At 34.9% G+C, this 537,500-nt stretch overlaps 8 protein-coding genes and 4 long non-coding RNA genes across 61 annotated transcripts in view; 5 read left to right on the top strand and 7 right to left on the bottom strand.

The window, feature by feature from the left end:
* sptlc2a (serine palmitoyltransferase, long chain base subunit 2a) overlaps positions 1-43,064 on the bottom strand; it is a 56,912-nt gene extending 13,848 nt beyond the window's left edge. Inside the window, exons 1-11 of one of the 2 annotated variants that reach the window (XR_015512582.1) lie at positions 42,803-43,039; positions 39,663-39,857; positions 35,972-36,126; positions 35,536-35,684; positions 31,619-31,743; positions 27,716-27,809; positions 24,168-24,273; positions 23,836-24,055; positions 22,032-22,158; positions 8,013-8,236; positions 6,734-7,918 (exon numbers count right to left, since the gene is read on the bottom strand). Coding sequence is in view for 1 of the 2 variants with exons in the window: in NM_001020619.3 (NP_001018455.2) it covers positions 22,032-22,158; positions 23,836-24,055; positions 24,168-24,273; positions 27,716-27,809; positions 31,619-31,743; positions 35,536-35,684; positions 35,972-36,126; positions 39,663-39,857; positions 42,803-42,922 (1,291 nt within the window). In the remaining variant the exon portion in view is untranslated. 2 annotated transcript variants of the gene reach the window in all.
* Positions 43,065-72,908: 29,844 nt separating this feature from the next.
* Positions 72,909-83,109, bottom strand: alkbh1 (alkB homolog 1, histone H2A dioxygenase). Of its 2 annotated transcripts, XM_087289119.1 has the most exons (7): positions 82,974-83,109; positions 82,726-82,770; positions 82,421-82,529; positions 79,886-80,048; positions 79,507-79,597; positions 75,236-75,429; positions 72,909-73,417 (listed from the first exon to the last, which is right to left on the bottom strand). In XM_087289119.1, exons 2-7 carry the CDS (start codon positions 82,747-82,749, stop codon positions 73,009-73,011), a joined length of 990 nt encoding a protein of 329 aa, XP_087145245.1. In that variant the 5' UTR covers positions 82,750-82,770; positions 82,974-83,109; the 3' UTR covers positions 72,909-73,008.
* A 177-nt stretch (positions 83,110-83,286) lies between these two features.
* On the top strand, positions 83,287-85,087 carry slirp (SRA stem-loop interacting RNA binding protein). Its single transcript, NM_001305612.1, has 4 exons — positions 83,287-83,406; positions 83,553-83,611; positions 83,720-83,827; positions 84,661-85,087. Exons 1-4 carry the CDS (start codon positions 83,328-83,330, stop codon positions 84,724-84,726), a joined length of 312 nt encoding a protein of 103 aa, NP_001292541.1. The 5' UTR covers positions 83,287-83,327; the 3' UTR covers positions 84,727-85,087.
* Positions 85,088-88,941: 3,854 nt separating this feature from the next.
* Positions 88,942-356,078, top strand: adck1 (aarF domain containing kinase 1). 8 transcript variants are annotated; one of them, XR_015512397.2, is made up of 11 exons: positions 88,942-88,987; positions 91,822-91,961; positions 92,606-92,689; positions 200,506-200,709; positions 252,861-253,019; positions 255,300-255,458; positions 261,406-261,522; positions 297,859-298,008; positions 303,352-303,549; positions 345,858-347,170; positions 347,872-349,002. XR_015512397.2 is itself a non-coding variant. In XM_087288386.2 (11 exons), exons 2-10 carry the CDS (start codon positions 91,830-91,832, stop codon positions 312,063-312,065), a joined length of 1,287 nt encoding a protein of 428 aa, XP_087144512.1. In that variant the 5' UTR covers positions 88,942-88,987; positions 91,822-91,829; the 3' UTR covers positions 312,066-312,105; positions 315,268-316,531.
* Positions 133,234-137,327, bottom strand: LOC137488087 (uncharacterized). The gene is made up of 3 exons (XM_087290308.1): positions 135,993-137,327; positions 134,787-134,927; positions 133,234-134,648 (listed from the first exon to the last, which is right to left on the bottom strand). Exons 1-3 carry the CDS (start codon positions 136,297-136,299, stop codon positions 133,723-133,725), a joined length of 1,374 nt encoding a protein of 457 aa, XP_087146434.1. The 5' UTR covers positions 136,300-137,327; the 3' UTR covers positions 133,234-133,722.
* LOC147833053 (uncharacterized) lies at positions 146,722-152,228 on the bottom strand. Of its 2 annotated transcripts, XM_087290311.1 has the most exons (5): positions 152,025-152,228; positions 149,633-149,741; positions 148,503-149,497; positions 148,252-148,377; positions 146,722-148,114 (listed from the first exon to the last, which is right to left on the bottom strand). In XM_087290311.1, the coding sequence occupies exon 3, from the start codon at positions 149,296-149,298 to the stop codon at positions 148,855-148,857; it is 444 nt and encodes a 147-aa protein (XP_087146437.1). In that variant the 5' UTR covers positions 149,299-149,497; positions 149,633-149,741; positions 152,025-152,228; the 3' UTR covers positions 146,722-148,114; positions 148,252-148,377; positions 148,503-148,854. The 2 variants fall into 2 exon arrangements, with proteins under 2 accessions (XP_087146437.1, XP_087146436.1); XM_087290310.1 differs by having other exon boundaries at positions 148,252-149,497.
* On the bottom strand, positions 159,258-165,483 carry LOC137488037 (uncharacterized). The gene is made up of 3 exons (XM_087290307.1): positions 163,481-165,483; positions 162,264-162,404; positions 159,258-162,125 (listed from the first exon to the last, which is right to left on the bottom strand). The coding sequence occupies exons 1-3, from the start codon at positions 163,785-163,787 to the stop codon at positions 161,179-161,181; spliced, it is 1,395 nt and encodes a 464-aa protein (XP_087146433.1). The 5' UTR covers positions 163,788-165,483; the 3' UTR covers positions 159,258-161,178.
* LOC147839947 (uncharacterized) lies at positions 171,443-172,741 on the bottom strand. The gene is made up of 4 exons (XR_015513247.1): positions 172,709-172,741; positions 172,452-172,537; positions 172,083-172,125; positions 171,443-171,985 (listed from the first exon to the last, which is right to left on the bottom strand). It is a non-coding gene; the product is annotated as an uncharacterized LOC147839947 (long non-coding RNA).
* LOC137488086 (uncharacterized) lies at positions 173,002-178,710 on the bottom strand. Of its 3 annotated transcripts, XR_015513245.2 has the most exons (8): positions 178,664-178,710; positions 178,235-178,343; positions 175,773-176,119; positions 175,340-175,457; positions 174,255-174,381; positions 173,992-174,077; positions 173,617-173,659; positions 173,002-173,519 (listed from the first exon to the last, which is right to left on the bottom strand). It is a non-coding gene; the product is annotated as an uncharacterized LOC137488086 (long non-coding RNA). The 3 variants fall into 3 exon arrangements; XR_015513244.1 differs by lacking the exons at positions 178,235-178,343; positions 178,664-178,710 and adding an exon at positions 177,086-177,274; XR_015513246.1 differs by lacking the exons at positions 175,340-175,457; positions 178,235-178,343; positions 178,664-178,710 and adding an exon at positions 177,086-177,648.
* On the top strand, positions 186,628-192,618 carry LOC147833052 (uncharacterized). Of its 2 annotated transcripts, none has more exons than XR_015513249.1 (2): positions 186,628-188,668; positions 190,626-192,618. It is a non-coding gene; the product is annotated as an uncharacterized LOC147833052 (long non-coding RNA). The 2 variants fall into 2 exon arrangements; XR_015513248.1 differs by having other exon boundaries at positions 187,352-189,422.
* A 44,290-nt stretch (positions 356,079-400,368) lies between the features above and the next one.
* The window catches only part of nrxn3a (neurexin 3a), a 546,850-nt gene continuing 409,718 nt past the window's right edge, over positions 400,369-537,500 (top strand). For 9 of the 37 annotated variants that reach the window (XR_015512694.1, XM_087289300.1, XM_087289291.1 and 6 more), the window contains exons 1-9: positions 400,369-400,544; positions 406,327-407,521; positions 414,782-414,799; positions 418,503-418,532; positions 418,737-418,748; positions 501,751-502,052; positions 508,215-508,376; positions 530,185-530,623; positions 535,083-535,466. Coding sequence is in view for 32 of the 37 variants with exons in the window: in XM_087289300.1 (XP_087145426.1) it covers positions 406,825-407,521; positions 414,782-414,799; positions 418,503-418,532; positions 418,737-418,748; positions 501,751-502,052; positions 508,215-508,376; positions 530,185-530,623; positions 535,083-535,466 (2,044 nt within the window). In the remaining 5 variants the exon portion in view is untranslated. Of the gene's footprint in view, positions 400,545-406,326; positions 407,522-414,781; positions 414,800-418,502; positions 418,533-418,736; positions 418,749-501,750; positions 502,053-504,172; positions 504,218-508,214; positions 508,377-530,184; positions 530,624-535,082; positions 535,467-537,500 lie in introns of all 37 variants that reach the window. The other 28 variants (XR_015512693.1, XM_087289302.1, XM_087289301.1 and 25 more) reach the window with 7 other exon arrangements.
* On the top strand, positions 423,273-426,992 carry LOC147839946 (uncharacterized). The gene is made up of 2 exons (XR_015513239.1): positions 423,273-425,997; positions 426,053-426,992. It is a non-coding gene; the product is annotated as an uncharacterized LOC147839946 (long non-coding RNA).

The raw sequence follows: 537,500 nt of genomic DNA, 5'->3' as shown, positions 1-537,500 counted from the left end.
GTTTTTGACTGCCTAGATAACGTAACGTTACATCATCCACATCACTATGTCAGCAGTCAATTACCTAAATGAGTATATTATTAATAGTTAAATAAACACACATTTGGTTACAATAAAAACTGTATTTTTTCTGCAGTGGCCTAAATAGATCTTAAACAATAAAATACTCTTACATCAGCTGTATTTACAAATATAGCCCATGAATAGCCTAATAATAAACTATGCTTATTAAGAAATGAAAAAAAAAAAAAAATTTTATTTTACATTGCAAGATGCTCCAAAACTGTATTAAAAACACAGTTAACTCCCAAAACATCATTAACTTATTTATGTGAATGCGTTAAGTAAAAATCATAAACATGATCTCATTTAACTGCATTTTGCACCTCAAACAGGGTATTTTCAAATGCAGGGATCCTTAGATTGCACAATAAACCAAAAAAGCTCTCGACTTCTGCCAGAGAAGGCAAACATGTTGATTTTTCTTCAGAAGAATGGTTAAAAAAATAATTCTTTAACCAAAAAAAAAAAAAAAAAAAATATATATATATATATATATATATATATATATATATATATATATATATATATATATATATATATATATATATATATATATACACACATATATATATATATACATATATATATATATATATATATATATATATATATATATATATATATATATATATTTTTTTTTTTTTTTTTGGTAAAGAATTGTTTTTTTATAATGTATATATTTTTTATTATATATATATATATATATATTTGTTTGTTTTACAATTACTGGTTTAGTTTCATTTTACATTAAAAATGTAATAATAACAGAGTGTTGTTAATTCTGTCCAATTTGTTTTTGTTTCTTCATAAAAAAACACAATACAAAAAAAAAAAAATATATATATATATATATATATATATTGCAAAAAGTAACACTGCAAAAAGTACCAATAAGAGAATCTGTAAAGTACCGAACCAATAAGTGGTATTGATAAAAGTAGTAATACTGTTAAAAACTAAACTATACCATCCCTAGTCTTTTTCTGGCTCAGCGCAAGCCATTGCGGGGAAAGTGTCCCGACTACATGGCGCTCTGATCACACTGGTATGAACCTACATGTGATTGGTGGAGAGAAAGAATACAGTAACTACAAGATTTCTACAAACAAATTCCCAATATTGTTACAATAATCCTCCACAAAATTAGTTTAGGAAATTTAGTGTCTTGTTTGTTCAACAGCTCCCAGTGGAAGTGGGACGCAAGTTCCCTGAGGGGGGGATTGCTTAGCGATCCACGTCAATGGATTTCTTAAAACACTCAGTCCAGCGAAGGGATCTGAAAGCCTCACGTTCTACATTTCTGAAAGCCTTGGTTCTGCTTCGTCAAACATTCCACACATGTTAAAAGCTTGAACGGAGGAATTTCCTGCTCTGTGACAATGTCTCACCCCGGTGTCATCCAGACAACTAAAATCTAGTGATTGTTATTCTTGCGGTGCCTGTAGAGTGAAGCAAGTACAATCTCCCGAAAAGTTGCTGTGCTGTTATGACTTTACATTCTGTCTGGCCTTATAAAATTCTGCATTTTATTGGTTTTGCAGAACAAGGGTCATAAAAGAAACCAGGGCGAACACTTGGGCTGTTGAGGTTCTATCAGATGAGCGCTTGCTTGTGAAAGAAGACTTGGCTGGCTGTGAAACTGGACTCCTTCCTCAATCCCCCAATGTAAATTGGCCACTGACAGATAAAGCAGGTTCCACAAGTCATGACCGGGTCAGTCGCTCTGTAGTGAGGAAATTAAGCCTGGCCAATGTGTAACGTTAAACACGCTGGAAGCCCAATCAGGTTTTTGCAGATTCCTACAATCAATGCCTCACCCACATAAAGTGATATGAGGATACAAGGTTTCAATCCCAGCGGGTTTACCCAAAATGAAAATTGTTTCATTATTTATAATCATAGCATTCCAAACCACCGGGTATTATTCAGTGGGTCAACAAAGATTATAGACCAAGAATATTTCAGTTTTTGTCAAAACAGTAAGTGGCGGTGGGGTTAAATGCACTACTTGACTAAACTGACCTTTATTGTGCAGACAAGAAAACCCAGAGTCATTTTATAAAACTTTTCATATCACATCAATATTTCTGTAGGTCATACTGGTGTGAAAGTCAATTTTAGTCTTGCATTATATCAAATTATTAAACAGGTCCGTTAGCCAGCCTGGCGAAATGGGTGTTTATTTTTTCTCATAAAGTGGAGCTTTTTGCAGTTATTCACTTTATTTTCAATTTAACTACGAGGTGTAAAAGCTGCATTTTGAGCACTTATTTTTGCTGGATTAGCTTGTCGCATGGTCCCACTTTTTGATGTACGCAAAGCATTTCCTAAAGATTTAGAATAAAAAAATAATACAATAACATATACAAAAAATACAATACTTATTTTAAAATTCAAATTGATTACATCATATATAATAAGAAAAAAATAAAATCTGTTTAAAAATAAAGAAAAGTGCAGCCTATTATCATTTATTAGGCAAATAACAAACTGGCCAGCATTCAACCTTCCCCAGTCAGAATTTGGGACTAAATTGCCAAAATCTGTGTTCTAAATTCTGTACCAACAGCCAATACAGGATTTCGATTGGTCTTTTTTCGCCGAGTTATTTTCACAACTCATTATGGCATAGCAGTCAAAACAGGAAAATAAGCTCATGTATGAGACAAATTCTGGACCTTTGTCAGTGAAGGGTGGGTCTTCCGAACCACCCGAACCCCCCCTGTCAAAAGGCCTGTAAAATGATATCCAGCTCAAACACATAAGAAAAAAAATGCCAACCATTTAAAAACAGCAATATCAAACAGAACACAGGGCTCAGTACATTTATTGTGGGACAAATGTATTACTTTTCTTTTTTTAAACAAATTCTAAACTAAACGATTTGAAAATAAATAAAATTATTACAAAATGTATTTAAAAGTTTCCCAGACATGGGTTGCGGCTGGAAGGGCATCTGCTGCCTAAAAACATGCTGGATAAGTTGGCGGTTCATTCCGCTGTGGCGAACCCGGATTAATAAAGGGACTAAGCCGAAAAGAAAATGAATGACTGAATGTATTTAAAAGTTTAGTTTTTAAATAACATTTCACAATATTTGACAGTTTTATATATTTAAGTTCAAATAAACAAATATACCATTGATGAGACCACTTAAAACAGTTGTGTGTTTTTATGAATTTGTAACAATTTAGCAGTGTTGACTCTTTAAATACTTCTAAAAAAAAAAATGTAAAAAAAGATATTAAATAACAAAAAATTTGTATTAACAAAATGTCTTAAAATACATTTAATGTTTTATGGCTGTGCGATTATTTGAAATCAAATCACAGTTTGCAATGTTGCGATTAGCTAATTGCAAGAGGCTGCGATATGAAAGATGTTTGTATTATTTCATTTCAGAGCACATGCGTGACTGCCGTCTGTGTGTGACAGTCTTACTAGCCAATTAAATGAGGGCACATTCACTCTGCCCAAACAGAATTGCGCAACGGGACTAAGTGGAACAAGAGAGAAAATAAATAGAATAGAAAGAATAAAAAGAAGCAGTAATGGACAAATTAATATAAAAGAAAAACAGAACATCTGTATTATGGAAGTATTTTGGTTTTAAAGTCACAGACATCAAACAAAAACAGGTCATTTGTAAGAGCTGTCGCAGAACTGTTGCCACAGCATGAGGAAATACAACAACCAGCACCTAAAAAAAAAAAAAGCACCACACGCGGCTATATGAAGAGTGTCTTGCAAAAAAGTCAACTGATAGTATTGCCAATGACACTCAAAGTAAATGTTGGAGTAAGTTAATATACTTTCAGTTTCTGTTTTGAACTAACACTCACTGCAGTAAGAAGCTACAATAAATATTATTGAGCTGAATCTTGACTAGAATCGCAATATCTTTTAGAAAGAAAGAAAAAAAAGATAGATTTTCCAAATTTTCCTACAGCCCTAGTACTTGTCCAACACCAACTTCAATAAGAAGCTGAATCACACTCAAAGAATCCTCAGAATAAATCTCATTGCAATCAGGAAGACTGAAGTTAAGCTGCAGGCATTAAAGAGAAAATTATCATTTACTTACCAGCAGCAATAAAATCCATAGTTTCAACCAAAATATTATGGATGTAAATGGCTGCTGCTTTCCAAAATTCTTTAAAATATCTTCTTTTGTGTTTAACGGAACAAAGAAAGCCAAAAAGATTTGGAAATACTGAAGAGTGAGAAAATTATTTTCTTTTTAAGGCAAACAAATTCCTTTAAGTCTTACACACTTAAGAAATGATTTGTTCAGCTTTTTCAAACTGCTTCTTTAAAATGAATCAACAGAATTGAGTTTTGTGGGGATGGCTTAACTGGTTTGTGTTCAATCCACTTAAGTTTGTAAAAAATATTAAGTTAATTTAATTGATTTGTGTTGTTGCGACACCTTGAAGGAGTTGTGTGGAGCCCAGCTTTTTTACAGTGCAGCCCTCCGAACTATGCAACCGGTGGAGTTTCTAATGAACAGCTGAAGAGAACTGATCAGCTCAGGTGAACAGCTCTATGAAAAAAAAGAGCATCTGAAATCAATAGCCATTAACGGAAGTTCAAGCTGCCCAACATTGGCCCGGCAAGGGCCAAGGAGTAATGGGGGAGGGCGAGCAGAGCACGAGCCTCCAAAAGTAAATCTTTCTGGGGTACCTTTTCAACAGCTAGTTTCACAACACACACCCCCGCTAACTTCTTCCAGACCCGGAGCTGGAGGATCTGGAGCGAGAGAGGCAGCAAAAGGGACCAAAAGAGCTTCCAGATGTGGGGACCGTTTCCCTTTTTTGCAAAGCCAGTTCCTCCTCACTTCCTTTTCATCTGAAGGGAGGAGATAAGTAAAAGCACCAGTGTGGCTGACATGCCGAAAGGCTCCTCGCCCCTTACGAGGCCCTCTCTGGAGAACAGCGGCTCCTTCCAGCCCCAATCATTCATGGTTCTATGGTGGCGCTCGCGGCCTCGCAGCTGTCCCTGATCCGGATGTGAATGCTTGAGTCAGCGGAAAAGTGAATGGGGATTTTACACCCCGTTTACAGGTTGATTCATTTCACAGTCGTACACATCCAATCCTCTGATCATTTTTGCTATAAAACGTAAGGACATCTGGTATTAAGATGCATTTTTGTCGACTGGATCACAAGTAGATGAGTGAAACACATTCCTATCTACTCCTGATGTAATAATCCACCTCTTGTGGATCCACTTTCCTGACTTCTTTGAAGGCAGAGTTTAGGTACGGATGTATGTTGTGGCTTTTTTCTAATCTTTTCACCTAATGTGTCAAAATAAATTGCATATAAATGTGAAAGGAGGCAACAGAGGTTTTGTTTCTGCTTTAACAGTGACAAAACTACACTCTAGGATTGTGTTATAATGAGGACTGGTAAGAAACATTGTGCCTTTAACAAACATTTACTTTCAAACCAAACTTGCGATTTCATGCAGGAACATTTAAAGGAATGTCATTTATTTACCTTCACTTGTTCCAAACCCGTTTGACTTCCTTTCATCTGTTGAAAATATTTTGTAGAAACTCGTAACCATTGACTTCCATAGAATTAGCTTTTTCTATGGATGTCAATGGTTATCTGTTTTCTTAACCGAACCATTTGAGGGTGAGTAAATAGCGAGTATATTTTCAGTTCTGGGTTAACTATTCCTTTAAATCATTCTGACTAATTCACTTTAACTACATGCCCCTAAATATTAAACAATTACATCAGTAGGCAAAGAGGAGGCAGCCATTTATGTCTGAGTACATGTTTACATTGGTCAGTATAGTGATTCTGCAGTTAAGTGTTTATATGCCAATTTATACAATTAAAATTTATAAATTACATCAAAATATAAAACAGTTATTTTAAATCAACTAATAAATATTATTTATTTTATTTATTTATTTTATAAATATATTAATAAACTATAGTCATATTTTACAACATCTGTTTTCATACAGTATTTGTACAGTTTTTTTCCATGTATTTAAGAATAAATGCTTTTCTCGTAAAAAAAAAAAAAAGTTAAAAACAACATTAATTGTGTTAAGTGCTGGTTTCAGTTGACTTAAATGATAAAAATAATTGTAAAATAAATACTTGTTTAAATTTTTACAATATATTATTGCACAGATACCTACACTACAAGTTATTGCCATGAAAAATACCCCACTCATTTGTAAATATGAAATTAACAGAGGCCATGTTTACACCTGGACAGAAGCTCATGGGGGTCACAAACAATACTGATTGTTTTTCCACTGCAACATGACTTTATTTTCTATACTGTACATTATTTCTGTTAAGTGATAAGACTTTTTCTAAGCAAAGACAGACCTTACAGTCCTAATTAGTTAAAATAAAGGCATGATCATATTTTATTTTATTAAAATAAGGGTAATCTAGAGGTGTTTGTTGAAATGAGACAAGACGTTTATCTGGTAGTGTATATTGTAATATTGAATGAAAAAATAAATAAATCTGAAAAATCCCATATATGCATTAAACGCTATGCTTGAAGAAATATAATGGAAAGCAAACCCTAAAACACCAGGGGCCTCATGTACAAAATTGTGTTGAATTCATACTAAAACATTGCATACAGACAAATCTGTAAATGTGCGTACGCAGTAAAAAATTCAGATGTATGAAACACTGCGTACGTGGAATCCCACGCATATTCTCTTTGTACATCTGAATTAACTTAAAACTGAGTGCATATGCACGAGTGCAAAACCCCTCCCAGCCTCCTCCCCATATGAAAATGGTAATGACTCCACTTTGGCAAAACCAAACGAAAAAGTAATGGCAAAAACAAGCCATAAGAGAAACTTCACAGAATGCGGATTGGCAGTGCTCATATCGGAGGTAGACCGGAGAGAAACTGTTTTTTTTTTTTTTTGGCAAATTTGTCTTCTGGAATTAATAACAAAAGAAAAAATAGAGTGGGAGAGTTTAGCTGAAGCGATTAATGCAGTGGGGTCTGAACATTGCACTGTGAACGAATTAAAAAAAAGAAATGGTCCGATGTAAAGGTGTAGGTTAAGAGGAGAACAGCGGCGCACCGTCAAAGTGTGTACAGAACATGCAGGGGAACAGGGGATGCTTAACTAACATCCTTTGAAAAGAGAGTTGCCTTAATTGTGGGCAACACTTTACTGAGTCAATGGAAAAAAAACAAGCACAACAAATACACATACACCAGACATGAAGTTGGTGTGGACCAACGCACATTCTCACGTTAATTTCATCGTTAGTAAATCCAAACGGGAGCGTGAAATCTGGCGTACTCAAAGTTTCTGTGCGTATGCAGCGTTGATACATGAGGCACCGGTGTAAATGGGAATGTGTCTCCATCGTCTAATCAAACCAAAGCTCATCTTAACACTTAATAATGTCATTGAAATCTTTCTCCCAAACAATACAAATTTACTTAATTCCAATTCTGATCCTTAACTCTGTTTTTCGAAGATGCCTTTTTTGAAACCACAAAACTTTTAAGCGACAACATTGACAGACTTTCTATTTGCATAAGACACACAGAGTTTAAAAATCAATAAAGAAATTAATTATTTATTCTTTTCATTACCAGACTGCAGCTCTAGTTGTCAATGAATGCCAGGTCTGTTAGTCTAAAACACTTGCACGACAATAGAAGCGTCAAAAGAAACAGAAGCTCATCATACCATCTGGAATAACAATCCATTAGCAAGCTCTAAAGGGGGCTGTGGGTAAACACATTCTTACACCTAAAACATGTGTACCTGCCCTCTCTCACAGAGCAAGTCAACACTTGGAGACAGAGACGAATGTCCTGTGTTTGTCAAGTCCGCCTGTGTGTACAGAGAAGAGGTCAGGCTAAACAATGAGATCAGGAATGCCCATCACCACCACATACACACACAGCAGATAACAATGCCAACTTGCCTAAAACTGTGATTTACAAGGCAAAATCCTTCGCATTCCCTCATATCTTCAGCTCGCGTCCTCTTGAGAATCAACGAGGCCAGGAATATTTCTTATCTGCTTGTTTGTATGGGGACGCCAGAAGTTTTGGATGACTTGAAAGCCAGATCTGATTGAAAGAGAACTTTATTTCCCCTCAGGCCAGGGACACGTCGGACTGTGAAACCACTAGACTGTGAAAGCATCTGCATCAGAAACAATAAATGAATTGAAATTGTACGCCAGATCGGGGTAAACCTCACTGACTTTGAGTTTTTAACAGGCTTGTTTTCCAGAAAAAATATATAAACGGTTGCATAAGATAAAATGACTTGAGAAACAATAAGATATAGAAAAATTCCACTGACAGATTCTTTTTCGTCTTAGTTTTCAATTAATTAAACAGGAGTGAAGTTGCATTTAGATCAAATTTAATTAGATTTTAAAAATTATACAAATTCTTTTTCCACATTCTCTGTCTGTTTTGTATGCGGTGTTGCTTCCTAAAGAGATTCATCCAAAATAAATTCAATCTAAAATAAAAATGTACTCACTATTTACTCTCTTTCAGGTAGTTTTAAATCTTTGAGTTTCTTTCTTTTGTCGAACACAAAAGAAGATCATTTGAAGAATGCTGAAAACCTGTAGTCATTGTCTTCCATACAAGGAAAAACAATTAGGTTTCCAACATTCTTCAAAATATCTTCTTTTTGTGTTTAATAGAAGAACCAGATCAATGTTTGAACAAGTAATATTTCAGCAGGTTTTACAAAGTCAAATTTAAACGTTTTAATGATCATTATGAACGAAATTTCAGACTTGTACAGGACTTTCTTTTCTTATGGCCAGCAAAAGATTTTTGCTTCATGAAAACAAACAAAAAATGAATTAGTCATTTCTTAGCTACATATTTTTTTTAAAAAGCATCAAAACAAGTAAACCCTAAATGTGTGCATGCATGTTATTTTAACATAACTTTCCTTACAAAAAAAAAAAAAAAACTCTTTAAAAACTATTATTATCTAAACAGTCTGTCCAGGCCAGTGCCTGCTCTAGAAATACACATAGAATGTTAAAACAAACTTGTTGCAAGGATGATAATCAAACCACATTGGTAAATAGAGTAATAAATAAATGGATTGCTGGTAGTTTGATAGGTGTTGGCTCGACTGAGTAACTTTGTATGGTTGTAGGAAAATTAAGACCTGTTTAAAATGATTTAAGATCTACAGTACAACATTTCATTGATTTGAACCCTCTATTGCACACATTATGATAGATCTATATAAAATAATGGACTTTTTCTTTTCTTAGAATGGCTTGACTTGAAGTGTTGAAAAAAAAACTGGGGGAATTCTCTTTTTTAAGGTATTATATGATATGTTGCCATGTGACAAGATTCAACAGTAGATCTAACTTAGACATTTTAAATTTAGAACTTTACTTATTTTTTTTGTTTGTTTGTTTTGTTTGAAATGATTTAATTTAATCTAACTGGTGTTGCAGTATTATAAGCTTTAACACAGAACTTGACACCTTATACATACTTTCCAACAACTGTTATTCCAACAGCTTTCATTTATCCCATTCTTTTTTTGCTGAATATTATTGAAAACAAACATAATATTGTATGATCATGTATACAACATATAGTATTACCTTTATTAAATATTATAACAAATAAATAACAAGTCTAGTATATCCAAATGCATCAGAATAATGTAGCTACTAGCTAACAATGTTTATATATTATACTATATACACTATACTACGCCTGTCTAATCTGCCCCTGAGCTAACTTTCCTGAAATGTGACCATCCTTGCTCTTATCAAAAGTCCAATCTGCATAATTCTCATTGTCACTAAAACCCATCTCATCTTCACATTCATCCCTTTTATCACCTTTTCTTCCTTCACTTAGCATAGAACATGATGGTCCTCTGTAATACACTGTTCTCTGTATGTATTAAAAAGTTAATTTGATCCATAATTCAAATGCCATTAACATATGACTCAAAATTATATTACTAGCATCCATGTTGTTATTGTTACAAGTTAAAAGATCACAGCTGACCTTGCTAGCTAGCTAACTCATTGCAATATTGCACATTCCACTACTGCAGTGTTGCCATTTGGCAACACATACATTTGATCGATTTACAAACAACTAATTTGATAAAATCTTTTTCGAGTTGTGAATATGTCATTATAACTTACTGAAGGTGATGTCTCGGTGAATATTTATGGTGACTATTTTGTGGATCTGACATGAGTTGATTCTTTTTTTTTTATTTGCTTTCAGCAACTACTCACAATAAACACCAGTCTGTCAGAAATCGTGCCACAGAAATAAACTGCACATCATCTGACTTAACCAAAGCACATCATTGGCTAAACTATGGTCTTCTCTTTCCAACAAAAAAATAGAACGTTTGTCCTAAAGAAACAGTGGCAAGGAAATAACATGCATTTCATGTTGCCATAACACCATGCGGTAGAGGGTTAAGACTTTAAGATACCCTGTTGGAACAAGTAAAGTTTGAATAAATAATGACAATTTTAATTTGTGGATGAACTAACCCTTTGAATAAGCTCATATGTTTTAAAAGGCATATTAGATGTTTGAAAGTGATTGTTGACCCAATTTACAAGTATCCCAACCTTTGAATTTTTTTGTCTGTTGAACACGTAGAAGATATTTTGAAGAAAGTTGGGAACCAGCAATTCTTTGACATTTATAACATGAACAAAAAATATTATGGAAGTCAATGGCTACTGAATTCTAACATTCTTCAAAATATGTTCTCTGGTGTTGAGCAGAAGAAATAAACTCAATCGGGTTTGAAACAAGATTAGGTTGAGCAAATTATTATATAATTTTAATTTTGGGTGAATATCCTTTTAAAAGGGCTACATGGAAGAATTTACTATTTTTTGTATTTGTTTTGAAAGTTTTTACCACACTAACTAAACCGACCTAAAAACATTAAAACATAAAAAGTATGACGTCCAAAACCAACTTGGATGAAAAAAGCTCAGTGTGTGCACATCCTAAGAAAACTAACTTGGCACATGATTTAAGTACGTGTTAAATTGCCTTTAGGAATTATTGTAACAATTTAATATTGCATAAGCTAGAAAAAAGCGATTGAGATCTTTGTTTCAACACAACCAAAATTAATCACAAGTTATTAAAGCATATAAATTGTGAGCCTGGCAGTAAATGAGAGCTGGAGGCAATTTGTTACACACCGAAGTCATTTGTTAGATCAATACCGTACTGTAGGCTAACATGACCATCGCTGACTTATGGGTAAAACAGCAGAACAAGAGTGGCTGCATGAAAACTGGGAATGAAAGGGCCAAAGAAAGAAGGACAGAAAAGGTTTTTGCTCCCTTGAGGAAACACAGGATGTCTCCTAGTTGACCTTTGCTTGATTGGTTTTCTTTGTGCATCAAAACCCCCAACAAACTCAGACAAACACTCGGATTGTTCGGCTCCACCTTTGTTCTCACTCTTAGATGCTCCAATATCAGTTAATCTACAATAAATGTCATCGGTTAATCCGTAACCTGTAATTAGGGTAAGTGCTTAAAAGCCCTTGCAGTCAAATACTGTTGCAAAGCAATTCCTTGTAGTTTTGGACAGATCTTGAATTTTGGGTGTAATGTAAATTTTGTTAAATAATATATATATATATGCATTTTTAACATATATCTATCTATACGTCCACATAAAATAATCAAAGAGTCAAAGAATCAATAATGTCATATATTTGCAAATATTTTAACTGGCCTTAAAAAAGAAAGAATAAACGAAGAGTTCAGATGCAACAACCTCTAAGTGCCGTCAGACGTTTCCATAAAAAAAAAAAGAAACATTTTCTCAGCCTCTTTTATTTATGTTGAGATATTTCACTTTGAAGGCCAGGAAAAATACTTATTTTTTTGCAATTAAAGGGATGTTACTGAACATTTTCACAGGAGCCTGATAAAAATGCTCATATTAGAGGACAATTTCAGACACGATTTAGAAGTTTTTGCATCTGAACTCTTTAAATTAAGGAATGATACTTGAAGAAACTAACCCAGGAGCTGAAAATACTTGTAGCAAACGTATGTGTGTGTTGTTTCAAGAAAGCAACCATTCATTTGTGTTGTGTATTATTTTCATTTGTGTATATATTTGTTTATTTGTTGTGTATATCATTGTGTATATATTTGTAACTTAACTGTTTTTTTAATCATATAATCATTAGTCATTTCAGTTAATGAGCAAAAAGAGAAACTTTAAACAGAATGTGAATTGGAGGTGCTCCTATTGGAGGTAGACCAGAGAAAAACTGTGTTATTTGCCCGTTTGATCGACAGAGACAACAAAGCTAAAGAGAGTGGACATCATCAGTGCAAGTGGCGTAGCTCGTAAAGGGCATGACAACATGTTTTGACACTAGGGTTGTAACAATATACCGGTATGATGGTCTACCACGATTTGAACGTGCACGATTATCATACCATGAACAATTGCATATCAACGGTTTTAACCCTTAAAGACCGAGACAGCCGCCCGCGGCTAAAAATAAGTATTGCTCTTAAATGTTTAATAACTTTTGATCCGCTGATCCGATTCATACAATTCAAAGATTGGCATAAAGAAAAGAATCTCAGCTTTCCAGTGCTGTATCACATAACATTCGCGGCTCCGGAGGCTCCGGAATCAGTGCGGTTACGTCATCAAAATTTGACAACGCTGATTTGACAAAGAAACGCTCGTCACTGTGTCTCCTGACAAACCAGACACGATACATTGATGCATAGTCCCTCCTCCATGCCCAGATTGGTTCAAACTCGCTATATCACAACCAATAAGCATAGGTTTCGCTTTTGTTTGTGGACCAACAATGAGCTTTTTGAACAACACTGAATGAGAGATAGGCATACATTTATGTGCAGCTAAATAAAACGCAAAAAAATAGTTTTGCATGAAATAATTCTCATACTAAGTACTTTTGAATGCACAGCAGCACAGAAACATGACAAAACAGTGACACAGCAAAGACGAACTGCTGCTCTTGCCGTTTTCAAAAGACGCAAATGAAGGTGCAGCTGTTTGTCTGCATTGCAGACAACCATATCCAAATCCATATCCACAGACAACCATATCCATGCTGGCACATAAAACCTGAGGATGTTCCATATTGATTCTAGTTTTGTTATGTAACTATTTATAGTATAGTAAATATTTATATCTATTTTTTTTACTGAGGATTTGCACCATGTTTATTTGGACTTTATTTGGACTTTGACACATTATTTATTATTTTCTTATTTTTTTATTTGTTCATTGTAAGTGGTGTTGTTTATAGTAACTGAAAATATATTATTTGGAAAAAGTCAAATTTGCTTCACTGTTCTATTATTTTGTAACATTTGTAACATACCGTATACCGCGAAACCGTCAAACCGTGGTATTGTTTTAGACGATTATCATACCGTAAAAAATTCATACCGTTACAACCCTATTTGACACTATCATTCATGACCCCGGTTCGAATCCATTGTCTTATAAACTCATTCTTCTATTTTCCCCCCCACTACACATCAGATTTTGCCTACTCTTTAACAAGAGGAAGACAAGTAGGAATTATTAATAAGTGTATGTATTATGTTAAGCGCATTTGAGCATCACATATTATTTGCACTTTTATTTAATAGAAATGTTTCCGATTAACGTAGCCTATGCAAATTTATCTTCAGATGGAGCCTTTACAGCAATGTGCGTGCAGTAGATCGCTCTGATTACATTGGGAAAAACTGGCGATTGCTGCAAGTAGCGCTTTAATGTTTGGCTTGTCAACTGCATGGTATGGAAACCTTATATACCTGCTAGACATGTGGATGACCCTATCCCATACAGCTGCCATTGCACGGCTCAAAGATGCTTTGTAGTGTGCAATTTAACACAATTGCCTCTAGGAGTCGCCAATGTAAATAAAACAAACACACAGAAGAAATGCACATACGCCAGACATAAAGTTAGCGTGGACCAACGCACACTCACATTCATTTCATCGTTAGTAAATCCAAACTTGAGCGTGAAACCTGGCGTATGCAAAGTTTTTGTGTGTACGCAGCGTTGATACGAGGCCCCAGATGTAATCCAATATGAAATCAGCCTGCTCCCCAGTAGGTTGAGCTAGCACACCCGTTTTTATAACAACAAGTCTAAGATGGGTTTGGAAGAATGAAATGATCCTGGATCATGTCAAATTGTCAATAACTGAATCCAGAAAACTGAATAGTCAATGTACGAAGAACGGTCCCCTGGACCACAAAATAAATCTAACCAAAAACAAAAAAGACGGCTAAAAGTCAAGAAGTCGATGGGGGGGTCACGTAGCCAGGACTAAGATGGCAGCTTGATTTGAGAGCTCCGACAAACCGTGCAAAATCTAAATTAAATACCCTCAAAAAAACCATCAAACTTAGAAAATAACATCGGCGCTGATATGTCAAAACCTTCCGTGACCAAACAATGTGACATTTTTACCCGAGGACGTAAGGCCGCCGTTAAAACTTCGACGAGTGGATCAAGTGAAGTGGAAGATAACGCCACACACATGGATAACTTAACAGAAGTTTTAAGTGAACTGAAATCGCTCAGAGCAGATATCGGAACCAAGCTGGACAACATTGACAGTCGATTGACCGATATGGCTAGCTCAATGTCAGCGCTGGAAAGTAAAGTGTCCGAGATGAAACGCGATGTTTCTTCCAACGCCGCTCGTGTAGAAGTAGCCGAAGGACGCATTCACGATACGGAAAGGGCACTTGAGAAAGCAGAGGCTGCCCTCGATTCGGCTATGAAACGCATAACTTATCTTGAATCAAAGACAGACGACCTGGAAAATCGAGGCAGAAGGAAAAACCTTCGGCTTAATGGAATTCGGGAAGGTGCCGAAGGCCAAAAGTCTCTTTTTGAGTTTGTAAGTGCCAAGCTACCACAGTGGCTCGAGATGGATCCTGACAAGACGTTTACTTTGGAACGGGTTCACCGCACGCTAGCACCTGAAAAGCCCAACAAAAACAGAGCAATCCTCATCCGCTTTTTAAAGTTTCAAGAGAAGGAATTCGTCTACCGTGAATCCAGGAAGCGAGACATCACTTACGATGGGGCAAAGATCTATTTCTCACAAGATCTTTCGGCGGAGACGGTGCGCATCCGACGGGGATTCAACCCAGTCACAAAGCTATTTGTGGATATCAACGCTTTCCGAGGGTTTCAACATAATCCTTGCAAGCTGAGAGTGTTGCATGATGGCAAGATTCATCTCTTTTCGAAGCCGCAAGAAGTCGAGAAATTCTATAAAAGCATCCCGCAGCCAATATAAGGGATGGTTTACTGTTGACTACCTGCTGGACTAATCAAAAACTTTGCAGAAATATTCCACCAGTCGTGGTCAACGGTGGACGATCGACGTAGATGTTACAGTAGGGTTGTGTTTAAAATATAACGTTATAAAAGTTGTTGTTTAAGTTAATAACGTTATAATTTGTAAAGGTAATTTATGTCACTTTGGTATATAAGTTAACCTAATAGGATTGTATTGGGTATTATCGTTGGTTTAATATTCAAAGGGTATTGTTCTATATGTTCTATATGTTTAAAATACACTTTTATGTTTGGTAATACGTGCAAAAAGTAAGATGATTTTGCACGGTTGAAGGTCATGGGCTGGGCTACGCAGACTAGTTGCTCCTCGAAGACTGTGGATCAGCGTCCCCAGCGTTTCCAATCAAGGGGAGGGTTAGGCATTTTTGTTGAAAATGCCAGAGTTAAAAATGTAAGGGGGGAGGGAATCGTTTGCACTCACACCACCAATTTTTTTTATTTTTTTTATTCATTTTTTATTTTTTCCTTTCCCATTTATTATTTTATCTTCTTACAATTTTATTTTATCTTTTTCTTTTCTTTTCTTTCTTTGTATACTGGGACTATAACCTATGGATAAAACAAAACAAAGTAGTACCTTAGAAAATATTATAATTACAAGTTGGAATGTCCGGGGGATAAGAAAATTGATAAAACTAAAATTAGTGCTGAATAGATTAATTTATCTCAAATCTAAAATAGTTTTTTTGCAGGAGACACATTTAACTGCGTCCGATATCCATAGCTTGGGTAGAAGATGGCCAGGCCAGGTATTTCATGCAACCTTTAACTCACATGCAAGGGGTGTAGCTATTCTTATTCATAGGTCTCTATCATTACAAGTAACAAAAACTATTCAAGACCCTTCAGGAAGATATATTATTGTTCAAGGAAATATTTTAAAACAAAAAATAAACTTAATAAATATTTATGGTCCCAATGATAATACTCCCTTTTTTGAGAAAGTCTTTCTGACTGTGTCTGCATTAGAGGGATTTAATATAATTGGAGGAGATTTTAATTGTACACTCGATCCAAAATTGGATAGGTCCACTCAAATTGATACAACTCATATTCAAAATAGGAAAATGGTAATTGGTTATATGAAAGACTTAAGCTTAATTGAAATATGGAGAAGATTAAACCCAAGTAAAAAAGAATATTCTTGCTACTCAAGTACATATAAAACCCATTCAAGGATCGATTATTTTCTTATTTCAATGGAACTTTTGCCAAACATAAAGAAATGCTGGTAAACAGCATAGTAATTAGTGATCATGCAGCAGTGTCTCTGGAAATTCATTTAGGTACGGTTGATCGTCATCCTAGATGGAGGTTACAAACCTACTTGTTAAAAGACCCAGATTTTACTACATTTGTAGAAAAGAGTATTGACCAATATTTTGAATTAAACACAAATGAAACTACGGCTAATATTAGATGGGAAGCTTTCAAGGCCTATATAAGGGGAGAATTTATAAGTTACACAAGCGCCAAAACGAAACAAAAAAATCAAGAATTGAAATTACTAGAAGACCAAATTAAAAAATATGAAATTGAAATTAGTATTGATAATAACCCTGACAAATTACATAATTTAGCTATTATGAGAGCCAATTATGATAAGCTAGCAATTGAAAAAGTGGCAAAAAGTCTTTTATGGACCAAACAAATGTATTACGATCAAGGGGAAAAAGCTGGTAAATTATTAGCATGGAGGATAAAGAAAATGCAATCTGAAAGGACAATTAAAAGTATAAAATCGAAATCTGGAAATTTAACTTCAGATTCAAAAGAGATTAATGAACGGTTTAGTGATTTTTACCAAACTCTATATAAATCTGAAAGTAATAAAAATATTAATGTGAAAAAAATATTTCTGGATCAGTTACAATTCAGGACCTTATCAGAGGATGAAAAGACAACACTAGATAGTCCATTAACTGTAGAAGATCTTAGTGAAGCTATTGGTGATATGAATAGTGGCAAAGCACCAGGACCGGACGGTCTTCCTATTGAATTCTATAAAACATTTAAAAAACAACTTTTAAGGCCATTATTAGATATGTATGAAGAATCATTTAAAGTAGGAATGCTTCCCGACTCATTAAGATTAGCAATAATAACTTTAATATTAAAACCTAATAAACCCCCAACCGAATGCTCGTCTTACAGACCCATTAGCTTAATGGGATGTGATATAAAGATACTTTGCAAAATACTTTCTAAAAGACTAGACCAGTACCTCCCTCAGTTAATTGCTGATGATCAACAAGGTTTTATACAAAAAAGACAGGGATACCATAATATCAGAAGGGTCTTGAATATATTATATGAGAAACATAATAAGAAAAATACAGCAATGCTATCAATAGATGCATGCCAAGCATTTGACCGGATAGAATGGGACTATCTTTTTGAAGTGCTCCCAAGATTTGGACTTGGTGAAACATTTCTTAAATGGATTCGGCTTTTGTATACAAGCCCAACTGTTGAAATACTAACCAATAATATAATTTCAAAACCTTTTAATTTGCAGCGATCTACCCGTCAAGGATGCCCCTTGTCCCCACTGTTATTTGTACTGGCAGTTGAGCCTTTAGCTATGTCAGTAAGAACAAATCCAGAGATATCAGGTATTACAATTGGGAGGAAAGATCACCGCATTTCTTTATTTGCAGATGACATAATACTATTTATGACAGATTTGTTAAATACTATTCCTAAAATTATGAAACTAATTGAAAATTTTGGACTTGTTTCTGGATATAAAATTAACAACTCAAAGTCAGTATTATTATTTCTAAATGAAGAAGAAAGACATAAGCCCACAATAAAGACTCCATTTAGAGTAACTACTGATGGTTTTAGTTATTTAGGTGTTAAAATTATCCCCGACCTTAATAAAATTGTATCAACAAACTATGATCCCCTTATGGACAGAACCACTAAAGTATTACAAAAATGGTCAAATCTACCAATATCTATGATTGGCCGAATTAATATAATAAAAATGTCTATTTTACCTAAATTTTTATATTATTTTCAAACACTCCCACTACCGTTACCAAATACATTTTATGATAAACTAAATAAACTGCTTGCCCAGTTCATTTGGAATGACAGAAAAGCCAGACTTCGCCTCAAGCTATTACATTTACCTTATGAAAGGGGAGGTCTGCAATTTCCAAATTTCAGATGGTATTACATGGCTGCCCAGCTGACCACAGCAGTATATTATTTCTACACAACAACGCCCCCAGCATGGGTAGATATTGAACAAACCTCCACCCCAGATTTACCATTAAAAATGTATTTATATTCATCAGATATTAAGTCACTGAAAAAAAATACCAAAAATCCATTTCTAAAAAATACAATTTCAATTTGGCATTCCTCTCATAAACATATAGATAATGTACCCAAATTGTCGTCACAGTTCACTCCTATCTGGGGTAATAAACAATTTATTCCTGGTAATAAAGATGGAGGTTTCAAGTTGTGGAATACAAGAGGCATCCAAAGTATAAGAGATTTGTATGAAGATGGGATTTTACTTTCCTTTGAGCTTTTATGTAAAAAATATGTGGTTCCTAAAAAACATTTCTTTAAATACCTACAGTTAAAAAGTTACATGTCATCAAAAGAAACACAGATTAGTTGTATACCATCTTTATCAAAATTGGAGGAGATAACTATCCAAAATTTAGAAGGAAGAGGTCATGTTTCTATATATTACAATTTTATGGTCAAACATAGTAATGAATCAACATTGGATAAATTAAATGCCTGGAAAGCAGATATGCAAGAGGAGATAGACGAGGCAGACTGGAATTATGTTTGCTTAAAAGCTCAAACGTAAACAATAAATACCAGGTTTAAACTACTTCAATATAAATGGTTAATGAGAATGTATATAACCCCTGTGAAACTTCATCATATGTCTGCTAATATTCCAGATGTGTGTTCTAAATGTTTAGATGATAAAGGTACACTATATCACTGCCTCTGGCAATGTCCTAAAATACAAAAGTTTTGGAAAGATATAACTGTATGTATGTCAGACATGTTTAATATTAAAATTCCTTTAAATGCCAAGCTCTGTATTCTTGGGTTGTATCCTAAGGAACTTACAATTGGAAATACAAGAATTTTGGATTTTGGTTTCCTTCAAGCTAGAAGGGCTATTGCATTATACTGGAAACACATGGATGCTCCATCCATAGAAATGTGGAAAAAAGAAATATTGAACTGTATTGGACTGGAGAGACTAACTTATATCATCAAAGGCAAGCAGAAGAACTTTGACTATCTTTGGGAACCATATATGAATATTATGTAAATTGTGTGTTTGTAAACATGTTTTTTATTTATTAATACCTTTTTTTTCTTCCTTTTTTTTCTCTTCCCTTTTTTTTTTTTTTTTTCTTTTCTTTTTTTCTTTTTTCTTTTTCTTTTGTATTATTGCGTTATTGTTCATGTCACACATATATATAATTCAAATATTGTATATGTATGTATGTGCGTATGTGTGTGTATGTATGTGTATGTATATATTTATTACTATGTGTATGTATATATATATATATATATATATATATGTGTATGTATATATATATATATATTATTATTATTTTTTTTGTATGTATGTATGGGTGTATATACATATATATAGAAAGGGTGTAGGTATGTGCTGTGTAGGCTGCATTGTTGTCTGTATGCCTAGTTGATGGGGTGAAAAGGAAAAAAATCAATAAACATATTGGAAAAAAAAAAAAGTCAAGAAGTCCATCAACAGGTGAAAGAGCAGAGAAAAGTCAATGGGAAACAGCAAGAGTTTCTCAGCGGACATCTTTAAACATAATAGGAACAAAAAGTCTTCATGGAGAGATGAAAACATCTCCCATCCATTACTTATATCAGTCATATTAAGCCCTTCACCTGAACACCAGCAAATCAGCAGAGCCCGTGGTGTTTTGAAGCTGCAAGTGTTGATTGAGTGGCAGGAGGAAAACAGGCTTTGCTCTGAGTCCAAACCGAACAGCCAGATCACACTAGTTACTTGGGTAATTGTTAACACATTTCTGAGGTTTAAACTCCGAGCTAAATATTTTACCTGGACGAAGTCTGTGTACAGCTGTTGAACTAATCAGTCTCATTTCATGAGCGCTGGGAAATTGTATGAAGACTAAAAAAATACAACAACAAAAAAAATTCTCACATCGACAGATCTCTCCACTCGACTTCAAAGAGGTCCTTGAGAAACACTTATTTCGATTTCTGGGCCAAGTTTATCCAGAGCACACAGAGCAAACAAACTTTAAGAGCGCATGTTCACTGGGAAATAAAACGAACCATAAAGCAAAGACAAGAACAATGGAGCTGATAAAGTAAAGAGACGTTTTTCGGTGAATGATGTGCAGATGTACCGTACGTGAGAACAGGAAATTACATACAGAGGAAGACACCGTGACTGTTTACTGTACGACTGATTGCCAGATGCAAAAAAGGAGAGACTGCAGAATAGTGACTGAATGCTGAGATGATTTAAGCAGAACGCTTACAAACAGAACAGAAAATTCTTGATTTAATACTGCTTTCATTGGCAGTTTGATTATTTGTTGCAATATGAAAGTTCTAGCACATCATTGAACATTTGATTGGTTAATAAATGCACATTTGTAATGTTAAGCAGCCTGAAGACCTTTCATTTACACCATTGGAAACTAATGATCTATGTTTAAGTCAATGCTGCCACCTTGTGGTTCACTCAACACATGCTTGACAATACACAATGAACATATTATTAATTATTTACTTAAAAAATGTACAAATTTAGATATGCAAACTAGTCAACATTTGAAGTAGATCAAACCCTTTCATCAAAGTTGTCCTAAAACTATTGAATAAAAAAGTTTTTTGATAGACTTTAAATGATGATTTATTTTCTTTACCTGTATTTACTAGGTATGTTAAAAGTGTTTATATTTGTTTAACTACATAACAATCTGATAATGCTTCTTCCAGTTTACAAATAAAAAATTATATATATATATATATATATATATATGGTAGTCAACGTTTGAAATGGATCAAAGTCTTTCATGGAAGTTGTCCTAAAACTATTGAACTACACCCCTTATAGTTTTAGGACAATTTTTAAAAAGTTTTTTTTTTAATCCACTACAAATACTGGATTACATTTTGTTGTATATTTTGTTGTTGTTTTGCTTCAGAGTTTAATTAACAGCTGATTTTATTAGTTGGAATTGTATTATTTGGTGAAACAACTTTGATTTTTGTATTCAACTCTTCAGAAGTGAAAATATTTCTATCGTTCTCTACAAATTGATTTAAGCATCTGAACACATCCATCAAGAATGCTTGTGTTCAGTATATTCCTCAATTTTATTTTGTATTTTCTTGAATAAATAACATCATATGGCACTGGGATGACATGAGGGCAAACGAAGAGTAAATGATGAGTATTATTTTAGGTTGTCTCTAATCTTGCTTTTTTTTTTTTGTAAAATCTTAAATTAAATCAAAGAAACAGGAGTAACACTTACCTATTGTCGTTCCATCCTCTCCCATAATGCACTTCATAGAAGTGATGATTTGCTCCACAACAGGAGCAGACATGGAGGAGGCATAAACAGCACTGTGGGAGTGAGTTCGCAAGTAGTCTATCAAATCCTGAAGAAAAACAAAGCAAATTTCATAATGCATAAATATTTTATAGATTATATAGAACTGAGTTCAAGAAGAATAAAAGCAAATGCACACTATTGTTCAAATGTATTTCAACCTTTTTGTATTGAATTGATCACAAAAGACAGTACAGTATTGTAATTCTGCTTCCCGAGCATCAAATCAGAATATCAGAATAATTTCTAAAGATCATAAAAACTAGAATAGCCTTTGCCATAACAACAACAAAATACATTTTAAAATATGAAACAGCTTTAAAAATAAATAAATGAATGTAATTCACAGAGCTGGGTGATTTACTGAAATGAAATTGCAAGTACAATCAAGCAAAGCTGCTATTGTTGAGCAAATATTTTTCATGTAACCACAGTTGTACAATCAGCAGTAAATATCCTGCACAGGCCAGAAGGTGCGCTTCACCAAACACCCACAAAGAAGAACTTAGCAATTTTGTTGCTAGATTTAGCAACTTTTCATACTACCCTAGCAACTTTTTTTTTCAAAAAGCACCTAGCAACAAATTTAGCAATTTTTAACATTCATTTGGCTACTTTTAGCAATTTTTAAAAAGTGACTCAAAGGAGAAGTGGCTGCGGGCTTTACTCAGTAGAGTAAATTGCAAGCTCAGACTGTTTTCCATAACAGTTAATTTACTGATATTTGTTAACATGTATAATTGTTGTTAATTTAAGTATCAATAAATTTTAATAGTGCTATAATTGGTGTCACTTTCACAATTGTGTTAATTTCACAAGTAAAAAAAGTACACAAGCTGTGATTGTTTAAAAATTGTAACTGTTCATTATCAGTTCTAAAAATAAAAAGTTCTTATCAAAAAGTGTTTGTATTACTTTTACAAATACTCAACTATATTTTTCATACATATCTAAAATGGACATATTTCAAATATTGTTTTTGCCGAGATGGACAGTCAATTTGAGAAAACATTAATTATTTAGTATACTACATAAAATGATTTTTTTTTAATTATGCAATGACGTCATCACACAAAGTAATATGTTAATAAGAACCTATTTATTGTGCATCTGGATGTAATGTTTTAATATAATATAGTACATGGCACCTTAGAGAGTAGAGACATAACGGACTAATGCTTGTCAGATACTACGTGATGATGTCACTGATATGTAAATTACATTTAGCTACTTTTCGGGCAGCCTTAAGCTACTTTTTATTGGAAATAGTTGGCAACACTGAAATCACCAAACTATTCAGAAAACAGAAGATTTCAACTGCTTTCAGTGCGACTAATAATCACATGATTACAGAATTGTCTTATAGACAGATTCCATTCAAACACTTGACTGAAGTTTTGAAGTTTAGAGTAAAAACTTGTTGCTTTATTTGGTATTTTTACGAATAGCATTTACTGCACAAAGCTGTAATTCACTGAGAAATAAATGCAAACAGCTGTCATTACCACAGAATGGTTAACATTATCTCATTGTCGTCCACTCAAATCAATGTCAATTTTGAATGCGAGTTTATGTAGTTAGTCAGTGTACTACTACTCAACTGTGTAGTAAATGCTGCAGGAGATTTACTAAAACCAGCTTTACTGATAAAATACACATGAAACTAGTTTTCGTTTAAGCGCCCAGCTTTAAATTTTCATTACTACCATATTTTTTTAAATCATACCTTCCTCCCTCCTATGTATCCTCCAGCAGCCCCAAAGCTCTTTGTGAAAGTGCCCATCATGATGTCTACATCTCTGGGGTCGAGTCCGAAATACTCCACCACCCCTCGACCGCCGGGTCCCAAAGCGCCAATACTGTGGGCTTCGTCCAGGTAAAGGTAGGCTTTGTACTTCTTTTTCAGAGCTATAACTTCTGGCAGCCGAATTATGGAGCCCTCCATACTGAGAAGGAACATTTAACTTTGAAATGTGTGAACTTTTATTGAATGAGTAAACTGTGAAACATCATGATCAAAACTTTAGATTTATTCTTAGAAAGTAGGAGTTTAATCACCTGTAGATTCCCTCTACAAGAATAAGGATTTTCTTCCACGGTCGATGTGTTCGAGGTTGGCCATGAACGATTGCGTCTCTGAGTAATTTCTCCAGGCTCTGCATATCTGGATGAAAAATAATAAAATATTAGTAGGCTGATAACATTCAGTAATATACAGTAACATTCAGTGCAGTACCTTTCAAATGTCTGGTGTTGGTATATTTGATTGTTGAATATGCAGTAGGTTAACAAAGTTACAAATATAACAAAAACTGAAATATCATGAAATATTGTTAAAAATTAAAATTAAATCTTTTCTATTTTAATGTCATTTACTTATGTGATAGCTAAGCAAATTTTTTTAAAGGCATTATTTTTGTCTTCAGCATTATATAAACCTTATTTATTTATACAAAATCTGCATTATATAAAAATTCGGAATTCCAATAAACCGTTTTTGTGCTCATGTATAACATTATTAATAATTACATTGGTGAAAAATATTGAAAGATGAGCTGCTTAATGATCTGGAAAAAATTGTGATTACTTTTTTTTTTTTTTTTTTTGATGGACATTTTCAAAAATATATATGTTTTTTTTTAGCTATTTACAAATATATTTAAATGTCACTTTAATTTGATACTCAAACACACACACACACACACACACACACACATGTATACTGTCAAGAAATTATGCATACCCCTAGCAAATTCTGACTCAGTTACTTTTATTCAACCAGCAAGTTCTTGCTTTTTTTGACAGGAAATGGCACAGGCTTCTCCTAAAAGATAATAAGCCATCATTGCATCAAGGCATGATTGTGGGTAAAAATATTCATCAGCTTTTATTTACATTTTAACAAAAACTTTAGGTCAGAATTTGCCAGGGGTATAAATAATTTATATATACAGATACACAGTCAAAATACACTTTTATAATAGCGAGTTTCATAACAACAATAATAATAAAAGTATTAATATAATAAATAAAATACAAAATAAATTATTATTAATACTGCTGCTACAGCCAGAAAATAAATAAATATTCATTCATTTATATAGGACAGAATTCTTTGATAGACACAAAAAAAAATTAATAATAAAATATTTTTTTTTTAAAAAATCAACCAATTGTTGCAAAAAACTGCTTTAAATAATACTACAATAATAATAATAATAATAATAATACTGGTAACAGCAGCTCCTGATAAAGTGAGTGTCATTTATCGGTCATATGAAAAGCATGAGGTTTTCTGTAGTCAAATATTGCCTGCATCTTTGGCTGTAAATTAGTGAACCACACGCATAAACGGATTAGAAACTGTCAGTGAATGAACTGCTCCAAGCATTTCAGTAATAAGTAATCAGAAGTGCTAAAGTTTCCCCAAAGCCTCTACAACTCGAGGTTTTCAAGGATCATTACAGATTCCCCTCATGTTACTCTTAGTTTAGAGGCTCATTTATTAAGCACTGACAGTCATCTGTCAGCATTGCCAATTTAAATGATTCATTTAGAATAACACAGCTAAATGTGATAAGGAGTTGACCTTTCTAGTATTAAAATCTGCATTAATTGTGGTTTGGCTGGACATTAACTAAAATAAACAATCCATACAACAAGCGATCTTGCAAAACTTCAAGGTCTCAGTTTCAAGATTTTAAACACACATCTACAAAATCAAAATATTAGAAATTATTTTTTAAATATTTCACAACAGCTTTTTTGACAAAAAAATACTTCCCAACACATTTTTAAACATAAGCTATACTAATCTCTGGTAACAGTACATAATATTTTTAAAGTTATTTTAAGAGAAACAAGTATTCTGCTTAAAGCAAAATTAACTTAACTTGTGTTCTGTTCTATTGACTAACCTTTCATTTTTCATTGTTCATAGCCGTTTTTGCCCCACTGACTTACATTATGAGGACAATTTTTGATTGAAAAGCCATGACACAAAATAATCATGCATTCTTGATTGTTGCTGGTTTCTACTGGTGGGAAGAAGTACAATTTGTATTTTTACTGCTAATCATCAGTTGGCAGCACTGACCCTCTAGATAGGCTTGAGCAAAACGTTTCTATGGAGTAAAACAGCACATTATAGTGTGCATAAATACACTTACTACATTCACTAAGTTCTGAGAGCTGAGGGGCTTTTCTTGATTTTCTCAGACATATCAAGGTAAGTGCACAAAGGTCTTTTGCTGTCATGGCTTTGCATACAATGTCATTATATCGAAGGTCAACGGGGCATAAACATCCACAAACATAACGAAAGGGTGGTAAATTTGGCCAGAGTGTATTGTGGAATTTTTTAAAACTTTCTAAAGAATTTTGCCAAAATACCCGTCAAAAAAAGATTTACCTCCAAAAATCATTCCAGTTGTTGAAACACAGAGAAAGTTGTGGCCAAATGAAGCCTTAAAAATCAACCTAGAGTGGATGAAAACATCCCCAAAAGCACAAAAGGGTTACCTAGGTTATTAGGATAACTAGGCAAGTTATTTAAGCAAGTCATTGCATAACAGTGCTTTGTTCTATAGCCAACTGAAAAATAATAATATTAAAAGGTTCAGTAGGTAATCTGCCAAAATGCTATCCGTTAGCATAAAAGCTTTGAAAGCACAATGCCATCCAAAGCTACCCCTCCTGAAATCATGAACACGCACCTTAAAGATGACAGTAGACAACCCACCAGATCATGTCATACGCCAGTTAGAAAACTTAACAGTACTTAAAAACACTACAATTCTGAATGTAAAACTATATTATAATCTAGCATGTTTACAGTTGTGTAGCAAGCAAAACTTGTCATAATGTGCAATATTTCATGCATGCAAGGATTGCTGGTCTCACTCACTCACGTGCTTGTTTTAAAGCGACTACTGTATGCTTAGTGCTGCTTGGCCAGCGAAGTGCAGGAATTACACTTATTACTGAGCCATACTTGCATGTTATTTCAGACTGAATATTTAAAGGGCACCTATGGTGAAAAATCTACTTTTCAAGCTGTTTGGCAAGACATGTGTGTAGATATAGCGTATAGGCTGTCATATTGGGGTGATATAAACACAACCAGTCCTTTTTTTCCCCTCAATTTAACAAAATAAAAACGGTGGACCAACTGCAGCGGTTTTCAGATATACTTGACGTAGGAGTGCAGTTCCCCCGCCCATCGAATTGATTGACAGCTGCATATTAACAAGTCCAGGGAGTCACGTGTATACTCATATCAACAAGACAGGACGTGCACAAAGCAACCGGGAAATAAAATCTGTTATAAATAAAATCACCTGTTTTAATCCCGCTTTGTGGATGTTAAATCAGGTTTATTTTGTACAATAACATAACAGATATCCACACAGCAGTGGAGATTAACCTTTATCCTGTCACATTTGCATGCAAAAAGAGTGCATGCAAAAGCTAAAAGCATGGTGATGTTTTGTATACATCGGAACTCAACTTATAGCTATCTTTACATGTGTTGTTTACAGCTGAGAATAATGAGTGTGGGTGTTTAGACATGCATTTATGGCAAGAAAAGAAATGTGCAAACTCACTATTGTGCTTAAAGACCCGGATGGTGGAGCCTGAAAGACGAGCTCCCAGTACTAGAGAGGCATGGTTTAACTCATCACTCAGAATCAGACATCCCTGTAAACAGAAAAAAAAATTAAGTGGAAATTTACATAAAGAAATGTGCATAAAAATATTTACATTTATTTATTTAGCAGACGGTTTTATTTAAAGTTATTTACACAATGTCCTAGCTATAAGTGATGTGACAAGATTCCAGTGAGATCACAAAAACATTTAAATAGCAGAGCCATTCAGAAACACAGAATAACGCACTTCATAATTATAATGTAATTATTAAATACATTATTAACAAGCTGTGTGACTGATGTAAGTTTGTTTTAGCTGAGTCACAGTTCTAACTTTTATTTTTAAATTATATGGTCCTAAACTATATATCCTATCCTTATGTTATTTTCAAGATGAGTGGTAAACTATCTGCTTCTGCTGTCAGTATGGCAATAAATGTCACCTGTAATGGCAAACTCACATTACTAGCATTAAACACTGAAAAAAAGCATCTAAAGTGATCATTATCATATGCTGTTGTCCAGCAGCAATGATGCAGAAATAAAAAGTTTCTAAAATATAAATTTCACATCACATCATGGATGGTTAGTACAAAAACTTCTTTTAACAAGGGGAAAAAAAGGTATTTATTGAAGCTTGCAGTGTCACATTGCATTTAGTTAGTTTAGCAAACTTATCTGGAGCAGTGGGCTGTGTTGTGCCAGGACCTGAACCTGCGACCTTTAGTCGAACTCTTTAAACATTAGGCCACGACCGATGACTGTCAGTGCTTAATAAATGAGCTTCGAAACTAAAAGTGGCTTGAGGGGAATCTGTAATGATCTGTGAAAACCTTGAGTAAAATTGTAGTGGCTTTGGGTAAATTTAGAAGCTGTGATTACTCATTACTGAAATTACAGTAAAAAGCCATGCACATGGAGGGAATGCACACTATTTTTAAGTTGCTTGAGATATTAAGATATCCATGGTTTTATTTTGTTTGATAAACAAAGTTTAAAAAGCAGAATTTATTAAAATATAAATATTTGTAACTATTTAAATATATTTTTAGCTTTAAAGGTGCAGTATGTAAGTTTGACACCCAGTGCCAAGTATTGCACTCCTAGATCAAAACAAACACGCGGGTAGGTTGCCAGATTGAAGACAGGAATGAGTGATTTAAACAGTGTTCTAAATAAAAGCAACAGCTGATTGAAGGAATATTTTTCATATTAAAATGAGTTTTTGTTCTAACCAACTCCTCGAATTGACATATTAGAAATGGCGTCTATTTCGCACAGGTGAACAACAGAAGACTATGACTATGTAACAATGCGAGTTTGAATGTCATTTGACAAGACATTTTTTACCATACTACTGAAAGCAGTAGCAAATCTTGAAAATAAAATGAACCGTTTGAAATTGAACTTTAAAACTAAACACATATGAGTGATTCAGCATGTTCACTTAATAATGTTAAAGAGGGTTAATATGTATAAATTAGATTATAAACCTCACCATTTCGTGAGTGCATATTCTGTGTTTCTGAATGGCTGTATTTAAATTTTTGTTGTGTTTTGTCTGGTGCAAACAGCCAAATTTCTTATCACTGAAAATCTTGTCATGTAGCGTATTGTTAGGATACGGGGTTACATTGTAACCTATCAAAATCTCAATTGAACAAAGTGCTGCTCTAAAATAGTAACTAATTATTGTGTTCAATCTTTCTACTTTATATTTTCTACTATTTTCATTCAAATTGTCAGCTGAATATTTTCAATCTAAAAAGCTTTCATTTAAAGGGGTGGCCCAGAGTGTATTTTGAAGGCTTGGCTGTGTTTATAAGATGCAATGTGTGCTCATGCTTCATTTGTAGAAAATCACATTATTTTTTCATATATCTTATTTTGAATTTATATACAACTACTCTGCTAACATGAAAACGACCGTCATATTTCCTAGTTCCTCTAAAAGGCCTGCCCTTAAGAGGCTCTGATTAGTCAGCTAGCATAATATGTTGTGATTCGTCAGATTGGTTGTTAGCTGTATCAGTTTGAGTCAGACAGAAAATGAAAAGCACACAGCAGAACCTCTGACACGTGTCTTTCACACATATATATAAACATTCACATATCTTTTGCGAGTTCATTATTTGAGATGTAGAACTGGAAAAGCGGTCGCATGGAGAGACATAGCAGCACTGCTGAAGATTGTGGCTGTTTACAGCAGTTTGATGGATAAATTTGAACTTGTAGTTAAATTGTTAGCGGTGCCAAACAGCATTTCCCATTGTTTACATCCTTGTTTGCACCCTTACTACAACATGTCACTAATGCTAGATACCATGCATATAATAGATCAATTTTAACAAATCAAAATACGTACAGGTTGTGACTCACATTCCACATCTTCCATCTATTATGGTTGAACTTTTCCTTCTTTGAGGAGTCTTTAGCTGAATCCAGCCCTGATCTGGGAAAGATTCTGGAAGCTGTCCTTTGTCAAATGCTAGAGCTATACATTTTTTTATAATTCTCTGGAACATACTTAAAATTAAACTGTGAGCACTACACTCTTTGTGTCGTGTTCCTTGGAAGCCCAAATACAGAAATCGAATGAGCTCTGTGAAATTAGCAGCATTTGGACAGCATTTTAGCTTTCTCTGCTATAGCATTACAGCGTCTCTGGCCATACCCCTTCGCTGCACACAGTGTATGCGCGTAACCTAAAGCTTCTGTGATCTCACTAGCCTGGGTGTCTTTTCTGTAGTCCCCAAAATTTGTTCGCTGTAATCTTTCCTAAGCTAACTCTGTAAAAGCCAATGTCTTACTTTGAGCATATTACATTCAGAAATGTTGTTCACACAGCTACATTACACATCAACTCAAGTTTAAAATATCATAGTGGACCACCCCTTTAAAATATAATAAAATATAGTATTATCATTTGTGTACGCGTATGTTGAATAATAATAAAGACGACAAAAAGCATTTTCAAAATATTTGATTTCAAGATTTAAACATTAAACTAGCAATTTTGCTTGCATTCACTGTGCTCTCTGTAGATTTAAAAAATATATTTTTTAATTAGAATTTAATATGTATTTAATATTTCCCAGAGATGGGTTGTGGCTGGAAGGGCATCCGCTGCGTAAAAACTTGCTGAATGAGTTGCCGGTTCATTCTGCTGTGGCGACCCCGGATTAATAAAGTGACTAAGCCGACAAGAAAATGAATGAATGAATGCATTTAATATAAATGTGGTCTTTCACAACTTTTTCCATTCACTTTCAAAATGTTTACAAATGCTTTTTTTTTCAATGTTACTAGAAGCTTCTTGTGTCTCTTATCTTGCAGCTTGTTTTTGTTTGTTTTATGCAATAATACAATACACATCCTTTCAAATCAGTTTCGATTATGTAAATCAGGAAAGTCAGGCATTTCAACACTAAATCACTCGCCCTCTGGCCTGCAACAGGAAGTGAGGTTGGGAAATCTCTCTGGTTACCCTTTCAGCCAAACACACGTTTCCTGAGGTAATTTTTGTGCCTTATCAAGTACATTCCAGTGTGTGTGAGCTACGCAAACTCTTTAGGTTGGTCTATCTTTACTATTACACTGAGCTTCTCCCCCTGCACTGGTGATAAAATACAGCCAGCGTGCTTAAACCAATAACTGGAAACATTCACACACACAAAAAACGTATGTATCATTTAAACAAGCACTGACAGGTCAAAGCGGGATCCGCCTGTATGGACACTCCTAACGTTTGTAGGAGTTGCCTTGGGTGGTTCATCACAGTAAAAAAATATAGAGACAGAGGAGCTGGCAAAGTGAGAAAAAGATAGTAAGCACTCTAAATAGTGTAGCACTGCAAACCTTGCCAGCTAATGCAGGAATGTTCATGGAGTTAGTTGCAAATCCCATTCCGAACGCCATGGCAGACTCCACTCTCAGAAATGACGCCACCAGTTTCTCCAACTTCTCGTGTCTGTCAAGGTTGCCTAAGCAAATCACACATATAAATCAGCTAATGCATGCAAACACTCACTCACTCACTATAAACAGTAGCTGGAGAACCTACAGGCACCTGTGTATATTTCGAAAGCAAATATAATCTAGAAAGCTCCTGCATAAACCCATGCAATAAATATTTAAAGTTGGCATGAACTGATAATTCACGTTCCTTTTTAGATGCATGTTAGTGATCGCATATTCATCAATGTATGTTTTAATGTAATAAAAAGGTCTTATATTAATGATAATATTGCAATTGTGTTTTTTTCTTTATTAAGGATTTTCAAATAGTACAAACAACAAAGACAATCAGACAAACAAACAAACAAACCATGGCCAAGCGTTGCAAATTAAATGAAATTTACAAATGTAAGTTTAAAAAACGTACTGTTTGTAGTTAGGGTTAAAAGTACATTTCAACAAAGGAAGAAATCCACATGGAAATAGTTGGATTTGAGAAATAGACTGTTTTAGCAATGTACATTTCTTAACCAGAAATGTAAGAGTTGTAAACAGAGGTTTGAGGTCTGAGTCAAAAAGGTCTTCAGGAATGTCATTCAACAAAAAAGTGAAGGGGAGGTAAAACGTTTTTCAATTCTCTCTTGGATTGCAGAATGAACCCCTCTCCAAAATGGTTGGATGTGAACACAGGAATAAAATACATGAAAAAAATTTGCCCTTAAGTTTTGCATTTAAAACAGAGGTCAGAACAGGCTGGGAACATTTTAAGGCGGTGAACGTGTAAAATAAATTCTGTGGAAAAACTTAAAACTTTGTTCATGTATGGAAATTGAGGTACAATTTGGAAAAAGTACCATCACAGATCTTGGACCAATCTTCAGAATCAAACAGAACCCCTAGGTCCAAATCCCCATTGTGGTTTCAAGGAATCATAAACTGAGGAATCAGAGTTAACTAATATGGCATAGAATTTAGAAATAAGCCCTTTAAAAGAATTTAATGACAGCATGGTTTCTTCCAGTTTCCATAATTTAAAACAAAATTAGCTTTGCTTTAATAGGGAAACTATAAAATGCCAAATTTGAAGATATTAAAAAAGTCTTCAGGGGTAATATCAAAATATGTTCTAATTTGTTCAAATGATTTCAAAATTTAAGAGGTAAACATTCCTGAAAAGTCAGACAAACCTTTAGAACCCCAGAGCAATTGTGGTTTTAATGATGAGCAATCTGACATTATCGAATGCCAACGAGTCATTTAGGGTTTCTGGAGGTTTCCCCAAGTTAACTTTTAACAACCATAAAGGAGGAAATTTCAGACCGATATAGGGCTAAATGCTAATAATTTATTTTAATGAGCCAGCAGAAAAAAAAAATGTATTAGCCCAATCAAAAAAACTAATTCCAATTACTTATTTCTAAGCCATGGATTTCAAATAATGTGTCAAAACAAGCAGGATCCCAGTTGTATAGATTTTTTTTTCCAACGCAACTTTTTACAAACTAAATGTATGTACACCAGTCTGCTATGATATTATTAATAAATATAGTTTTATTGAGATGTATTGCTGGCGATTGGATGTGTGCTGGATCAATTGGGTAGCTTTACATAAAGGAAAATGATTGTCTTTTAAAATGATTTAAGACCTACAAGACAATATTTCAGTGAATCCAAGACTTTTTAAGGCCTAAGACTTTGTTTTTGAAATTTAAGACATTAAGACTTTTTAAAATGCTGCAGATACCCTGGTCATATAATTATAGTAATCATCGAATCATTTTTAGATAAAAATTTTGAAATATATAATTTGTCAATTTTGTACACGCCTGATTTCACAATACAGAAGAAAAGACTTGGCCATGAATTGAGTTTCATTGCAATTTCATTAAAGGTATAGTTTACCCACAAATTTTAATTCTGTCATCTTGTACACCTCCTCCACTTGTTCCAAACCTGTTTGAGTTTCTTTTTTTCTGTTGAACACAAAAGACAATATACAGTACTGAAGAATGTTTGGGGGAGAGAAAAGAGAAAAAAATAAATAAATTCACCCTTTGACTTTCATATTATTTTTTGTTTGCTACGATGGATGCCAGTGGCTGCTTTTTTTGTTCAGAATTCTTCAGAATTTTTTTGTTTTGTGTTCAACAGAAGAAAGAAATTCATATAAGTTTAGAAGAACTTAAGTAAATGAGGACATTTTCATTTTTGGGTACACTATCCCTTTAAGAAATCATTATATAAGTGCAAATGTTGATCCAGTTAAAAAAATGTATACACAGCATGACTTGAAAACTGTTGAAAGGCTGTAATTGGTGATTGCTAGGGTGTAAATAGATTTTTATATATACCAACTAGATTGGATTCAACATATCCATTCATTTATCGTTTTATTTCCTTATCCAAACTTCTTTAATTACAATTTTAAACTTATTCAATAAAATTCTCAAAGAGCTAAAGAAACAAACACAAATTTCATGTTTGTGTAGTCATGAACCTTCACATGGTTGACTTTTATATAAATAGGCATCTCAAGAACTTTCCATCCACTCAGATGCATTCAGCTCGGCTGTTTTGGAATGCAAGATGTAAAATTAGATAAGTTAGACTTTAGATAAACTACACATTTTATAATTTCAACTCTAGACCTTTTATTTATTCCAAATTCCACTATATTTAATCTCACATTTAAATGCAGAAACTAAATCTGTATGAATGACCCCTCTAGATAGGGGGTTCTGGGCAATTTACCGGATTTATGCATTTCTGGTGTAAAACTTATTAATAAAGTGGAACAAAGTCCTTCAGAAACAAAAGGATACAAGAACACATTAAGTCAGTTTTTCTTATAGCTTTACTAACAGAAAAAAGCTTCTTACTTTTTGGTGACCGAGTTGTCTAGCTAGGGGGTTCTGCACAGTTTTCCGGTAGTTGCTTAAATTAAGTTTCTGTCGACCTTTTAATTTTATTTTAATTTTGCGAGTTGTTGTGAGTAAGTTTGAGGGTGTTTCTTTTTTTAATAGGGATGGGGGATATGTTGACAGGTATGTTTTTGTGTGATTACATATTTACATTTGGTGATTTTTCATTTAAGTTACGTACATTGTGACTTTTTATTTAGAAAACTTGACCCTCATATAATTTTTTTTATGGTGCGCATAAACATTGAATATCTTAAAATCACTCAGAATGCTAGCTTGAATAATGTTTCCAGGTCCAAGTTTTAACTTATTTGAATTAAAAAAAACCTTAATAATATCATATTTAAGATCACTATGTTATAAATTATATCAAACATTACAGTTAATATTTAGCAAAATGATGGTGTACAGTAAAGTTTCTAGACTTGCTGTATATCCAAGACACCAATTTTTTTAATGCTCTATAAAATATGAATCACTGTCTGATGCCGCAGTCACACTATAGTGTAAGCATGCAAAATTCTGTAGTACGGCGCTGCGAAAAGAGGCCAGATTAAACAAGAAGATTTTTTTTTTAAATGAGCGAATGGTCCATATTTTACATCTTGGTACAGAGAGGTCATGATTTGATCTTTGATTGGGCTTACGAAATCACGTGATGTGATTTTACAGGTCACAGTTCCCCAAGCTTGAACTTTCCAACACAGCAAACAGCGAAACTTGTCGCATGAGCTTGCGTTTCCGGTCTGTGGTATGAATGGAAGTCTATGGGGAGAAAAGTACAGTGTGACCGCGGCTTTACGCTCTAATCCCTTGCATGAATCTAAACATTACAATCATGACAAGTGCATTGTGGCGAATTATCTTAAAAAGCATGACTAACCAATGAGCACTTACCCATTTCCTGCCTGGTGCTGGCCACGCCCACCCCAAATTTCACAGTCACCTCTCCAGCAGCTGTAGCACATGAGCCAGTGTTCTCTGCAAAGCCCAGGTAATTATACGATCCCAGGTTGATCACATCCTTCACCACTCGCCCAGTGTACCTGAAAGAGCACAATACGCTTGTGTGAGATTTCTTTTGAGTGAACACTACACCTTGATGACCTCATCAATCTCTAGACTGGATTATTAGGTACATGCAACCTCAGCCACCTCATATTTCAGGTTATACTTTAAAGCAGCCTTCCTTATGAAAGTTTATTATACATGCACTCGAAAGTGACTTTGATATTAGAATCATTAATTCAGCTCTCATTTTGGAAGGTTAAAAAAAAAAAAGCAAGATGTGATTTTTTTTTCCTTCCGTTCAGATTGAAGACAGCCCACTTACTCAAAGGTCCAGTTGTAATCATTGGAACTGCGCTCAACAAGGTCAAACTTGGCCCCGGGAACACTGCAAATGGGCCTGTTCCAGCTGTCCCGAATCCTCATGTATAAATTCCTGGTGTAGAAATTCTCAAAGTCTTGATAAAGTGGAACAAAGTCCTTCAGAAACAAAAAGAAACAGGAACACATTCTCATGTCTGATCTTTTTTTATTTCACTAACAGAAAACAGCTCCTTACTTTTTGGTGACAGAGTTGTCTTGGATCCAATATTTTAGAAAGAATAACATCCATAAAAGGCGGCTAGCAAAACAAAGCTCAACCTTTCAGTGCCCTAAAGTACTTTACAGTAACGGTAAACTGCACAATATCCTTCCTATGTCAGAATAACCTCTTCCTCCCAAACTTATTCACCAATAAATTTCCGTAATGCTTTACACACAGCTTCATTTTTCAGAAAGTCACTAAAAAGTAGGAAGGAAATTACCTTTCCGGCATAAGTATAAATACTTTTTGTACCAATTAACCATGAAAAGTTAAGAAATGTTGCATTAAAAACTCAAAAAAAAGACTAAGTTTTGTTTATTGAAAGAAGTATGACTTTTGTGAATCAAATATAAATAGATTTCTTTAAATATTATCTATCACAGACTCATTGAAAACACATTTCATCCTAAAAGTTTCTAAAATCACAAAAGCAATCGCTTAACTGCAGTTTCTAGTTAAAATGAACTCTACAGGATAGTATGATGACAAAAAAAGTTCCTTTTCGCACTAATGATATTCAAAGGAACATATTATTAACAAGTAAAAAAAAATATTTTCATGCAGTTTTTTGCACAACACCAAATCAATACCATAAAACAACTTAGCAGTGTTTATGACTTAATTGAATAAGTTTGCCTCATTTATACATCTCCATTTGCTGCAAACAGCACGTGAACACAATAGCCACTCAGCGTTAAGTACACGCTCAAATGGTAGTGGGAAATGGATGTTTTTAAAAATTCAGTACTGATTAGTATCGAAATTCCAGTATAATGACAACACTTAACTAAGTAATACATTTAAAGGGTCACAAAACAACAAAACACATTTTTTGAGATGTTGATAGTCATATACATGTCCCACGGTGTAAAACAAAATACTACTAGAACATATATTTCACAACCAAGTGAAAATGGGTTGTTTTTGCATTGTTTAGAGCAAATTTATTCTTCTAGTTTGAAAATAAATTTTGAAGCAACGTCATGGCCATGAGATCCTTGCACAAATTCCAGCATGGTATAGCATGATTTAGCTTTGAAGACTCCTTTTACTTGCTACAGTGTTCAGAGAGACGCCTTGTTGTGTTGCCAACCGTAATTAAAACAAGTGAAGAAGAATTGCTTGGAGACATGGGTTGTCAGTGTTGCGTTTATAAATGTGCCGCAACGAAGGTTTTGTTTTCATTTCCCTGCTATGAGAGCACAGCTGGACTCGCGTGTGAATTACAGTGGTCTGCGAACAAAAATAGGTTCGTTTGGAACAACTTATTTACCCAAGAGCTTGCTGCTCCTCTCCTTTTAAAAAAGATGCGGTTCCGGTTGGTGTTGATTGTCTTGTCTCTACGGATTTGGTAAGAGTGTGATGTGTTCTTTGTTTATGTTTATTCAGCGGTAAAGTTAGTTTGTATCATCAGCAGTACTCTTCCAGTTTTTAAAGACATAACTTAGTCAAAATGATTTAGTTACTAAGTTTACAGTAATATCACTACAACATTATAGACTGGAAGATCCTCTGTAAATGCAGCCCTCCGAATGTAAACATCTTAAACAAACTATTACCGTCGGGTAGGATTTTCGCTGCATTTTGTGACAAGATAGACTATACACACACGGCTGTGTTTCTACCGGGAAATGCGGAGCGTTTTTTTCTCTCATACGATGTGTGTTATCATAATTTCATTAAAACAACACTCTCCCAGCAGTTCCTCACATCCAATATCTCATTTGTCACGGGGGGCATGCATGAAATGTTCCTGAATTAAAGTGAAAGTGCCAAACTGAAGTTAAAGTTGACAAATTAAGAATGAAACACCCGAAATGACATTAAACTCCGGAGGAAATGTGGATAGCATGATGTCTAATTACGTGCTATAACATGTAAAACGGGATCATGAAAGGAACATTCAAAAAGCAACTCATGTAAACACCTTAGTTAAATTATTGCCTTATTCACATTTAAGCAAATAATTCCATTACTGATGTCCATGTAAACGTAGTTACTGTTTATCTCTGCGTCTGTGTTGCTGGTGTGAAAATCAGCGGTAGTTCATTTAATGACATTTACATTTACATTTAGTCATTTAGCAGACGCTTTTATCCAAAGCGACTTACAAATGAGGACAAGGAAGCAATTTTCACAACTAAGAGCAACAATGAATAAGTGCTATAGGCAAGTTTCAGGTCTGTAAAGTCTAAGAAGGGAAGTATTAGTAGTATTAGTCTTTTTTTTTTTGTTTTTGTACAGTTAGTGTGATATTCAGAGAGGCAATTGCAGATTAGTAAGTGTAGTGGAGAGTAAATAGTTGAGTTTTTAGTCGTTTCTTGAAAGTAGCGAGTGACTCTGCTCTTCTGATGCAGTTAGGGAGTTCATTCCACCAACTGGGCAGATTGAGCGTGAGCGTGAGCGTGAGCGAAAGTGATTTCTTCCCTCTTTGGGATGGAACCACGAGGCGATGTTCATTCACAGAACGCAAGTTTCTGGAGGGCACATAGATCTGCAGAAGTGAGAGCAGATAAGTAGGAGCAAGGCCAGAAGTCACTTTGTAGGCAAACATCAGAGCTTTGAATTTGATGCGAGCAGCAACTGGCAGCCAGTGCAAACGGACTAGCAGTGGAGTGACATGTGCTCGTTTAGGTTCATTGAAGACCACTCATACTGCGTTCTGGAGCAGTTGAAAAGGCTTGATAGAGTTAGCTGGAAGCCCAGCTAGTAGAGAGTTGCAGTAATCCAGTTTGGAGAGAACAAGAGCTTGAACAAGGAGTTGAGCTGCATGTTCAGATAAGAAGGGTCGGATCTTTCTTATGTTATAGAGTGCGAATCTGCACGATCGAGCAGTTCTAATAATGTGGTCAGAGAAGTTTAGTTGGTCATCAATCGTTACTCCAAGGCTTTTCACCATTTTGGATGCAGTAATGGTTACCCCATCCATCTGGATTGAAAAGTTATGGTGTAGAGTCGAGTTGGCAGAAACTACAAGACAATGAAACTCCCCTTGTCATGCAAACCCTTCCCTCTTTTGCCACATGACACTCCAACCTAAAATTAGCTGGATTCACCAACTTTTCTGACTTTTTTTAAACTAGAGGTATGAAAACACCCTGCTGAGACAGGATGGATGGGGGGGGGGGGGGTTTCATGGCCCTTTTTAACATTTGTAAAAATGTAGACAGCACCCTCTAGTGGATTTGTCATCTGAAATGTGCAACAAAATGTACCCTGAGCACCATATTTTATATTGTGCAAAATGTAGGCTGAGGCATTTAATCCAGTGATGTTAAAGCAGAACTTTTAGCAGCTAGTCTTTACAGTCTCCTGTAGTTAATTTAATGCACCCTTGCTAAAAAAAATTAATAACTCTGAAAAGAAACACACAATTTTGAGCGGTCTTGTATACATTTACTTGTTCCACCAGGCACATCATAATGTTTACCTTCTGCTCCTCCCTTTCTCTGGCGATGTGGCATTTTTCTATTTTCCACTCCCTCATAAAATCCCGCAGATATCCAAAGATCGTAAGGATGCCGTAGCCCATGTACGTGAGCACGGCAACCAGCATGGGAGTTTCCTCGAAGGACTCGATGAACGGCCTGCTGTACAGTTCTCCATTGCATGCAGCATGGTAAACCTGTAAAGCAAAATCAAGTCATGGTACATCACACTGTAGGTTACTGATTACAAGAAACACCCATGCAACGCAGACATTTGCAAAACAGCTTCTGGTTCAAAACAATAGCGTGCATTTATAAGAAGTCAGATTAAGTTCGGTCTCCCATTGTCAAGAACTGTTACTCATGGTGACCCACAGGACACACAAGTTTCAGATCAAGTCGTTCATTCAAAACCCAGTGATTTGCAGGCACATGTGACTAGTCATGCCCCGCTAACAAATACCACAGAGTCTAGCAACAGTGACATCCACGTGAGCCGCCATCAGCTCCAAGATTGCAGCACAACTTTGCATTCAACTGCACAGCTGAAAGCGGCTTCCAGGAAAAAGCTTATTGAAGATAACAGATTTACAGAAGATCTGTGTGATTTGCTTTTGAAGACAGTAGCTGACTTTTACTGTGTCATTAACATTTACTATCAATATTGTTGATGTTTAAAACATTATTGTTGCTCATTAGGTTTTAAATATGATTCATGAGGGCATAAAATATACTTAAAATAGAATATTATGTTTTTTAATGTCTTTAATGAAAGATTTTGTTAATTAAATATTTGCTGAACAAGACGAACAACAACAAAAAAACACAAGCACAATTTTGAGCGTTTATGAACATTACTAGTCAGGTTAGTAGTGTAAAGACAGAAACAATAACATTAAAGTTAAACAAACTGGAAACAATCTTGAAATACATGAAGCTGAACTCCCACTCAAACACTTCTAGTGCAGGAAGCACATGACAGACATTCCTAAAGCTTTAACGTGAATCATGAGTTGCCTCCAATAACTTGCACAAGACACTGGTATGATCCAAACGTCTTGACTTGGATTTCGTGGTGCATTTCAATTGACTACAGATTTATCATTTATAAATAGATGTATAAAGAAATAAATGCTAAAAATGGTAATAATGCATAAATTAAACGTATGTTACCAAATATATTATCTTAATGTAATTAATACTTTTGTAATTTCCAAAAATGAGGACAAAATTGCTGAATCCCGTCATTAAAGACACTTTTAGATGTTGAACACTAGATGAATAAATCAAAAGAAGCATTATATACCTAAATAAACTTCAATGTTAAAATTAGAATATCCAACAGCAAAAAGAACTATGTAAATATGAAGTCTGGCATGTCTCTGTGAATGAATTATGTTTTGTTTACACAGATTTTAAAGCAGGTGTGACACTGTTTTTAGTGTTTGTCCTCTCATATGACGACATGAACACATGCACTTCATCTCCAGAACTCTGAGAGTCATTTCACAAGATTTCAACATCTTAAAAGAGGAAAAACGTTAGTCACTGCATACAAATAGAAACTCAATCTTTGTCATGATGACCAAAACAAAAATTTGGTTTAACTTAAAGAAACTACTACAGGCAAATATTACAAATTAATCCCTGGTTTGGTCAAAACTAAAGGCGTTATTTGCTTCAGTTGTTGCTTCTGTTTTGTTGTACAGTATAATTGGCAGTGGTGTAAAGTAACAAATTACAAATACTTAAATTACTGTAATTAAGTAGTTTTTCTGAGGAATTGTAGTTTTAAAAATGTGTACTTTTACTTTCCCTTGAGTACATCTTCAGTGCTGTATCGGTACTTTTACTTCACTTTCTTTCAACCTGCAGACACTATTTTATTTATTCTTGTCTGTAAGGATTGGCGAAGTATAAAAATTAGTTGTGCGATTTCTGTCCAGTCAAATTGCACATAGAAAGCATCACCGTATTGTAATTACTGCGCAAATGTTTTTTTTTTTAAATGTCTGTCTAAAAAAAACTTTACTTTTTGCCCTTTAAACACAATATATTTTATTTTGTGAAAGATTTAAAAATTTTTGGAGCAGTAAACATGTCAGGCTAAATAATGATAATGAATCATTAAATTCTGCTGTTCATTAGTTTCAAAAACACAGATTTAAATTTAAAACGGCATCTTTGGATATATTTTCTGCTGGATATACTGTTGTTGTTGTTGTTGTTGTTGTTTTTTATGTAAATGTAAATAAAAAAAATCTTACTCATACCTTAGGATTGGTATTACAGGAAATTGTAGAGGTTTCAAAACCTTGACTTTTTCCAATTGGCGGTATACCTTGAAAACGGTTATCATGAAATCCCTATACAGGAGCGCTTTATAAATGCAGCAAACCGCTTGGAAGCATTAAGTGCCCAAGAAGATGTCAGAAATCTTGCACAAAATGCACTACAGAATGTTACGTTTACACACATGCACAAATTGCATGTAAACATATCAGCTTTTCACAGCGCATTACTCAATAATCACTACTCTTGAGTACTTTAAAAGGGGCTACTTCTTACTCATACTTTGAGTAATATTGACAACAGATACTTTTACTCTACTTGCACTATATTTTAAGGCAAGTAAAGGTACTTTAACTCGAGTATGATTTTTAAGTACTCATTCACACCCTTTCAATATTTACAGATTCACCAAGTACTGGGTGCTAAACAAAAGATGTTAAGCTGCCAATATCTTGACTTCTTATTGCATTTGCCTTGCATTAACGCAAAGACAGCATGAGGTTGCATATTAACTTTCTGGTTCAACAAACACAGTTGAGTTTCCACTTGTAGCAGTATCATTAGCTGGATCTTATCTGATTTTATAGGGCTGATAAAAAGATATTACGAGGAAAAAGTCTGCATATCATCCGTCTGTCAAACTTTACTTTTCCACATGTGATCATGCCATAAACAGTGAAACTGCACGCCATGCACTAACGGAGCACCATTCAGTATTGAGACCAGCTGCCGTTTGCTTTATGATGCCATGCATCATCATCACCATTATTACCTTCCAACAAAACGCACATGCAGTGTGGAAAATTAAACGTGCACTACTCAGAAATCTCAGCGGATGATGTGGCCTCACCTTCTCCTGCTTTTGATACTGAAGATGGTGATGATGGTTCTTCACCATGCCATTTCTTCCTGGTTTCACACCATTGGCTGCATGACAATCCTCAGTTTTAGTCCCCGCGCTTTCAGTCATACTTATCCAAGACTAAACACACATACAATCAAATGCATGAAGACGGAAAGATGGAAATGAGCCGCGTTCAGGGCGACGCGCGTCCCCGCTACCCCAAACACCACAAGAGAGAAACCTGAAATTCCAGCCTCCGCATACCGGAAATCGACGCCCCGTTACTCGCGCCAGCCAATCGGAGCGTGGAGTTGAGATCATGGGCGTGACTCGTGTATAAAAGGGCGTGGCGGATGAGAGCGCTTCAGCTGCTGAGAGGAATGAACTCTAATAACCTCAGGGTGTTTCACCTGTGTCTGAATAACTGACTGACTCTGCATTGCTCAAATACTCTACTGATGCTTGAACTTGAAATCAAATCTGATTAGCTATAATCTGCGAACACTTTTACGCTTGGGTTACAAAAGCACGAGGAAGCAGCATCTCATAGACATGATCAAGACTGCATCCGTTTCCTCTTTTTTTTATTGTTTTGTTAATATTCCTGTAACGCAACTTTTCCATGTATGAGTATTTAAAAGTTAATAGATGACAATAAGGTATGTATGTATGTATGCATGTATACAAGTATGTATGTATGTATGTATGTATGTATGTATGTATCTATGTATGTACAGTTAAAGTCAGAATTATTAGCCCCCCTTTGATTTTTTTTCTTTTCTAAATATTTCCTAAATTATGTTTAACAGAGCAAGAAAATGGTCACAGTATGTCTGATAATATGTTTTTTCTTCTGGAGAAAATCTTATTTATTTTATTTCGGCTAGAATAAAAGCAGTTATTAATTTTTTTAAATCATTTAAGGATCAAAATTATTAGCCCCTTTAAGCTATATTTTTTTTCGATGGACTACTGAACAAACCATCATTATACAATAACTTGCCTAATTATCCTAACTTGCCTAGTTAACCTAATTAACCTAGTTAAGCCTTTAAATGTCACTTTAAGCTGTATAGAAGTGTCTAAAACAATATCCAGTAAAAAATATTTACTGTCATCAGGGCAAAGATAAAAAAAAAGTTATTAGAGATGAGTTATTAAAACTATTGTGTTTAGAAATGTGTTGGGAAAAAAGCTTCTTTTCGCTATACAGAAATTGGGGAAAGAAAATAAATAGGAGGGCTAATAATTCAAGGCGGCTAATCATTTTGACTTTAACTGTATGTATGTATGTATGTAGTGCTCAGCCTATATAACTACACCCCTCACAAATCAATCTTTTAAATTCATATTTTTAATAGGAAGCTATACAATATTTGTGAATATTCATTTGATCAGTCAGTACTGAAGCCAAATCTAGAGCTAATCTAACAAAATAGCTATCGATAATGTAACCCCACCGGTCCTACACCACCCAACCCGCCCCAAACTGGGATCGTACCGGTGACTGTCCGCATGGGAGTCGGTTGCTCTAACAAGGAGACTAAAGACCATGGCCTCTAGCGTCTATCGCTAGAGCACCTTTAGAGGTCAGAGGAGTGAGGTTTACCTGCACAGCACCTACTAGCTGGCCTCCATTACACTCACCCCCTTAAACCTCACTCCCATCCGGGTCACAGCACCATTGTTTTCCCCGCCGGTCCTACGCCACCCAACCCGCCCCAAACTGGGATCAAACCAGCGACCTGCCGCATGGGAGTCGGTTGCTCTAACAAGGAGGCTAAAGACCATGGCCTCGAGCATCCATCGCTAGAGCACCTTTAGAGGTCAGAGGAGTGAGGTTTACCTGCACAGCACCTACTAGCTGGCCTCCATTACAATAACGGTCCAAAAACTAGTACACCCAAATTTATATGTTATAGAAAAATATTAAATACAAATTTAAAATAGGAAAAGTCAAGAGAAGCAAAAAAAGTGAAAGATTTAGTTGAAAGTTTGCAGGTATTAATATATATATGAAAAAAAAAAATATATATATATATATATATATATATATATATATATATATATATATATATATATATATATATATATATATATATATATATATATATATATATATATGTTTGATAAATCTGTTTTGTTTAGATGCACCAAAATGCATTGCCTATACATTAGCTGAGAAATAGATACAAATAATCATTTTCAAAATGGGGTGTATTCCATTCAGTTTCTAATGTAAATATTATTTTTCTTTAAATCCAAATCATCATTATTAATTATATTGTACAGCATTAAAAAATACGGGACACCTGATACTCAAGCGAATATTTCCTGTTTGTGAATGTCAGTTTTAAACATTAAGTATATATTAAAATCTAGGACACAAAAAATAAAAATATTCGTAATTGATTTTCTTTCTGCTTAGTCCCTTTATTCATCAGGGGTCAACGCAGCGGGATGAACCACCAACTTATCCAGCATATGTTTTACGCAGTGTATGCCCTTCCAGCTGCAACCCATCACTGGGAAATACCCATACACTCTTATTCACAAACATACACTACAGCCAATTAAGCTTACCCAATTCACCACAGTGTGGACTGTGGGGGAAACCAAAGCACCCGGAGGAAACCAACGCCAACATGGGGAGAACATGCACACTCCACACAGAAATGCCAACAGACCCAGCTGAGGCTCAAACCAGCAACCTTTTTGCTGTGAAGCAACAGCGCTACCCACTGTGCCACCACACCGCCCATGAATATATTTATAATAGAAATAATTTACTTTTTATTTACTAATATGTACTGTATTTCTGAATTTACACTTGTCTATTTCATACAAGAAACATACAGTACATTGACATCTGGGATTCCAAAAACAAATTTTAAAGTATACTTATTTTTAAAGAATATTTATTTGTTTGTTTCATGTTCTCCCCGTGTTGGCATGGGTTTCCTCTGGGCTTCCCCCACAAGTCCAAAGACATGCGGGATAGGTCAATAGGGTAGGCTAAATTTTCTGCAGCATATGTGTGTGAATGAGTGTGTATGGATGTTTCACAGTGATGGGTTGCAGCTGGAGGGGCATCCACTGCTTAAAACATATGCTGGATAAGTTGGCGGTTCATTACGCTGTGACAACCTCTGATGTATTAGAGACAAAGCCTAAGGAAGATGAATGAATGAATGAATAAAACCCAAATACAGGATACGCATTTTATGAATTTAGGTATGCCAATAAATTTAGATACGTATCAGTGTAAATATGCCATCATTTAAAACCCTAAAGTATAATATACATTAAAACCTAAAGCTATTTTACATTTTATCGAACACACAGGAACATATACCCATACATAAGCAAATAACATGAATAAATGACATGTTACATTATATAGACATCTATTCATTTCTCAGTGTTTCAGCGAGAGCAGTGTGAGACTGTCCATCACATCTCTTTATGCTGGAGTAAACGCTGTGGGCCAGTTGGTGTCTCTCTTACCTCACCGCTCACACAGCTCATCTATAACTACAGGGATTTAACCTGAATCAGCGCACTGCACATCTCCAACAACACCCAATGTCTCCTGCAGACAGAAAAGACTGTAAACGCCCTGTCCAAACCACAGCCAAGACAAAACCAAGAAAAGCCCTTCCCTCTGTTTCTCCACACAATCACATCATTGTCGCTTTGAACTTGCTGTTCGAGGCCTGGAAATAAATAAACACAAATGAATGAATAAAAACACGTAATCTCATGCTGCCCGACCAAGATAAGACTGTTCAGTTGGCTTGAATTAAACAATGGCAGCTGTTTTTTTTTTATTGTTAGGCTCAAAAAAAAGTCTGTAAAAGATATAAACCAGAGTGAGAAATGACGTGTGATATAAAGAGAAAAAAAACATGAGTGCAAAAGTTGAGTAAAGCCTGAGGGACAGTGGAACTGGATCATGCACAGGAGTCATTACTCTGAGATAAAACATCTGTGAGGGTCAGTGGAAAACAGACTGGGCTATATAATCACCATTGACATTGAGCAGGACAATCTGCGCTAGATATTCACATTAATGACGGCAGATGTTTTCTTTTTTCTTAATTTATCCTGTTGTGAATCTAAACTATATATTTACATCCTTGATCTTGACAGCATACATTTGTGTAGACCAGGGGTGCCAAACGTTTTCTCATGAAGGGCCAAAAACCAAACTTGATTGAGGATGGTTGGCCGAAGCTAAATATACCAAACTGTATTACGTTAACGTTGCCATGGTAACTACCTAATTTAATAATATTTAAAAACATAGAAAAATATTTAATCGTATCAATAGTAATATATATATATATATATATATATATATATATATATATATATATATATATATATATATATATATATATATATATATATATATATATATATATATTACTATTGATACAATTAAATATTTTTCTGTTTTTAAATATTATTAAATTAGGTAGTTACCATGGCAACGTTAACGTAGAAAAATATTTAATCGTATCAATAGTAATATATATATATATATATATATATATATATATATATATATATATATATATATATATATATATATATATATATATATATATATATATATATATATATTTGACATTTTATAATGTACTTTTTAGAATAAAACCATAAACAATCTCATTTATAACACAATAGAGTTAAATACATTCATTCGTTTTCTTTTCGGCTTAGTCTCTTTATTAATCTGGGGTCGCAACAGTGGAATGAACCGCCAACTTATCCAGCATATGTTTTTACGCAGTGGATGCCCTTCCAGCTGCAACCCATCAATGGGAAACATACATACACCCTTATACAGTACGGACAATTTAGCTTTCCCAATTCACCTATAGCACATGTCTTTGGACTTGTGTGGGAAACCGGAGCACCCGGAGGAAACCCACGCAAACACAGGAAGACCATGCAAACTCCACACAGAAATATCAACTAACCCAGCCGGGGCTAGAACCAGCGACCTTCTTGCTATTGCAATTGCGTGTGTGTGTTGTAGATAGATGGATGGATGTGTAACCCCACCAGTCCTACACCATCTAACTCGCTTCAAGCAGGGATCGAACCAGCGACTTTCCGCATGTGAGTCGGTTGTTCTACAAAGGAGGCTAAAGATCATGGCCTCTGCTACACTCACCCTGCTCAATCTCACTCCTATCCGGGTCGCGGCACCAATAAAACCAATGTGAACACTAGATGGATAGATGGATGGATGGATGGATGGATGGATGGATGGATGGATGGATGGATGGATGGATGGATGGATGGATGGATGGATGGATTGATGGATGGATGGATGGATGGATGGATGGATGGATGGATGGATGGATGAATGGATGGATGGATGGATGGATGGATGGATGAATGGATGGATGGATGGATGAATAGAAAGACAGACATACAGACAGACAGACAGACAGACAGACAGACAGACAGACAGACAGACAGACAGACAGACAGATAGATAGATAGATAGATAGATAGATAGATAGATAGATAGATAGATAGATAGATAGATAGATAGATAGATAGATAGATAGATAGATAGATAGATAGATAGATAGATAGATAGATAGATAGATAGAAACAGTCTCTTAAAATATTTTATAGAACGAAAATTAATTTGCGATTTTCAGTTAAAGTTATAATTTTCTTTCTTCATTTTCATCATTGTGGTTATATTGTAATTGTACTTTTGTCATTTGTAATTGAATCAAATTTGTTTGAGAATAAAAAAAATATCGTTGCTGCTTGTTGAAACTACTTATTAAAAATGAGCTGAACCCACACAATTCTTTAGTTTTTTTTGTGGGATAACTTAATTGTTTTAAGTTCAATCCACTTCATTTTTTAAACAATTAAGTTAGTTTAATCAATTAGTGTTGGGACAACATAAAGGAGTTGTGAGGAGCCCAACATGTTTACAGTGAAGAAAGAAAGAAAGAAAGATACATTTTTTAATGATTTCAAGAGAATCTGATGAAACGTACAGCATTTGGTTGTTTTTATCACCCAGAAGCTGTGAAAACCTCGTTCAGCGAATCAGTTTTGAGCACAAACACTCTCTTCTGTTCTTCTGCGTCTATCTCCACACTCTCCGCCTCAGGCAGACTAGGATTTTTACAGCACCACCAAAGAAATCTGCGCCAGAAACATTAAACACAAGCCCTTTATCTCCCCTCTCCCTTCTTCTCCACACAAACCGCTCTATGTTTAATTAAGAAGAGAAAAAAAAGAAACAATAAAGGCAAGAAGTGTAGGAAAGCGTTCGCACGGAGCCTTTAAACGCTCTAAACGCTCGTTTTTTCCCCACTTCATCTTCTCGCTGCATTGACTTTTCACTCTCGGATGCTGGACTGTGGTTTATATAAGCGTTTTTTTGGGTAGAATGTCACTCAAGGAGATTGGTGTCAGAGCTGATAACGTACCAAAGTGATCGGAGACCGAGATCTCGCCACCTAATTATGGAGACTCTTGGCCGCCGCGCATCTGGACGGCCGCGATAAGAGACTGCAGCTGACGGGAATAAAGCGTCCGTGAGGCGGGGGATCTCTCTCTCTCTCTCTCTCTCTCTCTCTCTCTCTCTCTCTCTCTCTCTCATGCACTGGAGTTGGAAAGTGAGTGGGAGAGAGACCCGGAGAAAAAGAGAGCGCGGGAAACTGAGTAAAGGTGGCCATTTTCTTAAGTCACGGCGCAGTGCGGATGAGGAGGATATCAAAACGCAGTGTGTGTTGACTGAAACTATGAGGGCTTTTATGTGAACAGGTTTATATTTGTTAGCTATCAACGGACATAAGAGCTTATCAGTTCATTGTGTTAAGATTGTGGTGAAACTACTGTACAACACATTTATCACTTCAACATAATACCCTATATGTGCCTACACACACAAACACACAAGGGCTGCCAACTTATGGTTTTAGCTTGGTGTGAAGATTTCTGGCAAACAGATAAATGGACAGTAGAGTTTTTTTTAAAGCCACGAACATCAGTCGATTCCTCAATGTGTTTGGTCATTTCTGTTGAGCACTGGTGAATAGGCTACTATGGCAAATCAGCAGTGTTGATAAATTTGTATCACTTTCTTGTTGCAGATAAAATACAGCCAGGTACAATGCCATTGCGGATGCAATTACACTGTAAAAACATGCAGGGTTCCAAACAATTCATTCCTGTTGTCCCAACACAAATTGATTAAGTTAACACTTTTTACAAATTTATGTGGGTTGAACATAAAAAATTAAGTTGTCCCAATGAAATCTCAAGTTTCTCAAATAGTGTTGTTTCAGTTCATTTTGATTAAGTTGTTAAAACAAGTAAAAAAAAATTATATATTTTTGAGTGTATATTGATCCAATATCACAATGAAACCATAGGTTCAATTATACACCATATTTAGCCTATAAAGGACTGATAATTACAACAACAAAAAAAAAAAACAGAGTTTATTTTTTACTGAGAATATGATGTAATTCATTTTAACTATCTGTAACTGTTAATATTATAACAACAATGATGGTTATATAAGAAAAGAAGGATGAGGACATTAAGCCTATGGTTAATAAAGAAAAAAATCTCCCAATGTCATAATTTTTAATTAATGTCTATTATCAAATTATAAATACATACACTGTAAAAAAAAAAATGCTGGATTGCACACAATCAAATTGTGTTGTGACAACATGAAAGAATTAAGGTAGCTTATTATTTTTTTATATAAATTTAAGTAGATTGAACACAAAACATTTAAGCTGTTGCAAAAAAAAAGCCTCAAGAATTGTGTTATTTCAGCTCAATTTAAATAAGTAGCTTGAACAAACAACAAATGTCATTTTTTAGGGTACACACATACATGTATTGATCATAAATCAATGTTACACTCAATATTTCTATAAAAATACTCACAAAAAAGTTTTGTTTAAAAAATTAACAATATGTATTTTTTCACATTTTCTCTCGTGCATTTTGCCATTTGTAAATATTTAGTGTTGTAATCAGGGATGGGCAGTATGTATTTCAAACACAAAATAGTATTTTGTCATTTGTATTTGATAAGGTTTGTAAATGGGTTAATATTTTGTATCAAAATACTTTGTTGTCTTGTATTTTTTTTTTATTTTTAAAAGACTGTAAAATATTTTATAAGAATATTGACGTCATAAAAATGCGACCTCTGTTTGGTGCTTTAGACCAGAACATTGATTAATATTTAAGAAGGTGTTCAATGCATGCATAGAAATTCTACAACATACATAAAGAAAAAAAACAGACAAATGGGTATATTTGGGAGCAAGTCCACAATCATTGAAAATAGTATACTGCACAATGCTAAGACCAGTGATATTTCATTGAAGTGTAGTGTACAATGCATCAGCATATTCGCCTAGAAAATGAGATGTAAAATATCAGTGTAATGCAGAGCCTACAGCACAATCATTCTCAGTCTCAGTGCTGCAGGTGGAAATGCAGAGAAGGTTGAGAAATTAAAAAACACCTAAAGATGGTGTACAAGAATGATATACAGTATATTATAATATATGGGTGTTTTTTTTTAACTGGGGAAAGGGTTAAAACACTCAAATTGTTCAAACTACTTATTTAAAATGAGCTGAATCAACACAATTTCTGAGATACATTTAACACTGAGGTATTTGGTATTTTATTTTAAAAAAATACATTTCAATGTATTTTTGCCCATCCCTGGTTGTATTTTTTTTTAGCATTTTATATAAATAAAATAGCTGTATTTTTCATTTAGATTTTATATTAACTGTAAAAAAGCCACATTTAACACAATTCCTCCATGTTGTCCCAACACAAGTAATTGTTTTTAAAAATTTAGGTAGATTTAACATAAAACAGTTATGTTATCACAAAAATACACTCAGGAATTGTGTTGATTCAGCTCATTTTAAATAAGTTTGAACAATTCAAATGTTTAGACCTTCTTCCTAATAAAAAATACCCATATGTTTTAATATATACTGCAACATAATCTTTGTGGATTTTTCAGAAAAGTCCAGGTCAAGTAACAGCACACCTCTTTACAATAAACTGCACAATTTGAGGTATGATTCATGTCTTTGAGAACAAGTTACACACCTCCACTTTAATGCTTTGGATTAAGGGTTTGTTTAAATCCCTAATCTGAAGCCTACATAACAATAATTGTTATGTTGGATTTGGCAAGTGCCACTAATAATTAGGCCCCTAAAGATGACAGCAGTTGATTTACACGGTGCACATCCCTGTTACATAAATATGCAGATGACAGTGCTGAACGACAGGAACATGTCGTCTGGATGATTCAGTATTCAGAGCATGTTATCAGGCGCTCTCCGGCAAAACACACGTGACAGGAGGGGGAAAAAAAGAGCTACATTACAAACCACATCCCAAAACCTATTACAGCAAGCGGAGAATTCACTCCACTGAACAGCAGAAATGATGAAGAAGAAGAAGAAGAAAAAAAGCAGACTGAAATGAAGGATCTTCAACAGGAGCTCATCCTCTCTCTCCCCCCCAGAGGAAGGAAAAGCTGAGGAAGCACAACACGCTAGAGCTCCTGCTGATCTGCTGGAAGTGTTTTGGATTCCCCGACACACACTTTCCAGCTTTCATTTCCTCCCACTTTCCTGTTTGCTTTAGGACATTTGGAAGGAAACCTCTGTCTTCCTGGAGCCCGTTATCAGATGATGACACATGAGGCCCTGTGCAAACAAACGCAAATGATTTGGAGCCTCTAGACGACAAAAATAAGTAATAAATAGTTAAAATTAACAAATAATATATGTTTTGGTGCAGATTATAGTAATTGAATGATTAACATAAAACATAACATAAATTCTACATTTTAAAACACACATTTAATTAGTCTTTAATAATATGATAATATATGACAAAATGTATTTAATTTAAATTAATAAATATATTTTATATTAATAGTTAATTTATATTTAAAGGGCACCTATGAAAAATCAACTTTTGGAAGCTGTTTAGACAGAACTGTGAGTAGGTATAGTGTGTCGACTATCATATTTCTGCCTGATGATAGCAGTGTGTTCCTTTCAGCAGTTGCATAAATCATTTTGTAACCTTTAAGCGACAGTGTTCACAGAAAACAATCAATTATGACAAACACGATACAGTGGCATATTTGGGAATAGTTTTAATTAAAAGTGGCAACTGCAAAAACAGGTTTTATTGTGAAGAGAAAATCATAGATCTAGACAGTCTCTTTATCTGATAGTTTGATCAGAAGCCTTTAATTCTTTTTCTATTTATCAGATTGTGAATCGTGTGTGTAAACATGTTTGTGCTGAAGCTGGCTTTCCTCAGGGGATAATCAAACCCAATAAAATCACCGGCTTAGGTTTTTTTTTTTATTTAAAATGTCCTTTAGGGGTCGCTAATGGACTATAATAGTCACCACAGACAAACTGCTTTCAAATCAGTGAAGCAGTCAGCATAGATGTAAATTTCCATAAAATATTTATTTTTTTGTTATTTAAACTAAACAAATAAATAAATTATCTTTAAACAAAATCTACAATATACTGTTTATATATGTTAACACTCTAACTCTCTAATATATATATATATACATACATACATACATACATACATACATACATACATACATACATACAGTGTTCAGTATAATTGAGTAAACCCCATTTTGGAAATGGATATTTTATTCATTTGTCAGTTTATTTTGGTGCATCTAAACAAAACATATTTATTAAACAGATATATTAATTAAAATAATATTTAGTTACCAAACATATTTGGAAATTGAAAAATAATACAATTATATTCAAGCAAAAAATATTTTTTTTAAATCTATTTTCTATTTTAGATCAATTTAAAGCTTTTCTTCTCTTAAATTTTTTTTAATGTTTATTTAATATTTTTCTATAACATATAAATTTGGGTGTGCTAGTTTTTGGACCGTTATTGTATATATACAAACAAGAAAAAATAATAACCATACAAACAAGAAAAATAAATAAATACATTTTTATTGATCTTTGATCAATAAAAAAATACAAACAAGAAAAAATAATAACCATAATATAATAAGTATAATATAATATAATATAATATAATATAATATAATATAATATAATATAATATAATATAATATAATATAATATAATATAATATAATATAATATAATATAATAAAATAATAAAAAACATTCCAAATACATTTTTAAACACACTTACAATATTTACATCACACTAACATTTATATAATGTATAAAATAGTCACTTATATTTTTTAATGCATAAATCAATCACTTTTACAATTTTCATATTTCTAAATAAGTAGTTTTTTAATGTATAAATAAATAAATAAATAAATAAATAAATAAATAAATAAAATCCTGCATTTCTTCACCAAATATACTAGCTATTTATTCACACATGATGCTCCAAACAGCATGTTTTTCATACGGTTCACATCCCAAGAGGCTGTGAAAACGCAAACCTTTTCCTTCTTTATTTTAGGCCCTTTTATCAAAAGAGCAGTTATGGCCTAAATAATGTGAAAGGTAACACAGTCACATCAAAGCCAGCAGTGCATACAGCAGGCATCTATAATGTTCTCTGGCGAACTGCATTACTCTCCACATCGAACCCGGACACAATTACAGCAGCCCTGCAACAATTTCACAGCGCGACTGTGGCCACTCAGCACATAGAGTTGCCATGGGAAACAGCGTGATTGAAAAAGACAAATTACAGGCTGCCAAAAGAGAAGAGAGAGATGGAGACAAGAAAAAAAGAGAGCATTTTGTTCTCTGCAACATGCAAGATATTTGATAAAATGCAAACAATTGTCTTTTCACCTTTAGGTAGTCTGAAGTATCATAGTTAAATACTTTCAGAAGGTAAGATTTTGCAGACACGGTGCACAGCAGAACCTAAACTGTGAAATTAAAAAGGGTTTAATCTTACATTTGTTCATTTATTCATGTTATGAAAAGGTTAAAAAGTAGCAAAGTTTACAAAGTATTGGTGCAATTTCACTACTGCAAATTTTTACACCAATAGTGACACAAATATAAACAATTATGTATTTAATGGACCCATTATTGACTCATTAATGTTTTCTGGAGAATAACTATTGTATTTTTACTATGCACTTTTGTTTGTACCTTATTAGAATATCATTTCATTTCTGTTGTTTTGTTGTATCAGTTTTATTGTTGTTTGTTTGTTTTCGCATTTGACTAAAACTATAAAACTAAAATAGTTCTGTTCATAGAAATAAAATGGATATTAACAGAAAAATTGAATAAATAAAAATGTATTTTATAGATTTTCAAGAATTTTAATGTATATACACTACTCGCCAAAAGTTTGGGGTCAGTAGAATTTTTATATGTTTTAAAATAAGTATATTCTGCTCACCAAGGCTGCATTTATTTAATCGAAAATTTATTAAAAATTTTAAAATGGTAAAATGTTGTTGCACTATAAAATAACTGTTCAAAAGTAGATAATAATTTAATTTATTAATTTATTGCATTGATTTCAAAAAAGGATTTTTAGCCTCATTACTCCAGTCTTTAGTGTCACATGAACCTTCAGAAATCACTCTAATATTATAATTATTATTGTTATAAATATTATTAATAATATTTGTATTAATGGTAATAGTAATAAAAGCAATAATGACTGGAGTAAAAATTTCATTTGAAACTACGTATAAGAAAGCAGTTATTTAAAACGTTAGGAAATGTTTTATGATTTGTTTTACATTTAATAAATGCCGCCTTGATGAACAGAATCATTTTCTTTAAAAAAAAAAAAGAAAAAAAAAACTGACCCCAAACTTTGGACCACTAGTGTATACATATAAAGCTGAAGTCAAAATTATTAGCCCCCTGGATTATTAGCCCCTTTGTATCCAACCACCCCCCCCCCCCCAGTTTCTGTTTCAACACATTTCTAAACATAGTTTTAATAACTCATTTTCAATAAATGATTAATTTTACCGTTGACATGATAACAGTAAATAATATTTGACTAAATATGTTTCAAGACACTTCTATACAGCTTAACGTGACATTTAAAGGCTTAACTAGGTTAATTAGGTTAGGCAGGTTAGAGTAATCAGGCAAGTTATTGTGTAACGATGGCTTGTTCTGTAGAAAAAAAATTAATAATATTGGCCTTAAAATGGTTAAAAAAATTAAAACTGCTTTTACTCTAGCCGAAATAAAACAAATAAGACTTTCAGACATACTGAAAATCTGTTAAACATCATTTGGGAAATATTTAAAAAAGAAAAAAAAATTCAAAGGGAGGCTAATAATTATGACTTTAAATACACACACATATAAAATGCTTCAAATTGAATAATAAGCAATAAATCACAAAAAAAGGGCCAAAAAACACAACACACTCACAATAAGTTTGTAAAAACAACAACAACGACAACAACAACAACAACAACAACAACAAAACAAAACAATAAATTAAAACTTTAAAAATAAAAATTCTTTCTTCTCTTATAACATCTTCTTTTATATATATATATATATATATATATATATATATATATATATATATATATATATATATATATATATATATATATATATATATATACACACACATTACTACATTCCAATATAAGTTTTGTGGTTTATCAGTGTTTAACTACCAAATAAGATATATTCAATCGTACTGTATTTGAGAAAAGGAATGTCTTCTTTAATCTCAGCATGGTTGTGGTTTCAGTAGACTTGGTAAGGTCAGCTGTTGAATTACTTTCCATCTCTCTCTCTCTCTGTCTTTCCCAGCCTCAGCATCAGACTCTCTTGCTCTCCTTCACTCTATCATGAAATCGCAGATTAGGAGAGTGAATGTTCAGACACACTGAGGAGCACCAGCTGCCGTTGTTATGGCGATGCCCCTGCTTCCCGGTGTGTTGATTATGGCCCATTATGTTATTTGCGCAGACATTGTTTTTAATCGGCCTGCACCCGTTGCCATGGCAACGTGGATGGGGCAGTGATTTGGAGGGTTTTCGCAGCTGTTTGTTTACCGGTTACATGTTTGGATGTTGAGGACAGCGGTGGGGCGATGGGAGTGTCTGTGTGTAGTTTTTTTTATATGTAGATAATCTCAGTGCAAAGGTATCCATTAACATCAAAGTCTCTGATGGTCACAGAAAACTGCATACTATTCATGTTTAAAGGTGCCAGATAATAAAAGATCTGCATTTACATAGCTGAAAAATAAGAGTTCAGCACATGGAAATGAGATAACATGAATGTAAAATCCTGGTAAAAACAGGTCTATTCGAACAAAACAAACAGGCTTGTTTATGTTGTACATGGGATCATTAATATGCACATCCCAGGCTGTGTTTGATTGGCCACAATGTTTCCCAGTGGTATTAAAACAGTTATCATATTTTCCCCCTTTTTAAAGTTTATCTAAGCTAGGTAGCAAAGTATTCTGGCCCAGATTTGGCATTAAGCTGGCACAGCATGGCATTCATCTGGCACTGGCTCACAGCATGTGGGCTAAACATGGCCCAGGTTTGGCAGAGGTGGCACCGTCTTTAAGGCGGCAAACAAGATTTGGGCCAGATGTAAAGTGTAGTATTTGGCCCAGATGGCTGTGACTTGACCCAGATATGGTCCATGTTTGGCCCTTGTCTGGAAGCCAGACTTGGTTCAGTTTAAATCAAAGCATTCCAAAAAAAAAAAGTAGACGAGAAGTACCCAATTGACCTACAGTACATCACTTCTGGTGAGATTCTGAAGTTTGCGCCACATAACAAAATTTCTCTGGCCCAGCTTTGGCCCACACAATCAGGTTTTGCTTTCCAGTGAATTAAGGTAATTTTGTTATGTGGTGGGGGTGGGGAGTCTCGGACAAAAGTGAAAATAACATCTCTGTGGAACCCAAAACTGCGTAGGGGCTTAGAATAGTCCTAACTTTCCCCACCTTGCGGCGGCCCTGCATACACTATGGCCAATTTAGTTTATTCAATTCACCTGTACCACATGTATTTAGACTGTGGGGGACACCAGAGCACCTGGAGAAAACACCAAAGCATGGTGAGAACATGCAAACTCACACAGAAATGCCAATTGAACCAGTCGGGACTCAAACCAGAGACCTTCTTGCTGTGAGGCAACAGTGCTAACCACTGAGCTACCGTGTTGGCCTAGTAACCACACACTTCAACATAAATAACATAAGAAATTCAACATAATTAAATGATAAAAAATAAGCAATTACATAGAAATACTTTTGCCTCATAGTTGAGAGTTTTAAAGGCAACAGCACTCCAATGTCAGGTTCCAGAATTGAAGTTTTTTTCTTATAAGAAATCAGAGAGAAAAAGCAGCAGGATTGGTACATGATTCAGGTCAGATCGAGACGAGTGCCCTCATGCTGTTCATACAGTGTCTGATATATCAGTGTGACACAGCGCAAACTATCCAGCATCTTTACAGATGATAGTCTCACAAAACAACTCCAGAAGAGGCACTAGGGGCAATCTGTGATTTATGCATTAGCAAGCAAAACTGTTTTTCCAGTTTGGGCATATTTGACTTTGTACTCTGACATTATGGTTGTGTTATTTGGGAAGGTAGGAAATAAAAAAGAGAAACACGTCCCCAAGCCACAGCCATCAGCGTCTCTCATGAGCAAACACAAGCTCAGCGAGTTACTCTGGCATAGCGCGAGAGGAGTTTGTGTGATGAGACGAAACCGTGCTTCGATTCATCTGTCATATCCCTCAAAACCAATGCAAGAGAGAGAAAAAAAAGAAAAAAACAAAAGAAACAAATTCGCACAATGCACAGGCCATTGAATAGTGTGACCTTTCAAAGGCTTAAATTGTGCTGTAAAGAAGCACTCGCTGACATTTCAAACACTCGGGTTGAGTATGAAGTGAATGAAAGCTTAAACTGCAAAGTAGAGATATACATGAAAAGAGAAAAAAAAAGAGCTGAAAAAAGAGACAGAGACCGGTATTTTAAATACAGAAAGACAAAAGGCAAGACAGAAAAACATAGGAAAAAGTGCTAAGAATTTCAGCTGGGATGTGGGATGAATATATTAAATATTAAATGTTAAATAATATAGTAATATACAGTATGTATAATGCAGTTAATTCATTTTTTTAAATAAGATGGATGACATCACTAAAAAACGTATAAACCATAATATATACCTCGTACAGAAGTAAAAAAATATGTTAAATATAATAGAAAATATATCAATAGAAAATAAATATTATATAGGTAATATTATTATTAAATAATAGAAGTAAAAATAATTCTAAATATACTTTTTATAACTATAATAAATTGTATGTAATTATACATACATATATATAGTATACTCACTTTTGTTGCCAGGGGCTCAGCTATTATTGGCTGTATTTTTAGTTATTTTGAGAGGACAATACATTTAGACTGCTATACAAACTTTACACTGACTACTTTTCATTGTGTTAAAGAGTGATTTCTGCAGTGTTGTCCTATGAAAAGATATAAATAAATATTTGCAGAAATATGAGGGGTGTACTCACTTTTGTGACATCCTGTGTGTGTGTGTGTATATATATATATATATATATATATATATATATATATATATATATATATATATATATATATATATATATAAAAGAAGATGTTATAAGAGAAGAAAGAATTTTTATTTTTAAAGTTTTAATTTATTGTTTTGTTCATATATATAATGCAGTTAATTAATTTTTTTAATAGGATGGATGCCATGATTAAAAAACAAAATATAGATCATAATATAGACCTCATACAGAAGTCTAAAAGTGCATTCATTATGCAAGTGCTTCATTATCAGTATAAAATAAATGTTCCTACAGTCGTGCATTCACAATCTCTCAAAAATAAAAAATCACTCAAAAACATGCATCCTTGCATCCTTGGAAAAATCACTACACATTCGCTCCCATACAGCTATGGATCATCTCATGCATTGACAGAACCATTTCAATTTCATTGCCCTCTTAATTGGCAAATTTAAGTTTGAATGAATTGTGCATTCAGCATCTAATTCTGTCACTAATGAACAGTTAATGAATAAACAGGCTGCCTGCACTGTTACCCTCAGCGGAAAAGCAGCATCTAAAAATCCCACTTCCATTTCGGTATTCCGCCGCTGTCGTTCCTGATGGTGAAATCTCTGATCAGCTCACCTCACAGGACCCAGAGCAGCTGTTCTGACAAGCTCTGACTGCTCTGTAAAGCACAAAGAAAGGGCAAAAGCTAAGCATGCTAATGGTCTGGAAAGCCCACACCAGCAGCCAGTAAGAACAGAGACAAGATACTGTCGTGTTTTATTTTTACATTTTCTTCAGCAACTTAATTCAGCTGAAAGGATGAAATGAGATGACGTAAGGATAGACAGATTTAGAAGTGGATGTAGCTGAAATGATCATGTTTAGAAGCACTAGGGGGAGTGTTTTGCTAAGAGAACGAGGGTTCAGGTCTGTTCCCAGAGCCTCTGTCCTGCATCTCAATGCGACTGCTGCAGTAATTATTGGTAATGGCAGTGATTATAAAAATGACACAGCAAACGCAATTTTGCCCCAATTTGCAAAGCTAATGTTCCTTAATTAGCTCCCGAAATGAGGGCTTTTGAAGGTAAAACCACATTTTGCCTTTGTCTTGAGGATTAATCGCTGTACTCAAATGCATTTTAGCACCTATGGGTGCAAAGACGTGATTGTGATACTATTAAAAATAGCCTAAAGGTATACCAGTGACTGAAATCACGCTTTAAAAAGGTTCCATTTGTGAAAGTGAGTTAGTGTTTTTATTAACATGAACAAACAATATACCATATTTGTATTTTATCTTTGTTAACATTGAAATAAAGTCATTTTTTTTAGTTCTTGTTAACTCACTGAGCATGAAACATCAACAAACACAACTCTGTTAAATTTAGATCTATGATTGATTAAGGATGTGCAAATTGTTCTTTAGTTTTAATGGAATCCTAATGTTAAGTGTAAACTAAGCTGGAAATATGGCCATATGTACTACTTATAGTGCATCCAGGAAATATTCATAGTGCTTCACTTTTTCCACATTTTTATGTTAAAGCCTTATTCCAAATTGGATTGAATTCATTTATTTTCATTAGAATTCTACACACAATACCCCATAATAACAATATGAGGAAAAAAAAACTTTTTGAAATTGTTGCAAATTTATTAAAAATAAAAAAACAGAAAATCAAATGTACAGAAGTATTCACAGCCTTTGCTCAGCACTTTGTTGATGCACCTTTGGCAGCAATTACAGCCTCAAGTCGTTTAGAATATGATGCCACAAGCTTGGCACACCTGTCTTTGGGATTTGTTGCCCATTTCTCTTTGCAGTGCCTCTAAAGCTCTATCAGGTTGGATGGGAAGCAACAGTGTACAGCCATTTTCAAATCTCTCCAGAGGTGTTCAATAGGATTTAGGTCTGGCTCTGGCTGAGCCACTCAAGGACATTCACTGAGTTGTTGTGAAGCCATCCCATTGATATTTTGGCGGTGTGCTTTGGGTCATTGTCCTGCTGGAAGATAAACCGTCACCTCAATCTGAGGTCAAGAGCACTCTGAAGCAGGTTTTCATTCAGGATGTCTCTGTACATTGCTGCATTCATCTTTCCCTCTATGCTGACTAGTCTTCCAGTTCCTGCTGCTGAAAGACATCCCCACAGCATGATGCTTCCACCATCATGCTTCACTGTAGGAATGGTATTAGCCTGGTGATGAGCAGTGCCTAGTATTCTCCAAACGTAGCGCCTGGCATTCACTCCAAAGAGTTCAATTTTGGTCTCATCAGACCAGAGAAGTTTGTTTCTTATGGTCTGAGAGTCCTTCAGATGTCTTTTGGCAAATTCTAGGCAGCGAGTGATTTCCTTCAGGCCACTCTACCATACAGGCCTGATTCGTGGATTGCTGCACAAATGGTTGTCCTTCAGTAAGGCTCTCCTCTCTCCACAGAAAAACGCTGGAGCTAAAGTAGAGTGACTATCAGGTTATTGATCACCTCCCTGACTAAGGCCCTTTTCCACCGATCACTCAGCCTAGACGGCCGGCCAGCTCTAGGAAGAGTCGTGGTGGTCCCAAACATCTTCCACTTTTGGATGTTGGAGGCCACTGTGCTCATTAGAACTTTTAGAGCAGCAAAAAAATTTCTGTAACCTTTCCCAACCTTGTGCCTCGAGACAATCCTGTTTCAGGGGTCGACAGACAATTCCTTTGTCTTCATGCTTGGTTTGTGCTTTGACATGCACTATCAACCCTGGGACCTTATTTAGACAGGTGTATGTCTGTTCAAGTAATCATGTCCAATCAACTGAATTTACCACAGGTGAATAAGCTGATGAAACATCTCGAGAATGATCAGTGGAAACAGAATGTACCTGAGCTCAATTTAGAGCTTCACGGCAAAGGCTGTGAATACTTTGTGATTTTTCAGCTTTTTTATTTTCAATAAAATTTCAACAATTTCAAAAAATCTTTTTTCACATTGTCATTTTGGGGTATTGTGTGTAGAATTTTGAGGAAAATAAATGAATTTAATCCATTTTGGAATAAGGCTGTAACATAAAAAAATGTGGAAAAAGTGAAGTGCTGTGAATATGTACATTTAAAATCATTTACTTCTTATGGTTGAAATAAAATCACACGTAAACCATATTTTTAAATATATGTTGCATATGTAGATATCACATTATTTTTATGTGTGCAATCCAAACATGTTTCTTGCATGTCATGTGATATGCATATCAGATATCTATATCTAGTTATCTAATGCTATTATCCTATATCCATGGTACAAATTACAGGGGGGGGGTTAGGGGATATTGACCCCCCTAATTAACGCTTGATCCCCCCTGAAAGAGGTCAAAGCAAGATGTATGGTTGGGGGTGTCAGTCCTTTAATACTGACAAATATTTCACTCTGATCTGTATAATTAAAATAATAGATAATATAAATATACATTTGACCACCCCTATAACGATTAAAACCATTGTGAAATCCTAACCGCGCCAATCTGTCTGTTCGAGAAAAAAGGCACAAGACTTTGTTTTCTTGTAAAATAGGTGTTTATATCTAGATTTAGCCTGAAATAAAGTCAAATTAGTCACACATATTATAGAATTGTATTTTTGTACAAACATTAACATTTTACACAACTGGGATCTTCAGATCAGAGATCTTCCTCTAGAGTGAGAACATTTGTGGATGGATGATAAGCTTTACTGTGTGAAAGCAACAGTCGAAGTCCTCCAGTTTGCCCTGACTGCCTCCATATACACATTTGTGAATTGTAATTTGAGCTTGAAATAAATTATTGCACAATTCAGTATTGCTGTATATGTCGAGCATAGGAGTTTTTTGTGGTTATGTGTGTTCTGCAACTTTATATTAAAGAAAGCTAATCAATAGAAAGCTTTACACTACTATAAATATTCATTACAGTAGGGTAATATGAAGCTTTAAACAAATTCATGCTTTCATTTTGCTTGCATATGTTTGGATAGGTTTTTGCAGTATTTGTACATGCAGTAATTATAACCAGGGATGGATTTACTAATTTGGAGACCCTAAGCAATTCCAGCCAAGGAGTTCAAAAGTCCACAAATGCACCCTTCGTACTTTTATTTATTTTGGTGTTTTTTTCTTTCTACTTTTCTACATCTATCTTAATGCAATCTCTACATATTAAATGGTTTGTTCCTTAAAATGAAATCACAACTAAAAATAATAAATAAACTATTTTGTTTTTTAGTATTAAATCTTAACCCGATTTGGCTGCTGGACTGCTCCGTGATTGGGGGTAGGGGACACATTTGCATAGATCTTATAAAGCTTACATTTGATTAATTAGACCCCTACCATACAAAATATAATAGAAAACGATGGTTATATAATATATAGGTATAATTTATACTTCTAGACATTTATTAGGGGCATCAAGATTTTCCTTCCTGCTTTACTCATTCATTCATTCATTTTCTTTTTGGCTTAGTCCCTTTATTAATCCGGGGTATTTATCCGGGTTAATGCCCTTCCAGCAGCAACCCATCTTTGGAAAACATCCACATACACTTATACACTACGGACAATTTTAGCTTACCCAATTCAACTGTACCGCTAACCTTGGGACTTGTAGGGAAAACCAGAGCACCCGGAGGAAATCCACACAAACGCAGGGAGAACATGCAAACTCTACACAGAAACGCCAACTGACCATGCTGTGAGTCGACAGCACTACCTACTGCACCACTGCATCACTGCCTGCTTGACTCGCTTATGGGTAAAATCCACCCCTTGAGTTTTATAGCATTAAATACCTGTTTAAGGGTGCTTTCACACCTACACTTTTGTTTCGGAACGTATCTTGTTTGCCCAGTTAGCGCGGTTCATTTGGCATATGTGAACAGGGCAATATCTGTTCCGCGCCAAAGTAATCGCTCTGAGATCGCTTGAATGAGGTGGTCTCGGCTCGATTGAAATGAACCCTGGAGCGGTTCGATTGCAGTGAGAAAGTGATCCGATTCGAGCGCGGTTGTATCACTGTGTTTTATGGATATGTAATAGGCTTACGGCTATATAAAGAGAGAATTATGAGTAGGGCGGGAAGTTTCGCGAATCTCCGGATGCCCGCAAATGAGTGATGATCTCCCGGTAATCTTGCGTCTCCCTCCCGGTCCTCAAATAGGCATCGTCGCGCACCCTTCTCACCCCTCCCCACCGCGTCTCTCCTCAGACACGTCGCGCGCGCGCGCGCACCCTGTCAATCACCACCAAACCACCATCTCTCCTGACAGCTTAGCGGGACGCTGCAAAATAAACCCTGACACTGACCAATGTAAGGAGAGTTTACTCGCACGTGACTTGTTTTAGCTCTTTTGGTCCGTTTAGAAACTTTGCAGTGTGAAAGCGAACCACTCCAAGAGCATAGAGCAACAATGTAACTATTGTAATCTCTGTTTCGGAACAACTGAATCGATTCACAGGTGTGAAAGCACCCTAACATAGGCCTAATATTTCATATATGTGTTCATATACTGTAAAAAATGTATGAAAAAAGTCATGACCACAAATTGTTTACTTACTTTAGTTTCTTTAAATAAGTTAATCAGGTTTTAACAATTTAAATTAAACTTAATATTTTTAGTTACTTTGAAGTTGAGATGACTAGAAAGTTTTAAGTTTGTAAGTTTTAGATAAAACTAAAAAAATATTACGGTAATGTAACCCCGCCTGTCCTAAACCACCCTACCTGTTCCGAGCTGGGATCGAGCCAACGACTTTCTGCATTAGAATTGGTTGCTCTACCAAGGAGGCAATAAGACCATGGCCTCAAGTGTCTGTCGCTGAAGCACCTTTTGAGGTCAGAGGTGTAAGGTTTACCTGCACAGCACTTACTAGCTGGCCTCCATTACAGTAGCAGGATATTTTTTTACAGTGTAGGAAGCACTATGAAAAATATTAAAACATTTATTTATATATTTATAAATATTATGTACATTAGTGACTGCCCATAAATCTACAACACTGTATGGGTAACTGTAACCCAGCTGTATGGGTTACAACCAGTGAATGCAAGAATTTACTTCTAGCGTCATCTTCCAGCCGTAGTTCACCTCGTAAGGTAAACACTGCAGCGAAATTTCCCACAACAGATAAAAAGGTTGCATACAAATTGAGTACATTGTAGTCTGACGTGATGCTCAATCTCTCTCTTCCTGGCGGAGGGATGCGTGACTGACCAGGCTGTAAATTTCGAGTTGCGCCGAGTCTCTCCCCTGATTTAAGACGGAGGCCGAGCAGGTCCCGCTCTCCCGTGCCCACCGCCGCTACCTGCCGGTGACTGCTAATGACAGAGTAATGGGAGGGATGCGGGAAAACGGGAGGGCAACAGGGCAGAAACACGGCGCCAGCAGGAAGAGCAGATAAAGTGGCAGCAATAAAAATTATATGACTACATACATCATCCTGACAGCGTATAATTTTATCTGAGAGGGCAGGGCCTTTCTGCTTGCTTTGAAATGGATGTGGTACCTGGAACCGGTCTGGCGTGCGTAGAGGTGCTAGAAGAGGAAAGCCTCCTCATCTTCACTCACCGATGCCTCTTTCTACATACTTGATGCTCCTCTGGTGGGCTGTGGGCGTTTAATAGCTTTTTACATAATGCTATGTTCAGTGTCCTTTTGACTCCCACAGGAAACTTGAGAATTTCACTTTTTGGGCATTTATAGCACACTTCTTTAGGGAGCAAAGGAATCGTTCGGTTTCAGACAATTGAATTGAAATGCATTCTCATTTGATGTAATTATAGAGGAACTCGAGTGAACCCAAAAATAGGATAATCACCATCGCGCAATTGGTGGAAAGCGTCTCAGCGGTACGTCCTCGCGCGAGTGACAATCGCTTTGGTTAATGGAGAGGTGTCTGTGTGGCTTTCTTAGAGGGCCGGCGGAAAGGCCTTTAACGAAAAACCAATTACTTTCTTCTTCTGTGAGCCTCCCATGGTCATACAATAAGCAAAAACAGGAGGTAATTAATCCAGCGCTGTATTCTTCTGACGTCTCAGAAGGACATCTGGATTATTAATAAAGGAATTCTGTTTACTGCTTTACAAAGCCACGAAAAGCGCACGCAGAGGGAAACAGTAGGGATTGTAAACATTGATGTATTTTTAAGGATTAAACAGCATAGTTGTTCTTTGACTAAAGTCACTGTGGTTTTTCATGTGGACTTACTTAGGCCTACACTCTATCGTTCAATGGTAAATATGGAAACAGCAAAATTGTCTTTTTTATGTTTTTACAGAAATGTCTCTTACCATTGAATTGAACTGAATATGCTGATTTCATTTTGGTATTATTAGTGCCCAAAATAATCTTACCAAGCACCTCAGCCTTATCAGTCTGTATCCAGTGGCGTAGCGCAATCTGCTTGGGCCCACCCGCAAGAGTGAAGGTGAGGCTCCTCACTGTATACTGTGTGCAGAATCTGAATCACTACAAGAATCCAACAAGCCTTTAAAAATGTCCATCTGACGTGCGATTTCAAAGCTGAAAATATTACATTTGGAAAGCCTGTTTGGCTCATTGTGGTAAAACGACTTGATTAAATAAATCAAAATGAAACTGCACTGGCATGATGGATGATTTTGTCATTACAGCAAAAACATTTTAAATAGCCAAAGCTACTGTGTTATTTTTGGTTATAGTTAATAATAAGACATTATTCATAAATATTTAACTTTTATTTAGGCTAAAGCCGCACACAGAATGTTCAGTTCTGACGTGCACAATGGGAGAGAAGCAGTTCAGGCAGTGTCCGAAATAAAAAAGTACAAAAGCAAGAGCCTTTATTTTACATGGTTGAATGAATGAATGAATAATAGAAACTCAAAGACCGCTAAGAATTTTGAAGGGAATGCAGAGACAACATTAAAATATAATATTTTTATTACTCATTTATGAACATAAATGTTTTTTTTAATATAGACTTTTTTTCTGGTTAACAAAATAATGAAAAAACTCCTATTTCTCATCTCATGCGCACAGATCTGCTTGAACAACACTGGAATACATCACATCCGGTCGGCCGGTCACATATGGTCTAGTCGCAGGAGTTCAAATATTTTAACGGATTCGCAGCTCAAATCGGATCTGAATTTTTCGCATACGGAGATGATCGCAACTCCACGCAGCTCTATGCTCCATTGGAAATGTATGACGTCCGGTCTGTCGCTTGTCGTTGTCGTGTGCAGTGGAAAGGAGGCTTTGTGTTTTGCTTATTTATATTGGCTGCTAAATTGAAGTGGCTACGAACTTTCACCTAAAATTTTATTCGTTGTGCTTGTTTATTTTGTAGATAACTGACAAAAAAAAATTAAATACAGATTATTAAAATTAAAATACAAAGTAAATATAGCAAACTAAATTATTTTAAAAAGACACATCTCTTTGAGCAGAAATTTAAAATTATAAAAATAGTTACTACGTCCTTATGATAAACTGAAAAATTGGAAAAACAAACGAAAAAACTTGCAAGAGAGCAAATGCGTGTGCTTAAATGCACCTTCTGTCACACTCTTTTTATTTAATAATGTGATTTTGTTAACACAGGAACTACCAGAATTCTCACCTCATTGAACCTACAGTAATTCTGACCATTCTCATAAGTCATATAGTTACATCATATTTATATTCAAAGCTTCTGAGAAGCTCTATATGTTTGTCATCATATTTTATGGAGGCATTACCCTAAAAGTGTGATCTTTTTGTTAATACAGCCTATAAATATGTATGTGTCCTGACATTTTATCCTACTCATCAGATTATGCTACCAACACTGTATTTGAATGATTGTAAGGAAGGGGTTAGGGATTAGATAGGTTGATATTACAGCTTCATATCACACTAATCCACGTTCAAATTTACACTGGCATTATCTGATAGGTAGCATATTGCATCATCAAAATGTGCTACCTATATTTTGAATGCAAGGTGGGACAATCTAACAAGATAGGACAACAAATCGACAGAACACCGCCACCTTGCTTTCACTTTACAATCCGGAGAGCAAGTTTTTTTTCTTGATATGTTGTTTTGAAAGACATATCTGAAGTTATGCATTTTTTTTTTACATAAAGTTATGTTTATTAGTAGGAAGTTTTTGGGCAAAAGGCAGCATTCTTATGCACTGCAAAGGTATAACACACTAAAACGCATATGGTAATTCTGGCCACATTGTTCAAGGTAGAAATAATCAAAATTCTTTTGTGATTTATAAATTTAATCAAATAACAATGTTACAAATAAATATATATTTAGGAAAAATTAGGGTATTGAAATGTGGGTTTTATTTTAACTTATTAAATTACAGAATAAAAAATGGTCAAAATGACGTCTTGAGTATATTGTAATGTATGAATTATTAAAATGTAACTAGTATCGTGTATGGGATGTAATGGATTGTTTGTATTTTTATTGATCAATGAATCAAACCGAACAATCTGTTAATTGTGTTAATGTTCGGTTGACACTAGTTTTTCTTCAAATTACAGAAATTAACCTTAATTTTGGGGGGACCCCCAGGATGCGGAGTCCCACTGTAGAGCGTGCCCGTCGGCTAGGCCACTGTCTGTAGCCCAAGAATTTGCCAATTGAAGCTAAGCAAAGATGAGCCTGGTCAGCACATAGATGGGAGACCAACTTCGAAAAACGGTTGCTGTTGGAAGTGGTATTCCTGATGCTTATGTAGTTCCTAATGTCCCAGTATAGTGACAGACATGAGTGCTTTTGGATGAGATGTTAAACCAAGCTCCCATGGTACACAAAGTGTGGTGGTGTACCTCTGGTGTATTGGACAATTTTCCACCATCAGTTCACATCTGCTCAGTTGGCTCTATCACTGTCTCTCCTCTGGAACTAAAGTTGGTGTGTGGTAAGTGCACTGATCTAATGTCTAAATCCGAATAACATCTAGCAGCTAAATGTATCTGGAAAAATATTCAACGGCTTTTATTTTCATAAACAGCACGAACTTTAATGCGTCTAGTGTTCTGATTGGCTAAAGTAGACACCTCACGTCAGCACGTTCTAGATGTGAACTCGCTCTTTTCGGCAATTTTCCTTCTGCGTTTACACAGCGCAGCATTCACATTTAAGCATCCAATGAGAAAAGGAGCTGTAATGTCGTCCATATTTTTTTTTTTTACAATCATTGATCACAATATAACCCACCACAGCCTGTATTCAGTGTAAAAATACTGGGTTCCACACAATTTCAACATGTTATACCAACTCATTGTGGACTTCAGGAAGGGACGAACAGGCTCACATGATCCTATCCACATCAATGGGACGGCCGTTGCACTCGTCTCATCCTTCAAGTTCCTGGGGACCCACATCTCAAAGGACCTTTTCTGGACCACCAACACCTCCAGCCTGGTAAAGAAGGCTCACCAGCGCCTATTCTTCTTAAGGCAACTTAAAAAGAACCAGCTTTCATCAGCAGTCTTGGTGAACTTCTACCACTGCACAATAGAAAGCATCCTGACAAACTGCGTCACAGTCTGGTATGGAAGCTGCTCTGTTGCTGAGCGTAAGGCACTGCAGCGGGTGGTGAAAACTGCCCAACGCATCACAGGGACCACACTGCCAGCCATAGAGGACATCCAGAAGAAACACTGTCTGCGCCGAGCACGCAGTATTCTGAAGGACACCTCTCACCCCGCTCACATACTGTTTTCTCTCCTGCCCTCCGGCAGGCGCTTCAGGCTACCCCGGACAAAAACAAGCAGACTGAGGAACAGCTTTTTCCCCAGAGCTGTCTCCCTCTTGAACTCTGCCCCTCACTGACTCTTTTGGCCCCCCAATACTCCCTCCACTCTCCTCTAACTTAAACTCCTCACAATCACTGCACTGTTTAACATTTGCACATTGAAACTTTTGCACATATTCACTGCACTACATTACACTGATTTACTTATTGAACTGTACATACCCACTGCACATGGACATTTGTAATTTTGTACACACCCACTGTACATACATTTGTAATTATGTTTATTTATCTGCACACTTATTATTATTAATAGCAACCTGTACAGATATTCATATTCATCTATTTTAAATCTGTTCATAGCTATTACAACCTGTATATAATGTTCATAGTACATCCATCTGTAAATATCACCATAGTTTTTCTATAACTGCACTTTATAACATACCTGTATCCTGCACTTACTGCTATTGCACTACTTGTTAGACCTATTTCGTTGCATTGTACTTGTACATGTGTAATGACAATAAAGTTGAATCTAATCTAATAAATTGATTAAATTGACTTAATTGCTATTACAAATTTAAGTGGATTGAAAATAAAAGAATTAAGTTGTCCAAATAATTCAATAATTGTGTTGACATCTCATTTTAAATGGGGTTTCAACAAGCAGCAAATGATATATTCATTTTGAGTGCACTCACCACACACCAACTGAGATCATTTTACCCAGCCCTGACAGTACCACAAACTGATAAACGCAGCTGAGCAGCTATGTTTTTTACAGCATGTAAAAGACCAGAAACGTTAATCCTACAAATCATGCAGACGTGAACTTTTGATAGTGTTTCACGGGAGGCAGACGCAGAGACAGAAGTGTTTTATCGCGTGTTTTCAGTCACAATGGCACTGACAGCCCGGGTCCCTCGGGGAACTTGTCATAGGCAATCTCACACTGGCTTTGACATGTCGTGACACCGCTTGACCAGATTAAAAAGATTATACGCCGTCTCTCTGCTTTTCCTCTGAAGGTCAGGTCTGTTTAGTGTTACAGCCCTGGGTGAGCAAACATGGCAACCGGCCTTAAATCAACAGACCTGCGCCTGGCAAACTGTCACGACTCACAACAGACTGGACTGAATGTCACCGCTGTTCACAGACGGAGAAGCATTGTGTGTGAAGTTGGTCATGACAGGGGGAAAAAAAGAAGAACTAAGCGGACTTGATGTGGCGCAGAAGCGATCGCAGATTTCCAACACCTGCTCTCGAGCAAAGACTCATTTACTGGGAAAAGACCATAACAATGCTTTATACATTTTTGTTTTTTTTGGAAATTTGCAATGAGTTACCTTGGTATATCTTGAAAAGCATGAATATTATAAAACTGATTGGTAACCATTTAATAAGGTTGTTTTTATCATCCCTTCACTGACTCCCAGTCCAATTTAGGATTCAGTACAAGTTATTGTAATTTGCTTTTAAAGGTTTGAATGGTCTTGAATGGCACCTACTGGTGAGATTCTTCATTGACATACTTAATCTAGGTCTCTTTGGTTGGCACAACAGATCCATCTAGTTGTTCCCAAGTCTTGATAAAACATCAAAAGCAGACTGTCTGTGGAATGGTTTGCCTTTTAAATATCATTAAAAAATCATCGTCTGTCTCTTGCACTTGTTTGTAATTAATTTTATTTTGTTTACATATACAAAGATTTTGTGTGTTGATAGAATTTGTAAAGCACTTTGGTCAACATATGTTGTTTTTAAACCCATTATATAAATAAAGCAAACAAACAAGGTTCCATTAGTAAATGCTAGTTAATGCCTTTACTAACATGAACAAACAATAAACAATACATTACAGTATTTATCCATCTTTGTTTAGGCAAGTTAATGAAGTTGTTTAAAGTTACTTTAAACATTAACTTGATAGTATGTTTTGTCCCTCTACTATGAACGGCTACCAGTTTTCAACATTCTTCAAAATATCTTCAAAAGAAAACAACAACTCGTTGTGAGTTAATTTTAATCTTATGGTAACAATAACCCCCACAACCGAAAAGTATTAGCCTGTATAAAACAGTATACCATGGTGTATAATGTGTAAAACCTGCTCTATTGAAGAGGTCACAAAATGCTTTAAGTTCAGTATTTGTTTTCTTTCTTTTTGGCAATGACAATTCCTTGAAATGAATACATGAACATATCAAACAGTCAGTAAAATGCATTTATTGAATGCATTCAAATGCAATATATATATATATATATATATATATATATATATATATATATATATATATATATATATATATATATATATATATGAGCTGAAACAACAAAATTCTTGGGGTTTTTTGGGGTATAAAATTTTTTAGGGGTTATTCTAACTGTTTTATGCTCATCCATTTGAATTTGTAAAAAACTAATGAGTTATCTTAATTCTTTCTTGTTGTCCGAACACAAATCGATTGTGTAGAACCCAGCATTTTTCTACAACCCACTACAATACCATGGTGTAATAAAGATTTCTGGCAAAAATTAAAAACATAATCTGTAAAGAGAATATTAATACTAATAATTTAAAAATAGCTTTTTGTCACCTTTTTATTTGTTGCATGCTTATAATAATTATAAATAATAATAATATCACATAACTCTTTAAAGTTTAATAATACATTAATATATATATCATTTCGTAATTTGCCCCAATTGAGTTGCTAACAGCGAATAAATTAGAATAATGCTTTTATTCACAATCTTATGTACAAAGCTTAAAACCAGGTGCATTTTACATGAATTAAATATGTATCCAGTCCAAAACAGACATGCTAGGTGTCGCGCTCATAGCCAGATTCGCTTTTCCTCTTCTTAATCATTTGAGGTTCTTCTTCTGACATTTGTGATGTCTGTGTAGCTGGAAAGCTCTGACCAGAAGCAAGTACCTGTCGAACAGTCACATTTACCCGAGACGTCTGCAAGTACCATGAGCAAATGTCCCAATCTTCTTGAGAAACACTTTGAATGACGTCCTCATCCTGCACCTCTGTCTCTAGTCTCTGGCACAGGCCGGGTGGCAGGACGTTTCCAGCAGGCGATGGGACGATGCAGGGTACTGCATGGTAATGTAGCCGACTGGGTCCTGACATCACCATTATGTCACCGCTGTGCATGAATAAAGCAGTGGGACGGTCTTCTCTTTTAGTCCCACCCAACAGGAAAACTGCAGTCTGACCAAAACTAGCATTAAAAGGACAAACGTGGTTATGAATGCATTTCTAATGCTGATGGATTAGACCCTGCATGCACTTTAACATGCGCTTGTATCTCCCATCAACAAAGGCTACATTTATGTTATGCCAGAATGATCAAAGAATGTATATAAATTCCAAATCGACCCCAACTTCTTCAGGGATATGTATTGCAACAGTAATTAAACTGTGCTAAAGATAATAATACAAACTTTTATTAAACTATCATTATGATTTAGTTTTGTTAACTGATGAAATTAGTATTTTTAATGAAAACACTTTAGTTTAGCTCACAATGTATGGTATTAGCAAATCATTAACTAACACTACCACCTTAACATACTACTAATTAGTTGTTTGTTAATAGTTAGTAAGATAGAAGTTGGGTTTGGGTTTACTTAATAACTACTAGTACTAATGAACAGTTAGTATGTTGATAATAGGCAGGCACTGTATAAAGCCAGTAGTTCTTAGCATGAATTGTGACCTAAACTAAAGTGTTACAACTTATATTCTCATTTATCAACTTATTTAATTGTATTTATATTAAAATAAGTTTCAGCCATATGAGCACAGTTGTTATGCATTTCAATTGTTTCAAAAATAAAATCCCTTCAGATAAAGTACAAGAAAGTTCAACTAAATGTATTTACTTTTATATGAGAAAAGTTTCCATGACTAAACACCATTTCCTATCATTTTGTATTGATGCACAAAAATATCAGCGAGAGTTTTATAACATTATTAAAAAAATAATTATATTAAAATTCAAACAATAAAAAGACATCATCAGCAATAAATAATACATAAGATAAAAATCTTTAGGTTAACATTTGATAAACATTCCAGCATTTTTTGAAGGATCCTTATGTCTGGTAACATAAAAAAAATAGTACATTCCAAAAGTATATGTTTAACAGTTTGGTTTCTGTTGAAATATTGATGTTACATGGAAACTTTTGCTTTGAGTAAATATACAGTTGAGTGAAGTGTTTGATACAGCATCTTGTGTAAGCAACTTCATCATGTCTTGAGTTTAAAAAGCTGTTCAGTTTTCTTCCTACTACTGGCTGGATTTCAAAAAGTTTCTTTTTTGAGAACTGATTCCATTCTGCTTGCCATTAGACTTTTATTAAAGGCTTTCAGTCTGAAGGTGGGATTTTGCATTTATTCATTCTTCCTGTTAGTGCCGTTTTGGCACCTTTGTCCACATAAGTATTAAAATATATACAGAATACTATAACATTTTGTGGATGATGCTCAGCCAGGTTACCAGTGATTTTATTTAATCAGAAAATGAAAATTTAATCAGAAATGCAGTAAAAACCATAAACTTGTCAAATATTATTCAAATAACCAATATTCATTTTTTTAGAATTGTAAAATAATAATTCATTCCTCTGTTGAAACTGCAACATCCAGTCCTTAGTGTCACATGAACTTTCAAAAAACAGTTTCTGATTTATTTCAACAACTCCTGACAGTTGCACTGCTTAATATCTTTGTGCAAATTCTATACTTTTTTTCAGGATTTTCGATGTACAGTATATAAAGCATTTATTGAAACAAATTTTTTTTTATATTATAAATCTATTTACTGTCACTTTTATAGAACTTTACACAATGATGCTGAATAAAAGAATAAATTTAGTATTAAAATTTCTCTAAAAAAGCTTCCCGTATAAAAAAAAAAATCCATGTCAATTAAAAGAAGACTGACTCCCACAATCATAAGTAAAAAGCATATCAGAAGTTCTACTCAATCAGTAAACGCAGCTAAAATTGTAATAATAATGATATTCCTCACCTGTAAGACAACAAAGGTCGTGTATGATCGAGCTCTGATTCATCAACATGGATTCCAAGCGATGAATCGGATCGGTAATAGTTGAGAATACCAGCTTCAGCGTCAAATTCTGAAAAGCCACAAGCTGCAGCTACTTTATGAGAAAGCGATTGAAGTTCCTTTGGGAAAGGAGTATAGTGTTCGGGGGAGTAAGTCTGAGAAATGAAAGCAAGCCAGAAGAATACGGCGTTACATGCCTTATTTTAGTAAAATGCAGTAAAAATGCCTATCACTGCAGGAGGTAAGCAGGTAGTCATTTAGCAGATTATTTTATTCAGAGATTTACTGGACAAGTAAGATAAATGCCTTGCTTAAGGGCACAATTGGCAGCCTAGATCATTAAACAGAATAGTACACCACACTAACCTAAATGTAAGCTTATTTTAACTATGGAATTAAAATAAATAAATAATAAATAAATAAATAGATAATTCAGATATTCTTAAAAAGTTAAAATAATAACTATTCAGATTTTTTAAGAGTGCATGATAATGACACAAATGTTCATTACAATTATTTATTATATTATTGAATATGGTCACATCTAAAACCCATATGGGCAAGAAGTCAGTCAGATAAGTCAGAGATGCAAATTCAAAACCCCAAGCAAAACATACTGAAAAGAACAAATACTTCAATATAAAATTATTACATTTCTTTTAAATTATTTATTTTCTGAACTTTAAATTTCAAATTGTAAAAAACTAAATTAATAGATAAATTTAACTTTTGATCTCAGAATTAAATTTTTATATTATAATGTATACAGTTGAAGTCAGTAGAATCGTAGCCCTCTAATAATTAACCAATTATTATTTGATTTTTTTTTTAAACAAACAATAAAAATTATTTTAACTGATAAAAGAGTTTTAGCTTTATATATATATATATATATATATATATATATATATATATATATATATATATATATATATATATATATCCTCATACACAAGGGTTTTTAGACTCTCGTGTTAGATTTTTTTTTTTATATACATTTATGCTGTTAAACTGTCGTATAAACGCATTATCACACTCGTAGCAATGCGATATGGGTGCACTGTATATCAGCACTGGTGGTGCCTTAGTGTCCCACCATTGACAATATACAGCCATATCGCACTGCTACGAATGTGATATTGCGTTTATACAACAGTTTAACAGCATAAATGTATTTTTAAAAAAGAATATCTAATACGAGAGTCAAAAAACTCTTGTGTATGAGGAACTACTTTCTTCGGCAATTCAATCATATCTGCAGCTGATACCATAACAGGAGAAACCGTTGCTACCTTACCAACGTCACTTTAGAGCTAGTTTTTGAATGATTCTCCAGCGTAATGTCTAAAGTGATGACAAAACAGGTGATTTTGCTCACATTTAAAGATTATAAGGCTGAACGGCATATAATGCCATCAGTCTACAGAGATTTCTCCCAATATTTCTCTGTTGCAATCAGAAGATCACAGTAGTTATCCCTGAAAAAGCTAAATCAGCGCAAATTCTACCAGATTACTGTTGCATTTGCGATAAGAAAAAACGTTAAACACGTGGGCATTTCTTCTTTCTTACTGAACTAGTGTACAGAGAAAAAAACAGGAGATGAATTAGAAACAAACAGATGGGCAACCAAAAAGTATCTCAGGGTTATACAAAGAGTGGCCAACACAAAATGCCTAAATTTCTGATCCCCATCTCACACTCAAAACACATTTGATCAGCTGTAGTTTGAAATTACACTGTTTTTCCTACTCTAATGGCTTATTATGCAGTCTCTGTCGCCATCCTGTGGATGGACAACGTCAACCGTCTTTCGTCTGCTCAATGACAGGCTTATGGCCGCCAACGCAATGTCTCTCAGACTTTATACATATTTAAAATAGGCATTACCTTTATAAATAAACTTCATAATTGCAATCTAAACAACTACATTCTCGACTAAAGAAGCCTCAAAAGTACATTGTTGCCCAACAGCAGCAATATTTGTCAAACTGTAGAGTGTCCTCTGCTTGTTGCTGTATGTGGCCGAAGTAACACAAGGGTGAAATGGCTGGACGAGTACTGTTATTATTATTATAAGTTTATAGATCAAAGTTGCATTCTTTTTTCTGTCATGTTTTATATACACATTTATTTTGTGGTGAAAACAAGCTTCAATCCTGACTCCTTTGACCATGAAATGTAAAAACCAGAGACGTTTTGTCATTGTAGCTACAAATGCTTTGGCATAACTGATAAAAGAGCTTTTGCAGCATTCTTTCAGCTCTGTGGCTTTTGCAGTGGCTCATTGTCAGCGGTTCTGCATGAAAGTGTAATCAATGAACAATCATATGATCACAGCCTCTCCAAAGGGCTGAATTAGCGGCTTACGCTTCTGATCCGAGCGCACCGAATGCCTCAGCCTTCAGTTCTACTTAAAGGAGGAGGACAGAGTCTCTGCTTAAAATTCAACTGATTGCCGTCAGACGTTTGCCGTGTCAAGCTAACATCAGAGCTAATGAATCCGGTGTGCACCTCCTGACTGATTTAATAGGACAGAAGACTAAACACTTTTATGTAATTAGCATATAAACGAGACAGGCAGACATCAGGCCTGTACAATTAGAGATGAAATGTCCTGAAAGGAGCAAATAATGCTAATAAGATTGTGGACAATGTTTCCTTCCTCTTTTTCTTGCTCGTTCTATCTCTCCAGGAAAAACAATGGCACAATAAGCTTTGCAGCAATATGCTTATTTTTGCTGGAAAGGAAAAATTATTATATATTATATTATATTATATTTTGCTATATTATATTTTGCTATATTATATTATGCTATATTATATTATATTATATACAAAAGTTCTGTCTGGTTCTTGAATCTGATTGGCTTAAAGCTGTGCATTATTTTGCCAGTAACAGGACTCGTACCACCTCTTTACCCTTTACTCCACCCACATACAGCAACAAGCAGAGGACACTCTGTAGTTTGACAAATATTGCTGCTTTTGGACATCATAATTTACTTTCAAGGTTTTTTTTAGTTGAAAATGTAGTACCTATTTTTAAAAAATGTTTAATTTCTGAGAGATACTGCGCCAGCGGCCATTAGCCTGTCATTGAGCAGACCAAAGACGGTTGACGTTGTCCATCCACAAGATGACAACAGAGACAGCATAATAACCCCTTACAAGAGGAAAACCTAGCGTAATTTTAAACTACAGCTGATCAAATCATTATTAAACTAGTAATTGACTTTCTGGGTCAATCTCTCTCTTTTGTATGTTGTAATGCTGTATATATACACACATATATAAATTGGATTAATTATATTGTTACGTTTCACGTATGTTTTGTGGTATTTTTGTTGTTTTCTGCTTTGCGCCCTTCTCTCTTCTCTCTCTCTTGTTGTGGTCCTATCCTGTTTCAGGTGTGCTACCATTGGTCGAGTGAGCTGTCATTCACCTTCGTCCCTCAATCGGCGCGCCAATAAGGATCGGGTCCGCGCAGTATAAAACCGGTGTGCTTGCGCTGTTCTGGATCTCCTCACGTGTGTCGGCCGGACTGTTTTTGTTTGTTCCGCTTCATTCGTTTGCGAGTGCTGTGTTCTAGTTTTTTTCTCTGTTGATATTGATTTATCAGTTAAACTTGTGCTGCTCTTGTTAATGTATAGTGAGATTTTGAACGATCTTTATGAGAATTGGATTACCTGAGATCTTGTTTTGCTAATGGCTAACAGTGTGTACTTTAGGAGAATTCTAGCATTTCGAGCAGCTTAGTATAATTTTGTATTAGTTGCCACATGTGTAATTATGATGTTAGTTATGAAGTTTAGTTAAGCTACGTGCTGAAGATTACGGTTTTGTTTCTGCATTTTTCTTTGATCAGTCAGTTTAGTGGGTTGGGGTTTAGTTAGTTTGTTTTGTTATATTTATTACACTCCTATTTTTCTTTATTTAATTCAATTATTTAAAATTTACAATTATCTTCCATCTCATATTCATTGTTTGACATTATCCATTAATAAATACTTACTTTTTGTTTCACTTATCAAGCGTATGTGTCTTCTCCTCATTCACCCAGCATCAATAGACTCACTGATTGTTACGTATCATCCCTTTAATTATTTAACATCATAAACACGTAACAATATATATAATTAATCCAATTGTTGTACGGATTGTTAGATCTGTATTAAAATTTTATTTCGCACAAGACAACAGCTAAAGCATTTAAAACGCAACATTAATACCTTAGAGTTCCAGTCATAGTGGTAACCAAGAGTAACCCATCGCAGTTTTTCCAACAGTGTTTTTGGCTCTCTTTTCCTATTGCCTTTTCTCCTGCAATGACACACAGACCCATTTAGATAAGGAAAAGTCTGAGATGGATCAGAATCCAATAGCACAAACCATTCACACATTTCCTGATAAAGGACTCTAATAAACTGCATTTCCTCAAAGCCATCTAATTCACAGCAGAAAAACACAAGAATAAGCCTAGAAGCATCAGAAGGTAAAATAACCAATCACAGAAGTCTCAAGCTACAAAGCACAAAAACTGTTTAATTTTAGATAATAACACCAAAATAATATTCCACAAAATAACAATGCATGATACCATTGACTTACTGAATAGCATCTATGCTTCTTTCCCAGATGTTTTCAGTATCCACAGAAGACATATGCATATCTAGGTTACACACGTTGGGTTTCTGTGGATAGATCTTCAGACACTGTTTTACCCAGAACTGCTGAGAGCCCGGTAGGAATGGGTTGGATATAAATATAAAACCTGCATTTCAACAATTACAATACAATCAATGTCATTTCATCCAAATGAAACATTAATACATTGAAGATTTATATGACAACATGTAAAGAAGCAATATTCTGTGTTTTTTTGTGATTTATTTCATATATTTATGCCTTAATGCCACCAATATTAAAAATCCATCACTGGAGAAATAATGCAAGACAGCAGATGTTGAAATTTTCTGATTTTCAATAATACAGTATATAATAACGATAAACATTTCATTCATTCATTCATTTTTCTTCAGCTTAGTCTCTTGTTTCAGAGCTCACAACAGCGAAATGAACCACCAACTATTCCAGCATATGTTTTACGCAGCATTCACACAAATACACACGCAAACACAGGGAAAACATGCAAACTCCACACAGAAATGCTAACTGGCCCAGGCAGGACTTAAACCAGCGACCTTCTTGCTGTGAGGCGACAGCGCTACCCACTGAGCCACCATGCCGATAAACATTTATGATATTGTTATCATTGGCACTTCAAAACAGTGCAATCTATTCAAAATCATTTTAAGAATATTCAGATTGTCACATCACAGCACTGAATTCTTGTAGAGTAAACAGATCATTTTATTTAAAATAATAAACATTTTCATATGCTAATTTGTTCTCCGCAGTGTTGGGTAAAAATACATTTATAACATTACAATTTTAGGTCTATAAAAAAAGTTACCCAATTACTTTAACCAGTTAAACTCTGCTGTTATTTTGGGACTTTCGCCTGGATTTTGCCGACTCAAATTTAAAAGCTTCCCAAATCCACATGCAGAGGCATAAATGCAAAAATTTGGTATCAAAGAAAACCCTTTTAATTTTCATAAAACACTACTGAAAGTGTTTAAAATAACTGTATATGTTGTCTGTGTTATAATAAACACCTTAAAAAAAGAGGTGCTTTTAAAAATTTTTTTTTATAATTCTCAAATTTGAAAGTGTAAATCATAAATGTATTGTTTTCACTTCTGCGCTATGGAAACACCGTTACTCATTCGGCAACTGTTTGATATGTGAATATAATTCAGTAAAAAGAATGCTAGAACTGTATGAGCACCGGCAAGAGCTTTCAATTGAGCTATAACTTGTACATGTGTCATATGAAAAATATGAAAATGAACCAATGTAAAATACCCAGCTCGGGAATCCAAAATACTGTGTATGTAAGTGTAAATAACTTTTGTACAGTAAAATAAAAACCAAAGTGATGCATTTGTGCATAAAATATAGATTCTACACTTTCAAACGAAACCACTTAAGGGCCTCTGGTGCAATGCTAGCCCTTTAAATCTTAAAGCGAAAGTCGATGACGCCACGGCAGAGCTTAACTGGTTAAGGAAAGTAATGTGAAAGTATGTGTTACTGTATGTTATTTTAGCCTTTTTAAAGATATTTCATGTCCGGAATTAATTGAGCATAGTTTACAAGAGGGACTATAATACACGAGAAGCTCCCTCAAACATTCATTCATTCATATATTCATTTTGTTTTTGGCTAAGTCTCTTTTTTCATTAAGGGTCGCCACAGCGGAATGAACCACCAACTTATCCAGCACATGTTTTACACAGGGGATGCCCTTCCAGCTGCAACCAATCACTGGGAAACAACCAGACACACTCATTCACACACATACACTACGGACAATTTAGCGTACCCAATTCACCTAGTCTTTGGACTGTGGGGGAAACCGGAGCCCCCGGAGGAAACCCACGCAAACACAGGGAGAACATGCAAACTCCACACAGAAACGCCAACTAACCCAGCTGGGGCTCGAACCAGCAACCTTTTTGCTGTGAGGTGATTGTGCTATCCACTGCGCCACCGTGCTGCCCTGTTCTGATACTTTATAAGCCTATTGTTTGTTAACACTTTACAATAAGGCTTAATTAATTAACATTAGTCAAATAAACTAAACTGGTGACCAAAACACTTGCAAAGCATTTATTAATCGCAGCTGTCCATTTAATTAAACTATTTTATTGGATCATGGAGCTAACAACTAATAAAATTCTGTTCTGCATCGTATTTTGTTAAACCTTAGACTAACATAATAACTAGCAAAAACATCATTATCACTATTATATCAATAACTAAATGGAAATATTGCATCTCATACTGTAAAGTATAACTGTTGCACTTTTGCATTTCATTTTGTAATTAAATAGTTTGAAACACTTGTTGACTTTGAACATTTAACAATTTGAACATAGCTTGAAAATAGTGAACATAATATAAAGCAAATACGAAACACTCATAAGCCTTGATATAATCAGGTATTACAAAAAATATTAGATCTGTTATATCTGTTACATTTTTGAGAGTATACGGTATGTAATATATTCATCATACCTGGATACCCATGCAGACCAAAAGCTCTCCAGTCTTTAATCGGTTGAAGACCAACTTTAGAAACATCATCCTCACTTAGAGAAGTGGAGTTCAGTTCACAAGGAAAAACCTAGAAAACAGAAAATACTGATGACCAGCACAAAAGTGACACAAAGGCACAACAACATGACACAATTGTGCAGTAGTTAAGCAATATTATACTTCAAGGCAAAATTAATCAACAAAGTTCATAGGTAAAAATGTTAATGAACTTAATCATAAAAAAACGTGTTAACGATAACAATATAAACAGTTAACCTACTAACGTTAACATTTTTTCTCATTTTCATGTCATATCATATTCCTCACGCCTGAAAAAGATTTGTCAAGAATAAACATAGTTAAACATATGTAACATCGAATAAACATAGTCAAATTATGTAGCACATACATAATATACAATCATCTACTAACTGAATATTAATAATAACGTTAAGTGTACTAATATTAGCATGAACAGTTTAGTAAAAATGCTAATAAATACGCAAACATTCCTCACGTCTGAATGGCTCACCTTGTCATTACATGGTTTGGAAAAGTTAATAACTTCACTGAAGTCTGGAGGAGGGTTTCTCCTCCTATAAAACTTGAACAATTTTCTAAAAGCATCTTCTCCATGCTCCACTATGGAGGCTGCCATCTTTGCCGTCATTTGTGACCTTTCTTCTTCTGACGTCAACGACGCATCGCTTTGTTTTAATTTAGATGTATTTATTACACAATGCAACTAAAACAACAATTATGAACACAAGACGTATCGAAATGTGGCATTTTAGTTTATCATTTCTTACAGTTTAAAGAAATAAATCTGTTTTATTTTGATCACGTGGTTCGAGGTCACCGGAAGATCCACTGACAAGGACGAAACATGGCGGCGGCGGCAGCAGCAGCAAGCAAGAAGGTGTTCGAAGTATTTGTGACAAAAGTACCATGGACCGTCGCAACCAGTGAGTATAAAGTCATCCTATCAATTATTTTACATCAGATTTATTGCGCGTATATGAGTATGGACGCAGTCATTATCGAACTCCGAAGAACATTTGATAATGTAAAATTAAATAATCGTTTAATGTTTGTCATGTCATGTTTTCAGAGGAGGTTAAAGAATACTTTGGCCAGTTTGGACAGGTGAAGCGGTGTCTACTACCACTTGTAAGTAATTTGAAAGATCCAAAATGGTTCATGCTATTGTTGTTTTTAAGCTTTCTGTGCTGTTGATATCTATCTTAAGTTGTTTTTTTGTTGTTGATGTTTTTTCAGGATAAAGAGACAGGTTTTCATCGGGGGTTTTGCTGGATAGGGTTCACTACAGAAGAAGGATTACAGAATGCATTACAGAAGGATCCTCACATCATCGAAGGAGCAAAGGTAAGCATCAAGTTGTACCTTTATCAGTTTATTTATTTTTACAAAAATACAGATATTATAAAGAAAGCTGAAAATCTGTAACCACTGACTCCATAGTAGGAAAACCAACAAATACAATGGAAGTCAATGGTTGCAGGTTTTCAGCTTTCATCATAATATCTGTATTTGTGTTCAACATATCTTAATGTTAGCTGTATAAATTTAATTTAATGTGTTTTTGTTGTTTTCTATGTACTCTATAATGTATTTGACTAATTGAAATAATAATGGTATTTACAGTTTTTGTTCTGTTGTTTTGATTGCATTTATTGTTCATATTTGTAAAATGCTTTGGATGCAAGCATCTGTCAATTTGTTTGTAAATGTAAATATTAGATGTAAATATGAAACTAAAAACTGCAATACATAATTAGAAATACTGGGGTTTAACGGTGTTCAAACTAAAACAATGTATATTAAGACATGAATGATATACAGTACGTCATGTCATTATTATTATCAGCAATGAGGGGTTGGGACTGGTTTGTAGTTATTTCAAATAGACCTATATCCTGAACCTTATACAGTTTATCAAAATGATAATCCCTGGCATCTTTGTTTCATTTTTTGCTGTCTCGTGTATTCTTGATTTTCTTGTACATCTCCAGCTTGACCTTATTATGGCTGTTATCTCTCTTGCGTTATGTGTCTCTCTCGTTGTCACTGGAAGCGCAACCTCAAAATGGTGCATGTGTGACACCACACACAACACATGTACATGACTGACAAAGACTGATTAGACACACTGCTGTAAGCATCTGCATCAAACATGTAACTTTTCTTTTTTCTTGCAGCTCCAAGTGCAGAAAAACAGAAAGCCATTTTCTGGAAGAAGGTTAAACAAAGGAGAAGAAATATAAAGAGGGCTGGGTACAATTATCAAGTGGTGTTACTTCAGTAACTGTCTTCAGAACTATTATTTATTGTGGCCATCTCTATTCTGGACATACCTGTTTTCAAAAAGTGTCAGTGTGTGTCAGTCCTTGTGTTGACTTCCTGTCTAGTGTATTTTCTTATAAAACTTCCAAAGACATGGAAGTCATAAAATGAGATGTTTTGGAAGGCCATTTGTGACTGCTAGAGTATTATTTGAGTTTGAGTGTATTTATTTTATATAATATGCTTAATATTATACTTTAAATATTTTTAAATAAATAAATTAATAATATATTAATAAAACAATTGTAATTGTCAATAACTATTAGGTATTAACTAGAAAATGTACTCTTTAATTAAAGCTTTTGCAGTTTTCATCATGAGTTTAGTTTAATGTTAAACATTGAAGCCTATAACTGTATAATTTTAAGTCCAATAGCCCTATAAATAGTCACCTAATTTTTAATCAATGTTTTAGCATGTAGTTGCTAATGTTCATCTTTAAATGTTCATGTTTAAAAGCTAATCAATTAGTCTCCAAGCATTTGGCACTGTTACAAACACCATTGAAAATTCAATGTGATTGATTTGAAATAGCACTCTAAAAATGTAATTATATATTAAAATTATTGACAATATTTTGAAGTGCCCACGATATCAATTTTGTCAGGGTGTCCACAGGGTCTTAAAAAGTTTTTAAAAGTAGTAAGTTTCAAAAACAAAATTTTAGGACTTGAAGTCTTATATTCACTGAAGTATTGTGTTGTGGGTCTTAAATCATTGTAAACAGGTCTCAGTTTTCCTATATACAATTAAAGCTATCCAATCACTAATAATTCATTTCAAAACAGTTTTTAGTATTTAGGGTTTTTTTATTGCAAAGAAATGCAATTCACAACAACATTTTTACAGCAAATTCTTCTAATAAAATTCCCTAATCAGGGAAAGAAAACTAAAGGAACAAATCCTTTTACATGATCTTCCAATAATACTAAATGAAATAAGAAAAATCCTTAGCGTTTAGTTCTGTATAAGTCTTAAAATTTCATTCATAATAGTCTTATAAGGGTTTTAAAATTTAAATTTGACTTAAAGAAACCTGCCTGATTGTGCTTGTTTATAGTATTTTGAATTAAATATCTGCGTGTCTGTCTACTATGTCAAATGAAATGTACAACATTGATTTTATAGATAGAAAACATTAATTGCAAGTGTCTATTTAATTTTTTACAATGTTTTTTGATATGTTCCATAATAGCTTTATTTCAGTTTAAATACTCAGTACTTTTAAAATGAAAACAAAAAGAAAGCATTACTGTACATTGTTTACAGGAGGTGCCATATAATGAAACTCTGGGTGTACCAAGGTATAGTAGAATAAAAAAGATCACTATATGCAAATGAGCATACTGTGAGCCTCAGACACCACTGTTTCCTCGTTCTTATGTAAATTCCATGAGTGTAAAACCTTGCTAGACAACTGCCCACTCAGAAAAAAAAAAACTATGACGACACTCACGGGTCATGCCCCCCACATTTGCATATATGCCTAATTTAGGCCTTCATCCGGACCATAGACTGTAAAAGATAGATCCGGTCTTCTGACGATATGTGCTACCTCATCAGAATGTGATACCAGTAGCTCAATCTGCACTAGGGTTAGCACATCTAGTCAGCTTCAAATGTCTATAAGAATGAACTATCTCCTTAAAGAATGGTGTAAAAACATTGGTAGTGCATTTTGACAGCTTGAAATGTCAATTGGAATAAACTACCACTCTAATAAAAAATTAAATATAAAACTGATGAAATGAAAAAAAAAAATAAGGCAGTGGTTATCTCTGATAGACAGTTGAAGCTGCTACACCTTTTACTACATTGTTCAATAGAGTAATAGTTAATTTTAATAAATATTTGAACTCTCTCTTTTGTCAAGTTTAATTATACGTTAGCCTTAATTCATAACAGATCTGGTGAGCAAAATAAGTTGACGTTACTCTAAGTGGGTTTATATTTGTCAGTGTTCATTGTGTGTCATTAATATTTACGACAGGAGCCATATATGGTCAACCATAAACCTTCTGATTCTATGGGTATTTTATGGAGTAATAAATGAGTTTAAACCTACTATGTAGATATCATAGAACAATTCAACAACTTAAACCAATACAGTATATGGCATCTCTAAATGAATGTTAAGCTCTTGCTGATCATAGTTACACCTCAAGGATAATTGGGAATGTATTAAAAATAATGATTATTAACATCGTTTTAAATCATCAAATGTGTCTTATTCTAATTTGCTTGACAAGATTTTTCTGGATAAACAAACTACTGCTATGGTAACATCTTTCTGAACATCTGTTTTTCAGTAAATAATGATGAAAATGATTATTTGTGGCTCAGAAAAACATTTATTTTAGCACATCAGCAAACACTTTTATCGGAAGCGACTTACATGACGTAAACAATAGAAGCAATCAAATTAACACTTTTGTTTTGATGCTTTCTAGGAAATAACATAATTACAGATGCTTGAGCAAATTTGGCTTAAACCCAAATTACTTTTACATGTAACAGCTGAGTGATAACTTGAGTGTTTTTTGGGTTATGCAAATGCATGAAACATTTAATCAGTGTTGTTAATTTATTTAGAGGTTAATCAAGGCTCCATCAAGGAAGACTCCCCCAACGTTCCGGTCACATTATCTGTCCGAGCTCATGTCATGTTAAATCCTGTCACGCTCCATCACTATCTTGTCCTTTTCACCCGGATGAAAAGGAGTAAATAACGTCTTTACATTATATGTTTAAAAAACATCTGTTCTCTCAATATTTTATTCAACTTATACAGCTTTTTATTTTTGTGAATGCCTTTTTAATAACAGTAAATCATTTAATATGGAAAGTGAGTTTTGTAATTAAGTTTCATTCCTCATTTTCATTTAGTTAAATCAGAGCTTTTTGTGTTGGCTTCTGAGAATTTTCAGTGTTTATTCATTCATTCTTTTCGGATTAGTCCCTTTATTAATCAGTGGTTGCCACAGCGGAATGAACCGCCAACTTATCCAGCATATGTTTTACGCAGCGGATGCCCTTCCACCTGCAACCCATCACTGGGAAACAGCCACATACATCATTCACCCAAAGGAAACCCACGTGAAAGCGAGTAGAACATGCAAACTCCACACAGATTTTTTTTTGATTAACAAGAACCAGCATGTACAGTTATCTTATACAACAAAATCACTTTTCATTTCTCAACAAGAATAGAATAACAGAGAAAAAAAGAACAGAGGGTACATAATTATTAAATTACATACAAATATATTACACACATTTTTCGAATTTTAGTTATTAACAGGAGTTATTACATGCACTTTTACTACAGGAAATGCATGTATACGAGCAATTTTATGCAAAAATGTTAAAGGAGGAGCTTATGTTAACTGTTTTAATTGCTGTTCTCTTTTTTTTTTTACTTATAAATCAGTTTTATATACATTTGAATCTCTTTTTCTAGCACCAACACCAGCAAATTTGAACTAATGGATGTGAAATATACATAATAATAAAATAACGTTTATAATAAAACGAGTGATTCTTCACATAATAACCCAAAATCACATGCTTTTAAGATAAGGAAAATTATTTAAAAATATTATGAGCAATAAAGGCTTAAACATTAATCCCAAAAAAGTCTGGTATATTGGCGAGACCAAAATAAACGTGAAATAGTTTCATTAAAGCTTTCACAAAAACAGCACTCTAACTCTATCAATTTTACAATTTTAGAAATATTTTTGTTGGATAAACTCTATGAAGTAATTTAAATGATATTTATTTAGCCTTATTTGTAATTTAAAAAATGAGGTAATGACCATGTGTCCAGTTTACATTATTAAAGATGTAGTTCCAGTACCGTTACGGTTACTCCACACAGAAACGCCAACTGACCCAGTACAGGCTCCAACCAGCGACCTTCTTGCTGTGAGGCGATAGCGCTACCCACTTACTTTAATTAATATCCTAACAGCTAAACATTTATTTTAGCGTTAATACATTTTTTTGTGGTTTTTATGTTTATTTCTCCGTTGGTATTCACCAATGAGTGGTCGTAATCGTAAACTACAATGACCATGATGCATTGCGCGCAAAGCACGTTGCGGTGTCAACGGAGACGTCAGAGTTGAAAGGTTACAGAGCGACACCGGTTAGTGGATGACAGCGTGAGAGTCAATGAAGGTAAATCATTCAGCTGTTTTGCGATTCTGTAAAATACATTATATATTGCGTCATTAGCTTAGGCGTCATACAACAAACCGTGTGGGTTATTTAGTTATATTCTCTGTGTTACGCAATCGCTTGTGTAACAAAAACAACATCTGCGAACAGCTGACTGCAATGCACCGACTCATATTATAAATGAAACAGGTGTTATTGAGATCCGATACTTTTTGGTTAAACTGTTTTACTGTGGTGTTTAACTTATCGCATTGATTAACGTGTTAACACAACCGACATCTGATTTACACTTCAGTTGTGCAAACCAGTGCAATTAATGCCTTTCATAATCTGGATCTCACATCAAAGCCAAAGATGACACAACTTAAGTGCCACGCCCCCTAAAATGTTCCTAAATTATCACAAATAACTAGTTTGCTGTTAGCATGCACGTTGCTACCATATTAGCTGTTTGTTTGTACTCAGACTTTAATTTAAAATTAATTTCTCATTCTGCATTGCTGTATTCTACTCCATAGATAAACATTTACCTACAAACAACAGTTGTCTTACTATCTACCTAGCTGCTATCTTATCTACTATTGGTAAGCAGTAATTAGAAGTTTAGATCAATTCAGTTCAATTCATATTTTATTCCATAGTGCTTTTACAATGTTGATTGTATCAAAGCAGCTTAACATAAAAGTTGTAGTAAACTGAAACAGTGTCATCCAGTTTTCAGAGTTTAAGTTTAGTTTAGTTTAATTCAGTGTGGTTTAATTTTCACTGCTGAATGTCTAAACACTGAAGAGCAAATCCATCGGTGCGCAGCTTCACGAGTCCCAAACTATGCAAGCCAGTGGCGACAGAGGCGAGGAACAAACTTCACCAATTGACGGAAGTGAAGGAAAAAAACCTCAAAAGAAACCAGGCTCGGTTGGGCATGACCATTTCCCCTCTGGCCAAACTTGTTGTGCAGAACTGCAGTCTAGGTAATGACAGCTGGAGCACACTGGACGTCCATCATGGAGAAGCTGCAGGTGGGACAGGTTTCGTCTGTCACTGTGGTCTTACAGGGATCAGTCTCATGCTCTTCACTCCTCCAAGACCACTACAGCAGCTGCTCCGCTTACAGCTTGGTATCAGGAATAATAAAAACAGACTAACATGAGCGCAGATGCCGATCAAATTATAATGTCTTTTGGGAAGTGTTCCCAGTGGCCTTAAATAATACAGACTAACAATTCTTTAGAGGATTTGGATTTCTAAAGCATTTGGGTTTTTATGTTTATGCCAATGCAAAGAGATGTGCCTTTAATCTAGTTTTAAATTGACAGAGTTTGTCTGCTTCCCGAACTGTGCTAGGAAGGCTGTTCCAGAGTTTAGGTGCCAGATATGCGAAAGATCAGTCAGTCAGTCTTTATTCATTTCCCTTAGGCAATTTGGTTGCAGCATACAAGCATGTCACACATAATACACAAAAGCACATTACATAATACAAATTCTACCCTAAATTTAAAAACTATACAGTTTAGGGAATGAATGAAAGTTTAAACCAATTTGTTTTACTAATAGGTGTTCTGTATCAAATACCAGAAGGGAGAAGATAAAACTCGTGGTGCATAGGATGGGAATCATCTGACAGAATACTATGAGCTTTACTCTAAACTTGTCTATGGTATAAGTGAGCCATGGTCTTCTGTTTTCTCCCTGTTATTTTTCCTCCAAGGTTCACAATTTTCTCCAGACAACTCTTATTTTTCACACTTGGAGAATTGAACCAGCATAGCAAAGAAAAAGATAACAGTGACTGAATATATGAACTGTAAAACATGTACATGAGTGATTTGTCTATATTAAAAGATCTTAATTTCTGTAAACCGTATAGTCGTTGTTGCCCCTTCTTACAAAACTAACAGAAAAGGACAATTTATTATCTAAAACAGTTCCCAAATACCTATACTGATCAACACTCTCAACACCCACTCCATTAATACTAGTTTGCTTACCCTTAATCAGTCTCCTTTTACGATTAAAATCAATAGTCATCTCTTTAGTCTTAAGGATATTCACTTGTAAGAAAGCCTCCTGACACCAGCTGGAAAAATAATCAATTACAGGACCATGCGTGGAGTCTTTCTCACTTAACAAACTAACAATTACAGAATTATCCACAAATTTTAAAATCTACATATTACTAAAAATACTTCTACAACTATTTGTGTACAAAATAAACAATATAAGAGAAAGGACACAACCTTGATGTGACCTTGTAGATAAAACCGACCACCTAGGTGGAAGATCTACCACCTACAGTTGATTTTGATATTCTGGGGATAATAAAATGTCCGGAATTAATTGAGCGTATAGTGGACAAGAGAGACCATAATACACCAGGAGCTCCCTCAAACATTCATTCATTCAGTCATTTTCTTTTGAGCTTAGTCCCTTTATTTATCTGGGGTCGCCACAGCAGAATGAACTTATCTAGCATATGTTTTACAAAGCGGATGCCTTTCCAGCTGCAACCCATCTCTGGATACTCCCTTAAACAATTACAAGTTTAATAAGCTATAAACCTCGGCGAATATGCATGAATATGAATATGCATTTTATAATTTAAAATTGTGTTAATAATTTGTCTTTTATTTGTGGAATTATATTAGCATACATGTATTATTCGAAAACAAATGCACTTATTGGTGTCTTATTGTTTACTACTTGAGTATATAGAACACACACGTGTGAGAAATTATTAGAAATTAAAAAGTTAATAAACTTAGTTACTAAAGTTGATTTGAGGTGTTTGAGGGACGGCTGATATAAATGTTGATTTGTTGTTTTTATTTCTGCAGATCCTCACATGGCTGTTCGGCTGCTGAAGGTCTCATCTGTTGCCACTGCAGTGTTTGCATCATCAGGATTTTACCTGTACAGCAAAAATGTGGACTACAATGATCTCAGCATTGTCAGATTTGGCAGAGCAGCCGCGACTGTAAGTGTGATTATTCTTTCATATTTTTATTATTTTTTTCTCCACAAGTCACAGGAATCCAAAGAATGTGTCTGTGAAGCTTCAACTTAAAATACACCACTGGCCATTTATTATGCCATTCTGTTAATGCTTCTTTTTTAAATGGAAGAATAAATGTACAGTTTTTGTCTTTTTTTTTTTATTCAAATAAGCTTCCTACCTCCTTTTCCAGAAGAGGGTGGTGCCTTTACAACTTTTTAAATCAAAGTCAAAACTCATATAGGCGTATAATGTTGGTTATATGTGTGAATGTAAACAGTTGAGACAAAAAAATCATACCTGTATTAGTGCTTACTGAGATTAAGCATATAGTTGCTGTTCCCTAATTCGCATACTATCCATCCATGCTCATAACTAAGCAACATAACTATCTGCTAAGAAGAAGTAGCATGTCTCAAAGCTTGCACACTCTTCTGTTACACACTCAAAAGTAACTATTTTTAATAGTGAGTAAATGTTCATTTTGGGGTAAACTATCCCTTTAAGTCACATAAGTGAATTATTTCTACAAATAAGGCTAATGTACAGTTCTGTCCAGTGCACATGACAGAAGGAGATTTTTTATTCACACTTTTCATCTCTGTCTCTGAAATGAATGTTTTCAGACGGCTGTCATCAGTTATGACTACCTCACCACTCTCAGGGATGTACAGTATGGGACAGAGGAGTACTGGGCTGTCAAATCAAAGGTAAGACCTATTGTCTTGGTGGTGATGGGTTATATCCACGAGGAATATCTGCTGTGTGGCGATTTGCCTTGTTTTGATGATAAATCGAGCGTAGGCTGATAAGAATATTTCCAAACGTGTATGTGGAGATTTTCTTGATTGTCCTTCCATTTTGTGGAAGGAATGTGATGTTGCAGTCAAATAATTTTGCTTTGGATGATTGACTATTTTAGGTTGTGCTTTTCTCTTGAAAGTGTTCTATATATTGTTGAACTGAAGAATTAATAGATTCAAAGAAGTCTGAAGAATCATAACTTTTAGTGTTTCTGGAACCACTATGCTGCAAAGATATACAGTAGTCAATGTGTAAAGTGGATCAAAAACGTTTTCCAAAAGTGTCCCAAGACACGAATGGGTGTTTCATCAACAAAACTTTCATAAAAGATTTGGATCCACTTCAAATGTTGATGAAATCCACTGTAAAAAGCACTTAAGCACTTAAGGATTCGTTGACTTAAAGTTATTGAAATCCATTGGAACCTGGAACTGTTAAGTTGACTTAACCTATTTTTTATAAGTATGCACATAGTTAATTTACCTAATATTTATTTACTGATTTTGCTTTATTAGGTTCATCTTAGGTCAGACAGAAAACCACACTATAAATAAAATATAAATAATATTTATACATTGATAGATATATAAAACACACTGATACAAACCACCAAACAAGAGATTATCAGAAAAACATAATTATACACTAAATAAGTATATAAAAAATAAGTTCAAATATCACATATATGAACAAACATATACATATATAATATAACATAAAAACTATAATATAAATAAAAATAGAATTTTAGGAAATAAATGAATGTAGACTTTTGAGGAAATAAATGAATTTAATCAATTTTGAAATGAGGCTGTAACATAAAAAATGTGGAAAAATGAAGCGCTATGAATACTTTCCAGATGCACTGTAAAAAAATCAAATAACCATTGCCGATAAGATAAGTTGTACTTAACATTTTGAAGCCAACGGGTTTGCTCACATTTTTAAAGTAAAGACTTAAAGTAAAGAGTTAACTCTTTATTGTTTTTTTTTAGTTAACTAATTACTTTTTACAGTGTATTTCAAGAATATTTATTTAAAAATTCTGCTCATAGTGATTTTTAGTTTTTTAGATTTCAGTAAATCATTGCATGTACACTATTTCTGCTCCTTTCTTTGGGTGTTCACAAACATTATGTACAATACAAATGCAACATAATAAGCAAGTATATAATATTTTATAAAATGTCAACCACGCCAACACATTGCTCAAACTAAATGACAGCGTAAAAGTCAATAATCAACATGAAGTCTTGTTATTGGTGTAGTGGTCAAGTTTTTTAAAACGCATGAGATTAAAAACACCCTAAACAATCTGGCTCTGTGTTTGTAAGATCATAACTGCAAATGCCAGGCAATAATTCTTGTGCCATTTCCACCCCTGTGTATAAAGGCCATTTGAACAGCTCCGGCAGGTACAGTTAAACAGCTGGTGCAGGGAAAGGTTGCAGTCTCTCACCTGTGTGTGTGAGTCTGAGCATTGATGGCAGTCGCTGGAGGGAAGCGCTGAACCCTGAAGAGCAGGGTCCGAGCCAGATTCACTCTCTCCCTAGCCCGGCTGCGCAGGATAGGGTGCCGTTCTCCTTCCCCCTCGGGGCCCGCAGTCAAGCCTGGCTACACACACTGATTAGAATTAATGCAGACCCCTGATTTAATATAGAGGAGAGATTTGGCTTCTAATTATTCTCTCACTAGACGATTCAGTTCAATGGTTGTAGGTTGTTTCGGATTGTTCTCGCTTAGGTTTTTCTCAGTTACTGTTTTTCTGCCTTGTGGACAGCTGTACAAATGAAGTCTTTTAAATGGTGTACACCTACAAATCTTTCATTTGTGGGTGTTTAATCTACTACTGTGGTCGTTTTTGGACACGATGCTGACAATAACATGTTGTTATGCATGTTTACCGTGGAGCATTTACAGTTAAAAAACGGTTGCATCTTTGAAGTTCCATACACGTAGTAAAAATGTTTGTCATTTAGTAACAAAGTATTTATTAAAACTTGAATAATCACTTCTTTTAAATATACATTGTAATTTACATAATAACATAATAACAATATACCTGTTTTTTTTTTTTTTTAAATTATGAATCGGATAATTGAAATGAACAATTTGACTTTAATTTAGGGTACTTTCTCAATTGCCTGGACCACACCCAAGTTTGATTGTCCCCCCTTGCCACCTTCTCAACTAGTTTGTTTTCTCACTGCCTTTTCTCCTTCTGAACCCCGGTACACTTGTGTCATTGAGCTGCCTTTGTGTAAACAACTTTTGCTAGGTGATCGACATGAAAGCAAAGCGCCAAAATGGAAAGACGTACGCACATCGCGGTCGTTTTGCTTTTACTAAATCTTTTGGTTTTGGACATACAGAAAGTATGACTCACATCCATCTGTCTCAATTTTTTATATACCTTCAAAATATAACGCGATGTCTGCAGAAGCTGTTTTTGTAGGAGACAAGCGGACATTATCACTGTGATTGCCCTGGCTCTGTCCCGCTTGTCACCAAGGTACAGTACGTGATACACAGACACACACAAAAATGAACGTTATGAAAATGATAGTTTGTTGTACAGTTGCCGGTTTACTTTCGCGTATTTGGTACAATTGCACTTATATCAGAAGTAAACCATACCAGAGATTGCGTGAACCGTAACCCAGACCGCCTCTTTCAGGCAAACTCGTGTACAGTTTGTGCGCACCCGAGTTCAGAAGACACATTCACACTAGCTTAGCGTACAGTACTCTGATGTCAAACGAACCTGTGTGCAGACCAAAAGTATTAGTGTGAAAGCACCCTTAAAGGCACAATATTTAATTTTTGCCATAAAAGGGTGTAAACTCACAACAAACAATACAGTTTTTTGATGGTGCTTTGACTAAGGCCCAATTCTACTCCTTAACCCTTCCCCTTACCCCTTATTAGGGGTGTCGCAATTCTCTTTAGCTTAAAGGCATAGGGCTAAGGGGAAGGGCTAGATAGATACCCCTTCAAACTGAGATTTTCAGGACCTCACTCAAAACTAAGGGGTAAGAAAATATCCCAAAATACACCATTTACAATGACAGCATGGCTACACGCAGGTCAGAAGATGCACAAATTATTATTTTTTTTGTCATTATTACAAATCTTTACATCAAACAAGCACATGTTTTACTACATTCATAACTGTGTTTGTGTTTTACAGTCATGCTTTAAAAAAAAAAACGCTAAAATAAAACCCATTAAATTTCGCTATCTATAATCCTTAATAATAACTCCTGTATAGCAGTCCCACAACATTCTGTCACTCGATGACACTCGAATCCCCTGTCAGAAAAGTCTAGCAGAACACTAGGGAATGAGCTTTTTACAGTGTCTGCTATATTGTTAATGTTGTTTTTTGTGTGTTTAAATGAAAATGGCCATGGTGTAAATGCACAGTACAGTTACAATCTTATTGCCGCATTATATTGTTATGATAACATAATATGCTTTCAGTGATTTCCTGAATATAAATACCAAAAAGTAACACAACTGGAATAACTACAGCAGTTGCTATAATCGATCGCATATGAAGCAAGAGATTGTGATGACATATGATGATGTGTGCTGGTGTTGTAGTGCTGACCCATTTTTTAGGGGTATAATTTTGATCCCATTACTCATACACACTCTGTTTCAAGAGCCAAGGGGAAGAGGTAGGGGTACAAAAATTGAATTGAGATTAGGCCCAAGTGTGGAATTAAGGGAGTTGTTATGTACATTGCATTCTATAGGACAGAAGAATTCAGCAGAAATTATGTTCATGCATGAGCTGAGATATTCAAATCATGCTAATGATTACATTTTTGCCACTGTTATTTTGTTTAAATATGTCATCAAAATGCATAGTAACGCATTTATTTTGATGGTCTATCAGGAGACAGTCTTAGCAACTTTGCATAAATTTGTCATCTTCTTTTAATCCTATCTTAACATGTGCAGATGGTGCAGTTTTTGTTTGTTGTAAAAATATTTAATTTTTTTTTTGCTCTATTTGTATTTGCTTTAATAGAAGATAAAAATGCCCTTTATTGCACTATTGCTTATCTTTGCAAAAGTTTTTACTAAAATTAAGATTTTTTTTAATGAATTTTTACTATAGATATGTTTTAAGTTGACTAAAATACAAACTAAAATAGAAAAAAAAGTGACGCTAAACAGAAAACCTCCTCTACATATTAAGTGACTACTTGTGTGCTATTGAGGTGGGGAACGGGTAAGGTTAAGGTTTGGTTGAATGAATAGTTTTTAAGGTAGGTTAAGGTAATGGGTCAACAGTGTAATTGTAAATTAATTTTATATGTAATTACATACAGATTACTTTTAAAATATAAGTACAATGTGACAACATGTAAACAATTATTGCATTGTACCAAATGATTCATTTAAATGGAAGCACATAGTACTTTAGGCCACTTAATATAAAGTGGGCCAGAGAACTGGAAATAATAGCGTATGGGGAATTGGAATTTGAATAATATCTAGTCAAAAAATCTGTTTTAAATTGCATGATGACCTCAATAATAAATTTTGAATCAAATCTTGAGAAACCAAGTGCAATGACTGGGATGATAAATCCCAATTATATATTTCAATGTTTGACATTGTGAATGTTTCAGGTCATTATATCGTGAGCTTCTCAACATTCAGTGGATCAAAGTATACTTAATCTTGTTACAGGAAACTAGACAGTTTAATATATGCACCACATTTCCGCATCTTCATAATTCAGCTCAAAAACACAATGAGGGATAGTTTTAGGGACACTGGATGTTATGCAGGAGGACGATCTTGTCTCATTGCTCCATGAGAGCTGTGCAGGGGATCATGGGGGATCTCCCAGGTGTTGTGGTTCTGTAATGGCCTCAGCGTGTGGCTCATGTAATGAGGGGCGTTCCACACAGTTAACCATGCTTCGGATCTCTGCAGACCCCACCACCTGCTCTCGGAGCCTACCAACAGCTTTCCATCTCTGCTCTTAAATCACTACTCGCTTTTCTGTGATGTCACTAGTATTGAGATTCGTGGTAGTTTTACTTTTTTGTTATAACCTACCATGTCAGCATGAATGTGGCATACGTGTTAATTATAAAAAATTTTGTTTTGCTAAAATCATTGTTTTTTAACAGTTTTTTTTAAGGGAATTGCTACTTATGTTCTATTTTAAATATTTGTAGTTTTTTAAACAGTCTATTCATGGAAAAATCCGGACAAAAATGCACCAAAATATTGATCCGCATCTGCTTTCACTATAGATGACGTTAATAATAAAATAAAATAAATTATAAAAAAGAAATTATAAAAATAATAATAATGTCTTTTGTGCACCATATCAATATATTCAAAATAGTTCTGAAGCATAACGTGACACTGTGTTATGAATCAATTACTTTTTTAATATAAATCCATGGGATAAATTAAGAGACCACTTAAAATTCACAGTTTATCTGAATTTAGATTTATTTTCTATGGGTTTGAATAAAATGTTAATATGTAATTTATTCTTTAAAAGTCTGATAAAAAGTCTTAAACATTTGTAATTAATTTATTGTCATTTGAGCATTTATTTTTTTATTTTTGTTGTTTTCATGAAGTTGTATATTAAAATTAGAAATGATAATTGTTGTGAAATATTTCACAATATAACATTTTATGTGTCAGATCCGTGCAGTCTTTTAAGAGACCTCTTGCAAAAACAACATACAAAAATATCTTATATACAGCAATATTTGAAGCCTATTTTTATGGACATAAATAATGTTGTATTGAGGAAGTGACTCTGTTTGAATGGATTGACAAAAGTAGATTTTATTGATCACCTGGTTGATGGAAGAATATGATTAAAAAATAGGACCTGGTGACCTCAGCTGGTCCGAACAGTCACTGCAGTGGTTGAGGAGGTTGTGATATTTCGATCCAGTTTGATTTCATGTTGTCGTGTTGAACAGCTCATTAAACAGAATAGATTTTTGAATTGATTAGTCCAACAGATCAGTGAAGTATTCAAGCATTATGGATCGTATAATGTTTGTATTTGAGCTGATTATGTGATTATGTTGTTGAGAATAATTAATTAAATAAATTACTTTAAAGAAAGAATAGCTACAGCACTGAATGGACAAACTTTTCAGTTTGATTTATTTTCATATAATTGAAAAAAAAATCATTCATTCATTCATTTATTCATTTTTTCTTTGGGTGGTCCTTTTATTCATCAAGTGTTGCCACAGTAAAATAAACAAGGAACTTTTTCAGCGGATACTCTTCCAGCTGCAACCCAGCACTGGTAAAAACACCCATACACACTCATACACTCATACACTACGGCCAATTTAGTTTTTAGCCTGTACCACATGTCTTTGAACTGTGAGGGAAAACCGGAGCACCCAGAGAAAACCTAGATGAACACAGGGAGAACATGCAAACTGAAAATGCCAACTGACCCAGCTAGGACTCGAACCAGTGACCTTCTTGCTGTGAGGTAACAGTGCTAAACACTGAGCCACTGTGGCCCCAAAACCTATATATCTACACTCAAAACAATACTTTGACTGCTTGTTAAAACTTCTTATTTAAAATGAGTTAAAAATCCAATTCTTAATATGATTTGAAACAACTTGGTAGTTTTATGTTAAATCTACTTACATTTGTAAAAATAAACAAGCTAACTTAATCAATTTGTGTTAGGACAACATAAAGAACCCAGCATTTTGTACAGTGCAAAGCAATCACACAGTAAAAATGCTGGGTTCCACACAATTCCTTCATATTGTCCTAGTGTAAATCAATTAAAGGGCACCTATTTTATCCCTTTTTCATGATTTAAGACAAGTCTTTTATGTCTCCAGAATGTGTCTGCAAAGATTCAGCTCAAAACACCTATCAGATTATTTATTATACCCTTCAGAACATTGGATTTTCTACTCTGAACAACCATGTAGCTATTTTTGTGGCTTGTGACTTTAATGCTAGTTCTCCCCACCCACCGATCCCACTTGCCTGTCAGTGTGCCTCTGCTCAGTCTCCGCCTCAGCTGTGACAGACATAAAGGAAGCAGATGTCACGTAATGTTTGTGAGAAATACTAGTTAGAACTTTCCCAATGATTATTTGATGTATTTGTTGTGGAGTTAATTCAAGCTTTTCTGCAACGATGAGTCGCACCCAATGTCATTACAAAGTTCACTCATACACACAGAAACATACACGCAGATAACACGCATACACTCACAAAGCACACATCTTTGCATTGTTTTTGAACGCAAATGTGACCGTATACACATTATTATTCACTGCTGTATGGATATCTGGTATGTTAATGTACAAAATAAACCTGATTTGACGTCTTCAAACTGGAATTGAAGCATCTTCTTTTAGAATTGGACTGACATGTGACTGTGGTGATAAAGACGGTAAGATCGCTGTAATTCAATACAAACACACACTGTTTTATAAATGTTTTAAACATTTAAAACTCATTCATTTGATGATGATTGTTGATCACAGAGATCTGAACAGATGTTTTAGTCCCATTTGCTTTGCGCACAACCTGTCTTGTTGATATGATTGTACACAATACTATGGAGACATGGTAATACGCAGCTGTCAATCAACTCGGTGGGCGGGAAAATTGCACTCCTACATCAAATTGCGGTGGGCCTCAAATTGGGAGGGATTTGGATTCTATTTTGATGTCAGGAAATGTAAAAAAAGAGGCTTATTGTGTTTCTATCACCCCAATATGACTGTGTACACACTATACCTACACACACTTCTGTCCAAGCAGCATACAAAAAACGATTTTTATCATAGGTGCCCTTTAAATTAACTTATTAATATATATATATATATATATATATATATATATATATATATATATATATATATATATATATATATATATATATATATATTACAATTTTACGTTTATTGAACATAAATTTAAGCTGTCCTACTAAAAAACTCAAGAATTTTGTTTCATCTTATTTTAAATAAGCTGTAACAACAAGCAGCCAAAATATTTTTTGAGTGCATTTGTTCAACATACAATTATTTTTTGTTCACTGATCATCGCATCTTATTAATTGTTGTTATTTTTAGCAATATACCATGTTTCTTTGTCTTCTGCACTAAATATTCTTGTTCTTGAAGCACATATTGTCTTCACATGGAGTCTAAGACCTAGATCTGACAATCTTCTGCTTCTTCTTCAGTCGTATAATCTCTGCGGTTGGATATTGTGTGAAAGATTTGCATCCATTTTCCTCTGTTTCTCCCACTGCGCTGGAACATAATTAGCAGTCATAGGTGGCAAAATGGACTACTTAGAAAGTATTCCTGGGGAGTGAGAAATCACTGGGTCCACAGTTGCTGTTTCTCTTAAATAGATGCTTTTGGCCCTTTTAACCCACAGCTGATGTGTCCTGATAATGCATTCTATGAAAAGTAAGGAAAAGCACCCCCCCCCAATGTCAGTGTGACTCCAGTGAAAGTAGCCCAGCAGTGAGAGTGAGATGGGAGAGATTATGTCTGTTATCTGCTTCTGGAAAGACCACCGGTGAACATTGCTGACACCCAAACTCCAGGCTGCTGTGTTGTGCCTGATTAGACACACTTTAAACATTGTTCTCTCCCCAGTTGCTGATGCTATTTTTGTTTTCTGTCATGTATTTTGGAAGTAAAGAAGTCATTAGACTGCTGGGTACTTCAAATGGTTAATTAAAACTTAATTTAAAACAAATTAAAATGGCATTTGTTAATTTGCTTCAGTTGACTGATGTTTTTAATGATGGGCGTAATTTACATGTATATCAGTCAATAAATTTTATGTATTAATCCCTGTTGACAAGATTGCAGAGGGAATACATTTTCATCATTTTGTAGATTACACTGCTTGTTGTCTTCATTTATAAATTAAATACATGCTTTAATAAATATTACATTTAACGTTTATTATATTCTTAGTATTATTATTATTAAAAATGTATAATTTTGAAATATTTACCCCTCAAACTGTTCATGTTATTATCTTTAAAACAGTCCCAGAGAATGGTATATGTAAATGTAAATATTATTATTTAAATATATTATTATAATCTTTATAGAAATTATATATTATTAATATTATTATAAATATATAATTTATATTATTTTTATATTTATGTTTGGAAAATCTTGATTTCTAGCATATAAAAAATAGTATTCATTTTTAAAAAAATGATGTAAAAAAATTGAGATAAAATAGTGAGTAGGGCTGCATATATATCAGTTCAGCATCGATATTGCAATGTGTGCATTTTCAATAGTCACATCACAGCATCTGCAATGTGGAGTTGGGATTATTGTTGATCAACAATAAAGAATGTACAGTGTTTACATTTTACATTACATTTGATTATTCAATAATAGGGGCAGGACAAAATAGGGATATGCATGGGGTGGTGCTTTTCGTAATGGCAGAGCGAACATATATCAATGTTGCAATTTTAAGACATGTTTGTGCTGCTATTAAAAGAAATACATATAACTTTTTGATGCATTTTTTACTCTTCATTTACAAATATCATGACATATTGTTAATGGTTTTCTTGTTATATATTGCTGATATCGTGATCTATCATTATCAGGGGCAAAATATCATGATAGTATTGTGTCGTATTGTGTTGCTGTACCTGAATACCTGACTAATTATTACACTTTTATCTTTGCTCTATCTTATTTATTTATTTATTCTTGCAATTTCTTTGATTCACTCGTCTACAAGATTATTCCAGTGGATCTAAGTTAATGATTTCATTGCAAATAGAGCTATTCAAGTCATCTGCCGAAATTTTATTCAAATGGCTATGTAAACCGCAGCAAAATAAAATAGGAGTTAAACTTGCTTCTAAAAATCCTGAATCCCCATCCAGTTATCATAAGCCTTTGTAAGACCTATGATAATTCACCTAAAAACATCCAGCTTCTAAGACTTCTAGGATCCTGAAATGTCATTGTTTAAATTAGAATTATTTGAATGATCTTTTCAATCAAAAAATAAAATTTTCAGATCGGCAAAAGACCTTTGGTCAAAAGGAAAACAGAGATTCTCTGACTTTCAACTACAGCATACCATCAGCAGTGGTTACAGCTAACCCACAAAAATGAATGTGAATCTGGAAACTAGAGTCAACCCCCTCCCACCCTAGTCTCTCAAAAACTATCATGTAGAAACTGCAGGATATCGCAGCGAGACAAGCTGCTCACCGGCCTGCTTTGATTATGGCACATGGACGCCCGCAGTTTTAGACGACAACACCGGTGGCACGCAGAGCTGTAGTGATGCTGAATAATGCATGCACTCAAAGTTGGAGGGCAGGTGTACCAGGCGCTGGCGCTGTCAGACGGGCATCCGAGCACAAACGGATGTAATCTGTTTTCCCTGCCACTGAGAGGCTTGCTGTAAAACTCACTTTTTCTACCCACTGCTCTGAAAATAGTCTGGCTGGATGATCTCTTACCCTATGTGGGGTCTGCGTTGAGGAGACGATATGTGTCAAATGGGGGTTGATCGAATACTTTATGAACAGTCTGAGGAGGTAATGTGAATCGTTCCCTTGAATATCAGTGTAAATTAGTAGTTCTTATCCATTTTGGGATAAAACCAGTGCTAAAAGTAGGCCCACACGGAGTCTGCGCGCACAGAATTCTGCAGATTTTCCGCAGAATTCCGCAGATTTCCCCAGATTTTTAGCCCATCATTCTTTCTGTTTATTTACTTGAGTAAATCTAAGTTTATTCAGTTTTTAAATTAATTACAGTAATATTATTGACTAATATGAAAATGTTCATCCGATTTATGTACAATGCAGTTTGTAAAGTGATATTTTCTGTCTTTTAGTATATATATTATATGAGATACTTACTATGTTTACCAAATTAAGTAAATCTAATTGGATTCACATTTTAAACATTAAATAAAAGTTTAAAAGATATTATTTTTTATTTCACATATGAATGTTTTAGTTATGATTGATATTAGTTATGATGATTTTTACCTAAATTCTTTGCAGAAATAGCAAAAAATGGCCGCAGATTCCGTCTGGCTCTTGCTAAAAGCTATAAAGCTACACAGTAAAACCCAAAAAGTTAAGGTAACTGAAATCATTTAAGGGAAACCGATTGCAACAAACCATTTAAGTTTAAAAACTAATCCTAATGAGTACTGCGAACTTAATGTATTTGTATAAACAAAGCAATTTAAGCACAGAAAAACCCAATAAATGAAGAGAACTTGAACCAACTGAGTACTGTAAAACCAAATAAGTTAAGGCAACTCAAACCATCAGAGGAAACTGATTGCTACAAACCATTTGAGATAAAAAATGTATCTTTATGAGTTCTGTGAACTTCTTTTAAGTTGAAGTTGTGAGGTATTTCATTTCCTCATTACCTTCAACACTGAGCTCAAAACTCTTTTTTATTGAGCATAATTAACTTTCAGTAAATTGAGTTAACAACACTAATTTCACTTGTAAAGTGTACTGTTTTACCGTGTAGTGTAAATCTAGTATAATAGAGCTCTGCAGTGGACTCGCGCACATCTGTTAGTATAGCTGTGTTCGCACCATGTCATATATTTCCCCTAATTTCAGGATGACGACACATAACATGCAACTCAAAACTGCTCAGGGTCCTGTTGAGCAAGTTGTAGTTTTCAGAAAATAAAAGCTTAATTTAGAGAGTGTTAGACATCTGATTCAGGGAATTATGAGAACAATATAATTATAGTAAATTGGTTAAACTGTTGACACAAAGCAGTGTGTTAATACACCCTGTTTACACCTCGTATTAAGATGTGTTTTGGTCAATCAGATAACAAGTAGACATTCATGTGCATTTTACATCAAAATTCTGAGTAAATGTTAAAATGACTTTTATTTTTAATGAGATCCTAATACAACATTTATACATTTATATCTTTACACAATCTCTACATTAATGAACACACTTTTAGAACTTATTAGATGCGATTTTTGTCCCACATTGTTTAGGTGATACATATTTTAACAAGGTACTGTAGTATAGTTGTTTATTTTAATTTTTTTGTCAAGCCACTGAATTGCAACAGAATGACAGAGACAGGAAAAAAACAGATAGGAAATATATTATAAAACAGAAGTAAGTAGTTAATGCAAATATATAAATTGACAAGTGTATGTACATGTATATTACTATATACAACGTTAGATGTGCAGCTGTAATGTGCAAATTGGCTTGTAAAGTATGTTGTTAAATAAGTGTATATGTGTATAAATAGTGTATAGCAAGTAGTGTTGTTTGTGTCATAATTACTAGCATCAAGTGTTCATGAGATGAATTGCCTGAGGGAAGAAACTGTTTCTGTTTCTGGTGCACTGTGTCCTGTAGCGTCGACCAGAAGGTAAAAGTTCAAAGAGGCAGTGTGCTGGGTGTGAAGGGTCCAGAGTGATTTTGGCAGCCCTTCTGCTCACTCTTGATAAGTTGTTCTTGGAGAGCAGGGAGGGTTGTACCAGTGATTTACTTAGCAGTTCGAACTATTGGACGTAGTCTTCGAAGGTCAGATTTGGTAGCTGAGCTAAACCAGACAGTTATTGATGTTAAGATGACTGATTCAATGATGGAGGTGTAGAACTGTTTCACTTCCTTTGGAGGGTTGAACTTCCTCAGCTGATGAAGAAAGTACCGCCTTTGTTGAGCTTTTTGACATTCGAGCGATCCACTGTCCTTAAAAAGCTTGGGTGTCCCTGTGTCTGTGGTTACATGCATTAAACAGTGATGAGTTGCATGAACCGATGACCTTCACGGCCAATCACAGTCATTTCTGTTGAGCACTTGAGCACAATAGCAAATCAGTGCTGTTTAGGAACTGAAATGGACGTTTTTGAAATTTCAGAATTGATTGGTAACGAATTCCAGTATCATGACAACCCTAGTTTGAATTCATTTTACTACTTGTGTCTGTCCACACCACAAAAGCCATCTGTTCAAACCAGACCACCTCTTGAAATGGTTGAAAGTGGACATCATCTAAATATTTTAGACCCGTTTTAAGTTATCATCAGCCACTTGTAATTGGACTGATGAAAGCGTATAGTAATAACAGGTGTAAACATAAAACAAATGATTAAAAAACATGAAATGCCAGTTGATAATGTACTGTATATAAAGAATTAGAAGGGCATTACAAATGGCCACGCCACACTTACAAATGGCCATGCCCACTCTTACATAAAAAATAGGATGAATATCATTGCCAAATTAGATGTTGTTTATTGGCTTATTTGGCAAAAGGCAGATTACTGTTCTTCAACCTGCTGGAAAGGTATTAGAGGCTGTTTTCACAGTCGACTGAGCAATTTTCACTTATTTAAGGCTGACTTAGCATCATCCTCTATTCCTCAGGGAGTTTGCCTGAGCTGATATGGAGTCACTGTGTGTGTTGGTAGGTTAATATGTGTGTGCGCTTCTTTGCGTTTTTGACTGTTTGTTTATCTGTGTATAAGTGTGATAGTTTGCAGAGGTCTCCAAGTCCTTGACCAGCCCTCGCGGAGCATTTGCACAGCAGATTAGACTTCAGCGAGGGCTTATTCCACACGACTTCCCCCAGAGAAGCCGGAACGTCCTCCTCATGACCCTCCTGCTGAAGCGTAGCAGTACCGGGGTCTGAGAGGCTGATTACAGGGTTACAGCAGCCATAGCTCACAGAGGCAGAAAGGACATCGGTGGAGATTTTTCTCTCATTGTCATCGTGTTATCTCTGCTAAAGAGTACATTGATAAGTTTGCTGCTGCAGTTAGTTGTCAAAACCTGATCTCCAGCAGGCCCCGGGGGTCCAGCTTCTCACGAAAGAATAAAATCAGATTGATTAAAGTGCTGTATGTAAGTTTTTGACTTTTCTAAAGCATACAAATGCCATGACATGCTTGCAGATATTTAAAAAACATGCTAAGTGAATATTCTTGTTTATCTGAAAAACAGTGCTGAAGTCAGATATTCTGCTTTGAAAATGTCTGTTACGTGCCGCAACAATGTCTTTGGGCAGGTTAAAAGAACCAAAACAATGGCAGTTTAGCCATTTATATTTCAGCACCCTTGTTGGAAAACCGTGTATTTCATTTATTCATTCATTCAGAAATGATCTCAAAGCATGTATCTGTTATCGAAATGTGATCTCCGGTGGACAGTAGCAGACTCCGAAATGAGACGCAGATTCAGAGTTCCACATGAGGTTATTAATGAGCAAATAATATAAATATTACTAACGTAAACATTAGGTGAGCAGGTTACATTATAACTGTGTGTCATAACAACATGCTACGTGACTTGAAGTGTTTGGCTGCTTGCATCAGATAAAACATTGTGGCAATTAGGATCTAAATCCATACCACCTGGGGGAAAATTATTAAAGGTTAAATAAGGGCAGGACAGATACAAAGGTAGGAAAAAAAGAGTGGAAAGGGAAGTGGGAAGAACGGTACGGGGAAGAGCACCGCAAACAGAGTGGTCGAATGAGTTGGCTCTGGTTGAAAGCAACAAGTTGTAAACGCCAAAAAGCGAGTGTCTGCACAAGTGTGCCGGCGGTGACTGCATCCAGTGAAGAGTAACTGCTGTTAAGAGCGCTTGGAGAGACTTTTGGCTGAAATGGTGGGTTTAGCCGTTGCCCGAGATCATTTGCGGTTTCCACAACAAAGGGAGTTAAGTCACGTCGCTGTACATAGTCACGTACCCTAGGTGATTTCCCTCTAGTTCACCAGCCTCAGGTACTTTACATATTCACAACACATAAGGAAAACAAAATGCTAACATACCAGCATTGTTGACGGGTTGACTGCCAAAGCGATGTGTTTTCAGCTCTTGACCTTATCCATACTCGTTGAATGAATTGTTAGTGGACATATACTTTCAGTGCATAGTGACCGCTGGACACACGCATACATTGCACTAACTGTTTAACACTCAGATCCCAGCAGTGCCTGCAGTGTGGTTGTTAATTGAGAGAAAACGGAACTCTGATGCGACTGAACTGTGTTTTCTTGAATTAATTCTTTACATGTTGTTTACCGTTGCATGGCCTGAGAGCCATTAATTGTGAGGGGTGTAACTTTTTTAGAGTTTGTTTTTGTATACTGATGAAATGCTCCCTGGTTGTCCTTGTAGTAGATACTGATCATTATTATTTCAGTGGATACATTTTTCTTTGGGTGTGGTATAAATTGATCATGATATTTTTATAAAACAGTTTATTTTCAATTTTGGTTGTGAGCGAGATGTTGGTGATGATATTTCAGTGCTGGAAAATATAAATATTTCAATACATACTCATTTGTTGAATTTGTGTATATTTTTTGTGTATTTTGTTTGTTATGTTTAGTATTGTAGTTGGTGGCTTATAGCTACCTGGGCTAAAGTTAAATTTGTAATATTGACAGATTTATTTTGTCTGGCACCTGAACAAAAAGTAAAATATTACTTACTTGGGACTTAAGGTTGGGCCACCGTTACAACATGACAGAAATTTAATTACAGCCATTCAGAAGCGCAGACTATGCACTCACTCACGAAATGGTAAGGTTTATAATCTAATAATACATATTAAACCTCTTTAACATTATTATATGTACATGCTGAATTACTGATATGTGTTGGTTTGCATCATTTCACAGTTCTAAAGTTCAATTTCTAATGGTTTATTTTATTTTTTAAGATCTGAGGTGAACTGTCTGCTGCTGCTTTTAGTAGTATGGCAATAAATTTTATGTAAAATGTCATTCAAACTTGCAAACTAGCCATTTCTAGTAATAATCAATTTGAGGTGTTGTTAGGACAAAAACTCCTCTTAATATGGAAAATATTCCTTCTATCACGTGCCGTTGCTTTTATTTAGAACACATCAGCCTATAGGCTTGAGACTCACTCCTAGGCCCCGTTTCAGAAATGAGGTTAAGTAAAAACGAGAGTATGTTAACCCTGAAATAAGAGAAACTCTGGGTTTTCCGTTTCAAAATGGCAGGGTTGACAAACTCGAGAAAGCAGGGTCAGTCAGGCCTGTTTCTGAAAGAGAGGTAACTTTAACTCAGAGTCAGTTACCGTGGTAACTTACACTGTAAAACCTAACCTGGTCAGGAGCAGGTTTTATTCTCTAAACTCTGAGTTTCTGTCGGTCTCCTCCCCTTTTTTTTTTAAAGACGAAGCAGTATTTCTCGCCTTAGCCTTACGTTTCCATCCACCTATTTTTATGTGCGATTTGGATATGCGCAAAAAAATTGTTAATGGAATGTGCATTAAAAAAGGTTTGTTATAAGAGATCATATGATGATGAAAGCAGCAGCCTGAGCACATTGTAACACATCTGAAATGTTTTGGTCATTTTTAAAATGCCTTAACCATTTTAGTATTAATGTTATTATATTATTAATGACCTGCAGAGCATCTGGATCGTGTCAAGAGCTTCTGTTCTCCAAATCTCATGGCTTCAAATGCCACCACGTGTTCATTGTGTATCGGCATTGTCCTCTGAGGTGAAAGTCATTTATTAAATAAAGAAAAGAATCACGCACTTTCTACCGCAGTAAATTCTGTTTTTACTGTTGATATTTGGCACCAGTTAATCAGGAAGTGACGATTTTGTTCTCTTTTATTCATTGGATAGAAACGCTGCATTATTCATGTCTTTTATGTGGTATTCCAGTTTTGCACATAAAAATTGAATTATAATTTTTGGATGAAAACATGGCTATTGCCTACATTTCAGTCACACAAAGAACAAAGTCACGTACAAGAATGGTTTGTTCTTTTTTGATGAATAATTAGCTTAAATTCACTGACCTTCCGCAGGGACGTGTACTGTAACTAGATTAATGAGATTATTACTCGTTCTAAAAACATTTTTTTTAGTTGTGCTTACATTCTAAATGTTGTATCAACCTCTACCACTTGATCAATGTAAACGGTAGACACACAAGTGCACTTTTAAATCTTTTAAAAAATGTTATCTTAAACTGATCAATGTGTGTAAAAGTGGGAACCTTAAATTAAGCATTTAAACTAAGCATTAAGTTAAGGTTATATGCGTTCTTGTGTTTTGTCAAATTTGTTGTAGAAATTATGCAGTTTCCTATTTTATGTAATTTAATGCAATTACATCTGAAATAGCTCAAAAATTACGGCCAATTCTCCACTTGATCAAGTGAAAAGTTAATAAACGTTACATTACTTTTTTTATTATACTTGAGTATTGAAATACTTTAAATGTAAACTTGCGCGTTTACTTGACCTGTCTCTGTTTCAGTGATGCAGTGGGGTTGCTTTTTTTAAATGCATGGTCATTTATGGTCATATTTGCTCTAACTTTTCATGAGCACATCAAGTTCAGCCGGAGAAAGAAATGCTGATCTCTTTTTTCAGATGTTGCCATGGTAATATATGAGCTCCATTGATAATACCTTTTTATAGTTGCGGTGTGCGCGCTTAACTCTGAGTTGGTCTACTCAAAGTTTATTGACCCAACTCAGATCAGCTATTCTGAATCTGAAAACTCTGAGTTTTTAATCTCTCAATAAGTCAACTCAGAATTCAAGTTTAAACTCTGAGTTGGTTGAACCTCCTTACTGAAACAGGCCCCTGTATGTCATCTGGAAACCTGCACTTGCGTTTGTTTTAATCCAGGAATGCAATACCTAGTTCAACCATTGGGTGTCAAACTTACATACTGCACCTTTAAAGATCGTATGAACTTTCCTTGAACATTCAAAATGTAGCAACAGAGTAGTCATGACTCGTGACTTCCTGATTCAGTTGAGCAGCAAGAAAGAGGATTGACAGTAATCTGATTGCAGGCAAAATGGAATTTGAATTGACTTTGGCTTGACTCATTCTTTTAAAGGAAAACACTGTTGATGCGAGAAAAGTCTTTTCCCACTTCCATTCTTTTCACTTTCACTGTAGAACCGTTCCTTCCTCCTTGTCTAAATGATTAATCTGTTCCTCGCACAGGTTGTTGTTCCAAGTAAGTCAGCATCTTGGCTTGTAGTATTGGAGAGAAAAACAAGCCTGGAGTGTTTGTTGGCAGAGGCCTTAACAAAATCAGAAACAGCCACTCTACCAGAATGCGGTCGAGGTGATGTAATATTGTGTTTTCCTTTCCCTGAAGTAGAGACTTGTTGGCTGCGGGTCCATAAATGTGATTCTATGCACTTCAGTCTAACTGAACAATTTTTAATGCATCGTCTGCGTGTGTAGATTCACAACCTCAATGACTTGGCCACCTGTTATGCCACGTTCTAGTCTCTCCGCTCCGCCACCAGCCTGCGCTGCCATGTTAATTGTGATGATGTAATAGATCACAGGCGTGTAGGAAAGCACCTATCATACGGGGGCCGGTAATGAAATGCTGGCCGTATCACTGGATGATTAATGTGCAGGTGCTGGCTGAAGGTCATCTCCGATTTTCGCCTTCGGATTATCATTAGCTCGGGCGTGCTCTTAGACGTCTAATTCATCATCGTTTTTTTAGCTTGCACCAATACTGTATTTTCATAGCACCCGGGAAGATGGGACTGCTACGGACATGCAAATGAGCATGGTTTGAAGTTGGCATAAAATTGATTTCGGGAACACCATTGGTCTTGATTTTCTCTGTGATTTAGCTTGAAATTGCGATGCGCAGTTCCATAGACTTGGTTAGTTGTCATTAAAGGTCACTTGAGGACAGAAGGAAGCCTTTCTGTGGTTGATGCATACTTTATAATCGGACAATCATAACAGTGTGTTTTTAAATACCTCATCTGTCAACATGATGCTGGAGAAGTGCTCATGCAGTTATATTTACATTGCTATGATCAGATGCTTTCTTGACTGCTTTTTTCAATACCATTGTAATTTTTCTTGTGTGTTTATTTTGTTACTGTGAGCAATTTACATATTCATTGAAATGTCACTTTCAGGAGCATGAACAGCATATGGATGTGCTATATATATATATATATATATATATATATATATACAGTTGAAGTCAGAATTATTAGCCCCCTTCGATTTTTTTTCTTCTTTTTTAAATAATTTCCAAATGGTGTTCAACAGAGCAAGGTCATTTTTACAGTATGTCTGATAATATTTTTTCTTCTGGAGAAAGTCTGATTAGTTTTATTTCAGCTAGGATAAAAGCAGTTTTTAATTTTTTATGAACCATTTTAGGGACAAAATTATTAGCCTCTTTAAGCTATATTTTTTCTTGATAGTCTACAAAACAAACCACTGTTATACAATAACTTGCCTAATTCCCCTAACCTGCCTAGTTAACTTAATTAACCTAGTTAAGCCTTTAAATGTCACTTTAAGCTGTATAGAAGTGTCTTAAAAATATCATTTAAAATATTATTTACAGTAATCACGGCAAAGATAAAATAAATCAGTTGTTAGAAATGAGTTATTAAAATTATTATGTTTAGAAATGTGTTGAAAAAATCTTCTCTCCCTTAAACAGAAATTGAGGAAAAAATAAACAAGCGGTCTAATAATTTAACGGGGCTAATAATTCTGACTTCAACTGTATATATATATATATATATATATATATATATATATATATATATATATATATATATATATATATATATATATATATATATATATCAGTAAATCACTGCAAAATTATTTCTAAATTATTTTTTACTTCTATTCAAAAATAAAAATAAAAACTTTGCTTTGAGAATTTCTAAGGGGTAAATTAGTCCTTGTATACATTAATGGCAATTCTTATACATTATACTATACATTATAGGCATAGTTTAGTTTAGTATGGCTTACTTTTGGTGACTTGTCCACTGCATTCTCTACCTTGTAGTACCTGGTATCTTTTTGTAGTACCACCTCGGATGAGGTTCCAAGAGAGTCGACCCTTACCAAAATGTGACATACACACTGATGATCACTGATTTTTTCAGAGAGAATCGTCACTACGAGAATTGTTGAATTTATCATGAGACCCCAAACCCTCTGTATTTAAATAATCTGCAGCCAGTTAGTCATACCTGTCACCATTAGGATGTGAAAATAAGGGATATGCCCCCCACCCCCCTAAAAAAAATCCCTAAATTACTAAATATGTTAATCTGGAGCTGTTTCATTGTAAATAAACAGTTAAACTGTCAGTAACATGTTTTATTATTATAATTTACAAAAGAAAAAAAAATACACTAGCAGCAAATAAACTAGCTAGCAGTTTAGCTTATTAAAATTAATAGCTATTATAAAGAAATATAATTAGGTTATCAGATCTCATTAATCTTTTCTTCACTGTATAATTAACACATTCTGAATAAAGAGCAATGAATGAATCTCATTTATTTAGGTATTTCATTTGATTACATTAAATAACAAAGGGGTCACTTTAAAAATGCACACATCTAACATAATGAAAGCATTCCATTGCTTTCCTAACATTTTATGCTCATTTAGGACAAAACTAGTTGTGCTTGGAAAAAAAAACTTTAGACTTTAAACTTTAAACTTTAGATGTTGTTCTTGTTGTTGTTATTATTATTAATTATGTGTATATGTCTATTCAAACACGCACCCAAAACCCAGACTTTCGCTCCGCTTCAAATTGCATGTACAGAATCTGTTTGGGAGACAGCTTAACAGTATTTGTTACTATGGAGCATGTTAGCTGACGGTCATGCACCGCTATATGACTGAATTGAGGATTGCATAGGAGAGGCAACAACACCTGTAATGAAAAGGAAAGGGAATCCTGCTGTTTTTAGATTTATTTCAAAGTGTTTAAATAAATGCCTAAATAAAATGAAAGCACAGAACAGACTTACATTTAAGAGCAAGGGGTGTCCCCAGGTGATTCGGCGATATGAGTTGCGTATATTATTGCCACCTTTCATAGAAAGATTAAAATTGCTGGAGAAATATGGGAAAATACCTTTACGGGATGATAGCAGGATAGAACTGTAAAATACAGGAGAATCGCAGGAAAAACAGGAGGGTTGACAGGTATGAAGTTAGTTCACATGACCAAACCGTTTTTAAACCATAGCAAGAAATAAACACCTGAAGCGACAGCATCTTGGACAGTGGATGTTCAGATGTTTCCCTCATTGGTAGCTGAGGAGCTAGATGGGAGAACCTGGAATTAAAACGTTTAACAGGAAATCATGCCAGTAGTGTTGTCATGATATTGGACTTTTGGTACCAGTCAGTTCTGAAATGTTAAAAACATCCATTTCCTGCTAACATTTGAGCCCGTACTTAAACACGGCTGATTGGCCATTGGGTTCTCATGTTTAACAGAAATGACTGTGATTGGCCGTGAAATTCATTAGTTCACCACTGAAACTTCACGCTTCACACACTGGAGCATTTCAAAGTCATGAAGATCAGTCGATCTATCAGTGGATTACTCATTTGTCAGCTCATAGACAGACCAGCTGAAAGACGTGACTTCGAAACGCTGTTCAAGAACGCGATCAAGCAATCAAATGTTGGCGTGGGTGGTGTGGGTGGGTGGATGGTATAGTCGGAATTGGGCGGTGAAATTTGGCGCAGACAAAGCAGAGATTGGGGGGCCCCTAATACTAACTCTGGGGCCCCCAAAACAGCATGGACCCTTCGAATTATTCCAGCTTTCCTTCCCCTAGTTGGCCCCTGAGTAGAGGTCAACTAATATTAATAATCCCACACATGTTATGTGGTACTAAACTGCAGTGTAAATGCAAAAAGAGTAGATCAAAACAGAACTGAAGTGAGCCATGCCAAACTGCTTTGTACCTTGCAGTACAAAGATGTCTTATACATGAACACGGAATAAGTTGCAGTTCACATAACAGCCATTGGTGTCACTAATAATACAGGTTTCTGAATTCTACTTTTAGCATCTTTAGGTAATGCGGTTGTATCTTCCATTTTTGGCAAACATCTGTATCGGATGGTGGTATCAAGAGGGTGTGGGCTGTTAATCACAAGCAATTACAAAAAGTATCTTGGAAAACTTGCAACAGGTGGCATTTATCATCTCTAGATCTAAACTAATGAAATGAGTTTTGGGAAATAGAGAGAAAGCGGAGGACACAGAAGTGGATTGCACACATGAAGGAACAATGCTGCGCTCATCAGTTCATAGGTTTGCTGCAGACTGGAAAACTAAACATATGGATGGGCCTTATATTCATTTCCCTAGCTCCGACTGCAAAACCCCAGGTTGCTGCCAGCTTTTTAGGAAATCATTTCTGCCTTCATGAAAGTTTATAGGACAACTCGGTTTTGAAAAAGTTTCAGCCCTGTTTTCAACTTGCAAAAGCCTGTTTGCTTTATCTGTGAAAAAATTTGAATCTAAAAAAGAAAAAGATTATATAAATTCTTGTGCTGGGTAAAGACTGATCAGAATTAATTGCATCCAAAATAATTGTTTTGTCATAATGTATGTGTATGTATTAAATTCAGTTCAGCTTTATTTGTATAGCGCTTTTACAATGTAGATTGTGTCAAAGCAGCTTCAGATAAATGGTCATAGTAACTGGGTCAAGGTAGTTCAGTTTTTTTTTAAGTTCAGTTTAGTTTAGCTCAGTTCAGTGTGGTTTGAAATCATTACTGAGAGTCCAAACACTGAAGAGCAAATTCATCGATGCGTAGCTCTACAGATCCTGAACCATGCAAGCCATGGCTTATTATTTTCATTATTATTCTTTTCAATGTTTTATTGTCTTGTTTATTTGATCCAGTCTAGCGCTAAGGATTTTTTCTACTGACCTGATTGGTCCAGCGGTTCAGATTTTTACTTGCCCTGCCAGTTTTTTCACTGGCCCCACCAAAAAAATAAATAAAAAAAGAAAAGTTTATAGCTATTTCTTAGCCACATGTTGTAAATATTTTGTCAATTGTGTTTGAATCTAGAATTTTTATATTTTTAAAATATATAATGAGCAAATTGTCGCATTGTACCGACATAAATGTCTGCTTCCAAGACAATCTTTTAGCCTAATAATTTGATGTTGCCGTCACTTCGCTGTACTGGTTTTTACCAAATTGAACTTTTTTGGCAAGACAGCACAGATCAGGCCAGTAACAATCCTGTCTACTGTCCCAACCACCTCACACGGTGGCCCCTGGTCACTGGGCAGTCCTTATTGCTGAGTCCTGTTGATACTAATGTGTGTCTTGCTAACTTTGTTTATTTGCTTGTAATCCATTTATTTTAAAATATTATTTTATGTTTTTATATATTTTTACTTTTGCTTTGGAAAACCCTAAATAAGCTATTTAGAAACGAAACTGCTGAAAGAAGGAGAGGTCATTTAAAAAAAATAAATAAATAAAAGAAGAAAAAAAACAGAAAGGAAAAAAAAAACTGCCACAGGAATTTAGAGGAATTAGCAACAAATGAAAGGATCTGCATTATTTTATCAACTCAACTTTCATCTGTCTTTTGGCTGTCCAGAGGCTAATGCCAAAAGAAAAGGATCAGCTAAAGAAAGAAAAAGAATTTCATACCTTTGCTGTGGTGGAATACAGACTTCTCTGCCGGCTAGTTTTAGCAGATCAAACATTTTCAAGTTGCATAATAATGCTAAAACCAAAATCAAACCACCATGTTTGAAATGTAAATTAACCTGTGCATTACAAGTTCCAATTTGCTTTAAAGCAAGATATATTCAGTGTACAAAGTGTGTTTTCCTGAAGCTTATAACCTATAAGCCAATAAAAAAGCACTTAGCTCGGCACATATATATATATATATATATATATATATATATATATATATGCATGTGCGCTAACACACCTCATGTTTCCCGGAGATAATTGTTCTGCAAACTCTGCTGACTGAGATAGAACAGGACACGGCAGACAGGAAAACATAAAGGCTAATGCGACGCTTATCGTGGCACGATTATGCAATCCTAAACACTTTCCCAGTCTGAGGGACCGCTGCTAAGGGAATTGAATCTCCTTAGCTATTAGCATATCATTAAAGGGAATGTGAGCAGCTGATTTGGAAATTAAATGTAGCTTACTTAGCCCTAATGAATAATGCATATCAGATCGTCATGGACATGCTGACAAGTGCAGGCGTTATAGGAGGAGACATGGGAGGGTTGCAATGTCAGAGAGGACAGACTGAAGGAACTGAATGAAAGGCTTGGTTAACTGTTCCATTCTGCTTTTATGACCACATCTTTAGCCTTCTGAAACCGATAGGAAGCCAATCATCTCAACAGCTTTATGACTTGGAAAGTTGAGTTTAGGAGCGTAGCAGTTGGACAATGATGAAGCAGAGCAGTTTAATATCGTCAATTGTAACTTAAAGGTTCCTGCTTTGAAATCCACATAATCTGGAAAATTCATAAATATGTATTAATCTTTTGATTAATGCAAACTTTTATGTTATGATTATGTATTACAATAATATTATTATAGTAGCATTATATTTATTATTATTATTATTATTATTATTATTACAACATTTTACATTTACATTGTTATTATTATTTGTTATTTTTTATTATTGCTATTTATTATTATAATTAGGATTAGGATTATAATTAGAATTAGAATAATATTATTACTGTTGTTGTTGTTGCTGTTGTTGTTGTTGTTGTTGTTGTTGTTGTTTTATGGCACTGTTGTTGTTGTTGTTGGTTTTGTTATTATTATTATTATTATTGTAATTATCATCTTCATAATCATTATTATTATTGTTTTTGTTATTATTATTATTATTGTTTTTGTTTAGTAATTATTTAGTCATTATTTTAGAATTATTAATTACATTTTTTTGCTGTTTGATTTGAAAATGTAAGAAAATGTTAAATACTTAAAACTTTTAAAATAGTATTTAATTACATTTTATTTTCCAAGACTTATGTTTTTATTCATTGTGATTGAAAATCGGTGTTTTTTCTCTAAATATTGCTGTCTAAACTCTTCTGGTTTTAAGGGATTTGTGTGGTCTAAAAAAATTATATAAACTGAAACAATTTTTTTTTTTTTATTATTATTTACCTTAGAAGACATATCATTAGAACTTTGTGTTGAAAGTCATGACTTGAGTGCATCTTTACAGCCATAAAGTTAAATTGAACTTTGAGTTCTTTAGGTTCTTGTAAAAACATTAGAGCTTCTGTGTGTATCTGACAATAATTGGATCAACTGAAATTCATGTGAATTAAACTCCAATCAGCTCTAAAAATAAAGCTCCTGTGGAGAGTGTCGTAGAGAGATGGCAGATGCTCATAACATCACAAGCTTCATGCGCATTTGAATATGTAGTAGATGAAACCGCTGAACATGCAGTAGATGAAGCAGAACATACACATTTAATATTATCCGAATTGTCTATTTTGCAATTTATAATAAAACCAGGATATAGACTAGTCTGCTAATCTTATTTTTTATCTATTTTGCTATATATATATATCTGTTAATATGTTTAATAGAGAGAAGATTTTTTTCCAACACATTTCTAGACATATTAGTTTTAATAACTCATTTCTAATAACAGTTTTTTTTTTGCCATGATGACAGCACATAATATTTGACTAGATATTTTTATGGATACTAATATTCAGCTTAAAGTGCAATTTAAAAGCTTAACTAGGTTAATTAGGCAAGTTAGAGTAGTTAGGCAAATCATTGTACAACCGTGGTTTATTCTGTAGACAATTGAAAAAAAATACTGTTTAAGGGGGCTAATAATATTGACTTTAAAATGTCTTTTAAAAAAAAAACTGCTTTTATCCTAGTTAATATAAAACAAAGAAGACTTCCGCCAGAATAAAAAATATTATTGGAAATACTGTGAACAATTATTTGCTCTGTTAAACATTCTTTGGGAAATATTTCAAAAAGAAAAATGTTCACAGAAGGGAAAATAATTTTGACTTTAACTGTAGATAGTCAGTTTTTCATGTTATGGGGTACTTGACGTCACTGGATGAACAAAAAAATCTTAAATTTCTATCCATTTTCCCCAATGTCACTCAACTCAAGTGGAGCAAATCACACAGCGAACTGAAATGGCTTCATCAAAGAAGACAAAGTAAGAAAAATACAAAACAACCGCCAGAGCGCCAGATGTAGGCTGGGGAAAGGAGAATCAGTTGTAATGGGCCACCAAATGCGGCGTCAATAAAAGGGAGAGCACACCAGATGGACACTCGTGCGGAAATAGCTGCACTTTGAGTAAGAATGAGTCAAAGTGCTGTGGGTTTTATTTATTTTTCAATTCTTGCTCCAAATTTTGCGTCACAGGCCTACAGATCTTTGCGTTTATTTCTCCCAGGATACATCATGATGGAGTAATGTGCAGAACAATATAACACTTGCTAATGAACGCCTTCTATTTTAATTCTTCCTTTCAAAACATCCAGTGGATTCAGAGCAAACCTATTTAACCTTAACCCTGTTGTGTACATCCATGGAGAAGAGCTTACGTCAGCCACGTTTCATGTCCTGGCAGCCAATTAACTTCCACTCTGGCTGTTATTTGTAAACAACATTATCTAAATCTGGTCTGAGATGACTCGTAATGATGTGTAAGATCCTGTTTTTGCCTCACAGGTGCTTCAACTAAACGTCTGAAAGTTTTGTGCTCTGTAATCACTTATAATTGAATGTTGAGCATGTTGTCCTTATATATAGTATAAAGGACAACATACTCGGCATCCAATTATAAGTGATTACGGATCACCTAGAGTATGTATGAATGGAGGTTCATGGTAAAAAATGCTTGGTTCCACGCAAATCCTTTAAGTTACCCCAACACAAATTAAGTTAACCTAATTGTTTTTACAAATTTAAGTGGATTGAACATAAAACAATTCATTTGTCCCCCCAATAAACCAACTAATTTTAAATAAGTAGTTTGAACTACCATAAAAAGTTATTTTGTATGTATTAGAGGTGTGAACCTACACTGGTCTTACGGTTTGATTCGGTTACGATTATCATGCCATCGATTCGGTTCAATTTGATACCTTGGTGCATCACGGTGCATTGACGATGCTTTCCGTAAACAATTTGATATTCTTCTTGTCAACACAATAATTCTTGTATTAAAATTTATAATTTATATTTACATATTATTTGTAATGTGGTTTTTGTCCGGGCCGTGGTAATCTGGACCAGTTCTATACCCTCACCAGGGTGCTCGAGGGTCCATGGGAGTATGCCCAACCAGTCCACATGTGTTTTGTGGACTTGGAGAAGGCATTCGATCATGTCCGTCGTGGCATTCTGTGGAGGGTGCTCGGGGAGTTTGGGGTCAGAGGCGATCTGTTGACGGCCGTCTCGTCCCTGTATGAACAGAGTAGGAGTCTGGTTATCATTGCCGGCAATAAGTCAGATTTGTTTCCAGTGCATATTGGACTCCGGCAGGGTTGCCCCTTTCACCAGTTCTGTTCATAATTTTTTATGGACTGAATTTGAAGGCGCAGCCTTAGGGTGGTGGGGGTCCGGTTCGTATGGAACGTGAGATTGACAGGCTGATTGGTGCAGCGACAGCAGTAACGCGGTTGATGTACCGGTCCGTTGTGGTAAAGAAGGAGCTGAACCGAAAGGCAAAGCTCTCGATTTACCGGTCAATTTACGTTTCTACTCTCACCTATGGTCATGAGCTTTGGGTCATGACCGAAAGGACAAGATTTTAGGTACAAGCGGTTGAAATGAGTTTCTTTCAAGGGTGGCAGGGCGCACTCTTACAGATAGGGTGAGGAACTCTGACACCCAGGAGGAGCTCTGAGTAGAGCTAAGGTGGAACTTGTTTTCCTTGTTTTGATATTTGTGTTTCCTGACCTTTGCTTTGTTTATTGTTTCTGGTAGTTAGCCACCTAGACCCATCTCTTTACCTGTGTACCGACTACTCTTTTGGATTGCCCTTATTGTACTGTACCTGTTTCCTCCTGTTATTGACGATTGTCATCAGTAGCTCACAGAACTTAACAGTAGTGACATTTTAATCCAGTGCATAACTATTTATTTTATAAAATTGCATAAATTTTCTTATGTGTTTTATAAAACCATTGACTTCCACATGTTTGTTTTTGTTCTACTGTGGATGTCAATGGTTACAGGTTTGCATCATTCTTCCAAAATAACTAAATAATTAATAATAGAGAGAAAAAAAGAAAGAAAAAAAACCCTCAAAGATCTGGAATTGCTTCAGTGTGAGTATATACTGATACATTTGCATTTTAGTGTGAGCTGTTGCTTTAATTTGTTCAATAGCTAGTATTTACCGATATGACTTCAACGTTTTCATTATTATTAGCATGTGATATTGCTAACTATAACTTTGTCATTCGTAGCTTCAGAACACTGAACAAGCCAGCTCAGTTTCTCCATAGACTTCAGATTGGCTTTACTGGTCAGAAAAGCCTCCCTGTGGCGATGGAGTAACTGCGTGGAACGTTCTGCCTAGATTACCATTATGGGCACATGCTAACAAATTGGCGTCCTTGTACTTCATGACAAGCATGTGATTCAGGCAGATGATGTGTTCAATAGCGCTACAAATGATCTCGCCCGGGTATCAGATAATGTAAGGGCTGATGGGGAGAGAGTGCTGCATTTCATTACCACACTGCGCCGCCATCAGATGCTGATTCACTGTCAGGAAATGGTGGAGAGCGAGCCAAAAGTCACACAGATGTTGCATTGTGCTCATCCTTTCGAAATGAAGCCGGCGAGCAGGCGGCAGGAGAATGTGCGCACGGACGGAGGACAAACAGGGTTGATTTTTCCGAGTTTCTCAGCTGTGCCATTAGGGTGGAGGAACTGTAAACATATTTAAGGCTGCATTCATATCGCCTGATTCGCGTTACATCTGGAGGGTGTCATTCAAAATGCATTTGCTGAAGATGGAGATTCTTTAAGGGATCCTAGAAAGATCATTTTATGAAGTGGCAGTGAAGGGTTTTAATTATTAAACAGGTTATGCTTGAATGGCTGTACTTACTGTCTTGACTATATATCTGACTTTAAATTTTATATAAAGCACATTTGAATATACTCTCAATTTATTTTATTTTAGTAACTCAATTCATGGTATTAAAAAACCATTAACTTAAATACTAACTTAATAAACTACTAATCAGCTGTTTATTAATAGTTATCGATTAAGTTATCTTGATTGTTTTTACAAATTCAAGTGGATTGAAGATGAAACAATCTTTACTTTATACTGTAGTTTATACATGAACAGTTAATATTTTAATAATCTGCAGGTAATAGACCAGTATTAATGGCTGGGATTGTTACCTGCACTCTCAAAAAAAAAAGTGGTACAATGTTGAACCAAAGAAGGTACAAACCCTTGTCACCGGGGCAGTACCTTATGGAACAGAATTGTACCACAAGAAACAAATTTGTACTATTGCAGTTTGTACCTTTAAGGACTTGATTTGTACCATGTGAAACCAAATGTAGCTTTTGATTTTTAAAACCTGCAAATACAATATTGAACCAATATTCACCAAAGGTACAAATCTGATCCACGAAGGTGCCCTTACAGTGACAAGACACTTTGTACCTTAACAGTGTCAAATGTGTTTCAAGAACTATTTAAAGGCATTTTGCTGTTTCCAAAATGTGTCGATTTATTTTCAGTAAATATGAAACATCAAATACATTTTTAAACAATGTTACAGTTTACAAAAAAAAAAAATATTTGTGTGTAAATGCACATGTTCAATTTACAATAAAGAATAACAAATACTTCAATATATATCAAAATAATTTCTTTGCTAAACATTTCACAACACCACTATATATGTATATTTCCATGTACAATATAAAACATTTTTTCTCCAATTTTCTCACCTTTGTAATCACTCAAAAGTTCATTTAATTTACTCAATTTTAAAATAGAAATAGGATTATGCAAAGGTATTGTAACGAGATATGCACAATGTTTGATTGGCTTTACAATACTAAAATATCTGCATGAACACTTTGCATATGCAGGACTTTTGTCAGCTCACGTGCGTAGTGGAAAGCAAATGCCAAAAGGTGTGGATATCCATAATGAAAACGTATTATCAGAAAATGCTTACCAAATGTTTAGTTTACAGTACATATCGTTTTGTTTTACCAGTTGTTTTGTATTAAACTTCTTAATTAATGTTTATGAGTTTCTAAACATATGCTTTTAAATGATGATTCGTGTTTTAATATGGAAATCATTCATAAAATCATTTTCCCTTTCCAGTCATATTTATTTTTATAGATAATGCAATACAGGAGGAATACATATGCACTTTTTTAATGAGAACAATTGTGTACCTTCATTTCTATTGTATCATAAAAAGTACAGAACAGTATCATAAGAGGTCTTTCTGTACTATATAAGATGGAACTTTTACAAAGGTACAAAACTGTTCCATAAGGAGCATTATTTTTCCCACCATGTATTTTTTTTGAGAGTGTAAACTAAAAATGTTACCATTTTTGTCAATTTAGGCATTTTGATTATTTAAAAATATGCTGTTAATTTACGCTCAATACATTGTACACTGCAATGTTTCCAACATTGATGATAATACATTTTTTCTGGTAACACTTCAGTTTAAGTTAAATTCTCACTCTTCACTATAGTGGCTTGTTATTACCTGATTGTTATTTAGATATTGACTGTTTAGTAATAATTAAAAATTACACATTTTGCATGATATTATTCTCTACACCCCTATAATACCTAAACCTAACCACTAATTATTATTAAACTACAGTAGGAGTTTTAGGCAAAATGCATAGTTAATAGTTTAATAATAGCAAGAATTGTACCTTAAAATAAAGTGTGGCCATGTTTTTAGAACAACTTTTGTAGGATTATGTGACACTAAAAACTTAAAACAAATTCAGCTTTGTAACAATAATACAAGCATTTTAAAATGCAAGTAGCGAACGGTTATTTTAAATTGTAAAGGTCTAAAATATAATATGTCATTTACAATAGTAATAATATCATACACTTTAAATAGGCAGGTATGTTTGTATACTGTATGTGTTATGCATTTATTGTTTTATACTTGTTATAAAAAAATAAAAGAAACAACTTTAGCCATTTCTTATACATGCAAGTGAAGCTTCAACCTTATCTTTCCTCTAAAGTCTAAAGTCTTTGCACCTATAGACTTGTAATATTCTATTTCCCAACATCACAACTGTACAATAAAGGAGCAGTGTTTAATGTTTGCTCTTAAGAATACATAAAAACACAATTTCAGTTTATGGAGGCATACATATTGCAAGATTGGATTCCATTTATTTTTCTTTTTAATTTTTTGATTAGTTTGTTTTGTATGGTTATTTTGTCTGTATTTAGAATAATTAGGTAAAAGGGAGGCGCTTAAAAATTTGTGTATATATATATTTTTTTCTTTGTAATTTGAGTTGTAATTCTCATTACATGCACTAGATGACAGCACTGGCTCTTTCTCATTGACATCTTGGAGTTTGTCTTTGCCACGCAAGTTATGTTGAAAGTGTGAAAAGAACAAACAGTTCTGAGGGGCATATGTAAATATGGGTATACATAACTCAAGTCCTTCAAGGCTTTTCTCACAGTGGCATTCTGGGTTAAAAAAAGCAGAAAAAAGTTGGAATCCCTCTGGGAATATGATGGGAGAAATTGAGGCGTTTAACATTTTCATTCAATCACGGCCAGAGTCTGTAGGAATGCTGACAGCCCCAATTCAAGCAGCCCACATAAATACTTAATTTTTCTGTCATGTTCACTATGCTGTCAGTCTAAGCTTGAGGTTTGGCAGCGTGCGGTGAAAACACAACTACTGCAGAAAAGCTGAAGCCCTCCCTTTACAGAAAAGAAAATGCATCTAATAATCGATATTTAATTGTGTTTATTACCCTCTATGCTCTCACTAATTAGCACAAAAACATTATTAATTAATTTGTACTTTGTTCATTTTGGCTAATTCCGTGCCTCTGCCTTTTGTGTTTAAAAAAATAAATATTATTTAGAGGATGTCAAGTGTGTTTCAAGACAGTTTATAACAGGATTGGAGGGATATTGATCATATAATTAGGTTTTTTTGGCAGAGCATGTACTATAAAGTTGAAGTCATAATTATTAGCCGTCCTGTTCATTTTCAAATATTTCCCAAATGATGTTAAACTAATCAAGCAATTTTTTCACAGTATTTCCTGTAATATTTTTTTCTTCTGGAGAAAGTCTTACATGTTTTATTTCAACTAGGATTAAAATTTTATTTTATTTGTTTAAAACCATTTTAAGGGCAATATTATTAGCCCTCTTAAACAATATATTTTTTCCATTGTCCACAGAACAAACCATCGTTAAACAATAATTAGCCAAATTACCCTAACTGGCATCATTAATCTAGTAAAGCCTTTAAATTGCACTTTAAGTTAAATACTAGTATCTTAAAAAATATAGTGTGACTTGTTACTTCATCTAAAGTGCAATAATTTTAGAGCGGCGGTCCAAAGTATATTTTTAAGGCTTGGTTGTGTTCATGGGGCGCAAAGCAATGTGTGCTCATGCTTCATTTGTGGAAAATCACGTTATTTTTTCATATAGCTTACTTTGATTTTATACTACTAAGCTAACATGAAAATGACTGTCATATTTTTCTAGTTCCTCTGAAAGCCCACCCTTAAAAGGCTCTGAATGGCCAGCTAATGTATTGTGATCTGATTCACGGATTAGCTCCACATCAACAGGAAGTGTCTCTGTTATAATCTCTTTCCATGCCCCTTCGCTGCACGGGGTGTATGCGCATGCTTTGAAGGTTTTATGACATCAATAACCCGGATATATATTTTTTTGTAGTCCCCAAACTTCGTTCACTGTATGCTTTGCTAAGCTAACTCTGTAAAAGCCAATGTCTCCCTTTGCATTGAACTATGAGCATCTTACATTCAGAGATGTTGTTTATGTTCACACAGCTACATTACACATCATCTAAAGTTTTAAAATGATATTGTAGTGGACCACCCCTTTAATAACTAATTTCCAATCAATTTCTTTTGTCTTCCATGAGGAAAGTACATAATATTTGACTAGTTTTAATTTTACTTGCAATCTAAAAGCTTAACTAGGTTAATTAGGTTGAATAGTTACATTAATTAGGCAAGTCATTGGACAACAGTGTTTTTTTTTTAAACAATTTAAAAAGACTAATAGAGGGACTAATAACATTGATTCTAATTCTAATAGTTTTTTTATTTAAAGTGCTTTTATTCAAGCCAAAACAATTAACATACTTTATTAAATTTGTTTATACTAATTTTAGAGAGCACAATAGCAGTATACATGTATGTTTTCATCATTGATATTGAATTATAATAACATATCACAATGATTTCTCAAGGATCATAAGGCGATTTGGCCTAAAATTAAAATCTCGATTAATTAAACATTTTGACTCAATTACGATTAATGAACTAATATTTAATTTATTTATTTTATGTTCTTGTGCACATAGTTCACTGACAAGTTTTGCATATTAAATATGCTCACATACAAGTAAGAGATATCTGAATGAAGGGTACATTACTTGATTTTAAAATAATTGAAGCAAACATACAGTATCTATTATCTATGATTATTTATTGAACATTAACCCTGAACAAACAAAATTAAAACACACATTGCCTAAAACGTGGCTCTCTGCCCTGCCTACCATCATCATCGATACTAAACCAACCAATCACAAAGCTTGCGCTACACATCGTTGTGAAGTGTACAGTATTTCTTTGAGAGGTGCTGCTCCAGACTGTATTTGTGCCCTTGGAAGAAGTATAATATCATATTATTATAATAAGTATAAATCATAATATAGTAAGTAATTCAGCCTTAACAAAGCGGGGTCACATGACTACACATATTAGGCAAAGTAATTGAAAAAATTGACCTGGAAAAATGAAATCGATTATAGATTCTTAATGTCGATTTCCTTTACTTTTCGATTAATTTCCCATCCCTAAAGGATCATATGACGTTTCATTCTGTAATTAAATTTAGCCATTATTTTGAACATTGTTGCTATGATCATTAGTCCCTCAACACATTTATTTTCCTTGTTTGTGTGCGTGTTGTGTGTAAAAATGCCTGCTTTGGCTGTTTATGGTCTGATGGATTTTGTTGCTTCACGTCTAAATGTTTATTGCTCCGTTCACCCCGAAAGCCACCATCCACGGCAGTTGTGTTGGATCCACGACTATCAGCTTGTCGTGTCATTGAACAATGTCCTCAAAATCTAAAGACGAACCAGCACTTTTATACGCCATATTTTGTTCTGATACAAATGATCCAGCTGGAGTTTCTGTGTTAATATCCTTGTTTATGCTTTGAGCTATTAGCCTGGTGTGCGCCACTGAAGATTGAGGGACCGTATGTGTGTGCGCAGAAGTGTGTGTTGAATTTCAAGGTCTGCTGGGTATTCATGGAGGTGAAGCCCACAGATGCTGGACGCCCTGATATCTTCTGTTTCCTGCTTCAGCAAGTCTACCACAGCCAGACTCTCGCTCTTATCGTCACCGGTTACCGTCCTGCATTTTGGAGATCCTCAAGCTAGTTCACTGCTTTAGAGCTCCAGCTGAAGATCATGCACTAAAGGGCTGTGAAGTGCTGGTGGAAGCACTGAACTTATGGCTGAATCTCGCCAAAGCATGCCCTGGTCTGGTCGGCGTGAAAATCAAATGGAAAAGTTTGAGGGTTTGTGAGATTTCTGAGAGAAGGTTTGCTTTTGTATTTTAATAGTATTGCAATCTGAAAGGGCAGCGTAGTCTTGTGATATATAAATGTGAATAATATTTTTTATTGGCAAAGGTTAATTTTTAGCAGTCATAACTGCAATCCCATAATTCTACTGAAATAAGATAATATGCTAAACGTTATTAATGATATGATAATTATATATTTTATTCTTGAAAACAGAGTTGTGCTGCTATTTTGTAAAAAATGTATTACAATATTTGTTCATGGAACTTTATATAGAATATAATATATGTAAAGTAATGTATATACTCTGCAGCATATATATATATATATATATATATATATATATATATATATATATATATATATATATATATATATATATATATATATATATATATATATATTATGGGCGGAGCCGAACCCGAATACCGTATTTGGAAAGGCACGAATAGCGTGTTTTTACGAATACTTATTTCGAACAAATACTTGAAAAATTATTTGTATTCGGGAACAAGAAAAACATTATATCAAACAGCTGCGTTTCCTCATGAGACCGCAGTGCATGCCCACGTGAGTGAGTGAGTGAGTGAGAGAGTGAGTAAGACGGTGGGCGGAGTGGATGTAAAGGTGACTGGCACAGCTTCTCCAAACAGCAACAGAGAAGGCTCGGCTAAAAGTAAAAATACTTTACTGCATCGCTATTTTTGTTAAACAGATTTTTGTACCTTACCTGGGTTCCAGAGGCAGTTTATAAACTTGTAGCGGAGTTTGATCGGGATATTCCATTACGCTGCATTATTGACGTCTGCAATTTTATTATTATTAAAAAGCAGTTTTTAATAATAATAAAAAAAACTCAAGGTCAAAATTATTAGCCCCTTATATATAATTTATTATGAACCATTTTAAGGTCAAAATTATTAGCCCCTTTAAGCTATATTTTTTTGATTGTCTACAGAACAAACCATCGTTATACAATAACTTGCCTAATTACCCTAACCTTCCTAGTTACCCTAATTAACCTAGTAATGCCTTTAAATGTCACTTTAAGCTTTATAGAAGTGTCATGAAAAATAATTATGACTTCAACTGTGTATCAGGAATTTAAATATAAAAATTGGGTAACACTTAAGCGTAAGTACCAATTCTCCAAGTCTCACTATTAATAGTGGCTTATTACCCGCCTATTATAAAGATATTTGCTGTTTATTAGTAATTTTTTTTGCATGATCTCATTTTGTATTTTACCTCCCTAATCCTCCTACCCAATACCTAAACCTTACAATTACCTTAATAACTCATAAAAAGCAGCAAATTATGGATTATATTAGTTATTTATTTTATATCTGATCATTTGATTTGCCATTATATAAAAATGTTTGGCGTTTTTGTGTAGAGTTTGCACGTTCTGAATATAATTTCAAGCCGGTGTTTCCCAGTGTTGGGTTGCAGCTGGAAGGGCATCTGCTGCATAAAACATATGCTGGATAAGTTGGTGGTTCATTCTGCTGTGGCGACCCCTGATCCACTGAAAGGGACTAATCTGAAAAACAAAATGAATGAAAAAAATGTTGTAATTAAAAATTTTTTTGGTGATACTGTCAAAACAACTTTGAGTGATCTTTACAGAATACAAGACATCAATCTTTTTTTTTTTTTTTTGCCAAACGAAATGCAACATCTCTTTTTTTCTTTAAATAGCATTAACACAGAACGCATACATTATCTAGGCTGTTAACCCTGGTTAAGCTGTGGAAGCTGCTCTCTCATTGTGCATCAGGGATGATGATGATGATGAAGAGGTGATGGGCCTCTTTCTGTGTGGCTCTGCCCGGGGCCGGTTGTATGGGCTCTTGGCAGGGAGTCCTCACCGCACAGAGGGTGATCTCATTTTCCTAATGGGCTTTGTTGCTGTTTGTCGTTATTAACATTGGCGCCGCTCTCGGGGGGGTCTTGGAGAGACATCCAGTCACACACCAGCCTGTCCTGCTTTACATTTGACACCCATTATAACTTTGTTTTGATTAGAGCTAAGTGGACAATCTGTATAAATGGCTGTGCAGTTGTATTTATGCGGATGTATTCAAAAATGCAGTTGGTAAACACATTATGTGCTTGTTTAGCAACGTACAGCGCTCAGATGGCAGGTGGCATGTGTCTAATGATTCAGCTGTTTAGTTTACAAAGTTTTTTTTTTTTTTTTTTTGAAGGTAAGTCTGATTTGGATTGGAATATTTCAAAGGGTTAGTTCACCTCACAAGGGTGAGTGAAAATGGCTGTTTTTTCCAAACTCAGAATTAATCCATGTTCAAAACACAAATTATTATAGTTTTTTTTTTTTATTAAAGCTCAGATATAATTACCCAAAACTTTTTAAAACATTCAGAGAGAGATAAAAAAGGTACTAATTAGTTTAAGTACCAATTCTCACTATTGATTAGTGACCTGCCTATTATTAATATATTAGCTGTTTATTAGTAGGGTACCGGTGCCTGACCCGATACTTTTTTGCCGCAAAGTTATTTGACAAAATTATTTTAATCATTATAATTGAAAAATATAAATATATATTTAAAATAGGTTTAAAGTAAACATCAATTCATATTTTATATATTTGAATTGCATTCATATATTTCTTTTGAGCATATGTTTGTTAGCATGAATTTAAGATTTGCATTATGCTATTAACATTACATTAAATTGCCTTAATCTGAATAAGACAATGATATGTTTCAGGTGTTTACATGAACTGCTTTATGAACGTTACATTCATGATTCCCAGTTACATGTTATAGCACACAGATCCATTAACATCATTGCGTCACCAGCTTATAAATGTTTTCTCCGCAGTTTGTGTCTGTGGTCCTTTAAAATAATCAAAAATCACTGTTTACATGGTAGACTCTTGATCAGAGTATTGGTGTCCATGTAAATATACCCATACACTATGGACAGTTTAGCCTACCCAATTCACCTGTACCACATGTCCTTGGACTGCGGGGGAAACGCTTTGGAATGCAGGGAGAACATGCAAACTCCACACAGAAATGCCAGACGAGGCTCGAACCAGCAACCTTCTTGCTGTGAGGCGACAGCACTACCTACTGCGCCACCGCGTCGCCCCACCCTATTTATTAGTACTTTTAAAATACTTATTCTCCATGATCTTTTCATACGTCCCTAAACCTACTTTACTTAAACCTAACTATTAACTTGATAACCATTAATAATTGAAGTGTAACCGATCAGAGTTGATCTGTGGTCCTTGCAGATCACAACCCACAGTTCAGAACGCATGTGACCTGCGAATTAATAACTTTTTTGAACTTGTAGGTTAATCCAACATTTATAGCAATTGCAGAGAGATTGCCATTCAATTCACGTGTATGAAAGCATTTTGGTTCCCCTGTAAAATATAATAATGATGGAAAAAGTTGTGATCTGACCTAAATACTTTCTTAGATTATTATCTGGCACTGCTTGTTTACCCTGCATTAATGCTTTTAGTGTCTAGCTGCAAAATTAAACATTAGAAGATCGTGATATCAATTCAAACCTGCGCAACATGAATCATAATTGATAAAGATTTGCGAATGTTTATTAATCCTTTTAAAGCGCTGCAAATACGCGTTTGGTTGAGATAGATTCACTTTTTGCACTTTTTCAGTTACAAACAATTAAATGACAGAAGTACTGGAACAACAGTTTATAGTTCAGATTTAAACACTGATGTTTACTGTTTAGTGGAACTTGGTAAATGTTGTAGAAATTACATTGTGTAACCAATGGGTGGTGACAAACAACCGTCAAGATTATGTCACTGAATATGTTTTAAAAATGATTCACCTATAATGAAACGTGAAGTTTTATGTGTGAATTGTTGAATCATTGATTGAAAATATATGTTGTACAAGATGTTAGGTTTCTATATTTAGCATCAGTAGCAAAGATCATTTTTTGCATTGAACATTTCCTTTTTTTTCAGCAGGTTCTTTCTTGATTTTTTAATTTTTTTAGTAAAAATGCAGGTCCTAAGTTTTCTTTGTTAAAACCAATGCTTTTTGCAGTGAAATTTTTGTATAAATGGAAAGCAAATGACATTTTGTCTCCTCCCTTTTTTGCTGATCCGTAAAATGGTCCGATCCATGACTTAAAACCGTATTGTGATCCGAACTGTGAGATTTGTGATCTGTTACAACACTAATTAAAAAACAGCAAAATGGGAGTTTATTGTGCTGAAAGTCTTAGTTATGGTAAGAATATACCTTAAAATAAAGTGTGACCTGAAAATTAAATCCATATGAATCGAGCAGATTAAGTCTTTATTAAAAACGTGAGAACTTTATATAATGATTTATATTATGATAGATTTAATTAAAAATGTTATTCACATAAACACATTTACTATTCAGTAATAATTAAAAAGCATATTACATCGTTTACAGCATTCAATTTTAGTGCCAGGAGCTCAAAAATGCTTCCTTGATGTGTGAGGACCAATGCAATTCATTTTTGCACATCACAAGGCATGAGGTTTATTCTCAAACAGTAAGCAGGGTATTTCTCCCAGAATGATTAAAATATGCTTATTTGTCAAAGTCAGTGGAATGTGTTTGTGTATTAATAATATTATAACACTATATTTTATTCATGCATTATTTTTCCTTCTGCTTAGTCCCCTATTTATCAGGGATCGCCACAATGGCATGAACCGCCAACTATTCCAGCATATGTTTTATGCAGCGGATGCCCTTCTAGCCGCAACCCAGTACTGGGAAACATCCATACACTCTCGCATTCTCACACACACTCATGCCCTACAGCCAATTTAGTTCATCCAATTCACCTGTAGTGCATGTCTTTGGAATGGGGTAAACCTACTAGAACACAGGGAGAACATGCAAACACAGAAATGCCAACTGGCCCAGCTGAAACTCGAACCAGCGAGCTTCTTGTTATGTGGTGACAGTATTAACCACTTTTATTGTTATAAAATATTATAATAGTAATATATAATCATATATAATATTAATTTGTAATTGTTTGATCACATTGACTTGCAACATTGGCTTAAAGGCAGAACATTTATTAGATCAGTGGCAGATGGTTTATAAACAATGTTTTGGGAATTAGATTTGGTAGCCCAAAATGTACACACTTTAACTGCCAGTTTAGAGTGCCATGTAGACGAACTGCTCATGTACAGTAATAATTACAGTAGCATAATCATTTTGCCAAGGGTGATTAGTTTGGCATAAACTCCTTGATTTAAGCGTTTGGCTCAGATGTTATTTTCTGATCATCACTTAAAATGACCAACAATTTACCACTCATTTTCACACAACATCATTTTACCAACAAATTCACACAATTAAACCAACGTCAAATCACTGCTTTTATGTTTAAAGCTTTTAGCTGTGAGAACTTTTAAGAACAGAAGTTTTGTGGGTAACCTGGCCAATCTGGATTTTTGGACATTTCGAGTTTTGTTGTTACAACTGATCCAGAGTCTTGTGCACTTACACTTTGCTCTCCTTTATATTATTTACATTAAGACAAATATGTGACATTACAAATAACATTTTATAACATCAACATCGTCAGTTTGTTGGTTCTAAACAGAAACTTCAATGTAGCATCATGAAATTTAGCCACAGTTTCAACTTTCAACTAAACTTAACTGATCAATTATACTCGAATTACTAATTCTACAAATCTAATACCTTTAAGAAATAAATCCATTCACATTGAAACAATCATACTAACCATACCTGTTACAATTTAATAATAGTCGTAGAAACAGACTGGCCTGTGATTCTAGTTAAATGCTTTAATAGTCTTAACTTTTCAGGCTTTGTAAAGTAGGTGAATATTAAACACATTACCATATCGTCTTTTTTTAGGATAAAATGGGGAGAAAGCATGAAAATACAACAAAGTTTTTTGTAATAAAAGAAAAAAATTATCATTTTTGGGGAATAATTTTTTGTGGTTTGTTTTTAGAATCAAGGGAATAACTAGCAACACAACACCAGTCAAGTAATTCAACACTTTTGAAACAGACAATTGACCAAATAAACTCAACACACAGAAAAACAAACCTTTTTTTGTACAACAGACATTTATTTACATTATTTTACATCTCCTCATTCTCCACCACCAGAATAAAAGGTTACATGTTTTCCTGCTCTTAAAGCTGCCTCCGCATTGGAGCAGGTCTGGTGTGGGGCCATTGATGACTTCTGGCACTTCTGTGGGGATCTGGATTCCTCCACCACTTCTTCTCTGCATTCTCTTTCCTTATGTCTGTCTTTTCCTCCTCCTTTGTGGAATTTCCCCTTGGTCTCCTCCTTCTCTTCTTTTCTACTTTCTCTTTTTTCTCCTCCTCCTCCTCCTTCTTCTTCTCCTCCTCCTTCTTCTCCTCTTCTTTCATGTTGTGATTTCTCCGTCTCCTCCTCCTCCTCTTCTTTACCTTCTCTATGTTATCCTCCTCCTCCATTTCATCATCCTTTACTTTCTTAACCTCCATCTTCTCGTCCTCCTCCATTTTCACTATTAAAGTCTTTGTGCTGAATACCCTTCTGTTTACTGTTTTCTTTTGTTTTTCCTCCTCCTCTTCCAGCCTTATCTTTTCATTCTCCTCCTTAATTTTCAGACTTATAAACTTTGCCACTGTTATCTGTCTACTGATCTTTTCCTTGAGTCTCTTCTCCTCCTCCTTTTGTTTGTTCTGCAGCTTCTTAAGCTTGCTTATTTTTAAAACTACAAATTGATTTTTGCCCAGTTCAGGGATGTGGGGAACAGTAGCAATAGGTTTCGGCTTCCAGATCGGCCACTCAATCTCCTCCCGCCGCTCATCTCCCACCATTGTCCACCCTTCATCAGTCTTTTCCTCGCTTTTCTTTTTCTCCTCCTCCATCTTCATATTCTCCTCTTTTTCCATCCTCTCATTCTTTGTCATTTCCTCCTCCTTCTCTATCACCTCCACCTCTTCCATCATCTCCTCCACCTCTTCTATTAACTCCTCCTCCATCTTTTTTATCTCTTCCTCCTCCACCATCTCCTCATCTTCCTCTTTCACCATAGTCCTCTGCTCATAGATCTCATTTTCATGATCTGTTGAAAGAGAAATGTACACATTGTACACAGTCATTTTTAAGGAGACATTAAACTTCAGATCAGTCAAAGTAAAAATACAGTTTGTTTATAATATTTTAGTCTAAAAAATATGTAGATGCAAAAACAATCATTTACCATCAGAGCATGGTTCTGAGCTGAGAGTACTGAGCTGCTCTTTCCTTGCAGTGAAACAAAAGATTCTGCCGACAGCTCTGAAGAAAGAGGCAATCCTGCTTTTTTTCTTCTTCTTTTTCTTCTCCTTCACCTTCTCCCCATCTGTTATAAGAGAAAAGATTGCACATCTGTACACACTTTTCCACAATAATTTGAGGAATTTAAGAATATATATATATCTATTATGAACATTGACCAAAATCCAAGTCAAGTAAATATTTAGTTTTACTAAGAGATTGGAGATTAAAGTTGTATCAGAAAAGCTGAAAATGAGAAATGACATTAATTTACAGGATTGTTTTATTAAGATGCACTTTAAAGCAATAATAGCCCAATAATATTCAAGTGATTATTCACCATTTAATATTATTAAATATAGTAATATTTAAATTTCACTAATTCAGCATATACTGTTTCTGCTATGTCTTAACCGTGTACCACAGTGATTAGCCCACTGATAAAATAATAGCTGTGTCTCATTTCAGAGGCTGCATCATCCGGAGGATGCATTCGAAGTGAACTTCATCATCACAGTGTGGACAGTCTCATTTAAAAAAATTCAGTCTCCTTCAAAAGCATCCTCCAAATACGTCCTTTGTTTCCCAGGTATTAAAGAACACAACCTGTGTTCACAATATTCATTGCGTGCTAATAATGGCAGGACATGTTTAATAGAAATCTCCAGATTAAATGTATGAATTAGGTTTATTTTACTTGGATATCTAAACGCATGTTAAAAAACAAATAGAGTAGGAAATGTCTTACTAAAAAGTGATTATATAGACTGTTTACATTTTTATGTGTACATGTGTGGATCAAAGGAAATCTATTTCTAGTCATTACAAATGTTATTATTGCTGATTAACGGTTGCCTGTTGATGAGATCTGTCCTCTGTAGGCTAAATAGTCTCATTTCAAAACACTTGATTTGGCCAATATCATAAATATGAACTAATAATGCCTGTAGTTATTATAAACAAATAATTATCACATTTGCATCCTGCTATAGCCTCTTCAGGAAAACAGCAATTCAACCAGCTGTCTATTATACTGTACAAACATTTACACATTTAAATATTTACCCTCTGCCAACATTATTTTTTAATAGTAAGTATGTTTTGTTGGGAAAACCCTGAATATTCATATCACAATGTAAATATGACTCACTACTAGTGCTGTTTATAGGTGTTTCGAGCTGCACTTTTTTCTGGCTCTGGGAGTTCTCGCAGGCTTCGGGGAAGGAGGTCTTCTTGAGTTCTACTCTCACTCCGTCTTCCTCCATTTCAGCAACCGTTGTTGCAGGTTCGAGATCCAGTGTTGAAGATGTAGTATCTCTATCACACTGGTCGGCCATTAAATCAATTGGTAGAAGGTTTCGGGTATTCACCTTGAACCACTCAGATGTTCGGGGATTGCACTCGCTGGACAGCTGGAATACTGTGAGGATTTCGGTCTTGCACCGTGAATCACTCATTGAACAGAGATGTTTTATAGCTAAGACAGCGATAAAACACTGGAAAACACAAGTATTCAAAAACACTGCAAAGCCAAAAGACACAACCAGTTCACTGTCACTTCAACAAACCAACAAGAGCTTCTTTAGGATGCAAGAATTCTTGTACACTTTGCAACATTCCATTCTTATAGAACATGTTCTATCATCACTATGGTAACGAGGCATACACTAAAATGTTTTCTTTTGAAGTCAAATTACTGGGGAAATGTGCAAATGACATGAAAAAGAATAAAACTCGCAAAAATAATTGATTAAAGGCACAAAATCAATCTTAAATAAATAATTAATTAGAAATTGATATAACTGTAGACAAAAAAGCACAACAAATGAAACTCAAACCACAAAACACAAATTATTTTGACAGAAATAATTTATCATAAATTAATTTGAAATATTCTCCTTTAATGTGATCAATCCAGCAAGACATACTGCAAATATACATGCCATTACTATAAGAAAAAAATACTATATTCATTAGTGTTTTTCCACAATGTCATGTTTGAAAAGCAAAAACAACATGCAGAAAAACAAAAATCAAAAATATACGTAAAAGCATAATAATTTACTTTAATCCTGTAATATTCAATCCTTAATTTAGTTCAAGATTTTCTTTCTTTGAACAGATGATATATATGTTTTAAATAAATCAAAATTAACAAAATAATCTGGAATCAAGCTGTAAGGTGCAGAGCAAATGTGTGCAAAATGCAAGCAACTTTTAGGCTATTCCAAACGTGAATCAAAATATACATGATCAATAAAAGAATTACAAATTAAGATACAAATAAGTTATGACAGCAAAGCCAGAATATGTTTTAGATAATGCTAAACTAGCATGGCTTTTGTGAACATGTATCCTGGCATGCAGCTGACCTACAGTATATGCAAAAATGTTAATAATAAAAATAACAGGCAGAAAACGGGACGGCTGGTACATATTCTGTATGATCATATTCTACATTCCTAATCCTACCTAAAACCTAAACCTGGTTACTACGTTTACAAATGTTAATATCAGCAAATTAGGAGTTTATTGAGGCAAAAATCATATTTAATGCTCACATAAAGTGGCCAAAAATAATATACTTAAATTAACTTAAATTATATATAATATAGTTAAATTATACTCATATTTTTTTGTCAGTTATTTTTGCAAAAAAAAAAAAAAAAACATTGCAAAATAACATTTATTTTTGATGACCCATTAAAAAGACCCAGCGCTACTGTATGTTGACATTTATAGATAAAATGTATACAGTATGTTTCAACTATAGGGTTTATAACACAGCTTGTGTTGAGTAATGTTTGTTGGCTTTGAGTTCTTTCAATGAGTCAGATTTTTGTTTTGTTCCAAACCCAGAATTAATCCATGTTCAAAACACAAATTATATATATATATATATATATATATATATATATATATATATATATATATATATATATATATATATATATATATATATATATAATTTGTGTGTGAAATAAAATAAATAAAATGTCACAAAATTATATTGTAAGTCTTCTTAATATTGTGTTTTATAAAACACTTTTGTAACTTTAAAAACAGTAATAACTTGTCCAAGTGTCATAACTTGCAAGTAAAAAACATTTTGCCTTATTAATATACATTTAAGATATTAAAACAAGTACACAGTAAGCAATAAAATAAGAACAAATAAACAAATTAGGAATTAATGAATTAATACAGTCTGCATTACAATGATGACGGATTTACATTTTCTTGTGATAATTATCTTATCAATAGCGCACCATGATTATTTTACAAAAACAATATTTTGCTATTGTGAGTATAAACACATCAGAAATATGCACAAAAATAAAAATAGACTATAATTTCAAATGATGTCTCCCTTATCTGTATGATCAATAGATAATTTAACTAGAATTTAACTAGAAAAAACATTTTTGAGAAACTTTGCTAATTACCTAATTCACGAACTGAATAGTCAAAAACCACAGAACAACACTGCCTAGTGCCTAAACGTATTATTAATAAATGTAATATCACACAAATTAAGTTATAAGTCTTCTTATGATAATGTGTCTTGTAACAGGGTTTCTGTAGATATCATGTCAAATTTAAGACCATTACGTATTTAATTTAAGACCTATATCACAATATCAAAAACAAGCAAAAGAAAATGCAAAATCACAAAATTTGTAGTAAAATAAAATTATTTAAATTAACCAGTACTAAAGACAGGTTGAATGCACCATTACAGGAAAAACAAACAAACAGACAAACATCTTGAGGCTGATTTATACTTTCGCCTGACTCCGTATTGCACACCTCTGCTGACTGTGCGCGCACCTCACAAAATGGATGATGCTTTTATATACAGTACTTGATGAAATATACAGTATGATGAAACCCATCTTGAAGTCAGACGGATAAACAGAGAAGTAGAAAGTTTCCAGAACTACGTCATATCATTAATATTGTTCAAGATTTTAAAACAAATTATTTTGTATTATTTTTATAATTTATTGTGATTACAAAGTTGGACGACGGGGTGGCGGAGTGGGTAGCACTCTCGAGTCAAAGCAAAAACGATGCTGGTTCAAGCCTCGGCTGGGTCAGTTGGTGTTTCTGTGTGGAGTTTGCATGTTTTCCCCACGTTTTCATGGGTTTGCTCCGGATGCTCCAGTTTCCCCCACAGTCTCCAGTTTCCCCCACAATGTATGTGTGTTTTTCTTAGTGATGGGTTGCAGCTGAAAGGGCATCCGCTGTGGAAAACATGTGCTGGATAAGTTGGCGGTTCATTCCGCTGTGGTGACCCCAGATTAATAAAGGAACTTAGCCGAAAAGAAAATGAATGCATGAATGTAAAACTTTATAACCATTCAAGATTTTTTAATCAAACTTTGATGCATCAGTTGCTTTTGTTCATATCTCGGACAGTTCTACCTATTAAAGTTAAATATCAATGACAAGAGAAAATTGGTTACTCTACAATTATATTTTTTCATGGCAAGAAAAATAGCAGAAAAATGTTTTATTATTTTGCCCACTCTACAATTGACACATTATTGTCTGGCTAGTTTCTGTCCTCTACTTATAAGCTGAAAACGCAATAATGGTCCCACAATCCTGTCCATTATCACCAATAAAGCCTAGAAATTGTGCATAAGTGTACTGTAAACCGATAGATTAAAATATTATTTTCCAGTTATCAAATACATAATTTGTTACTTAATTTTAGTTTGTAGCTGTTACATTGTTTTAACTTCAAAAATATACATCAGTGTAAAACCTATAAATGAAAAACATCTTCTGTAATATTAAAACCACCTGGGTCTCCACTTTTGCCATGGCCTCTTTTATTGTTTTAACAAACTTATCCCTCAGGTTTTTCCAAATTTTACCAAAGCACTTTCCTCCTTTCCATGACAGTAAGGTTTTTTTGAGTCATTTAGATTCAAGAATGAATTGTGTTTCTCTCGTGACTGTGCGAGCAGTTTGCTGCAAAGCCAAGCTAATGTAGGCTTTAATAAAAAATAAAAAATAAAAAATGCAAATACGAATAACGAATGACAGCTTTAGAAAGGTCAAATCCTGGACATTTTAGGACATTTCGAAACCCGGCCAGACGATTTTTTAAGTCACAGTCTGCAGTGTGGGAGTGCTGACAGTTCACGGGTGCACAGAACGAAACAAGTAACGAGAGAGGATTTTCCACTACATCGATCGCGGATGTTTGGTTAAATTAGGTTGATACAAAACAGTGTAGAAGAATGATAATAACCGTAAAAAACCGTGTCACTAGATATACTTAGACGGCCCGCCCAAGTAAAGTATATGTTTATACTGAGTCAGACTAGTATAAACATCGATTAGCTGTCTTGTTTGTAATCTTTAAACCTGTAAAATAGGCTATCTTTGGCGGAGCACCTTCCATTTTTACATCACCGCATTATCTGATAGCCAAATAGCAAAAAAATTGTTCAAATGAATCTAATGAATCATTTAAAGTGGTTCTTCTCATAGATGTATACACTAGATATCGCATAAGGACCCTAAGCATGCGTCAATAGCGCCGCCATATTTGAACAGTGCTCCCAGGACAAATGTTATTCAACCGCACCAGTCAAGACAGTGTTATTACATAAAGATGCTGAACTTTAACGCTGTCTACGGGTGTAGTAACGAGCAAACAAAGAAAACAAAGCACAAAGGCAGAACATTTCATTGGTAAGATTCAGTTTTTTTTTACGTTTTTGTATGTCATGAACTTTTGTGCTAAACAGGTAACGTTATTGATGATAATACAGTCACTTACTGCATTCACTATAAGGCAAAACAGCACCAACTCACACTAAACACTCGGCTTATGCTAGTTTTGTTGAATAAATTAAGAAAACAATGCCAAGGAAATATGACAAGGACATGCTGCGGTGCCAGAAGGATAGTACATTTTCATACACACAGACACAAGCTTTTTGCCAGGAATGCCTGTGCGATCACTTATCCATCCATGTAGAAAAGTGGTGTAAAATTATAAGTTTCGTAATAAAAAAAAATGTAAAATTCCATACTGACCTCTGGGAAAACTCCCGATCATAAATATATGTGTAATTATCTGGCTCTGGAAGGCCACAGTCCTCCACTGCAGCTTGGTCCCGCGTTCATTTCAAAGGAGCGCTACGCTGTACTAAAATGGCGGCTCTATTGACGCATTTCCTCTAATTGACAACAACAGGGTAGGCGACATCTAATGTAAATATCTATGGGTTCTTCTGAACAAAATGATCCAGTCCAAATCCAGTTGATACTGCGCATGCGTGATTTAGAACTTTAGGTTTTGTTTTTAAACGCATAATATATAACAAATGGTGTGTATTTAACAAAAACAAGTTATTTTAAGTCCATTTAACTCAAGTCCAAGTCAAGTCGAGTCTTTTTTGTATATTTGTCAAGCAAGTCTTAAGTCCTAAATTTTGTGACTTAAGTCTGACTCGAGTCAAGTCATGTGACTCGAGTCCCCCATCTCTGCTATTCAGTAAAATCAAATTTGGTGCCAGGAGCTCAAAATTGCGATTCATTTTTGCACGTCACAAGGCATAAGGATTGTTCTCAAACGTTAATCAGGATATTTCTCCCAGAATGATTAAAATATTCTTATTTGTGTTCAGTAGATGAATCAAAGTCAGTGAAATGTGTTGGTGTAACCCCCATAAAAAGTCTTTATGGTATGTTATTTTTACAGTTACTCCCTCGTTTTAGGTTAATATTGCTTTATATTTTCATTTATTTTATTTCTTAAATTATAATGCTAGATGAAACCAAAATCTTGAAAATCCGCCTAGCGACTGTTGAGCTGGAAGGAATAAAGTATTGTGATTGGTTAATTTTCAAGCTCCGCCCACTATGCTGAGGTAGGGTGTAAGCGGGACTTTCAGTGCAGTCGGGAGATTTAGATGAGATGGAAAGATACAGCTTTAGCTGCATAAACAAAGTAAAATTGCCCTTGTTAGTTAAGTGAACGGAGCATATTATCACAAAAGAAGGGCGGAAGAATTGTTAATAGCGTTTTTGGTTGTCTGATTTTCTTTTAGATGGAAGATGGCGAGCCACACAGCTTGAGTCACTGATTTGTATTGGATTTTCAGTGTGTTGCTTCCAGCAATTCGGTAGGACTGCGATTCAGATTTTTTTCCACTTGATATTGGACAAAGAAGAATCTCGATTCCTGTGAATGGGAACATTTGATCTGAGCTCAGCAACGCGAACTGAATGGACATAAAAAAACTGGTGATTCAAAATTCATCAAGAAAATACACATACACTGACAGGGCTCGAAACTAATCGAAATTAATTTTGCTTGGTAGCACCGGTGCTCCTAACTTTAAAAATTTAGTCGCACACACCAATTATGAGCACCGTTATTACAAGTTTTATACAAACTTATTTATTGTATTTGAAATGAACACTAATCAAACTAACTAGCAAAAAAAAACATATATGCAAGCGTGAGGAAAATATGTCTCAACGAAATCCCGTTATCACAAGAAAATACATTTTTATAACAGAACTGAGTGATTAAAGCATACACGAAGCACTCACTGGCCCTGCAAGCACTGCTTGAATGAATCTGTTAACGGTATAACTGTGCTGTTCTCACAAGTGCTGTCTGATATTGCACTGATGCTTTTGACATATACTGTACCTTATTATATGCATACATGTTAATAGCCATACCAGTCTTTTTATGAGTAGCGATATTAGCTTACTCAGTGTAAGTCCGTTTGCGATGGTGTACGTGGAGTTAAATTTGACATAAATCTGCCACTTTCACGGCGGACAGCATTTTAAGATTATATGAAGGATTAAACAGAAGCTCTCGTGCTAGATGTGGCAAACAGTTACCTGAAAATCCCATCCCACAAACTTTTCAAAGCGGACTTGAAGCCAATGGAAGTCTTCTACTCTTGGAAAAGTGTAGATGGTGGATAAAGATTCAGCACATGGTCACTAGTAAGATGTTTCATTAATTGTAACTAGATGGTTTCTAAAAATATATCTGTCCGCGTTATCTTCATTCTCATCTTCAGCGCTTTACAGTTTTTCGCGGTAGTAGCTCTCTGTCATCCCAAGCCAGAAGGTGCTGAGTGATTGACAGCTGATATTAACCAATCATTCGCGTTCATTGCTAGAGCAGTGGTGGGCCAATAAGAAGAGCGCGAAGGCGGGGCAAGCATTACGGACGTGGATTTGTTTACTGCAGCAAGTTGACATGACAGCTGTTTTAAACCATTCCTGAGCGCTGCGTTTAGCGCTTCAAGTGCAGACAGAGAGCTTAGAGATGCATTCTGCGTGAATGTCTCCCGAATCCGCGCATGTGCTGAACATTTTGCAGTAAAAACTGGTCGCACACAACAATTTTAAGCATTCGCAGAATTGCTCCCAAATATATTTTAAGGTCGCATAGATAAAATTTCGGGCGCATATGCGACCAAAATGGTCGCAATTTCGAGCCCTGACTGATATACACACACACTTGTTTATTGTATTGTTTTTGCAATTACTGTTCAAAAGAAAAAATACAAGCAATAATTAATGTATGCAACTTGAGGTTTCAGATTTTATTTATTTACATCGGATTGTGGATTTTACTTATCATTATATATATTTAATTAGCGAACCTAGTGTGTACTTACCTGTACCAGGGTTACATTTGAATGAAATTTTGGGGTAAACTGACTTTTTAATAGTATTATAACACTATATTTTATTCATGCATTATTTTTCCTTCTGCTTAGTCCCCTATTTATCAGGGAGCGCCACAACGCAATGAACCGCCAACTATTCCAGCATATGTTTTATGCAGTGGATGCCCTTCCAGCCGCAATCCAGTACTGGGAAACATCCATGCACTCTCGCATTCTCACACACACACACACACACACACACACACACACACACACACACACACACACACACACACACACAAACACTCATACACTACAGCCTATTTAGTTAATCCAATTCACCTGTAGCGCATGTCTTTGGAATGTGGGGGAAACTGGAGCACCCGGAGGAAACCTACTAGAACACAGGGAGAACATGCAAACACAGAAATACCAACTGTCCCAGCCAAGACTCGAACCAGTGAGTTTCTTGCTGTGTTGCTAACCACTTTTATTGTTATAAAATATTATTATAGTAATATATAATCATATATAATATCAGGGTTCAACGCTAAGGATTTTTTCTACTGGCCCGGTCGGGCCAGTGGTTCTGATTTTTACTTGCCCTGCCAAAATTTTCACTGACCCCACCATAAAAAAGAAGTTAATAGCTATTTGACTGTGTGTGACACACACACAAACACACAGTTGATTTCAGAATTACTTGCCTGCCTGTTTATTTTTTCCCCAATTTCTGTTTAACAGTGAGAAATTTTATTCAACACATTTCTAATCATAATAGTGTTAATAACTCATCTCTAAGAATTGATTTATCTTTGCCATGATGACAGTAAATAATATTTGACTAGATATTCTTTAAGACACTTCTATACAGCTTAAAGTGACATTTAAAGGCTTAACTAGGTTAATTATGTTAACTAGGCAGGTTATGGTAATTAGGTAAGTTATTGTATAACGATGGTTTGTTCTGGAGACAGTCTGAAAAACAATTAGCTTAAGGGGCTAATAAATTTGACCTTAAATTTGTTCATAAAAAAATAAAAACTGCTTTTATTCTAGCCAAAATAAAACAAATAAGACTTTGTTCAGAGGAAAAAATATTATCAGACATACTATTAACATTTCTTTGCTCTGTTAAACATAATTTACAAAATATTTTAAAAAGAAAAAAACAACAAAAGGGGCCAATAATTTTGACTTTAACTGTGTATATATATTTACAGTAACTTTTAAAATGTTTTTTTAAGGAAAATTATTCAGTTCATCAAGGCTACATTTATTAAATGTAAAAAAAATATTTTGTTAAATATTTATCAATTTTAAATAAATGCTTTGTTATTGTATGTAGTTTCAAATAAAATTATTACTCCAGACATTATTGCTTTTATTACTATTACCATTAATAAATATAATAATTAATATTAGTGATTTCTAAAGGATCATGTGACTGGAGTAATGAAGCTGAAATTTTATCTTTAAAATCACTGGAATAAATTAAATGATAAACTTCTTTTGAACAGTTATTTAGTGCAACATTTCACAATTTGTATTTATGATGAAATAATTTCAGCCTTGGTGATCAGAAGAAGCTTATTTAAACATATTTAACAGTCAAACTTTTGAGCAGTTGTGTTTAGAATATTTTATAAGCAAAAATGTGCACTTTAATTTTAACAACCCACAGACATCGTCACCAAAAATAACTCAAAGAGGTCAGACTTTCTATTACAGAGCCTCATTTTAATTGTCAGGTTTTGTAAAAATCGATCTATTGAATTAATCAATCTTTTAAAGAAACGTTGGCTAGAATTCTGTATTTTAGGCTTTAATTACAGAAACATAGCAGATGAACCGAGACTGCATCATATCGCAAAGCAGATGTTGATCTTTCTTTCGAGCTGTCAGTGCGGAAATGAACAAAACAACAGGCCTAACACAACATATTATACGATTGAAATATGGAAAAAAAAATTACCAGATAGTAATTTCAGTCAATTTTCCTAACGGATAAACCGAGATCAGGCTGGATAAACAGCTCTTAGTAATATTTCAGCATGCTTTCACTTTCGCATTTACCTGTAAGAATGACATCTCGCCCTGCTCATCATTCTCTCTTCATATAGCCGTATAAATGGCTATTACACGATCAAAATACACTGTGATATAGCCTGGGTCGTTAGTTCGTTGCATTGTTTTGTTTTCTCACTACAATCAATCCGCCCAATAGGTCAGAGACCGTCTCATTCAGGCGATCTCGGACTGATTGATTTGGCGCGGATGCGAGCGCAACTGCTGGATATATGCCAAACAAACCGCGCTAACGGGGGAAACGAGACATATACCGAAACAAACGTCTATGTGTGAAAGCACCGTAAGATTGTATTTGCACACAATTGACAGACAGTCGCAGCAGGCAGCTCTGGCTCGATCTGGCAGGCAACAAGGCAACACTGGCCCGATTGGGCCAGTAACATTCTATACACTGGCCCGAGTGTTTCACATGCTGGCCCCAGGCCATCGGGCAGTCCTTATTGTCGAGCCCTGAATATTAATTTGTAATTGTTTGATCACATTGACTTGCAACATTGCCTTAAAGGCAGAACATTTATTAGATCAGTGGCAGATGGTTTATAAACAATGTTTTGGGAATAAGATTTGGAAGCCCAAAATGTACACACTTTAACTGCCAGTTTAGAGTGCCATGTAGACTAACTGCTCATGTACAGTAATAATTACAGTAGCATAATCATTTTGTTGCTAATGGTGAATAGTCTGGCATAAACTCTGCCTTCCTTGATTTAAGCGTTTGGCTCAGATGTTATTTTCTGATCATCAATTTACCACTCTGAACAAATTCACACAATTAAACCAACGTCAAATCACCGCTGTTATGTTTAAAGCTTTTAGCTGTGAGAACTTTTAAGAACAGAAGTTTTGTGGGTAACCTGGCCAATCTGGATTTTTGGACATTTCGAGTTTTGTTGTTACAACTGACCCAGAGTCTTGTGCACTTACACTTTGCTCTCCTTCATATTATTTACATTAAGACAAATATGTGACATTACAAATAACATTTTATAACATCAGCATCGTCAATCGTTACTAATTCTACAAATCTAATACCTTTAGGAAATAAATCCATTCACATTGAAACAATCATACTAACCATACCTGTTACAATTTAATAATAGTCTTAGAAACATTGTGGCCTTAGGTTCTAGGTAAATACTTTAATAGTCTTAACTTTTCAGCCATTGTAAAGTAGGTGAATAAAAAAACACATTACCATATCGTCTTTTTCAGGATAAAATGGGAAGAAAGCATGAAAATAAAATAAGTGGAAGGATGACGATAATATTCAAGTTTTGAACGTGTTTGTTTTTTAGAATCAAGGGAATAACTAGCAACACAACACCAGTCAAGTAATTCAACACTTTTGAAACAGACAATTGACCAAATAAACTCAACACACAGAAAAACAAACATTTTTTGTAGAACAGGCAGTTATTTGCATTCTTTTACATCTCCTCATTCTCCACCACCAGAATAAAAGGTTACAGTCTTTTCTGCTCTTAAAGCTGCCTCCACATTTTAGCAGGTCTGGTGTGGGGCCATTGATGACTTCTGTCACTTCTTTTGTGGGGATCTGGATTCCTCCACCACTTCTTCTCTGCATTCTCTTTCTTATTCTTTGTCTTTTCCTTCTCTATTTCTTTAAATTTGCTTAAACCAGCAGAATAAAAGCTTGTAGTCTTTACTGCTCTTCCTTGTAGTCTTTCCTTCTGCCTCAACATTGGAGCAGGTCGGGTATGGGGCTATTGATGACTTCTGTCACTTCTTTTGTGGGGATCTAGATTCCTCCACCACGTCTTTTCCTCATCATCCTTTGTTGAATTTCCCCTTGGTCTCCTCCTCTTCTTTTTTACTTTCTCTTTTTTCTCCTCCTCCTCATCTTTCATCTTGTGATTTCTCGGTCTCCTTCTCTTCCTCCTCTTCTTTACCTTCTCTATTTTATCCTCCTCCTTTTCATCTTCCTTGACTTTCTTTTCCTCTATCTTCTCTTTCTCCTCCATTTTCACTATCAAAGTCTTTGTCTCTCCTCCTCCTCTTCCAGCCTCATCTTTTCATTCTCCTTAATTTTCAGACTGATAAACTTTGCCACTGTTATTTGTCTACTGATCTTTTCCTTGAGTCTCTTCTTCTCCTTTTGTTTGTTTTGCAACTTCTTTAATTTGCTTATTTTTAAGACCACATATTCACTTTAGCCCAGTTCAGGGATGTGGGGAACAGTAGCAATAGGTTTCGACTTTCAGATCGGCCACTCAATCTCCTCCCGCCGCTCATCTCCCACCATTGTCCACCCTTCATCGATCTTATCCTTCCTTCTCTTTTTCTCCTCCTCCATCTTCATATTCTCCTCTTTTTCCATCCTCTCATTCTTTGTCATTTCCTTCTCCTTCTCTATCACCTTCACCTCTTCCATCATCTCCTCAACCTCTTCTATTAGCTCCTCCTCCATCTTTTTTTATCTGTTCCTCCTCCACCATCTCCTCTTCCTCCTCTTTCACCATAATTTTCTGCTCATAGATGTCGTTCTCATCATCTGTTGAAAGAGAAATGTACACATTGTACAGTCATTTTCAGGGAGACATTAAACTCCAGATAAGGGGAAGTAAAAATACAGTTTATTTATAATGTTATAGTCTTAAAAATATGTAGTTGCAAAAAATTATAATTTACCATCAGCATGGTCCTGCTGAACTACTGAGCTGCTCTTTCCTTGCAGTGAAATTAAAGATCCTGCCGACAGCTCTAAAGAAAGAGGCAATCCGGCTCTTTTTCTCTTCTTCGCTTTCTCTATCTCATCTGTTATAAGAGAAAAGGTTGCACATCTTTACACACCTTTCCAAAGTCATCTGAGGAAATTAAGAATATATAAACACTTTTGAAACAGACAATTGACCAAATAAACTCGACACAGAAAAACAAACCTTTTTTTTTTTTACAACAGACATTTATTTACATTATTTTACATCTCCTCATTCTCCACCACCAGAATAAAAGGTGACAGTCTTTCCTGCTCTTAAAGCTGCCTCCGCATTGGAGCAGGTCTGGTGTGGGGCCATTGATGACTTCTGTCACTTCTTTTGTGGGGATCTGGATTCCTCCACCACTTCTTCTCTGCATTCTCTTTCTTTTTGTCTGTCTTTTCCTCCTCCTCCTTTGTTGAATTTCCCCTTGGTCTCCTCTTCTTTTTTACTTTCTCTATTTTCTCCTCCTCCTTCTCATCTTTCATCTTGTGATTTCTCAATCTGCTCCTCCTCCTCCTCTTCTTTACCTCCCCTATGTTATCCTCCTCCTCTTCACCTTCCTTTGCTTTCCTTTCCTTTCTTTTCCTCCATCTTCTCTTTCTCCTTTTTTCACTATCAAAGTCTTTGTGCTGAATACCCTTCTGCTTGTTGTTTTCTTTTGTCTCTCCTCCTCCTCTTCCAGCCTCATCTTTTCATTCTCCTCCTTAATTTTCAGACTGATAATCTTTGCCACTGTTATCTGTCTACTGATCTTTTCCTTGCATCTCTTCTCCTTCTTTTGTTTGCTTTGCAACTTCTTTAACTTGCTTATTTTTAAGACCACATATTCACTTTTGCCCTGTTCAGGGATGTGGGGAGCAGTAGCGATGGGTTTTGGCTTCCAGATCGGCCACTCGATCTCCTTCCGCTGCTCATCGTCCACCATTGTCCACACTTTATCAGTCTTATCCTTCCTTCTCTTTTTCTCCTCCTCCATCTTTATATTCTCTTCTTTTTTTCCATCCTCTCATTTTTTGTCATTTCCTCCTCCTTTTCTATCACCTCCACCACTTCCATCATCTCCTCCACCTCTTCTATTAACTCCTCCTCCATCTTTTTTATCTCTTCCTCCTCCCCCATCTCTTTATTTTCCTCTTTCACCATAATCTTCTGCTCATAGATGTCGTTCTCATCATCTGTTGAAATAGAAATGTACACATTGTACAGTCATTTTCAAGGAGACATTAAAGTTCAGATAAGTGGAAGTAAAAATACAGTTTATTTATAATATTATAGTCTAAAAATATGTAGATGCAAAAATGATCATTTACCATCAGAGCATGGTTCTGCTGAACTACTGAGCTGCTCTTTCCTTGCAGTGAAATTAAAGATTCTTCCGACAGCTTTTATTTTTCTTCTTCTTCACTTTCTCCTTCTTATCTGTTATAAGAGAAAAGATTACACATATTTACACACCTTTCCAAAGTTATTTGAGGAAATTAAGAATATATATATATATATATATATATATATATATATATATATATATATATATATATATATATATATATATATTATGAACACTGACCAAAATCCAAGTCAAGTAAATATTTAGTTTTACTAAGAGATTGGAGAGTAAAGTTGTATCAGAAAACCTGAAAATGAGAAATGACATTAATTTACAGGATTGTTTTATTAAGATGCACTTTAATTCAATAATATCCCAATAATATTCAAGTGAATATTCAAGTAAATATATTAATATAGTAAATATGGTTATTAAATATAGTACTTTTTTAAATTTCACTAATTTAGCATATACTGTTTCTGCTATGTGTTAACTGTGTACCACAGTGATTTGCCTACTGATTAAATAATAGCTGTCTCATATTTCAAAGGCTGCAACCTCTGGAGGATGCATTCGAAGTGCGCTGCATCATCACGGTGTGGCGAAGACAGTCTAATTTAAAAAAAAAAAATTTGAAGTCTCCTTTAAATGCAGTCACTCGTATGGTAACGAGACATACACTAAGAAATGTTTTCTTTTAAAGTCTAATGACTGGGGAAATGTGCAAATGACATAAAAGCAAATAAAATTAGCTAAATAAATTGATACAAGGCACAAAATCAATCTTAACCCTTTGATTAACATGGGCCATATGCAGCCGCCTTAACACTTTCATCCAGCCCGCAAGGGAGTTTTTAAAATGCTGCTTCTGAGTAACGGTTTGGTTCAGAATTAGTAAATTAATGATGCAGTTACAAGTGAACGCCAACTAGCGTTAGCGCAACTAGTTGAATAAGAACACACTCTCAAATATTAAAATGCACTTGACCGTTAATGACTGAAAATGAGTCTGGCAAAAAAGGTTGTCTACTATGCAGAGAAAGTATTGCTGTTTCTAAAGACTACAACCTGAGGGATTGATCACACCAAATGCGCTTTATGCGCTAAGAATCGCCTCTTTTAATTTATTTACTAACAGCCGTGAGGGTTTTGCGCGCTGCTTGTGTGCCCCTTGCATTTTAACCGCCTGTTGCGCCTCACGTTTTTGCCGTAGCAAACTCCAGACTTTGACACCCTTGCGAAGAGAGGGGACCAGCCTCATTGTTCACATTAACACACCTATAATAACATGACTTGGAATAACAAAGACTAAGATTCTTCTCCCGTTTTATCTTATAGTTTTATGATTCATATGAGCATATTAATACAAGCTCAAATGAGATTGTTGTGAATTTGACTCAAATTATATAATAGTTGCTGGTTAAATGTGTTCATTTTTGTCATAGAATACATTTTCCATGCATACATCCACTTTAAAAAGTTATTTTATCAAAGATTTGTGTTTTCATCGAGTTTTATGATGACTGATCTCTATATTCTAAAAGCAGTGCAAATCAGATAAATTAGACATAATAGTAAAATTTAAGAATAGTTTTTTTTGTTAACATGAGATTTGTTCTATCAGACAATATCTTTTCTTTTCTCCACTGTAAAAATTATAACATTAGTATTATATTTTATAAGAGATTATTTTATTGTTTTATGATGATTGATAATTAAATTTAAATAGCAGTGCAAATTAATTTGACTAGTAAATTTGACTTAATAATGAGAAAAAAAATCTGTTTTCTGTTAATGTGACATGTTTCTGTCCAATATTATGTTTCATGCAAACTGCCACTTTAAATAAAAGTTATTTTTGAAGGATTTGACATGTGGCCCTTCACTTGGTTTGCAAAACTTGATGCCCTTGGGTCTAAAAGGTTTGCCCACCACTGGTCTAAAGTGACCCGTCTAAAGTTACTTTTTCCATAACTATTTTATAGCTTGTGCATTGAAGGGTTAAATAGATAATTAACAAAAACAACACACATAAAAACAAAAATATATGTAAATGAATAATAATGTACTGTAATCCTTTAATATTTAATGCTTAATTTAGTTTAATTTTTTTTCATTGAACAGATAATATTTATTTTTTAAATAAATCAAAATTAACAAAATAATCCAGAATCAAGCTATAAGGTGCTGTGACAAAGTGGAGCTTGGTCCCCGCTGAGCGAGCAGCACACAGCTCAAACAAATACACACACACACACACACACACACAGAGCACGGCGCAGCGCGTGCACACACACATACACGCACGCACACACACAAATACACAGAACAGCGCGCGCACACACACACACCCATTCATCGTCGTTGCGTCTTACCTGTTATCCTGCTGTTGGCAATGTGAGTGCACACACGGATCCGATAGCTCATAGACAGTCTCTCACGCATTTTCCACAGCATGACCCCATTCCCTGTCTTCATACACACATACATACATTATTTTGTCCCGTTTGTTTGTTTGTAAAGTATTTCTGTTTGCCCGTTGTGTCGGCCAACCAGAGCAGGCGGCGGCGCCTGCTTATGACGTCATCGCCGGACGCGGCAACACAACGTGGCGGGAATGTTTTTTTTTTTAATTATTTCTTTATTATGCATTAGTAATTTACAAATACAGCAAAAACAGGCAACAAACAAAAATTCCAAAGATAATTGAAATGAAAAAAAAAAAAAAAAAGGAAGATGCCAAAAACAGATTAATAGCTTACAATAGGCAGAGCGTTTACATTTTTTTTACAGCTTTGAGAGACTTCATTAACAGAATCATTTTGTTGACAAGAATCTTATATAAAGGAGGAGATTTTGAAAGTCAATATTTGTTGACAAGGAATTTACCATTTAATATAATAAAATTAACAAAATTGTTAATTTGTTCATCACCATTTTCAAAATAACAGATATATACTTTTGCATTCAATGTTATCAACATTATTTTTGGCAGAATAATCAGAAAAAAAGTCTTTCCAAAGTAATTGCACCCTCTGACAATGAACAAATAAGTGTCATGAGGATTTCTCACAGTTTTTTTTTTTTTTAAATGAACGTTCCTTCTAAAAAGCTGTAAATTTGGAAAGTAGCTCGTTGGTTGGGTATATTTGATGTAAAATCTTTAAGTGAATTTATTTTACTTTATTTGAAATAATAAATTTGTATGGTAGCAGCCATGCTTTTCTCTAAATATTCTCCCATAATAAAAAAATCCAATAAAATTTCCTTTTGGAAAAACTCTATTTTTATCATGAAGTACTTGACTAATGTCTTTGTTAGTATATTTATTAATTAAATTGCATTCTTTATTTTCTATCTTATAAGTTAAATGACTGCACATTAAATTAAAGGGCCATGAAACCCCTCGGTTTGCTAGTTTCAGCTTGTCGCAAGAGTCATTTTGAGGCGTTGCGCCACACTCTTTAATTAGCAAAGGCATTTGCGCTCATATGTGCACCCATAGGCGTTCTGGTCTAAAAAGGAAGCAGATCTGAGGCGCATTGCTGGCGCGTTGCTATTTTGAGAAACTATAATAGATTTTTCATTAGACCAAAAGAAACCCGGTCTAAAGTCCAGCACAGAGTTGCACCTCGCTTACACACCGCTTAATACACACAAGATCTTGAGCAATACGCAAATATCTTTACATATGAAAAAGAATTAAAATATTAAGGATATAATAAGAATATATATAGGATATAAATATAAAGGATTAAAATATTACAAAGCATATTATTTTCTAGCCTACATAAATATGAAAAACCATTGCTTTTATGTCTTCTTCATCTCGGGAGGCTTTTTCATTTCATTCATAACAATTTGCTTTTGTAAAATGTTATTATTATTAGTAGTATTATTTATTAAATCCATATTTATATTTGTTTTATTAAAACAAGCTTAGATTTGCCAACCTGCAGGTTTTAGATCATATGGGGCACAGCTTGTGTTTTAGGATATAACTCAGGTTTTTGAACACACTTTGTTATTATTGTTCATTTATTCATTTGCTGGAAATTAGAACTGAATCTAGAAATAGTTTTAAAACAAATATTTGCACTTAATAAATGAAATTAATTATTTATAGACTAATTGATGTCTGTGCGTAAAGGTTTCCCTATCCACGAGAGCGAAAGTGAAAGTAGATAATTTATCTCTCATTCTTGCGCGGTAGATGCTCTGTTTAACTGTTTTCTGTTAAAAAAAAACTGTTAACTGTTTGCTAGTGAAATGCTCAGTTTTTCCACTTACACTTAATTTACATCATGTAAATAGCATGACTCTTAAAGGGAATGTGAGATGAGACTCTAATTGGTTTATTCTCAAAACACCTATAACTCATTAAGAAAGTAAACTCAGCCCTTTTAGACCATGCGCCACGGCGCAAAGTGGATTTTTCCATCCTTAAATTATCAAAAATGCATTCTGACGCCCTGAAAGCGTTTGCGCCCTGCGTTTTGCGCTCTGGGCATGGACCGTCAAAATAGAGCCCTAAAAGAGTTCTGCTGTTGATACGAACTATAACTTTGCCATCTGAATGAACAAAGACAGGGCACTGATCGCACCCACTTACCAGATCTGTAGACACAGGACTATCAACACCAACTGGAGCTGCGTCTTTTTTAAAAGAAGACAAGTAGCAAATCCGGATTTCACAATTTCCAGATGCGAAAAGCTCTTGAGTAAAAAATGTTCCGTACAAACATATTTCTTCCGCGTATCATGTGCACTGATTTACACTCGAGTCTAGTTGCGCTGTCATAGAGGGAAAATGAAAACAAAATCTTCACTGCAGCACATTATAAAAGCAATATTAACGACCCGTATCTCCAAACAATTCTTACAGTATTCTTTTTTCACTTCTTTTAGCAACACAACGTGCCGTCTCTCTGCCGTCTGAACACTTTCAGGTACAAACAGTCTTCGAAGCTAGCATGCATATTAATGAAGTTGCACCGCATACACAATAGAGCGCGCTGATTGGTTTGAACCAAGTCTTAAACATGAATGAATGCAGCACACTCAGAGACGTAATAAGGTACTCCTAGGTACAGACAACCAGTCTACAAGCTGGAATACACACAAAGATCTCATGGCCATGACGCATCTTCAAAAATTTGTTACGCAAGTACGAATTTGCTCGAAATAATACAAAAACAACCACTATTCACTTTTTATTGAAATATTTGTCCTAATAGTGTTTTTAGCAGTGTGGGACACATATACGACTGTCAACAGCTCAAAAAATGTGTTTTGGTGTTGTATGACCCTATAACAAGTCCCAAGGGGATAGCTTTGATCACTGTCGAAAATTCTTCAAATTTAATAGGAAAATTTAACTTGGATAAAAATTATTCATGTAAATAAATCCTTAAAGAGCCCATATTATGGGTTTTTGAAAATGCCCTTCCATGTAGTGTGTGACGATCGTAAGGTTTTGTTAACCAGTGTCCACTAGATGGAGGTGTTCTATGATCTGGTATTCTTCTGGAGTTTTGAACAGGTGCGGTGTTACCTGTGATGTGCGTTTGGATAAAAACCAAGAGAACAGGACTGCGGGTGTTCATCCTTCCCTCTTCAGTTTTGGAGTTTTTTTGTTTTCTTTTCTTTATATTCATGTATCATTTGACTTAATTTTTGATTAAATATATTTAAGTTAATTTGATTTTCTGGTTTGGATCTTTATTTGGTTTTGTTGCTACTTTCTTGAGCCAGGAGGTTGTAACAAATGTCACTGAGAGAGGCTTGGGGATATTTTTCGAGTATTGAGAAGTTTTTTGAACTGAAGAGGAAAGGATGTTCCTGCTAAAGACTAGAGGTGAGTGAATGATTTCATTATAATGCCAATAAAGTGTTGTTTAAGGCGGATTTGACCGTCAAAGCCACGTGAACTCCCGTGTTAGGTTGTAGAGCGCTTAACGCTGTTTATTATTTTAGTTTGTTATTTTGGTTTGTTGTTTTTGGTGTGTCGGACGCGGGTAGGCGGACTAGCCGCTGAGCTGCATGTGGGCGCACTGAAGACTAGGGTTGAGTTATTTATTAGATACGGGAAGGCTTTATCTTTTGGCATTGTGATGAAATCTGTACCGCTCTAGTCTTACTTTTTGTCTTATGCCGGTCCATGTGCGATTGGGTAAGTTTTTCTTGTTGTTTGGATTTGTTAAAATTATTTCGTTAAAATGGATCAGTTAAAGCAATTTATTGCTGCCCCCACATTGGAGAAATTGGATTCTCTTATTAAAGAGCAACTGCTTCATTTTGATTTTTAGATAGCCAGTTCTAAGAGCGTAAAAATAAAAATGCTTCGCGAGATTGTAAAAGAGAAATTATTAGAACGGATGATATTAAGTGAGGATGTGCCAACCGAAGTTTCTGTAGAGAGTTCATCAACGCCACTTGCTACAGCAAGTTTAGCACAGAGTGGGTTATCTTTTGAGCAACAAATAGAAATCCTAAATATGCAGAGTAAAGAACGCGAACTGGATAGACAGCTCGAGTTAGAAAAACTAAAGCTTAAAGAACGAGAGCAAGAACGTGAATACGAAAAATTTAGGTATGAAAAAAAGATTCAGGAAGCTAAATTAGCTCAGGAGGCTGATAGATTAAAACTGTTGTCTGAGGGAAATGTAAATCTGTCAACTAAAGATGTAAATATTTTAAACATGAATAGGTTGTTGCCCAAGTTCGATGAGAAAAATATAGAGGTTTTCTTTTCTCTGTTTGAGAATGTAGCAGATGATCAGGGTTGAAATGATGCAAAACGCACGCTCTTGTTGCAAAGTGTGTTAGTGGGTAAAGCCCAAGACGCATTTATTTCGCTGTCGTATGCAGGCAGAAAAGATTACAAAATTGTGAAAGATGCAGTATTAAAAATCTATGAGCTTGTTCCTGATGCTTATCGTCAGCGTTTTAGGGGATGGAAAAAGGGAGAGCGACAAACTCACGTTGAAGTTGCGAGAGAGCTTTTATGTCATTTCAATCGCTGGTGTGTTTTTTTAGAGATCAAGTCTTTTAAAGATCTTTGTGACCTGATAGTTTTGGAGCATTTGTGTTAATACACAAAAATTCAGGTAATTATCAGAGAGATCGTTCTTATGAAAACTCGGGTAGATCTGCGTCATCGCGGGGTGAGTACACCAGAAAGATCTAAATTCCACATGTAGATATTGCCTAGATAAGGGTCGCTGGAAAAATGAATGTCCGGTGTTGAAGGGCAAACACAAGCCCAATTTGAAAGCTGTCGGGTTTGCGTCCACATGTGTTTCAGATGACACAGCGTTGTCTGGGGAAATTCCTGACCGCAGTCAAGATCCTTTAAAATTTTCGCCAGATTATGGTCCGTTTATTACTTCAGGGCTCGTTTCGTTGAGTAAAAGTTCTTCTTAAAGTGCCAGTTAAAATCTTACGTGACACTGGGTCTTCTGAGAGTTTTATTTTGCACTTTTTCAGTTCTTTACAATTAAATAACACAAGTACTGGGGAATTAGTTTGTAGTACAGATATAAGCGCTGCACTAATTGTTATGGTAAAGTTTAAAATCACTGTTTAATAGAACTTGACACTGGTAAATGTTGTAAAAATGACATTGTGTAACCAATGGGTGGCGACAAACATGATTCAAAAATGATTCACAATTCTCACGATTCTCAAATTAAGGCCGGAAAAGCCTTGCATTTGGTATACAAAGTCTTGAATTTCGTTACAAAGGTCTTAATTTTATTCATTTTTTTGCCTTTCCTAAGATTAAGTTTATACCATAACAAAATTAACTGTTACTAATGTAGGTTAATACACACACACACACACACACACACACACACACACACACACACACATAAAGTATGCTAAAGTATAGTATGGTATTTACTATTAGTTCATGATAGTTATTAATGATATTACATTAGGGTGTAATTTATTAATGAAGAGTTGTAAATATATATACAATATAATGCTTATTGCAAAGTATTTCCCTCTTCTATAAATTACTATAGTATTTTAATTGTGTAACACCTGGTTTTATTTGATTTTTTGTTTTTGCTGTTAATAACATAATTTGTTTCTGTTTGGTACAGCATATTATTCACAATAAATAACTGAGTTATGTTACATTTACAGTTTTATTGATCACTAAGATATGATTGACTCGGATTTAAGTTGCTTCGATTTAAAAATGAAAATTGTAATTTTTAGTGTAGTTAAGCTACATTTTGAGCAGAGTAGCTTATAGCTTAGCTCACTACATTTTCAAGTAGCTTGCCCTACACTGCCCTTACAGCAAAGGAACATCCTATCTTACTGTGGCTCAACACCAACTCTGCAGGCAGATGTGATGTGGGTCCTTAAAACAATCTCTGGGCACCACTCTTACACATCGAATGAGAACATTACAGAGGTTTTCAAAACCATGTTTCCTGACTCTAAGGTTGCAGCTACATTCTTATACGGAAGCAACAAAACTGCATATATTACTTTATTCAGATCCTTTAAAACTAAGAACTGACTGACCAGGTCAATAAGGCCAACGGGTTTGTGGTCATGTTTGACCTTCAGTTGGACCTTTATGTTCACTACTGGGTGGATGACCACACTGTTGCGTATGTATTACATATAACTGAAAATTGAAATTAAATGCTTTATTTAATTTAAGTAGCCCACTTGTACATAATTATTTTCTAGGGTTCAAACTTTATACAGATTTGACATTTTCCCCTCATACTTCTGTCGGAATGGGTACGAAGTTGGCATTGAATTTAATTTAAAATGGCATTGAAAAGGTCTTAAAAAGCCTTGAATTTCATTTGGAGCATCCTGGGGGTAACATGTTACTATTCAGTAAAAATTATAATAAACATATTACATTGTTTACAGCATTCAAATTTGATGCAAGGAGCTCAAAAATGCAATTCATTTTTAAACCTCAAAAGTCATGAGGTTGTTCTAAAACATTAAGCAGGGTGTTTCTCCCAGAATGATTAAAATATGCTTATGTTCATGAAATATGTTCAGTAAAACACAAATTACTTTTTAAAATAATGAATATTTTTTAAAATAATGAGTATTTGATTTATTAGATGAATCAAAGTCAGTGGAATGCGTTTGTGAATGAAATTTGAGGGTAACCTGACCCTTTTAATAATATTATAATACTATATTTTATTCATGCCGTATTTTCCTCTTTGCTTAGTCTGCTTAGTTCTAGCTTAGTATTTATCAGGGATTGCCACAATGGAATGAACCGCCAACTATTCCAGCATTTGTTTTATGCAGCAGATGCCCTTCCTGCCGCAACCCAGTACTGGGAACTATCCATACACTCTCGCATTCACACACCCACTCATACACTACAGCCAGTTTAGTTAACCCAATTCACCTGTAGCACATGTCTTTGGAATGTGGGAGAAACTGGAGCACCCGGAGGAAACCCACTAGAACACAGGGAGAACATGCAAACACAGAAGTACCAACTGTCCCAGCCGAGACAACAAACCAGTGAGCTTCTTGCTGTGTGGTGACAGTATTAACCACTTTTATTGTTATAAAATATTATAATAGTAATGTATAATCATATAAAATATTAGTTTGTAATTGTTTGATCACATCGACTTGCAACATTGCCTTAAAGGCAGAACAGTTATTAGATCGGTGGCAGATGGTTTATAAACACTGTTTTGGCAATTACATTTGGTAGTCCAAAATTTTAAAAGTATCTGGATGCAGCCTTTATGATGCAAGCTGAGATAGCATCACTCAGAAATACAATGTCAGACACAAAGCACTCAAATGGAGCTAGCGACGTCATTGTGAGGAGTAGGGTTAGGGGTGGGGTTAGGTGTTAAATTGCAACAAAGTGTCTGAGCCGTACGTGCAATAGCAGCTGTATGAGACGGGTTCATCCGCATGTCTAGCAGGTATATAAGGTTTCCATACCATGCAGTTGACCAGCCAAACATTAACGCACAATTTGCAGCGGTCGCCGGTTTTCTCAATGTAATCGGAGCGATCTACTGCACACACATTGCTATAAAGGCGCCATCTGAAGAGGAATTTGCATTCGTGAATCAGAAACATTTCCATTCAATAAATGTGCAAATAAAATATGAAAAATATTTTTTTCATTTGTTATTAGTTCCGGAGAACAAACTTGCAAATAACACAGTTTTCTCTGGTCTACCTCCGAAAGCAGCATCTCCAAATCACATTCTGTTCAAAGTTTCTCTTTTTGCTTGCTTTTGCCATTGCTTTTTCGTAGGGTTTTGCCAAAGTATAGTAATAAGCATATAATTATACAGGGGAGGGAGCAGGGAGGGGTTTTGCTCTCGTTCGCGTGCGCTCAGTTTTACGTTCATTCGGATGTACAAAGAGAATATGCGTGGGTTTCGCACATTTACAGCTTTGTGCGTCCGCAATGTTTTAGTATGATTTCAACGCAAGTCTTCGTACATGAGGCCCTAGGTCTGCATCCAGACCCCTCTTCCAAAATTTACACACTTTAACTGCCAGTTTAGAGTGCCATGCAGACTAACTGCTCATGTAATGTAATAATTAAAGTAGCATAATAATTTTGTTGCTAATGGTGAATAGTCTGGCATAAACTCTGCCTTCCTTGATTTAAGCGTTTGGCTCAGATGTTATTTTCTGATCATCACTTAAAATGACCAACAATTTACCACTCTGAACAAATTCACACAATTAAACCAACGTCAAATCACCGCTGTTATGTTTGGAGCTTTTAGCTGTGAGAACTTTTAAGAACAAAAGTTTTGTGGGTAACCTGGCCAATCTGGATTTTTGGACATTTCGAGTTTTGTTGTTACAACTGACCCAGAGTCTTGTGCACTTACACTTTGCTCTCCTTCATATTATTTACATTAAGACAAGTATGTGACATTACAAATAACATTTTATAACATCAGCATCGTCAGTTTGTTGGTTCTAAACAGAAACTTCAATGTAGCATCATGAAATTTAGCCACAGTTTCAACTGTCAATCAAACTTAACTGATCAATTATACTCGAATTACTAATTCTACAAATCTAATACCTTTAAGAAATAAATCCATTCACATTGAAACAATCATACTAACCATACCTGTTACAATTTAATAATAGTCGTAGAAACAGACTGGCCTGTGATTCTAGTTAAATGCTTTAATAGTCTTAACTTTTCAGGCTTTGTAAAGTAGGTGAATATTAAACACATTACCATATCGTCTTTTTCAGGATAAAATGGGGAGAAAGCATGAAAATACAATAAGTGGAAGGATGACGATAATATTCAAGTTTTGAACGTGTTTGTTTTTTTAGAATCAAGGGAATAACTAGCAACACAACACCAGTCAAGTAATTCAACACTTTTGAAACAGACAATTGACCAAATAAACTCGGCACAGAAAAACAAACATTTTTTTTGTACAACAGACATTTATTTACATTATTTTACATCTCCTCATTCTCCACCACCAGAATAAAAGGTGACATGCTTTCCTGCTCTTAAAGCTGCCTCCGCATTGGAGCAGGTCTGGTGTGGGGCCATTGATGACTTCTGGCACTTCTGTGGGGATCTGGATTCCTCCACCACTTCTTCTCTGCATTCTCTTTCCTTATGTCTGTCTTTTCCTCCTCCTCCTTTGTGGAATTTCCCCTTGGTCTCCTCCTTCTCTTCTTTTTTGCTTTCTCTTTTTTCTCCTCCTCCTCCTTCTTCTTCTCCTCCTCCTTCTTCTGCTCTTCTTTCATGTTGTGATTTCTCCGTCTCCTCCTCCTCCTCTTCTGTACCTTCTCTATGTTATCCACCTCCTCCTTTTCATCATTCTTTACTTTCTTTTCCCCCATCTTCTCTTTCTCCTCCATTTTCACTATTAAAGTCTTTGTGCTGGATACCCTTCTGTTTACTGTTTTCTTTTGTTTTTCCTCCTCCTCTTCCAGCCTTATCTTTTCGTTCTCCTCTTTAATTTTCAGACTTATAAACTTTGCCACTGTTATCTGTCTACTGATCTTTTCCTTGAGTCTCTTCTCCTCCTCTTTTTGTTTGTTCTGCAACTTCTTAAGCTTGCTTATTTTTAAAACTACAAATTGATTTTTGCCCAGTTCAGGGATGTGGGGAACAGTAGCCATAGGTTTCGGCTTCCAGATCGGCCACTCAATCTCCTCCCGCCGCTCATCTCCCACCATTGTCCACCCTTCATCAGTCTTTTCCTTGCTTTTCTTTTTCACTTCCTCCATCTTCATATTCTCCTCTTTTTCCATCCTCTCATTCTTTGTCATTTCCTCCTCCTTCTCTATCACCTCCACCTCTTCCATCATCTCCTCCACCGTTTCCATCATCTCCTCCACCTCTTCTATTAACTCCTCCTCCATCTTTTTTATCTCTTCCTCCTCCACCATCTCCTCATCTTCCTCTTTCACCATAGTCCTCTGCTCATAGATCTCATTTTCATGATCTGTTGAAAGAGAAATGTACACATTGTACACAGTCATTTTTAAGGAGACATTAAACTTCAGATCAGTCAAAGTAAAAATACAGTTTGTTTATAATATTTTAGTCTAAAAAATATGTAGATGCAAAAACAATCATTTACCATCAGAGCATGGTTCTGAGCTGAGAGTACTGAGCTGCTCTTTCCTTGCAGTGAAACAAAAGATTCTGCCGACAGCTCTGAAGAAAGAGGCAATCCTGCTCTTTTTCTTCTTCTTTTTCTTCTCCTTCACCTTCTCCCCATCTGTTATAAGAGAAAAGATTGCACATCTGTACACACTTTTCCACAGTAATTTGAGGAAATTAAGAATATATATATCTATTATAAACATTGACCAAAATCCAAGTCAAGTAAAATATTTAGTTTTACTAAGAGATTGGAGATTAAAGTTGTATCAGAAAAGCTGAAAATGAGAAATGACATTAATTTACAGGATTGTTTTATTAAGATGCACTTTAATGCAATAATAGCCCAATAATATTCAAATAATTATTTTATATATATATATCATTAAATATAGTAATATTTAAATTTCACTAATTCAGCATATACTGTTTCTGCTATGTGTTAACCGTGTACCACAGTGATTAGTCTGCATCGAAGTGCACTGCATCATCACAGTGTGGACAGTCTCATTTAAAAAAATTCAAAGTCTCCTTCAAAAGCAGCCTCTAAATGCTTTCTTTTTTTCCCAGGTATTAATGAACACAACCTGTGTTCACAATATTCATTGCGTGCTGATAATGGCAGGATATGTTTAATAGAAATCTCCAGATTAAATGTATGAATTAGGATTATTTTACTTGGATATCTAAACGCATGTTAAAAAAACAAATAGAGTAGGAAATGTCTTACTAAAAAGTGATTATATAGACTGTTTACATTTTTATGTGTACATGTGTGGATCAAAGGAAATCTATTTCTAGCTTTTGGAGACCTTGATTTGCCCTCGAATAGCTTTAAAAAAAGTTTTAAAATCACTTTGATAAAAGTCATTACAAATGTTATTATTGCTTATTAACGGTTGCCTGTTGATGAGATCTGTCCTCTGTAGGCTAAATAGTCTCATTTCAAAACACTTGATTTGGCCAACATCATAAATATGAACTAATAATGCCAGTAGTTATTAAAAACAAATAATTATCACATTTGCATCCTGCTATAGCCCCTTCAGGAAAACAGCAATTCAACCAGCTGTCTATTATACTGTACAAACATTTACACATTTAAATATTTACCCTCTGCCAACATTATTTTTTAATAGTAAGTTATGTTGGGAAAACCCTAAATATTCATATTACAATGTAAATATGACTCACTACTAGTGCTGTTTATAGGTGTTTCAAGCTGCACTTTTTTCTGGCTCTGGGAGTCCTCGCAGGCTTTAGGGAAGGAGACCTTCTCAAGTTCTACTCTCACTCCGTCTTCCTCCATTTCAGCAACCGTTGTTGCAGGTTCGAGATCCAGTGTTGAGGATGTAGTATCTCTATCACACTGGTCGGCCATTAAATCAATTGGTAGAAGGTTTCGGGTATTCACCTTGAACCACTCAGATGTTCGGGGTTTGCACTCGCTGGACAGCTGGAATACTGTGAGGATTTCGGTCTTGCACCGTGAATCACTCATTGAACAGAGATGTTTTATAGCTAAGACAGCGATAAAACACTGGAAAACAAAAGTATTCAAAAACACTACAAAGCCAAAAGACACAACCCGTTCACTGTCACTTCAACAAACCAACAAGAGCTTCTTTAGGATGCAAGAATTCTTGTACACTTTGCAACATTCCATTCTTATAGAACATGTTCTATCATCACTATGGTAACGAGGCATACACTAAAATGTTTTCTTTTGAAGTCAAATGACTGGGGAAATGTGCAAATGACATGAAAACAAATAAAATCCACTAAATAAATTGATACAAAGCACAAAATCAATCTTAAATAAATATTTAATTAGAAATTGATATAACTGTAGACAAAGAAGCACAACAAATGAAACATTGGTTGTTTTTTTGAGAAACTCAAACCACAGAACTGTCATATATTGACTGAAATAATTTAAATTAAATTAATTTGAAATGTTCTCCTTTAATGTCATCAATCCAGCATGACATACTGCAAATATACATGCCATATAAGAAAAAAAAAAACTTTTGTCATTAGTGTTTTTCCAACAATGTCATGTGTGGAGCGCAAAACAACGCGCAGAAAAACAAAAATCAAAAAAATATACATTAAGGATTAATAATTTAGTTTAATCCTTTAGTATTTAATCCTTCAGTTAGTTAAATAATTTTCTTTTCTTTGAACAGTTTATGTATATTTTTAAATAAATCAAAATTAAGAAAATAGTTTAGAATCAAGCTGTACTAAAACCTAAACCTAATTACTACGTTTACAAATATTAATAAGCAGCAAATTAATAGTTTATTGAGGCAAAAATCATATTTAATGCTTAAATAAAATGTGACCAAAAATAAAATGCCTAAATAGTGACTTTTATAGACTTTTACAGCTTACACCGCGCTATACTTGTCACGGATTATATTCATGATTTTTGGGTCAGTTGTTTTTGCAAAAAAAAAAAAACTTCTACTGTATCTTGACATATATGGATAAAGTTTATGTTTCAAGTGTAGGGTATATAACACTTCAGCTTGTGTTGAGTCATTTTGAGTTCTTTCAATGAGTTATATTTAGTTTACAGTGACATTTATCATCTTAAGCATAATCTTTTGCCTAACATATAGTAGGAGATTTCAAAGCGGAAACCTAATTACCCAAATTGGTAATAGCATCAAATAGTGGAAAAGTGTCTCAAAAGAAAGAAAAATACACCAAAAAACTGTTTTTTTATTTTTATTTTGGTGTTGTGCCTCTATCATCGACATATATTTTTCAAGACACTTCTATACAGCTTAAAGTGACATTTAAAGACTTAAGTAGGTTACTACTAAGTTCACTACTGTAGGCAGGTTGTGGTAATTAGGCAAGTTATTGTATAACAATGGTTTGTTCTGTAGACTACCGAAAAAAAAATTAGCTTAAAGGTTTAATAATTTTGTCCTTAAAATGGCTTTTAAATCAATAATAACTGCTTTTATTCTAGCCAAAATAAAACAAATAAGACTTTCTCCAGAAGAAAAAAATATTATTAACCATACTGTGAAAATTTGCTTGCTCTGTTAAACATGATTTGGGAAATATTTAAAAAAGAAAAAAAAATCAAAGATACATTCATACACACACACACACACACACACACACACACACACACACACACACACACACACACACACACACACACACACACACACACATATATATATATATATATATATATATATATATATATATATATATATATATATATATATATGTATACACACAGTGCTCAGCATAAATGAGTACACCCCTACACCAATTTTCAAATTAAGTTATGTGAAATAAAATAAATAGACACAGAAAAAAGGTATTGAACACATGAAGGAAGCGAGGTGTAGAAATGCAGTGAAAGCCTAGACAGCAGTTGAAATGTCTCAATAGTTATTCAGCAACCCTCTGGCTTTTATCAGTGTAAATTAATATCAGCTGTTTCAGTCGAACATCTACATTTCCAAGAAGATGAAGATGAAACCAGAGTGGACAATTCAGCAAGACAATGATCCAAAACGCAGCCAAGGAAACGCTTAAATGGATTCAGAGAAGGAAAATCAAGCTGTAGAATAGCCAAAAACCTGACTTGAATCTAATAGAAAATACAAATTAAAGATTAGATTTGATAGACGAGACTAGCAGCAGAACCATCAAGATTTTTACACTCTGTTGAAGTTTGTGAAAAACTCACACCTGAGCAATTCATGTGACTTCATTCTCCATATAAGAAGCGTCTTTAAGCTGTCATTACCGTTTTTATATAAAGTATTAAATACATTTTTAATAGTTTTAGTACTTTGTCCTTGTGTCATTTTATTGTTCTTACACCTAACTCATTTTTCAGTTTTTGTTTTTTTGTTTTGTTTAATTTTTATGTTTGAATTTTATGTTTGTATCCATGTTAACAGGTCCTTTAAAATATTTTTCCCAGAAAAGAAAACATGACTTGTTCAATTCTTTCCCCACACTGTATATTTTGGTGCATTTGAACAAAACAGATTTAGTAAATGAATAAATTTATTAAAATATTATTTTAGCTACAGAACATCTTTAGAAATAGATACATTATACATTTAAATTAATTTGCATGTACATTTTATTATTTACATCAAATACATTTTTATTTAATATGTTTCTCTAACATATAAATTTGTGCTTATAATTTTTGGACGGTTATCCTAAGTTGTTAGACTAGCTATAGATTTGTCTTTAGTAATGACTAATCTAATGTATATGCACAAATATAATATTGTAAATTGCATCCTATAGAAAATATGAATTAAACAAGAGATTTGTGAAGGGTGTACTCATATATGCTGAGCACTATATATATGTTCTTATGTACAAAGTGTCTTTTTTCTAATTGCACCATTGAGCTGAATCAATGTTATTTTGTTCCAGTGTGTTCTTGCGTTTGTCTATAGTGACAAATTAACTTGAAACGTGAGCGGTAACGATAAGCCTGCATAGCAATTTAGTTTTCTAGGTGGATAATGATATCGCGGTCATTTAGATCTTTATCACAATTTGGATGTCGTACCATCAATAGTTCTGCTTGACAATTTTATTGCAGCCCTAATGGACATCTAGAAGCTTTGTCATGTGATCTGGACCAGTTTTTGAGTCACTGAAACCGAAAAATCACAGCACAAATCGTTTCACAAATCGTCTCTCTGGACTACTGAAGCATGGTGGAGCCGTACATGAAAATTATACATGGCTGAAAGCTAAATTGCCTTATGTTCCCACTCTCTCTCTCTTATTCTCTTTCTCTGTTTCTTATCTTCTCCTTGCATTAGACAGTGGGTTTCTATATGTGGTGCGCAGTACATTGCACGCTCTATAAGAGACTTGGTTTATGGTGGAAGCGTACAGTATGTGCAAGTCAATGGGAACGGTAGAAAAGGCTAGTCTGCACATCCATCTGCACTCTTGGAATTTATTATCTCAAAGCTTTCAGTAAAAAAAGGCAGATAATTAGCTGCAATGGAGGGAGAAAGCACTCATTGTAGTTACTGGCTTTTAGCTTCACTCTACATTAATTAATGGCGGTCTCTCGTGATGTGAAAAAGCGGGAGTCTTTTAAAGGTCCATTACTGTTTCTTGGCTTCTCTGACCAGCAGACGCCGACAGCTAAATGTTTATTCGTACTGTCTGCGTTTTATAATTTTTGCCTTTGACTGAACTACAGTATACATGTGCCGTGTATGACGAGAAGATTTTGTTTGCATGATGAATGGAAAACTTTGTTCAATTCTATTTTTAAATAAACTAAATAACTATAAATATATTTTAACTTTTGTTAACAATTAAGTAAAAGCGGGATAATTGTAAGATTAGTAGACTAATAAAACCAGACCATTAGCAGATTTAGGCAGTTAAATTAAGTTTTTTATAATGCAATTGCAGCTCCCCTTAAATGTGTGCTATTTGCAAAACAAGTACAGTATATGTAGTTTTTGAGAATTATTATTATTATTATTTTTTTGTGATTTTCATTCATTCTTTCATTTTCTTTTTGACTTAGGCCCTTTATTAATCTGGGGTTGCCACAGCGGAATGAACCTCCAACTTATCCAGCACATGTTTTACGCAGCATATGCCCTTCCAGCCGCAACCCATCACTGGGAACCATCCATACGCACTAATTCACACAAACACTCATAAACTACGGTCAACTTTAGCATACTCAATTCACTTGTACCAAGTGTCATCCAGGGAATTCTGGGAAAGTCAGTTTACAGTTATTTACTGTATACAGTATATTATGGAAAACTAGTATTAACCAGGTACATTTTTATACTGTAGCATTTTTACTTTATTTTAACCATTGAAACTACAGACATTTTTTACATGTGTAAAAAAGGTGTGATACAGTATAAGTTACCACAGCGACTATCCTCGATCAAAACCAACCCACTTTCTTGAGCCTGAAAACTCAGAGTTTGCTCAAACTAAGCACAAACTTAAAATGGGTAAAAACCCAAAACAGCTTTGTACAACAGACCTCAGGATTCCCGATCATATTCAACATATTGAATATTTACAATTAGACCACCTCTTGATCGACTGAAGGCTACAAACCTTGTATTTCCAGTTCTGCTTTCAGACATACAGTACTTGTTCATGTTTGGGTAATTTGCTGAAGACTCTGTGTGTTTCAATGCTTGTATCTGCATCTTGGAGAGCCTTGTGTTTTAAATGAGAAGGATGTGATGCTGATTAGCACAGACTGGCATAATCAGAAAACAAGAAGAGGAAAGAAATTGTGTTCCTGTTTAATGTCATATTTGGCAACCTTGGTGAACGTACTGATGATTATACCCTAAGGCTGACAGCTAAAATAGACCACTGTTTACCCAGACCTACGGAAATACATTTATTAGAATTAGCCACAGTTCTTCATATTTGGTCTATTTTTTTATTCATTATTGTTTATAATTTGTTTCTCTTTTTGGGCATTTTTTTTAACTTTAAATAAATGTGTCCAGATTAAATTGTGACTTGCAGGGTATTACTTTTGCCCAAACCAGTCTCAATCCTAAGAAATTTCTGCCACCAGTTGCACAACATGTAAAGTCAGTTTATTTTTATGAAGACCAAGTGTTATTTATTTATTATTTTAGTCTTTATTTGTTTTGTTTTTAGCTGAAATCTGATTTCTTCTTCGCAAATATTGACTTTACGTTTCTGTTTGTATGATGGAGAAATATTGTAAGTGTTTAAAATTCAAATTACAAACAACATTTTTACTGTTTTTGTTATTTTATTGTTGTTTTTGTCTTAATCTTTAGACTTTACTGCCGCCAGTTGTACCATAAAGTCAGATAAAAAAAAAATCTAATTTCATTTAATTTCATTATTATCTTATCTTTTATTTATTTATTTATTTATTTATTTTTATTGTTATTTTAGTTTTACTATTTAATGATTTTAAACAATTCATTTGTTTTAATGTGTAGTCTATTTGATGATTTATTTATTTTAATAATTCTTTTTTTGTTTATTATCTTTAGTCTTTATTTGCTAAGTTTTGATATGTAATATGATTTCACATTTAGAAAATATTGACTTTACATTTCTGTTTGTTTAATGGAAAAATACTGCAAGTGTTTAAAATTCAAATTACAAATTTTTTTTTTTACCATTTCTGGTATTTTATTGTTGTTTTTTCCCAAACCAATCTCAATCTTTAGATGTTACTGCTGCCAGTTGTACCACATGTCAGATTATTAAAAAATCATTTTGTTTCTTTATTTTATCATTAGACATTACAGCCACCAGTTGTACCACATGTAAAGTCAGATTATTTTATTTTATTTTGTCTTGATATTTTTAATTGAATTTTATTACTTATTATTATTATATTATATTATTATTTTAGTTTAAATAGTTTTACTATTTAATTATTTTAAATAATACATTTGTTTTATTGTGTAATCTATTTGATGATTTAATTATTTAACGCAATTCTTTTTAAAATTATTTTTAAGTCTTTATTTGTTTTGTTTTTAGCTGAAATCATATTTCTCCTTTCCCAAAATATTGACTTCACATTTCTGTTTGTTTGATGTAAAAATGTTGTAAGTTGCTCGAACCAGTCTCAATCATTAGACATTACTACCACCAGTTGTACCACACGTAAAGTCAGATTATTTTATTTCATTTAATTTCTTTAAAATTTCTTTTGTTTTTATTTTTTTATTTTTATAGTTACTTAAGTTTATTTTAATTCATTAATTTTGTTGTTTACCTTAGTTTTACTATTTTTTTATTTTTTTGCTTGAATTTTATAATACATTTGATTATTTAGTTATTATAATATTATATAATATAATATTAAAATTATTTATTTATTTATTTAGTTATTTACTGTTATTAAACTTTATTTATTTATTTTTTGTTAACCTTGGTTTAACTATTTATTAATTTTAATAATTTTTTTGTTTGCATTTTATAATACATTTGATGATTTATTTATGATAATAAAATCATTTATTTATTTACTGTTATTAAACTTTATTTATTTTATTTATATCTGATTCCTTTTTTCGAGAATATTGACTTTTGCGTTCCTTGATGGAAAATACTGTTAGTGTTTACAGACAACATTTTCATGAATGCAGTGTGTATTTTTTTTATAATCTCACACTGAACATGATCTAGCATTGGCAAATAAAGATGGCGTCTCGGCTGTCTGGAGAACAGTGGAGATTTGCAGAGGTATGAACTGGTGTGCTGCGTCTCTGAGAGGAGAACAGTAAATCAGCCGCTGCTTGGGCTCCACCGGTGCATGAAATGGCTGCAGTAATGAATCTGCGGCCGGCACATTAGCATGCTTTAGCCTCTGTCTCAATTCTTCCATTGAGTTCTCACTTCTGATAATCGTCTCATATTCTAAAATGCAAATTGCATTCTTATCGCAGCAAAGCTTGTAATAAATAGACGCAGCTCCAAATGAAGTTTTCACAAGAGTTTTACAGCGTTAACACTGCAAACTTGTGTTAAAATGATTGTCTGGTGTATTAGTGCATGGGTATTATGCTATTGTTTCCATATAGCTCATTTCAAGAGATAAACTGCATGAGATTTAAACCCACTTGTTTGTTTGTGCATTAACGACTATTTTATTAATCTTTGTTTTGTTTTGTTTATTATTTTATTTTGTTGATTCAAAATGCATTTTAATGCAGCTTGATATTTTTGATTTCAGATTATTATTTGTAGTAATTTAGTTTTATCAAATGTATTTTATTTTTTACATTTTGTTTTATTTATTTTCACAAAATAACTTTGTGCATGGATATCATACTATTATTACATAAGTGTATGTTTTTGCTCATTTAAAGAGATGCATTGTACACAGCAAAATATGGGGACCCAAAACAACTCTATGGGTGTTAATTTCAACCCTTTGAAAGTGTCTCATGGGGTCCACTCAAAAAAGAGTTAAATCAACACTTTCAAAAGGGTTGGCACATTGACACCGAAGTAAGGGTTAATTTTAACTCTGGGCAGAGTTAAAATATGTAACTATATTTAACACCGCCTGGTGTAATATATTGTTATTTCATTCAACTCTCTTGAGTGTAAATATGGTAAAAAGGTCAAATAGACTGTAAATTACAATATAAAAAACATTTTATTTGAAAACATTCACCACTTCAACCATTCATCCAGTTTTTAAAATGCAACAATATCAAATATGCTTTAAATGTTTTATTAGTACAAACAGTATCAACAAAATATGTATGACCAGTGCTCAAAAAGGCTGTTTCAGTCCTTTGGTCCAAACTTGATGTTTCATCAGAGCCATTTGAAAGTTCAATATAGCGTCACTCATAGTTTTCTTCTGAACGCATAGTTTTCTTCTGAAATTACATTTTAAACAACTTGGCATGCAAATCTTTCACTTCTGGTGTTTCCTTGGTCCTCCATATCAAACACAGCAGTTTAAATAAAGGTACAAATGCTGTAAACTTGTGTGAAAACAAACTGGAGCTAGGAAATCTCATCAAGCATGTCCTGTGAATGAAGTGCTTCCCAGCCACAGGATGACCTTTATATCCATGACGATGTAGCAGCTGCTGATCGCTCGTCTGGTGGTTCCTGATGCACGGATATAGGGTGATGCTCATCTAAGAACTCTTCAAGACTCCAGCATGACTAAGAAAAATGTTTGAAAACAAATTGCAATCAAATTCTATGATATATTTAAAAGAACATTTAAAGTAAATAAAACATTCAAGAAATCTAAACTCACCTTTTGAAAATCTTCATGATGATCCACAACTTGACTCTCCCAGCTGGTTGAGGTGACAGGATTTGGAAAAGTAGAAAAAAACACATACATCACTGTTGGATCTCCAAAAACAATTAGGTTAACCACTATGGCTAGAACTGGAAAAACAGGCAGCTGTCTGTCCAGAATCCTGAATTTAACACAACACTTGGAGCAAAATTTAGAGGAGCTTAAATCTTTTATATCATTTAGTGATGCTGACTTCCCCAAAATATTGGCCACAGTGTAAAAAATATTCATAAACTTACAGTTTTCTGTAAGCGTGTGCGTGCATGTGTGTGTGCGTGTGTGTGTGTGTGTGTGTGTGTGCGTGCGTGCGTGTTTCTTTACCAGATTCAACTTGTTAGGCCCTTTCAGGTCCAGTATTGATGCCACCTTTCCTGGAGTCTAGCAGATGTTTCAGGTCCAAATATAATCTAAAATATTAGGATAAGCAGAAGAGGAAAAGTGCAAAGCAGAGCAAAACATTATTTAAGTAACAGTTCACCCACATTACAAAACTTATCACCTTCATGTCATTTGTTATTCTCTAATGCTCTAATACCCTCTCAGCTTGTGAAACAAATACAGAACTTTATTAAACATACCTTCATTATTATCACCACATATGACCAAGAACACAGCAAAATATGGGGCACCAAAACAACTCTATGGGTGTTAATTTCAACACTTTGAAAGTGTCTCATGGGGTCCACTCAAAACAGACTTAAATCAACACTTTCAAAAGGGTTGGCACATTGACACCGAAGTAAGGGTTAATTTTAACTCAGGGCAGAGTTAAAAAATGTAACTATATTTAACACCACCTGGTGTAATATATTGTTATTTTATTCAACTCTCTTGAGTGTAAATATGGTAAAAAGGTCAAATAGACTGTAAATTACAAAATAAAAAACATTTTATTTGAAAACATTCACAACTTCAACAATTCATTCAATTTTTAAAATGCAACAATGTCAAATATGCTTTAAATGTTTTATTAGTACAGACAGTATCAACAAAATATGATGTCCAAACTTGATGTTTCATCAGAGCAATTTGAAAGTTCAATATAGCGTCACTCATAGTTTTCTTCTGAACTCATAGTTTTCTTCTGAAATTACATTTTAAACAACTTGGCTTGCAAATCTTTCACTTCGGGTGTTTCCTTGGTCCTCCATATCAAACACAGCAGTTTAAATGAAGGTATAAATGCTGTAAACTTGTGTGAAAACAAACTGGAGCTAGGAAATCTCATCAAGCATGTCCTGTGAAAGATGTGCTTCCCAGCCACAGGATGACCTTTTTATCCATGACGATGTACAGTAGTAGCTGCTGATCGCTCGTCTGGTGGTTCCTGATGCACGGATATACTGTAGGGTGATGCTCATCTAAGAACTCTTCAAGACTCCAGTATGACTAAGAAAAATGTTTGAAAACAAATTGCAATCAAATTCTATGATATATTTAAAAGAACATTTAAAGTAAATAAAACATTCAAGAAATCTAAACTCACCTTTTGAAAATCTTCATGATGATCCACAACTTGACTGTCCCAGCTGGTTGAGGTGACAGGATATGGAAAAGTAGAAAAAACACATATATCACTGTTGGATCTCCAAAAACAATTAGGTTAACCACTATGACTAGAACTGGAAAAACAGGCAGCTGTCTGTCCAGAATCCTGAATTTAACACAACACTTGGAGCAAAATTTAGAGGAGCTTAAAATCTTTTATATCATTTAGTGATGCTGACTTCCCCAAAATATTGGCCACAGTGTAAAAAATATTCATAAACTTACAGTTTTCTGTAAGCGTGTGCGTGCGTGTGTGTGTGTGTGTGTGTGTGTGTGTGTGTGTGTGTGTGTGTGTGTGTGCGTGTTTCTTTACCAGATTCAACTTGTTAGGCCCTTTCAAGTCCAGTATTGACGCCACCTTTACTGGAGTCTAGCAGATGTTTCAGGTCCAAATATAATCTAAAATATTAGGATAAGCAGAAGAAGAAAAGGTGCAAAGCAAAGAGCAAAACATTATTTAAGTAACAGTTCACCCACAATACAAAACTTATCACCTTCATGTCATTTGTTATTCTTTAATGCTCTAATACCCTCTCAGCTTATTGTAAAACAAATACAGAACTTTATCAAACATACCTTCATTATTATCACCACATATGACCAAGAAGGTGTGCTTGGTCATTTCACCAACTCTGGAAATACACCATCCGTCTCTAATCAGCCACCGTCACAGGGTCTTGTGTTATTGTATAGAGAACTGTGGCTGTTAAAAAACAACAACACATTAGTATCTAACACATATGCATAACCTTCAGATAAAAAAAGAGAGATGAACATCACAAAGTATGCCTCACACATTTTCACATATCTTTTGATTCAGATGTTGATTATTGATAATAAATCTACAAATCAAACCTGTATCATCATTAGGCTGCTCAAATATGAATCAGTTGATTAATTTTACAGACAGGTGGCTTTTTACAACGCACTAATAAAACGGAAATGTTGTGTACAGTACATGCTAAGTTTAGCCTATAGTTTTAAGCACAACATCATGCGGGAGAAAAAGCTTGACTAAGATGTTCCTGACTACAGAAATAGCCTAACTTACTAACGTCAGACATCCCGAGTTGAAGAAAGTCATTTTCGGGGGATACAGAGTTGATTTGCGGGAGGTAGCGGGAGAGATGAGTACCTAAAGAGCAATGGGATGAGTTGCGCGCGACGTACCTGAAGAGCGGTGGGGGTGACTTGTGCGCGACGTACCTGAAGAGCTGGGAGGGATGCGGTGGAGAGGGGCGTGCAAAGTGTTTAATGACCGGGCGGGAGACGCGCGATTTCCGGGAGATTATCATTCATTTGCGGGCATCTACTTGGGCATCTGGGAGTCTCTGTGCATTTGCGGGATAACGTTAACGTTAGTCCCGCAACTTCCGGGAGACTTCTGTAACGTTAAATGTCTGATAAAGTGCAAACGCGGTCATTTAAAGACATTAATGTTAACATTCCGACTTTAATGGTTGTCAACACTTAATATAATTCAAGCGTACGTTATCACACGAGTCTAAGTTATGGACTAACGGTATATGGACGGCCACGAATGAACCAGTTTAAAAGGGCCGCGGTGTTTAAAATAACCAAATTAACGTACACGAATAACAAACAATCATTTGTTTCAGTCAGGAAGCCTTTTACAAGTAAGCATGTGTTCATTTACTCACCAGATATGTTTTAGAAACTCTCCAGAGCTTATGGAAACCGTCCTGTGTTGCCGTTAGCATCTGGGCAGAGTAAGTTAGGCTAACGTTAGGCGGCTCCGGGGATTCCCTCGCTAGTTTGCTTGGAATTAAAGGAGAAGAGTCGATTTTATTTTACAGATGGGTAACAACGCACAAAATGGCATTAAGCGTGACAGAAATGTGTTGAACATGTACATTTGATGTTTTTATGCACTATGTATGCGTGGGCATATTTAAACATTCTTGAAAAGAAGTCAATAGTAATGCAGTTAAGCTAGATACACAAACGACCATGAATGAACTGCAGAAGTTTAAAATTGTCACTCCATTCTAAAGTTATTAACTTAACATGTTTACAACTGTATTTCCTTAAAGAAAGTCAGTAAAATACCAACATTTAGGTAGTTTGACTCACCAGTTGCTGTTCTAAACCTCAGATGGAAAATGGCGTCTGGAAAATTCTTCAGTGACTGGGGCTGCATGAATTCCCGGATGTTGGAAATAACACCACCAAGTGTTGAAAAGATAACTCCTTGATTTCGCACTGAATAAAATCAATTCTAACTCTTATTATATTCATTTATCAAAATCTAACTCTTTAACGTCAACACTTTACTCTCAAATGCTTCAACACCGAGAATTTAACTCTGATGAATTTGCTGTGAAGGTGTGCTTGGTCATTTCACCAACTCTGGAAATACACCATCCGTCTCTAATCAGCCACCGTCACAGGGTCTTGTGTTATTGTATAGAGAACTGTGGCTGTTAAAAAACAACAACACATTAGTATCTAACACATATGCATAACCTTCAGATAAAAGAGAGATAAACATCACAAAGTATGCCTCACACTTTTTCAGATATCTTTTGATTCAGATGTTGATTATTGATAATAAATCTACAAATGAAACCTGTATCATCATTAGGCTGCTCAAATATGAATCAGTTGATTAATTTTACAGACAGGTGGCTGTTTACAACGCACTAAATTGTCTTTAATAAAACGGAAATGTTGTGTACAGTACATGCTAAGTTTAGCCTATAGTTTTAAGCACAATATCATGTGGGAGAAAAAGCTTGACTAAGATGTTCCTGACTACAGAAATAGCCTAACTTACTAACGTCAGACATCCCGAATTGGGAAAATTCATTTTCGGGGGATACAGAGTTGATTTGCGGGAGGTAGCGGGAGAGATGAGTACCTGAAGAGCAATGAGATAAGTTGCGCGCGACGTACCTAAAGAGCGGTGGGGGTGACTTGCGCGCGACGTACCTGAAGAGCTGGAAGGGATGCGGTGGAGAGGGGTGTGCAAAGTGTTTAATGACCGGGCGGGAGACGCGCGATTTCCAGGAGATTATCATTCATTTGCGGGCATCTACTTGGGCATCTGGGAGTCTCTGTGCATTTGCGGGATAACGTTAACGTTAGTCCCGCAACTTCCGGGAGACTTCTGTAACGTCAAATGTCTGATAAAGTGCAAACGCGGTCATTTAAAGACATTAATGTTAACATTCCGACTTTAATGGTTGTCAACACTTAATATAATTCAAGCGTAACTGTTACGTTATCACACGAGTCTATGGACTAACGTTATATGGACGGCCACGAATGAACCAGTTTAAAAGGGCCGCGGTATTTAAAATAACCAAATTAACCTACACGAATAACAAACAATCATATGTTTCAGTCAGGAAACCTTTTACAAGTAAGCATGTTCATTTACTCACCAGGGGCCTCATGTACGAAGACTTGCGTGGAAATCTTACTAAAACATTGCGTACGCACAAAGCTGTAAATGTGCGTACGCAGAAAAAAATTCAGATGTATGAAACACTGCGTACGCCAAATCTCACGCATATTCTTTTGTACATCTTAATGAACGTGATACTGAGCGCAACATGCACGAGCGCAAAACCCCTCCCTGCCTCCTCCCCCGTATGAATATGCTAATGACTATGCTAATGGCAAAACCCAACGAAAAAGCAAAGGCAAAAGCAAGCAAGAAGAGAAACTTTGAACAGAATGTGAATTGGAGGTGCTGCTTTCGGAGGTAGACCGGAGAAAAGCGGTGTTATTTGCAAGTTTGTTCTCCGGAATTAACAACAAAAGAAAAAAATAGAGTGGGAGAGTTTAGCTGATCCGGTTAACACAGTTGGGTCTGAACATCGCACTGAGTGCATTAAAAAAGGAAATAGTGTGGTTTATATTTGTAAAATGTTGCAACACTTGCAACAGTCTCAGTGGCGCGCTCCTAAGACGCATGTCATCATGTTTTGACACGTTCGAGCATGAACTCGGCTCGAATCCAGCGTCTGATTAACTCTTTCTTGTTTTTTCCCCCGCTACAAATCAGATTTTGCCTTCTATTTATTACGAGAAAGACAAGTAGGAATCATCAATAAGTTTGTGCATCATATTTTATTTGCACATTTATTGAATGGAAATGTTTCTGATTCACGAATGCAAATTCATCTTCAGATGGTGCCTTTATAGCAATGTGCGTGCAGTAGATAGCTCAGATTACATTGGGAAAACAGCCGACTGCTGCAAATTGTGCTTTAATGTTTAGCTGCTCAACTGTATGGTATGGAAATCTTATTTACCTGCTAGATCGATGAACCCGTCTCATACAGCTGCCATTGCAAGGCTCAGTCACTTTGTAAAGTGCAATTTAACACAACTGCTTCTAGGAGTCGCCAATGGAAATAAAACAGACACGCACAAAAAATGTGCGTACGCCTGCCAGAAAGCTGCCGTGAACCTGCGCACATTCCCACGTTCAGTTCATTGTTAGTAAATCCAAACGTGAGCGAATCTGAGCGTGAAACCTGGCGTACGCAAAGTTTTTGTGCGTACGCAGCGTTGATACATGAGGCCCCAGATATGTTTTAGAAACTTTCCTGAGCTTATGGAAACCGTCCTGTGTTGCCGTTAGCATCCGGGCAGAGTAGGCTAGGCGGTTCCGGGGATTCCCTCGCTAGTTTGCTTCGAATTAAAGGAGAAGTGTCGATTTTATTTTACAGATGGGTAACAACGCACAAAATAGCATTAAGCGTGACAGAAATGTGTTGAACATGTACATTTGATGTTTTTATGCACTATGTATGCGTGAGCATATATAAAAACATTCTTGAAAAGAAGTCAATAGTAATGCAGTTAAGCTAGATACACAAACGACCATGAATGAACCGCAGAAGATTAAAATTGTCACTCCATTCTAAAGTTATTAACTTAACAATATGTTTACAACTGTATTTCCTTAAAGAAAGTCAGTAAAATACCAACATTTAGGTAGTTTGACTCACCAGTTGCTGTTCTAAACCTCAGATGGAAAATGGCGTCTGGAAAATTCTTCAGTGACTAGGGCTGCATGAATTCCCGGATGTTGGAAATAACACCACCAAGTGTTGAAAAGATAACTCCTTGATTTCGCATTCAATAAAATCAATTTTAACTCTTATTATATTCATTTATCAAAATCTAACTCTTTAACGTCAACACTTTACTCTGAAATGCTTCAACACCGAGAATTTAACTCTGATGAATTTGCTGTGTATGAGATTTAAACCCACGTCTGTTTGTTTGTGCTTTATTGACTCAACTAATACAAATAAAATCTTGTTTAGTGTAGTGTAATGCAGTTCAGTTTAGTTTTTTTAGTTTTTTTATTTTGTTTTGTTGATTTAATTAAATTGTATTTTAACACTGTTTGATATATTTACATTTCAGTTTAATTTGTAGTAACTTAGCTTTATTTAAAAAATTTAATTTTATCAATTATTTTCATGAATATTGTTTCATAATTCTAGCCTTTTGCTCATTTAAAGAGATACATTGTATGAGATTTAAACCCACGACTGTTAGTGCTTTATTGTCTCAACTAATACAAATGATATCTTTTAGTTTAGTTTAGTTTTTATGTTATTTTATTTTGTGTTTTGTTTTATAATGTATTGTTTTGTTGATTTAATGACATTGTATTTTATCACAATTTTGATATTTTTACATTTTAGTTTAATTTGTAGTAATTTAGTTTTATTAAACTACAATTAAACTTTTATTAAGTTTAATTGTATTATTTATTTTAATAAATAGTGTTTCATAATCACAGGGTTTTTCTAATTTGAAGAGATACATTGTATGTGATTTAAACCCACTTTGTTTGTGCTTTATTGACTCAACTAATACAAATAATATCTTTTAGTTTAGATCAGTTGTCACCAAACTTGTTCCTGGAGGGCCGGTGTCCTGCAAGTTTTAGCTCCAACCCTAATCAAACACACCTGAACAAGCCAATCAAGCTCTTACTAGGTATACTTGAAACACCCAGGCAGGTGTGTTGAGGCAAGTTGGAGCTAAACCCTGCAGGGACACCGGCCCTCCAGGACCGTGATTGGTGACCCCTGGTTTAGATTTTTGTTATTTTGTTTTGTTTTGTTGATTTAATTAAATAGTATTTTAACACAATTTGATATTTTTACATTTTAATATTTTGCTGTAATTTAGTTTTATTTTAAATGTTATTTTATTATTTATTTTTGTAAACATTTTTGCATACAATAAGCATAGGTTTTTGCTCATTTAAAGTAATAAATTGTATTGATTTAAACCCACTTTGTGCTTTATTGACTCAACTAATACAAATAATATCGTTTAGTTTAGTTTTTATGTTATTTTATTTTGTGTTTTGTTTTGTTATTTATTGTTTTGTTGGTTTAATTAAATTGTATTTTAAGACAATTTGATATTTTTACATTTCAGTTTAATTTGTAGTAAGTAAAAAATAAGCTTTTTGCTCATTTAAACAGATACATTGTTTGTGATTCAATTCTGTATGCATGTGCAGTTTCCACTCAATTGTACCAAGTTATTTTCATTTTATTTATTTATTTATTTTAACTTTATTTAATTAAAAATAATAATTTATGTATTAAAATTAACTTGTCAATTGTGTTGATTTAATAACACTTTATTGTATTTGATTTGTATTCAGTTTGTTTGGTTTATATATTTATTTATTTATTTTCATAAATTTAGTAATGTCGGTGTAATAATTTAGCAATAAAACTAATGGTTACAGTTTTTTTTTTTTTTTTTTTGCTTTCTTCAAAATATCTTAATTTGTGTTTAGCTGAAGAAGAAATTTATAAAGCTTTGGAATCACTTGAGGGTGAGCAAATAGTTCATACAATTTTTTGGGTGAACTATCCCTTGCCAGAACCAGACAATTACTTTGGAAGGGAACCAAGACCCATCTTCTCTGAGGTCTTGTTCAGACAAACACTTCATCTTAAAGTTCCACACCCAGAATAGAAAAGGAAAAGAAAGCTAATATGACAGAAAGTGTATTGATTTGACTCACAGAGCATTCAGTAATGAAGTGTGGGATTGCATAATTCAAGCCCTTTTGCTGCAGATGTAATTTGCGATGTCTGTTTTTATTAAATGAATGCGATGTAGTCGCTGCTAATGGCGAGTTATTCTTGAGGGCTGTGGCGGCTGTAGGCGATCAGGTTCTGCTGTCTGTTTCAAGTGCTTTTCTGAACGTCTCTGCATGCTTTTATCACAACTGGACACTAAGGAATGTGAGCTTGTGTTTGAAAATTACACAAAGGTCACGATTCGCACCCCAAAGTCATAAGCAAGTAATACAATATAATGAATAATGAAAATCAATTCCAAAACCAGTTATCATATTTTGTAATAATGTGTGAAATTGTTCGCATTATAAGAGATTTGATCATGTTTTATCGTGCATCAGATACATTTTTACAAATGTGTTTTTTGTATACAGCAGTGACATTTCTAGCTTAAATGTTACCCTGGGCAAACCACCCCATAATTTATTAAAAAATCATTATTAATATTATTATTATTCTCACAGCAAGAAGGACGCTGGTTAGAGTCCCGGCAGGGCCCATTCGGCATTTCGAGTCAGAGTTTGCATGTTCTCCCTTTGTTGGCGTGGGTTTCCTCCGAGTGCTCTGGTTTCCCCCACAGTCCAAACACATGTGCTATAGGTGCATTAAATTAAATCGACCCTAGTGTATGAGTTTGTGTGAGTGTAAGAGTAAATGAGTGTTTTCTAGTACTTGGATGCGGCTAGAAAGACATCCGTTGCATAAAACTAATGCTGGAGTAGTTGGCGGTTCATTCTGCTGTGACGACCCAAGATAAATTAGAATAGGAATGGTTTTCTGTGCACATGCGTCAGTTTGCTTTTACCAGCGGTGTTACAGTTGCACATTAAGAATAACAAACTTGCGCATGCAAAAGACTCAAATGTGAATGACCCCTTACGTCTTTATTCTGGGATAACCACTCTAAATGAATACACTTGCGTAAAGCAAATCATATCTCAAAGCTTACTGGGGCCCAGATGATTTTACACGTTTTTTATTATTTTTTTTTTTTGTCTTAGTTTTTTTGCACCATCTCCCTATGTTGCCACCCTGGGTAATCGCCCACATTGTCCATGCCTAAATCTGCCACTGGTATACAGTATGTAGAAAGCATAATATATTTGTGGTAGAAAGAAAATGTTAAAATATGAATTAAATAATGTTTTTTTTTTGGTTATTTTTTGGATACATTCTTTTACACTGCTCAACCAACCATTATTTCATTCATATTTTATTAAATGTGTGTGCACATGAGCAATATACAGTTGCAATCAGAATTACTAGCCCCCTTTTGTAATTATTTTTCTTTCTTAAATATTTTTAAATATTTCCCAAATGATGCTTTTACAGTATGTCTGATAATATTTATTTCTTCTGGAGAAAGTCTTATTTGTTTGATTTCGGCTAGAATAAAAGCAGTTTTAAATTTTTTATAAACCATTTTAAGGTCAAAATTATCAGCCCCTTTAAACTATATATATTTTTTGATAGTCTACAGAACAAACCATCGTTACCCTAAACTGGCAATTACCCTAAACTGCCTAGTTACCTCAATTAACCTAGTTAAGCCTTTAAATGTCACTTTAAACTGTATAAAAGTGTCTTGAAAAATATCTAGTCATATATTATTTACTTTCATCATGGCAAAGAAAAAATAAATCAGTTATTAGAAATGAGTTATTAAAACTATTATGTTTAGAAATGTGTTGAAATAATCTTCTCTCCGTTAAACTGAAATTGGGGAAAAAAATAAACGGGAGATAATTCAGGTTGCAACTGTATATGTATATACACACAGATACATACAGGATATGCACATTTACATTTGATAAATTAGTTTAATTTTCTTTTATATAATGTTAAGTATGTTGTTGTAATTATTTAATCTAATAATTATGGTAAATAATTGTAATTTGAAATAACACAAATGTGTGGGAATTGTAGTTATGAGTAGTAATGAGTGTAGTTGTTCAATCGTTAATTTTCCTTCAGCAGTCACTTTATTCATCATTCATGCTACAAAGCGGATGCCCTTCCAGCTGCAACCCAGTGCTGGGAAACACCCATGCACACTCACATTCATACACATCCACTACGGCCAATTTAGTTTATTCAATTCACCTATAGCGCTTGTCTTTGGACTGTGGGGGAAACCGAAGCACCCGGAAGAAACCCACGCGAACACGGAGAGAACATACAAACTCCACACAGAAATGCCAACTGACCCAGCCAAGGCTTGAACAAGTGACCTTCTTGCTGTGAGGCAAAAGTACTAGCCACTGAGCCACCATGTAACCCAGGATTGTAGTTATCTATCATATAAAAATAAATTATTATGGATTATAGAAGTTCCATAATAATGTTACAGCAATTTTTTTAGACTTATTCTCATTTAAATTTATATTGATTACCACTATACAAATGAGAAGTTTCAAGTTTCAAAGCTTCAATACCCAAACATATACATATATCATTCATTCTTGTCGGCTTAGTCCGGGGTCGCCACAGTGAAATGAACCACCAACTTATTCAGCAAGTTTGTATGCAGCGGATGCCCTTCCAGCCGCAACCCATCTCTGGAAAAGATCCACACACACATTCACACACACTCATACACTACAGACAATTTAGCTTACCCAATTCACCTGTACCACATGTCTTTGGACTGTGGGGGAAACCGGAGCACCCTGAGGAAACCCACACAAACGCAGGGAGCACATGCAAACTCCACACAGAAACGCCAACTGAGCCGAGGCTCGAACCAGCAACCCAGCGACCTTCTTGCTGTGAGGCAACATCACTACCTACTGCGCCACTGCTTCGCCACAGACACACATATATATATATATATATATATATATATATATATATATATATATATATATATATATATATATATATATATATATATATATATATATATATATATATATATATATATATATATATATATATATATATATATATATATATATATTATTATTATTATTATTATTCTATTTTTATTGAACATTTTGATTTTGAACAAAGCCCGAGATCTACCCAACAAAAAGTGTAAAATAAAATAAAAACAGTAATATTTTAATAATAAGTACAAAATCAGGTTTAAAACATAAATCATACAGTCTTATATTTAACCAAAATTGTACAGTTTTTTTACTGGCACCTTTTATTTTGGCTGTGGTGTATTCCAAACTAATAATGTCCATTAGATAGTTCACCTGAACATATTTTTGATAAATAACTAAAAAAAGACTATTAATGTTTATAAGCCAACCTAATGTGTTACCAACCTAATAAATATGACCCTCTGCAAGCGCTCCCTTGTGTATTTATTTCAGACTTTGCCATTTGACCTCCTCTTATCATTTTAATCAGGGCTAATCTTTCTTTGGCCAAATAGGCCAGTTAACCTTATGACTAAGAACCCACTGTTGCTTGTCAGGAATAATAGCGAGCTCATTTGAATCCATTGAAGTCCCACCAGGCGGAAAAAAGCTGAAGTTGGAAAGGGAGCTTCACAGCATGGCCATAAATTTAGGTGTTGAAGACATGCTAGTAGTCCCAAAGTTAAAAGACCATTGACAAACGCCTGCCAATATTTCCAGCGCTCGCACTGTGAGTAAACAGAAGCATCGAACACATGATTTTGTGTTCAACAGCACGCCGCACAAAGCAGATGTGTAAATTGTAAGGGTAATTTGTGTTTGTTTTACGTCTGTCAAGAGTGAGATACACTCCTCCATTCGTTGCTAAAGGGCTAAGTGCATCTCTGTTTTACTCGGGCAATTCATTACTTTATGCTAATTTGTTGCTAGCACCAGGAGCTAGCCAAACAGACCCCACAGCCCTCCATCTGGCCAGGCAATTTCAAACTGAGATGTGGCGGCGGTAGGTGCTGCTCGCCGAGGTGGGGGGAAAAGATGAATAAGAGGGGCTTTTTAATGGTCTAGTGTGCATTTATTGACTGCTGGGAATTTTCTGAGATTGGGCAGCCGCTAAATTGCCTGCTCCCTCCGAGTTATTCATGAAGTCACAATGTAAAGCAATAATTGCACTGGCAATAGTAGATGCAATTTCTATGAACGCATGTCAGTCCACTTTGCTTACAAAAGGAGCGACTGGCTAAGCCCCCGTGTAATGATGGAAGTGCACAGAGCATCTTTTCTACACAAGCGAAAGTGATCGCAGAAGTGCTTTATAGCAGTCATTGTGTGGCTTTCCTCCCTGGCAAGGGTGTACAGACCTTTCATATACATGAAATCACTTTATTAAACAAGCTAAAGAGAGAAATGAGGAAGCTCACTGTTATTATTATTGTCATTTCTACTGGTATCTGTTGTCTGTCGGTTTAAAGTTGCTTTTGGTTGCTTGATCAATAGGGTTGTAATGCAGGATTCCGGCATTTTGGAGGTCATTGATTACTTGTGCTTTTACTACAAAAGCATGCTTGCTATATGAGAAAGAAGTCAATAAGACGCTTGCTTAGAATGAATGGCCTGGCAAACTGTAACACCATACCTGGCATTCTTTGAGGTGAAGTTTTTTACGTGGAGGATGTTTTTATTCATTCACAAGTTATCTTTGGATGTTTTTTTCTTCTGTTGTTTTATTTTACAGAGCTGAAATAGTTTTATTAAATAGTCTTACTTGTTTTAGGGCTACTCAATGCATTTTTTCAACGTCGATATCGCAATGTGCGTATCTGCAATAGTCACATCCTAAGATATGCAATGTTGAGTCTGAATTGCAGTTGACCCGGAGCTACACAACACGTGATTTTTTAGTTACTGTTTAATAATAGAATAAAAGTTTATCATTTGCATGTATTTTCAAGGCCTGTGACTGAGCACATCAGGAGTTTATAACATGTGGCCACAAACAATTAGGATGTAACAATTAATTGCATTTAATTATTTATACAAAATATATATAATTTATGCAAAATAAAATCTTACTTCGCACTGGAATTTGTCTTGTTTCTAGTCCAATATCAACATTTCAATCCAAAAACAAGATTGTTTTACTTACCCTAATGGCAGATCATATTTCTTGTTGTAAGGATTTTGGGATATTTCTTCTGAAGGTGAAAATAATACAATATGTTTACTTGATCTAAGAGTTCTTCCGATACTTGGACTAGAAACAAGATGATGAAAGCAAAGATAGCATTATAGGCACTATTATTAATGTACCTGAATAGTGTTAGACTCCCCAGAAAATTGCTAAATAGAGCTGTCCATCTTGTGAAACTATATAGTTCATTCATTCATTTTCTTTTCGGCTTAGTCTCTTTATAAACCTGGGGTCGCCACAGCGGGATGAACCTTTTTACGCAGCAGATGCCCTTTTAGCCACAACCCATCTCTGGGAAACAACCATACAAACTCCTACACACTCATACACTACGGACAATTTAGCCTACCCAATTCACCTGTACCGCATGTCTTTGGACTTTGGGGAAACCAGAGCACCCGGAGGAAACCCACGCAAACGCAGGGAGAACATGAAAACTCCACACAGAAACGTCAACTAATCCAGCCGAGGCTCGAACTAGTGACCTTCTTGCTGTGAGGCGACAGCACTACCTACTGCGCCACTGCGTCGCCTATCGCAGTAGTTATCAAGGAAAAATAAAATACCAGATTTTTCCGATATTTTACAGCACTAATTTTAAGTCTCTAAAGACTTTTTTTTTTGTTTTCTGTCATTCTTTTAGCAAGATGTTAGCTTTGCAGACAATCTTAAAGTGGTGGTTTTATAAGAAAATCATTATTTACAATAGTGAAAGTTTTACCCTTTAAGAAATAGCCTACTTTCTCCTACTTCTACTTTACAAGTCGTGAATGACGTGTGCCATGAAGGTAAAGGGATTTTATGCATGCTTATAACAACTGTCATGTTAGCAACTGCTTAAAACAAGTGTCATTCGCTCAGTTATGACATTTTAAATGCACATGACGTTGTTTATTATGACAACTTGACAAAATCAAATACGGTCTTTGTCTTCGTCATGACAACTTGACATTTTCAAGACAACATAACTTGTCATAAATCTATCATAAACATAATTGTCATGAGGCCATTATAAAAATGTCATAAATTTTATGGCAGCATAGATTTATTTTGTTTACCTTAACTACAGTGGTACAAGCTGTATTTGTCATTAAAATGTCATGAAATATTAATGAATATAATGACATTTATATTATTTGATTATTTGAGTAATGACACTTTCAATGAGACAGTTACATGACAAAAGCAGTTCGTCCACAAAAAAAAAATGATCAGAAAAATATTCATGACAAAATTATAATGGCCTCGTGACAATCATGTTTATGACAGATTTATGACAGGTTAGGTTGTCATGGTAATGTCAAGTTGTCATGATAAAGATAAAAACCCAGTTGTGATGTATTTGTTTATGTAAAGTTGTCATGACAAACAATGTCTTCTTTGCATTTAAAATGACGTACAGGCAAGCCCAAATGTATTCATACCCCTGGGGTATAGGCCCAACTGAAATCTTTGCGCACAGAATACCGCAGATTTTCTGCAAATTTCCCCAGATTTTTAGCCCATCATTAATTCGGTTTATTTACTTGAGTAAATGTGTGTAAATCTATATTTTTCCAGTTTTTAATTTAATTACAGTAATATTATTAACTAATGTGAAAATGTTCAACTTTTACTGTGACTTTTACTAGATATGTTTTATGACAAACTTGCTTTAAGCAAGTGAATCTAATTGCATATGCATTTCAAACATGAAATAAAAGTTAAAAAGATATATTTTTTAATTTAATATATTAAGGTTTTAGTTGAGATACTCCCTAAATATTTCCGCAGAAATCCGCAGATTTTTACCAACATTCTCAGCAGAAATAGCAAAAAACATCTGTAGATTCCGTCTGGCCCTAGGTATGAATAATTTCGGGCTTGACTGTAACTGAGTAAATGACACTTAATAACAGATGTCAAAAGCATGCATCAAATCTTATTTACCATTGAACTGAATTGAATTTTTATTTGACTGATTTTAGACAAGCTGTACAAAATACAGGCATTCCATACATTTTGAAATAAAAACTTCCAAGGACAAAACACAATAAAGCCCTGGGCTTGTTTTCTTTGTGGTCCTCGCTGTGAAAAAAACAAAGAATGGCTTCTAATACAGTTGATGCAAAAAACAAACAGTACCTCTACATTTTAAAACAGGAGCAAAATTATTCACAAATACATTTATTCCTTCATTTATTCATTATCTTTTTGGCTTAGTCCCTCTGACAATCAGGGTTCGCCACATCATTAGAATCATGCTTATGTTTATATTCATGCAAATTTATGTTGTCTTAATAATGTCAAGTTGTCATAACAAACAATGTCATCTTTACATTTAAAATAAGATACAGTCATAGCCCTGAGGTATGAATCATTTCGGGCTTGACTGTAACTGAGCAAATGACACTTAACAGATAGGCATGCACAAAGTCTCATTCACCATCATGACATGTGTCATGGTTATAAAGGTTTCATGACAGTCTTATGAACACTCTCTTTAAGTAATGTGTAAGATTTTATTTTTACTCCTATGGCTTTGAATTAAGACGCAGTGTGAGATTTACTCGTTTGATGCACCACATATATTTAATACATTCAATAATAAATAAACAGTCATATCATTTCAGTTCGTGACATAAAGAGAGTTTTATAGACCACGAATCCCAGAAACATCGTTCTGTCTATAATTAGAGTGTCTGGAATATTTATGCCACTGTTTGTTTTACAATAATAGCCTTTAGATTGTTTGCATTCCGTGTTGTGTTGTTTACCATGCACAGATCCACTTATTTATTTCTGCATTTATATTTTATTCATCTTCATATTTATTTGTTTATGCATTTAGTTGTCCCCGGCAATAAACTTTCCATCGTAAAATTTAAATAGTATTTCAATATTTTAAATTGCATCGTAAACCAAACTAAAATGTATTTACTTATCCTTGATGCCAAACTGCGGTTTGACTTGCCACTTTTGCCGTATTGATGCGCTGAGGTTAACAGTTCGTCTTGGCATGTCAAGTTTGTGACAGTATTGCTAATTCATGTTTCCTTTGATGTAAGACTGATCATTATTCTTTGGTGTTTTGTGCACAGTGAGAGCACGGACAGCATAAGAGGAACCTCTGCTGCCTCCCCATTAGTCCTCTGGCAATAACATGCTCTGATGATGGTCCTACAAAGCATTTTTCAAAGGCCATCTAATGGCTTCTGCCTGCTGCTGAAATATGTCATTAATGTCTGTGGCAATTACGAGAGTTGTCAGAGCTCCGGCTTTGTGCCGCTCTGTCTACGGATGAAAGGGTTGCGCGAAGAGAGAGAGAGAGAGAGAGAGAGGGATGAAGGGAGGGCTTTTGGGGAGGAGAAAGGGAACGGTAAAGGAGGTGACGGGGAGGTAGAGGGATTTGCTCTATTTGGGTATTAATTGTGCAGGGCCTGGTTTACCTTCACAGATGCAGAGAGGACACATGCCAAAAAAACTGCACTGTAAAAAAAAATTGAGGGTTCCACACAATTCAATTATGTTGTCCCAACACAAATCGATTAAGTTAAGTTAATATTTTCATGAAGTTTAAGTTCATCATCATCATCATCATTTTCTTGTCGGCTTAGTCTCTTTATTATTCCGGGGTCGCCACAGCGGAATGAACCGCCAACTTAGTTTTTACGCAGTGGGTGCCCTTCCAGCCGCAACCCATCTCTAGAAAAAACATCCACACACACATTCACACACACACTCATACACTACAGACAATTTAGCCTACCCAATTCACCTGTACCGCATGTCTTTGGACTGTGGGGGAAACCACAGCACCCGGAGGAAACTCACGCGAATGCAGGGAGAACATGGAAACTCCACACAGAATCAACAACTGAGCCGAGGTTCGACCCAGCGACCTTCTTGCTGTGAGCCGACAGCACTACCCACTGCGCCACTGCCTCGCCAAGTTTAAGTTGATTAAACAAAAATATTAATGTGGCCCAAAATCTCAAGAATTGAATTGAATAAGTAGTTTGAATAAGCAGCAAAAATCTGAGTGCGCAGACAGTCAAACGTAATGTTTCACTTAGGAATATTCAGGATTATGTTTCACTACTGTATTTTTTCATACAGTGCAGACCCTTTCCGCACTGCTGGCTATCATATCACTAACTGAAACTTAATTGACATGGATAGGTGACTGGATAGGAATTTTGTTTTTCAAAACATATGACATGATTGGCTACAACTGATTTTGGTTATTTTCATGTGATTGAAACTATTACTAGCCCTCAGAAATTTAGAATTTTAAGAAAAAGTGAAATATGGGACAAAACTGGATGTTTGGAAGATAAAAGTAGAGCTGAAGTATGGCGCTGTCCAAAGAAAAACCTATTCACCCTATAGATACTACACAGTATATGATGAAGTGTTTTTGATGCTTTATGGATATTAACCTATTGTAAGAGATGTCCAAAACAAAATTAAACACTTTTTAAAATTAGCATAGTGTGAGGCATTCGCAGTAGGTAGTGCTGTCGCCTTACAGCAAGAAGGTCACTGGGTCGCTGGTTCGAACCTCGGCTCAGTTGATGTTTCTGTGTGGAGTTTGCAAGTTCTCCCTGCCTTCGCGTGGGTTTCCTCCGGGTGCTCCGGTTTCCCCCACAGTCCAAAGACATGTGGTACAGGTGAATTGGCTAGGCTAAATTGTCCGTAGTGTATGAGTGTGTGTGAATGTGTGTGTGGATGTTTCCCAGAGATGGGTTGTGGCTGGAAGGGCATCCGCTGCGTAAAAACTTGCTGGATAAGTTGGCGGTTCATTCAGTGTGGCGACCCCGGATTAATAAAGGGACAAGCCGACAAGAAAATGAATGAATGAATGAATGAATACAATTAGCATAATAAGGGCACTTATTAGGAACATGTAGTTCAACTAAAATTGGAGTTCTTGTAGTTCCTGCTCTTTCTTCTTGTGCTTGTCTCATTTATGCAGTGCTAATACAGTTCTAATGTTAACAAGGAATATTTTGTGCCCTCCAGAGTTATCCTTTCTTGGTGAGATACCTAAAGTCAGACAGAACTTTTAACAGATTGTATATTAGTTTTTCTATGTACGTTTGTGATCTTTTTAATCTATATCCAGAGTTCTCATTTCTCTTTTGCCTGCTCACATAAATTCGGCGTTTTACGCAGATTTTGCCCATCTTATTACTCTGTGAACATGTGGAGGACTTCTTCTGCGCCTTCCCGTGCAGCTCTGAGGACTTGATTGGCTGTCACACTTGTGTTTGCCGAACAACTCCTGTGACAAAAGACTCTTCAGCATTGCCTTGATGGGAGACATGATTGACGCCTCATCAGATACAAAGAGCGCTCTTGTGTTATTTCGCTCTCCGCTGGCTCACGGTAAATTGCTGGCCTGTTTTTTTTTTTTATTTTTTTTATAAATGTTTTTCTGAAGACAAATAGTTGTGCCTGGAGGTTCCCTTTCTCTTTTTGTATTTATTTATTCTTTTTGAAAGTCACTATGTAAAAAAAAGCATATAAATACGACAGGGAAACCTAAAATAGAACCTAATAATAAGCAGTTGATTGGCCAGCTGCATGCAACAAACTGGCAAATCAGCCAATCCCAAAGCAGCTTTGCATTCACTCCCTACATTGTTAAAAATGCTGGGTTCTACACAATTTCTTCATGTTGTCCTCCCAAAAACCTCAAGAGTTGCGCTGATTAAGCTCATTTTCAATAGGTTGTTTTTAATCACGTGATTCTGTTGATGTGCAAAGTTTAGATGGAGGGCAGGAAGTAAAAATCTGAATGGGAGACATAGAGGAAAATTTGTATTTTTGTCATTTTACCATATTTCAAAGGAGATATAAATAGAAAATAACCACATATGTTGGACATGATCCTTATATCATAAAAAGGGCTGAGTTTTCTACTGAACTAAAATATATTTGCATGTCATTGAGGCACATTGAGATATTGTATAAGCTGTCACATAAAAAAATATTATAGTAAATACTATAGTGTTTAAAAACCATACTATTGATAATTACTTGACGTAGTTCCTGTCGTAGTAATTTTATTTTTGCTGTGGTATGACACAACTGTAGTAATAAACAAATTCAATAGGCTTCTGATTTCTACGCTATAATTATACACCATCAAAATACAGTGTTTATTACAGTTTATTAGTTTACTATGTTACAGTATTCTGTAGCCTTCATTAACAAAGTTGTACACATTATACACTTTACTATGTGCTTCAAAAACATTTTTCCCCTTTCGGATATCTTCTAGACATCACAAAATAACAGATGACAGCATACTAAAGTGTGGACTCGTAGTCTGCATTATTGTTTATTTATTTTTGTATGATAACCATATAGCTTTGTTGCAAGGGTTGCATTTATTTTTTATTTTATTTTTTCAGTTGATAATGCAATTTCATTACAGCAATTAAATGTCAGGGTAGGTTATTTTATTTATTTTCCTGAATTTTGTATAAGTGTTTGTATCTGATTTTATGCAACACATTAACATATTTATACACATAGCTAGGCCTGTATATAATCTTTAATGGTGCTGTTAAACGAACTATCACATTCAAACCTTTTGTACACATGAATGTATTGATTAAATGTTTATTGCATGCCTCCTTTTCTTTCGTTTTTCATCCAGTTTGCTGAACTTTCTCCTCTTTATGAGCAAAACTTTTGAAAGTCTGTAAAACCTGTTTGGCATTTCTTATTTTGGCCAATTTAAACAATTATAAACAAAAATTGTTTTTAAAAAAAAAAAAAAAAAAAAGAAACATTTTGATGTTCTGATAACAATTCCTACATTGGCCGGAAAGTGCAAAACAGCATTACAATGTATGAAATACTTTTACGAAGACAAATTTACATTTTGGAAATTTTTTTTAGTCATCGTAAGACACAATTACATAGGAAAAACTATTTTAACAAGGATGAAACATTTACATTTTAGAAAAAAAATTTACAAGATGCAAAACACTTTTACCAGTCCCAAAACACATTTACAATGACAAATTCTTTTCGAAAAGGGAATGTACACTGAAGTGATGCGGAATGTACCACAAACGGGAAAATATCAGCTTGTGTGTGACTTTGTTGACACGTTTAACATGAGTCTACAACTATAAATATCATGGTTTAACCAACTGCAATAAAAAATTGTTTTGTCATTCAGAGATATTTTGAGAAAATATCAGCATGAGAGTATGTAGAAGCATGTAAACGCGAGTACATGGAAACAAGTTAACACGAGTCGACAACCAAAGCACAACAGATGTTGACTGATAAAAATATCAAAACCGACATCAGTGTGTAGTCCTGACTAGCTCAGTTAGATAGGTCGATCGATACTCGTGCTGAACTTTTTGACTTTGGTTTGAATCCCGTTGATGACATGTCAATTATAATTATGGTTATATACTGTTCTGCCACACAAATATTAAAATCAATAATGTTTACAATGACACTGACAACAAGTAATACGAATTGTTTCTTCGGTGCACCGCAATGCAGACGCAGACAATTCGGTATTGGTTCAAAAATAATCATAACCGGTTATTATGTACTTATGTCATTTATCTCATATGTGCTATTTCGCTGTAGTTAACTATGGCGAGGGAGGCGAGCTTGAGTATTTACATTTCTCCAACTACTTAAAAACTCAGAAACTGCACAATTTCACTGCGCGCGTGTTTGCTGGACAGTCTTTCACTGACACTTTCGGCAGAAGCCCCTATTTTACTGCGATTGAGAAAATGAAAGTACTCTCTCTCACTGTGGCCCATTTGACCTGCTGGCATGACTTTTCTCTCCTCTTTCGTTACAGCAATACTTCTGGATACAGACACGACTGCGTGTCTGCAATAGTGTTCTCTTCCTCATTTATCATGGATCAGCTGTTAATGATCACAGCTGCCGTTTATCAGTGTTTATCATCGGTGAACAGCAGCAGTCAGAGCTTTAGAGCCAATTACAGCCCTTTCTGTTGAGCGCATGACCAATCAAAGGAGTGTAAGAACGAATTCACTAGACAAGGCGAGCGCGATATTTGTTTATTTGATATAAATGCTCATGTTGTTCTGTGCATGTACTTGAGTTTTTAAAAGTACAGTTTATAATATATCTGAGTGTTTGTATTAAAGAACAAAATTGTATTACAGATAGTATATGAATATAAATATATTTATACATTTAATACAAGAATTGCTGTGATGTGAAGAAAATATAAAACTGTGTATGAAAAGCATCGTCAATGCACTCTGATATCGAACTGAACCGAATCGATGGCATGATAATCGTTATCAAACCATGAGACCAGTGCATGTTCACACCTCTAAATTATTTTGTATGGGTATGTTTTGTTGCTGTGAATAATTGACGAACCTGCCAATCTGCAAATGTGAATAGATTACATCTGGAAAGTTAACACAGACACCTATTAAACTGTAACAACGGCTTCGTTCAGTTTACTTTTAAGAGTCCTCAAGCTGATGTTTACACCGTGTAGATTTGACATCATATCCACGATTACAGCGTACGAGTAGACCTCGTTAAAATATTGAACACATTAATGTAGTATGTCTGGTGTTTCTGCCTGGTACGCGTTCTTAAGAAACTCCAAACACCGACCACATGTAAAGCAAAACCGTGTTAAGCTGCTCATGTGTTTGCGACAAACTGGGCAAACAACCCTCGACTGCAGTCCATGTTCAGTCACCATAAACTTTATTTACACCATGTACTGAACAACATGAATTTACCACGCTCACCACTAACAGCAACAATACCTTTTAAAGCATCACTTCCACTGTGTAGTACATTCCCTTTCTGTAAAGAATCTGTCATTGTAAACTTGTTTTGGGACTGGTAAAAATGTTTTGCGTCCTGCTAATTTTTTTTCCAAAATGTAAATTTGTTCCATCATTGGTAGAATTGTTTTTCCTTTGTGTCTTATGATGGGTAAAAATGTTTTTCAAATGTAAATTTGTTTTGAGCTTTTGTAAAAGTGTTTCACACTTTGTAATGTTGTTTTGCATTTCCCGGCCAACCTAGATTCCTATGTAGAAGAATCACTTCCTGCCCTCCATCTGAATTTTGTACGTCATCAATGACGTCATATGAAAACAACCTAGTATGAAGAAGTGAAGAAGATTTCTATTCTCTCAGTGTGAAGCGTTTTCTAAGTGTAAAGCAGTTCATTTTCTCTTCTTAAACAGTATGTAGTGTTTGCAGCAAACATGGCAGCGTGTGTTTAAAATACTGTGTAAAATGAGTATGCCTGAACAGGAGCAACACTAGGAGAAGGCTATGCTGAAGAATGATTGTGTAGAATAACTGAATATATAAAGCACTGATTATATATGTTAAATACTTGTATGAAGCTATATGTGTCAGAAGTTAGAATGAGTGTCATATACACCAGCGAACAACCACCAGATGTCGCTGGTAAACACACACACACTTAGAACTACAAATCTGCTGATAAACTACATATTCAGTCATGCCACACACACACACACCTGCTCCAAGTCTCCACTGATTAGACTCCCACAGCTGATCCTGCTTCAAGACTGATTACACACAATATTTAAGCAGCACACACACTCATTCACATTGCCGAGTCTTGTTTATCTGTAAGGTGACATTACAACGCGTTATCCTGGTCTTGTTTTCCTGTGTTTTGATCTTAGCCTTGTTTATCCAGTTCTCCTGTTTAGCCGTCTGCCTTTTGACCTCTCGCCTGTGTTTGACTACGATTCTGGACTGCCTGTATAGATCTGTTTGCACCTGTGTTGACCATCGCTTGCCTGACTTTGAATAAACCTGCATTTGGATCCTACCTTCTGTTGTTGGTGTCACTCCCCGGCGTTACAATGAGTAACATATTATCAAGTTATTATCCTATCATGACAATGTATGTAAACACTTAGTTCCTTTGCATACAGTAAGTTGCATCTATACTTTGCTGACATAGACCTGTAACATCTCTGTTGACATGAGCTAGTGGGCTGAGAGCCAAGAATAGCAGGACCCTTTAGACTAGAAACCTATTCAAAAATGGTCAAGAGTTAAAGCAAGACACCTAGGGGTGTGGAAAATAACCTGTATAAAGATTGTGGAAAACACAGAGACTTGAGAAGGAGCAGAGAAAGAGAGAACCAAAGAAAGGAAGTGTCCAGGAGAGACTTCAGAATGCTCTGGGGTCTGCTCTGCACTTTCTCGGCTTTATTATGGAGAATAAAGTCTATTTTCTGATATTCAAAACCTCCTGTCTGATAATTTCTAATTGATAGGAAGTCGAATTACGACAGAAGCAGCAAAATAATTGTGTATAAAAAGCCAACACGATGCCCCTAGTGGACTATTTGTGCGATTTCATTTGCGGTGGGTGGCTTGGAGAAACGTGAAGCTGGAATAGTGAGAGAAATGAAAAACTCTGACTGCCTGCCAATAGCGTTTTCCAGTGCCAGGACTGTATGATGGCAGGTGGCACAGCTTTCTCTCCCTGGGGGATTAGCCAGCGAAGAATAAAAAATAAAAGGGTAGACCTCCTCTTCTTATCCTTTTTCTCAGGCTGCCGTCCCTCCACTTTGCTTTATTGGTTCCACAGATCCAATGTAGAAGGTGTTGAAGATGAGCAGATGGAGATCATGACTGTTATTACTGCCTGCTTGGTCTCTTATTAGCCCTGCCTTACTCCTCGACACATCCTCGCTATCAAAAGCCTGTTTGGGCTCTGGGCTGGGAAGGCGAGAAGCACATGTTTTGTATCCAGCGAAATAAAGTGTCTTCTCATCACGCTCGTAATTATCTCCGAGCTGTCACATCCTATTGGATTCTCTGGGCAAGGAAAATGGGGTTTTTGTGCGTGCCGAAAAGCCAGCCGGGCAGCCCGGGCTGCCGTCGGTGGCGGCGGAGATGAGCGCGAAGAGTGCAGCAGAAAATGCCCATAGGACAACCTTCAAATCTCCCATCCACTGCGTGCAAGGATTAACTCAAATCCTGCCTGACGGAAGAGTGTTTACTCTCCCCTCAAACATCCTGTCAGAAATATCAGCTCTGCCATAGAAGTTTTTTGGACCTGAGGGGGTGTCGCCTAAGGAAAGCACTCCAGAAATGAAAACACACACACACACATATGGGGTTAAATTAAGATCCTGGGGGTGTGGAACCGTAAAATCGTGTGTTGTTGTGATTATGATGTCTAGGTTATCTACAAAATGCATGATTATCATTGTTGAAGACAATTTGTGACTATACTGTGGAAACATATTTACATAAAAACAAACACAAAGATAAAAAAATATATTGACACATATACATTATAAGTTTTTTTTTAATCTTGTTTTTCTAACATTTCTACCACATGACCTTGGTTTGTCAGACAACTATCACAGATATATTTATATATATTTTCCTGGAAATGGGTTGCGGCTGAAAGGGCATCCGCTGCGTAAAAACTTGCTGGATAAGTTGACAGTTCATTCCGCTGTGGCGACCCCGGATTAATAAAGTGACTAAGCCGACAAGAAAATTTATGAATATAACTATATATATATATATATATATATATATATATATATATATATATATATATATATATATATATATAAAATGTGGAAAAATAGTTATTAAATTAGGTCTTGATGAGCTGAAGAGGCTTTTAAAAAAAACTTTAATGTATATATATACATATATATATATACACACACACACACACACACACACAAAACCAAGATCGTATAGGAAATGAAATGCATTGACACAGCTGCCGATAATTTGTATCTATTTTTGAATCAATGTGCTGAATGTTTTTCCAGATCATTGCGTCCCGGTTTAATCCCCGCACACACATATAGACTCCCCACCCAGTATAATTAGGTGCATGTGGACTTTGTCTTTTGAGGGATGATTCGAATCGGACGACCGGCCTCATATGTGGCCCCATTTGGAGCACAAAAGACAGTCTTTTGTCAGGGTGAGAGGGTTAAGAGAGCTCATTTCACGGCAGTTTATTTGCTCAGGTCCCAAAGGGACGTCCCTCCAAGAGTACTATCAACTCCACCAGCTGGTGTTGGGACAGGACACCACAAAGACCCCCTTAAAACTGACGTCCCGTTTAAGCAGCATTTAAGACAAATGAGATGAGGGAACCTATTGAGATGAGAGAAGCTATTTTCCCTCCCTCTCTCTCTCTCTCTCTCTCTCTCTCTCTCTCTCTCTCTCTCTCTCTCTCTCTCTCTCTCTCTCTCTCTCTCTCTCTGTGTTTTTGTATTAGTTTTTTTTTAAGTATGAATGATGCAGACTACTTATCAAAAAATGATTTATTTTTAGGTTTCTTTTTTGGTATAAAGTAATATATATTCAATTCAATAAATATATTCAATAATAATTATATTCTCTAAATAATAAAAAAAGACTATAGTCATAGAGTACTATGTAACTGTATAGCATTTGAATTTTGATGGCATAATATATACATATTAAACTGTCATTTTATTGTTATATTGCGCATGTTTTTAATGGACATCATAATTTCTCCAGGGGCAATTTATTTTGATTGGAGCACACTGACAAATTTTGTACTGTAAATTTCATGTTATGTAAATGTTATTCAAGTGCATCTAATTATTGTCAATGTACTATTATGTAAATAAATAATGTAAACAATAATGTTTTGTTAGTTATTGTGTTTACTAACATGGACTAATAACAAACAGTACTTGTACATTATTTCTTAATCATAGTTTACACATTTACTAATGCATTATTTTTAAAAAGTTACATTAGTAAATGTAGCATGAGTTAACACAAACAAACAATGTCTTTTGGTAATATTATAAGGAAACATAACATCTCTTTTCACTTTTATGCAGATGACTCTAAGTTGCATTTTCTTTTAAAATATCAGAACTCCCTGCAGACTCTAATTGATTGTCTTGAGGATGATAAATGTTGGATGGCAAAAACCGTCCTTCAGCTTAATAACGACAAAACTGAGGTTATTCTCTTCGGCCCATCAAGAATGTCTTAAATTGGGGGCTTGGGAAGTCTTACAACACATGTTAAATTGCAAGTATAAAATCTGGGAGTTATCGTTGATTCAGAGCTTTGTCTCAAAAAACAAATTAGCTCAGTCATTAAGAATAGTTAATTTGAGCTGAGCATCATCTTCAGAATCCATTCTTTCCTTTCAAGATCTGGAAAAAGTCATTCATGCTTTTATCACGTCCCACCTAGACTATTGCAATTCCTTGTATGTTGGTCTTCCTTCAATCTTCATTGGCACGGTTGCAGCTGGTTCAAAATGCAGCAGCTAGACTTTTAACAGGCACCAAAAAACATGCTCATATCTCACCAGTTTTAGCATTCTTTCATTGGCTTCCTGTTAATTTTAGAATTCAGTTCAAGATTTTACTTATTGTTTTAAAAGCACTGAATGTGCAAGCACCTTTCTGATATATCAGAACTTATTAATACAGTCAACTTCTCTGTCTCTTTGGTCGTCAAATAAAATTTTACTGATATAAAAAAAAAAAAAAAAAAAAATATATATATATATATATATATATATATATATATATATATATATATATATATATATATATATATATAAACTCAGGTTTTATGGCAGCAACGTTTTTTGAGATCTTGTGTTTTATATTGTGTATTGAAGAGTACAACAAAAAAAAAACAATAACAAAGATTTATGGAAATGACTAAAACTGAAATTTTAGTCATTTTCAAAAATGATGATTTTGCAAAAAGTTTGAAACATAAGACTTTCAAGAGATGGGGGCAATTTTCACTATCAATAGTACAGTATTCCAAATTATTATCTGCATTAAATGGCATTTACAGTGATTAAATGTATCATCTTCAAGACAGGACTTTCTGTATGAAATTTGTATAAAATCTACAATAAAATCAAAGAGAAAAACAAGTTACTTTTTTACATTTACATCTTCATCTACAGTAGAGGTGAATGAGGTGCAGAGAAGCTTACTTGCTGATAACAAAGCCTGTTGTTATCAATCATTGTTTACTTCATGAAATCAGTTCAATGGTGAAGGGATTGATCAACTAGACTTATTGATAGGAGGTTTGCGAAGAAATTTCATGCTCCATTTTGTAGTATTTTCAAAATACTGTATTTTATTTTCATACTTGTTATGGCTGCTGTTTATTTTGATGCATGTAAAACTGAGGTATTTGGTATTTTATTTTAAAATACATTTCAGTGTATTTTTGGCCATCCCTGCCTGTAACATCAAAGCTAAATTTCCTGCAGCGGTTAATGTCACACTGTCCTTCATAAATGATTCTTGTATGCTGAATTAGTGCTCAAGCATTTACTATTAATGCTATTAAAGCAGTTTGTGATGCTTAATATTTTTGCAAAAACTCATATATTTTTCTTAATGAATATGACATGCAAAACAGTAAAGCATTTATTTAATATGCATATGTTTTACTAAAAATGTATTTGCCCCTTTAAATCATTTGTTTGATGCTTCATTGCTGAATAAAAGTTTTTCTTGTAACAGCAGTGGATTAATAAGATTAATGACAGCTATTATAAATCATTTCCCATGTATCTTTCATTTGATTCTCTTTGGTGTATGTCTTGAACTGCGTTTGTTGAACTGGTCCTTTTTCTTCAGGTTCACAGGCGCTCAGCGGAGAGGCTGCTGGACTTGTGTTGTGCGAACAGAGGCACCTTCATTAAAGTAGGCCAGCACCTGGGAGCCCTGGAGTACCTACTGCCTGAGGAGTACACCAGCACGCTGAAGATCCTGCACAGCAGAGCTCCGCACAGCAGCATGGAGCACATCAGACAGGTCATACGAGAAGACCTGGGGAAAGAGGTACGTTTTTCACTGTCTAAAAAAACACAAAACAAAACCTAAAATAAATTGTTTTGGTAATCAGGAGTGGCAGTGCTTCTCTGTCAATGTCGGTTTGACGGCTTCAACCAAAATATTCTTACCACACCATACTAACCATTGGTTTGCTATGAGGGAATGATGCACAAAAAGAAAGCCCCACTCCCTACTCAATATTATGTTTTAGTAGTAAGCACGTCAACATACTTAAATAAAAGTCTTTGCAACTTCCATTTTATGCAAACTTTAAAGAAGATTTTTAAACTGTGGTTTAACTTTATTGGTTCATAAGATGCACGCAAATGACTACTAGCACTTTGACAGTTAAAAAAAAAACAAAATATCTTTCAATATATTGTGAAAAAATGTGGCTTCTGATGATTCATTGACATCTCAGGTAGTGAAATGATCAGCTCGTGCAAGAAACTGAACATTAAATACTTAATTCAACTATTGCCTTTAATCCAGAGTCTCAGCAAACATTCACAGTAACAAATGAATCATTCTTTTGAAATACAATATTTTAGTGAATATTTTTTGAGTTAATCATATTTGATCCAGCACAAATCTCAACAAAACTTGCTTTTTAGTCGTCACTGACAGGCTCAAAATGGTTCAATATACAGTACGGCTTTATTCAATCTAACAATGTCAGTGACTGAGCTTATGAATCAGTTCCAAGTCAAGCACATAAAAAGAAACAATAAAGTTGTTCGGTTTCCACATGTTTTTTACAAGGTCTGTATGATGAAGACGTGTTTGTTCAGTATATATGCATTAGGCATGTGTGTTTTACATTGTTATTTGGTTATTTTAATAATCGCATTAACAAGTTCATTGTTTGTGATTTACAGATAATTTTTTCTGTATATTTACTGTTATAAATTGCATTGAGGAACATTCATCTCTTCTTTATCAACTTTTGATGTTAAAAATAATGTATTGTACAATAAATGATATGTAGTGAATTAATAACAAAAAAGCACTGGTGGTTTATTACCAAGTGTTTGTAACCTAATGACGTTTGACAATCAGAGCATCAGTATTCACAAGTATTATTTCTATGTATAATAAATAATAAACAAATAACAAATATGTATTAAATGTTTTAACATTATGTTTTACTTTCAAAGTGCCAATAAAATGATCTAAAAGTCTCTTTAGCGTATATATATATATATATATATATATATATATATATATATATATATATATATATATATATATATATATATATAGTTTTGGCATAATATTAGCTCCATACTCCAAAGATGTTGGTGAACTGTTTGTGTGAATTTTTTTTTCACAGTATGTCTGATAATATTTTTTCATCTGGAGAAAGTTTTATTGTTTTTTTTGGGGCTAGAATAAAAGCAGTTTTTTAAACACCATTTTAAGGACAATATTATTAGCCCATTTTATTAGCCAATTTTATTATGTGCGACCATAGGCATCTATTAAAATACATGAGTTTATTTTTTACATTAGGCTATATGTAGATTAAAAACACATTTTTTTTTTTTTTTACCTATTTCCAGACCCGGCCCCGTTGATTTGGATTTCTGTTTTTGAATTTTAGAATGTTAAATTTGTTACTCTGAATTTCTTCATCTTGAAAACTTGAAACTGTATTTTTACAAACTCAATATCTGCAGTCTATACATTCAGATCAAAAAAGTTTAAAAATACATCTGTAAAAACCTGACTTAAAAATTCAGTTGTCTTGAGTTTTAGATGTTTAATATTCAAGTTAATAAAATGAAACTCAAATTAATAAATTCATATTAATAAAATCTAATTATTTAATTCAAATTCAATTGAATAAATTCAAATTAATAGATTTTAATTCAAATTAATAAATTCGAATTAAAATCAATGAAATGAAATAAAATTTGTTTAATGGCTTGTAATTTTCAGTTTTATTAAATTACAATGACTAATAATTCAAATGAACATAATTCAGATTCAGATTGTTTTGGCATATTTTAGGCGTGAGTAAATTAATTGCAAATTTAGATTTTTGGATGAACTCACCCTTTAATGATGTAAATCACACACCCTCAGTCTTTACCGCAGGCTACTCTTGTAGAGCCGCGATCTGTTATTCAGTAATTGTGCAGGTCCCTGTGGGTGGACAGGGTTAATGTCACACGAGAGAAGCTGCGGTCTCCCTCGTTCTCTCCTGTCAGTGTTTTGTGTCTCTCGTCAGAGCAGTCGTCCTGAAAGTGCTTCATCTCAGGAACGCTTTGACAGGTGTTTACATTTCGCTGGAGATAATTGTTCAGTTCTGAAGATGACCCATGCAAATCATGCATCAGCTCGTGTCCCAATATTTTGTATTTGTATCCGGCTGTTTCTCACATTACACAGGAACAAACCATCTCATTTATGCGGCTTGTTGAGTAGAGGTGTTTTGTGTCTTTTTGAGATGAAACGGAAAGGAGGCATTCAAGACATTTTGTAGAGGTGAGAAAATAATAGATGTGCAGTCTAGTTTTCTGTCAATAAAGCAGATAAATATGGATGTTCAAACTTGTTTGTTTCTATCAGTCTAGACTGGAGGTGATTCTAGAACCTTTTATTTTATGTCCTGAGTTTTTGGGATAAGAAAACTGCATTCGCAATATGACTTTAAGGTTCTTAAAGTGCTTTAAAACGTGTTTTTTTTTTTTCAATTCTATTTTATTTTATTCACACTATGCTATCCAAACCATGCCCATGCCCGTTTCCCAGATCGTTTGAGAAGTGTGAGTGCTCTGAATCGGGCTCAGGCATGATTCACTTGGCTGGCCTTGGCCCGGTTGGAAGAGGTGGGCCAGACTGCGGTTCAATTGAGGACTATTTCATATGGATTTATTAATCATTCTTCCTGTTTAATGAATCCAAACTGTTGTAGTTTATTAAAGACGCAAACCCCTCACTGCATGACAGTTGCACCTTTAGCAAACCTCATAAATCCTGCAGCACGAGGACTTTATGATTGTTTATGAGCATCAAAAGTGTCTAATCTGTTCTGCGAAATTTTTCACAAGTCTGTCTAGATGACAGCAGCCGGAATGATATAAAAGAGTACCTAAAAAGTCCCCAGCTAGGTAACTAGGTAACAGCACTGAGTAATATTATTGTGCCTGCTGCAGCATGCTGGTAGCAAATTTCCATGATTGGTATGCTGGAATGAAAGTTTAGTTTCTATAATTTTTCTTAGTACACAGTGTAACTACAGAAAAGAAAAACTTTAAATACACTGTGAAACCCAAAAAGTTAAGGTAAAATAAACTATTTCAGGAAACTGATTGAAACAAACCATATAAGTTTAAATACTAATCCTATTGAGTACTTTGAACTTAATCCATTTGAGTAAATGAAGAAATATAAGCACAGTAAAAGCCAATAAATGAAAAGAACTCAAACCAACTGAGTACTGTAAAATCTAATAAGATAAGTCAACTAAAACCGGTTGAGGAAAACAGATTGCTGCAAACCATTTGAGTTAAAAAAACTAATCTATGTGAGTACTGTGAACTCACTCCATTAAAGTTGAAGTAATAAGGTATTTAAGGAACTCCTTACCTTCAGGACTCTTTTCAAATGAGTAGAATTAACTTTTAGTAAAATTTGAGCTACCAACACTCAATTCATTTGACAAAGTTGACTGTTGGGTTTTATAGTGTAGGAAATGTGTCAAAACCCTTTTTGATGTTTTTTTGAGCGACATGCTAATGGTCTAATCCAATTCAACTGCTAATCTAATGTAAAAGTGCTCCCACCAGACCCAGAGATCAGCTGAAGTGATTTAAAAATGATAAATCTCAACTGTTGAACTCAAGGTGACTTGTAAAATTAGCCTTTTTTTCCCCACAAAAAGGTGGAGTGTTCCTTTAAACAAGCAGTTCTCAATTCTGGTCTTTGCCCCCTACCCTCAATAAGAGACATACAATATGCGCAGAGCGGGAAGGGGGCTTAGGACCAGGATTGAGACCAACTGCTTTAAACCAATGTTGGTCCCCTATTGACTTTCAATGTATTTTTCTCACCAGGATTGAAGTCATCAACTGGGGATCATCAACTTTTTGGTTACTGACGTTTTTCAAAATACTATATCTGCTTTTGTGTTTAGCAGAGGAAAAAATCTTCAGGTAAATAAGTAGTGAGTAAAATTTCATTTTGAGGAGTTTTTCTTCTTGTCTAAACAGTCAATTCACTCCAATATACATCATGGTAGTAATATAAACCACAATTTAAACTTCCATTTCAAACCACCCTTAATATATTCCCACACGATGCAATGGCAAATCTCTTCACTTTCCAGAATTCCAGGCACAGTCAAGGTCAGATAACTTGTCAGTTCTGGTGAAATGACCTTGAACGAGAAGGACATCTGGAACCTGTAATCAGTCAGCCAGAGTCTGAGCAGGTAACCGTTAAAATGCGACCCTCCCTCGTCTGACCTTGAGAGGGCTACGCTTGTACCCGTCGCCTCTGGGGTGATGACTGCATCTTTACAGTTTTATTATTGTAATTATTAGCTCTAATAGATCAGTCTGACTTCTTGCTTCACTGCCTTTCCACCTCCCATTTTTCTCCCTCTCAACACAAGCCTATGACAACTGCAGCATTACGTAATTCCAGCCAGGTCACGACTGGCTTGTGGAGGTTTAGGCTTTTTTATTTATTTTTTTGGCTGTGTGTGTGTGTGTGCGAAATAAGAAGCATTGGAGATGGCGCTGCTGCTGTGTGTGTCGGGAACTGGAGATGGACCCGTCACGGCTCGTTGGGCTCAGTGCGGCAGGAGAATAATCCGTCTGCCTCCGTGTCACAATAAAAGTCCCCTCAGTACTCTCTTTTTGTCTCTCGTCCTCTCCATTACAGTCTCTGCATACAAGCGTGTGGATATGTAGATTAGCTGAGGATTGGGCTTCTAATGTTGTGTAAGAATAATGTGTTTTGGTATGCTCTGTGTCAGGTCAGCGCAAGTGTTTTTAATGAACATCACTCATCCGGCTTTACTGTAGCAGGGAGATGCTTCTGGGAGGAGAAAAGGGTAGTGATGTGTTTGCAAGTAAAATTTGAGTGGAAAAAGTGTAATGTGAAACCTGAAAACAATGTATTCCAGTGGTTCTCAAGCTGTGGCTTCCTTCTAGTGATACACAGAATAATCTCTTAATAATAAAAGAATAAAATGAACACACTTTTAACCCCTTGACGGATGCTATAACACTGAGACTCATGTGATTAGACAGCATTGGCTGTTCCCTGAAGCTTAAGATTACACCGCTGTGCTTAGAATGTTTACTTTGTTTACCCAAATGTTGCTTGTTTAACTTTTCTGTTCAATTAAAACATTGTTATAACCCAACCTAACCCTAACCTTTAAATTGAGAACCCAGAGAAACTAGGAAAGTAGTTTCAAATAGTTTTATACTGTAAACAGAAACATTATTATTCTTTCAAGTTAATTTAGTTCATGTGCCTTAAAAAAATAAATAAATTATTTTGATTAAATTATGAGTATCACTAAAATGTCTAAAACCCCAAACCTATAGAGAGAGAACTTTGCCTCCTCATTTGTGAAGTCTCCTGCACACCACCAGCTTGTGGTTTCAGATGTGTTGTGACAGCCTGGCAGTGCCCGTCTTAAAATTTATGTACTATAAATGGGAAACCCAGATAACCTAAGAAGTGATTTCTTAGTATTCAAATCATAATAAAATATAGTTATATATTATATAAATATAATAATGTAAGTCAGTGTTTCTCAACCATGTTCCTGGAGGACCACCAGCACTACATGTTGTGGTTGTTTGTCGCACCCATTACTGGTCTTTCAATCTCTACTAATGAGCTGATGATCAGAATCGGGCATGTTTGGGTAAGGAGACAGGGAACATGTGCAGAGCTGGTAGTCCTCCAGGAATGTGGTTGAGAAACACTGATATAGGTTATAACATTATACATTATATATTAACAGCATTTCAGTATTGTATGTTAAAACATTTTATTGTTCAATAAACATAGAAACATTATTATTCTTACAAGTTAATCTAGTTCATGCGTCTTAAATTTAAAAATCATGTAAACCTCAGAATTGTGAATAAATTATGAGTATACACTAAAATGACTAAAACCCCAAACCCTGGAGAGGGAACTTTGCCTCATCATTTGTAAAGACTCCTGCACGCCATCAACCTGCGGTTTCCAATGTGCTGTGCCGTGACAGCCTGGCAGTGCCCGACAGATTGAGCCTCTGCCAGGGCTTTTAGCGAGTGTCTCCTGCATCATGAGGTAAACTACAGCATCCCAGAATTCCCCCACCTCCCCTCATATTTATTTATGAGGCCTGGCATGGTCTCACACGAAATCAAAAAGCTGTTACGGGCAGCTCTGGATCCATTTAGATAAGGAATTATTGATATCACAAAGGTGTGGGGAGGAAGAAAGACACTGGTCCTGGTTTTCCTCTCAGCCTGCCTTTGCTCTATCTCTTTAATTCGCTTTTCTTTAAGCCTGTGAGCAACTGAAATGTTATTCCACAAGAATCTCCAGTTGATACAGCCTAGCCTTATTTATGTGTAGTTGGGCCAGTAAAAGCAGCTGAGTTAGCTCTTTTCATGTACATGGATATGTGAATGCCTAATATTTTATTTGTGTGAATATATATGTACATATTTGTAGAAACAGTGTAAACAAATCTTAGTTTTCTATTGTTTGGCATATATATGACCGTTATACATTGGCATCTTTTGTAGCATTGTGTTTGTTTTTTAAATGGCATGTGAAGATAAATTGATTTCACCCGCAGCAGCGCTCATTTGTCATACTGTCAGTTCCAGAGCAGTAGACCAATCCGAAGAACTCGGAGGCAGAACTAGGGTGGTGCGCTTCTGTTTACAAGCTCGCTAGTTGGCATGGCAACAACAATATGGCGGAACCACTCCTGAGCACTAGTCTCGCATTTTTAGATGCTAAAACACATTATTTGTAAATGGCTTCCCTTTCATTTCTGTCTAATTTCAGCTATTGCACATTTGGATTGACTGTAATTGTCATGATTGTGCATAATCTGAACTGTGAGCTTCGTACCATTAAGTTTGGAACAAATACATGTACTGTTAAAAGTAAAAGGGGGTCCAACTCAGTACTAGTAAGGTGTACCCATTAATTATATATGGCAACGCAGTGGTGCAGTAGGTAGTGCTGTCACCTCACAGCAAGGTCGCTGGTTCGAGCCTCGGCTGGGTCAGTTGGCATTTCTGTGTGGAGTTTACATGTTCGTGTGGGTTTCCTCCGGGTGCTCTGGTTTCCTCCACAAGTCCAAAGACATGTGGTACAGGTGATATGGGTAAGCTAAAAATTCATTCCGCTGTGGTGACCCCAGATTAATAAAGGGACAAAGCTGAAAAGAAAATGAATGAATGAATAAATATATATAGTTGGCTGATAGCCATGAGATATTAAAGTAATACCAGCACTCGTACAGCTTCTTCACCCTTTTGCATTACTCCGCCCACACCAGTGGCAAGCAGAGGACTACAGTTTGACAAATATTGCAACTGTTGGACAACATTATGTACTTTTGAGGGTTTTTTTTTAGGCAAGAATGTAGTTGTTTGGATTGTAACTATGCAGTTTAGTTTTAAGGATAGTGCCTATTTTAAATATTCAGAATTTCTGAGATTTAGCACGTTGGTGGCTGTAAGCCTGCCATACTGAGCAGACCAAAGACGGTTGATATTCCGCCACAAGATGACAACAGGGACAGCATAAGTCCTTAGGGGAGAAAAACAGTAATTCTTTAGCTATAGAATATATATATATATATATATATATATATATATATATATATGTTTTAAACTACAGCTGAACAAATCATTACAGAACAGGCAAGTGTCATTCCAGGTCGATCTCTCTCTTTTGTTTTTATAGTGCTGTATTTATACCATAGTAATCTGGTAGTGTTTGCTGTGGCTTTTTTAAGGTTAATTATTGTGATCTCCCGATTGCAACATAAATACTGGGTAATCTCTTTAAACTGATGGCATTTCATGCGGTTCAGCCTTATAATCCTAAAATGTGAGCAAAATCAAATGTTTTGTCATCATTTTTAGACATTATGCTATAGAATCATTCAAATACTAAATGTAAAGTGATGTTGGTGAATGAACAACGGTTTCAGCTGTTCTGATGGTCAGCTGCAGATTTGTATGAATGGTGGAAGGTAGTAGTTCCTTCTAAAAAGGGTGTTTGAGACTCTCCTTGTTTAATTTTAGTTTTTATGTACATGATTATGCTGTCAAAGTGTTGCTTAAACACAATATCACACTAGTAGCAGTGCGATATGGCTGTGTATTGTCACTTGTAGGACACTAAAGCACTCTGCCTGCGGCCTCCGGCCAACAAAACGAGCAGTTGGATAGGTGTACCTAATAAAGTGGCCGGTCTGTATGTGTGCATATGTATACACAGTTATATGCTTTTGTACTATATAGAACGTTGATATACAGTATATATATATATATATATATATATATATATATATATATATATATATATATATATATATATATATATATATATATATATATCATGTTTGACATGCACACATTCTGAAGTAACAAACAATGAATAATTTTGGGCTGCACTGTGTCCCATTATAGCTATACATTTCTGTTTTTCTAGCTTTGTTAATGTGTGATTGCTCTCTGCGCACAACAAAAGAACAGCTATTACCCTGTTCCATTGCAGTGCATGGCTTTCTAGAGGAATGTTGCAAGCTGGTGAACAGCATTAACCTCCAGCACACTGTAAAGACAGGGTTGGGTGGAGGCACAGAAAAAAAAAGAGGACGAGGCACTTAGTAGTTCAATTATGCAAATATTTATCAAAAGTAATTATCACGTTCTGTTGAAAAATGAAGCTAATTACTCAACACCACCTAGTTTTGAGCCCACAGTTGGGGGAAAGGCAGCACACATGACAATTTGAGCAAGGACTATAAACAGTGAGCCTAAGGGGCTGTTTGTAGATTATTGTGAACATTAATAATAATAGTAGACCTTAAATTGACTAAATCTGTTAGAGTTTCATGCATTAATTGCTTCTTTTATTTTTAAATGGCCAATCTGTGAACATCTTGTAATGAAACTGAAGACAATGAGACAAACCTTCCCAGACTTCCTATTGTCTATATTAAATTTTGTAGATTGATTTTTATATGTAGGATTTGAAGCATTTTTTTTCCCACAGGATAATCATACAGGTGTAACCTTTTGTTTGCCTTTTTGCTTGCATCTGAGTTCTATGACAAATGTTTCGATCATTCTGAAAGAATCATACTGTACTGTAATAAATGTCAAAGAAAAGAGATTAATATGAACTACACTGTCGATTTAGATAGTCTTGTCTTAAACATACTTCATATCATATTACTGTCGTAATTGGTAAAATTCCATACAATTCCTTCATGTTGACCCAACTCTAATTAATTATTAACTTAATTCATTTTACAAATTTAAGTGGATTGAACATAAAACAATTAAGTTGTCCAAAAAAAAAAAAACTTAAGAATTGTGTTGTTTCAACTCATTTTGAATAAGTAGTTTAAACAAGCAGCGAAAGCTATATTTTAAGTGTGGTGAATTGCATAGTTTGTGTACTTTCATACTACTTAAATATCTTTTCTAGATCACTTTTTGTTCGCACATTATTTTAAGCGTCTATTCTCGCTATTATTCAATTATTAGTTTAGACTTTTGCCTCAATAAACTTCTAATTTACTATGTTTTTTATGGTAGTAGTTAGTTAGGTGTAAATACTAGATAGGATTAGGGATGTAGACTCAGAGTATGCAGAATACATAAAAAAAAATTAATAAACACATCAGCCTCCTGTCTCTTTGTATTCATTATAATTTAATATTATCATTTCATAATACATCATTTTCATCTTACTGTATAAAATAGTTTTAATTTTTGAATGTGATTCATATGTAGTATAAAATGGCCTCATACTTATCTAGGCTTTCCTGTAGCTCAGATAATATAGAATGGCACTAACAATACAACGATTTATATATTGTTTTCACAACGAATTGCTCAGGACTGTAAATGCACCCAAATTAGACCATACAAATGAACAATAGAGTAATAATAATAATGTTCATCATAATGTTGATTAAGGGTTACACGGTGGCTCAGTGGTTAGCACTGTCCCCTCACAGCAAGAAAGTTGCTGGTTCAAGTCCTGGCTGGATCAGTTAGCATTTCTCTGTGGAGTTTGTTTGTTCTCCTCGTGTCTGTGTGGGTTTCCTCCGGGTACTCCATGAAGGTTATGCTGCAGCCCGAAGATCTCCATGTAGGAGTGGTTTTACTGCAAGTAGGCTGGGTAAACTCGTAGTGGGAAGGACTTATGCCGCAGGTGGGCTGGGTAGCTGTAGGTGTAGTAGACATAAATAAAACAACAGGTTACTGGGAGGTTGGGTTTAGGATTGGGGTAGGTGTAGACATTCATAAAACACAATAGGTTAGATTCTGTGTCGTATAAAAGACATTAATAAAATTATAACTACAGGCTGGTACTGCCCACTTGGAGCTCATGTCCCAATCACTTGAAGCTGGCTCCAACCTCCATTTATACCCTTCTCGGGTGCTCTGGTTTCCCCCACAGTCCAAAGACATGTTGTACAGATTAGTTGGATGTACTAAATTGATCTCAGTGTATGAGAGTGTGTTTGAATGCGAGAGTGTATGGCGTGTTTCCCAGTACTGGGTTGTGGCTGTAAGTGCATCCGCTGCGTAAAACATATGCTGAAATAGTTTACGGTTCATTCCGGTGTGGTGACCCCTGATATTTAGGGACTAAACTAAAGTAAAATGAAGGAATTAATAATGTTGATTAATAAGAAGCCATTTCTTAAAATGATACTTGAATTAAACTATACTCCTTCTCTAATAGATTGTGGTGTAAAATTCCACATGATGTGATACTCTAAAAGAAAAAAACAGCTTGACCAAAAGACGTTTTACCAACAATGCAATCAGCTCTTTTGGGTTGTGGGTTCAAGTCCCTGAGAGAGCAAGAACTAATAAAATGATTATCTTCAATTCAAAGCAAGTTGCTTTGAATAAAAGTGTCTGCCAAATTCATGAGTAGAAAAAAACCCTCTAATTTAAATCCTCTGAAATGGACCTTGTGTGGGCCGGCTGGAGATTTTGCTGGCAGATGTTTAGGTCTGAAAGCTAGACTAGTTAACCCATGAAAAGACCCTGCCGCTCATTAACTAAAGGAGACTCAATTAACCTTTTGTGAGACAGTGGGCTTGAGCATGTTATCTACCACACCACCGCAGTTCTCGGCATTGACAAAGACAGACCTATCGCTCTACGAGTTTTCTGTCATTTGCCAGAGAAATGCTCTTTAAGCTGTCATTGATATAAAAACAGCTCACCTTCATAAATATCGTTCTCGCCCCGCACAGGTTCATGTAGAGTCCAGAGATAGGATCTGTCTGTAAGACCCTTCCACAATATTGTATTTAGTGTCAGTGTTTGGTCACATCATCACTTTTTTCTGCAGCGGAGCATGCAATATAATCTCTAATCGACACGTAGGCTTCTTGTCAAATCCCTCCTCAGTTGAGCAATCGTGCCATCTGAGCTACGAGATGAAGTTCTTAACCGCTCTGTCAGCCTGGTATAAATAGATCCCATCTCTGCTCTCCCATGTCTTTTCCTCCTTCCCTAATATTCGTTTGCAAACTTCCTGAACCATTAGCTCGGCTGTCTGCCCTTGTGGAGGATAGAGTTTAGCTTAAAAGGCATTTGTTTTAGTTATGTATTTAAGTTTTTGCTGGTACTTTTGCGTTTTAAAATGTGCTTTATAATTAGTTGTGGAAACTTTTTCATTTGTACATTTTATACTACTGTTCATAAAATATTGGGTTACTTTTTTAAGAAGATAGTGTAAGATTACAATAATAAAAAAACTATTTAATTCAATTCATCTTTATGTCTATAGCACTTTTACAAGATTGTGTCAAATCAGCTTAACATAGAAGTTCTAGTAAATTGAAACTCTGTCAGTCCAGCTTTCAGAGTTGAAGTTCAGTTCAGTGCGTTTAACTGCTAAAAGTCCAAACACTGAAGAGCAAATCCATTGATGTGCAGCTCCACAAGTCCCAACAAACAAACTTCAGCAATTGACAAAAGTGAAGGAAAATCTTTGAGAGAAACCAGGCTCAGTTGGGCACGATCATTTTTCCTCTGACCAAACTCTACTACTTTAATGGAGTTGTATCTAAGTTGAAATCATAAACCATTCTATTATGTAGGCATGGGTATTGTTTTTTTTTTTTTTTCCCCGATACTGGTGCTAAATCGATACATTTAAAATGATACCGGTTGCAAAACGGTGCCTGAATCAATACTTTCTAGCCACAAAATTAATTGACAAAAAAAAAAAAAAATTTATATATATATATATATATATATATATATATATATATATATATATATATATATATATATATATATTCCCCGTTCTTTCATTGTTTCATTCAATTTATAATATTTATTCATAATTTTTACTCCTTAATTTCTTTCTTTTTTTTTTTTGTACTTTTTTTTGTTTTCATTCTTTAATTTGACATTTCTGTTGTTTGTTTGGTTTTTCTGTGTATGTACATTTGTTATTCATTTGTTCTTTTTTTGTCATTTGTTCTTTGAGTTCTCTCTCAGTTCTCTTGAAAGGGCATCCGCTGCGTACAACGTATGCTGGATAAGTTGGTGGTTCATTCCACTGTGGCGACCCCAGATTAATAAAGGGACTAAGCCGAAAAGAAAATCAATGTTTTGTTTCTTTTATATGTTCAATACTTTCATACTGTTTGTTTCAATGTTTGTTTAATTGTTTTTATTATTTTTATTTGCTATTTCGTAATTTATTTTCTTTCTTTCAGCATTTTTTTTTCCACTCTTTCCTCTCTCTTTAGTCTTTTGTTAGCTTCTCTCGTTTCTAATATTCGTTATTCATGTTTCCTTTTAATATTTTTTGTTTGTAGGTTTTTTGTTTCTTTCAGAATTCCTTTGCACTCTTTCTTCTTCGTTTGTTCTTTCTTCCATTCCTCATATTTTTTATTCAATTTTTTTTTGTTTTATTTGTAAGTTTTTTTTTCTTTTTTCTTTTGGCTTCATATATGCTGTTCCCTCAGAAGGGTGCTTTATTATTTGAGTGCTCTTATTTACAAACCCCTGTTTAAGGGAAGAGTCCATCCTGCAAGCATAGCCTGATTTGTCCCCTGTAGCCTCATTCATCTTCAGCCAGGGTTACGACTGATCTGCTCCCTGCAATGTGATCTCTCTGGCCTGCAGGTCTGTGGGTGTCCCTCAGAGAAAAGCCTGGGCCCTGGGGCCAGGGATCCATTACAGGACACCATTAAACAACAGATGGCAGACGAGTGCCAGCTTAGGACTAGTCTCTGTGTGTGTTTGTGTGTGTTTCTGGAGGAATCGGTGCTGCATGTGGAAAAAGGGTGGATCTCTTGGAAAGCTGCGCTGCTGCTGCCTCATTCTCAATGGCACAACGGCCAGCCGAGCACGTAAATGTGCATCATTTGCTGTAATGATGTGCTGGATGTGTGGAATCATACAGGGTGTGTTTCTACTGCTCAGCGATGCCATCCTGCCTGCACAGACACGGAGCAACTAGAGTCGCTGCATGCCCAGATTAATCACCATCCACAATACTGCTCTTTCACCCACTACACTAGCTTAAATCAGTTGTTTTTTCCACATTTATTCTTTTCTTTTTTCTTTTCTTTCTTTCTTTCTTTCTTTCTTTTTCTTTCTTTCTTTCTTTCATCCTTCCTTCCCTCCTTCCTTCCTTCCCTTCATCCTTCCTTCCTTCCTTCCTTCCTTCCTTCCCTTCATCCTTCCTTCCTTCCTTCCTTCCTTCTTTCTTTCTTTCTTTCTTTCTTTCTTTCTTTCTTTCTTTCTTTCTTTCTTTCTTTATAGCTTGTTTGCTCTTGTCATCTCTCTTTTCTGCTTTTCTGCTTTTCTGTAATTGTTTGTTATTTTGTTTCTGTTTTATTTTCTTTATTTTGTGTTTAGTCCTCTGTTATTTCTGTTGATTATTCTTTTTGTTATTTTGCCATTTTTTCATTATACGTTTAGTTCATTTTGTCTTATGCTTTTGTTTTTATTTTTACTTAATTAATTATTATTATTATTATTTAATGCAATTTCATTTGCAAAATGTATTCTTTAATTTTGTTTTGTCCTTTGTCTTTTTTTTTTGGGCCAGATTATCTCAAACAATTTTTTGTATCATGTGCATTGTAAGCACAGTACTTTAAAATAAACACTTGTTTTGAAATGTGAATAACATTTAATATAATTTAACTGTCCAAATAATAAGAATAAATAAAATAATTTAGGTACGGTGTTCTTTTATAAATCTTCCATACTGTAAGCTTTCCCGCAATAGGCTTCAATTCTATAAATGTAATTTCTTTTGCTTCTTCAAACTTAAGTTAAGTTGATGTCACGATTTGATCCGTAAATGATTTGAACGCCCCATGAAGCCGCAGGACGTTGAAGGATCGGTTATACTTAGCATGAGGGTCTGCGAAATGAGCATGTGGTCTGTCTTGGCACTGGTTAATGGTAGTAAAGAAGCATGTGGGTGGCTGGACGTGTTTGGCGTAGATGATTTGTTGGAGCCTGTAAATATCCAGACTCAGCCCTCTCTGCTTCAGTGCTTTCCACCCTCGCAGAGTGCAGGCTGTCCCAGTGCTTCCTGTATCCATATGGGCCGTTCCCTACAAACGCATGGCACTCACTGCCACCCCATGCCAAACCCTTTACTGCAACACCAACACTCTGGCAAACCACCAGGCTTTGTCTTCCACAAATAATGATAGATGATGCAGTGAGATTGCTTGTTTTTCCCACTTATTTTTGTTTGCGCGCGCGTGTGTGTGTGTGTTTGAAGATAAGAATGAAATTGAATAGGTTAAAAAATATATATATAATGTGATATAGTTAGTTATATACTATTTAGGTATTTTTTAAACAATATGGCACCTGTGGCCATATAATTTTCTTTGTAAAAAGTATACCTAACATAACATATGGTATGTATAGTAGTAAAACTGTAACTTGCAAAAATACAAACAAACAAAAAAACAAAACTACTATATCCTAGTAATCCTAACCACTCATACTGCTACTAAAATCTGTTACCATTGTTATTAAGCAACCAAGAAACAGAAATGTGCGCACATCTAGGAATCACAAAGGCAGATGCTTGATCAAAAACAAACACAGCAGCAAAAGATCCAAAGAAAATTGGCACACTGCCACTTCAGCTCTAAAAAAAATTTATGTTACAATTTTTTTATGTGACATTATTTATTTATTTAATTTTTGTTTTGAGAGCTAAAGTGGCAGTGTGCCGATATTCTTTTGATCTTTTGTACCATTATGTACCCTAAACTGACAGCAACCTCAATACTAGGGATCTCGGGTTGCTATTAAAGAGATCCCAAGATTTAAGGGTTGCCGTTCATTACAAGTAGATTTAAGAAAGCACCTAAATTGAATTGCATTTTGTTATTTTTATTTTATTTTTCAGTTGAATAAAAATGTATTTTTTATTAATGTTTTAGCTAATATTTTGCTAATATTTACTATTATTCAGGGTGTCCAGTAGGTCTTAAAGTTGATAAATTAATGTACTTTAGATAAATTCAAGGCCCTTAAAAAGTATTAAAAAGACTTAGAGGGTATTTTGCAAGGTATTAAATTCAATATAATCTTTGAATATGCAATGTATGACTGTATGCTAAAGTTTGGCTAAATTAAACCTGCGAATATCAGGATGATGTGTATTTATGAAATCAATAAAATCCTACTAGATTTGACATCATTCTGCTTGGTTTACTGCAGTAACCAAGGCAACACCATTATTTCTGAAGTTCTACAGGCGCCAACCTGCTTATTTAGCAAGAGTTAATAAATTTGTATCCACTATATAAATAATGTTTTAGTTTTGGATTAGTTTCTCACATTAATATTTAGTAAATATGCTGTAAGTTAAAATGTCACCAGTGTTTCCAGTTGAAGCCTAAAGTAACTATGAGGTCTTAAAATGTATGAAAAGAGTCTTAAAAAGGTCTTAAAAGGTACTGAGTTTTACTGTTTGATTTTTGTATAAACACTCTTTTCCATTCAAATATTAGCAAAATATTTAGTGGTCTTTAAAATATTAAAATTAAAGTAAAATAACATTCATTACAAGTTGATTTAAAAAAAAACCTAGATAGTTTTGCATTTGTATTTACTTATTGCATTATTTTATGTGATTTTTATTTTATTTTTGTTTTTAACCAGATTAATAAAATACTATTTTCATGTTTATATTTTATCATAGATTTCTTAAAAATAGGATAAAAATCTCATCTGGTCTCATTTTCTTGAACTCAATCTTGTGTCTCGTCTCATCTTTTGGAGTAAGCATCTTGTTACACCCCTAATTAATACTGAAGGTGGTAAAAGCAACAAAATAAATATAAAAAATAACTAAACTAGTTTCTCAAATAGTCATTACTCATGTAAATACACACGAGCCTTAAATGATGCAAATACATTTGTTAAATTGTAGAAGAAATCATATAAAACTAAGTAAAAAAATGTAACGGATTAAAAATAAACTTTTAAAGTATTTAACTAAAACATAATTGTTTTTTTTCTGTACTAAAAAAATGAATAATTTTGTTATTGTATTCGATTGAACTGACAAATATGTTAAAAAATAATAATTTATTAACCCTCATTTTTACTGTAGCTGTTTACATTTTTCTTGAAAACATAAAAATGACGAAGAATGTTGCCAATCTAATAATAAATGTGATCAATTTACTGAATAAGTTCTACATAATCTAATTAATAATTTATTCATTTATATATATTCTAACAGACCACTGATTTAAATATCTACAAGACTTTTATATCAGATAATTTTTTATTTGACTCATGGATGTGCTGCAGATTACATTGCACCCAGCCAATATAGAACAGATGTGCCTTTTTATTATAAAGTGAACAGCCAAATTTACTTGGAGTCAGCAAAAAGCCAAAAAAAAAAAAAAAAAAACATGAAAAATGAGTAGCAAAACGGAACTGTAGCATTTGTGGTGGCATATGTGGTACAGTGTGAATCTGGAGTGTGGCGTAGAAAAGTGACTCGACAATCTGTCCACTCGTATCTGAAAAGAGGACCCTCATGCACTTCTCTAAGCTGCAGATCAGCACCACATACCTAATCATAGCAAAATAATAAAATGCATCTTTACATGTAAGAAACTTATATTAGATTATGACATGATTATGACTTTATTTGTCCTCACACCAACCTAATGATGTTGATGAATACAATACTAATTGACCACATCAAAGCACACTTTTCATAGTATCCCAGCAGGCACTTTGATGTCAGTAACGACACCAAAAAGCATTTCAAAATGCAAATTTTGATGTCTCAAAATGACATCAAATTGACATCTAACATACAGTAGGTGTCAAAAACACATTTAAAATTAAGTACAGGGCAGTCCTGTAATCGATTTTTGCTGTGTTTTTTTACACCAATGTTATAAATTTATATTTCGATCAATCTTTTTTTGACATTAAGGTAATTTACATCTATTCTAAAATCCAGTGTAAATTCATCATTTGTAATTTAAGCTTTTCAGAACAAAATGTCTTCTATTTTATTTCCATTGGGGTGGTCAAAATGGCATCAATGTGTGGATGTCAAATGGACCTAAAGGTTTTGACATCAAAATGTTTTTGATGTGTTTTTGGCATCAAAGTTAATGTCAATTCAATGTAGTTTTGACATCAATGTGCCTTAAGATGCAATAGTTGATTCTGATTGGTCAACATTGCAAGATACAGTATGTTATTCCTGGGTTAACAACCACTGAAACTAATAACTACAAATCATCTTGGGTACATTCATATCCATATTCATACAGTATGCTAGTCTGTCTTGCCATCTTTTGACTCAGTAATAAGTAGGTTAGCGTATGCTCCATTCAGCCTTTTTGTCTTTCTCTCAGCTTTGTTTAATAAAAAGCTAGTAAATTACCACAGCACAGATCAATGTTTGTGGCAAATATAGGCATGTTGTATAATGTAAATCTAGGCTAAGGGATAATAAATATGTACAATATTGCATTCTTGGATTAAAACACCAGCAAGCGCAGGTTTCCAGATTGACAACCAACAGGAGGGAGCCTGATAATCAAGCCTAGATGCTGATTTAAGTTTAATTTAAATTGGCTTCTGAATAAAAGCAATGGCACGCTATAAAAGGAATATTTTCATATCAAAAGTATGCTTTGTCCTAACCAATACCTGGAAATTATATTTTAGAAATGGTTTCTATTTCTTGCAGCTAAACAACAGAAAACTGACAACATTACAATATGTTATTTACAGGTTAACAACCAATAAAACTAATAACACAAGCTCATCTGGTAACTACAAATCATCTTGACTGTTAGTGAATACATAATATCCGTATTCATATGCCTGTCTGTCTTGCCATCTTGTAACTAAATAATAAATAGGTTAGTGTGTGCTCCATTCAGCCATTTTCTCTTTCTCTCAGCTTTGTTTAATAAAAAGCTAGTAAATTATTACAGCACAGATCAATGTTTTGTGTGTAACTGATTAGCGTTACGGCAAGTATAGCCATGTGATAAGTGGAACAGTATATCTAAGCTAAGGGGTAATACATATGTACAATATCATTGCGTAATAAATTAACTACATTTATTCTGGTAAATCTAATAGCATTCACTTCTACAAATTTTTTTTATCCCATTGTGTAGACTAGATGCTGCAGATTTCACAAGTAAACTGTTTTACATATTGTCAGAAATGTGGCTAATTCAGTGAAATTCATATGACCTAATGACTCTTACAATGTAATTTTTAAAAGAAGAACCCCACCCTTAATTTGCTGATCCTCATTGATGGATGATCAAATTGTATTAAAATGTATGAATGAGGGGTGACACAGTGGCTCAGTGGTTAGCACTTTTGCCTCACAGCAAAAAGGCTGCCGGTTCAAGTCCCAGCTGGGTCAGTTGGCGTTTCTGTGTGGAGTTTGCATGTTCTCCCGTGTTCGCTTGGGTTTCCCCTGGGTGCTCCGGTTTCCCCCACAGTCCAAAGACATGCGATATAGGTGATCTAAATTGGCCATAGTGTATGTGTGAATAAGGGTGTATGGATGTTTCCCAGTACTGGGTTGCAGCTGGAAGGGTATCCGCTGTGTAAAACATATGCTGGATAAGTTGAATGAATAAAGTGACTATGCCAAAGAAATATTAATGAATAAATAAATTATTTAATGAATGTATGAATAAATGAGATCGTACAATTTCTGTGAGATTGCATTGATACTGACAACCACCATCTTAAATCGGTGATAAAAGCATTAATGAATGATTTAATGAATATCCCAGAAAATAATTACATAGCTTTATTATAATAATGAAATAAAAACTTCACACACCAATTTTTCATGTGCAGGTTTCTGTGGTTGAACCAGCGATCCAGCCTGTGCAGATGCTGGTAAACACACAGATCGCTAACGGGCTACATATCTGTCATTACATGGACCACATATCCCTGTCATGCACCGCTCACACGCACCAGTTCCTCAATCTATTGATCACATAGTCTTGTTTAACTGTTTGTGTGTACATTACGACACATTTTCCTTGCCTTGCTTTGCCGTGTTTAGACCCGTGCCTTGTTTTTTTGTATATTCCTATCTGCTGCCTACCTTTTGATCACCCACCACAACTCTTGATTGCCTCCATACATCTGTTTGCTCCTGTGTTGACTGTTGCTTGCCTGACCTTTCCTGTTAACAAAACCTGCATTTGCATCCGCACTTACTTTGTTAGCGTCCCGCTTCATAGAACAAGTAGCAACTACTGACTTTTTGGTACTTAACACTAAGAAGGCTTTTGTTTAATATAAGCACCTTTTCATTTACATCACACAAAATTGTCTAAAGCTGACATTTATAAAAAATGAAATATTAAAATAACACATCAATCACATAAAAGAGAGAGCAAAGGAGGAGGCAAAAAAACATCTCTTGTTGCTTTTGATAGGGCACCACAAAGATGGGAAAATAGTTTTTTTTTAAAGAATAAAGATAAAAATGAATAAAGCAGTGGTGCGTTAGTTCAAAAGCTGATAAATACCCTCCGGGTTTCTCCTCTAGCACGATAAGAGATTAAAATATTACCATAAACACTGCATTATCTCACTCAGCAGAGTTTCTCTCCCATACGCCCCACAGCAGAATGTTATCTCTCCATCTCCTCAGCATGAATATCTGCTCCATTAGCAAGCCATTCATCCACCCAACACACTGGCTCTGCTCTGAATAGGACCATAACACTGCTAAAAAGTGATTGCATATCTCTTTCTTGTGAGACTGGTCTGATGCCAAACCAGTCGGCTGTTGAAAGTTGCTCCCCATTACTGTTTCTTTTGCATTAGCGTCAATGGCAGTGATGGTGCCCATGCAAGAGCGTTTTAAGGGCTTTTGTCTTTCTACAAATCTCAGTCATGTCAAGTGGAATCATGCCATCTTTTATAGCATATGCATTTCATGGGAGCGCCACAATGCATTTGACAAAACAGAATCAAATAATAGTGAGAAATAATGCAGGGAAAAGCATTTAAAAAATAAAATAATAAATTGCATGTCTCTTTTGTGTAATATGTGGGATTGTGGAGGGACATTCACATTTGCTAAAACTAGGCTGGCCTTCACCAGCTAATATCTTTAACAAGCAAATTAAAATTACCAATTATGTGACTCTTAACATTGCTAAATTCCTCCTAAAAGTATTTATTTAAAATTTCTTTGTTATTATTTTTATTTAATTGATTTGTTTTATTAGTTTGTTTTAATATATTTTATATTTTTGTGTTATTTTGTTTTGTTTATGCTTTATTTAACATTTTAGCTAGTAGCTTAATTCTAATAGAATATTGCTTTAGAGCAGGGGTCACCAATCTTAGTCCTGGCCGGCCGTTGTCCCTGCAGGGTTTAGGTCTAACTTGCCTCAGTACACCTGCCTGGATGTTTCAAGTATACCTAGTAATACTTTAATTAGTTGGTTCAGGTGTGCTTAATTAGCGGTAAACTCTGCAGGACACCGGCCCTCCAGGAACAAGTTTGATGACCCCTGCATGCTTTAGAGTTTAATAATGCTTGTTTCCGAATATACCTAAAAATAAATTTGACTATACACTTGTGATAAATATTCTGTATTCAGAATTAATTTTAGATAAAAATGAGAAAACTCACTCCAAATTTTTTTTTTTTTTTTTGCTGATTCAAACTAATTTAAAATTAGCTAAAACAACACAATTCGTAAGATTTTTCAAGGAAATTGTTTTATGTTCAATCTACTTAAATTTGTTATGGTAATTTAACTGATATGTGTCGGGACCAAATAAATGAATTGTGTGGAACTCCGCATTTTTTTTACAGTGTTCTTTTGATTTATGAGTGAACATTACTCTTTATTTTGCACTTCAAGTTCAAGTTAATTTAATTCAATTCAATTCATATTTATTTATACAGAGCTTTTTACAATGTAGATTGTGTAGCTGCTTAACAAAGTTCTAGTAAAGTCCAGATTTCAGAGTTGAAGTTCAGTTTAGTTCAGTTCAGTGTAGTTTCAATTTATTTTTTTGTTTGTAATTTATTTATACAAAAGAATAAAATTTTAAATAAAGCTACCCGTTTTAAAATATTAATATTCAAACGTAGTTCATATGGAGCTTTTTGACAGACTTTTGTGATAAAAAAAATTGTAGAAAATATCTAGCCTCCATTTTTCATTTCTCACTTTTACAAATTGCACATATTAAACCTTCTGTGAAGTTACTTCAGATATTCAAAAACTTTCCAAATGTTGGTCTTTTTCTCACGCAAAGCTATCAGACCGCTAGGAATATAGCAATACAAGTTTTGTAGTCTACAGTGATACTTAAAGATATTACCTTGATAATTTTATGGTCTTTTTTGAAGCTGGAAATCTCCAGTCTCCCTTCAGTAAAAGTTCATAATGTTTCACTGAAGTAAGTCATGCAGGTTAGAATGACATAAAAGCCCTGATATACTCAAAGTATCTTCATTTTAAGGTAAAAAGAAGCCTATCCAGTTAGTGAGAACCCTAAAGAGAAAAAAGAATAATATAAGCCAATAGCTTTGCAGTATCAAACATAACATACAGTTGAAGTCAGAATTATTAGCTCTCCTGAATTATTAACCCTTGTGTATATTTTTTATAATTGCTTAAGGGGTCTAATAATACTGAACTGAATTTTTTTATTATTGTTTTTTATAAAAACTGCTTTTATTCTAGCAGAAATAAAACAAATAAGACTTTCTTCTGAAGAAAATGTATTTTAGGAAATACTGTGAAAAAAAATTCTTGCTCTGTTAAACATCATTTGTGAAATATTTGAAAAAGAATAGATTATTCAGGGAGGGCTAATAATTCTGACTTTAACTGTAGGTTCAGGAGTGATGTTTTTCTGTTGACAGACTTATCAGAGCAAATGAATCAATAGAATTCCAAGCCAAAGAAGGCTGAGCCTCAGATCCACACCCACCTGTAACACTCTGAATAACTGTAACTACACTGAATAAAATATTCAAAGATGATTTACAAAGAAACGTGGTTGTTAACAATTTATTTGGGCTGAATTTAAACAATCAAATTGAGTTAAACATTACTAAATTAATTTTGTTTTGTTTAAATACAACCCATGTACAGTAAATAGTTTGAAATATAATGAATAATTTTTTTCAGTGTAGTTCAAATGTGTTTACCAGACAAACCATACTTTTCCTGAAAGCTTGCTTTGTTTGTCAGGCTTAAAGGTGATAAAAGATTAATATTTTTTTTTATATAACCATAATCTCATCAGCCTAATCTCACAAGGAAATGTAACTATTTTAAGTTTTGTCAGTTTAGTGGCTAATTTGTAAGAATTCAGTCATGCGAAAATATACGTTTGGCACCCAACCTCACTCCTGAACCCAATCGTCATTGGGGGACAAGTAAATTGTACGAATGAGATCGTATGCTTTCAAACAAATTAGCCCCTCAATCAAAAAGTTACAAAATTGTCGTAAAATTGTGTTGAATCCAACAGGACCAAAGATTGTTTACTTCATACCAATAGATCACCATAAATGGCAAACGGAAGGCAGGTGACATGAGGGGGAAAAAGGGTCAGTGATGTGAGATACTCGTCAGTGTGAGTGAATGGAGCTCCAAAGAAATTGATTTATTTAATGCTGTGAAAAGATAATATTTAATCTCTAAATCACTAATCTGTTTTTTGCAGCTCTGCTTTTGATTATAAGCATCCCAGCTGTGCCTACTTCCCTATTCATTTAGCAGTCTTGTGGCTTGTTTTACAGCTTCTTTCAGTGTAATTAACATCCTAAACAATCACTCCGCTCTATGGCTCGACTGCCATTTCTAAGCTTTTCCGTGTTCAGGTCAAAGGCATCTTCTCTTTTCCCTGCAAAAGGGCTCTGCCTTCTCAAATACTCTGAATTTTTTGGCTTCAGGCTTGTTACTTTGATCCATTTCCCAGGAAAAGCGCAATGCTCAGATGTGAAGTATGCTGAAAAGAAGGTTATTGCACTTAACTGCACAAGTAATGGTTAATTGCGGCACTTTTCACACATGCTGTTCAATAGCTTCATGCTGACATGCAATTTCTCAATTTTTTTTAAAGCCTGACATTTCTACACATCAAGAGTGTTTCAGAGTATCCAACAAGAACTTAAGCTCTCCTCAGGTGAGATGTGGAAAGCACTTTTAAGACGTTAACAACCTTTTGTTGTAATTGTAAGTGGACAAGCTTCAGTACAGTGGAAGTCTGACTGATTCCACTGTGCAGTGAGCTTAAAATGAGCTTAAAATATCAGTTTCTGCAACAGTTTCTTTTACAGAGAATGAAAAGATAAGTGGCTCTTATTAAAATTCTGTGGTTTCAAAAGCAGAAATATTAAGTGTAGTTCCATGGAAGGTTTAGCAGACAAACAGGCAGCTCCAGAAATTTGGATTTATGAGAATTATAATAAAGCATTACATGAGTTAACATGAGAGTACTTTAATGGAATGACTTGTCAACCGTCGGTGTGCAAATGTGTAAATCCTTAAATTGTCTAAATTATTCAGGTAATACATTTTTTATGTAATGCCGTTAGCAGAAACTGGTATTTTCGCAATCTCAGACAGAAGTTAAAGCTTTACATTTTCAATTACATTAAATTCAGTTTGTTTATTTCTATAATGCTTTTACAATGTAGATTGTGTTAAAGCAGTTTAACTTAGAATTTCTAGTAAATTAAAACTGTGCCAGTCCAGTTTTCAGAGTTGAAGTGTGTACACCCTTTAGAACATTTAGTGTAAGAGTTGTGGAATATACTGTAATCTTTTTCATGATGTTATTAAGTCTATGCATTAGGTCTTAATGTAGTAAACCTGCTGTTTGTGTAATTAATATAAAAAATATAGGTCTCACTTACTGAGTGTAACTAAATATGTTCATAGTTTTAAAGTAAAATGTTTAAAATTGATTCAAAGAGTATGCAGTTATTAGTTTTCTATATGATTTAAATATTGACTATCTAATTCCTTTCAACATGTTAAATACATTTAGATTTTATTTAGTAGCTTTTAATTTAAATTCTGTGGCTTTTAGTTTTTTTTATGTCACCTTTGTGAAATATTTGAGGACAGCAAATAACTTTGGTTATTAATGTAGTTATTGTTTATAAAATAAAAGCAAGAAAAGGTGTATCAGGGACAGGGAAATTAACAGTGGGGAAGGGTGAGGAACCTGGCAACACACTGCATTTTTGTAAAAGAGCAAGATTGCGAAATGATGTCAAATGGTATAGTTTAATGATCTAAAAGATTTTGGACCCTAGCCACCATTGCATGCTTTGTTTTATGGAAAAGAGCAGTGCAAACTATTATATTATAATTTATTTAAAAAAAAAGGGGAAAATCTTAGTGGTTTGGAATGACATGAGTATGAATGACCATACAATTTTTTTTCATGTGTGAATTATTCCTTTAAATAAATAAACAAACAAACAAAAATAGAATTGAAGACAATATATAAATATTATTTATTAATTATTATTATTTATTTTTTTTAGATTTGCCTATACTCAAAATTAGAATAATATTAAGAAATGAGATTTGTGCTTTCTGATTGCATATCAAGTTTTCATGCATTTGGATTACATATGTTTAACATTGAAATAATAAACATTATTTAATTGAAATTTGTTATTTAAACATATATTAAACAAATAAGAACAAAATTTATGTGATAATGTCAATAAATCAAATGTGTTTAAATGCTTCTTATTAATTTTTCTGTTATGTGGAGTATGTTGCTGTGTAAAATTTGCCCCTGATTATTCAGTAAACCAATCTGACTGAATTTAACTAATAGATCAACCTGCCTATTACAGCTAGATTTATTCATGCCATAGTCATATTCTTTAACAGATTAAATCTAAAATTTTTTGATTTGAACAGATTCACATTGATTCTAAGGAATCTGACAACATAGTAAATGATAGACGAATAATTTGAGTGTAATTAACTTCATTAACAGAATACTGGTTTAAATAAATGGTAAAATATTGTCATTGTGGCAAAATGGTTAGTTATTAGAAATTTCTTATTGAAATTATGTTTAAAATTTATTGAAATAAATATCTTTGTTGAACAACACTTGGGAAATAATTAAAGAGTTACAATCTGACAGGAGGGTTAATAATTTTGTCTTCAACTGTGCCTGTGCATACAGTCTGCAATACTGTGCAGCTTACAGTTGCATAAAGCAATATAATAATAATAATAATAATAATAATAATAATAATAATAATGATGATAATAATAATAATAATGTGCAAAATGAAATATGCATTACTATCAAATCATTACAGCAAATTCCCCTAGTCAACCATTGTGAGAATGGAATGGAGGATGATCTGAAACCTTGTTCTTTTGTTAATTACTGAACTCTGTTGTGTGTTTCAGATGCGTCACATTTCTATGGTAGGCGTGCCCGTGTTTGGCTCTTAAAGGGGGACAAAAATGATTACAGCATGTTTTAATTATACCTCTGAGACGGAGGGGAAATGCGAGCTCACCACAGCCATTATAGTGTCAGCGGTATGGCGCTCATCATCACAAAGAATATGTTGCTCATGATTATACATATGCAATCGTGTAAGAAACCTTCTTATTATTCCTGCCAAACGTCTTCAAAATGACTGCGTACAACATGAAAGGCGGCAGATGAGAATCATCCTCTAGAACACACAGCTGAACGCCAAGCTCTTTGAATTGTAAATGAGGTCGCTGTACCATGTGGCACCATACTGTTCTATACAAAGGTTATTGGTAGCAGCCGATCGGGGTGAACACTGATGTGGTTATTAGCATTTCATGTCTGGACGTTCAGCGCAGCAGTGGCTACTTTCAAATGGAAATATATGGCGTCAAAACTTAAAATACTTACCTGTCTGTCTTGCTTGTATGCAATCTTTACAGGCACTGTTTTATGCAAGATTCGATAAATAATGAGAGCAGTTTTGCTGAGTGTGTTGTGTTCAGTGGCGTTCAAGTGAGTTGGAAAGGAGTTACACCTCTGAGAACAAGCGTTTGTTGGCAGAACCCGCAACCATGTTTGTTTTATTGCTTTTTTGGTATGACCTGATCTCTGATGGATTGGATGTAAAGTACCAGCTTAAATCTTGCTTTATTGTGATAAATATGTGAGTGAAAATAATGCTCACTTGGTGATTAATAAGTGATTCTGATGTTTAGATGATGATTTAGTATATACACTCTTCCAAAGAACACATAATATGTTATTCTTAAGAATATTTTATAATTTACTTTAATTATAGTCATTTTAACACTTTAATAATTAGGCATTAAAATCAGAAGGTGAAAATGCAACATCTAAAACAGATAAATAATACTAATGATAGATGTTAACAAAAATGCAAAAGGTAAAAAAACCTAGAAAAAACAGGTATAACAGGTCTATTTTCAGTTGTTAGATACACAGATAAAAATATACTATTGTAAATAATATAGTGTTTTTTAAACCATAATGACACTGACACCTCCAATAGAGAAGTGTTTTTTAAGAGCCATTTTGTGAATAAGATAACACTGGTCACATTGCAAGTTTTGGATATCTTAATTGACCCTTGTTCAGAAGAGTCATTTATTTATGAATCAGGCAGTCAGACTGCACGGACCACATTGTTTGTTTTTGATTTCTTAACAAGAACCTGCTCATAATAATTATTTCTTTGTGTAAATCACTCTGGTCACATTCTGAGCTTTTCATTCCCTAACGTCGTTTATAAGAGTGGTTTGTTTGTGAACTGCACCGGCCACATTGTATGCTTTCAATTGCTTAACAAAAATTATCAAAATAATATATGATATTTTAAGACAGTTTTTGGACATGAAAGACCAGATTGGTAATAATAATAATTACAAAAAGTAACACTACATGAAAAATATGAGTGCCTCAGAATTATTGGTGTTGTTAATCATTGACACATCCAAGAGTGTAATTAACAAAGTCAAATAATCAAACAAAGCACACATACAGCTCCCTAAATCTCTAAAATCAACAAAATTCATACCTGTTCCATCTTTAATAAGATCCATTTGACTCTGCAGACATATCCAGTATAATAAAAGCTCTGCCTACAATTCCACTTCCTACAGGGCAGCTACTTTTTCCCTTTTTTCATAAACAAACACCTGTCATTTTTGTAAACAAACCAAACAATTTTTAAATTCTTGGCATTTATGATTAGAATTGACGCTGGTGAAAAAAAGAAGATATTTTTATGATGTTTTAGGACAGACATTTTTGTCAATTTTGGCTATTTTTTATTGTGATGCACAAGGGTTAAGTCCCTATTTATAAAAAGGAGTAAAAGCCCCAAAACAAACAGCAAATTGGTTCCTATAGTACTGTTTCTACACACCACCAAAAACATAAACAGACCCGTCACCATCCCACCTCCACACCAAATCAAATTAGCCAGTTGCCCCAGGGCTAGAGATCTCAGTAATTTGCTTTTTAAAGCTCCCAGATGAAACATTTGCCTCTTAAACGCTCCTTGTAAAACCGTCAGCGTTCATCACCGAGGGCCCTCGGGCTGCAGAAACACACACAGCCCTCGCCATTGTTTTCTAACTCTAAAAAATTCAGCATCCTCATTCTTCAGGACGTTTTTTGAGAGTTATAATTGCTTGCATCATGCAATTACCCTCGTCTGCAACCTTTGCGAGTCATCATGCTTACTCCGAGTTGCTCTCTGCAGGAAGCTGGAGATGTAATGGCCGCGAGGAGTTTGGACTGTCAGGGCTGCAGCAGCAGGGTAATGTATGTCATGGCAGAAGTGCTTGGTGATTGGAAGCCTTTGGGAGTGTCACTTTTCCCGATGCTGGTAACGTGACTAAGCACCCCGAAGGCTTGCAATGTCGTTTCAGAGCCAGCATATGAATGAGAGTCCTGTCAGACGTTACCAGCGGAGTTTCAGCCCACAGCCGAGAGCTTCACAAGCTTGCTAGAAAAATGACTAACGCCTTCCTTGAGGAGTTTCCGTAGTCTATAGGGAGTTTGGCAAATTAGCTGTTGCAATCGTTTACAATATGTTAGATTTCATTCAGAGCGCCTCACATAGAAAATGAAACGGGTATCTTCAAGATCAACACATTTTCACTCCTGACTCATCACATATTGACCGGACTGGAGATAAGAAAATAAGACTGGAGAAAGTCTTATTTGTTTTATTTTGGATAGGATAAAAGCTGTTTTTAATGTTTGGAAAAACATTTTATAGGTCAATTATTTGTCACCCTAAATATTGTTTACAAAACTAACCATCAATTTACAATGACTTGCCTAATTACCCTAACTTGCATAGTTTACCTAATTAACCTAGTTAAGCCTTTTAAGTGCACTTTAAGCTAAATAATATTGGAAAATAAATAGTAGAATATTATGTACTACCCACTTTTGAAGAACATAAATAACCAGCAGGCAAATAAAAGTGTAGTCGCATGTATTTATTAAAAAAACAAAAACAAATACCATATAAAAGTGGTACAAACAATTTGCATTCCAAGTCCTGATAAGCATTTATATGAAGAACAGAGAAATTCCTGAGGTTTTAATTGCTGAAAATGATCCAGCTCCCGTCTTCTGAAATCCTCCAAAAATATAATTTAAAACATACTTCAGCATATTACTGTGAATCGATCAGTCACGAGGCACAGAGGGAGCCATTAGCATTTGACGGGATCAGTCACAAGACACAAAGGAAGCCAAAGACATTCAACAACCAAAACTGATGAAAGACACTTTTTTTCCAGCAACAACATTCAAACTAGTGACAAAAAACATATAGGCCCACTCCCAATTCTATTTTTGGACCCATACCACCTCCCCTTGGCCCTTAAAACAGAGTGTGAAGTGGGAGGGCTTTAAAATTTACCCCTACCAAATGGGACACCACTACAACACCTGCACACATCATCATATGTCATCTCAATCTCTTGCTTCATATGAGATTGGCGATCGCGACTGCTGTAGTTATTCCAGTTGCGTTATTTTTTGGTATTTATTCTTGGGAAATCATTGAAGGCATCGATATCATGTAATCATAATGATATAATGTGGCAATAAGATTGTAACTGTACTTTATATTTACACTGTGGCTATTTTCATCTATGTAAACACACCAAAACAACATTAACATTATAGCAGACACTGTAAAAGCTCATTCCCAGCCACTAGTCTTTTCTGACAGGGTATTCGAGTGTCATCGAGTGACAGAATGGTGTGGGACTGCTGTACCGGAGTTATTATTAGGGATTATAGATAGCGTTTTTTTTTTTAAATGCATGACCGTAAAACACTTACGCGGTTATGAATGTATCTCCTTACTTCCGTGTACAGCCATGATGTTGTTGTAGATGGTGTATTCTAGGAAAATATTAGTTTCGAGGGCTATGTAGCTTTTCTCCTTGGCCCTACACCTTCAAGCTAAAGAATTGTAACACCCGTACTCCTTCACGGTAAGGCTAAGGGGTAGAACAGGGATTCGGCCTTAAGCTGTATGGTGAACAGTTTCTCCCAGAAATAACTTCTCGGAAGACCTAGAATAATCATATCTTTTGAATAAACTTTGAATAAAGTTGTGTCAGCTTGCTATATCCTTTGTTTTAAATTGACACATGGTTAGTGCTACGAACTGGCTTGTGTGCTCATAAATGTGTTCTTAGTTCATTGTAAATAAAATAGTACTAAGATTTAGATTATATTAGTCTAGTCATTTAATCATAATGATAAAATTGCCAATGCCATTCACATCAGCATATGACGCGTCAAGCGAGAGTGATTTACATGTTAAGTCAATGCAAACCCGCGAATAGATATCCTGTGGTGCAATACGCGCGAATGGTGCAGCGCAAATGACGAGAATTGCGCCGTGCGCATGGCGCGAATGGCATGGCGTGAATTGAGCGTTTTGCGTGTTTGACGCGCTTAATGCGCGTTTCGCGCGAATCACTCGAGTTTGAAAATCTGAACTTCAGCGGACATTCGCGCCGCGTTAACCAATCAGGAGCTTGCTCTTGTGGGGGCGTGATTGTGACGTATCGCCTGTTTTCGGTGTCCCAGGGGAAATCCCCCAGCAGACACAGACAAGAAGTTCATCAAACTGGGCTGGGCTCAGTCAGAAGCACCGCTGAAAACCTCCATCAGCCAGGTTCAGTTTCTGGAGGAGTCTATGAGCTTAAAGAGCTGGATGCACCTCTGAAAGGATGTAGTGGACTCAGACACGGCCCTAAACGTATCGACGCTATTTATCATCCATCATAAAGCACATAAACACTGTTATTTTCTTCATAAAATCCATGTTAGCCCTTTAGCTATGAAACTAGAGTCATGGGGCAGACAGAAGCCCTGCCCATCACGCGAATCCGCGTCTGTTCTGAAGTGAATTTGACACGCAAATGAAGCGAGTAACCTCAAATGTTCACGCGGCTATTTACACGCGAATAGCGCGATTTATCCACGCGTTCCGCGTCTGGTGTGAACACAGCATCAGTTACATTTGTTGTTTTAGTGAAGGTATAATGATATTATAAATAACTTCTCATTTGTTTCATTAAAATACAATCCGAATACAGGTTCTAGTTGAATTTTTTGGGGCTTTCTAACTGTTTAAGACAAATGAAACAGAGTTAATGAAATCATATTTGGAGAGAAACACAGCTGATGAAGCAAAGACAGTCATGAAATGGCCTCCACAGAGTCCAGACCGAATATTATTTACAATATTATAGGCATTATTTGATGTTCACCTGGAGAGAAAAATAAAGATAGAACATGCTAAATCTAAGGAAGAACTATTAGTAATGCTGAACGATGCTTAATTATAAACAGCACATAATGTCAGAAAAGACTCAACAAAGAATTTCAAGCTAATTAAGAGGTCATGTTAAACACAGACCTTTGATCATAGTCTTTTGATTGCAAAAGTAATTAGTTCTGGATATTGTGTACACATTTCCCATATTTATGACCCTGCACTTGCTCCATACCTTTTAGATAGATTTGTGCAAAAGTCTTAGCCCCCCAAACCTGGTGATTGGCTAAGACTTTTGCACAGTACTTTATATGCCAAAGGTTTCCCATTTAAATCAATGGAGGACCCTGAGCATTGTAAAATGACACTGGAGGCTTATACTTCGAGTGACGAGAGGAAGTCTTGACCGAGCATCAATATGTGACAAGTCAGGAGTGACAATGTGTTGTCAAGATGAATGTGTAAAAAAAGAAAAGAGAAGTCTTTTGTGGAGTCACTCTGGCTAGATCTTGATTTTCAGACGGTCTTTTATTGTGAGTAGTTATTGTGCAATTAGCTGAATGGGATTGGTGAGAGTAATCAATTCTCTCCTGTTTCTCTGCTTTTTTGTTATTCTTTGCTCTTGGGCTTCGACTGCATTCAGTTCAGTGGCCCCTCTTACGCAAAGCTATTACAGTAAGTACTTGAAGATGCTCTTCACCTGTTTCTGAGACCCGAGAGAGATAAAAATAAAGAAAAGTAGAGGGAATGAGACTGTGATGGTGACAATGCAAATAAGACCCTAGTGACTCATTTCCCTGGAGATTCAATGCTGTAGGATCGGTGTCTCATCAAAGCAGGTGATCAAGGTTTAATTCAGTACTTCACAGTCTTAGTCAGTCGTCAATATATTGACATGGTCTCATTAGTGATTGTAATAGGGATGTCAAGTAACATTTAGGCTACATCTTTTATGTTGCTATTGTATGATATTTTTAGTTATTATTAATGGCAGTTTACCACATTAATTAGATTAATCAGTATTAATAGTTCTTAAAATATATACATTTGAAGACATAATTATTACAAGTCCTACTTTGAAATTTGCATTCTTTTTTAGACATTTCTTAAATTGATTATTGGAAGAGCAAAGAAATATTTCACAGCATGGCCTTTTATATTTTTCTTAATTTTTCTTCTTTTATTTCTTTTAATAATAATAATAATAATATAATTTTTTTAATATATTAATAAAAAAAACTAAATCTGCTTTGGTAAATATTATAAATGCTAGTGTGGACGCGGATTGTTTTCATTCTAAAACACCGTTTTAAAACTAAAATGTACTAGTGTAAACGCGGCCTATGCCTCAGCTCATTCACCAGAATAAGAAATATTAAGTGGATTATTTAATGGTAACATTAATATTAAAAGGAGAAATTGCCTGGAGATTTCAAGGAAGGGATGGTTAATTTGCCAGGGGTGTCCTTTTTGGTGTTAAAAAGCACAATTTTCGGTACAGCTCCAGGTTACCGCTATTTTCAATGGAGGAAGAGAGAATGTTTTCCCCCATGCCGACTCAACCCCTAGGCTATGCCCTCAGCTATGACACGATGCCGACCAAGTCTAAACTTTATGTAAAATCTGATATTTTATCAAAACTCAAGTTAGCTGTAGAAAAAATCTCAAGTAGCTGTAGAAATCTGAGCCGATGGAATTGATGTCTAAATCTTTGGAGGTGGTCTGCTCAGAGTCTCTCTGACACACTGCTGAGTGTTTTTAATGCTGGTGGTTCAGGACATGCTGTGAGGGGTCACCCCCGTAAAATGCTTGTGCATTGTCCGTAACACCCCAATGATTCTCAGGCTTGAAGGGTTGGGATGCAGACCCCAAAGATCTCACGAAAATGGCTGAATCTGCAGGTCTGCCTGTTTGGAGCATTCTATGATTTCAGGACAGAAATTGGAGCACAGATTTCCAGCTGCCCTGTTTCCAGCGGAGCTCAGCGTGAGAGAAGCTCCTTTGCCTTTGTTGCTTCCCCTACAATTTCACAAAAGTACAGGCGATGGCAAGGGACGGATTTAAGTGGTTTGCCGCTCTTTATTTGTGGATTGTGTCTGAGGGGAGGAGGAGAAGCAAAGGCAACAAACACGAGTACAGTACGTCTCCCTCAGAGAGCACAAATTATGTCCCGAGTCAAGTTGACTTTCAGTTGGAGTACATCTTGATCTCCTCTGTTTAAAGATAAAGTCACGGAATTAATAGGTTAATTGGCTGGATAGGGTAATACTGAAATGTCCCTCACTTGACTATCAAACCCAAAACTAAAGAAAGTGGAATGCATTTCTGGAAATAGGCTGTACATGATTTACTGTAAAAAGCAATTGGTTATATTATTCATTCATTCATTCATTTTCCTTAAGCTTAGTCTATATTTCAGATGTCGCCACAGTGGAATGAACCGCAAACTATTTTGGCATATGTTTTTATGCAGTGGGTGCCCTTCCAGCCGCAAGCCAGTACTGGGAAACACCCATACACTCTCATTCACCCACACACTCATACACTACAGCCAATTTAGTTTATTCAATTCACCTACAGTATAGCGCATGTGTTTGGACTGTGAATGAAACCGGAGCACCCGGCCGAAACCCACATGAACACGGGGAGAACATGCAAACTCAGAAATTCCAACTGGCCCAGCTAGGAGGTGACACTGCTAACCATTGAGCTACGAATGCCACTTATATTACTTGAAGTAAACCTGCAACTTATATTTTGTAATCATGCACATAGATGCACATAGGTGATTTGCTTAGTAATTTAAATGCAACAGGTATACTTACCTTTTTAAGTCAACAATCACTTTAAAAGGAACGGGTTTACTCACTTTTTAAAAGTAAAATCAACTAAACACTTTTTTTTACACTGTTGTATTGTGGACATATTATTAGAAGTATTAGTATTAGCGATGCACAAAAATCTCTTATACTGGCAGGGCTGCATTACTTAATTAAAATATAGAAATAATATGAAATATGATTTCAAGTATTAATAAATACTTATTTTAGTTTTTAAATGCTATATATTAATGTGATTTTTCATTTTTTTAACATTTGTTATTTTCTCCCTCTGATATATCTAATTACTTCTTTTATACTTCTTCCACATTAAGAAGAATGGAATGGAAAGGGTCTATTATTACTGCACCATTTAGATGAGGGGAAAAGCCCACACTGGAAAAAGTGATTCATTTAGATTTAGTGTAGTTTACTTTAGATTTTTTTCAGTCTTCAGTGACAGATGATTTTTCATAAATCATTCTAAATCGTTGGTTATGTTTTCAAGTAACATTTCTTATCTTGACTGTTGCATAATACTTTTGTGGAATAAATTTTTAAGGATTATTTGGTGATCAAAATCTCAGAAGTACATTTAATATGTAGTTGATTAAAAAAATATACATTTATTGACCCCAGCCTTTTTAAATTTGTTGATTATTTTAGCACTTTTCCCCCTAAAAAAATAAGCTGCTTTTAGTCCCAACTGTTGGTTTAATTTTTTTTGTTGTTCCCAAATCACAGTTATATCAAAAATCTGACGTCATTTTTTTTTGGTTTACCTAAGGGTTCTATGAGGAAGTTGCAACTGATGCAAAATGCAGCAGCCAGAGTTTTAAAGAAATTGAAGAAACAAGAACAAATCACACCAACAATAATAGAATTACACTGGTTACCAGTCCACCAAAGCATAGATTTTAAGATTCTTTTGTTGGAATAAAAGGCATTACACAACACGATACCTTCTTACTTTTCTGACTGCTTATCAAAATATAATCCAAATCGTTTGCTACGCTCTTCTAGCGCTGGACTTTTAGAATTTCATTCTGTAAATCTGATGCGATCTGGCAGCACCTCTTTTTGTAACTATGTGCCATAAATTTTGAATTGTCTCCCAAATGAAGTAAAAAAAATTCCCCAGCATTCATGTTTTTAAAAAGCGTGTTAATACGCACCTTTTTAAAATTGCATATGAATATAACAGTATGTGAAGTGTATTTATATATGTATATTGTGTAGGTATGTAATCATGTACAGTGTGTTCATGTATATACATATGTAAGGACTATTGTGTGTGTGATTGTGTAGATATATGCATGTACATGTATGCTTTTATCTGAGTATATATTTGTTGTTTATTATGCTTTATTTGTCTATACATTTTTCTCATTTGTATTATTTAACAATGCTTGTTTGTTGTTTGTGAAGCGCTTTGAGTTGCATGTAGGAAAAGTGCTATACAAATAAAATGTATTATTATTATTTATTTATTTTTTCCATTTCAAGGTAATTAATTCCAGTGAACATTTAAACAAAAATTCTGAAATTGTAGCATTTTATATTGCTGAACAAGTTTTTGTATTTATGTAATTAAGATAAGATCACTGTTTTCAGCAGGATGAATAATAGCTGCCCACAAAGAAAGTGCTTCTCAAAGAATAATGGAAAAGTCTGTTTACAATAAAAATGCTAATGGGCTTTGCTGCAATAGAAATCTCTTGGATTTGTCTGCAGTAAATACTGCACGATACACAGCTATGTCTTTTAGTGCAGTAAACCAAGGCTTCTCTTCATTTGATTCAGCGAGGGTTGTCAGTGTTTGTGTGACCACAAATATGATGAGTTATCTTTGAGCCGTCTGAGATATCAGGGGTATTTATAGTTTTGGAAAACAAACTAACACCGTTTGTACAGCTTATAGTATCTTTGTGAGGTCCTGCCATATAGAATATAAATAAATGCACTGCAAAAAGGCTTATCTTACTTAGAGTTTGTGTCTTGTTTCTAATTCAAATATCTTAAAATTATTCAATCAAGATGCATTTTCTAGACAAGCAAAAAATATTGTCTTGTTTTAAGAAATGATATGCCAAAATTTAGTGAGTTTTAATGAAAAGATTGAAATCTGCCTATTGGGTAAGCAAAAATTTTGGCATATTATGTTATCTCTTAAAACAAGACAATATTTATTCTTTGTCTAGAACATTTTTCTTGATTTAATCATTTTTACACATTTGAACTAGAAATGAGGCTGCAATATTTATTCATTTTAATATATTTTACTCATTTTGTGGCAAGGCAAGTTTATTTATATAGCACATTTCATACACCATGGTGATTCAACGTGCTTTACATAAACAAGAAAACAATAAATGAAACAAGAACATGTAGAAACAACAAAAATTAAAAATATTACAAACAGATAAAAGCAGAATAAATGTGTTAAAACAGGGTTTAAACGTAAAAAAAATAAAATAAAGACATAATAGTAGACTTCTGGCCACTTCCCTAAATGTCAGAAGTGCCAGGCTTTCTTGGTTGGTTATTCTTAAAATAGTCCTCACAACTTATTTTAAGCAAGAACACACACTTTTTTTTTTATTATTTATTTATTTCGTTATAATTTTATGCAAAAGATACACAAATTGTGATCACATACAAATGAATGAAAGAGAGAGAGAGAGAGAGAGAGAGAGAGAGAGAGAGAGAGAGAGAAAAACTTTAACAACAACTACTACTACTTCAACCACCACTACTACTACTTCAACTACTACTACTACTTCAACCGCAACTTCAACTACTACTACTACTACTACTTCAACAACAACTAGTACTACTACTATTACTCAATAGTATCTGGATGCAGCCTTTATGATGCAAGCTGAGACTGCATCACTCAGCAATGTCAGACGCAATGCACTCAAATGGAGCTTGTGACGTCACTGTGGTGGGTAGGATTAGGGGTGGGGTTAGGTGAGCCTATTAAAAAGCATTGGATGCAGCCTAGATTGCACTGCACCAGGTCTGCAGCCAGACCCCTCTCCTATTACTACTACTACTTCAACCACCACTACTACAACTACTACTACCACTTCAACAACAACAACTAATACTACTACACTACTACTACTACTTCTACTATTATTACTATTACTACTACTACTTCAGCCACTACTACTACTTCAACCACTTCTACTACAGCTACTACTACTTCTGCTACTGCTACTACTTCTGCTACTACTTCAACAACAACTAGTTCTACTACTACCACTACTACTACTACTTCTGCTGCGTCAACCACTACAACCACTATTACTACTACTTCAGCAACTACTACTACTACTACTACTACTACTACTACTTTAACAATGATAACAACAACAACTACTACTACTACTACTACTACTGCTTCAACCACTACTACTACTTCAACAAGAACTAGTACTACTACTATTACTACTACTACTACTACTACTACTACTTCAACCACCACCACCACTACTGCTACTACTACTGCTACTTTAACCACCACCCCCACCTCCACTACTACTACTACAACTATTACTACTACTGCTTCAACCTCAACTACTACTTCAACAAGAACTAGTACTACTACTTCTACTAATAATAATACTTCTACTACTACTACTTCAACTATCACCACCACCACTACTACTACTACTACTACTACTACTACTACTACTACTTCAACTACTGCTACTTCAACCACCACCACCACTACTACCACCACCACCACCACTACTACAGTACTACTACTACTACAACTACTACTACTACTACTTCAACAACCACAGCTACTACTATAACCACAACTACTATTTTAACAACAATAACAACAACAACCACAACTACTAATATAACAACAACTACTACTACCATTACTACTACTATTACTATACTGTTGCTGCTGCTGAGGCTACACATTTGTTTAATGCCTTATGTTGGCGTTTCTGTGTGGAGTTTGCATGTTCTCCCTGTGTTCGCGTGGGTTTCCTCCGGGTGCTCCAGTTTCCCCCACAATCCAAAGACATGCGGTACAGGTGAATTGGCTAGGCTAAATTGTCTGTAGTGTATGAGTGTGTGTGTGAATTTGTGTGTGAATGTTTACCAGAGATGGGTTGCGGCTGAAAGGGCATCCGCTGCAAAAAAACTTGCTGGATAAGTTGGCGGTTCATTCCGCTGTGGCGACCCCGGATTAATAAAGGGACTAAGCCGACAAGAAAATGAATGAATGAATGAATGCCTTATATATGTTATTATATTTTAAATGGCAATCAACAGCCATATAATAAAGTACTGGTACAGAAATCTATTTGATTTTAAATGTTACATTTATAGTTGACTGTTGACTCTATAGTTGACATATCACTTGTGTTATTAGTTTCAGTGGGGTTAGTAAGTAATCTATATAAAGCTAAAAAGCGCTTTCAGACTGAACTAATCTGAAACTAACTAAAGCTGATGTATTCTTAGTTTGAGGGAAAATGTTCTGTTTTTCTTATTAAATCTACAGCACCTCATTAGATGCACCTTGCAAGAACCAGGTTCGATCACTATTTACATTCAGAACTGCCAAAATTACAGTATTTGTGATACAGATTAAACAAGCTGCTCTGTATTATCATTATTATTATTATTTATTTTTTTTATTTTATTTATTTAGTTTTTTATTTGGCTGATTCACTTTGTAATTATTTATGAAATATTTTTATTTTATTTATTTATTTTAATTTATTAAACTGGCAAATATATGCCACAGTGTCATTGGTCAGTCATTGGGCAGCCTCTGTTTGTTTGGAGGGCTCTGTTTGTGTATCCCCTGTGCATCCGTCTCTCAGCTGACTGTGATTACAGTGAGGCACAATAATGGCTCCGGCTGCTCAGCGGGAGGTCAGAGGTCGCGCTGTGCTATCAGGCCATCGCAGGCACTGGCTGATCTGTGCTCCCAGTCATCTGTGGCTTTAGATAAGCTCGCACGAAAAAAGAGACAAAACTCTGATTATCTGATCATTTCAGAAAGGACAAACTGGGTCAACTGTGTGAACGCTCCGGTGAAAGAAAAAAAAAACAAGATGACAAAATCGAGAAAGGACAGAGAGGCGAAATAGTGCAAAAGTACAAATGTCAGACGTGTGCTTTGTACGCTTTGCTGGACACATTGAAACCCAACTCCAGTGGGAATTAGCGCACAATTGAAGTCTGATACGCCGGCTTCTGTAGCAAACGCTCTTGTTGTATGTGCGGTGAGCATATTGCAAATGACAAAAGATAGGATAGTTTAACGGCTACAGCTGTCAGGGGAATTCTTCATGACCTCTGATATAGCTAATTACTTTTATTATACTTCTCCCACATTGAGAAGAATGGAATGGGAGTGGCCTATAATGGCTCCACCCCTTGAAGGCTTTGAATGACAGATGAGGGAAACAGTCCACACTGTAAAAAGAGATTTGTTTGCTATACTTAATGGGTCATGAAACCCCCCTCTTTCAGTTGAAGTCTACCTCAGAATTGCCTCAGAAGTCTACCTTGCCAGTAATCTGGAGGATTTTAAACATAGGCAAACACAGCAGCAAAGATATAAGTGATGTGTCTGTATGGTAAAAATCTTAACTGATAAAAGACAAAGTCCGCCATTCTCCAATTCTCGTACAGCTCTCCCAACAAAAATGCTTCTCGTACAGCTCTCCCAACAAAAATGCTTGCTGCACAAAAACAGGTTGGCTTTATCGGCCCTGACAGCATCGCAGAGAAAGCAATGCAACAAACTCTGTTGATCATGTAAACAAACAAATACAAGCCTTTATGTGTTTAAATCCTGCGTGTTGTGCACCGTCTCACAGCTTGGCAGGTCTGTGGTCTGTCCATATTAGCCTGTCATCGGAATGCACGTACTGTTATGAATAATTAAGAAGCAACTTCTTTTCATAGGATAAAAAAAGCTCATCTATGGATAATAATGAGTAAACGATTCCTCCACTAGTAGATGCGCGCTACGTCACCGATTTTAATCCTACCCCAATAATTATTTTAATCCCGGAAGATGAAATCAGCAGACAAAGCTCAATATTATATAGTTTTCTCCACAGTTTTACATATTTCCAAAATGATGTTTAACAGAGCAAGTAATTTTTCACAGTATTTTCGAAAATATTTTTTCTTCTGTAGAAAGTCTTATTTGTTTTTAATAATAATAAAACATTTAAGGTCAATATTATTAGCCCCCTCAAGCAATATATATTTTACATAGTCTACAGAACAAACCATCTTTAATTGCTTTCTTTTATTTTATTTTATTTTATTTTATTTTATGTTTTTGTCACAGTGTCTTTGGTCACCCATTGACCAAAATGACTGCTTCTATAGTTCTACTGTTAATAATGTGTCTCGTCTGATAAAGAGTATCAAATGTTGGAGAGACATGATTAGTTTATAATAATTTGTTATTATGAGCTTGTTGCTTGAAAGCCAATGAAGTTCCTTCTTGCCGGTTATCAAACATGTTTGACCAATTTGTTCTTGTGCGTGGAGCAGGTGTTACTGAGCTTTTGTTGGTTTACTAAGTAATGTTTATGTGTTTTCTGTGCAAGGTGTGTATGCCTTATGTATATTTCATTTTCTTTAATTAAATCCCATTTTATTTTATTTTATTTTAACACCCCAATTATACTCTTTTAACTAAACCAGAAATGGGGTTGAATGGTGTGAAAGGTTCAGATTGGTTAAAGCAAAGATAGACAATACTAAATATTGTAGGTACGTCAATGCAGGGTCATATCTAAGTCCAGATAGGGATGGAGACACAGTTCTTGGGTCAAGTCACCTGCAGACTATTCAGTGGTGATCCCAGACCAGCATGTGAACAATCTGTTATACTTACTCAAGGTTGTTTCTTTGTACTCTCAGCTGTCTTATCAAACTGGTTTAAAACTGGTGCAATCACCATTCAGGCTGCTCGCATCATACTACACAAAATCTATCTTGCATAAATAGAAATAAATTTAAACAGAATTAACACATAAAAATAACAACATCACTTCAGGCAGTATTTACACATAGCAATGACAATAGGGACTGTTGTTTTCAGTCATCAGGCCCTGCAGTTCCACTCAAGAGATCTCCATGACATACGATCTGGTTTGGTGGCTCCTGAAAATAGAGTTTTGACAGACACAGATGGGGATAAAGACACTGAACATTCCTATATTAAGTCAACTTAACCATTCCAAGTTACATTGGATTTACTCACTTTTTAAAGTAAAGTCAACTTGTTGCTTTTATCGTAAGGGGTTTACTAACTTTTTTAACTTATGTAACTTATAAATTTTTTACAGTGTAAAGAGTAATGCAGCATTCTTCCTATAGTATCTTAGGCTTTCAACTGTTTCATAAAGCAATGCATTATATCAATTTCATGTAAAGCTAGAAATCAGCTATTTTTGTCAGTTCTATATGTCAAACTGGAAAAAAGCACCTGCATGGATATGGTGGTGTAATGAGAGTTTTTCCAGAGATACAGTTGCGTAACTCCAGCGGTGCAAGTGCTAGTCATACAGTTTATAGGAGAGTCGCCTCGGGAATGCCCAAAGGTCCCTTTGAGCAACTAACCATGGCCAGGTTTACATTAGCCTAATCAGACAAGTAGTCTATGTACGTAAGAGAATGAATCCATCTCCGACTAAAACACTGATTTTGGATCGATGTCACCAATCGTGTCCACTTGCTGAATCTGTTGTTGTTGTTGCTGTAAAACTGTTTTGTAAGCCTTGTTTGGCTTGCTGCACATGTAAAGGCACACTAACTTTTTAAAGTTCAAAAATGAGCTAAATAATAGTCTTGATCAAGTTTTGTTCCAGAGTCATTTAACCCTGGAACAACCAGAATTATATAATTACTGGAATGAGCATAGTCAAGATTCTGACCATTCATGTAAAACTATACTGTATGACCTGCGGTTTATTTTGAAACTCATTTCAAAAAGATCACGTGCTTATGATTGATCACGGCTGGTCCCACATCAGCTTCACATATTGTGCGAATCAGATGAATACTAACTCACTATATATAACTAGAGTTTTCCACTTCAGTCTTCTTCATTTTTAAGAATCCCCCCTTCCACCCCTACTCCTCCCTCTTCTCCTGATAGGGCGGCATGGTGGCCTAGTGGTTAGCATTGTTGCCTCACTGCAAGAATGCCACATGTTCAAGTCTTTACCCGGCCAGTCAGCGTTTCTGTGCAGAGTTTGTTTGCATGTTCTCCCTGTGCTCCCTTGGCTCTTCTCCTGGTTCCCTGGTTTCCTCCCACCGTCAAAGACATACAATATAAGTCAATTGACTAATCCAAAGTGGCATCATAAAACAGCTCTTGTTGAGATATTAGAAATAATATTTGAAGATCTGTCTTTATATTCTATGAAGTCATCACCCTAAATATATATATATAATTTTGGAATATAGCTTATGATTGTGTACAAGTTAATAGATCACCTGAAGGTGTGTACAGGTACCTCACTTTTGTCCTTCAAGCGGTAGAGCAGTTTGTTTTCACTGCAGTAAAAATGTTATATATGAAAGTTTGAAAGACATGTCTGAAGTAAAGTTATGTTTTTGTTATTCAGAAGTTGTACTTTTGTTCGCAGAAAGTTGCTTGGCAACAGAGGCAAGCATATTCACAGGCACATTAAAAAGTAGCAGGCACTGAACTTCAACTCTGAATTCTGGACTTTACTAGAACTTCTGTGTTAAGCTGCTTTGATACAATCTACATTGTAAAAGCACTATATAAATAAACATGAATTGAATTGAACTGAAGTGCATGCAGTCATTTTGAACATTTTGTCCATTCAAGGAAGAAATAATCAGAATTAATTTATGTTTTTGTCATTTTTATAAGATTTCAATTATAGAATGAAATATATACACGCATTGAGAAAGTGTCAGGGCACTATATTTAGTTAGCAAAGTTAATAAATTCCAACATTTAAAGGGCCATGAAACCCCCCTCTTTTGGTTCAAGTTTACCTCAGAATTAAAAAAAAAAAGCTGTGAGATGGATGTGGAGTGCTGCAGCAGAGGGAGGAGTGGGTGTGGCCAGCGGAGCAGGGGAATAAAAGGGGAGCGAACAACTCTTGTCAGTTGGGTCACAAAATAAGACATAAATTATAAGGAGACCCATGATTTTATAGTTTACAAAATCTAATGCAAGAAAATAAACAGTAAGTAATTTAATGTCCTGCTACATATGTTATTCGTAATTTCATATACACATAACCACACTTATGTCATCAGAGGTTGGTAGTAACGAATTACATTTACTTCGTTACATTTAGTTGAGTAAAATTGTTTGGTAACGTGTACTTTTTGAGTACATTTAAAAATTTGTACTTTTACTCTTACTCTTACTCAAGTAAATTGTTGGAGAAAAATCATTACTCCTTGGTACATTTGGCAGCGTTCCTCCATTATTGTCAAATGATAATAATTATGATTCATATGACTTGTTTCCAAATATCGCGAGGCGCAGCATTGGAAAGGTTGTGTCGCCAGAGGTTGCTAAAGAGACGAATCTCCCGCTTTTGGTCTAAGCATGTTGGAATGATGGCTGTAGTCAAGGAAGACGTGCGAGTTTATACTGCGGTCACGTCATGGCCACCTGCTGTTGCAAGAGGACAGTCAGTGCAGTTAGTTTATCGGACCAGGTCACCCACGGCCACAAGTTCAGTCTATGTTTCTACTCCAAGATGTCAACAAGAATAGTTTGATAATGCGATGCACGCTGTAACTGACTTTGCATGAACTACAGCTCTAACCTGAAAAAAAAAAAACACGTAGTAGTAAGTGTCAAAAGTAAGTGTCAAAAGGATCCCAATTTGAACTATATTTATGGTAACTATGGGATAACTAAAGAAACTGCTGTTTAATGGAAAAACTGATTAGCCCTGCACATACTAGTCATTCACACTTTTAACCCTTAAAGATATAACATACAAACATTATTTTTTAGCATACAAATGGTTTGTAATATGTATATGTGTGTGTGTGTGTGTGTGTGTGTGTGTGTGTGTATATATATATACTTGTAAAAATTTACTTGAGTAATTTTTTCATCAGATACTTTTTTACTCTTACTCGAGTAATTTTTAAGATACTTTTACTTGAGTAAAATGTCTGCAAGTACTTGTACTTTTACTGGAGTATGGATTGTGCATACGCTACCCACCTCTGTACATCATTATAAAGATAAACATTTTTATATTAACACTATAAATGAGGAGGACTTCTCTCCCAATTCTCAATCCCCGGGTCTGAATGCAGACACAGTGGATAGCAGTGCAGCAGGTCTCTTGCCCTGTCTAATACAACCAATAACCCCACTGGTAATCTGGAGGATTTTATACCTACAAACACAGCAGCACGAATATAAGCAATCTGTCTGAATGGTAAACTCAACTGATAAAAGACAAAGTCTGCCATTCTCCAGTTCTCATAGCTCTCTCTGCAAAAATGCTTGCTGCAAACCAACAGCTTTGCTGTATCTGTATCTAGGAGAAAAACAAGCAACAAACCACGTGGATCATAAAAACAAACACATACGACACATACGTCTCGCCCAATCATTGAAACTCACAGCTTGGCAGGTCTGCCTTGCCTTTGGAAAGCACATGCTCTCATGAATAATTTAGAAGCAGGGTCTTCTCATAGGAAAAGAAAACTCAGCTATGAATAGTAATGAGAAACCGACGTGTCATCACCCCACTAGCAGATTCGTGATACGTCATCGATTTTAATCCTGGCCCAAAAATTATTTTTAACCTGAAAGATAAAATTAGCTGTCAAAAACTCAAAATTTTCCAGTTTTCCCCACAATTAAAGCTGACAGTTGCTAGCGTTGTTTTAACTGATGCACAACACACACAAATCTTTTAATTTTCAAATTATAATTGTATATACCGATACAGAGTATCATACGATGGAGAGACATGATTGGTTAATAATATTTCATTATTATAAGCTTGTTGCTTGAAAGCCAATGAAATTCCTTCTTGCCTGTTATTTAACATGTTTGACCAATGAGGTTTGTTCTTGTGTGTCAAGCAGGTGTTGCTGAGCTTTTGTTTGTTTACTAGTCACTGCTTATGTGTTTTCAGTTTGAGGTATTAATGTCTTAATGAGTTTTATAATGGGTTTTTAAGTAAATGATGACAGAATTTTAATTATGGGTTGATCAATTTCTTTACATGGTCTTATAAAGTGGATTTCATTTCAAATGGCGTACTTACTGTTCTGACCAGCACAATCTATAAACTGTACAGCTATATATGTACTTATGTCAAGAGTATAATGTTGTTTTTATGCAAATTTGATGGTGTTAGGCACATGTTTTTAGTACTCTGCAAGGAAAGTAATTATGATTAATATTTTGTACACTATAGGGGTCTAATATAACATGAGCACATTTGAGGATGTACAGCCAAAGATCTCAAACGTAATACCATAAAGTCAATGAGTTTGGCAGGTTAGAGCCTTCATTGTTTAAGGCACATAAGTTGGCATAAGAAAACAGGTATTTTAGTCAATACAAGAGTTATGTTTGTAAAATAATTGGTGCTTATAGCTGTTATCTGGACAGGATGTTTTGATCACAAAGTCTACACACATTTCTGCACTTTTCTTCTGTGTTGTCTGTAAAATTGCGTACTGGGTTATTGCTGTGCAGTTATTTCAATGTCTTTGGCTATTACTGTGGTAGCACCTATTTCAGAAACATCTAACTACTGGCAGTAAGAGAAAATAAAACAAGCCGTATTTTACATGATGGTCAGATAGACTCTGTCCTAGTGTGGCTCTCTTACTCAAAACATGCAACATTTTTACAAAACACTATGAAAAATTATGGATCTTTAAGAGCCCTTTTGCTTTAGGCAATCCAAATTGGTTGTTCTATGGAATTTTTACAACTATCAGACCTCATTAGACTGTCAAGAGATTACATAAAAAAGGAATTACCTATGGTAATCGCTGGAGCATGCAGTGAGATTGGTCTCGTATTTGTTTCAAAACTCTGGTGTTTTGAGTAGTGATGATCTACTGTAAATGCAGCTTATTAGCCAATGTTCGATGATTTTTCTAAAATGTTGTTAAAAAAATTATTAAAAATTGACCATTGTCTATTTTCACGAAGACTATATACAAGACTAGTATTCAGAATTCTAAGGATTTAAAATAGTAATTTTCATTTTGACATTTTATTGCAGTGGGATTTCCTCCCAACCCCCATTATCTTGAGAATGTGGGGCATTTTTGTTCATTTTAGTGTCATTAGTAAAGTATATCATGTATTTAAAGTGTTGCTAACTCTTCCAGAATCTGGCAAATCTGAATCATGACACAAAGGAACTATTTTTAAACTGGTCGTGTCACTAAAGCCATTCTCGTATGTCGGTATGTGTTATTCACAGCAGCTTTATGCTCTGTTCTTTTGCATGTAACTTGTAGTTATCACCCTGGGTGCTGTCCAGACGTCAGCAGGCTGGATCAGAGCCATTATTTGCAGTGGAAATTTCTGGGTGAATGCTTAAGGTGAGAAGTGACTGTTTCTAAATGGTCCTTCACCTGAGACGGCAGATCCTGGCATCCCGTCTCTGTCTCTATAGAAAAGCAGAAAGCAGTACTATGCCACTCAGCTGACACTGATGGCAAAATTCCAACCTGGACCATGATAAAATCCACTAACTTAGTCATCAGCCGTGCCTTTTCTTAATTCCGTTTTTAGCTACTGCCAAATAGGCTTTGCTGGTTATTGGACTCATTATGAAAAAATCTAAACCGTTAATGCAGATTAACTTTCCATTTATACGGCTCAAATGTTTATGATTGTTGACTTGGCTTTAAATAAGTATGGCAAGTGCTAACAATTGATTTAGTAAGCATAATTCTGACCTGCAAAAAAAGGTTTGTGCATACAGTACTAGATAACATTATTTACACGTTCAGAGATATAAGCATCATTTAATCAAAGACTGTATATGAATATAGTTATTATTGATTTCTCTTAGGACTACCCATATTGTATCTTGGGTGCAAAATCAACAAGCTCATCATATAAGACTCTTAGGTTTGCATGAAGAATTCATGCAAATATTGGAAAGAGTGAGGTATTAGTATAATTTCACCTTCTGTGGTTTTGATCACAAAAAATTCCCTCAAATGCACGGACGTGTCAGGGGATCCTGAAAAAATGATGAGTCAGCAGTGTTGTCTGAGATCTGAGTGCTTTGTTTATTTTAAAGTCCTGGTTCCTTATTGTTTGTATATTTTTAGTTCTGAGAGTAACTCTTGTTAGCATAAAGAAAAATGTGTTAAAGGTAAAGTAATGTTACATTGAATGTTTATTGTGCAATCCGCTTGTTAAGTGTGACTTCATGCGAAGCGGCTTCCGGGTCCAAGCGCTCTATTCAACTGAATGGGGAGACTCATGAAATGATAATAATAAACGTTTACAAAGCAATTTAATGCTTTCGAAAATCACGATCACAGTATATACAGTATGTCCATGCCTAAAATCCGATGGCCAGAAAGTTATTAATTTTTTTAGAAATTGTTAACTTTTTGGTATTTGTTATGCAGCAAGCCCAGAGATTGTTGTGTACACTATGATTTTATATAAAATTAACTTTAATGTGTGATAGGAATAAAACGTGATCATAAACAAATGATTTCTCCACTCAAATGAATGGCAGCTTGGACCTGGAAACAGTATTACATACGTCACAAACACGTCACCACCTAACAAGTGGATTACTTTGATTGTTAGGAGTAAAAATACACAAACAGGAAACCATACAATCCGGTTGTTAAAATCACCAAAAAAAAACATCTCAAATCTCCACTGCACAAATAAAAAAAATGCAGTTTTAATTTTAATATTATTTTAATGTTAGCAATAGTTACTCTCAGATCTAAAAATATACAAACAACAAGGAACTATATGAACAGAGCATTAAAATAAGCAGGAAAAACTCACCTCTCATATCTCAGGCAACACCGGTGATTCTAAACAAGAAGCAGAAGAGTTAGGCTCTTTCTCAATATGCGTTCTTCAGCGTTCTTGCATCCTCGTGTTCTCATGTAACGTCATCATCAGCTGCCAAAGTTCAGTTCCAATCAGTTCCAGTTCTAGATATCAAGGATGCGCTGATGCAGACTTGAGAGCCAAATTCGCTCGAGGAGTCCCAAAAGTCATTGCAGCTGAGCCAGGATATTTATATAGATTTATTATTAAAGTTCAGAGATAACATTTATTTGTCTCAGGAGTTTCCCTAAATGAGACGGTGAAAGTAAACATTATCATGAACATCTTAATAAAGGCCTAAGCACATTAAAGGTATTTATTTGCTGAAATTCATAATAAAAATAGTTTTAATTTTTATTGTGAAAAGTATATTTGTAATGTCTTTATGTATGGTATATATTGTGAAAAGGGGAAAAACAATAAATTGTTGTATGAATGATTTGATATTCAAACAATTTTTTGTTAAAAATGCGTGAAGGTCATGTGACCATCAGAAAAAAAATGCAGCATCTCATTTCTTATAGAACGCGTTCTCTGTTCTCACAGCCTCCCGAGTTCGTTCTTCCAAGGTAGCTTGGCAAGAATGGTCGCCGCAAAAACAGGAGTACGTTCTTAGCATTCTTGGAATTGAGAAATAGCCTTTGTCACTTTTTGGGATCCCTCAACACATTTGTATTGTGGTCTAGGCTATTTGCAGTGCATATCTCTATTTGCATGTGTTGTGATTATTTATGCACACATGTTGTTAAATTGATAATTTTTCTCAAATTGTTCAAGTTTTTCCCCAGTGTGTGCATGTGTTTTTCTTAACTCAAAACATTTTTGAGCTCTCAAGGCCTATATTTCTTCTTTATTCAAGCTACAAAAGTGCAGTACTGCTGAATGAATGAATGAACCCATTTTGCACAGCTTGTGAACAAGCAGATGTAAAGGAGGTGGATGATTTTGTGGATGCTATGATTTTGACTATAATCTGTGTTTGGTTATTAATGCTACAAAGTATGGTTATACTGTACCTTGTTTTGGTGCATTGTCTCACAGCATGTCCCATAGCAATCACAGTAGTTCAGCAGGTTGAGAGTGGGTGGTCTTTTTTTGCTTGTTCAAAGTTTTTTGACCAATAATTTCGAAACCAATTTCTCTGGAAGTGGTTGAAAGCAGGCATGCTCCAAATGCTTAATACGCCTTTTATATTCTCTACTCACTCTGTACTTTGGAGGTTTGAAAAGAACAACCAAATTTGAGTTGACCTTCATCTGCTACTCTTTCCTCTGTTTGTGTAGATGTTGCCAGGTGACGTTAATTGAGTAAAAGCTGGGATTTCTAGCACTCAGTGTTAAAAGGTCCAATGCGTTTCATTTTTATAAGCAGATACATTCTTTTTGTCCTCAAAGGAGAGGCGAAACGCATTTGAAAATATTCTGCTTCAGAGCCGAGCAGCTTGATATTCCTTTTTTGAGTATTTATTTATGGTTAACTCCTCTTGTGCACACACAAATGAGAAATTTGTCACTTCCTTTTGGCATCCCCTTCCATTGCCCCTGTAGTGTCTGTGTTGAATATTCATTGCAGTTGGCATCGCAGTAAAAAAGTGGCATACTGATCAGTCATGCTATTTTTCACCAACTGCATTTACAAGATGCCCTGCTTACACCCTGCTCAACATAATTTCCCCCGCTGTTATAACTGAACTGGCAATTAAACGATTTGTTCCTTGTTGAAAATCATATTTCTTCATAGACAGTATTTACATTTAGTAGAACACATTTTAGAAGAAATAATGCAAAAGAGAACATGTCGCTGCATTTGAGTTCAGATGAGTGATATTAAAATAATTGTATTGCGGTATGTACAGAAAATTATATAAAATTCTGTTCTATTCTATTCTATTCAGTTTTGTTCTATTCTATTCTATTCTATTCTATTCTATTCTATTATATTCTATTATATTCTATTATTTAAATCTCATTCTATTTTATTCTATTCTATTTTGTTTCGTTCTATTCTATTTTATTCTATTTTATTTTGTTCTGTTCTATTATATTATTTAAATCCCCTCTTCTCTTCTCTTCTCTTCTCTTCTCTTCTCTTCTCTTCTCTTCTCTTCTCTTCTCTTCTCTTCTCTTCTCTTCTCTTCTCTTCTCTATCCTATTCTGTTCTTTTCAGTCCTGCTCTATTCCATTTTAATTCTATTCTATTCTATTCTATTCTATTCTATTCTATTCTATTCCATTTTGTTCTATTCAATTCTATTCTATCCCATTCTGTTTTGTTCTGTTCTATTCTATCCTGTTCTAATTTGATCTGTTCTATTCTATTCTATTCTATTCTATTCTATTCTATTCTATTCTATTCTATTCTATTCTATTCTATTCTATTCTATTCTATTCTGTTCTATTCTATTCTCTTTTGTTCTATTCTATTCTATCTTGTTTTGTTCTGGTCTGTTCTATTCTGTTCTACTCTATTCTACTCTATTATCTTCACTTTTGTTCTATACTATTCTACTCTATTCAATCTTGTTCTGTTCTGTTCTGTTCTATTCATTTCTATTCTATTTTATTCTATTCTGATCTGTTCTGTTTTGTTCTGTTTTATTCTATTCTATTATATTCTATTCTATTATGTTCCGTTCTATTCTATTATATTATATTATATTATATTATATTATATTATATTATATTATATTATATTATATTATATTATATTATATCATATCATATCATATCATATCATATCATATTATATTATATTATATTATATTATATTATATTATATTATATTATATTATATGAATTTTATTATATTGTATTATATTTTAGACAAAAGCGCTACAAAGCCCAAACCTTTAAAGATGTAAATAAAAACAGAGGACCCTTAAATAAAACTTAGTTTGATTATTAGCCACTCAACTATGCTAAAATATATTTCAAACATTACTTTTATCAATATGAATACTTAATAAAGTATGACTAAGTACAGCATGACAATAAAACATTTTATAAGCATAACAAAATAAAAAAAGTGCTGTACATACAGTAGGAGTAATAAAAACAGAAAGCAGAATATAAAATAAACATTTAACCAATAAAAGCAATAAAGCAGTGATTAAGGAGAGAATTTTAATCCCAATTTACTCACCATGCCAAGAACACACCTTAAAAAACGAGGTGATCTAGCTTTTGCGGTTGATGGTCCTAAACTCTGGAACACTCGATGAGGTATACGGACAGAGCAAGTCAGTAAGGTACCGAGGAGCAAGATTGATGGCTTTGTAGATGAATAATCAAATTTTAAAATCAATTCAATATTTAAAAGAATTCTATAGATTCTATGTGGGTCGGATTATTAACACATTATTATTATTAATATTATTATTATTATTATTATCATAAATATCACAATTATCATCTTTTTTTCAAAGAAGATAATTGTTTAAACTTTGATTTAAACAATTACGGAAAATAATGTTGATATTTGTGTGGTACCTTCTACCTACCCGAATTTGCCCCAGAGCGTAGCGCAAGTTGCTTTGAATAATACTGCCATTTAGACAACTGCCTGCTTGCTTTTCAGTGTCAAAACACCTACGGCATTCAGGTGTGATAGAGTTCTTGCCTCTTTTCCAGTTTTCTAACCTTTAAACAAAATTCCCTCCTCAGCTCAGCGATCTTTTCATCCAGTTTGACGAGACACCTCACGGGGCCGCGTCTCTCGCTCAGGTCCACAAAGCAGTACTTCCAGACGGGAGGACGGTGGCAGTGAAAGTACAACATCCCAAGGTCCAGCGCCAAAGCTCCAAGGACATTGTTGTGATGGAGGTAATTACCGAGGGAGCAGGGCTGCCGATGCCTGCCTTCTGATGCCTAATTCACACGCTCTGTCATTGTCACACGCCCATGTATAGCTCGATTCGTCTGGGGGCCTATTCACCTCCCATTAGTGCTTAAAAAATAGAATCCATCATTCAAGCTACAGTTTTATTCATTTATTTGATCGCAAATAACCATTTGTCCATGCGCCTACAATTTCATTTGTATCACATATAATTACTCTATTATGGCTAGGTCTTGTTTAGAGATTTGAGCTTCAGTTTAAAGGGGTCCTATTAGGGCTGGGCGATATATAGGTGAAATATCATATCCCGGTATTTTTAGGAGGAATGAAAGTATACGATATATATATCCGGTATTTTCCCGTTAATAGTTACTTGAGAGTTAAAGCCTTAAAACATTATTTAACATTTTTTTGAGCAAAATATAATTACATAATTATATAATTATATAATTAAAAATAACACGGGTTTCCCTCCCTGTCTACAAATAAACAGCTGCACAAAAAAAACAGCTGCACAAAATCTTTGATAAATAAATACATTAAAGGTTTCTCTTCTGCTTAAAACTGTTGCACAACATTTACAATTATAAACAAAATCTTTAATAAATCAATACAGTACAGGGTTTTTTCCTGCTTAACACTATAGACAGCGCTAATGTGCTGTTGTGCAAATAACAAAGTAAACAGAACCATAGAAAACAGAGCTACATTGTCAGGGCAAAAAAGGAACACACTTAAATAGAAACACAACAAAAAGTATTGTAGGATAGAAAAGAACCACATTGAATATAAATATGAAACACAGTATTTAATGTCACAATTGCAGTGTTGTTTTAAGTAATCTTATACCACAGTTGTGTGATTTACAAACAGCAATTAAATCAGCTGTATGTTTTTTAGTTACACATTTACATAAGTATTGTGCGCAATTAATAAACAGTGCACATATCGAAGATATCTAAAGAGAAGTCTTTCACTCTATGTAAAAAAATCTTACACTTTTTCTTTTGTGTTGATCGAACTTGTTTTACTAAATATTAAATAAGGAGCTGAAAACGAATTTGACTATAGATAGTGCTGTGATGAAATGCTGGTTAAGCATATAAATGTAAACAGTCATTATAACAGACTAATCAGTGTATATGAGGCCGTTTCACTTTCGAAATGGGAAATAAATTCTTCCCATTTTGGCGTTTTTATTCTTTTAATGTAATGTGTATTTTATATAGTGCATTTATAGTGTATGGCCATACACCCAAAGCACTTTACAATCATGAGGGGGGGCTCTCCACACCACCTCTAGTGTGCAGCATCCACTTAGATGATGATGCGACTGCTGCCACAGGACAACGGCGCCAGTGCGCTCACCACACACTAGCTATTGGTGGAGTGCAGAGACAGTGATGAGCCAATTTGGTGGATGGGGATGAGTGGGAGGCCATGATCGTAAGGGGCGATAGAGGGACTTTGGCCAGGACACTGGGGTAACACCCCTACTCTTCACGAGAAGTGCCATGGGATTTTTAATGACCACAGAGAGGCAGGACCTCGGTTTAACATCTCATCCGAAAGATTAAACTATCATCCGAAAAAAGATCATCCGAAAGATTAGACTTTTAAACACATTCAGGTGCTGCTTGGCAATTTGACAAGACTTCTATGTTCGTTCTTGTTGTCAATTGCAGAAGAAATGATTGATTAAAGGTTTCTAATAAACCGCTGTGACGTGCGTGCACACGAAGGGAAGTCAGATTTATCCGGGGAGTCAGATTTCAATACAACACCTGCACTGCATGTTCCTCCCAATGACTGGTTCCTCCATGTCGCGTTTATTGATGGGTCGTTCTTTAACGATTCGTTCATTTTGAACAAATCTTTTGTATGAGTCATGGAGTGAATTATTCACTTGCGCATGCACACATTAGTGCAAGTGGAGCCCGTGTTCTACCTTGGAGTGGTCTGTTTTGCGCCGAATGCACAGGTGTGGCCTTAAAGCATATCGATATGAACGGTATTGGATTATACCGCATATTAGTGTGGGTTTCCTCTGGGTTCTCCGGTTTCCCCAAAGTCCAAAGACATGCGCTATAGGTGAATAAGCTAAATTGGCCGTAGTGTATGTGTGTGATGTGCTACCCACTGCGCCACTGTGATCCCCACAGTTTTCCTCTTGTCAGGGAATTCCAGATTACTTTTTTAAGGTTTACTTTTGTAAATTGCAAAATCAAATATAAATAACTGTAGCCTACTATGTTTGTTTTCAGTTTCTCCTTCAGGTTGTCCACTGGTTGTTTCCAGACTTTGCCTTTATGTGGCTGGTGGAAGAGGCCAAGAAGAACATGCCCCTGGAGCTGGACTTCCTCAATGAGGGCCGCAATGCTGAGAAAATAGCAGACATGCTCAAGCAGTTCAGCTTTTTGAAGGTATGTGAAAGTGTGGGTTTAAAAACAGGGTGTCCGCGGGGTCTTTAAAGGTATTAAAAGTTGATAAATCAATTATGAGAAAATGAAGGCCCTTAAAAGGTATTAAAAGTCTTAATGATGTTTTTACTAGGTCTTAAATTTTGATCAAGTGTTATTCAAAGTTTTTGACTTTAATAAAGCATAAATATATTTATTTTTCTAGTAATATTAACAATGGCATGCACAATTCACACTATTGGTTCGGGCTGGGGCGTGTTTAGCCAAGCTCCCTCATCTGGGTGATGTCACGTAATTTGCAACAAACGAGAAAGAGGTAATGTGACGAGTTTAAACAATTGCTGAAGCCTGTTGCTGAAAACAACCACATAATTTATTCTTTCAAGCTTTGTTTTTTCCGAGCTTATCTGAGTTCTGTTGCGTGGTTGTGCTCCATTGATTTATTTTACTACAATTGTTAATTAAAAATTGTTTATTAAGTTTAAGTTTTGATGCTGATAAGAACTTGAAGTGGCAATGAGGTCTTAAAATATTCTGAGAAGGTCTTTAAAAAGTTTTAAAAAGGTTTTGAAATTACCTTTAGGATTTCTGCATATTCAGTTGAAGAAATTTTCACAATATTCATCTATTCATTTTCTTTTCGGCTTAGTCCCTTTAATAATCTGGGGTCGCCACAGCAGAATGAACTGCCAACTTATCCATCATATGTTTTAACGTATCGGATGCCCATCCATCCGCAACTCTGGGAAATTATTTATAGTGTGTCAGATAATATTTTTGCTTCTGGAGAAAATCTAATTTGTTTTATTTTGGCTAGAATAAAAGGTGTTTTTAATTTTTTTATGAATCATTTTAAGGTCAAAATTATTAGTCCCTTTAAGCTAACTATTTTTTCGATAGTCTACAGAACAAACCACAGTTATACAATAACTTGCCTAATTTCCCTAACCTGCCTAGTTAATCTAATTAACCTAGTTAAGCCTTTAAATGTCACTTTAAGCTGTGTAGAAGTGTCTTGAAAAATATTTAGTAAAATATTATTTACTGTCATCATGGCAAAGATAAAATAAATCAGTTATTAGAAATTAGTTATTAAATCTATTATGTTTAGAAATGTGTTTAAAAAATCTCTCCATTAAACAGAAATTGGGGAAAAAAATAAACAGTGGGGCTAATAATTCAGGGGGCTAATAATTCTGACTTCAACTGTACCCTGAAAAAGCATTTAAAAGAAACCTCTTGTTAATATTCATGTTCAGGAGTAGTTGGTCAAGCTTTTGCTTATGTATATATGAACAGCATTATTACACTTAAATCCACACCATAACAGTCCATCCTGGTGGTCTTGGCCCAATTAACCTTGACAAGGTTCAATTAATGTAAGAAAGTAATCATACCCAACAGACCAATGAACCAAGTGGTATCGTAATTTATAATGAGAAATTCGTAACATAAAAAACAGCAGTGTCTGATTCTGTTCATCTAAATTATTGTCTAATTGGTCTTCTTTAATGAAACCTCGATTCCCACACTAACAATATTCCATGTGTTTTGCATATCAGCAGAAACGATAACTATGTTTGTGTGTGTGTGTTCGTGTGAAACAGCAGCTACAGATGAAGCTGCAATCTGACTTATAAAGCATTTTTAAAATGATAATGTACACCTGTATTTTTTTTTCATGTATGCCTTTTCTTATCCTATTGTGCACATAAATAAATAGCTATTATAATTATTTTAATTTCCTTCTCCAAGCAATACAAATGATCTACAGCTCTGAAAATATTTCTAATGTCTTATATATATATATAGTTTGCCAGCGGCCTTCTGGATAAAAATCAGTTGCTCATTTTAGTCTGAAACAACTCTTGAGTAGTGTGCCCTTCAAGGCTGCGCGAATGCAGTGAAAAATGAATGAAAAACTCATATTTCATCAGACTTCAGCACTATAAAGCAAAAAGCTGAGACTTTTTGACATTTCAACATCTTATTCTGAGTGTTTTGTCAACTTTAAGTGAAGCCGGTCACATTGCATGTCCTACTAAAGCGGCGTACTAGCTTGCACTTTTCCACACTGTCTCAGCTAGACTCCATGTATCAGACTACCCTTGTATTCCTACCCCGCAAAAAGACTTTGGAAGGTAAATAATCTGTCATAACAACTGCCAAATGCTTGCAGGCAAGTCCCCTTTTCATTTTTAATGAATAACAAAGAGACCTGGCTGGCCCTGCGGGGTAATGAGAATTGCCTGGGTTTACACCCGCAGATTTGTGCTTCTAATGCACACTATTAGCTCTGTCAAAACGTTTGACAGCGAAGCACAAGCCGCCATGTCAGGAATAAATCCCCGGCTCCCTGCATCAGACTCTCGCCCTGTAAAACAAGCATGATTATACAGCGGCAGTGGCACAGCGGAGTCACAGGCAGTTCAGAGAGTGTGGCTGCTTCACAAGGCAGACACTGAGCTGAAAAATGGCTCTGTTCATGTGGTGGTAACGCAGGGATTTTTTTGTATCATTTGTTGACATTTGTTTGATAAAAAGAGCAGAGAGGAACTAGGCTCAGAGTGCTGCCAGTGTGGTGGCAAAAGCCAGGCCTTTGTGTCAGGTGGAGGGAAGCTATCAATGAAAACACATATCACTAAATCTCCCCCATTATATGGAGAAAGTTTTTTTTAATTAGTGCGACGAGTCAGTAACGAGATGCACAAGATAAGCTGTGATGTTCAGGAAAAGGAAGCCGTCGTGTGGAAGGGCAAGGTCATCTGAAGCATCAAGAAAAAGCCTGCTGCTTTGAGCTTTATGTGCAGATTATAGCTAATTCTTAGCATCTGGCATTATCCGTCACGAGGAGACTTTTTGCTGGGGTTCATTTTCTCTATACGATCGTCAGGAAGTACAGATAGTGATTCTTACCAGGACACTAATTGGTGATTGTGGTGTGGCTGAAAATACTGCTTGGTCATAGGGCAATGCTTTGCCATTGGTTTATCAAGCATTACTAGGGCTCTTTTCTTTCAAATAAGTATAGATATTAATTGTAATGTTTCAAACTCCCAACAGAACCACATTAAAGTTGCTCATCGCATTTTTAAGAGCTTAACATTAAAAAGCTTATCTCCCCAGAAACTGGATAGCAACACTCTGCAATGCACAAAACATTTTGGTAAATGCATAGAAAGTTCATTCATTCATTCATTCATTCATTCATTCATTCATTCATTCATTCATTCATTCATTCATTCATTCATTCATTCGTGTGTGTGTTTGTGTGTGTGTGTGTGCGCGCGTGCATGCATGCATGCAAACATGCGCGTGTGTGTCTGTGTTTGTTTGTTTGTTTGTTTGTTTGTTTACCAAATTAACCTATTCAATTCAGTTAAGTTAATTAGTAGAGCCAGGCAGAATCTGCAGATTTTTGTGGAATGATTTTGGGTGTATTGTAAAAATAATAATAATAATATATATATATATATATATATATATATATATATATATATATATATATATATATATATATATATATATATTTATTTATTATTATTATTATTTTCTTATATATAGATCATAATATATCAGATATATATATATATATATATATATATATATATATATATATATATATATATATATATATATGTGTGTGTGTGTGTGTGTGTGTGTGTTAAATAAAAAGTTATACATTTTTAACTTGTTTTCAGTGTTTACAATGCAAATCCTATTAGATCTATTTATTTGGTAATAGCAAGTCTCTCATATATTATATATATATCAGCAATATATCTACTAAAAGACAGAAATTATTACTTTACGAACTGTGTTGTAAGTAAATCATATAAAAATTTTCATAAAGTATTAGTCAGTAATATTACTGAAATTATTGTAAGAACGGGAATAAATATAAATTTACACCTTTACACACAACTAAATTAATCGTCTAAATTAATAAATTAATAATATTTCTGCACTTTCAGATTCTGTGTGGGCCTAGTTATTAGTTACTATAAATTTATTAGCTACTAAAACCTTTAACTTATTGACTAGTTACTAATCGCTTTTAACAGTTAAAGGTATTATATATAAACGTAGTAAACCTGCAACTACTATACAAAAGGCCAGCATTCACTACTGTTTTAGCAGATGTATAATGACCAAATATAATTATCTTTGTCTTCAATAGAGCAGTGAAATTATATTGGCAGAAAAAACAAGCTATTCAAACGAAATGGCCTGGGAATCCAGACCTGAACATTATAGAGGGAAAAGGGAATCACCTGCACAGAGGAAGCAAATAAATACCAAAATTCCCGAAGCTGAAAACGAAGTTGGGGAAGTGCCATATGAGACATGTATCCATACTATTGGGGAAGTTCCTTAATATGTGACATAATATGCCTCACTTGTACATGGGTTTAGGTATTAATTGTTACCTTTTAAACTTGCATAGCATTCCCAGTAACACCACATTTAAGTTGCACATCACATCTTAAAGAGCTTATTAAAAAGCTTTTGTCCCTAGAAATCACACAGCAACAGTCTAAAAATCCCTTAAAACATTAAATTGGATAATAACACTGCAATGCTTACAACAAAAATGTTGGAACTGCATATCAACTATTTATTTATTTATTTATTTATTTATTCATTCATTCATTCATTCATTCATTCATTCATTCATTCATTCATTCATTCATTCATTCATTCATTCATTCATGTATGTATGTATGTATGTATGTATGTATGTATGTATGTATGTATGTATGTATGTATGTATGTATGTATGTATGTATGTATGTATGTATGTATGTATGTATGTATGTATGTATGTATGTATGTATGTATGTATGTATGTATGTATGTATGTATGTATGTAGGTAGGTAGGTAGGTAGGTAGGTAGGTAGGTAGGTAGGTAGGTAGGTAGGTAGGTAGGTAGGTAGGTAGGTAGGTAGGTAGGTAGGTAGGTAGGTATGTATGTAGGTATGTAGGTATGTATGTAGGTATGTAGGTATGTATGTAGGTATGTAGGTATGTATGTAGGTATGTAGGTATGTATGTAGGTATGTAGGTAGGTAGGTAGGTAGGTAGGTAGGTATGTATGTATTCATTCATTCAATTATTCATTCATTCATTTGTTTGTTTTTATTTTAAATTATTCATATTTATTTGTTTATTTATTTATTATTTTATTAATTCATTTATTTATTTATTTATTCATTACTTTATAATAGAATACAGTAGTATAGCAGCTCCATTAAAACACCCTAATAAACTACTGTACAAAAGGCCAGCATTTGAAGTTGTTTCACACATGTATGAAGAACAAATATAATTAACTCTCAGTCTTTACCTGATCAGTGAATTATTGGGAGGAAAAAACAAGATGATCAAACGCTGAAAGTCATAAAATGGCCTCCACAGAGTTCATACCTAAACATTATAGGGGCAGAATGGAATCACCCACACAGATGATCTAAATAGATTACAGAGAAGTATGTATTTAAATACAATAATACCCAAATCTGAAGTTGGGGAAGTGTCATAAAATATCCACATTATTGGGGAAGTGACGTAATGTACCTCCATATAATGAAAACTTTTTTAATTTTACGTATCACAAATAAAAAATGTAATTTGAATAAAACATATATGCTCTCTTTAAACTGAAATCATGGTGAAATATCCTGTGGAGCCCACTTTGCAGAGCACTTATGGTCAAATCAGAGCAAACCTATGAAAAGAGAAACGTGAAATGTGCAGAGTTTGGGGCTTAGGACCAAGATTAAAAAAAACGCTTGTGGTCCATGGTGTTTTAGGATTTATTTTAGCACTTTTATAAAAGTAATTCACCTAGAACTAATAAAGTAAAAAAAGAATTAGCCCACTTTCTTCCTTTAAAAGTTTTCTGAAAATACATGACAATTGCTAAGGATAAGTTTGGTTTTCTTCTAGATCCCGAAGATTCACTGGGATCTTTCCACCAAACGTATTCTAACCATGGACTTTGCAGAGGGCGGTCAGGTCAACGACCGGGAGTACATGAGAAGACACGGCATCAATGTCAATGAGGTAAGATATACATCCTTATCTCTGCATAACTGTAAAACACAGCCTCGGTTCCTCCAACAAACGACACGTGTCACAATTCCACCACTCAAGATCGCTTAATCAGTAATTTCACTTTGCCGATGTTAATTTGAGCATGGAAAAGTGCTTGCGAATGCTAATGAAGCAGTCACGTTTCCTGCGATGTTTGATGCCGTGGGTTCTGGAAGCTTTGAAGACGTTTCTCGTTGCCCTGTTCCGTGAGACTCTGACACCGCTGAAATGGAGCCTGCTTGGTTTGATGAATTATGCCTCTCAAATTTCATTTCATTTTTCTAGCCCTTAGCAGATGAGCACTAAATTAAATCAGGCTCTTTTTCATATTTATATCACAGACTGTTTTTCTGTCGCGGCTGCAATTTATTCTACTCCGCCACTTTTGTCAGCACAAGGGCTCGCCGCGAGATCGAGCGCCTTTTTAATTTTGCACTTTGGTTAAGGTGACTCCCGTCTCAGGGTGAATGCGTTTACACACAATAGCTTCAGTTAGAATGGAGGCCCTACAGAGTGAGCTAATCTGTAGTTATGTGGGGCCAGGGGACAGCAGAGAGACCAATAAATGTAGACTCTCATGAGGTCCGGAGAATAACAGAGGAACGGATGCTAATGGACTATTGATCGATGAGTCTGCGTCTCTTCACATGGGGATATTTTACGTCAAGATTGCCACTGCATTATCACTTTCTTGTTATTTATTGATGGTGGAATAGAGTAGAGTTATTACTTTTTGTCAGCTAGCTGGGAATTGTTTTTTAAAAATTAATGCACAAAAAAAAGATAAGTAACGTTCACACACTTTGCATATGTATGTGTGTGTGTGTGTGTGTGTGTGTGTGTGTGTGTGTGTGTGTGTGTGTGTGTGTATATATTTATATATAGAGGGAGGGAGGGGTTGTTTTCACATGACTTAATTGATGATATGCCAAATTCAGATGGAGGGCAGGAAGTGATTCTTTTACATAGGAATTGCTATCAGAACATCAAAATGTTTAAGTTTTGTGTTGTTTATAATTGTTTAAATTGGCCAAAATAACAAATGCTTTACAGACTTCCAAATGTTTTTGCTAACAAATGATGAAAAGTTCCAGAAAGAACTTCCAGAAGAAGAGGCAGCAAGTGAGAAATATTTATTTAAACCTGTTAGCCAGCACTCACTTTTGGGGAGTTATACCTACCTAACTTTAAATAGTAGCAGTTTTTGTCTCCAGGAAGCTACAAAACAAATTATCAGGCATCATTGAAAAGAAGATACGGTGGGCTTTATTGTGGTAAAAGGGGATGTTTCATGCTCAAAAATATAAAAAAGTTATATAATATTAGGTCATCAGAAAAAGTTGTTTTGTGTTTAATATTTGTTTTCCTATATACTAACACAGGAAAACATTATTGTTATATCCAAGAAAATGACTTGAAAGCCAAATGTTTCATGAGTTTATGTTTCAAGTTTGATAACATGAGATTTCTGTCAAAAGTTTATTAATACTCTATCAGTGTCCTTTTCCTCACCGTCAGAGGCACTTTTAATGACCTTCCCAAACTAAAACAGTAACAGTTCATGTATCTTTGGAAAAAAAGGCAATTTGGGCTTTATTATCCAACATGTAGAGTTTATAATGCTAAAAAAAAAAAAAAAAAAGTTATGCATGTTTAATTCATTCATGTGAACAAACTTTTTTTTAACGCGATAATTTTTTGACATCACCAATAAATATTTAATACAAGCCTAGCTATGTGTATAAATATGTTAATGTGCTATATACAAATCAGATACAAACACCTCTACACTTATACAAAATCCAGGAGAATATAAATAATTTACCCTGCCATGTAATTGCTGCAATGAAATCTCCATCTTGTTTTGCAATAATCCATGCCGTTACTGTCATTTCGGCTGAATAAACAACCGTAACCTAAACATCGAGATGCGCAGCAGCGGTAAATGTTTGTTGTTTGTGAGTTCATCAACAGAACAAAAAAGAAATGCAACCCTTGCAACAAAACTACTCTGTTATTATTGGAGAGCACTTTTCCCCCTTAAGAAAATAATGAAATAATAATGTACAAACCATCGTTGTAAAATTACTTGCCTAATTACCCTAACCTGCCTAGCTAACCTAATTAACCTAGTTAAGCTTTTAAATGTCACTTTAAGCTGTATAGAAGTGTCTTGAAAAATATCTAGTAAAATATTATTTACTGTCATCATAGCAAAGATAAAATAAATCAGTTATTTGAAATGACATATATTATTAATGCAATTAACTAATAATAATTATTTTATAATATAAATACAGTTATATTAAATAGGGAAACTATTCAATAAAATTTTAATAGAGAAAAGTTTGTGAGAAAATATTTTTTAAAACATACAATTCAGTTAAAATTTGTAAATTGTGTATATGTTTTTTGCAACATGTCATTTTAAATTAAATCATTCATTTGAATTATTTTTTCTATTCCCAAACATGTTTGTCGATGAATAAAATGGTTTTGTTTGAATGTACCAAATTGTCCATATTCACTGTGAGAAATGGACAAAACTTTATTTTTTAAAAAGTTTATTTTTGCATACTTATCTATGCACGTCTATCTATGCATGTCTAACGTCTAGTCTCTAGCAAGTTCTAGTCTCCAGCAAGTTCTAGTCTCCTCATAACAGTTTCTATAAGCAATGATGCTCCATCCCACTCACCCAAGTATCAGGTTTTGTTCCATTCAATATTTTTGTTATTTCACAAGCAGCTTCCTTCATCATTTCTCCAGATTTCATGCATCGCTCTTCCATGCAAGAGAGCAAGATATGAAAAGCGCCAGCGAGAGCGATGATGAGTTGGTTAAAAAAGCGGAGCGAGGAAAAGACGGCGTCCACTGAAAGCTGTGTGAACGCGCCAGCTTTTGTTAAATGACTAAATGGGATCATTTTAGCACCTGCTTTGTTTGTGTCACTCTGTCATTATATTTCCTCCGACCTGTTTTGTCTGCCTGAATTAATATGCACATTTGCTGCCAGTTTGTTTTGCAAAGCTCGCCGAGGCTTTAAACGGCAACCTTTCCTTATCGTTGTACACCCAGGCATCAGTGAGCCTGACAGACGGGTAAACACGGCCTGAAACCGCTCTCATAAGCCACCGAGCCGTGCTTAAAGGGCACCGCACACCTTTGAAAGACGGAGGAGGGAACGGTCGGCACATCAAGCATTTATCACACTCCCCTCTCGCACGTACACACGAGTGCACATAACATTTATTTCCCTTTACGCAGTGTCACACACAACCACCGCTTGGATTTCTCCTGCCAAGACATGGTTCTTTTTCTTTGCAGATAGCCGACTGGGTTTTGGGCGGCACTGATTAACCGATTGGTACAGTGTGGCAAAGAAAATGGCGTACAAATTTTATGCAGAGCTTGAAAACGCAATCAAAGGGCTCGGTTCATCAGACTCATTTGGAGTGGAGCAATTTAGCGAGCGCTTCCGCTTATATTTCCCCTCTCCCGTTTTAATGTGCCGCCGGCGTGTTTAAGAGGGTTTTAGAGGTACGGGGGAATGAAAGTGATCGTGGTATTAGCAAGCGTGCCACGTGGTCTCTCAATGGGGCTTTGCTAAAGAGACGCTCTCCATTGGAACAGGTTGAAAAGGCAGTACAGCCCGCTTGCTTAAAAAGACACTTTATTTTGAAATTGCAGAGCAGTGGGGGGTTAGCAGAGCCGGTGGGAAACAGAGCTGGAGGCTGCAGGAGGAAATGAGTCTGCTCTCTGGAAGGGCATCCGAGCAGCAGGACCTGAAGACTATGGAGAGCGTATTTTCAGAGCCTTAAACCGCACCCACAGTCATAGTTCTGCGTAAAAAAAAAACCCAGTGCTTTATATTCAGAGAAATGGAGCATAAATGCATGAAATCTATCTATCTATCTGTATGTCTGTTTGTCTGTCTGTCAGTCTACAGCATCTTATGTTATTCATACATCTACAGTGCTTCCGGAAAGCATTCATAGTGCTTATTCCAAAATGGAATAAATTAATTTATTTCCTCAAAACTCTTCACACAATACCCCATAATGAAAATGTGAAAAAAAGATTTGTTTAAATTGTTGCAAATTTATAAAAAATAAAAACCCTGAAAAATCACATGTATAAGTATTCACAGCCTTTGCTCAATACTTTGTTGATGCACCTTTGGCAGCAATTACAGCCTCGAGTCTTTTTGAATATGATGCCACAAGCTTGGCACACCTGTCTTTGGAAATTTTTGTCCATTCCTCTTTGCAGTACCTCTCAAGCTCTATCAGGTTGGATGGGAAGCAACAGTGTACAGCCATTTTTAGATCTACCAGAGATGTTCAATAGAATTTAGGTCTGGGCTCTGGCTTGGCCACTCAATGACATTCACCGAGTTGTTGTGAAGCCACTCCGTTGATATTTTGGTGGTGTGCTTTGGGTCTTTGTCCTGCTGAAAGATGAAGCATCACCCCAGACTAAGGTCAAGCAGGTTTTTTATTCAGGAAGTCTCTTTACTTTGCTGCATTCATCTTTCTCTCCATCCTGACCAGTCTACCCCTTCCTGCTGCTGAAAAACATCCCCACATCATGATGCTGCCACCACCATGCTTCACTGTAAGGATGGTATTATTCTGGTGATGAGCGGTGCCTGGTTTTCTCCAAGCGAAACACCTAACATTCACTCCAAAGAGTTCAATTTTAATCTCATGAAACCAGAGAATTTTGTTTTGTATGGTCTGAGAGTCCTTCAGATGCCTTTTGGCAAATTCCAGGCAGGGAGTGATTTCCGTCTGACCACTCTACCATACAGGCATGATTGGTGGATTGCTGCACAGATGGTTGTCCTTCTATAAGATTATCCAGAGAAGAACGCTGGAGCTCAGACAGAGTGACCCTCGGGTTATTGATCACCTCCTTGACTAAGGCCCTTCTCCCCTGATCACTCAGCTTAGATGGCCGGCCTGCTCTAGGAAGAGTCCTGGTGGTTCCAAACATCTTCCACTTACGGATGATGGAGGCCACTGTGCTTATTGGAACTTTCAGAGCAGCAGATATTTCTTCTGTAACTTTCCCAGCCTTTTGCCTCAAGACAATCCTGTCTTGGAGGTCTACAGACGATTCCTTTGTCTTCATGCTTGGTTTGTGCTTTGACATGCACTGTCAACCCTGGGACCTTATATAGACAGGTGTATGTCTGTTCAAGTAATCATGTCCAATCAACTGAATTTACCACAGGTGAATAAGCTGCTGTAACATATCAAGAATGATCAGTGGAAACAGAATATACCTGAGCTCAATTAAGAGCTTCACGGCAAAGGCTGTGAATACTTCTGTACATGTGATTTTACAGGTTTTTTATTTTTAATAAATTTGCAACAGTTTAAAAAAATCTTTTTTTTTTAACATTGACATTATGGTGTATTGTGTGTAGAATGTTGAGGAAATAAATTAATTTAAACTAATTTGGAATAAGGCTGTAACATAAAAAAATGTGGAAAAAGTGAAGTGCTATGAATACTTTCTGGAAGCACTGTATATAGACAGAAAGACCACCCAGTTACTGCACAGCATGTTTCTGCAAGTTGAATTATTATAAATGCTATAGGCTTCCATTTCCTGCCATTTTCCACTATATGTCACTAAATCCATTGGATTCATCAACTGGACACATGCTAATTTTATAAGCACTATTAAATTTCAGTTTGTTGGTTGGAAATCTTGGCAAATAGGGGAAGACCCTTTGGGAAATTAGTTGTGTGAAATTCCAATCAGTGTTAGATTTCATACTGTCATTGGATTTTGTGGCTCCCAAAGCATATGCTAACAAATGTTAAAATGAGAAACTGTGGGGCTGAGCAGAGACATGTGGTGTATAGAGTACAACGAAATGTACAGTTTTTGTAGTGATGAACTGGACATTATATTTTTGACTATGTAAGATCTCATATTAATGTAATGTCATCAGAGTTTGATAATATAGTGGGCTTTAAAGGGATAGTTCACCTAAAAAGCCATTGTCTTTTATAATTTATTGTCCCTTTACTGGTTCCAAACCTGTTTAAGTTTTGTTCTTTACAGGATATTTAAAAAAAATGCTAAAAACCTGTAACTACTGACTTCTAAACAAATACTATGGAAGTCAATGGATACAGGTTTCCAGCTTTCTTAGAAATATCTTTGTGTTTAACAGAAGAAAGAACTTAGACAGGTTTGGAACAAGTAAAGTGTCAGTAATTAATGACAGAATCTTTAGTTTTTTTGGGAACTATCCCTTTAACTGGCCAGTGTCCTAGCTAAACCCAATAAATAATGTCCTAAACAATTGAAAGAAATCATCTAAGTTTGCTTGCCCATTCAATGGTAAGTACATTAAACAATAGTATGATGTCATTGTTAGCTGTCATAATGTGTTGTCATTTGGTATGATATCATCATGGAAGACTATTTTAAAATGGGTGAAAATGGCATATGGCTGTAAGTAATTGCATCCCGCGTGATGAATTAGTTTTGTGACTTGCATAAAAGAGGGTCAAGATCAGTCAGCTCTCCTCCCCGGACACCTTTATTTATCCTCAATCTGTCAATCACTGCCCTATTTCTTCCTCTTTTGCTCTGTTGATTTTGTAGGTAGATGTCACTGGTTCTTAATATTACACATTTTCATAAATGCAACAGATTTTAAGTACTTGGCAGCTGCTCTGCAAAAATAAGTTTTTTTCTTATTTTTAGTCCAAATATCTAAAAACAATCATAAATCAATAAACATTTTTTTAGACAAGCAAAATATATTGTCTTGTTTTCAGAAATAATATATCAAAATTAAGTGAGTTTTTCTTAAAACAAGCTAAATAATCTTGTTTTTGCTGTAAATGCAAATATTTCAACATTTTTTCTGTAAACCAGACAGCATTTTTAGCTTGTCTAAAAAATGCACTTTGATTTGTGAATTTTTAGTTATTTAGACAAGAAATGAGTAAAGTAAGAAAGACATTGGGTTCTATTTTGACAATCCATGCTCAAAGTGCAAAGCGCAGGGCGCAGACGCATTAAGGGCGTGTCAGAATCCACTTTTGCTATTTTAAGAATGGAAAAATCCATTTTGCACTGTGACGCATGGTCTAAAAGGATTGAGCTTATTTTCCTTAATGAGTTATGGGTGTGTTTTGAGAATAAACCAATCAGAGTCTCATCTCCCATTCCCTTTGTGTCGCGTCATAGCGCATTTGCTATTTACATGGTGGACTTTGTAAGTTTAAAAACTGAACACTTCACCAGAGAGAAAACAGTTAAGCAGAGAATCTACAGCGTGAGAATGAGAGATGACAATGAGCCTCCTCATTTTTTACTTTTGTTTTCACTCTCATGGATAGGGAAACGTGTTGTACACACAGACATCCATTAGCCTATACATAATTAATTTAGCTTGTTAAGCGCAAAGATTTGCTTCAAAACTATTTTCTTTAATTTATTTTATTTAATTCAGTTCTAATTTCCAGCAAATGAATAATTGAGCAATAATAATGATTTATTTCCAAATACACATGCTATGCCCTATATGGTCTAAAACCTCACAGGTGGACAAATCTAAGCTTGTTTTTAATAAAACAAATATAAATATGCATATTATAAATAATACTAATGATAATAATAACCTTATACAAACGCAAATCGTCACGAATAAACTGAAAAAGCCCCCCGAGATGAAGAAGGCATAAAAGTATGGTTTTTATATTTATGTAGGCTTGAAAAAATATATATATTTTTTATATTTTAATGCTTTAATTCTGTTTCATTTGTAAAGATATTTGCGTATTGCTTTACATCCTGTGTGTATTAAGCAATGTGTAAGCAAGGTGCTTTGATCTGATCTATTGAACCCTCTATTTAAGTTCCTCAAAATAGCAACGCATCAGCAATGCGCCTCAACACACCTCCTTTTTTTTAGACGAGAACGCATGGGCACACATATGAGCGCAAATGTATTTGCTATTTAAACGTCATGGCGCAAAACGTCAAAACGACTCTTGCGCCGAGCTGAAACAAGCAAACAACAATTGCGATGCGTCTTGTGACGGTAGGGCCCATTGTTTTTCAGTGTGAAACTACACTACCTGACAAAAGTCTTGTCGTCTATCCAAGTTTTAGGAGCAACAAATAAAAACTTGACTTCTAGTTAAACATTTGGTATCAAAAGTGGCTTATTTGAAAGGCAAAGGCCTCTAGAATATGCTTATTTTACCTAAATAAAATGTGCCTTGATTTTAAATTAATTAATTAGGACAGTAAGGTCTGACTTTCCTTAGACAAAAGTCTTGTCACTTAACAGAAATAATGTACAGTATAGAGTATAAAGTCATGGTGCGGTGGAAAAAGAATTCTAATTGTGTATGACTCCCATGAGCTTGGAGGACTGCATCTATACGTCTATGCCAGGGGTGTCCAAACTCGTTCCTGGAGGGCCTGTGTCCTGCTGAGTTTCGCTCCAACTTGAACACACCTGCCAGGAAGTTTCTAGTGTATCTAGCAAGAGCTTGATTAGATGATTCAGGTGTGTTTGATTAGTGTTGGAGCTAAACTCTCCAGGACTCCGGCCCTCCAGGACCGAGTGTGGACACCCCTGATCTATGCAAAGACTCGAATAACTATGTTATTTATATAACTCAAATAACTATAACTATATATATAACTATAACTATAAATCAATAAAATCATCTGGAATGGCAAAGAACGTATTCTTGCAGGACTTCTAGAGTTCATCAAGATTTTTTAGATTCATCTTCAATACCTCCTACATCTTACCTCAGACATGCTCAATAAAGTTCATGTCTGGTGACTGGGCTGGCCAATCCTGGAACTCCTTGAACTCCTTTGCTTTTAGGAACTTTGTGGAGGCTGAAGATTGAAATTAGCGCTATCCTGCTGAAGAATTTGCCCTCTCCTCTGGTTTGTAATGTAATGGCCAGCACAAATTTCTTGGTACCTCAGGCTGTTGATGTCCCCCCCACCCCCACCCCCCCATAATGAAGGTATCTCCAAACTATGATTTTTCCTTCACCAAACTTGACTGATTTCTGTGAGAATCTTGAGTCCATGCTGGTTCCAATAGGTCTTCTGCAGTATTTGTGATGATTGGGATGCTGTTCAACAGATGATTCATTTGAAAAATCTACCTTCTGCCACTTTTCCAAATGATCCACCAGAAGTCAAGACTTTTGTCAGGTAGCGTATATGCTATAGTTTTTTCTATGTGATTATTTAAAAGCCCTTTTCATTCTCAGAGGTCGAGAATACATTATAGTCAACGCATGCAAAAATGTTCCTCCCAGATGCATGCAGAATAAGTGATAATGATTAAACGCAACGCTGTATTAGTCTGCATCACGGATGATCCTGCCCTCCGTAACCTCGTCTGCTTCTCCTGCGGTACTCATTAGTAGCGGTCAGCCTTTACAATGCTCACCAAAATAAATAAAGCAAACAGTGTAGCCAAGCGCTTTATCAGGGCCGCATACTGGCTCTGGCATTAGCCAATGATGATGAGAGTTATTAGACAGCTGATGAGATAGATACAGAACATAATAAATGATGGAGTCTACCTCTGAAAATGGATAGAATTATTAACTGGCTCTGGCATCTGCGAGCTTCTGTGTGGGAGCTGGCGTGTAAGTAATCAAAAGATTGATGATGGCTGGAATGGACTTTTCTCTCTGTGTTCTGCCAACGTGCACAGAATGTCGGAACGTTTGATTGTTTTCTTTACTATCCAGATCCTGTAATCCTGTGTAAAGACGTTGTAAATTAACTTGGGCTGAGGTCCATATTGAGCGTATTTTAATAGTAGCAATAATGATGGCTTTGTGTGCGATGAAGCCAGTAATCAATAACTATAGCTGTGCTAGGCATGTTTTCTGTGTGCAGGTGCTGTTTTATATAGTAGATTGCAGCAGTTCTGCTTGTTTTGACCAAATTCTAAAGCTTCATCGTGAATGATGCAATCCCAGAATGCACTGCAAAGAGCTCAGCATAAAAAAAGCATTCTCTAGGGGAAATCAAACGAATTTGTAAATAGCTCATTCGGATTATTACTGAAATATGCAAGTTGCGTATTGTTTATGCTTAAAGTCTGGGTGAAATCAAAATGTTTAATTTGTATTTTGATTGTTCACTTTGTTATTTTTTTATGTGAATAATTGAAACAAGTTAATCCACACACACAAAACGGTTTGTTTTGCTGCCGGAAGTGGTATTAGTGAGACCAGCAAGGGGCACTCAATCTGTGGTCTGTGTGGGTCTTAAAGCCTCAGTATATTGATGGGGACTCTATACTGCTCAGTGAGCCCTTTCTTTCGAATGAAAGTTAAAACTCCTGGCCAAATTTGCCCACTGGCCTCTGTCCATCATGTCCCAACCATCCCCATATCATAATTGGCTTCATCACTCTGTCTCCCCTTCACCAATCAGCTGTTGTGTGGTGTGCTGTCTGGCCCAATATGGCTGCTGTACCATCATCCAGGTGGATGCTGCACACCAGTGGTGGATGAGGAGATTCCTACAATGTATAAAGCACTTTGATTGTCCAGAAAAGTGGTATATAAATGTAAGGAATTCTTCTTCTTCTTCTTCTTCTTCTTCTTCTTCTTCTTATTATTATTATTATTTAAACGGCCATAAGAATGTGTGTGTGAATGAGAGAGTTTATGGGTGTCATGCTGGGTTGTGGCTGGAAGGGCATCCTCTGCGTGACACATATGCCAGAGTTCTAGTGGCGAACCCTGATAAATAAAGTGACTACTGTATGCTTGTTGAACTCATTAAGTTAGATGATCTAAATTTGTTCACTTTAAATTGTTTTGGAAGATTATGGACTAAAAAAAATAAATTGTCAGAATTTAATATTGCACATGTCCACCAATTCTCCAACTGCCCATGCATTTAAAAAAAAAAAAAAAACGCTTGTCAAACAGTGCTAAAAATGGGCTTTTTAGTGTTTTCTGGTTTATTTATTGAAAAGGAAACCCTTAATTAAATAATACAAAATGTATTAAGTGTATTTAATGTTTCCCTCTAAACTTGTTGCTCACCCAACACACAGTCTGAGATCCTCATTCCACCCATAAATGAGCTCTGGTGCAGTTGGACTGAAACATGAATGCAGTATGGACCAAAGATGTCTTCATGACCCAAAAATGGGACATAATGTTACAAGATGCAATCTTTAAAAGGACAGAGTGCTCAAATGGACTTGGTTTTTCTCATTATAGTAGTGATTTTCCATATTACATAATAGCGGCTAAGGCAATATGTGTCCCTGCTTGCTTGAGTAATTCCTGCTGCTGTTTGAATTGAATTGAATTGCTGTCTGAACTGATTCAAATTAGGGCTGGACAATAAAGTGTGTTTTTACATTATTTATTAATTAATTAATTTATTTATTTATTTATAAATACACATATAGAATCAACATTTAAATGTATGTATAATTTGTATTTTATATATACAAACATTTTTTTTTCATTCTAAAATTACACAAATATATTGACCCATGTGTTTCTATAAACTGTACATAAACGTATACAAACATTTATTTTGTATGCAAAATAAGCATGCTTAGTTTGTACACATCACTTTGTTTTGTATTTTGTTTGAGGACTGATTGTATAATAATAATAATAATAATAATAATAATAATAATAATATTATTATTATTATTATTATTATTTTTTATTATTTTTTTTTTTTGTCTATATAACTATAATTGTAAACAGTGAAATTATCGGTACTGGTAAATAAAACCCTTTTAGCATTTAGCTAAGAGAAAGTATCCAGTGTGTTTATAGCCTGTCTGTGCGTGGTAAGTCAAATCCCATCTGGCCAATCCTTGTGGGTCAGGCAGTGTGAGGAATTATCTCTATTAGCAGTGATTCCTACATCACAGAGAATTGAGCGCTCTTTAAATAACCACATGAGCCTTTGGGCTGCTGTGAGAGTCCTCCTCTACTCCTCGAGGTCTCTAGAGGGCCCTGGATCTGTTACAGCATCCATGCTGCTCTGAGAGAGACCGAACAAGGAGGGGGAAATGGCCACGATGCTATTTTTGCTTAAATAGTAGTGCTTATTCTTCTTTATATATTTTTTTACATTTTTTTCTTACATTTTTCTTTGCCTCTGCTTCTTTTATTTTTGCTCTTTCCCTCTTTCAGAATAAAATGCACTATTTGCTGGAAATCAAAACTGGATTGAGAAACTGTTTTGGACAAATCATGTAGTGGTTTTTTGGTTTTTCTCTTACTGAATCAAACTCAGTCTGGAGGTTATGAATATCAGAAGAATATACTTTATTGTCAACAACAAAGGAGAACTTTCAGGAGACCCCCAGTAGCATCTCTGTCTGAAAAATTCTGTCTCACTGATGTTCTGGCCTGCTTAAATGCTCTTTTGCAACTGTTTTTCAAATTGTCACTCAAAATCCCACCTAGTTTAACCCCTGACCCCAAATTCCACCTAGTTTAACCCCAGACCTCAATTTCCACCTAGGTTAACCCCTGACCCAAACCTGGTAACTATATAACTTATCCATTTCTTGTGATATGGTAATTCTTCTAATGATATGCAAGTCTACAAACAGATTATACACATACAATTTGAATATATAGATTAACTTCACACTTTAAAGAATATAAAATCCACTTCAATCTTTGCTTTTAAAAAGCTAAATTAAGAAATTAAACTTATAAAATGGAATGACTTGAGTGAAGTACATTCGAAACAACAATTTCATACTGTAGATCAATAGTCGAATCGAACAGGTCGACACCTCAGCCTCATTCCGTAGATTGTCTTTAACCTCGCGCACAAGCAAATCTATTTCCTCGCTAGTGAAGCATTTCGTTTTTCCACCTAAAGCCATGTAGATAGCAAATAGCACAACTCAACTCTCTCTTGAAGAAAATGGGAGATGAGACTCTGATTGGTTTAATACATGTTATGCCCCAAAACACACCCATAACACAATCAAAGAATATGGAGATGCACTGGGTGCACCAACAGTTGTTCCCATTCTTCAAATAGCAAAAGTGCATTTGAATGCACCCTAAGTGCACAATGCACAGTACGCATGAGACTATGCATTTAGATAATTAAAACAGAGTCCGATACTATCCCATGAGCCCCCAAGAGTGATTATATGAATAGGAGTGAATTGACACAGCTGATACAGAAAGTCATGTGATAATGACAACATGTCAGATGTTGTAGGCTGCATCCAAATCCCATTCATACTTCTCACATTCATACTAATGAATGTACTTTTCTAAAGGTCGCATGACGTAAATCCAATGCACTGTAGTACCTACTCGAGAAGTAACTTTGAATGCATTAATACTGAATTAATCTGAATTAATACTGAAAATTAAATCTGTGAATTATATCTAGTGAACATGTTTCGTTAAAATGTATACATTTATTTTTTCTAAATGACATTTTTAAAGCGTCAAAGTTTTTCCTTTAAATGAAAGATCAGAAATCTTTTATTTGATTAAAAATCTTTTCTTAAGTTTGAACGTGGTATGATTTTATAATCATCATTTTAAAGTGAAGTAAGCCTTTAAAAGACTAACTTCCTCCGAGAGTTGTTTTGCTGAGTCATCCAAACTTCATTCACCCAAGTGCGCTTGTCTATGTGATCTGACTGGGCCTGGCAGACTTTGTGCATGTGTTGATATTATTTGTGATTATTATGAAGTATGTAATGAGGAGGTGAAGACGCACAGCTGTCACACAGAGCAGAGCCAGCGCTGGAGTCAAGCCGCTTGTCAAGTGTTGCTCCTTCATTTCAGCGCCTATTAAAAGCCTCAAACTCAATTATTCATCAGGAAGTCGAGTCTCCTTTGAGAGACGCTGTTGTGAAGCCCGCTTAAATGATTCGGTTTGTCTCAAAGAGTCATTACCGCAATTATAAGGTGCCAATTACTGTAATCCGCATGTTCTAAGTCAAAGTTTGGAACCACTTTATGTTTGTTTTTTTATGCGTTATGAAGTGTTACTGATGGATCAGTTTGAGCTTCAATGCCCTTCATGTAGAGGATTTTATATGAAAAGCCAAGGTATGTCTTAGGGTGTTTTCAAACCTGCCTTATTTAGTTTGGTTGTATCAGGCTAGAGTTGTTTTTTTTCTCTTGATGCGGTTCGTTTGAACAGTTGTGAATGCAGCAATCGCGCTCTAGTGCGCACCAAAAGCAGACCAAAAAAGTGTACCTAAACCTCCTTGAAGAGGTGGTGTTGGTACGCTTTCAAACGAACCCGGGAGTGGTTCACTTGTGGTGAGAACATGACCTAAACTAGAACAGACACAACCCCAAAAATTGCTGTGCCTTTTCGGACAAATCCAGCTAATGTAGTCCGATGCACTGTGTAATATGGGATGTGGAGGAAAAATATTTGTTGACATTGCTTTACCAACAATTTTAAACAGAGAAAGAGAGAGAGAGAGAGAGAGAGAGAGAGAGAGAGAGGGAGAGAGGGAAAAACATTACCTGATGAATCGTTTGTAATATTTCCTGAAGATGACCATGATGTAGTTTAGCTAAATTAATTCACGCCTCCTCCTGAAGTGACTTGCGATGCGCCTTTCTCAGTTTGCAATGCATTAAAACACTGTTGTTTTTGTTTTAGCTGCAGCCAAACTTCCTTCTCGAAGTATATAGTTTGTCTAATGTGATGTATACAAACTATATAGTATACTATGATCAGGGATACACAAAAACTTTATAGTATACTATTATCAGGGATACAATCAGCCAGCACAGTCATGCCTCCATAGTAAAAAGCCACATTTTGTGTCTGCCGGTTTGTTTACTTGCTGGATTTCCATTGGCATTTTCCCGCACATTAATTCTGACCAATCGAAAGACAGTTTAGGAAATACGTTCAGAAACATCTGGCCAATGAGTGATGTGGATTATGTCACATGACTGTATTTTGGTTCTTTTAAACTGGTTTTGATTAAAGCAATCAATGAAAAGGACCCAAAAATGACAGAAAAATGCTACAATGTATCATTTGTTGCCTGACCAAATGAACGAACCACAGATGTGAAAGCAGCCTCGGACACAAAGATGGAGACCCCACTGTCTGATAATGAAATCATACTTGTTTGACTTACACTTGCGACTTACAGTTAAGTAGGCATTCAGCAATTCAACAAGAAGAGTCAATACACACAAGAAGTTCTAATTAAACAAAGAAAATGTTAATGCTCAGTAAATTTAATGCTAGAGTAAGGGGGAGTTTTTTTAGGGCGTTTTACAGGTGGTATGTCAAGCTTACTCACCTGTGTGAAACACTTCATAAATGCAGTGTTTTTTATAAGAATGTGTCTGCTGCAAATGTTCAAAACTGGTGCAAGTGTTGATTGAAATGTCAGAGAGATGAAAGATTGTGTTTTCTACAGGTGGTTTTTCAAGCCCACTCACCTGTGTGGGACATCATTTCTTCTGTGGTATTGATGAAATTACGTTATGATAATATAGGCAGTCTATCGAAATTTTTTGCAGGTTTCCAAACGTTTTTTTTTTTATTTTCAGATGCCTTATTCATTTTCAAAAGCTTCATTTCTGAAAGGTTATCACTTTTACAATTTTTCATTTTTATTTTTTTTAATGTTTGGACTGTTCGTCTTTAACAACACTAACAGTATTGAAGACGATATAATAATAATTGACTCCTGAATGGGCTGGGAGTTTTGAAATGTTCAGTTTTATTCCATACACTGTTAAAATAATTTTGTGTATTTTGTTTATTATTTATTTGTTTGTTTTACACATTAAGCACATCAAGCAGGTGTGCATTAAAACATTAATAAAATATGAAGGGAAATAGCACAAGAAAATAATTATTTAAAAAAACTAATTTATTTATAAAAAAAGTAATTGAATTAAATGATAAGTATTTATATAATTTATAAAATATTATTGTTTATTGAAATAAACCAGTGCTTAAATGTTTGTTTATTTGTTTGTTTTTAGTTATAACAATATTTCAATTATTAACTAAACAAAGGTGCTCTATTTGATTAAAATCTTGTAACCGTGGAGGCCATTTGAGTACACTGAACTACTCATTGTCATGTTCAAGAAACCAGTATGAGATGATTTACGTTTTATGAAGTGCCGCGTTAACTTGCTGGAAGTAGCCATCAGAAGATGGGTACACTGTGGTCATGAAGGGACGGACATGGTCAGCAACAATACTCAGGTAGGCTGTGGCATTGACATGATGCTTAATTAGTACTTATGGACTTAAAATTGTGCCAAGAAAATATTCCCCACACCCTTACACCACCACCATCAGCTTTAACTGTTGATGCAAGGCAGGATGGATCCATGATTTCATGTCATTGATGCCAAATTCTTACCCTACCATCTGAATGTCGCAGCAGAAATCAAGACAGATCAGACCAGGCAACATTTTCCCAGTCTTTTGTTGTCCAGTTTTGGTGGTCCTGTGTCAATTGTAGCCTCAGTTTCCTGTTCTTAGCTGACATGAGTGGAACCCAGTGTGGTCTGCTGCTGCTGTAGCCCATCCGCCTATAGGTTCAATGTGTTGTGCGGTCAGAGTTGCTCTTCTGCATACAGCGGTTGTAACGAGTGGGTATTTGAGTTATTGTTGCCTTTCTATCAGCTCGAACCAGTCTGGCCATTCTCCTCCGACCTCTGTCATCAACAAGACATTAGCGCCCACAGAACTGCCCACATAACACAAATATTTGTTTTTTTACTGACCTTTCTCTGTAAACCCTAGAGATGGTTGTGTGAAAAAAAATAGAAGTAGATTAGCAGTTTCTGAAATACTCAGACCAGCTCGTCTGGCACCAACAATCATGCCACATTCAAAGTCACTTAAATCATCTTTCTTCCCCATCCTGATGCTTGGTTTAAACAGCAGCAGATTGTCTTGACCATTTCTACATGTCTAAATGCAGTTGCTGCCATGTGATCAGCTGATTAGAAATTTGCGTTAACGAGCAGTTGGACAGGTGTATCTAATAAAGTGGCCAGTGAGTGTATATGTATTTAATTTGGAATCAAATAATTCATTGTCACATATCATATTTAACAAATTCTGTCATCATTTCTCATTCCTTGTGTTGTTGTTTTTTTTCCATCTTCCCCTTAAATGAATCTCAGTGGAAGCCAAAGTTGTTTTGAACCCCACTGACTTTGGAAAAAAAAAACAACAACATAAAATTTGTCTTGAATAAAAGAAGTTATTAAAACGACAACAAAATTTAGATGTAACAAAAAAGGTGCGATATCTTTTTATCAACAGAATACTTACACCATCATAACCGCCCCCATAAAGTTGCTCGGCCATCTTTCAGTGCCCACACACCGTCGTCCAATCAAAGCTGCTGGCTGTGTCGCTGCAGTGTGACAGTGAAGAACAGCACTCCATCGCTCTTCTCTTGCTGCAACACACTCGCACTCTCTATTCACTGTCGCCCCTGTCCAGCCCACCAGATAACACACAGAAAAGACATAATTAATTACCATCACCCAAAGACGCCGTCCCTTTGAGATCAATTGTTTGCAGTGCTGGTGGCTCTTTCTCCCAGTGGCCGCTGATTAATGGCACGCAGGACTGTAAACGGCCTCTCAGTAATGCTGCCTGTTGTTATGCATTAGCAGCTTGTAATGGAGGACTTTTTTTTTCTCCTCTCTCTCCAGCTCTGCCTGTCAAACAGCTCGTCCTCTTTAAGGTGACTGTGAGTCGTGTTTCTACACGCTCGGCGCTGACAGTACAGAAAGCGTTCTCTGGCTTATCCTCCTGCTGAAAGCGACTTGTGGATAATGATACACTGTATAATTGATATTATAAACACACACCGTTTTTTTTTTCGTCTACTTTTTTCGTCTCGTTTTGGAGTGTGTGTGTGTCGAGGTGCCGGAACGGGCTGTTCATGTGTGCATCGCAGTTGTCAGTATTTAGGTCAAACAGAGGCGTCCTAACAGGAAATCCCGACTGACAAGCGCGGCGGAGGTGAGATATTAAAGAAGACAGCTTGTCTTAGAGTGGATGACATGCTTGCAGATTGAAACAAACACTGCTTTCAGTACCTGACGATCGGCCTGGGCCTTTAACTGAGCGCTGAATCTACACTCAACCGCTGTAGTCACACATAATGCTCAATCAGAGCGGATCAGTTGCTGTAAATGATGCCTATGCAAATGTACACTGTACTGGTCAAAAATTTTAGGAGCAGTACAACATTTCATGAATGAAGGCGCTTTTTATGAAGCCTGTTCTCATAATGAATTATAACTGTTTGTAAGTATCTATAATCAAGCATAACAGGTTTGTAAATGTATCTATATAGACACAACAAAAACTATACTGTATTGTAATGACAGCTATAATGATATTGAAGGTATTGGTAAGAATACCTACTCTGAAAAAAATGTTTAGAATATATGGTCCCACTTTATATTAAGTGGCCTTAACTAATATGTACTTACATAGGAATTAATAGTTTGTTACAATGTACTTATTGTGTAAATACATGTATTTATTGTGTACGTAAGCTTGATTAAATACATGTATGTAATTACATCTGTAATTAACTTTTGTAAGTACATTTGTAAATACACTGTTGACCATCCCTTACACCTTAACCTACCCCTAAACCTACCCATGCCGCCAAACCTGTCCATAACCCAACCTCTATCCCAACTCAAAAGCACCACAAGTGTTCTCAAATACATTATAAACACAGTAAGTACATTGTATTTATTTTTTTGATGTAAGTACATAGTAGTTAGGGACACTTAATATAAAGTGGGACCGAATTTATTTATAAATAACCATTTATATACGCTGAATTTAAGCAAACTAATTAAATTTAGTGAGGTTCAACCTAATTTGTTTGTTTAAATTCATCCCAGATACATTGTTTGCAACCAATTACCTTAAATTAATTTGTAAATCCAATGAATCATTTTTCTTTCAGTGTTTTAGGCATTTTTCAATCCACATGTTCATTATACTCTAATTTATATAAGCATTAAGAAGTTGGTCATAACTTATAAGGACATTAATAAGGATTGATTACATCATTAATTTACACTTTAGATGACTAATTAACATGAGTATTCTACATTTACATTAGATACTGAAAATATGTCTCTGTGTTACTTTTCGTTGTATATTCAGATTTAAGGTTTGGCTTTGGCTGATGGATTTTGGAGTGACCAAAAAAACATTTCAGATGTTTTGCAATGTGGTCTGTCTGATGGTTTGTCCATTAATGGTGTACTATTGCACCCATATTTGTTATCATATGATCTGTCAAAACAAAATCACATGACTTTTTTGATGGACATACTGGATTTATTTGGTAAATGTGTTTCTACGTATAAATTTAGTTTCTTATCAGATAAAAAGTTTATTCTAGTGTGTTTTACGCATACTTTTTTGTGCACATTTTTAAAATGGATGCTCATCTTGACATTTGCATTAAGCATCACTTGTTTGTGATATTTTAAATCTATATCTATCCATACACACACATTCACTCATACACTATGGACAATTTAGCTTTCCCAATTCACCTATAGTGCATGTCTTTGGATTTGTGGGGGAAACCGGAGCACATGGAGGAAACCCACGCGAACACTTCTTGCGAACACCTTCTTGCTGTGAGTCGATCATGCTTCCCTCTGCGCCACCGTAATGCCAGACAATTTGTTACAGTATTTAAATATTTATATTTACTATACATTAAACTTGTCCGTCAGCAACATTATAATAGTGAGGAATAGTGTAGAGCAGTGGTTCTCAAACTGTGGTACGTGTACCACTAGTGGTACGCGGAGAAATGAAATATGTCATGTACGTGCTACACATTAAAAAATGTATGACATATAGCCTATTTCTAAGGTAATCTGGCACATAGAGTTGTAGCAGCTTTCCTGGGCCTACTACGCTATTGTATTTCAATACTGCTTAATTTGCTGGTACTTGGAGAGACATTTTTTTCTGAGGTGGTACTTGATGAAAAGGTTTGAATACCACTGGTGTAGAGTGTTTTATAATAATAATTATCATTCATTTAATTTAGTGTACATTGCATTTATTTTATTTTTGTTTACATTTTTTAAAAGTAACAGTTACTTTCTCTGGTGATTAGTTACTTTTAAATGATACAACTCTGATTATTAAATCAGTTATCCAAAAGTAATTAATTACTAAAGAACGTATTTATATTGCAATGTCCTGTTGCACCCGGGGGTTTTACACAGATAAATTTCACATTTTTGTTTTAGAAAATGTAAAATTATTGGTTCAAATGTAAGATCTAAAATATTAAAGGTATTTATTTGTGTCGAATAATGGTTTGTGTGCATATATGTGTGCATGTGGGTGTGTTTTGGTTGGGGGGATGCCTCATATATTTATCCAATAACACTAAAGGGACAAATATCACTGCATTCCTTCTTGTTCTAAATATGCCTGAAAGTATTTTATGGTAAGTATACTCTTGTTATAGCCAATATTGTATATTGTTATGAGGATGGGATGATTTATCAGTCAAAATTTCGACATTGAACATGTTAAACCTGTTATATTTGATCCTTATTTTATACCCCACACTGTCTGTAAATGTAAACCCTTAAGCCATCTCTTCGTAATGCCTTATGGTGACTGTAGGTTGAAGCACACTGTACGCCCCAGAGATGCCGGTACAGATAATAAAAGCCTTTGTCATAGACGTTAGTGTGTGTGTTGTGTACGCAGAGATTGACGTCGCCGGAGGGTTGGACCTTCTTATCTCTCTCCCAGATCTGCCAATTCAGCCGCACATGTGCCAGACTCTGAGAGCGGCTCATTAGATTTAGTGCTGCGCTCTGTTAAAAGCTTTACTCTTTGTCTTGCTCCGTATTGATCAGCGCAGGGCCAAGATTACAACAGGAAGGTTTAAATAAATCTGCTTTTTTGGAGTTAAATCCAATGACATTCGCTTTATATTGTCTCCGTAAATAAGCAGATGTAATCGGCTCAGCTGCTCAGGACAGCGAGTGTGAGTGATATGGATGTGTCTGGGTTATTTATTTATTTATTGTTTTGAGCTCAAGTCAGGACAAGGGCGAATTGTTGGTTGATCATCCTGAAAGATAAGGAATTTGGGGTTAGTCTTTGTATTTTTATTTTTATTTTTTGTGGGTAGACAAATACAATCTGATTTGAGTTTATATGAATTACCCCACAATTGCACTTGTTTACTGTATGTCTCTATATTCTGCTTGAAATTCTGAGTTTACATTTTAAACTCTAACTATTCCCTTGGAATTGTGAATTTAAATTTCACGATTCTCCATTTTTAAATTTTCAGTTCAAACATAGTTGTCTCAGAATTATGAGTTTAAATCTCACAATTCAGACTTTTTAAAATTAAAATTCTCAGTTTTTCTCAGTCACCTTGGTCCATTTCTCAGATCAGAATTGAAATTCTCAAAACAACCTGTTCAATCTTCACATCATTGTGTCACTTGTGCACATCAGAAAAGCAGTTTCTTATTCTTTTAAACAAGTTGCAAACGCTTTTGTACATCCATCCAAATGATGTCATGTTGATCAAAATTCAGTATTTTGGTCTCTGTTGAATAGTCTCACCCCCCACAACATTTAATTGTTTGTTGGCATAACAAGTTTTAACATGCAAAATGGCTGAACACGTTGTATTTTGTTATAATGCATTTTTTTCTGTACATTTCCATTAGAATTTTATTTTCTGAATCAGTATACAATTGGTAAATTACTCCCAGGTGAATCTTAACTTTTTCTAATGAAGGTGCATCACAGAAGAAATTCCTGTTTTTTCTTTTTGATGTGCAGTGCTGTCTTTTCCTTTTTGTATCGCAATGACATGATCTGCTAACAAATTACAGTACAAAGAGCAAAAAATAAATAAATAAAAATACCCATATTTTATATCAGAACACCCTCCTAGAGTACACAGTTATTTTGACACAATGGATTTTATGTTCCGATGGCACTAACACATTCATTGACACAGAAATGTAGTTTTAATAGATGAACTAAGAATTTTGAACAAGAGACTGGCAGTTGCAGGTCATACATGGTGTTTTGCTATTTGTAGATGTTGTTTTGAGAAATGCACTTACTGTTTTGCTAAATTTCAATTCTGATCTGGGAAATGTAAAGCCACTGAGGAAAAACTGTAAAACTTGCTATATTTTTATTGATAGAAAGAAAGAAAGAAAGAAAGAAAGAAAGAAAGAAAGAACAATCCAAACATAAAAATAAAGCAAAACCAAAAAAATCTGACAATTTTGTTACATGTGGTAGGATTGAAGTGACATAAAGAGACAGTTCTGAACTATTGAAATGTATTTAGTACATTATATAAAATACGTTGGTGATGGCAGCTTAAAGACGCTTCTCATATGGAGAATGAAGTCACATGAATTGCTCAGGTGTGAGTTTTTCTCAGACTTCAACAGAGTGTAAACACATTGATGGTTTTGCTGGTCTCATCTATCAAATCTGATCTGTAATTTGCATTTTATATTAGATTCAAGTCAGGTGATTGGCTGGACCATTCTACTGCTTGATTTTCTTTCTCTGAATCCATTTGAGAGTTTCCTTTTCTGTGTTTTGGATCATTATCTTGCTGAAATGTCCACCCTGGTTTCATCTTCACCATCCTGGAAATGTAGATGTTTGACTGAAGCAGATAATAATGAACAGTAACGAAGGGCAGAGGGTTGCTGAATAACGACTGAGAGATTTCAGCTGCAGTCTGGGCTTTCACTGCCTTTCTACACTTCCCTTTCTTCATGTGTTTAATAACCTTCTTTCTGTGTCTTTTCGTTTTATTTCCCCTAAACTTAATTTATCTCAACGACACCTTTAGAAATATGTTTTCTGAGAAAAATGGTGACCTATTTAATACTTGTTTTCACCGTGATAGATAGATAGATAGGTAGCCCTACATTTGTAACCTGACTATATATAGTTTTTCACTCATATACTGCATAAATAATACAAATTACAAGCAATACTTTATTTTTAGTACATCCTAGAACAAAACCCAGCTTTCATTTCATCGAATTGTCAGTAACACCTGCTTTTTCCCAATAGACAGAAAGTATTTGAGTTGTGTTTTTTTTTTTTTATCTCTCTCATCGTTCTGCTCTTCCGCAATGACATGATATTCACTCGGCCAGCAGAACAGGTCCATATGGAGAGTTTTATTCAGTGTCAAGAGCCCCGGTAGGAGTAATTGCATCGTCCCTTCTGAAAAAAAGTGAACGAAAATTCAATCTAGAGCAACGCGACAAGCCAGCTGTGTTCAGGTAATGCTCAGGTAGACATCATCCGATCTGACCGTCCTCGCAGGTAATAACACGTGCACACACAAAGGCACCTTTCTCTTTGTCGTCTTCATCTTTTTCTGCAAACAGAGAGCATCTTTGGCAGGTGATTTCTTTGTGTCCCGCATCCTCAATCGAGTTGTTTCACATTTCCACTACTGGCTATTTTTAGCACAATGTTGAAAGGCACTATTGCGTTCGTGATGTCTATTGTGGCTCGCTACATTGACGTCCTTCTAAAAAAGCGACTCCAGCATTAAAGGGATCCTGTGCTGAGTCATTCTGACTGTGTGTCTGCATGCACGTGTGTGTGATACGCTGGGACTTCAAACACACATTGGTTTGGTGCATGTACGTGTTAGCCCCCTCTTTCCTCTCTGTGTGTTTGGTATTCAGCGCTGGTGAAGTTGTCAGAGCAGCCTGGCTGGGAATCGGACTCATCAGTTTGGTAAAATGGGACAGAACATGTGACATATTCTCTGCATGCGCTTAGTCTTAACCCAGCAGAAGAACCGAGTGGAAAGGGATCTTATAAATTCGGTTTATGGAGGAATCGGAGGATTGACCCTTTGTTTGCTATCCTGCAAGCTAATTTTGCACTTCATTGACGCGTTCTTTAGTCAATGGTAAATGTTTGTTCTCATCATGGCCGTTTTTTAATTGCTGGTGTTGGCAGAGCCTGGTGACCTTATATGGGTCATACACTGCAAAAAATGCTTTTCTTGCTTAGATTTTTTGTCTTATTTCTAGTCTAAATATCTAAAATTTCTTATATTAAGAATTATTTTCTAGACAAGCAAAACAAATTGTCTTGTTTTGAGAAATAAAATGCCAATTTTAAGTGAGTTTTTCCTTAAAACAAGCTAAATAATCTGCCAATGGGGTAAGCAAAATAATCTTGTTTTTTCTTTTGACGTAAGATTATTTTGCTTACCCCATTGGCAGATTATTTTGCTTGTTTTAAGGAAAAACTCACTTAATATTGGCATATTATTTCTCAAAACAAGACAGTATGTTTTGCTTGTCTAGAAAATTCTTCTTGATTTAGGAATTGTTAGATATTTGGACTAGAAACAAGACAAAAAATCTAAGTAAGAAAAGCATCTTTTGCAGTGTAGTTTTCTCAAAAGATGACATTGATCATTTTGTCGTTCCTTCTGTGAGATATCGATTTAATTCTGCATTGTCTCAAGTGAAATGACAGTGAGGAAATTATTTAACAGTTTTTTTGTTGTCGGGAAAATGACTTATTTGTACGAATTCTTTTGGATCATATAAAACATATGGTTTTTAAAGGTAAGCATACCACCAACCCATGCCCTAAACCAGGGCTATTCAATTTGCTGGCCAAACCCAGCCCGAGGCAATTTCTTCCGGCCCTCCAAATAGTGTGACCAAGACATCAAAAAAAATTTAGTTCAGTGGAAAAACGGCCGCTATAGTAATGAAATGATATGCGTCTGTTCTGCGCAGAGTCACCTGACCTTAAGCGAGTGGCACGAGCAGCCAAAAACATTTGGATATGGTTATAGAAAAGGCCTTTTGTACAACGCACTGATATCGTTAATAGGGTTGCAATGATTAGCAGATTTCCCTATTACCAGTGCTTTAATTCATTACAGTTGATTAATCATAAAGGCTTCTCAATGATGTGCTTCTGTTGCATGGAACAAAACTGCTGCAACTAAACATGTTATGCAAATACGCACGCACATTAGATTAACTATAGCAGCAGGCAGTTAACATATTGAGTCTTTTCCGTGAAAAAAAAAAAAAGTGTGGTCAAGCTTTATTTCAATATATAAATTTCACTTTTAAGTATGAATTTGCCCTAATCAATCGATAAATAAATAAATGAATAAATAAATAAATAAACTGTTATTAAGGTTGTAGCTGGGTGTGTGTATTAGGATAAGGATACCGAACAAGATCATGCAGAATTTGTACTATATAAGTACTAATAAACATCCAATATCTTTAATAGCCACTAGTTAATAAACCCTTTTCACAGGACAGTCATCAGCATCTTTATTCCATAAAAGTTTTTAATTTCTGGATTTTTATTTATTTATTTATTTTTTATGTATGTACATTTATAAAGCCATGCTTTGTATTATATCATTAAAAAAACTAATTATGCAAGGTGTAATGCAGTGTCTATGGGCAGGGCCAGCATATTAGACATTTTCCTCTCATCTGGCTGTCATTTACATTCTCACACAATTTTATTTAATTAAATAATTTTTGATAGCCGTAAAAGCACTATTGTCTGACTTTTATTATCTTGGTAAAATAAAAAGTGGGTGACGCAGTGGTGCAGTATAGTGCTGTCGCCTCACAGCAAGAAGGTCGCTGGTTCGAACCTCGGCTGGGTCAGTTGGCATTTCTGTGTAGACTTTGCATAGCTACTGATTCGGAAATGTTATGAATTGCTCTGAGATTGCATTAGAAATGACAAAAGTGGTCATTTTACGATCAAACGGCCTAAAATGAACACTTTCCAATCAATAAAATGCATGTAAATAAGTACACTTGCTTATGGCAATTTTATGAAATGGTCTTACCCACTTAGCAGCTCATGATTTCAGTGTTTTCAGTGTCTCAAATTGGCTTGGTTCACAGTAACTTCTGCCCCTTACAATCCCCATCTCCGTTGTTAGATTAAGTCGCGTATAATGTGCAATTAATACTATTTACAATAAAACAGTTATGTTCAAAAATTGGCAGTGCCTTAAATAAGGGAATTAAGTGCAAATGAAGAGTTCTTCATATGTTTATATGTTTATGTTTAGTTATTTCACTTTAAAGGCAATGGAAAGAGCTTATTCATCACTATAAGAATAACATATCCGAGCCTACACACAAGAGTCTGAGAAAAATGCTAATTTTAGAAGAAAATATCAAGCTGCATTTAGAGGTTTTTTCATTTAAACTCTTCAAATATTTTTTAAAGGCTTTTCTTGTTTGAAATATAGTGGAAAATTTGCACATGACTGCCAGCATTATTTTAAATGATGCTCAACACACACAAATCTGTTAAAAAAAATACTCCAGTGTGTCTTGAACCTTTAAAAACATTTTGGAACCCAGAAACTGGTATTTCAGTCCATAATAAACAAACTTCGTCCTACAGTTCCTGTGAATTTTAGGTTTTGCGTTGGAGACTGAACTTTTATTTTAATTCTTTTCAAACTGGTATTTTAGTCCATAATAAACAAACTTCGTCCCACAGTTCCTGTGAGTTTTGGGTTTTGCGTTGGAGACTGAACTTTTATTTTAAGACTGAACTGTTATTGACAGCCAGATGAGAGGAAAATGCCTAATATGCTGGCCCTCCCTATAGACACTGCATTACACCTCGCATAATTAGTTTTTTATGATATAATAGAAAGTATGGCTTTATAAATGTAAATACATTTAAAAAAAAATCTATATATATATATATATATATATATATATATAAATATTTTCGAACAAAACCTAGATGTTGCTTGCTCATGTTTTTAAGGTTGATGTCTTGCAAATATTATACCAGGAAAACGGTTAACAGACATATATCAGTGTGCACACATAAAGCAGCACAGAGCATAGTCAACATCTTTTTTTATTTTTGGAGACAAAAGACAAAAGGTAGTTTTTGGACAGGCTGTTGAAAATCTTTTTTAATATGAGTTATTGCCTTTTTGTTTGTTTAGTCTTTATCTAAGTAGCAGCAATGTGATATATTGATATTGAATTTATACAGTCAGATAAGGGGCACCAAACCAAACTATTCCCTTCACCTTTAGATAGCCTTACCCACTTTCTCGTTCGCTTCATCAAGTTCACTTTGGTCCACAGAACTCCCTTTAATCTGCCTTTTGCATACCCTTCGCGTGGCGCCCTGCCTGGGGGATATTCGTCTGCGTCTTCCCTCCAAGGGCACTGTTGATGAGCTTTTCATCTGCCGCATCCTAAAGTGTTTATTAGCATACTAAAACTCCTCTCGCTGTCTATGCATGCCCAATCAGGCCTTCAGGGGTCCTCCACCATCCCAGGATGCATTGCTTTTAGTATAGCGCTTATTATTGTGGGCTTTGAGTAACTTAAGGATCTGACTGCATGACCTTTCTGCATATTTTGCACACTTTCATTTGTTGATTTAGAAGTTAGATGGAGTTATGAATAAAAACAAAAAAAAAATCCTGTTGAACAGAAATGAATTAGAAAAAAAATTGCATGACGCATATGTACCAGTTTTGACGGTGACACGTGCCTGTTTTCAAGAGAGCCCTTTAGGTGTTTGGTCATTCATGCAGCATTCATGAGTCATTGTTTTACATTTTGGATGACATAATGGATTTAGATCACCGCTTTTTAAGCCGCACAATCTCAGAAAGCAATTTGCGATGATTCACAACAGTTCACAAGGCCTTCCCAAACCACCCAGGCATTGGGCATTTGCAGTCATAATTATTGACACGCTTGTTTATTCATCCTTTTTTTTATCTTTCACTCAAAGTAACCTTTCATTAAAATAAAACAATTGAAAGTGGATGAGATATCTTATTGTGAAATAAAGGTTGGGTCATGCTTTGATTTAAGGTATAATTCTCACTATTAAAAAAACACTACCTACAGTGTGCATTTTAGTCCTACTTTGCTTTTTATTAATTGTTATTAAGGTAGTAGTTGGTTTTGTGTTTTAAGATATTACTTTATAAATACTAATAAACATCCGATTTCTAATAATAGGGGCAGCAGGTAGGCTCAGTGGTTAGCACTGTCGCCTCACAGCAAGAAGGTCGCTGGTTCGAGTCCTGGCTGAGCTTGAGTTGGCTTTTCGTTGTAGAGTTTATATGTTTTCTCTGCGCTCGATTGGGTTTCCTCTGGTTTCCCTCACAGTCCATAGTACTGGGTTGCTGCTGGAATTGTATCCACTGTGTAAAACCTATGCCGGAATAGATGGCAGTTCATTCCGCTGCTGTGAAGTACAGTAATTATTTAATCATGATAATCGGCATGTAATAAGCCACTAGTTAATGAACCTTTTTCACAAGAAGGTCATCAGCATCTTAATTCCTTGAAAGTTTTTTATGTCTTGGTTTTTATTTTATTTTATTTATTTATTTATTTTTAACGTATGTACATTTATTGAACCATACTTTGTAACATATCATTAAAAAACTAAGTATGCAAGGTGTTTGTAATGCAGTGTCTATAGGCAGGGCCGGTAAATTAGACATTGTTTTCAACTTTAGCTGTCATTATTATTCTCACACAATTTATTATTATTATTATTATTTTATTATTATTATTATTTGATTGTCATGAAAACACTATCGTCTTGCTTTTATTTTATTATCTTGGTAAAAAAAAAAAAAAAAGCGAAGTGCAGATGTGTATGTCACGTAAATTGCTGAAGCTGTTCAACCATGATTTCAATCGCAAAGACCAAACGGATAAGCGGCTAGTTTTAAATCAAGAATGGCAGTTTTTGTTTATTGAGCTTAAATCAAAAATACATAGTAAGAACAGATGGTGTCACACAAACACAAATGTAAACACACACCCAACCCAGCGCAATCCATCTTACTCCTTTTGCACCTCACTGCCCTTTTAAAAATCCTCTCCACGGAATGTGCGATCTGTGACGTCAGGATTGGTGAATGAAGATTGACTGGTAGGCAAGCCAATCAAAATTCGAAACTACACAATAAAAGGTGGGACATAATAGAAGTTTATGTGGTACTTTCCTATTTACTGCTCTCTAAGTTTACCCAACTGATGGCTTCAGCTGCTGAGATACCCAGAAATGTGAAAAGGGTCCATAGTGAGAATTGGTACTTAAACTAAAGTTGGTGTTTAACCCTTCCAAAACATCCTTCACTCTAGGCATGACTTTGGCCAAGCGGCTAATTCTAAAAACCTGGAAATCTTCTTTTTGAATTTGGTTAATGGGTATGGTCTCCGTCATCCATTTGGAAAGGCTCCTACGGATTTATGAGGTCCAATTCTAACGGAGAACCTTCCTGGGAACCCTTTCTTGAATACTTAGACCTGAAACATGCTCAATCCAAATCCAGCATCCCTCTTGAAAACTGGCTGACACACCACCTTTTAGAACAGGGGTGTCCAAACTCGGTCATGGAGGGCTAGTGTCCTGCATAGTTTAGCTCCAACTTCCTTCAACACACCTGTCTGGAAGTTTCTAGCATACATAAAAAGAGCTTGTTCAGCTGGTTCAGGTGTGTTTAATTTGGGTTGGAACTAAAATATGCAGGACACCGGCCCTCCAGACCAGAGTTTGGACTTTTTGGTGACTACATACTCTGTAACACTACATTGTTACTCCAGCTGAACACACATGTATGGCAATTCATATTATACTTACCGGTAAAGTGTGTATATATTGAGACAATTGTGTTTGTTTATTCTGTTGTACCCAGAAAACCTTGGAAATTTTAATAAAAAAAGCTTAAGTGTTATCAAATAGTTTTCTCCAAAACCTATTGGTCAGAACTACTAGAACCCTTTTATTCGAACATTTTTGCAATCTCCATTTGCCAAGCAAATTTTATTGTCTCCTAAAATGTCATATGAGTTTGGAGATAACCCTAGAAAGAGATTAGAGACACGTTTTCTTTACAGAATTCCTTCAGATTCTTTTGGTATTGGCCACACCCTCTCTCGTTAAACAAATACACCTGATAATCATTAAAATCAATAACCATTAGAAGTAATTGGTTACAAAGATGTCTCTGTAGTAATAACTCAGTTTGGTATTATATTCCCAATGTTATATTTGATAAATTAAGTGGCTCATACTTTCGTTTAAAATGTCATTTAATACCTTCTAAAGTTTTACTTGCTTGGAAATTGTGTTACGTGCACAATTTTGTCCCCACACGAAGAAATTCTTTGGAATTACTCTGTCTTAATTTGTGGGAAATCTCTTTTTAGTGGTAGGTGGGTTGAAAGAGGAACCGTTTTTGTTTTGGAATTATTTAAAAATGATGGCAATATTCTGGAATATGAAAAATTTATGACGTTGTATAATTTTCCTCTGTCATATAAATCCTTTGATTGTGTTTTAAAGAGTTTGTCACCAAGTTATGCACATTTGTTTAAAATGTTTCTTCAGTTTAATTAGAGGAAAACCATTATGCTTAAACTTTTTTTTTTTTTTTTTTGAATGCTGTGTCTTTTTAAAAAAATAAAAATAAATGTGACAACAGATATGTCAGGCCTCCCCAAGTTGTACATTTTTCTGGACCAATTTTCTTACAGCATTCAATAGAAGAGAGCATGGTTATTACCTGAAAAATTCAGCATATCCAACAAAATAAGAGAGATACAGTTTAAGATTTCTTTGTAATGGATATCCTACAAATTCCCAAATTGCTAATTATTTTTGTATATCTAATTTGTGTACTTTCTGCAATATACATGAAAAGACTTTATTTATAGTTGCACTCATGTTAAACTTCTTTGGAATAACATAATTTTTTTTATCGTCCTTATTTAAATATGACTTAAATTTGTCTATAAAAGATATATTTCTGTATTTCTCTGGTAATAGCCATGCTCTCAATCTTATTGATATTTTTTTTTTGGCTTACACTGAATTTTTTTTTTAATACACAAAAATAAGTTCCTAAAGGCAATACCTAGATTTAAGACTTCTTGCTGAAATTGTTTTCAATATTGAATCTCTTAAGCTAATTAATAATTATAATAAGTAGAAGTTTCTTAGAGCTTATGATAGTATTTTTTTTTTCTTAATGATTGAGGCTTTGTATAGTTTTTTGTTGTTTTTTCATAATGTTTTGTTATTGTACTTTTTCTCCAATGCAGTGATGTTATTATTCTTGTATTTAATAAAAATAATAATAAAAGATAAAAAAAATTCTCATAATAAAAAAACATGAAAACAATAAACATTCAAGTTTATACAGCTTGGAGTTGGACATTGTGGATAAAATGATGATATGGTTAAAATAATCACTTGCCTAATAATTGTGCTACAGTTTATATTGTCATCATGACAAAGACAAAAAAATGTTGTTAAAAATCAATTATTGAAACTATATACATTTAAAAATGTGTTAAAGAAATGTTTTCTCCATAGCATTTAGGAAATATTTGTAAAAAAAAAAATTACATGATGGTTAATAATTTTATCTTCAACTATATAAACTGAAAAAGACATATGCATCACCACAATTCACTTCTTTTTCCTCATACATTTTAAAAATAGCACTATTTGCATTCCCAGAAGCAACGTTTACACGCCATCAGGAAAAAAGTAAATACTAAACAATTACGCTAAACAATTAAAGTTAATTCCAATTATTGGGGGAAAGCACATAACAACAGCAGCCAGGGGAGTGTGACTAGATGTTTGATTTATTCTGTGTGCTTCAGACTGACATTTCCTCATGGTACTTCACACTGGCTCTCTCTGCATTATAACACAGCTGAGGGGAGATGCTTATCGCAACTTATCTTCAAAGAGAGCGAGAGTGGGTGGAATAATTGCATCGGGGGTTGTTTTATAATAAATACTTTCTCTTCTGTTGGGGCCAAGGCATCTTCGGGAAAAACGCTTTACATAATCATAAATGGACTCCTTATTTCTTTGCCCATCGACCCTGCATTGAAATGGACATGTGCTATTTATGCCATAGGTTGTAGACTTATTTTTTAGTTCTTTTTTTTCTTTTCTGTATTCTTTGCGTCTTTTATTTTGAAACGGCACACATTAAGGTCAATTTCATTCATTGGATTTGTTATGTATACTAGTATATACTTACATACTCATATATATATATATATCATTTCAAATTTCAAATCTTTAGAAAATTAATTAAATATCAATTTCTTTGAATAAATATCATAACATTTTAGTAGTTTTTAACTGTAAATATATCAGAACTCCGATTTTATCATTCACTTCATTTAGTTCAGGGGTCTTAAACTGCCGGCCCATGGGCCAATAGCGGACCACCCCCCTCCTCTCTCCAGCCCGCAACTGACATCAAAAATTTAATGAGACATAATTCTGAATCACGATCATTGTTAGTGCCAGTGTTGTGCAGTCTCATATACACAATACTATATGCTACGGTTACTTTCGGTTTCTCTCAGCGTCCGATCGAGAGTAACGCACAAGCAGATTATTTTTGGGCCTGATTGAAAAGTTAAAATATACTTCCGTATGTGCTCTATTTTTACTAAAGCTGTATTTTTGAAAATATTCAAAAGTTATTTGATTACAATTAGTTTTATACCACCTGTATTGTGTTGTGCAAACACATCTCCATGGCGTACATGTTATGCTGGTGGTGTAAATAGGGTCCTTTTTCTAACATTCGATTCAAATGGTCTCATTTAATAGATTTTCCTTATATGCATATTAAGACAATAATAAAAATTGACTGCTGACTGAATTGAATGTGTTAAAGTAAAAGTGAATATACAGTTAAAGTCAGAATTATGAGCCCCTCTTAGATTTTTTTCTTTTTTTTATTATTTCCTAAACGATCTTTAACAAAGAAAAGACATTTTTACAGTATGTCTGATAATATTTTTTCTTCTGGAGAAAGTCTTATTTGTTTTATTTTGACAACATTAAAAGCAGTTTTTGAATTTTAAAAAACCATTTTAAGGTCATAATTATTAGCCCTTTAAGTTATATTTTTTCTCGATAATCTACAGAACAAACCATCATTAAATACCCTAACTTGCCTAGTTAACCTAATTAAGCCTTTAAATGTCACGTTAAGCTGTATTGAAATGTCGTTAAAAAAAAATCTAGTAAAATATTATGTAATGTCATCATTGCAAAGATAAAATAAATCAGTTATTAGAAATGAGTTATTAAAACTATTATGTTAAGAAATGTGATGTGACAGATCTTCTCTCCGTTAAACAGAAATTGTAAAAAAAAAAAAAAAAAAAAAAAAAAAACAGGGGACTAATAATTTAGGGGGTCTAATAATTCTGACTTCAACTGTATACACTTCCCCCCTCTTTGTTGTAGTTTTACAAAAAAAGCAAGATATTGAGAAGAACAATTGCCAGTAAAGTCACTAAAGTTACCCAATCTGGTTTCTGCTTTCTTGCGGTATCTGTTAAACTTTTGGTTGAGCAAAGACTGGGACAGAGTAATAATAATTGTTATTATGCCTGTTATTAAATTGCAGTATTTTCATAGCAATTTAAACTACCCCTTCAATATGTACAATAAGAATAAAAAAGAAGGAGCTTTGACTGCATATAGTCTGGGGAACTATGTCTTAGTGTATCTATGCATTATGTTTGCACTTTTTGTTGTGCTTTAATGTTAAAGTTAACTCTACACCATAACTTTTCAATCCAGATGGATGGGGCAACCATTACTGCATCCAAAATGGTGAAAAGCCTTGGAGTAATGATTGATGACCAACTAAACTTCTCTGACCACATTTCTAGAACTGCTCGATCGTGCAGATTCGCACTCTATAACATCAGAAAGATCCGACCCTTCTTATCTGAACATGCAGCTCAACTCCTTGTTCAAGCTCTTGTTCTCTCCAAACTGGATTACTGTAACTCTCTACTAGCTGGGCTTCCAGCTAACTCTATCAAGCCTCTTCAACTGCTCCAGAATGCAGCAGCACGAGTTGTCTTCAATGAACCTAAACGAGCACATGTCACTCCGCTGCTAGTCCGTTTGCACTGGCTGCCAGTTGCTGCTCGCATCAAATTCAAAGCTCTGATGTTTGCCTACAAAGTGACTTCTGGCCTTGCTCCTTCTTATCTGCTCTCACTTCTGCAGATCTATGTGCCCTCCAGAAACTTGCGTTCTGTGAATGAACGTCGCCTCGTGGTTCCATCCCAAAGAGGGAAAAAATCACTTTCACGAACGCTCACGCTCAATCTGCCCAGTTGGTGGAATGAACTCCCTAACTGCATCAGAACAGCAGAGTCACTCGCTACTTTCAAGAAACGACTAAAAACTTAACTATTTAGTCTCCACTTCACTTCCTAATCTGCAATTGCCTCTTTGAATATCACACTAACTGTACAAAAAAAAAAAAAAAAAAAACTAATACTACTAATACTTCCCTTCTTAGACTTTACAGACCTGAAACTTGCCTAAAGCACTTATTCATTGTTGCTCTTAGTTGTGTAAATTGCTTCCTTGTCCTCATTTGTAAGTCGCTTTGGATAAAAGCGTCTGCTAAATGACTAAATGTAAATGTAAATGTAAAGTGGCCCTCCAATGATTTGTCAGTAATTTGTTTGGCCCCCTGCCAATTTTGGGTTGAGACCCCTGATTTAGACAAATTTAAAGGTGTTTTTATTAGATCCACAACTGTCAAAAAAAATAAAATCTCTCTAAATACTGCCATTTCCTGAGTATTCATAAATAGGAGGCTTATTTTTTCAGCTTTCAGATAAATCAAATTTTCATTTAATATTTTTTACATTTATGGTTTTGCAGTCACTATATAAAATAGCAAAATAAAACATTTTTTTATTTCAAATAACTTGCAATAATTGGCCCTCTATTAAAATAAAAAAATAAAAAACTAGATATAGAAAACTAAAAATATACGTTTTTATTTTACAATTTCATATACTAAGAGCAGTAACTAATATGATAAAAGTTAAATGAACATTATACATACATTATAGCATTATAAAGCAGTGGAAAACAATAATAATATACAATAAAATGTGTCTGTAAATGATAAATAAATGTTAATAAAATGATACATAAAATGGTTTCTAGTTACTTGGTAAAGTGTTTTTCGAATGGTGAGGCAACAGCACTTATATAGTCCTGGGTTGTGATTTTTATTATTTGGTTATTTAAATATTTGGTTATTAACATATTTAAATATGTTTTTATATGCAAGTGCAAACGTGGAGCAAATTATTAAAATTGATCAAGGAAATAAAAGACTTAAGGTTGTTCAAAAAAGCTATCAAAAATTGGTTGTTTGATGAGGGCAGTTAGTTTGCATGGTAAACGATGATGTTTTTTTATGTTATTGTATTGTGAATAATTTTGTTACTGGTACTTTTTGTTTTATTTATTAACTGTAATTTACAGCCATATGTTGTTGTTTTTAACTGCGAGGACCACAATGGAATCCAGCTCAGGGCTTTATTGTGTTTTATCCTCGACAATTTTATTTCAAAATGTATGGGATGCTTGTATTTGTATACAGTTTGTCTAAAATCTGTCAAATAAAAATTTCATTCAAATAAAGAAATAAATAGAAAAATAAATAAATATCTAGATAAATAAATAAATGAATAGATAGATAAATAAATAACTAGATAAATAGATAGATAAATAAATGAACAAATAAATAAATAGATAAATATATGGATAAATAAATAAATAATAAATTAATTAATAAATAGATAAATAAACGTATAGATAGATCTATAATAAATAAATAGATAACTAAATGAATGAATAATTAAACAAACAAATAAATAAATAAATATAAAGAAAAATAAAAAATAATTAATAAATATTTTTACCAATTAATTAATGAATGTATATTACAAATGATATGCTATTTTGTGACATTTTGTTAGTCATAACTTTTTTTTTCATTGTACATGTTATTTAGTTTGTTCTTTAGCTCACTCAGATATATTTAGTTATATTTTGTTATATTTAGAAGTTTAAATAGAAATAATTACAGTAATCTAGTCATCTAATCAAGTCAAAAGCCAGACCATTAAAATGAGTGGTGTTTCTTATTGGGTGTGTGCAAGGTTAAAAACAATGATTAACAATAAAATATTTGAATTTATAAGCAAATACTTAACCTAAGCATACAAGAGAGAAAAAAGATCTCCAGTGAATGTGCATGATTGCATCTCTTATTCTCTCTCTTTTTTTTTTTTTTGCTCTCTCTCTCAGATCTCCAGAAACCTGGGCAAGATATACAGCGAGATGATCTTCGTCAACGGCTTCGTGCACTGCGATCCTCACCCAGGCAACGTGCTGGTTCGAAAGAGTCCTGAAAGCAATAAAACGGAAATTGTGTTACTCGATCACGGCCTGTATCAGGTAAGACATCGGCACAGACTCGACAGAGAAGCAAATTCATCACATATTACACCCCATTATTCACCCGCGGCCCCCGGGTCAGCAGCACTCATGCCTTTATATGCGGCTGCAGACTAAAAGCATTTCATTTAAGTGGCCCTGAAGCTCCAGTGTGTTTTAGGAACTGCACATTTTCACCTCTTTCTTATTATAAGCTGAGATGCACTACTGGAAAAATACATTATCAGGACTTTTTTATTGTTTTGAAAAAGTCTGTTCTCTCTACCAAGGCTGTGTTTGTTTGATCATAACTCCAATAATATTGTATAGATTTAAATGATTTTTTGTATTGTCATTTATTCATGTGATTCTAAGCTAAATTTAGTCTGGTCGACAGTGTTGTGATCATTCAGAAATCATCATAAATTCTACATTAAAACAACTTATTTTTAAATCACATAAATAATAGAGGAATGATATCCTTGTTTTATAAGACATTACTGGATAGACTTAAAGAAAATTCAAGTATTTGGAATAAATTTGTTGTCAAAAATATGACAGGAATGGACTCTAATCTATGAAGAATCTATTGTATGAGCTTTGGGTGCAATATTTTTTCTAGCTTGATATGTGCCATGACATTTTCTACCCATTTAGTGTGTGTTGGTGGTTTAGTAGTTGACTTCCACTGTAGAAGTATAAGCCTTTGAGACAACAAGGAAGAGAACCCCCCCCCCCCCCTGTAGTTTAGTTTTCTTTTTTAAATACTTCCCAATTGATGTTTAACAGAGCAAGGAATACTTGTTACAATATGTCTGATAATATTTTTTCTTCTGGAGAAAATCTTATTTGTTTCATTTCAGCTAGAATAGATAAATAAATATTTTTTTTATTAACCATTTTAAGTTCAAAATTATTAGTCCCTTTAAGCTATTTTTTTCGACTGCCTTCAGAACAAACCATAATTATACAATAACTTGCCTAAATACCCGAACCTGCCTAGTTCACCTAATTAACCTAGTTAAGCCTTTAAATGTCACTTTAAGCTGTATAGAAGTTTTATCCTTGCTGCTCTTTGAATCCATAAGACCATAAGAATAAAACTTATGGTCTTAATAAAGAATAATCCATTTGACAATAAGATTGTTTGACAGATGCTTTCTATTACATGTTAGTGGGGCACAAAGCATTGAAAATAGAGAAACTGTCCCGCAGGATACCTTCTCCATCTCTATCCATACAAGTTCATTCTCCTAATTTTCAGGATCTGTCAAATAAATTTATCAATGTTACAAGACCAATTGTGATACGTAAAGTTGGGCAACGCCAATCCCACAACTACTTTCTGCCTTTTTAAAAATGCTTTCCTAATTTGTAGAATGCTTTTATTGGTCAATTTAAATGTATTTTTTAATAGTGTTTCCTTTTCTTTTATAATTCATTTAAATGTCATTTCTCTTTCACTAATGTTGGGGTGGGAAAGTACATTCTGAAATATTATATAAGTTGATATTCTATACTATTTGCTGGGTTTTATAATATAATTAAAATCAATATAAATAAAGTTGAAAAAAGAAATTATAATATTATGAATCGCTGTTATGTTATGATCAGTTATTAACTGTTTTCAATTATTATAAATGGTACTTTTTTCTGACAAACTGTGATGCATATTTATATAAAAAAAAAATAATGCACCAAAAATAACAGCATTTATTTGAGATGAAAATTTTTTTCTTATTATTTTTAATAGATTTTTTATTTTCTTTTTTGAACAATTAAGATTTTTTAAAATGGATAATAATAATAATAATAATTATTATTATTATTATTACTACTACTATTATTATTATTATTATTATTATTATTATTATTATTATTATTATTATTATTATTATTATTATTATTATTATTATTATTATTAGTGGTAAGTAATGATGCTGAAAATTCTGCTTTAAATCACAGGAATAATTTACATCTTAAAGTACATTCATAATGAAATGTGTTATTTTAATTTGTAATAATATTTCACAATTTTGCCAACAAATACAGCTTTGGTGAGCAGAATAAGTTTGTAAAAACATTAAAATTACATTCTTATACTGATCCCAAACTTTTGACCGATAGTGTATGCAAACACACCATCCATGCAGATCACTGAACTTCTGTAATCCCACATGATGTTTTTCTTCGTTTTAATAAATCCTTGGAGATTATACGGTGATAAATATGACATTAACATTTGGTTGCTCTCTTGGTCCAAAACTCTAACACATGGCATGTGGTGTTTAGTTTGTGTCAGTGTTGATTAATTGGAGTGGCAAAATGCTGCAGTCCTAGTGGTGTCTCAACGAGTTCTGTTTGTCTCAATGAGGGATTTGCTGGCCTTTAATTTAACCCCAACATTTAATGAGGCCCATAAGATTTCATATTAGCAACTATCCAGTAATCTCATCTGTCTTTCTGTGATACTAACAACTTCGCAAAACACAAGTTCCCATTTATTCGGGTCTCTAAGACTATGAATGTAAACTTTAGATAGCTGTAGTTTTTGGGTTAGTAGTTAATGATGATGTTTGTTAATTTTCCAGTGTAAAACCAATTAAAATTATAGAGTAACTATGCATCAATATGAATCACACTGTAAAAACCAATTGGATAACTTTACTTAAAAAAAAAGTAAACCTTTCAAAATATTGAGTAAACCTTCATTTTTTTTTTAGTAAATGAATACTTTGTGAATAATTAAAAATAATAATAAATGAACTTTTTACAGAGCACTAATGTTGTTATGCCAATGCTTAAATATTGATACCTAAGAGTCACCTCTATTTTGACATTTTCCACATCTTCTACAATTAAATTTAGTCATTTAGCAGATGTTTTTTTTTTCCCCCAGAGTGAATTACAATTGCATCATAAAGCGCTTATAATACAATCTTTCTGACATTGCAAAATACAAAAATTGTACATAAAATGATAATTGGTCAAAATAACAACAAAAAATATATAAAGTATATATTTAAACATTTTTTTATTAACCCCAGGGGTCTGATGTGATTTTGGGGCCCTTCGGAAGTTTTGCGTATCCTGATATTTGTACTTATTTAAATCAGAATTATTTAACTCTCTTTTAGTTTTTTTTTCTTTTTTTAAATATTTCCAAAATAATGTTTAACAGAGCAAGGACATTTTCACAGTATGTCTGATAACATTTTTTCTTCTGGAGAAAGTCTTATTTGTTTTATTTAGGCTATAATAAAAGCAGTTTTTAATTTTTTAAAAAACATTTTAAGGTCAAAATTATTAGCCACTTTAAGCTATATATTTTTATGTAGTCTACAGAACAAACCATCTTTATACAATAACTTGCCTAATTACCCTAACCTGCCTAGTTAATCTAATTAACCTAGTTACGCCTTAAATATTATTTACTGTCATCATGGCAAAGATAAAATAAATTAGTTATTAGAAGTAAGTTATTAAAACTATTGTGTTTAGAAATGTGTTGGAAAAAAAAAACGTCTCTCCAATAAACAGAAATGGGGGTAATTAACAGGGGGCTAATAATTCTTAATTCAACTGTACATTTGAAATGTTCAGCACAAGCTGTGCTACAATAATATGTGAACAAGATGGATGATTGTTACATTATTTAAAAGTATATATATTATGCATGGTTTTTCGGACGGGAAATCACTGAAACGAGGCCTAAAACACAAACTAAAAAGCTCTACACCAAACCTTTGACAAATGAGTCTTGCAGCCTAGAAAGGCTTCGATGTGAAAATCATTATGATCACTCAATCACAAACAACAATAAAAAGTCTTTGTCAGCACTGCTGTATATCTGAGAGTGTTACATTTCTATTTCCAACTTCAGAAGAATAAAGAAGGCAAAATGTAGTAGAATAACATTGATATTCAATCACAACTTGTTAAGAAAATGTCATAACTCCTCCAAATGTGTTTTTTTCTGGAAAAATATGTGCTCTAAATTATAATGTTTTTATTCAAAATATAAAAAGAAATGTTACCAGACATTTTTAGAATAAAACTAATATCTGCTTGTTAACAAATGGTAATAATAAATGTTTGCAACTCACTGTGATACAATCAAAAACCACAGTCACAACATTATAATACAATACATATATACAAATTAAACACATCATCTAAATATTCATTCATTCATTCATTTTCTTGTCGGCTTAGTCCCTTTATTAATCTGACGTCGCCACAGCAGAATGAACCGCCAACTTATCCAGCACATTTTTATGCAGCGGATGCCCTTCCAGCCGCAACTTATCTCTGGGAGACATCCACACACACATTCACACACACACTCATACACAACGGACAATTTAGCTTAACCAATTCACCTGTACCGCATGTCTTTGGACTGTGGGGGAAACCTAAGCACCCGGAGGAAACCCATGCGAACACAGGGAGAACATGCAAACTCAACACAGAAACGCCAACTGACCCGAGGATCGAACCAGCAACCCAGCGACTTTCTTGCTGTGAGGTGACAGCACTACCTACAGCGCCACTGCGTCGCCATCATCTAAATATAAATGTTCATATTTTTTCTTTTGTATATTTTTGTATTTTATGTATAGTATCTGTATATTTATACATATATAATTAAATATGCACATTACACATGTATATATTGTAAATACAAAGTTATCTTAACAAAAAATGATAGACGTGATTAATCATTAATTTAATCTTTTAATTATTTTACCTTCTGTTTTTTATCTTGCCTTGTAATACTAACACTTTCTATTACTATTTAAGAGAAATTGCTCTGACAACTCTATATATCTGTTAATTTTAGGTTGTATTAAGGCGAGTGTATATATTCATGCCTAATGTCAGATGGCCAGAAAGTGATTAGTTTTCTATATATTATTAAAATATTGGTGTCTGTGATGCAAACTGTAGTGTACAACATGGTTTTATAAAACATTCACTGTAATGTGTGATTTTCTCAGTTCAAATGAGTAGCAGCTTGGACCCAAAAACAGTATTCGATACATCAAGACTTAAAAAGTGGATAAACAGTTTACTCAAACACATACATAGTAAAATGTTTGTGAGTTAAATTATTTCATGGTGGAAACAAGCTTCCATAATCTTTAAGAAAAAAACTATCTTGATCACCAAATCTGTCGAGATTTGTTGAAATGCTAGTGATATTTCAAAACATTACTGTGTTTGTTGCATTTTGATCAACTATTGCTTCCTTGCTGAGCAAAAGAGACGGCTTAACATTCCAACCGGTAACAATTTGAATGATTTTAAGCTTGTGTTAGATCTGTTCAAAAGGCCAAACAGTAACAGAAGTTTCTGTGGAAGGTGCTGAACCAGGACTTCAGGCTGGACTACTGCAGGCTGTGGCAGAGTTTGATAAAGGGAGACCTGAAAGGCATCGAGCGCTACAGCAGGCGTCTGGGAGCTGGAGATCTGTACCCACTGTTCGCCTGCGTCCTCACCGCTCGCTCTTGGACATCAGTTAACGCCGGCATCAGTCAGACGCCTGTCACTCAGTCTGAGGTAACACTCTCCAAACACATCTGATATCTTTCAGAGTTTCAGGCATAGTATTTAGATTAAATGCTTGTTTTTACTGAGACTTTAAATGTACCTTTAACATTTTATCTTAAATGGGTCTAACTTTTTTTCTTCTTTTTTTTTTTCTCTTTTGAGCCGTTCTCTAAGGTCCTTTTATAATATTATCAAAGAAAAAAAAAAGAATTATAATTCAGAAGTAATGGGTGTTTTCTGTCCTGTCTTGACCTCCCTGATCAAAACACAAAGTTTGAATTTGTTTGACTGAAGCTTTCAAAAGTTTGTTAAAAAACAGCTGTGTGCCCACCAGTGTTGCGTATGTTCCTTTAAAAGAGTAATTAGTTAAAGTTAGTTACTTTTCAGAAATAACTAAGTAAATAACTAACTTACTACTAAATAAGGTAGGAACTGAGTTACATAATTATTAAAGTAACTACTTACCAGGAAAAGTAACTACTTTGTTACTTAATCTAATTTGTCAATTGACTTTAAAATAAATATAAAACATTGTACCCTAATCTACACTATTTTAATGTTGTTGTGGGACAATGTGAGAGACAACCATCAAATTCAACATCATTATACATATTATCATTACTATAGTTGCACAATAAAACACAATAAATGAACTTTAAAAGAAAAGTAGTGCTTTTATAATTTCAGTTTGCAAAAGCTACCTTTGAACTTGTTGGTTTTTTCATCGTTCAGACTTCTAGTCGTTTGTTTGTGCGACTAATAGCCCCAATTTTGACTCGCCTACAGGTTTTAAGAAATTGCAGACAAATGCCTAAAATTACAAAGAAAAATCGTGCTCGTTCACGCGAGTAACAATTACACAATGTGTACTATCAAAGACACGATCTGAGAGAATCGCCGATGAGTCGCCCATGCCTGTGAAATATTTGGCGTGCTAAATATCTGGAGCTGTTGGCAAGTTTTGACTGAAAATAATATCGGTTATAACCTACAGCCTATGAGAGAGCAGCATCCACTAATGTGGGTAGTGGGAGGTTGGGGGAGAAGTTAAAAGTGCTTATTTTGAATTAATTTGGACTCAAGAAATGGAGGAAAAACTAGTGTAAATTTGGCAGGAGCACCCGTGTCTGTTTGCCGTGTCGTGAGCGATATCACAACCGGGTCAAAAAAGAAAAAAGTTGAGGAGAAATTGCTAACCCCCTTAAACCCAGGTGAGCAAATAGGTACATTTTCTACCCCATTAAAGGCTTCTTTCTTATTATGTAGTTAATAACAAAAGATATACATGTTTTTGGTTGTGAGACGAAGTTTGGACAAAGTTGTCTGCGATTCTTCTTATTTTAAAGTCATGCAGAGTGAAACCCCTGTCGCCAATCCATCTTGCAGTATAAACAAAGCAGCGACAAAACGCTAGCCCAGATAGTCATGCAGTGCGAAAACATCTGTGACACGACTATTTTGAAAATAATGCCGTCTGAACTCAGCATACCTGTGCATGTGCTTGTGTGTAAACACCCGCACTACTTTGCCTCTAATTGGCAAACGATGGAAATGTACTCTAAACCAATCATCGCATTCTCAGTTACATAGCATTCACAAACACACCAATCATCATCACTGGTTGCCCCGCCCCAGCCCTGAACACACACACACACACACACACACACACTCACACACACACACACACACACACAAATACTCAAACACACACACACATGCATATCCCAGAGAAAGAGAGGTCCTATGTCTGAGAGACTCACTGCTTGGATGAAAGCCACTTCAGTGATCTCAATTCTAGTAATGCTTATTTATTGTCAGTAACGGCAATGTCGTTGTAACAGGCGGAACAGTTATTTATTTGATTACTCATTACTGAATAAAGTATCGCCATTAATAATGCTGTTTATTTATAGCACCATTATTCCCATCAATGGTGCCCAGCGATAAACGTTTGCATGCATGTTTGACAGCCTGCATCCTTAATACACTGTAAAAAAAATTCCACCCAATTTCTTCATGTTGTCTCAACACAAACTAAATTAAATTAATTGTTTTTACAAATTCAATAGGATTGAACATAAAACATATAAGTTGTGAGCCCCCCCCCCAAAACGGCTAAACAGGTGGTGATTAAGAACGACTCTTGAGTTAATAAATGTATGAGATGTTTTTGTAATGCCACAACATCTTAAGCCTTGCTTATTAGCAGCGTTTTTCAAGATATTTTTGGACATTCATGCCAAAGTGATTTTCACTGTCGGTGAGCACGCAAAATCATGACGTTAAATGGATCTTAATGAAAAGCAGAAATAGACAAAATGGCTTGTTAGACAAGATACTCACTTGTTGGACAGAACAAGATATCACTTTCATTCTTTTTTCATGTGTATTTACCAGGTAAGCTTTTCCACTTGTGTCTTACCTCCCCCTTTTAAACGTCAGCTATAATTGCACTTGAAAATTGTCCCGATGTGTGTCAAAAAATCCAGCTCATTTTTTTCCTCAATTCATGACTCATTTAAAGAGGCCAAAAGATGGACAAACTTGTACAAAATAACCAACAGCTTTATATAAAACTTGGAAGCTAAAATTGGTGATTAGAACAATGTGTTACATTTCCACCACACATTTGAGGTGTTTGGCCAATCACAGCACTCTTGATCAGCTGGCCAATCAGAGCACTCTGATCTTTTAAGAAGGTTGTAATACTCGATATTATGTGATGAATATTGGGTTTTTGAACACAGAAGAAAAATTGTCTATTTCAATACAAAAAAAAAGCAACAACAATCTTTTTCATCCAAAGCGGCTTTTAAAACTCCTGGAAACTTATTGGCCGTTTTTCCTTTTAATATAGTCCATCATTTCCTTTTTTTTTCCAAAGGCACAGTTTAGGTTTTTCGACCGATAAACTTGAGCATAATCATTCGAAAATAATGTTTAGTAAGAATATTGAAGAGGACCTATTATGCAAAAATTACTTTTATAAGTGGTGTAAGCACATTTGTGTGGCAACAGTGTAAATATAGCCAGTCTTTGATAGTAAGACAATTATTATTTTTTTATACTAACACTCGATAAAAACAGTCCACAGAAACACTTTGGTTGACATTCTCTTATTGTATGTGTCATCAGAGAGGGAAAGGCCCTCCCATTGAGGACGATCTCTCCCTCATTAACATAAACCTCCCTGAGTGAGAAGCAGACATCCGCCACTAGACTTTTCACCTGATGAAGATAATGTCGGCGACTCAGAGGCATTATAAATATGGAGTTTTAGGATGCACAAATGAAATGTCTCTATAGACTAACTTCATCTGAGAGACTTTTCAGTTTTTTACAGATAATATTAGTCCTGTTTCAATTAATAATTGACAGTTGTTAGTGGGCACAAATGGCCACAATTCAGAGCAAGGTTGACCTGTCCACTCTTTTAACTACACTGTCCAGGTGGCTGATCTGGTGGCTGATCGTGGCCAGAGGAGTGTGTTTTGGTCAGTGTGTTGGTGGTATACTGTAGAGAGTTTCTGAAGGCCTAACCGGAGCTCACCTCTGTGGGGGACATTTGGCCATCTGGAGGGTGTCAGGGACATTTATTTATACTTTTATTGCATAACCTTTTACAGGACGTAAAACAGAGTTCAGGCTGCACAAACATGTTATATCAGAGTGTTACATTTTTTATAAGGGTAGTGTTTATTCTGTCTTCTACTCCTGTAAACCTGTAGAAATAAACCATATCATATTTGTGTGCGACTAACAGTAGTTCAATTATACTAAGAAACATTTGATATAATATTTTAAAAGCATTATGTAACGTTTTTATTGTGTATAAACTTAGTTGGTCTTTCACTAAAACATTGTTATAATGTATTTATTGTTTATAGTTAATCATTTTTCATACTTTTCATACTTTGTTTGTAATAACAAACAAATACATTTGTTAAGAATTGTGCTAGGACATTTACAGACATTTTTATCATCCCTAAAAGACAATGCATTGATACTTATTAATACAATGCATTATATTCTATATTTATAGATGCATTTATGACTATAGTGCTTGATTTGAGTAATACATTAGTCGTATTTATGTCATATGTAGTATAAATGAGCCAATCTAAGTGAATTTATTATTAAAAAAAATTGCTGTTAAGCTTAAAGTGGGTTAAAGTGAATATATTCTACAGTTTTTACATATGCATAATCAACTATAGACCTTTTAAATTTCCTTGATAAACATTTTTACATTTCATATAAAGTTGAAATATTTCTAAAAAAAAACATTATGTTAAGTCTAAAGTGTGTATTTATTGCCAGTTCTAAATACTTTTTCTTATACTAACATAATATGCAGTCAATGCGCATTATATATGTATTTTAAATACTGTAATATTTGAAAACCTAGCATTAACGCTTACAAAGTGTATTTTTATGCTTATTCTGAATATTTTCTCTTAAAGTTAAAGTCAGAATTATTTATCCCCCTTTGATTTTTTTTCTTTTTTAAATATTTCCCAAATGATGTTTAACAGAGCAAGAAAGTTTTCACAGTATGTCTAATAATATTTTTTTCTTCTGGGGAAAGTCTTATTTGTTTTATTTCGGCTAGAATAAAAGCGGTTTTTAATTTCTTAAAAAACATTTTTAGATCAAAATCACTAGCCCCTTTAAGCTGTATTTTGTTTTCTGATCGTCTACAGAACAAACCATCGTTATACAACTTGCCTAATTACACTAACCAGCCTAGTTAACTTATTTAACCTAGTTAAGCCTTTAAATCTCACTTTAAGCTGTATAGAAGTGTGTTGAAAAAATATTTAGTAAAATATTATTTACTGTCAGCATGTCAAAGATCAAATAAATTAGTTCAAATGTGTTAAAAAATCTTCTCTCCGGTAAACAGAAATTGGGAAAAGAATAAACAGGAGGGCTAAAACTCCTGAGGGGTTTATTAATTCTGACTTCAACTGTACATGATATGTTTAATGAAGTATAAGTAAGCCATTCAGGTTGCATTAATTAACATTTTGCACTATATAAAGTTGAAATAATTATACAAAACAATTTATATTAAGTCTAAAGTGTGTATTTAAAACTTCTTTCTCATATACTAACATACTTTGCAGTAAATGAACACTATTTATGTATATTTATGCATTTGAAATAATGTTTAAAACTTATTCTTATTTTTTTCTCTCACATAATATGCATAATCAAGTATAAGTAAACCATTCAGGTTGTATTTATTAACCTTTTTGCATTTGTATAAGTTTAAATCAAATATGAAAACATTATATAAAGCTTAAAGTGTGTATTTTACTTTACACACTCAGAAATAAAGGTACAAAATCACTGGGACAATCACAGGATACATTTTTGCGCCTAAAAGGCCCTTGGAGTGCATATTAATACATGTGCATATGTGTACAAAAGTAGTTAAAGATAGTCATGTCCACCTGAAAAGCTTACGTTTTTAAAAGGTGCCGGCACAGTGACAGATTTTGTACCTTTATTTTTAAAGTGTGTAACATAATATACTCTAACACATATGCAAAATTAGCATACATATGTGTCTAATTAGTAGGTCATTCATTAAATGTAATAACAAATTTAAATGGTTATAATAACATTATATAAAGTGTGTATTTTAAAACTAATTCAGATAATTTCTTCTGATATATCACAACATGCATAAAGATTCAAGTAAATGTATAAGCATTTTTACATGTTTATAAATTTCATTTTGTAATACATAACTTGCATCTTAGACTGTGTGTTTTAGATCATGTATTATTATTATTATAGAATACTTTCCCCAGTATTAGCATAACAGGCAGTCTGCTATACATCACTTTAAATATGTCTGTACCTTTGATACATTTTACTCTTTTAAATTTGACAAAAGCAGACAGGAGACAGTAAGAGCGATTGACATCATCACTTATACTTGACTATTAGCTGATTTGTTGCTGGCTTGTTTTGTGATCCTCCTCATCAGTTCCACTTACGTCTATTTACTTAGTCAGTCATGTCAGCGTGTGGCATTTTTGAGTGCACTTTTCTGCAGGTGGCTTTCCTTTGTAGAATAATTACCCAGAAGCCCTTGCGAGGATAATTACGGGCCCGGTTCATGGCCACTCGTGTTGGGTGTATGGTGTGTTTTTTTTGTTTTTTTCAGGGGGTTGTAGTACCTCTTCCTTTCTCTCCACCCCTATAAAAGTGTCCGATTCTCCAAGTCACTGCAGTCGTTTCTTGCTCCAACATCATCAAATTACCAGGATGTTTTTGAAGTAGTCTGGTCTTCCATAATTACAGGCAGTTATAAAGGCGGATTGCACATGTACAGCTGTGGCATTTGCAGAAAGGGACGCCGTCTCATCTGCATAAGAAAGGAGAGATAAGAACATATTGTATTGCCAGCGGAGAATAATGGGCGGCAAAAAGTACAACAACAGAGCTTCATGCGCTATGTTCCAGAAGCGAAGACAAAGGATCTTTGAGTCTATATATTTATATATAAGAATACGCTTTGTTCAAGGGTTTTGTTGATGATTTAGGTAGTGGAATCTGACTGCCGCAGGACCACAACCATTCATCAAGTCTGCATTATTCATTATTGCATGCTAAAATTAATATAAATGCATTTACACTTGCAAAGGTTTGGGTTAGTCATAAAATAAGTAAAACCTTCTTTTTTATGAAAGAAATGCATTCTGCTGAATGCATTTAATTGTTCTACTAATTATTTGTGTGTTTACCACCATATACATATAAGTATTTGCTATTTCAAATAGATAATGTTTGGGTAAATGTTTTGTTTAAGAAACAAAATAATGGTAACACTGCAGTTCCAGTTTAAGGATCAATTTTCACTATTTATTGTGGCTTATTATCAGAATATTATTAAAATGTTTGTTTATTACTTATTATGTTTGTATTCTGCATTCCGTAATTAGTAACTAATACGTAAATGTAACTGCTACCCCAATAGCAGCAATTTGAGGAAATTTTTATTGAGAAAAAAAAAACAGTTATTGTATAATTATTAGAGAGAATTGTAATTTTAAAAAGTGACAATGGGCTCTATTTCAACAATCTAGGCACAAAGTCTAAAGTGCATGGTGCGAAAGCATCAAGGGGTGTCTGAATTCACTTTTGCTGTTTTAAGGATGGAAAAATATGCTTTGCGCCATAGCGCAGGGACTTATAGGGTTATGCTTATTCTCTTATTGAGTTATGGGTGTGTTTTAAGTATAATGTGCAATATATCAATCAGTGTCATGCCATAGTGCATTTGCTATTTACTTGGCGGACTTTGTAAGTGGAAGAACTGAAGGCTTCACTAGTGAGAAAACAGTTAAACAGACCATCTGCAGTGAGAATAAGGAACAAGCCTCCTCCTCCTACATTTTAATCGTTTAATTTTTTCATATGTAAAGATAGTTGTGTATTTTTGTATGTGTGTTCAGCAATGTATAACCAATTGAACCTGCATAGGCACATAACTAATGTGCTTTGCTCTGGACTTTAGACCAGCTTTTTGTTTATCAATGACGTGGTCTGTTTTAGTTCTTCAAAATAGCAATGTGCCAACAATGCACCTTAACACAGCACCTTTAAAGACCAGCACACCCATGATTTCACAAAGTGGCGAAATTGGATTTGAAATTTAAAGAACATGATGCAAAACATGAAAATTACTGTTGCGCTGGTATGAAAATAGCAACAAATTGCATCATACAGGTCTTGCACCTCATTGCACTAGGTGAAGCGTAGGGCCCATAGTGTTTCATAATGAAAAATAACAACTCGGGCTCAATCTGATTATGTACCCCTATATACATTTCTGGAGAGTGCCAAATAAGTTTCAGGAGCTACTTTTTTTGCAGTTTTTGTTTCCTCAAATCAGACCAGAGGTCGCTGTGTATGCTTTTTAAGATCTCAAATTTCTCTCGTGAGTGCCATTCACGCCTGCTGTTCTCGCGTAAATCCACCAGAGGCCGCTGTGTATGCTTTTGAAGATCTCAAATTTCTCTCGCGAGTGCCATTCAAAGCTGCTGTTCTCGCGTAAATCCACCAGAGGCCACTGTGTATGCTTTTGAAGGTCTCAAATTTCTCTCGCGAGTGTCATTCACGGCTGCTGTTCTCACGTAAATCCACCAGAGGCCTCTGTCTACTGACTGACTGACTGACCAATCAATCCCTAAACCAAACTGATAGTGTTTTAAAAAGCACCAATCGACAAGCACCCACCCACTTCCCTCAATATAACTGACAGTGTTTTTAAAAGCAATCCAGAAAAAGAAAAGCCCTTTTGGCAGCCTTATTTTTTACCACATTTTCAGATTTTACCACATTCTCAATCTGTTATTTACTAGTTAATTTTTTTTTTTGATTTTGTATTGTTTTACCTGCTTTCTGCAACTATTCTTCACCAGACTCGAACCCCATCGTCACGGTCAACTCCGCTTTGCATTTCAAATCCTCTGATGTACACGGCGAGCCACTTGACAAACTGGTAACAGCGAGGAAGCCATCCACACAGAGGTAATCGATCAGCTGGTAAGTGCGAAAAGGAACGCCATCATACCGGCCCATAGTGTTCGTTTTAAAGACAAAATGGAACCATGCGCTCCTTTAGCTTCATAATTTACGATCTTCACAAATATATATAGGTATGTTTTCTGAATGAGCCTGTTGCAACATGTTTTCAACAGAAATAAACAAGCAACACACTTGTTTTCATTTGCAAAAAAAAAAAGAAAGAAAGAAAAATTCTGAGACTTCTAGATAAAATATTTTAACAGTGTTTATTAATTTGTAGATCACAGTTAATTGTGTCAGCCTTTCCCCTAAGAATTTTAACCCAACAATGTTCGTGTCATCCTTTTTGCAGTTATATGTCATGTGGTTCAGACTTAGCATCCACTTCCTCTGTTCATGATGTATTTTTGGAGTGTTACCATTGTTAGGTTTAGTGTCTGCATCCTGCCTATAGCTATGCATTGGATATCTGTGTACATGACCAAGCTTAAAGGTCAGATGCAAACACACACCTCACACCTACCTCACCTGACCCTGCACACCATTACTCCATTCACTGACTGCAGCTCATCCGCAAACCAGCAGGTGATGTCTCGAGTGTTTGGATCCAAAAAAACTAAAACTAAAATTTCAATTTGATATGTGGCGTAGTTAAAACTAAAAGATTGGTGATGTTTTTCAGTACACAGTTTTTAATTTCTTTACAAGAGAGTTTGAGTTTGCAAGAAAAAGAGGCGTTTGCTAATTTACTTCCTTTGTCATTTTCGCTGTTTGGATTGAAGTAATGTAAAATGCGCTAATTAAAGAAATCTTTGATTATCCATTGTATAGGATGAATCATGCTTGACTCCTGGTGTCACTAGCCCACACAATTTATTCCCCCACAAGTTTTACATGTACCTTTTATTTTATTTAGAGTTTTAAACTGTTGCTGTTGAGCTAAACCTTTAACCAAGATAGAGAGGAACTCATTTGAAAAATCCGGCTTTGTGCAATTTTAATAGATTTTAAACATTTACTACTAGACAAAATAGTTTGCCAAAATAAACTCGCATTAAGGGTGTGTCAGAATCTACTTTTGTTATTTTAAGGACGGAAAAATCCGCTTTGCACCGTGGTGCACGCTCTAACAGGGTGGAGCTTATTCTCTTAATGAGTTATAGGTGTGTTTTGAGAATAAACCAATCAGAGGCTCATCTCCCATTCCCTTTAGGAGTCAGTTGTGTCGCGCCATAGCGCACTTAATCAGACCATCTGCCATGTGAGAATGAGAGAAAGAGCCTTCTCAATCTTTACTTTCACTAAGGAAACGTGTTTTACGTTCGGACATCCATTAGCCTACATAATTAATTTATGTTGTTAAGCGCAAAGATTTGTTTCAAAACTATTTCTAAATTCAGTTCTAATTTTCAGCAAACGAATAAATGAGCCATAATAACAAAGTGTGTAAAAAAAAAACTGAGTTATTTCCTTGAGATGAAGAAGGCATGGAGGCAGTGTTTTTTATATTTATGTAGAAAATTATTTTTGTAATGTTTTAATCCTTCAGTTCTTTTTAATTTGTAATGATATTTGCGTATTGCTGTACATCCTGTGTGTATTAAGCAATGTGTAAGGGATGCCAAAACGACTTTTGCGTCGAGCTGAAACTAGCAAACAACAATTGTGTGGCGCCTTGCACCGCATTGCACCCGGTGTATGATAGGGCCCTTAATGTTAGCCTTAATGTTAGTCTGTTGTATGGTAAGTGTAAGTTTGTGTTTATCTTGAGCAAATTGAGAGTTTTCAGACTCAAAAGGTTGGGTTGGTTTTGTTCCAGTTTGATCGCCACTGTGACTTATGCCTCATTCATACTATCAGTGACTTTATAGCTGCCTGTCGCTCTGGTCTGTGTAGGTCTACAGCACGGAGAATACAATTGGCCTCTGAGCGAGCTGAGAGAGGATCATGTGAGCTCTACTGGCTATCACTGAAGAAAGTCACTTTTCATTTGCATAAAGTTGAAAGATTCTCAACTTTGTTGCGTTGCATGACGCGCCCACCAGGTCACCAACGTTTGCTGTCGCTCATGTAGATGGAGGTGATAAATTATCATCAAAGTCCTCATGTTGCAGGTATTAGGAGGTTTGCTGAAGGTGCAGCTAATGTACAGTGCGGGGTTTGCGTCTTTAATAAAAACTGACTCTTTGCGTTCATTGAAATGTAAGAATGATGAATAAATCCACATGAAACAGTAACTTAAATGTGACGTTGCATCTTCAGTTTCGCACTCATGTGCGCTTTGCACTAACACTACAAGCGTGCCACACCAAAGCCCAACTGAACCGCACTTTGACACACCTCTTCTAACAGGGCGCGCTTAACCGCTCCTGGGCACGATTCAGAGAACTCACACTTGACAAACAAACCGGGAAATGCTCCCAGGCACTGCTCGGATAGCCTAGTGTGAGTGCACCCTACAGTGTCATTTATCTGATACAATAAAGCCACTCTCAGTTGCCATTCATCTTTTTGCTTCAAATTAGTCTTTTACTCTAAAATCATTTTTGAGTGAAAATAGTTTTTTGTTGCTAATAATTTGTTTATATTATAAAAATTGTTTACCTTTTATTTTATATTGTATATTCAAATACTTTTAGATTATCGGTTATTATTATTAATCCCCCTTAGATTAATAGTTACGTTTATATATTTAGCTAATTTAGCTTTATTATATAAATTGGTATCACTTTATTTTGATGGTCCCTTTAATGCATTTTGTTGAATTTAAGTTACATTGCATATACATTCCAACTAATTCTCAATAAATTATAAGTAAGACTGAAAGGTAGGGATTAGAGTTAGTATAAGTTGACATGTACTTGCAAAGTTTCTTATGGTCAGTTAAATGAGTTGAAGAAGCAGTATTTGTAAATATTAAGCATGCAGTCTACTAATACTCAAATAAGAAGTATATAATAATTATATATAATAATTGGCATGTAGCTGCAATGCAACGTTTTGTCAACAAAATGTGCAATTAGGACCATCAAAATAAAGTGATACCCATAAGTCGTTATATGGCTGTATGTTAAGCTGTTTGTAAACCTACGTTATTAAAATGAATGATTGATTTGCTTTGATATTTTCTTTATTTCTTAAACTTTATCTCAAACGAGGTCTATCTATCTGTCTGTGTAGCAAAAGGCGAGTCAGATGACAACAGCAAGAGGATCCACATGCAGCTTTATTCAGAAACATCAGACAGGCAATGGTCAGGAGCAAACAGGTACACACAGAGAAATCCAGAATCGTAGTCAGGTCACAGGCAAATGATCAATGCAGGTGGCAGACAACGTAAACAAGGGAACAAGGTAAGGGTCAAACACGGAAAGACTAAACTAGGAGAACGCTTTGTATTGTTACAGGTATAAACCAACAAAACTCAGCAGTGTGTCGATGTGAGCAGTCTATATAGTCCATGTAATCAGTCTTAGATCAGCTGTGTGTATGTAATCAACAGTGATTCCGCAACAGGTGTGTGTGATGTGCATGATGGGATATGTAATTTATAAAGTGTAGAATTGTAGTTTGTCGGTCTAAATAATAAAGTCACTATATCAATATCAATGCAAATCAATCAGTGAATTAATTATTTCCTAGATTCGTATGCTTTTAGAGTTTCTTTGTTATTTGTTCTTACTCCATGCTAGAAATTGTACAGGAATGGACAGTTTGTGCTTTCCAGTCAGGAGAGGTAGTTACATGCTTGAATTGACCTCGAGTCTTCTACTTGGACTGCAGAGCTGGACAGTAAGTCAGTATGCTGGGTAAGTTTAGACTTATAAGAGATACTGTACAAGTGAAGCTATGGAGAGACTTCTCAGCTTTCTTAAAGCAGTTGTTCTCCTGAGGATAATAGGACTGAATTACTTCTTTACATTTTCTGCTCTCTGTAAATGTCTACAAAGGCAAGGCATGGACAGAAATGACAGTCCTTTGGATTATTACAAGTGCTAAATTGCTGTGCATCTAAACATATGTAATTTATTACTCCAGACATTTGCATGGCACTGTTATTTTTTTCTTAAGATACTCGCAGTTGGTTTTTTCAGAACTCTTGTCTGGTATTTGGTGATTTTAAGTGTTGTACATTGTATTTTTGACAGCATGAGTAGAACAGAAATTGGTATTTTCTTAGTAAGAGGATCAATAATGTATTGTTGCTTGTGCACTTATTTTGTTATACTGTACCTGTGCAGGCAGTTTTTCTGAAAAAAAAAAAAGAATAAATATAAGAAAACATTTGGAGGTGATTTGGAGTTATCAGTAAGAGCGTCAGATTTATGATGACCACTTTTAAGAAGCTTTATTAAAAGGGGGCTAATGTGCAAAAATCATTTTTATAAGGGCTTTAAACACAGTTGTGTACCAGCAGTGTGTGAATTTATCCAGCCTTTAATGGAAAAAAAAAAGAACTCTATTTTTTTTAATCACATTTGATCAAAACAGTCTGCAGAAACACTTTGATTGACATTCTTCCTTTGTACATTTCATGAGAGGGAGAAAGGCCTGCCCATTGGTGATGATCTCTCTCTCATTAGCATAAACAGCCCTGAGTGTGAAGCAGCCATCCGCCATTAGAGTTTTGAATCTGCCTCTATGGTATTGCACAGGCTTTTGTAGCTCCACCCTCTTTTGGGAAGACAATCTCATTTGAATTTAAAGCGACCAAAACAGCACTAAATGAAGCAAAAACTAAAAGGGAGTAGTTTCAAAGAGTCATAAAACATTATTTCTGGAGTATTTTGAGCTGAAAAGTCTCATTCACACTTTAGGGACATTACGGAAACTTATTTTACATATTGTAACGATATTGCATAATAGATCCCCTTTATATTTTGAAGGCAACTCATTGACCTGTTTTTTATTTTATTTTAGAGAACTATTACAGTTACATCCAAGGTAAACTTGATTTATGAGAGAGATTCTTACAAATACATGGACTCATACAGTATTTTTGTATGTAAGCTGGTGTTTGTTTAAATAACAGGGTTTCGTGCTCTCATTGTGTGATTGAGATCACAGGTGCCCCTCTGAGCATCTGAAGGGCTCTCAGTGTCTAAACACTCAGTGTCCAGTGCTGTGTGTTTCCTATTCACTGTCAGCCTGCTTTGTACAGGACTATCAATATTAATGCAGGCGTCTCTACTGAAACCAGCGGCAGCATCAGAGGCTGCTCTCTGACAATTCTACACTGAATAGAGATGCACTTGCATTCAATTTCAGCATTCAGCTTTATGCATGTTCATTAAACGATAAAATATGAAAGCACCAGGAATATTTATTTGTTTGTCAAATTCATTGTAAGGATGTAGTTCTGTTTTTTAATACATGTATAATAATTTATTTTAGTACATAATTTAAATCAATATTTTAATACATTTTAGTAGATTACACATTTAGCATTATTTAAGAGAAGATTAATAATAAATAATAAACATACACATATAATTGAAGACAAAATTATTTGCACTTCTTTGAAATTTTCATTCTTTTTAAATATTTCCCAAGTGCTTAAGGCTATGAAATACCTATACTTTTATTTATAAACATAATTGTGTTAATAACTAGTTTTACTAACTAGTTTCCTTTGTCCTTGCCATGAGTAACTGAAGAAGGCTTTCACCGAGCTGCAAATCCAAATGCAGATTTATTGACAAGAATTGTAACTGTACACTGGGTTCAATTCCCAGAATTTCACAACATGTTACTGTACCTGTACTATTTTTACAGTAAGTTACATTAGTGTCACAGGATTTAACTGCTAAATTTTATGCATTCAGAATTATATTGTGAAATTAAGGCAGGCATCATGATTACAACAAATTACTGTAAAATGGCTATATCTTGTCCACATTAGTTATAGGAATTTAAACACTGTTAATATTTTATTCAGCATATAAATTAATGCACGTGAACTTTTATGCTAGTACAGGCACTTAATAAATAAATATTTACAGAATTATTGTTATTATGAAGTACCTCACATTAATTTACTGTGAATTTACTTAAAGTACCTAACTGTGAAAATAATGCAATTGTTAGCCAGTAATTTACTGTAAATATAAAGTCAAATAATAGGCAAGGGTCAATAAGAGGAGCAATCGGGTACATACAGATCATCCAGAAGTCATCGTTGATGAACAGACAAATGGTCAAAACCAGAGAAAGGAACAATAAACAAGGAACAAGACTAGGAATAGATTGCATTACACAAGACAAGGATCAAAGAACACAACCAGACATGGATATGAAATGCTTTGTAAAGGTACAGGTTCGTTTAACTAGCAAAACAAACAAAAAACACTCAGCAATGTGTGTGTGCAAATGTGGTGTATAAATAGTCTGTATTAAGTTCTTGATCAGCTTCCAGCTGTGTGTGCACAACCAGCGAGTGAACTGCAACTAGTGTGTGTAAACAGGGAAGATTAGATTTGAAGTTCTTTTGGTGACAGGTTTGTAGTTCTCCAGCGATCTGTGTGGACTAGATAGCTGTTGATTGAGACACCATGATTACAGTACTTCATATTTTGTTATTTTCCAGCTTGAAATGGAATTTAAAGGCTTAATTAGGTTAACTTGGCAAATTAGGTAAATTCAACAAGTCACTGGACAACAGGTGTTTGTTCTGTTATATATTTTTATTTATTTTTAAAAACTAATATATAAAGTGTTTAAATAAACTCATTTTTGAAAACATCCTAAAGGGGGCAATAATAGGAAAAATATGAATAGAAGACTTCAAAATTTTAAAAAACTAATTTTTAAAATGTGTATTTTCTTTTATTGACATACACAATACAAGCATATAATGAATGCTTATTTCAAAATAACTTCACTGAAAAAAAATATTAATAGATTTTTTAAGAAAACTGTTTGGAAACATTTTATATGGGCTGAATTTAAACATTACTAAATGTATTTTGTTTGTTTAAATTCACCCCATATCAATTGTTTAAAACCAGTTATTTAAAAAAATGTTGTAAACCCAATTAATCATTTTTTTCAGTCTTGTTGACATATTTGCAAAACACTAATTTCAAGCCTTTATGCATACGTCTTGAATTCAAAATAACTTCATGAAAAACCCAACATCAGTCTTGCATGTCTAGACTTTAGTGTATATATCCACGAATGAGATCAGTATCAAAAAGCAGTACTTCTGTTGTTCAGCTTTGTTGTTTCCCTCTTGACAGCAGCATTCATTCCAACAGTCCACATAAAAAGCAAACACACACACACACAACTCAACTGAAGCTACTGGTTTCTGGATTTGAAGTGCAGTAAAGGCAAAAGCACTCAAACATTTTGATAAACACACACCATTAGTGTTGCGAATGAAGTGGAGTGCTGGTCAATATGGGTCTGCCTCCTCATTAGAGAAGCTCGTCTGCCAGACCTCCACAGATAAAAGCCTTCTCTCCACCGGCCTCTCATAGGTCTGCCTCAACAATTATCTGCTGCCCACACAAAACCACAGCCTATTAGCCCAAACTACAACCACACATGGCTTTATTCCAGCGTATAGTGTGCTGCTTTCCATTCACTGTCTTTATTTTACTATCTGCAGATCATTTGCAGACTGAACTATTGATACAGGGCAGGATGAATTCTTGCACTGAAAAAAAAAAGTCTCTTAGGTTTACTACTAAATAAAATCATCATAACAATTTGCACAAGTAAAATTCAAGTACTAATCTTGAATTATGTAAATTTACTTAATGTTTAACCTAACACTCATAAATAAATTAGGTAAATGTTCATTGATTGAACTGAATTTGTCTTAAATTTTGAATTTACATTTATTTAAATTATTCAAGTAATGTTACATTATTATCTTTTTTAGAATTTTTTTTTCTGTAATATTTTTTATTTTTATTAATGTACTGAAAAAAGTTCATTGATTGAACTTAATTTAAACTTATTTACATTTTTAATTCACATTTATTTAAATTATGTAAGTAAAAGAAATTTTTTTTTTTTTTTTGCATTTTTATTCAATAAAGTTAAAAATAATTTTTCTTTCTGTAATATTTTTCTTTTTATTAATGTACTGAATGCTTCTTCCTATAATTATGTATTTTTTAAAGTACACTATAATCATTTTGACAAAATCTTTGACATATCACACGGAATACAGGGCTCACAAAATTTCTGAATTCCTGGTAGCACTCAGGCACTATTCAGTTTTTGGTATAGCCCAAATATAAATTTAGGTAGCCCAAATAGAAAATAGATTATTTTGTAGCAGAGGCCAGCTAGTGAAGTGCTGTGCAAGTAAACCTCACTCCTCTGACTTCTAAAGGTGCCCATGCGACAGATGCAAGAGGCCATGGTCTTTAGCCTCCTTGTTAGAGCAACTGACTCCTATGCAAAGAATCGCCGGTTCTATCCCAGCTCAGATTGGGTTGGGTGCAGTAGGAATGTTCCCGTGTATTATTTTTCATTATTTCTTATAAAACTAAATTACTGCTACCTGTAAAAATCGGAATAATTTTAGCTCTGAGGTAGAGAAGACACTATTTTCATTATTTGAACCACTGCAATCTCACCGCAATTCGTAACTTTTTGATTTAGTGGCTAATTCGTATGAATTCGTACAATCTAATACGTGCAATTTAGTACGGTTTGCTCATCACCCAATGACGGTTGGGTGCCACGCCTACTTTTTAAAATCGTACATTCTCATAAGACTGAACTCGTACGAATTTGTACGATTTAGCCACTAAACTGACAAAAATCAGGCTGGTTTGAACATAAAATGTGTTCTTCAGAATATCTTTATCTGTGTTTAACATAAAGAATAAAGACTCAGACAGGTTTAAAACAAGTGAAGGGTGTAAATCGTGCATGCAATTTCATTTTCAGGTAACTGCCCCTTTAACTATCCCTTTAAGAGCAAGTCAAATAGAAAAATGGACATTTCCTTTTACAAGCTGACTGTCAACTGTTTACTGATGCTGTTGAATAACAACAAAAACTAGACAGATGACATTTACCAAAGTCCCTTTAAGGTAAGTAATTTCCCTCAGTGGTCATCTTTGAAACACCTCTCTGGCAATATGCTCGGGTATTCTGTTTGAATAGGGAAACATCAAATTCTCCAAAATTGCTTGCCAAGTCTACTATTGAATTTCATATTAGTAATTACCAATAAAATTAAACAACAACCGTACCTTCAGTTTCATTTCTAAACATCCAAATCACATAAAATCTTCAAAAACTCACGTCTGGTTTGAGCCCCTCCCCCAGAGTATATCGATGATTGGCTCCTGTACTAGTAGGGCGGGCCTTTATTCACCATATTGAGTTACACTTTTCCTCATTCAAAAAGATACGAGTGACATGTCTTATGTATTCTGTAGTCTTTGCTTTAACTTATCCTTATTAACTTATAACGTGTATTCTATCTTTCTTAAGCACATGCATCTGTTCTTCACACACTCCAGCATGCGCTTTTCACAGAGACGTGCGCACTAGCTTAGTTTAAAAATGAATGTTTTTTTAATTACAGTCAGAATGACTAACTAACGTATGCTGATCTTAATATTGAATAATTGTATAACCCCACCAGTCCTACCAACCAACCGGCTCCCAGCGACCTTTGCATGGGAGTCAGTTGCTCTAACAAAGAGGCTTAAGACCATGGCTGAATAAGCAGCACAGCACATACATAATTATCAACTTTTTGAGAGAATGTAAAGGCATAGAAAAATAGTTTCCTCTCACTGGCCCACCAGGCAGCTTGTGGACAGATTTTGGTAGCCCGGCTAAAAACAACCATAGCCTGGGATGTTGGACTATTGAATTTTACAAGCCCTGAAATAAAATTTAAATAAATGGCATGTTTATTACAAAAATAACAAATGTTATATCATTACATTTACAATTCATTCATCTTTACTCCTTTCTTTTATCTTTAGACAAATAGTTGTCAAATAGGTGTAAAATATATACCAAAAAGAAGGGTTTACAAAATAACACAGGCACATTTTCCTAATACTACAATTATTATATGTTTGGGATGTTTTCCCACGATATGATGTGTGGGACAATCAATGAGTCGTTTAATTATTTTTTTTTCTTCTTAGCAATTTCAATTTATTAGGTTTATTTAATTAGGTATTAATTTGAAAACATTTATTACAAGTAAATATTAATATTCAAGTCTTTCTATTTAGTTCATTTATTATCTTACGTAAATGTGCAGTTCGAAAATTATGAGTACATTTATCAGATTTTACCACCAAAACGTCATCTGAACATTGCAGTAGAAATCAAGAATTGTTAATAACAAGTGTTGTAATTACATTAATTAAATTTGATTTATATTTGATTTATATTTTTCAATTTTATTTTAACTGTGGCGACACGGTGGTGCAGTGGGTAGCATTGTCACCTTACAGCAAGAAGGTCGCTGGTTCGAGCTCCGGCTGGGTCAGTTGGCATTTCTGTGTGGAGTTTGCATGTTCTCTCCATGTTTACGTAGATTTCCTCCGGGTACTCCCGTCCAAAGTTATGTGCTGTAGGTGAATTGGTTAAGCTAAACTCTCCATAGTATATATATGTGTATGTCCTGGTCCTGGCTAACAACCCACCTCATAAAAACTAGATTTCACGAAACACCAATATGGTGCGGCTAAATATCAACTTCAATATAAATGGCCTTGGGAGTAAGCAAGAGCAAGTAAATTCATTTTAATTTTAAAGTTGTAGTACGTTGAGTAGCTTATTTATTTATTTATTTATTTATTATTCTATTTTTTTCTTTGTTTGTTTGTTTGTTTATTTGTTTACATCATAAATAAATAAAAATATATATTGTAGGCCACCAGGAGAAGTAAAATAGGGTTATTTTAGATATTTTATTTGTTTTAGATGTTATTGTTGTTGTTGTTGTTGTTGAAAAGGTTTTACTTGACTATAATACCCATGTTATGAAGACACTTTTATTAACATTGTCGTGGGCATCTAAAATGTAAACCATTTAAAAGATGTACATTTGTTTACAAATCATTCATACAAATACATTTTTTTAAGAATGAAATCATAAGTAGTTCATAATTTATGATTATTGTTTTATCATGGTTATAAAAATAAGTCTAATTTCTAAACTCTGGTTAATCTTTTAACATTTACTTGTATGTGCTAACAAAAAATAAGATTTCATAAAAAAATTCTCTAGTTCAAAACATGCCACAGGCTGGACTTAACACATCATGCTAGAACTATATGCAATTACCTAAAAATACTGGATTCATGTTCATATATGACACTGACATGATTTTATTTTTTATCTCATTCCTATTATATTTCTTTACTTGTTGCAGTCTAATTACATGCCTGATTAGACAGAACATAATCATCTGTAGGACGGCAGCCAAATGAACTAGAGTTTCTCTCAGGGATGACGGAACGACTTGGCCGCAAAATATGCTCTAAATCCTAATCTTGCAAGCCACCGAACGGAACTGTATTCCATTTTGTTTGTTTTGCCGTAAAACAGGAACAAACATCAAGAACATTAGTGGCGAAATTGAAATGAATGCAATTTACATTCATTGTGCTGGAGAAATGCTCGCTTTGTGGATAAATTGAGTGCTGCAATCACTTTTGGAGAATGACGAGGAGGATGGGGCAAAGAGAAAAAAAAAAGAAAATGAGAGATAGTCTTTCTATAGATCATACAGCAGATATGGGTTAAAAAATACTGAGCAAAAAAAAGCATCTTATGTGAATAGATAACAGTTATAATAAAAATCTCACTATTTACTCGTGCTTCACTTGTTCATAGTGTTGGGTTAAGACTGCAAAGACATTGTATCTAATCAAGAGTTACAATCTTATTTGTAGGCAAAAAATTATATTTCCATTGTCTTAATAATACAATGTTATGCAAAATCTGATTGTGTACGATTATTAGAATTATTTATCTTTTTTTTTAGCTTGTAGAGCTTAAACTTAGGTGACTTACCTGCATATTTAAGTTAATTACAACCAGAAACCTATTTGTATTTTAAGACACACTGGAAAACATGCTGGGTCCCACACAATCGATCTGTGTTGGGACAGCGTGAAGGAATTACGTTTTTTTTTTTTTTTTCAAATTTAAGTGCATCAAACATAAAACAATAAAGTTGTGCCCCCCAAAAAGCCTAATAATTATGTTGTTTTAGCTTATTTTATGTAAGTAGTTTGAACAAAAAGCAAACAATATTTTGAGTGTTTTTTTCTGTATAGTGGTAAAACAACAACAACAACAAAAAAACCATTGTACATTTCTGAAGTGTGCTTTACACAGGTGAGTGTGCTTGACAAACCACCTGTAGAAACACTGTTATGTACCAGACACTTCACTTACTTACCTAAATGGGGAAAACAGTGTTCACCTGTTAATGTACCACAAATCATGTTGCACTATTCTTCAGCCTTAAAATACATTTTTTACACAGTAACATGCACAATAATGTTCTTCCGTCTTAGGTAAAACAGTCTCTCTAAGTTTATTCATTCATTCATTTTCTTTTCGGCTTAGTCCCTTTATTAATCAGGGGTTGCCACAGCGGGATGAACCGCCAACTTATCCAGCATGTTTTTCACAGCGGATGCCCTTCCAGCTGCAACCCAACACTGGGAAACACCCATATACTCCCATTCACACACATGCACTACAGACAATTTAGGTTATCCAATTCACCTATAGCACATGTCTTTGGACTGTGAGAGAAACCGGAGCACTCGAAGGAAACCCATGGGGAGAACATGCAAACTTCACACAGAAATGCCAACTGACCCAGCCGAGGCTCGAATCAGCGACCTTCTTGTTGTGAAGTGACATCGCTACCCATTGCACCACCACGCCATCCTAAAATCTTTTGCCTAAAATCTTTTTTCTCTTTGCATCTTTATCCTTGAATATGACCATACATGCATCTTCTATCATGGTTATCTTTTATAATGCTACACTTTCTTTAAACTCGAGTTAAAATAATTGTTGTCAAACGTATAACATGCCACAAAGAGGCCTGTCGCAATAATTAAATAACCATCTAACTGTGTTCAGTCTAACAGAGGCTGTTTCAGACAACTATGATCGCTGCAATTTCTGTAATACCCAAAAGTAGAGACATAAAACTAAATAGAGCCAATATACTTTCACTTTTTAAATCTGCAATAGTAAGAGTGTCTCTCTAATAACTAGTCATAACTCATCATAACTACATAACTGCAACCCGTCACTGGGAAACACCCATACACTTTCATTCACACATATACACTACAGACAATTTAGCTTACCCAATTCTCCTATAGCACATGTCTTTGGACTTGTGGGGGAAAGCCGAGGCTCGAACCAGTGTCCTTCTTGCTGTGAGGCGACAGCCCTCTCTTAGTTTATGTGTATAATTTAGGTATATAGGTAATATTTAGTATAGTTAGATTACCTCTCTGGTATGCTAGTTATGTATAGGTTGAGGTTACTTAGCCAATGCTGCTTGTTAGTTGTCTTTACTTTAATGTTATGTAATTTATTTGAGTTTCTGTTTTCTGTTGAAAACAAAAGTAGTTATTTTGAAGAATGCTGGTTCCATAGTATTTTTTCCTACTATACCAGCATTTCAGAATATCTTATCTTGTTTTCAACAGAAGAAAGAAACTCATAAACTCTTAAAACCACATGAAGGAGAGTAAATGGTGAGGTAATTTTCATTTTTATAGTGAACCATCCCTTTAGGGTATTTAAAAATCAATACCATCCACAAATCAGAACTTTTTATATCTCTTTACGTTATGACACTTGTCTATACGGTATGTAAACTTTATGTCTAGCTCATAAATGTAACCCCTGGTTTTACTTACGGGGTTAAAAAGAGAATCTTTCTTTGGATGGATCTCCTCCAGAAGATGAAGAGACGCCTTCTTTGCAAACACCTCCATCTCCAGAGGTTTCTCCTCAGTCCTAATCAAAGTTTTTGTTGGCTTTGGGTCCGTTATCTGAAATTGAGTTTATGCTAAAATAGAAAAGTAACTACTGAGCTTTGAACCAAAGAATGCTAAGTGAAAACTAAGACCTAGAGGGCATCCAGTGCAGAAAATGAGAGTGCGCCACGTCTGCCTGGCATCACACTGTTTGCCTTGTCTGCCTGGCACCATGCCTGACTCTGTAAATCTAATATTTTTAAAAAGTATTAAAGCCAATGTATCTGCAGTCATGTATGGAAATTGTTTAGTTTTATGCTTTTGTTCTATTATAGAACTGATAAAATGTTAGATCTCGTGCACTTTTTGCCACCAAATCTTTATTTTATTTTGAAATTGTAAACAAACAAAAACGTTGACGTAGATAATCAGCATGCTACAGTGAGCATCAAAAATACATATATTCAAAAAATACAGGAATACATGTGATTGTTAAATAGTGGTATTAATATTAAAATTTCATTTATTTTAAACACTATACAGTGTATCTGTGGGGTTTTAAAAAGTCTTAAATTGCAAAAACTCAATTTTTGGCCATAAAAAGTCTTAAATTTACTGAAATATTGTGTTAGGGGTCTAAAAAAATATATTTTTTGAACAGATCTTAATTTTCCTTTGTTCATGTAGCTACCCGATCTGACCAACACCTGTCCTATCACCAACAATCGTATCATAATAAAACTTATTTTTAATTAAAAGACAAAATTTTCACTTTATTTAATATAATTGTTTAATTATTTTCCTTATAATAACATTTGTTTAAAAGTTATCTATGTATTTACTGCTGAGGACACTGACCTGGACAGAATGTTGTGCATACATTTAGTTTATCATTTAGTTTTTGAAAAATGTAAAACATTTGTGTGTGTTTACAAGCTTGTCTGTTTTGACATAATGTTTAAAATATTTTGATAAGAAATATATAAAATAAATATTTATATTGTGTAATTATTATTGTATTAATGAATGTATTGAATTATGTATATTTTTTTATAGGGCCAATAAAAAATATTTTCCATCTGGGTCATCCAAAAAACCCAAAAAAAAGTCTCATTTAAGTTGGTGAAACTTGCAGAAACCCTGTATATATGTACTTGCATGTGGTCTAAAAAATAAAATGTTGGGTGTCTGTATTTTAGATTAAATCAGTATTTTCATGGCACAGTGATTTTGTCTATCAGATGAGCCATTAAACTGTAAAAGAAAAAAAAATAATATTAAAAGTTGACAGATACACACATATCAATGTGGCTTCCAAATAAGATGTTTTTCTTGGACAGAGGGGAGTTGTGGTCTTAAAATTAAAGGTAAATGATGAAACGTAAAGTTACTCATAGAGTACTTTTTATTACATAAATATCAATCGGGTTTAACCCTTTTCATCCTTTATCTTCTCCTTTTTCTCAACTGTGCCTTAAAAGTGAAATCAAAATATTTACTCATGCTTTATTACATGAATAACTATCTTTTTTATGAAGCCAAAATATTTCAGTATTTCGCCCCCTGGTTGTCAGCAGCAGTATAGAAAAAATATATTAAAAAAATTACCATATACTATACTATACTATACTATACTATACTATACTATACTATACTATACTATACTATACTATACTAAAAAACTATAAAAAAATAAAAAAACACTCATTCCATTTAAAGTAGCAAGATGTGAGCCAAACAAAGTCAAATCACGCATGTTTTGTAAAGATTGTTTCCACCATTTTAAGTACTTTTTTATCACACTGTTGTTAGTTTTTGTCCATTTTTAAATAGACTTGTTTAGTTATTTAATGCTATAAAATTATAAGGGTAAAATTAAAAGGGTATTGTGTAGTGATTGGTTCTTCTGGAGGGGAGGGGCAGACACTGACTACAAATGACATCATCAGATCAATATGACAGCGACCACACCTGGAGTCCTTTCATCGTACCATGCTTAAATGATCTAAGATGATTTGGCAGATCCTGGATCTTTTAATCTCAATAACTGATCTCTGGCTAAATTGGTTCTTCAAACAAGTTCGCGAATCAGATTAAAATGTCTGAATGAACTAATCTGACATCACTGCGTCTGTTGTGAAGCACAAATCTATTGATTCCCGAAATCATAATCAGCAATGCAACGATTGGCTGACGGCACAGCAGTGTTATCACATCATCTGATTAATATTCAAATATCCATGTGAGCAAAATGACATAAAATTAGCAGTAAATGGTTGATTAAATATGATGAGCAAATTGCTTTCCATATAAGCTGCCGGCTTTACACTTTTATTTGTAAAGACAAGAGTATTCATCATGTATTTTAATGCATATCAATGTATTTAGTTCTACGTTTAGAGAAGATTTTCTTTATTAAGAAGCCCAGGCCTACAACAACTCTTAGATGAGTTTTGGAGAACTATACGATCCTGGATCATGTAAAATCGTCAATATCCAAATCCAGCTAACTCAGTAATCCACCTATGAAGAATAGACCCCTGGCCAGTGTTGGCTTTGTTTTCAGTGAAAGAAACATTGGAAGCAACTGGAGATGCAGTGTATGTCAGGTTTTTTTTTTAATAATCCATATATAGTCAAAGTTCTTTCATATTTTGTATACAGTATGTTGCTATTGGTGTTGTACAGTGACATACTGTACGTGTTCAGTCAGGTAGTTATAGCAATGCTCTTAATAATAATGTATACTCATCATAGTAATATTAATAATAAAAAACAATTAGCATCATCATCTATTTGTAATATCCATTAAATAAATGTTATTGCCTTTTAATGTGCAGCAGTCATTTTGCAGAATATGAAGGATGAGTTTTACAATACGTGATGGAAAATGTGTCTGACAAAGCTGACCCTCTTAGATGATGCTGAGAACATAGAATTGAACGTAATAGCTTTGCCCTTTACACTTCTCTGAAATGATATGACTGCTTAAATGCAAGTTCTCAGAGCTCCGCATTGTTCTTATAGAATGTACCTACTACTTTGTCTTTTCGGAGATTCTTTCACCATCTTCAAATGGATTGTTTTTCTGACTGTGCTTAAAGAGTTAGAGAAAAAGAGTTTTAGAGAAAAGCAGAATTTTCTTGAAAGGCTAATTTCATTTAAAATCTGTATAAGTTGTAGAGTTTGACTGAAGCTCAGGGCACTCGGTTTAGAAATGTGTAATATGAGGGCAATGTATTTAAAAATGTTAGATTTTTTAAATATATTTTTTTAAAGAATTCATCTTAAAAATAAATTGTATAAATTGTGGAAATGTTTGCAATTGTTATGGTATTTAAGAAATGTTGCTATGTTTCATTTATTTTTGCCATTGCAATAAGAATTATTAGCCTCCCTTTTAATACTTTTTTTCTTTATTAAATGTTTCCCAAATGATGTTTAACAGAGCAAGAATTTTTTACAGTATGTCTGATCATATTTTCAAGAAAAATACCTTCTCGAGAAAGTCTTATTTGTTTTTATTTCAGCTAGAATAAAAGCAGTTTTTAAAAAAGATATATATAAATAATTGAGTTAAAAAATATTAGGCCTTTAAGCCATATATTTTTTCGATAATCTACAGAACAAACCATCATTATAAAATAACTTGCCTAATTACTCTAACCTGCCTAGCTAACCTAATTAACCTAGTTCAGCCTTTACATGTCACTTTAAGATGTATAGAAGTGTTTAAAAAATATCTAGTCAAATATTATTTACTGTCATTATGGCAAAGATTAAATAAATCAGTTATTAAAATAACAGAAATTGGGGAAAAATATAATAACTAATTTAATAATTCTGATTGCAACTTTACACAAAGTGTTTAACACCCTTTACAAATCTCTCTTTTAAGTTAATATTCTCTATAGATTAGTGATACTACTGAAGCCAAATATAACCAAAATAACCAAAAGGTCCAGAAACACCCAAATCCGTATGTTAGGGTAAAAATACGAAATAAAATTTCTTAAAAAGAAAAAATTTGGGAATATTGGATAGACGAGACCCACAGAACCATCAAGATTTTATACTCTGTTGAAGTCTGTGAAAAAACTCACACCTGAGCAATTCATGTGACTATTCTCCATATCGGAAGCATCTTTAGGCTGCCATTATCAAAAAGCCTTTTAATCTCCTTGTGTCATTTCATTGTTATTATTATGAAATAATTTTGAACTAATTTTTCAAATTTGTTTTGTTTTGTTTTATTATTATGTTTGCATTGTTTGGGTTTTTACCAAAATGTGGTTTAATTCCATTTCAACAGCTCCTTTAGAAATATTCTTCCCAGGAAAAAAACATAATCTGTTAAATGCTTATAGTATAGCAGGGGTCATCAAACTTGTTCCTGGAGGGCCGGTGTCCTGCAGATTTTAGCTCCAACCCTAATCAAACACACCTGAACAAGCTAATCAAGCTCTTACTAGGTATACTAGAAACACCCAGGCAGGTGTGTTGAGGCAAGTTGGAGCTAAACCCTGCAGGGACACTGCCCCTCCTGGACCGAGATTGGTGACCCCTGGTATATAGTATATAACCCAAAAATGTAGTATAAAATACAAAATAAGTCAAAAACCCCTATGAATAAACTCAATTCACTTTTTTCTTTTATTGTTATTATTTTAAATTATAGTTAAACTCCCCTTGGCAAGAGCGTCCCCTTATTACCTCCTACTAAGTCTACTCTGTTAGTGCAGAGCCCTCAAAGGCCCATATGTGAATAATGAATTGTGGTGGCAGACAGGATGAATAGCCTTCCTCCTGTGTAATTGCTTTTGTGTTTGTCCCAGGGGAGAGCTTTTTTGGGGGCTCTTCATAGCTGTCCTCCATGATCAGACCCATGTCTCATAATGTCTGCCCTGGAGCAACGCATAGTTGGCTAGAGACTGTTGAGCCTGTCTGCCATAACCCTATACGTTTATATGACCTCCTATAGTCATCTGTTTTTGCCGGGGCATCTGAGAATAGCAGAGTGTAAACAGACGGGTCAGTTGTATCCCTGCATGGCTTCACACCTATCAGTCTCACCTAGCTGGTCATAGGAGATAGTGTGAAGAAAAAAAAAGACAGAACTTGAGTGTGCTCATTTCATTCTAGGCCTCTATTTATGAAGTAGCCTTCAGTAGCCAGTGTTGAGCCTCATGCTTTGTGACAGGGACATACACTCAGCTAAAAGAAAGAAGTTAAGCTCTCCTCTCAGTGGCTCTGGCCTTTTTATTTGGTGGACAGCTGTGGAAAGTTGGGTTGTCCTGGTGTGGCTTACTGTCAGAACGCTGAGCTCTAAGTAGTCTTTCATCCAGTGAGCTTGTGTTAAGAAGTTAAATCAATTTCTGATGTGTAAAGAACGTAATGGTAACTGGTTAGAGCTGCATGAATCTAGATGAATTGAGAATCATGATGAGAATTAGTAGAACTGGATTATTAGCCTCCCTGTATATTTTTTCTCCCAATTTCTGTTTAACATAGAGAAGATTTTTAACACATTTTTAAGCATAATAATTTTAATAACTCATTTCTAATAACTGATTTATTTTATCTTTGTCATGATGACAGTACATAATATTCTACTACATATTTTTCAAGATACTACTATACAGCTTAAAGTGACATTTAAAGGCTTTGCTAGTTAGGCAAGTAATGGTATAACAGTGGTTTGTTTTGTAGACACTTGGAAAAAATATTTAAGAGGGCTAATAATATTGAGCTTAAAAAGTTTTTTTTTTTTTTAAATGTTTTCTTTAGCTGAAATTTATTAAATAAGATTTTCTCTAGAAGAAAAATATAAAAGAAAATACTGTGAAAAATTCCATGCTCTGTTAAACACCATTTGGAAAATATTTTAAAAGAAAAAATAATTCACTGGAGGGCTACTAATTTTGAATTCAGCTATGTGCATTCATTTTTTAACCCATCTCTTGAAATAATGATTCAGTGGTTCTCTCATAAAGACTTAATTTTTGAAAAAATCTGTTTTTTTATATTAAATTACTTGTTAAAGGAGTGGTCCACAGTTTATTTTTAAGGCTTGTTTGTGTTCATAAGATGCAAAGCTCATGCTTGATGTGCTCATGCTTCATTTGTAGAAAATCATCTTCTTTTTTTATATATATATATATATCTTACTTTGATTATATACAACTACTCTGCTACCATGAAAATGACTGTCATATTTCCTAGTTCCTCTGAAAGGCCCGCCCTCAAGAGGCTCTGATTGGTGAGCTAACATAATGTGGTGGGATTCGCGGATTGGCTCCACGTTATCAGGAAGCATGTGCTTTAGCCGCAGCAGTTTGTGCTTGAATCTGACAGAAAATGAAGTGCACACAGCTGAACCTCACACCTGCTCTTTAAAATCGAATCTGACAAGTGTCTTTCTCATACTGTATATTCGGAAAAAGCATGTGTAAGTAAAAAAAACATTCACATATCTTTTGCGAGGTAGTTATTTGAGATGTAGAACGCAGGGAAAGCAGCCGTATAGAGAAATTGTTAGTGTTCTTTCGCCGTTCTTCCCATTGTTTGCATCCTTGTTTACGGCATCGCTACAACATACCAATAATGCTAGAAACTGCATGTAATAGATACATTTTAACAAATGAAATACTACAAGGTTGTGGTTCACAATACACAGCTTTATCTGTTGAAGGAGTTTTCAGCTGAATCCAGCACTAAACTGGGAGAGATTCTGGAAGCTGTCCTTTGTCAAATGCTAGCTATATATTATTTATAATTCTCTGGAACATATTTAAAATAGAACTTTTGAAGCCCAAATACAGAAATCGAGTGAGCTCTGGAAATAGCACTGTTTGGGTGACATTTTAGCTTTCTCTGCTGTAACATTACAGCGCCTATGACCACGGCCTGTTGCTGCACATAGTGTATGCGCTCGGTGAATGCGCATAACTGGAAGCCCCTGTAATCTCACTTGCCTGGATGTATTTTTTTGTAGTGCCGAAAGTTTGTTCACTGTAGGCTTTGCTAAGCTAACCCTGTAAAAGCCAATGTCATTCTTTGCATTGAACTTTGAATTACATTCAGAGATGTTTTTAATTTTCACGCAGCTACATTACACATCAACTAAAGTTTAACATATCATATCGTAGTGGACCAGCCCTTTAAGACTTTAAGACGGATAGGTATTGATGGATAAATTTTATGATATTTTATTCATTAACCATTTAACTTGTTACTGTCCTAACCTTCGATCATGCTCATTTTGGCATCAACTCATTTTAATAGCATTAGGAACCACAGCTTTCATAAGCATACAAAATAACCCAGACATTGTGCTTTTTTTAGCAGTAACACTGGTCTCTGGTTTATTGCCTTAATGTGGAACAAATTCACTTCAAGGTTTGTTGGTTTAGCCTCAGGCTAACCTTTGTTTTAAAACTGTTCAGAAAAAAATGAAAAGTGTCTGTTTGCACTTATCAGCATTTGGCCACAAGAAACCAGTGTCACATTTGCAAAGTCAGCTTGGTGTTTATTGTTCCTCTAGGCCATTTTTTTTCCAAAATAGAAAAGTACCTCCACCTCTTCTCTTTACAAACTTTCAAGTATATTTTCCCTCTTCATCCTACAAAGTTTCAGACATTATTTGACATAATTAGTTAGCTGATATTTCTGCATCATGCAGTGTTTTTTTAGTTGTACAAATTTGTGGTCAGTTATAAAATCCAGCAGAATTGATCTGGCATAAGATGGTGTATCTGTGGATGTCACTTGAGTATAGGGAACTCTTTTTCATGTTCATTGAACCAGTTTTAGATGATTTAAGCTTTGCAATAGTATTTATTATGCTGCTGGAAGTAGCCATCACAAGATGACTTCACTGTGGATGAAAAGAAATGGACAATGGTCAAAAGCAATACTCAGGTATTTGCATTTAAGTGGTTCTTATTGGCACTGAGGGATACAGTGTCCCAAGAAACATCCTGCACTCTATTACACCACCAGGCGCTTGATAGAAGATAGAATAAATCCAATATGTTATATTGTTTAGGCCAAATTCTGATCCTACCATCTGAATATTGCTGCATAATTACTATTTAGCTAACAAAGCAACTTTTTCCAGTCCTTCAATCTAAAGTATAGCCTTGGTTTCCTGTTTTTATTTAATTCAATTCAATTCAATTCATCTTTATTTCTATAGAGCTGTTACAATGAAGATTGTGTCAAAGCAGCTTAACATAGAAGTTAGTTAATTGAAACAGTCAGTCCAGTTTTCAGAGTTAAATTTCAGTTTAGTTCAGTTCAGTGTGGTTTATATTTCACTGCTCTAAGTACAAACACTGAAGAGAAAATCCATCGATGCGCAGCTCCACAAGTCCCAAACCAAGCAAACCAGTGACGAGGAACAAACTTCAGCAACTGATGAAAGTGAAAAAAAAAAAACCTTGAGAGAAATCAGGCTCAGTTGGGCACGACCTGAGAGAACTGTCACGCGGTATAATCTTCTGCTGCTGTAGCTCACCTGCTTCATGGTTTTTCTGCTGTTTTGGTACTATTGATCATTCGCTACTTGTTAATTCAGTTCTTCTGAAGCAAAATTGCTTCAGATATACTTGTTTTACTTAATTTGTGTGCATGTTTCCAGTGATTATATCCTTATCCTGCCACATATAGGTCTTCACTCAAATCAGAAGGCGGCTTCCCCACGTTTCTCCCACAAATCTCCCATTGGACCTCCGCGGGCTTGATCAGATTGACCCATTTCCTCAGTGCCTTGATACAGAAAGCTGCAGAGCTGAGAGCACTAAGCGGTTAATCCTTTTATGTAGTGATTTTGACTCCTCACGGGGATGAAATGGAATGCGTATTTGAAGCACTCTTGAATATGCACGAGGACGGTCGCATTGTTATTTTAACGTCCTCTTCGTTATTTCCTCCTAGGGCGAGCTGTGAATTTTTCTTCATTAAGTATTCGACTGCAGGACAGACTATCAATCTCAATGCTCCTGCATGCTGAGTGATTTGATGGGTAGCGACTCCGCTGGCCGGTTAGTTATGTGCAGACGTGGGCTTTCTCTGTCTGCACGGTGAGATCCCTAGAGGGAGGGCCGCTAGGACATGACCATATTCTCAACTTCTGCTGTACCGAGCAGCCAGAGATAGAGAGAGAGGCATGGCTAATCACGACTGTCTCTCTCTCTCCAGCTGTCTGAGCTGGTAGCACGACACAGTTGGGCTGTCTGATTTGGTTCAAATCACGTCCACACTGAGCGATTGACCCTTTTATTCAGCGTACCGTGTCCACCTAAGAGTCATCAGGGGACAATGGCGCATGAACGGAGCAGCGGGGTGACTTACCTCGTGATTACCCCTCGTCTTTAAAGTGGAAAGATGCCTTGAAGTTGAACTTTGAAGTGCCGACTAACTTCAAAAGCAGGACGTGAAAGCAGAGAAACGAGACCCGGCTGCAGAATGCATCATGAGGCACGTCAGATATAGAATATAACAGTGAAGGATAATGTGTTACATGACACGTCGTTACTCTGGTAAATTAGATTAATACAGTTGAAAATCTTAGGATGAAAAGCTGATTTCCTCTACTATAAACCTTTTTTGGGACCATAATTCTTTTTTTAACCTAAAAAGTTTAATAATTAACCTATTTCTGGTCACACATAATAGAATTAGCATGAAAAAAAAGACAGTCAGACAGTTTTAGCTCATCCATAATGGTGCGGCCAGGATTCTGACCAGAACCAGAAAATCAGAGCACATCACACCTGTTCTCAGGTCTTTACACTAGTTCCCAGTTACATTTGGAATAGATTTTAAAGTATTATTACTTGTCTATAAATCACTAAATGGCCTAGGACCTCAATACATGACAGATGTGTCAGATCTTTAGGAACACAAAAACTACAAATTCCAAAAGTTCAGTCAAGGCAGGGTGAATCTACTTTCAGCTACTAAGCCCCTCCCAGCTGGAATCAGCTTTCAGAAATGATCAGATGTGCTCCAACGTTAGGCACATCCCAATCAAGACTGAGAAAACATCTGTTTAGCTGTGCCTTTACTGAATGAGCACTGTGCTACATCCGACAGATCACACTATAGTGTCTTTCTTTTCATTTTCATTCACTTATAACCTGTTTTAACACATTGTAATTAGTTTTTAGTCACTTTTATTATTTGTTTTATTTTCTTATACTTGTCTCTTTTCTTCCTGTTTATGTAAAGCACTTTGAATTGACATTGTGTTTATAAAATGTTTTATATAATTAAACTTGCATTGCCTTGCCTGAAAAAAACTGGGCACATCTTTGGGTGTTTTTACATATAGTACATTTTAAAAGAATCAAAATAAGTTTACTGAAATTTTAAGGGTTAGTTCACCCCAAACTGAAAAGTCTATTAATTACTCACCCTCATGTCATTACAATCCCCTGAGACCTTCATTCATCTTTAGAGCACACATTTAGATATTTTAGTGTAAAAACAAACAAACAAAAAATTTAAAAATGACTTTGTTGGCCAATGTCTTCTCTTTCACATTAAGTCAGGTTGGCATTTACATTTACTCAGGGCCGTATGATGTATTGCCATTGTAGTCAACCTGCAAGCATCGCAGTGCCTTTAGTAAATACACAACCTGATCTGAGGGGTAAGACATATACAAACAAAGCTATTTTTATAGTTTTATTTGCCCACAGAAGTGCCCTTGGGGCTTCGTATTATAGTAGTTTAACTGCTAAAGACACAGAATTATTTGACAATGTTTAGGGTATTTTTTGGACTTTAAGCATCTTGGGACTATTGCTCTATATCACAGGTGTCAAACTCAGTTCCTGGAGGGCCGCGACTCTGCAAAGTTTAGCTTTAACCCTATGTAAACATCAAACCTCTAGATCAAACTAATTGAGACCTTCAGGCTTGTTTTAAACCTCCAGGTTAGTGTGTTGAAGCGTTGGGTTGTGAATTTGACATCCCTGCTCTATATGAAGGATGAGAGAGCTCTTGGATTTTATCTAAAATATCTTAATTTGTCCTTCAAAGACAAACAAAGGTCTCAGGGGTTTGGACCGACACAAGGGTGAGTAATTAATGACAGAATATTCATCTTGGGGTGAACTAATCTTTAAAATTGTATTTTCAAGACTTCAAGAACCCATGGAAATTTACTGTCGTATAATCAGGATTTGTTTTTAAATGTTTTTGTTTTGCATTACCAGTATGATTTAGTCCAATGTATACTAATGTATATTAATATAATATGCAATGAGGGAAAAAATTGTGTATAAAAAGCTCTGGCATCTAGCATCCAAAAATGAGGAGTGGGAATCTCATTAATCTGTGCACAGTCAGAGATAGAGATGCTGGAACAGGTCCATAGTCAGAATTAAACTATTAGCAGTGAAACACAATGAGGCAGTGAGCCAGTCATGTAAGTTTTCCTTGAAGACAGCACGTGCACACGGATGAAGTGCATGTGTCTTAAAGTTGCTTTCAGCGCTGGGATGTATATGCAGAGAGTCGTGAGGGCATGTGGGTTGAATGTTGGAGCAGTAGCTTTAGGTCATAGACCAAGTGTTCAGTGTCCTATTTTAATCCGAACCCCTCACTTCTGCTTGCCGCTGCTGCCGGCGCCTGTAAATCCCACCCAAGCGATAGCAAACTTAAATCCACTTAATTTAGCACCTAATCCCCCCCTCCTCCTCCTCTGAAATTTTAGAGATTGAGATTTAAGGATTAGCAGATAAATGGACAGGAAAATGGAGCTTGCACATGTTTTTCGAGCTCAAGTTATGGCACAGCAATCAGTTATTAAAATACTATTGCTGCTGGAGTGCACTCACTGACAGACTTTATATCTATCTAAGGAAGAGCCATGATTTCTCACTATTCCCTTTTGGGAAATGATCATATGTTAGGGGATTTTGACACTCTGACCTGCTTTGCTGCTTACTTTAGATGATTGCCGATGGGTGATAAAAAGCCATCAGATGCTCTGACCAGTCGCTGTGTATCTAAACGGTAGCTTCACTCATTTTGATTTGCTAGAAAAAAAAACCTTAACATCAGACATCCTTAATCCAAAGTGTTGTTTTCTAAAAGAACCTTTTTAATACCAAAACTTTCTCTGAAAGTACTTATTGCATTGATTTCTTGTGCCAGAACAGTACAAATTTATATTTGTATCCAGTTAATCTGTGTAAAATATTCCCTTCTGCTGTATGATTGGCTAAAATATTAATTGAAAGCATCATTGTTACTATCATGGCAGCACAAATATTTCATACTGGAATTAGGAATTAGGAGTTTTCACAAGAGTACTTCATTTTAACATTTATAAATCAGAACATTTTAGAGAATCAATCCCACATGTGCAATTAGTGTAGTACAATGACTCTCATGAGCTGGATATTTATAGTGAATCAAATCTAATCTGTGTCAATTTTATAGACAAAAGTGTGTTTTTTACAAATCCGTTATTTTTAGTGAATCTGAAAAATCTATATCAAAATTAAGTTTATATAAACACACCGGCCACTTTACTAGGAACAACTTACTAGTACCGAGTTGGACCCCCTTTTGCCTTTAGAGCTGTCTTAATCTTTTGTGGCATAGAATTAGCAAGGTACTGTAGAATATTAATCAGAGATCTTGGTCCATATTGACATGATCATGCAGTTGCTGCAGATTTGTCAGCTCCACATCCATGATGCGAATCTCTCGTTCCACCACATTCGAAAAGTGCTCTATTGGATTCAGATCTAGTGACTGTGGAGGCCATTTGAGTACAGTGAACTCATTATCATGTTCAAGATTCGTGCTTTATGACTTGGAGCGTTATCCTGCTGGAAGTATCCATCAAATGATAGGTACACTGTGGTCATAAAGGAATGGACACGGTCAGCACTCAGCAACAATACCCAGGTAGGCTGTGGTGTTGACGTGATGCTTACTTGGTTCCAGATGGGCCCAAAATGTGCCAGGAAAATATTTCCCAAACCATTACACCACCACCACCAGCCTTAACTGTTGATACAAGGCAAGGTGGATTCATGCTTTCATGTTGTTGATGCCAAATTCTGACCCTACCATCCAAATGTCCTAGCAGAAACCGAGACACATCAGCAGGCAACGTTTTTCCAATTTTCTATTGTCCAATTTTGGTGAGCCTTTGCGATTTGTAGCCTCAGTTTCCTGATCTTAGCTGACAGGAGCGGCACCCCGTGTGGTCCTCTGCGGCTGTAGCCCATCTGCGTCAAGTCAAGACATTTTGTGAGATTAGAGATGCTTCTCTGCATACCTCGGTTATAACGAATGGTTATTTGAGTTACTGTTGCCTCTCTATCAGCTCGAACCAATCTGGCCATTCTCCTTTAAACTCTAGCATCAACAAGACGTTTGCGCCCACAGAACTGCCGCTCACTGAATATTTTCTCTTTTTCTGACCATTCTTTGTAACCCTAGACATGGATGTGCATGAAAATCCCAGTAGATCAGCAGTTTCTGAAATACTTAGACCAGCCCATCTTGCACCGACAATCATGCCATGTTCAATCGCTTAGATCATCTTTCTTCCCCATCCTGATGTTCGAATTGATCTGCAGCAGATCGTCTTGACCATGTCTACATGCCTAAATGAATTGAGTTGCTGCCATGTGATTGGCTGATTAGAAATTTGCGTTAAAGAGCAGTTGGAAAGGTGTCCGTAATAAAGTGGCTCTTGAGTGTATTATTTATACGATCTAATTTGGTAATACATACATACATATATAAAAATAAATAAATAAATAAACAAATTATATATATATATATATATATATATATATATATATATATATATATATATATATATATATATATATATATATATATATATATATATATATATATATATATATATATATATGTATGAATAAATGCATTAATTTATTCATGTGTTATGCATGATTTAATATATCTTGCTCCTCCTATCATTCTGGGCCAGTTTTTTCATCTAGCTGGTGCATATTGTATGGTCACTGCCGCCATTATTTGGGAGACATGTGTTTGGCATTGAGACTCTCTACACCTGTCTTGGCTGTTGCAGCAGCTTGTTGTGAGCCCTGGGCTGCTGGGGGTCTTCATGGGTCTCTGCAGGCCCCAGACATGTCTCTTGGCTCCTGGCCGTCTCAGGATAGATTAGCCCTGGGGTAAATTAGAGCCAGACACAACTAGGTTGATGCCAGCCATGGTAGCAGAGCCTATGTTACACCATCCGGAGATGAGTGCATGAACAATCAGGCCTTAATACAATAGAATGTTATAATATTTTATTATTATAACCCCATATTAAAGATCATTAAAGTCCCACTGAAATCAATATGTAAGTTTTTTAATGTTTATATCAATATGTTCAATATAAGGTTATCTATAAGCTAGTGTACTCCAAAACAGTGACAGAATTTATAATTTAGAAGATATTCAAGACGTGTAGTTTCTCTATTCTATCAATAGGAATCAGCAGTTATGACATCACCTCATAGAGTAAACATTACTCTATTAGGAGGAACTCCAAGCCGGGATGCTGAAATGCATTGTGCTCATATACTGTATACTTACTTCTATGACAAACTATAAGGAAACACACTGCACACACACATACAATCAGTATGCAGAATACGTTTAAAAAATAAAGTCTGTTACACACTGTTATGCTGGGTTCACACCAGATACAAAACATTTCCTCACCTTAATATATTTTATTCACTTGCCTTAACACCAAATGTGGTTATATACAGTAAGTATGTACATGAGGGGATTACATACAGTCAATGCCAACGTTTGAATAGAGTTGAACTTCTGCCAAGTGGCAGAATCTAGAATGACTTAGTGTTTTGCATTTGGTGTTAACCCAGCATTAGATTACTCACGGGATCTTTTTTGCTTTACACAAATTGTTCAAGTACATCTAAGTTGAATTTTTAAACTTTGTCTGTCATTGGTCTGATGTGTTTTATCTCAACAACTCTGGCTGGCAGAGCTGTGATATAAATGAAAGTTTAGATTTTAGATAAATTATTTTAAAAGGAGGAGGAGCTACTGTATGCACCGCCCTGCCTTCATGTTTTAGTTGCTTTTATGTCACACATCAAACCAATCTGCACATTTCAAGCCACTTCAAGGGACCTTTAGGCTGCTTTCACACTAGCACTTTTGGTCCGCACCCGGGTTTGTTTGACGTTAGTGTACAGTACGTTTAGCTAGTGTAAACGTTGTCTTCTGATTGGTGAATGGTACCTGAGTCTGCCTGAAAGAACAAATTCTGAAAAGAACAAAAAAAAAATATCTGCTTAAAACAAATTTTTGTTTTTATAACATTAATTAATGTGTGTGTCTGTGACTGTGTATCACCTACCTTAGCAACAAGCGGGGCTGACCCAGTGCAAACAGTGATAATGTCTGCTTGTCTCCACCAAAAACCACTTCTGCAGACATTGTGTGATGTTCTGAACATTTTTAATATATATATATATATATATATATTTTTTTTTTTTTTTTTTTCGGCAGATAGATGCAAGTTACTCTCTGTATTTTGGTTTTGATTACAAAATCAAAAGTTTCAGTAAAAGCAGAATGACTGTGATATGCGTGCACCTCCATTTTGGCGGTTTGCTTTTGTGACTTTCACCTAGCAACAGCTATACACAAAACAGCAGCTTGATGACTTAAGTGTCCTGGGATTCAGAAGGAAAAATGACAATGTGAACACAAACCAGCCGAGCTATCAAACTTGGGTTCGGACCAGGTATTCGAACCAAGTGTGAAAGCACCCTTAAAAGATTTCAGTAAGATTTTGGCACTCTGGTGTTTGACCCTGTTTGTCCTTATGGCTCTTTTGAGTGTCTGTTTGTATCCTGTAAAGTTGGGTTATTTCAGGACAAGGACACAGGGTGTCTGGAGCACCTGCTGTCACATCCACCTCGCCTGTTCTTCACACCACTGCCGAAAGCAGAAATACTTCAGCGCTTATGTAGTGTTACCCTATATCCATTTGGTTGACTGTGATTTAAAAGAATATTTTCTGGAACCACACAGGGCTTTGAGTTTGACTTAAGGTCACTTTTTTTGGGGTTTTAAAAGTGTGATCAGTTCTTCTCTGGATCTTTGACATTTTAGCATCATTAACACGTGTAGGTTTTAGCAATAGTTTGAATATTTTGTAATTTTGTTGTTTTGACATTTTTATTAGACTTTTTTTTCTGCAAAACATATACTATGTTGTTGTTTTTTTCAAAGTTATTTTAGTACATCTTGCTAAAAATAATTTTTTTCCCAAATATTTGATTGATTGATTGATTGATTGATTGATTGATTGATTGATTGATTGATTGATTGATTGATTTATTTATTTATTTATTTATTTATTTATTTATTTATTTATCTATTTATTTATTTATTTTTATTAATTTCATTGTTTATTTAATTAATTGTTCATTTATTTAATTACTTTATTTACTTTATTATTTTATTCTGGCCCAAAGAGACTGTTGACAGTGTGATATTATATTAGTAGGCCTTATAAAATAGTGCACACTTTGCATTGTGGGCAAATCTTACTGAAATGCAGTGCACTTTGTCTTCTTCATTATTGTCACTTCGTGATACTAAAGGCTTAAGCTTTTCTAGGGACTAATTGACATTTAATGGCCTTAATTGAGGTTTGTGATTGTTAATTGTGAATTGTGATTTTAATCACTTGGTCTGCTGGTCAGTGGAATTAATAGCTGTTGTTGCAAATTGGCCCTCTCGTCAATGCTCAGCTAAAGAACTAGAGTCCACAGATTCATTATTGTTCAGTTTTTTTCTCATTTCTGTATAGTGTGGCCCCTATACTGTGTTTGCAGCTCTAGAATAAATTAAGAGACCACTTTAAAGTTTTTATCGACTTTTTTTTCAGATTTGCAATTAAGAGGTTTGAGGTTTTTTATGCTAATTTCGATTTCTGTAAATTGCAAAGTTTTTAACTGTAATAAGAACTGTAGGTCAGTTATGCGGTATGTTATGTATTTTAAAGTTGCATCGTGAAAATTACTGTATATTGTGATAATTAATCTACAGTTAAAGAGTCAGAATTATTACAAATAATTATAAATATTTCCAAAATGATGTTTAACAGAGCAAGGAAATGTTCACAGTATGTCTGATAATTTTTTTGCTTCTGGTAAAAATCTTATTCATTTTATCTCGGCTTGAATAAAAGCAGTTTTTAATTTTTTAAAAGCCATTTTAAGGAAAAAATGATTAGCATTTTTAACCTAATAATATTTTTCCTAATAGTCTACAGAACAAACCATCGTTATACAATGACTTGCCTAATTACCCTAAACTGCATAGTTACCCTAATTAACCTTTTTAAGCCTTTAAATGTCACTTTAAGCTGTATAGAAGTGTCTTGAAAAATATCAAGTAAAATATTATTGACTGTCATCATGGCAAAGATAAAAGAAATCCGTTATTAGAGATGAGTTATTAAAACTATTATGTTTAGAAATGTGTTGAAAAAAAACTTCTCTCCTTTAGAAATGAACAGGGAGGCTAATAATTCTGACTTCAACTGTATATTTGTACAAGGGTTGGGCGATGTCGACCAATTTGGCATCGTATGATGTCTAATGTGAAACATTGCGATAGACGATGGCATCATCGCTGTCATAGGCAATGAATAAATTATTTATAATTAATTCATTCATAACGAATTTATTATTTGTAGCCTACCATTTCAACTACCGGACCCGCTTGGCCTTTGTTTTACCCATAACCAAATCATCAGTGATCTGTGTCACGATTAATAATGGTATTGACAAACTTGGTTGATAAAAAAGCAGCACAACCAACAGTATTTGAGGTTTTTGCTAAAATTACAAAGTACAAACGTGAAAGCGAAAGACTAAAGCGATGTAATAATGCTGTGACACGTGATGTACGTTTTCAGCAATATACTGTGGAAGGAGGGCTTTTTATTAATGCTAGATGAAAAGTGTAGACGTGGATCGTTTTCATACTAAAATGCCTTTTTAAAACAAAGATGTATTATTGTAATTGGCACTGTGTGTATTTTTTACGAGCGGGTTGCTGCTGCGATGGGTGCGGGGCAGAGGATCACGATGTTCAGCATCGTGATGTCTATCGGCCATCGGTAAGAAAAAAATAATTGATTATCGCTAGAAAAGTCAAGAGCAGTGAGGGATTTTCCCTTTTTGTTGTTTGATTAATTTTGCTAAATACAGTTGGCAGCAGGAATATTGCACACTGTCACTTTAAGAGCAGTACCGTTCTGATTTATTGTTTTAATTCCACATGTCTTTTGATTCTCAACTCATTTGTTAATTACATAATTGAGGGTCATATGAATAATCACTAAACACCACGTTTTGACACTTGCATGCATTTGACCATTAAAGCACTCACATTAAGATGACTTTAGATGTGTGTGCTCTGCTCGTCTCTGAGGCTGAGCACACAAACACAACAGCATGCGATCTCTTTTAAAAACATGAATGATTCGAATGTACATCAATAGTTGGTGCGCATCCCGTGCTGCAAAAGTTTCATTACAGTACATGCTTTAGTCATTTTCACGTGAAACTGAGCTTTGCAGAGTAACAAATGTGTATAACTTGAAAAGGGGCGGTATATGATGCAATAATTGTTTTATCTCGATTATTGTTTTTTCATAATCATTAGAAGCCAAAATTGAAATCGAATTTCGATTAGTTGCACAGCCCTACAGACAAAAATATTTTAACTTTATTTAAATGTTTTCACATAAACAAAAATGGTACTTTATAATCCAAACTGCAAATAAAGGCACTAATCTCATGCACTGTTATAGAAATTAATCTTAAATAATGATTACATGTTCTTTTCTTTCCTTTTTTTTGGATGTTGATGTCAAAGGCTGCTTGTTCAATCAAACCAGCTTGTTTGATATATAAAAAATAATACAATGGATAAATGAAGAGGGAAATTTATCAACTAAAAAAGACATTAAATTATATGACAATCCATCAGGTTAGGTGCAGCATATATAGCCTGCGCAGGGTAAAAGAAAAAATAAAGATCTGCTTACAGACACTTGAATGTGTCCACTATCGACATCTTCTGGAATCATATTTTTCCAGTCAGGCAGGGGAAGGAAGGGAGGTCTTCATGCCTGATTACTAATAAAAATTTGCTGGGAGTATCAACTCAGGGGGCTGATGTTGCTGAAGTGACACAGCCAAAATAGCTAATCTTCACAGTCGCAGTTTCAAGCACTTAGTTTCTCAGTTGTCTGTGAAATAAGCTACTCCATTTTTCTGCACCCCTCTCTCTCTCCCTCTCTCTCTCATACACACACACTTTCCAGCACTATGCCCCTAATACTGAATATCTTTAATAACTCATTTAGGTGGGTGTGCCCCTTAGTCAGGCTAGGCTGGAGATCATCTCTTATGTAATTCCCTTCCATGAGCAAATATGAAATATCTGCTGCTCCTTAAAGTACAAATGAAATCAAAACTAACCATTTACTGTTAGCTCACAGTGAGTATGTTTACATGGACACCAATAATTAGATTTTAATACTATTAAAACGATACTCTGATTAAGAGTCTACCATATAAATGGCGATTTCGTCATCGAACTAAACAGAAATCGAATTAAGACATGTGAATTATGCCAATTATAGTCGCATTATTGTGCAGCACAGACATATAAGCAGCTTAATCAAACTATTATCATCAGAATATCTCCTAATCACAAGGTTTTGTGTTTTTGCTGCTTAGGATGTGGAGATCCGAACAAACGCGGCGCTGTACCTCCCTCAGATCAGTGAGCTGTTGAACAGGATTCCCCGACAGATGCTGCTGCTTCTGAAAACCAACGACCTGCTGAGAGGCATCGAGACCATCCTGCAGACCAGAGCCAGCTCCAGCTCCTTCATCAACATGTCCCGCTGCTGTACTCGAGCCGTTGCCAGGTAAAACATCATTGATAATGGCACTTTGTCTTTTATTTCTTGTACACGATTTTACACGGAAAATATAATAAAAGCTTGCATTTCCATATATATATGGAAATACAAGTTTTTATTTTGGATACATTTAATCTTATTAATCTTTTGACATCACCCATTTGAAGGATTTGCTGCCAACTTAAAATTCTCTCAACACTAATACCATAGTTGAATGTAAATAATGTTACCATATACATGATTTTATATTGAAAAAAATTATACATAGGCTACAGTTTTGTACAATAGTTTTACTATACTATTGGCTTATGACATGAAATTGCTTTCACATATTGTGGATAGAAACCTTTTCTGAAACATAGTGGAAACATCAGTATGGAAAAGGATCATTTACAATTTAAAACACTGTTTAAAAATAAAAAAGCTCTAGAGTAAAAGTAGCCTTAAATGCACTCAGACACCCCTTGACAAGCGCTCAGTTCAAACTCCCCCACCCTCAAATGGACGTGAGTGACTAAATGCCACTATATTGCACTATATTGTACTTTCCGCAGCAGTGAGCAGTGATCATATTGATTTATTCTCACCATTCTAATGAAGAACACTGTGATTGGGGGAGAAAATCGTTGGGGTTTGAGGGACGGTTGTCAGCTGCAGAGACGCTCACGTCTGCTCGTAAAGGATTTCTGTGCGGTACAGAAAGAAAGAAGCATCCAGACATGAAACTCAATGTCGTCTGCCTCAACGCTTCTTTATTAAAACCAAATGGCAGCAAAGTGCGGAATGCAAAATCTGAAATCCATTTCCAATTGCTGTACTCTGAGGCACAGCAGAAAGAGAGAGGCAGATCTAGAGAAGTAACCGGACCATCACACAAACATACACGCTGATTTAGCTTGATGTGAGGAGAAATGTTTGCAGTAGCATCTATTATGGTGAGTTAGGTTTTCATATACAAGCTGTAGGAATACATGATCCAAAAACGAAAATTCAATAGAAAGGAAGTATTAACTAGATAAATTCAACTTTTTATCTCACAATTGAGTAATCTTAATTGTGGGCGAGATATGAAATGCAGAATTGTAATATACACTCACCGGCCACTTTATTAGGTACACCTTTCTAGTAGCGGCTTGGACCCCCTTTTGCTTTCAAAACTGCCTTAATCCTTCATGGCATAGATTCAACAAGGTACTGTATAATATTCCTCAGAGATTTTGGTCAATATTGACATGATAGCATCGCGCAGTTGCTGCAGATTTGTCAGCTGCACATCTATGATGCAAATCTCATGTTTCACTACATCCTAAAGATGCTCTATTGGATTGAACTCTGGTGACTGTGGAGATCGTTTGAGTACAGTGAACTCATTGTCATGTTCAAGATACCAGTCTGAGATGATTTGCACTTGGTGTGTTATCCTGCTGGAAGTAGCCATAAGAAGATGGATACACTGTGGTCATAAAGGGATGGACATGGTTAGCAACAATACTCAGGTAATGAGCTAATGGACCCAAAGTGTGCCAAGAAAATATCCCCCACACAATTACACCACCACCAGCCTGAACTGTTGACACAAGGCAGGATGGAGCTATGCTTTCATGTTGTTGATGCCAAATTCTGACCCTACCATCTGACTGTCACCGCAGAAATCAAGACTCATCAGACCAGGCAACATTTTTTCCAGTCTTCTGTTGTCCAGTTTTGGTGGTCCTGTGCGAATTTTAGCCTCAGTTTCCTGTTCTTAGCTGACAGAAGTCCACACGGTGTGGTCTTCTGCTGCTGTAACCCATCCGCCTCAAGGTTGGTCATGTTTGTGTGTTCAGTGATGCTCTTCTGCATAGCTCGGTTGTAGCAAGTGGTTATTTGACTTACTGTTGCCTATCTATCAGCTGGAACCAGTCTGGCCATTTTCCTCTGACTTTTGGCATCAACAAGGTATTAGCACCAAGGAATTTGGATATTTTCTTTTTTCAGACTATTCTCTGTAAACCCTACAGACGGCTGTGCTTAAAAAAACCAGTAGATCAGCAGTTTCTGAAATACTCAGACCAGCCCGTTTGGCACCAACAATCATGCCACGTTTAAAGTCACTTAAATCATCTTTCTTCCCCATTCTGATGCTTGGTTTGAACTGCAGCAGATCGTCGTGACCATGTCTACATGCCTAAATGCGTTGAGTTGCTGTTTGTGTTAATGAGCAGTTGGACAGGTGTACTTAATAAAGTTCTGAGGGGAAAAAGTCTGATTTGTGATTTTTATGTCGTACATGAGATCGGCCAGATTGGCGAGTACCGATCCAGTCATAAAATGTGATAATCGGCCGATAGCGATCTCCAGACGATCGATTGGAGCATCCCTAATATTAACTATTGATTCTTATAAAGGGTGATCTTATTCTACAGCCCTAATTCTATTACCAATACATAAACCCAACTACTTCCTTACTAACTATTAATAAACAGGTAATTAGCGCTAATAATCTTTGTTAATGGTTTATGAGAAGTGTAAATTGTACAATAAAATTAATTGTGACTAAAAACGCTTTTCAAAACTTATCATAATTCAAAAGCACCAAGATTTTTGATACTCAAACAACACAATGTTCAACCTCTTCTAAATTCATACAAACAATTGGAAGGAAAAATCTCATCTTGCCAGCATGTTTTTTTTTAATATAAGATGGCACAAATACAGTATATACAGTGCATCTGGAAAGTATTCATATAGTGCTTCACTTTTTCCACAATTTTTATGTTACAGCCTTATTCGAAAGTCAATTAAATGAATTTATTTCCTCAATTCTACACACAATATCCTGTAATGACAATGTGAAAAAATATTTTTTTAAATTGTTGCAAATTTATTAAAAATAAAAACCCTGAAATATCACATAAAACATAAAAAATGTGTAAAAAGTGATTTTTTTCCCCCCCAAGCCTTTGTTTTTCTAATAAACTATAATAAAATAAACTAATGAAAAAAAGTTTCTTCTTTTGTGTTTTAGATAAAACTACAACAAACTTATTATATGTTATTATATGTATTATTTTATTATACTATTTTTTCTTTCTTAGAACAGTAATGTGACTGTTTAAGTAGTCTATTTTACGCAGTTTCAAACAGTATTTCCAAGAAATAGGATCATGAAGAAATTAGGTTACTTTTCCTAGTTTTCCCAATGAAAAGGGAGTGAAATCAGCATTTATTCTGTAGCCTCACACTGTTAACCTTTTTTTTACTGTACAGAATGTTGACGGAAAAAAATTAAATTCCAAAAAAATAAATCTTCCTATATCCTCTCACATGTTTGCTTAGCCTGTTATGATTAAATTTAGATTTAACTCCTTTTAACGTCAGCATGTGGCGTTTCTGCATGGCTTGATGGGCAATATGAGTGACTGCTTCTTTTTATCTCTGCTTTGGCCCAGTCAGCAATCTGTAATAAACAGTCGTATTTATGAAGGTGAGATTGCAGGGATACTCTTTATCACTAACATACAGCTATGGGGGAAAAAATTATAAGGCTGCTTGAAAATGTGCAGTTTTGGGGGGTTTATAGTTTATTGTTATGTGCTCAAGTAAAACATCATTTTAGTTTTAATCAGCAAAATTTCTTCCAAAATTATATATAATTTTTTTTTTATAATTTAGAGATTTTTATTTAAAACAAATAATAACAATAAAACAAGTCTATGCTTTTTGGATATTTTTATATTAAATCAGACTACACTATACAATACCAACGTTTTGACTTCCGAAAGAGTTATGTAATGAGATGAGGAGGCCTGAAAGTGCATTCTGGGTTCACTCTTTCTATCGTTCTTTCATCCCTCATGCATAGGAGGGACAGACTGAAGGGCCCTTACTTAATAATTTATCTCCCGCTCAGCTGTAACAACGTCCACTATATCTCGCTATGAAATATTTAGCATGGATAATCCGGGAGTCAACAAATTATGCAATGTTACCTCGACTTTAAATTCTGCTCCATAGGTCCAAAATTAGCTTTAGCATGTTAGTAATGTGAAAACAGGCAAATCAGATTAATTTAATTTAATTTAATTTAATTTAATTTAATTAATTTAATTTATATTTTTATGTAATTTGTCATTTTTATTATTATTCTAATTTTAATTGTTTTTATTTTATTTATTTTAAGTATTTAATCATATATTTATTCTTTTATTTTATTTTAATTCATTTATTTTATTTATTTAAATTATTTTATTTTATTTTATTTACATTTTAAATCATTAAAAACATTTTTTAATTTAACCAGAAACACTATTCCAAATACATAGTGTAATTGTAACACCAGGAACAATGGAGATGAGCATCCTTGTGCAGTTTATATAAGAAAATAGTCCGGCATGCAACAGTCAAAACAGGGGCAAACAGGAGCATACAGGAAATCCAAGAGCGTAGTCAGAGTAACAGGCCAATGGTCAGGACATGCAGCAAAACAGTATAAACAATAAAACATAACAAAGGTGAAAAGATACATTTATAGTTCTTGTAATCAGTCCATAATGAGCATCCAGCTCTGTGTGTGTGTGTGTGTGTGTGTGTGTGTGTGTGTGTGTGTGTGTGTGTGTGTGTGTGTGTGTGCGTGCGTGCGTGCGTGCGTGCGTGCGTGCGTGCGTGCGTGCGTGCGTGCGTGCATGCGTGCATGCATGCATGTGTGTGTGTAATCAGGGGGAATCAGGAACTAGTGTGTGTGTGTGTGGTGCACAATGGGTGTTGTAGTTCATTAAAGTGGCAGATGTGTAGTTCTCCGGCTATCTAGAATTTGCAGTGATCTTTACAGTAATTATCACATTTTATTTACATGTTATATTACAAGTATCAATCATGAAAAAAAAAAAATTGTGGTAATAAAATAATAATAATAATAATAATATTGATAATAATAGTAGTTATTTAGAGAAAATATGACAGTGTATTAGACTGAAGAACCATGAGACACGTTATTACTGTTTTACTGTAACTTTAGTCACACAAATGTCATGTTTAGATGTAAAATGTCATGTTTAGATGTAAATAATGACTCACTTAAAATGCTTTTCATAGCAAAAAGCATTAATTTATTTGTACTAATATTACTGTCTATTTGATCAAACAAATGCAGTATTTGTGAGCATTGGTAAGACCTCAATAAAATAATGAAACTATATTTAATCATTTTCAGTTTAAAAATGCAAATTGTCCCTCAGTGATCGGTAATAAATAGTTTGGCCAATGTGTTGTTAATTTTTTTCAGTACAATTCACTTAGATTTGCCAGGTCTGTGCACCAGGCATGCAACAAGTTTCTGTTGACATTTTCCCCCGTGCAGGTTTTTGCCGAAGCATGACGGGTGATGATTTGTGACTGACTCCTGGGTTCCCATCAGCCCCTGCTCTCTGTATTCAGTTCATGCTGTCGCTGTGCTCCTGTCAGATGCAGGAAATGATGTGTCCGTGTAACACCTTCACTCTGACACAGCAGCAGAAGCCCAAGCAATGGTCTGAAATGTCAAACCAGTCCCGACAAAAATCCTCACGCAGGTTCGACACTCAAAACATAGAGCCGACATCACCATTACCCGCTCAGTCTTCTCATCTGCCTTGTTTACCCAAAGAAACGTGTAAGGAAATGAATGCAATTTCATGTACTGTTTGTCTTTTCAAAGCTGTTCACTATGATGCAGAGGAATCATTGTTTTTCCCCCCAAGGAAATCCCACTTACTGCTGTCCGTCTTTCTCTGTCGCTGTTAATAATACATGAGCTGGTGTGGTCTGTCTAAAGTCCTCACTTATCACCAATACAAACTGAATCATTTACACATACAGTATAGTGTCCGCCACTAGTATTGGCACCCTTAAGCTGGATTTATACTTTCCACTGACTGCAAAATGGTCAAGGCTTTTTTTTTACTCGCCGCATTCGCCGTTGTGATATTCTTTAAAATTATGGATAAACAGATGAATAAACAGAGAAGTAGAAAGTTTCCGGAACTACGTCATGTCAATAATATCATTCAATATTTTTAAACTAGCTATTTTTATTGTTTTTATAAGTTATTTTTATGATTGTAAGGTTTGTTATAACTATTCAATATTTTTAATCAAACTCTGATGCATCTCTTGCTTTTGTTCATTTCGCAGACAGTTTTATCTATTAAAGTTTATTAAATTATTATTGACAAGAGAGCATGGGTTGCTCTATAAATATATATTTTTTATTATGGCAAGAATAAAGGCAAAAAAAGTACACTTACTAAAAATACAGATTTTTAGTAGGATCAAACCGATAGGATCAAATATTCCTTTCTAGTTATCAAAGAAATAGTTTGTTCCTTAATTTTAGTTTTGTAACTATTGTAATTGTTTTAAATTCAAAATTGTGATACATACATCAGTGTAAAACCTATGACTGGTGGAAAAACATATTCTGTAATTGTGTATCTGGGTCTCCACTTTTGCCATGGCCTCTTTTAGCTTTAACAAACTTATCCCTCAAGTTTTTCCAAACCTTTTAACAAAAACTTTCCTTCTTTCCCACGGCTGTTGCAATTTCTAGCCAAGAATTATTGATCATCAGGTTATCTCTATGATCACGGATCATAAAAAGTTTGAGACAAATCTCTTAAAAGTTATTCATATTCAACTCAAAAAAAAAAAACATGTGCTCCGCCTGCCGAAATAATGTTGCGCGCTCCCAAAGTGAACCTCTGCAAACACAGCAAAGTTTACCTTTTGCTCAAAATACTGTAAATACTTTACAATAAGTTTCCATCAAACACTGTTAATATATTTATTAACATGAACAAGCTATGAACATTACTTTTATTACAAGTAAAATTTTGTAAATGTTCATTCATTAATTTTCCTTCGGCTTAGTCTCTTTTTCAGAGTTCGCCACAGCAGAATGAACCAACCAACTATTCCAGCATATGTTTTATGCAGTGGATAGCCTTACATTACTGGAAAACACCCATACACACTCATTCACACATACCCACTCCTACACTACTGCCAATAAGTTCATCCAATTGACTTATAGCACAGTTTTTGGGCTGTGGGGGGTACTGGAGCAACCAGAGGAAACCCTCGCAAACATGGGGAGAACATGCAAACTCCACACAGAAATGCCAACTGGCCCAGCCAGCCATTTCTGTGTGGAGTTTGCATGTTCTCCCTGTGTTCGTGTGGGTTTCCTCCAGGTGCTCCGGTTTATCCCCACAAGTCCAAAACATGTGGTACAGGTGAATTAGGCAAGCTAAATTGGCCTTAGTGTATGAGTGTGAATAAGTATGTATGATGTTTCCCAGTGATGGGTTGCAGCTAGAAAAGCATCTGCTGTGTAAAACACATGATGGATAAGTTGGCAGTTCATTCTGCTGTGGCGACCCCAGATCTATAAAGGACTAAGCTGAAAAGAAAATGAATGAATAAATTAAGTATTGAACTATGATTGGTATATACATTTATTATACTATAATGGAACCTTATTGTAAAGTGTGACCAAAATCAGCCATAAACAAATATCGACTAAATGTTGCTCTCAAAAAACTGTTTAAAAGAAAGCGACTACAGTTTTATCAGTTCTGCACAAGTCTTTAATTGACCTGATGAAAACATTTTTGTTCAAAACATTGTTGTTTTAATAAACAGTGTGGCGATTTTTGTTTTTCAACAAATGAATGTTTAATTTGAACTTGCGTTTTTTTTTTTTTTTTTTTTTTTTTGGATGTGCACGTTAGAGTTTAAACAAAAACTAAGAACAAATAATTGCAAATACAGGACAGTTTTATCAAAAAAATATCAAAAACATTATTTGTTAAATAAGTATGCCAACCGTATGAATTAATATTGGCACAATAATCCCATTACTTTACTTTTTTAGTACATTTGGGTGATGAGAAAAGGGAGGTTGTATAAACATTATCTGCTTTTTCACAGTGGTGTAAAAATGAGGAACCACAAAGACCAAACTCACTCAATCATTCATCTCAATGGGTAAAACCAAAGAACAGCTGTGATTTGCAGGAAAATGTAATAGTAAAAACACTGAAATTGCCTATTTCTACCATCAGAGTAACAACGAATAATCTTCAGTCAACAAAATGTGTTATAAATCCACCTGGTACAGGACCAAGATATTTGTTTGGATGATGGTTCTAAATTGTCCAAAAAATCTCCAAAAACCTCAGAAATGCAGATTGGGCTCAGAAAGTCTTCAAAATCCAACATCACCTGCATCACAACAAACTGATTTAAAAGGGTTTCTAGAAGAAAAAAAAAAACAAGAAGCAAACCTTGTTTAAAAGATGTCTAATAAACGTCCAAATGTAAACCTCTTTGCTAAAACAAGGCTAAATTTGGGCTTTCAGTATAAATATAGATATCTAACCATAGTCCAAATGTAGCCATCAATTAGACAGGAATGAATAACTACACATGTAAAGTCTGTCTATTTGATTGGTAGTCTATTTTTGGACTAGATGTCTATATTTTCACTGACTGCCTTATTTTAACAAAGACATCTATTTTTGAACGTTTCTTAGATGTCTTTTAAATGCTTAAAAGCTTGCTGGGAAGTCTCTATTCTTATCCAAAAACAAACTCAGCCATTTTTGTTTTGTTTGTTTGGTTCTCCATGAGCACCTTAAGCCTCATTCACATTGCCAGTGATCATTCATTTGAGTGAGCAACTTCCGGCGACTCCATCTACGTGAGCGACAACAACCACTGGCAACACGGTGGGCATGTCGATTTATGCTACAAAGTCTTTCTTGAGTGGCAGCCAATAGGAGCACCAGTAGAGCTCTTGTGATCCTTTCTCAACTCGCTCAGATGCCGGTCAAATTCTTCATGCTGTAGACCTACACAGACCTGTGTTTGCAGCAGGTTGCCACCTACAGTAGAGCAATAGGCAGCTACAAAGTGGCTGCTAGTGTGAATGAGGCATCAGTGCTATATGTTGACGCATTAACCACTAGGCTATGAGCATGACTTTGGTTTTGTATTTAATATTTGGTGAGAAAGAAGAGTCAATATTAATGTATAGGACACTGTAATTCCTTTAGCCAATGTAATCTCCGCTCTCCTCTTATGGTTCTTCATCTTTCTTATCTTCTGTGTGTTTTTTTCCAGGCACAAGAGGAGCAAAGCAAGCTCTCGGAGTCGGCGTGTGCGGATCTGGCTGTCTGAGCGCTGGTCTCTGTGCCAAATCAACCTGTATGAACTTGTGTTGTGGCTTCGCAGCTCTGCTTTGGCCAGATGCCTCTGTTATCTCCTTAACTGCCTACCACACACAAACTGAGAGGCTTGAACACACTCGGTTTTTAACGGAAGCTGACTGTAAAAAGTCTTTTTTTTTTTTTTATAATGTTTTCCACAGTCATGGAACTTGACTTACAGTGAGATTATGATGTGTCAAATCAAATTCTTCTTGCATGTTTTACGTCCTTGTTAATATGTTATTTTAAAGTACTGTGCTTTAGTATAATGCCTTGAACTGCGCATATGTCACATCTCAAAAATTCATGGAAATCTTTTATTTCCTAATCTCATACTGTTGATGAGAAGATTAAATGGTAACACTTTAGATTAATGCTTCATTAGTTTGTTAGTTAATGTATTTACTAGCAATAACTAAGTACCAACAATCTTTTAAAGCATTTATTAATCATTGTTTAACATTAACTAATGCATTAATAAAATCCAAAGTCGTACTTGTTAACATTAGGTAAAACTGACTAGCTTTTTTACTTTATAAATAACATGTTGTAATAACATTGACTAGTGTTAAGAAAGTAATAAATATAATAATAAATGTATTACTTTTAGTTTATGTTAGTAAATCCTAACATAACTAATGGATCATTATTTTAAAGTGTTACTGATTAGACATTTAAATATATAACATCTGTGGCAAAAAATAAAAAAAATATATATTTATTTTAGGACTTTTTATTGGGTAAACGGGTGTTTTATTTTTATTTTTTGGTCATCCTGGCTCAATAAATGGGGGCATTTGTATTTATCTGTGTTTGTTTGGATTTTTCCTTTTGTGAATTTTTTTTAATGGGAAAATGTTTTCACATTAATGAAGGAAGCAGTCAGTAAGTTTAGGAGTATTGTGTTTTTAAACCTCACTGAATGCAACAGTTGAAGCTTTGAATAACATTCACTCTACAGTGTTGTCTACAACGGGTTATGGTGGCCAAGAAAATAAAGAGGTTAGTGGGTGTTGTTGTACTATTAATAAAATACTATTGCAGTTTTTCTAAACTATTACATATTATTGCATCTAAAGAATTACATATTGCTATATTTTCTTTTTTTCATTGTCATTTTAGCTAAGGTGATACATTGTCTTCAATATAAATCACAAATAACTACAAATATCAGAAAATAAAAGAAAATTGTTAACATAAATAGTGCTTACTCATCCAAAAAATAGGAAAATGCAAATACTTTTTTAAAATTAATTAATTAATTTATTTATTTATTTATTTATTTATTTATTTATTTATTTATTTATTTATTTATTTATTTATTTATTTATTTATTTATTATTATTGTTATTATTGTTATTATTATTATTATTATTATTATTAAGTTGTAGTAATATTAATATTATTATTGTACTTGTAAAATGTGTCGTGGAAGAAGACTATTTGTTAACACTTTGTTTTGATGGTCCATTTGAGTATTAGTAGACTGTCTGCGTAATATCTGCTAATACTGCTCCTTCAACAAACATCTAACTGACTATATGTAACTTTGCAAGTACATGTCAACTTACACTAACCCCAACCTCACAATCTACTTATAATCTAATGAGAATTAGTTGGCATGTAACTTAAATTTAAGAAACGGACCATCAAAATAAAGTGTGACCAACAATTTTTTTTTTTTTTTTTTTTTTGATTAACTAGATTAGGTATGGGTTTATATATTAAATAATAATAATGAATAACAAATGTTTTAGTTATTGGATGAGAACTGTGATCGACATCATTCTCGAATGCCTATATTATATTTCCAAGTCAGAATATCACTATAACTTTTTCAGTAGTCCAGTGCATCAATATCAGCTTACAAATGCATTATTGTATCAGACTAGATCTGATTCAGAGGGTAGCTTTTACATCTGTTACACCCAGTTACACCTTCCCTTCCAGGTTTTTTTTTAATTTTTTTATGCAGGACCCTGAGTCCCACAGAAAATCCCTCTCGTCATCAGGCCTGAAGGCAAGAGCCAGCAGCTGAAATACTAAAGCCCTGCAGCTGGAGAGCAGATTGTGGCTGATGGACTCAGTTATCTGCTCAACAAGTCTCAAAAACCAAATTGCTGGATCCCGGCTTCCCGTTCCACAATAATGTGTCATTTACTGTGTCCACAGCTAATCCTGTCAGGCTTGAATTGCAGCTCTAGCGTGTTTCCAGGAACTGTGCAAACTTGTAATTAATAATTTTAGGGGCTGAGGTGCTCTCCGACTGAGTAAGTGCACTGTTATGCTGTCCTGTTTGTTTAATTTAATAATAATAATAATAATAATAATTATTATTATTATTATTATTATACTTTTTTATTTATTTAATTATTATTATTTTTTATTATTATGCTGTAGCTCTTTGGCCCTCTGTTGTGTTGTTTTTTTAGGTGATGTGCTGTTGTTTGTCGTGGTAAATGGAGGTAATTTTTTTAACTAATTTATTTCCGATTATTTTCGTAATTAATTAATGTGTTTTTCTAATGCCAATATTTGTGTCATATTTAATTTTTGTTTTTGTTTACCATATGGTGTTGACAACAGGAGTAATGAAGATAAATTTTCAGCTTTGAATCACAGATAAATAACATTATAAAATGAATTATTCAGTCATTTATTAAATTTCTTTTCGGCTTAGTCCCTTTATTCATCAGGGTTCGCCACAGCGGAATGAACCGCCAACTTATCCTGCACATGTTTTAGAGAGCGGATGCCCTTCCAGCTGCAACCCAGTACTGGGAAACATTCATACACACTAATTTACAAACATACACTAAGCCCAATTTAGTTTATTCAATTAACCTATAGCTTATGTCTTTGGCCTATGGGGGAAACCGCAGCACCCAGAGGAAACCCACGCGATTACGGGGACAACATACAAACTCCACAAAGAAATGCCTACTAACTCAACTACACTCAAACCAGCGACCTTCTTGCTGTGAGGCGTCAGTGCTAACTGTGTCCCCCAAAAAATGAAAAAATAAAATAAAATTATATATATATATATATATATATATATATATATATATATATATATATATATATATATATATATACATACAAATTTAAATGCATATTTAAATTGATATTGCCATATTATATTTGATTTTATATGGGTGATTCTAGAATTGTGAGTATTTTTGCATCTACAAGATTAACCTTCTATCATTTTCAAAAGCATACATTTTTATGAAACAATTCTGAACAATAGCACAACTTATATCCAGTTATCGCTAAAAATCAGGGGTGTAGATTTAGCATGGACAGAGGGGACGTGTCCCCACCAATATCCATCAACTATTCAAATCTCCCCAAAAATAATTTAATTCACTAAAAAAAAAGAACATCGCACTGTCAATATTAACCTAGACATGCAGAAAAGGTTGAATCACGTTCTCTCCTCGAGTCGCACCACCCCCGCAAACACATATGAACAGTGGCAGATTTAGGCATGGTTAATTTGGCCTATCGCCCAGGGTGGTGTCTTGCTGGGGGCGGCACAGGGAGATGGTGCAAAAAAAAAAGCTTTGAGAGATACAATTTACTTTCTGCAAATGTATTAATTTAGAAAGGTAATTGCATAATAAAGACAATAGGGCCAGTCACATTTGGCATATTTTGCACGCGCAAGTTTGTTAGTCTCTATATGCAACCGAAACAACCCTGGTGAAAGCAAATCGATACATGCGCACAGAAAACCATTCCTGTGCGCTGCTCCTGCTCTTGTTTACATGCACTACGACAAAGTATGCACCATTCATGCGTTGTGAAACCAAGTAAAGGCCTTTTCTGTCACTTCTATGACACCTTGTGTTGACACCTCAAGTTTTACAAGTTGACAAAACTGAAGCTTATAATATGATGAGGATCGTATTTTGACTAAGCATGGCTATAAAGCAGAAAGGAGAGATAGAGTCAGGGAGGTAAGACTTTATCAAATTAATTCTCACCTTGAGCCAGGTCTAAGATGAACAGATAATTCTATAAAACATATTCTTTTGTATTCTTTAGAATTGTCATAATTAATATACATGCAAAATATTTCTTGTGATTTTAGCAGCATACTTAGCATACTTAGCTCACTCCAGTTTTGTCTTAATGTTGTTTTCCAGTTACATTTAGGATTGTTATTTATTTAAAATAATAATTGTATTATATTAATATTAATAATAATTTAATTTACAGTAAAGCTAAATATTTTTAATAATCTCAGTTCTAGTTTTGTCCATATTTTTCCCAAAGTATGTGTGGTAGTTGTCGTATATGGGATGATTCAGCCAGGGTGCCATTTAAGCTAGAATCACCCCTGCATATGAACTCTGTGATTGGCTGTCTTTCCCTGCTTCCATGTGAGTGACTGTAGCTGTGTTGATATACACACAGTGCCAAAACTATGCAGGGGAATTTCCCATGCAAGAATAAGATGTGTGAGGTGTGTGACACACACAAGTGAGGATGGCGGCAGCAAAAAAAAAAAGCTGGTCACATAAACTCAAGTTGGCTACTAAATGATATGGTATTCACCCGTCCCCACCAATGTCAAGTACAAACCTACACCCTTGCTAAAAAATAATATTAGTATGCCTATTTAAGGAAAGTTTGTCTTAAAAATATGAACTTAAAGACTCCCACTATGTATTCTTATTTTTCACTGTCTCCTGAATCTAGTCTAAAAAATGATCAAACTTCAATTTTACTACTTTAACAAAGGATAATAATATATGGAAAGAACAACTTTCAAAAATTACTTCAATTAGTAACACCTAAAGTAATTGAAAAAAAAATTGTTTGGTCACAATTTGCTAAGAACTAAAAACGAACAGTACTTGTACAGCATTTATTAATTATAGTTAAACATTTGCATCCAAATGCATGCTTGTTAATGCGCTATGAGTTAACATGAGCTAACTATAAACAAATGTATTTTCATTAACTAACCTTAACTAACTTGAACAAATACAGCAATAAATGTATAGTTCAAATACAATAAATGCATTAACTAACATGAACTTTCTTATTGGGTAACACTTTAGTTTAGGTCACAATTCATGCTATTAACTACTGGCTTATTACCTGTCTATTATTAAGTAATTAACTATTTATTCATAATTATAAAGTATGATCTTATTCTGCACCCCTAATCCTATTTATAACCTAAACCCAACCTCTAAACACCTTAGTCATTTATAAAGCTTGTAGTGTTAGTTATTGGTAAAAACCGTGAATTGTTACCTAAAATAAAGTGTTACTCATTGTAAAGTTTTACCTTTTTAATAATCTATAAAGATTTTTCTTTGTGTGTTAATTCACCAATTTACCTTTTTGTGATGCAGTTAATATATTGGTTCGCTTTTTGCACATGCATTTTTTTTTTTTGGTCTTGTTATTGCAGTTTAGTTGATAAAAAAATGCGTCTTATCTTTGGTGTTTAACACAAACATGGCTCTGCTGTTTCTCTGGTCCTCTGCTTTTGATGAGTCAGAAGTGGAAAATCTCTCTCCATCTCTCTCTGCTGACTCACAAACGGACAATGGCTGCTTTCCCTTATCACTTTCTTCCCATCTCTTAATTAGGCTCGACCTCTGTAGGCAAACCCAGAGCCAGCGTTAAGCCTGTGTCTGCCTAGAATAAAAAATCCATCCATCTTGATCAAAAAGCTGAGGCTGGAGCTGCCAAATGTAATCACTCTGGTAATGTGTCCGAAGCCTCCAGTGGGACAGAAAGAAGGCCAGCAATGCTGAGGTGAAGTTCAGTTTCAGGTGTGTGCTTTTGCTTTACCTTCAGTACAGTTTGTATAAGATGTAACTATTTAAATAAATCATTTACATTTAGGGTTTGAGAGAGAAAGATTTATCTTTGTGTTTCTGAAAATTTGAACATATTGTTAAAGTGGTCCTCAATCACATATTAAAAGTGGTTTAAAGGTTAGAAATTTGTCTATATTGGACTAAACATTGTGTTGAAACAACCCAGTGTTGTGTTAAATTCAATTTAAATTAAATTAAATTAAATTAAATACAAAATTAAAATATAAATTAAAATAATAAAATATTTCAAAATAATAATATAATAAAACATAAAATAACATATAAAATAATATTTATATAATTTAAAAAATACAATTAAATTGAATAAAAAATAAATTAACTAAATTTTAAAATAAATTTAATATAAAATAAAATAAATAAATAATTCAAAATAATAAAATTATAAAATATATCATAATAAAAAATACATAAAATTAAAAATAAAAATAAATAAATTAAATAAAAAATTAAATAAATATAAAATTAAATAAAACAAAATAAATAATAAAATAAAATAAAATAATAATATAATAAAACAAAATAAATGTAAAAAGATTATATTTCAATTAACTTGATTATAAAACAAAATCCAATCAGATAAAAAATCTTATTGGTGCTAAAAACATTAAATAGCAGCTAAATAATATATACAAAATAAGTAATAGAAATAAAATAGCTCATTGGTGCTAAAATCACTTATATCATTATCATTATACGGGTCGGTACGCGTCAGGCTTGTGTACTCTTTTGGTGGGCGTGGTGTATGACAAAGTTTCAGTTGATGTCATTCTCGCTTAAGGAAATGTCTACAGTATAGCTGTACGGGTCGTTCACATATCATATGAGAAGCACTTCTCACAAAACAGAAGCTTTATACACATAAATACTTGTGTATAAGCGTTCATTTCTAACCTTTCTATGAACACGATCTGATTATAACTGCAGATTAATGATAATATTGCAAAATAACCTACTGCAACATCTGCAATTATATAAAATAAATAAATAAATGCAACATATATAAACACATACAACCCCTTTCAGTCTCCGATATGTTACTAATTACAGAAAAACTACACACAGCATATATTTAGTCCTTATTTGGTTTCAAAAACACCATGCAACATATATCTCACAGTCAGTGCAAACCTCTTATATGTCTCTTTAATCTTCACCAGCACGTAACCTCTTGTTAGAAAGTAATTCCGTCATTCCGAGTTCATAATAGTCCAAAAGGTGTGGATAATAGTTAAACATGGCAGTTTGTTCATGTTTTAGGTTGCTGAAATAATTATTTGCTTCTTTGTTTTTTTCCGGCTTCTCCTTTGTTTTTTCGTGTCACTCTCGCATCTCTCCGTTTCTGACAGGATCTGATGTCAGAAGCACTTCAATAATCATGCACACGTTATTATCATGAGCTCAAAAATTTCGTTATTTCAAATATAGACACGCGGCGAACGCATGCGAGAAAGCAAAACCGCTCACGCTTTAGATGACCTTGTAAAAACCTACGGGGCACAGGGTAGATTCTGCTCTGCTTCTTGCCTTTGTGGCTGTTCATCAAGACGACGACAAGGTTTGTTTGAGCTCGGGTCAACCATGGCTTGTTATTAAATGTATATATTATTACAACGTAATGTCTCGGCCGTGTATTTTTAAATGGCAATTCCTTTGTTTTCATTCTTCTGGCTTGTTGCACGAGCAAGTGATGTAAACCAATAGCTTCCAGTTGCGCGTCTTGCTTCGCCTTTTGGTACCCTTTTGTCACGCTAGGTACACATTGCAAAGGGTACCCAAAAAGTGATACGGTACGGTTCACTTTTAGGTACCTTTTGACAGTGGAAACGGCCATAAAAGTGCACCGAACCGAGCCATACTTTACAGTACCACTCAGTGGAAAAGGGCCAATAAATAAATAAATGAATGAATGAATGAATAAATGAGCAATATTTTTCTAAAAAATGTTATTAAATTTATAAAATAAAATAAAACATTTAACACCCATGCTACATCACTGGATAAACGCTGTTTCTGTACCATTACTAAATAATTGACTGAATAAATTAATAAAAATAAAATAATAATATTAAAACAAATTAATTAAATTAAATTATCCTTGCTTTCATGTAAACTTCTATATCCGTTGATGATTTTGTATCACTGGATTGACCTGTTCTCTAGTCTTGTGAAATCTTAGATTATTGGATCAAACCCAACCAAAAGTGGGACATCCATATTTGGCACCTTTTGCTTACTCATTTAACATTTGTCATTAGTTAAAGACAGTATTCTTAGAAGGTAAATCCACTCTGTAGTATCAGTGCATTAATTAGATCATATTTTTTCTTTTCAGTAATAATTTGGAAAAAGTGTCCATGTGAAAACACTGAGAAGAAAGGGAAAGCACAGTTTCATGGCCATTTGGTGAAATTTTGAGGTTTTTCTGAGATACGGCGGTTTAAGCGAAGCTATAGATTTAAGAGGAACGGCAGCCATGAAAGACATTTTAATCTGCTAATGGAAAATCACATTACATTTTTCCTCTCCAATTTGCCTCGTCTTTAGTGTACATTATTATAGGTTCTGGATTGCAGCGCAGGCTTGGATGGAGCCACTTTTCTTCTGGCCGTTTGCATGGTAAAAGCCCAGCATTTGAGATGGAGATTACTGCTCTTTCCCCTGGGATTATCTTCATCTGCTCTTATGCAGCATGGACTTTTTCTCATTGCACCCCATTTTTTTCATCAGGTGTATGTGTGTGTTTGGTTGATCCAGAGCATCTTCAGTGTTTCACTTGTCTGATGACTTAGTATGGGGAAACTGATGTTCATGTAATCCTGCCAGTCATCATCTTCCAGGTAAAGAAAACTCCACTTGCTTCACTTAGCTAGACATTTATCCCCCCAGTATCACTCTTCCAGTTTCTGTCTAAACATTTCCATAATATATGCTGTCACAGATCTTTTAATTAATTTATTTGTTTGTTTGTTTTTTTGTATATTTATTTGTTTGTTTTTGTTTTAGCACAATATAATGCATAATGTATGGTGTGGAAGACATATAATAATAAAATATTTATATTTATTTGTTTAGCAAATGCTTTTATAGTAGCTTACAAATTAATAATATAATAGATTCCAGCACATATTCATAACATCATATACATATGTAATATATGTATTATTATATAATGTTATTAGATATTAAATATGTATAAATAACTGTTATAATGGCATGAAATTAAATAAAGAGATCTATAGATGATATATAATGCAAAAATAATATTTTTCTTTTGAAGAATGCTTTCTTTTAGTTTGCCTGAAACAAAAAAAATAAAAATAAAAATTTATAAAATATTTAAAGGTAAATATTATTATAAATATAGGTAAATTATCATTAGATACAGTGCTCAGCATATATTTAAGTACACCTCTGACAAATCTTTGTTTTTAAATTCATATTTGGATTAGGAAGCTAAACAATATTATATTTGTGCACATACATTAGATTAGTCAGTACTGAAGCCAAATCTGGATCTATCTAACAAAATAACTAATGATAACCTTCCAAAAACTAGTACACCCAAATTCATATGTTAAAGAAAAATATTAAACAAAAATTTATAAAAGAGGGAAAATCAAGTGAAGCAAAAAATGTTGTAAATTTTGTGAAAATTTTGTAGGTTATACTTTTTTTGCAATATTTTGCTTGCAGTTAATTGTATTATCTTTTATTTTCTAAATTTGTTTGGTGACTAAAATATTATTTTAATAACTATATCTGTTTAATAAATCTGTTTTGTTTAAAATGCACCAAAATAATATGTCTATATTCACTGAGAAATGGATAGAACTATTCATTTTCAAAATGGGTAGTACTCAATTATGCTGACTTTGTTTATAAATATTATCAGTTGGCTACAGAACAAACTTTCCTGATTGACCTAACTAACGTTGTTAAGCCTTTAAATTTCACTAAGCCAAGCAAAATAACTAGTAAAATTTTAAGTACTGTCATCATGGCAACGTTAAAACAAATTAGCTATTAATTAGTTATTAAAATTAATATGTTTAAAAATGTGTTAAACAGCACTTGGGAAATATTAAAAATAGAATTGAAATTTCACAAGAGGGCTAATAATTATATATTATATTTAAATATATATTTAAATTATATTTAAATATATTATTATTATTATTATTATTATTATTATTATTATTATTATTATTATTATTATTATTATTATTATTATTATTATTGTTATTGTTATTATTATTTAAAAAGCTATTATATGTTTATTGAAACAGACATGGTTCAAAGTTACAAATCAAACCCACACTGTACTGTAGATGTATTATTTCCAGTTGAGCACTGTTCCTACATGTAATAGCATTTTTATTCTCTGTCTTTTGCATTATTTGATGATATTAAAATGATAAGAAGGACTTCAGGCCGACAAGTGTCTGGAGAAATAGTTCATGAAAGACAGGGAAAATAGATGAACAGAAGGGCTAAAAAAAACACCAAAGAGTCTAGAAAGAAGTGTGCATGACCAAAGAACAATAAATCCAGTGAGCATGTGTGCAATTCCTCTGCGTTCTCTGGCTGCACTGGGAAATGAGTTCATTTAATACTGTGAAATTCCATTAGAAGAGAACATGACGATTTTGTAGAGCAAGCAGGCCGTTCGCAGGCCCTCTTACACACTTATAATTCCCCCATAAGACCAACTCTGATGAAACGGCCAAAACATATTTATTCAGAGATTTAATCTCTGTAATCGCAAAAATGGCTTAACTGTTGCTTTGGAAACAGACCAGAAGTGAATGACCTTATTGCGTGTGTACACGTTCACCTCATGTGGAAATGTGTAAAGTTCAAATCAATTTTCAAGCGTTTGGCAACGAAACTAAAATTAGGGCAATGAAAACAATATAACAAGTGCAACACCTTCTAACACTAATAGATTTGATACTCTGTGAAAATTCAGGACATTTATGATTATTTATATTTTATGCTACAGTGGCATACCTGTCAATTGGGATGTGAAAATAAGGGATATGAGGATTGCATAGGAGGGGTGACGACACCTCTAATGAAAAGAAAGGGAATCATGCCATTTTTAAATTTATTTCAAATATGTTTTCATGCCTAAATAAAACAAAAGCACAGAACAGACTCACATTTAAGAGCAAGGGGCAGCCGCTATGGGTGGCGGTATGGGTTGCGTATAGGGAGGATCGCCTCTCATGTTTATTGCCGCCCTTCATAGAAAGATTAAAAATATGGGAGAAATGGAGGAAAGTACCTTAACGGGATGATAGCGGGATAGAACTGTAAAATACGGGGGAATCCCGGGGAAAATGGGAGGGTTGACAGGTATGAACAATGGATTAGCTTCATACATTGTGATCTTTAGGATGTCAGATATATTAAAGCAGGGATGCTCAATCCTGTTCCTGGAGATCTACCTTCCTGTACAGTTTAGCTCCTACCCTCATCAAACTCACCTGAACCAGTTAATCAGGACCTGAAATCCACTTGATAATTACAGACAGGTGTGTTTGATAAGGGTTGCAACTGAAATCTGCAGGAAGGTAGATCTCTGGGAACAGGATTGGCCACCCCTGTGTTAAAGTATGTCTGTATGTTATATTTGTTTACACCATTGAAAGCAAAATTATTATAACTTAAAAGATTTTATTTTGCTAAGTTGTGTTTAATAGAGCCAATATTTTTTTTCAGTGTTTCTTATAATACTTTTTTTTCTTCTTGTTAAATTTATTTTTGTTTGGCTGGAATGAAAACTGTTTTTTAGTTTTTTAAGATAGTTTTGAACTTTTTGTCATGATCACCAGCGATCCATTCCTGGCAGATCGCTTGTGATCTACAAATATCACACTAGCAAACTACAATTCCCATCATGCTGTTTACACCACACCTGTTGCCATTCACCACTGATGACTCACACACAGCTAAATCCTGTCAGCACTGATCATCTGGACTACTTATACACCACACATACACCAGTTCAGTACCAAGTCTTTGTTTGCAGTCATCATGTGTTAGTTTAGTTTGCTATTTGTTTTTGCCTGCTGTGTTCCTGATCTTAGCTTTGTTTTTTGTTTTTTTTGTTTTTTGTTATATTCTGACAGCCGCTTAGTTTTTGACCTGTATGCACCTGCTTTGCCCTTGTTTTGACTATTGCATTATTAAATTGCACTTGGCTCTTTACTTTGTTGTGCGAGATTTGACCGCGCACGTGACATCTTTTACACTGACATTGATGAGATATCTCATTAATTAAGAGACAATGCTTACTAATTGACAAGTCAAATATTATGTACTGTCATCATGGCAAAGACAAAAGAAATGAGTTATTATAAATTAGTCATTAAATCTATTATGTTTGGATAATATGTTTATTATGTTGGGGTATATTTACAATATTACATAATATTTTACAAATTAAAATATACACACACTAATCAATCAGTGATATAGAGCCATATGTTTCGTTTTCTTTTCGGCTTAATCCCTTCTTTATCAGGGGTTGCTGCAGCAGAATGAATTGCCAACTTATCCAGCATATGTTTTGCGCAGCGGTTCCTTAGCTGCAACCCATCACTGGGAAACATGCTCATTCACACACATATACTACTGACAATTTAGCTTAACAAACAAAAAAAAAAAATCATAAAGGTTTACAACCACTGGATAGGAAGTAAATAGTGTGTAATTATTTATTTTCCATTCATTCTCCAGCCTCCAGCGCCTAGACTTACGGAGACACGAAAGGGATGTGATTGTGAGGAAAAAAATAGGTGAAAGAAAAAAAAATGGGTGGGAGAAAAAAAAAGTGATACATATATAAGTTTTTACTTTCTTTCACAAAGATGTTTCACAAACACTTCCTGTTTACTTCATGCATGTCAGCCCTACCATTTTTGCCAGGATGCTGTTGTATTTTACCATTCTATACTATCATCCAATCATTAAGTATGTTCCCATTTTTCTTCACTTAATAATAAGATGATAGTGGGATAGAATGGTAAAATACAGTAGAATCCCCACAAAAACGGGAGGGTTGACATGTATGAAGTGAACAGGAAGTGTTTGTGGAAAAACTATTTTGCGAGGGAAAAAAAAAAAGAAAAAAGTTTTCCTATCAAATTTTTTTTCTCTGCACAGGAAGCTTTGCCGGAGTAGAAACGGTTGTGCCCAACTGAGCTTGGTTTCTCTCCTGTTTTTTTTTTTTTTTTTCCTTCACTTTTGTCAATTGGTGAGGTTTGTCACCACTGTCGCCAATGGCACATCAATGGATTTGTTCTTCAGTGTTTGGACTTACAGCAGTGAAATTTTTATCACACTGAACTTCATCTCTGTAAACTTTACTGACACTGTTTCAATTTACTAGAACATCTGTGTTAATTTTAAATTTTAAAAGCGCTATAGAAATAAAGATTTATTTTATTTTATTTCATTGGAATACTATCCCTTTAAGATAACACACTTAAGAAATGCTATTCAGCAATAGCTCAAATGTGGTCCTAACTGAAATGACCATGGTCATCAAACAGGTAGGATAAGATTGAAAAGTTATGATCTTTCTGTAGCTCCCCCTAGACTAATATAAATATCCAATACATATCAACAGCATTCACATAACCACACCATCATGTTTTTATAGCAACAATATTTAAATAGTCAGAACAGACTCTATTGAATATACTGTAAAAAATGCTGAAATTCAAACAAATACTTCATGTTGTCTCAAATCAAAATTGCTCTTACAAATGTAAGTAGTTTGAACATAAAACAATTAAGGTGTCCCAAAAAAGACTTAAGAATTGTGTTGTTTTAACTCATCCTAAATAAATAGTTTGAACAAGAAGCAAAAGGCAACATGGTGGCTCAGTGGTTAGCACTGTCCCCTCACAGCAAGAAGATTGCTGGTTTGAGTCCCAGCTGAGTCAGTTGGCATTTCTGTGTGGAATGTGCATGTTCTCTTTGTGCTTGCGTGGTGATCCAATGGGTGCTCCGGTTTCCCCCACAAGTCCAAAGACATGCACTATAGGTGAATTGAATAAACTTAATTGGCCGTAGTTTATGTGTGTAAATGAGAGTGTATGGATGTTTCCGAGTACTGGGCTGCAGCTGGAAGGGCATCCGGTGTGTAAAACATATGCTGGATAAGTTGGCGGTTCATTCCGCTGTGGCGACCCCTATTAAATAATGGGACTAGGCTGAAGAAAAATGAATGAATGAACAAGAAGCCAAAGTAATTTTTTGAGTGTACAAGCAACACAACCCGACGATTGTTAGCAGGTGCTGTTCTGGCCAGGCCTCTTCTCACTGCCGCATTGATCGTCTGTTGTAATTAAAGAAGAGCTTGCTTATGCAAAGCCCTGTAAATGAAGCACACAATCATTAATTAGGCTTAGATGAAACACATTGTCTGTGAGTTGCTCTTGAGATTTGTCCACCGATAACAAAAGTGCAGTTAGTCTTGAGGCCAGTCAGAGCACTCTTAGTTAACTGCCACTCTGCCTCGCAACGATCAATACTAATCTTACTGATTCAGGCTAAGCTCAGACCGTTTCAATAAACAGGCAGCGAAGAATTGTGCCCTGCTTCAAAAACATGCCAATGTGGTCTTATGTAAGAGTATTTGTGCTCTCTTGAGGAAAAAAAGAGCACTTTTCCACTGGTTTAGCCATTGGGAATATAATTAGAAAAAACTCCAGATGTATATGGGTTTTATGAGAAAGCTTGGAGATGATGTGGAAAAATAGACGGGGTTGTTTGGGTTTACCGACTGAAGAATTAAGATCTGAAGTCACGTCATTTTGAATGAAAAGGAATTCATTTGGAAATATGTCACGGCGGTGTTTAGAATCGATGCCTACAGAATTGAATCCACCCTAGAGGGTGATGTTAACGTCATTAAAGAGACAGATCAACTAAAAGTTGAATTGCCATTGTTTATTTACATTCATATTCTGGAAAAAGGGGACTCAAGTTTTATAAACTCACTTATGGCAAGAATCTTTACCACTTTTTTAAAAGTGCTTTGAAATATGCATTTTTATTCGATGTTTCACGTAATCTCAACCAAAACATGAAGAGAGGATGGGACAGAGTAGCTCCTCCAGTTTTGTTTTTGTCACTGCTCTGCCAGTGAGAGGGGTTGAGCATCCATTTTTCTCAAAGCAAATGAGAAGCGTCTTGAAGGGGCGGGGCATGTCAGATACTAGAGAGAATTTGATTGGTTATAATTTGATGAGAAACTGAAGAATAAGGTGACGTAAATAAATTTGTTAATCCATTTAGGCGGAAGTGACTATTTGCAAGCTTATGTTTATATTAGTTTTATATTTTCAAAATTCTAATTTTGTCACTGTTTTAGAGCTTTAAGATATCTTAAAAACGAACAATACTAATACTAACCTCTAAAAAACCCTTGTTTTAATTTCATGGGACCTTTAAAGGAATAGTTCAGCCAAAAATAATGTTAGTAAACTAGATTTAATTTTTTTTTTATTTATTTTTTTTTTGTAAATATAGTTTATACAAAGTATAATAAGTTGACATTACTTTAAAAAAAGTTAATTTGTAGCTTTTAATGCAATTTGATGGGTACTTAAAAAGTAAACTGGTTGCCTTAAAATTATTGAGTAAATTAAATAATTGAATAATTATAAAGATTTAGTCAAGTAAACTTAACAGTTCAAAGTTGCAATGGGTTTGCTTACTTTTAAATAAAAGCAACATGTCGCTTTACGGCAATAGGTTTACTTATGTTTTTAAGTACAGAATTTATAAAGAATACTAATCGATGTTTTACAGTGTAGTGGATTATTTAAGGCTTGTCAGTAAATTGCTACTGTTTTGGTTGGTAATGTCATTGCATAGAAATGGAATTAATGCCACCTCACTATTGAAGGGTTTTGACACAGCATTATCTGTCATAACTGTCATTTACAGACTGTAAAAAAATGCTGTTCCACACTATCAATTTGTGATTTGGACAAAATGAAGCAATTAAGATAACTCATTATCTTTACATTTAAATGAATACAACACAATCACATTCAATTATTTAAAATACAATTACAAATTTAAGCGGATTGAACATTAAAAAAACTTAATAATTGTGTTGTTTTAGCTCATTTTAAATACACTGTAAAAATGCTGGTTTCCACAATGTATTCATGTTATCCCAACACAGATTGATTAAATTAACTTAACACTTTGATGTGGATTGAACTTATTCTTGAAACCTCTAGAATTGTGTCGTTTCAGCTCATTTAAAATTAGTAGTTTGAAAGAGCAAAAAAAGAAAGAAAAGACTACTTTATACTTTAAATATACAACTTTGAAGTAGTTCAAAAAAACAACAAATGTCATTTTTTGAGTGTGTAAACAATTAGTATATTATTTATTTACAGTAAATATTAAGCATATTTTTACATCAGAATTTGAAGTCAGAATTATTCACCCCCTTTGAATTTTTTTCTTTTTAAAATATTTCCCAAATGATGAAAAACAAAGCAAGGAAATTTATTACAGTATGTCTAATTTATTTGTTTTTTTTTCTAGAGAAAGTCTTATTCGTTTTATTTTGGCTAGAATAAAAGCAGTTTTTAATTTTTTAATAATTATTTTTAGGTCAAAATTATTATCCCCTTCAAGCTTTTTTTCTTGTTTGCCTGCAGAACAAGCCATTATACAATAACTTGCCTAATTACTCTATCCTGTCTAGTTAACCTAGTTAAGCCTTTAAATGTCACTTTAAGCTGTATAGAAGTGTCTTGACAAATATCTAGAAAAATATAATTTATTGTCATCATGGCAAAGATAAAATAAATCAGTTATTAGAAACGAGTTATTAAAACTATTATGTTTAGAAATGGGTTGAAAAAAATCTTCTCTCCGTTAAACAAAAAAATAAACAGGATAAAAAAACAACAAGTTCAACTGTATATACATTTTAATAATTTATTATTTTCCAATAAAATATTATTTTCATCTGTTGTCATTGAAAATCAGGATTATCCCACCAAATATGAATTTCTTCACTTAAGTATAATGTTGATATTGTATTTTCTAAAACTGAATAAAAACATTTTTATGCAAAATATGTCAACATTTTTGTTTGTAATTTGGAAGAGATCTCATAAATAGTTTGCAAAGTAAAACAAATTGAAATTATAAATTGAAATTATAAATAAAACAGAACTAACAATCATAAATGAAAAGAAACTGATTGGTCTCTTAATTTTTATTTATTTATTTATTTATTTATTTATTTATTTAGTTAGTTAGTTAGTTAGTTAGTTAGTTGGTTGGTTGGTTGGTTGGTTGGTTGGTTGGTTGGTTGGTTGGTTAGTTAGTTAGTTAGTTAGTTAGTTAGTTAGTTAGTTAGTTAGTTAGTGGTCTGTGGATCTAAAACATTTAATATTCCTTATATTAGGTATCACATAGACTACTTTCAGATGCAGGCAAATTTTTCTATAACCAGAGTAATTTCCTGCCATCTTTCATCCCATGAAGTTTTTAGAGTATCATGAAATTTACCATTGAACACGATGTTACAGTGACATTTGACTCTGTAAACTTAACTCCATTGTAAGAGCTTTAAAAGCACATCCCATACGCGTGACCCATGTTACCAAATAAATGATGCTGAGTGGATCTGCGGAGAGCGGCCTACGCAAAAGCGAGTTGTTTTCCCGTCCACCGCGTCACGATATTGACTTCGAGTGGCGAGCGCCTCGACCCTAGCACCAGCTAAGTGCACAATCACGCTATAATCACACCAAAATACTCCATCATATGAAAATACACACTGGGAATGCATTCAAAACAGCTCTGAGCTCTTAATTGCTGGAGTAAATGGGAAAATCTTTGCCTATTTTATAAATGAAACTCTATTTAGTCAGGCTTATCTCAAGATGTAGGCAAACAACATGAGAAAGCATTCCTGAAGTCCCTCTGAAATCAAAATTAACCTTTTTTTTTTTTTTTTGCAATGTGTTCGTCTTAAGGTTATCTCTAATTAGCATGCAAAAAAGAAATAAGCAAATCCTGACCAATCAACAAACAGAAAAGTCAGTAGCTACAGTGTAGACTAAACATAGATCAGCCATATCAAAGAATACAATCATGTTAAACTGTTATAACATCGACGCACATGTTCTTACACATATTTGAAAATCTAAATATTACTGTAGATATTTCACTATTTAGTTCTGACGTTTGTCAATATTTGCAAAAAAGGGAAAAAAGAAACAAAAAACGATATATGCATGATTCACTGGATTGACAATGTTGAATGGGAACTAAATACTGCAACTGTCAACCTAAAAACTAAAGCAAGGGGGTGAGCTAGAGTCTTTAGAACTTATACGTGAAAGGTTAAAGAGAGCTATTTTACCTTTTGCCGTGTTTGACTATCTAAGTTTTCCAGTGTTTCAAGGCTGTCTTAGTGAAAAACATCCCAGTTCAATGAGTGATTCACGATGCAAAATAAAAATCCTCACAGTATTCCAGCTGTCCAGCGAGTGCAAACCCCGAACATCTGAATGGTTCAAGGTGAATTCCAGAAACCCTCTAACAATATTTTCAATGGCCGACCAGTGTGATAACGATACCACACCTTCAACACTGGATCTCGAACCTGCAACAACGGTTGCTGAAATGGAGGAAGATGGAGTGAGAGTGGAACTTGAGAAGATCTCCTTCCTCGAAGCCTGTGAGAACTCCCAGAGCCAGAAAAAAATGCAGCTCGAAACACCTATAAACAGCACTAGTACTGCGTCATATTTACATTGTGATATGGATATTCAGGGTTTTCCTGACATAACATTCATTCATTCATTTTCTTTTCGGCTTAGTTTCTTTATTAATCTGGAGTTTCCACAGCAAAATGAACCACCGTTTTTGCATCTACATATTTTTTAGACTATAATGTTATAAACAAACTGTATTTTTACTTCCCCTAATCTGGAGTTAAATGTCTCCTTGAAAATAACTATGTACAATGTGTACATTTCTCTTTTAACAGATGATGAGAATGAGATCCATGAGCAGAAGATTATGGTGAAAGAGGAAGAGGGGGAGATGGTGGAGAAAGAGAGCATGGTGGAGGACGAAGAGATAATAAAGAAGTAGGAGGAGGAGATAATAGAGGAGGAGAAGGACATGATGGAAGAGGTGGAGGTGATGGAGGAGGAGAAAATGACAAAGAAGGAAGAGAGGATGGAATAGGAGGAGAATATGAGATTATAGAAGAGGAGAAAATGATGGAAGTGGTGGAGGTGATGGAGGAGGAAATGACGAAGGAGGAGGAGATGGAAGAGGAAGAGAATATGAAGAGAAGGAGATGAAAGACACGGACATGCCCTTCAATGAAAACTCTAGATCTTCGCAATTTAACATCGTCAAGGCCTTTAGATGACAATACCTAATTTTATTGTTGATCTAAAAAAATACCTAGGAGGAGTTCATTAAAATACAATACCTGGAAATGGCAAAAATGGCACTTTTTCGGCAGAGGAAGTTAAAAATGACTTCCTGTTGGGTTTCAGATTTCACTTCAAGAGACTTTCCCAATTTCCATACGTGTGCGTGAAACGTAGCTTGGGGCCCACTCTATCAAACGTGCATAGGTGGCTCTGTCGAGTTGTGATATTAGGAACACAATTGAAAAAATTGGTCTAACATTTTTTTCGAGTTCAAATTAAAGGGATAAAAAAAGGAGGTAGTGCTGTCGCCTCACAGCAAGAAGGTCGCTGGTTCGAACCTCGGCTCAGTTGGCGTTTCTGTGTAGAGTTTGCATGTTCTCCCAGCTTTCGCGTGGGTTTCCTCCGGGTGCTCCGGTTTCCCCCACAGTCCAAAGACATGCAGTACAGGTGAATTGGCTAGGCTAAATTGTCCATAGTGTATGAGTATGTGTGTGTTTTTCCAGGAGATGGGATGTGGCTGGAAGGGCATCCGCTGCGTAGAATAGTGCTGGATGGGTTGGCGGTTCGTTTCGCTGTGGCAACCCTGGATTAATAAAGGGACTGAGCTGACAAGAAATAAATGAATGAATGAAAAAAAAGGAGAAAATCTGAGCAAGGTGAAACAATGAAAGTGCATTAACAGTCCGGAAATGACTTATCGAGGTTGAGTAAACAGCTCTTTCTATTGACTCAAGTTTAGCAGCTGCTGAGCCAACAATGGCAGTTATTGTTCATTTGTAAATGTTATTTGAACAGTCAAGGTGCTGTTGGTCATGGGGCTTTTATTATCCTCCACTAATGCATACAGTCAAACATTGCATGTTAGTATAGAAGCTATATGCTTTAATGACCACCGCACTATAAAATCTATTCAGAAGTATCAGTTTGCATTTGATTTGTAGTCTTAATGAGGACCCGAGGATGATAAAGCTTTGTTCCCGGTGGGCTGGTGGTGGTCATTGTGGTCTTGTGGCTGTCAGAAAAAGACTTGTTTTCCCTAGAGAGCCTTTATCTGCCATGTAAACTGATGACAGCAGAGGAGGTCATGCATGCACACACTGTACACACACATATATAGACATATGTGCATCCACCTGTCAGTCCATCAACAATGACTTCTGCTACAGAGAAAGGAGGATAACGCTTGTTTAAATCCAATATACATATCAAGGAGAGAATTAATGTTTGTAAATTAGTACTAATGTTTAACAGTCCTTAAATTATTAATCTGTAAACTCTGTATTTTTTATAGTTTGAATTGTTTATTTAGTTATTGTTTTGGTATAATATTTTATGTGTATTATTTAAAGCTTAACTGTTTTAATACATTAAGTTAAACTCAATTAAAATGTTTTCTAGGCAAACATTGAAAAAAAGGATGGTTTAGGGCCAAAATCCAAGCTTGATTGACAGCTGTAGGCTGAAGGAAAATATAGCAAGCCATGGGTAATTTCCTAATTTGTTTAATAATATTTAAAAATAAATATAAAAAATTACTTGAACTGTATTTACTTGTGCAATATAAATTTTTTGGAAAATATCTATTATTTTAACTAACCTATTATATTAAAACCATTAAATGTTTTTTTTTTTTTAATCCAACAATGGATTTTAATGCAGTAGTCATGCTGAACCTGCCTTTGCCTTGATTTACGCTGATGTCTTTTGCTTTGTTAAGTGACAGTATGTAAATTTTAAAAAAAAATCTGATTCATTTGCAACATTTAATTGAAACATTTAATTTCAGCTTTTTTGTAGCTCAACAATAAAACTAACAAACAAAAGGTTATAGTAAAATAAAAACAAAAATCTCTTTTAAAGACAATCCCTAACCCTTTCTAAACATTTTTCCTCTGGTGGGCCAAATCAAAGAATACAAAGGGCCATCTTTGGCCCGCTGGCCCTAGTTTGGGCATCACTGAATTACATTTAGCAAATATTCTGAAATAATGATATTATTAAGATACTTGTTTATATGATTATTTATTTATTTTTTATTTAGTTAGTTAGTAGTTAGTTAGTTAGTTAGTTAGTTAGTTAGTTAGTTAGTTAGTTAGTTAGTTAGTTAGTTAGTTAGTTAGTTAGTAAGTTATTTGTGATTTTTGTTTTGTAATATTAATTTTGGTTGGTATCATAACTACTGTGTCTTATATAGATGGATTTTTTAAAAAAGATATTAATCTTATTTTAGTATGTATTTAATTCATTTATATAAACAAAAAAGTTTTATTTTTCAATTTTATTTTGTTAATTAATTATTAATTTATATATTCATTCTTATTTTTGCCATTTCTTAAATGGGTAGATGTATTTTTAACGATTTAACATTATAGTTTTAGTATCAAGTCACTTTTATTAAAGGTGCAGTAGGTGATTGTCTTCAGAAACATTTTGAGTTGTGCTGGTTGAAAATCTCTTAACAACCTAATAGTAATGATTAAAGAAAATGATCTAAATGTGTTTATATGATTTTTATTCTAGGTAAGGCATAAGACTAAAAAAGTTTGTCCAATTAAAATTAGTTTGACCAATAATTCCCATAATTCTGATAAGTAGCCCAAACTGTCTAGCAAATGTAGATTTGTACATCTGCGCACCTCTTTCACGCAGACAGATCCGCCATTTAAAACAAATGCTGAATCAAAACTTTTAAAAGTCCTAAATCAATACTGGAGTTACGACACCATGGATGAAGTATTTCTTTTAGACAATTGAAGTTATGTTCTAAAACTATTTTAGTCATGCAAAGCTGATGTAGATTTTGTTGTTTTTCGAATGGGTTATATGCATGTAAGTGTTGTTCAGCCACTAAAATCTAGAATCTAGTAAAATCTAGTGATAATTTGATGTGACCATTTTCAATTTCATAAGGGACCCTTTACAGCATCAGTAATGTAGATTTTTATTTAGTTTAACAACAAAACATCAGTAAACAGCGATATTGCACCTAGCCTGCTTTACTGAGCTGAACTTGGTTTTATATTCATATTGTTTCATTTTTTAAACAATGATAACCTGTGACGAAATATTCGGTCCTTCAAGAGTTCAGACTTAGATATTGCTTGATGCTATTAGCAGGTTTGGTATGCTGTCCCTGGAGAGAACCCTGAGCTCTGAGATAAATGAGCCCAGGGCTTCCGCCTTGTCGATTTTTGTTAGGCTACTTAAAGTGAGTTTGGATTAATCTGATTGGCTAACTAATGATTGTAGATGAGAGACCAGCTTCGGTCAATCATATCACGTGCTCCTCTCGAAATTAGTTTGTGAAACTTCACAAAATAGCATGTAAGTATGGCTTAGTAACAAGTGGTATTACTCTCCCGACCAACCACTAAGTACACAGTAGTCTCTTTAGGACAAAGCATGTGAGAGAGTGAGGCCAGTGGTCCTTGCATGCATGAAATATTGCACATTATGACAAGTTTTGCTTGCTACACAACTAAAAACAAGCTAGATATAATACAGTTTTACATTCAGAATTGTAGAATTATAAAGTACTGTAGAGTTTTCTAACTGGCGAATGACATGATCTAGTGGGTTGTCTACTGTCATTTTTAAGATGCATGTTCATGATTTCAGGAGGCGTGGCTTTGGACAGCAGGGGAGGGACTGTGTTTTCAAAACTATTATGCTAACGGATAGCATTTTAGCAGATCACCTACTGCACCTTTAATACTTTGAATGCTTGTTTGTTTTATATTTGTTTTTATTTTATTTCTTGGTTTTTGTCATTTTTAACAGTAAGTGTCTAAATATTTTTGCTACTTGTTCAAACTACTTTTTTAAAATGAGTTGAATCAAAACAGTTCTTGAGTTTTTTTTAAACAACTCAATTGTTTTAAGTTCAATCCACTTACATTTGTAAAAACTATTGAGATAACTTAATCAGTTTGTGTTGGGACCACATAAAGCAATCGTGTGAAAGCATTCTTTACAGTGTACAGTAACCCTGATTTAGACTGGCATGTTTAATATTAACTATAATTCAATATTGATTTAACAGTCTTTCTTGGTCTTTTGGCAAGAGTGCATCAGCTATTCACATGGATATAGCAGAGGTATAATGTGTCACTGCATCTTGGCCTGTGTGTTTAAGGGCAGGAATATCCACATCAATAATACATGGCAACGTTATGCAACAGGAATACCTGATGGCAGATGCTGTCTATGCCTGAGACAGAAACTGAGAAGCACTGCAAACCCAACATACCGTTTTCACAATGCACAGCAACAATAGAAATGACAAATTGTGTAACGTGACATGTCATTGCTTTTATGGGGGGATTAAAAGCAGCAAGTTACACATGAATGGAAGCGTTTATAATGTCAATGGAAAGTTCTATAAGTTCTGCTAAATTATTTTTATATGCTCACTTTTACGTCAATGATGAGTCACCTGCTTTTAAATAGAAACCCACTCAATCATCAATGTTATTGCTGATTGGCTCACGTATGTTCTGAATCCATGCTTTTTTTCTTTGAGTCACAGCAAGGGTGACTTTTTTTGTCATGGATATAGCATTGCACTACAATACAATAAAAAAGTTAATTTATTGATATAATGATTCATATCTATAATATATTTCTCTCCAAGGGCATGCAATTCCAAAATATAAAGGTTCTTTATTAGATTTTATGGTTCCAGGAAAAACCATTAACATCCATACAATCTTTTCATTGCACAAAAGGTTCTGTACTGTGGACAAATGGTTCTTTAGATCAGTGGTTCCCAAAGTGGGGGGTGGCAGTCAATGAGTGGGGTCGCTTGGTGATTTCCAAAAATTTTATTAAACTATTAGTATTACCATGTTTTATCCATAACCTACAGAAGAAAATATATGTATTTAGTGATTACATTTAAAAAAACAACATGCAAATAAGAAGCCTTGTTTTTTTTTCTATTTGATTACAACCCCTGAGGTTATTACAATATATTAAAAACACAACAATAGCATAAAATGCAGTAGACTGATTTTATGGCACCAGGGTAAACTTTGACATCTTTATGGCACTCACATACACTAAAAATAAAGGCCGTGACTGAATATGGAAGAGGGTCTAAGAGCGACGTTCTTCAAAATTAAAGGAAAAATAGACTTGGGCCTATTGGTGTGTGTGCACTGTTGCATGCAACTTTTGTATATTTATAAACACTTCAGAGGATATTGGGGGTCCTGAGTCACTAGCATTGTTATTTTTGGGGTCAAGTTTGGGAAGCCTTGCTTTAGATTGTTCTTCACACTTTAAGAGAAATTGTCACTGACCAAAATAAGCCTAAAATAAAAAATAAATAAATAAAAACTGGAAATTACCCCAAAAGTCTGAACAAGAAAGTCTGAACATTATTATGAACAAGAAATACTGTAAGCTGCCAAACAATACTGTATGCAGTAAATTTATAGCTATGGAAACAAATGTATCTGAATTTATTTTTACTGTCGGTATGAGTTTGAGTAAAACATTAATATTAATATTAATTTTAAAAATATTATTATTTTTAAAGTCTGATAACATTTCTTACAATGTTGACCTTATTTTAGAGTTTTTTGCATTTAACTGTTTTTAAAGAAAATTACTTCAGTTCTTCAAAATATCAAATGTTATCATTTGTTGCAATTAAAAAGTAATAATAATAATAACATTTTACAGAATAAAACCATACACATAAAAAATCAAGTAATTTAAATAATATGGTAATTTATTATAGTAAGTGTATAATACTGTATATAGTATAGAGATATATGAGCAATATCACACTCGTAGCAGTGCAATATGGCTGTATATCAGCACTGGTGGGAGGCGTGCGTTGTTTGCCTTAGTGTTCCACCAGTGCTGAAATACATCCCTATCTCGCTGCTTCGAGTGTATTGCGTTTATAACAGTTCGAAAAATAGAATCTCAAACACGGAGAGTCTCAAAACCCTTTTGTATCAGGAACTACTCTCTTCCGCCATTCATTCACACCTGTTTTAATCTTCTAAGGGATTATTATGTGGTCCTGAAGCCATCTTGTGGATAGACAACATCAACCGTCTTTGGTCTGCTCGCTATGACAGGCTAATAGCCGCTGAAGCGTTGTCAGCTGTCTCAGAAATTATAGATATATTTTAAAATTTAAGGCACTATCCTTATAAATAAAACGTCAAGCTGTAGAGTGTCCTCTGCTTGTTGCTCTATGTGGGCGAAGTAATACAAAAAGGTTAAGGGTAAAGAGGCAGTACAAGTGCAGTTACTGGCTGAATATTGCACAGCTATCAACCAATCATATTCAAGAACCAGACAGAACTGTTGTATAAACTCTGTTAATGAATGATACAGCATACTAAAATAATAACTGTTAATAACTGATAACTGATAATAGTTAACTGATAAACTAACAAATACTTCCATAAACTTTCTTTTTTTTTACAGTATACCTTGGTATGTATGATAATATTTAAAGTACAATGACAGTACAATGTTGGGTAAATTGTTTATATAACTATAGTTTTTTTGTATTACCATAACACCTATAGAATATCACAACAGATTAATTCAAGTACTTTACTATGAATGCTTCAAAATTACAATACTATTAACTATATATCACAGAAGGGACAGGACGGGACTTGTATCAGATGTTGTGAATGATGGCAGTAATAAGCAGCTGTAAATGCAAGTAACAATAATAATCTGGGAGTATGAAGTAGATGACAGACACCAGGTTATAGTCTATTGCAGGATGACAGTGCATACAGGAACCAATGATGAAAACCAGGACGAGGAACCAGGAGAACACGCCACTAGCGACAAAGACGAGGAAGGACTGGAGATCACAGGAGACAAGGAAGGTAAGTTATATTTCTTAGAGTATTAACACTGACTTGTCAATATGACTTCTTTCTGTCTAGCAACGAGGCCGCACGCCAAACTGTGTGAGGGGACTTTATGGTGCAGGAGATGATGACAGTGATGAAGTTCTGGTCTGTGAGTAATTAATATTGATAATTGATATTGTGAGTACCAAGATATTGGTATCTTGGTGTTTGATTGAAGGAGAACCTGGTCTGACTGTCATACTAAACAATTCTATAGTATTTTTTATGTGGCTTTTACTCAAACATATAACTAAAATGTTCAAGTGTTTGTTTCCATAATTGTATATTAACTCCATTATGGCTTTATAATACAGAATAACTCACAAAGTAATACTACATGGCATACAAGAAAGGAAAGCGATTCACCCTAGTGGCTAGTGGTCCACAACCAACGGGAACTAAATGAACAGTGAAACTGACAGGACAACTTAAGCAGGTCAATGAAGGTCAGATGTTTGTAACTTGATGAAAACGTCATCTGACCAGAACGCCTGAAATTCAACCCTGCTACTTCCATGGGTCACAACCTCCATATACTACCAATCCCAAAACAAGCAAAACAAGCCAAAACAAAAAAGCAGAATATCTGCAGCACTAATAAAAGAAACATCATTTCAGCAGTGCATGATGAGACTGTTGGATGAGTTAAATGAAATGTCAAGCTCGATGCGTGACTGAATCCAGCTCATAATGGGCTTCTAGTAAAAATAGGGATGCGAGTTAATCACTGTCCGACTGTTGGAGACGCACGGCACTTCTCTGGGTTTCAAAATAAATAATATTGTGTTCATTGTCTTTGCCATCTCACTCCACGCTCTGAAGCAATAAAGCATAGTAAGACAGAGATCAATGTGGGATCATTTTCCCTTCGTCTTCTTCCATCGCTCATTGTTGCTGGGGTTTTGTCTATACATATATATATCGATTATGCATACTCTCCCTACTGCCTCTTTTATAAAAGATGACTGCACAATAGATCATTCAGACTGTACTTTGGAGGAAATGATGGCAAACTATGTTTCAGATAACAGAGGCGGCCAAGCCATGTGCTTTGATTATAAACAGACTGATTTATAAGGATGTTTATTTATCTGTTTACAAGTGCTAACTTTTAAATGCTAGATTTTGTTACATACAAACCAAAAACTAACGTCAAATAACATTGATATTTAGTTAACTTTAGGTTGTGTTGGAAAGTGATTAAAATTTAACGTTGAGCCAACATCTTAACTCATATTGACGTCAAAAACGTATCTTTATTCGTCAGGTATATGGCATCTAAAATCCAAGATCTGATAGATGTCATTTTGGTAACGTCCACACAACCTCAAGCTGTAACATCATTAGACATTGATATCTGGTTGATTTTAGGTTGGTCATCGGAGTTTTGACTTCAAACGATTTTTATTTCCAAACAAAACACAACGTCCCCACGACGTTGAGGTACAACTTTATGTTGACGTCTTGTGCTTGCTGGGTGTTTAATGCCATTTCAGTCATCATGCAGTAAACATCCGTCATCTTCTCATTAGTGACATGAATCTAAACAGTCTCTGTGTCATTGCTTGTAAAGAACTTGGTCGTCTTCTTGGACACTTTTAATGCTTCCAAATAGTTTGCTGCAATTATAAATTACCCATGTCTTGAGGTAGTTCATTAGATGCGATTTACCTTCTGTGTTCAATTTGATTACACTGGTGAATCCAATCGGACTGGGTGTGATTTTTCTAATCCCCGTAGAAAAGAAAAAAATAAAGTAGTGGAGTGAAAGTACCAATACTTCATTAAAAATGTACTCAAGGGAAAGTAAAAGAACACATTTTATTGAACTACTTATTAAATTACAATTTCTGAGAAAAACTACTAAGTTACAGTACTATTTATGTATTTGTAATTTGTTACTTTACACCACTGTAAACCAATAATTAAAAATGTCATTTTAATAGCACTTACATGTCAAAGGTCGTTGATGAGCAAACAAACCAATATTTTAAATGCCGTTTGAACATTAAATGCACTTAAAAAGTTGTGGATAAGCAACCCGTAATATAAAAAAGTAATGTGAATACTAAATACAATGAAATGGGTGAAAAAAAAGTAATTTATTACAAAATAAATATATCCATAATGTTACAAATAAGCAACAATAGTTGCTTAAAAAAACATTTTTTTAAATGAAATGCGTTCAAAGTTTAAAATGAACCGATTCAATATTTATAAAAGAAATAGTCTGATTATAGACCAAATTAAACCAACACATTTTGCACACATAAATACATTAAAGTGTTTATAGATAAACAATGAAAAAAGTCCTTTGAAAACTTCGATTGTTAAAATACTTTTTACAATTATCAAATATGTTTACAGTTTTTAGTATTCAAAGACAATTTAAGCTTTCAGGGTCTTTAAAACAATTATAAATGTTGCAAAAGTTACTATTTAACATTGTATACTAAAATGTTAAATGTTTATCACTGTTACTAAAGAAATATTAAGCATTTTGACATCCTTAAACAGTTAATTAGCATATTAGAAAGATTTCTGACACTGAAATCTGGATGACTTTGGTATCATGATTAAATACTAAAACAGAAAATAGAAGTTGTAGTAGTATAATAATGGATCTGAGTAATAAAAACATTGTTTACGTTTTTTAAGTACTTCATAGAAGCTTTGAACTCTAAAAACATTCAATTGGGTACAGATCATTGTTGTCAAAATGTGTTACACTCTGTTGCAAACGTACACTAGTGTGGGCTTGAATCAGTCATGTTGTTGGTGTAAAGGTGTGAAGTGAGAGCTTTCAGAAAGGTGTGAATCATTGTTCTGCTCTAATCGTTCTGCAGAGATATTGGCGTGACTATGAAAACTCCATTCTTCCCTGTGGATTAACACATTTCAGCGCATTAAAGCAGCTGTAATGACAACGCCAGTTTACACTGCAGCAATCCCACTCTCACACTCTGCTGTTATCAAAAGGCATGACAATTCCCTGCACAAAACTGATCATTTTCTGAGCTCTTGGAACATTTTGCAATACTTTTACAAGGATAGTTCACCCAAAAATGAACATGTGCTCATGATTAACTCGCCTTTAGTGTAAATACGAAATTTTTATTTGAATTTTTAAAAAAACAGAGGGTTATTCCTGACACTTTTTCATACAATGATAGGAGGGGACAAGACATGTGCTGCCAAACAAACAACTTTAGAAAATAAGAAAACAGCAGTTAAGAAAGTATCTGATCATTGTAAGGTAAATAGATTTACACCAGCTGAGGAATTTATAAAAGTTATTTATAATTAATAATTTAAATGTTGGACACACAATATACAAACAAAAAAGGGTTTGTGTCTTCATGTTTCAACCTACATCTGACCTGGACAGACCAAAATGTAGAAAAAAGTTATTAAGAAAAATTTCCAAGCTATAGAAAGCAGAGACTGATGCTCTTCCAGCCACAACCCAGTACTGGGAAACACCCATACACACATATACTCATACACTCATACACTATGACCAATTAAGTTTATTTAATTCACTTATAGTACAAGTTTTTGTACTGTGGGGAAAACCGAAACACAAGAAGGAAACCCATGTGAACACGGGGAGAACATGCAAACCCCTCACAGTAATGCCAATTGGCCCAGCCAGGACTTGAACCAGTGACCTTCATGCTATGAGATGACAGTGCTAACCACTGAGCCACTGTGCTATTTAGATGGCAAGTATGAAATACTAGCAAAATGTGCACATGCCCAGTGAGCATGAATGGTCATGCATTTTAGGTTAAACAGTGTGGATGGAGATCCTTTGTCTGAAACGCTCAAAACATGCCAGTATGGATGAGAGGTATGCCATGTTGACGTCAAATAAAATGATGCCTGTGTATTTTAATTTAAAACAGTCATAAATTGTGAGGCACTGCAAAAAAATGCAAGATATAGAGGCTGTGCACATCCGTCAAGCCAATGTTTACATAAAAAAGTATGTCAATTAATAATGCATTAAAATGTAAAAACTTGTTGTTGTGTAAATGGCCCCTTTTGCTGAATTTACACTCATTTTATAATGAAAATGCTTCTCATCCATATTGACCTTTTTTATGGATTTCAAATAAACAATCTAAAAAAACATCACACCACTCCATTTTTATGGGTTGAAGATGCTGATGTAGTGTGGATGCCAAAAATAACCACAATAACAAAAGATTATTAAAAAACAAAATGCACAAGTGTAAATATTATACAAGTATATAAGAAACTTTAAAGAATGCAAAATCAGCTTGAAACAAAAAAGGCAATTCTTTTTGTAAATCTAAACTTAAATCTATACTCTTAAACAAACAAACAACAAATTTAATAAGTAAATTAAAAGAGAAAGCATTCATGTCCACACCATTACACCATCACCACCACCAGCCTGAACCGTTGATACCAGGCAAGATAGATCCATGCTTTAATGTTGTTGATACCAAATTCAAACCCTAAATCTGAACGTGGCAGCAGAAATCCCCATCTTCCTCAAGGTTCAATGTGTTGTGCATTCAGAGATGCTCTTGAGTATTTTTATATTCACGTTGCCATTTTTATTTCATATTTATACCTACATACCTAATACACTTTGAGAATGATTGCAGTTTTTAAAGAATAATCTAATTTTTGAAAAACATTAAATGAATGCAGATTGGAACGAGATCAGACTGATATACATTCATTCATTTTCTTTTCGTCTTAGTCCCTTTATTAATCTGGGGTCGCCACAACGGAATCAACCACCAACTCATCTAGCATATATTTTACGCAGCAGATGCCCTTCCAGCCTCAACCCATCACTGGGAACAGACTGATAAACAGTTGAAGTCAAATTTATTAGCCCTCCTTTGAATCTTTTTTATTTTTTTCCTAATTATGTTTATCTGTCATGTGAGAGACACTGGACAACGGAGTTGAGAATCCACATGCAGTTTATTTCAAGAATGGTCAGGCAGGCAATGGTCAACAGTTCAAACAGGTACAGGCAGAGCAATCCAATGTCGTGGTCGAAGAACAGGCAAAGGTTTGGCACAGGCAGCAAGGAATTCAAATTAGAGAACAAGGCAAAGGGTCAGAACACGGCTAGGCTAGACAAAGGAAACGCCGTAATGTTCACAAACAGCACAAAAAGACTGTGTGTGTCTGTGAGTGTGTAATCAACAGAACACCGGAACAGGTGTGAGTACAAAGTGCATGACGGGATTCGTAGTTTGTTAAGTGACAGAATTATAGTTCAGGTGAAAGTTGCATGTTTACCAATGACCTGCAGCTGCTAGATCGCTGTTGAACATAACATTAACAAAGCAAGGAGTTTTTCACAGCATTTCCCATTTTTCTTCTGGAAAAAGTTCATTTATGTTATTTGTTTTATTTTGGTTAGAATAAAAGCAGTTTTCATTTTTTTAAAAAACATTTTTAGGTCAATATTATTAGCCCTCTTAAGCAATATTTTTTTCTGATTGTCTACAGAATAAACAATTTTTATACAATGATTTGCCTAAATACCTTAACCTGCCTAATTAACTTAAATAACCTAGTTAAGCCTTTAAATCACACTTTAAGCTGAATACTAATATCTTAAAAAAATATATTGTAAAATATTATGAACTGTCATTATGGCAAAGATTAAAAAAATCAGTTTTTAGAAATAAGTTTTTAAAACTATTAAGTTTAGAAATGTGTTGAGGGGGGGAAATCTTGTTTCCATTAAACAGAAATTGAAGAAAAAATATTCAGGGGCTAATAACTCTGACTTCAACGGTATATGCAATAAATTGTAAAGCAGACAAACTATTAAAAATATCAAATAAATCTTTGGAGCGGAACAGGATATTTAAGCACTGCAGTAAGATGAAGCACCAGACTCATGTGAAGCAGAAATGGCAGTGTAAGTGCAGGCAGTGATGTATTTCCTCCACCCTCGTGGCTCCACACTTCTATTTAAAGCCAGCAGAATCGGCTTGACATAGATAAGTTCTTCTTGGCTGGAAAAATAAATGGTCATGTTGAGGAATGAGCCAATGAAGACTTTAAAAGATGGCAGTGTAATCACAGTAATTAGAGTGGAGGTGGGAGGACGAGCACTCAGGAACCAAGATGAAAGATCCAGCGCAGCCACAGAACAACGGCAAACACTGTCTGCATTACTGTTTATGTCTCGGCAATGAAAGAACAATTGGAAGCGATCTCATTCATTTCAACCAAGCGCATTTGACTGAAGGTTAAAACTGGAGCTCCAAATAAAATAAAATACTTTTGGCTCACTGGCAAGTTTTTCAGAAATCTAGCATGTCAAAGAAATGTATGCTTTGAACACACTGTAAATTAGCACACAAATAAACCAATAAATAAATAAGATGTAAAAGTGAATACATACTGTACAGTGCTCAGAATATATAAGTACACTCCTCACAAATCTTTTAAATTCACAGTTTTAATAGGAAGCTATACAATGTTATATTTGTGAAAAAATTTGATTAGTCAGTACTGAAGCCAAATCTGGAGCTTATATAACAAAAAAACTTTACGATAATGGTCCATAAACAAGAACACCCAAATTTATGTTACAGAAAAATATTAAATACAAATTTTGGAAAGAGGAAAAAATCAAGAAAAGCAAAAAAAAAAAAAAAAAGAAGAAGAAGAAGAAGAATTTAGTTGAAATATTGTATGTTGTAATTTTTTTTTTTTGCAATATTTTGCTTAAATGTAATTGTATTATCTTTGATTTTTAAATATGTTTGGTGACAATTTTATTTTAATAAATACTGTATATCTGTTTAATAAATCAGTTTTGTTTAAATGCACCAAGATACATTGCCTTCATTCACTGAGAAATTGATAAAAATATTAATTTTCAAAATAGGGTATACTCAATTGCTGAGCACTGTATTTTTCTTTTCACATTGGCAATGCTTTTTCACGTTAATGGGCACAAACCTAATGGATTATTTCTTCATGATGTCCCAACACAAACTGATTAAGTTAACATAATTGTTTTTACAAATTCAATACAATACAAGTTGTCCCCCAAAAAACTCAATAATTTTGTTGATTCAACTCATTTTAAATAAGTATGTTGGGTGTATTGCACAATTAATATAATTATGGAATGTATTAACAGATTAAATCAATATATATATATATATATATATATACACACATACATGCAGTACTGAAGGCTAAGACTGGATGAGTTTTCAGGAGGTGGAAGTCGATAGAATCAGATAACAAATTCAGAGAGACAGAGATAATCTCTATAGAATCAGCTCTGGAAATGTAATGGAAGTTGGACCGGTTTAGGGAAAGGACAGGACGTGTCTAGTGTAATGTACTTATGATGTCGGGGCAAGTAATGAGCCTCCCGACATCAAGCAAATGAGGCTTTGATAATGTCATTCCCAGAACCAAGGCAATGGCCATACTTCTTTGGAAAGAAAGGAGGCATTGAAAAGAAGCGTGTGTGTGTGTGTGTGTGTGTGTGTGTGTGTGTGTGTGTGTGTGTGTGTGTGTGTGTGTGTGTGTGTGTGTGTGTGTGTGTGTGCGTGCGTGCGTGCGTGCATGTGTGTGTGTGTGTGTGTGTGTGTGTGAGAGAGAGAGAGAGAGAGAGAGAGAGAGAGAATGAGAGAGAACCTTCTGTAATGCATGGATCATTCTATATGAAAGTATGAGAACAAACTTCTTCCACTGCAAAAATATTTGTTTATTTATTTATTTGGGGATTTTAGTTATTTAGTCAGTTCTTTTGTTTGTTTGTTTGTTTGTTTGTTTGTTTGTTTGTTTGTTTGTTTGTTTGCTTTTGCTTTGCGGTTTGGAGATTTATTTTTTGACAATTTCATGTTGTTTGTTTTGCTATTTTTTTCTTAGCTTTTTATTGTTTGTTTTCTTTTCTTTGTCTTCTTTGGCTTTTCTTTTTTCATTTAACAAACATTAAAACAAGATACTTTTACTCGTATTAATGATGCATGTGTCTAATAATGATATAATGTTTAAGTCATAGTCTGAGCAAATCTAAAGCCACTATTTTTTTATTAAATAACATATAATACAGTGGCTTCACAGTGGCACAGTTAGTAGCATGATGGCCTCACAGCAAGAAGGCCACTGATTCTAGCCTCTGCGGGGTCAGTTGGCATTTCTGTGTGGAGTTTGCATGTTCTCCCCATGTTCGCGTGGATTTCCTCCGGGTCCTTCAGTTTCCTCCACAAGTCCAAAAACATGTGGTATACGTGAATTGGGTAAGCTAAATTGGCCAAAGTGTATGTGTGTGAAGGAGAGTATATGGGTGTTTCCCAGTGATGGGTTGCAGCTGGAAGGGCATCCGCTGCGTAAAACCAAAGACTATAGAATACACAAGACATGTCACGCATATACTTTTGAATATGGAAAAGTGCAACTGGAAATATGGCGAATAAAGCCCCACCTTCTAGTACAGGAGCCAATCAGCAATCGCTATAGAATGACAATTCTCCAGGGAAGGGGCTCAGACCAGACGTGATTTTGCAGATTTTGTGTGATGCGAACATTTAGAAATAAAAATACATGGATAGTTATTGTATAATTTTATTGGTTTTTCATAAAATGGAATGTAATCGTACGCCTGGCAAATAGTTTTGGAGAATTTGATGTTTCCCCATTCAAACAGAATGCCCGAGCATACTGCCTGAGAGACGTTTCCGAGATGGCTGCCGAGTGAAATGACTTGCCTTAAAGGGACTTTGAATAAGCTGGCAGTTCATTCTGCTATGGCGACCCCTGATTAATAAAGGGACTAAGCCAAAAAGAAAACGAAAAGAAAGATTATAAAACAGTAGCCACCCACTGGGACTTATCATTTAATTTGTTATTCTGGGTGAATATACTGTAAAATGTTAACAATCAGTAAAGTTTACCCATTCATAATGGTTATGTCCGTGTTGTTTTGTGATCATGACTATTTTTTTTTACTTTTGCCAGTCAGTCTTTCTCTCTCTTTTCTCCCACTTTCATCTCTACTGTTGCTTCCTATTGGCTCTCGCACAGCTGTACATCTGTTTGCTGTGTCCCCCTCGACATCATCATATTGTATCCAATCCGGCCGCTGCCACTGTGGCATAAAAGTGGTGACAGGACGCTACTTGTTGTGAGGCCCGGGACACTTTGAATTTCTGTGTTGTGTGTCAGTGAATCATTTCTATCCGTTCAGTCAGTGTTACATTTTGGTATATGTCTGCTTTTGCTGTCTATTCTCCATTTGTCCACTGTCAGTTTTACGCTCATCTGAGGTTGAAGAGGTATGAATGTCACATGACATACAGTACATTGTGCACACATAGACTTTGAATATCAGTTTTGTTAGACACACTAAGTTAGGAGCGAGCTAATTATTACTATCTTTTGTAAATAAAACTCACTTTATTGTTTATTCGTGATATTTTGTCCCCACTCGTTGATATTGTGGGTTTGCTCATGTGTTTCATCCAAAATTCATGTTACTCCCTCCCTACTTGACTGACCACCTTTAAGATTGTTAGCAATTGTTGCACCTTTAGCAAACCTCCTAATTCCTGCAGCACGAGGACTCTATGATTGTTTATGAGAGTCAAAAGCGGCTGATCTGTTTGGCGAAATATTTGACTGTGTGTCACTGCATCTCAAATTACTAAAATGATATAATGACATAGAGAAATCTCCACTGTGCTGAGCGAGAGCGCATGTTTCTAGTATGAATTAGTATGTATAGATCAGTATATTGTTAGTATTAACTGATATGTCATTAGTATGCCTTATGTGAAGTCAATGACATTTTTTTTTTTCAATGGAAGTCTATAGGACAGTTGCTAGGGTGTGGCTAGTAATTTGAAAGGTCATCATTGATTGGCAGATTGCTTCTGAGTTAAATGAGCTCAACCTCCTTAAGTCTGTATGACAGTCTGGTGCAAAGTTATGAGGTCATTCAGTTTGGTCCAATGTTAAGTCAATGGGACTTTTGAGAATTTTCCGGGTTAGTTTTAGGAAAACTGTTAGTTGGATCAATTGGAAAAGATATAGCAACCCGAGTCAGACCAGTTTGAAAGTTTGGTGTTAGTTTGATGGTTGTAGTATGAACGGTCTAGAACAGGTGTGGGCAAACTTGATCCTCGAGGGCCGGTGTCCCTGCAAAGTTTAGCTCCAACCCTATTCAAACAGACCTCCCTATAGAGTTCAAGTGATCTTGAAGACACTGATTAGTTTGTTCAAGTGTGTTTGACTAGTGTTGGAACAAAACTGCAGGGACACCGGCCCTCGAGGATCAAGTTTGCCCATCCCTGGTCAAGAAGGAGATGCATATAGCAATTAGTCTCAGAAGAAGAAGAAGACTGTTATGTAGTATAACAGTATGTTGGCTTTCTCAAGCCACTATAATAATGAATTGACATAATATTAAATATCAGGAAGTGATGAGGGTTGAATTAGTTGAATTTAAACTTGCCTTTCTAACTGTTAGACTTTACCTCAAACAATTGCAGGTATTGTTTTAACGTAATGAATTAAACCAGAAGCCATTCTCTTTAAAAAGCAAGGCTAGGTGGCAGTGACTTTGGACTGATTTGGTATCAGCAGGTTTGGAAAGCCAAATAAAGGTATCATTAGCAGGTCTGCACTTGTTATTTAAAACACTTTGATCTCAGTATGCCAGATGGAAAGCTATGTGGTTGTGAAGGCACGTTTGCGCTGTGATTTAGTGTCTGCTACTTATCAAACAGTTAGAAATGGCTATGTTTGTGCATGGGGCAACACAAAAACAAGGAAGCCAGTAGGACGTATGATCTTAAGTGTAAAAGAAATGAAGCAGGTGGGTCTGTGCTCTGAGAAAGCAAGGGTTGAGTAAGTTAAACAGGCTGTAAATGTGAGATCTCCAGCACAGCTTCAGTGTAGAGAGGCTGAGCAGATGCTCACAGAAGGCTGATCACAGTCAGAGAAACTGAGAGATGCATGTGCGATATGGAGATCTTGCTTGATGAATCTCAGAGGAAATGTCAGTGGATGCTCCAGTGACTCAGTGTGTTATCGCTCGCTCTTCTTTCTCTAGTTTTCAATCTCTTTGTTTCTATCTGTCAGATTGTCTCTTGCAGTGCTGTATTTCTGTTTTCTTAAAGCAACAGTTCACCCAAAAATTTAACTTTGCTATTATCTTTTAATTTGAGCTAATTGTTAAAGGGATGGTTCACTTAAAGCTGGACGTTTACACATTATCTACTCAGCCTCAAGTGGTTACAAACATTTATGTTTCTTTGTTGAACACTAAAGAACATATATTGAAGAAAGCTGAAATGTCTGTAACCATGAAAGTCGATGGTTACAGATTTATAGCTTTCTTTAAGATATCTTTTTTGTGTGTTTAACAGAACAAAGAAAATTGTTGAAACAAGTAAGAATGAGAAAATTATGACATAATTAAAATATTTTTTTTTTAACCAAATATTTTTCCTCTTTTATTACTTTTAGAGAAACCATTTAATGCCTACAGGCACTTTTAGAGTTAAAAGACCCATACAGGCAAAACTAAAATAATACCAGTAGCTCCTGATGAGACATTGAATGCTTTTAAAGGGAAATGATCAGTCTGTACAACAAACGTTTACAAAATTATTACTTTAAATTAAGCCTCAGCAGCTATCCTGAGCATGTTTAAAAGAGTCTGGAAGCTTCTAGAGTTGACACTGTTTCTTTACTTATTACAAAATGTGAAATGAAATTAATCTATAATTTAAAACTTTACAAATATTTAGAAAGACATAAAAATGTTTGTGTTAGTACAATTTTAGAAGATTTTTTCAACACATTTTTAAACATAATAGTTTTAATAACTCATTTCTAATAACTGATTTATCATATCTTTGCCATGATGACAGTAAATAATATTTGACTAGATATTTTTTAAGACACTTCTATACAGCTTAAATAGGTGAATGAGGTTAGCAAGGCAGGATAGGGTAATTAGGCAAGTTATTGTATAATGATGGTTTGTTCTGTAGACTATCGGATAAAATATATAGCTTAAAGGGGCTAATAATTTTGACCTTAAAATAGTTTAAAAAAAAATAAAAACTGCTTTTATTCTAGCCAAAATAAAACAAATAAGACTTTCTCTGGAAGAAAAAAAAATCAGACATACTGTGAAAATTTCCTTGCTCTGTTAAACATATAATTTGGGTAATATAAAAAAAAAAAAGAAAAGAAAAAAAAAGAAATTCAAAGGGGGCTAATAATATTGACTTCAACTATATATATGAATGTCATTTTAGTATATTTTAGTTATTTGTTCATGTATTTTTTATTTATATTAATGAATTATTATTATTATTTTGAACTATTATTAATGGTATCTATTATTATCATCATTCTGTCAATTTCTATGTATGGCCCTTGAAGTGAAGCTGAGATTAGGACCTTTTATAAAATTATATATAAACTATATATACTGGTTTTCTTTGCTTTTTTGTTTTGCAGAAAAATAAAAGCCCTTTGAGTGTGGAATGACCCAATGAGAAGTGTAATTAATATTCATTAGAGATCATTATGAATCAGTCAACTTAACTGATTGTTTGCACTGCACATTCCCCCTAAAGGTTAAATTATTCTGTGTACAGTTTATTATTATTTCATAAGCCCCAGCATGAAGCTCCTCTGTACTTTATCCGATTTGATGAAATGGTGGCTTTAGATTTGCTCAGACTAAGACTTAAAATCATGCAGCAGAAACCTGACTTTCTTATGCGCTTTGCAAACAGAGGTCTTTCATAGTAAAGCCAGCCATTATGCAGTGACTGAACTTATCCTTTTTTCCCTTATCATCCTTTTACAACAAAGCCTGTGTTGCTTGTCTGATTTCCTGACTTGAATGAGTGCGTGAGACTGTAAAATGCCTTAGCCGGTGCCTCGAATCTACGTTAACCAAAAAAGGCATTAAAAATATACTTATTACAACAACAACAACAACAAAAATATGGTTAAAAGTAAACCCTGCAACCGATAACTCCATAGGTCAGTCTTCCAGAGCAAAGTTAAACAGAATACAAGAACAGAGCTGTCAATCTCTCCCAGCGTGCTCTCCTTTTCAGCTTGTGTCATCAGCTGCAACTCAGGAAGCTCAAGATCGTGAGCGTGTCAGTCAATATGTTGTTTACTTAGTCAATCTAAGTAAATCTGCTCTGAACTCATACCTGCGGGCGCAACATTGATCCACTTGACCCGGGCGGCTTCCAGGTTTAATTGAAAAAGAACAGCTGAGACCTTTATGAATTAACTGCGGAAATCAATATCTGCAGAATACCACCCTGTAAACTCTGTCTTTCCACGTCGACCATAGCAGAGCTGCTACAGCAGGCAGGTTGTTTGCAGTTTTTAGAGTGTAATCAGATTACTGATTACTGTACAGGTATGCTGTGCTGTTTTATTACCGTGCTCGGCTGTCATCTGTTGCTTTTATTGGTTTTATGTCATTGTACTTTATAATTTAGATATTATTGACCACTAGCCATAGTAAATAACTACAGGTGGCTAATATTGTAACATAAAACTGTAATGCACTGTGGTATATAATGTCTACAGATGAACCTCTTGTTCCAAAAGGCGTGTTTGCTCTATGTAGGCAGGTTATAGTTCCTATATAAGTGGTTCCAAAACTAAAAGGTTTAACTTTGACTTGTTTTAGCACACCTGAAGTTTCTGGTGTACATAGTAAGAGCTTGATTGGCTGGTTCAGGTGTTTTTTGTGGTTGGAGCCAAAATCTGCAGGACACCGGCCCTTTAGGCAGGGATGGGCAGTATTTATAATACTATTAATGGGGTTTATGAAAATTGGTTAATATTTTGTATCAAAATACTTAAGGGTCTTATATTTTTGTATTTTAAAATATTTTGTAAGAAGTCTACATGATGACATCATAAAAATCGGGCTTCAGATCTGTGCTTTCTTAGTTATTTGCCTAGGCTTGAGATCGGAACAGAAACTTGATTGAGATGGTGGTCAATGCTTGGAGTATGAATAGAAATTATGCAACACACATAAAGAAAATAACTGACAAATGGCATGGGTAGATTTGGGAGCAAGTCAACAAATTACTGAAAATAATGCTAAGACCAGTAATATATAATGGCAGTATGGTGTACATTTCAACATCAGAATCTTTACTTAAGAAATGAGATGGAATATAATATCAGTCCCTAAGAACAGGCTTTGGAGCCTTCAGGACATAATCAGTCTCAGTGCTGCAGGTGGAAATGCAGAAGAACTTTAGAAATATAAAACACTTAAAGACTGTGTACTTGTGTTCACTAAGAGGGTAAACCGAGACACTTCCAGTTAAAGAAGAACTAAAACATCTTGGAAGAATGAGTATACAGTACAAATAATAATAGTTTTGGATGGATTGCTGACATAGATGCCAAGAAAATAAGACAAACAACATACCAAAAATTCCTGCAGTATAGTGGCGATATAATACTTGATAAACTGTATCAAATGCCAGAAGATGATCTGCAGATTAACTGTACTGTTAATGAAGAGATCTCAAAATGGCACAACACAGTATAGGAGACACAAATATTTAATAATACTCCAGTCAATACGGCAGCAGAATGTATATAAAAAGTTTATTTATAAAAAGAAATAACTCCATTTTTAGAGATATCATGTTTTAAGTTGTGCATTGAAGATTACAATTGCAAAAACATGATTTATGGAAATGACTAAAACTTGAGATTTTAGTAACTTTCAGACATCATGTTTTTACATTAAGTATTGAAGATTTCAAATGCAAAAAACTACATTTATTGAAAAAATAAAATAAAATAACCTCTTCATATTTCACCCTATAAATGTAAGACTGTTAAGAGATGGATGCCTAGCAATGGATGGAAACACAATAAAGAGATATAGTAATATATTCCAACTCATTATCTGCATTAGATGGTTTTTACAGCGATTAAAGAGATCATCTTCAAGTCAGGACTTTCCGTATGTAATTTGTGCAAAATTTATGCTAAAATGTAAGTCAGTTGAATGGTGAAGGGATTGATTAAAATGAATTGATGAAAGGTTTGCAAAAAAATGTCGTGCTCAAAATTGTTTTGTAGTATTTTCAAAATACAGTATTTTATGTTGATATATTTTTGGCTGCTGTATTTTGTAGTTTATTTTGATATTTGTAAAATTGGGGTATATAGTTTATTTTATTTTATTTATTTATTTTAAGTACATTTCAATGTATTTTTTCCATCCCTGCCTCCAAAAACAAGTTTGTACACCCCTATTATAAATAAATATGCAATGCTGGAAAATAGTGGTATTAATATTCTTAACGTAAACACAGAATCAGTACAGACGGATCAGTGCAATCACGTAACATACTTTTACAAATAGTTTTTCGTTATCATTATTCATTATAATCTGCATACTATTTATTAAATTACATATTATATTCTTTATATACTACATTTTATTACTAATTGTATGATTTAAATTGCTACATTCACAGTTATTTTGGCCATTTTTGCTTTAATTTAGTCATTTATGTACTAAAACTCTATTAGATTAGCAAGTTAAACTGACAGTTCACTCAAAACTTTTTATTCTGTCATCATTTCCTCACCTTTGACTTGTTTCAAACCAATTTGAAGTTGTTGTTTTTTTGTTCTGTTGAACACAAAAGAAGATATTTTGAAGAATGCTGGAAACTGATAACCATTAACATCCATAATAGGAAACAACTACAAAGTCAATTGTTACTTTCCATGCTTTTTTAGTATATCATGTACAACAGAAGAAGAAAAAACAACTCAAATTGGTTTAGAACAAGTCAACGGTGAGTAAACAATGAAAGAATTTCAATTTTAGGATGAACTATGTATTTAACATTCTAAGCTTATACAGCTTTTGTACATATAATTGTAAGGAGATAAAGCTGACTAAATAAAAAGTCCAGAATACATCGTGTTACTGTTTTAAAAGGTCAAAAATATATATATTGTTTTGTATAAACAGTGTCATGCATAGGCTCATGTTGGCTCTTTTTTGCATCTCCTAATTTAGAAGATAAAGGGTCCTGAAGTTTGCATAAAACCAGCAGTAAGAAACCAAATCAGTACTGCCATGCCACAGGGCCAGGTTGTGTACTAGGAATGACAGAAAATTGGTAGGATGTGAGTGAGAGAGAAGAATGTCAAGCTTTCAGGTGAAGGGATTGTTTGTTAGGCTGGTTTGGAAAGCTTGTCTTTGTATAGTGTCTGAAATGTCCTGAGGTGGATAAAGAGAGCCAGTCTGTCACACAGGGCTTGTAGATGCCTCAAGACCTATTAGTCGCTGGTGAATACTAGAACGGACAAGCGGACAAAAGAGTTGAAGCCTAACTTTCATTCATACTGTGCGAATGTGACCAAATATCTCAAATATCACACCATAGGGACTGCATGTGATGGAGTGCTACTAGAAGAATCCCATTATTGCAACATGCTTACCTCTAATAGCGTCACTGCCTCAAACACACATCATACAGCTTTAGATGAGCTTGACTCTGTAGGCCGGAGAGGTTCGATCCATTCAGCTCGAAGATGCACTCAATATTCTGTAGGATCTATGATGGATCATTTGTCCTGCAAATCAATGACATGGTCAACGCTTATTGATCAGAATGTTTGTTTTTTGAGTGTGTAGATTTCACTTACGTTCCAAGTAGCAAACTATCTGGAAAATAGCTTGAGAGTCTTGTAGAAGATAATAATAAATGCTTAAACCCCCCTCAGTTTAAAATGGAGCTACTGTAGTGCAGTTGTGTTGTAAGTTCAGCACCAAGGACAGCAACTTTCTCAGGCCCCTAAAAAGCTATGACATACTCACAGTAAATTATTTTTTGCTCTTGATTTAGATCTAAACAGATGTTTGAAGATGAGCAGTGGCGGTCTGTTGGGAGGCATCTCTGCCTTTCAACACTTCAGACATGTAAAATCACATCATTACACATCACAGTAAAAACTTTGGTTTTAATTAGAAGTTTTTTTTTCAGTTTTTCACTGTATATAGTTCCCCCTTGAATGTCTTGGACACACTTTATTTTGATGGTCTGTTTCTTGAGTTTAAGTTACATGCCAAATAATTCTCATTAGATTACAAGCAGGTTGGGGTTAGGGTTAGTGAAAGTTGACATGTACTTGCAAAGTTTCTTATAGTCAGTTAAATGTCTGTTGAAGGAGCAGTATCAACGGATATTAAGCAGACAGTCTACTAATACTCAAATTGACCATCAAAGAGTTCCCATGTCTTGAACAGAAGAAGTTATGTGGAAAACACTTCCATGTCAAAGAAGGAAGAGCCCCTGAGGGACACTTATCTCATCGCTAACACCAGCTGTAGAGTTTGGTAATCTGTTTTGAACTCCTGAATCCAAAGAAACATTTGGCTTGATTTTGTCTAAATTTATCTCAGATCTTTTTTGACTGCAATTTTAGAGATACTCTAAAAATACAAACAAATAAATAATTTTATGTTAAAAATGTGAAATAGCAAAATGCTATTATTTAATCCAAAGCATTCATTCATTTTTTAATAATTTTATTAACCTGAATCGCCACAACGAAATGAACCGCCAACTTATCCAGCATGTGTTTTACTCAGCGGATAGCCTTCCAGCTGCAACTTATCACTGGGACATAGCCATACACACTCAATCACACACATACACTACAAACAATTTATTTTACCCAATTCACATATATTGCATGTCTTTGGACTATGGGGGAAACCAGAGCACCCAGAGGAAACCCACGTGAACATGGACAGAACATGCAAACTCCACACAGAAATGCCAACTGACCCAACTGAGGCTCGAACCAGCGACTTTTTTGCTGTGAGGTGATCGTGCTACCCACTGCACCACTGTGACACCCAATTGAAAACATATAATTATTTTGTATTTTACGATCAAACGACAGCTTTAGTGCCATTATAATAAATACCTTTTTGTTTAACAGTTAAGTCTAAGGGAAGAAAAGTATTTGGGTCAAAATTATGACAAGTTTTTCCACTAGACATCCAAAACACTTCCTTACAAAGAGAAACATTTCAACCCTCGTAGAATTTAAGTTGTTTTAATGGTTTTAATAAAGATTGTATAAGTTGTAATGGAAAGTATAATGGTCCCTGTCAGTCTCTATTTGTAATGTGTTGTTGGCTTCTGTCAGTGGCCTAACTAACTAGAAACGGTTGAATGTTTGTAATTTTTTAAGCAGACTTGGTTGAAATCATTGCTTCTTGTGTGATGGTTTTGATGTTTTAGCAGGCTTAGCATATAGCTTATATGCTATAAAAGTAATATTTAATTTATTACAAATTTAAAAGAGTGTTTTAATATTTTTGACAATACCACAAAGCGTTATTGTTCTTATAAACTACTGTAACTTTTAAACTGGACAATGAAACTGGACTCTGAACACATAACAACACTACCACACAAAACGCGTTTCTTGTTGGTTTGGATGGGACGTAGCACATGGCAACTGTACTTTAATTTCTTGCACTAGCCTTCTTTGGGAAAAGAGGATGACTGTGGTATTTTGAAGAAACACCGTTTCTGATGGGACGCCGTCAATCCACGGACATGGACATACAAGTGAGCAAACACAGCCATCTTATAGACGTTTCATTTACCTATTTCCACATGTAAATGCAGCCTTGGCATGTTTGTCGCTAGTAACATAAACTGGTTTGTTTTGGCCAAGTTTTCTCTCAGGTTTTACTACACCTTTAAATGGCGCGAGCCTCCCAGTAAGGGGAAGGCGGGGTCGCGCGGCGCGTGTGTGAAAATCTCGTGATTGTCCAACAGTATCTCTGAGCGCGCGGCTCTCTGTAACTGCAAGCGAGCACAGAAAGAGGCAAGTGCACGCGGGTAAAACATCATCACAAGACCGCGAAAAACGTTATTTTAGTGGCGTGGACCAAACACACGGAGCCTGTTGGGAATGTAATGTGGATTATTGCGCTTTGGGATATTTTTACGAAAATTGAGGTTAGTCTGTTTGTGTTTTTTTGGGCACGGAATGAGTGGAAGCTAGTCAGGATGTGGGAAGTTCATTACTATTTACACGAGGTTGTTTTGTTTTTACATTGTAAATCGCGGATGTTGACGAATGTCACTTTTATTTCACTGAACGTGGCGTGTTCTCGTAATCAAAATAAATTGTATTCGCGTTGTTTCGCAGAGAAGCGCGATGACAGTATCAAACTACATTATATTTCAGGCTCACAATAAACGCAAATTAAACAACCGATTAAACTGTAACATACGTTTAGGGGGAGTTCATTCTTCTTCAAGGATAGCCAGACATTCTGTAGCGCACAGAGCACCATGTGGACACAGTAGTTTATTTCTCTCAGAGTTAACCGGTTTTTGAGACAATACATGAAACAAAATTAATAAACCAATATGTTCCTTGTTTAGTCGGTGTTTAAAAAAATATTTCGTTTATCTTTAAAAAGTTTGACAATATAGGCCTATAATATTCTAGTAGTATGTAGGAACGAAATAACACGCATGCCTTTCTCTCTCTCTCTCTGTGAACCTATAACAAACAATTTCGCGCGTTGATCTCTGGAGACCTGTGTTTTTCTTAATCTTTAGAAGTAGCTGTGAATAATGAATAAGAGTTCTCAGGTATCTGTGGAGCCCATGTTCAACTGCCAGTCAGGATAAACAACACGCATGCCCACTGCAGGTCCAACCTTGTGGATGCACCTAGACATGGACTGGTCAAATGCACAGGAGCGCAAAAAGTATTTCGAGTGTAAAAATAAAAATAATGCATAAAATGATTCCTATTTTAGTAAGCTTAATTTATTTTAAAAACGCACTCGTGTGGTTTAATTAGCTAGCCTTTTATATTTCACTATTATGATGTATTAGGTAGGCTATTTAAAAATAGACAGGGAATTTTTAAGCTGCATATCTATTTATATAAAAAATAATATATGCAATATTAAATAGGCCTGTTATTTAAATTAATATCGGCGGTAAATACATTTTTTGTGATTTGAAAATATTACTAACCTTTTTAATTTTTTAGATAATTAATTTCTGTTTTCATGCCACAATAATTGAAATGTCATGATTTTTGGAGCGTGCTTTTTGGGATATAAGATGCATATTAAGCTCTTCTGTCGCTTTGAAGTGCTCAAGTGAGTGCAGTGCATTATTAGAATATCTTAATTCAGTCTCATCAATTTGTAGTGGCTCGTTTAGATCTCCTGGCATTTAATAGACTTGGTAATAATCCACCATCACATACTCGCGCGCTCACACATTTTAAAGATAGGCTATTCGTGCTCACTTATCTAAATGCATTTGGTATTTTACCAAAATTAATATTAGGCTGCACGCACTGTATTTGTGTCTTAAGATTTTCCACCGTTGACAAATCCACACAGGCAGCATCCTTTGTGGTGGAATTGTCGGGTTAGATGATTCTCCTCAGCGCGGCCTTGTCACACACAAACACACACACACTTTCATCGACGAATTATTTCACAGTTGATGGGATTAAAAACGAACACGTATGTCGAAATTAAAATAATACATCATATATTTATTCGAGCGTGTTTAATTTCTCCTCGTCGCTTAAGTATAATTTCACCCTGTGGTGTTGTGTGACCTCTTTTGTGTGGGAAATAATGCAGTGTCCTTTCAGCAAAATGTAAATGGTTTTGTCGGTGTTAATTCATGTGCACATTTTCTTTGAAAATGTCTTATTTTATATAACTGAATTGTGCACTAATAATGTGCATCAATATATATTTTATTATTATTTCGATGTACTCAAGCACAATTTGGCATATTTATAAATGCCTCACACTTTTAAATCTTGCAAAATGCTATTTTAAAAACGAAAAAAGGAGCCTAAAATCTAAAATCTTAATATATGCGAAGCATATCATGCATTCTTAATATTTTTGTTAGGGTATGTAAGCATAATTATTGCATTTTTATAAAATAGATTGTTGCTTACAATTTATGAGTTTTCTGATAGTAACCGTTTACATTTATATTTTGTCGTTGTCCTGGGTTTTTGTATTATTTTGATTTCACGCGTGATGCTTTATAACCTCAATTTGCATATCTAGCCAACGCAGCCAAATTATCTTAGTCTAACTGAGGTATTTTCCATAGAGATAAACGAATTACAATAATGCAGACTCGAAATCGGAAGCTTCACAAATACACAGATGTATATTCTGTGCGCTGATATAAATGCTGCGATGCAAAATCTAATATATAGGCTACATTTAGATTTTAATTTTATTTACCGAACAGAAAGTGTTTTTCCATCTTTCCGTCTTTTTTCCCCTTTATTTTATTTTTATTTTTTGCTAACGAATATTGTTCTTTCGCGTTTAGTTATTTTTAATACTGTAAAATCGCCTTATTGTCTGTGTCGCAGAGAAGAATATTTCCTATTGGCGTTGTGTAATGCTCACCCTCCAAAACACTCATCGAATGTGCTCTGCCTTTCCAATACACCGCAGTGTGACGTGATCTTTCTGTCTTGATCAGAGCCCTATAAAAATGTACACACTCCGCACCTTTACATCATAGAAAATGGGTTATAAATCATATTAGTAATCTTTTGCTTTTTGCTTATAAGGGGTATTATAGTGAGAGTCATTATAGTGAACACCACCACATGCATGGTGTTTTTAGGCAAGGTGATGTAATGCTGTCAAGAACTGCTGCAGAACCACTCCTGCTTTAATCTTTTCACAAATAGCTGTTCCTCTGCAGTGGGTTGATTGGGGGTTGCTGGTGGTACCCGTGCCCACTCTGGGATGCTGGATGAGGCCAGGTAGGAGTCTCATGCCTCCCTTTCACCGGCTGGCAGCCCAGGAGGAGAGCACCGGACGCTGATGTCATCCATTTTGGCCCATCTCTACCTCGCCCACACCTCCGCTCCACCACACGGATGCTCGACAGCAACCGTGTCACGTATGGAGCTGAGCGCGCTGAAATGGCGTGCGCCTCCTCCCTAAGCCTCCATGATATCATCGGGGTGCACTGGAGGACATTTTGTCGCAGCTCTTCTGGTGTAATGGCAGAGCGTAATTGAGGCACCTGTGGTAAAACCCAGCTTTGTGTGTCTGATGAATGGCTGGGCCTGTCGTCATTAACCTGCCCCCCTTCCACCATTACACCTCCCTCTCGCATTCGCTGACTTTTTAAGCTGGCTCCAAAATGCAGGGGTTTTATTTTGTTGTGGTGTCGTGTGCCGTTCCCAGTGGGGTGTGTCAATCACATATCAATGAGGACAATGATGTGCTCAGTTTAGCCTTTTCACCTCTCTCCTCCTCTATGCAAACTCTCGCTTGACAAAAAAAAAAAAAAAAAAAAAAAAGAGAAAGCACACATGCATATTTTGAGGTGTGGGTGCAAGCCAATGTGGAGTATCTGTTACAAGCTTGCAGTCTCTGGCTCTTTTTTCCCTCTTCAGCTGCAGCAGGCAGAGCTCTGACGGCATGCATTGTGTTTCGGCTTGGTTGAATCGCGTGGGTTGGTAGCACTATTGTCCTGCCGTACCTGCTGCCTACGCCTCTGGCAAGGACACGGGCAATATTAGATGTCTATTAGGTTACACCTCGCATGTTGCCATGTAATTGGAGCCTATTCATTTATGCACGTAGGGGACACATGTTAAGAGGAGGCAGAGCTGCGTTTTGCCTTCACAAAAGTCTTACTAATCTGTGTTGGTTCTAGGCCAGACATCAACTCAGTATGTGAATCTTCTCTCAAATTTGAAGAACTATACTGGGTGTTTGGGTTGTGCTTGAGGATTTTAGATCGCAAGGGCATAGGTTTGCACTTGACATTGGGGATGGGTGAATACAATCCCCCACCGCACCTGTGTATGTATATATATATATATATATATATATATATATATATATATATATATATATATATATATATATATATAATTAAGTTAAATTAAATAGTCCGGCCCATAGCCAAGGGAGGTTCGGGTGGTTTGAAAGACCAAAATTTAGATTATTATTACACTTAAATTTTTCTTTTTATTCAAATGGCCAAATTCTAACTACAGAAAGTTGAATGTGCTGGCCAGTTTGTCATTTGCCTATAGGCTTCAGTTTTTATTTAAAACCAGTTTTAACCTATTTCTAGAAAAAAAAAGGAAAAAAAATTAATGATAGACGATAATACATTTGTATTTTAAAAATAAGTATATTTTACTATATTCTTCTTCTAAATTTTCATTATTTATAAAACTGTAGTATAAAACGTACAGTTTAAATGCACATTTGTAAATACACACTTAAAATAGTATGGTAAAGTGCATCAAAAAGTGTGGTTATAACCATCCCAAACAATCCAGCAAACATTTGTTTTTAAAATGTCACTAAGATGGTATATTTATACCTCATAATTAAGCATAAAATTAGGGGAATAACTGCAAAAAAAATAAAAAATGTTTTTCATAAACCAATAACCAACCCTTTTAAAAATCTGTCTATGGGCCTGATAGTGTAATGTTAAGAGAATGTTTATTAACCGATAAAGAGGCAGTATAATATTAGTTTAATATATTAACATATAAGATTTCTGTTTATTTTAGCCATAGTGCAAATGAAACATGTCACATATATAGGTATTAATAACAATTGGAGCACAGACTGTAGTTTTCTGACAAATTCTTTCAACCAAAATTGGGCATGCAACTGAGAGATTGGATGAACTGGCAGGTGTCATATTATTTTACATATACATATTAGGCTATTCACAGACTATATCAGCCTTCTGTAACGATAGACTGTGCATTAAAATGGGAAAAAAAACATGAGCATTAACACCATCATGATGATGGACTAGTAGCGAACTTGAGTTTAAGTGACTTACACTTTCGTAAAAAAGCTATCTTTTATTTATTTATTTATTTATTTATTTATTTTTATTTTTTTGCTGCTGCCATCCTTACTTGTGTGTGTCGCTAACCTCACACACCTCTTTCTTGCATGGGAAATTATCTCACAGTTTTGACGCTGCTTGTATCAAAACATTTTACAGCCTCTCGCATGACAGCAGGGAAAGGCTCAGCCAATCACAATGTTCATATGTGTTTGGAGGGTGGTGCAACTCGAGGAAAGATCATGATTTAGCCCTTTCTGCATGTCTTGGTTAATGTTGATAGTGCCATTTTGTTTTTTTTTAATATGTATTTTTAAGTGAACTAAATTATTGGGGACATTTCAATAGTTGGTGGATGTTGGATGTGGATGTTGGATCCCCTATCCTTTAATTTATTCTATATATTATTAGTGCATGTTTAAATGTGAAATTTGTCATTTATGCGATGCAATTATTATTTTTTGTTCAAATTACAGGACCACACCTATTGTAAATAGATTTTTTTATTAGATAACTGTGCTGTTCCAAATTTGTAGTGAGTCCTGCTACTGTGTAGACATTCTGCAGAAAGTCTTTTAATTTTCCACACCATCAGATAAACATGGACTTGCAGCTGTTGAATAATGGTGATGTTGTTTACACTAGATGACAAATAATAGAAAAAATATATATATATTTTTTTTGCAAAATGTTAACTTTTTGATTATATGATCAAGAGTTTCATTTAATGGAAGTGTAAAATAAAGCCTTTTTCATGGTTTTAATAGTGAAAGTGCACCGCATATTTTTTGTTAAATGTATACTTCTTTGTTTTGTGCATACACTAGATTTACTAACACAACTGTGCATTTGTTTGTAATTTGATGCTTTTCTATTTTGACAGCTATTGTGCGCTAGATGAGGCAGAGTAACCACATGGACTACATTACCCACATGGCATCATGCAGACTGTGCTGGTTTCCTTAAATACAAAAAAAGTCCGACCTGGAGGACCTGTCTGGATGATTGAGGTCTGAGGAGATACTAGAAGAAAACAACACCTCAGCAGACACACAGAACCTCATCTGCTAGTCTTCTCAAGTCGATTCATTCCAGGAAGCGAGCAAGAAGAACCTGATTGTCGCCTGAAAGAGATTGGATTGTTGTGCAATGTCATTGGCCTTATGACTGTTATTTAAGACTGTTCTCCTTATTAAGTCCCTCTCCTCTTTTAGGATACTTTTTTTTTCCGTTTCACGCTGCGTTGACGATCTCACCTCTTCTCTAGTATCTCTGGGCATATCGTGGGATGTACTTTGGATTTACTGACCTTTGAACCAAAGCGAATTCAATGATTTCCTTCTGTTCAGGATAATAACCCCAAATCTCCAGCACTTTTACAATGAATTTCTTCAGATTTCCAGTCCAGTTGCAGCTGCTGATCAGTACTGTGCTTGGGCCCTGCTTGGGCCTGGAGTTTACAGGGTTGCAAGGCCAGTGGGCACGCTATCTCCGCTGGGACGCCAGCACCAGAAGTGACCTCAGCTTCCAGTTCAAAACAGACGTGTCCACTGCCTTAATCCTGTACTTTGACGATGGCGGCTTCTGCGACTTCCTGCAACTCATGGTGGTTGAGGGGAAGCTCCAATTGCAGTTTAGCATTGACTGCGCCGAGACCACTGTTGTATCGGACAAGCGAGTCAATGACAGCAGCTGGCATTCTGCCACCCTGAGCAGGTACAACCTGAGAACTGTGCTGGGTCTGGATGGAGTGAGCAAATGGGCCGAAGTGCGGCCACTGAGGCAGTACATGAAGATCGTTAGTGACCTCTTCCTGGGCGGAGTCCCTCAAGATATTCGCATTTCTGTGCTCACTCTCCCGACAGTGAAGGATCTTCCGCCGTTTAAGGGAATTATCAGGGAACTGAAGTACAATAGCAAGGAACCTATTCTACTTAGCAGCCAGAGGGTCCGCATGGACATCGAGGGGATCTGCATGGAGAACCCATGCGAAAACGGAGGGACGTGCTCTGTTGTAGATGGGGAACCACTTTGTGATTGTTCTAAGACGGAATATGTTGGCCGATTCTGCAACGAAGGTAAATATATGGTTTATATATCAAAGCAGATACAGTGTAAAATCTTTAAATTTATTGGCAAAGGTCTAACTCTACTTGCTGAAATGTGAATAATGCTTACCAGAATCCTACATCCTCAGCTGCTCCATGCTACTGAAGTTTGATTCTGAGGTCCTGGTTAATGACATCTCTTAACTTGCCTACAGAAAGCTGCCCTGTTCTGTGCATTTGGCAGGTGTTATTGTGCAGGGAAATTCTTGATCTGCCACCTCTATTCCCCCATCGCTTCTTACGATCAATTGAAATCGAATGTCATTGAAATGCTCTACTAGCAAAGCCTACGTTTTTACCTCTGTAAAGCACTAAGCTGTTTGTTTCTGGCAAGCGTTTTGCGGTTATGTGTGTGTGTGTGTTAATCGCACCCTGCTGAGGAGGTGGGGTGTTACGAGGATGTTAAGGTGCCTTTTCAGATCCCTTGGTTGTTTTTCTGAAGTGGCCATTTTAGTTTCTCTGGGGATTTGAGGAGGCCATTTCACAGCTCTGGGTTTTGTTGTTGCACCTCTTCAACAGAGAATGAATCAGAGACGGGGGATAATTGCCTATTTTAAACATGTCAATTGCAATTCTTTATAATGTCATTACTGCTTTTCCCGGAGAGAGAATTTTATGGCCACCCAAGTCATTTCTTATACAGATCTTATGCTTTGTTCAACATTATTTTGGTATAATAACAACTAAATAAAATTTGCAGAAGAAAAATCACAACTTTGAGTTCTTCCCCATGGAAGGCGTTTTAGATCCTGATAGATGATCCTGATGGTATTGAAAGGTACATCATGAGTTTTTTCCCCCCATATTTCTTTGCTTCTTTTACTTTAAATATAGCATCTGGAGTGCTTCAAATGCTAACAAAACAATACAAATTACTTTTAATTAGTAGAAAACAGTTGCAGAAATGAGTGCCTGTATATCCTGCTTTGATTTCCCCTTGTGATTGGAGTGTTTAAGCTGGGTGATTGATCGATGATCATTGCTCTGAGTCCCTTGAGTTGTTACCCTCATTGTAGACACAACCTATCTTGCGATTCACTCCTTAATTACACAATTATCCAATGTAATTGTATTGTTAAAGTCTATGTACTCTAACATTTGTATGTTTGTGTATTTATATGTATGGCCAGTTTCAGAGCGCAAGAGAGAATAAAAGAAAGTGGTATGCATTGAAGAGCGATCACTAGGGGTGGATTTATAGGCTGTAAAGAGAACAGAGTTTTGGGCTTGATTTACAGCCGTTGTTCCTCTCCATCTTGTTTGGCTGACTGGGTTCTGCAGTCCACTGATAGGAGCTGAAGCCAGACGTAAAAGCAGCTTTGATGGCTTTGAATGTGGGAATCAGTTCAGCCAATCATAAAAGAATAAATAAACCTTTTTTAGAGGCTATTAATATTGGTGCACAGGGGCAGCCAGAACTTAAAGGCTCCGCTGTGCAGTTTGTATGACTACCAGTGAACTTTTCCTACTGGCATCACTTACAAAGCCAAATCAAGACCAGTATTGTGAAATTGCACGTTAATGCATGACATAATGTTGTTGATAACAACATTACGAAAATCCACTAAACAATCTTAATTCCATCTTAATCTTGTGTCTTCAGGCTTTTGAAACATCTGTATGTGTAATAAATATCAGGTCAGAGCCATATGGCAAGCTGGTCTGAAGTGTTAAGCATTAGCCTTACATACGTTTGACTGAATCCAATTGCCATACCAGTGGCATCAACAATCTGACGCTCCTCTTGATGGCCAGATGGCTAAAATGGCCTCGGAACCGTTTTGCGTTGCTGTGGCGTATGTTCCTCGCTCTGTGAAAATCGTGATAGCCACGGTGCTACATCATTTGCGAAAGCGCGTAATCTTTTGGCGGATTAGAATAATAAACATTTGGCAGCCAAGCAAACTCTCAATCTGTCTTCCCATGTGGATGGGCTCTGAATTGGTAAGATGAGGTTTAAGCCGGCCACTCTTTACAAATCTCCTTGTTTATTTATTTATTTTTAATATAAACAAAGTAAAATTAAAAAATGCATCATGGATATGAGGAACATGTTTTTTTATTTTTATTATTCTACAAAAATGTAATGCGTCATACTGTTGTGAACATCACACAGTAATGTAAATAAAAGACAAAATAATACTACAGAAAAAAAAGTAATACAAAGAAAATAAACATATTAATTAAGGAGTAATGCACCAATATGATATTTAATAAGCAACTATTTTTCAATATTTGACAGTTGGTCATAAATTTAATATTTTTCTTTGAAAATAAATGTGTTTTGATGACGTTTTAAATAAGCACAATTTAAAAACATGTACTATGGTATAATGTTGCCATGTACTGTATGGCTAGTTTATCGCTACAATAAATCAATTTTTTTTAATAGAGGTCCATTAAATAAGTATAAAAACAGGTTTATTTATTTATTTATTTATTTATTTATTTATTATTATTATTATTATTATTATTATTATTATTATTATTATTATTATTATGCAGAAGTTCTGCTCAGTTTTTATTGTTCTAGCTGCGTTATGCAAGTAAATACAAAATTATCAAAGTCTAAAAAAAAAAATAGCATGTCACGATTTTATTAAGTTCGATGAGATTCTACCTGTAGATGAACATCTATGTTGATCCTAGAACATTGTTTTTGTTTGAAAATGTAATCCATACCTATTCCCTACCCCTTAACCCATCTATAACTATAAAATAATCCCAAAATCAGAGGGCAATAATAGTTGGTTAACAATCACGTATAGAAGTTCATAAACAAGCCTAAATTTAACATAAACTGTAAACCCATTCCTTAATTCTGATTGGCTGATTGGAATCTTGTTCTAGGATAGACATAGATGTTAATCTTGGAACATGGTTGGTGAAACCGGATTGGCGAAAAAAATATATATATATTGCGGTGATTTTGTTTGGTGAATTGGAAATATTTATGTAATTCATTTTGTTGTATAATGAGAAACCATCTTATGTGACTCTGTTGCAGGGATCCCTAACACTGACATAAATCCAGATTAAACTAGTAAAACCCTCAATCACTTGTTGCTTTTGCGAAATGTTCAGCACTGTTTTCAAGAAACTAGGTCATCAAAGAAGGCTGACAGTGCATGCAGACAATTGTATTCCAGCCAGACATCAGAACTTCAGCACAGGTCGACTCAAGAGCCGAACACATCAATCAAGCCACCATGGCACTCACATCCAGACTGTATCTCAGCATTCCCCGCTCTCCAATCACATCCTAATACTTTCCCCATCCAGGTTAATGCATCTCATCAGTGGACTTAATGTCCTGTACCAGCCTTTAACAAGCACGGCAGACAGACACACACTTACACATTGGAACGTGTCCCGAAAATGAGCGACCATGAGAGACAACATATTGCATTTTCAGCCAGTGCAGACATCAACACATACAGGACTAAATTAATGTCTAATGTAGCTATAATTACTCTGCACTAAAAGCATTTCATGGAGGCAGACCCCATCAGGGTTCCCTTAATCTTCTCTACTAGCTGCAGTTTGTGTGCACTGGCAAAGGATAAATTGGTTCTTCAGCATGTCGGTCGGTGTCTAAAACTAAAATATCTTATAAAGATTTTCCTTACACTCCAAAAATGATTACCGCTACTTGTTAAAACTTATTTGTTTTAAATGAGCTGAAATGACACAATTCTTGTAATTTCTTTGGCCAATTTACTTGTTTTATGTCCAGTCCACTTAAATTTGTAAATCATTAGGTTAACTTAAGTGTTTTGTAACCAAACTATTAAACATATACTTGTGGAAGGCTCTATTTGTAATGTTATTAGACAACAATTTTTATCTGGAGAGACTTTTAATTAAATATTTTAAAATGGGAATGGAAACTGTACAATTTTTTATCAAAAGTAAACCTTAAACTGTTTTAGATTTTTTGTTATATATTATCATTATTATTATTATTATTATTATTATTATTAATAATGTATTTACCTTGTGTATTATTTATTGCAGTTGATGGCTTTTAATTGTTAGAATATTTTTATATTTATAGAAAAAGTGGTGTTTATGATTGTTCTGTTTTTTTGCCATGACATATAAATAAAATCTAAATTCTCTCTGCCAAAAGTGTTTTGTGTTAGGACAACCTGAAGGAATTGTGTTGGTCCAACTACGTGATTAGGAGATTAGTTCCCAGCATGCTTTACATCAGATTAAATTAAGATAGGTAAATGTTGACAGTAACAAGTCTTTCTATTAACTTTAAACACCCAAGATTACTTTTAGAGTTTAATCTTCACTTTAGTTGGAAAAGTTAGAAGAGTTTCGTGTAAAGCTTCGAGTTTTGAGGTTACCACTTTGCAGAAGCACCCATGATTGGGTTGCTCAGTAAGTAATAACTGTCATAAATTTATTTTTGAGATCATACTCAATCAACTTTATTTGTAACCCATGAAATATACTTAAACCTAGGGCTGCACAATTCTGGCTAAAATGAGAATCACAATTTTGTTTTGCTTAAAATCAAGGTCACTATTTTCTCATTCTGTAGATGTAAAATAAAGGTTAATATCAGTAGGCTATTAATATTGTTAATTCTCAAACATATGGTAAAACAACAATAGTAATATTAGGCCTGTGTGCAGGTCTACTGTTGATTTTAAAATGCTAAATTTTGTATAAACTGGACTGAACAGACTAAATATGTCCTGTTTGTTAATTCACAAAAAAAGTGATAACATCACAATACAACTATTCATTATTCTGAAGTTGAACTATTAAGCTTAAGATGCTTGCCATTTGTCATTGACAACATTATTAGATCATTTTTGTCACTGGTAAAATAAGACCGTTGTCGTTATCAGATTCCCTCTTGTATTATATTCAACATTACATAGACTAGCGTAGTTGTACTGACACCATAAACATTTATTTGTATGCACAACACTTTGTGTTTGCTATGAAAGAAAAAAAAAAAATACCAAATGCTTGTCGTGATCACAACTCTAAAATGTGATATGATCATTTAAATCACAGGTGTCAAACTCAGTTCCAAAAGGGCCGCAGCTCTGCACAGTTTAGTTCCAACCCTAATTAAACACACCTGATCAAACTAATTGAGTCCTTCAGGCTTGTTTGAAACCTACAGGTAAGTGTGTTGGAGCAGGGTTGGAACTAAACTGTGCAGGGCTTCGGCCCTCCAGGAATTCAGTTTGACACCCCTGATTTAAATTATGTGCACACTTTTGGTTTTACTTACACTTCCGACTGCGTCTCATGCCGCCGTTAATGTGAGGAAAAAAAAAAAAACACACATGCAAATCATACTTCCCGCTTGATCGCTCTGTGCTACAAACTGAAAGTTATTTTCAACTTTTAAATGTTCTTCACCTATGCAGGTTCTGTTAACCAAGTAGGCATCATTGGCAGGCACGTGCGTGTCCTCTCTGTAGCCAACAAACAGCTCACGGTCAGCTCACATGTGGTTTCGTGGCTGCAAATCATACATCATTACAAAAAGAAAGAAATTAATTTTTTTTTATTGAGATATACCTTTATAAATACATTGTGACACTTTTAGCGCCATTTGGAGGGGTCCATGTAGCTGTGAAGACTTGTGCTATATACTGCCTTTACGCTACTTTCCTGACCTTGAAAATATAATTGGCTGAATCGTAGAAAAGCTGAATTAAGATCGTGTGTAGGGTCTAATCGAGATTGCAGCCTTTTTTCGATTAATCGTGCAGCCCTACTTAAACATGGCTCTTTAACTGTAGTTCATTTAGGATTACTTCAAATAAAACGAAGACCTTGAAATGTACAAAACATAATTGACACATGATATTATCAGACTTTTGAGTTTAAGTTAAATAAAAATACAAATGTATTTAAACTTTTATTTGATAAAATCATTTTGGACCAACTCCATTTCATTTAATTGAACCCCAATTGAATTGCGTTCATACAGAGTTATTTTTTTGGTGTGTACTTTCCAGTGGTTAGTAATTTCACCTTCCATAAGTATTTTTAATGTAACTCTGGGTATTATTTAAATAAAAACAGGCAACAGCATATTAGGGTGACACATCTAATTATGTGGTATACTATTGATATTTTTAATTAGTGTTTTATATTTGTTATTATTAATTAAAAAATATTCAAATCATTAAAGAAATATCACTAATAATGTTTGAAGCATTTCATAAAAATGTAGAATAATCTAACATTACTATTATTTTCTCATGTGAAAACAGAATAATTACAAAACCAATAATTATTTTAAATAATATATATTATTTTCCCAATTTAATCCAGGAATATCATGCAATATTATAACAAATAAAACTAGATATTTATACTATTAGTTTACTTTACATTTTAGCACAAATATTTTATTTAAATAAAAACATTTAATAAAATTACATCCTTTTTTGGATTTTTCTCACGTCTAACAGTTATTCACTGCACAATAGACAGCACCACTGCTAAACAGTTCAACTAACGTCATTAATATTAGTAGTTGGATGTTTTGAACCATCCCTAACTGCAGCAGATTAGAAAAAAACTGTATATTAGCTGTTTTTCATCACACAGAGCAATGCAAAACCCGTTTATCAGTGTTGGATGCCCTTTGGTTTGGGAGACGACCAGCATGCATTAATGAAATGAGTCAGTCCAGTGCTTCAGTGCCAAAGGCAGCCCATGACAGAGAAAGAGAGGGAGTGTGTGCGTGTGTCTACAATGAGAGTAAACGCTACCAGGCTCTGAGTATGGAACAGTGCTTTAGACAAACATCAGCGTCCCATAAATCCACAACCCTCTCTAAAGGGAGCAGGTTTTGTTGCCTGTTTGGATTTATGACCCAGGCGTGGATGTGGGCTTTGGGAGAGTGTGTATGATGTGGAAGATGAACTAGACCTTTTAGATGTTGGTGTGTGTCGTGGTGTTTCATACACCACAGATCTGATCCTCCACCCCACCCAAGCTTCTTATTTTCCAGGGAGAAAATGGGGTGGATGGATGGATTGTTGCAGGGGTATTCAAGGGTTTCTGTGTACATGCACAGGGCAGATGTCTGCTCGGTGCATGCTGGCAGGTGTGCCAAGAGTTTGCATGATAGTCTTCATGCAAAGGAAATATGAGTGGGCTCTAATGGTTGCAATGTTTCTCTTCTTTTTTTTTCTTTTATCTTTTTTCCATTGTGTCTTCTTTGCTGCAACCCGCCAGAGGCCAACAACATCCCAGGTGAGCTCAATCTCCTTTAAGATGCATTGAAATAGTTTTGCAATCTGCAAGGTATTGATGTGCTACCGTAAACATAAGCTTTCAAACAGGCCATTTGAGGGTTATTGTAAGGGTTAACATAATGACAATTTGCATTAAAACTAGAGATTAAAGAAGTATACCATTTCTGACAGTTTGGTTCTATGCACTTAAAAAAAAAAAAAAAAAAAGTAAAAAATTTAGGCAGATGAACATATGATTTCAGGTTTATGTGCTCCGGGTTGCATCACCAGAGAGAAGTCAGTCATTTATGTAAATCGAGTTATGACGTTTCGAGTGAAAATGAATCAATTAATTAATCAGTAGTGTCCAAACCTTTAAACTGCATTTAGAACAATAGTAAAAATAGCTGAATTTATTTTATGGTAACCTACATCATAAAAACAATCTTCAAAACCATGTCCTCACAGAAAAATGAATTTACATTTTATTTTTGTAAATAATAACTGATCTGGGGTGCGTTTCTGAAAACCACCGTTGGCCGACTAAGGTCGCAAGTTCCATCGTTACAAACATAGTTTGTTGATTTGGCGTTTCCACAATCCGTCGTTCCAACGAACATTTGCTAACTGTATCGCAAACTTGTACGCTTGCAACTACTAGAGCTGTAGTTAGAAGTATATTTCCTGGTTGTGTTCTATTCCAAATTATCCCCCTATGCCTTTTCATTTAGAATGTTTCAACATTTAACCTGTTGGTTAGAAGATTTCTGCAGTTGTTTGAATCCGTCAAATAAAAAATAAATAAACAATATCCTACTTAATAATAATAATAATTTTCCCAGTGATGGGTTACAGCTGGAAAGTCATTCGCTGCGTAAAGCATATTGGCAACATAAACTGGCAGTTCATTCCGCTGTGGTGACCCTAGATTAATAAAGGGACCAAGCCGAAAAGAAAATGAATGAATGAATGAATGAATAATAATAATAATAATAGTAATAATAATAATAATAATAATTATTATTATTATTATCATCAAGTAGAATTTTTTTTAGTTTCTTACTAAATAGCCTACTGTAAATTAGGCCTTCAACTATTAACTATTTGTGATTTATATATGAGATTAGAATACGTGTTTGCTTAGTGCTTTTATATGGAATATTCTCAATGATATTTGTAAAGGAAACACAGGCCCTATATGTGTTGTTTACATATATTTAAATTAATATGGAAAACGAGTGCATGTTATGAAACTAATATTGGATTTTTTTTAATGCGTATGTGTGTAAAACAATATAATTTGCACAAAAATTATGGGGTTTTTAATTTAAAAAGTTGTACTCCACCCCGTTTAGATCGTTATTATTGATGTTTTACATTATAACTGCGTTGTATGTGGTTCAAACAATCTTTTCCCGAACGATGCATCGTACTATGGATAGTTCAGTTGCGAGTTATGTCGTTGTTTGGTAAACGCACCCCTGAATGATCGCCCCCCCTGAACAACACCATGTTCTGCTTGTGCTAAATACACAGTTTGATAGCTTTTGCTTGCCTATTTTTAATGGGCTGTGGTGAAAAATTGTTCTCAAATAAATTCTGCATTGATTCTGAGATTTTCAAAATGCTGTTACTTCTATTTTAGTATATTCTATATTCTATTCGATTCGATATTCTATTCGATTTTGAGTTTAGTTTTTTAACAGCGGATGGCTCACATGCAACTCATTACAAATAAAACTTGAACCTAAAATAACCAAGTTAGCCATGGTTTAAGTCATTGGTCTCAGACTTGATTCCTGGAAAGCCGCTACTCTGTAAAGTTTTGCTCCAACCCTAATCAAACACAGCTGATTCAAATAATTAAGGTGGTTAAGACTACTAAAGACTAATAAGCAGGTGTGAGTTGGAGGTAGTTAGAGCTAAGCCAGGGTTTTTCAAAGTCTAAGACAGTGGGCCTCCCTTTTGACACAACTTATCCATTGGCGCCCCCCTCCTCTCAAACACGCACGCACGCACACACACACACACACACACACACACACACATATATATATATATATATATATATATATATATATATATATATATATATATATATATATACAGTATATATAAAGAGACAGACAGATGTCAGACTGTTAACTCACTTTTATCATCATTTGCATGAAAGTGCAATTATTTACAGAGTAATAACAAGTATTTTAATATAACATTTTTAAAACTAGGATGATGGTTCAATATGAATAGAACAGATCCAAGAACTGTCCATCCCAGTCAAAACAGTCGAAGTTTTGCGGGTCTCATGCTGTCATTAGTCAAAATATCTTGACAAACCACACATAAAGGTCGTGGTTCATCAGCTGGTCCTGTCCACGTAAATCCTAAACTCAAATACTGATCATCATATCGTCGTCTTTTGGGTTTAAGCCCTGAACTTGAAGGCTTTTGTGGCGAGGGGGCGTGGCCGAGAGCCGTGGGAACGGAGTGAGGCCACCGCGTAAGTGGATACACCTGCGGTGCGCACCTGCCTCGGATCCCACGAAAGGAGCTCTGGATCATAAAAGGAGGAACGAGGACAGAGGAAGCCGAGAGAGCACCGGGCCCGGACATATTTTACTTTTGCTTTCAGTTTGACGGCAGTCTCCGTTAGTATTTTAGGTTGTATTAGCAGGCATATACCTGTATTGGCGGGCTTGCCAAACAGAAGCGAATTCACAGCTATGGCCTTCTTGGTAAAAAGGTTTTCTTATTATTTTTTTTGCTTTGTTTTATTAAAACGTTTAAATATAATAAAAAATACATATAATAATTAAACTTAATTATATTTTTATTATATTATATTTTTTCCCCCGCCTTCCCTGACATTCTCTGGCGCCCCCCAGGGGAGGCGCGCCTCACACTTTGAAAACCCCTGAGCTAAGCTATGTTGAGCTGCGGCCCTAAGAATGGAGTTTGAAACCACTGGTTTAAGTGTTGTTCATAGTGAGTTGTGTTTGCAATAATCTTGTGATATAAGTCAACAACACTCAGCCGAAAACATAACCACTCTTCCTTATGAGCGTTTGGCTGTATTTTAAAGTGCCATCTGCGGTTAAAAACTAAGCTCAGCATCGATTCAAGAGAGAAAACCAATGCATTTTGAAGATTTTCCACCACAGCTCTACTATTTATTTTTTGTGGTATTGTTTTATAAAATACAAATTTCAGTAAATCACATTAGATTAAAATACATTTAATAAATGAACATAAATTGATAAAAAATATAAAAAATATAAAAAATAGAGTCTCCATCTTGTAATCTGTAAAAAAAAAAAAAAAAAAAAAAAAAGAGTGAAGTGTTATAAGTCAAAGCCTGCAAGAAATGCCTCCCTCTCTTCCATGTCCGACAAGTTTTTGCTATCAGCCATGGCAATTCCACTAATTTCTGCACTCCCTGTGGAAAAAATTAACAATTTCGAGAAAATAAACATGTTGATTTCAGAACGAAGCAGACAGATAGGTCAGTGATAAACATTGCAATGAAATATTTATTCAGGATATGATAGTAACTCAAAGTAAACAAAATTAAGATGGAAGTTAAAGCCTGAAACTGAACGGCTACTGAATATGTTCAGAAACCATTTTATCTCCTGCAAAGATGTGATGTCACTGTACGCTCTGCCACATACTGTCCCTAAAGATGTTCTTCTTTTTCTGTCACCGTTTCCTGTTACTTAAAGGTTTTGCACACATGATGATGGCGGATCAAGGTATGCCACACTCCTTCACTGTTGCTCTGTTGTGGTTGGTTATATGTTGCATGCCTGAATTGACTGAATTGCTGTGCACTGTAATTCTGAATCTTAAATGCATAGATGTGGACTCTGCTTTGACCGTTTCTTCATATATCTCTCCATGCTTTCCTTCTGTGGACACTCTTCGTCTCTCTGTTGCCTATCATCTCCTTTCTCAAGCCAAGGGCAAAGGTACAGAACCATTTTCTTCCTCAAGTTGTGCTATCTTGGTGTTTACCATCTTAGTTTTTAGTACTTTTCCTTTTGCTAGCTGCTCTCCATTAATGATTGGATCAAGAGTATGATGAGTAAATGATAGTTAAATGAAGGGAAATACAAAAAGGTGTTCTGAATCTGAATGGCTTATAATCCAATATATATTTGTATCAATGGTCTGTTTCAGTATTGTGAGGGTTCATCTCAAGACCTGCTGTGCTTGTTGTGGTTTGGATCTTGCATGTGAGATTTTAAGAATGTTGTTTGTTCAGGTGTCGGAATGATTTCTGCTTTTTTTTTTTTTTGGAAAGAACAGAAGAGAATGAAAGTACTGTGATATTTCTGTCCAGCTGCAGCAGTACATGCGTGCTGTCATGCTATTTCATTGCTGCCTTCTCAAGGGAGGCTTGTAGATAGGCTCGATTTAGCCATGACTTGCTGCTGGGCTGAGCCTCTCCCTGTTGTAGCACATGTCCTTCCTTCATTGCACACAAACCAATATTTCAGTATGTTTCGGAGAGGCCAAATAACTTCATTCTGTAACAAAAAGGGCCTGCACGGGGCTGGATATTTTTGCAAGACTTCGAATGCAATCACCAAGGTGCAATCATACACTAGTATACTAGTTGACTTATTTATGCTTCCCTGTTTGTTTAGGGTGTTTTTCTCTGTGTTTTTTTATTCTTTCCCTGTAGACATATTGGTGCAGACCTGAGTACGCTTACTAAAGCTTCAGAGTTGGTTTGTTTTGTTGGTGTAGAATGTGAAAACCTATGGCTATGCTTGTTTTTTTTGGGAATTGATTGATTGATTGCAGTGAGCGATTTTTATGAAAACATGAATGCAAAATTTTTTCAACTTTTTTAACATCTTGTTTGTAATATTATGTTGGTTACTGTGGCTTTTTTGGAGGGTTGAACAGTTGAAGTCAGAATTATTAGCCACCCCTGAATTATTAGCCCCCTGTTTATTTGTTTACCCCAATTTCCGATTAATGGCGAGGAGATTTTTTTAAACACATTTCTAAACATAATAGTTTTAATAATTCATTTCTAATAATTGATTTATTTTATTCTAGCCATGATGACAGTAAATTATATTTTACTAAATATTTTTCAAGATTCTTCTATACCTTTAGGCTTAAAAGGTTAATTAGGTTAACTAGTCAGGTTAGGTTAATTAAGCAATTTATTGTATAACATTGGTTTGCTATCAAAAAAATCTATAGCTTAAAGGGGCTAATAATTTTTACCTTAAATTTTTTTATAAAAAAATAAAAACTGCTTTTATTCTAGCTGAAAAAAATAAATAAATAAGACTTTCTCCAGAAGAAAAAATATTATCAGACATACTGTAAAAATTCCTTTGCTCTGTTGAACATCATTTAAGAAATATTCAAAAAATAACAAAAAAAATCTAAAATCAAATGGGGGGCTAATAACTCTGACTACAACTGTATATCACAGTAAGAATGCATTGAATTGGATACTGGAGTACAAACTTTGTTTACTATAGGATAAATTGTAATGTTCCTTATTTTTTTCCCTGGACCACAACACTCCCCCCCCCCCCCCTCACCAAAAAAAATAAAATAAATAAAAAACATCTTTAAATTAGGATTATATAAAACCTTAAAAATAGGCTTCCCTTTAAATTTTGAACAGGACAATATTTGGAGATAAAACAATTTGATTTTGGAAATTACCAATTACACTGCAGAAATGTGCAACAATGGGAATCTAGAAGTGTTTATTTGAGAGATGTATCAAATTTTCCGCCACCGAACATTTATCGGCCAAAAATATGTTATGTCATTTAATGGACCCTCTAGTTTTTCTGGGTTCAGTCATTCACACAAGACTGGTTTTGTAGTACAGGGCCACTAACATTTCTTAGTCATTTTGAGTATACATGTCTGCTAAATGAATACTTGATTTGAGATTTTTTTTAACTTCCCTGTGTCGGATTCAGACCACAATTGTTTTGTCAGCATGATGGCTATTGTTTCAGATTAATATATTATAATTACACCTAAATTCTTGTCTTGCTGTTGGCAGGAAACATGTCAAGCAACGTGTTGCATCCTGACAAGTTATTACTTGTCAGTCTCAAATAATCTATGTAATTTCATTGAGAAGGTGGAAGCAAGGATATAAAACATAGAGGAATCACCGGTTCCACTAACCAGGCTTTTTGCTGACATACTGAACATATGAAGAATTTTGCCAGTAACACTTTAAAATAGTGGTCCATTAGTTAATGTATTTAGTTACTATCATGAGCAACCAATTATAAATACATTTATATTAGTATTTATTAATCTTTGTTAATGTTAGTTCATGTTAACAAGCACAACTTAATATATTTATTTATTATAATTATTAAATGCCTTACAAGATTATTCGTCCTTAATGTTAGTAAATACATAAACTAATAGTCCATTATTCTAAAGAATTATTCTTTTGCCTACACTCTGTTTGCAGATGAATGCAGAAGTTGGTGATCAAGCCAAATGCGTAATACAGTAAAGCGTCCAGTCTTCAATCGCATAAATGCTGAAATGAATTAAAACGAATCCGGGCATATGCTGCGATTTTACTTGCCAACCTAGTTTTCTCTCTCAACCCAATTTAAGTGCTAAGTCAGAGCGCAGTCAGCAAGAACCTGGCAGACAGACAATACAGTATAGCCAGTCAGATGCATTAGCGCGTATTTGCCTGCATCGCATCAAAAGCGGTGGCATTGTAGCGATGTCTCCAACACTGTCTGTCTACCGCCCTGCGTTAAATCCCTCCGCTAGACAGGGGGACATTATTACAAATCAGCCTGGCTGTGCGCCCAAGTTAAGACGACAAGGGCTTCCATTTAGGAGCCTATTTGCATCTCCGTCTAGCTGAAAGATACTACGAAATGTTTATTCATCTGCATTTGTTTCTAACCCGTCTTCTCTTTGTACAGCACGCAAATCTTGAAACGTTCCTTTTTAAAATTTCTTTCCTCAGAAACCTCCTGCAGTTACACCTCTGGAAGGTTTTCCTAATTGTGGTGCTTTGTAATGTTTGACAGTGTTGTGTCTGCGGTTCAGTAGATGGTGGAAGCGAGAGGGAGCAGCTGTTTTTTTTTTTTTTTTGGGTTGCCCAGAGCTTGTAGCTCATGTCTGCGTATCTCAAGGCTCTCTCGGACGCCATTCTTGTAGTCAATCATATCAGTCAGCACTCTGTTCTCCTCTCTGGCACAGGCATATGTCAGAAAACAGCAGAACGTCAGAGGACAAAGATGAAGAAGGCTCTCTAGGGAACTTCCTGTCTCTCGTTGTTTTTGATATTGTCCTCTTTCTTTCCATCTGTTGGTTTAACTGTGATGTAACTTCCTTTTTTTTGTTCCCAGATGAACATTTTGGTGCTCAGAGATTGTTCTTTTATGGTTTGGGAATTATAATTTCTCTTTGAGGTCCTGTATCTGCTTTAAGGATATCAGAAAATTGGGAGCCCCCTTTGTGGCATCTATTAAGATTTCTTTTGAAGGTGACTTACGTGAGATGATCATAGAGTTCTGATGTACGTCTCATTGAATTAAGTCAAATGAAAGTTTTGGGATTTCCAGAAGTCTTCTTTATGATGAGAAGTTGCTTGTTATAGTTCTCATTTGTGGATTGCTGAACTGTTACTTTCTCATCAAAGGGATAGTGTACCCGGTATACTCACTTAAGTGGTTTAAACATTTATAAATATATTTATTCTGAAGAACATATTCATAAATTATTTCATAAATAACATATTCTGAAGAATATTGGGTCAAAGCAGCAATTGAGATCCCTTGTTTATGATAAAACCCTATATAAGTCAATGATTTTTCCAACCATCTTTAGCATATCTTCGTTTGTATTCAACATAAGAAAGAAACTAAAACCAGTTTAGATCAAGTTGCGGAAGATTACATTTATTAGAGAATTTCATTTTTGGGTGAATTGTCCATTTTAAGGCTGCAAAAATGTTTTGATAATTAATTAATCAATGAAACTATAAGTAAAGCAATCAATTGAGTAATCCTGAGTATGGAGTTTAGATTGTTCAGCTTTATCGCTCTTAAAAGTCCTGGGTTATTCCAGCCCAAATGTAGGTAAAATATGGCAAACCCAGACACTAGGTAACTTTTTTTAAATGACATTTATAAACTAACTTTAAACATATGGTTGAGTTTGTTCATATTTCACCCAGATATGGCCTGATAAAGAGATTTGTACAGTAATAAACAATTGTATACAATTGCATGTAGTGCAATTTTTATTAGAACAACATTATAATAACATTATAATAAGTAAATTGTCTAATGTGTTCATTGAGTTGCATAGAAAGTTTTATGACATTGTTTGCCAGATGTTTCAGACCCCTTTTATATGTTTTTCTCCAAAAAAGAAGCAAAAAAATATTTTAAAAGTATTTTTATATATTTATAAAGTCTAAATAAACAAAGGAATGTGTATTTAAAATGATTATGGTTGGGTGTTGAAAGGGTTTTATTCTACCAAAAGACTGCATCAGTTTTATAAATATTCTAATTTACATTCAATGTTGCACACTTTTTAATATTCCAACTAGGGTTGGGCGATGTTGAACAAATTGGCATCGTACGATGTCTAATGAGAAACATTGCGATGGACGATGACATCATCATCAGAGGCAGCGGTGAAGTTATTAATTATGAACAATTATTAATTCATAACGAATTAATAATTTGTAGCCTACCGTTTCAACTACCTGACCCGCTTAATCTTTGTTTTACCCATAACCAAATAATAAATAAAAAAAGATGAGTTGCACACAAATTACCACCTGTCAATCACTTTTTTCGTGGGACTCTGGCATGAATAGGCAGAGTGATCTGTGTCGTTATAATAGCGTCGACAAATTTTTTTGGTAAAAAAGGTGCACAACCAACAGTATCTGAGGTTTTCACTAAAATTACTTAGTACAAGCATGAAAGCGAAAGATTGAAGCAGTGTACTGACGCTCTGACGCATTACCTGATAGATTCAAAAGACCGAAGAGTTGTTAGATAGAGACAAGATTAATTAAACATCACGATACAGACAGCCATCCAGCGGTACATCCTTGATAAACTGTCTGACATGCACTGCTCTCAGGTTTTTTGTGCTCAAAGCACCCACTGACTGCTTGGAGCTAAGACGTGTGTGTCTGTGTGTGTGTGTGTCTGTGTGTGTCTGTGTGTGTGTGTGTCTGTGTGTGTGTCTGTGTGTGTCTGTCTGTCTGTCTGTCTGTCTGTCTGTCTGTGTGTCAGTCTGTGGTCACGTGATGTGCGGTTTTCAGTGGTATAGTGTGGAAGGAGGGTTTTTAGAAATGCTAGATGAAATTCCAGTGTGGATGTGGACCGTTTTAAAATGGCATTTTAGAACTAAAACAAAGGTGTATAAACAGTGCCTAAGTGTGTATTTTTCGGGAATGGGTTGCTGCTGCGATTGGGGGCAGGGGATCGTGATGCCGGCTCAGCATAGTGATGTCTATTGGCCATCAGCGATTGGATGATGGCATAGTTTATTGACCCAACCCTAATTCTAATCCTAATACTGAACATCTGGTAGTTTTTCCACTGACGAAAAATAATGTCCACTTACTGCAAATAAAAACGATTTTTTTACATGTAGTCTATATATACCACTGTTTGCACTGCTATTGAATACTGTTTATGTAAATGTTTTAATAAAATTATACTGTTTGAATGATAGGCATTGCCGCTGACTTGCTAATCATAAATGAGTAAATATATGCATAGCTGTTTACATTCTAAAAGGCCTAAAATTCAAAGCAGATTACATGCAGATAATTTATTATTGGCTCTTTGTTTCAATTCCTCATTCATATTTTAATGGAGTATGTGTCTGATTTTTGGAGATATTTCTGCTTCAAATTGAAGTTTTTTTAAGGAGAAAAGGAGACTTTAGCTGAAGTCGCCATTTCCTCTTCTATGAGAAACAATTGTGATAATTTGATTGCCTAATGGTAGTACGCTTTTGTATTATACCCATCTTTGCTTTGTTTGCTGTAGAGCTTTTCGGATATCACAGTAAATGGAAATTCTAAGAGATATTTCCTTTTATTGTCAATAGACACAATTCAGTCTGATTCTTCTGCTCTTCTTAAATCATTTGCAAAAATATTCATTGTAATAAAATTGAGTCAATATGAGACTGCAAATATTGTTCGCTTTGCACAGCGGTTATATTGGTTACTGTGGCTCTGGTCCAGACCACCCAGAGATTTTTTTTGTAAGGCATTTGGCAAGTGTGCCAGTCTTTGATAGATATTAGTTGGTACAGGAGACAGTAAATGAGTTGACCTTTTCAGATGGTAGTGGAGAGTCTGCCTTGTTTCAGAATGGAGGGGAACAGAAATACTGTAGCTCACACTATGCTGATGAACTCACATGCAAGGTAATGAATTGCGGTGCCATTATGCAAATACTATGCTAATTATCTAATCAGATTTGATTCCATTAGGGATGTACCCAGCTTTCTAACCTTGAGAATGCTGGGACTGATAAGCTCACTCTTTTTACAAAATACACTCATTTTTTTTTCTTTTTTATATTTTCTTGCTTTTTGCAATTTTTCTTACATTTCTTGTAAGAAAAGTGTTTGGACAGATATCAACCCATATGAAACAAACTGTTGTTGTACCCTTGTAAGTCTCAAAAATTCTTCGAAAGCTCCAATTATAATTAATATAGAATCTGGTTCAATCGGAATGTCTAATGTATGTGAAAAACTTGAAATATTTTGTTCCAGAAACTCTGTAATTTGGGACACATAGGATAGGAATGAGACAGGTTGGAATCTAAAAAACTGACATTTGTCACACAATGGCGACACTTCTAGAAAATATTTAATTTAATTTACACTTGGACTAATGAGATTTTTTTAAATCTCAGTATTACCATCCTAAAACAAAACCGTTCCTTTTCAAACCATTGATTTAGACTATTGAGGAGTCTCGTTTTAAATATAGTCTCACATTTACACTTTATTTGCTGTAACACAAAGCCTGTTTCTCCAAGTGTGGTGATTTTTGTGGCACTGAACAGCTTTCATTCTCCATTACCACACATCTGAAAGCAGGTCTCCCTGATGGTGTGGTGACACATTTTGTGTGTGTGTGTGTGTGTGTGTGTGTGTGTGTGTGTGTGTGTGTGTGTGTGTGTGTGTGTGTGTGTGTGTGCGCGTGTGCGTGTGTGCGTGTGTGCGTGTGTGTGTGTGTGTGTGTGAGGAAGATAGTGAAATCTTTATCACATGTTTGGGAGGCCTGTAATAACATTTGCTCTACTAATCCATTGGTCACTTGCTGAACAAACCCATCTAACCAGAATTCCTGTTTTATTGATCTACAGTTTACACTTATGGTTAATTGTACCAATGCAATGAGCCTAAATGAGGCTACATTTAAATTAAATGGACCCCAATTGCTTTCTTAATTAAATCAACTTAACAACATTAAAACAACAACAACATTTTAAGTCAAAAACAGTTTTTGGAAGAGATGAATGTTTATGAATACAGGTTGCAGCATGCACTCTAAAAAATGCTTGGTTGTTACCAAAGTCACTTTAAGGCAAGTCATTTTATTAAGTGGCCATCTTTGTAATGCTTTTCAGGCAGTATGCTCGTGCATTCTGTTTGAATGGGGAAACTTTAAATTCTCATAATTTGCTTGCCAAGCTTGGTATTAAAATTCATATTGGGAATCACCAATAAAATAAAACAACAACTGAACTGTCTCTTTAGTTTCATTTCTAAACGTTTGAATCACATAAAATCTGCAGAAGCTCACGTCTGGTCCGAGGCCCTCCCCTCCCCCTTCAGTCTATAGTTGATCGTTGATTGGCTCCTGTACTAGAAGGTGGGGCTTCATTCGCCATATTTATTGTTACACTTTTCCCCAAAACTTTACGAATAACATGTCTAGTGTATTCTATAGTCTTTGTTTTAACGCAACATTCAGTCAAATATGAACAAACCCATTTGCTAAATTGCAAAATTTAGATTACAACAGTCTAGTATATATATATATATATCTCAGATTCACAAGTCTCATTAGTGTATAAATCACACTATATATAAAAAGTAGGCTTTCAGTAGCCCTAAATAAAACAAGATGTCTATAAATATTAGAACAGAAATGGAAAATAAAATTGAAAAAAAAAAAAAAAGATATACAAATAAAAAAATACTTTTCAAACTACCTTTAAAAATAAAACCTGCCAGGGAACATTTTAATCAAACTTATTTAAATTTGTAGTAGATGATGGGCGTGGGGTGGCAAGACGCAGCAGAAACTCAATACTCATGCTTGTGTGCGTTTCTCTCTCAGCTCAGAAATGATGCTTTTTTTTAATTCAAGATGTTCTTGTGCGTCAACATATAGTAGGAATGCAAGTGACATAGTGTTAGAATACCCATATTTAACAGTCTAAAGTGAAGGTACACATTGGTGGAAGAATTTCTTTTTATGACAGCAGCCAAAATTAGTGTGCTGGCGTCAATACCATTAATTAACAACAAAAGACTAAATTAAAAACCTAAAACTAAAGAAACCCAAAGAATAACCTTTTTTCAGACACATTAAATATTAGATTATCCCTATAAAACCAAAGCTAAAAATCAATACAAAATTCAAAACAACAATCATATATTTAACATATTTATTTGATTGCAAGTAAATAAATACAAATGCCCAAAATGCTTCCAAATTACTAAATCTTTAACAAAAATTAAAGCAAAAAAAAAAAAAAAAAAATCAAAACTACAATAGTTACTCAGTGATGTTAAAATAGCAATATTGGGAAAAGTCTTAAAAGTACTGACATTACTTTCTCATTCTGCACAAGTTTCTATTCACTTTGTGAATTTGTGCGTGTTTAGCTTGATTGATATTATTGCATTATAGTAAGTTACATTGGAACAGTGTTTCAGTTACAGCACATTTCAGAAAAATTAAAAAGCATCACTACTCATTTTCAATAAAATGCATGTTATGGGAAACAGGCCAGCCTGGTGTTACTTGGTGTTTTATATTTGATGCTGTCCATAGTTTGTATTTTTTTTTTTTTTACATATATTTTTTTTGTTAAATGTCATGCACTGAAGCCTCCTCAGGCCTCATCAGTGCAGGAAGAGCTCTTAGAAGAGGCTGATTGAGGCTGTCTGCTGATCAGAGAGAGCGATGGCCTCTCTTGTGTAATCAGGAGCGCCGCACAGGGCGTCCTCCAACAGAATAACCTCATCACCTCCCCCAGCGTGACACCCCCCCTCTCCAAACGCTGAAACCGAGACAGCAGAGCCCTCACCACCCCTCTGTTTCCACCTCCCAAAGGCTCTTTCTTCAGCGCAACAGTGAAAAGAGCATCGATCACACTGACGCACACAAACAAAGATAAAGTGAAGCATAACTCGCTCCCCGTCCACCCATCTGAATGCAGTTATGCCCATTATTATCTATAGTTTACCTGAGTCACACCTCACATAATAAAGTTCCCCAGAAATCAAGATTAAAGTTTTATTTTTGGGGATTTCGTATCAGTATGTTTGAAGCTAAGCATATAAGCGAACAGTTTTTCTCTTCTGCCAGTGTAAATCAACGATTCTTAGGAAGTCACCTCATACTTCAGTTTCTCATCAAATATTCCGACTAAGGCTGGGACACAACTAAAAAGAAACAAAACTGAAACTCATAACCTATAACTTCAGCCAGACAGAATCTGTGGATGTTTTTTTTACTATGTCTGTGCAGAATTTTGTCAAAAATCTGCAGATTAATGTGTGAATGATTTTGGAAGTACCGTAAAACGTAATTTATTAACTTGTTCATTTTCTTTTCGGCTTAGTCCCTTTATTAATTAGGACACCCCTACCCCTTCACGTGGGCTCTCAATATGAGGGGTAAGGGGAAGAACAAAGGGTTAGAATTGGGATAGAATTGGGATTTTTGTAAATCTACCAAAGGCCGATGTATACATTTCTGCAAATAATAATATCGACTAACCCAGTGGATCTCAACCACATTGGACCACCAGCATTACACATTTTGCATGTCTTCTTTGTCTGCCACACCCTTTTCAGATTTTGTGGTCTTTGGTAATGAGCTGATCATCTGAATCAAGTGTGCTTGGTTAGGGAGACAAAAATGTGCCGTACTAGTGGTCCTCCAGGAATGTGGTTGAGAAACACTGGACTAACCCACACACCTCCTTCCCTAATATTATATATATATATATATATATATATATATATATATATATATATATATATATATATATATATATATATATATATATATATATTATTATTATTATTATTATTATTATTTATTTTTATTTTTTTTAAAGCAAACTAGAAGAGACCTTATGTGCTATTTTTTGGGTCTCGTTTTACCTGGTTTCTGGAACCATCTATCGCCAAACTCGGACTCTGGGTTCTGTTCCACTCTGCGTTTCAAGTACCACCCCGTAGCCTTCGTTTTACACATAAAATGCAGACATATATACCTCACAATCACATATTTCTCGGTTCTTTAAATTAAATAAAATTAATTAAATAGATTAATACAAATATAATAATGGAAAAAATAACAGGGATGGAAAATATCATTGGAAATCAAATAATCTAACTTATTTTTTTTTTACTTTTCAAAACCTTGAAAATAAGGGTTATGCGGTGGCACAGTAGGTACTGGTGTCATCTCACAGCAAGAACGTCGCTGGTTTGAGCCTCAGCTGGGTCGGTTGGCATTTCTATGTGGAGGAAGCATTTCTACCCGTGTTTGCATGGGTTTCCTCCAGGTGCTCCTGTTTCTCCCACAGTCCAAAGGCATGCGCTATAGTTTAATTGGCCGTATATGTGAATGAGCGTGAATGGGTGTTTCTTAGTAATGGGTTGCAGCTGAAAGGGTGTCCGCTGTGTAAAACATATGCTGGAACAGTTGGAGGTTCATTCCGCTGTGGATCCCTGATTAATAAAGTGACTAAGCTGAAGGAAAACGAATGAATGAATATTTGATTTTTAATATATTTGTCAAGGGAATATTTCTTATTTTTAGGGGTGTGAACCTACACTAGTCTCACGATTATTATGTCATTGATTCGGTTCAATTTGATATCTGGGTGCATCACGGTGCATTGATGATGCTTTCCAAACATAATTAGATTTTTTTTTCACAACACTACATATATATATATAATTTATATATTTTTTTAATTAAAATCTATAAATATATTAATATTTATATTATATTTGTAATAAAATTTTGTCCTTTAATACAAGCAGTAAGATATATGAACTGCACCTTTAATTTGACCTGCTCAAAGAAAACACTCTTTTTTTTTTTATGTATCAAGTATTGCGTACAATACATGCACAGAAGACAAAACGAGCATTTATAGCAAATAAACTAATGTAAATATTATCCCGCTTGTTTTTTTAAACGCTGCCTTATACCCCTATGATTGGTCCTTGTCTTCTTCACCCGTTCAACATAAAGAGCTGTGTTTGGCTTTAGAAATGAAAGCGATGTTCAACGATGAGTCTAGATCCACAAGTGACGATTTAACTGCCGAGAGGAGAGAAAAAGTTACCTCACAAATAGGCTAACGCAGCGAGTTAAATGTCCAAAATGTGTGTGAGAGAGGCAGAGATGGATTTTTACAGCATCTCTCCTTAGTAGTGAAATAGCAGCATAATTATGAACATAATTATCTACCTTTTAAGTAGTAGGTGCACTTTATTTAGTCGCCCTCGCCTCCTTTGCTATAGTATTCTACTGCGACATCACGCATATAGGAAATAAATGACGTCAGTACTTAATAACCGGTTATGATCTATTACTGATCCGATATCGACTTGTCCTCATCTGCATCGCGGTGCACTGAAGAAACAATTAATTTTGACACCCCTACTTATTTTCATTTAGTTTAAATTAAAAACTACAAAATATTAAATAAAATATTAATGGAAGAAAAGAAAAATTCTGAATACTCTGAAGAAATATATTTAACTAAATCAGAAAAATCCCAAAAACGCACACCAAATTACCCTCTCTCCAAATGCTGAAATAGAGACAGCAGAGCCCTCAATTCCCAATGGCTTTTTCTTCAGTGCAACACCAAAAAGACCATCAATCACACCCGATGCACACGCAAACAAACAAAAAATGAAGCATTACCTCCCTTCCCGTCCACCCATCTGAATGCAGTTATGCTCATAATTGCCTCCAATTTCCCTGAGTCACACCTGACATATTAAGCTACTGTACACAACGATTTCCTTTCTGGTCCCCGGAGGGAACAAGTGCCATTTGATTATGGCTAAATGTGATTATTGTCCTCTTGCCTCGTGGCGGTCTTTTGTCCAAAACAAGAGAACAAGGCCGGGCACTCTTGATTGTGATGGACCAGGCCGGATGTTGTTGCCCACTGAGCATAAAAACAGCTAATTATTTGTCTAAATAAGCAATCATAGACACAATGGAATAAACGACAAAAAGAAATCAGGGGGAATCAGGAATTATGCGGGAAAAAAGATTCTGTCACAAGATAGTTTGTTGAATAGTTTTTTTTCATTCTGTTTCATGTGTAGACCTATAGAGGAACAAAATGTTGTGTTTTACAGGACAATGGTGCTAAATATTTAATCATAAATACAAACACAACACTGGACATTAGAGCTATTTTAAAAACCTACAGTATGCATAACATATACTGTAAGATAATTACATTTACTTAATTATACACAAGACAGGTTATACAAGTACCTTTATGAGAAGAATTAACAGTTGAATATTGTGCAAAAAAGATATTTAATTTTCAATATTGTGCAAAAAAAAGTTATTTAAGTTTAAAGCAAGCAACGCAACATGTTTGTGGTACATTTATAGTAAGCATAGTATGTTATAGAATGTTAAATTTTATTTTTATTTATTTTTTTAGACATTAAATATTTATATTATCCAAAATAAATTATTATTTAAATGACGATATAATAACCTTTATATTATACTGCTGCTACTATTACTATTACTACTAACGGCAATCATTATTTATTTCATTTTATTAATTATTTTATAAATAATAAGATTATTTTATTAATATTTATGAGAGCATTAATAGCTTTTTTAAAATAGCTTTTATAACTTATTTTTTTGTTTGTAAAAGAAAGGCAATTATTCATTCAAGGATGTCGTTTACAGTATTACGATTTTAAGGACTCCATTTCACACTGTGCCTCCTCACCAATCAATAAACACAATCTTGTATAGCTTATTGCTTACTTTCTGTTTGCTTGCCTGCATATATTTTGCCTGAGTGCAAGATATTTTTGGCCAGGCTCATCAGACATGCAGAAGTAGGAGGCACATTTGCAAAAATGACTACTTATTTAAAACCACTTCAGTTAGGAAAATTTAACCTCTCCATTCTGGTGATGAAGCGAAAGAATGTATGGATTAAATATTTAAAGTATAGATATTTATATATACATGAATCCATCTTTGCTGCTAAATTATTATAGGGTCACTTAAAGTTGTTTCTTCCTTCATGCTTTTTTTTGTGCTTAGTTTGGTAACTTCTTTAAGATATTCCGCATCTCTCTCTCTTTCTGTTTTGAGACATCTCAATCACTTGGTTACATCTTTTTGAAAATGTTGCGCTTCAGACTCTAATAAGATTTTTTTCCCCCTACCTTCTGAATAAATGACATTGGCCTGTTATTTGTCATTTGGAAATGTCATGTTTCAGTAATGGGAATTGATTCAGAAATGACACAACTTGTCTTCATGACACTGACAAAAAATAAGACTGGGACAGAGGTAATGGAGTTCTCTAGTTTTCATAGAACAAAACAATGGAGAAATAGAACCTGCTTTTATTTGCACACAGACTTATGGATATTTTCAGCATTTAGTCTTTGGAATTTGTGATGAATATTTGTATTCTAATGTTGTGTTGGTTGTAAGGTTAAACAAAGGACCATTATTGTTTAAATATTGTTTATTGTTTATGCTTGTTTACTAACTTTAAGGCAAGTGGCTGCAAACAATTTAAATGGGTATCATTTTTAACAAGCAAATTAAATTTAGTAATGTTCAACTTAATTTGTTTGTTTAAATTCAGCCCATATAAATTGTTTGCATCCACTTACCTTAAAAACTAAGTAAATATAATGAATAATTTCAGAGTAGTTATTGCTATGTTGTTTGTAATGAGACTTTCCATGAGATAGTCCCTGTGATATACATATTACCTGGTTCTGCATAGAGGTCATGCAGTGCCAAGCTGTAATTGTGTTGTTAGCAGCAGTGGGCAGAAGTGAACATCTGGTGTCCTGCAATGCACCTATTGATCCTCATTACTTTGTGTACTTGGAGACAGCAGAGGGCTTTCACTCCCACAATCACTCTTTAATTGTGACAAGCATGAAACGAGCATATTTAGCACTATTAAGATGCATTGATTGAGAGTTATTTGGGATGATTGTTTCTGCTGGTCATTTTGCTGGACATTGAAAGAACATTATTTACTATTTATTAAAAGGATTGAAAGACAAATCTAAACCTTGAAATGAAAAAATATCAAATAAATACACACACACACACACACACACACACACATATATATATATATATATATATATATATATATATATATATATATATATATATATATATATATAAAGATTACATTTAAATGTATTGGATTTTCTAATGAAACTATCGTGTCCTTTTCAAGGACACAGGTGCTTTAAACTTAAACATTTTCTCATAAATATAAGAACATTAAAGGGTAGCTAAATCTCCAGCACTTTTCTTTAAAACATCACACTGTCCTTTTCCATAATATCTGAATATAATCTGTGTAAAATTGATTGCAGATATCCAGTCCTAAAAAATAAAGAATAAAACAAGTATTGCACTGTTATCTGCCAGACATTTTTAACCACAGTATTACTTTCTAATCATGGCTTCATCTTTTTTTCCCCTTTTTTTAGATTTCTGATCAAGTTAAGATCAAGTTAAGTTAAGATTTATTAATGTAGTTTAGTCATCTGATTTCATTAATTGTCTCAGCCAGGGCATTTTTTATTGAGCTGGTGTGATATTCATTAATAATAATGTTAATAATTTGAATTCTTATATTCACTCAATGACAATCCTACTTGCCCATTCTAGTGTTTATGGCTCATGACTGGTGCTTGCTAACATGATGGGACCTGTCTCATCACTGTTAGCAAACTGGACGAGAGGCTGCTGCTGATGAGCTACAGCACAAGAAAAAGTTTGGTACATAAACGGTGGTTTGGTGAGATCGTTTTTTTTGCACTGCTCCTAACTAGCTTAGCATTAACTTACCCGTCGTTTTATCATCTTCATATGTTGTTATACTCTCACTGCCGCTGGTTTTATTGAAAAATATACTTCAAATTTTTTAATTCTGGCCTTTTTTTAAATTAATTTTTTATCTCTTGCATATCTCTTAACTGCTGTTGGGGAGTCGAATGATAATTATCATCATTAACCTGCAGGCTTCATTCTACTAATGAAACTAACTAATGAATCAAAAGAGTGAGGCTATTGTCTTAATGAAAGAATGAATGAAAGAATGAATGAAAGAATGAATGAATGAATGAATGAATGAATAAAAAAAGTGCAACTTCTGAGAGTGCAGGCAGCTAGGGACACCCTCCCTTGCGGCCAATGAATGGACTGGCCCACCAGAAATTCACCCGCTCTTTCTGATTAGCCAAACTGGGCCTATTTCTAAGTTAGTTTATAAAGTAATACAAACTATTTTAAGTCAGTTTAATGTAATTTGAGTATGTAATAAGTTGAATCTGATCAAATTTAAGTAATTAGAACTTATCAACAAAAATAATGGTCACTTCAGATTGTGTTGCTGGTTTGAAATTGGTCGTTTAAGTCCAGTGAGTAATTTTTGAGATTTAAGTGCAGTATTTCCCCTATTCGTTCAGATAGGACTTTGGTCTTGGATGAACTGCCAAAAGGCATCACAAATATGGCTGATTATATAATGCAATTATTGTCAGGAATGCAAAATATGCTCAAAGCACACGTAAGTCTAGCTGGGTGCTGAATAAGAGAGATACGTAATCATGCCATGCATTCATCACACACTAATAGAGTCAGATTTGCTTTCAATAACTTTTTTTTTTTTTAACTACATGAAACAATTTGAGTTAAATTTAAAGAATTTCTTGTAGATGTGGGAGTAGTAAAGTACTTGTCTGTAATGTTTAAAATAAAAAAAGTTAAATAATTGGTGGATTTGGCACAGTACACTACTTAATTATTTACATTGCCAGTTTCCGAACACCAATATAGCAAACCGTACCATACCACGTTCTTGTGGCCCTTTTGTAATGGTATCTAACATAATAATACTGTTGTGAACAGATGGAGCTGAACAGTCTGCTGCTGGTTTACACTAACTATATCAATATACACTATTGGTTTAAAGAGAAGCATCTCATCAGGATGAACTTTATCTTATTGTATTAAACTGCATCATAGCACTCAGTGAAATCAAGGTGTTAGTTTTATTTAGTACCGGTAGACTATTCTACATTATTCCTGAATTACATTACAACATGTGACTTTTGCAACAATATAACTTATAAATCAACTTTTCTGTTTTACTCATTATTCTGTTTGCTGTTGATTTGATGAAACTCTTTAATAAGCATTTATAGTTACGAGTCTGATATAAAAACAACAGTCATGTGGTTAACTAAGTAAATGTGTGTGTAGGTCTGTGTGAGACAACCTACACCTGCAAGTAATCAATACCCTTGTCAAGCAGAGCCTGCCTGCCATAGTAACCTCTGTCAAGCGGTTTTCTTGGGATGGTTTGTGCTAGCATTGTCCCTGGCCCGTTCTCCATTTTCTTAGCTTAGTCTAACTCCAGCCGACATTTTTGTGCATCCATGGAATTCTTAGCCTCGCTCACGCTGCTCTTCCTCACGCTAATTTTCTTTGCTGTTGTAATCTGCATGTGGGATTTAATAGTGCATCAAAGCACTAACTCACGCTTTCACAATATAGACCCTTATAATGACATGTTGCACGTAGGCATTTCTCACAATGCGTGACAATGCTTAAGGGCTAAGAATAACTTGGAGAATTATAGTGCCAAAGTAAATGCCACTTGATGTCAGACATGGAAAAGTGGGTAACATTTACTATCGTAATAAGAATTCATGGTACATGCAACTAACCCTAAACCAAATCCTCATTCTAAACAAAATCAAACACATGTAGTTTACTAATATAAAAACTAAGGTGTATACTTATTTTTCAATACAACTTTAGCAAGTAACAGAACATTTGTAAATATGTGAATGTAGCAGAATGTTTTCCCATTTATCAGTTATTTGTGCGTTTCAGAATAGAGACATTCAAAAGTTAACATTCATTCTATAGCAAATGATTTAATAGCAGTGCTAAACTACTTGCTACACAGTACAGCAACTGATCCCTATGACTGCTGGAAAAATCTCAGTGTGGATGGCAGATTCTGACCCACTTTTTACCCAGGCATGGCTAACCTGCAGCGTGTGTGTGTGTGTGTGTGTGTGTGTGTGTGTGTGTGTGTGTGTGTGTGTGTGTGTGTGTGTGTGTGTGTGTACAGAGCACCGTTTGAATTGTGTGCGTTGTGAAAAATGCATGAGTCTTGCCTGGGCAAAGAGCCATGAGGAAGCAGGTCAGCTCTGGCCTGGTCTTGAGAACCTGTTAAGTGTGTATACACACACAAAAACACACACACCACAGGACCTTTCTGAGCACATGCTCAACAGCAGGTATTTTTACAGTCACTAAAAAAGAAGCAGAGAAACCTTGTTTGATAGATTTGAACATCTATTTCTTATTTATTTTTTTTGCTAGGAATGCAAAATATATTTGTATATATGCTGAATAAGTTGGCAGTTCATTCCTCTGTGGAGACCCCAGATTAATAAAGGGACTAAGCCGAAAATAAAATGAATGAAAAAATTGTTTTTGGCTGCACAATATAAAAAAATCATTAATTAATTAAAAAAATCACCTTGCCTTGTACAAAGATAATAATTGTATAGTTAAATTTTGTAAAAGGTTATTTTCAATTTGTAGTGTTTTTTGTTGTTGTTAATTTTAATCACACTTTCCCTCTTTTATTTAATGGCTGAATCACTTTAATGGTGTTTGGGGACAGGATCCTGTTCTTACAGTGCACATTCTGACCTGTGCTTTTGGTTAAACGCTGCACATCTTGCCTTCCTGCTCTTCTGTTTCCTAGAACACACACACACATACACACTGAACGTAAGTGGTGTCGGTGTCAGGCCTATGTTTGGTGTTGGTAACCCCCCTTGGTGCTTTGTAAGCCTGAGATCATCACCTGATCTGGCCTTGCTGTGAAAGGATAGAGTTTGTGACCTCAAGCCAGATGAGATGCTCTGCTGACAAAAGCCAGGCAAAACAATAATGAAGGATGATTGTCTTTTTCCAAGCAAACAGTATTTCATCAAAGGGCAATTACTGTGCTCCTGAGTACTCCATCCAAGACTTAAAGGAGACATATCATGAAAATCATGTTTCAGTGTTTTAATCGGGTTCTTAGTGCATCTTCAGAGTCAAAAAACATGAAAATTACAACACATTAACTAACCTTTTCGCATGTAAATTCTAAATACTTCTACTGACTATCATTTGTGAGTTTTTTATTTTAATTTTTTGTGATTGTTATTTAGAATGCATCGCTTTAAAAGGGTGGTCCCAATATCATATTTTAAACTTTATTTGATGTGTAATGTAGCTGTGTGAATGATCTCTTAAATCTAATATGGTCAAAGTTCAATGCAATGGGAGACAATGGCTTTTACAGGGTTTAGCTTAGCAAAGCTTACAGCAAACACATTTGGGGACTACAAAAAAAAAACCCATCTGGGCTAGTGAGATCACAAGTGCTTCAGGTTACCTGCATTCACCACGCGCATACACCCTGCAACAACGGTGCGTTGCCAAAGACACTGTAATGTTATAGCAGAGAAAGCTAAAATGCCGTCCAAACGTTGCTATTTCCACAGATCTTCTTCTGTTTCTGTATTTGGGCTTCAAAACGACACGACACAAAGAGTGAAATGCTTACAATTTAATTTTTATTATGTTCCAGAGAAATAAAAAAAATATACAGCTAGCATTTGACACAGGACAGCTTCCAGAGTCTCTCCCAGTTCGGTGCTGGATTCTGCTAAAACTTCTCCAACCATAATAGACGGACTTGTGGATTGTGAGCCACAACCTGAAAGTATTTTTGTTTGTTAAAATTGATCTATTACATGCATAGTGTTTAGCATTAATGGTATGTTGTAGTGAGGACGTAAACAAGGATGTAACCCCTTAAAACACCAACAATCTTCAGTAGCGCTGCAGTGTCTCTCTATGTGGCCGCTTTCCATGCGTTCTACATCCCAATTAACAAACTTGCAAAAGAAATTTGAAGGTTTCATATTACTTACACATGCTTATAACCTAAATATATGTGAAAGACACTTGTCAGATTTTATTTTAGAGTGTAGGCTTGAGGTTCAGCTGTGTGCTCGTCATTTTCTTTCTGATTCAGCCACTGTTTACACAATGCAAATGTGTGCACTTGTAGGGGCGGATGTGGAGCTGATCCGCGAATCACAGCACATTATGTTAGCTGACCAATCAGAGCCTGTTGAGGGTGGGCCTTTTGGAGGAACTAGGAAATATGACAGTCGTTTTAATATTAGCTGAGTAGCTGTATATAATCAAAGTATGATATATGACAAAAGTAACGTGATTTTCTACAAATAAGGCATGAGCACACATTGCTTTGCATGTCATAAACACAACCAAGCCTTAAAAATACACTCTGGACCCCCCTTTAAAATTCCCATAGTGACGTGTCACATTTATCACGTGACACACCGCAGCCAAAATGAGTTATTTATATATCAGGTTTATGACAAACTTCCTAATTATAAAATATCTGATGTAAGAACATTTATTTAGTCAGCTTAATAATGATCATATTATTTGAGCATATAATGGGTGATATTTAGTTTACGTTGAAGGAGGAATCAGATCATCTGGATTTACAATATGCCTAGTCATCATTTTCTATTGAAATGTATGCAAGTAAGTGACTTTAACTGGGAGAAGAATAGAATACATTTTCTAGTATAACATAAACAGTGTGTATATTTTGTGAATTTTAAAAATCATCCAGTTATATATGTAAAAAAATGTTTTAGTAAACTGCTTTGGCAACGATGGTCAGTTCAATGCCATTTCTGAATGAGGAGCCAATATCACCATTTTTTTGTCTCAATTATATTCAAACCAAGGATTTCACTTCAAATAAAAAAAAAAAAAAATCTGTATATGCTTGTTAATATGTTGTTTGCTAATGTGGCTAAAGTTACCATTGTCTCTGACTGTATTTCAAAATCTGTAGATGTCTGTATTTTTCTTATAGTGTAAGGTTTACTTGCAAAGGCCGAACATCAGTAGTATGCTAGTTGAATAACTATTCTTCCACTAACTGTTCTAAATGTTGTAGTCTCAAAGTTGTAATCTCTACCATCATTGTCTGACTCTAGTTTGAACAAACAAGGCTTTAATCCACCTCTGCTCATTTCTGAGTGAGATTCACTTATTTTGTTGTTTCTGGAGTATCAGATTAGCATGTAAAGGCTCCGCTCTCCTCTGGGAAGCATCAGCTTGTACAAAAAGGCCCTATTTTGGCTCCCAACCACATCAGAGCATATTTAACAAGCTACAATAAATAATTTGTGGGGTATATTTTGAGCTGAAAACCAGAGATTTGTTTTTATGTCTTTTGAAAAGTGGCATATGTCTCCTTTAAACTTTTTATAATGCAAGTTGCTGTTCGATCAAGCTGTCTTCTAGAAAAGACATTCAATTTATGTGTCTGTACAAACATGTCAGTGGAGGCTGACAAAATAAAATCGAATACCGTTCATTTAATAGTGTTATGATATAATCTGTAGTTTCCGTAAATCAGATGAGAATTCCCAATTGGCCCAAAAGACAGTTTTACCTCAGGCAAAGTCAATAGCAGAGGGCAGAGCGTGATTTATCTGTTGCACACATCTGTTGTGTTTAGAAAGCATAGGGGCCAGACACCAACAGATCCACATCAGAATACTGATGAACAGCCAGCAAACCGTTATTAAAAGCCTACTTATCATTTCTTGTACCAGTAAGAATATGGTATTCAGCTCTTCTGAGTATGTATTTGGAGACAGTAAAATAGCCATATTAATTGTCAAATCAAATAGTATATTTTTACCCATTTTGCTGTTTGCATGCAATTAAATGGACAAAAGTGATTTTCTATTGAAACTATAGCAAATGCACGTAATGTACTTTCCTATTTGAAATACCTAATGTTATCATATGCTTAAAATACCGTTTCATCATAATTAGTTTTACCTGTCCCTATTAAGATTTATAAAATAAATGGTAATACTAAGTTTGATTATATCATTAATTATTTAAAAGTGTCTTGCTGAAAAAAAAAAAAGAGTAAAACTTAGAGGCTTGAATATAGTGACAAAATATAAAGATAATTAGGACACATAAATACATACTCTGTGGCCAAAATCACATTTTTGAAGTGTTAAGGGATCACCATTTGCAGTTACAACAAATTAAATTGACCCATGGTGATATTGTTTAATTTAAAGACAATAAAATCTAGAGGTCAGTCTTTTGTTTTCTAGGAAATTAACAGTTATTTAAATGGGTTTAAAAATGCCCAAAGTGTCTGTGCTGTCAGTAAAAAATTAAGTTGTGTTAGATATGAACAAAAGTTATTACTGTATATAGACTAGGGATGCAATGATTATAGAATTTGGTTGTACGATTACAGTTTGAGGAATAATCACAGTTTCATGGTTATCATGATTATTATCCATTCAATAATTTCAAGACACTACTAGTTTAAAAAAAAAATCTGATAACCTTTTTATATTTTAAAGTGTAATTTATTTGCTGCTCAGTGGCTAAATAATACAGCACAAAATAATATTAAAAACAAACAATAGTCTTTTGTTTTTGAGATTTAAACATAAGTAATATTTTTACACTGAAAATAAATGACAGAACAATGAATAAACAAGAATAAAAAAATGTATTTGTCTTACGTAAATCTAAGCTACATATTAGTTAAGTATTTATCTTAATAAACAAATATAGTCAAAGGCTGTTGAACCTCTGTCTGAAAGGCACTTTTGATCAAAGAGAAAAAAAAAAACAAAATGAATATAGTTAGAGTAGAAAAGTGTATATTCTATACAAAGTATGAAGCTGACTGGTCATTTCTTGTCATGAGACTCGGAGTGCCCTTGTGGCATTCTTTCAACTAGGTGCATCTGGAAATCATGAGTGCCTTGCATCACCCCCAATATGCATATGCAAGCCGTGCACCTCAATTGGAAATAACAAACTTGTACACACAAAGGATGTTATGTGAACGAATAGTTAATAGCCTCAGTCATAGTTAATCGTGTGTGTCTCTGTGTGTCTCTGTGTGTCTCTCTCTGTGTGTGTGTGTGTGTGTGTGTGTGTGTGTGTGTGTGTGTGTGTGTGTATTAGCCTCTGTGTACAAGCTTGGTACTTCAAACTAGCGCACAGTTAGTGTAACTTTGTTTAGTAGCAGCAGTTTTGATCTGTGCTGAAATGGGGTGTTGAGAAACCTTTACAATTTATTAACAGTAATTAATTAAAGTGCGATTTAATTGTGAAATTGGTTAATCGTTGCATCCCTAATATAGACCCTTTTCACATTTCCAGTTTTTTCATCAGCCGAAAAAACAATCTTAGAGAGCAATGATTGGGAGAGTTTAATGTCAATTAATATTATGTCAGTAATGTCAATTGTTATAATGTCAGTTAATATAATATCAATAATGTCAATAATAATAATGTCAATAATGTCAATTTTTATTTTCACATTTTAATAAGTTCAAATTGTAAATTTTGAAGAAATTATAGTTATAAATAAACAAATGCATTTTCTAGATGAGTAATACTTATAGATACTCAAGCATTTTTATTTTTAGCTGCTAGTAAAGCCACTGTTTCCGGTGTTAGTAATCCAAAAGACACAAGCACTGCCGCTCCTTTATAGTGGGGCGGTTAATGTTTTAAGGCCTTCAGATCCACCATCCGCCATGATGACACCATCACAAAAGCATAGGGAGGGAAAAAAGCTGCCGGTATTCTTTTTTTTAATAGACACTGTGGGTCTTCGTCTCTCAGAAACCTCGATTTAGGAAATGAAAGACTTCAAAGGCTGTGTTGTGCCCTTTCATGTCCCAGATTAAACACTGCACGCTGCACGAGTGGGTCTGCTCCACACGCAGGGAAATCCGGGCTCTCATCATACGTGTAGGAAAATTTATAGGTGTTCCTCTGCATGACATTTAGCTTCTGTGATATGCAGATTTGTGCACAAGATGCTTGTGAAGAGATTGGTGTTGAATGGAAATAAGGCAGGAGGTGACGCATCAGATTATGAGATTGTCTGCTGTGTTAATATTCTTTTCTTGTCGTACATCGGTTTGATTTTGTTCGACACATGCCACATCTGACAAATACATATATTTGCTCCATTAGGGCTGGGTGTCAGTGCAGTTCTAATGATTAGATTGTGTTGATTTGATCCTCAATTCGCTTTAGAGAATCTTTCAGTGAATTTGAATACAAATGCTATTGATATTACTAACAAATATTTGTAAATATTTTATTTCAGGTGCATTGACAACCTGTAACACATTGACATCTGTAATACAGATACATTGAATAATATTCATAAAATGAAATGTAGCAGGGTTTTTTTCAAAACAGTTGGCTTTAATTTAATATACAGTTAAAGACAAATGTATTATTACCTGTAAAATTGAATTGCTTTATAATAAAAAAATAAAAAAATATATAAATGTGTGTATATTAGAGCTGAAGACGAGATCCCTTTCCCCCCCTCATTTTAGACAGGGTTGAGTTGGGCTCGGGTTTGCACTCCGGCTGTCATGTGATGCATTTCTATCAACATCAAACACCATCTCTGCAAAGGTAAAACAAACGATGACGGAATAGTCAAAAAGAGTGAATTTTGTGGAGTGGGAAAATGTACAGCAAGCTGACGGGGAAAATGACGAGGTCCCTCGCTACATTAAAACTGCCGTCATGGAAAATGAAATGGATGTTCTTGGCTGGTGGAAGATGAACAAGCAATACCCAAAACTTGTCAGTTGCAGCAGCAGCAGTGAAAGGGTGTTCAGTGCTACTGGACACACCATCAGTGAGTGCAGGACTGCGCTAAAGACATCTACAGTGGATTCAATAATGTTCCTCCACATAAACACGTTTACAAAGCCTAATCTTGGTGAGTAAAGGATTTTCAAATTATAACTAAAAACATATAAAATCAAAAATGTGTAATGTAGTCAGAGTATATAGACTAAAATTGGCATTATTCTTTTAACATTCAGCTTCACCGTCGCTCTAAGGCTGGATTGTGAAGAGAAGTGGTGAAACAAATCCCGCAGAGCCTTTCTTTTAATTTCGTTATTGCCAAATACCTGGCATAATTTAGAATTTATCTTAATTTAATTTTTTAACAAAGACTTATTTTTAATGGTGTGTAACCAGTTAAAAAGGCTAAGTGTAGTCTACTGTATATACCTATTTAGAGTGCTGAGGTATTATGATGTTACAGTGGACTTATTTTAATTCTTTGTTCCAACTTCTAAGTGGCCTATTTGTTTGTTATGAATAAATTGTTAAAACGCATATAAACTACTCATTCTTGAAAAAAGGCCACAGAGCATATTTGAATAATGTCTGGCTTTACGCGGGTTTGGGCTTTTAAAAAGCTGTCAACCAAAATGTACTTGTCGGGCTCTGGCTCTATCGGGCCTAACTTTTATGGCCCGATTACAGCTCTAGTGTATATATAATATGAAATACTGTGAAACGACACACAGTATTGACAAGGCATTTCAGTTTAAACATAGTGGATTAATTTCAGATTTTATCCTTAGAACAACTTAGAAAAACCACAAATTTAAGCCATCCTTGCACAATAAATTAAATATTCGTAGCTAAAAGATTAATTGTACGTTATATAATTATTTACTCAATTAAAATGACACAGTGTTATTATTATTATTATTATTATTATTATTACACAGTGATTATTTAATTTCTGCTTCTCAAAACTGTTCGACTCCCAAGAAAATCATAAATCCTTGTTTATTTGCATATTTTCTCTGTTGAATTTAACTTTGCTTGTCATTTTTAAAATATATTGTATGCAGATATGTTGCCTTACACAATCATCCCAATCGATCTAAAATTATGAATTCTTTAATATATAAGTCATCTGCTGAAATTGCATTTTTATCGCAATATAAATATATAAATAACAATAATATTGCAAAAATATATTATATATAAATGCACATTTACACACACATAAGTATAAGGATACATATGAATACATTTAGGTCCAGCAAATTCTACATATAAGAGAGCTATGAAACATTCAGCCAATAGCAGTCATTATTTATTTATTTATTTTGGGTTAATATTAATCTTATCAATAATACATAATTAATTGGAAGATGTTATTATTATTATTAATATTATTCCTTTATAATAAAAATATTATAATAAACAGTGTCTTTTTTAGGGAAGTTATACACTGACCACGTCTCCAAATTGCTTTCACTTTAGACTTGACTCCTTGTTTATGTGATTATATTATAACTGTATATTTGACTGTTCATTTTGCAATATAGCAATATAGCAATAAGAAAATCAACATGCTGAGGTGTCTCTGAAAGATGAGCCATTAAAAATCAAACAGATCGCACATTGTGTTCAACCATGTGTCTTTGCTACTCTAATGTACAGTATAAACAGTAAGCAATAATGTGCTGCATGGATATTACATAGTATAATTTTTAAAAATACAATGCTGTTCACAGCTTTTGGCAACCTATAGAATCAGCTACTTTGAAACAAACGAAGAAAAATGAATAAATAATAATAATAATAAAACAAAAACACATTAATTGAAAAGTATTTTTGTTTTTTGTTTTTTTTACCAAACTCTAATTTATCATGTAAAGATCTTACTCAGTATAGCTGGCAGCTTCATGCTGAAGGTGTGGACTTCCTGTGAGGAGGTCACTGCTTTGATTACCATTTCCCCTGTCACTTTCTACATCGTCTGAGCTCTGTGGGAGTGATGGGTAACATAGCTGAGAGCGAGACCACCAGACATTCATGCTTCTGGCTAATCACAAGCTGTTGTTTGGATGTCATCATGTGCTCATGTGTCAAGTTTGCTGCCAGGGTTTTGCAAGTCTTGCTCGTATGTGCCAGGAGCATTACGCTAGATGAGGACTTCCTCTGTTTACACCCACTGGCATCCGACATGGCTTATGAATTTAACATAGCCGACCTTTGGTATGAGATCGGTTGCTATTTTGGGTAAGTTGACTGGATTGAATAAAATATTCAGCAATTTTAGTTCAGCTCTACCACAAGAGAAGCTGTTTACCTGAAATATTTGCTGAAGGCAGGCTAGGTTTATTAGTTAATGGTGTTAATTGAGGGAAATTACTGGTGCAGTTTAGACAGGCCGAAAACTAATAATTTAATTTTCACAGGAAAAAAAGGAAGAAAACGTATAATGTATGCTACTTTGCCCCTCCCCAGAATTCAAAATTTGACTCTAACATATAAAAAATCTAATGCTTATTGCAATTATTTGATGGAATATACGCTACTAGACTAATACTTGCCTTTCCTGTTGTTATTTTGGTTGCTAAAACTCATTAAACTGTGTATCATCTCATTTTATACCTTCAGTACAACAGAAGATGTGATAGTCTTCTCATCACATAACAATCAGCTAAAAAGTACTGCGTAATATGACATAAATTGCAAATAAATTTAATTTACTGCCAGTGGCGATCACTGAAAGAAAACAAACAAAAAAAAAAAGCTTGGAAATTATTATTAAAAATTATTTTATCGTTTATATTCCCTATTTTATTTTATTTTATTTTATTTTATTTTTTGCTTTTTAATTTAAATATATATATATTTTTTTAATTTTTTTTTTCTTTTTTTCTTTTATTTATTTATTTATTTATTATTTTTCTTCTTTTTTCTTTTTAAATTTAATTTAATTACATTTAATTTTGGACAAAAACACAATTGTTAATTAGATGTGCTGTTTCTATGCATTAAATGTACAGAAGAAAATGTAGCTTTCATTCTTTTCATTGTTACTGAAAGTAAATCTGCAACTTTTTAACTTCAATTTGGATTAAAATAGAAATTGTTCACAGTCTTAGATGTGAGTGTGGCGTCACTTTTTGAGGGCTTCTTGAAAATAAATGAAGGCGAAGACTGAAGGTCAAGATCAACTTCAGTGCCTTAGTTTCAAATCTGATGGTCACTTCATGCATTTTTTTCTGATTAGATGTCTATCTGATTGTGAAAGGGCAGGTGTAAATGCCCTTGAAAATGCATTCGAGACGCACTTGCGATGGACAGACTGTAAATCTAATTGCTCAAACCACTTCAGGATTAACCATTAAGGCATAAAACTAGAATGTAAAATTAACATCATGATAGATATGCATCATGTAACCATAGTGCCTCTGTAAACGAAATAACTACATTTTATTTCATTAACAAAGGCACAATGTTTTAAGGAGGAGTAGCTTATACACACATTAATGTAAACCCTTTACACAGTTTTGTATCTGTGGACAAATTTAGTCTTTAATGACGGCAATTGTGTAACATTAAACTAAAAGAAGCTATTTATTTTGCTTTTTGTTTTGTTTTTTATTTTATTTTATTTTATTTGACCCTTTCGACCAGTTTTGGTTAAAGATTTTTGGTTTGCGAACAAACGAACAAGTAAGCAAGAACACAAACAAGCCAATATGGAAGCATTGCTACAGAGCGGCGCTAAGTAAATGCACTAATAGCAAAGCAAAAACAAACAAAAAAAAAAACACATGCAGAGTTGTAAAAACAATTTTGAGAGGTTGGTAATTGCTTTCATCTCAATATTAATAATGCATTAAATAAGTGTTGCCGATATGGCCGTTGCCTCTTTTAAAATCTCTTTTATTTTTTTTAAATCTCTCAAGTTAACAGTTATTGCAGTTCAATAGTGTGTATTCGATACATATTCATAATATCAAAAATGGTTTCAAATATCTGCGTTTTTTTTGGTATCATATTGAAATTACAGTATTGTGACAACATAGGTAACATTAATTGAACATGGGTTACAGTTAAAGTTTACATGATTTTTAATATTATTTTCAATTATTATTTTATTATTACTGCTTCCATCGCAATATTAATAATGCATTAAATAAGTGTTGCCGATATGCCTGTTGTCACTTTTTTAAAAATCTTTCAAGTTAATATAGTTATTGTACTGTAGTTCAATAGCGTGTTTTTGATAAATATTGATTTTTCTTGGTATCGTATTCAAATTCCAGTATTGTTCCAGCAGTTAACATCAATTGAAAGTGGGTTACTCAGTTAAAGTTTACATGATACAGAAATTGTGAGAATATTTTAATCGCCATTAAAATGATGGTCTTAAGTTTTTGTGGAAAGTTTAAACATCTTCCATAAATCTCAAATTTAGATTTTTTTATTATTTTTTTTATAGTTCTCATGTGTATGACCTTTAATACTCCTATCAGGCTTGTTTTGTAAAGAAAAAAATATTTTAAGTTTGCTCTGGCACATCAGATGTAGCTGGCATTTGCTGCTGCGCTTACAGCAATTTGTTACACACCAGTGTCTGTGAATAATGAGAACTTGTGCAACATTTTGAAGCTTAAAATAATGAATACTCCATTGGTGTTATTTTCACATTCATCCAACATTTGGTGAGTTTAAGGTGTCATTCCTCACATCTGCCAATGACAGAGCACAGAGAGCCAGAGGCTTGGAGGAATGACAGATAACCCATCCTTGTATTACAGACTCAGTTTTTTTCCCTCTCCCTAGACATTTTAGCTTTAAAGGAAAAGAGAAAATGCTGAAAATGTAACTGGGAACCAAGTTTACTTTAGTTTATTTATTTATGTAATTTTTTTCATTTTATCATGGAGCCCTAACTATGAATTTTGGTCATATATATTTATTAGATGCTCGGTAAAATTGCTGAAATTAATGTAGTTTAAGCTAAAGTAGATATTAGCATCAAGGAATGGGGTGTTGAGAAACATCAAAGAACAACTGATTTAAAATAAATGTCATCGTGCTGGATGATTCAGGCCTTGGTTAGCTACGCCAAAATGTTTATTCTTTCTCATTTCTATTTTTAGCAGCAGCTAATATTAACAGTTTTGTCAACTCTACTGTGCCTGTGGCGAAAGCGCTTAAGTGTATCTTTTGCAATTTAAGTGACCTGCTTTCCGGCTTCGACTTTTCCCATTACTGGGAGTGACATTTCATTTAGGGCCCATCATTCATCTTTCTTGTGCCTGGGCCTGGGCCATGAGCGCCTGCACCCTCACGCTAACAGAGAAATCTTTTTTTTTCCTTTGTTTTTTTGGGTAAAGGAAGACGCTACCTTTCTTTCTTTGTGTGCAGTTTTGTGAAATGAATTAAATAACATTTCAAAACATACATTTCAGCTAGTTTTGTCAAAACATACATCATATTTACAGTCAGTTTAGCTTGGAAATTGTGTATTTTGAAGATATGCATTTGAACTAATTAACATGGATTATAACATTCATTTTATCTGATCATCACCACTTCAAACTGAAAATAAAGTTTTTTCTGTATTACTAATTTAATATTACTACTAGTCTGTATTACTAGTTTAAGAGACTTGTCTTTTTTTGTTATTTCTGCTTTGAAAAAAATGCATTTCAGATAAAATAATTAGAAACATTACATTTATTATACATTTTTTTACATAATATATATATATATATATATATATATATATATATATATATATATATATATATATATATATATATATATATATATATATTACATTCATAGGCTTTAATTTTGTACTGTTTCTTTGTCATGGAGATCGGCCGATACAAAGTATCAATTCTGATGTATAACACAATGATGCATAAAGAACATTTTCCCTCTAAGTATGATACTTAAGTGGAGATCTCTCCTTAACTAAAAGGCTAAATTAGGGTACTGCATATAAATCCCTTAAACACCTCTCTTATAGCAATTTAGGTGTGATCATGTCATGGTCAGAAGCAGCTTTACAGAAAATAATAGATAAAACAGATTATATAAATATATACATTTTTCCTGAATAATGAGCTTATAAATATAAAAAATATTATAGAAAATTATTGCTTTTTGGAGCATTGTAGTAAAGTATGAAAAAAATCATGTTTAATATGAAAGAAAAATGATATTTAGCAAAAAAGCATCTTTATTCTGTGATGATCTTTATCATAGATATAACCTTGAGTTTTGTCATTCACATCTCAACAAGCAAACCCTTAGATTGCTTTTACATTCCCAAGTGAAAGTTTGTCTTAACATTAGTGTCACCTGTAGTTATCTTCTTGAATAATGTTTTCTCTAGTTTTAACAAGTCTCTTTCTAAAGCACACAATGTTCTTTTTAATTTTATACAGTATCTGTCTTCCCAGTGACATTAAGCAAAAAAAAAAAAAAAGATCTACAGAGGACAAAAATGAATTTCTTGATCCTGACAATAAAACTTGGGGGCAATATTGATCAGAAGTACAATAAAAAGTGCAACTTAATGATGCATTTATTTGTGGGGAAAAAAACTCTAAAAAACAAAGATATTGTAGATGTCCCCCTTTGGGCAAAAAATCTGTGGAAAATGAACAGCACTGGCTGCTTCCCACGCACTCAGTTATTGTACTGATTTTTATGCATTTGATTTGTTTAGCTCTTTCCACTAATTGATAAGCAGAAGAGTAATCAAAATGACATTACTGAGATTCTGGTCTGTGTATCTAGAAAAAAAAAAAATTCTGACAGGCCTGATTTTGTTGCCTGGATGAGCATATTTTTGGTAAATTTTTGCAAATCTTAGCATTTTAAAAGCTTAATGTACTGCATGTATGAAAAAAAAAACTTTATGCAGGTTTGTGTTGCCACTGTTGAATTAATCTATCACTGTTAAGCACACATGCACTAAACATGACTAACATAACATTTGTCATAAATTTTTTTTTTTTTGAATTTTTCATGTTATTTTATATTAAATTAAATGTTTATATTTTCATTTTATTCATTTTAGTTTGTTATTTTCTTTGTTAATATTTTTATAATTTCTTTTAAACTTGATTTGTTTTTTGACATTTTATTTTATTTGTTTTGTTAAATGTTTATTTAATAATTTTTTTATAATTGTTTAATGTTTATATTTTGATTTAATTTTTATTACTTTTTTGTAATTTTTGTAATTTTTATTTTATTATTTTATTTTATTTTTGATTTGTACATTTTTTATTTTTTTATTAGTTTTTATTTAAGTACACTTTTTTATTTTTGTCTTATTTTATTTTTTTTGTATTTGTTTAATTTTTTATTTGTTTAACTTTTATTTAATTTATAGAATTTTTATGTTATTTTATATTAAATTATTTATTTATTTATTTTTTTAAATTTTGTATCTACTATGAACATTTCACTAGAGTTGGGACTGAAACTCCCACACGTGTATGCTCGCTTATTGCCTTTATGAAAGTGACCTCATTAATACAGGAAAATGATATATTTCCAACAGCATGATGATCAAGATAGCTGAATGGCCTATATGGATTTTTGAAGCCAATGAGAGCGATGTATCTGATTGCATGTTATGCAAGGTGAGAATACTTGTGACCCTTTTATTTTAATCAGCACCAATTATTCCTCGTAATAATTTCCATCGTAGTTTAATTATAGAAAGGTTTCTGTCTGTTATCGGATAGTGAGCTCCTCATATGTGGGATCCCTATCCGACACATAAGTCGCTGGTGCTTAGATTATATTGGAAGAGATAAACACGCAGTGTGTGATGGGGTTTTAGCTTCAGTCTGGCATCGCAAAATTACCTGTTGGAGCGTCAAGGAAAAGAACAAGTGTTTAAGCGTGTGTGTATTTGTTTGATTCCTATATTTGCCCTTTTCCAGAGTGCCCTTCTACTATCTGATAATGTGCAGTGCATTGTGGGTTGATGGTCACTCTTTTAGAGAACTGGTAAGGGCCATTGATAATTTGTTGTAATCTTGCTGTCATTTACGTGTGCTAAGAAAAAAGCAGTTTATTCTCTCTAATATTTAATCTTATTGCAAATATTAACTAGTATATGCACTAAAAAAATTCATTCCACTGACTTCATTTAATATGAATTATAATTCTTTGCTGATTTTTTTGAAATACCGTTATTTATGTTTCCTTGATTGAGAGTACTCTGATCAATTTGAAACACTGAAATCATTGTAAAAACAATATGATGTGGTATCAACTAAGGGTTTGCTTCCTGAATGTGATTTTATTTCTAAATTTACAACTATATTTTACCAAAAATAATTGTATGTGTGTATTTAATTGTATATTTATTGGTCTATAGGAATATGACCTCCGGGCATTTCAGATTGAAGTATTTTTTGTTTTACCCACAGTTTTGATTACAGTTCATCATCAAATAGATACCTGATAAATAGGAAACCTGATATTTAGTGTATGAAGATAATAAACATTTAGCTGCCGTATAACTGTAGTAATAATACTGAAGTCTTGATAACAGACATGCATAAATTTGGATTTTTGGATTTTTTTTTATACTTTATTAGTTGACCAAACATGAAGCTTACTGTAGGGAAAAGTGTTTTACTTTTGCAATATCTATTATTTTGTATACTACAACTAGAGCTGCACAATATATCGTTCCCGCATTGATATCGCAATGCGCGCATCCGCAATAGTCACATTGCAGAAGTCACAGTTCAGAATACAAGATATTTGGAGTCACTGATGAGTTTACCCATAAATGAGTGAAAGTTTATCGTTTATGAGTGTGTGTTTTAAGGTCTGTGGCTGTGCATTCATTTAGGCAGGAGTGTTTAAAGTTTTCAGGCACATGAAATTGAGTTTTTAACTCTAATAATTATATATATATTATTCGTTATTTAATTTCTGTACCTAAATACTGGGATGTAAAACATTTCACTTCCCAATAATAATCCAGAAAAACCCCAATCTTTCGGAATAATCACAATCAGCCTAAATATATTAATTCTAATAATAGAGCTATTCAAGTTATCTGGTGAAACTGTATTCATATTGCAATATATAATCACAGTAAAACAAAATATTGCAATGTCTATTTTTTTCCAATATTGTGCAGCACTAAGTACAACTGTGATTCGGTACATGATACTGATTCAGTACATGGTTTTACTGTGTTATGATTTTGTCAGTAAGCTGCCTGCCCTCATACTCATCTGTCCTTTTTTTGTGGGGGAGATACCAAAAACCTTCTGTCCTGCCTCTGGCTTTCGGTTTGGTTTGCCAAACAAAATGGCTCATCTAAAAACACCGCCATTTTCTTCAGACAAACTGGTTGGCTTTTTTTTTTCCCCACGGTGGAAAAATTTCCCTAAGGGTAAATATCTCTTACTAGGTCTGCATTATCAAAGAACATTAGCATTTAAAAACACAGCACTGAAATGGAAGTGCTTTTTGTTTGTGCTTCTCAAGTTTGTTTTGGTATGCATGGATTTAATATTCTGCAGATTTACATTTGTGGAACGAAGTAAGACACCACTTAAAAGTTCTCATTTACTCTGTTTCTACTAATTCTAGATGAATTGATTCATCCAGAGTGAATGGATTTCAGTAAAATGTTTTTTTTTTTTTGGCCTACTGATGAAGTTTATTCCAAATGTTATTAAAATATTGCTAATTAGAACTATTATTTTATTTTGCATTATATGACCCTCAAAAATGCCATGTTTTGAAAGCAATTGTTTTTACGACCAACTGTCATTTTCTGAGTAAATAAATTCCAAATTTATTTACTTATTAATTTAAATAAACAAACAAATAAATAAATAAATAAATAAATAAACAAATAAATAAATAAATAAATAAATAGATTTGGCAGAAACATACTCAGACAAATATTAACGTTTTACTCAAACCCAAACCTAATAAATTCAGTAAATCTATAGAAATTGAGAATTGTCAAGTGGTCTCTGTTATTTCTATAGCTATTGGATGCTTTCCCCATCCATGCTTATGTGCTATACAGTCACCTATATGCTTTTATGTTCCTTTTGATGATGCATTTGAAGCAAAGTAAATGGTCTATTTAGTTGTTACAGTCATAATGATGCACATTACTCATCCCCCTCTTTTTTTCTCTCTCTCTGTCTCTGCATTCTGCAAGTAGGCTGATGGATTGGGTGTCTTACCAATCATTCTAGTTCCTGGCTGCTTTCAGTACAGATTAGTCTGTGACACTTTGCCTTCATTGCTTTGTACTCATACAGTTAGCAGATTGTCAGAAACGGTCCACGTTGGCGTCATCCTTTTTAACTGTCCAGAGAGATGCGAGGGTTGTTTTTAGGTGAAGACGGCCTTATTTTGGAAAGACAGGGAGACTGGGAGTAAGTCCAAATGCACAGCTTTCCCACTGAGACTGGAGAAGAATATGAGGCACCATTCACTATCAAATTATTTTTAGATAAGTACAGAAATTGGGCAAATAATATGTAACAACAGTATAAAATGTATTGTGCATATAATATAATATAATATAATATAATATAATATAATATAATATAATATAATATAATATAATATAAAATAATGTTTTTTGGTGATATATTTTAGGTGTAGTTTGGGGTGACAAAACAAACAATCAAAATACTTGCTTTACATTATTCTTAGAGCACTCAATAAATGGACATACATGAAGCCAAGAAATATATTTTATGCCTAAAAGCACTGCTCACCCAGTCAAAAGAGGGTGCAGGGAGACGCACTGACAAATTTGGAGAGATTTACATGCATTGTGATTGGCATGTGATGGTGTTCTCTCTCTCAGCCGTGTGATTGGTTGAGAGCTCTCCATGGTGCTGAACTCAAGAACAATAGTGCTGTAGTAGTGTCTGGTGCCCCCAAGGACAGATTATCAGGCGCTCTTCGCTCTTCCTCATAATTTGTTCTGAAAGGATGGGGCTTCCACCGAGTGCACGGCTTGAGTCTCTTGCGATTTCATGGGGAGATGATTTTGATGATTTCAGTGAATTGGTTTGGGTTAATCCTCTTTTGTTTGACCCCCTACCACATGCCCACTGACACAAAACTGTGCTCTTTGAGTTCATTTTGATGATGCTTTGTCTGCATGGGTGCAAAATTCATTATCTGTAAATCTTTGTGAAAGAATAGTTAATCCTGTATGTTGTTCCACAAACAAGACATCAGCAGCACTGTGACAAACAATAAAGCAGAAACCAAAGAGCTCTGTATACTGTATCGTCTGAAACGTGCTGTGACTTATGTCCCAAAAGTGTTTGCTCTACAAATAAGTCCAGACAGCTGTACAATCTGCCTCGGGCTGTTTATATAAAGCAAGTCAATTTGAGCACATGTACTGAGAGAAAATTAACCCAATTATGCCCCTTAATCAGTACCCTGCTCCTATCCAGACGAGAGTAATTGCAGGCCGTGTTCAGCACTTTGAAATTGAGGGCGGAAGAGGCCCCTGTCATTTTTGGGGGTCTAAGACGTCATATAAAGGTTCAGGCAATTACTGTAATCAGCCCCAGACAGCACGGTGTGCTTCAGTCATGGACGAAATGAGAAAAGACACAAGCTGCATCTCTTTTAACTTCTCTGTCCTATACAGGGATGTATTTGTCCATCCCAAACATTGTTAAAGCTGCAAATACAACGATTGTTTTGTGTGTAATAGTAATAGTTTATTTATACAGGCACACACACAACAGTTCTGTCTGGTTCTTGAATCTGATTGGCTGATAGCCGTGAGATATTTTGCCAGTAACAGCACACAAAGGCCTCTTCACCTTTGTTAAGATGTTGCTCCGCCCACATACAAGCAGAGGACGCTCTATAGTTTGACAAATATTCCTGCTGTTTGGCAACATAATGCACTTTTGAGGCCATTTAAGTAAAAAATTTAGTTGTTTAGATTGCAACTATGCAGTTTATTTATAAAGATAGTGCCTATTATTTCTGAGAGATTGCGCCTCGGTGTCCATTAGTCAAAGACGGTTACGCCAGTACCGCATAATAAGCCCTTGCTTAGAAGATTAAAACTGTTGTGTTTTCTTGAGCATGCATAAGAAGCTGAAAAACAGAAGCATCGTGATTTTTAAGGTGGACCGGATAGTCAATAAGAAGCTGCAAATAAGAAGCTAGATTCAGCCTCGTCCCTCCTTATCGCAAACACAACGGCAGTCTGGTAGTGATTGCGCTGCTTTTTCGTGGTTAATTATTGTAATATTGTAACGGTCACTAAATGGTTGTAATGGTCGCTTAATGTTTGATATGCATTGTGTATAAATGTGCCCTTCAAGAGGACTTCTTCTGTGGTTGATTAACCTATGAGTTGTAAGCACGCATGCATGGGAGCTTGTTTCAGTTCAGGCGAGCTCTGAAGAGAAGTTTATGATGGACGCTCTACCAATGTATTATTCTTTTATTTCAATATTGTAACATTTTATTTTGCAATGGATGTTTGAGTGTCTTTTTATTTTTCTTTAGCCTACTCATTGTCGTTGACTGGCAGAAACGCATAAAGGCCAATAGGAAGAGTGAAATAGTTTGTCTCGTTTTTTTTCATTCCTTAAAATCTCCGGGTAAACGCTGTCACCCGTCGTAATACAGATGGCAACAGAGAAGTACTGTAGACTGTAATAGACTGTAGGGAGATATCCCTGTAGGGGGATGGCATTTCATTACACATTCAGCCTTATAATCTTAAAATGTGAGCAAAATCAGCTGTTCTGTCATCACTTTAGACATTATGCTATAGAGAATCATTCAAATACTAGCTCTAAAGTGATGTTGATGAATCAGTAACTGCTTCTGCTGTTTTGATGCTGTTTTGATATATAATATCTGTATATTTTATTATATAATATTATTAAACACAAAAATATAATGTAAATGTATATATTAAGGTATACATAATTTAATAATTAAAGTAGATATATTAGGGGTGTAACTGTTTATAAAAATTATGGCTCGGTTTGATACGACACAGTGGTGTCACGATTTAGTATGTTTTCAATACAGCAAAAAAAAAAAAAAAAACTATCTGAGAATTTTTTAGATTTAAATTGTTTAATGTATACCCAAAATCAAAAAGCTCCTATAATATATATTTATCATATATATATATATATATATATATATATATATATATATATATATATATATATATATATATATATATATATATATATATATATATATATATATATATATATATTGTTATTAGTAGTAGTACAATAAAATTTATTTAAGGACATTAAACATTTTGTTATAAAGTAATACTAAGATCAGATGCGAGTAGATGCATTTCGTGCTACATTAGATATTACTCATAATGAGAATTGAAATGTATCTGCTGGTGTATTTGTATAGTTATAATTTACAGCTTCTGTCTTTGCCTGTAATGCATTCAGTGTTATTTTTCTTTTCTTTTCTTTTTGTTGAAACCACAGTACACAGAGATTAACATATTAAAGGGAGATCTAGAAAACGCATTACACTAAATGTCTTGTGTTCTTCTTGCGTTGTCTGTGTTCTCCAGGAGATTGTCTTTGAAGCAAGGAACAGGAAGGAGGAGAACAAAGACTGATGCCTTGTGGGGCTAATGAGTGGAATCATAGCCGTTTGTGTAGCGAGTTTTCTTGATTAGCTAATATTTGATTTCTCCAGCGCTTGTGCCTCGCAGGACTTTAGCTCATTGAGTTTACTCAGGGAAAACAGCAATGACTTTTGAAGGCTCAGATTACAGTACCTTGAAAATGAAATGGAAGTAAAGCTTTTTTTGTTTTTTGCAAAAAGCCTATTATCATTCCACAGTTGCCCTTGAGAGTTTTAGTCTTATGCTTAGTGAAAAGAGCACCAGTGTTGATAAAAGCACTGGATTTATGGATGAATACAGATAAAAGAGCAGTGGTTTATATGTATGACTGGTGATGGGATGTCAACAGTAAATATATGATTAATTATTTCTGAATACCCTTAAAGTGTTTGTGAAATCAAAATTTACTATGTTTATTTTGCTAGCGCACATTGTTACAGGAGAACAAATAACCCATGCAAGCTAGTCCACTAAAAAAAAAAAAACGGTTTGTTTTGGTAATCTTTAACCGAAGTCTAATTCCACATTTGGAGTTGCATTTCTTCCGTTGACATCAGTTTAATGGTTTCAGCCACAATATTCTTAACCACACCCCTTTTACGGTTAGTTTGCTCCAACAGATTGATGTGAAAAAAGAAAATCCCGCCCCTACTCATTCATTCATTCATTCATTTTCCCTTGGCTTAGTCACTATATTCATCAGGGGGCCGCCACAGCGGAAAGAACAACCAATTTAATCAGCAAATGTTTTACACAGCGGTTGTCCTTCCATCTGCAACCCAGTACTGGGAAACACCCATACACTCTCACATTTAAACTCATGCACTACGTCCAATTTATTTTATTCAATTCGCCTATAGCGCATATGTTTGGACAGTGGGGGAAACCGGAGCACCCGGAGGAAACCCATACAAACACGGGGAGAACATGCAAACTCCACACAGAAATGCCAATTGACCCAGCTGGGACTTGAATCAGCGACCTTCTTGCTGTGAGGCGCCCTGCCCTTACTCAATATTAATAATAGGTAATTATCTGAAAAATATTTGCATATCAACTTGCTCGACTAGTAGGGTCAATTATCATGTTACAAACATTGAGTAAACATTAGGCTTTCACATTCACATTTTTTCGCATTCTCCAAATTTTCCTTGAAGGGAAAATTCACCCAAAATTGAAAGTTGCTATTATTAACCCTGCTTTCACACATTTCAGAGCTGTTTGAGTTTTATTCTTCTTTTAAACAGTTATTTTGAGGAAATTCGGTAACCATTGACTTCCATAGTATTTGTTTTCCCTACTATGGAAGTCAATGCTTATCGGTTATCTGCTTTCTTCAGAGTATTCTATTTTGTGTTAAACAGAATGAAGAAATTCATAAATGTTTTGAAACATCTGTAAGTGATTAAATAGTGTTTTTGAAAATTTTTTTTGGTGAAGTGTACCTTTTAATCCTTTGGGGTCTGAGGCTGTTTTGGGGGACTGGAGCTGTTCTGACATGCCTTGGCATTTATGCATTTTTCAGTTGCTTATAAACAGAAAAGTGACTAAAGTCTAACAACAATGTAAACAGCACAAAATGGACAATACCATGTTTCCAAAGTTGATGTACTTGATTGTGTTTTTGAGAGAAACATTTATGCGTGGTTGGTGGAAAAACACTGAAAAACACACATAATATATTTATCTCAAAGTCTTTTGAGAACTGAATCTTGTAGCCTAGAGTTTTTACTTCAAAAATTTGTAGGGATGCACTGATCCTAATACTTGGATCGAATATTGGTTTTATACTGCATATTTTTACTGGACCAGCTGGTACCGATCCAAATCCGATCTTGCGTTTGCTATATTCTGTGTAATTTATGAGCCAACAAAAGTCATGAAGGTAGCCTATTATAAAGCACTAGAGGGTTGTCATGTCACTAGAGGGCCTACCATATCCCAAATGTTCTAAAGCCATTCTATTGTTTAATGTGAAGTACAAATGAATATTCACGTGGTTAAATTCATGTTCAATTCAGCGCTTTCCGCTGCTGCGCCTGTCAATCATTCTCCATTAATTCACAATTCAAACTGTATGTCACGTTCATGACAACACGAAAAACTTTCTCCAAGACTATTTGTTCGTGTTAATATAAATAATCAGTGCAGAAATGCATTTACTTTGAAATTAAATGAGTTTATTTTGACCTGCAACAAGGAGTTCATTGATTCTAATTTTTCAAGACACATTTTGAGTGGAAAGGGTCTAAAGGCATTAACCATCATCTAATGCAGTGATTCACGCAATAGCCACTTTGCATTTAGGAAGGAAATATTCCACCTGCAGTAACTAACTATTTTCTTATATCAACACATACATTTGAGACAGCCCTATTGAGGTTGTATATTTGTCTTTACATTTAATCATTAAATGTTTTATCACTGGTTAATTAATTTACAATCCTACAAGCCTTTCATGTTTAGTAAAAAAAACAGAAACTTTTTCTTTTGGGTGTGCATGTTTGCATTTTAAGTAAAATACATATTCTTGCATACATTGGTGCCAATGTTTCACTTATGTAGCCATTAAGATTATTGAAGGGATAGTTTACCTCAAATTAAAATATGTCATCTTTTAGTCACCCTTCACTTTTAAAACCAATTAGAATATTATTTCTGAACACAAAACAAGATATTTTGAAGAATGCTGGTTGATGTCACCCATTTACTTCCATTGTAATTACATCCTACTGTAGAAGTCAATATGGTGGCGTCATCAAGCATTCTTCAAAATATCTTCTTTTGAGTTCATAAAGGTTTATAACCACATAAGGTAGAGTAAATGGTGAGGTAATTGTCATTTTTGCCTGAAAAATTTATTTAGGGTTAATGGTAAATTGATAATGAATTGAAACTTTTTAAAAGTTGTGAACCTTGACAGTTCAGGACATAACTGCAATAAAAATGTTCCTTTTAATGTTTAGTTGTGTATTGTAAATTATAATTTGTTTTCAATTCAATTATTTTTACAAAGCTTACGAACATGAAGCAACACAATTTAGATTTTGTTTTGTTTTGCAAAGGAGCACCTTGTTGAGTGCAGTGACTGTTAGCAGTGTGAGATAAGGCTAGGAGGAAACTAAGCTGGAAGAGAGACAGAGAATAGGAAAGAAAAAGCCTCCTCTTCTTTTGTTTCAGTGGGTTTCTGACAGTCACTTTGCCGCTGTGTCTGTCCTTTTGTGTCTGTGACAGCTGAACAGACTCAGATAAACAAAAAGGCCTGCGTCTGCACTTCACTGCAACTTTGACTGCAGCTCCACTGGGAGATTACAATCCTTCTGCTCTGATTTTTCTTCCTGTTTTGATGAACTGTGCAGCCACACGGATTTATTACTCTAAATATTGAAGAATTTGGACATTTTTATTATTTGGTCATTTGTTATATTTGGAATCTCAAGGACATTGAGTGTAGCAGGAATTAAATCATGGTCATCAATCGTTGACAAGATATTATGTTCTTTTATTTTGTGATCATGATAATTTCTTTCTTTCTTTCTTTCTTTCTTTCTTTCTTTCTTTCTTTCTTTCTTTCTTTCTTTCTTTCTTTCTTTCTTTCTTTCTTTCTTTCTTTCTTTCTTTCTTTCTTTCTTTCTTTCTTTCTTTCTTTCTTTCTTTCTTTCTTTCTTTATTTATTTATAATATTCTTTTTTTAATATCAGTTGGAAATTCCATTTTTACATATATTAAAATAGAGCCTTCCTTTAAAATTGGCTAAATGGTTAGTAATATTGCTGTGTTTTTAACTAAAGAAAGCCTGGTTAAATATGAGATTTTTATTTTTTCTCAAAAACCTACAATTTTAACTTAACTGCATTTAATTTAATTTAATTTTATTCTATTTTATTTTATTCTTTTTATTCTTTTTTATTTTATTTTATTTTTTATATTATTTTACTTTATTTTATATTACATTTTTATTATAATATATTATGTTTTATTTTATTCTTTTCCATTTTATTTTATTCTATTTTCTTTTTATTTTATTATAATTTTTTTTTACAATATGCATATGAATAGATGTCACTTTTGGTCTTAAATCTAATGTATGATAGTATATTTATATTTTTGTTTATATTATATTTAACAGTCACATAAATGTACCAAATTTATGTCTTGTCACTGAAAACAAGAGTCTAAATGGCTGAAGACGTGTGAGCAAAGTGAACTTTTCAAAAGTGTCTTTAAACGTACATCAATGTACATGGATTGACCCTAATACTAAGCAAGCAGTGTTTTCTGCTATCTTATGAATAACTCATTCAGTCTTTGACTGAAAAAGGTCAGAATGAAAGCCCTACACGGTCTTCACAGATACTCTGAGCAGATAAACAATCTTTTTATCTTGTCCTGTCGTTGTTGTTACAGGCCGATCTGCTGTCATGAAACTGAGCAAACATGGCTGCCATCTTCAACCTCCAAAGTTAGCATTATGCAAATCAGGCTTCAGAATTAATTAAAATCGCAGTTCACCTTTGACCAAACCTGAGGAATTCAGTCTAGGGACACCAGTCTGACTGCCACATAGAAATTGGTGATTCAAATTAAGGCTGTACAATATATAGTTTCAGCATTGTAATGTGCGAATCTGAAATTGCTTAATCTTATTGCAAAGGAATTTAAACCATTTTACAAGAAATTAAATAAAGCCACTTTAACAAAGATTAAATTAATTGTTTGTACAATTAAGATTACACCATGCTATTTTACATTTAGGTATTGGAATTTGTGTTTTTTTTGTCTATTGTTTTTATCAGTGCTTTCATTTTATTTTTTATTTATAGTTGAAGTCAGAATTATTAGACCCTCTTTTAATTAATTAATTAATTAATTAAAAGGGGGTCTATTAACTCTGACTTCAACTATAAATAAAAATAAAATTATAAATTAATTAATTTATTTTATATTTTACAGGATTTAAGTTTTTTTTCCCCGATAGACTTACCAATGTTATACAATACCTTGCCTACATACCCCTACCCAATCTAGTTAACCTAATTAACCTAGTTAAGCCTTTAAGTGTCACTTTAAGCTGTATAGAAGTGTCTTGAAAAAATTTCTAGTAAAATAATATTTACTGTCATCATGGCAAAGATTAACTAAATGAGTTGTATGGATGCTGATGTTAATTAAATATATCACGGCTATCAGCCAATCGGATTCGAGATCCTGACATAAATGTGTTGTGTGTGTGTGTGTGTGTGTGTGTGTGTGTGTGTGTGTGTGTGTGTGTGTGTGTGTGTGTGTGTGTGTGTGTATATATATATATATATATATATATATATATATATATATATATATATATATATATATATATATATATATATATATATACACACACACACAATTGAAGTCAGAATTATTAGCCCCCTTTAGATTTTTTTTTTCTTTTTTAAATATTTCCCAAATGATTTTAAGCAGAGCAAGGAAATTTTTACAGTATGTCTGATAATATTTTTTGTTCTGGAAAAAGTCTTATTTGTTTTATTTCGGCAAGAATAAAAGCAGTTTTTAATTTTTTTAAAAACATTTTTGGGACAAAATTATTAGCCCCTTTAAGCTAATTTTTTTCCGTCTTCAGAACAAACCATTGATATAGAATAACTTGCCTAATTACCCTAAACTGCCTAGTTAACCTAATTAACTTAGTTAAGCCTTTAAATGTCTCTTTAAGCTGTATAAAAGTGTCTTGAAAAATATCTAGTAAAATATTATTTACTGTCATCATGGAAAAGATAAAATAAATCAGTTATTAGAAATAAGTTTTAAAAACTATTATGCTTCGAAATTTGCTGAAACAATCTTCCCTCCATTAAACAGAAATTGGAGAAAAAAATAAACAGGGGCGCTAATTATTCAGGGGAGCTAATAATTCTGACTTCAAGTGTATATATTTTATTTATATATATATATATATATATATATATATATATATATATATATATATATATATATATATATATATATAATATAATATAATATAATTCTATGTAAAATAGTCATTTTGTGAAATTATATTCATATATAATTGCAGGTAAACAAAATATTGCAATGTCAGTTTTTTCCACCATCGTGCATCATTATTTTCATATCCAGATTGTTTAATTGCAGCTGAAAACTTTACTTCATGTCCTAAATGATGGTAATTAATTACGCTCTCGTTATACGGCAAAAGAATGCATTAGACTGTAAGCCATTTGGAGGAAACCTATTTGGGTCTGTACACATTTGTGCAATTATGCTATGCGTTTCTCACATTGGTTCCTTCACCTTTCAACCACAAAGTGCATTGTAATGATGCAGCAGACAGAAGCTGAAATTAAATGAACAGCAGAGAAAACAAACAAGTCCCTACAGACGCTCACCTAGACCACTTTAGTCAGAGTAAATGCCGCATTTAATTTGATGAGAACATTGTGGTGTTGTGGCATGGTAGATATTTAGTCTCCTGTGTTTACTACTGATTTTTAATGCGACCATATGTTCAAATAACCATAAGGATGTTTGTAGTTTTTAAAAGGCATCTTTTTCACACCAAATATGGATTTGTTGTCATAATTACACAGGGTTCCATGCTTTTTGAAAGTACTTGAATTTTAGACATTTGCGTTCAAGGCCTGGAAAGCACTTAAAAACAAACATGGATGCTTGAAAGTGTTTGAATTTGATACCATTTCAACAATTGTATTTTGCTGCTGTCAATAACAGAAAAAAAAATACATCTTGTACTACAGGGGGTTTGCAAACTCAGTTTTGGAGGGCCGGCGTCCGGCATATTTTAGCTCCAACTTCCATTAAACACACCTGAACCCACAAATCAAGCTCTTTTTCAAGCTCTGCATTTGAATATTACCAGTATTGATTTCAACACATTTTATTAAAGTTCTTGGAGCATGAAGGTCTATAACTTTTGCAAATTACACATTCAAAACATCATCATTACTCTGACATTTTATTGTAAATATGTTGTATGGGAAATGTTAATACAGTAAGGAATTTTAGGGCTTGTGTGCTGGTGGTTTAAATTACAAAAGTACTTGATTGTAAATTAATTGAGATTTAAAAGTTCTTGTGTCTGCTCTTTATAAAAGAGTGTGAACCCTGATTACAGTAAAAAAGTGTACTATTAGAAAATGCTGAATGCTTGGCCATATTTTGACTCCCATACAAAAATCATTACATATTTTTGGATAAGAAAACCGCCATGTCCTCTCTTATTACACTGTAAATATATTGGTTTAATAACAGTTTCTGTATTTTGTAATTCACACAAGTTTTTTCATTTATTTACGGTTGTGAATAGCATTATGGCAGCTTGATCTCTGTTCTGCCTACTTTTGATTTGTCAAAGAGACTTTTATTGACATGTTAGTAGATTAAAATGACATTTAGAGAAGTGTGTAAAATAACAGAAAATATACTGGCAGGTTATTACAAGTTGTTTTGTAGCGTAATGTAAAACAACAAACCAGACCATAAATAACTTTAAACTATAAAAAATGTTAATAAAAAAAATCACTTTAAAATTTTCAAGATTAAAAGTTGTTAGAAGAAAGGTCAAGGTCCCATAATGCAATGTAAAAGCAATAATAAAAGGGTATAAATAAAAACACAAACTACAGGAAACTGATTTTTTACCGGATCAAACAATTGTGCTGTGTATTTTGCTATATTTCGATAACAAGTATTAACATCTTGGTGTTCTTATCTTAATAATAATTTGCTTTAGCACTTGTGCTGATATTTGTGTATAATGGCACTCTTGTTGGTGTGATAATCATGAAAGCTGCAATTTTCATGAAAACATTTAGATGAAATTAATACTCATTTTGTTAACAGTTTATGGTAACCTCTTTTACTAGGTAAACAAATTTTCTAATATAAAAAACGTTCTGCAACTGTTGTGCAATGCCTTTTGGTAGATGGAGTTTTTCTTTCATATTGCATTGAACAACTATTGATAAGCGTGGATTGGGCCACTCACTGCAGTTTACAAAAAAAATATTATTTTGATATTGAGATAAGACTAAACTGAAATGGTCACAGAGTAGATGTCATATATCTAAGCTCTACAGTAAGACGTTGCTTTAGACTTTTTCATAATTTTTTTTTTTCAATAATACAAACTGAGGTATAAACAAACCCTAAACAGCCAGTCATGGCTTGGATTTCAAGTTTTCCATTGAGGTGCACTGAGCGGTAGAGGAAGGAGGGACGGCCAGAGACATCACTGTCAATCTTCTCTTTGAAAAACTACATGCGCAGAAGCAGGCAATCAGTCCGGCGTGTGGAGCTTCACACATGAGTGGCTTCCTCTCTGCCGTCCTGCCATCTCTAACACAGAGCCAATCCAAAGCGGCCCGCACACACAAACCCCGCTTTCTAGGTTTATCCATCAGGTTTAACCTGGCCGTAAGGGATCTGCTGGTAGAGAAGCGTCCTTTTGTTTGGTGGCCGCTGGCCCAGACTGAAGGAAAAGAATGATTTAGACTCAGGTCATGGAATAATATCGTTCGGTTTATGCCTGCATTCTCCCATCATTCCTCTTGACTGAGCAGCAGGCTCAAGCTCTTCCCCCCTCTGTAGCCCTGTACCTTTATTTGCTTCCTTTCTCATATAAGACATGATATATAGTATATTCTTTTTAGGTATAATCATGTAAATTAGTATTATTGTTTTGCATTGTTAAAATGTGAAAAATAATATTATTAATAATCCGTATTAATACTGTTTATTCTATAACTGTTTTACAATGGAATTTATTTTGCTTTAAAAAAATACAAACTTTTTACTGTCTAAATAATCATAAAATAAGCCTCCCAAAACTAATAGTATTATTAAAACTATGTATCACTAAAACTAAGACTACTAAGGGTGACACGATTCTGACTAAAATGAGAATCTCTAATTGTTTTGCTTGTAAAATAAAAATTAATATGAGTAGGCTAATATTATTGTTATTTCTCAAACATATTGTAAAACAGCACTAATGATATTAGGCCTACTGTATGTGTAGGTCTGCTATTGGTTAATGCTAGATTTTGTATAGATTTGTCATGGCGGACTTGAATAGACTTTAACTTTGCCCTGGTCACTAATGCACAGTAAAGTTATTAAATCAGAATGCAGCTATTCATAATTCTGAAGAATTCTGAAGGTGAATTGTATTTGAGACCTATGCTTGCAATTTGTCATTGACAACATTATTAGACTATTTATTCACTGGTAAAATGAGAGTTTTGTCATTATCAGATTCCCTCTGGCATCATATTCAATGTTATATTGGCACAACTCTATTTGCTATGAAAAAAAAAAAAAAAACATATCCATATCCACATATCCAATGCTTGTCGTAATCATAATTCTAAAATATGACATTATTTTTTAAATGACATGCACACTATCGGTTTCAGTGCAGTTCATGTCATGGCTGCTGTCATTCTGAAAACGCAAGCATACATGAAAATCATACTTCTCGTACGTCCTCTCTGTGGTAAACACACAGCTCACGGTCAGCTCCCGTGTGATTTCACAGCTGCGAATACATCTTTACATGAGGACTTATTAATACAGAGTGTGACTCTTTTAACACAATATGGAGGTGTCCATGTTGCTGAGCCACGTATATAAAACAATGTTAGATCTTGTGCGACTGCCTTAATGCTTCTCCTGACCTTGAAAATATTATTGGCTGAATGGTAAAAAAGCAGAATTAAGATCGTGTATAGGGGTCGAATCAAGAACGTGATCTTTCTTCGATTAATCATGCAGCCCTACTACTTGTACTACTTACTTTTACTTCTAAAATAATATAAACCAACATGCACATTTAACAATTGGAAACACAATAAAGATACAGCAAAATTACGTTTTTTGTATTTTTTAATTTCGCATCCCATTACTATGTTTTTGCATATATTCATATTTACTGTATGTTAATAATGTGTTTCATAATTATTAGTTATAAATTGTTTAGTGTACCAAACACACACACACACACACACACACACACACACACACACACACACACACACACACACACACACACACACACACACACACACACACACACACACACACACACACACACACTTACTGTATATTTATGAATGTTTAAGCAGATGTATGTATCTATGTTTATGCGTGTTTTTACTAGTTTGTGTTTTTTATATAACTTGATAAAAAAAATTAAGTAAATAAAAAAAATAAATAAAATAAATTATAAAAAGTATAAACAAAAAACTCACTGTAAGATTTAATCTAATATAGTCTAATCCTTTTCAATTGAAATTCTTCTGTAGAATTTCTAATTTGTTTATTTTATTACTTCATTAAGTTGTTCCTAGGGTATAGAGTATGGCTTTTTTGCCCACCACAGTCTTAATTGGGTCAAGACATTGTTTTATGTAACACACACCCACACACACTCGCACACACTGTATATTTATGAATGTTTACGTGGTATGTATGAGTCTGTTTATGTGTTTTTATATATTTTTTTAAACATTCAAACACATTGACTTACAAAGTTTGTCCAACAAACATTTATACAACGATTATCAATAAAATATACAATATACAAAATAAAAGTAACAAGTAAAATAATAATAAATAATAATACTCAGTCAGATTTAGTCTAAATTACTCTAATCCTTTTCAATTGAAATGTCTCCTTTGGAATTTTAAATATGTTTAGTTTATTACTTCATTAAAATGTTTACTGAGCATACAGTATGGCTTTTTTGCCCACCACAGTAGTCTTAATTGGGTCAAGAAAAACATCCGAATCAAAGGGAATTTTGGACAGATTTAGACAATGCAGTCTGAGGAATTCCTTGCAATAGGAGAGTGAATCAGAAAGAGAGAGAGAGCGAGAGTGAGAGAGTGTGGAGGGGGAGTCATTCTGAAAGGAGGTGATTATGGGCCGCCTGGGGACTCCTTCTGTCTGGTACCCATGAGAGAGCGGGTTAAAAACACTTAGCCCAGGGGGGTTTGGTTTGGGCTGTATAGACTGGGTATAGGAGGAGGGGTATATGAAAAATAGGCTTTCCTGTCTCTCTGCTCTTGACTCAGGTCCCTTATGGATAATATGGACTTGCGCGAGTGTTTGCAGGGTCATTGTGTTTGACACTGGTTTGCCGAGGGCCCTGTGAGGAGCTGCTGTTGGCCGAGATCCCGTTCCTGTGAGCAAGAGCCCAGCAGTGGATCTGTCAGACGCATCTGTCTTTCTGTCTCTTACACTTTATTGAACATGTTCACAGCCATAGCTACAATCTGCAGTTAATCTGCAAATTCATTAAAGTGTCATTAATGCGACTGAGAAACGGCTCCCATGTAGCTTCTTGAGGAATATTAATTCTACAGCATGATTTGTAGATCTGTAGCTAATTTGTGCTAATGAATGTAGTTAATAATACTTGATCAAATTAAAAGCCAGTTTTACAAAATAAAAGTATGAGTCAGTTTTACCTGCTAATTTTAATTTTTAAGAGAACACAATACTATTGATTATACTTTAAATAGTTTAGATATCAGTAATTAGTGGAAACACCCTGGATTCAGTTTGCTGTGGTTTTATTTGAATAATAAATAATAAATAAAGAAACAATATGATTTTTTTATGGTGAGCTCTTTCGCAAATTCTTTCCCTGTTTTTATTTTTATTTTTTAGTTCAGCAATATCAAATAGCAATGTCAATATTATTTATTTATTTATTTATTTATATATATCAATATAAAATACTAATACCAATGTTTATTTGTTTGTTTATTTATAGCAATATAAAATAGCAATAGCAATGTTTATTTATTTATTTATTTATTTTATTTATAGCAATATAAAATAGCAATATAAATGTTTATTTATTTATTTATTTATTTATTTATTTATTCAGTTATTTATTTATAGCAATAAAAATAGCAATATCAATATTTATTTTATTTATTTATTTATTTTAAACAATATAAAATAGCAATATCAATATTATTATTTTTTATTTATAGCAATGTAAAATAGCAATATCAATGTTTGTTTATTTTTCATTTATAGCTATATAAAATAGCAATATTAGCAATATAAAAACAGGGTTTCTGCAGTGCCTTAAAAAGTCTTAAAATGTCTTAAATCTCAAAATCCAAATTTTAGGCCTTAAAATGTCTTAAATTTACTAAAATATTGTGTTTTATGTCTTAAATCTTTTTTTAACAAGTCTTAATTTTCCTTTGTTCATAAATTGCTACACAATAGTAAATCCAATAGCCAAAATCCATACAATCATCAACAATCTATCTCAATAAAACTTTTACGTTTTATTTAAAAAAAAACTTTTTTAACTCTGTTTATCATAATGGGTTAATTATTTTCCTTAAAATAACATTTCTTTAAAAGTTCTCCACGTAGATTTACTTTATAACAGTTTTTAAAACCTTTAAAACATTTGTTCATTTTTTTTATTTTAAAAAAAAGTGTATGTTGGGAAAAAAGTGTATGGATACAAGCTTGTTTTTACACAATATTTAAAATATTTTGAATCTAAAATATTTATTTTTTAAATTATTTATGTGTTATTGTATTATTACATGTATTAAATTATAATAACATATTTTTGATAGAGCAAATAAAAATCTTTTCCATCTGGTCCATTTGAAAAAAATCCTTAGGCTTTAGTGCTTTATGAGTCTAAAATTTCAGTCATAATGGTCTTAAAAATGTCTTAAAGTCTTAAATTTCTCTTTAAACCTGCAGAAACCCTGATTAACAATATCATTTTGTTTATATATACTAATATAAAATAACAATATCATTTATTTATTTATCACAATTTAAAATAACAATATCATTTATTTATTTATTCATAGCAATATAAAATAACTATGTTAATTTATTAATAGCAATTTAAAATAACAATATTTATTTATTTACAGCAATATAAAATTACAGTATAATTTATTTATTTATTTATAGCAATATAAAATAACAAAATTTATTTATTTACAGCAGTATAAAATAACAATATTTATTTATTTATAGCAATATAAAATAACAATATCATTTATTTATTTATTTATTTATTTAAAGCAATAGAATATAACAATATTTATTTATTTATTTTTGCTAGACTAATACGAAGATTGGTGTTGACAGGCATACAAAATGTCCATCATTGTCATTACAATTAATGTTCCTCAAATGAGGAAACATTTCCCTGGGCCACGGGGCATAATAGTGTCCCTCTCTCTAGAGAATCACATTCAGGCTGTTTATTCACACTGATGAGCTAACACTTCCTGAGCTTCTCTGTGTGAATGCTAGCCAACAACACTGTGAGCAGTGCACTTCTCTATCCAGTCTGTACTGAAAGGACAGCTAAAACTCACAGGTATTTTGTCAACCTAGTCCCTTGAGACTGTAAATATTGTCACTTTATTTATTTTTTTTTTTTTGGTCTCATTTCTTTTTGTTTGCAAGTTGTTCAATATGGGCTTAATGCACTGTGGAGTTAAACAGTGGCAAAACAAGTACAGTAACGTCAAAGGAACGCTTCTACAATTCTGAAACCTTGATTTGTTTTTCTTCCCTCAGGGAAAGTTCAGCCTAGACCTATGTCACTTTAAAGGACGGCTTGTTGTTTTTGCCACTGGTTACATGTGGACAACCAATCATGCCGCAATGTCCTACACATAGAAGCAGGTTTTGTTTTTATTTGATGCTTAAAGTGACTTAATGTGCACAGATTTATTCATGTATCCATGTTCTTTTTGTCTCATTATGCTTTGCATGTGTTATAAGAAAAACTTTTGTTAGGTGGAAAAAAAAAATGTCATTGAAGTTAAAATAACTTAAATAAGGGTTCATTTGAGTCAACTTAAAACGTTAAGGCAACTATTGTTTTTTATTTATGGAAATCCAATCTGCCTGTTTACATTATAGTCGCATTGTCACAAATCCAATTTATATCTGATTTATTTCCACATATGAAGGAAGCCTGAAACCGATCTTTGAATATTCAAATGCATGCATTTTTTTTTTGTTCGCATGGTCATTGAACAGATCTGGGGCCTCATGTATCAACGCTGCGTATGCACAAAAACTTTGCATACAGCAGGTTTCACGCTTGCGTTTGGATTTACTAACAATGAAATCAACGTGGGAATGTGCGCAGGTCCACGCCAACTTCATGACTGGCTTACGCACATTTCTTGTGTGTGTCTGTTTTATTTCCATTGGCGACTCCTAGAGGCAGCTGTGTTAAATTTCACTCTACAAAGTGTCTTAGAGCTGTGCTATGGCAGCTGTATGAGACGGGTTCATCCGCATGTCTAGCAGGTATATAAGGTTTCCATACTATGCAGTTGACCAGCCAAACATTAAAGCGCAATTTGCAGCGGTTGCCCATTATAATCGGTGCAATCTACTGCATACTCATTGCTATAAAGGCTCTATCTGAAGATGAATTTGTATTTTATTTGTAGATTGAGTTTTGAGCTCGTGCAGGTGTGCTCAGTTTCACGTTCTTGCGGATGTAGAGAGAATATGCGTGTGATATGGCATACGCAGTGTTTCATACATCTAAATTTTTTACTGCGTATGCACATTTACAGCTTTGTGCGAATGCAGTGTTTTAGTATGATTTCAAAGCAAGTCTTCGTACATGAGGCCCCTGATCTGTGTCACATTTGAGCAAAAAGTCGGAATAGGGTGACATTTACTGGCAGTGTAGACAACGCCTAAGAGTCCAATACTAGCATCAGGTTCCAGACTTACTGAATACACTTCAGAAAGAAATTGTAATTTTTTTTCCACAATGATTATAGTTAACTGACGACAAAAAATTAAACCGGTTCTGTTGACACATTGCCCTTATTTCAACATAAAGAGATTGTTAAAAATATTTTATAAAGATTTCAAATTTTTAATGCATGTTTGTAGACACCGCTCAAATGACCTTTCCTTAGCTCTGTTAAATGTTCTTTTGCAACTTTTTCCTTTTTTTGCCTGTCCCATTCACTTACCTAAACGGAGAAAGCACATTGACTTTAATATGTGTAATTGATCACAAACACTCTAAATCCTTCCGTAAATTAGTTTAACATTTTGATTAATCTCAGCTTGTGCGATCTCTCACGTCAAAGCGTCAATTATTCCCTCTAACTGGAACGTGGCACAGGCTTTATGAGGAATTATGGAAAGCCAAGGAGACAGGCGTCTTCAACACTTATGAATCGCACGCATACACAGCCTTTGAGTCTCTATAATCACTAATCATTCAGAACCAATAATATGTTAGATGTGATTCAATAGAATCTTCATGCCGTTTTACGACCTTTCTTTGATTCCCAAGCAGAAAAGATGCGAAGCATGAAATGTGGAGATTTAAGATTCAGCCGCTGCTTTTCCAAATGCAGATGAATAGATGTACGGACGAATAAAGAGATATCTAGGGAATAGATGCCCTTGCTTGATCAATATCCTTTATCAGTGTCACCTGCTCTTTTTCTTTGGAAGTGAATGGGCTATTACTTTGTGTTTAATGGTGTTTCTTGGGGTCGTGAGTTTATTGACTGGTGCGAGGCATGGATATACCTCTGTGGAGGGTAAAGGGCATTCTGGTTATGTTTGTGGAGCAGAGCTAATGTGTTTTTGTAGTATTTGCTCATAGGAGACAGAGTACTGTCCTGTTTGTCCTTTTGTGGCTGTAGTTTTTTGATATAGGGTTGAAGTCAAAATTATAAGCCCTCCTGTGAATTATCTTTTCTTTTTTGAATATTTCCTAATTGATGTTTAACAAAGCAAGGACATTTTCACAGTATGTCTGATAATATTTTTCCTTCTTGAGAAAATCTTATTTGTTTTATTTCAGCTTAAATAAAATGAGGTTTTTAATTTTTTCAAAACAATTTTAAAATCGATATTATTAGCTCCCTTAAGCAATATTTGTTAAACAATGTTATACAATGACTTGCCTAGTTACCCTAATTTGCTGTTTTAACCCAGTAAAGCATGAATCAGTTAAAAAATGTTTGTATTAAAACTACAAATGTGTTAAAATCATTTGTTAAACAGAAATTGGGGAAAAATATACAGGGGGCTATTAATTCAGATGGGCAAGTAATACAATAAAAATAAAATTTTATGTAAAGAATTTCACTTCTTTTTTTTTTAAACTATTGATCCTATGCATAGTCTAATATTTGGAATATTCACATGGGTAACTATGCACACGTTGACATTAAAGTGACTTAAGTGGGTCAGCAAAATAGGTTTAATTAAATTGAAAGAGAAACTTAACAGTAGAAAATTTTTTATGCCAATACATCATATAGTACCAAACGGTGACAATGCAGAAACTGAAATGCATCCTTTTGTTCTGATAATAATTCATGAAAGGTTTGAAAGCATATAATTGCTTCTTGCCACACAACAAATTGTTTATTTATTTATTTATTTATTTATTTGCATATTAAAAAATCTTTTATATATTTTTTACAATTTTATTTACAAAATACACAATTGTAATTTAGTTAAAAAATTGTTTACATACCAAATACATGCATTATTTGATGTCATTAAGGCACTATTCAAAAATGCACCGTCCAAAAAAGTTCATCCACCAAATAATAAGTGATTGTCATTATAAATCTTTTTATTTTGCCCCTATTTTCAAACTACTAGGTTTTGCCCTATTGTCAGAAAGTTTGTATTCATTCAATATAAATGGTAATTTTAGTGTTTTCAATGTTTTCTAAGCACAGGTAGGAATGAGTTGTTTCTTTTTTGCAATAAAATATATATTCTGCTCGATGATTGCATATTACTGCACTCTCATATTGCTTTGCCTTTTTATTTTCACAAATGTTATTTGAAACATTAAATTAGAAACTTTACTTGCATTTAATATGCTTTTATGTGGAATTCAAAATGAGGTGTTCTAATACTACTACTACAGCTACCAGCACTGCTACTACTACTACTACTACTACAGCTACTACTACTACTACTACTACTACTACTACTACTACTGCTGCTACTACTACTACTATTACTGCTACTACTACTACTAATAATATTAAAGTAGCTTGTGTAAATCATGTGAAATATTTGCATTCATGCACTTGTCTAGAAGGCTTTGGGCCAGTTTTATTTAGTTTTAGTATGTTTTATCAGCTTTATCAGTTTATGAAAACTTTGTTTCCATTTCATTTATCATTTAATATTGCCTGAGCAATTATTGTATGATTTAAAAAAAAATCCCAATAGTAACTTCTGTTTTTCTACATCTGCACTACAAATGTTTTGTGCTATCATTCCTGCCTCTGTCTAAGACTCTGTGCTATGTTTGTGATTCTATAATTATATTAATTTAGTAACAAAAAACCCACAATGCATTTTATTTTCAGTTATTTCTTTTTATTTTTATTTTTTATGTATTATACCAAGCTTAGCATTTAATGTCTTCTCCCACCTGTCCAGCTACATCCCATTTACATGGTGCATGCAATTTATTGTTGTTTACTCGGATGCATTTGCATTTGGAATATAAATGCAAATGCACATGGAAATCAAGTGGCATTATTTGACCTCTCTAAGTGCACTCAGTTGTTAACAATAATGTGTACACTTCTGATGCAGTGCTATTTCACATCACAGTAGAATTGTGAAATATATCTGTCCTCTATCCCCCAATATAACCTTCCAATGCATGTTACAAAACAGTAATCCTACTAACAAGCTCTCGCTCTCTCTCTCTCTCTCTCTCTCTCTCTCTCTCTCTCTCTCTCTCTCTCTCTCTCTCTCTCTCTCTCTCTCTCTCTCTCTCTCTCTCTCTTTCTCTCTCTCTCTCTGGGTGAAACATTGTAAGATGCAAATGAAGGGGGCTGGAAAATAAATATTGAATCTGGGCTCTGGCACTAAATGCCTGTCTTATCTGGTTCAAGTGGAAAATGATGGGCCAAGCCCCGCTGCCCTCCACCGGCACGTCTCCACGGCAACGCCAAGGCAGCTGAAAAATGGCACCCAGACATAGATGCCCCTTCATTAAATATCAGCACAGCAGCTGACAGCGGAGATAATGGCCAATAACACTGTATTATGTTGAAAGTAAATGAAATGCTCATGGGACCGGTTGTCATGCCTAGGGCGAGAATACATACTGACCCAAAAGAACAGGCATATATATGAATAACACGGCCTCTCTGCATAACTCACTAGCCAGTGCTCACAAATACAGAGTTAGTGGTCAATTTGTGGTTGTGTGCTTTGTGAATGAAGCTTCACAGCTGTGGGGTAAAATATGAAGAGACTGCTTTAAATACTCTGTTTCAAATATTTCTGTAGGACAGTTATTTATATGAAAATTGTGCAGAGGATATATATATATATATATATATATATATATATATATATATATATATATATATATATATATATATATATATATATATATATATATATATATTTATTTATTTATTTTATTTATGTGTATGTCTGTCATCTATCTATATATCTGTCTATCATCTATCAATTCATCTATTTATCTATATATTTATTTATTTATTTATTTTATTTATGTGTCTGTCTGTCTGTCATCTATCTATCTATGATCTATCTGTCTATCATCTATCAATTCATCTATTTATCTATATATTTATTTATTTATTTATTTATTTATACATTTATTTATCTATTTAGTTATATATTCATTTATTTATTCTTTTATTTATTTGGGTAAAAAATAATGATCATAATAGTATTATTATTATTGTTGTTGTTATTAATAGTATTGTTATTTATTATTTATTATAATCACAATTGTGTTTATAATGCCCCTTTTAAAGCATAAGCTCATTTAGAGCTTTTTTGCATACAATAAAAAAAAAAGGTGGCATGTTTTCAGATTTTTAGACAACATTTTTAGACAACATAATACAATGTTTTCACTTCAGATGAAACAAGAAAGCAGTATTTGATGAAATAACCCTATTTTTTCCATCACAACAAAACATTTGTTGTTGTTATGAATTTTCATTTTTGGTCAAAAATAAATGCTCTAAACAACACAATTTTAATAATAAATTTGAAAAACAAGCAAGCAAGCAAAAAAAAAAAAAAAAAAAAAAACATCAGTGGGATCAGTTACTCAAATGCATGGCTAGTAAATCCAGTACATTTTTTTAAAATGAAAAGTGTGTAAATAAATACACAAATAATGTATATATCCTCAACTTATTGTATACTGCATAGATCTACGTAGATGTGACATAGATCTGTATATTGTTAATATATAGTGTGTGTGTGTTACATGAAAAAAGCCACATCCATCACGATTGATTGTAGTAAAAATGGAAGCCAGTGTTTTCCTGCTGTTGTTTGTGACGTTAAATTCACAGACATCCGGGCCTTTCATTGGTTGTGAGGACTAACAAATGATTTCTCTTGTGTGTGCAGACATTTCTGATGATTATCTCTTCTCCGTTCTATTGGCGGAATCTCTCCTCTTCAGCCCGACTCTCATTTTGAGCTGTATTTTAGCTTGTCTCGCCCTCGTCTTTCTCCTGAGATGGCAGTGTCTTTCTCCTTTGATATCAAGCATGCTCGTTGTAGTTTTCCTCTGCTTTTATTTAGCTTTTTCAGGATTACATCAACCATTACACCAAATTACAGCAGCAGAGGTATTTCAGTATAATTATATTTTTCAGAAGGAAATTTCAGTATATCTCTTCAATGTAGATACAAATAAATAAATAAATAAATAAATATATATATATATATATATATTTATATATATATATATATTTATATAAAGGGAATGTAGATTCTAGAGAGGAACATGTGTGAAAGGATTTGTATTTTCTCCAGTGCATATTTGAATGTTTGTGTGTTTAATAATTGTGTGATGCATCATTAGTGGCATCATTACTCCTAAAGTCAACAGCATCTCCAGTGGTGCAAAAACTCTGGTGCATCTTTAGTTTGTTTTTGTAGGTTATTTTGAATGTCGTTGAAGGCCTGTGGATGAAAATAATGCAAATGATTTATTTATTTGTGTCTATTATTATTATTATTATAAAAATAATAAAAATATTTATTATGCGCTTTTCTTAAACTAAAACCACGAGTATACACAATCAGAATACAACCAAAAACAGAATAGCAAGTTTGCATAATAAAATCACATTAATAACACAGTAAAACGATAAATATTGCAGAATCACAAATAACATTATAACATTACACAAATACATCCCAAATTAAACACTTTTGCTTAAAAAGAAGACTGATTTTGCTGTTCACGTCAAATTAAATTGCATACATGCGTGTGTTTTAATTGTGTGTGCAAAAAAAAAAATCTATATTTTCCCCTAACATATCCATTTGTGCTACAATTTTTTATACCATTATCATTTTATACCATTAAGTTATTTTGTTAAAATAATACTAACAAATTTTATGTATAAATATAACATTGTAAGCATCCAATTTAAAAAAAAGAAATTTAAAAAAAGCGATAAATGTGAGGTGTGTACTCATACAGTATGTGCTGAGCACTGTTTATATTCACTATATGCAGTATGTACTAAATCAGGGATTCTTAACCGGTGGGCCGCGGCCCACTGGTGGCCCCTAGTGATCCTGCAGGAGGGCCGCGAGATAGCTTTAAATTAATTTAATATTATACTATACTTATTTGATTTCATTATTAAATATGTCATATTAAAAAGATCAAAGTAATGGCGTTTCCCGTTTTATGTGATTGAATAAGCTAATTAGGACTCGGTGTAAAAACAGCCTCACTGTTAAATCCAGACTGCGGCTTAAATTTCCAACCCCTGCGCAACAACTAGGACAACATCCTCAGTTGTATAAATTAAACCGTCATGGAAAGGTAAAGGTAATGATGATTACAGTTATATAACCAGCTTGCGCGTGCCTCATGTCTGCAACTCGCACTGTATCAGAGTCGCACAAGTTGATTCACAAACTATGTGTGCTGTCTTTGTGTGAACACTTTAAAATACCCGCATAGTTGTCTAAATTAATGTCTTGCAAGCGTTTTATAACAGATGTTCGCCAGTACAGTAGGTTCCAGTGAGGCTCGTCCTTGAACAGCTGTTAACTGTTCCTGTCAGCAAACTCCAATAATGTCCAGCTACATACCCAACCGCCTTCAGATCGATGTTTCAACAGATTTACCATGTTTTACAGTGTTTTACATTTATTTTAACGGATATGAATAGTAGATCAATTTGTAAACAGTAGTCAGTCTAATTCAAAGCAGCAGTAGTTTTTTTTGCCATCTCCTGTTGTCCTGTCAGGTTTAATATATATATTATTTAAAATATAGTAATAATAAAATAATAAAATAATGTCTATATATATATATATATATATATATATATATATATATATATATATATATATATATATATATATATATATATACATACAATTTTTATTATTATTGGACCTTCAAAGAATATTCAGAGAAGGTGGGCCTCTGAGTAAACCCCTCTACTAAATGACATTTTATTGGCTATATGTAAAATGTAAGATTGACATTTATTTATTTTTGGACACATTTTGGACAATATCCATCCTAAATGAGCCTGAAAGACTTTAATAACAGCTGCCCTTTTATAAGAGAGCATCAATCAGATCAACCCTGGATTTCAACTTTCTTGAAATCCTGATCCCTTAATGCCTTCACATGTCCTGTGCTTATTTAACAATCCGTTTCTGGAAATGCACCATCAGTGAAGACCTTACTGGTAGTCTTAAATAGTTATATTTCTTTCCATTATTAATCCTCAGTACCTCAATCCTGCAGCGCCATACCTGTAATTGAATACACAAGGGAAAAAAGTTAATGAAATACATTTAATTCCAGAGATCAAAAAGAGCTGCAAGTTTAAAATAGCTGGGTATGAAATTGCTTTCCCTCGATTGTGAAAGCAAATGCTTAAACAGTATCCCGAAGCTTTTCAAAAGACGAATAACAATTTGAGTGGAACAGAGAGCAGCGGTGCTCCTCATTTCAAGAGCTGAACTGCATGTAGTTTCACTTTTGCTGCAGTAAAACAGATAATACTCTCGTTGCCGACAGATGAACTGATAGAACATGGCCTTTAACAGGGTGTAGATTGGACACTGCTATCTTTTCATTTCTTTATTCACATGAGGAAAAGGCTTTGCTGGTTTGGTGGAAGTTTGTTTAATCTGCCACTCAGTGTTTAACGGATCTCATCTCACAAGATTTTAAAGAAATGTTGCAAAAAATGCCTAAACTCTGTTGTGCTGTGAACTTTAGAGCTGTCTTCATGACGTCAAGTTTGGTAATGCTTGTGTGTTTTAATGCGTTATGCTTATGTATTTAAACCGGCAAAGCATTATTATATGTTTTGTTTGTATATGGCTTTTATACAGATTTAAAGGTGAGCATAAGTGATATTTTAAGATAAATATATGTATCAGGGCTGCATAATATTGGAAAAATTTGACATTGCGATATTTTGTTTTGCCGTGATTTATATATTGCGATATGAATACAGTTTCACCAGATAACTTGAATAGCTCTATTTGGAAAGATTCATTCATTTAGGCTGATTAGGAGTATTCTGGAAGATTATGAGGGTTGTTTTGAATCATTATTGGAAAGAAAAAAAGTAAAATGTTTTACATCATATTAATCAGGTGCAGAAATTAAATAGTCAACTGCGAAATAACACTGTATAGTCTTTATTGTATAAACAAAGCAACAAAAATATAATTATTAGAGTTACAAATGGTACAATTTATCTGTGTTTAAATGCTTTAAACTCTCCTGTCTAAATGCCTGCACAATTACAGGGCTTAAAACACACACAAATGATAAACTTTTCCTCCTTTATGAATAAACTCATCAGTGACTCCAAACATCTTCTGTGTTCTGAACTGTGACATTTAAACTCAACATTACACTTTCTGTGATGTGATTATTATATCTTTTATATATAGATAAATAAATAAACATAAATGCATATCTTTTTTTAATTTGAGATACCTTTTAAAGTCAATTCAATCAATTTAAATGCGCTTAAAATATCAAGTTAAAATTGACATAACTTAATAAATAAATAATATTATTAAGTAAAAAAAAAGCTTTTTGTTGTTGTAAATATCTCTATATACAGTGCCTATTTATTTTCATTTACATTTTGCTTTTAGTTATTTTAGCACTTCAACTTCAACTTAATGGAAATTATAAATGTTGTGTTAGAAAGAAACATAAATAAAATAAACATTTTAATATTTTGTTTAATTTTAGCCATGTTTTTTATGTAAAAAAAATAGAATTGTAATATTCAGAAATAAATATTTTCACCTTATTATATTTGTAATTTTGGTGATTTAGGAATTTTTATTAGACTATTAATAAATATGTCTGTATTTTGTTTCAGTTTTATTTTAGGTATATCACAATTTGAGTGCCTGTGTGTGTGGTTTGTAATTCCAGTAACCTCTAATAACCCTGTTTAAAACTTAAGTTTGCATGTTTGCTTGCTCAGAGAAAGTCCAGCAGATGGTCGGATCTGGAATTCCTTGTCTTCTTGTACCTGGTCTGAGTCCAAAATCCATGCTGATTTCACTCCCACTCCTGTCCTAACAAGACACGTCACACACCCACAGTCAGACACGATCAGACACACATGCGCACACACACACTCCCCACAACCATAACATTACGTCATTCCTACACCACGCTCAATACAGCCATCTGTACTTCTGATCTGTGCAGTTGCTGGTGAGCTTGTCTGACCTGACTAATCAGTTTTTAGGTTCAAGTGGACAAAACTAAATTCACTGTTCAGGTTTTAATAACTTTGGACTTCTTGTTATAATACAAATGTTTCAAAAAGTGGCCCAAAAATTATTTTGCTTAAAATATTTAAAAATACATATTTACATAAATATATTTTGTTCAAATATATTTTTATATTTTTTGTTTAAATATATATATATAAATATTTACAATGTACATTTTACTAGTTTAAAGAAAATATGTATGTAAAAGTGAAGAAAATATTTTTTATGTCAAAACACAAATAAACAAGTAGATAAAAATGCAAAAACAATAAACAAGTAAATAAATGAATAAATAAATAAATAAATAAATAAATAAATATGCACAAATTGATGAGTAAATAATAATGAATAAATAAATAAATAAATAAAATGCACAGATAAATAAAGGGCACAAATAAATAATTAAGTAAATAAATATACATAAATATGCACAAATAAAAAAAAATAAACAAATAAGTAAAAATGCATAAATAAATAAATAAATAAATAAATAAAATAAAAATGCACAAATAAATAAATATGCATAAATATGCATACATATGCATAAACATGCCAAAAAAAATAAAAATGCGCTAATAAAAATAATTAAAAAATAAAAGTGCATAAATGAATAAATAAATACATGAATACATGAATAAATAGCTCTATAAGATGTTTTAGAATTTTGTCATTCTTAGTAAATTAATTTTTTGGATTAAAAGGAGGATTCTTTAGAGCTCCATCCACATTTTGTTGTAAATTTGGCAATGATTTTTTTTGACCTTGAAACCCTTTTTGAAATATTGTGACATTTGAAAGTTGTAATTAAATTTTTGATTTTAAAAAATAATTTTGAGACTCACAGTAATTAAACATATTAAGCTTATATTTTTGCCCAGAAAAAAAAAATGCATGCAGGTTAAGATCTGTAGTCTGTGACCCAGACAGCAGCAGGAAGCAGACGGACTGAGAGAAAGCTAAATAGTAGCTGCTAAAATCTGCAGAAAGGAGGAGCGAGTCATTGAAGCTGAACACAGACTGCGGCAGGCCTTTCCTAACCACAGTCTGCTCTCAGACACACACTTACAGAAGCAAACCCAACTTTCTATGAAAAAAAAAACACTAAATAAGAAACTTTTATAAAAAAAATTATGCAAAAAAATAAAATAATATTATCTGCATATTCATATTCAGTATCTTCAAAAAGCCAGATAAAGATATCACCATACTGTATTATCATGCTCATTAGTTTCTGTTTAAAGTTGCGATACTTACTTTAAAATATGACAAAACATTTGCGAATAAATGTTTTTAATCCCATGTTTAAGAGGTTAAAAATCATGCTTTAAAGCTTTTTTATGTCAAATGTTATTTGGAATGTGTATTTTCTTTTCTCACCTTAGATGTAGCTTTTTTGAAATATTGGACTAAATATAAAAAGTACAAAACATCATAAAATTTCCCTCATAAATTTTTTATTATTTTTTTACTGCAATAAACTGATCTATTTAAAAAAAAATACAGTGTTTCTTGGTTTTTAATAATTAGGGCAAGAAACATTGAATTAATTATAACATGCAAAAAAAATAAAAAAATAAAATAAATAAATAAATATATATATATATATATATATATATATATATATATATATATATATATATATATATATATATATATATATATATATATATATATATATATATATATATATATATATATATATATATAGAGAGAGAGAGAGAGAGAGAGAGAGAGAGTTATATATATATATATATATATATATATATATATATATATATATATATATATGTGTATATATATGTATGTATATAAATATGTATATATTTATATATGTGTGTGTGTGTGTGTATATATATATATATATATATATATATATATATATATATATATATATATATATATATATATAATGTGTATATATATATGTGTGTATATATATATATATATATATATATATATATATATATATATATATATATATGTATATATATATGTATGTATATATATATATATATATATATATATATATATATATATATATATATATATATATATATATATATATAGTCATATATATAGTCATATATTTATTTATAGGTGTTAATTTCTCATATAATATTGTTTTTTTCTGTTATTACCAATGCAGTAATAGCATTTAACAATTAATTCATTAATGGTTCAACTTATTTTCAAATTATAACATCACTATATTCATGTTTCTGGACAGATATTTCAACACATCTCATTTGTATAAATATTTTAAAATGTTACTGTCCTTACTATGCTTGATACTTGACCGTCAATACATGTAAAATAAATCATAATTTCTTAACAAAAAGTTTACTTCAAGAATGAGCAAAGTGGTGTCAAAGACTTAAATTTAGGTCTAAAATTAACTTTAATCTATAATATTACAGGTCTCTATAGAAAGACAAATGTTTGCCAAAATATTAACAATCTATATACTGCCTAGGGTGACAGTATGTATGCGAGTTGTGCTCTGGGGTGTGAGTTTGGGTGATTTTTTTGAACAGCACCTCGAGTTGTAGTTGGATGCTTTAGACAGATGACAAATAGACCTTATATTGAAGTCAGTATACAGTTGTAAAGTCTATGTGCAGTGAGTTGACCATCCCAGGTTGTAAAACCGAGTGAGTCAGCAGGAGTTTGGTCATCGGGGTCTCTCCAGGTCATTCTAAGGGAGACGAGCTCCGCTTCTCCTTCTCTCTTTATTGATCTCCTCCATCAGCTCTGCATGACGGATGCTCAGGCCACACTGTCTGGAAGCTCCCTCTGGATCTGCAGCCATAGATTAGCCTTAACGCTGCCTTCGCTTGACAGAGACAAAGACTGAGCCAGATTGATTAGCTCTCATTATCTACTCTGTTTTAAAGAATGCACTCATCTTTTGCTCACTTTAAACTCGACGTGAATTCAACATCTACTCTTTTTAGTTTCATTTGTTTATACTGTAGTGTAGTAGGGCTTGTTATAAACAAATCTGTGCACTCTATTATTTTATACAAAATAATTAGCCCTCAAAATCTTTAATCAAATACCATAACCTTATCTACCTTATCTGCAAAATGACTTCTCTTCACTTCTGGTCACATGGAATGATTAGTGATTTTGGTGGACTGCTGATTGCAAATCGGCATTAAGCTAAATTGTCCGTAGTGTATGAGTGTTTATGGATGTTTCCCAGGGATAGGTCGCGGCTGAAGGGCATCCACTGCGCAAAACATGCTGGATAAGTTGGTGGTTCATTCCGCTGTGGCAACCCCAGATTAATAAAGGGACTAAGCCGATAAGAAAATGAATAAGTGAGTGAATCTGTGTGTTTTTCACATCAGCTTTTTGTATTGAGTTACAACATGATAATATTGATTACATGGTAATGTTTTGTTAATTGTTTCTTTTTAATTTATTTATGTTAGATTAGCTGGAATGCATGTAACGTTTCTTAAGATTGTTTAATATGACTTGAAACAAAAAAGTAAAAGATTTAAAAAAAATTTTCAAACAGTTTTCAGCATGATGTTTAACCGATCAAGGAAATGTTCACAGTATGTCTGAAAATATTTTTACGTGTGGAGAAAATGTTATCTGTTGAAAAAAAAAACAAACAAACAAAAAAAACATTCTAAGGTCAAAATTATTTGCCCCTTTGAGCTATTTTTTTTCCCCGACAGTCTACAGAACAAACCATTGTTATACAATAACTTGCCTAATTAACCTAACCTGCGTAGTTAACCTAATTAACCTATGGTAAGCTTTTAAATGCCATTTTAAACTGTATAGAAGTGTCTTGAAAAATGTCTAGTAAAATGTTATTTAATGTCATGTCAAAGATAAATCCGTTTTTAGAAAGTAGTTATTAAAACTTGTGTTTAGCAACGTGTTAAATAGATCTCTCCCTTAAACAGAAATTGGGGAGAAAATAATAATTCTGACTTCAACACTCTGTGTGTCTGTGTCTGTGTGTCTGTGTCTGTGTCTGTGTTTGTGTGTGTGTGTGTGTGTGTAACAAACATGAGGATGAGATATGTATATATCTCATCCTGTTTGCAAATGTAAACACATAGTCAGTAACGTTCGAGGTTACTAAAGTAACCCTTCGTTCCCCGAGGAGGGGAACGGAAGCACTATAAGTGGATTTGATTGTAAAATCCACGCATTGGGAGGTTCGGTTCAGAAGCTACTCGTCTGAAAGAGTATTGAACGGGCCAATTAAGAATGAATTGGCAGCGCAAGCCTGCGCAGGTGAGCGGCATAAGCAATCAACTGAGTATATAAGCTCACCTGGCGCAGCAGACGCTATCCTTTTTAAGCTGAAGAGACTTTCAACAGCTAAGGGACAGTCATTATGGCGACGGAGTATAGTGCTTCCGTTCCCCTCCTCGGGGAACGAAGGGTTACTTTAGTAACCTCGAACGTTCCCCTTCGGGGGGAACTTCAGCACTATAAGTGGATTTGATTGTAAAATCCACGCATTGGGAGCCCATTGAAAGCGCCATAATGACTGCACCTTACCAACACCCCCGATGAGGAGATAGTCAAGCAAGCGTGACGCACCCACATCATGGGGGGCGCGGTCCTCCAACGTGTCCCTGGCCCTAATTTATCCTACTTCAACAGAAGTTTTACGGATTTATATATATTTTTTGGGAAGTCGTGAGCATCTAGATAATTCTAGGAAAATACGACAGTACGTTGGGAAGCGTGCAATCCCGATAGGGAGGACGCTGCGGAGGCCATCCGTTACCCAAGGGGGGATAGATGGCAGAATTTACATATGGACTAGCCCTAAAAGGGGGAGTACGCATAGCAAAAGAGTGGTTAGCGGGGAGGGAAGACACGGGTCCGCCCAGGGGGGGGGGGGGGGGGGACTTAACCGTGGCTGAATAAGCATATGGGATCGCCTAGTGGGGACCACGCATAGCAGGCACCTTTACCCAAAACGCGGGCTGACCAGCGGGCAGACCTACAACGTAGTGGGCCTGCAAGTGACTCCTCCGCTGAGTCAGTGCTGGGGGCCACGGAGGAATCTGCAGGGCTCACCTGACGGGGAACTTTACTGACAGATAAAAAGGCGCACGTATCTCCGTGTTAGGGAAAATGGCGCAGCAAGCGTGTTTCAACACCCTACCGAATTGTTTCCTCAATCACCAAGGGTTACCTAATACCCTTGAGGAAACCGGCTCCACTCGCAGATTGTAAAACCTTGCAAATGTGTTGGGTGTCACCCAGCCCGCAGCTCTACAGATGTCTGTTAGAGGGGCGCCGCGTGCGCGCGCTCGAGAGGATGCGAAGCTCCGAGTGGAGTGCGCACGCGCTCTCGGGGGACGCGGCTCATCTCGGCTCTGATAGTGAAAGAAAGGCATCCACAATCTAGTGGGAACTTATTTCGGTACGGCACTTCCCTGCTGCCGACCGCTATAACAGACGAAGAGCTGCTCAGATGATCTAAACTCTGAGTGCGGTCCGGATAATACGCAAAACGCGAACTGGACAATAAATAAGGGCTGGGTCTGCCTCCTCCGAGGGCAGCGCTTGCAGGCTCACTACCTCGTATTAAAACGGAGTGGTAGGAACCTTGGGCACATATCGCGGGCGGGGTCTCATACGTGAGAGAAGCCAGCCCAATTACAGGCACGAGTCACTGACCGAAAAATGCCTCCGGGTCCCCGACCCTCTAATCGATATCAACGCGACCAGCAGAGCTGTCTTCAGGGACAGAAAATACTGAGTCGAGGATCAAAGGGATCTGACGCGGCTTGTGTAGCGAGGGCGAGATCCTAAGAGGGCATGAGAGGGGGCGGAGTGGATTAATTCGCTTAACGCCCCTGAGGAACCGGATGATGAGGTTATGCGTTCCCACGGTGCTGCCAGCCACCGCGTTATGAGAGCGGAGATGGCAGCCACGTAACCTTGAGTGTGGAGGGCGACAGCCTGCTCTCCAACTTCTCTCGGCGTAAAGAAAGCACAACGCTGATCTGGCAAATTACGGGGGTCTTCTCAGCGAGAGACACACCATTCAGTGAATAGACTTCACGTCAGGGCATAGGCGCGCTCGGGGAGGGGGCTCTAGCCCGAGTGACGGTATTAGCCACCGCAATCGGAGGTTACCTAAGTCTTCCTCGCGTCTAAAAATCTCTTCAAAGATCGGCGAGGGTGCCAGGTGGTGCCCTGTCCCTGAGAGAGTAGGTGCTCTCTCGAAGGGACTGCCAGGGGAGGGCTATCGCGAGGGAGAGCTCTGACATCCAGGTCCGGTTGAGCCAGAGGGGCGCAACCAGCAACCTGTTCCTCGTCCTCCCTGACCATGCACAGTAACTGCGCGAGCAGGCTCACTGGGGGAAACGCGTATTGCGCGTGCCCCGAGGCCAGCTGTAAGCCAGTGCATCCGTGCCGAGAGCACTCGGTCAGGGAAAGAACAACTGGCAATGAGCGATCTCGGGGGAAGCAACAGATCGATCTGGGCTTCCCCGAATCGCGCCCATATCAGCTGAACAGACTCGGGGTGGAGTCTCCATTCTCCAGGACGCAAGGCTGCCGTGAGAGCGCATCGGCTGCACGGTTGAGCTTGCCTGAATATGAATGGCGTGCAGCGATTTCAGCCGCGGATGACTCCAGAGGAGCAGACGGCGGGCGAGCTGAGACATGCGGCGAGAGCGCATACCCCCTATACGGCAGATATACGCCACCGCCGCCGTACTGTCCGTCCTGACCAGCACGTGTTGCCGCTCCAACACCGGAAAAAAACGGTGGAGAGCGGGGAACACTGCCAACAGCTCCAGGCGATATGCCAATGCAACTGGGTACCTTTCCACAGGTCCGCAGCCGCATGCCCGCAACGCACAGCCCCCCAGCCCGTGTTGGAAGCGTCTGCTGAAACGACAACAAGACTGGACGCCTGTTCTAGAGACACCCAGGCCTGTAGGAACGAGGGGTCGCTCCAAGGGCTGAGGGCGCGGCGACACAGCGCAGTAACAGAGACTCGGTGTGCGCGCGCGTGCCATGCGCGTCTGGGGACTCGATTGTGAAGCCAGTGCTGAAGTGGTCTCATATAGAATAATCCGAGCGGCATGAAGCGGCTGCGGATGCCATATGCCCCAGGAGCCTCTGAAATTGTTTCAGTGGGACCACTATTTTACTGTCGAGCTCTCTCAGACAGTACAGCATCAGCTGAGCGCGCTCTCCGGAGAGGCGCGCTGCCATGGTGACCGAGTCCAGCTCCAGCCCGAGAGAAGAGATCCTCTGCACGGGGGCGAGTTTGCTCTTTTCTCGGTTGACCTGAAACCCCCACAGGTGGAAGTGCCAGAGCACTTTGTCTCTGTGCATAATCAACTCTGTGCATAATCAAAAGAGAGGGCAATTCAGCCAGTCGTAAAGAAATTGAGTATGCAGATGCCCGCGAGCCGAAGGGGCGCTGAGGCACCCTCCGCGGGCTTGGTGAGGACCCGCGGAGACAGAGAGAGCCCGAAGGGGAGGGCTTTGTATTGCCAAGCTCGACCTTCAAACGCAAACCGCAGAAACTGTCGGTGGCGAGGAAGAGTGGAGACATGGAAATACGCGTCCATCAGGTCTAATGCTGCAGACCAACCCAGAGGACGAACGCACCGGAGGATGCGCTTCTGCGTGAGCATTCTGAACGGCAGCTTGTGCAGGCAGCGGTTCAAAACGCGCAGATCTAGGATTGGCCGTGACCCACCGCTCTTTTTGGGCACGATGAAGCGTGGGCTGTAAAACCCGCTCTCCATCTCGGCTGGAGGGAGCGGCTCGATTGCATCCTTCGCCAGGAGGACAGCAATCTCCTCTCGCAAGACAGGGGCGGACAGGGGGCTGACCCTGGTGAATACACACCCGTGACTTGGGGGGCCGTTTCGCGAACTGAATCGCATAGCCGAGTCTGATTGTGCGTATGAGCCACCGCGAAGAGCTGGCCCGCGCTAACCAGGCAGGCAGAGCTCTCGCTAATGGACTCATCGCTACAATCGCTGACGTACCAGCAGTGGGGCAGCGCGGAGTGGGTGTGCTGATCCGGGAAGCTCGCGGGTCCCACAGAAAAGCTGGAGGTGAGATATTTGCTCTCACTCCAAACCCGAGCTCCGGAGGGGAGGCTCGAGGGGTGGGAGAAAGGAGACCGTCCTCCCAGCGCTCGTGAGCCACTGGCGAAACGCACCGAATCTGCAAGCTAGAAAGCATAGCGTCCCAGACTGGCAGATTTCGGGCTGTCACATCTGGGGAAGTGAAAAGTGCCCTTTCATAATGTTTTCATGGCAGTAAAAAGTGCCGTTGGAATGGGGCCCCGCCCTCCAGCGGGGAAAGAGCAAGTTCCCTCTTCTCCAGATGGCCTGTCCCAGGGGCGCTTCGCGGTCCGTTGCCGGACTTAGCGGCGTTCTGGGCAGGGGGGCTGCCTGCTTCCGAGGTGCCCGACGCGCTCGCTTCGCCTTAGGCGTGTGCGGGGGCGGAGCAGCTCTCGTAGGCGGGCGCCTTCGGCGAGGAGCAGGTATGAATGGCACGGCGGGCGGAGCGGGCTACGGACCGCCGATAAGACATCACCCACCAACTGCTCTCTCACCGCCTTGAATTCCTGGGTGAATTCACAGACAGTGTCGCCGAACCTGGCTGGGGATATGGGGAAGTCAAGAAAGCGGACTTTGTCGACTTTGCGCATATCAGCCAGGGGTGGCGCTCCTGGACCACTAATGTGGACATCGTCCTCCCCAACGCACACGCAGCGGACTCAGTAGTCCGAAGAGCTAAGTCGGCGGCGGTGCGAAGCTCGTAAGCCTGGGTTGGACCCACCCTCGTGCAGCTCGGCCAGCGCCTGCGCTTGGTAGCGCTGGTAGGTGGCTATCGCATGCAAGGCGGAAGCAGCCTGGCCCGCAGCTATGTAAGCTCTAGCTCCGAGGGAGGTAGATAACTTACAGGCTTTGGATGGGAGACGAGGCGGACCCCGCCAAGAAGAGGCGCCGCGCGGATTTACCGCCATCGCGCACTCAACCTGAGGAATCGCCACATACCCCCTGGCTGTTTCACCGTCAAGAGTGGTTAGGGTGGAGGAACACGCAGCACGAGCAGAAAAAAAGTGCTTTACAAGACCGCGTGAGCCTACTGTGCACCTCCGGGAAGAAGGGAACGCCCCTCTAGTCGGTCCGGCCGCGGAGCTGGGGGATAAACCATCTCCAACCCACGGCCGAAGCAGCCCGGGAAAGCACGGCTAACATGTCCGTTTCAGGATCCGTAGTGACAGCGCTCACCAGCCCGAAGGGGGCGAGCGGGTCTGGATCATCATCGGACAATGAAAGCCCACCCTCCGATGCCGCGGTGGACATCTGGTCTCCGGTGTCATCGGGCGTAAGGGCTACCATCTGTTAGACGGATCGCTTCCTCCGCCCGAAGCTTGGATGGAGCGCTTAGAGGAGCGGGAGGTCCGCGGGCCCGTGGGCGACGGATTATCTCTCGCTGAAACCCTCAGATCTGCCCGAGTGCCCGCTGCAGAGCAGGGGACAACTGGGGTGGTTCGCCTTTTTGCAAAGGCTAACCGCGATCTTGCGCAACAGTCATGGCATCGCGATGACGACATGAACTGCCCGCGAGCAGCGCATTAACATGCTGGACCCCCAGACATGTAACACAGTGCCCGCGCCCATCATCCGAGGACAGGAAACCACCGCATCCAGAAACGCACAGTCGGAGCGCCGTCCTGATAAGGACGTGCTGCACGACTGTGTTGCTCTTTCTGTGAAGTTTGCAACTTTATACGCACCGCTCTGGAGGACCGGACCCAAAGAACGCCAGGCAAGGGAGAAACCCAGCTCGACCGTCTGCCACTGCGTGTACACACTCTGGACCGGGAGAATGCTCTCGTTCGCTCAGAATCGCTGGTCACAGCAGGAGGAACCCTCATCGACTCGATCAGAAAGTCTCTGAAGCGAAAAGGATAGCGTCTGCTGCGCCAGGTGAGCTTATATACTCAGTTGATTGCTTATGCCGCTCACCTGCGCAGGCTTGCGCTGCCAATTCATTCTTAATTGGCCCGTTCAATACTCTTTCAGACGAGTAGCTTCTGAACCGAACCTCCCAATGCGTGGATTTTACAATCAAATCCACTTATAGTGCTGAAGTTCCCCCCGAAGGGGAATGACAATGTTCATCTTTGCTTGATATGAGCTATAAAGTTCGTAGTGCTATACACAGCCATCATCTTTCCATCAGCGTCTGTCATGGCAGACTGTAGTTCTGTGAAGGGCACCTAGTGGCAAACGCCAGTTTTGTTCTCAGGAGTCGAGAGGCCAATCGGTCAGAAAGTGTCCTGCATCCTCTCACATGTGATTGACATTTTGAGAGCTCTTTCTCTGTAATGGTCTCCTCCCCAAAGCATGCCGGATTTAATGGCTCCTCTAACGACACTACTTTTCTCCATTCGTGAGCCTCTGACAGCTGTACGCATGAACACGTCTCTGTCCGAAAAAATAAAAATAAAACACTGTCTGTCTCTGCATGCAGCAGAGAAATGGCATTAGCCAAATATTGTAATTATGACCCGATAACAATCTCTGTCCCCGGTGCTATTTGACTAATAATGATGTTTTCATTAAGATTTCATAATTTCAGCACGTTAACTATCTCGCACATGGCCCTGCTTTCTGTGGGATTCTCCATTATGGAGGAGATTAAGTACCTTTGCCCCCCCTGAGGATTTTCATTAAATATCTGGACAGATAAGGTTTGTTTTGAAAGGAGTGCTGTGACCAGACAGAAACTGGTGGAAATGTGCTTCTGCGCTCGGGTTTTTGTTCACAGTTTCTAGATGATAGGCTGTGGAAGCTTTAGAGGAGCACGTCTTGAAACAAATACAAAGGGATGAATAAATGGTATTGGGTGTTTTAATCTCTGTTGGGTTTTCTGAAAGGCTGGTATTGATTGTGCGTGTGCTACTGTAGGTGGCCAGCAGTATGTCTTCTGATATTGCAGTTTAATTATTGTACACCGTGTACTGTAATGAACACATAACTTTTTGGAGGCAAATCAATTTATTTTCTTGGCCAAGAATCTGGCGAAGAGGATAGTTTTTTTTCTGTAACTTTATATTATGGCCTGGGAAAAAAAAAATTATAACTAAATGAAATTGCAAAAATTAAACGTTTTATTTCAGCTAACTGACAAATAAATATTCATCAATTTATTTTGTTTAAATATGAAAGTAATACATCTGAAAAAAAGAAAATTAAATTTAATATTCCCTGAGAAAAAAATAAATAAACAAAAAAATAAGATTACTGCAGTTTTAACCAAAAACTCAAAACAGAATATTCTGATCCTGAAACATAACCAGCTGCCAAGAAAATATTAATTTTATTTCTACTATTTATAAAGCTAAAATTAAGACTAAAACTTTTTCATGCAAGTAATTATTTCTTTATTTATGAAGTAATTTAAAGATGTGATTATTGCAATAAAATTGTCATAATTTCATGTTTCAGATCATTCGATATTGATAATTATTAAATATTTTATAACCATCCAGTTAGGAATATAAGGATTTTTTAAAAACTTTATTTTAGTTTACCAACATTACTAAAGCAAATAGTTTTAATAGTCAAAAACAAATGTCACGTGTGTATGTGTGCGCCGCTTGCACATGTTCATGCGGTGCATCATACAAGTCACACTCCTCCATTGGAAATGACGAACTGACACTCCAAGATTATTGGCATTGCTTTCAAGGCGTGCGCTCAACAGCCACATTTTAATATTAATATGTAATATAATTTATTGGCAATGGTGTTTGGTCAATAAATATTGATACCGATTTTATCTTCCAGCCCTGCACTATTACTGTATTATAGTATTTTATTGTAATTTGCATATTTACTAAAATAAACTAGTGAGCAGTGAGTTTTTTTATAAACCATCTAACCCCAGACTTTGCAAAAATGCCAAATGTTTAAATATGAATTATATTTAATTACATATTTTTAAATTTATATTACTTACTTTTTAATATAAATATATTATTATTAGAGCAAATATAATAACAATTCCAGAAAAGTGATATTCATTCATTATCTCATTATGAAATTAAATTGATTAATTATCATATTATCTATTTTTTTGTGATTTTTTTTTTAACTTTATTGATTAGATAGCCAAAAATATTTCCTCTTTTTCTTCATATTTTCCACTCTGCACTATTTTGCTGATCATAATGTCAGCATGAGGGCTTCACTCCTATTAAGCATTTAGAGCTGAAGATGACTGTACAGTGTAGAATCTGGCAGGAACGTGGAGCGGTGTCTTCAGTAAAAACAACACCCTGTTTAATTAATAATTGATCAGTACTCTCTCTAGGCACTTTTAACTGTGTGTGTGGATCTCAGGGATGCGGTTACCGCTCTGAGTCCAGCAGGAGGAGACAGATCAGGTGTCGAGGAGCTGTTTGAAGGGCCAGAAACAGCAGCCAGGCTCTGGGGAGAAATAATGTATCTGCTGAGGTGTGGACATGAGCTTCACTGAGGGATAACACTCGGGGTTGTTCTCTGAAAGACTCTTGGAGATTTGCTTGAGTTATATTGAGCAACTGATGGACTTCGATGAGATTTGGAGTTTAGTGGAGGATTTTGATCAAATGCATTCACTTTATTTTACACAGACAAAGCCCTAATGGTATAGTTCACATGAAAATGAAAACTTTCTTTATTTTTTACTTTTTCCAAACCTGTTTTATTTCATTTCTTCTTTTGAACACATAGAAACGTTTTTGAGGAAAGCTGAAAAAAGGTTACCAATAACCATCGACCTCCATAGTATTTATTTTATTTTTTTTTTACAAAAGGAAGCCAATAGTTAAAGGTTTTAAGCTTTCTTCATTATAGATTTTTAACCACTAGAGTAAATGGCATGCATTCAAACATTTTTGGGTGAACTATCATTCATTCATTCATTTTCTACCACTTTTTCCGGGGCCTGGTCGCGGAGGCAGCAGTCTTAGGAGAGAACCGCGGGCCTTCTCCCGGTGGGACATGCCTGCAACACTTCCCTATGTAGGCATCCAGGAGGCATCTGAAACAGATGCCTGAGCCACCTCAGCTTACTTCTCTCGATGTGGAGGAGCAGCGGCTCTACTCTGAGCTCCTTCCGAGTGTCAGAGCTCCTCACCCAGTCTATAAGGGTGCGCACTGCCACCCTTCGAAGGAAACTAATTTCATCCGCTTGTGTCCGGGATCTTGTCCTTTCGGTCATGACCCAAAGCTCATGACCATAGGTGAGAGTAGGATTGTAGATTGACCAGTAAATTGAAAGCTTTGCCTTTATAGGCTCAGCTCCTTCTAGTACATCAATCGCATTACTGCTGCTACTCCGCCTGTCCATCTCATGTTCCATCCTTCCCTCATTCATAAACAAAATCCCTAGATACTTAAACTCCTCCACCTGGGGTAAGGACTCTCCTCCAACCTGGAGATGGCAAACCACCTTTTTCCGGTGGAGCACCATGGCGCAGCCAGGGCCCCACCCTGGAGCCAGGCCTGGGGTTGGGGCTCGTATGAGAGTGCCTGGTGGCTGGGGTTTTTTCCCACGAAACCCGGCCGGGCTTAGCCCAAAGGAGCAACGTGGGACCATCTTCCTGCAGGCCCTTCACCTACAGGGGGAGCTGTAAGGGGCCGGTGCATTGTGGAACGGGTGGTGATTGAAGGTTAGGACCACATCAACCCGGTTAGGATCATGACAACCCGATCGAGAAACTGGCTCTTGGGTGAACGCTCTTAAAAAAAAAAAAAAAACGGATAAGATCCATGCTGTTGTTTTGTTGAAATTTACATAAAAATAGATATTATAGATATGATAGATATAGAAGTATATTTTAACATGTACAAGCTGCCGTTATTTTGATATAATTAAGTTTCTCAGTTCTTTTTAATTATTATTAAGTATTAAGTACTATTAATATTATTTGAGTTTGTTTTCATTTAATATTTCGATTTTATTTATTTAGATTTCATTATTGTAAAATATTAGTTATTGTAATAGTCATCTTTAGTATAGTATAGCTATTTTCATTTTAATACTTTTTGTTTCATTGCTTGTATTTTAGTTTATTAAATGTAAATATGAAAAAAAAACATGAATTTAAGTTCTTGGAAACTAACTGAAAAATAAATAGTTTTTCTACATTTATTTTATAAATTAAATGCATAATCAGTTCAAAACCAGCGCACCTGAAGTAAAATCCCTGTCTCCCCATCAATCACTTATCAATCCCAACACCATCAGTACTTGCTCTAAATTTATTGTTGTTTGTTGTAATTTTTTGTACACTTTTACATGGTAAACCAAACATGTAAAAAGCAGCGTTTATTTTATTTTAAAATCAGAAGAAATCTCTTCAGTAGTTAGCAAAACACATACAGATCAGAGGTCTGTGATATCTGTTGAGCATCTGTGAGTTTCCACATAAATTTTTGTGAGTGCTAGAGAAACTCCTTGACCCTGTTGGTGTGGTCCAGTAATCTCCACAGGCTAAACATTAAGCTCTTTTTTTTTTTCCTGTTCCGTCTAGCCAAATATTAATAGACTTGAGAATCTCTTGAGCACTGTGGGATTTGCGAGTAGCCAAGTACATTGAACTGCCAGTTTTTGACACATGGATGATACGCCATCCTCCTCTGCTGGACAAAACTCTTTCCCAATATTTATCCCGTCATCTTCCATTAGGCTGCATTTTCATATAATCTGAGTCATCTCTCTGACTGCAGAGAAATATTCAAATTTTGGGTCATTCTGCAATTGCATGTATTTGGTGTCCAAAGTCATTATTTCTTTAAGTTTTTGTTTTTGGAATATTCATTTAATCATTCATTTTCTTTTTAACTTAGTCCCTTTATTAATCTGGGGTTGCCACAGCGGAATGAACCGCCAGCTTCTCCAGCACGTTTTTACGCAGCGGATGCCCTTCCAGCCGCAATCCATCTCTGGGAAACATCCACAAACACTCATTCGCACAAACACACACACAAACACACTATGGACAATTTAGTCTACCCACCTGTATTGCATGTCTTTGGACTATAAGGGAAACCGGAGCACCCAGAGAAAACCCACGCGAACGCAGGAAGAACATGCAAACTCCACACAGAAATGCCAACTGACCCAGCCGGGGCTCGAACCAGCGACCTTCTTGCTGTGAGGCAACAGCACTACCTACTGCGCCACTGCGTCACCTTTTTGGAATATTATAATTGTATTTATTTGTCATATTTAGACATTTATTATCACGTACAATAGAGGAGGCATTTAAGCAGTTTAACAAGAGGAGGCAATACACACAAGGAATGCTACTGTGATGCTGTATAGAATGGAAGTGCTAGAATGAGGAGGGGAAGAGTATTTTTCTTTTATAGAGAGAAGAATGTTTCTACAGGTGGTTTGTCAAGCCCACTCACCTATGTGAAGCACTTTTCATAAATGTACATTGTAGTTTTTGTTAAAGTATCTGATGTAAATGTGCAAAATGGGTGCAAGTGTCAGTTAGTTTCAGAGAGTTTGTCAAACCTACTTACCTGTGTGAGGCACACTCAAAATTTCATTTTGTTCTGAGGTTGTCTTATGTTGTGGTGGAGGGGAGAGAAAAGCTGGTCTTGGTTTTGGTCACACTTGGTTCAGTTGTTCCCAGAGAAATGGCTTTTTAGTTGTCATTTAAATGGTATTAGTGAATCAGAAGTCCGTGTGGGAAAGGGAAGATCATTGAAAAGGTTTTGTCACACATCGTCTTGGATCACAATATGTCACAGGCCATGGTAATATTGTATTTTTTTATTTTATTTTTTTGCAAAACATGATTTTCAGAGTATTTCTTTTCTATCATGTATTGTTTGTTGTAATCAAATATTTTATTTTATTTTCCTTTCCTTTGTATTTAGTTTAGTTATTGAAAAAGACATATTCATCATTTTCTAATTCAATGATTTTAAATAGTTTAAAAACAATAGGCTACTGTTTGCTCATGTTAGTTGACATTAGTTAATGGAAATAAAGTTGTAGATTGTTAGTTCATGTTAACTCACACTGCATTAACTAATGTAAACAAGCATGAATTTGGATTTTAATAATGCATTAGTGGGCAGCACCGTGGCACAGTAGGTAGCACAATCGCCTCACAGCATGAAGGTAGCTGCTTTGAGCCACAGCTGGGTCAGCATTTCTGTGTTGAGTTTGCATGTTCTCCTCGTGTTCGTGTGGGTTTCCTCCGGGTGCTCCGGTTTCCCCCACGTATCAAAAAACATGTGGTATAGGTGAATTGAATGAGCTAAATTGGCCGTAGTGTATGAGTGTGAATGAGTGAGTGGATGTTTCCCAGTGATGGGATGCAGCTGGAAGAGCATCCGCTGCGTAAAACAGTTTTCAAGTGCAACTTTTTGATACATTGACAACCTTTTAAAGGACACATAAACCCTTGCAGATTTTATTTATTTTTCTCTATTATGTAATACCTTGGTAATCGCGGTGGCGCAGTAGGAAGTACTGTTTCCTCACAGCAAGAAGGTCGCTAGTTCGAGCCTCGGCTGGGTCAGTTGGCGTTTCTGTGTGGAGTTTGCATGTTCTCTCCGCATTTGCGTAAGTTTCCTCTGGGTGCTCCTGTTTCCCCAGCAGTCCAAAGACATGCAGTACGTGTCAATAGGGTAGGCTTAATTGTCCGTAGTGTATGAGTGTGAATAAGTGTGTATGGATGTTTCCCAGAGATGGGTTGCAGCTGGAAGGGTATTTGCTGCGTAAAACATATGCTGGATAAGTTGGCGGTTCATTCCGCTGTGGTGACCCCAGATTAATAAAGGGACTAAGCTGAAAAGAAAATGAATGAATGAATGTAATGGCTTTAATTCATGCAAACCCACATATTTTTATTCATTTTCTTGTTATTGTTAATTTTTTTTCCCCTCTGTGTGATATCTTAATACTTAAAAGATATAATTGTCATATTTCCCAGTTATTGTACAAGTTTGACAATTAAAAAATAAATAAAATAGGATACCAGAAATAATTATTTTAATAGGTTTTTATTTTCATATTTGCCATTTTTGCATCCGCAGTTATAGAATCACCATTTTGTTGTTCATCAGCTGCACCAAAGTCTCATGCATTTCCAATGGAATCAGTCAGTTTATTTATTTATTTATTTATTTATAACCTTGAGTGTATTACCATGTGAAGTTTATCAGAGGCACTGCAGAAACAGGCATGATGAGAAAATCCACAACCCTGCAGACTCCCTTAGTCCAGTGCAAAACAGCTCAAGACATCTTTACCTGCTCTGTTAAAACACAAACTACATCCACTAATGCTGATGGCTGAGGTGGAGCATAGACTTGGACGTGTGACTGTTTTGTCAACATTTGGGCCGAAAATCTATCGACCTCACAATGGCCCAAATGAAGCGCTGATAAATCAATGGTGTCATTAGTGTTACGGTCCTCCTCTGGCCACCTGATGTAAATGATGTTCACTGTTGGTTTGGAGGATATGTGTGTGTTATGTGTGCATCTCTGTGGCTTGGTGATTAATGGACTGGGGACCATAGAGACCTAGAGTGAACTGATTTCCATGAGTGTGGATGCAGTAGATTATCTACTCTGAATCCCAATGACCAATGGGAGCTTAGCATGCAGTCACTAACACTTGAAGTCAGTTTGATGTCGGAATTTGTTTTTCTCTTAATACACAAGAAGACATTTGTTCTCAAAATTGATCTACCAACTTTGAAATGATTTAATTGCTCAGTTGACTTTTTTCAGATTTAATTTTTTATTATAGATGATATTCATGATTTGAGGACAGTGGCTCAGTGGTTTGCACTGTGACCTTACAGCAAGATGGTCACTGGCTTGAGTTACTGTGCGTTCACACCAAAAGCGGTGAGAGCATCTAAGGTCCTTCAGCTCCGGTGGCAAGAGCGTCAAAATTCGCAACATTGATCTCGTATTTAAATGGGCCATTGTAGCGCATCAGTTACATTCCTGCATAAAACATGCTTTCTACCATAAAAATGTTGCACATTTTTTTTTATCAAATTCATTTAACAATGGAAGATCAAGTTGCATGTGGTGTGGCTTTGCTCCACTTGATAATCCAATGCGTCTATTTGTCTGAAATATCCTGAAGCAGCAATACTGTTTTGTACTGTCGCATGAGATTCCCGTTTTTTTTTACTATAAAATAAATATATAACATTAATGTACATCGGTAACTCGCTTATTTAATGCATGTTCCTGTAAGAAAACATTGTAAATACTGGAAATCCGGCGACAACAATAATCAAACCCTTGGGAACAACTGTGGTCGGAACCAAAAATCACAGGTCTATGTTCTCCTCTCAAGCGGTGGATTTCTACATTCTGATTGCTTGCCGCTGAACCGCATCATAGCTTATTGCCATAAAGGTGATTTGATTTAAACTCTTCTGCGCGCCTACATGAATGATTTCCAGCTACTTTGATGCTCTAGCCGCTTTCGGTGTGAACGTATGGTTACAGGTCTTGCGCTCCCGCAAGGTTTCATTCTGCACCCGACCACTCCCGCTGTACTGTATATTCAGCCATTGGTTTCCAAAATCGTACGTTTAAATTGGGTTTTTAAATTGGGTTTTTAAATTGGGTTTAAATTACCAACTACTACCAGCTACTGTATGATGCATGAAAAAGACTCTCACATCAAATTTGACTGATGTGGGTTTTCTAACAGTAAACTGACTATTTTCTACTGCAAACTGAAAGACAGCGCACCTTCACTTGTATCTCTCATGTTAGTAAATGCTCTGAAGACTTTAATGCCGATGATAGATGCACAGACTGTGGGGAAAAAAAGGCATATGCAGTAAACACTGGTCCATGCGTTCATCATGTGTAACAGTTGTGAGCACTGGCTGTACCGGAGCTCAATAAGAATGAGGAAATCCCAGATATGCTGTTCCGAAATAATGTTGGGACTGAAGCGCTGTATTGTTAGACCGCCTGCTCCTATTCAAATTACACCAGAGTTACCGACCGCTACCGCATTTTATTCGCCAATTTATTTCCACGACGCAAAAAATCTGTTCCGGTCCCACGGCTCTCGTGGTATGCAGACCTCTAGTTCGAGTCCTGGCCGGGCCAGTTGCTATTTCTGTGTGGAGTTTGCATGTTCTCCTTATGTTCGCATGGGTTTGCTCCAGGTGCTTTGGTTTCCCCCAGAGTTCAAAGACATGTGCTATTGGAGAATTGAATGAACTGAAATTGGCCTTAGTGTATAAGTGCTTGTGTGAATGCGCTAGTGTATGGATGTTTCCCAGTACTGACTTGTGGCTGGAAAAGCATCCACTGATTAAAACATATGCTGGAATAGTTGGCAGTTCATTCCACAGTGGCAACCCCTCATAAGGCACTACGCTGAAGGAAATTCAATGAATAATATTCATGATCCAATTAAATTATGATGGAAAAATTTAAGATATGTCCTATTGTTGTTATTTGTCATTATTATTATTATTATTATTATTATTATTTACTTAGAAAAATCCCTTACCCCAGTAAAATTTTTCTTCTTAGTTTGATGTTTTGTGTATAGACAACAATGCAGTCAATACGATTTCCTTTCACACAGATCCAGGTAAAAAGATGAAAAATACTGTATTATGCATGGAAGCATCACAAACAGAGTGTATGGTCCATTATTATGTTGATTTTCAAACACTTTTGAGTGCCAATGGAGTGGACACAAAATATGAGTAAACATGGTCACCATTTTTCAATCATGTTTTGATAGTTCACAAGAAGATGATAATGATTAAATTTTTTATTTTTTTTTAAGTTTGTTTGTTGTACAGTTTGAAACATGTGGTAGGAGTTAGCATTTACAGGCTACAAAACTCTGTCATACAAAATAAATGGCGCAAAACTCACACTACACATCCTCTGAAGGAATGTAATGAGCAAATGCTTAATGTAATGTGTTTTTATATAACGCATTTATCCCCCAAAGCGCTTTACAATCATGAGAGGGGTCTCACCACACCACCACTAATCAAACATCAAACAGATCACACCAAACACAATAATGATAGATATTGACCTTTATTGCAATGATTAAGTTGTTGGTGGCTACGAGCCACAAAATCACAACAAATTGGCCTAAAACACTAAATGGCATAGTTTCTTTAGTTATTTGTTGCTACTTTCTCAGCATGTTGTTGGCTTGCTGTTGTCTGATGTTTTTTAACGAGTTATGACTAGTTATTAGAGAGACACACTCACTATTGCAGATTTAAAAAGTGAAAGTAAAATGACTATTTTGTTTTATGTTTCTTCTTTGGGGTATTACAGTCATTGCAGCAATCACAGTTGTCTGAAACAGCTTCTCTTGGACTGAACACAATTAGATGGTTATTTAATTATTGCGACAGGCCTCTTTGTGGCATGTTATAGGTTTGACAAAAATTATTTTATCCCCAGTTTGAGGAATGTGCAATTTTTAAAAAAGATAACCAATGTTAGAAGATGCATGCATGGTCATATTGCAGGACGACGATGCAAAGCGATATCAAAGAAAGCTTTATTTTCACACATTAACACCACTAAAAGTCTTTGAGATGTGCTGGAGTAGTCTTTTCAGTTGGGTAAATCCTCTCCAAAAACAAATAAATCTAAATGCCACTTTAAATGCAGCCTCTGCATCATCTGTGGAGGATCTCATAGATCAGGCATATGGTTAAAGTTTGAGGAGCTTAAACAGACTTGATGTTGATGGATTGTGGGGCACTGCAACTTCTTGAATCATGACTCAGACGTGCTACACAAACACTGTGAACATTAGTGCATACGGTATATGCCTCAACGAGGGAAATGATCTCATTGATGATCTCATCAGATTTATGGCTTCAAACGCGCAGCACTTTGAGTGTTTTGCTGCCCACTCTGCCTTTTGAAGTGCGTCATCTTGTTTCATTTGGTCTGATCTTGAGTGGTCAGTTTTTTGGAAAGCTTCCATAATTCATAGAGTTGAGTTTATTTTGATTTCAAGAAGCTCTAATAGCATTTATCTCCTCTTTTGTAGCACGAGAAGAGAATGTGGCCACTTTCCGAGGCTCGGAGTTCTTCTGCTACGACTTATCTCAGAATCCCATCCAGAGCAGCAGTGATGAGATCACGTTGTCCTTCAAGACCTGGCAAAGAAATGGGCTTATCCTCCACACGGGCAAATCAGCGGACTACGTCAACCTGGCCTTGAAAGATGGGGCTGTTTCATTGGTCATCAACTTGGGTTCCGGAGCCTTCGAGGCCATTGTCGAACCTGTCAATGGCAAATTCAATGACAACTCTTGGCATGATGTGAAGGTCACGCGCAACCTCAGACAGGTAACGCTAAAAATACAAAATAAAAGTGTTTTATTGATGCCATTCAGAGCTAAATGCTTCAAAATATTGGTTAAATTTAAGTTAGATCTTTTTTTGAGTTCTCCGAAATGCTAACGTAACTGTTTCTTCTCTGAGTTCTTCTACCTTGCCTCATGTTTTGCCTCCTCAGGCAGTTACCTATGTCTGAAGCTATCAGAAGTGTGATGGCTTCAAGAGGCTGTCTCTCTCACCCGTCTAGATATTCACCTCGCTTCTCCAAATAGTCTGTCTTATCAGGGCAACGGGGAGAGGCTCCATCCAACCTCAACCGTTCCATTTACTCACAGCCAATCTTTGTTGAACTGTTAAATCACTCCGCCGCTGCATTTTAAAATATGTAAATAGTTTGGGTGGTTTTGCCCCTCAGGAGTGAAAGGATGTTGCTTTTGCGCGGGAGTGTGTGTGGAGGCGCGAGTGCCCACAAGCATAAGCTATTTTTGCTCTGATCCACTTGGACTGTCACTTTTTTTCCCGCTTTGTTTAATAGCTGTTTTACTATTACGCCAAGAACATGCATTAGAATTACCTTATACAATTGCCTGAGGAAAGTCGAAACAATATGAATCACAACAAAGTGCCAGCTAGATAGAGGTCAGCAGTTGTGGTTGTAGTAGAAAGCGGCATGTTATGAAACATTACATTGGAAGGCAGGGGTGTAATGGATAATGGTGAATTTGTGATTCGTCGGATCACAACTCGCGGTTCGAAACGCACATAACCCACGGATTAGTAATTTTTTACTTGTACTTGTAGATTAATCCTTAATTTGTAAGGATTGCGGAGAGATCACCTCTCGGGGCGTTCAAATCACATGTATGGAGGCATTTAAGCTATCCTGTAAAAACTACTGATGGTAAAAGAAGACGTTGTGGTTGGTTATTTGGGATGTGGTGGGTTTCTTAGTTTATTAAAGGTGTTTTCGTCACTACCTGTTTAGCCTGTATTAATGCATTCAGTGTAAGCTGCACGATTATCATTAAAAGATCGGTATCTCAACACTCATGCAGCATAAATTATAAATGATGGTGATCTTTATTAATCCTAAGAGATTTCAGTCTTTTGAGTTAGTTATGAATTTACAAAACAGTCAAATAATGGTGGTTTGGCGGTATGGGTTGCGCATAGGGAGGTTTGGCTCTTTAATGTTTATTGCCACCCTTTGATTGAAAATACAGGAGAAATACATAAATTACCTTCACGCCATGATAACAGGATAGAATTGTAAAATACAGGAGAATCCCGGGAAAAACAGGAGGGTTGACGGGTATGGCTTATGGTAAAGATTAAAATCACCATCATGCGCTTAAAAGTTGTAGGCAGCAATTACATTATTTAACTAATAGGTGGCAGCCATCAAAAATATGCCACTAAATAATTCTTCAAAAAATGACACATCTAGCAATGAAACATGAAGTTTAATGTGAATAACTGAATCATTTATTGAAAATGAGTTTCAAAATAAATATATTGTACAAATTATAATGTTAGATATCTGCATTTAGCGTGATCAGAAACAGTAGTAGAAACAGTGAATTTTTCACAGTGCTGAATATTTTACAATTTATTTTTATTCAACTGATTATTTCTTTATTTTATTTTATGAAACCAAAAGTCTTTCAGTGCTGTTTTTGTAATAAATGGAAAGCAAAATACATTTGTTTCCTACTCTTTTTGGCTGATCTGAAAAAGGTCCAATCCGAATCGTGAGATTTGTGATCTGTTACACCACTATTAGAAGGGATCTAAAAAAAAAATAAAATCTAGATGTATTTTAGTTAGGGAAAAATACTGTCTGTGTTCTTTTTCAAGTGAGTATGCGCTCTAATATTTTGAACAGAAGCCAGAGAAATTTTGGAGAATGTGGCTATGATCCTTTTTCTTTTCCACCTTTTCTTACTCACTCATATGCTTTGCTTGTCTATGGATAACATTTGTTCAGATCCAAACTAACCACTCATGAACCATTAACTAATTTACTAAACAGAACCTAAACTAATCATAACTTCATTTGCGTTTATTCCATTTTATTAACAACCCTTTTGTTCATTGTTTAATTTCCTTTCTTCCCCCTTTTCTCAAAGCATTCAGGTATTGGACACGCTATGGTAAACAAACTACATTGTCTGGTAGATATCATTCTTATTGTCCTTTTTTGGGTTTACCGTGTGTTTTCCTGGCCCTCTTTCTTCTTTTTTGGGGTTTCATGGCATCATAAAAAATAGACAGTCTGGGGTTTGTATTTCGGGGATTTCCTTTTCAGTTCAAATTGTCTTCATCCCATTTTTCGCCACAGCTTCACCGCCATTTCCCTTCTTTGAACTTCCTCTGTGGCCCTTTTTTTAAGTTTTGAAGGCTTAGTCTTTTTTAAAAAGCCCTTGTTTTTTGTTTTATTTTCCAAGTCAAATACTGACAGAAACTGGCAGAAGCTTTCCAAAATGGGAAAAGTGTCAAAAACAACAGCATACAAAGTGCAAGAATAAAAAAAGCTACTTCAGCAATGGAGCTCTGACAGTTGATTCCAGTTGTTTGCGCATGCCATGCTGACCTGTCCTTGTGTTACTAACACCAAAACTCTTGTGTGAGCAGCCCACCATCTGCCCAGTGTCCTGTCTTGTCTGTATCGTGGTGAAGGTCATGACTTCCTGTGTCTTCCCTCATTACCTCTCATGGCTTTTGCTCTGTTCTGGTGTGCTGCTTCCTTTAGCATGTTGTGTCTGATTCCATGTTTTTTTGCATGCTTCCATGTTTGCAGTGGTTGTATACCTCACTGTTAACCCTTTTATTAGGAAAAAAACATGTAAAATCTGTGTTGCATGCTTTTTTTGGTAGCATTAGCTAGGGGTGTGCGTTTAGTTTCTGATAAGTATATGATAATAACATTTATTTAAGCTGACATATTTTAGTGCCAATAACTTTGCAAAAAAAAACAATCAAACACTTCCTGAGAATCCAGAACATCAAGTGCATGTTGAAGCCTATTTGAAGGCAGTTAGAATGGGAAGTTATGAAAGCAATACATTTACTTGTTGTTGTTGTAATTTACAGGGAATGATAAAATAGATTGTTCACACAAAAATAAAAAATTCACTCTTCACAAAACCTGTTTGAGGTAATTCTTCTGTTAAACACAGAGAAGATAGTTTTTAAAAATGCAGGTAGTTGGTACCCATTGACTTACATAATATTTTTTCTTCTACTATGGTAGTCTATAGGTGCCACAGCCAGCATTCTTCAAAATATCATCTTTTGTGTTCAACAGAAGAACGAAACTCATAAAGGTGTAAAACCATGAGGAGGAGTAAATGATGAGGTCATTTTCATATTCGGGTGAACTATGCCTTCAACTACATAACACAAGTAATCAGCTTGTGAGCAAAATGTCATTTAATTTTATAAAACACTTCAAAAATGAAGTTAGCGTTCAAGTTAATGTTGCTTGAATTGCATTTTACACATAATACAGTCATCCTTTGCCTGTTCCAAATAAAGTTGGCACAAATATTTCTGTCTCAAAGCAACACTGCTGTGTTGTTTGCAGAATTAATCTTGGTTTGAATTAATCATTTGAGTGAGAAACTGCATTTCCATTGCCCTTCAAATTGCACAAACTGAAATTAACATTATGTATTTGTTTATGTTTGGTTCCGTCCCAAAATGAATGTTACTCTCCTTCCTTTTGACCTATTACACTTGGGCTCATAACACAGCAAATTGAAAATCTTTCTAATATACCACATAACACGCTGACCCACATAAAAGTCACATGACGATTTTTAAAGATACTTGTATGCATTTATTTGTAGAAATTGGATTCCTTGGGCATGATGCACGAGGCACTACAAGGGACATTATTGAATTGTACAACTTAAAAAAGTTGATCTGTTCAGCCGGAAATTTGAATCCATGAGTCCTCTGTACAGTTACTTTACAGAAGTGCCTCATACTGGGTCTCTCCCAAATATAAAAGCCTTTCCTTTCATTAATGCCTGAATAATGTGCCTACGTCTTGTTTGCATTCAAAATAATTGCTAGTGGCTGTGATATAAATTCCATAAACTGACCAACATCCGCCATAATGATTTTCCGAATGAGTTATCGGGGAAAGAAAAAGTTAAAAACACTTAAGCCGCTTTTCCACTATCAGGCTGAATGCTTCTGTTTGCTAAACTGCTTCATTTCGGGCCTATTCGGTTCAGTTAGCATGGAAACCATTTCATTTTCTATGGTGAAGCTGATAGTAGAACTCTTTGGAATGTAATACAGATGTGTCAATCATTGCTTTGGTAACATAAGTGTAATGCAATCAGCCATATGAAACATAAGATATTTCTATTTTTGGGACTCCTTTTTTCTGATATTTACGTTATATATAGGGATATTTACTCTTTAGAATGTAATACACATGCGTCAGTGTTACATCTATTCCATTCAATGGTCATGGGGGAATGAAGAGAAAAACATTATGCCAGTTGTAATTATTGCTACCATTTGCAATAGATGAGGAACAACAAGACGCCAAAGTGCTATTTAGATAAACTTGCTTATTATAAACAAGCTGTGTTTTTTTTAAATATTTATGGAAAAATAAAGTTTCACACAAAATGAGTTAAAAATAAGACAATGATTTCATCAAAAATAATTAACCAAGTTTAACAGACATAAGGAGGACAAAGCGGAGGGACTGTGCCAAAGAAAAGAATATTACAAAAATCAACTAACTAAGCCAATAAACTCTTCCCCTAGAACTACAAAATAAAACAAAAATTAAACCTTCAACGTGTGAGACATCGTATCTTACTTGCATCTCCTCCATCTAGAATAATACACTGATAAGAAGTTCACACTCCAGTTCTCAAGAGTTTGAAAAAACATTTTAATTTACATGGCAAACAAAGCACACCAACAAAAGTTAATCAAACAGTGATTGATCAAAGCAAAAGGAGAAGAAACACTCAAGTTCACATTAAACGCCGGCTATCCCAAACTGATCGCAACTGCAGCGCAACGATTGGAGCTATTCTTTATTTGCTTCATCAGTCCATGTCCCGGATAACTGACATCCAATACAGCCAACCTGCGTGTCCTATAAACGCAAAATGAAACCAGCAAAAGCGAAACAACAGTCCCCAAACTGTATAACGTCATAGACTTAACAGTTAGTCATTGCCTTGGTAACATAAATGTAACGTAAACAGCAATATGGACGATAATTAGATATGTTTAAAAAAATAAATAAATAAAAAAAAACATGAAACATTTACTCTTTAAAATGTAAAACAAATGTGTCAATCCTTGTCTTGGTTACATAAGTGTAATGTAAACAGCAATATGGACGATAATTAGATATGTCTAAAAAAAAAAAAAAAAAAAAACATGAAACATTTACTCTTTAAAATGTAAAACAAATGTGTCAATCCTTGTCTTGGTTACATAAGTGTAATGTAATCAGCAATATGGGCGATAATCAATTATTTCAGTTTTGAGTACCCTTTTTTCTGATATGTACTTTGTTAAATAAAAAAAGACATAAAGCGCTCTTTCCTCTAGCTAGCTATGGAGAAAGAATTATAAACATAGTTTTTTGGTTTCTAAATTAATTGGCTTTTTTGAATAAATAATTTGAATGAATGATTCAATTACTTATTAATGCATGGCTTTCCGGCACCAATTGGTAATTTTATGACAGGCCTCAACCATCCCAAAAAATACTAAGATTTGTGTCAAAATCGCACACCCCTAGTTTTAGCATTATGAATGCATGCTAATATTTCTGTCTACTAACCCAGTGTTGCACAGAATTTCAAATAAATCAAGCACAAGCAATTTGTCTGTAGTTTGTCACATAACACTAATCCCTCAAAACTAACCAGAATACCATTTCTGACACCATCAAGGATAAAGAAAATATGCCGGCAAATATTTTCTTTACCTGTCCTTTGTAAAGTCCACCAACACTAGACAAGAACGGCCTACTCAAAGTCTTGAAGTGCAGGTACACAATCAAAGACAGACCACAACCAGCAAGACGAAGCAAACCTATTCCTGGTAGAATCGCCATCACAACCTTGACGCTCATGAATGGATTTTTCCCTCTTCTTTTTTTTTGTCGTTCCTCTCAATCAGGTGACGATATCTGTGGATGGCATCCTGACCACGACAGGCTACACGCAGGAAGACTATACAATGCTGGGATCAGATGACTTTTTCTATGTCGGTGGATCTCCGAGTACAGCAGACTTACCTGGGTCGCCCGTCAGCAACAACTTTATGGGTTGCCTGAAAGAGGTAGGTTGTCAAACTCCATTGCAATTTTTCGTCTACATGCATCATATCAGAGTGTCCTTGTCTGGACTGGGAGGGAACAAGTTTGAATAGACCATAGTCTGAGCAGAATAATAGATTCAGTACAGCTTATCTTGTGAAAAAGATAGAGCAGACATCATAACCTGTGGTGTGTTTCTCTAATGAAATCCACTGGAGTTATACAGGTTTTTTTTCTTTTTTTTTTTTTTTGGGCTTGACGCAAAATTGTTTCAGGCGTATTTAATTTGACTTTTCAATTGTGATGATTCATTTGATTAAGGTTTCAGAGGACAGAGAAGAAGATGAGGTGATTGAATGAGATGAGACTTTGCATAATCATATGCATCAGGCTCAGAAAGGGAACTCCGAAGAGATTGTTTTGAACAATTGGACGTGTAGACATCTGTGACTCTCCATCGGAAGAATCTTTAAAGATAACAAATCATGTTTTACCATTAAACTATTGTTATTCAATGTATATTTTAAAATAAAACAATATACTGAACATATTAATTTAAAAAATACACCTGGCAAGGTTTTACATGCAGGATATAGAAGTGGCCACTCATACACACTGATATTTATTGAAAACGGAATAAAAAGCAGTTGTTGACTTGTTAAAAAAATAGTTTGATTATGAAACATATTTTATAAAGTATAGTTTCAAATGATATAAGAAAATGTTACTATACAATATTTCAAGGGAAATGTTTAAGAAAGTGTCTCCTGGAAGAATTTTAGAATATTTATCACTAACTAAATTGATAGATCTTATATTTTAAGTATTGTTATTATCAGTATAATGCCAGTTTATTAAGAAGCTGCTATGTTTGTAAATTATGTATTGAATATTTATTAACCTTATTTATTGCCATGATTATAGCTGATGCTGCTGATTTGGTTAGATGGTTTGATTTTTAATAAAAAAAAGCATACAAAATAAACAAACAAACAGTATAAATGCATAAATAAATGTATAGAATTAAAGAATAAAAAAAAAAAAAAATCAAATAATCAAATAAAAATAATTATTAAAATAAATAAATATTGAACTTAATTCATAACTTTTCATCTTACTAAGTATGTTTAATACTTTTAAATAATAAAATGTAGTGCTGGACTGAGAAAAGGGTAAAGCCTAGTGGTTTCAATGAAATGGTTAAACTATATAACTAGTTAAAATAGTTCAACTTGATTTTGATCATAACACAAAACTGACTCATAAAAATTAAAACTAATATATAACAATAATGAGAAAAACTGTATCTTTTATGAAAGTGCATATTATGTTAGTAGTCAAAAACACTTTGGTAACACTTTAGTTTAAGTAGTAATTCTCACTATTAACTATAGACTTATTACCTGTCTGGATTTTTATTAGTACTTATAAAGTGCATATTTCCACCAGTGATGATACACAGCCACATCGCACTGCTAAAAGTGTGATATTGTGTTTATACAACAGATTGACGGCATATTCGTGTATATAAAGTATTTGAATGATTCTAACATAATGTCTGAAGTGTTGACAAAACAGGTAATTTTGCTGACATTATTAGATTATAAGGCTGAAAGGCATGAAATTCCATCAGTCGACAGATTTCTCTGTTGCAATCAGTTTACAACAATTAACCCAGAAAAAGCCAAAGCAACGCAATCACCAGAGTACTGTTGTGTTTGTGATAAGAAAAACGCTAAAAGAGACGCTAAACACATGCGGGCATTTCTACTTTCTTTCTGTTTACTGAACTTGTCTGCCGTAGTGAAAACTTTACTTTAGCATTACCACAACATACAAAAGAGAGAGAGATCAACTTAGAAAGTGACTTACCAGTTTAATAATGATTTGATCAGCTGTATTTTAAAATTGTGCTGGGTTTCTCCTCCTCTAAGGGTTTATTATCTCTATCGTTTTCTTTCGGATGGACAACGTCAGCCATCGTTGGTCTGCTCAGAATGGCAGGCTAATGGCCGCTTTCGCAGTGTCTCACAGAAATTATAAATATTTTAAAATAGGCACTATATTTGTAAATAAACTGCATAGTTGCAATCTAAACAGCCACATTCTCGACTAAAAAAGCCTCAAAAGTACATTGCCCAACAGCAGCAATATTTGTCAAGCTGTAGAGTATCCTCAGCTTTTTGCTGTATTTGGGTGGAGTAATACACAAGGGTGAAGGGTGAAAAGGGGGTATGAGTGCTGTTACTGGCAGAATATTGCACGGCTATCAGCCAATCAGATTTAAGAATTAGACAGAACTGTTGTATTTTATATATATATATATATATATATATATATATATATATATATATATATATATATATATATATATATATATATATATATATATATATATACACTGTGAGCTGGCTGGTCTTTCCCAGAAAGATTGGGAAAAGGGTTTTGGGAGAGTTATTACAAACTACAAGACACGTCGTCACCATTTGTTGTCGAACTAACAGTTGGAGGGGCGTGGTTAAATATGTGAGCCACGCCCAGTACCTCAGACAGACGTAATCTGACAATCTGTCTAAAAGCAAACAGAAAGAGATTTTGCAGATTTAGGTTTTACATTACAAGAACAAACTATTTTTTTCTTAATGACAGGCAAAGATGATTTATTCACCACAAACTAGCAATGTGAGCTAACAAAATTCTAAGGTTAGTTTTGATTTCATTTGCAATTTACTATCAATAATTGTACCTATAAAACAAAGTGTGACCAAAGTTGCATTAATGAATTCATTTATTATGTTTAATTCATTTAGTTTCTTTCAATCTAAGCAGATTTCAAGAAATTCTCCATCACTCCGAGAGCCATTATACGCTGTTTGCGGAAGTCAGATGCTAATTTCTTTGATCAGCTGTTCGTTTCCACATTTCTCAGTTGTCAGGTTTTGGATTACATTATCAGCAAATGGACTAATCTTTAATTTAGCTGGAAATAGGCAATTACTCTGGTGTGCGGCTGCCGGTGAGATCCTCCATTAATTCATTCGGAACAAACAGCAGACAACAGAACCTCCTCTTCGCAAGTGAGCTCTACAACAGCTTGCTATCTTTTAATGACCCGCCATCAAGCTATCACTGCCGTTTCCATCACAGACCAACCCTCCTATCGCATGGCTAAAAACCTGCAACATCGGCGTTTGTGCAAAAAAAAAAAAAAAAACACATTTCTTTTGCTCTTTGCTGTGCTGAGTTCGAATAAACTGCTAGCCATGTCAGAGATTACAGTAATCAGCCTCATATGTGCTGCAGTATAGCGAATGCTTACATAACACTGCTGCGTTAGGTGGCTAAATAGAATGCTAAGAGCGGCTCAAGACGAGATATCTGAACTTGTATACATTCTTCAACCACCCAAGAGTGGCCGTAATTATAATTACTTCAGACTCTTCTCGCTTTCTCTTACTCTGAGCTTAATAATGAAAAGACATTTTTACTGTATGTGCTTCTCTGCTTCAAGGCAAGGTGCGGCAGATGAATAGGGTGAAAAAGTTAACTAATATCACTATACTTCACCAGGATTGCATTAATAGATTTTTTTAAGCTTTCCAAAAGGTTATATTTAAATATGAAAATTCTGTAATATTTAGTGAGATACGGATTGAATTGTGTACATTTCTAGCACAGAAAGATGAGCATTAAATGAAGTTACTGTTTATCTTATAATTATTTTAAACACAGCAGACTCAAATGTTTTAGTTAAAGAATTTTCAGTGTCTCTTTTTATCACTTTGTAAGTAAATTAATACTTCAATCAGCAATAAATAAATAAATAAATGAATAATAATAGTAATAATAATATTCAAAAAACAGCATATTTTTAAATATAAAAATATTATAAACTTATAAAAAAATAAATATTGTTTAACATAAATGTTACCTTTTTATTGACTTTTATTTTTATTTATTTATTTTTATTTATTTTATTTATATTAATTCATATTTACATCATGTCATTTATTATGTTTATGGAAAGACATAAGAGAAGATAAAAAATTATATAATTAACTAAAGAGTTAAAAATATTAAGATTAACTGGATGAATATCTTAAAATTAATATTAATAAAACTATATGGAAGTAAATAATCTAAAAGCACAACTGAAATTGAAGTCGTATACAACAGGAGATATTCATTCATTCATTTATTCATTACCCTTTTTAATTTGGGGTCGCCACAGCGGAATGAACTGCCAATTTATTTAGCATAAGTTTTACGCAGTGAATGCCCTTCCAGCTGCAACCAATCACTGGGAAACATCCATACACACTCATTCACATACATCATACCCTACGGACAATTTAGCCTACCCAATTCACCTATACCAAATGTCTTTGGTTGTGGCAGGGAAACCAGAGCACCCAGAGGAAACCCACAGGAACATGAAGAGAACATGCAAACTCCACACAGAAATGCAGCCAAACAGAAAATATATATAAATAAACTTTAATTCAAGCTAATCGTAAAAATAAGTAAATAAATAAATCTATTATTTGAAGACAAAATGTGTAATGTACCACCCTGTGGCACAGGTTGCTTACTGCAGTAGTGATATAGAAAGGGTGAAACACAGACACATGAAGCTTTGCAGATATGGCTGATGACTGAAAAAGAAAATGAGTGTTCTTAATATAAGAAATATGGCATTAGCTAAATATAAATGATTGATTACCAGCTTTTCTTTAGCACAGTGAATTTTGTTTTCTTTCTTAAGGCGAGATGTGAAGTGTTCCTTTTTTCAGACTTGATTCATTTGTTGTCTTTATATTTAAAGGCCATTTTCTCCAAATATTTTTCATAAATTTCCACTTTAGCATAACTTAAATAAACCAAGCTTATTAACTTATGTTTTAATCATATTTGAGCTCTGATGGTGTTTGCAGAGAAATCTGTTCATTCATATTTTTGGATTATTTACAAGGATTATTCTTAAAAATAAAACAATAATGATAAAGCAATAATTTCTTTAAACAATATTTACTTGATGCAATATTCAGATTCAATATTCAGATTTTTTTTTTTAGAAATGCATGGAAATTAGTGATTAGTGAATTAATGAATAAAATATGAAAATATTTAAATAAATAATGCCTAATTAACTTATTTGAATAATTGGTAATGTAAAAAAAAGGTTTGATGTTCTTAACACAATTAACTGTAAATAATTGATAACTACAATGTAAACTTATCTGTTAATTAACTGTTTCTGTATTTTGTGATTCACATGTTTTCCATTTATTTATGGTTGTGAATTGCATTATGGCATGTTAATCTTTGATCTGTCGACTTTGGATGTTAAAAATTTAACTGCAGTCTAACAAAGTGACTTTCATTGACATTTTACTAATGAAATAGTATAATGTTTAGGAGATAATATATAAAGAAATATGCCATAATATACTACACCAATCCAGATAATATATCACTTTAAAATATTTAAAGAGTTAATAAAACTCACTTTTATTGTTATACTTTTCAAGGTTAAATGTAGAAAGATCAAGGTCCCATAATGCAATTCAAAAGGATAAATCAGTTAGGTTAATAAAACAATTAAACATAAATCAAAAAAAAAGAAAACTGCTAGTTTATGAATATTTTTACAGTGTGTGTATATATATATATATATATATATATATATATATATATATATATATATATATATATATATATATATATTTTTTTTTTTTTTTTTTTTATTACTCTATTGACCTGCAGCATCTTGAATTGAAAAGGCCTCTCCTGAGAGCATCTTGTGTCTGTCTTTCAGCTTGAGCATGAAGGGCAGTAATCAGGGTATGTTGGGCTGCTCACTGCACAGGGTTCTGCCAGCACTAATGACTGGACACTGAGCTGGACTCTGTGCTTCGCCATCACAATCTCTTTCCAGGATGTGCGCCGGGTGATGGTCGTTTGTCACTTTTGCTGGTGCGGCTGGATAAAACTGTCGCTGCTCTCTGGACTCTTCAGAGCCAGCCCTGCTCCATGGATGTGAGATGGCTCTGAGAGGTCTGATAGATAGTCGCTCTCTCTTGCTCTTTCTCCGTCTAGCAGATTTGTTTCAGTGTGCACCGCAGGATTGGCAATATTTAGCAAAGGCTCATTGCTGGAAAAACTGGCCAGACTAAAACACCAGGGGTGCTCTCAGTCTTCTGTATCTGTTGGGTAGTGTTCAAATAAAAGGGGCATGTAAGATGTGCTAGGATCTGTTGGTAAAATAAAACAAACCTTCATTTAAAATGATACTACTGTACGTGTCATGGAGAGAGAATTTAGCTTTTAATAACTAGTTTTTAATAACCAATTTCTGTCGACTTTGCCATCCTGACAGTTCATAATAGTGTTCTACTTTTTTTGCAAGATGCTAGTATTCAGCTTAATGTGCCAAAATATTAATGAAAGCCAAATATATTACCCAAAGGCTTAACTAGCTTACGTTAACTAGGCAAGTAAGGTTAATTAGGCAAGGTATATGTGGTTTGTTTTGTAGCAAATTGAAGAAAAACATTAAACACTGTTTTCATTTCTGTAATGTGGACACTGACAACATGGTTGTGTGGATTCAAACACAGGTTTATTAAGAATAGTCAGGCAAGCAACGGTCAACACAGGGGCAAACAGACATATACAGGCAAATCCAGAATCGTGGTTAAATATCAGGCGAGAGGTCTGAAGGCAGGCAGCAATGTAAATAAACAAAACAAGGCACTGGGTCAAAAACTAGGCAAGGAAAGTGCGTTGTAATGTTCACAAGACTCAGCAATTTCTGTGTGCTTGTGTACTGACTTTATAGTCCCTGTAATCAGTTCATAAGCGGCTTCAGCTGTGGGTGTTTGCAATCAGACAGGATTTAGACCAGGTGTGTAAGTGATTCATGACTGGCTCTTGTAGTTCTTTTGCTGGCAGATTTGTAGATCATGTCAATTCCAGCCAAACTAAATGAAATAAGAGTTTCTCCAGAAGAAAAACATGTCATGATAAATACTGTGAATATTTCCTTGGTCTGTTAAATATTTAATGAAGAAATATTTTTAAATATGAAATTATAAAATATATAAATATGAAATATACTCATACACTACGGACAATTTAGCCTACCCAATTCACCTGTACCGCATGTCTTTGGACTGTGGGGGAAACCAGAGCACCCGGAGGAAACCCATGCGAAGGCAGGGAGAACATGCAAACTTCACACAGAAACGCCAACTGACCCAGCCGGGGCTCGAACCAGCGACCTTCTTGCTGTGAGGCAACAGCACAATCTACTGTGCCACTGCCACTGCTATTATTATTATTATTATTACATTTTTTAATTGTTTTGTGTTTTTTTCCTTAATGCAGGAATATGTCATTGTATTACTTTATTCAGAGAGAGAGAAAATGTGAGCAAATTGTGTTCTACTGCTAGATTAAAGCAGTTGATGTCTAGTGATTGTATGTATTTGGTGCTTTGGCTGTTTCACTAATATCTATCAATAAAAAACTTAAACTAGAAAAAAGAAAAGGAATTGCTAGTGTTAGAAATCCAAATTTATTATATTATACTAACACTCTCTTATCTATTCTTTCTCTTATATCTATCATTCATAAGAAAGTCAGCAATTTTAAATAAAGTAGAAAAGAAATATAAACTGCCAGTGTTATAAAATAAATAAAAACAATATGTTAAATCAATATAAGGAATTCAAATTTTTGGTTAAAGTTATGCAAGTTTGGAACAACAAGAGACTAAACGATGACTTTATTTTGCTTCACAATTAAGAAATAGTCTTTTTTTTAAAGCAATAAATGAAAGCAACCATATATAGACCTGTCTTAAAGCATTTTCGAAAGTGGACAAACATTTTTAGACCCATTTTTAACCATTTGAATGAAGTATTGTCCACTTGTAATCAGATCTTAACATTTTAACGTCAACTGTATATGTGACCACATTCACCTCTCCCAAAGGACACACTAAACAAAGATAAATATATGGCTTGTTGTAAATCTAGGCCCAAATAAACGGCAAACAAAAGCTTTAATAGCTACAGTCAAATGTCTCGTTGCCCGAGCCTTAACCTGTCAGACCGTGTCAAACCAGTCCATCCAGACCTATCTGCACCTTGCTGCCCCAAGCTCCCATGCAAAACATCCACAAAGGGCCACCTGGCACGCTCGACTAGTGAATAATCTATACCCATTTCCAAGTTTTCTCCAGTTTGACCCCGAGGGCTATTAATTCCTTGAGAGTGGTGGGTTGGCACTGTAGGCAGAGATTTATAGTAGAAGCAGACAGCTGTGGATGATGAATGCGGATGTCACTACAGGCCCGGCACAGGCAGAGAGGAGGCCGCAGGCACGGGACGAACCCGCAGAATGGGCACATCTAGACCTCAGATCAACATAACCTGAGCTGCAGATCAGGCAAATCACCCTTTGCTTATTTTACATCCAGAGCTCTTAGTGAGGCATCATCTGATGGGATTTACTGTCTTTACTGGGATTTAATTCTTTACTGTCTTTCACAACCTTCAATGCACTGGATTTTTTATTTGTTTTGAGAAAAGACATATTTTCAATATTTCATAAGCAGAATCGGCATTCTGGTGCACAATAATACCATTTATTATTGTTGAAGCTAAGTGGGAGCATCTTAGCTTGGACAACTTTTATATACAGTATTAGATAAATTAAACAAAGAAAAACATGTATTTATTATTCAAAATATTCAACTGGATATGTTTTTCTATGAAGCTCGTTGCAGTGCATTCTGTTAATGTTTTATGAAATTAGATTTATTGATTTAGTGGAGTTTTTCCATCCAAAGTGACTTAGAAATGAGGAATTAGAAAAGTTATAAACCATGCATAAACATTATTATATACAAGTATATCACAAATACAACATCAGTGATACATAAAATATTAAGTAAATAAAAACAATTCATTGAGTATTCTAAATAAATTGTGGATTATTCTCTGTTTCTTTTTCCATGAAGCTTGGTGCAGTGCATTCTGATATCGTTTTATGAATTTAAGTTTATTAATTTAGTGGAAAGCGAAAGTGGGACGTTTATCCAAGGGGATTTACAAATGAGGAATACATATATATTGCAGAAATATAATTACAAAGCACAAAACATTTTGGAGTCAGTTCAGAGGTGCGGCAGTCACTGAATCCAGCATTTAGGGGTTCTCATCTGTCCACCATATTCTGTCTTTATTTTATGCAATGTAGCTTAATTGACGGTAACCTGTATTTAGCTTTATTGCTTGTACAGTGGCTCTGAACTGTCAAAACACCCCTCAAAAGATTTTTCGGATGCTAAAATTATTTTATTTATTTATTTATTTATTTTACGTGCTAAAAAAATAAGAACGAAAATTTCAGATTCAGTGTACAATAACCTTTTCAGTTGACAAAACTCAGCAAAGTGTATGTAAGATGCGTTCATATTCTTGGTAGTCAGTACATGAGCTTCCATCTATGTGTGTGTAATCAGGGGAATCAGAAACGGGTGTGTGCGTGCAAATAATTCTGGGAGTTGTAGTTTATGTAGTGGCAAATGTGTAGTTCCCCAGGGATCTGCAAATGCTAGATTGCTGGTGATCGTGACACAAGGTCCCATGTTTTTGCTATATTTAGTCATTTTTAGACAACAGAAATATATTTTAACTTCTGAAAGAGTTATGAAGTCAATATTTCTTGGAATAGACTTAATTTTCCATCATAACAAGCGTGTTATAAAAATTCTCTAATTTAGAAAGACATTTTAACAGGCCTTGGAGAATAAAACGCATTTTACTTAAACAAGTCATGCAGGATCAGAAAAAAAAAGTATTCAGACCTTTATGTTGCACATTATGAAGAGTCTCAGAAGTGGAAATAGTTGTTGTCCACTGTGTCACTAAATGGGATAAAACCATTGATTTTTACTTCCCAGCACCCATTGTCATTCACAAACCCCTACAACACTCAAACATCAAGTGGATTGTTCCAAAATCAGACTGATGTTGTGTACGCTGAACCTCTCTGCTTGTAAATAGCTTAGCTGTACAGCAAAGAGTAGCACAAGAAACACTGCTCTACCCATCCATTTTATTTAGTTTGTCTTCCTTTTTCCAGTTTTATTCAGAGTCTGCAAGACAAGATAACAACCTACTGAAATTTTTAGTCCAACCACACATACAAATTCCTTTCCGTGTCTGGAAACAGTCAATCCTTATACGTCCCCTCACGGCAGAATCCATAAAGCCAGGATATAGCTCCACGCAGACAGACAGATCCTTACTGTGAGTCTTCTCGTGTCTATCTGTAGATTATATTTCAGTTACACCAGCTTGGCTCTTTCCACTTACAGTACCAGGCGTTGTTAGATAAAGCATTGGCATTATATTCAATGTCAAATGTTTTCTCTCTGTATTCAAGTAAATTCTCAGTTCTCCTAGCGGATTAAACATTTGAAATGGCAATTTTGTTGCTCCAAAAGTCTATTAAAACAATTAAAGTACATGTCCTGGAAGAGGTTTAACAGTTTGGACAACTGGAATACGATTTGCCAGCTTGGTTACAGACTAGAGGATTGGTGCGGATGTTTCACAGCTCTGAGCGGCTCATCAGCTGAATTAACCGGCTGACATTTCACGGGCCGCCCGTACGCATCAAAATGACAATGCCACGGAACGGACCAAATTGCAGAGTATCAATTTGTGTCAGACACTATGGCTGCCCCTGGTGTTGTGGGCAATTTGCAAAGATGAAACTTGATTTAGGTGATGAAAAACATACCAGACAGGATAAATAGAAATGATAATGTTACAAATAACAGCAATCATTGTCTAATCAGCGTCTGGCAGTTTTCAGTCATGTCAAACTCCTCAAGGTCATTTTTGAGGCCTGGGAGATCCATGCAGTGATTCAGCATATATTCACTTTCTCCATTACTACTGGTCCTTTCTTTGCGTTTAGAGATTGATTCTAATTTATTGATAAGTAGTAAGGTAATAATACTATTTTCCCCAGAAGGAATAAATTAAACAAATGCTGTTTTTTTAATATTCTGGTTCCATTAATTGTCAAATCTTTTTGAAGAATCACTGAAGACATATTTGCCATTGCTGTTCTGTTTTCATATTATTTCAGAAATACCACTACTACTACTGCTACTACTACTACTACTACTACTACTACTACAACTACTATATTATACTTGTTTCAGAGACAGAAATGGTTTATATACAGATATTTTGCTATTCTATCATTTTGGCTGTTTAACAATTACTACCCTTAGGTTCTAAACTTATATGTACAGGGGTTGGACAATGAAACTACCCCCCCTGGTTTTAGGCCACAATAATTCTTTAATATGGTGTAGGGTCTCCGCTTTTGCAGCAAGTACAGCATCACTTTGTCTTGGGAATGACAGAAAGCAGTCCTGCACTGTGGCCAGATGGATTTTGAGCTATTCCTCTTGCAGAATAGTGGCCAGGAGCCTCATGTATCAATGGTGCGTACGCACAAAAACTTTGCATAAGCCAGATTTTACGCTCATGTTTGGATTAACTAAAGATGAAATTAAAGTGAGAATGTGCGTTGGTCCACGCCAACTTCCTCTCTGGCCTTTGTGCATTTCGTCTGTGTGTTTGTTTTATTTTCATTGGCGACTCCTAGAGGCAATTGTGTTAAATTGCACACTACAAAGTATCTTTGAACCGTGCAATAGCAGCTGTATGGGACGGGATCATCCGCATGTTTAGCAGGTATATAAGGTTTCCATACCATGCAGTTGACAAGCCAAACATTAAAGCGCAACTTGCAGAGATTGCCCACACACACTGCACACACATTGCCATAAAGGCTCCATCTGAAGATGAATTTGCATAGGCTACGTGAATCGGAAACATTTCCATTCAATAAATGTGCAAATAATATGTGATTCTCAAATGCGCTTAACATAATACACATGCTTATTAATGATTCCTACTTGTCTTTCTCGTGATGCAGAGTAGGCAAAATCTGATATGTAGTGGGGGAAAAAAGAAGAATGACTTTATCAGACGCTGGATTCGAACTGGGGTCATGAATGATAGTGACAAAACATGTTGCCATGCGCTTTACAAGCTACGCCACTTGCGCTGCTGATGTCCAACGAGGTGTGCCACTTTATGTGTGCGATGTTCAGACCCCACTGCGTTAATCGCATCAGCAAAACTCTCCCACTCTATTTTTTCTTGTGTTATTAATTCCGGAGGACAAACCTGCAAATAATACCGTTTTTCCCCGGTCTATCTCCGATAGGAGCACCTCCAATTCACATTCTGTTTAAAGTTTCTTTTTTTTTTGCTTTCTTTTGCCATTGCTTTTTAATTTGGTTTTGCCAAAGTAGAATCATTACCATATTCATTAGGGGGAGGAGGCAGGGGAGGGATTTTGCGCTCGTGCAAGTGCGCTCAGTTTCACGTTAATTCGGATGTACAAAGATAATATGCGTGGGATTTAGCGTACGCAGTGTTTCATATATATGATTTTTTTTACTGCGAATGCACATGTACTGCTTTGTGCGTAAGCAATGTTTTTGTTTGAATTCAACGCAAGTCATCGTACATGAGGCCCAAGGTCACTATGTGATGCTGGTGTAGGATATTTTTCCTGACTCTCTCCTCCAAAACATCTCAAATTGGCTGAATTAATATTTAGGTCTGGTGACTGTGCAGGCCATGGGAGATGTTTAACTTCACTTTCATGTTCATCAAACCCTTCTGTCATCAGTCTTGCTGTATGTATTGGTGAATTAGCATCCTGATATACAACATCGCCTTTAGGATACAATGTTTAAACCATTGGGTTCACATGGTTCTCCAGAATGGTTTGGTAGTCCTTGACAGTGATGCGCCCATCTAGCACAAGTATTAGGCCTAGGGAATGCTATATTGCAGCCCAAACCATCACTGATCCACCCCATGCTTCACTCTGGCCATGCAACAGTCTGGGTGGTGCAATTCTTTGGGACTTCTCCACACTGTAACTCTCACGGATGTGAGAAAGACAATGAAGGTGGACTCTACTGAGAACAATCTGTTTTACATTGTCCACAACTCCTGTTTTTTGTAGCTGGCACCATTAAAACACATAACTAGGGAAAATAACAAGTGAAATATGTACTGTTATCATGACAAAGACAAAAAAAAAATCTATTTGAAATTAGTTATTAAACAATTATGTTTAAAAATGTGTCAATATAATCTCTCCATTAAACAGCCCTTAGGAAATATTTAAAAAATTATGAATTTGACAATTTAGTTAATTTTATCACTCTAACATAATAGTTGATCAAAATAAAAGTCTGTTACAGCCAATATTTGATACAAGGAATTCTTTTTTTTGTTTTCCATTTTAACCTGGTGTCAACTTTCAAATGCATCTGTTATGTCTGCTTCAGATAACTTTGAGACACTTATTTCGTCATGCTTCACTTTTTTTGTCGAGACATAACTGCTTTTATGACTAGCTTACACCTGCATTTACTGTCATCCGCTTGTGCTTTGATTGACGAAAATTCATCTTAGTGCCAGCTGTAAACAGACTCTTATTCTTCAGATTGTGGATTACAGTATTTGAAACATCTCTGATTCTGCAGCTGAAGCAATCTCACCTTGGTGATGTTTTAACAGAGCTGTGGTGCGTCAATCTGTCTGACAGCACTGTGATGGCTTACAGAGCAGAAATCCTGTTTCTGAAAGAACAATAAGGGACTGCAGCAAACATTTTCAGTCTTGTGGAGGAAAAATGACAATGTTTGTAAGAGATGCAGAAGAACCAACGTAGGGCTTTGTCTGAGGAATGGATCCCCCTCAGGGACAATGATATTTATGATCTATCAGATAAGAAAGACGATGGAGGAGAAAAGCCTGGATATCACTGTGGCTTTTCTAGAGGAACAGAAGTGAATCCTTTCCATTGCGCTTTGCCCTTCCTGAACCTGAGAAGATGTTTGATTCACAGCAGGATTAACTGGAACAGCAGGGCTGAAAGGTTTGCGTTGAGTGCTTGTGCTCACAAACATTACGGTGTTCTAAAAATGAACACACTCACAAAAAAAGATCTCTTTCCAGGAGAAATTAGCTAAAGCGGGCAATTTCACACCCTGGTGAGCTTGTGTGTGTTTGCAGGTCTATACTGGTTTCATCTTTATTAAATAGTGTACACTCAGACTGAGGAAAAGCACCTGCTTCTGCTTGCAAAAAATAGCCTGGTTTAGGATTGCATGATATATTGAAATGAAATCAATATTGCGATATGACAAATCAAACAAGATGCTAAATAATTATGGTGTGTCGTCAATTAAAATAAACTGTAATTTATATAGAATGCAGATACATCAAGCAAGTAAAACATACTTTTGGATTTGTGACTTTTTGTTTGGCACACTTTCCCCGATAAATTGCAGTTTCACTTAAAGCACAGGTGTCAACGCCCGTTCCTGGAGAGCCGCAGCTCTGCACTGTTTAATTACAACCCTAATTAAATGCACATGGTCAAACTAACTGAGTGATTAAGCTCGTTTGATACCTACAGATAGCTGTGTTGAAGCAGGGCTTGAACTAAACTCTGCAGGGCTCCGGCCCTCCAAGAATTGACTTTGACACCCCTGACTTAAAGGAAAATAAAGTTTATAATAACTTTGTTTACAGTGAATAGCAATAGATTTTTCTATAAACAGTTATGATTGTTCTGTATTTATATTTTAATAATTTTTTTGTGTGAGAATACATTACATTTAAACTATTTTAAATCATTTATCTCCTTTTGTAATGAACTAAATGGCCAGTAACTCTGGTGTATTTTGAACGGAGACAGGTGGTCTAACAATATTGATACTGTGTGCGTGCGTGCGTGCGTGTGTGTGTGTATGTTTGTGTGTGAATGAGAGAGAGCATGATGCTGTGTGTCGCTTGCTAGGTGCTGTGTGTGTGTGTGTGTGTGTGTGTGTGTGTGTACGTGTTTTTGTGACATATCAGGACACAAATCTGTATAATGACATGGGTATGACACAGGTATTACAAAAAGGAGGTGAAATATGAGGACATTGGTGACGTCCTCATTTCTCAAAATGCTTATAAATCACACTGAATGAGTTTAATCAGAGAGTAAAGCTGCACACAGTCTCCTGTGATGGTTGGGTTTAGGGGTGGGGTGGGGTGAGGGCAATACAATATACAGTTTGGACAGTATAAAATGAATGGAAACCTATGTAATGTCCCCACTTTTCACAAAAACAAACATGCGTGTGTGTGTGTGTGTGTGTGTGTGTGTGTGTGCGTGCGTGCGTGCGTGCGTGCGTGCGTGCGTGCGTGCGTGCGTGCGTGTGCGTGCGTGCGTGTGCGTGCGTGCGTGTGTGTGTGTGTGTTTATACAGCTTGTTTGTAGCTTGTAACCCTCCCCCAAATTTAAAACTGTGTATGGAAAGCATCGGCGATGCACTGAGATATCCAACCAAATCGATGGCATGATAATCGTAACTGAACCGTGAGACCAGTGTAGGTTCACACCTCTACAAATAATGTTCCTTAAGGCACAGTTTTGTACCTTTGTAAAAGTTGTACCTTATATAGTACAGAAAAGACATCTTATGGTACTGTTCTGTACATTTTATGGTACAATTTAAATGAAGGTACTCAATTGTTCTCATTAAAAAGGTACATAAGTGTTGGACAACTCCATCTTTATTACAATATTTATGAAAATAAATGTTACTGGAGAGGCAAAATTATTTTTTGAATAGCTTCCATATTAAAACTTGAATCATCATTTAAAAGCATAAGTTTAAAGAAACTCATAAACATGAATTATTAAGTTCTATAATACAAAACAACTGGTAAAGCAAAACTATAGATATTGTAAACTAAACATTTAAGGCATTTTTAATAAACGTTTGGTTAGCATTTTTTGATAAATACATTTTCCTTATTGATATCTTCTCCTTTTGGCGTTTGCTTTCCACTACGCACATGAATTGGCAAAAGTCCTGCATATGTGAAGTGTTCATGCTGACATTTTAGTATTGTAAAACTAATCAGACATTGTGCATATCTCATTACAATACTTTTGCATATTTCTATTTCTATTTTAAAATTAAGTAAATTAAACTAACTTTTAAGTGATTCCACTTAAGTAATACACAGGTTTTGTGAGAAAATTGGAGAAAAAAAGTTTGTACATGGAAGAATGTATTTCTATAACATGTTTGTGAAAAAGTGTTGTGAAATGTTTAGCAAAAAATAGATCTTTTGATTTATGTTAGAGTATTTTTTTATTTATTGTAAATGGAAAAGGTGCATTTACACAAAAAGAAACTTTTTTTTACAACATAATTTTAAAATAGCATGCATGTAAATAGCGGTTTGTTAATAGCATAATTTGCACATTAAAATAAAGTGTGACCTAAAATGTAACACTAAAGTTGATATTTCCGTAACACTTTATTTTTAGTCACAATTCACGGTATTAACAAATCATTAACTATCGCTGCTAGCAGCGACACAGTGGCTTTGTGGTTAGCACTGTCAACTTATAGCATGAAGGTTACTTCTTCGAGTCCTGGCTGGCATTTCTGTTTGGAGTTTGCATGTTCTTTCTGTGTTTGCGTTGGTTCTCTCTGGATGCTCCGGTTTCCCCAACAGTCCAAAGACATGTTTATAGGTGACTTGAAAAACTAAATTGGCTCTAGTGTGTGTGATTGAGTGTGTATGGATGTTTGTCAGTACTGGGTTGCGGCTGGAAGAACATCAGCTATGTAATAAGTTGGTGGTTCATTCCGCTGTGGCGACCCCTAAACAATAAAGGGACTTAGCCAAAGGAAAATAAATGAATGAATGAATAAACACTGCAAGCTTAATAAATTCTAATTAGCTGCTTAATAATAATAATAAGGTTGCAGATGGGTTTAGGTTTGGGGTAGGGATGTAGAATAAGATAATACTTTATAACTACTCACATGGTCGCCCACTGAAGCTATGCAGGTCTACGTCTGGTCAGTACCTGGATGGGAGACCAAATTGGAAACCTATGTTGCTACTGCTCAGTGAGCGCCATCTTTCAGATGAGACGTTAAACCGAAGTCCTGACTCCCTGTGCTTATGAAAACTCCCACTGGCCTCTGTCCACCATGGACTCTTAAGCTTTCCATATCATAATTGTCTCCTCTCCACCAATCAGCTGGTGTGCGGCGCAATATGGCTGTCGTTGCATCATCTAGGTGGATGCTACACACTGGTGGTGGATGAGGAGATTCCCTCCAATGTGTAAAGCGCTTTAAGTGTCTAGATGTGTCTAGATGTGTCTAAAAGTGAGATATAAATGTAAGGAATTATTATTGCTAATGAACAGTTAATAACTTAATAGTAGGCAGGCAATAGGCTAGCAGTTGACACCATGAATTGTGACTTACACTAAAATGTTACTGATATTTCAAAATAATTTTGTATTTGCTAATATTTTAATACTAATAATTAGTGAATAATAATAAATAGTGCTATTGTCATTTTTGCTCTTTTCATACTCTACACTGAATCATTTAGTCATTGTAGAATGATTATTTCAAGCCATCTAGTGAAACTTCCTGTGTTTTTATTTTTATTTTTTTATATTGCAGAAAAGCAAACATCATATTTTTATTCCCCTTCCCAATATTATGCAGCTCCATCCTAGATACTATTTCACCACACATAAAATCTTGCCTTTGAATGACAGCCTCTTAGGACCCTGAGCACACAGTCAGATTTGGGAAGCAGGGCTAGGGCCAGGACTTCCTCAGAGCTTTTTGTGGCAGAAGAAGTGTCAGTGCAGCTTTGTCAAGCCATTACCATAGTTATCAAGGAAACCTGACCCAGCAGCTTGTGCCAGCGTCGCCCGAGTCAATTACCATTGAGAGGTAGGCAATGGCCTGGCCTATTGGTATTATCACAGGTCGTATTTGAATAAAGCCACCTTTCCTGGTCTATCTATTTAGCATCCGGCATTAAAAAAAAACTAATCTGAATATTCATATTCAGTATTTTCTAAAGCCAGATAAAGATATTTCCATAAATCATGGCCATTAGTTATGTTTCCATTCAACGTTGCGATGTTTATTTTAAAATATGACATCAAAAATTTGCAAATAAAGAGGTTAAAGATCATCACTTTTTGGGAAAGTTGTGTTTCATAGGAAATAGATTGTACATTGAAATGGCAGACGAAATACAAAGTAATAAATTCTGTCATGTTATTTTATTTTTTTGAAGAGATTGTTTTAAAGGGCACCTATGGTGAAAAATCTACTTTTCAAGCTTTTTGGACAGACATGTGTGTAAGTATAGTGTATAGACCATCATATTGGGGTGATATAAACACACCTAATAAATTTTTTTCAATTTAACAACATAACAACGGTGGACCAATTGGAGCGGTTTTTAGATTGACCGCGACTTGATGTAGGAGTGTGGTCCCCCTGCCTACCAATATTGATAGTTACTAGTGTAACTGCGGCTGAACTGGGGGTACAAATACAGAATACATGATTAAATGGATTAAAAACAGGGTTGTGACACAGGTGGAACTACTGAAATTAACAACATGGTGGGAAAACTGAACATAGGAATCACATGATATAACATAAAGCACATGGGGCACAGCACATCCAGAATCACATAACAAATATACACAATGACAACATCTTGAACACAACACAGGCAAACCAGACTCATGACAACTGAAGTATATGTACTTTTACTTTTATTGGATTAAATATGTTCAGTATCTGAGTCATTTGAACATAATGTGTTTATTGCAAAACAGACTCATTTGAAACATGCTTTAGCCTACGTTTTTGTAAAACCACACAAAAAAGCAACAACAACATGCAACTGACAAATCCCAGGGTTCAAATGCATGCAATTTCAGGGTGTTACAACCTCTTTTATGTTGGTCCAGGGTAAAATGGATAACATTTAAGGTGTGGCAGTTTTACCATGTGATGGTGGAAGCAAAAAGGCATAAGCTGCGTCTGAATTTGCATACTTCCATACAATAGAGTACGCTAAAACCGGTATACTAGCTGAGTAGTATGTCCTACTTCATTGAATTAAAAAAACAGTATATGAAAAGTCTCCAAATTACCTACTCCTACTACTTCCGGCAAGATTCAGAAGTTTGCATTGGATAGACACTACTGTATCCCATGATGCACTGCGAGAGAATTCATGAATGGGAGTGAAGAGAGGTATCTTATGCGGGAAGGTCATGTGATGATGAGAATATTGTGGATGTAGTACGTCCGAGTTTCATTCGTACTGCTGACATTCATAGAATGTACTTTTCTAACGACCAAGTTGTACATTTAAATTCAAATGCAGTATCTACTGAGGAGTAGGTCTTCGACAACGAAAATAGCAACAAAAAGTGATTTAATTTAAAAAAAAAAATGAGGCTACTTTTGTTTATTCTCTTGCTAATGATATTTACAGGGACATAATATCGACAAATAGAGAATTATGTTTCTGCAGTTCTTTGCACAACACCAAATAAATACCACAACACACTTTAACAATGTCCATGAATTGTTATTTAATAATTTGCCTTACCTATCTGCTGTATGTCCATCCATATGGACAACTTTCCTGGCTTTTTCTGAACTTGTCATGCAGAGTGCCTGAGATAGAGTCCGGTGAAAAATGGTTCTGTAAGACAGTTTCCTGCCCTTTTTTATTGGTGGAGAAGAAGTATCTGAAGCCTAAAACAAAGCATACTCTAGGGCCCCGTTTACACTAATACATTTTAAAACTGTGTTTTAGAATGAAAACGATCCACATCCACACTGGCGTTTCACCTAGCATTTCTGAACAGCTCTCTTTTCATGCTACACCGCTGAAAACGCACATCATGTGACCACAAACACTCTGGCATGCGCTGCAGCGGATGTGCTAGTCTGAGCTCCAGGCAGCCAGCGGGTGCTTTGAGCACAGAACCTTGGTGAGAGCTATGCACTTGGGAAGGTTCATCAAAAATCTAATATCAATATATTTGTTAAACGTGATGTTTAATTAATCTGGTTGTCTAGGTCTAATGATACATTCTCTAACTTTGTTTTTTTGAATCTATTGTTCTCAGGTGTTTTGGCTCAGGGCAAAGATAAGCTTATCTATTAATTTATGTAACCACGTACACTGATTCTGCACATTTGACTGATTGCTTGCCTTAATTTCCTTTAATGTCTAAATGTATTGTACGTTATACTGTATTTAATGGTCATTATTGATTATTAAAACTGATATTCAGTAAAAGAAGTATGTTTTGTATTTTTCACTGAAAATAAAAGGTGGCAGTTACAGTATGTTATAGACTCAATTTTGTTGTAAATATGCATACAGTAAAGATGACACTCATGGAAATATGTAGCTACACAACGCCTCAACATTTTTGGTGTTTGTTAAGTTGTTAATATCAAAATGAAAATTAACGGTGAAAGTTGACAAATTGTTTTAATTTTATTGTTAAGATGTGCCAGGGTGATGTGAATGACATTATAAAGTACACTGTTCCCTTTGAAGATTTACCCAACATGTCCTCTGGAGTTTGTTTTCCATTTCAAACTTGCAAAGGAACTTACAAGGAAAGGATGCAAGACTGAACTTTGTGTAGGCTACTTAATATAGAGGAAAAGCCCCAATCGGAGAGGTGGCGCTCGAAAACTCCAGGGTAGTGTGGACAGATGGCGTAACCGTAACAAAACTAAAGCGTTTTGAAACAAAAATGTATTGGTGTAAACCAGGCCTAAGAAACCTTTCAGATTTAGCAAAAATGTATACAGCACCCTCTAGTGGATTTATAAGCTGCGTCCCAAATCGCATACTTATGCACTATTCTACGCCATTTTGTAGTATAAATAGTGCAAGTAGTGTGTTCACACTGAAAACTCTACAAATAATAAGTGCACTTTAGTTACCCGGATGATGCACTCATTGCACTCAGTGCACTCAAGTGTGTAATGATGGACACTTCACGCACTCAACGAACGCAGGTTTGCTTACGTAGCGGAAGGGGCGGAGCTATCGGACGCACATGTTGAATAACTTTATTTATTTTGGATGGTGAAAGCAAAATTCTACTACGAGAGTGATTATAGCGCCTCCCGATAGTGAATGCGGTTATACTCACGGCAGGTATTATCTGATAATTCGGTCGTTTATTTCACTGATTTGGCAAGCCTCAAACGTCATCAGGGAAACGGTTTGAATTTCCGCTTAGTAAAAAAAACATTAATGTGCCATTTGGGACGACACTACATACATATACTATGCTGTTGAGTGTGTAAGTGCATAAGTACATAGTGCATGAGTGCATAGTGTATAGTGTGCCATTTGGGACGCAGCTGTAGTCTCAAATATGTAACAAAATGTAGCAACGTATTTCAAGTTTATATAATTAGGTCAAGCATGTATCTTAAATGAGCAATTTTTATAATCCATGTAATTTCTTTACATCTTTGTGTTTTCATTTAGTGTTTGTTTTTAATTTAAATTTTAGATGTGATATCATTAAATATGCATAAAACATGGATGGAAATGAAGAGGTAATAAAAAAAAAATCATTTTCTGCTTCTATCCAGTATGCCTTTTTTAAATTTCATTTATTCATGTAACATATGTTCACACAAAAAACTATATATAAAAAAAAGATTTATGAACATTTTAAATGAGTTGTCAGGTTTTGCAAATGAACTCTTTAAAAGGAGCAATTGAGTGATTCTTTGCTTGCATCCACGCAGGTTGTTTACAAAAACAATGACATCCGGCTGGAGCTGTCCCGGCTCGCCCGCATTGTGGACCCCAAGATGAAGATCCAGGGCGATGTGGTGTTCAAGTGTGAAAACGTGGCAACGCTGGATCCGATTTCGTTCGAGACGCCTGAGGCCTACATCAGCCTGCCTAAGTGGAACACCAAACGCATGGGCTCCATCTCTTTTGACTTCCGCACCACCGAACCCAACGGCCTTATTCTCTTCACCCACGGCAAGCCACAGGAGAGAAAGGACGCCCGCAGCCAGAAGAACACAAAAGTGGACTTCTTTGCCGTGGAGCTGCTGGATGGAAGTCTGTACTTGCTGCTGGATATGGGCTCTGGGACAATCAAAGTGAAAGCCACACAGAACAAGGTGAACGACGGGGCCTGGTACCATGTGGACATCCAGAGAGATGGAAGATCAGGTCAGTTACACACACTTAAAGGGGCTTTTTACAAGATGTTGAAATTATTAAATGGTTGTGACTTTTTTTATTAAACATTCAGATAATATAATATAATATAATATAATATAATATAATATAATATAATATAATATAATATAATGTTTTTGTATTTTATAGCTTTTGTATTAAATACAACGTATTGTATTTAAACAGTTCAGCTAATATTTATGCTAAGCCTATAAGTATGCTAAGGTTGTTAAGCTGTTGTTGTTGCTAAAGAAATAGTACTAGTGATTAATTATTAAAGAACTATTATGTATTCAAAAGGGTCATATTTTGGTTTTGGGGGTCTCCAAAATTTGTCTTATATTATGCATTTACTTTTACCTAATTATTCTAACGACTCCCATATGATTCGTTTAGTAATTCATTTGTTCCCAAACCCCTTTCCTGGGTCTGCACGCGCAACAAAGGCGGGGCTTAAGTTCCATATTGACATCACGCCGACAAGGCTAAAGACTCGTTACAGCGACTATTCATTCGAACCACTCTAAGTCAACTCTTTTATAGATGAATCAATAGTTTTAAACATGGTGCACTTTCAGATTTAAGCCTTAGCTAGAAATTTTGCTACACTTAGAGCTGTGTTAGACACTGCATGGATGGTCATTTTCAAAAACCCATAATAGGGGCTCTTTATTGTTTGTTGCTAACATTGTTTTTGTAATCATTATTTAAGCTGTAATATGATGATAAATTAAATGATAATGATGATTATAGTTACTAAATAAAAATATACACATTATGGAATAAAAAGCAAAATAATAGTTAATATTTTTCTGCAAATACAGTATTTCAGATTTTTTATAATTATTGGGGATTACAGATGCAAAGTTATAATAATAGTTTTTATAATAGTAATAACAATAATGATTGCTATTTTAATGGTTATAATGAAAATAATAATAATATTAAAAGGAATAATATTAATAGGAATAATAATAATATTATTATTATTATTAATATCATTACTATTTTTATTATTAGTAGTAATATTGTGATGATGATGATGATTATTATTATTATTAATATTATTACACATTTATTATCAGTTATTTAACAAATTGGTTTTTATGCACATAACTTAATTTATCATTTAGAAAAATAAAATCATAATTTATTCATTCATTTTCTTGTCGGCTTAGTCCCTTTATTAATCCGGGGTCGCCACAGCGGAATGAACCGCCAACTTATCCAGCAAGTTTTTACGCAGCGGATGCCCTTGCAGCCGCAACCCATCTCTGGGAAACATCCACACACACATTCACACACACACTCATACACTACGGGCAATTTAACCTACCCAATTCACCTGTACCGCATGTCTTTGGACTGTGGGGGAAACCGGAGCACCTGAAGGAAACCCACGCGAAGGCAGAGAGAACATGCAAACTCCACACAGAAACGCCAACTGAGCCGAGGTTCAAACCAGCAACCTTCTTGCTGTGAGGTGACAGCACTACCTACTGCGCCACTGCCTTGCCAAAATCATAATTATAAAAATAACAATTCATAATAAAACTAATTTAAATAATTATCAATTAAAACTTATATTTAATATTTCACACACAAAAGCAATAGCATACTGAAAGAAAGGAAGAAGGAAAGAAATGAAATTTATATGTAAATTAATATATTATTATTATTTTTATTTTATTTTTTTTACATCTCACATGTGAGAAATATCCTTGGTGGGAGGAAAAAGGCATCACCTATCAATTTATTAAACACATTTTTTAAGTTTAACACACTCGAAGAACTCCCACTTTGTTTCATTATCAAATCAGTCGGATACTGTAATTGCTTGTGTGTTTCCATAGGCCTTAAGCTCTGCAGCCCAAAGATAACCGCTTCATTCCAAAAAGCACAGTGGTTTGTCACCAATAATGGGCAGATTTAGACCAAAGTAGCTTGACATTTTCATTTCACATCTGCTCTGACAGAACTTTCTATTAGGTTTTATCCTCTCTATCAGTCTCTGTATCCTCCTCCTTCACCTCGTTCTTTCTTCCATTGCCCTTGAATCACCAGCACTGTGTTTCTCAATCGATCCACGAATACTCCATATCACTTCATAGCACGGGGCCCTCGGGACGTCTTGTCGGATATCAATAATGTCAGGTTTTTGGACTGAACCGGTGTCCGTATTGAGGAGATTATTCTCATTGATCCCTGCTGACTCTCATGGGATGCATTGTTTACATCCGTGCGTCTGCGTGAGAGACACTGCTTTATAGGATTCACACTCTGACGAGGTTATAAATATGAAATAATCCACTCATAGCTCTACACTTTCTCTATCACATACACTGTGAATGGTCTTCATGTCTCTGACTTTGGCTGTTGTGCAGAAGAGACTGCTGGATTACACATTAATGCCGTTTAGTCTCTTCACATCTAAACAAGCATTTTTTTGGAAGCATTTTAACATCACCATGAAAAGTTTGCTATATTAGTCAAAAGCTATTTTAGTTAGCAGCCAAGAAACATTAATTCGTTCGTTTGCTTGTTTGCTCGTTCGTACTTCATTCGTTCATTCATTCATTTATTCATTCATTTATTCTACAACAGTTATAATATTCTATAACAGTTTAATTTAATAAAGAGGATTTCTAATAGATAATAAAATTATGATTATGCATTATGTATGTCCCATAACTCATTTTGTATGTATTTTGTATTATTTGTGAAATATTTAAAAAAGCAAAAAAAAAAAAAAAAAAATTAAAAGGGGGGCTAATAATTCTGACTTCAACTGTATGTGTATATGTGTGTGTGTGCACATGTATGTATGTATGTATGTGTGTGTGTGTGTGTATATATTCTTATATATATATATATATATATATATATATATATATATATATATATATATATATATATATATATATATATATATATATATATATATATATATAAGAATTGATGTCAATATTATTAGCTCCCTTACTATATATCTTTTGATTGGCTACAAAACAATCAACTGTTGTTGTTGAATGACTTGCCTTATTACCCTAACTAGCCTAATTAACCTACTTAAATATTTTACCTGTATGTACTGTCATTATGGCTAAAGAAAATGGTTATTAGAAATTAATTTTTAAGACTATTATGTTTAAACATTTTGAAAAAAAAAAAATCCCAGATAAACAACAATTTTGAAACATTAAACATATTTGAACATAAAAAAATCTAAATTTCACAGGATTATGGTTGTATAATGTTGTTTTTATTAATATTTGGAACTATATTTTATTCTTTAATATCTTGTACAGCTTAAAATGATTTTTGCTAACATTTTATTGGGTTAAAACATTAAGTTGTTAAAACAAACTGTAACATCAATAATGTTAACATTAACCTGTATAATTCAGGTATTAGTTTTTTTATTAATAGGTACTGTTTTTAATTGTTATTAATTAAATTTTATTCATGTTATTAATGGCTGTTTCTCAATTCCAAGAACGCATTGCATGGACTTAAGTTCCTGTGAAGGTCACCTTGGAAAAATGAACTCGGGAGACCATGAGAACACAGAACGCGTCTTGTGAGAAATGAGATGCTGCATTCTTCCTGATGGTCATGTGACCTTCATGTGTTTTTAATGGAAAATTATCTAATTACATAATTCATACAGCAATTTGTTATTTATCCCATTTGCAATATATACTATGCATAAAGAATTTACAAATATACTTTGCACAATACAAATAAAACTAATTTTAATACTAATTTTAGCAAATAAACACCCTTAAGCGTTTATTCCTTTACCAAGATTTTCATGGAAATGTTTACTTTCACCATTTCATTTAGGGAAAAGCCCGAGGCAAATAAGTTATATCTCTGAATTTTAATAGTAAATCTTTATAAAATGCTGCGCTTCCTACCTCCAGTCGCAATGACTTCTGGGACATCTCGAGCGAGTTCTGTGCTCAAGTCTGCATCCATTCGTCCTCGATACCAAGAACACATTCGGGAACTTTCACATGTCCTCCGGTCTTGTGTTTTGGAACTGAACTTTGGCAGCTGATGATGACTTGACACAAGAACACGAGGACACAAGATCGTGTGAATGCATATTGAGAAACAGCCAATGTGTGTAGTAAACACAGACCAAAGTTACACACAGTCACACAAACACGCTTTATTCGGTGTGATTTTGAGTGTGATTTATCAAAATTGACTAGTATTTGTGGGGTCCCCACAACGCAAGGAATACTATGTACACACTTTAAAGTGAAAACAAGAAATCTAAAATTTTATTTAAACTAAATTTACATTAAAACATTTCTTCATCAGTTAACAGAAATAATCTTTTGTTTGATTTTTCAGTTAAAAAGTTCTTCAGTTCATGCGACAAAACTTCTTTTAAGTTTTATGATTGAAAGTTTAGTGCATTTTTGGTCTTTTTTTCCAGGCACCATATCAGTAAACAGCCGCCGCACTCCTTTCACTGCCAGTGGGGAAAATGAGATTCTGGACCTGGAGGGTGACATGTACTTAGGCGGCCTTCCTGACAGCCGGGGTAGTCTCATCCTGCCCACCGAACTGTGGACCGCCATGTTGAACTACGGCTATGTGGGCTGCATTCGGGACCTGTTCATTGATGGTCGCAGTAAAGACATCCGGCAGATCGCTGAGGCCCAGAACGGAGCAGGCATCAAACCATCCTGCAACAAGATGTCAGGCAAACAGTGCGACAGTTACCCATGCAAAAACAAAGGCTTGTGCAAAGAAGGCTGGAATCGGTTTATCTGTGACTGCACAGGCACTGGTTACTGGTCCCGCACCTGCGAGAGGGGTGAGTTCACTGATTTTACACTTACAAGCCTGGATTTATGGAGTTTGGGTGCAAGAATAAACCCAAGTGTTGGGGTTAATAGGGATAGTTCACCCAAAAATGAAAATTTTGTCATCATTTAGTTACTCTTGACTTGTTCAAAACCTATTTGAACTTCTCTCTTTTGTTAAACATAAAAGAAGATATTTTTAAAAAGGCTGGTTGTTGAGATCCATTGAAGTCCAATGTATTTTTTTTTACTACTGTGGAAATTAATGTTTTTTTCTTCTTCCTTTCTTCATGTTCAACAGAAGAAAGAAATTTATATAGGTTTAAAATCACATGAGGGAGAGTAGATGATGAGGTAATTAAAATTTTTGGGTCCTGATGGTTTTTAAAGATGGATTTGTTCATACATAATTTGTCTGATTTTACAAAACATTTTATTCCACTCCAATTAGCTGTTCTCAGTATTTTCAGAATTATAGATGATAAAAAGATAACACCCCACTATGTTTTTAAAAAGCACATATTTAAAACAAAACTTCATTTGATGTTCAGATTTTCATGCTAGAAATTTATCTAAATTTGCATTCATTCTTACAAGACCCAACATTGACATATTTGATAAAACATAACATTTTAGAAACTTTGTAAAACAAAGACGTTTAATTCTTGCAACTTACTATGGGTTACTTTTTTTTACTTCATTTACCTGGAGAGTCTTGCCTTCATTTCAATATTGAATAGAACAAAAAAGAAAAAGAAAAAATCACCGTCACGCCAGTTTGTTTAGCTTCTCACCTGTAAAATCCCATCTGCTGCTGTTTGTAAACAGCGGATTAGCTCGCACATAATCAGTTAAACTAAGCTCATTAATATCTCTGCATGTTGCTGTATGAAAGCTGATGGTTTGGGGTTTGTGATGATGTCATAACTTGGAAAAGGGCCAACCATTTTGGTTACACTGTATTTTAAGGGTTCAGAATTGCGTATTACTTATGCATGAACGCACTACTTATTTACTTAACATATTGTAAGGGCATATTAGTCACAAAATAAAGCAAAATTAAGGTAGTAATTCATGTTTGAAAGGATGTACAGAAAACATCTTGAAGCCATTATTTACAACTTAGCAAACCATATATTATTTTTGTGTAGAATTTTTATAACCATCCTTTAAATTTACTGAACAATATGAAGCTATAAATGTTTAAATTAAATTAGTTTTTAAATTAGTTTTGCTAATTGTGTAAAAAAGACAATTTGACCTCATGTTCTCAAGTAAAAGTTTTTAATTCTTGTTGATTAGTTATGATTGCTAACTTGATTAATAAATGTTTTTATAAAATTAATTACATCATTATTATGATATTTGTGGGAATATATTTGCTTCTTGACCAAAATAACCAATAAAATGTGGATTAAAACTTAATTAAACTTGCCTAAAATAGACATAAAAATTGTATTATAGTTATACTGCCACTAAGCAGTATTCATGAACATTTGACCATCGGATTTAAAGTGTTTTTATTTATTTATTTTTATACACAATTATTTACACTAGTGGTTCGTTTAGCAGTTATTCTGTAATATGATCTGTCTTTATTACACAATTTTAGTCATTTATAGCTGTAAAATAAGCCCAAGGGAATAGTTTTAGCTTCATATTGTTCCCTTAACAGATTATGAATAGGTAAAAGATTGTCATTACACGCACAAAAAAATCATATTGCATTTGTTGAGAAGTTCTAAATAAATGTCTTAGGCATTTTTAGTACATTCAGGTACATCAGTTATTAATGACTTATTTATTACACTAATGTGGATCTTTCAGATGTTTAATTTATAGTTAAAAAAGGCAACTATAGATGATGTTAACGATTAATTACTAGTGTGCCCATGCTTAACTTATGCATAGTTGTGAACAAGTTAATCATTTGTTGATTAACTGTTGCATAAGTTAAGCATGAGCACAGTATTAATTAATAACTAATTACAAGTGTGTTCATGCGTAACTAATACATAATTCTGCATTTAACATTTGAGTGTGCA

This window comes from Danio rerio, chromosome 17 (assembly GCF_052040795.2).
Source record: "Danio rerio strain M-AB ecotype USA chromosome 17, GRCz13ab, whole genome shotgun sequence".
Taxonomy (NCBI): Eukaryota; Metazoa; Chordata; class Actinopteri; order Cypriniformes; family Danionidae; genus Danio; species Danio rerio.
Note: the sequence above shows the minus strand (reverse complement) of the source record. Positions and strands in the feature narration are given on the sequence as shown.

Excerpts from the sequence above, each read along its gene's own strand:
- alkbh1 (XM_087289119.1), bottom strand. The coding sequence starts at position 82,749 with ATGAAAATGAGAAAAAATGTTAAC. Across the intron at positions 80,049-82,420 it reads TGGTCTGCATGGGTATCCAG|GTTTTATATTTATATCCAAC; the intron begins GTATGATGAATA and ends GTTGAAATGCAG. Across the intron at positions 73,418-75,235 it reads CGACCTTTGTTGTCTTACAG|TTTTGGTCAGACTGCAGTTT; the intron begins GTGAGGAATATC and ends TTTTAATGCTAG.
- slirp (NM_001305612.1), top strand. The coding sequence starts at position 83,328 with ATGGCGGCGGCGGCAGCAGCAGCAAGCAAGAAGGTGTTCGAAGTATTT. Across the intron at positions 83,407-83,552 it reads ACCATGGACCGTCGCAACCA|AGGAGGTTAAAGAATACTTT; the intron begins GTGAGTATAAAG and ends TCATGTTTTCAG. Across the intron at positions 83,828-84,660 it reads ACATCATCGAAGGAGCAAAG|CTCCAAGTGCAGAAAAACAG; the intron begins GTAAGCATCAAG and ends TTTTTCTTGCAG.
- adck1 (XM_087288384.2), top strand. The coding sequence starts at position 91,830 with ATGGCTGTTCGGCTGCTGAAGGTCTCATCTGTTGCCACTGCAGTGTTT. Across the intron at positions 253,020-255,299 it reads AGGACATTGTTGTGATGGAG|TTTCTCCTTCAGGTTGTCCA; the intron begins GTAATTACCGAG and ends GTTTGTTTTCAG. Across the intron at positions 261,523-297,858 it reads ACGGCATCAATGTCAATGAG|ATCTCCAGAAACCTGGGCAA; the intron begins GTAAGATATACA and ends TCTCTCTCTCAG.
- LOC137488087 (XM_087290308.1), bottom strand. The coding sequence starts at position 136,299 with ATGAGTGATTCACGGTGCAAGACCGAAATCCTCACAGTATTCCAGCTG. Across the intron at positions 134,928-135,992 it reads ACCTATAAACAGCACTAGTA|ATGGGGAGAAGGTGAAGGAG; the intron begins GTGAGTCATATT and ends CTCTTATAACAG. Across the intron at positions 134,649-134,786 it reads CTCAGAACCATGCTCTGATG|ATCATGAAAATGAGATCTAT; the intron begins GTAAATGATTGT and ends CTCTTTCAACAG.
- LOC147833053 (XM_087290310.1), bottom strand. The coding sequence starts at position 149,298 with ATGGAGGAGGAGAAAAAGAGAAGGAAGGATAAGACTGATAAAGTGTGG.
- LOC137488037 (XM_087290307.1), bottom strand. The coding sequence starts at position 163,787 with ATGAGTGATTCACGGTGCAAGACCGAAATCCTCACAGTATTCCAGCTG. Across the intron at positions 162,405-163,480 it reads ACCTATAAACAGCACTAGTA|ATGGGGAGAAGGTGAAGGAG; the intron begins GTGAGTCATATT and ends CTCTTATAACAG. Across the intron at positions 162,126-162,263 it reads CTCAGAACCATGCTCTGATG|ATCATGAAAATGAGATCTAT; the intron begins GTAAATGATTGT and ends CTCTTTCAACAG.